The following is a 410090-nucleotide window of genomic DNA, read 5'->3' on the forward strand; positions in this document are numbered from 1 at the left end:
TTCCCTGCAACAAACCAAATCAAAGAATTAACGAGTAATATTTCAAATTAATAAAAAACAAGTTTTAATAGAAATACCCAATGTATTTATTATCCAAAATTTAGGTTGAGAGAGAATCAAATCAATTAAAACACAAAAATCATGTTTTTAAATAAACGTTGTTACAAATTTATTAAACGTTGTTGCTAATTAAAGTCTAATTAGGCTGACAAAATGGGCGGGGATGTAGCGGAAATGTTTATGTTAAAGAAAACTTTGATTCACTTATTAACTCGTACCAGTCGCCTGTGTAGCCGCGAGCTGAGGCTATGGTACGAGCCTCCATGGTAAAACACAGCCAGCGTAAGCGAGAATATTTTGCCCTTAAGCGCTTTATTGTGTATATCTAGAATGCAATTAAAACAGTTTCTTGCAAGTAAATCTTTCCGCTTTGTTTCACAGAAATCAATGTAATCGCTGGAAATGTTGCTGGGATGCTACAGATCCAGTAAGATGTGCTCACAACAAGTATTATTGTAGGTATTTTTAATAGTTGTTTTGAGTTAACACGTTTTTGAAAAACTTTTCTTGCAGTAAAAAAGTAATTCAAATTATAATTTATAGTCACGAGATTTCGAACTAGCCCAAAAGAATTTGGTACATGTGGATTTCCCCTTTCTGCTTTGGATGAAAATTTAAGTAATATTACGGTTGTTTTAATAAATATTGACAGTCTTTTTAAAAATTAATTGTAAACTTATGAACGCACTCGTTTTAAAATTGTTTATTGGTTTTTATTCTAGTACCTGCACCTCTACCTTTTGTCATTGCTTTAATCAATGGGAGAATTTTAGGTAAAAATTAAAAAAAAATATATTGCCTGTCACAATATTGTGTTATATCATCGGATATACTCAAGTGTATTTTATTTATTTAATCTCCAACATTAAAAATGATTTGATATATTTGTTTTATAATATTTAATTGCAACATTTAGTTAACCACAATAACATTTTTAACTAGATGTTACGAATAAAAAAAATAATTTTTTTTAAACAATAGAGCAGTTTCACAAAATTTTTAAATTTAATGTCAAAATTTTAAAGGTGGCACCCCTGCTCCAATAAACGAATTTCCTTGGATGGTTTACATATATATACTTCAACAAGGATTTCCACAAGGTGGCATATGTGGAGGCACACTTTTAAACGAACGGTGGATAGTTACAGCTGCGCATTGCTTTGAAACGTATGTATTTAATATCAAAGTAAGGCATACGTGTATAAAGAATTCACACTATTTACCAAGCATTCAAATGTAGTTTGTATTACAGCGGATTATAACGCAATTAATAAACTAATTTTTTCTTTACAGGCCCATAGCCTCACTTTTTGGCGTAATATTGGGCGAGCATCAACTCAGTGTGACAACAGGGGACGAAATATTTCGTAACGTAATGCAACTTATTATACACCCCGACTTTCAATTTTCGCAACGTAACAACGACATAGCACTTGTAAAGGTAGAATATAACTCAATAAAAAGCAAAGTAATAAGATGTATGCTTAATCCTAGAGCAATATGTTATGGCTTTCAAATGCAAAAAACAAAAAGGTTTTAAAATTACCCCACCTTAAATAAAGATAACAATTGTATATGTGATATTCTTATAAGATGTATTTTTATTTAACCAATTTTGACTATTTAGATGGATCGCCCAGTTCCGGAAAGCCTCATGGCCCGCCCACTGTGTGTCATTCCACAAGGAACCCGAGTCGACAACCTTAATCTACCCACCCTGGCAGGAAGAATTTGCGTCACTCTTGGCTGGGGTATAACTGGTAAGATTAACCCCAACCATATAATAAAATTTTGGTTAAAAAGTTTTTTTGCAAATTTAACGACAATATTTAGAAAAAAAGTAAGGCATACGGGTATAAAGAATTCACCTTATTTACCAAGCATTCAAAAGTAGTTTGTATTTTTTTTGCTTTAGATTAACGACTAGTATATTTTAAATGCTCGCCAGACAAAACATAGAAAAACATTTTTCTCAGATTTTGTATAACCGCTAAAGGACGAAGTTTAATATTAAAATTGAAAAAAAAATTGTTAAAACAATACTGGAACTTTTCTAGTGTGCAAATAAACAATAAAGATGTATCAGCTTATTTTTTTTGTAGAAAATGGTGGACCGACAGCCGACACGTTGTTACAGTTGTCCGTTGTTATAAATCCCCGAATTGCATGTACTTCCACCACTGCTGGTAATGTAGGGCTTTACACCAACCTTCCCGTGTTTGATTCCCAACCAAAGTTTTGTGCCGGGGGAGTTGCCAACGAAGATACTTGCATGGTATACTTTAAAAAGAATATTTTGTGTTTTAATTTAGGCTTTCTATAAAATTAAGCATCGCCAACAAAACAAGCAAAGAAAAATATACTATAAAGTAAATAAAGGCAAACTCACACGCAAATATAATTATTTTTTAAGCAAGCAACTTTTATAACCGACTTTAAATTTTTATTAACACCAAAATAAAATGTTTTACAGGGTGACAGTGGTGGTCCATTGATGTGTTTAAATGCTGGGGGGTTTTATGAACTAGTTGGTATAACTTCGTATGGAACAACGCCTTGTGGTTTAAACCAATTACCAGGGGTATTCACGGACGTAAGTCAATTTTTAATTATTTTTTACTTTTACTTCTTTAAAGATAACTTGTTTTAAGAGTGCTACCAAATACTTCTTTTTTATAATATAATGGTATTATATTTAAATTACATCAAAAATTCCTTATCTTAGTTATTTTTAGAGGACAAAAAATTTTAAAATAATTTCTTAATTTCCCAAAACTTTGTCGTTTATTTTAATAGGTGTCACAATTCGGAGACTGGATTACTAACACAATAGCAGCAAATAGTTAAACTGATTGTTTAAAATTAAAATATTTAATTTTGAAAAGTAATATTTAAAGTATATATTAACAAGCTACTGCATTAAATTAAAATTTTCAAAAAAAAGAATTATCTTTACTGTACTTAAAATTGTTTATATTTTGATGTTATTTATACAATTTTAGGACAATTGATCTTTTGTATATTACGTGAATAGAAACTTTAATGACGTCATTTTTACGTGGCCATGACCTTTTAAGGGGCCATATTTTAATCTATCACGAAACAATACGTTTATTGATGCAATAAAATAAGGTTTGCATCCAAATTTCATCAACTTTTTACATTTACGCAATAATAAATAATATGTTAAAACTAATTAGTTAATCATATTAAAACTGTATAAGAAATTTTATTGCAAAAAAATCTACATACTATTTATGAAAACTTAAATATAACACAAACAAACGTATGTCCAGTCAAATGACCGCAAGCCATTTGTTTTGTTTTCGTTAGTTCACAGACTTAACAATATAAACACGCAATATACGACACGTCGCCGTTCAAGATTAAATTACAAATAGTTTCATTACGTGTATTGCATCGCTACTCTTTTTTTACAAACAATAAAAATTCAATATGGTTATTCAGTTTTTCTTTTGGACATATAAACTAGGTCGTTTATTCAGTAAAACAAAAATTAGGAAGAACTGTTAAGTGAGGTAGGTGTACAATTAGAGACAGTATTAACAAGTTAACAACGCATTAGAACAGGATTTATTTTATTACATCATATATTTACCGCATTAACCAGTTATATAACAACGACTCGGTGATTTTATTTAAATGGTTAGACGTTCATTTGTAAGAATAAAAACAAAAAATAGACAATATTAGATACAAAATTAACTATAAGTTTCAAATTTTTCTAGCTAAAAATTTTGTTTGTATGTCGAAGTAAGGTTTTAAATACCAAGGTTTTGCATCTAGATTTCCATAAAAACTAATTTTCAATGAGTTCGCTTTATTATTTTCAGATAGATTTAAGTTGAGAATAACTTTGAAAAATATGAATTTTCTTAACGTATTGTTATTGTTGTTTGCAAATTATGGACAAAATAACGTTTACCATCGAAATGAAATCGACTTAAGTTTAAATCAACCAAGCAAATTAAACCACTCCAAAACTCATAAAACAAACGAAAAAACGAAAAATGTTCTGTTAAAACAAGGACTGAATGAAAATAATCAAGAAGCAAAAATTGAAGGCAGAAAGGCAATTTCGTTAGATTTTACGCCTACTCGAATTCCAGGACAACAAATGATACGTAAGTTAAAATATATTTTTGATTTAAATTTAAAATAAATTTGTAAATTTGGTTTCGATCTGTTTTTTTTTAATAGTGTCAAACCAGATTATAGTCACGCAAAGATTTACATATAAATAAAACTAACTTAAAAAATGCTTTTCTTGGCTTTATCAACTACATGTTTACTGTCAGTAATCAGCAAAAAGCGTGTTTTAAAGTGATAGGGTCTAGGCAAAACGCTCAACCGATAAGATTTGCCGTTACAACAATTTGTTTAGCTTAAGCAATGTTTTAAATGAACCAATATATTGTTTATAGTTTAACAAAAAAGTAGATTAACCATACACGTAAATATAATTTCTCTGACCAAGGGGCATGCTAATATTGCATTAGTTTTACACGTCACTGTTCATTTTATTATAATTTACAACTGTGCATATAGTAGTCATTTACACTATTGCAACCTCTATAAATAAAATATAATAAGTTCAACATAGATCGGTAATGCTTTGACTTTTTTGACTTTTAAAACATGACTTATTTGCGTGAAAACCCTACAAAGCATTCATTTAAACCGTTACCAAATATATGTTAAAACAATTAGCCTAGTTAATTACTTTAAAACATACATAACTGAAAAGCCAATTTACACAAACATAACCATAACACACATATAACATAAACTTTTGCTTACTTTTTCAGCGTCTTCGGTTGATGTAGGAAATACAATTGTTCGTGAACATCTTCGAATCGGTGAAAGTAGATTGGTAGAAGGTTGTGACTTAGTTGATACTCGTATTCCTTGTAACAACCCAGACCAAACAGTTAGCGAGTAAGTACAGTCACGTAAGTTGCCTTGATGCTCTTCTACGATATCTATGATATGTAGACTGTTGACACCAATTACAATAGTTTTGGGATTTGTGGAATTTACTTAAACAAAGACTTGTTGCAAGTTTTATCAAGACAACTATTTTAATATTAGAAGAATATAAGATGGTCTAATTTTTGTATTTCATATATGTATAAACATGCGTTTAATATATAAAACATCTATATAAAGATGTTATAACATTAATGTATGTACTGGTAACGTTTTAATAAAAGGTATTTAAATTGTTTATATATTTAACTTATACTTAATATTTTTGTTTAATATAGATCAGATTGCAATCGATGGAAATGTTGTTGGAATTCAACAGAAGCTGTCCAATGCGCTCAAAACAAATACTATTGTAAAAACATGGACATTGTTAATCTCAATATTTTATTGACTAATGCGTTTTTTTTGAGGTAACAGAGATGTATTTTTTAGTAAAATGATAAAAATTGTTTTTTTTAGTTACTCGTTTAAGACATGGTCCTGACTATAGTACTTGTGGAAAAGTAACTGCAGATCTTCCAAGCCAAGGTAACAACTAAGTATTTTAAAGAAATATTAGGACCTTACTACGTAATAGGTAGATTTTAATGTATTTACTTTGTTTAGAAACTTCCCTGCGACCTTTACTACTGGCAATACTAAAAGGAAGAATTATTGGTAATATTCTATAGTCATTATGACATTTTTTGACTAAACCATGATTTTGAAACATTTTTAAGCAATTTTTTATTTGTTTTGTATTTAAATAGCGTCTCACAAACAAAGCTAGTAACAGATTTTTATTAAAAATACATATACTTTTTTATTGAATACAAACACACGGTTTTACCATAGGTGGAACAGTAACAACAGAAGGCAGCTTTCCTTGGATGGCATATTTGTATATTAGACAACTCGGATTTATTAACGGTGGAATATGTGGAGGTTCTCTTATAAGTAACCAATGGGTGATCACTGCTGCTCACTGCATTGAAACGTACGTTATATAAAACTTAAATAAAAGTTTTATAACGCAAAGGTTACTAAAACTATATATTAATTGATTTTAGTGTTTTGTTTAACCTTAATATATATCATTTTTTAGGTTTACACAACATATTTCTTAAATATAGGTTCACAATTTTGTGTATATTACACTAGGTTTGTGTAATTTTTTGTTTATAATTTTAATACAAATATAAAGTTGGCATAATTATGTTAAAATGTTCAGATCTGTTGTATCTTTGTACGGAGTTATATTGGGAGAACATACACTCAGTTTAACAACCAACAACGAAATTTTCCGCACTGTTGAGCGAATAGTTATCCATCCAAATTTTAACTTGGCAACTTTTAACAACGACATCGCCTTGATAAAGGTAAAAATTTTGAAAAATTTACTTTACTAAAACATGTTTTGCCATTGGTAATATCACTTGATCTTATAATTTGTATATAATAGTTATCGTCGCCAGTATTATTCAATGCATATGTGAGACCAATATGTGTAGTACCAACAGGCACAAGAACAGACAGCAACGAACAACCAACTTATGCCGGAACTAACTGTGTAACACTAGGCTGGGGTCTTACTTGTAAGTTTTAAACGTGTATTTAGAGAAAGTTAAGTACACTTTGTTTGCGTAATTAAACTTAACTCCTGTAATGTTTTTTTTCACTGACTAGTAGTATATCATTGAAAGAGTAATTTAAACTTAAATTCCGTAAGTGTTACATTTATTTTTCCTGGCATTTACAAATGTCTTTCAAGGTTATAGGCATTTACAAAAGCCATGTTATCACACGTTTGAAATTTGTTAATGGGCTTGTATATACCTTTAGCTTCACCTGGCGGCGTGACATCAGATGTCTTAATGGAGCTACGACAAATCATAAGTCCCGAAATAGCTTGCCAGGCTATAACGGGTGACACAGTTGCTATCGGGCAATATGGAAACAGGGCAGTATTTGCTGGCCAAAGTAAATTTTGCGCTGGTGGGGTTTTAAATGAAGATACATGCGAGGTAATACTTAGGTTAATTAAAAAAACTCCTATTTAATCTATTAACAACAACCCTACTTGTATGCGTCCATCCTTAATTTATAAATGCATCTAAATATATATATCATCATTGCACACCATTTTCTTAACCCGCAACTATTTTCATGCAACTTTAACATTGAGTTTTAAATATATTAGGGTGACAGTGGTGGCCCGCTTATGTGCCAGAACGACGATGGAACTTACTATTTACATGGAATAACTTCTTATGGAACTATTCCTTGTGCTCTGCAGGGTCTACCAGGAGTATTTACCAAGGTATAAACAAATAAGAAAAATATTCATAAAAGTTAAATTTTTTTTGAATTTAGGCATTTTAATTGAATGTAGTTTTTTGCTCGACTTTTGTAACTGATATTTCGTCAATATCCAATAAAAGTAAATTTGTATTTTATTTAGGTCACAGATTTTAGCACATGGATTGATACAACTATTACTCTACCCTAAATATAACTTTTACCCATTTTTTGCTGATTATAGTTTATTACCGAGAATGTGTGCCAAATATAACCAGTTGGTTTGGAAACCCTATTTTCTTTTCTGTTTCGATTTCCGTTAAATATTTTTGTTTTTACTATTTATTGTTAAATTAATAAAGTTTTAAACTTGTTTAACAATATTTAACTAAATAAAAATAACCACAGAGTTTGTGGAAAATCCTAAAAATGACGACATCAATTTGAAATTTATTTATAGAACAATAAATTTTAATTACATTTTCGTGACCACAGTTAATATTGAAGTGGTACGATAGAAATTAACGCTGCATAGGGGAATTTGACAGAATTATATAAAATTTTATGACATTAACATTTTAATTAATTTCCTTTCGGAAGTCGTAAGCGCTTAACTTAATAACTTAAATGCTTTGACACCATAAGGTCTTTGAAATTGTTACCTTACTAAATATAAATTGTAAAAATATAACAAATTAAATAACATTAAGTAAAGATTAATTATATTTTTTGCGGATTCTTTTATCGTAACTGTATTTTACTCAAAATACAATTATTATATTTTTATTCTAAATTTTCTTTGTTAATAAAACATTTTTACAAAACTATTTTTCTGGCGATTTCTTGACAACGTTACCAGATAAGTTTATTTTGTTGTAAACATTTTAAGAAAAGATTTCCAGCTCTTCCAAAAATCACCTTTCAATCCTCACCAAAGTTCATCTATTTTAAAAATCACGACCTATAGTTTAATAGCAAACGCTAGAAGCACTAAATTTTGAAAAGTTATGGTGGTTTACAAACAAGCCTTGGGCTCGAAATTATATAAAAATATGTTTGATTAGGTCACTGGCATTTTATTGTATGTACAGTTTTTAAACATTATATTTATGATGGTGCTAACTAAATAGGTTATAATAATATTAAAAGTTACAACACATATATTAGGTTGTTAATTAAAGCAAAATGGTAATATGTTAATGTTAATTGATTCTAGATAAAGGTTCTAAGAAATTAGGCCATTTTTATTTATTGGCTCTGATTATATGTCATATATTATATTGCTGGAAGGCAGTCTTGAAATTTATGAATGTACTAAAATAACCAAGAAAACTCCAAACCCACATAGAACGATGGTTTAATTTAAACTTACAAAACTACCACAATAATGTAAACGAAAAATTACCGAAAGTTTATGTTCATCGTAAAGACTATTTTTATATTACTTTGCGCGCATGTTTATAACTTCACTTAAATTCAATATTTTGTGAGACCAATAAATAAAACCTTAGAATCATGAAACTTGATAAATATTTTGGCGTTGGAAGCAGTTAGTCACGGCAAATTTTCTTTTGTAAGAATCCGAAGTTTATTTAATGACGACAGCATTGAATTTAACAGTTGTTTGTTAAGCAAAAATCACCACTTTTAAGTTGGCCAAGTGTTTTATGGTTCAAATACAAGGTGACGTCATTCAGACAAAGTAAACATAAGATTACCCACGCGTTACTTTACAGCAATAACTTTTTTAGCTTGTATTTTCCATAATTTAAACCGATTCGTAACAACTTTTTTTATATAAAGTTGATGCGAGTTAGTCAAAACATTGTATCCACATAACAACAAGTTTATAAATGCAAAATTTCGGAATAGAATTTGTGCTCAAATTTTTTTTCCATTAAAACTGTGCAACTGTTTTAAAGATTCGAATATTTTTACAAATCGTAGGAAAGCGGTGTCTCTTGCTGACACGATGAAACATCTCTACGTCATAACTTCTACAACACGCTTCCGAAAATAGCTCAAGAATAAAAAGTCTTGATCGAAGAAAAATAGATATTTAGCCCAGAGCGCTTAGCAAAGATCGTACTACAAAACAAAGTAATGTATCTTATGCCTAATGATATGCCTTAGATTTATTATACGTTAATCATGCCTAAATTATGTGCATTTAATTGATGTATACAGATGTGTATTCGTGTCGGTAAAGAAACAATGTCGTAGACTTGTAAAATGTTGTTTGAAAAGTTGAAAAAATGTTGTTGTCAGAAAATTCCTTAAAAGTAATACTCTGACTAATAAGTTTTAGTTAAAATATGTAAATTTAAAACGGTTGCTGTTTTTACCTAGTCAGTAAAAGCATGATTTAATTTATATTGTGCCCACTGGAAAATTTACTTTGTGAATCAAGTGTTAGTTAGCTAATGCTGATTCACCGGTGTTGAGATATATTATATATAATTGGCAAGATTTTTCTTTCAAGTTGCATTCAACCAATAGTTATAATAGTTGAAATTAAAAGCAATTTGCGCTTAGCGGAAAAAATTACCACCAAATAACTAGATTTTTATAAAGATAACATAGTGAGTCGTTTTCTTGTTTTTGTGAGTTTTACGCTTGAAAAATTAATAATAAACAAAAAAGAAATAACTAAGGGTTAATGCATAACTTGCATAGACTGTGAATTTTTAGAAAAACTAAGTATCTTTATTTAAAGTTTTTAGTATATAAACCTCTAAAAATATGTTTGTCGCAATTTTTAGACAGGTTGAGTAGAATAGCTAACTTTTTAAAAGATTTTACCTTTGGTTTTAGATTGCTAACAAGGTGTTCAAGCCTGCTTTTTATAAATTTATTTATTTGGTCAAAACAATTTCTATCCCAAAAAATGGTTCACGTTACAGCTTGGTTTTACACTGGCTGGGCCTTGATTGGGGGTTCCCTCATTTTGTTCGGGTTTTTATACTGGGTCGACGTAGACCCCAAAGAACCCCCTTTTGAGACCACGACCCAGCCGGACGTGTCTACTTTTACCTCGCCAGTAACTACAAGAATGACCACAACTACAGTCCCGGATGTTACAACGGCAACTATCCCGGACATAACCACAACCCCATTTATTGATACAACGACCGACATGGTGACAACAGAACCCCCTCCAAACCCATTTGAAGAATGTGGAATTGTGACGTCACAAACACGGCGTAACGGTAAGTTTTTTAAATTTAAGAATAATTAACGAAATTTGAAATAAAAACTTCCAATCGATTTTAAATGAATGGTGGTTTTGACGAGCGATGACGTCACTGTAACACGTGGTTTGTTGTTGTGCTGTTTAAAATGTCGATTGAATTTCTGGGTATCTCCAGATTATAATTCGAAAATTTTATTTTTATTTTTTTTCTGATTTAGCTTTGTCCGATTTTCCGCTGCTGATGGATATTGTGCAAGATAGGATTATAGGTAAGAACGTAAAACAATTTTACACAAAACAATATTTTTCTGATATCTGTTAATTATAATATCAACATTTAAACATAACAGAAAGATAGGTTCAATAATTTAAAAGTTATTTTTACTTTTAGTTAAATGTAATGAAGATGAAATATATCATGATATTCCTCGTTAAATTAAATTTTCGAAACCACGGTTTAAATTTAAAATCACGAAACCAGATGAATTAGTCATTCAATTTTAAACGCTTAAACCTATAGATTAAGACCATAATACCAAGTTACTTTTTATTTTTTTTATTTTGCTAAAGCCAAGATTTAATTTTTTGCCTAAAATGTTTTGAAATTATTTTAAGTTACTAGACCGTGACATGACTCAACAATTGGGCAATGAGAAAATTTAAAAAATTGCTCGTAACTCTATGACGTCATATTTAACCTACGTATTAGGTTCAACGCTGCTACGTCACTGATTAATATAAACCCACATTAACTGCACGACTTTTACATTAATTGTTTATTAAAAGCGAAACCACGTGAACGTTGGCCTTTTAGTTGGTAAAATTCGGAAGTAATTATTATAACTATTCTTTTTAATTAATATTGAAACTTTCCGAATAGGTTAAGCAAGTTGTTTTATACTTAATTAATAACAATTAGTATTCATAAACAACACGAAATCTCTAATGTTGGAAATTTCCTTCCGGCTAATTCGTTTTGTAATTGTTTTGTTGTAATTAAAGGGGGAGTATCCACTACGGAAGGGGATTGGCCATGGATGGTTTACATTTACATTCAGTCGTTAGGAGTTCAGCTTGGTGGTATATGTGGAGGTTCGATTATTAACAACCAGTGGATTGTTAGTGCTGCTCACTGCTTCGAAACGTGAGAATTATATTTGATTTTGTCAAATTCTATTTTAGGTTTTAAAAAACTTAAAAATTATTACTAAAACACATTTGCTTAATACAAAACTAATACATGTTACTTCGTTGCTTACTATTACTTACCTAAACCTGGCAAAAAGTTTTAAATATTTAAGAAGTAAAATCCATCTGGTATGGATGTGTTTATCATGCTGTTTTTTAGCCCTAACTTTTAAACTCTTGTTTAATAAATTACAGACCAGACCCTACTATTTATGCCTCTGTTTTGGGTGAACATCTTATAAGCCAGTCATCACCAAATGAAATTTTCAGAGCATTTGAACTTCTTATTTTACATCCCAGTTTTGATATTTCAAGTTTTAACAACGATATTGCACTTATAAAGGTAAAATATGAACTTAAAAATTGTAAAATTAACTTGTATTCAATGCCCATTTTGTTATGAATTAATCAAGATAACTAAATGCCATTCACAAAATACACAACATTATATTTATTTATTTTTCAAGTTCCTTAAATGTTTTGAAAAAAATAAAACCTATGTTTAATCATTTGGTATTTAAGATGGATGCCCCAATTATATTTAATGAATATGTCAGGCCAATTTGCGTCGTACCACCTGACACTAGGACAGATGATCTTGAACCACCAACTTTTGCTGGTGTCAATTGTGTAACGTTGGGTTGGGGACTAACTTGTAAGTTTATAAACCGTTTGTGTTTTGAATTTCTTGTATTTAAAAATAGTTGCAGTATAATCTAACTAGAACATTAACTAATATCTACAGAATTATTAATAACATACCTTACTCTATAGCGTCACCTGACGGCGTCACATCGGACATCTTATTGGAATTAAGGCAGGTGATTATACCAGACATTGCATGTGAAAGTTTGACCACAGAAAGCGTGGAAGTGTTGGCTTTGTACGGGTTTAGAGGAGTTTTTCCCAGTCAAGCTAAATTCTGTGCGGGAGGTTTTCTAGGCGAGGACTCGTGTGAGGTAAGTTTAAATCATTAATCAAGAACATTTCGTTGTTATGTGCTTATTTTGCCCCTTGAAATAATAACCGTTATGTAAAACGTTTAATTGGCTAATTGCCTCTCTACCGCCATCTGCTGGTCATTAAATATTTAATTTATTCATAGGGAGACAGTGGAGGGCCGATGATGTGCCTACAGAACGGCACTTACTTTTTACATGGCATCACTTCTTATGGGACTGTGCCCTGTGCTCTAAGTCAAAGACCAGGAGTTTATACTGATGTAAGTATACATTTTTTTTCATATCCTTTAAAGGGGATCGGTTTTTTGGTATTTTATTGGGTAAGAGTGTGCGGTTTAAAACGTGTTTAAGCTATCTGTGAACACCGGGCTCAACGGCGAATAGTACGACTTTGGTGCAGTTCAAACCCGAAACCTTTTGGCTGGTAGTCCGACGCCATGACCAGTTCACCACACTACCAAAAAACATGTAAAAATTTAATAATATAATCCAATTTTTGTTTAGGTGGCGCCGTTTAGCGAATGGATAGACTCAACAATTGCCGAAAATTAAACAAAAACTTTTCGGTGCTCAAGGTCTTTTGCGGTGTTAACTTTCCGCCGAGTTTAACTTATAAGCGCAAGGCGGACAATATTACTGGCAAAGAAAACAAAAATAGGTTTATGAATGTAAAAAAATCAATTTCAAACATCTATGCAAAAACAATGCGCAGTTTCAACACAGCATTTCGCAAATTACACAATATAAAATGTTCCAAAAAGAGATCTACCATTTTTCTGTATTTTTTAGATTTTTATATTTATGTTTGACTTATTAAAATTTCGGACCCGTTTTTGTTCCTAATAACTTTATTTAACGAATTTATTTTAACCAATTAGTGTTACAAAATTGTTGGTTTTCATGTGAACGTAATTTAATTACAATATAATTGTTTCATTTACATTATTTCGTAAAAAAATGATTTTTTTATCTTAAAAATGCCCACAGTGAGATGTTATGACAAATTCACTCAAATTTCGGATCAATTATGGGCCTTTAGGGCTTTTATAACCCCGTGACTTGGCAGAGAATCAAACGATGGGTGAATAAAATAATTGGCTTATTTAAATAAGGGAAAGCACCAAGCTAGGTGTACGGTTACGAATTAAAATTAAAGTCTTAGCTTTTCGTTATATACTAAAACTCTACGAAAAAAATTCTTGGCCAATTTGAAAAAGGAACTTTCAGGATCGTGAGAGGGTAAAGTATTTTTATAAACTTTCACATGTTATACAACATCACGACGAACGACAAAATAACCATAAAAATAAGTGACATCATTTCGATAAAATAACTTTTTTATTTTTGTTTATTTCGTAATGTTTATTAAACTAATAAAGAATGGGTTCCTGTGTGGATTACAATCACATTACCAAAATCTATAAGTTTTAAAATTTATTTAAAATGTGTTTGACTCAAATTTCAGAATATTTGTAGTTATTTAAATCGAAAATTTTTGAAAGTTATTTATCCGTATAGAGTGTTTATCTTACTTAAAAAGCTAAAGGATGAAATTCCATACCCAATTTACATTACGTGGTTTGGGTGATCGAAAAGGCGCTAAAAATATAAAAAAACTTTCACTTTTTAAGGTTTTGCAAATAAAAAAATTAAACCTCAAATTTAAATATTTCAAAAACAAAGGTTTTTAAAAAAATTGTTTTAAAATAATATTTAAATATGCAAATCCACTTCTACATACATTTTAACTTTTGAATTGCCGCATGTGTAAATGTTGTTATCGCATAGTAGAAAATTTGTTTGAAAGATCTTAATGAACCATAAAAAATGCTTTTGTTAAAGCTGTTTAAATCATTGTAGCAGTTCTGCAGATTAACTTGTTTGTTCCTCAAACTATGCTAGGATATATTACAAAGGATAACTTTACAATTTTTCTGCAATAAACAAAACAAACAACACAAAAATTATTAATTTTTTTTCAAAAATTTTGGCATATGGTGTTTTATCATTATGCGTAGGTTGGAACCAAAACCAAATAAGTGCAATACGTTAACGCGTAGAAACGAATGGAAATTGTTGAAGAGATGACGTCATAACATAAAAACCCAGCGATAAGCGAGAAAAAGTTTTGCAACATTCAATTGTTCGCGACATAGATAGGCAATAAAAGAGATAAAAAACCATTCGGTCAATAAACTATTTACGTAAAACTCAACCAAGCCAAGCGAGGATGTTTGCCCCTTAAACAAGCCGCCGTAAAGTTTGACGTCATCCAATCCTCAAAATGACGTCATCCGGCGAGCGCGTTGGGCAGATGGGAAAAGCGGCGACTTGGTATTGCGCAAACGTTATCATGGAGTGAAGTAGACAGTTTTGGGTTATCGTTAATTGACGTTTTCATTGAATTAGGCGCACAAGTAGCTTTGTATCTGTTATGTACACAAAGCGCTTGGGCAATAAATGCCGGTTGCCGGCATAAACAACCCAAAATTCTCAAAAGATTGCTGTATATTGCGCAATAACATATTTTGAAACTTTCCCGTGAATAAACACAACTAATAACATTTCGAAAACAGAAATTTTCTCAATCAGTTATCATTTTTAACTGGATGTTTTTGTGGGAAAAAACAATGTAATAAATTTGTTTGGGTTTTAAAATGATAAATCAGTTTTTTTTTTGTTATGGAGGTATTAAAAAAAATAATTAATCTTTTTTACTAACTTTGTAACCACAAACAACTAAGTTTAATGCGATTAACACTTTCATATTTTACCTTAAAGACTAAATACAAATATAAGTTACAAATATAAATTTGAATAATTTTTTATCTATAGATTTTTTTAAAAAAAAAGGTTTGGTAGCACGTATTTTTGTAAAAAAAACGCAACTTACTCATATTTACCTTAAAAATCATTAAAAAAACAACCAAAAAATTAACATTGTCAATAATAGCTGAGTAACATAATTTTTAATCGAATAACGTCATCATAAGAAAATCAACAACTTTAGATTTTAAAAATATTTAAAATTTTGATGGATATTTAAGCCGGCTTAAACTACATTTAAGGGTGCTGATAAAATTTTTGCAATTTTTATTTGTTTTTTACATTGTTACGTAACCTTGTTACATATAGAAGTTATATAACCGAAACCCCATGTTTGTACTACCCAATATTATTAAACTGATAACTTTTTTTATATACGTAAAGAAAATTTTTTTATGAAGTTTAACATTTCGCAATCCTGCAACAATTAATATTTTTAAAAAAATTAACGCAAAAAGTTTGCAATTATATTAAAAAAATGCATAAACTAAAAAATATTTTTACTATGTTAAATACCAAAATATCTTAACAATTTTTTTTCAACAATTTATAAAAAAATTTTTAAAAAGATGGTGTTGAAAATAATTAATACATGCATTTAAGTGGGCCCTAAAATTATATTAAATCACGTACAATAACATGGTATTTACATTCTAAAATTAGAACGCCTAATTATTAAAAATCTAAACATTAAATAAGGTAATAAAAAACATTTTATCACCCCTATTTAAGGCCAAAGAATTTGCGCATTGTATTTAAAATCTAAAAATAACTTTTATAATAATTAAAAATTTTGTCTGTAATAAAAAGTTTTGCATGAGGTAATAATATACCCCATGTAGTTTATAATCACTGTTATTAAATGTCGGTGCAGTATTAAACGCTAGGTTGAGAAATGCGACTTATAATCTGTTGTACCTATTTAGCGATTAAACTGATCGTAACACGTTTTTAAGTTATTGACTTCGTATTTTCTAAATTAGCGAGATTTTTTTACAAAAAGCAAACTAAAATTTTGATTGTTTTCATTTGGGGCTTCAACCCGATTTTAAATTATCGTGACGGAGTTTTTGCGTTTCGGGTAAGTGCAGCCAGACATGCTTATAGTACATCGACGGTAAAGAGGGTAGACTTGGTCAGTTAAGTCAACAAATGCATAAACGAGAGAGAGAAAGCGTGTTATGAAAATCTCAGTGAATCAGCCCACACACAACACCTTAGGAGAATGGAGTAAAAGGAAATAACAAAAACTCCTAAACTGTCGTTTTTTACGGATGCCCGTCTAAGTTCGGTTCAACGCTCGATCTTAAAACTACATTCGTCATAATTGCCGCCAAAAACAAAGTTTTATTTTAAGCCCTTGATTTTCCCTTTATCACGATTTTTTTATAGCAAGGATCAAATTTTAATCGCGAAGGAAGTGCGGTTTAGAAGTCGAATGACGAAACGGTTAAAAGTGTTAGGTAAGTCAATATTGGAAACCTTACCTTTGCCCTTTTTTTTCTTTGCCCTGCTAGGCTATAAATTGAGCCGGCGCGAACGAAATTACATATAAAAAATTTGTCTCATATGAAACATTCAACAATACCTAATAAAAAAGAAAGGACAACGATGAGCTCGAAAGCTTTAAAAGTATATACAAATGTGGCCGGGGCGAATATTTTCGCTAAAAGGAATTGCACGCTCTGTTCGAAACTGAATTCGCGGACATATTTTGCGTTTACGAAAAAATCAATGCCAGCCGCTGAACCAGAAAAAAGTAACCGCTCTAGAAAGGGTAATATTCACTCTATGAGCAAGCTAGGACAGCATAACAGCGAATTGAATGTTGAAGAACAGAAAGTGTGGGCGGGACAATATACACGTGTTCTAATGAAAAAAATTGTTCCTAAATATTTTCAAGAGGATGAAACTTCTTTATTTGACCCAAAACTATTTCAACAAAAACTGGCAGCAAACGCTAAGAAATATCTTCGTACTTTGAATCAAGACAAGCAAGGCCAGTCAGCAAACGTAGCGATGCGAAGTCATGTTCGAAACGCAGTTCGCTTTTTTAAGACAGTTTCAAAGCAAACCGAATCAAACCTTCTAGATGCAGAAAGAAGCTCAAAGAGTTATGCCCAGATTCCAGGTCCAAAAAGATTACCAATATTCGGGTCTGCATTGGCTTATTCAGCATTGGGCAAGTTCTCGCCACGAGAATTCAACAAGGCTTTGGAAAGCCGACATGCGCAGTAAGTATAAATACCATAATCCATAATATATTTCTTGATATTTAATATATATACAGGGCGTATAAGTAAACGCCGGGACCAAAGCGTACAGTTTAGTCAACTTAAATCACCGCAGGTTTAATTCCAAGTTGCTGAATCACCGCCAAATTTTTTATCTATCGTTTAAAGTTGTCGCAAGTGACACCAACATGTCTAAACAAATCTTTAATACAGGTACGGCAAAATCTTCGTGGAGCGAATCTTGAGCGAGGATTTCGTTTACATTTCGGACCCGAAAGATATTCGCGTTTTGGTTCAGAACGAAGGGCCAACACCATGCCGACCTCATCTTGATGCCATTGTAGAAAGCCGAAAGCAGGAAGGTTTACCCGTGGGCATAACCGCGATGCAAGGTAGATATTACATGACATTTCACCTGGTGTATTGCCATTTGCAAAACATTAAAACCCAAAAAACCTCAAAGTCGAACGTTGTTAAAAATTAACAACTTTTTCACGGTAGTTATTATTTAAGCCAACTACCTTTTTTTGGTAAAAAGTTTTGAATAAAAATAAAATTTGTATACAATTTTAGTCACGCCGTCGTGTTCTTAACTAATCTACTAATCCATCTCAAAACACCGCAAAAAAAAAACAAAGGAAAAGCTATTAATAATTTTACTTGTAACAGCAATTTTCTTATGTCTTATAGGCGAGGAATGGACTAGAAATCGTAACGCAGTTAACACTGGAATTTCTCCACCGAATATTGTGCGCCAGTACAGGAAATCTCAAAAAAAGGTTGCTCAGGATTTTGTGAAATTCATGACCGCGTCTCGTGACAAAGTTAGTGGGGAAATTGCCGATTTTGAGCAGTGGTTAAATAGATGGGCATTGGAATCCGTAGCCGTCGTGTTGTTAGACACAAGGTAATTTTTAAAAAATTTGCTAAAAATAGTCCGGTTTACCGATTTTTTTACTTCCATATTTGTTATCTCCATTTTAAAATCGTTTTTTTTGTGGATTTACGCCATTTAACTACCGGATAATATTTTGGGTAATTTCCGATTCGTAATCGTACGAGAAACAATGGCGCACAGTTCTTTTGAAGATTATTAAATTACAAAACGGAATAAGTTTCATATAATACTGGATGAGTAATGCCGCGTCCACTCACTCTTAAACTGTTAGTAACAATCCGTACAGAACAATCCAAATTATACACCTCACCGGCATGTCATGTAATTTGCGATGGCGCGATGTTGTATTTATATTCATTTTATGACGGTTAGCCATAAAGTTGTGGCTTCGCGACACGCCTCTTGGCCGGACATAATCTTTATAAATTTCCGCCGCAATTTATATGACGTTGACGCATGATCAGCACCGCAATTTGACAGCAAGCGACTCGCTTGATCTTATACCCTAAGGGTGACCTATTCTCGGTATTACGTTTGTTAAAAGTCTGCGCAATAAGATATCGTTTTGCAAAATGGCAATCAAATAGTAAACGCATTTAAAGACCACAGGTGTTAACGCCAAGTGCCATGTTTATTTTTTTACTGGTTTTCTGTTCATTAAAATGTAACCGTTACTATACTTTAAAATTTCAAAAAAACATTTTTTTTAAATTAATAGCAAGCTTATGTTACAATCAAACCATTTAGAAAATAAAATTTCGCATTATTTCAATTTGTAAAATTTGTTTGTTTGGTTATATTTTAGGTTGAACTTGTTTACGAACTCTTCGAGGGCTGACCACAATCCAGCCTCCGAAAAACTTCGACTATGTATGGACGTATTTTTCGATTACGGTGCCCGATTAACCTTCGGTATGCCAACCTGGAAAATTTGGAACACAAAGCCGTGGAAAATTTTCCGAAAATCGCAACGTGAGGAATTTAAATATGCGGGCTACTTTGTGGACAGGTTGGTTAAATGATAAATACGTTATACAATGTTGTTTCTGTAATAAGGGCCTATTTTAAAATTTTGCTTTGCTTATTCAGAAAATTAAAAGAACTAGAAGAAAAATCAAAGAAAGAAAGCAAAGCAGGAATTCCACCTTCCAAGAATGCCTCCTGTTTGCTAGAACACGTGATCAAGAGTCGCAAGCTGTCACGTGACGAAGCTGTAACTGTCTGCCTCGAGTTGTTAGCGGGCGGAATTGATACAACAGCCTCCACCACCGTTTTTACCATGTACCAGTTAGCTAGAAACCCTGAGCACCAAAAAAAATTGCGAAAATTATTGCTGAACGAAGAAAAAGAAAATATGGAAGCAGTGGAAAGCAATATTGGAGGTTGTCCTCACGGAAAACAGCAATCCAAGTTTTCCTCCTACTTAAAAGCATGCGTGTGGGAATCTATGCGGTTAAATCCACTCACTTACGCAAATATGAGGAAGACGAACCGAGAACTGGTTTTGTCCGGTTACAAAATTCCAACCGGCACAACCGTACGCTACACCTCACATTTGATGAACTTGAAAACCGAGAAATATTTTCCCGAGCCGGAGAAATTTATCCCCGGTCGATGGGCAGACCGAAAGTCAGAACACAGGTAAATAAAAAAATTGTTTGATGTTTTGTTTTGCTTTTATCACTGCTAAAATACGTATAAGTCCGCATATGGTTAACCAAGTTTCTTATTACTTTTTGCAGTAAAAAATTTGCTCATTTTTTTGCAAATTTTGCTGTTGGCATTAAATAAAGCCTTAGGCTGTTTATTTATTTTATGTTTTTACCAGTAAAATGTCAACTATTTTTAACGAAATTTTTTTATTGCAGATGTACTGAGCAATTTACATTTATGCCTTTTGGTCACGGCGCCCGGCAATGTCCAGGAAGAAGAGTGGCGGAACAAGAGGTTGACCTACTGTTCCGGGAAATCCTTAAAAACTATCAAATTGAATATCACCACGAGGATATTGGAACAAAAGTTCGATTGTTTAACTGTGCAGATAAACCAGCCAAATTCAGCTTCGTACCACTTTCAAAATAAAGATTAACATTTTATTTTATTATTTATTTAACTTTTTTTTATTTATTTAAGTGTCTCGGCCTTTTAAAATTGCCTTATTATTGTTCCTGTTTTTTTTTCGTTTAAATTGTGAACATTGACCTTTATCTTTGATATTTATTCTTAATGGGGGATTTAACGGTTTACAAGAAATTTGTGTTTTAACATAAATTCGTGCAATAACAAATAACCAATTGTTTTCTTCCAAAAATTTAAAAAAGATTGTTTGATTTTGATTTAATTTTGTTGTTTTATTTTTCGCAATTTTTTTGGTTCTTTTATTTTTAAGCTTTTATTTTGTACATTTTTATTTACCTACTTTTTATATAAAAACGTGTTAAGTGTTGATTTTTACAAAGTGTAATAAAAATATAAAACTAGATTTATTTGATAAATAAAATATGGTTCGAAATCATTTGATCATTTTTAAAATTAATCTCTATTAGTAAATAAAGTTATGCATAAACATTACTTTATTAAGATTATTAACTAAATAAATAAATCAAATATTACGTATTTAATTGTTGTTAGACTAAAAACGTATTAAATTATTAAACTAAGAAAATTTTAGAACAAAATTATTTTAAAAGTTTTAAAATATCAATCTTTAACTTTTCAATCAACAAACAAGTAATTAAATATACTTAACAAACAAAAATTATTATTTTTTACTCAGTTTTAAGTTGTTGATATCTAAATATACATTAGACCAAGTTTTGAATGCCTAGAATTGATTTTTGATTTTTAATAAATAAACAAGCATTTAAATATAATAAATAAACAAAAATTATTTTTTAAATATGTTTTTTAATTACTGAAATTATGAAGTACATTATACTAAATTTTAAATGCTTAATATTAAACTTTAATTTTTAATAAACAAACAAGAATTTAAATATAATAAACACACAAAATTTAAATTTTTAATCCGTTTTTGACTTTATAATATTATAATATATACCTGACCAATATTTGAAAACCTAATAACGATTCCTAAATTTTAATAAATAAACACCTATTAATTAGTAATTAGTAATATTTAAATTATCAAAATAGGAGGGTTGGAACACGATATGATAATAAACAACATAATAAAATTTTGAAGATTTATATACACAAAATCAAAAGTTATTCGATTTCAAAATTCGGATTAGTAAGAATAAAAATAAAAATAAAAAAAATACGGACAATAACAATATGTTTCGAAATCTAAGATTTCGAACCATATTTAAGTAGTTTTGTTTTTTCTTAGAAAAATAAAAAAAATTCCAAGGAAACAAAAATACGATTTAAGAGTTTTCACTTTTATAGGGTGTAGCTGATACGACCTAGCACATTTTAATACGACAAAGATTATCGCTTGTTTGATAACAAATACTCAACCCAAATACACTCTTAATGGTCAAATGATTAAAATCTTATTTTAAAACCTCCCTGAACCAAACTAATTTTGGTAAATGATTTTAAAAAAAAACACGTTAGCAAAATAGTTTAGCGTAAATAAATAACATTTAAAATCTCAAAAAAATATATTGCGGGATTAAATTTTAAGTAAATACACCCTAACTTTCCCATTGATTACAATCACGGGTAGGTACAGTGGATAATTTAATTTCAAGGTTTCCTAAAGGTGGACCTTTGTATACGCGACTTACCGTGTTATAGGCGGTCAAATTTCGGGAAATTCCAATTTCAAATGCTAGAACGATTTAAACTCAACGGGCTCAATTAGTAGATAACATATTTGATCAAGCCCCGCACGAATGTTGTTATTTTTTCAGCCGTCAGACAATTCTGCATGTCCTTCATAGGATTAGGCGAGATTTGTTTGGCAAATATGATTTAATAACAGAAAAATAATCGCAACACAAAAGGCTTCGCACGATCTTGTATTGCACATTATTAGGATCAACAACAAATTTGAAAAAAGCTGACGACGAAAAATAATTTTTTCGGAATAAAAAATTTAATCAGGTGCGTTATCGACAGCTTGTAGAAATATAATTCTCAAAAGTTGACCAACTTGAGAAAAGAATTTTATTAACCAAAATAAATTAAAATCTAACATAATATTTATGTTTGTTTTAAAACGTCGATTTCGGTGGTTGGAACCCTCCAAGATAACAAGTTTTTCAATAAGATTATTGTGTTAAAATAATTGATTACGTTGATTTAAATACAAATTCCGATGACGTAAACTCAAATTGGTGCAAAACTAAAAAAAATTAAATTTTATTTCGTAATCAAGCCGAACTCTATCGAAAATTAAAACTAAAATTACAAAAAATATGATTTTAATTGTCGCTTAAAGTTAATATTGCGCGGGTTTAATAAATATATGAGACGGTAGAGCAGATTGTAGTAAGTTATTATCCAATCTCGTTGATTTTAATTTATCACCCTCTCCAATTGACGATATTTGAATTTTGGGTAACACCTAAAAAATCCAAAAAAATTTTATTTAGTAAAATTATTAAGTTTTAAAGGTATACAAAATATTAAAATAAATTCAAATTCTGTGTAGCATATCCAAAATGTAACCTTCATTTTAAAGTAAAATGGAAACAAAATGTAAACAAAAAATTAGTATTTTGTGCAAAAACACCAAACTACCAAGAAAATATTAACCCAGTGACGTCATAATTAACATGACGAGTAACTGAACTAGTACGCGGCACGCTTAGAACCAAAACACAAGGTATAGCCAATTTGTCAGCGTCGGGTTTTGCTTTAACATTGATCTTTATCTCCGGGATTAAAACACAAAAACTGTAAGGTCTTACAGAACAAATCGGATTATTGGTTTGGTTAATTTAAGTAAAAAAAAACAAAAGTTTGTAATCTGATATTTAGGGGAAAAAATAACAAAAATTTAAATATATATTCCGTCGAAAAAAATTTTTCAAGCGCAAAAATTGATTCTAAAGATAGAACAAAAAAGTACAGATGACTAAAAAAATGACGAATACACTCACGTGACCAATCATCAAATTAGGCAAACTTTTATTCATGAATATAAAAATAAATATATGACGTCATAAATACCTGAAAACCAAGTGAGAGTGGAATCAAGTTGTAAGTGAAGGTGTGTACGCCACCCGGCGGCAGAAACGCTTTAGCGAGTTTCGTGCCCGAAAACATGAAATTGTCGACGACACTAAACGTCACTTCCAACATTTGCGACATTTTCCCGGCATTTGTGACGTCATATTGGATTTGAAAGCTGCGTCGCAGAATACCAAACGCCGGGGCAGATGCGGTGATGCCCAATCGACTTTCACTAAAACAGAAAAAAAAATTGAAAACAAATTTCTTAAAAAAAATTTAAAATCAAAAAAATACTTACACTTTTGAAACGATCGGCATCTTCATAGTTGTGGTGACATAAGGTAATAGATCGTTGTTACCATGTCTCCTCCATTTAAGCTTATACAAGCCCAGGCCAGTATTACCTTAGGTATATCAAAACAATTTGAATGAGTGACATACATTAAAATTTGCGATGCATTATTATTAATATTAAATTTCAGATAAAAGCAATCTACTAACCATTATTTACGATATTTTCGTCCTCACTCTTTTTAAAAACAATTAAAAAGCACGAAAACGCGGTTTCTCGTTTCAGCAAAGTGATGTCCTTGATTGTACTCTGCGGCTCGCCTACAAACGAGAATCCGCCTTCTTCGTCCAAACACAACATTCCCTCGTCGATCTCGATCGCCCAGTGGCTATTCACTTCGATCGTTGCCATGACCACGAACGGCTGATTGGCGTAGATATTAGGTGTGGATTCAAGGTTTTGAGTCGTCACATAAGAGTTGAAGCTAAAAGGGGAAACCACATCGTACGTGAACTCACTGCTTGCATTGCTCTCGCACGAAATGGTTTTAAGTGCTGTATCAGAGTCCACACTAGAATAGATTGGAACTTCGTCCCCTTTGTAAGTTACTCGAAACGTGAAAGCAATGGTACCGGACTGTAACGACCGCACATACAGCGATTTTACCCTTTCCTCACCTACTTTTAAATCGCCGAATTGCAGCTCTATTACTTTCAGAGAAGAATCACCAATCGCACTGGAATCCACAGAAATGTGGGTGCTCTGGTACAGATCAGCTTGTCCTTCCCTAGGTTTTAATGACACCATTACCACTACATTTTCAGCGGTTATTTCGGCCTCATTGGATTTTACAATAACTTGTATCGGATATATTTCATCTACCAGTGCTGGAGCCTGATGTTTTGCTGTAACCAATACCTTGGACTCGCGCTCAACAACCTCGGTGGAACTAACATTGGTGATATCGTTCCACTGGATGGGATGTTTAAGTGGAAAATGAGATTGAATGTCAATTTGGGGGTTTTCACCCATGACCCACCTTAATGTAAGAACTGGGGCACTATTTTGGCCCCCAAGTTTAAGCAGCATACACTTGACCTGTTAAAACAAATTAAACATATTTTGTCTTAAATTTTTATTTTTTTTCATTTATTCAACAATGATAAACCTACAATAACTTACTGATAGTGTTTTATTAGCATCCAAAACATCAATAGGAAATTCAAAGGAATGGTGTTTAACTTCAAATGGTTCGTAGTTTAACTGGTTAGTTTGACCAATAACACAAATTTCATCGTAACCAGAATGATTAAATTTAATTGCAAGTTGAGAAAATTGAATCGAGCAGGGACAAGTAACTCTAGAATAAACCTAAAAAACAAAATTTTAATTAAAATATTATTTACCAAATGTAAAATTTAATTCCCAATTTTTTATTTAATACTTACATCTAAACATACACTAGAATCAATCGCGATTTTAGAACTTTTAAAAACAACTTTGCAATCAACAAACGACAGAAGATTGTTGATATCAACAGAAAAGTCTTCAAGTGTTGAAAAACTTTTTGAATCTCCTTTCCTCGCCAGATTCTTTGTCTCATCGGTGGTATTTTGTTTGCTTGTAAAAATATGAACAAGTCTCGCTTGATGTTGTTTTTTCTTTTCTTCAGTGACACATGAATGTTGACTCAAGAGCTCTAAGCAGAAAGTAATGTAGAGTTTTACATCGGATGTTTGTAAAGCACATTCTGTCAGCCGAGACAAAATATTAGTAAAGATTAGGCACCACTTCTTCTCTCTGTAATCTTGGATAGCCTGATTAAACAATGTGACCGCTTTGTCAAAATCACTTATCTGGTAATACTCTTCTGCCATCTGCACCCTCAGACAAACCTTAAGGCGGTCGCAGCCAAATTTTTTAAACTGCAAGATGGCAGAGCTAAACAATTCAATAATTTGCCAGGAATGATTCATTTTCCCATCGATCAGCTGCAAGGCAAGAATTCCCTCTTTTTCTCGATTTATATCAGGAGGATCGATCCTCTGATGTCCTTGCCTCCACGGGCGCTGTCCATAAAACTCCATTTTTTCAGCAAACAAAGGATCATCTGCAGGATAAGGAAGACTGCTTATCTGTAAATAGGTTGATTTTGCAAGAGAGCGTCGGAGTTGAGCATAGTGTGCTGCTTGTTGATAATAAAACCCAGGGTTTTGAGTTTGAATTGCAGATAAGCCTTGTGCAATAGCTTCATTAAAAAGATCAGCAAACACCAAAAACTGCTGGCTGAGCCAAGCACTATGTTCAAATAACAGTTCCTTAGAACCACACTGTGGTTTAAATTCTTCGATGTGACGTTGAAACTGTGTAATGGCATCGATGGGAGTATTAAGTTTGAGGAAGCAAAGTTGACATATTTTGTAGTTGATGTAACCTCCGACTACTTTAACCTCAAGGTTGTTGGTTTCATAAGATCTTAGTTCATGAACATGAGTGTAAGCCTGTCCAAAATCAAAAAAATAACCCATTATAATCAAATAGCTTTAGGTAATTTTAAAAAATGCATCTTAAAGATTTCAAGCATAAATCTAATACTATTGTCAGTTTAATAGGCCATTAAAAACCAAAGAAATATAAGTACAAAACTATAATTTAATGCAGAAAAACACTAAAAATAATGCAAAAAACACCCTCAAAATTTATGCAATAACATTAATAACTCAATAATACAAAAAAGTTGCACCGCTTACTTGTTTATAATGTTTAATAGAAACATCAGGTTCTTGCATCATTTCATAAAAGAATGCGATTTTAAATTGGTGACGTGGAAATAATAAATGATGGGTTGTTTTGTTCAAAAACTCTTTGTGTGATTTCACTTTTCTTGACTCGGTGCGGTAATATGCTTGTGCTAACTCATAAAAAGCATTTTCTAATCTAAAAAAGAAACAAGGTTATAAAACAATGATAAAAAGCAAAATTTATCAAACTATGCATGTTAAAATAAGCAAGAAAATTCAGTAATGGTAAATGAAAATAAATAAATTATCGGAAATTATAAATCTGACATTTTTATATTATAAAAAAATACATTTACCTAATAATATAACCCAGCATATGGTCAGTATGTGGAAGTACAAACAAAGACTTGGCAGAAAGATCACAAGCCGTGCACAATGCTGCTGCTCTCTCTGCTGCCATCATGTCCTCACCTGGAGGAAGAGGACTGCTTTGTTGGATCAATACCACAGCGACTTTTGTTCCTCGACCTAAGAGATTTTATAATTTTGTTTCTAGATTTTTTACATTTTTGTTGTAATACAATAAATTATATTTAACATTTATTTTAGTCAAGTTACTATAAAGTAAATATAAAGAACAAAAAAGTTAATAACCATGCGGCCAAAAATAGTTTAGTCTTTTGTAATAAAAACTACTTAACCTTTAACAACTAAATTACACAATCTTTTATGAAAATACCTTGTAAGCTTGATCTAACCACTTGAACTCTCGAAGCACATTCTAAATGCCGTTCTCTCCAGGCTAAATCATCCCAGTCCAGCTCAAAAAACACAACAACAACACCAGGTATTTCTCTGATATGTTTGTTCAGCCAGCCCTGTTTTAGAAGACCTTTAGGTATGTACCAATCATATGATGTTCGCTTTGGTTTACTTTGTGGATAAGCATGATCGCCAGGAAGAAAAGCAAAATGAATTGGTAGTCTGTCAGCTCGCCTGTTTTTGTTTTAAAAAAAATTATATAATTCTATTTAAAAACTAATAGCAAATTTAGTTAAGATGTGAAAATTTTAAAATAAAGTCTTTAAAACATATTTTAAAACAAATACCGGTACATTGTTTTTTTTTCTAGTTTCCTATTTCAATTTTTACAAATTTTTAGTAACAAACCTATTATTACTGAAAGCATCCCAAATTGACTTGTGAATTGCATTATAGGTGATGTCCAAACCAGTAAGAACAACATAAGGCATTGCCTTATTTCGAAGATCATTTGGTAACTCCATATTATTTAACCTAATTTTATTATTAGCGTTTTGCTCCATTTTGTAATAAAAGAAAACTTTTAAATTGATAACATGTTTTTTCTATTTTCTAAAAATAAAGATTTTTTAAAAACTTTTTAAAAAAAAACATTAACCATTTACATTCTGTCTCAAAATCCAATACCAATACGATACCCAGTCTGCCAGTGCTATACAGTCACACAGTTAAAATTTTAAATCCCTTATGATGTTCAACCCACTTCTTATTGCTTTATTTTTTTATTAATTTATAAAAATGTAAGTGTTGGTTACCACAGTTCAGGGCAACTGGCGAGTTTAAACATTAGAGAATTTTGCATTTTGCTTGAGTTTCGATTTTTAAGTTGGTGTTACTTTGGATAAGAGACGAGGATAACAATATGTTTGCACGTGCGAATTAGATTTTATATAACTAATTTACTAAATTTAAAAAGTGTAAGCATGGAGTGTGTCTGAACAGAAACCTGCGTAATAGCATGCGTTACTCTTATATTTACTTATTCCTGACTTTAAAGTTATTTCTTGCAACCAAACCACTGAGTAAAAGCGTTAACCATAAAATGTTTATGCCACATAGAAATACCACACAAATTTAGCCAAATTAAATTTATTTTTCACCAAATTTTGCCAGTTTACAAATTTTCAAGTAAATTTAGTTTTAATTTTTTTAGTGAGCTTTAAAGCTATCTTTACATAATCTACCATCTGTACTTATAATAGTGGCGTTTCGAATCACTATCAGATCCGCTATTGGAACCGCTTCCGCTGTTGGAATCGGATCCCCTTCTAGATTTTCCAGAATCGGAATCAGAACCGGAGCCTCTTCTTGACTTTCCAGAATCGGAATCAGAGCCGGATCCTCTTCTTGACTTTCCAGAATCGGAATCAGAGCCGGAACCTTTTCTTGATTTTCCGGAATCAGAATCAGAACCGGATCCTCTTCCAGATTTTCCTGAATCAGAATCCGAACCGGATCCTCTTCCTGACTTGCCCGAGTCCGAATCAGAATCACTGCCAGAATCGGAATCAGAGTCATCACTATCAGAACAGGACGAGCCACTTGCACTTGAATATTCTCCTCTCTTGTTTATTCTTCTGCATCTCTTCTTGTTGGATTTTCTGGTTGTAGTTGCTGGAGTTGTGGTTCTTGTGTCGCTCATTTCCTTGGTTGTTGTTGGAATTGGTGGTCTGATGGGATCGCAGTCTACAAAACGTTTTATTTAAAAATTAACTGAGTAATATCATTGTAAAGTTGTATAACCTAACTGATTTAAAATTAAAATTTAGTATTTTTGACTACAAAAAAACATAATATTAAAACCAATACCTTCAGTTTGTTCCAACGGAGGACATTTTCTGCCAGGTCTCAAAACTTTTCTAGTTCTAACACGCTGGTAAACATAGTATCTTCCGTTGTATACATGTTCACAGTCACTCCATTGAGACCATCTGCTAACGATACACTTCTTCTCCTCACATCCTTAGAAATACAAACAGTAGTATGTATAACATAACATTAGCAAAATTGATGTAAATTTACTAGGTAAGATTGTATAAGCAAATCTATTATTTACTTTCGTATTGTACAAGACTTGGGCATGGTCGACCGTTTCCTTTTGGGTGTACAGTGATGTACCTCGTTCGCTTTCTGACAAGTTTATCTCCATATCTGTAACAGGAACTCCATGATCCGTATGACGACACTTTACAGTCCACTTAAAATAAATATCATAAAAAAATAAGATTTTTATATTTTTAACTATCATAGCTTTTAATTTTATTTTAAATTTTCCTATGACAAAATACCGTCTCTGGAGTAGTAGCTCCTAGCGTAAGCATAACTTGCAAAATAGCATAGTAGAGCTGACAGAATTAAAAGCTTCATGTTGCCGAGATCACTAAATATTTAGTAAAAACTACAACTGAAAGTGAATATTTCTTCAAGCAAAGCATGCCCTTATATTACGTTTGCACGCGCTAATTGTTTTACTTAATTTGCAAAAGTTGTTTCGTGTGGGAATAAAATTACTTTTAATCAACATAAAACTCCTGTTTTAATTGCATAAAGCATCACGGTATTCTTATTATGTGGCTTTTGTAAATAGATTTAAGTATTATGGCTACGAAAATTGCGTGTAATTCGAAATAAAACTTGTATCTAAAAGGTTAAAAAACAGCAAAAACAACGCATATAAGGGTTACACGTTTCTAAATTTAATATAAAGAAACAAAAAATGCACTTAAATTTATTTTTTTAGAGCTTTGGTGCTAAGCCTAAGCTCGACCGAATTATTATATGCTTGAAAAATATTGATTTGCATGATGTTAGTATAAATATCGTGACGTTTGGGTTTTACAATTAAAAAGTAATTACCTACAATTATAAAAACGTGGCTTTAATGTTGTTTTAAGTAAGATAATTAAAATTTAAGTATTTCGTTAAACAACAAATTTCTGTTACACAAAATTCTCTAAACTAGATTATTAATGTTAATGAACTCTTATTAAAGCAATTTCCAACACGATTGAACGTTAAATCAAATTAACCATCAAAGTAATTCGATAATTAAGTTACCAAATAAACAACATACCGCACGACCAATTTAATTTGATATTGTTACAATTGTATAAAAGAGAGAACACATTAAAGTTCTTGTTAATATTTTTAGTATTTATTAGATAGGACCACTATAGAAATATAATGTGGGTTATAGGGCTTACTATATTACTTGCGTTATGTACCAATGCAAATGGTGATTCTGATTACGATTACGGCCAAACAGAAACAAAAGACGGTACGAAAACGTAATCAGTGTATATTTACTAAGAAAATTAAAATTATGCACGCTTTTAAACCATTGGTTCCACGACTCAAAATATTTCATATAAAATTTTTTAAATGTATTTCATATTTATAAAATATTTTTGTAGTTGATTGCGAACATGGACCTTTTAGAAAGTGGGGGCCATGTTTTACAAACCCGAAAGATGAAAAGAAATTAAGAATTAGAATGAGACCATTGTACGTTCATCCGCAAGGAAACGGAAAACCTTGTCCAAGAATGTTTGAAATAGAAGGTAATTTGTTAATCTTGTTATCCAACAAACAAAATGTAATATTACAATAGTTTAAAATACCTATTTTAAGCCCTAAAAAACATTCAATTTGAATTTTTTGTTTTAACTTTAAAAGAGTGCGAAGAAGAGGAACAAGACGTGTGCATTGTAACTGCTTGGTCTCTATGGAGTGAATGTGAATTGCCATTTTACTTTTACGATGTCACTGACCCTATTCGAATAAGATACAGGGACGTGGTTGAACCCGGAAAAGGAAAGGGAAAATATTGCCCCCCACTAGCAGAGCACGAATGTAAGTCTTACACATGTTTTTATTTCAATCACCTAAATTATAAAACATTTTACTAAAAAATAAAATCCAAGACAAAAAAATACAGAAAACATGCCTTTTTTAGTCTGTGAGCTTGAAATTGAAGAACCTATTGACTGCAAAGTTTCGGAATGGAGTGATTACTCAGAATGTCTTGATTTCGTAAAATATCGAGAACGTTTTATTACGCAAGATCCAAATGAACTTGGAACCGCGTGTCCTGATTTGTTCGACGAAATGGGTAAGTTATTATAATTAATACACAAACTAAATGTTGTGACCTTTTAAATTGCAAGTAGATTTCAAGTTAATCTTTACACCCAATCAATCAAAAAAACATTCTTAAACTTCTGTTCACTAATCCTATTAGAAATCTTTTTTAACAATAACACAAACATATTGATAAAAATGTTTTTGTTAACTTAAACATATTTATGTAGCATGTGAACCCGAAAAAGAAAAACCAATTAACTGCGTGGTTTCAAAATGGGGTAGGTTGAGTGAATGTTCCAATTACATTCAACAAAGACAACGCAATATTCTGATCGAACCAAATGCAAGTGGAACACCATGTCCACATTTAGTTGAAGAGACAGGTAACTTTTGTTTGTAATACCCTTCTTTTATCCGGTCAGCTACCCTTTTTATTTATTTGTCATAAAATTTGTAAAGATTCAAATTTATTTTTAATTCGTTTAAATTTAACTGACATTTTTCTACATTTCTTTTTTTATAATTCTGTAACTAATTATTTTAATAAGAATGCGAACCCGAAAAAGAAAAACCGATAAACTGCGTGGTATCAGAATGGGATAAATTTAGTGAATGTTTCAATTACATTCGACAAAGACAACGCAATATTCTGATCGAGCCAAATGCAAATGGAACACCGTGTCCACATTTAGTTGAAGAAGAAGGTAATATATAAGTTGCAAGTATGAGTTCTGTACTTAATCACCCTAGTAACTTATGTAACCCGTGTTCTTGTAAATAATATAAAATTTATTTATTTATTTATTAGACTGCAAGCCTCCAGTTCATGATGACCCAATCACACCACCGATTCCAACAACCATCACCAAGGAAATGAGCGACACAAGAACAACAACTCCAGTTACCACAACCACAAAGTCAAGCACAAAAAGATGTAAAAGAATAAACGAGAGAGGAGAATATTCAAGTGCAAGTGGTTCGTCTTGTTCGGAGAGCGATGATTCTGATTCCGACTCTGACAGTGATTCTGATTCTGATTCCAGCAACGATTCAGATTCTGATTCCAGTACAAGCACTCCTCAAACAAGACCTGCTCATGAGTCTGATTCAGGTTCTGATTCTGTTTCGGTCGAATCTAGGAATGTTTCTGATTCTGACTCTAGTAATTCTTCTGATTATGATTCAAGTGATAGTTCAAATAGTAATTCAGATTCGAATAACCACGGAATATATTATAATCGCTATAATCAATATTATTATAATAGATTTCGATATTTTAGATATCGTCGTTAAAAATTTCTTTTTTTAAGCAAAAATAAAAAATACCTCTTAACTTGTTCTTTACTAATATAATTTAAAGAAGTTAGTTCTACAGCTAATAATATAATAATCTAATGTGTTAATAATACTCCTTAAACAATCAAAAATTTGATTTTTTTTACTGCGTAATTTCTTATCATTTGTTTTGTTTTGTATTAATACACCAACGAATTTGAATTTTTAAAATAAAAATAAACACGAATAATCAAAATAAAAAACATTTTGTTAGTGTAGAAATTTTTTTATTTTTGTGTGGTATAAAATTGCTAAATAATATAAAATGTGCCTATAAAATAATAAAAAAGGGAAATATCCATACAATTGTAATGTTATATATAGAATAACTTAACTTTTACAAAGACCGTTTTTTGATACAAATGAGAATCGCTTGGTTATTTTAATAGTAAAAGTAAAAGGCATGCCCAGTTTAATTTAAAGTTACTATTGTTAGAGTTTTTTTTAAGTTATCTCCGGTTAACTTAAATGTTTAAAACCCGTTTTGCTAAAATATGACCCTTCCAAAAAAATTATTAACTAACAGCAATCTAAGGGAACTGCAAGTAGTGAAAGAAATATATTTTTAAGTTTAATATTTTAAATTGCACAAAACTGACATTATGTTGTTAAGTTGTTAGGCTTACCGGGTAAGTAACGTTATCAAGAAAATATTTAAATTTTTTTGTTTTTGCAAGATTCTTATTTATGTATTTTGACCCCTTTTTGCTGCTTTAGTACAAGAAATTAATTTAAATATGTTACGTTAAATTTCAAAATCATTTCTTAAAAATGTTTCATTAACTTTTTAGTCCTCTTTAGGAAAAAAAAAACATTTTACCAAAACGTTACTAGAAGTTGAAACTTATAGTCAATGTTCAATGTTTAAAAGTAACGTGATGGGTTTCAATATCCTTACGTAAGCGTTAGAACACATCACTCAATTTTAATGTAGATGACGTCATTGGCTTTTCGTTAACAATGTAGGTTTAATTGTAATTATAAACAATAAAATTCGGTCAAATTTAAAGTAAATATTGATATTAAAGTTCTAACAAGACAACAATTAAAAGATTTTGAAATACGTTCATTTGTTAGTTTAATTTACAATAATTAAATCAAACTAATTACTGCGATTATAGTTATTGTAAACCAACTGCAGGTAATCTCCCTTTACCAACATAATTATTAGAAATAGTGCGTCTTTACTTACGTAATTTTCTTAGCTAAACATAATACTTAAATATAAACACTATACGTACGAATAATTTACTTGCGACGTCCCCCTACACAACTCACATCCTTTAAATTACATAAGTGCCACAACTTGTTTATAATTTTTGTACTGACCAACTTGAATTGTTTATAAAAAGTTCTATAAAAGAATCGTCGAAACGAGTTTGAAATTAAAGTAGACGATACAAGCAATAAGAAAGTCATGGCAAATATAACGCTATTGGTTTCTGTACTGATCTGTGCTGCAAGTTTGGCTTATGCTGGTAAGATATTTGTTTTCAAACACTTAAAATTAAATTTATAACATGTTTTTGTGTAAGCAAAAAGAGGAAAAACTTTTACTGTTTACTAGCAACATTTTTAAATTAAATGATTTTTTTAATAATTCAAAATTTCTACTTTTCAGATATACCAGTCGAATGCACGGTCGGAGATTGGTCCTCATGGAGTGAATGTTTAAGCGACGAACATGAAAACATTCGTATTAGAGATCGAATTGTCGACGGTCCAGAAGGCCTATGCAAAGACTACGAATACATCCAATTTGAAGGTGAATTTTCGATTTAACTTATTAAAAAAACTTTTAATGAAACATAAAAAACTACTTACGTGTTAAAATTATATTTGTGTCACGACAACGTTTAAGTCAGAAACTTGTTTAAAATACTTTTGTGTTTAAACCTTTCTTAACCTAACCTATAATCAATTTTTTCTCCAGCATGTATTACGGAGTGTGACTACACGGCATGGTCTGATTATTCAAGTTGCGAATATGACGAACATTATATTTACACCCACAGTAGAGTTCGGACATCACTAACATGTGAGGATGAAGTTGAAGTGGAAGGTGAGTTAACAGTCGACTCTTTTTGTTATTTAATATCTAGGTTTTAACCAAGCCTAAGTAAATTAAATCCTTAATACTTTAAAATCCTTAACGCGATGCGATTTGTCGAAAAGATCTTTCTTTGTGTTCAATATGTTTATATTTGTTATTAGAATGTGATCCCATCACACCACCAATTCCAACTACCACCACAAAGGAAATGAGCGACACAAGAACCACAACTCCAGTTACCACAACCACAAAGTCGAGCAAAAAAAGATGTAGAAGAATAAACGAGAGAGGAGAATATTCAAGTGCAAGTGGCTCGTCTTGTTCGGATAGTGATGACTCTGATTCCGATTCAGACAGTGATTCGGATTCTGACAAACCCAACACAAGCTCCGGTACTGATACTGGATCCGACAAATCTGGTTCTGATTCCGATTCCGGTTCCGATTCTAACAAATCAGGAAGCAATTCTGGCTCTGATTCCGATTCAGAAAAATCAGGTTCTGACAAATCAGGAAGCAATTCCGGCTCTGATTCCGATTCTGAGAAATCTGGTTCGGATTCCGATTCAGAAAAATCTGGTTCCGACAAATCAGGAAGCAATTCCGGCTCTGATTCTGATTCCGACAAATCTGGTTCTGATTCCGATTCCGAAAAATCTGGTTCTGACAAATCAGGAAGCAATTCGGGATCTGATTCCGATTCCGACAAATCTGGTTCTGATTCTGATTCCGAAAAATCTGGTTCCGACAAATCAGGAAGCAATTCCGGATCTGATTCCGATTCCGACAAGTCTGGTTCTGATTCCGTCTCCGAAAAGTCTGGAAGCAATTCAGATTCCGATTCCGATTCCAACAAAAGCAACTCTGACTCGGAAAACTCTGGAAAAGATTATGGATCCAACTCCGACAACTCTGGAAGCGACTCAAACAGTGGGTCCGACACCGATGAAGTTCCACACAAGTATTATGGTGTTCGATACCATACTTATAAAATCAGTGCTTTCCCAAATGCCTCTGACAACAGTGGATCCGATGGAAATGGCAGTGGAAGTGATAGTGGCAGTGATGATGGCAGTGATAGTGGAAGCGATAGCAACAAAAACCATTATGCCTACAGCAATGACTCGGGAAGCGACTCCGAAGGTGGTTACGAATACGGTAGTGATTCAGGTGGTCAAAGTGATTATGGCTCATATTCCAACCACAAGTATTACAAGGTTTACCGCAAGTAAATCTTTATAGCTTGTAAAACGTAGTTGTGTATTACACACATAATGTAGAAGTGGATATCTCAAAATTATGTCTAAACTTATTAATTTGTTAATTCTTGCCTAAATCGAACCTTATCTTAATATTTTATATATAATTTATTTAATTTGTTTCGTTTTCGAATAATACATCAGAATTCCTTGGTTTAAAAACAAAGGTATATTTATTCGTTAAAAACAATACCCATAAAACATAATAACTAAACCAAACCTAATTGGTAACAAAGTAGAGCAGTGTCACATTAAAGTGTTACCCCTGTATCACGACTTTTGTAACAAAGGTAATAAAGTCTATTACTATAGGATCACATTAAAATATTTATTTGATAGTTAAATTGTGAGTCGTTATACAAAATTTCACAACTGTGAATAGATTAAATAAACAAGCTGAAAATAATAATTAAAACACGACATTTTAAGACAAATCAAGAACCCTTAAGTGCAGGTCTAATGACGCTAAATCTTATAGTTTCAAGCAGCTGGCTACTATTTAAGAGGGTTAGTTTATTTAACTACCGTATTAAGCAAGCTCTGTTACAATGAATATTCATGTAACATAAATTCAACAAAATAGCAGTAGCAGCCCTTATATTAATATATAATTCTATAAGTGTATTAAATTAGAATTCAATTAATAAACATTTAAGAAAATTTTCATAAAAGTAAAAAACATGATTCTTTGTACTAAGTGCAAAGCTCTATTTTAAGAAATAAGTTATGATATAACTGTTACATAATAGCAACTTAAAGCTATTAAAAGTCGTTGTATCATACTTAAGTCCTACTTAACAGTATATTTCAGCTGAAAGCGAGATATAAGATCTTAAGAACAAGTTTATATTATTAGAAAATAAGAAAGGGATTAACAATACAGAAATCGCAATTTATGTGTTAATAATATGATAGATCAACTAGGAATTATAACAAGTAAGTAAATTGTCTAAAGCTAATAAACGAAATTCAAGGGTTTCGGGAAATGAAGTTGCAATACTTTGAATTAAAATGTTTGAATTCTATCATTGAAAAACAGTTCTCGTGAGCGTTAATTGTATTCGCACAATAAAGTTTACTTTGCTTAAGTGATTCGAATTTTTATGGCTATTATAACCCGACTCACATCCGCCTTACATAAGTTTTTTAATTCATAAACCAATGAACACTGAAACAACAAGTTTTCTTAACGAACAAAAGAAAACGACCTCGTGACTGCGTAGTGTAGATAAACTCTATATTGAGTCGTCAGATTTTTAGCAATAAATTATACTGTTTAAATCCCGTCGTATGTCAATAGAAGTTTTAACAAATCTAGGTAATTGTTGTGGTAGAAAAAATCTAAGCCTGTAAGTATAAAATAAATCTGACAACTATTAAAAAAAAAACAAGACGCAGATAGCGTTTTATAAACGTCCAGTTTTGCAAATGTGTAATTAAAAAAAAACAGAAGGTAGAATAGATGACAAAAAATGTCTTAACACGAAAAATACGATCCCAATATATAAACCAACAGTAGAAAGTATTTTTGATTAAAAAGTTACGTATTTTGGGTAAACATTCAGTATGAGTAAATGTATTCTAAAGCTACTTAATACTTGGTTATTAATACTTGAATTTTTTTAAAGTGTTTGTAATACGTGACTTTCGAATACACTTAAAACAAATTACATCGATATAAATCTTAGCTAAAACAACATTTTTCATCTGAAAGTTCTGTGAATAGTATTTATTAATATTTAACTTTACTTTAAGTGTATATTTTAAACAAAATTAAAAGTATTATAAAGTAAAGGACAATTTTTTGACGATTGCCTATATCGCAAAAAAAGAAGTAAACAAAAATCCTTCATTTACAAAAAAACTTTTGTTTAACTGAAGACATTAAAATATAACAACTTAAGAATATAAATAATGTGTGTTAAATTTTTTGTATTTTAGGGTAAGTTAAACTAAGATTTAAATAAGAATGAAGTTACAAGAAGCAGCCGCCGCCTTAAGAAGAAATATTGCAATTCGAGGAAACAGTGATGCAGGAGTTTCTTTGAGAAGTACAAGAACAAGCGAAATTTCAAGTTTTGTTAAAAACTGCAACCTTGCCGAAACCCACTCGCTTAGAAAAGAGGTTGGTATATTGGTTTAAGTTTAAACTTAATACCACCTATAACAACTGCAAAAAAAGCAAATCTGTAAATATGTATGTCAAATTTTGTATGCAACCTAGTTTTCTAACACGCCTTTTTAACAGTTAAACATATGGCACAAAGACACAAATTTTGAGGTTAGAAAACTAACAAAGCGCCAAGATGAGATGTACAAAACACTGTTAAAACTAAGTCGCACCAAAAAAGAAATTAAAACATTTCGGGAGGAGAAGAAGAAGGATGCGGAACAGCGAGATCGTTGGAAGAACTCAAGTCGAAGAAGACCAAGAAGAAATAAAGTATCAATGTTTCAAAATCCTAATGCAGAAGGTGAAATCAATATTGCAATTTCTAACAATTTTTTTTAAAGGTTAAATCAGTTATTCTTTGTATTAAACTAAATATATCTTTTTCGAGATTTGAACGAGAAATCTGCTTTTGATTATCTTAAAATCGAACACCTTGAATCTGAATTTAAAGAAAGATACCCTAAACTACTTCCAATCAATAATTCAAACGAAAGCACATACAGTACAGGCAAACTAACAATGAACAACATTCGGATTTTCAACCAACTTACAACAAACTACGAGCAGGACGAATGTTCTTATACCTCCAATGCAACACCAAGTCAAAGTGCTGTCTTCGAAACCAAAAGAAAAAACTCTAAAATGAAAATGGCAGATGTAACAAGCCAGAAAAAAAAGTTAGCTGAGAAAAAAGATCCAAACAGCAAAACCGTAAACAAAGAGAAAATTTCCGTAAATTTATCTAAGATAGATAACAATCAGAATACAAAAGTTTTCACATTTCCGAGAACGCCACAAAGTATTCTTAAACTGCCAACACCCCAAAACAAAAGCAACTTATTCTTAAAAATTGATCTTCAGGAAACAACGAAAAATAAAGAAGATTTCAAATTTGAAGTATCAAACCAAGAAGCAATAGACGTTAAAGCAATCGAAGCTGTTACTTCAGCTAACAAAAAAGAAACAAACGTGAAAGGAAATTCACAAGTACTTGGAATTCAGTCAGAAAAAGTTGATCCAGTTCGTGCACTGTCTCTCACTTCTGCCCATTTGCAAAAGCCAAGTAAAAACCACATTCCAATCTTTAATGATCTTAAACTTTCACCGGACGAAAATGACAATCAACCAATCAATTCACCACAAAATCCATTAAAAGATGAATTTGTTAATCTTTTAGACGACAAAAACAATTATAGAACCCAAAACGCTGTAGTTACGGAGTTAAATGAGACCCAAAAACAAAAAGTAAAGCAAAGAAAAATGCGCAGAAAACGAATTAAACTTAAAACTATTAAAAGTGATCCGTCAGAAGAGCTTAACACCCGATCTTCCATTGAGGTAAAATTTATTTACAAATTTATATAGTAATATTTTTGATATAATCGCCTAAAGATTTGCTTATTTTGTGTAGTAAAAGCTTACTCAGATGGTGTGTAGACCTAAAAAATTAAAATTTATTTAACTTTTTGTTGACAGGTTCGTCCAGGACATACGTACAATGTGACAATCTACAAGAAAATTCCAAAAAGCAATGTCCTGGAAGAAGACACAACCTCATGGAATACGACCGTCGATGTGGCAAAGTATTTCAACCTTGCTTCACATAAGTAAGTATATGTTAGCGTTTAAGTTCAGCGAGTGAAACTAAATAAATAAATTGTTTACATAGAGAACGTTTGCGAAGAGAAAGGTTACTGGACGACGCAAGGGAAAAAGAGGCTCAGCAGCGGCGCCGTGTGGATGTTTTTCTTCATAAATTGTCCGAGATGGAAATTAAAAATAAAGATCAACTTAAGGTAAATTTAAACATTCAAAAAATTTTATAACCGACTTTGTATATAAAACCATTCTATAAATGGTAAAAGTAAATATTTAAAAATTTTAAAGCGTAAAAAAGAGGTAGACGACGAAAGAATGCGACTTCAAAGACGAATGGAATCAATTAAACGAGGACCCCCAAAGTATGGTGTGGGGGAATCTCTAAATGTACCCAGCTATGTTAGAAAATACGTTCGACCGTAAGTATAACCTTAATTATTTTAGAATTAATTTTTTTATAATACTAATACCTAATATATAGTACCCAAATCAAACTTTATATATACTACAAACTCTATCTTGATTTGTGTTTAGGTCCTTACAACCTAACCTTCCTCAAAAACTTCGAAAAAGGTCAAGTTGGTCCGTTCCTTCGTTATTTACATTACAAGCCGCTGCAGCTTCGCGACACGTAAATTCAAATCTACTTAAATCTTCTTTCAACAGTTCTATATCGACAAGTAATTCGTTTGGTGTGCCCGACCAGTCATCGCATCTTGTCAATATCAATATAGAACAATATCTTCTCGACGCAGCAGCTGCTAAAGGATAACCCTTTTAAAAATATAGGACACAGTGTAGAATACTTTTAAATCAATCAAAACTTTACCAACACATAAAAGCTAATATTTTGCCAATACAACCTAATCGTTATTTAAATAGATCGTATTGTAGCCTAGAAATATAATAATAAAAATAGTATACTAAGCAGATTGATTACGTCAATATACCAAAATTTTTATTTATTTATATTTAAAAAAGCAAATGAGCAAACACGTTTTGTTAAAAAAATATTGAAAAAAAAAGTTTACAACAAATCATTTTACGAATGATTTAAATTCCACCAAGTACAAACGCCACATATGAAAGCGAGAAAATGAAAAAAAAGCCCACACCAGCTAAGGTAGAATGAATAACCAAAATAAGGGGTGGCATCTTTCATTACCCTTGACATAAATTTAGTAATATCTCTGATCCCGGGAAGTGCCCTTCTTTTACGCGTAATGTTAGTATCAGTGATGTTATTCTCAGTTTTAGTGTAATTCGTTGTCGTTGTTTCAACTGCATTTGTCGTTGTTTCAACTACTGAAGAGTCCTCATTGTGATTTGTACCAATGTTTAGCAGAGATGTTGAGTTTCCAAGGGCTAACCGCTGAATAAAATTTAAAAGTAAAATATTTTCGCTTTCTGTTAGCCCCGTTGTGCTATTTTCTCTGCTCGCAAGGTAATTTAAATCATTTTCAAGCAAAGTAAGATTTAGTTTTGCCGTAGTAACATTTGAACTATCTTCCAAAAAAACATCTTCCGAGGTTTGGTTAGTAGAATTTGCATCAACAGATTTAACACTTAAATTAGGGTTTTTCATGTTTAAAAAATATGAAAACGAAGATAAGTTGCTTTTAAGAGCAAAATTAGCAAAACCCGGAGATAAACGAAATTTGGGATCATTAAAATCGGATTGAGAACTCTCGGTCTCGCTTGGCATATCGTCTAACTTTAATAGAGCAACGGCTTGACTTATAAAACTCGAAGAACTTTCCATGACGTTTATGTTTTCTTTTGTAAAGATTGCCAGGCCGGATAAGAGTAAAACATCTAAATAAGAAGTTAAATTAATTATGACGTCATTTAGGCATAGCTTTAATTATAATAATTAATTCTCTTTATTATGAAAAAAAAACTTGTTAAATAAGTAAGTAAACTGAATTTATCTCTTTTGAAGTTAAAAGAAAATTAAACAGGTCAATTAGGTTTAATTATTTAAGGAAGTTCACGTATTCATTATAGTAATAAAGGTGTAAACTTTAATTAAATAAAATCACGTAAAATAGGTGGGCACAAATTCAAAATACTGTTGTTTACAAGCGACATTTTTCCAAGTTAACGAACCCTGTTGTTAAACGTGTATTTATTAACACCACAACTTACAGCTTATTCCAAGTATAAACGTTCCCGTAAGATTTCTCTTGTGGGTGATAAACCTCAGTTCCTTACAGTCGTCTGTAGCGTGGCAAGCTGCCACTGTATAAAACAACATTGCCAACAAAGAGCCAAGGCCGCCGATAAACAACAATCCAGCTGATATGCGAATTATTTGTGCTCTTATTTCAACTGTAAGAAAATTATATAAAGCGTAATTTATAACTTCACAAGATCTAATATTTTAAAGTACTTACGTGGTATTGGTAAGTTCATTTTTCCGTCTTCCAACGTAAGGCCTACTCCTAATAAATTTTGCTCGAAACAAATTGTGGGCATAACTGTATTTTTTACAACCTCATTTGACATTCTACGAAACGGGTTACCAAAGGAATTTCTATGTCTAAAACCTTGGTGAGGTGGCCCAAACGATAGAGCTTCAGAAAAACTTGGGGGTCCGAAAACGGGTGATTTCCTCTTTGTCACATCTCCGGAAGGTTCCAGCTGGCACACCTAAATTTGACTGATGGGTTACATTTTTGTTTGTTTAAACCTTTATAAACTTGAATATTTACCTTAACTGCACAAGTTGATGTAAAACCAGCTATCATTAAAGCAACTCCAATCGCCAACAATACTGCACTTGCGCACAATAAATTCTTCGACATTTTACCTGTATTCTAAACTTGAAAATCACAACCTAGGGTGCTTGGCGTTGCAGCAAATGATATGATTTAACAGACTCTTAAGTAAAATTAGTTTAAATTTTAACGAATTATCGCGCCTAAACGAGCCTGGGGCTGTTGTGACATCACATGCCCATAGGCTCACATCTAAATTTAAAATATTTTTTTTTAGGTTTAATTTACCCAAAATGAACTTAAAATTGTAAACAAATATTTCTGTAGTTACGCAAGTACAAAAACAAAGCAAATAAAAAAACCGTTTAATAAAAAAATATATAAAATCATTTATGGAGAATTCAGACTCGATTTCTACACAGCTTTTGGAAGTCAGGCTGCAATGTTTTATATCATTTGATTTCTACACAGCTCGATTTCTACACAGCTTAGTCCAAACTTCTATAGGCTATTAACAAGCAAACATTCGTTTAAGTAGAGTCAAATTTAACAAAATATTGTACAAAGTAAAAAAACGATATTCGCTTTTCAGAGTTAATTAAGCTTAGAATTAAATAAGAATGAAATTACAAAAGGCCGCCGCCGCCCTGAGAAGAAATATTGCAATCCGAGGAAACGGTGATGCAGGAATTTCTCTGAGAAGTACAAGAACGAGCGAAATTTCTAGTTTTTATAAGAATTGCAACCTTGCAGAAACCCACTTGCTTAAAAAAGAGGTTGGTATATTATTTTAACTTTAAATTCAATACCACCTGCAAAGAAAACTTGTGGTCAACTTTGGCCACAAAAATCTGTGAAAACGTTAAGGCAATCGAAGCTGTTATACAATAGCTAACAAATGTGAAACAAACGTGGGAGAAAAATCAAGTTCTAAAGTATTTGAAGTTCAGTTAGAAAAAGTAGATCCAGTCTCTAACCCCTGCACATTTGCAAAAGCCAAGTATAAGCAACATTTCAATTTTTAATGATCTTAACCTTTTATCGGACAAAATTGACACACGACCAAGCAATTTACCACAAAATCCAACAGAAGGAGAATTTGTAAATCTTTTAAAAGGCGAAACAATTACTGGAACCACAACACTGTAGTTACAGAGAAAGATGAGACCCCGAAACAAGAAGTAAAGCAAAGCAAAAAAACGCAGAAAACAAATTAAACTTAAAACTATTAAAATTGATCCGTCAGAAGAGCTTAACACTCGATCTTTTTTTTTGAGGTAAATGTATTTACAAATTTATATAGTAATAATTTTTAGGTATAATCGCCTAAAGATTTGCTAACTTTGTTAAGTACTAGCTTACTTATTGGTGTGTAACCCTAATAAATTAAAATTTATTTAATTTTTTGTTGACAGGTTAGACCAGGACAGACATACAATGTGACAATCTATAAAAAAATTCAAAATAGCAATGTCCTGAAAGAAGATACGACCTCATGGAATACGACCGTCGTCGTGGCAAAGTATTTTAACCTTGCATTGCATAAGTAAGTAGATGTTAGCGTTAAAGTTTAATAGTTAAAACTGAATATATAAATTGTTTAGAGAATGTTTGCGAAGAGAAAGGTTGTTGGACGACGCAAGGGAAAAGGAGGCTCAGCAACGGCGCCGTGTAAACGTTTTTCTTCAAAAGTTGTTCGAGATGAAAATTAAAACGAAACATCAACTTAAGGTAAGTTTAAAAATATATAAAACAATTCTGTGGATGGTAAAAGTAAATATTTAAAAATTTAAAAAGAGAAAGAAAGAAAGATGGACGACGATAGAATGCGACTTTAAAAACGAATGGAATCAAGGTAACGAAGACCCCAAAAAGTTACAATAAATCATTTTGCGGATGATTTAATATCCACCAAGTATAAATACCACACACAAGAGCAAGAAAATGAAAGAAAAGTCCACACCAGCCAAGGTAGAATGAATAACCAAAATACGGGATAGCGTCTTTCATTAGCGTTGCCATAAATTTTGTGATATCTCTTATTCCACGCGTTCTGTTAATATCTGTGACGATCCTTACAGTTGTATGGTTATTTGTTGCTGATATTACATTTGTTGTTGCTTTGAATAATGTGGCGTCTTCATTTTGATTTGAATTAACGTTTGCCAGCGATGTTGGATTTCCGAGACCTAACTGCTGAATAAAATTCAAAAGTAGATTATTTTCGCTTTCTGTTAGCCCCGTTGTGCTATTTTTCCTGCTCGCAAAGTAGTTTAAATCATTTTCAAGCAAAGTAAGATTTAGTTTTGCCATAGTAACATTTGTATTATCTCCCGAAAAATCATCTTCCGAGGTTTGGTCAGTAGGATTTTCATCAACAGAATTAATATTTAAATTCGAGTTTTCCGTGTTTAAAAAATATGTAAACGAAGATAGGTTGCTTTCAAGAGCAAAATTAGTAAAGCCAGGAGATAAACGAAATTTCGGATCATTAAAATCGGGTTGAGAACTTTCGGTCTCGCTTGGCATATCGTCTAACTTTAATAGAGCAACGGCTTGACTTATAAAACTCGACGAACTTTCCATGACGTTTATGTTTTCTTTTGTAAAGATTGCTACGCCGGATAACAGTAAAACATCTATAAGAAAAAGTTAAATTAACTATGACGTCATTTAAGCATATCTCTAATTATAATAATTAATTCTCTTTATTATAAAACCCTGTTGTATGAATATAAATACTTCGAATATATCTTATTTCTAGTTAAAAGAGAGTTAGCGGGTCAATTAGGTTTAATTATTTAAGGATGTCCTCACACAATATTCTTTTTTAATAAAGGTGTAAACTTTAAGTACAATAAAATCACACGACAAATGACCACAAATTTACATTGTTTACTAGCGACTTTTTTATTAGGTTGACACACCCTGATGTTAAAAACCGTAACCTACAGAAAAATTTATGTCAGCAGTTTTTTTAGAAACTAAGTGTATGTATTAACACCACAACTTACAGCTTATTCCAAGTATAAACGTTCCCGTAAGATTTCTGTTGTGGGTAATAAACCTCAGCTCCTCACAGTCGTCTGTAGCGTGGCAAGCGGCTACTGTATAAAACAACATTGCCAACAAAGAGCCAAGGCCGCCGATAAACAACAATCCAGCTGCTATGCGAAATATTCGTGCCCTTATTTCAACTGTAAAAATTATATAAAGCGTAATTTATAACGTCGTAAACTTTTATATTTTAAGGTACTTACGTGGTATTGGTAAATTCATTTTTACATCTTCCAATGTAAGGCCTACTCCTAATAAATTTTGCTCGAAACAAATTGATGCCATAAATGTATTTTGTACGACCTCGTTCGACATTCTACGAAACGCCCCTTTAAACGGATTTCCGGGCACGTTTCTGGACCTAAAATCCGGATGGGGTTGCCCAAACGGTAGTGCTTCGGAAAAGGTACCAAAAATGGGTGTTTTTCTCTTTTTCACGTCCCCGGATAAATCTAGTTGGCATACCTAAAAATGACTGATGATTAGATTTATGTTTGTTTAAATCTTTATAAACTGAAATAGTTACCTTAACTACACAAGTTGATGTAAATCCAGCTATCATTAATGCAACTCCGATCGCCAACAACACTGCACTGGCACACAATAATTTCTTCGACATTTTATTTGTATTCTAAGCTTGAAAATCACATCCTAGAGTGCTTGACGTTGCAGCAAATGATTAGATTTAGCAGCAAATGATATAATTTAAATTTTAACGAATTAACGCGCCTAAACGAGCCTGAAGATGTTGTGACATCACATGCCCATAGGCTCACATCTAAATTTAAAAGATTTTTTTTAGGTTTAATTTGCCCAAAATGAACAAAAATTGTAAACAAATATTTCTGTAGTTACGTCAGTACAAAAACAAAGCAAATAAAAAAGCCTTTAATAAAAAAATATATAAAATCATTTATTGAGAATTCAGACTCGATTTCTACACAGCTTCTGGAAGTTAGGCTGCAATGTTTTAATATTACTAAAAGTAACTGTATACTGTTCATTTGTGTAATATGCTGTAATTTTCAAATCGATATAAAATATTACTAAGTTTCAGTGAAAACCTATTGGTAAAATACGCAAAACATTTTTAGGTTAATAATATCTCAAAAAAATAAAGATGAATTATATTTCAATCATGTGATAATGTTACGTGATCCAATTATAGAATTACATTTTATCAAATACATAAATTTAGATTATTATTGGTGCAGTACAACAGAGCGTATGTACTTTAAGCCTACTACCAATTGAAATGCCAACGTCTCTGAAATCTTTTATTAAAAACACAGGCTACGAAAAAGTTTTTTTTACATCTTTTGGCACTTTTGAAGAATGCGCTATAACGCCAATAACACATAACACTCGAATTTGTTTACACAGTCAAATAACCACAAAGACATTTCGTTAAGGTTTGGCTGCGGAGAGGAATTTGTGTTTAAACAGAATAAGTTTTGTAAATCCAACCTTGATAAAATTCCCATAGATAAAAAATAAACCGTTAAAAACCACAATTTCGCAACAAAACTGTGTATTAAATATGAAAATAAACTGAATATTATAAATAATGGAAACGGTTTAAGGGAAAATAAAATACAATTGAAGAAAAAATCAAATACAATAAGTCAAAAAATAAAAATCTAAGCAAAAAATTATAAGCAAAAAATTATAAGAATAAACAATCTTATAATTTTTCAATAAGGCACTTTTAAAAAAAGTTTAAGCACAACACATAATAGTAATTATTCTAAACATTTAAAGCATATTTCACAGTGCAAATTATTATACAGTTCCATTAATATCGAACAAACTTTTATGCCAATTATGTAAAAACACATTACTACTGCAAACATAAAAATAAAATGACAGAACACTGCAATATAAAAAGTGCCACAGTGAGATTTACTTTTATAGCATCTGATGTAGATAATGTGTGGAACAAAATAAAAAGTACAGCAATTTAAAAAATACAATATTTAAAAAGGTCTCAAAAAAAATTTAACTTTCAAAAATCATAATAAAAACGGTTTTTGAAATCTATATGCTGAAGGTTCTTTCAATCGATTTAAGTTAAAAGCCAGCACAAACAAAGTAAGCATAAAAATTAAATGTGATAAAAAATAAGAGTAACCATAAGACACTCTAAAATTTGAAAACAATTCTTCTGACATTTTTTGCTGGTATGCAATATTGCCCCCTGTTTCTTTATAAAGAGTAAACAACACTATTGCTATAACTTGTAAAATTGCTAGAAAAATAAAATAAAAAAGTGAAATAATAATTTTAAAAAATCCAAATAAATTCTTGCTCGTACTTACCACTTAAGCCAGTTATGCCACAGATTAATCGAAACTTGTTATAACTTAAATAGTTTTTTGTCAAAATTGAAAGCACGTAAAAAACTAAGACAGCAAACAGCTGGATTTTTGAAATTTGAAAAAGCCACATTGTAACAAGAACAAAGACGTGTTGAAACGGAACTAAAACAAAATATAAAAAATATAACATTACTTTTAAAGCCTTAGATTCTTTACCTAAATTATGGTTCCTTGTAAAAAAAGTATTTAAAAACTTCTATAATAGAAGTCTTCATGAGTGGGAAAAACATAAAAAAATTGTCACCTAAATAAATTGATGTCTGTGGAATATGTGGCATCGACAAGGACCCCGACATAATCCCCATATAAAAACACATTTCATGCACAATGTCACTGTTTATGTTGGCCAGTGGAAAGTCTTTGTGATACAATGACATCGCTTGTGTTCCCGTTTCAAATGGAACGCAAACCTTTAAAATGAAACAGAAATTTTAAGCCAAGCAAATTCCTTTTTTTAACAATATATATTATTATGTTATGGTCTCGACCTGAAATCAACCAAAATCAAGGCAAAAATCCAATGTGTTAATATTGATTAATGCTTAATCACAGTAAGAAAGGCTGTTACAAGCGACTGGTTTTGCCATAAATACATACTTTTAAATTAAACTATTTATAAAATAAAATTACCCCAATCCAGTGAGATGTGTCATAAGATAAAAATGACAACAGAAAAGTTGTTAGTAAAACAATTAAGATTCTTTGAAATTTCCATAATGAAATTGTTTCACTAAATTCTCGTAACTGAGATAATAACCATTTAAATAAATGATGCATTACATAAACTCCAAACTGTAAAAATATAAATTTAAGATTTAAAATCGGGTCTAACTAATTTGCCTGCATTAATAACGAAACCGAAATTGTAGCTGCCTGTTTTCATACTCACTACTAGTCTGCTAGTTGACTGACTTTCGAAATGCTGCGGTTCACTGGCGTTAGGAGTTTAAAAAAGTGAGGATAATTAAGTTTGAAATCTTAGATTACTAGTCAGAATTTTGAAAGACGATAACTCCTGATCTTTAAAATTAAAAGTTCTAAATTTTCAGTATGGATGTGGATGTTATTATTCCCATGTCGCAAACCTCCTATTAACGACATTTAATTAGTTAGTGTATGTTAAAATGTTTTAGAAGAGACGAGGCTCCCGTAGAACTAAATTTCACAAAGCCGAAAAATGTTTTGTTCAAATGTCGATTGGAAAAAACAAAATTGTTCCGTTATAAAAGCCACGCTAATTACTGACTTAGGTTCAGGCTCTTTTGTAAGATTGCTACAAATTAAAAAAAGTCTTTTAACCGGGGAAAATATAATGTTACTTAAGCAGAGATTAACAATTTTTGAGCATGAGTTCGCTTAATAATTAATATGTGTCAAATTCGTGCGTTACAACAAAATTTAAATATTTTAAAATATCCTTTATAATTAAACTTAGTTTAGATTTTTAATATAGGGTATAGAGGCAAAACGTACATAGAACGCGATAAGAAACGCGTGAATTTACAAATTTATATTACTTGCTACTGCCTTCTAGCGGGAAGGAAAACCGATAAATTTTTGTGACTACAATCCATCAATTTGTTTTATTTGAACACATTAGCAGAACTTAGACTAAAAATAGTTGTATTAAATATATTTTAAAACAGCAAATAGTTGTATTATATATATTTAAAAGGGCAAATTTAAAATACAAAATGACAAGACCAATTTAAAACATGGAATAAAGTTCCAGTTTTGGTACTATTAGAGTTTGCTTTTTAATTTCCAATTTGTTTGTTGAAAAAAACTTCTGAACCCCAACCATTTCTACAACTAAAACTAAAAATAAATAAAAACTAAATAAAATAAAGAATCATTGGTTTGCATTGTATTTCTGTTTATGGTTATTCCAATGATATATACGATCATTGGTTATTCAAAAAGCTCATGCTCATTGAGCTGTGCACTTTTTCGTTAAATTTATTAACAAAAGGTAAAAAATAAAATAATTTTAATAAAATGTTGTTTAATGACTTAAAAAGTTATTTAAAATTTACGCAAATATATGACGTCACGAATCTCGCTTTTCATTTTGAAATCGCATGAGCTAGGGCTTAAGCTCGATTAGGGATAGGAAAACGAGGGTTAGGCTTTCCAATAAAATTAAATCGAGAATACAAAAATTTTAATTTGGTATAACAAATTATGGAAGCGCTTCATTAAATAAAGTGCGCTTCTTGATGAGCATTAGCTTTTCAAATAACCATTAACAGAAATACAATGCAAACGCATTGTTAATACATTTTTCCTTAAATTATATCTTAATATACCCCTTAAATATGCTTTTATGACAAAACTAAAGTTAATAAACCGCAGGGCTCTTAACACCATTTCTTTAGTTTTTTTTTAAAGGTGCTGTTTAATTTTCCTAAACACATTCTTTATTGGACTTTATATATTGTTTTACTTCGACCTGGCCTTTAGTTTAATGTATTAATTTATGCATGGAAAAAACTTGTTAATTAAATATAATTTCTGGCGTATATAACTTTATTAAGAGATATTTAGCATGGTTTTCGATGACAAATTTTACATAATTTTTTGTTAAGTTATTTCGATGTTAATTGTTTCATTTTCGAGTTATTTTTCATGTTATTGACATAGTTAAAAAGTGATTTTTCATATTTTGGGACAAAGTTAAGTTAATTTCCATGTTAATTGTATCAATTTTAAGTTATTTTTTATATTTTAAGTAAAGTTATTTTCAATTTAATTAGACCAATTTTGAGTTATTTTCCATGTTAATTGGACCAGTTTTAAATTTTGTTTAATTTTAATGGGACAAAGTTAAGTTATTTCCATTTTGTTTCGACTAATTTTATGTTATTTTTCATGTAAATTGGACCTATTTTAAATAACTTTTGTGTTATGGGCAAATTTCAAGTTATTTTTCATGCTAATTAGACAAAGTTTAAGTTATTTTCCATTTTAATTGGACTAATTGAAGTTATTTTAATTGAACTAATTTAAATTTATTTATGTTATGGAACCAATGTTAAATTACTTTTATGATATGGGACAAAGGCTAATGGTATGTATACGTGGCAGAATAGGAGCCCAAGGTATAAGAATAAAACTTTTTTTCTATTTTTATTTCGACATTGTTAAGTTAAAAAACTACATGTAAAACACAGTTACGATACACAGAAGGCAAAAGGTAAAAACATTTATAATTTACATTGAAAAATTAATAAAGGTTACTAAAGAATAAAAATGGCAATACAATAAACATGTAAGAAAGCATGAATAAATACAAAAAAAATGCAAAAATACATTTCAATTAATAAAAAATAATTAAACATATAATACGGTAAAATAATTGAAGTAACAAAATAATTACATAAAAAGTTCAAAAAATATTGCAATTAAGTATACATGGTTAGTACAATTACTTTGAGATAAAAAATAGTTTTATTGATAAAAATTAAATTAATTTGACGTACAAAATTTGTAGAAAAATAAATAACATAAAAAGTATTCAGAAATTACTGTTTATACAAATATATGTCCAGTTTTATTTACAGAAGTGTTTATGTAATTTTAACTTCTATACAGTTATTGTCTTTGTCTGTTTGTACAGTTTATTTGGATCTGTACATTAGATTGTCACAAAACCTCGTTAAAATGGTTATTGGACCATTGACAAAAAGGTTGGCCCCTCAGAAAACAAGAACTAGCCCCTTAAGAATGGGTGATTGGATGGCCCCCAGAAAAAGCGGAGTAGCGGGTCTTTTAGCAAACGTTGTATGTATGCTCTGATCTTTTTTCCTATAAAATAAAAAAGATTAGAATATTGTATACAAATATTTAAAGTGTGGTTGTAATTATTTGATTGTGTTAATGTTAAATGTACCAGTTAAATTAAGATATGGTTATTTATTTGTTTTGTGTTGGTGACTTTTTACATTAAAAAGGTTTTATACAAACCCAATAGTTTTGCTCGTCAACCAGAATCTAAAAATAAAAAATAGGGTTAGTATTTGTTTATAGTAATCTACCCTGCGGGGAAAAATGTTATATTAAAGTTTTCTCTAAAACAGGAACTCTAAAAATAAAGAACAAATTAAAATTGGCCAAAAGCAAATCGACGAGCTCTCCGAAATATCAACCAGCATCTAAAAATAAAAAACAGAATGTTTAAATTTGTTTTTGGTAATCTAACCTGAAAAAAAACCTGCAAAAAAGGGTTAGTTTGGTTAAGGCCCCTGAAAAAAAAATTATGGTTTTAGTTTTTTTAATGGTCCCTGAAAAAAAATATGGTTTTAGTTTTTTTATAGGCCCCTGAAAAAGAAACTATGGTTTTAGTTTTTTAAAGGCCCCTGAAAAAAAAAATTATGGTTTTAGTTTTTTAAACTCCCCTGAAAAAAAAATTATGGTTTTAGTTTTTTAAGTTTTTTAAAGGCCTCTGAAAAAAAATTATAGTTTTAGTATTTTAAAGGCCCCTGAAAAAAAATTATGGTTTTAGTTTTTTTTAAGGCCCCTGAAAAAAAATATAATTTGGTTAGTAATGCCCCTGTAAGGAAATAAAACAAATGGTTTAGGAGGCCCCTGTGAAGGTAAATAATAGGTTTAAAGGTAGAAGGAAATAAGAATGGCCTGCAAAAAATAAAAGAGAGAGAAATTGGAAATTTTTGTGTTTTTTTCTGCATGTTTAAATTAGTGTTTACTGTGTATGCTATTTTGGACTCCGTCTACAAAATTTATATGTAATTTTTAGTTTGGATTTCCATCCACGAAATTAAATACTGCTTTATATCGGGCTCCGCCCACAAAATTAAATAATTTATGTTGGGTTCCAACCCACTCACACACTTAGGTTTAGTATATAAATATAACAGTGCGAATAAAATACAGTGAACTTACACACATAAATAATATAAACCACACATGGCCTAGTTTTCTAAAATCTAGTCTTATAATTTTTATGTATACTTTACTTGCGCAAAACATCTAAAAACCATTAAACAGTCCCGCTAAATATGATTATAAACACACAGAAACCTGAACACACTTGGGACTGTGTCAACTATACCACTTTTAATGCGCAAAATTATGAGTTTTTACCAGTCAAAATAAAAAAGCAGACACGTGATACTACAAACTTTTTACCTGTGAAAACTTTTAAAGCGCTTGATTATGCAGTACATATAAAAAATAGACACGTGAAAACCTACAGCCCTACATACCTGTAGCCCTACAGCCCACCTTCTGTTGAGTGAGGTCCTGAGTTTTTTTTGAAATTTACCAAGTTGAAGTGAGGTCCTGAGACTTTTTTGGTTCTTCTTTTGCATAAAAACACATTACACACACATAGGCCTAGTTATATAAATCTGGTCTATTTACTTAATTTATTACTTGCGCAAAACATCTAAAAACCCATTAAACAGTCCCGTTTAATATAATTATGAACACACAGAAACCTAAACACATTGGGACTGTGTCAACTATACTACTTTTAATGCGCAAAATTATGAGTTTTTAACTAGCCAAGTATAAAAAGAAAATGCAGACACGTGAAACTTTTAACCCGTGAAAATTTAAAGCGCTTAATTACACAGAACATTTAAAAAATCAGGCACGTGAAAACCTACAGCCCTACAGACCTCAATTAAATAAGGTTTTGAGTTTTTTTTAGGTTCGAAATATGATCCAATCCATTCTAAAGTTGTTTTTGAGTCCTGAGTTCTTTGACTTAACTCCCCCCTTGCTAGTTGCAAGGGAGACTTATTATGATTCCATCCACTTTCCATTCCTCCAATTCCTGCCATTACCTTTTTCCTCCATTCTTTGAATTTAAATAAAATCCATTTTCTCTGCATTGAAAATATTGTTTAGAAAAGGGTAATAGACACTAAACCCTACTTAAAATTAGTTTTTTTTCAAATGTCAATTTTATGATATGTCGAATCGTGTCAAAATTTTTAAATTATGTCACTTTTTATTTCTTTTAGTGCCAACAACCTTAAATTATGTCAATTCACATGCAAAATATTATAAATGTATAATTGTTATATTTTTCGTGCCAAAAATTTTAAAATATGTCCATTTTTAATAACTAGTACCAGATTTTTTAAATTTATGGTAAATGTACAGTTATTTATATATTTAAATACCTCATTTAACTACTTTTTGGGAGTACCTGCGCATCAACACAGGTTTAATAAAGTTCATAAGTTTTTAATTAAAAAATTATTTTATTGTCAAGTATGATAAATTAATACTAATATTTATAACATTACAATTTTTTTATGATTATTCCGAAATTAGTTGAAAGTTAAAAAATAATTTTAAATTAATTAAATAAAGGTTAACATACCTGGAACAGTGTTCAGAAAACTTGGACACGACACAAGATGTGGACACGACACAAGAGGAGCAAGTACAACTTCACTAACTTTTCTAAAAAAAATTCAAATCTTTTAAAAATTACAGTTTTTTTTTTATATAAAATATATTTATATTTAATTATTAACTGCTTATAATATGCAACACTTTATTCTGATAATGAAAAACTTTAAAAACCTAACTACAAATCACTAATAAAAACACGTCTACTCACTTCAAAAGTCCATCTAGAAAGAACTAAAATTCCGATTTCAATTCAAATTTGCCACGAAACACTAAGTCACGTGACGCTGCACGTGTTTAGTGACATGTGTGTACGTGCACGGCGCCTCTTGCAGTGGAAAGCGCTTTTCAAGCTGTCACTCAAAATATATTTGCTTAAATCTTCTAAACAATTCATTGAAACGTTAATATAACAACACAAACTAATAACCTGTTATAATATGTAAATATTTATTTATTTTTTAAGAATTATTTGTAACAATTAACGTTTTAAATTACGACTAAACAACTTATACGTGCGTTAACATAGCGCATTACGTAACACCAGGAATTTCAGATTATGATGCAACCTCGTGTGTTAAAGGAATTTCTCGGGAGACGCACCAATTAAGCCGTCGCATTCTCTCGCTTAATTTATAAATTGCAGCTCGATTTATTCACATTTTATAACCTTATTTGGTAAAAAAATCTCCGTTTAATCTGCACGTGTTAACTAATTAAAATTTGCACCCGAGACCTCGCTGTAGAGGAATTTTTCGAGGAGGCGCACTAATAATGACGTCACGTTCCTTACGCCTTGCTTAGTGGAAAATTTTAAGTTTCTATGCTTTATAACAGACCTATGTTAAAGCAATAGTAAATTATATTATTCCCTTTTCTTAATTTTAATAAATCGAAATCCAATGTTTGTTAGTGTCCAAACAAATTTTTATTATTATTTTATAAATATAATACTCAAAATAAGTTTTTTTTTATTTTTAATAAATATTCAACAACAAAAAATAGCAAAAATAAATTAGCTAAGGGTCATGCCTGTTCCATAAAGTCCTAAACGTTTGCAGAGAAGGCACGACCGCTTTTCAATGGTAACCTGGCAACTATGTTAAAACTGCAATCCTAAAAAGGTAGTTATGATTCTTAAACAAGTTGTGAATTACATAACATGTACGTAGTTTATTAAAATAATAATTATTAAAACTTGGTTAAAATATCAGTTTAATAAAAAATAACATAAAAACCACAAGTTGTGGTGCGCAATATTTCGTACGTTGTTACTCTATTAAAAATAGCAATTTTTTAAATGCCATCGTTGTAAGGCCGTTAAAATTACCAAGCCAAAATATTTTAACCAAACAAAGACGTATTTTAATCGTTTAACCATTTTGTTCTTTATGCTTTCCAATTAGCTAGATTTATCACCCTACCGAATGGATTTAGGTAACTAGTAGTATTGCTTTAATGTCACATGAATATTATTAATTGATCTTCGAGTGAATTGAATTATTGTATACGTTTGTAATTACCATAGCTTTGTTTCCGTTAATTTCGATTAAGTTATAACTTGTGCAACTTAATATTTTGATCGCACTACAGTTAGTTAGTAAATGTAGTGGATATACTTCACAGTTGGTAAATATTTAAATGCAATATTGCTTTTTTAAATGGTTGGTATAAAGGTAAGAAAAACACGTGGTTAGTTATTTAGAAGAGCTATTTGTACATAGATAACAATCTGATGTAACAATAAATAATGCTTTCGTACAAAAAGAAAATAAACACTGGGCCTCCTACTTCGAGCAAAAAAATGGCTCACTTTGACTTGTACGCAGACTTATCCGTTCTACAGTATGTAGAACAGCACGACATACCAGACATGACGTCACAGGATATCATGACGTTGCGAAAGAAACCTTTTCTGGCCTGCGCCGCAGTTCTGGGTCCTCTTCCGGGAGTTCTGGGTCCGCTTCCGGGAGCTTTTCAGGTGCAGGTTTGAGTGTTTCGACTGGGGGCGGGGGGAGACCGAATGGAATGGATAAGGTCCCGGTACCCAACCCCGTGCTGGCGGGTTCCGATTTGTTACAGGTTTGATGTTTTACTATAACTTTAATATTAAAAACATAACGAAAAAATCGTTAAAGTTTGTAAGTTAGGAGTGAATATGTTCGACAACATTTTAAATGTCGACATTGTTCATGTTCTAGCAACTAAAGCATGATGACCATTGTTTTAGTATTGGCTGATGTTAGCTTATCGTATTATTTTGTTATTGTGTGTTAGTTGTGCTTGTGATGACACTATTATATTGTCCAAGTACGAAGCAAAGGTACAACAAAATATTCAAAATTTGCAACTTAAATAAATCTTTCACTAGTTAAATAGACGAAATATTTCGTAACCTATTTATGGCGCTATTTTATTCAATTAACTGTTGTATTGTAATAATTTGGTCGCCATGCAAACAAAACTTTTAAAATTTTCGTAACCTAGCCTTGTTTATATCTACAATCTATAAAAAAAATATATTTCGAAACATATTGTTATTGTCAGTATTTTTATTATTATGGTTCGAAATCTTAGATTTCGAAATATATTGTTATTGTCAGTATTTTTTATTATTATGGTTCGAAATCTTAGATTTCGAAACATATTTTTATTGTCGATATTTTTATTCTTACTCACTCGAATTTTGAAATAGATTAACTCTTGATCTTGTGTTTATAAAGTTCTTAAAGTTTAGTATGTTGTTTATATTAATATTGTGTTCCAATCTTCCTATTTTCAAAATTTAATTATTACTAATTACTAATTGCTTGTTTATTACTAATTACTAATTGCTTGTTTATTTATTATAATTTAAACATCTTTATTAGGTTTTCAAATTTGGATCAGTTTTATATCATAATAGCAATAACTTAAAAATAGCTTAAAAATTTAATTTTTGTTTGTTTATTATATTTAAATTCTTGTTTGTTCATTAAAAACTAAAGTTCGATTCTAGGCATTAAAAATTTAGTATAATGCATTTTATAATATAAGTAGTTGAAAAACATATTTAAAAAATAATTTTTGTTTGTTTATTATATTTAAATGCTTGTTTGTTGATTAATAAATTAAACATCAACTTTAATTATCAAAATATTGGTCTAATGTATATGAATACCAATAAGAGAAAATGGTTAAAAATTTTTTTGTGTTTATTGCAATTAAATTCCTACTTGTTTACTTAAATTTAATGTATAATATTTTAAAACTTTTAAATCAATTTGTTTTAAAATTTTTTGTCTAATAGTTAAAAAGGGTATTCTTAATATTTGTTTAATTAGTTAAGTTAATATTTTTAATTAAGTAATGTAAATGCATATATTTATTCACAATAAACATTAATTTTAAAAATAATCGAATGATTTCGAGCCATTTTTTATTTATCGAATAAATCTAGTTTTGTTTTATTATGCGATCCCCAATTACGTTATTAAAACCGGATTTATGTAAAACAAGTTTTATCATTTAGAAATAATAATGTAGCTACACCAACTAACTACTCACGATGATCTACAAACTATTTAATGAATTAAGGATCCAAAACTAGCCGCGAAATCAGCATATAGTATAGCGCAGTTCAATTATTTTTGTATTTCAACTGAAAAATCACACTAATAGATATTTCCAACTTTTAAATCAATGATACATTGTGGCCAAATTGTAAACAGAATAAGCAAAAGTGATAGCTAAAGCATTTCTACAACGTGTTTTGAGTTATTTTCGTTTTTAGTATTCATCGCCATGAACTGAAAGACGGTTTTCTACAAAAAATCATGAAAAAGTTCAATACTTTAATATTTTTGAGCAAAGTAAACGACAAATAAACAAATAAATATTTACTGGGTTTGTTGTTGTGCTGATGAAGCACCAAATCCACCGCCAAAGCCACTTGGCTGGTTTCCAGCTAAGTCTCCAAATCCGCCAGATTGCTGATCTGAACCAAAACCACTTGGACTGGCAAAACTAAAAAAAATTACCATTTCTAGTTAGATTTTTTTTTAATATTACACAGGTTCATGCTAAAAATCCGTGTTTGACATTTTTTATGATATTTCAACTTACGATGAAGCTTGCGACTGGCCAAACACATGACCAGTACAAGTAGCAACGTTTGGACTAGCCGGACTACCAAAGCTCGCAGGTGATCCAAATCCACCAGCTGTGTTTGGACTTGCTCCAAATGCACTGCTACCAAATGCAGAGGGTTGGCCAAAACCACCTTTGGCCATAAAGGCATTAGTTGCACTGCTACCAAATACTGGTGCAGACCCAAAACCACCACCACCTAATAATATCAAGGTTAAAAATAAAATATTTTTATTTTGAGGCAGTTTTTAAATTATTATTATTTTCTATTTTTTATGTATATAACAATAAACCAAGACTATGCATTTAAAGTGTAAGAACCTGTTGAGAAAGGTGAAGCTGTACCAACAGGTTTAGTAAACGCATTAAAACTCGAAGCCGAACTAACGGCACCAAATTGGCTTCCACTTGGACTACCAAATGGACGACTTGCAGCTCCGAACAGTGATGTACTATCTAAAATTAATTTTAATACAACATTTTAAAAAGGTTTGCAAAACATTTTTGTGGTCGAACTATTGTAAAAATTGGCAGATACTACAATTTACATAAAATTTACCTGAAGGTTGTTGTGTAGCTTGTTGAAAAGCAAATGGATTGACATTAGTAGAGACAGGTTTAGCTGAGCCCAAACCACTCATAAAACCATCTCCAGTTTGTGTTGCTGGTGTTTTAAACCCTAGAAAATAAAGTTTTTAAAACCATAAAGTTAATATTTTTTTCTTAAAAAAGATTTGCTTTTCTGTAGTTTTTATTAACTTTACCAGAATTTGCTTGAAAAGGGCCTGGTTGAGATGCTGGTGTCTGGCCAAAAGGACTAGCGGTATTTTGTGAAACTGGAGTTTGCCCAAATGCTGATGGTTGTCCAAACAGACCAGCAGGTTTCGAAGCTGGCTGGCCAAATAGACCACTTGATTGTTGTGCCGTTGATGTTGGCCCAAAAAGTCCAGGACTTCCTACACTGGAAACTGGTGCTTGACCAAAAAGACCAGTGCTTGGCTTGGTTGCAGGTGGTTGACCAAACAGACCAGTAGAAGACTGAGTACTTAGTGTTTGACCAAAAAGACCAGTACTAGGTTTTGTCACTGGTGCTCCAAAAAGGCCAGTACCTGCTTGTGTGGCTGGTTGACCAAATAAACCAGTACCTGACTGGGATGCTGGTGTTCCAAAAAAACCTGTACTAGACTGCGTAGTTGTTTGACCAAATAAACTAGATTTTGTTGTTGGTGTTTGGCCAAATAGTCCCGGACTTGGTTTTTCTGTTCCTGTTTGACCAAAAAGACCTACAGCTGCCTTACTAGATGGTGTTCCAAAAAGTCCAGGTTGACTAAATGGTCCTGTACTAGTTTTAATAGTTGTTTCAGCAACAGTTGTTTGGAGTGGAGTTGGTTGTTGAAATAAACTAGCACCAGGTTGGGATGTTAAATTGTTTTTTTTAGTTTCAGGTGTACAAGCTTTTAAACCAAATAAACCATCTTCAGTTTTAGACTCTGGTTTTACACCAAATAAACTTTTTGCAGATGCTGGTTTTTGTCCTTCGGTAAGAAGAGCATCGCCAGGAGTTTGATTTAAACTAGTAATAGTTGCAACCACATTACTTGGTGGTTTTGAAGTGATTTCTGTCACAGCATTTGGGACTTGTGTTTCTTGGGCAGATGTTGCAACTTCTACTGTAGGGGTTTCACGACTGGTCTTCCTTTGTAGTAAACTTGCAGTATCTTCACTGGTTGCTTTTGTTTTAGAAGAGTCACTTTGATTATTGAGTGCAGAGGTCTGGGTTGGTTTTGGATCCATGGTAACGGGGACACCGCTGGGCAAAGAACTGCTACCAGACAAAGCTTGCACAAGTGAACTTGGTGTTTGGTTGTTATCTTTATTTAATGCAAGTGAAGAGAAACTTAGTGGAGATGCTGTTGTGAACTTCCCAACTCCGAAAGAACCTGTGATAGTGGAAACATTAGGATTAACGGATGGAAACGAAGGAGCTTGACCAAAGAGACTTGGTTTGGCAACAGCTTGTTGCCCAAATACAGGTGTAGTAGATTTAACATCTTTTATTTCAGAAACATTTTTATTTTGAACCGTAACAGGAGAGGGATTGGCTTTATTGAATGACTGAGACGACGACCTTGACATTCCAAACTGTGTTAATCCTGATCCGGCAAGGTTGGTTTCATCGCTTATGCTACTTCCAGAAGATGACTTTGAATGATTGGGAGCAGGAGATGGTGCAACCGGTGTAAAGGATTTTTTGGTACCACTCGTTGTATCAGCTGGCTTTATATAAGCTATAATACGTTATAAAATTTAGGCTAAATAATGTAAAAATAATTTTATTTGTTACCATTTTTTTTAACTATTAGTTAACATATTTACCTTGATTGGGTTGTGGTACAAGTCCTACGTTTTTACTTCCTTGTTGTTGTTTCTCAGCAACTACAGTGTTTAGAATATTTTGCACAACTGCAGCGGCACCAGGTGGCACATCCGGTCTTAAAAATAGAATTAATATAACTACAAAATAAACAATTCAACTAGATTGAAATCATAGATGTCTCTAATTTTAAACAAATATTTAAACTACGAACATACTTTGCATTAAATTTTGCAGAAAAGGGAACAACATTCAACACTGCTGGTTCCTTTAATTCCTTAATATTAACAACCTGAAATAAACAAAATAAAATTACAAAATACCTAACACAAAATCAAACATTTTTAAATAAAATTTTTTCAATGTTTCAATAAATAAATAAAATAAATATTTACGGTTGGTGGATTGTTTAAATTAGATGTTGCTTCAACATGGGATGTAATATTAGGGTCAAATTTGGCTGCTGGTCGCACTTGAACTGAATTACCAGGAGCACCATAAGATATGGTGGATGGTTTGTTTGCTAGCGGTTGACTTGGTTTTCCACTGAACAAACTAAAACCAGGTGCAGCCGATGGTTGGTTCTCACTGGTTGATAATGGTTTTTGTGGCGGTATGGTTGCAAATGGACTACCAGACATTGAAAATACTGATGGTTTGGAAGCTTGGGGACCACCAACTGAAAATGCTGATGTCATTTGGGATTGAAAATCAAGTTTTGCTGCACAAAAAAAAGATTAAAATACTGGGCTATAGTTTTTCAATTTTTAAATAGTTTTTTTTTAAATAGGTACCTTTTGGTGCAGCTATATATCTTACTTGTTGAGAATAAACATTAGAATCTGAACTCTCAACAGCAGCTAATAATAAAAACTTAAATTTAAACAAAATATAAAAAACATTATGGATTTAATTTTTAGCTTCTTATTTAAAATAATCTCAATTTTAAAGAGCAAAAAATAGCTTTAGGCAAATAACATTAATATTTTTTTACATAATACGAACTAAAATTATTTTTACAAAACTTGAAAAGTAACTAATAATATTTTTTGTAAAACAATATTCAAAAAAAAATTCACTAAAATTATGGGTGCACCTTCATCAGTCTCTTCCTCTGTTTCAGTATAATCAGCAGTGTTGGTTGATTGTTGACTGCTTCTACTCTCCACTGATGTTTTTCTTGACGTAGTTGAAAAACTTGGCACAGAATTTTGTGGTGAAAGTTTTCTTATCATTCTTTGTTGGGGTACTGGGATAAAACTTGACTTGGTCTTACCCCCTTTTAAAAAATGGGGTTATATTTATTATACGTTTTTCAGAAATTCGCAGACTAAATAATACCTTTAATTTTCTAAGTGTTAATATTAAAAAAAAAAAAATAAATATTTTCTTATGATAGTCGACTACTGCAACATTAGCTAACAAATACCTAATTTAAATAAGTTTGATACTCTGGTACACATATTGTAAATTACAAGACCATAACAAAACCTGTAACTTTAACTTGGGCTGGGGTTAGGGTCAACTATCATATTTCTAAATATAATTAATTTTAATTACAAACCAGATGCTGGTCTAACAGGTGCCCTTCTTCTACTGGAAAGCATTTGAGCAAGCTGACTGGATTTCTTAGGAGAAATGCTCGAAAATGGAGACCTCTGATTGGTTGAGGTCGGGGTCTTGTCAAGATCAGCTTGGTTACCCGTGATTTTTTTTGTTTGAATTATTGAATTTGCCATTGTTTCCAGATCGATACTGTGTGCATTTAAATGTGTTATATTATCATAATATTGTTACCGTATTGTCTATATTTAAAGTAAATGGTGACAATAGAATTGTTACGGTATTTACTCTTTTCGGATTGAAATAAAAATCTTGCATTGAAAGTATTAATTGACTAAAACCAAGTAAAAAATATAAAACAGTTTCTTGTAGCAATTTAGGGATTAAGTTCTTACCTGTCACCATGAGATCCTGGTGTTCTTCTTCGTGCGGAGGTAAGTCCGGCATTAGGAGACTGGTAGGTGGCAGTATTGAGCAATTTCAACCTTTTTAAAAAACAAAAAATATTTATTTTTAAAAAGTTAGATTTATAAGAAAGCTTAACTATTATTAATAGGTAAAAATATTTTTTTAAATAAATACCGATTCGATATAAATTACATTAATAAAAATGTTGTTACCTATCTATCTTTTGACTGAGAAGTAAAACCTTTACTTCTTGACTGTGAAGAATTTTTGTTTGGTTTGAAATTGCTTTTATTACAGCATTTCTTTCCTCCATCTAAAATTTAACAAAGGTTTTTTATTTTATATCAAGAAAATCCATTTAAAATTTTACCAAACTTTAAATTTTGTTTCATGTACCTCTTCTCGTCTCTTAGTTTTGCGCAGTGATGTTGACTTATTCGTGGTAATATGTTTGTGCCACTGCTCGTCAAGTGTGGCATCAGCCTCTCTTATGGCATCATTTACATACTGGTACAATCCACGAATTTCCTAAAAATAAAAATTTGAATTTAAATATCGTTTATAAAAAATCAAACAGTGACTTGATTAAAATTAAAACCACCCATAAAATTATTAAAAACATTAAAAAAACTAATAGAACAATAAAAGATTAACACACTTTAGAAGCTTGAATTAGTTGATTTAAAGCTATATAAAATGCTAATTTAAGCAAACAAAACTAACTATTTTACCTTCATATTTCTTTGATCTTCTAAATCCAAAGGCCTTGACTTCAGAGCCTCCCAGTAACCCTTATGTTCAGTCTTCTGCTTGTGATTTATTACATTTTGTAGACCAGCATAAGCCTCCAATGCAACTTGCTCAGCACTTTGAATTTCCTTATGCTGTTCAACTGTCATGTTGATTATCTCCTTAGTAAAAATGCTATGACTGTTGGTTTTCTAAAATTTAAATTTAGAAATAAGATTTTAGGAAAAAAAGAAAGAAATTATCTTAAAAAATTATTGTTTATTTATTTTTTGCTAAAAAGTCTTAAAATATTTAACATATCAGTCTGAACCCTTTATTAACAAACTCAATAAATGTAAAAAAAGTAAATGATTAAAAAAATCAAAAATATTAAAAATTTACAATGTTTTAGTTTAAATTCTTACATCAGATAACTCTTTTCTTTTACTTTTATTTCCCAAAGAGGCTATATCCTGTGCTACAGCATCGCCCTCACTAATAAAACTATTCAGATCATTCTCAAAATTTGAGATCTCGGATCTTAAACTTGCTGTGATTACATCTTCATCACTGTTCGGAATCGAACTTAAACGCTCTGTAAAATATCAAATTTCACTAGATAAAAAACAAATTATGAATATGGCTCCAAAAATTTCGGAATTTAAATAGATATAAGTACACCCTGGATAAGTAACAAGGCTTTCCAGACCCTAAGAAATAACTGGTAAGTACCCCCACAAATTCATTTGGGTGAATTTATTTCTTATTTAATCCTAAATAAGAAATGTTACAAAAAAGAATATAGGTTGTTTTTCACCTCTAACTTTATTTATTGAACTAATTGATTTTCTTCTCGGAGATTCAATCGTTTCTAAGTTTGTGTGAACATTTGAACTCACTAAAAATAAATTTATTTTAAAATAAAAGTTATGTTTTTGTTTGGTTAAAATAAATAGGAATTTTAACTTACCTTTGCGTCGTAAAGATGTTTTTTCAGATGCAGGTTGAATGGGTCTTGGTACAGGAGCAACTGGAACCTTAACCTGGGTTGGTTCTACATTCTTCAAAATAAAAATTTACAATTTCAATTTTGGTATTTTAACCACTAGGTAAAATTTAAAAAGTAATAATACATAAAGAAAATGTAAGTTTGTATACCTGTTGAAGAGTAGGAGGAGTAAATGCTCTAGGAACTATTGGATTGCTTTGATCGGTAATCTGCTTCATTTTACCAACTACAGGAGACATATTTGGCTAAAAACACAAAAAAAATGTTAACTCAAACTGTAGCTGGTATTTCACAAGGGTTTTTTATAATTTATTTATTAGAAACCTGCGCAATGTTTCCCAATACTGGAGAAGGAATTCTTTTAGGTGTACTTGTTGAAAGAACTGAAAGTTTTGGAGTCAACTTAAGTTTCGATCCTGACAAAGATTTAGTTGCAATATCACGCTGGCCCATCTATACCAAAATTAAATATAAACCAAAACTTTTACCACAGAATATTAAAAACATAACATAGAAACAATAAAAATCATACCAATGATACCTTTAGAATTACAATTTGTTCTATTTTTTTAAATCAAGTGAAAAAAAATAAGAAAAAATGTAAACCTAACCTAACTGAAATATTTATCAAGCTTCTGTTTAAAAAACTTTACCAGGTTTGTTGCAGTTGCACGCTCACCAATGAGACTTAGTTCCTGACTTGTTGTTACAAGGCTAGGATATTCTTCAATATCTAACAAGTTGATCATGTGAAAAAAGCAAAGAGATCCCTCACTTGATAGAATAACATATATCGGCATTGGCCCACATTCTCTTGTGTCATCTACAAATAAATTCAATTTGTCATAACATAAACATAATTTTAATTATTTTTTTAAACTTTACAAAAAAACGAAAATTTAAATATGATCTCACCAACAATAATTCTATCCTGTGCGGTGTACATAACAGCAACCCCAAGTGGAAAAGGGTCAATATCACCCCCATTTAACATCGGGATCTCCGCCCTACTTGAATCATCTAACGTCCATATCTCCCATACATCCTGGATAAAAAAAAAATATTTGCGTCCAAAATTTTGGCAATTAAGCTACAGAACAATTATACTTGAAGAGAAAACTTACAGTTTTTCTATCTTTGGCAATAAGAGCAGTTTCAGATGCATTTGATGAGGCAAGAACAAACATATTCCATTTATCAATGTAAGTTTTGTGGAAATGAGCACGTTGAGGTCCAGTGTTACCTAAAAGTATATTAAGCAATTTAATGATTTTCTGTTATCAGTTTTAATGCTAGCAACTAGCAAATATGCCAAAAAAATAAAACACAGCGAATAAATGTAGTCTCAAACAAAATTGAATATCAATTTGTCAGGTTAGAAAAGTTGGTGGCATTGAAAAATTAAATGTAATATTTATTCCCTGATAAAAATGTTTAAGGTAGGTTAAACATTAGTGTATATCCTATTAATAATTTTATAAAATTTTTCTGTAAACTTACCATAACAGGGATCTTCATAATTTTTCCACACTGCTTCCTTGTTTTTCTCCTTAGCTGGAGGAAGATTGGTCACAAACAAGTTGGCCTGATTGTCCTCATCATCCTCTTCTCCCTCATCTGGAAGAGCCACATAAGATGTTGCAACCTGAAGGGTAGATAGCCACAGGACATCACAAACTCCAACTCTTCTATCAATTTCAGGGCAAACTCGGACGGTTCTTCGAATCTCTAAATTCTAGAACACAAAAGTATATTTAGAATATCAAATTAAAGACTTACAATAACTGCAACAATTTTTTTCGATTAAATGTAAACTTTATATCTAAATGTTAATTGAAATTTGTTTTAAAAATAATTACTGGTGTAAATTGTTCTAGAGATCCATTTCTTTTCCCAACCATAATTTGTTTTCCTCTAGGACTCCAACAAACTATTATTATACAGAAAACAAAACAATTCAAAAAAAGATTTACATAAATATTGTTTAGCAAATAAGAAAAAAAATAAATCAATTAAAATTTAATACAAAAAGGGTAAAATAAAAACACTACGTCTTTTCACTAAGATTAACAAGTTTAGAAAATAACTAAAATGAACATCACCTGAAAAAGCTCCAAAATCATCAGGTTTTTGGGCAACTTCTTGAATGGTGTCTGTTACTGATAACATGTGCAAAGAACCAGAAGATAAACAACTAACAAAAATTATTTCATATTTTAGTTTAAAAAAAGGTTAACAAAGTTAAAGGAATATAAAAAAAAACTGAACATACATTGCTAAATAGTGGGTGTTTTCAACTGCAGGATTCCAACTTAACCCAGAAACTTGTACTCCAGGAGTTTTTGAAAGTGGAAAAACAACAAAGGGAGTTTTTGCCGGTTTAGTCTAAAAGGAAAAGCTTTTCGTAAAACATTAAACATATTTTCAATTACAAAAACAAAAAAAATATAAAAAATAATTTAAAAATTTAAATGCACTGCTTATACCTTGTTGATTAGGTTTCTTGTGTCAAAAAATAGCAGTTTTAATCCAATATCAGTGCTACAACATACAACCAGTGACAGATTATCAGAACTAATATCGATCCAGTGAGCAGTGGATCTTAAAGGCACATGCACAATTGGTTCAGAGGTTGTGTTGTTTTTTGCATTTTGTAACAAAACATCACCGTCATAAACCTAAAAAGATAGAGTGTTTATCTATCTGTAATAAAACTATAAAAAATGTTTTATTTTTTCATAAAAATAAATAAAATTAAGGATTGGGTATATATAAATGTTTAAGAAATGAAATAAGTTAGAAACTTACCATGAAACCATCTTTATCAATGACGAAAACTAATCCATAAATATTTGAAATGGCAAGAAAACTTTGTCGAAAACAAGAAGATTTGTCCCATTCTGTTCCTTTCAGTGAAACTGTTCCCACTTGTCTAAAGCTAAACTCTGTGGGCTAAAATCGAAAAAAATATTTTGATACATACAAAAAACTCTTATTCTATGTTGTTTTCCATTAACACAACATAACGATGTAAAAGTTACATGTATTTTCCTTGGCTGTGTGAGAAATATGTACAAAATTATAAAAAAAATATACTAGAGTGGAGGTTTTTTAATTTTTTTACAAAAATATTTTTAGAAACTTACTAATTTTTCAACTTGGGGTGGAAATGGGTCATCTTCTTCCTCTGCCATTTTTCTTCTATTTCTTTTTTTTAAATTAATAAAACATAAATCTTTAAACAAAAAATCCGAAATATTAATAACCTGCAAGTCAAAAAAGGAAAACAGTATGTTAACATTCAAAAAAAATGTGTAATAAATTTACAAACAAAAATGGTCGAAGAAATGAACTAGATTTTGTAACGGCCTTGAAAAGAAAGTGAACATAGAGCAAATACAGAAAGAAAACTACAAGAAATTTCAAAATATTATGGAGTCAATTCTACAACGCCACCACCAGTGAAAGTTTCAATAAAAAATACGAAGTGTTTAGGGCAGTGTCCAATTGATTTAGGCAAGCATCAAATTTTTACTAAAACAATTGGTAAAAGTAAAGCAATTATTGGACACAATTTGCATTTAAACAAAAAAAACCATCAATCCAACAAAGTTACATTTTTTAAATATAGGTAGCTTGTTTAGCTTAAAGTAACAGACTCAATTTTACTTAAATCCTCTGTAGAAATAACATTTTGTTTTGACACTATCGTTGCATTTATTTCTTTTTGCTCGGTCAATGCTCTGGCATAATGTACAAACACGCTGTATTGAACACCATTCTGTTTTGCAGCTCGAATAAACCCTGTATTTGCAGTAACAGTTACAGCCTGATGGGTGTCTCCAGTTCCAAATATTGTCTGTGTAAAGTAAAATATTATAATTAATGATATATACCTTTTTCTTGGCATGCAAAGTACTAAAATAAACAAAATTTATATCAGTAGTAACATTAAAAGGTTTTGTTTAACTAGGCCTATTTAACATTTAAAGGTTTAAATATTAAAAGTTTTTAAGTTAGTATTTTTTATGTTCTTTTACTTTAATTTTGGTGATTCAAAACTTACCTTTGATCTTTTATTCATTTTACTGCTTGAAATCAAATTTCGTGTCCTTTCTGAAATTTCGTCAGGAACAACTTGAATTCTTTTTAATAATTCTTTAGTTCTTCTTGTCTCATTCAGTCCCCCAATTGTCGAAACTATTTCCTGGAAGTGTTGCATAGCTGTTTCACAACATATCAGTTTTTTATCTTTTAAATATTCGTTTAAAATCGGTAAAACTTTGCAATCGTTTCTTTCTTCTCTGGCTTGTTCATCAATTACTGTATAACCATAAACAAATTGATTTTGTCCATTACAAAGATTTGAAACAAGTGACAATAAAGTGGTAACATCAAGATTTACTTTACTGGTTAGTGAAGTGTTATCTTTACTTGATGATGACAATGTAGTTTTATTTTCATTTTCAGATTTGGTTAAAGTTAGATTCTCTAAAACTGATGACAAATCTTCAAGGTTTACAGTTTTTAATAAAACTATTTGATCATCTTTATTCTCCTCATCACTTGAATAATCATAATTCTCATACCCAGAGACAATTTCACCCTCTATTAAAATTCCTAAAGCACTTAATTCATTTGCAAGTTCGGTTGGCACACCATTAGAAAAACTAAAAATAATTCTTGGGGTGCAAAAATCTACAGGATATCTTTCGGCAAGGTTTAAAAAGTCGTGTGCAATGTCAATTAAATTTTTTTCACCATATTGTCCTTGACCACTCCAAGCATGATGCAAAGCTTTTGCATTTCTGGCAATGCTTTTTATCCAAATATGACCGTTACTAGCAACTATGTCAACACAGAGTGAGATTCTAAAAATTAAAATGTTAGAAACAATGAATAAAGTTTAGAAATAGCAGGTACATAATCGACAAAAGTACTAAAATTTCTACTTAAATGTTTAAACATTTTTATTTTAACAAACCGACTAAAAAAAACAACCTTTCATAATCAGTTTCATGTGACACTGCATGTAGAAGAGATGTTATATTATTGTGGCCCACTCGTTTAATTGCATCTAACAATGATTGTAAACTACCAAGATTGGTGCTGCTCAAATGACTTTGGTGGTAAACAATTTGCCCACTCAATATTTTGTTTAAAAATCTAACCAAAATAATTTGCAATTATTATTTTTCAACAGATTAAATTAAACAAAAGTTCATACAGTTATTTAAAATATTTCTCATTTTTTTTTTAAATTGCATAAAAAATTTACGATTTGAAATATTATTTACTACTTACTTTATCTCAGATTTAATTCGGTTTGCCAATTTTGAAGAACCAATTACTTTTTCATTTATTAATATATTTACATAATTAAGTAATTCTGTTGCCTCAGATAAACGAACGTTTACTTTTTCTACATCTAACTCCATTTTGGCAGTGTCAAAATAAATTGCGGGTACTAGACTAAACTCTGTTTGAATAAGATCGATGCACAACTAACGCAATATTATGTAAACATGCCATGCAGAATGAAACTGCATGACATCACTTATTAAATAGGGCTTGCTACTGTTATGCGTTTTATACGCCATGTCATGGATATTTTTATATCTTTGGTTTTTTTGGCAGATTACGTTTTTTTTCATGACTTAAATTTATTTGCTTTTATTGTATTACTAAGCAAGAAAATTTTGTTACTATTTATTCTATAAAGCAACTACAGCCTTAACATAACAATCTCACAAAAATCAATGTTCGTGCGATTATTTACTGGAATATCATAAGATAGCATGATAATCAAATAGGTGATAGTAAATGTTATGGTTAGCCATTATTTAGCTACTACAGTTTATTCAAGTTTGCCCGAATAACAATTCAACCGCAAAATCTTCTTGAAAAATGTGCCAAGTCTTCTTCTTGTGCGGGTTGTCAATCTGATCACGTGATAAAATGACTTGGTTGTTTTCCACAAACGAAGTATGGATCCAGAAATAAAATGGGCAATTATCATATCCACACGGGAGCGTTTTCTACAGAGATGATTTTATTAAAATATGAGACAAAATTTTGTTATCCCAAGAGAATTATTTAAAAAAAAAAACTTACGTCAGTTGAAGTAAACCGAAACTTGATATCTCCCACCAAATCTGGGCATGATTCTACATCGCAAACAACATTGTTTTTCTCAGCATTATGCCTTACCTGAAAAAATTAAAAACACGTAAAATAAAAAAATTAAATTAAATTGTATTTTGACTTTATTTAATTATACCTTTCCGTTATATTCTTCTGCGAACTTGCACATGTGTATTTCCTTTCCACCAATAATTATTTGAAGCGAAAGATCGGACCCATTACTTCTTCCTACACCTTAAAAAATTTCAAAGTTTTACAACCTTATTGTTTAAAACTATTTTCAATTTATAACCAATAAGTTCAAAAATATAAATTTAAACATAACTAAATCAGTAAATTTTCTAAAAATGCTATAAAACGGATTTAAAATAATATAAATACCTTTTATAGAATGTATAACAACCGATTTTAACTTTAAAACTTGTTGGCGAGGTATTTGGCCTCCATATTTATGTTTGATTTGTTCAAAATAACCAACATATCGAATTTGTGAAGCAGTCTCAACACCTTGAAATGTTATCCCAACTTCTAAGTCTGTTCTTCGAGATCCAAAGTATTCTAATGCGTCCTAAAAGACCACCTCTTATCATTAACCTACTGACTGGTTTTTAGGTACTGCAGGAGATACTTAAAAACACACCAGCATTTGGAATTTAACCCAAAGCCCAATGTTATGGATATATATAACAAAAATACAATTACCTTAGATTTTTCGAACATGCCGTCTTCAATCAGCCATGAACTAATGCAAGTTCCCGTCCTCCCCTTTCCTCCCTTGCAATGTACAGCTATCACGTGATCGTCGTCACGTGACATCCAATCCTGAACGTCGTTAATAAACTCAACTAGATCACTGTAAAGTCAATAATTTTGCTGAAATCTTATGTTTTTTTTACATTTTTACTGTTTACAAATTACAGGCAACATTAATAAATTGTATCAAATTATAAAATTAGTAGTCTACAGTTTTTAAAACAAAAAATTATCATCTTAATACCACACATACCTTAAGCTTGGAACGTTGTGGTCGTCTATCATGACCCGATAAACTCTATTCTCAAACTTAGTTTCATCATAACTGCGTTCACCTACACATCAAAACTTGTTAATGATATTTATAAATATTTAAACAATTGACAAAGCAATACACTTCAATATTGCAACTATACTTTACACTTCGCAAAACAACTTACTGCACAAGTTATATATTCTGAATTTTCCAGGGTGTTTAGTTTTGAAAAACCGACTAACTTCGTTTATCGGATTACGGAAGAAACTCGTGTGACCTTTGCTTGGAAATGACATAGCTATGACGCGGGCTGTGACGTAGGTTAAATCAAGATCAAAACCATCTTTCTGTAAAAATTTAAAAAAACTTAGTTTCCATACGAGTTGTTTTTTATGTAGAAAACATTAGGAAACCCCCCTTGATTTGGCAAATATTAAACTGGCTTACCTATTTGCTATAATAAAACTGCTATTTATATTAAATTAAAAAAATTTGCAAAATAAGAAAACAGTTTGATAGTTACCTTATATCTTCTTTTGTTTTGAGACACAGTATGTCTGCTTGTTTTTTTCATTTGTTGATGGGAATAAAATATTCTACCCACTCGAAATATTCTTATAAAACGAGCTAGAACGACAACTCTGAAATAAAAAAGTACTATTTTACAAACTCAATACAATCACGTTTTACAATGAATGATAGTAAGAAAGATCTAACTAATAACAGCTCACCGGCCAAGGCCCTGTGCACCATGTTCTTCCACAAAATTGTCAAGAACTGTGTAAAACACAGTAACACCAAAGGTTATTACCACAATGGCACTATCAACTACTTCCCATGGATTGTAAAAAAACTTTCTAAAACTGTAACGTAAGAGAATTAAAACTGAGTTAACGTAATAAATGGAATTAGGCTATGGCTAATGTGTAAAATATTTTTGGGATTGCCTTAATGTGAAAAAATGCACGGCACAGCAGCAATTTGGCAATTACTTAAAAAAGGTCGAAAAATTCCTACATTTTAAAAGGTTAGAAAGTTTGTTACATTCTTACCCATAAGAAAATAATCGTAAAAAGACGTCCACCATAAACAAACAGGACAAAGCAAGTGCAATACCATCAAAAAATTGTTGAGAACTTTTACTTTTGTTTGGAATACTGAGGTCGATTATCATGAGAATTATATCAAGAATTATTAGAATAACACCGATTGCTCGAACTGATATGTGATCAATAAAATGTCGAACATTGTACTGTAATTTTCTGTAACAACATATAATGTCTAAGTATTCACTATAATGTATATAAAAATGTTATTACAAAGGTTCTATAAAAAATAAGTTTAAGTTTTACTTAGCTTACTCGAAATCGGTTTCTGGAACTTCATCCTCTTTTCCATCGTCAATCATATTCCACCATAAATCCGATATTTCTGGAATCGTGACCTTATCATCTACATCATAAACAATAGGCGTGGCGTCATTAGAAGTTTCTCCAATTCGAAATATGTCGCCATGCTTTACAACTTGTTCTTTCTTAGAATCTCCATCTGCCCAGCTTACTTTCTTTTCCGTAACTGGATTGCTACTCTGAATTTTTCTTGGTGGTGCTGACGGCATAAAACTAATATTATCAAGAGCGAAGTCGTTCGTGGTAATGCCATTTGAACTTACACCCAAATCGCCTTCAAACGAGAGGTCAACTAAGGAATTATCCATAGCTCACTAACTTAATTTACCCGGGCAGACCTCACACTTGCGACTGCAGGTGCGCAAGCGTATTGGTTAAAAATTAACCGGCGATATGTCGGCAATGCACGATGAATGGTGACGTAGTTATATTGCATTATAATTACACATAGCAGGTATAGGTATTTAAATAACGCAAATGCAAATACTTGAGTGGTAATAACAATTTTACGAACCTGAAGTTTTTTTATAACTTGATAAGCCTATAAGGTAGGGTTAACTATAAAATAATAAACATAAACTCAGTATTAAATTTTGTTTAATGTTAAACAAATGTACTGCAAAGTAATACAAACGCCAAAGTATGCATAAATTATCGCACAACCTGATGCTTAATTTAAGAATTTAACAAAAATCAGAAAAAAAATCAACGCAAAAAACACATATATATACCTAAGCTTACCCTAAGAAATTTAGCTTAATTAATAAAATCAGAAATGTACAAATTGAACAAATAAGTGCAGAAAAAAGATGTCAGTATTGCAATGCAAATTAAGAAATAGGCAAACAGCTTTACTTTGATTTAACATTTGCTTTTGTAAGGTTTTTATAAAGTATTTTTGTTTTGACAAACTCGTTTTTAGTACGTATATGAAAACAAATACCTCAACAATAAACGAAAAAAACAAAGCGGATACACTTACACTAGATAGCATATAAAATGTATATAAAAACACAAAAAATAGAAGAATTGAAACTGATTTCAGAAAATGTATAACAACATTCTATTTTAATACTATTCACTTGTTAACGCAGCATAGGAAAGAAGAGTATAGATTTGCTATACCGCATAAAAGAATAATCAATTTAGTTAATAATATGGGACGGAGGGTTCAAAATACAGACCAAAAAAAAATAACAAGGTTTTGAAATAAATAATTAATAGGATTGGAAATTTTCAATAACCTTAAAAAGTGTAAAAAATTTAGATCTAAATCGAATGATAACCACTTTTTACAAACTCAAAATTAATCTAAACACCTTAAACATATTCTTTATACCAATGCTTTTTTTTTAAATACTGTACAAAAAGTAAAGTACCTGGTACTTTAAAAGTTTAAACAAAATAAATCAAATATATACATAATACCAATAAGTTGAATCTGCTCTATAAAAAATGTAGTGGTGGTTGTTTACAGAATTAAATTCAGGAAAAATAGTAAAAATGCATCTGAACATAAACCTTAAAAAACAATTACACTTTCACTTCTGTTGTGGCAGGAGGATGAGATAATACGATATGTGATGAAGAAGCCAAGTTAGTCTCTGCTACCTAAAAACAAAATTAAAAAAACGCACTTATTAAGGGTAAATATTACAAAACTGGTAAAGTTTTTAGCATACAAAAACAGCAAAAAATGGCAATCTAATACATAAGCCAATCAAAAAAAATATTTTTTGGAATAAAAATAAAGACTTTTAATTAAATTTTACATTCTACCTCCTCATTTTGTAATAGAGAATCTGGAGCTGAACTACTGTTCGATTCTTCCATTTCAATATCATTTCTATGTCCTACAACTTCCTGCAATAACAACTGTAATAACAATGTTTAAAGACAAACCATTTTTTTAATTCATGAGACAAATTAGCTATCATATTTTAAAGGTTCGTACACTATTCTTAACTTTTTCACAAAAAAAAAACAATTGCTTAAAATCAATACAAAAACATTTATGTTACATATAAAATAAACACAAAGAAAAATGTACGCACATAAAAAATTTTCAATAAAAATATTTAGCAACTAACAATGGGGTAAAATCAATATTAATAACTTACAGAGTCTGATGTTTTCAGAAAATTGACTTTGCACATAGGACATGTTTGCTTATTCAGTAACCACGGGTCAACGCACTTTTTATGAAATGAATGCCTAAGCAAACAAATAAGTTAGCATTTAGCCGAGTTTCAATGCCTGTTAAACATTTACAACACTAAACAATAATGAGCAAATAACAACTTAACTACAGTGTTAACATATTAGAAAAAATTCTTAAAAAAATTTTATTACATAATACAGTTTTTTTTTGGTTAAGTATAAAACTTATATATACTTATTTTTTTTAAATTATTTAATTTTTTAATGACTTGGTCCTTACTTGCACTTCAATGTTCTTACGCAGTCATTTATTTTAAAGGAGTCAATACAAATTGCACAAATGTTATCACCAGAAAGCAATTCGTCGTTTGATTTAAGAGTTTTTGTTGGTAATTTCGACAGGGCACGGCGTGTTTCACTATTTCGATTCCGCTGTAAAACACAAAAAATTTAAATCAGAAGATTGGTCTATAAATCAATAAATTTTCGTAAATAAGGATGTTTTACTGTGATATTGAATTTCTAAAAATAATAAAGTAGAGTAAAAATATTTTATTTTATTCAAATAAAAGTAAGTCAATATTACCGCACAGTTGATAAATAAAAATAAGGTGAATATTAACTGCTATACTGTCAAACTATTAGTTTGGTTTATTTACATTGTAAAAAGTTTAATTTTAAATTAAGTTTGCTATGTGTAAAAACTATTTAATACAAACTATAAAGTTGTAACAGCTTTTTAAATAGATTGGAAATTTTGGTATGTAAATTAAACCAAACCTTACTTTCACATCCTGGTATAGTTTACTGCTATATAACCAATTCTTAAGATTCAGAAAAAAACGGTAACATTAAATTAAAGTTATATACAGTTAATTAAAGTTTGAATTATTTTAATTTTGAAAACTAAGAAAATGTATGAAAAAGTATTTAAAACAAGTGTTAGAAACATATTACCTCTCCCCTATTTAAAGCCCGAACCATTCGGAAACGTTGAATGTAATAGAACACAAGCCAAGCGAGTGAAACTAGCATTAAAATCATGAACGAAACCGATACAAATATAATTGAAGTTCTTCCTAATTCATAATTTCTAAATGGGATAAAAACATCATTCATAGTTAGCAATAAATTCTTAAAAAAATTTCAATATTCAAAAATAAAGTAAAAGTCATTTAGTAAAAAACATAAAAAGGGGTTTTGGTCGTTTTACTATACCCACAATAACAAAACAGCAATGATTAATTTATGACTTTGAAAGAGACAGATGCCATTTTCAACACAAAAGAGAGTTAATAAACTGATTTTAAACAAAACATACACCATGAATAAAATAGACTGCAGGGATTTTGTGACCTAATTAATTTATGACCCATAGCAAGGCAATATAATTGTGTGCACCATAAGGTAATGCATCATATTACTAAAATACCCAAGCAACCACTACTTAACTACTAAAATAACCATATGTTGGTAGTGCTTTATCAAACCACACATTAGAGCAAGATCTTGGTGGGTGTAATTTATTTATAAATTTATAATTTGCATACAATGTAAAGTTTAACATTACTTGTTCTGTATAAGCATTTTTATAAAAACAACAACATTGGAAAAAATTTTAACCAAAATTTGACACAAAAAATAAAAATCCAAAACTAACAAAAATTAGCTACTTACGGTGAAGTCTTATGCTTGCCCCCTGGATAAATAGATGCCACTACATTTGTTTTGTCTAGTAAAATGTTAGCGATTGAAACGCCCAAATCATAGTTAATCATAACAGAAACAATTAATCTGGAACCTTGAAATATAAAAGATCGCCCAATCAATAAGTTGATTACTTTAACCATATTAATAATGATCCCATAATATAAACTGTATAGTATATGGTAGGGAAATTGTAATAACTTTAACTCTTTTAAATTATTATTTTTAAGTTCAAAATTTAAACCAGATTATGTAGTTTAAACCCCATTTAACCTTAAAACCTATTAAAAGATTTATAATATGTAAATACTTGAGTATTGATTGATTATTAGGGTCATATAACTGTAAGCTTTAAGCTACTCTTGCACACTTATACATATGTATACAAAAGATTGTTAACAAAGTTTTTTTTGAACATAAGCAACTGATTTAAATAGGATATTTACATACTTTCATGACTCATTATTGTTTTATCGGTATTTTCATAATCATAGATGAGCACACCACTTGCATTGTACTTGTAAGCCTGTAACAGAAACAGCATGATTTCAACCAAACAAACAATATTTTAGAAACTAGGTTACACAATAGATTTACAACTTATGAAAGTTAAAAAGTTTACCAAAAATTCCGTAAGTAAATAAAGCATTAAAACAGGGTTTTTGCTATACTGTTGTAAAAGAGTAAAAAGAAACATATTTAGATATATACTGAATTTATTTAAATAAATATTATGGTCAAATATATAACTTTATTTACGTTGTCAATTTTATTTGAAAAGGTGCATCCGCCGCGAGACATTAAAGCAATCCAAGGCTGGGATAAATTGTTGGTAGAATAATCATAATCACATCCATCCCTGTTTTCAGTATTACGATCATAAGCATACACAACATTGCCAAAAACTTCTTTAATGGGGGAATGAAATCCATAAACACCGACTTCGTCTGAAAACGAAGTTGAACCCTAAAAATATTGTTTTATTAAGATGAGAGAAAATTATGTTCTGACGGACAACTCCATATATGTGACATTACGCTAAAAAAATTTCATTATTAGTTGCAACAGGATGCTACTATACACCTACACACTATGACAGGTATAACCCTATTTAAACATGAGTTTTTAAGTAAACTATCATGAAATATTTCAACAAACAATAAAAGGTTTCAATATATATTCAATATAATAATTAATGCCTAAAATTTTAAGAATACACCATTAAAAACTACTACAAACCCAGGCTTTATAAAGATAGAACTTACATCAAACATATATTATTCAAATACATAAAACTATAAATATCCTACCAAAGTAGCTTCCCCAGTTAAAGAATCCGTGTAATTAAACATAACAACGGCTCCAAAGTATATTCCAGAATCATCGGTGGTCATTGTAGCTTCTGATTTAACTTGGATACATAAATATCCAAGTATGACTGCAAGTCCTATATTGCTATACATTATTGTTCACAAAACTATATAAACTTTCAATTCTAAAACTTAAAAAAAAAATTAATAATCAGATAATGACTGCTTTTATTTACGGACTAGTATGCGAGCTACTTAATTTATTTAATAATGTAAGATTAGTTGTTAGTAGATAGTACATTTGAAAAAAAATTAAAAAAGGTTTTGTCTACGTAACACAAAAGTCTGAATGTCAGTCTCTTTCAACATATAATTCTACCTAAACTTAAATTCTCCCATCTTAGCAAACAATATACCATATACAAATTATGATTTCATGAAGTTTACCACTAAGTAGTACCTAAGCCGTCCGCGGATGATGTAGCGCATACACAAAAAGCAAATGTTTACGTCAGACTTGAACCATGACGCACTTAAGCAAACAAGATAAAAAGAAATGCTCGCTACCCCCCACTGCCGGTAGCCACTACTTTTATTTTTTTGTAACTCACAAAAAAAGTTTGTTTTTTTATCCTTTAAAACTTACAATTTACAAATAGTTCTTTTATTAGTTAAAGCTTATTTATTACAAAAAGTTTACCAACATACAGTATGATCAGTAAATTAGTTGACTATACGTTTTTTAAAACACACAAGTGCTACTATTAACTGCATCTTAAATACAGAGGGTTGTTTAATGGCAACTACAATATAAAAGCAAATTACAAATAAATTACAATACAGATGTTAATATTGCATTGCGAAAGGTTATGGCAATTCAACTTACAGATACTAGCTTCACACTTAAAAATATTAAAAACTAAATAAAAAACACAATAATTCTATAAAGACTGCTAAAATCTAGCATAAAAAAATTAAAAGCTCGAATATAATTATGCTATTCTTTTAACATACAAAATTAAATAAAAAGTTACAAAATTCTGAAAACCGCAATTAGTTTTCCTTATCTAAATATTTTTTGTAAGGGCTATTTCCAGAAGAGGCATCACCTGCACCATATTGTGTAGGTACAACACTATGTTTACCCCACAACTTTTCAGGCTTTTTAAACTGCTCATACAGTAACATTTCCAATTTCTCGACCCCACCAATAGCATAACCCTGACATAAATAAAACGCAACTATCATTAGAAAATACCAGCGTGCAAATGCGCTCACATACATAAGATAAAAAGTTAATATCATAATCAACCACCAAGCAACAAATGCAATATAAGTAAGGCCAGGTCTTGGGTCAAGTTTGGGCTTTTTACTTGACTTAAACTTGCGCTCAGAGTGATTTTCATTGCTATAAAAGTCTTTTAAAAGTTTTTCTTTTTTAAACCAAAGTTTTTGGCACCATTTGGACAATTCCTCTTCATCTTCTGGCAGCTATCAAAAAAATCATAAGAAAAATTACCATAATATTGCAATAAATAAATATGTTAAAATTTTTACTACAAATCTATAAACTTATGTATTTAATAATTGTTGGCAAACCACTCATAAAAAAATGTAAATTTTATTACTAAAAAAACTTACTTCTGAAATTGAGTATCGTTTAATATGGAAGTGAACTTCTCTGGGTACTTCCCCCTTTATAATATTCAACTCACTTTGAGGTAAATTGTATGGGTAACCCACAGTTACATCATGGACTGCCTGTATTCCACTTACTAAAAGAAACATATACATATTAAATAAAACATACAAAATACCAATGTTGCACCTAATATAAACATAGGTATTAGTTTAAATAATAATTGAATAACTGAATGTCTAAAAAAATTTAGTAAAACATTACGTTAAATTAGTATAGGCTATAGCTTATTTAAAAAGATAAAAATCACATATGTTCTACAAGGGTAGTATGATATTGCGTAGTTAAGTTACAGATTAATATTACTAAAACCCTTATCTTGTTAGGAAAACATTAACCTGGTTGGATACATGGCAGGTCCAAAGGGTAACCAGGGGACACATAAAGATTATTAACCTTTACCATGTTAGGCATACAGATAAAAATTCATGTACTGATATTAAACATTATTTGAAAATCAATTTAATATTAAGCAATACTTTTTCCTGTACTAAACTTTTGCAAAATTTTGAGTAATTTGGTAAAAATATATTACTTAAATTATAACAATATTTGCCTTTTATTAAAATTTACAGTACACCTATAAATATAATATAAGTCCTGCAAAATATAAACTATTACTCATAAAATCATTTTTTTAAATGTTTATACTTTACCATTTCTTAGTGTGTTTACAAAGTGTGTGAAACCCTTTGTTCTTGGATGTAAAAGATATTCAAGTTCAGGCAAGTTGTTCTTTCTGGCATAAGCTTGACTCTTTTTCTTATTGCTTGTACTTAAATCAGTTCCTGAACAATATAAATAATGGTATTTTTAATTAAATTGTTGGCAATCCTGCTTTTAAATCAATAGTAATTTTAATCAATAGAAATTGTTTTACTTAAAAGGTATATAAAAGGAAATAAAAAAAAATCTTTAAATATGGCCTATATTTTAATATATTATAATTCCTTATTGTTAAACTAAAAATATTAAAAAAAAAATTAATTAAGTATAATCATTCACCTTCAGGAAAAAATAAAACATTTGGTCTAATATCCATCTCCACAAAATATTTTAAAATTCTGCGAATATGATTTTGATCAGATTCCCAGTTTCTGTCAAGAAATATGTACCCTGTGTTTTGCATTGCCCAACCTAAAAGGTAGAAGTTATAATAATCAAGATATAAAGTAAAATTGTTAACTAAAATATTTAATTAAATTTTTGTTAAAAAAATAAAGTGAAATGCACTTTATAGATACACTTTGCTTTATAAATATTAATGAATTACCTATCCCAGGAAACCATTTTAAAATTGATTTAAGGGCAATTTTATGTCGATTTAAAATTCTTGAATGAAAGATAACATGGTAGAAAAACATCCAATCCAGTCTTGTTCTGTGGTTCATTACAATAACTGTCTTCTCATGTCGCTCAATTGCATCACCAGTAACTACTACTTTAATCCGCAGTAAATTTTCTGAAAACAAAAAAATTAATCAACAAAATTATTTCTAAATTCTCTTTTGACAGTATATATTATACACAATATTTCTGTTTAGATTTCCTCTATGAGCTTGTTAAATTATGTTTAATTTTAAAATATAATCAATTCTACAACACAAAATATACAAAGATTTAATAGTATTTTAAATATTAAAAATTAATATGACTGATTTTAAAATAGTTTTAGTAACATTATCTTATTTCCAAATAAAACTTAACTTTTGAAATGACAATGTTAAAAGTAACTTAAGAAACTTTTTTATTATTGCCAGGTTATTACTTACCACAAAAAGTCTGTTGTTGTCAACAAAATTGAAATTGAAACATGAAATAAAAAACAAATGGTTGTGTAGTAAGATAATAATAAGTAAAAATTAAACAAAAATGTTGATAATAATAATAAACCACACAAAAAGACATACACAAAAACTAAAACAACTTACCACAATTAACGTTTGCCAAGTTGATCCCAATACTTCAATTAATCTTCTATAAAGCCAAGGCCATAAGAACATTAACGGCAATAATGGGCCATAAATATAAACTACACCAAGAAGGCAAGTCGTACACAAATAAAATGTCATAAAAATCCCGAAAAATGGCCCACATGGCACATATTTTTCGGCGTCAGCCATGTTTAAATGTTGTAGAATGTCAAGTGTCTAGAAATCCTGCCTAAATAAAATGTGCATTTAATAGTAACTAAGATGTAAAATAAAACCTTAAGCTAAATTCGAAATTGCAATACAGACTTATATCATGTCATCGCCTAAACGACCCTACGAACTTAAAAACTTTCTCTCTACTACTATAACACCACTATTCACTATTGTTTTTATGACAAGATGATCCATCAAATCGGTAAATGCCGGTTACCGGTAAAAGTATATACATAAAAATACCTTTTAGTTTAAATCTGTTCCGATTTTTTTAAGTCACCAACTAAAATTATTTTTATTTTAAAACACTTTTATTATGAATACGGCTAGTTTTTTCGATATACTTACTTTAATGTACATTTTATTTCAATTTTTTTTATCGCCTAAATGTATTTAACTATCTTCGTAATAAGATTCATGCTTATAATTTTGACAAATTTAGCATATAAATAGCACAACTTTTTTGCGATTTATTAAAGTCAAGTTAACTTAATCCCCGGTTTAACTCGACTTTAATAACTCCACCCTAAATTATTTCCAATAAATCAAATACTTTCAATCCATTCGCTATTGTATCATTATAAAATTACTAATTAGGTAAATGTTATTAAAATAAACAAAAGCTACTTTAAAATGTTAAAAGTTGTTTTAAAAAAGTAAAAAAAAACTGTTTTAATTTTACGCGATTAAAATTGTAGAAAAAAAAATGTTTTGGCTTCCAAGCGTCAAGAACATATTTTGAATAACACACCAAAACAACGTTTCTTTGGAAATATTTTGTTCGTAATTGGTACCTTGCTTAAACTACCACGTTTCTTCGTTATGTAGCTATAAGATACAACAAAACTTATAAGAAATTCGTGAATTATTTAACACCTTTACACATGATTCAATATAAGTATATTATGAGAAGAAAATTTAGGTATATTATACAGTATAGATTTATTCAAGGGTCGTTAAATACCTTACGAAATAAAAAATGATTTATTGACTCAATGCTTTATAGCTTTGTACGTCAGATATTTTAATTAAAAGGGAAAAAGAAATGACATTTTTCGCTAGCAAACAAATATAGTGCGTTTTAATGAGCTCCTCACTTACTAAATATTTGCTTAATCGAGTTGAGAAGATAATATTGTTAGATATCTACTGAAACGGAGTGAATAACAATAGAAAAAGTGATCGTCATATTTTTTAAATTCTAAAGGTAACTTATTATGAAATTTAGAAAGCAAGTAAAAGAATTTATAAATATTTAAAATCTGTTAAAATTGTTACTCTAGCTAAATACAGTAAAAAGGTCTAAGAATACATGATTTAAGTTGTTAAATTAGTATAAGACATTGCTTACAAGATTGATGGTGAAATTAGTAAGCAGTTTTAAATGTTAATTAAAAGTGAAAAATCAAACAGAGGTTAAATCTTAAGTTAATTTAATTTGGCTTATTTAAAGAACATAAAATTATATATATTCACAAAAAATATTAAAAAAATGTTTGTACTTTAAAATAATAAGACGGAGGTATTATGACGTCATATTTTTACTAAAAACTAAACAATTTTATAACAGATTGATATTGGAAATTATTTTTTCTAAAAACCGTCATAATTCACCTAATCAAACCTAAAAAAATATGGGAAGTGACGTCATCAACAACGAAGAAACCTCCGCATCCAACGAAACTCTCGATGACGTCAAATCAAATTTGGAAGATACGCCAGATGGCACTGAAGAGGTAAAGAAATTGATCTTGTTTTATTTATTTTAATTGCAATTTTTATTCTGTACATTCTGTGTGTAATTATAATATTTTTATTTTTTAGGGTACAGAAGTTGGAACCACATGTGAAATAAAAGAAATCTTTATATCCGATGAAGACGCATATGATACAGATCTTGAATTGGAAGGTTAATTTTGTTATGACTAGTTAAATATAAGATGGCACTGTGATATTTCTTCATATACAGATTAACCTAATACATTTAGTGCAACCCTGTGTCGAAAAAACTTTATTTTTGTTTTAACTTTTCACATAACTTTCTTTTTTATTTCGACTTTAATAGAAACCAAGTCGTCCACTTACCAAAGTATGACACCGAAAGATATTTACCTTAAATCTTGCGAACAACTAGGTGTTGTACCAGCGTCGTATTTTATAACTCACGTCTACGAGGATGAAATGAACATGAGTCATCATGGACTTGGACCTAATGGGACAAAAGCCTTGGCCGCACCTTTAGTGGTAAGTTAACTTTTTAAAATAATTAATTAAAATGTATATTTCTGGACATTCCATATTCTAAAGTTTTAGAAAAGGCTATTGGGAAAAAAAGTTCTTTAAAAGAGCCCTTCAATAGTAAAAAATTAAATTAGATTTTTATTAGATCAACACATCGATTTTAAATTTAAATATCGAAGACAATTGGATAACAGCCGAAGGAATGCGAGATATCTCCGACATGCTTATGGAAAACTGTTACATTTCAAACTTGGTGAGTTCTTTATAAAGATTAATAATTCAAAACTAAAATTTTTACAACTTTATTTTTTAGAATGTAGCTCATAATAAGCTAGGTAGTGAAGGAGCTAGGTTTGTTTGCGAGATGCTTCAAGATAATGCAATACTTCGAGTTTTAAACGTATCCAGAAACGAGTTCCAAGATTCTGATGCACAATACTTTGCAGACGCTTTACGAACTAATTTCCGTTTAAAAGTATGTGATAATCAATAGATTCTGGTTTATTTTTTTTTTTATAATCAAATCCCATAATCAGGAATTAGACCTGAGTGGAAATGAGTTTTGCGAAGTGGGAGGGGAATGGCTTGGTCAGGCAATAGCGATGAACGAAGCAGTAGAAAAATTAAATATAAGTTGGAATCATCTAAGGCTTAAGGTTAGACAAAAAATTTAAAAATTTATATAAGACCTAAAGTTCCTATGCTTTGCAGGGAGCATTGGCAGTGTGTGCAGGTATGAAAGTTAACATAACAATCAAGCATCTTGATGTTTCTTGGAATGGCTTTGCTGACGAAGGAGCAATGGCAATGGGCGAAGCTCTCAAATCAAATAATTCTTTAACCTGGCTTGACCTAAGCTTTAACAGAATAACTGAACGAGGTAATCGTTTCAGGATTTTATTTTTTGTTTATCACAACACCTGAATACATTACTAAAACCAAATACCAAACAGTCTAAGCTAGTCGGTGAGCTCGTTACATTTTCTTAAAACTTACTTTGAGCGATTTTTTCATTTTTTATCATAAATCCATCGCAGGGGCAACAATGTTAGCAAAGGGTTTGGAGGTAAACGACACTCTCCGAACTTTGAAAGTAGGGGACAATCCAATGGGTGAAGAAGGAGCACTGGCTTTGATTAGATCCATTGTAAAAAATGAAAAATCAGCAATAGAGGATTTAGACATTCAGGTTCCAACAATTATTTCAATAGCGTACTAAAACATATGTTTATAACTGAATTAAATTATTAGTGGACTTCGACTAGTTGCTTCTAAATATGACTTGTTGTTTGTGTTTCATTGAGTAGCTTTTTGCCATAATTTTTAAGGGTGTTCGGGTCGGGGAAGAATTTATGAAGTTAGCAGACAAACTAAAACATAGACTTTCATCAGCGGGTAGCAAGACAAACTTTACTTTTACTACAAACCGAACCGAACTTTTGTCCCACGATAAATATGGCAAAGGTTTAAAAGAAAACGAGGATCCCATGATAGTTATGCAGGTACTGTTTTTCGAAAAAAGAAAATTAAACTTAAATCTCCACCCAGTAGTTTATTAAAGCTTACTGAACATCTGATTTAATATATTAACTTTTATTTTGTGAAGAACTTTTTGGAGAAAAAACGTTTGCGGTTGGTCGATCTTTTTAAAAATTTCGACAAAGATTTAAGTTGGAAAATCTCACCGGCCGAATTTCAAAAAGGTATTGAAAATGCTGGTATACCGTTTACAAAACTTCAACTACGCACCTTGATGGGCAGTTTAGATATTGATGCTGATGGTCAAGTAAATTATAGGTAAGTGGCTACTTGGTACTTGGATTAAAAAAGGCTTAACTTGACTGTATGTATATGTAGTTAGTTGACAAACGTCGGTACCTTTATTTAGTAAGAAAGTAACAAGTTATAAATAAATAAAAAAAGTGGTCAGGTAAAGAGTTGATTGACAGTTTCATTATTGTTTTAGAAATCTAGAACAGAAATTAAAAAACGAAGAGTAGCAATCAAGTTAGAAGTTAGCTTAAGGCGAAGCATTTTTTATCGATTAAGACACATCAATAAATAATATTTCCATTACGTGCTTTACCAAACTAATTTAAAAACCTATAAAAAAACGATCAAATAGATTGTGTAGTTGTATGCTAATGATATAGCACCATGGTTTTACAAACTTAAAATTTATAATTAACAAACGTGTAGAAAGCAGTCTTTCAAAACCAGAACAAACCGGTTTTGTTGTTATTTTGTTGCTGCGTATTTAAAACAAGCATTATTCACAAAACAGGAAATGAGTTTTATTGTTCATATTAGCAATATTTAAACCAGTTCTACCATTTTAACTCGTGTCTTGTTTTAAGGGAATTGCTAAGCGGGAGAAAAGATGCCCTTCTACGTCGCAGAGAGATGCGCAGAAACGAAGAAAGGAAGAAGGAAAAGAAACAACAAGAAAATGAGAATTTTTTATCGGTTTGGAACCATGCTTTAAAAAAGGCCACCACGCCAAAAGGCAGCAAAGAAGCATCACCAAGCCGTACCCCAATACGAAATAGAAGCGTATTTGCGGGCTCTGAAAATCGCAACATGATCTTTGAGGCGGTATCAAGATTAAAAGCGGAAAATACTAGGGAAAACAGTTTCGTGACATCACATGGCAGCGTGGAAAGTACACCCAGAGAAAATACCAGCTTAGAACCACATACACGCTCCCTTCCTTCGGTTAAAGCAACCTTAAAACCTAGAGACAGTGATTTGGCAAGCATTTCTTTGGTAGTGCCAGACACAAGCTTTAAAAAGCAGGCCACAAAAACAAGGTTAACGACTAAAACAAAGAACCTTAATCCCCGCAAAACTAGACACACAGCGGGAACTCCTAATTCGCGCAAGCGACCATAAAAGCTGAAACAAACACTAAATCACACATCATTTTGCAAGCACATGAATTTATTTAAAGTTTTGTTTAGCTAAAATCATAACAGCTAGTTATACTTGTACAAATCAACACAAACTATTTAAGTTAAGTGTAATAATATATTTGGATTGTTTTGTCATATAAAAAGCTGAAAGGCGAAAGCTTTACCTAATTTAAATGAGCCATAAGAGGAAATTAGACTAGTCAAATAAACTATTTTAAATTTGTTATGCCTGTAACAACAATGTTACACCAGATTTCATCTTCAACATTGTTAAATCAACAGATTTGCCTTTTTCCAGCGATTCTGTAGCAAGCGAGGATACTAGAACCTAAAAACAAATAATTGTTGTTATTTTACTGCACTTATACAACCATATCATTTATTGCACCATTTATTTTAAATATAATCAACATACAAAAGACAACTTTTATTTATTAATTTTGAAATAAATACAAAGGCATAGACTATTTTGCCAGGATTACCTTGGCACTTTTAATTAGATCATTGTCAGCAATAAGTCCGTTTTCAACCGCCACATTAACATAGGCATCGTTTGGGCTCATATTACTGACAATCAACACTGCTGGCTTAGTATCCCATTGTCTAACAATAGCAAGAATATCATCATTACCTAAAGATTAAGAGTAAAAATTGAAACTAAATACAATGGTATTGTAACTTATATTGCAGGTATAGCACAGTATGTTATTTCATATTTTCTACATAAATAAATAATTTTCATACCTGTGTCGAGGAAGTTAAATTTTGTGTCTGCATTTCTGGTGTCAAATTGCAAGGATGGTAATGCTTGTATTCCATTTACTCTCAGTACACTTACTGCTTTCATAACATTAATCGAGTTTTGATCCATACCATATGGCATTTCACTCTGACAAGGAAATAAAGATTAATAGATATAGTTAAGTTACAAAAAATGTAATAACAAACTGCAGTCTGTAAATACAGTGTAAGCTTATTTTTAGGTTTAAGTATAGGTATATAATAAATACCTTTGTCCAGTTAAACACAGGATTTGTAAGACCGGCCTCATCTCCAGATCTAATAACAGAGACACCTGGCAAACACATAACCAAAAGATTCAAGCCAGTTGCAAATCCAACATCCAATCTTTCTGCTGCCAATGGACTGCCGTTTGGGCTAGCCTGAAAAAAAAACAATGTTTTATTTTTAGAGTGAAAAAATCTTAACAGTTGCTTGTGTTATTTAAACTCGGCAGGGGGTTAAACAAAAATGCCAGTTGGACTAATTAACACTTTTATGCTTGCTAAGCAGTTTTAGGAAAAACACAATTTGACTACACTTACAGTATAACCACCAGTTCTATTTGAAGCTGCTCTCCATTTTTCAATTGCAGCCTTTATAGTTTTTCCAGCTCCGGTTGTATTAACAGAGGTTAAAGCTTGCCCATTTACAACTACTGTGTTATTCTGGTTGACAAGGTTTGTTGCAGTTTCTTCGGGAGTACTTGATCTAACTACAACTGGCCTAAAATAACATACAATATTAGTTTTGTTTATTACCCAACCTTTTCTTAAAAATGTTTTATGATTTAAAAAAAAAATTATTTTGCATGTCTCTTACTGAGTTCCATTTTGGCTAACAACCGCAACAGAAGTGGCGGCGACATCACTACTTTGGATTTTTCCAAAATCTCCAAGTTGGACACCATCAATACCTCGCTTAAACCATTCCGAGACTACATTCTGCAAAAAAAATCAAAAATAACCATCAGTTTTAGCATGTTAAAATAAAAAACTGTCATTGTTTGTCAAAATAAAAAACTGGTCATCAAATTAAATATGGCTTTGAAATAGACAACTTGAAAATATATGTGTGACTTACATTGCTGTATGTTAAAGCTTTGGGACTGTTGTAGTTGATGTAGGCCTTTGAACTGTCATCTGCTGGTGCCTTGTAGAATGATGCCCTATCGCCATTGTACACCCATTGAAATCCTTCCTCCTGGCATATTTTAATTTAAACATTTAAAAAATAAACATATAAGAAAAAATTTATATATTTATATAAAATTTCAAAAAAATGTTCATATTTATTTTTACTTACAGCAGTTGTGGCGTTGGCGTTTTCTTTCCATAATAAAAAGTCACAGTTGGTTCCGCTAGGTGTTGCCCCAACACATGTGACCAAGTTGTCCACGAAATAGGTTGACGAGATCGATACAGTGTCAACATTCAAATTTATAATTACCTTCATGTAATTCATTTCTGTGAACAATAAACATGTTAAAGTCATATTCTATTAAAATATACACTAATAGCAAAATATTTAAAAACTGTAAAATTTCTTAAAAAACTTTTAAATTTTGAACTAAAACTTTATACCCTTTGAATGAGCTTCGTCCAAGAACTTGTTCAACCCATCAACATCGTTATTTTTAATGGCAGCAGCATCTGTGTTATCAGAAGCACCCCTCACCACAATTGTTTCAACATTCAAGTTTTTAACATAATCAAGAAAATGTGCCATGCCTGTCACAAAATTAAAACCGATCAAAAAACTTGTACAATTCTTATACTTTTTTTAAAGTTTAATCATTTTAATTTTATTAATTAACATTTATTTTTAAAAAAGAAGTTGTCTTACTGATAAAGTTTCCACCAAAATTGTTGACATCGGCCTCATACATAATCGAATCCTGATAAAACTCCAGTTCAGGTTTGGGCTTACATCTCGGTGCCTTAACAACAATGACAATAGCTCCAACCAACATGGCAATCCAAACCAACCAAAATACTACAAATAAGGCCCAGCGAGCTCGAACCCATTTTGGCTGATCAGCAACAGCTAAATGTAATAATTTGGCGTTGTTTAACATTGAATATATATAATAAAAAATTTTTTTATATCAGTTTTTCGCGCATTGATAAATAATAAAATATATATATCACAATAATACAACGGGAAATGACAAAATCAAAATGATTTAAAACATGCCACAAATATTAATGTTAACATAAAAGTTTTAAGTATGTTATGGCATGGTCACCAAACCCAGGAACCAAAATATGTAACAATAAATCTTAACTTTATACAGTACTAATTCAGGTATTAAACAACGTAACTTACCAAGAAGTTCTTCCTTTGTTAAACCAGTAAATCTTTTTTCTTTTTCTTCCTTTTCTTTATAGCCATCTTCAGTTTTAACTTCTGGGTTTAACTTGCTTTGCTCGTCGGACATGTCTCCCATTTCAATATCACTAATCGCCTTTTCTGGACTGCCCATTTTTAAGATTTATTTGTCGTTAGAATTACAAAAATATTCAAGTAATTAACACTTTCCTAAAAAGCAAACTTCGTAAAATGATTTTGTTAAAACGTGCCTCGCCCAAAACTAAAAGCTCCCAGTAATAATGACGAAACGTTTCGTCGACCTTCCACGGAAACGCTATGACGAATTATAGAAGAAGGCGATCTGCCTGAAACCGGTTTAAACTGGTTCTAAGCGAGTCTCTCAAATATTTTCACTTTCACAAATTTACGCTCGAATCTAAACGCAAAAATTTAACATAGAATTTTAAATGGGCATTTTGCAAATGATCACGTTAATAAATCTTTACTCAAATAATACTGTATTAATTTTACCTAAAAATACTAAAAACCTATGCCAGAGTAGAAAAACAACAAACTGCCATTTAAATCAATGTTTAAAATTTGAATTAGGATTTTTTTTAAAGTTGTTAAGAGAACTCTGGGTTTGACTGTATTGCTTTTTAATAAAAATGGGCCTATTAACAATTTTAAAAAAGATGAAACAGAAAGAGAAAGAAGTGAGAATTTTAATATTGTAAGTAAGTAAATTAATGTTCTGTATCAACTTAATTGTTTTTTTTATTCTTGTATTTCAACTATTTGCCGGCAGCATGGTGTAGTGGTAAGAACACTTGCTACATCACACATGAGGTCGTGGGTACAATTCCCACCACCCCCATGCTGTAGCGCCCTTGAGTAAGGCGCTATAAACGGTTGAACTTCTGCTGAGCCAGCACTTAATCAGCAGCATAATTATCGGGCAAATATAACCCATTTAATATTCCAAACTGCCACAGGCAACTCGAGACTGGGTCGGAGTAACTGATGTAATTCTATGTTTAAGTCGCGCATTCAACTTTCCTACATGGAGGATAAAGATATATACAAAACAAAAAAAAACTATGTTTAATTAATTTCAGAGGGTTAGACAATGCAGGAAAAACAACTATTTTAAAGAAGTTTATTGGAGAAGATATTAATACTATTTCACCAACATTAGGATTCAATATTAAAACAGTTGAACATAGAGGGTAATTTTTTACTAATAAACGCCAAGATAAAAAGTTACAATTTAAACTAACAAAATAATATAATTTAGATTTAAATTAAATATTTGGGATGTTGGAGGACAAAAATCTCTTCGTTCTTACTGGCGAAATTATTTTGAAAGTACTGATGGTTTAATATGGGTGGTTGATAGTGCAGACAAGCGAAGACTAATGGACTGCGTAAAAGAATTACATCAGCTACTTGTTGAAGAAGTAAATTTTATTTTTTTTTTTTAATAGAACTTAATCAGATTTACCTATACTTTAAATCTACAGGTTCTTAATTTGACAAAAAAGGGTATTTAAAAGAAATCCCACCAGAATAATTATAACATATATACCTTTTTAATATTTTGTAATATTTGTAGAGATTAGCTGGAGCAACTTTATTAGTGTTTGCCAATAAACAAGATTTACCAGGTGCTTTATCAGCTGTTGAAATTAAAGAAGTAAGTATTTACCCTTCTTTTTATAAAACTTTAAGTGGTAATTGTGAGGCGGTTATTTTTGGTAAGATCTAATTTATTGATGATTTTACTCAGGTTTTGGATTTAGAAAATATAAAAACTCACCATTGGTCTATTCTTCCATGCAGTGCAATAACTGGGGAAAATTTATTAACTGGAGTCGATTGGATTTTAGATGATATTTCGAGTAGAGTGTTTACGATGGATTAATTAAAACGTTTGTTTTTTTGCTCCTAATTTCACTGTTGATTTGTTGTAATTCCTTATTTTATGTAAATATGTGTCTTTGTAATACAATATTTTTGTTTTAAATAGTGTGATGTTTTACTATCGTATTTGCTTTCCCCTAATTATTAGGTCTTCACTAGGACCTTTCAATAACAGAATACAATTTTTCTTGAACTTGTTTAAATTAAAATGCCAAATATACTTTTTTAAAGTTAAAAAAAAAACCTAGGATACCCAAGAACTGAAAAAATATAAAACCTTTTTTTCTGTCTGTCCTTAAATACAATTACAAACACCAAAAATTATTAATATTTTGAATTTTATTTTTTTGACTTAATCTTCTTCGTCTTCCTCATCTTCATCATTGTTGATCTGGAAGTATCGAAGCTCATAGTTTTCCTTTGAAGAAGCAACAACTCTCAGCCAATCTCTCAAGTTGTTCTTTTTCAAATACTTTTTGGTCAAGTATTTTAAGTATCTAAAAAACAAAATTTAATTGTTGTAATTCAAAATTAAAAATATTGAAAGAAATACAACATTTTGTATAAACACCTTTTTGAGAATGGGATTTCACAAGTGATTGTGACTTTGTTCTTCAAGGTTTCCACCACAACTTGTTGACCGAGGTTGTTGGTTTTTCCTTGGACCTTAATTCGATCTTTCAAGAATTGCTCCTATCCAATGATACATAAAAACAACATTTTTGTTGGATACTAGGGAAGATAGCCCTAGTCCATGGAATTAGTTTACATTCCCAAAGATCAGTTAAACACTAAATTAGTTTTCTAAATTTATTTTTAAAGTTATAGCAGATAACGCATAAAATAATTACAAAGTTTGTAGCATCCATAATTCCATCTTCAACAGGGTGGGTGCAATCCAAAACAAACTTTTTGGCTGTTACCTTTTTTTTCTTACCCCCTTTGCCTTTAGCTCCTGTCTGTTTGGTTGCCTTAAGATGGACAAAACACAATTAAATTTTTCAGTTTTTAAATATATATATAATACTTAGTTTTTAAGACAATTTGTATAAACATTTTGTGACATTTTTGCAACAGTCAGAACAGCTTTTATTTTTAAATTTAAGATGTTTTATTGAAACTTTTAAAACATTAAAATTATGTAGTAATAGTGTAAAAGCGCAGTAAGACAATATAGCAAAATTTCTATTTCAGTATTCCGATTTTGGCACGCAAAAACAGAAAAAGAAAGATGTTGCTTTTGTTTACACTAAAATTATAATTAGCTTTACATAAAAACACACTACGAAGATAAAGAATCAGTTAAATGTTTTCCATTTTTTAAAAGTTAAGTAAAAAAGTAACGAAAGTAAAAACTTACCGCGGTCATCTTGCTATGCAAATCCGAAAAGAACGAACGGCGTGGATTTATTACGTCACTTTAACAAAATAACCTTGGTGTCGCTGTATTATTTTTTTTCTCTACATAAATAAATGAAATTAGGTAAAACGATAATTTTTAAATTTAAAGCTGTTAAATTATAACACTAACTTAAATTATAAAAATAAAACATCACTTATATCAGCATGTCCCTACTTACGACACAAACTTAGCATACATGTTAGATGTTAACCTAATTAGCCCAGACAAAGTAGGTGTTACTTCAATTAACCTAAAATAAAACCAAATGGCTTGTTTCAAATTTGTAAAACGTACTTGCATTTTAAGGTCTTTTTTTAAAGGAAATAATTTTAAATTTATATATATTAAACCTCCAATAAAGATAAACACTCGTTTAAGCATTTCTATCCTTACCATTTTAATAATGAAGACAAATGTAGTTTTTACATAGGATTTGTAATAAATTTTAAATATCAACTTATTTTAACAAACTCATTTACTCAACTAAGAAACGTCTGTTAAATTAATTAATTTATGTATTTTTCTAACACACATTTAATTCAGAAAAAGCTTAAAAAATACAATTCGATTTTTACATTAAATAGTTAAAATATTTGATATATATAAAATATTTTGGATTGTTTTAGGGCGTTTGTTTTGAAATTAAAATTACAAAAATAAATAAAAAATACAAACATACAAAAACTTTAAACAAAGCAATAAGAACAATAAAAATGCCCATAAAACTTACTAAAAACTTAAAATTAAATAATAAATTTGTTCAAAATATTAAAACTCTTTCATATATCTTATATGAACATAAGTATATTATAAACAAAAAGTTTTGTGTTGCGAATTCTTTTCTTTTTAAATAGGAGTTAGCCTAGTAATAAACTGCAAATTATTTGACTGTTATCCTTTTACTGCTGCACAAATATCTAAAAAAATACAGTGTTCCATTTAATTGTAGTTTAAACACCAACTTTACAACTATTCATTTGAATACTTTACCTAATAACAATAATAGGGGGTTATAATGGAAATAAGCTTACCTTTTTGGATGGATCACGTAAAGCCATAATTTCAAAATTAGTATTTTCATCCCCCATTTTTAACTTTCGAGGTGCATTTTTATTGCGCTTGATTTTAGCTGGGCTTTTTCCCTACAAAAAAAATTGTAAACATTTTCCTATTTATATTAAAAGTTATTTACCCACTTACTCTTAAATTCTGAAAGTTGCAATTTGTTGCTAGATTAAGTAATGGTTGTAAAGGTACTGCAGCTCTTCTTGCTCCACTTAGCTTTAAACTGTTACATTCATTGATATTTATTTGTTTAAAATTTTTAGAGCCACCTTGAGAATTAGTTTCCTTTTCCAGTCTCGAAAATAGATTTGTCACAACAGAACCCACATTTTTGCCAGTGGAAATTTTTTGAATTTTACCAAAGTTATGCTGATTCGACAGGTTCTTTAGAATGGGCTTGTATGTTTTTATAATTGGCTCACTATTTGCTCTTTGAAATGGCTTTAGATTAAAGTCTAATTTAATAAACTTTTTGGGTTGCGTAGAAGTTACACCATCAGCAGAAATAGTAAAATGCGTTCTCTTATTTTCAGGTATATCTAGATTAGTTTGAATGGGTCCTAATCCCGATGACTTCACTTCTAATGATTTAACACAATGAGATTTAGGCACCACTTGACATCGAATGGAGTTGACCATATCAACCTGGCTTAAAGAACTGTCTTTCTTACCCAGAGCCTGTATATTTATCAAAGTTGGAGATTTCTTTGTTTCTACAATACCTTCCCTTTTGGTTTTAAGTAGTGTACTTTCGTTTTTTGGCTTAATGATCGGCAGTAACATCGGAGTTTTAGAAAATCCCTGAGAATTCATAAATTGCAGGTTAGAAACAGGAACTAATACCCTACCATCATTGCAAACAATTGTTTTTAGTGGCTGATTTGTTGGCGGCTGTTTAATTTCGATAATTGGATTAGTATACAGTTTTCGCATGCCATTTCCATTAGACTGTTCCAATCCCAGCTTATTGTTCATAAAAATGCCATCAACAGTTTTTGATATCTGTTTTTGTTGCTGTTCTAGATACGACAAACTTAATTTATCGGTTGAAAAACTGTCCACTGCATCTTTCCACTTCTGGTTGTTAGATTCTGTATAAACATCAAAAATACTAAATTTAAAAGGGAATAACAAGATTTATTGTTATAAAAGTAGTAATATATTTATCAATATAACTGATAAAAAGGAATTTCTGGATATAAAGGCTTCTTTTCTAGTACAACATATATATATACAATTTTAATATCAATCCCCAATAAAACTTAAACACATTAATTTCACTTCATATGTACATACAAACAAAACATAAAAAATGCGGACCTTTAATTGGCTCTTTACAGTTTCTTTCTTTTATTTTCTTGGCTTTATGATTAGAAAGAGCTTCTTGAACATTACAAGCTGACAACAATCTTGACATTGGAGATGGAAATCTCTTGCGAAGTGACTCCAATTCTTGCTGAAATATTTCATCACCTGTTTATATAAAATTGAAAATTTACTGTCCTGGTAATTGCCGGGCAAAAAATTAATAAAATGCCGATTCTAAATTCCTAACATTTTAATTATGAACTTACTATTAAAAGATGAATTTAGGCCATCACTTTCGTTGCTTGATTTAACTGGAGTTACAATGACAAAACTTCCCTTTTTTCCTGGGGTGGCGATAACAAACGAATGATTTTTATTTGGTGTTGTTAAACATAAATCTCTTCTCTCCTTTTCAACAACCTTTAGATTACAAAATGTTTATAAATTGCGTTAAGATGTAAAAGCAATAATAGACAAAAAGTTGAACATATTAACTGTATTTTTATGCTGACCATTTGTTTTTAAAATTACCTGACAAAGACTATTAAGTCCTGGATTTTCCTGGTCACTCTCTGAATTTAAAGGTTGTTTATCAGCTAAAAATTCCCCAGCACTAGTATCATCTGAAGAATGTTGTGCAACAGTCTCATCAACACCGATCCAACTAAAAACAAAACAGTTTTAAAACAAATGGTATTCAAAAAAATAATTTTAATTTTTTTAAGTAAAGTCAGTTTAAAACATTAACTTAATTTGTAAGAACTATTCTGTAAAAACATACCTAAATGTAGGTCTTCGTCCTTGGCAATGAACCTTACCAATTAATTTAAGACTCGTCAAAATATTAGCAATATCATACAGTCTTCGAACTTTGGCTAAAATTTAAAGGGTATTTATATGAATAAATAAAAAATCCTAAAATAATTTCTAAAGACAAAATTTTTTTTTGTTTACTTACTTTTATATTTATTTTCATTTGGATTTCCATTGGTTATCAGAACTCTAGCTGCCATATCAAGAGAAACTTCTTGATCCTTAAATTTATAAAAAACAGTTTTTAAATTTGTAGAAAAAAATTGTGCACTAATTTAAAGAAGAGATACTGTTTCACTTAGTAGTTGATAATGCTTTACCGGCAGTGTGGTGTAATGGTAAGAACACTTGCTATACCACACATGAGGTCATGGGTTCAATCCCCACTGATCCCATGCTGTAGCGCCCTTGAGTAAGGCTCTATTAACAGTATGAACCTCTGCTGAGCACTTAATCAGCAGCATAATTATTGGGCAATTATAATCTATAATATCCCAAACTGCCACAGGCAACTCAAGACTGGGTTGGGGTAACTAATGTTACTCTATGTTTAAGTCGCACATTCGACTTTCCCACATCGAGGATAAAGATAATATACAAAAAAAAAGACCCTTAACATTGATTACCAAAGCTAAAACTTACAGGTTGAACAACTAATAAGGTAACAAATTGGTGGCTCAATATTCCAAGTGATTTATCTCTTCTTTTCTGTGAACTCTCGGAATCACAATTATTATCAGGTTGAGGCTCGCTAACATTTAAAATAACACTGGTGTTAAAATCATTTTTAAACAAAGAAAAGGTAAAAATTTTGAATTACATCTAGACTAACTATTTTTTACAAATACTTAAGAGTAAGACAAAAAGGAACTAATAAATACAGAGAAAATATAACATTCATGAACCGGTTGTGAATACTTACACATCATCTATGTTTATAGCGGCTCTATAATTACTTAAAAGATGAAAATTGGAGCGAAGTTTATCAGCTAAGCCAGATTCTTCTGCAACTTTCTAAATTAAAAATAAGCAATATATATTTTTTGTTTAAACTTTACATTAACAACCTATGCTTTACAAATTAATGCTAATTCCCAAACATTTAATATGTGTAAATAACCCATTAGTTATTAAAGCAACCTATGATTCAAGTTCAATGGAGTAGTAATATTAAATGAGATCAAATAATTACCCTTATGTTGGCCAAAGTTCGATCCAATCCAATGCGTCCTCTCCACAAATAATTACTCTTTGCAAGTCTTTTTACTATTTTAATTGATTCCAACACATTAATAATGTCGTAGATTCTTCGTCGTCCCACTACAAGATTCTTGGCTGCTTGGTCCAAACACATGGAAATGCATTCCTAATTTAGAAAAAAAATGATGACGAGTTATTGTTATGCAAAAACAAGTTTAGACTATCTTCACTTACGAAAAATGTAAAGTTGGTATTTTTAGTTGTAAAATTATTTAAAGTAATATAATACAAGTAAAGTTGTATATATACTAATTTAATTTTTTTTAAATATTATCTTGTTCAACCTGTGGATATTCTGGAAATAATTTTAAAAACCGCTGGCACAAAAGACCCAATGATTTTTCCTTTCGACTATTCACAGTTGTTTTTTTTTGGTAACTGTTCACAATTTTAACCTTTGGACATTGGTTTTCAATATTTTCTAAAGATTAAATAAAAAATAAATATATATTTATATTATTTTTAAACATTATAGCTATTTAACAACCTAAATACAAACAGTTTTGGTGATTTAATATCATTTGTATATATAATAAAAAAAATAAACCGAGTGTTTGTGTACCTTTGTTATAGTTTGTTTTCTGAGAGTCAATGACATTTGTTATCTAGAAAAATAAAATATTCTTACGAGACGATATATAAATATCAAAAAAAATTAAATGTATATATAGGACTATTATACACTTAAAAAAAAAAAAAAAGTGCAATTTTTTAAAATTATTTAAAAAAAACTTACTTCTGTTACAGTTTGTTTAACATTGTTATTTCCAATACTCTTATCATAATTAAAATCCTGTTGTTCACTTATGGTTGTCAGCTCTGAATGTTGATTCAACATTGTCAGCGAACTATTAAACAATTTTTTTCTTCTTTCGTAATTTCGAATTTCAGGACTGGCAGCATGCAAGAGTACTTTTAAATTTGTTGTCGGTGTTAAAGGAACATCGGATTTTGGACTGTTATCTTTAAAAGCTGAACCTTTTACTTTAATAGGTGTCACAACAGTTTGCATAGAAGATATATCTAATGATTTATTATTATTAACATCGCTATGTTGAATTTGGTTTTGGGTGTTAGACTCAAAAGTTGAAAATGGAATGTCTTCAAAATGTTCCTCAATTTCAATCTCGTCTAACCATTCTAAAAACAATTTTAAGAAATAAATTTATTAAACACAAGCAGACAAGTATATAAACAAATATAAAAATGACCAATATATAACAACTAACATAACACAATAAAAAAAAATATTACAATTTGTATTTAACCCTTTTTAAAATATTTATTTAAAAAAAATTTGGAACTTTTTAAACGCATTCTAAGAACTACATACATGATCTGATGATACAGAAAGAATAGCTCTAACATATACCCATACTATATTTAAATATCACCAGATCACACTAACTTTTTATTGAAATATTAACCACCATAAAACATACCTTCACGTTGCAAATCTTTGCCGTTTGTATTGCTAAAAGTAGATTGTATTGCACTTGTTAAAGCACCAGAAATATAATTTGAGGACTCTTCTTCGGTCATTTTAGTTATGCACCTGAAACTAGCACAAATTGGACCTAAAGTTTACAGATAAACAGATAACCACTATCAGACTATAATCTATAGTTGCCGTTTACAAAATGCACCGTTTTTCTGTACCTTGCCTGTAGTAAACGTCTCCAAATAAATGATTAGACTAACAGGTTCGCCGAGTTTGCGCGAAATCAAAAATCAACAATCAAACTTCGCGCGTAAAAATCTTCCCTCGCAAGCCGGCTTGCGCACTGATGCGTTAACAAACAAGTCTGCGTGCTTGTCGTGACATGTAGCGTCCGTTCAGTCGTGGTTCGGCTTTTCTTTACACAGCGGGTGACTTTACGAGGAAATCCTTACGAAAAAACAAAGATACCTGTTTACTGAGACACGACCAGAGGGGAAATTTATTTACTTTTATTGAATTGTAAACTAACGAGGGGACGTGAAAAAAACGAATGTAAGATTTTAAATTTTAAAAGTATACAAATTATGGAATTCATGCGTCAAATTTTTAAACGGATAAAGTTGACCCAATATATAATTTAAAAATAAAAAAAACAATATTTGTCAAATGTTTTGTAGGAACTAAAATTTTTTAAGAAATAGAGATCGCTTGTATTGTGCGATCTCTGAATAAACTCATTTCTTTAACGTTTCTCGCATATTTTTAAACATTTTTATGAGTTTTGAAGCTTACACTTAAACACGCTAACCCTAACTTTATAATAAGTAGGCATCTAATAAAAGTTATAAGTATTTTATGACCCCGTGTTCATGTTGCTTTTACGGGTTCGCATCTCATACACCGGGGAACCGTAAACTACAAGTGATTATTTATTTATTACAAATTTTTTTGCTAAAAAGCCCTATTATGACATTTAAACACATCGAAAATCATACGCAAATGTTTATTTTAAAAAAAATGCAATAAAGTTGTTTAAAAATACTTTGACACTTCAAAGGCAAATAAATTATTATCCTCGCACCAGAAGCGCAAAGTCAATATCGAAAATATAAATTGCCTTATGTCTTACTTCAAAACCTTAATTAACCTCTAGTGGCAGTTATTTAAAATAAATAACCGAATATTTATTTTAATTGAGTAACATCAAATTTTTCGCAAATTAGTGACGAGAATCTTTAATAAGTCTTCGTAGACATAGCACCGCAGTAGCTTAGAATGCATGCGATGGTCATTAAGTCGATATTGCACATTTGTTTAAATTTAATCCAAAAGAATGCACAGAAATCGCAGGGGAATTCGTTACGGTCCTTTTTATTTTTCTTCTACATTTCGTGCAAGGCAGAATATGGTATATAAGTTGATACGGTAACCCGTTCAGTTTAAACTTAGGCTAAAATACAAGATTAAGCGGTAATTCAAACTTAAAACATGTCGAGATGCTGAATTAATCTTTATTATAAAGATTTGATAAAAGAATGAAGATACTTCTAATATTAATTTTAGCAAAATCAGGTAATATTAGTTAAAAAAGATTTTGGAATTTTTAAAAAGTGTCAATAATACGTAAATAGTAAAATATTAAAAAATACTAAAAAAATACTTGTATAAAAGATACAATTACCAATCTTAGTGTTATAATTAGAAGATACAATTCAATTAGGCTGTAGAATAAAAAATTACTATTATCGTTTCTGTTTGCAGTTTTTCCACTTGAGTGTCATCGATGTGTAGTTACATCTTTATATCCTAATCCCAAATGTATTGGACCAGATATAGAAGCTTCTTCAGTAACTTGCAAATTTAATCAAATATGTTCGGTAAAAAGATCAACATATTTAATAGGTAAGCAACAGTCAAGTGTATGTAAATATTTTACTTTTTCAACAGTCAAGTGTATAAATATATTTTTTAAGTATTGATTTTCTAAAATTATAGTGACATAAAAATATTAAAACAGACTTTATTGATCTCACCTCAAGGTCGCTAACAATTACATTCGTTTAACATTTTTATTGGATTTATTGATTAAATGTTTACAATGTTATAAGAAAATAAAGTGTGAATTAATAGGTCATTTCTGGAAATGGAAAATTGAAAGAGGGTGTTCTGATATTAAAAAAGACAAGTGTTTTGAGACTGCAGGACACCACGAATACGTTTGCGAATATCTTTGCGACACTAGTAAGATAACATATAACAATATAAAATTTATTCATGCTAAGAAAATTATTAATAAACAAGTCCGTACATATATTTTGTTTTGTTACAGATTATTGTAATACTTCAAATGGATTTTTGCTGACCGTACCACAACCTATATTTCTAATATTCTTTTTAATTCTTTTTATGTTTTGTTGTTTATGATTTTTATTTTGTCTACCAAATAAAATTCCCCTAAATATATTTTTCGTAAAACCGCAAAAAAATCAGTTTGCAATGTTTATTGCGCGAAGGAAAAACAATTAAAACAGAAAAAATGTTTAAATTTAAGGCAATGCAATTAGGCAGAAAGGTTTTAAATCGACTAATAAACTTTAGTGATTGTTTAGTGAAAAACTAAAACTTAGGTTTTTTCTTTTTAAAGTTAAACTTTTTTGTTTTACTTGATCCACTTGAACTCCAAGATGGCAATTTTCGCTTCTGAAAAAAGTGTGAAAATCAGTCAAGGAATATAAACACAAACAGACTTCTAGGAAAGTTACACGAAACGTGAGGCACAACCAAAGACAAATATTGATTATACCTGTACATGCTGAATCAAAATCAATATTTTTGACAGCAATAACACAAATTGCAAGTCAATTTTAAAACAGTTTTACTTGTTTATTATCTCTTTGTAAAAACTATTTTTAAAACAATTAGGCTTTTATATCAAAATATTCAAGCATCTCTTTTTTCCAAAAATAAAAAACACCCCCTTTTTTATTCTCTTACCCGTTTAACAAAAAGCCTACGAACGTAAACCGATAAATAATTTAACATTTCTTCGAACTTTAAATGAATTATGTTGCGGTAAATCATATTAAATTTTATAGATATAATAAACTTATAAACCCAATTAAATCAAAATTTTATTACGCAAGCTAAACCGGGGTTGAAAATATATAGAAATGAGGACTTAGTATTGTCTAACTTATTTAAAAATTAAATTGATTAATATAAAAACTAATCCTGAATTACTTGTGAAGCAGCTTTTCCTTTGAAATAATTTGATGTTTTGTTTCTTTCGTCTTCCGAATCGTCAAATCCCGACCCAGATGTATAATCGACTGCTGAAGGGTTTGAGATAGAGGAAGGAGTTAGAAACGACCGAGTAAAATCTCGTTTGTTCCGTTTTTGTCCAAGGTTGTCTGATAATAAACCTGGTTGTTGAGCGTTCGATGAACTAAAATAAATTGCTTAACATTTAAAAATATTCATTTCTTTAATCTATTTTTGAAGAACCTAATCTACTAAGCCTAGCTATAAATTAAGTGTGCAAATGTAAAATAATTTTAAGTTGAATAACATCAATGTTAGGAATATTTATTATTGTTTAAGTCTACTTACTAAGAAGGTGAATAGGAATTTCGGGTTGGAACTTGAAACTTGGATGATTTTGAGGTGGAAGATGTCCTAGTACTAGAAACAAAAGTTTATTTCTACTTACATTTTTTTTAAATACTATCAGTATATCTTGTATTCAAGAAAGATAATATACCAAGCCCTTTAAACTACCAAATGACAGTTTTGAACATATTCGATCAATTTTATTTTGTAAAATAATTCTTATAGATTAGTTGCACTTACGGTGTTGAGTAAGTTGTTGAACTAGATTGAACATTGGTTGGTGCTTGCACAGTTTGTAATCCAAATTTTTTGGTCAGATAACTTCTGACCAGTTTCAACTGAGCCCAATCAATACTTGCACCTAGCTGATCTTTAATGGGCACAAGTCGACTGATATCTATTTAAAACAAATTGTTTTAGAAAAAATAGGCATAAATACATGCTTTTGTAAATTATAAACCTTATTTTGTAATATGTAAAAAAGATTATTAAAAAAATATTCACATAATTTAAAAAAATTTAGATGAAAAAATGAAATACAAAACAACTACCATTCTTAAATTTTTATTTTTATAATCACATACCAGAATTAATTGGAGGTCTCCTTATAACAGCCTCGACTTTATCGATAAGTTCTTTCATTATTCCAAGTTGGTGAAATTTAGTTGGATATCCTGCACTGAATGCATCAGATAAATGGCCACCTAGTGTTGAAAGTTGCAAACCTCGCTCTTTCGATATTTCTTCCTATGGCAAAAAAATTTAAAAAAACGCTATTAAGTAACAATTATAAAAATGTAAGAAGTATATTGGAATGTAAAAATAAAACCCTACACCTAAATATTTAAGCAAGATTAAATATTCTCAATATATTACAATAGTTGTGGTAAGAACATTTTCCACACCACACATGAGGTCGTGGGTTAAATCCCAACTGCCCTCATGCTGTAGTGCCCTTGAGTAAGGCGATATAAATGGTATGAACTCCTGCTAAGTCAACACTTAATCAGCAGCATAATTATCGGGCAATTATAATCTATGTAATATCCCAAACTGCCACAGGCAACTCGAGACTGGGTCGGAGTAACTGATGTTACTTTATGTTTAAGTCATGCATAAGACTTTCCCACATCAAGGATAAAGATAAATATACAAAAAAAAGGTTACATAAACTAATAGCAAACCAAAGTAAGGCCACGTTCGTGAAATAAATTGTAAGTTGTTCTGACAGTATCTGGAATTTTGGTGGTGGGTACCCCAGTCTCATTACGTTGTCGGTCAGCTTGCGAGTGAGGTAAGAAATCATCATCATCAAAGTTGTCTTGTGGTGCATTGTGTGCAGAACAATATGACTCGACCACTACATATTAAAAAAATTTGCTGTTTGTAAACAACAAAACTTACTAAAAAAACAGTAAAGAATGTGGTACAATATGTGCCTAAATGAAACGGAGAGCTCTGCGCTCAACTAACCAAACCCAGCTTTGCTTTATTAGATTAAAGATTAATTTTTTCTAAAGGCTTTATAGAATTAAAAAGATAAACATAGGGGTATATACCGATTAAAACTTGTTTTCCGATTCTGTTAACTTTAACAACAGACATTCCATCAACCCTCATCAAATTTGCTTCGTTGCTTGGTCGAGCTTTTGCTATTTCCAGCAAGTCTTTGTTGTTAGCCACTAAATGGGGTGGTATATCCATGTCCTAAAACCATTTTTTATTGTACATATATTATAGGTTAAATTAAAACTATTTAAAATATAGAACAAAAAAAAATTCAATCCTACTTGTGCAATTTCGTTTCTAAGATCAAGTAATAACTTATACATAGGTCCACTATGTTGATCATTCTCATTTTTGTTTTTTATTTGTGGTTTAGTTTCAGGTAAGCTGGTGATGTAAGGGCCCAGGATCATCCTTCTTAGTTGTTCTTTGGTTAAAGAACCAGAAGAAGGCACAGTTGGCAAAATACTTTTCGATAAAAAAAAAATTTTATAAAATGTAAGCATGTTTTATGTTACATGGATAATTTATATACAATATTTTAAAACACATCTTATACAATTAATAAATTTATTTTATATTGAAAAACCCACGTTTTATTGCTGTCGACTTGTTGGCTATTTGGGGTCATTGAGGTTCTCATTTCTTTGTCAGTTAGGTCAATTGTTGGAACTAACATCAACTGCAGTTGAGGTGAAAATTTTCTTTTTCCAATCCAGTCATTACCTCTGCTGGAAACCTCTGTGAAAAGTGTTTAAACATTTAAAGGCATAATTATTACAAAATTTAATAAATAAGACAGAAAAAAATATTATTGCAAGTAATGTCCTAATGATACATTAAATATCTAACTACAAAAATTTCTTCACTTCAAATGACTCATTTATTTAAACATTTAACTCTTATCTACTTTATCTCTTAACATATATTGACTTATAAATATATTTCTTTTTAATAACCCTAACCCTTTGCAAATAAAGACTACCCACCTATAGTTGACCCAAAAGATCCTTTTCCCATTTGTTTTTCCTTAAGATAACCTTCTAACAATAATGCTTTACCCAATGCCCTCCACCATTTTTGTGTACGGTTCGACCCTGAACCAAAACTTGGATGTTTAACAAATCTATCAAACATCTTTTTTCCTTTCTAAACAGAAATACAAAAGTCAAATAAAATTCGTGATCACATATTTTTTAAACATAATCAGATAATTACAGTTTTACAACAAATATTTTTTAGTAATAACATAAACAATTTTTTTTCTCGTTTTAACATATCAAATTATAATTTAAACAACTTACAGAACCATTCAGAAACATTACAGGCATTCCCAACCCAAACTTCTCCCCAGTTATCTTAATTGCTTCAAACATTAGTTTGGATTCGGTTGCAAAGTTTTGTGATTCTTCTGTGTAAGATACAGGATCATTTCTTCCAGTGCCCGAATTACCTTTGCTTCTATATATAAAAGGGTAAATTTTTGTTAAAAACTGCAAACATACATAGATTTTAAAAAATAAGTTTAGTCTACCTTGCTCTACAATTGTCACAACATTTTTCAGTCCCGCTAATACTACTCTGAGCATTCTTGTCGAAGTGGCACAAGACAGATTTTCTTCTGCACGACATTGTTGTTAAATATTGTTCCATTTTTAGAATCATTCCAGCTTTGTGCTCTCGATATTTCACTGATGTAATGTCATGCAGAAAGTACCTAATATTTAATAAGAAAAAAACAAAATTTAATAGAAGAAAAAACATATACCCAACCACAAGTGCATTCCAATATTTTTTTATTTGATTAATACTTTATTAAACTGGCAGCTTTATCAATTTGGTTACATCCATTTTTTTTGGTTGTAAAAATATATAGATGGGTTATTATATAATAATTGACCTATTAGTATTAAAATCTCCAGAGGTGAAAAAGGTATGACAAGTTGCTGGCAAACCATCTCTGCCTGCTCGACCAATTTCCTGGCAAATGTAAATAGAAATTAATTACTAAAATTATAACTTAACTATTAATATATTATAAATAAAAAAAGAAACCATTGGAACAATTATTTAATACAGAACACTAAAACAATTAATTAGGTTTGTTTTTACTTTTAATACCACAAACAACTTACCTGATAATAACTTTCAATATCCTTGGGTGCACCATAATGTATTATTTTTCTGACATCTGGTTTATCAATACCCATACCAAAAGCAACAGTTGCAACAATACACTGCAACAGAAAAAACGTAATCTCCAACATTGTTTAACTACTAATTGATAAGAAAAGGTTATAAAACACAACATCAGCTAATATTTCCTAAAAGCAAAGAACTTCAAGCTCTTAACATACTTCTTTAAAGTTGGAAATATTTAAAGTTATAAAAAAAATTAATAATGTCTTTATTTAAAACTTACATCCACTTCATCTCTAACAAATGAATGGTGAGCCTTCCTTCTTCGCTCAATAGACAGTCCAGCATGATATATTAAAACCTTTACACCTAGTTGTTTCACTACTTGGCCTATTTTTTCCGTTGCCTAAAAAAAATTTAATACAATATCAAGTTGCTTGAAATCAACAAAAAGAAATCTAATCTGTATATGCTCTAATTATTAATATTTTTTCACAAATTAAATTTTTAAATAAACCTTTTTTGTAGGACAATATATAATAGTGGGCCCGTCAAAGTGATACTTTTTCATTCCCCGCACAGTTTTTTCCTTCATAATACATTTTAGATCTTCACTTGGGTCACCAGACTTCTTATATACATCCAAATATAAGTTTACTCTGAAAATAAAATTTTAGTTTTAAAAAAATAGTACATTACACAAATTCTTATGCTAAAATAAAAACTAAATCTGTATCTGTTCAGAAATTATCAGTATTAAATAACAAAAAAGATAGTTTATACCTGTCAAAACTAGTACAAGTAACTAGTGGATTTTTAAGCTGGAGAGATGCACAAATGTCCTTTCTAACTTCTGGTGTGGCAGTAGCAGTTAGAGCCATTATAGGTACCTTCAAAAGTTTTAAAATAAATATTGCTAAAACAATTTGGTTTTTATCATTTTACACACAAAAAGAAAAACAAAAATACTCACATTTGGCAACAGTTTTTTTAATCTACCCAGGTTTCTGTAAGCATCTCTAAAATCATGGCCCCACTGTGATACACAATGGGCTTCATCTATTGCAATAAGAGATATACCAACTCTTGCATTAAGGTCTTGTAACACACTTGCACATGCTTCTGCATATTCTGGAGTGATGTAAATTACTCTATGTTTTCCGCTAAAATGTAAAATGTCATATACATTAAATTTATATGAAAAAAAACTAAAAAAATAAATAAAAATAATAAAGGATGGTACAGTTAAATTAAAAATATTTTCAACCTCATCATAGCAGTAAAGACTTCTTGTTTATTTTTTTGCCCTGAGCCAAGAAAGCAAGCTGGTATGTTGTTGGTTTCCAACTTCAATACCTGGTCTTCCATAAGAGATATAAGTGGTGAAATACAGATGGCTGTTCCATCCAAATATACTGGTGGGTATTGATAACATAAACTCTTTCCGTATCCTTCATGGAAAATAATATTTAAACCCTTATAAGCACGTAAATTAAAAAAAACAAACAATCCACAAAAAAGTAAATTTTTTATTAAACTTACCGGTTGCCATAACAACACACTGATCTCTTCCTTCATTTAATGCAGCGTTAATTATTTTCCATTGCATTCTATAAACCAAAAAAACAAATATATTACAAAATTTTTTTGTTTTTAAAGAAATTTAAAAAAATCTCTAAAACAAAACTAGGAAAAAAATTAATTTACAGTCTATTGATTATTTTAAAACCACAAAATACTCTTAACTTACTCTCGAAACTTGGAGTGACCAAAATATTCTTTTAACACATCAATAAATTGTTTATCTGGTGGAATGTAATTTGGATCGTCAAAGACATCGCTTGTGTCCTGCTTGCTTGTTTCATCATCAATTATGATGTCATCAAAATCGTTGTCCGCGGCAATACATGCATCTAATTCGTGTGGGTAGTCATCAGTGTAGTTTGAATTGTAGTTGTTGGGCGTGTAATTTAATGAAAAATTGTTTTCCTTATAATCTGAATCATTATATTTACAAGAAGAATTCTGAAAAAAAATAAAGTGGTGTTACAAACTTATTCTAACTAGTATGAACCTAGCTACCAGCATATTTAAATAGCTTTATTAATTAATGAACTATAACAAAATCTAATTCTTACGGTATAAGATTTTTCTTTTAAATTATTTAAGTAACTTGTATTTTTTTCCTCCTTTTGACTTGCTCGAATTTCTTCCTCAATTGCCTAAAAAGGTTTAACAGAAATGTTTTTATGTATACAAATTATAGCTTAATAAATATTTATATTTTCAAACATTAAACACCCAATAAATTTTAACACACAAACAATCTTCTTACATAAACATCATCTAAATTAATTTCATCATCGTCATCATCATCTATACATATTATTTCCGATGATACATTTTTTTGTATTTGAGGACTACCCTTTTCTTGTTTTATATTTAAAGTTTCCTTAAAAGAAGTCGTTGTAGATTGTTTAAAATTTTGTTGGTGTTCATTAAATAAATTCTCCTAAATTAAGAAATTTATAAAATTTTATGAGCCTGTTATTTTTAAAATAAAAACAAGGACATAGTATGTTGTAAAAAAACTTCTTTTTCGTCATAAAATTTATAATTAAAAACCAATTATAAATAGGTTATAATAAAAAATTTTCAATGTTTTCATTTAAGTGATTTTTTTAAATGTTAAATAGTATTTTTTTTATTTGCTATAAAATTAATATAATAAAAAATAACACCTGTTCAATTAACTGTTCTTCTTTTAACAAATCATCCATGGAAATGTCAACGGGAAAATTATCATCAATACTAACAGGTGTTGGTTGTACATTAACAACTTTAGATTTTGTTGATTTAAAATTATATTTTTTTGCAGTGAATGATTTAGTGCTTGTAGAACTAGATAGAGGAGGAGATGGAATTGTCACACTATGGCTAAAAATAATTTCAATTACTTATATAATTTTCAATTACTTATAGAAAAACATTTATTTAAACACAAAGTCAATAAAAATGAATTACCTGTCAAAGATAACTTGCTTATTTTCAACATAGTCCATTTTACAGATATCTTTGACAATTGGATTTTTGTTACTGTCGGTTTCAACATCAATTTTATGTAAAGCATTAAAACTAACCTCATCAACTAAGTCTGTTTTAGTTTCAAGTGAAAATGCTCTGCGTATTGCACATTTTAAAGTAGTTAAACCCTTCATGTTTTTATCAAGAAACCCCAAAGATCTAAATATACAAAAAAGCTTAATAATTTGACTTGCATACAATAGATAAGAAAAGGCTTATTATATGCTTAAAAAAATAACATAAAATACCAAAAATCTATGATAAATAAGTAACAAAAGTTATTTAAGTTATTCTTTTGTCAATTATTTTTTGTGAACAAAAACAAAAATCCTACTTGATTTTGTTATCTGTCGTCCATTTGCATTCGTCGTATTGATTTTCTTCAATAACAGCTATAATTTCGTGACAAACATCACATATGTTAATTAACCCATCAACAATTTCATTTCCACCATCCATTTTTTTATTTAAAATTATTGTTTTGTTATGAAAAGCAAAACATTGAAACCTTGCACCACGCTTTTCATATAGAAAAAGTAAACATTCGCGCGAGTTGGCGTGTCACGTGATTCCTGCGGATTATAGGGGTAAGTATACTATTTTTGTTTCTATTTTAATATTTAAATGTCAATTATTGTTTATTAACACACTTATTCCCAGTATAAATACTAAATATTATCTAAGAAAAAATAACAGAAGATATTTAATAAACACAACACAACAATTAGTTACTTTGATAGCTATTTGCTGGCTTAATACAATTAACAAAGTTGAGTATACACAACTTACTTATATTTTAGCAGAAAAACATAAAAAATGCAAGTAATATCTGGCAATATGGTAAATAGGTAATCTTTAAGGCAATTTAGGGAAATATTTTGGCAATATAAAACTAATATTTCATGGTAGATAGAAAAACTACTAGGTAGAGTAGAGCTACTATGGCAATTTTTAAATTGTAATTAAAAATTTAAGTGCTTATATGTACAAATGAAAATGTCATGATAAAAACACAATTTTTATTACACTAAAAAGCAATATAATTATGAATTAAGTTTATTTTTTATTCTCATCCCTTTCTTTGTCGCACCTTGCGAGGAATTGGTGTACAAAGTTCACTGACTCTTTGTGATGCTGTTGCATTTCTTGCAGCAAACGAAACTTTATAAGGATCGTAATCCTGGTCCAACGCTGTCCTTGTTTTGGGGCGTGCTAATTGTTGTTGGCGTGTGGTTGGCTTAAAAATACATTGAGTACTTTAATAAATTAAATAAAAACAATTAAAATTATCTTTAAACTTGATTAGATGGAAAATTATTTTGATAAAATTTTATTTAATACTAATAAATGTTACCCAACCAGTTACAAATATTTAAGCAATTTTTACTTGTGCAGTTTGGGCAGCTGCAGAGACAGGCCATATAACAGGTCGATTGTCTGCATATTCCTTGGGAGTAGCCTTTGATTCAGCAAGTTGTTCCAGTCTTGCACTGTCAACATTGGCAAGGGCTTTTGCTGGAATGTCACTTTTCCATTCACCCCAATCCCACGAACTGTTGGACTTGATTAAAAGGGGGTCATACTGTTTGGGACGAGCTAGCTCATATAACCTTAAAATTAATGTTAAAAACTATGTTACATTCATTGGTTTATCATTTCTCTATATTACAGAACTTTGCCATTTAACAGAGCAAATAAGTAAATCAAAATACATCACCCCCCAGTTTAGTTTTATAAATCTGAAAGTATGATCTAAACCTTAATCATAAATTTTATTTTTCAGCATTACCTTTTTGTTGGCTGTGCAGTTTTTGCACCTTCACTTATTAAGGTATAAACCGACCTCATCAAAGTCCAATCTGGGTGGAAAGGTTTTGGAACAGCTAATTGCTTTAATCTTTTACGCTCAGGGTAATGAAGAGCTGCGGTTGGCACAGACCATATGGGAGTGGGTCGGTCTGCTTTAAAGTCACTGTGCCATACCTTACTTTTTGTAAGTTCTTGTTGTCGCTTTGAAAGTGCTATTAAAGTACATTATTTTTTTTAATTGACTTATTTTATTGTAACTTGTGACTATTACTACTTTACCAAATTTGGTTGGAGGCTTTAATGGAATTTTATCAACCCAATAAACAGATCTTCTATCTTGAATAAATCCTGATGGCATTCGCTTATGTTGCGCTAACACATCTAATCTTGTAGGATCGCCTGATAACATCATGTTTTATTAATTAAATTACCGACAGCCACCAAAAACTATAAGCATTTAAATTAATTTTTAATAAGAAAAAATAGTTGTAACAGATCGCTTTTTTTCTTTAAATGTTAAAGCGTCTACACTCTACAGATTCAAGCAATGGTTTTTTATTAAATGTTGCTATTCCCACCTTTTTTACCCATCTTGAAGTAAAAAGTATGTTTTTTAAAGCTGACCTGTTTAAGTCTAAAAAACCTCTTTATCTGCTGTGCGGCAAATAACATAAATTTGCTTTTATAAATTTTTTAAGTACACGCTTCTATTGTTGTTGTTGACAACGTAACCTCTGACCCCATAATTAGTTTATCCTTAAATTAACATTTTTGAATATTTATTATTTTTTAAGACCACATAGTATTTCAAGCATTCTTAATAATTGTAACTACCTAAAATACAACAGTCTTATCTAGAAAGATATGTTTTATTGTAACAATTGTAAAATATATGTTATATGTTTTTATGTACTAACTAAATAGTATAAAATCTAACTTTAACTACATAAATTCACAGCTATTATAAAAACACAACTAGCGTTGCATTAAATTACGTTTTGCAAAAAGTTACAAGAATAAAACAACTAGAAGTAAGTTTTTAATTTACTACAGAGAAAAAAATGAACAATTTTTAATTTTGTTCATACTTTCTCATTCGATTGCTGTCTTCCAAGGAATCCTAAACAAACAAAATAAAAGTTACACAATGGTACAACTCGCAAAAATACTCTTTGTTTTACAGTTTTTAACAATTCAATACCTTTAGTAGGTCGGAGTTAAGAGTTGAATATCTATCATCAAAGTTTGTCGAGTTTTGTGCAAAGTTATCTTGTGAAGTTCTTAAAACAAATGATGTATTAATAATTTTGTTTACAAAAGCACAACAAAAAAAAAGTAAAAATGCTTTCTGTTAACTTACCCTTGGTAGTCATCCATGCTAGTAACTTTAATAATTTGATGTTTAGGAGGTTGTGCCGGTGGCAAGTTTTCTGATATAGAAGATACACTGACATCAGAATCAGATTTTTTGCCTTCATCTCGAGAATGTGACAACCTAAAAATTCAATTATACAAATATAGGTAATTATATTTAGAAGGTTGACTTTACCGCTTAAATTTAATTCTTTATCAGTCATTTGAACACTAAAATTTGATCGAAAGTTACGTACTTCCACTTTTGAAATTTTTTCATCTTAGTTGGTTTCTTACTGAATTGACCAACACTTGGTTCAGAGTTTGAAGAATTTCTTGCAGAATTTTCCGAGTAAGAATTAGATATATTTCCTGGTGTATCATTGTGTACGCTTATTACATCCTCTCCAAATTCACTATTCTAAATAAAAAAAAAGTTCTTATAGTTTCATCACTGAAGAATAACTTGGTACTGTTTGTTTATATTTATCAGGCATCTACTTTATTACAAAATTGGCAAACTTTTACCTTATTATCTATGAGCATTTCTGCATACTTCATTGTATCTTCTAAACTGTTTTCATTCAATGATATTTCATCTGAAATAAAAAAACACAAATAAAAAACATAAATATACAATGGAATGTCTAATCCTTAGTGGGTTACTTAATTTAATGTTCTATAAAAAACAAACAACAAAGTAAAACTTACCAATATTTGCCATTGCAATTTTCCTTCCTTTATATTCCCCATGACTAATAATAAGCTGGCCATCAGAGATGGTGTTATCCTGTTCAGTAATTTCACTAGTTGATTGGCTCTCAGTAGAAACTGATTCTATAAGTGACTCAACCTCTTTAGGTTCTGGGGTGATAGTTCGAACAACCAAGTTTTGTGCATCGGGTTCAGGCAATTCTGTCACCCTGCAAAATAAAAATTTTAAATATCAAGACATTATCACTTAAAGAATAATTTCGTTGTTTTTACATAAACAAGTCATATTTAATAAAAAAAGATATACATTTAAGTTAAAAAATATTGTTGGTAAATAAAAAATGTTTTTTTTGATATATTAGATATCTTACAATAATTAAATAAAAAAAAGAATAAAAAATAGTTAAATATACTCACTTGATGACAGGACCATGTAATTCATTCCCCATCTCATCCATTGGATTTCCCTCCCATGGGTCAACTAAACTGGGGGGTTCAGAGGATTCAGGGGATTTACTTTTGGGTGGTTTGGGATCAACTATAGGTGGGGCTTCCGGAGTAGAAGGTGGGGTTTGCTAAAAAAATATATATAAGTTGTTTTACAAAATACAAAAGTTTAAATGTAAGTTTTGCTTTAATTTGTATATATGCTGTATATAATTCTGCAGTTAATTTACCTGTGGGGTCGTAACAGGAACCGGCTCAAATTCTTGTTGAATAGAAGCAGGGGGTGTTGTATGATGTTCAGACACAATTGAAGGTTCAGGGCTGCTGTAGTCACCAGATAAACTCGGTGTTTTAATGTCTTCAAATGACTGCTGCACTATGCTTGGTGGTGGAGTGGCTAAATTAAAAATATATTAAACAAAAAATCTTTATTATTTTAATAGAAACATATTTTTACGCATTAATTTTTGTTTTTAAGCTGAAAAATAATTTTTTTTTGAAATTAAATTTGATCCAATCAAAAAAAAAAAATGATACTTACGTTTAGGTGTAACAGGTGGAGTCTTTGGTTGATAAACAACAGAAGTGGGTGGCGAGGGATCAAATTTCGGTTCCCTGCTAGAAGTTGAAGGCATAGTGGGAATAAAGTTCTGAGTCATTCGATGTATGATTTTAATGATCTCATTGTCCACCATGTCTTCAACTGCTTCAGGTGAAAAGTTAATTCCAGTGTCAACTATAACTGGAATGTCTGTACAAATAAAAAAAATTTACCACATAAGATTTGGCTTAAAATGGAATAAACAAAGACAATAAAATCCAGCCTAGTTTAAACAACAAGATTTTAGTTATGTTAAATTTATGCAGTTAACTAAATTTTACATCTTACTCGTATTTAATTAAAATTTAATAACCTGAGACATTTGAATTAGAATCCTCTTGTTGAGATTGAATAGTTGGACAAACATGACTTAATATTCTTGCCATTAATTCATTTTCAACAAGAGCAGCAGTTCTAAAAAAAATAACAAAAACAATAAAATCCATTTTAAAAATTTTTTTTTTTAAATCAAGAATAACAACAACTTTTTAATACAAAATTTGCTTACTGTTCTTCTAGACTTAATTGTTTGCATTTTTTAGCAATATCTTTGGATGATGGAAGCTTAATTGTAGGTTTACATGGAGGACAAGTTGGTTGAGGTTTTGGTTTGTTACCTTGTCCAGATAACTCAACAGGTGATGTGTAACTTTCTTCCTCCTGTTAAAAAAAAATTTTAAATCATTTTTTTTATATTTTTTCCAAGAAAATGATATAAATTTTTTTTTAGATAATCTGGTATGTTTTTTATTTTAAATCGACCTTCAACAAGTTGATACAAAGAATTACAGTTATTTATTTATATTACATAACATAAGTTGATGTGTCACACAACTAAATTTAAATTAACAGAGATCAAATCAGTTGATAAATATAAGCCGCTAATTTTCCTGTAATTATGAGTAATTTAAATTCTATTTTACCTCGTGATCAGTCATGCTCTCTTGTGTGGAGTTTCCAGGTAATTCATCATCTGGTGGACTTGGTGGCGCTATTGGGCTTAAAACTTTTGCTTCTATTTAAATAAAATATAAATATTTATATACAAACCCAAATCACCAGATTTAAGATTTGGCAATTTTTCCTAAAATTAATTTAAATTTAAATAACTGGAATAAAAATCGCAGCAGTTTAAAATAAAATTATCTTACTTTTTGTGGGTTTCTTGGTTGGAATAACAGAAACTGGAATTACTTTCTTTGGTGATGAAATATATATTGGACCAGTTTCCTAAAATAAATATATCATTTGTTTTTTTTGCAGTTTCAAATCTCACCCAGTATAAACAATTGAACTAGCTTTTTACATACCACAACAGTAGGAGGTTGAAGTTGTATAGCTTGAGCAGGAAAATGATTCCCACTAAACTTCATTGTTGGTTTCCAACTTGTTTGTTGTCCCTGCTCTGTTACTGTTTGGGTCTTCTGAGATTTTACTTGGTTTGCTAAAAGATAAAAATATTTTTTTAAATCACAAAATATTTGTGTAAGCTAAACATAACAAATAAGCCTTTAAATTAATCTATGCAACCAAATTTAGAATAATTTAAGTTGTGTAACCTGAAACAGTTTGTAGGGCTCTGTGTGTCCTGAAAGTTGGTTGTTTATTGGGTGAAGAGGTATGCATAAAAGGGGAATGAACGGTTGTTCTACGGGGATGGTAAGCAGCTCTTCCATAAACATGAGTGACGACTTCCTCATCTGCAGAAAGACAATAAGTATTTGACATCGTTAAAAGTTAATTTAGTTAAAACATTTTTTTAAGTTCTAGTCTATTTATTTATCTTTTATAAGCATATTGTACACAAATTTTCATGTTTACACTTAAATTATGTGGATTACCTAAATATTAACAATTTCAGAATATAAGAATGTTAATAACCAGTGCTAGTTTACCGTTGATTTTTTTTTCTTTGGGTACCTTCTTTCCAACTTTTCCAACAGGTTTTGCATTCAATCTTCTTATTCTAAAGTCTTTTGGTTGTGGTAATTTTGTTGGTTTTTCATTTACTACAGGCTTCGTCATGTTCTGCAAATTTTATTTTATTAAGTTAAATAATCGCCAAGTAATCTTTAATGTTTATTAACAACCAAAAACTTACACTCAAAGCAGAAGTCTTAATCTGTTCATTTACCAACTTTGCAATTCTTATTTTTTCATTTTCTGGCCTGTTAAAATTGTGTTGTCCGATAGTTAGTCAGAGAAAAATCAATCAAAGAAACTTTCATAAAGAGACACTTCATTACTTTTTACATAAACTTGCAAAAACTTTAACTTACTTATTCCCGATGGGTGGATTTTTAAAAACGTTCGGATATGAGTCAAATTGAAACTGAGCTGTATTGCGTTCGAGGGCAAAGGTGTTTCCGTCCAAATTCTGTCTCATTTCTTCGAGCTTAGCCAGTTTTTTTCGAAACTCATCAACAACACTGTAACCACTGGGAGCTGTGTCGAGTAAATTGGGAGCTTGAGGTTGAGTTGGAATTGAGGTAGGCTTAAAAAATTAAATAATTTAAAATATTTGTAAGAACAGAATTTTAATATTATCAGCAAAGAATTTTGCATGTAAATTATTATTTTGAAATTCAAAATTAACCAGGTTTAAGGAAAATCGATCTTAGTAGTTGTATTAATATGATTACCATATAAAGAGAAATGGATGATGGAAAATTCTTAGATATATCGACTAAGTCTTCTTCCTTCTTCATTTTCTATATTGCAAATAAACTGTAATTTAACTTATAACCATTGCAAATATATTTTTGACTACTTTATGTTTTTATTTTAAAACTTTTATTATATTAACTAATTGTTAAATAATATCGATTAGCAAGCAAGGGGAATTTACTTTTAAGTGATCTTCATAAGGATTAGATTTTGATGTTGTTTCTATATGAGCAGGAACACATGGAATTGTCATATTTTTATCTGGATTAAGCCTACACAAAATACAAATTATTACATTTTTTACCAAACTTATGTTTAATAACCAAAAAATAATTGGTTTCCAATCCTTAGTAAAGTGACATAAAAGGGAAAAAACGAATAAAATCACCAATGTGTTAACAGTATATTAATAATATATAAAAATTTCCTAAATAGGATATGTCAAGGGTTTTTGAAGTTCATTTGTTGATTTAATAAGTAACTTTGTATGCAGAGTGCTGTCTGTATTATATGTTCGGGAAAAAATTTGGTTCTAAATATAGATAAAAAAATACCCACATGCCGTTCAGTTCATAGTAATGAAGTTAAGGTAAATTGAACTGTAACATTTTCTCCTTACTCTAATTTTTTGCTAAAATAAATATTCATGAAACTTCTGTTTGCACAATTTTGTCATTTTTTATTTCGACTTTTATTTACATACACAACAACAAGCAAAATTGTATAAAAACATACAACAAACTAAGAGCTTTTCATTGGAACTTGTGGGTTAATATAAGAGCTTTTTAATATATAACTTATTAATTAAAATTAAAACTGTCTGCACATATTAAAAAAATGTATTTTTTGATTGCAAACGAAAATTTTGTTTAAAATAAAAAATTAAAACATTTTTTTTTTTATTCGCAATTAGATTCTGAGGTTGGAATGTGAATAATTTTAACTTATTATTGTGTTTTAAAAAAATATATATATACTTAGTTAAATAAACAAATTAAAAAAAACACAAGTGTTTTAATTTTGTTTTAGTTAGTTATATGGGTTTAAATGTTTTAAGTTTTATGGCAAGTTAGTTAATCAATTTGTACTAATTAAAGTTTTTAATTTTCTAAAACATATTTTTTGGCAAAATCCTTTTTTGTCACAATATCGAATCAAAGTACTGAAAAGCATATTTAAATACATTACAAATTAATAAGCACTTTTGAGCAAAAAATAAAACATTTTCAGGACAGTAAATAATAATAAAAAACAAAAAATTTCAGCATTTAAGTTTTTAGCTGGAAACATTTTCCTTTTTTATTTCATTTCCACCATTTAATATTGTAGTTATTTCTTCTTGCATAAATGCCCAAGGAACGCTGGAACCAACCAGAGGACATTTTTTACCACTTGGACAATAAACTTCACCCCCGCGAGCACCTTGCGCTCGTATATTTTCTCTCGAGCAGTGAAAGCAGAACTTGTGCATAGCCTGTGATGGACACTGTACAAAGTGTGTGTCTTCAAGTCTTCCCTGACACAACACACATTTCAGAGGCTTGCTCTGTCCATTTGGAACAGGGGAAGTTAAGGGAAGCCCAGATGAAACAAACCCAGATCCGTTAAGTTTAGCGCTTGGTGCTCCAGTAGAAGATGGAGTGGGAGGAGAGGAAAGATGACTTGTCTTAGTTGAGGCAACATTTAAATGCGTTCTCGTACCACTTGAACTACCACTACTTGTTCGCATCCTTCTCCAGTTACTGTCAGCCCTTGAGTCGGGTGATTTACTTAAATCATTGGCAACCAAGGAGGGTGATCCATCTGTTGGGGATTGTACAACAAATGGTGGTGAACAGCTTACACTGTTTGTCCTCACTGATTTGTTGCCACTGTTTGTGGAAATTCCACTTGTGGGGCTATTACCCTTGGGTGAAGAATCAATAGGATCTCCACCTGACATTGCTTCGAATGAAGCCCTTTCACTTCCTCTTTCATCTGGAGACCCTTTTACTTCCTCTTTCATCTGGAAATTGTTGTCAGGAACAAAAAGGGAGTCCTTAGATTTCACAGATGGACTTGGTGGAACTGTATTGGCAGAATGTTGTTGATGTAATACATAACCAAGTGATGCCATAGGAAGTGTTGACGTTTTTGATGACAAATCACTAGCAGAGCAAGTTATGGATCCTGAAGCGGATGGAGAGCTGGTCATCTCAATTGACATTGCAGTCGAAGAAGACAGTCCTGGATGCTCTTCAGGTGACCCTTTGCGCTTTCGTGAAACAGAAGGCAACATGGAAACTGCCAGTTTCGTAATACTTGGGCTAACAAGTCCACTCATGTTGCTACTTATGGGAAGTTGTGGATATGAAGGGTCAATATAAGGTTCAGGAAGATATTCAGATGGAATGTTGTCCTTAAAAGCTCTTACTGTATCAGGTAGTAAGTCACCAAGCAATCGCCAATGTCCTGACCCATGTTTTATTTCGTATTCAATATATTTGTAACCAGAACTAAGTGCACCTTTGCCCATGTCTTTTAGTGTATCTTGAAACATTTGCCTTGCAACACCAGATGCACTAGTAAAAACAGCACCAGATCCAACCGGATATTCAATGTAGGTCTTAAGCTCATAATCCATTCCTGGTTTGTAAGGTGCCTCAAAATAAAATACCCTTCCAGTCAGACTGTGATCTTTTTTAAATCGAATTTGAAAAGGTGCACAATGATTTAATCTTGCTAAACTTTCCATCACAATGCTTCCACTGTTTCGTGCTTCCTCCATTAAATGATAAGACAAAGAATTGTGTCGACCATGATGATGCCTATCACTACTTTTATAAGTCGATTGTGAAGGCAAATTTGTATTTGGAGATGCAGTTCCCTTTGAGTCTTTGGCATGTACAGATTGTTCATTATTAGAAGATCGTGTACTGCTGTTTGGAATAGAACCCAACCCTCTACCAGCCAATACTGGGAAAACGCTTTGTGAGTTTCCAATTAGACAACCATTAGGGAATATATGCTGAGATATTGGCATGGATGACAGGGAATTGTGTCGGGTAGTGGATGTAGCTGATGCTCTTTGTTCTGTGTCTTTGAATGAGAAATGAGTTGGTTGTAGAACTCCAAGGTTGCTAAATGATTTTAATGCAGAACTGTTTTGGGACAAAGAGTATGAGGAGTTAGTCGTGATACCCTTGCCATCTGCATTAATAGAGTAATATCGATCTAGGCGAGGTTGCTCTGCATGTTTTGATAAACTGCTATCAAAACCATGTGCACTTTTATTTGGTGACAGTCGTTTGGAACTTGATTGTGTGTGAGCAGGTGGATTTAATTTTCCATTTGGCTGCTCATAGCTGCTTGAAGCTCTAAGTGAATGCTGCCCTTGTTTAAGTTGGCGGGCATTTTCCAACACCGATTCAATACGATCCGGTCCTTCGTAGTTAACACAACCACGGCAAACAGGTTCAGAAAAATCAAAAATCATAGCCCAGGGCATTCGATGAAAATCACACAAATAACAATGCTTTCGCATTTGTCTGCTAGACGACATTTTGATAATAATGTAGTAAATCACATTTAAATCAACTTAAATGAACCAAATTCTATATTAAAACATTAACAGTTGTTATTTAAAGCTCAATCTATTTAAATATGCATAGTTAAACCTCAACTAGCAGGCATGTTATATTTTAAAGGTTAGTCTAATGTTGAGCCCAAGGGCACTAACAATTCACCTTTCTTTCTGGCTTGATATTTGCGGAACGCGTTATAATATAGAACGTAACTACTCTTAGTAATTAACCTAACGACTCAACTTACACCCGTATTTGTCATACTCTAAAAAACTAAAGCTTACGCGCACCCTTCACATTTACTAGGTGAATTTTTTCCCTTCCGAAAACGTCAAAATAGTTCCTTACAAATGACCATTCCGAAAACGTCATTAGTAGCGACGTGACAAGGCTAAAAGTGCGATGTAAGCTCGGGCAAAATAGTCAGCGCGCATTGACGTATACGCCCAAACGTCATCGAGTTATGCGAAAGAGAGAGCTCTTGAGTGAGCGTCATCGAATATAAACCTGGAAAACTCGAATGTTAGGCCCTGCTAAGTGAGTAAGAGAAACGAAAACCAACAATGCGTATAAGAGGGCGAGCGTGCACACACATACACATAAAAAAGAGTGCGTCATAGTTTGCCTTTTACACCAGACACACAGAGCGAAAACACAGCCGAGCAATGACGTCATTGAACCGTCGTGAGTCATAATCGCGAGGCTATATACGATCGGTTGACACGAATTCGCGCGGCCTGCCAACAGCATTTATTTGGATTAAAAAATTATGTATCAGATTGGCAGCGATCTGACATTTTAAATCGCGCCCAAATTGAATTAAGACAGCATCGTATTTTATCTGCCTACGTATGACACGACTGCGCGGTCGTGCAAGCTAATAATAGCTTGGCGGAAGTATTGGTATACGATGCGTGCGCACAAATATTTCGCCGGTGAGTCACAGGGCTACTTCAATGCTATAGGTAAGCCTGACTCTCTTTCTATTATAACTAGCCTTTTTTCCTAGCGTTTGTACAGGCGTGGGCGGTTTATAAGATGGGATAAAAGGGAGAGTAAAACGAATGAAGATGATTCATGAAAAACTGACTTGAATTCGGTTTTGCAAACATTTTAATTATAACGACGATGGGCATTATCGGCGCAAAGGCGGCAAGGCGTTATTTTCTCCTACTTCTTTTGCAGAATTAAATCGGTGGCTATAAATAACACTTTATTTTTCCTAGATGCCTATCGAACTCTAACCACAATAGCTCGCAAAAACAAAACAAATTCTCCCATTAAAATCTGTGTACGTGGAGTAGGCACGCTTAAAAACAAACGAGATATGTGTATTGTTATTCCGTTAAGAAAACGACGGATTTCCGATTTTAAGCAAAACGTAAAAGTTTGCACCGTTCAATTTACTAATAAAACTGCTAAACGCTAACTTTTAATATAAACAAGTTAAAAAAAATCGCACTTAAATCAAGTTAATCAACAAATTAAATACACTTACATTTTTTTAAAATTAAAATAAATATTTTTTCTAAAATTAAATACACTTTGAAATTTTTGTCCATTTTTTACAAATATATATATTTATATATAATTTAATTATATAATTCTTGATATACTTTACACACTAAGCCTTAATCTTGCAAACCTAATTTAAATGCCAACTAAATTAATTTAAAAACACCAGCCAAGATGACTAATCCTAATATAACATTCGCACAATGAAACTGAAAAAAAGGAAATTTCAGTCTTATTCCCAAGTAAAAATATGATGTCATATTTATATCACTAAGAAATTTTAATGCCAAGAATAGCTGGAGGGACTTTTTATTGTGAGGCTTCAATAATTGTAATTACAGCTCAATAAAATGTATATTTAAACAACTTATAACAGGATAATAACAGGGTAAATTTAATCCAGTACAATTTGCATGTAGTAACAATTGTAAATACTAAATACAAAGGGGATTTTTTGTTAAGGGGGCTAATTTTTTTTTAAAAATTCTTTTATTATGTAAAAAAAATTTGACTACATCTAAAAATTCTATACCTTTGAATAGGCCGTGTTTTTTGTAACGAATGAAGTGTGTCCGGATGCTTGTTTGGTGTTTCGAACCGTGACAGACCCGACTGATCCAATATATCTTGCAAAAATTGGCCGTTTCCTAAAAATACCGTCATGCAAATTACAACAGGGCATATCTCGAAGTATGATAAAAATAGAATTGTGGAACATGAATTATGACGCAATGAAAAATTATTTGTTCCTCTTTTTCGAGTATTATTTGGCACAGGTATAAATAGTAAAATCAATATAGTTCTAGGGGGCATCTGCAGTTCCACTAATTCTAAAATCAATTCTATTTTTTGATTTTATTAAATTAAATTTTTATTGTAAAAAATATAGAATATACATTTCAACAAAAAAGTGACTGTGATAGTAAAAAATCCATAGTCATTAAAGTCCATAAAAAAAAAAGTTGTTTGGAATTTTTCACAAAAAATTTTTAAATATTTAAATTAAAATTTTTATTTTACCAGTGACATGATCGTGTGTGTGGGTTTGTACAGTGTTGGAAGGTTGTGGTGCATATTGTCGTGGTAGTGGAGTAGTTAACAGCTCATTTCTAAAAATAGAATAAGGAATAAGACTAATTATTCTAAATATTTTAAAACATTAAAGTTTTGTAAATACTAGATAAATTCTTACAAAACATTTTCCAAAAAAACTTCTAAGTCTAAATAAATATATTCATCTAAAAATAAAATTATTAAACTTTTATATTTGTTTAATAAACTAACAACAATTTAAATGCTTACTTTTCCTTGTTATTCGCAAGTTGAAAAGGGGTTTGATGTTGTAAGTGTGAAGATTTCATGTTACACTTTACATCACCTTAAAATGAATAACATATTTTTAAAATTAGAAACCTAGATATTACATAAAAGACATAAACATAAAAGACGTAAAAAAATATTTTTTAGAGTTCTGTATAAAAAATATTGATTTTCCACTTTATTTTTATAGATAAAGGTGTATGGTGGTTATCAATATATAGACAAATTTTTTTTTTAAAATGGGAGAAATATTAACTATATTAATTGAATCAAAAAAAAAATTATTTTTTCCTTATAAATATTTTACTAAATAAACAAATTGTATACACTAAATAAAAATTTTACCATCATTTAGATTATTTTGAATGCTGTTCACTTTTTCTACTGTTTGTAAGAGTTGTACCTAGATAAAATTAACTTTTTGAAAAAGAGTTTATGATAGTTTTTTTTTTAATTTACAAAAAAAATTTATTCTATATAGTGGCAAGAATAAAACTTAATTTTTTAACCCACCTGCCATTGTGTTTGTTGGGCCTGCAGCCTTTCCAAGTGAGATAATCGCTGTTCGGTTAATTGTGTTAATTTATCTTCCAAAGCTTTGGTATTATATTGGATTTGAGTGGTTGTAACATTTTCCCGCATTTCAAGCAATTTGTTGGAAACTTCCGCAACCTCATTTGATAAATCTGTTTTCACCTAAAATAATATGTTAAAAATTTTAGTATAAAATACGCAAATTATTTAAATTTAAGTATCGTGTAAAAAAGACAGTACAAAAATCTTCAGTAGATATTAAAACAATTTTTTTCTAAACCTTTTCAATTTCTTTCATGACTTTAGTTGTTGGAGAATCAACATGTTTTTGCGGTTCAACAACTAAGTCAACAGTTCGTAAACCTCTTTTTGTTGATTGCATTGGTTGAAAACTACAACATAAAAATACATAACTAAAACACTTTTTGCAACAAATATCATATCATACGTACATCAATTTTTTTTTTCTTCAAAAACCTTATAAAATTAACATCAGTGAAATGAAAAACAATAAGTTTGCATTAATTTGACAAAGTAAGACCAAAATTTTTAGCTGAGATGTTAAAACTACCTTGGATTTTTTAATGGACCAAAATTCTTTGGTCTTCCTTCAAACTTTTGGATGTCTAGATTTTCTAATAAAAAGTCTTAGTTAAAACAAATAAATTGTGATATGACCTTTAAAAATATGTCTGTATAGTAACAATACTTTATAACTTTAAAATCGTGATAACTTATAAGTATTTAATTTAAAATTAAGTTTGCTTTATTTACATTTGTTATCTACATCATTTATTAACTTGCTAACAATGTAAACATCTATAACCTGGAGAGTCGATATTAGATGACAACACTCCTTGTGGAAGTTGTGATGTAGTTGCCATTTTTAACGTGTTTCTGAATAAAAATAACTTTTTTATAGGTTAAATGACTTTTAGAACAACATAGTTTAAGCTGTTGCCCAAAGGTATATGTTTATTAATATTTTAATTAGAGTAAATTTTGTATTTATTCTATTGTCAGATTGTTTAAGTTGTTTTAAATAACGCTTATACTAAATAACGAATGTAAAAACTTTATAAAGTACAGAAAATAAAACTACCTATAACACAAATTATAGTTCAACATTAAAACTAATATTTTACCTTTTACAGAGAATCCGTTAATCACTTTTCGTGGGTTTCATGAATGCATAATTAATTTAAATAGATAATAAAAAAACGTACAAAGTATACTTCGTAAACTGCATTTTGAGTAAATCAAGCTGTTTTAGATAAATATACTGTGATATAATTTGGTATGCGCTTGTATTTACTAAATTAAAAAAAATTTATTAACTATAAACAAAAATTACAATATTTTATAAGTAAAATAACCACTTATTAAATTTAAAACAAAAATTAAAAAAAAAAAACAAGTTGTCTAAATTCTAGAATTTATGTAAAACGTCGTCAGATGTCGCTGTTACCATAGCAACATTTGACTCTATTACCTGCAAAAAATATTTTTGCTTACTTTAAAATAAAGATTTTTGTATGTATTACAGAGTGCAGGTTACAATTAATATTATATAAATGTAATTTGCAAAGCAACTTATCGAAAAAAAGGCTTTCAACATGAAGCGGGGAAAGGTATTTTAACATCATTCTTTCGTGCGTTAGCTTGAATTAAAATTAATTTGAGGGTATAATAGAAGGCTAAATTTTAAATACTTAATACATACACACAGCATTTAGGACGGAAAAATAACACCCCTTTTTGTTGTTGTTACAGAGTATGCAGTCCCCGCTTGAAAGTAGTAGCCAAACTAAAGGACTTCCAAGTCTTCCCACTCTTCCTAATGGAAACAACCATGAAGAATCAGAACTTTATCAAGTTAGATTATTATTTACGACTTTTTTAGAAATAATTAAACTGGGTTGTTTTTTTTTCTGTCAACTACTTCAGTATATATAATTTATTAAATAAATCACTTATAGACCCAAATAAATATTTTCATCTAAATGCATGATATTTTTCCTAAAATTTTACCTTTATAATTTTTTTAGATTGTCCTTAAAAACAGTGCCCACCCTCCTATAATGCAAGGAATGTCATGGACTCTTTTATCTCCATTTAAAGAACAAAGATATCATCGTTCACCAAGTGAATCGATTGCAAACAATTACACTCCATCTGCAGCTGATATTAAAATGAGAGACATTCCAGCTAGGTATTACATCAACAATAATTGATGCTAATCTATCCATTTTATTTTAATAGTTATTTTTTTTTGTGTATCTTTATCCCTGATTTTAGAAGGTCTAATGCGGGACCTAAACAAAGAGTAACATCAGTTACTATGACCCAGTCTTAAGTTGCCAGTGGCAGTTTGGGATATTATATAAATTATATTTACCCGATAATTATGCTGCTGATTAAGTGCTGGCTCAGCAGGAGTTCATACCTTTTATAGGGCCCTACTTAAGGGCGCTACAGCATGAGAGCAGTGAGGATTGAACTCATGACCTCATGTGTGGTGTAGCAAGTGTTTTTACCACTACACCATGCTACCGATAAGTAGTTATTGCGACATTTAAAATGGTTAAAATAGATGGTATTAATCTTTTATCAACCAAATACACTTAATCACTTATATAATTTTATTAAATAAATAGGATGAGGAATGTAAGAAGAATTCCAGCAGGAAGTTTGAAACTAGGTCATGGTCCAAGCCCACCAAAATTGCCAAAAAAAGCAACTTGTAAGTTGCTAAAATGTTTAAAGTTTTTTTAAGTGTTTTTACATTTTTTTTTAAATAAGAAATTGTTATGTTTAAATTTTTGTTTACATCTTTTAGATGGAAAACCGTCAAGTCCACAAAAGGCAGTGAGAACTAGTTTTGAAAAATCTGTGAAGAATTCAAAGTAAAATATTTTTAGACAAATCATTTAAAGCAATTTAAAACTATTGCTTCAATAAAGTTTTACTAACTAACTATGTACTATAATTTGTAAACAAAAAAGTATAAATTAATTTAACAGAGCACTATCGCCCCTTAAATCACCTTTCAAAGTGGAGTCACCTCGAAAGATCGAAGATGACAACTTACCCCCAAGTCGACCCATGTCTCCCATGCAACAAACTGTCATGGTTAAAGGAATTGAACATGAACGCTCTTTAAACTCAATAGAACCATCTTCCAAAGATTTAGAGGTTTAAAAAAACAATAAAATAATAGTTTTAAAAAAATATTAGAAATATAGACTATAGGGATTGAATGTAGACAGTTTTTAATATTTTTTAATTACTCTCTTACTTACAGAGATATCATTATTACATCACAAAAGGAATCGATTCTAAGCAATTAGCTGGTCCACCACCAGGTCAAATGGATCGTGTCGAGTTAAACCTTTCCGACAAATTAACTGAAAATCAAGAACTACAAGGCTTACTTGGTGAATTAAAAGAAGAAGTTTTAAACGACTATGACTTCAGTTATCGAAAATCCATCAGTAAGTTTTTTAATGATATATTTATTATCACTATAAAAAAGCATGTTTTATTCTTTAATTTAAATTTACTCTAACATCTTATATATTACTACCAAAGCAGAATGTTTTTTAAATACTGTTTAAGAAGTGTTTAGTAAGTTACACACACTTTGGCATTGATTTTCTCTCACCAAAGTACTTGAAACTTTGAGTGGTAAAAAGTACAATTTAAATTGGTAAGATCAGTGCTCAGTGTTAAGCACTTGCTGAGGGTTCAAGAGAGGATTTATAGTTTACTTTAAAATAAAAGTAACCCCAATGTATGTACTTAAAAGGGTGGTTTATTAGTGCACTTTAAATAAAACACTCGAAATAACTAATACTTGCAAATTAAAAAAGCACAAGAGAATATGAAATGGCTCCCAGACAGATTTAAGTTATTGTGTAAAATGTGTGTTGGTGAAATTACTACTTTTGTTAGTTTTACAATAGGAGTAGTTTTTCATTGTTTAAACCATAAAGGTCATTTTACAATATTACATTTCTTTCCAACTACAAATAAAATTCAGCTATTGTGTGTTTAAAATAAAAAGGCCTTTTATATTTTAACAAGTTGAATTTGTATTGGTAAAGCTTGAAAGTAAAAAACTTTACAACATTAAAAAAGTCATTTTTTCCCTAAAAAACTTCCTATTTACTCTTTTTTTAAGAACAATTAAGTGTTACACAAAAAATAAGGTAAACTATTAAAACAAAACACCTTAAAAGAATAATTATTACTTTTAACAGTTGATTATATTCTGAGCGACTCTGAAGAAAGGGCAAGAGTTCACGTTTCAGCAATTCCTCAACCCTTTAAACTAAACACAATCAGGGCCCCAGTACCATGGAGACAAGCTTGTTTGGATTCCAGAGAGTTTTGCAAGCAAAGTCTGTTCACCGTTAACCCGATAATGCAACATTTACAGAATTTGTGGTGTGACAGGTATGGAGCCCATTGTTATGTTAATTTATGGATTGGAAGTTGTTAAAATATTTTCCACATAGGATTTTCTGTAGATAATACAATCTGTTTTATAATATTGTAGATTTCAACACTTGCGTTTTGTAAATACCAAACAATTACTTAGCTCTAACTTACCACTGCACCCATCTGATTTTGAAGCACTAGTAAGTGTTAAGTTTTAAATATTATAATTTTTTAGAATCAGCAATGTTAATTTATTGTTTTAATTTGTCAAAATAATAGTTTTAGATCTACGATAAATGTTTACCATAAATAAAGTTTTTTTAAATAACTATTTTTACAAATTTATGCTTTATTTCTAAAGGTTAAAAGTGAATGTGACATGGCCCAAGAAACTCTGTTAAAAGAATGGATTCCATCTGCTGTTAATTTATTTCAAGTTTACAAAGATGAATGGAAACATCTGGTTCCACTATATGACAGTGATAGCACGATTCAGGTAAAAAGTTCCCACTGTTTTAGAATCTTGCATAAATTTGTAAGGTTTAAACAAAACTAAATGTAACCAATGTGTTGCTTTTGTTCTAAGGTTCAAGAATTTTTTGCCTGTGCAGCTGCATTAATGTCCAATCAACTACGAGATATGGTAATCAATTCTCTTCAGGAACTTGTGGATTTTTTCTCTATTCATGAGGTGGAAATTAGCAATTTGGTTTTAAGTTAATTTAAATGCTGTTTTATTTTATGTTGCAAGCAATTTTTAATTTGATTTTCCCCTGTCTGGTGTACATTACAAAAAAATGCTAATTTAAAAGTAAATATTCTGCAGAATGGAAATGATTTTGGAGCAACCTACACAGACCTAAAATATTGCATGAAGCCAGTATTGCTTGTCCAACTACAAATTAAAGGGTCTAAATTGTTTTTTAATCCAAGCTTTACAGAATGCAGAGATGTGGTACTTCGTTGCTTCAGTCATATCACCACAGCAGCTGAGGCAATACCAAGGGTAAAATAAACATAAATGGATATTTTTTTACAAACTTAAGTTTGGGCTTTCTTATATATTTTATTAACAAATAATTGATACATTTGTAACTAATATTTACTATAAAACCATATTGTTTTTTTATATGGATATAGTTGATATTTTTGAATTAAATTAAATTTAAACTTTTATAATTATATTCTGTAGGTTGAATGTGATTTATTTCCTGAAATGCGAGACACAACCTTGATCATAAAAAGTGTTGACCCTGATGAACAATTAGTGAAGGATTTTATTGATATTGCAATGGTGATCTTCAAGGAAAACACTGTTGGCCCACAGAAGTATAACAAATCTAGTTTAATAATTTTTTGATGGATTTAGATTAGCCTATAATATTTTAGAAGTTTTTTTAAGTAAATACCAAAATGTTTAAGCAAGTACATCTATAAACAATACTTTTTAGATATCTTGATGTGTACAAAAAATATGCTGATTTAGTAAACAACAAAGCTGAGGTGGATGTTGTGGACTTTATAAAGGGAGAACACTACATTGATGAGTTTGTGGCTATGATCAATAAATTTGAGGTAAAACTAAATTTTGAAAGCATTTTAAATTTTAATTTTGATATTATTGACTGTTTGTTATAAATAAACTTTAACAGTTCCATTAAAAAATAAATGGAAAAATTAACAGAAATATTTTTGTAGAAAATTCGTTCAGAGATTTTAATTTTGAGGATCAGTGTTCCATTAAGCTTGTTTTGTTTGGATTGTTTAAATTTAAACAATGAGCATGCATTAAGTGCACAAAAGTTAAAGGAAAGACTTATCACACATCAGATTGAAACAAACAGAGAACTAAACAAAAAGTATGTTGTCTTTCTGTTATTTAGCAATGAATTTACATAAACTAAACAATAATCTTTTTTTTAATTGTCTAACAAGTTTTGGTTATAAATGATTTATTTTTTAATGTGGTAATTTTTATAGCATTTGTCATCAGTACGATGTTATAGCTGATCGTGTATCTGAGATGCCTGAAACCACTGTTGAGTTAGTTGAATTGGTGGAATTCCTTAAAGTTTCCAATGAGGTTACAATCTATCAATTAAAGGAACAAATTGGTTTTGCTGCAGAACGCTTAGAGTTTTTACTTGACTTTGCAACTCTGCCTTGTAAGTTTTATACAGACAATATAAAAATGCATAAAAGACAAAATAAAGTTTTAACAAAAAATTATGGGTTAGCTTAGTGACGCAATGTTAATATGATAACGTTTTTTACACATAGATGAGGACATTAAGCTAAACAGCAACGTGTTCCACTGGCCAGAACAAATACATAATGTGTTTGAGATTAACAGAAACAGGTTAATGAACAGAAGAGAAATTGCAGAAGACAAACTTAGAAAAAGGTTCGTCATTAACAATGTTGATCAAATATTTTCCTTATAAAATACATAATATTATGATAATGCAATATCTTTGGTATTTTAAAATTTAAGCTTTTTGTAATCAGAGTTAAGGAGTTTGAAGAGACACTTAATGGGTATAACAAGGAAGTTGAAAGTTTCAAGAAAAAGGAGGTGGCAAGTCCTGATGAAATGCAGAGAAATGTTGACAAACTCGCAGAACTAACTCGCTTGCTTGAAGCAGCTGCTGAGGATTTGGCGGTAATCAAACTTTAAGTTTTTTTTAATTGGTCAAAGTTCAAAAATAAATTATAAGTTTAAATACAAAATTTAAAATTTGACTTTATAAAATTTTTGACCATTTTTTATTTTATTTGTTTGACCTATTTTAAAATATAAAACAATATCTTTATACAGGCTATCAACCAAGAAGAAGTTTTAATGGAATTCGAAGAAAGTTCGTTCCCAATCTTGCAACAAATGATTCAATTCAAACAACCATTCGATAGTTTATGGAACACAGCACTTCAGTGGCATCTTAAGAATGAAGTGTGGATGACTGGTACATTTTAATAATCCAATATTATTGTTTTAAATCATGTTTTATAATAATATTTTAACATAAAGGCAATTAAAAGAAAAGTATTAAATATTGTGTACCAATCTGTTTTTTTTTTCTTCTAAATGCAACTTTACGCATGTTTTTTTTTAAATATAGGCCCATTCCAAGACATAAATTCAGAAGAAATCAATGAGGAGATTGGATTAATGTGGAGGACAGTTTACAAATTGACAAAGTCCTTTTCTGATGCTGCTGGACCCAGAAGAATTGCTGAATCTGTGAAAACCAAAATTGACAAATTTAAGCAGCATCTGCCTATCTTAACCACTATTTGCAACCCTGGTATCAAGGAAAGGCATTGGGAACAAGTATGTAGTTTTTGTTGCCAATAATTGTAACCATTCTTAGTGTTGTAAATAATAAATGTGTTATTTATAGATCAGTGATATTGTTGGATTTGATATCAAACCTGAAGCTGAAACATCCCTTATCAATATGCTTGAATTTGGCTTAAACAAATACATAGATGAGTAAGTTTTAAGTGCTTTTTGCTTTTTCTTTAATGTTTAATTTACACTAACAAGTTGACATATTTTGATTTGATCTAATGCTTTTTTTAAATTAAATTCTGATTATGCAAAATTAAAAGTAATTTTTGCTGAGGTGTAAATTAACAAAACTTTAAGTTTTTTTGTTGAAACTAACCCGCTTATTTTACTAACAAAAAGACTTGAAGAGATTGGTGTTAATGCTGGCAAAGAATTTGGTCTTGAGAAAAATCTAACAAAAATGAAAAATGAGTGGGGTGAAATGTGCTTTACTTTAACTGAATATAGAGATAGCGTAAGTCAATTAACTAAAGTTAATGGAAATCTCAACCACCCAAAAAGAAAAAAAAATTACCAGAGTTTATTGTTTGAATAAAAAAAAATAATTAATTTTTGGGTGGTTACGATATACATTTCCGCTTAGTTTTTTTATACATTTTCTTAATTTCTAAAACTTTTGTCATGCTAGTATTGAAGCTATAGGGGCAAAGGCCAGTAAAGAATGGTCACTTGAAAATGCTCTGAAAAAAATGAAACAGGAATGGAGTGAAATGGAAATAATTATGCTTCCTTATCGCGATACTGTAAGAGCGTGTAATAACACACTCTGCAGTGAACTTTGGTTTAGATTAATCCGAAAAATTAATGTTTTTTTGCACTTTTTTAACTAACAATATTTAAGCAATTATATTAGCAATTGCAAAAAAACAACCGTAAAGTAAATTAAAGCTCTTAAGATTAACAGAATGAATATTAGAGCAAAAAATTGCATACTTAACAGATGATGAACAAAATAAACTTAATGTAATGTATGTTTACTATAAACTTAGACTAACTTTTTTTTACAATGATATAACAATTTAAACTAGAATTTTATTAATCTATATTTTATAGGCTACTTAAAAAACTTTTTTTATTGAAATGGCAAAAGCAAAAATTTTTAAATTAAAATTTACAGGATGTATATATTCTTGGGTCAGTTGAAGAATTACAGATATTATTGGACGACCATATAGTAAAGTGTCAGACAATGAGAGGCTCCCCTTATATTGAACCCTTTATACAGGAATTTTCGGTAAGGAGGCCGTATTAGTAAAAGCAAGGGTCATAGCATAGTGTTTTTTGCAGCATATCTAATGACTTTTTCATACAGCTTTTCATTGTAATATTGTCATAAATTTAGTTAGCTTTACTTGTTTAAAAGAGGTTCTATTTTTGCACCTTAGTTAGTTTTAAAAATAGGTTACTAAGTGTTCAGTTGGTGACTAAGGTAGTTTTGTTATTTTATACAACACAGTAAAAAAACTGCAGTAGGTGCAAGAACAAGGTTAAATATTTGCAATGTTGATGTTATATTTGAGTCAAAATTTAGTCACAATAATATGTAATTTACTTGTTAGATTAAGTAGTGCAGAAAGAATTGGCTTCATGCAAAAAAATTACAAATGCACACAGCTTGCTTACTTGAAAGGTTTGGTTATCATTTTATCCCATTGCTTTTGTCATTTCGTTTGTTGTTAAAAATGCTGTCATGATGCTTATTGCTTAAAAAATGTAGGGCTTAAGCATTTTATCATCTGTTGATGAAATTCAAGAGCTTTTAGATGATCATATCGTTAAAGCTCAAACTATGAAAGGTTCCCCATTTATTGGACCCATTGAGACTGAATCAAAGGTTTGTTTGGTGTGCTGTGTGAAAAGTAGTGTCATCATGTCTTTGTTAATGGAAGATTAAATAGCATTTTTTAAACATGTGTTTGTTGTTATAATTTGTTTATTACATAGTTGTTACATATGTGTGGTGCAGGTAAGTAAATTATTTTTCCATTTTATTTTAATTTGGTATAGAAAACATTTAAAACCTATTTTTAAATGTATCTTTAGTCAATTTGTAAAATCTATGTATTAAAATAAAGGAATGGGAAGAAAAGCTTGTTCTTATGCAAGATATTCTGGATGCTTGGCTGAAATGTCAGGCGACTTGGTTGTACTTGGAACCTATTTTCTCATCAGAAGATATCTTGGCACAAATGCCTGAAGAGGGCAGAAAATTTGGAATTGTGGATTCTTATTGGAGAGACATTATGCTGGAAGCAGTAAGTAAAGTTTACACTACTCAAGGGTTAACCATATCAAATAATATTGTTGATATGCCCTATAGAATGTTTATCATCAATTTGTATTAAATTTTTATGTTCCCATTTTTTCTATAAAAATTAATGCATTAATGCATGGAAGTTATTTTGCTTAGCTTACATAAATAAAATGTTTCAGGCCAAAGACACAAAGGTTTTGGTGGCAACATCACAACACAACATGTTGGGAAGATTAAACGAATCTAACGAACTTTTAGATCAGATCCAAAAAGGTCTTAATGATTACCTTGAAAAAAAGAGATTGTTTTTCTCAAGGTAAACTTTTTATGGCCTTGTATTTCTTACACACTTTTAAAATTGAAACCTCTTTGTATTCTACATAAAAAACATATTTTTAGATTCTTCTTTTTGTCAAATGACGAACTTCTTGAGATATTGTCTGAAACAAAAGATCCACTTCGTGTTCAACCACATTTAAAGAAGTGTTTTGAGGGAATTAACAAACTCAAATTTACTGAACAAATGGAAATTGTTGGAATGGTTAGTTCGGAAAGTGAGGTTGTGCCATACAGCGTAAAGATCTATCCAGCAAAAGCAAAGGTTCATTGAATCATTTTTAAAGTTGTAAGAACTCAAAAAATAAATAGTTAGACATTTTCATTTAAAGTTAGTTTAAAATTTATTTTAACACTTTTTTTAGGGTATGGTTGAAAAATGGCTTTTGGAAGTTGAATCAAACATGATTGTGAGTATTAAACAAGAAATCTTCAAGTCTCTTAAGTCTTATGCTGAGTTACCTCGTAAAAGATGGGTGCTAGATTGGCCTGGTCAAATCGTGTTGTGTGTTTCACAAACTTATTGGACATCAGAAGTAGCGGAAGCCATTGAAGAAGGGTCATTAGCGGTAAGAAATTTAAGATTTAATTATATTAGGAATGAGTTTAAATTAAGTTATAGAAGGAATCTTGGAAATTCAATGACAAACCTTAAGTTTTTCTTCATAATAATAATTATAATTTTCTGTTGTTTTTAGAATTACTTGAAACAACTCAACTCACAAATTAATGACATAGTTGAGCTAGTAAGAGGGAAACTGGACAAGGGAGCCCGAATTACATTGGGTGCACTAACTGTACTTGATGTTCATGGTAAGATAATAACAATACAGCAACACTGATATTTGTATATTTGGTGATGTTTAACAAAAACAAAATGTGATTGATTGCAGCTCGTGACACAATTTCTGAACTTGTAAAATTGGGAATAACCAGCATCCTTGACTTTCAATGGTTATCTCAATTGCGTTACTATGACAATGGTCAAGACATCGTTGTTCAGATGATCAACACTGATTATATGTATGGCTACGAATATTTAGGAAATTCTGGCAGATTGGTTATTACACCTTTAACTGACAGATGTTACCGGTAAGTTTTCACAACCTTGTTACAAACTGATTACTTTTATACAATAACTGTAATAGCAAAGTTGGCACTTCAATAACTTAAATAAAATGTCAGAGTCAGCTTGGTGTAATTTGCACATATTTTTAAAAAAACTATGCTAAACATGTTTTAACAACTTAGGAAGAAACATCTGTATATAATGTTAACCGGTCAATTTGGCATTATAGTTTGTTAAGTATAGGTAATTATATTTTTGTAGCACACTTATGGGAGCTTTAAAACTTAACCTTGGTGGTGCACCAGAGGGACCAGCTGGAACCGGAAAAACAGAAACCACAAAAGATTTGGCTAAGGCTTTAGCTAAACAGTGTGTTGTGTTTAACTGCTCTGATGGACTTGATTACAAAGCTATGGGTAAATTCTTTAAGGGATTGGCTTCATGTGGTGCTTGGGCCTGTTTTGATGAGTTTAACAGAATTGAGGTAAAATGAATTGTTCAGTTTCAAATTAAGATATCAAAAACTGTGTCAAAAATTCTATATGATAATAAAATTTAAACATTCTATGGTTAAGGTAAGATTTTAAATTTATATTCACTTGTTAATTGCTGTAAAATATTTAAACCTTTTTTAACTTATAATTTCAGATTGAGGTACTTTCCGTAGTTGCCCAACAAATTCTCTGTATTCAAAATGGAATAATGGCCAAGCTCAAGAGGTTTATTTTTGAGGGAACAGACCTAAGTTTAAATTGGAGCTGTGCTGTGTTTATTACAATGAATCCAGGGTATGCTGGAAGGACTGAGCTTCCTGACAACCTTAAGGTATGACTAAAAATTTTAATACTAGTCGCCTTTTATAGTCTAAAAGCAACTAAAAGGATAATCAATTTATTACTAATGCATGAAATTAACTTCTTATATTTTTGTTCAAAGATTATAAATTAAAATAAAAACAAAAAAAGCAATTTTCTATTTCACTACTTAAGATTAAGTTTTTATTTTCTGTAAGTAACTGTATTTTTACAAATTTAGGTTTTATTTCGAGCTGTGGCGATGATGGTACCAGATTATGGAATGATTGGAGAAATTTCTCTCTACTCGATGGGATTTGTCGATGCAAGAAGTTTGTCACAGAAAATTGTTGCAACTTACAGGCTTTGTTCTGAGCAACTTTCATCACAACATCATTATGATTATGGTATTGGTGTTTTGTATGTTTTTCATTTATACACAATTAAGAATGACTAAGCTTTTTTTAATTGTATTAAGTGTATTAAGTTACCTTTATAAGTATACCACATATTACCACACTCTTTCTGACCTTTACAACCGTGAGCATTGTATACATTTTTTAAGTAAATGTGTATTAAGATTTTTATTTAGCCTATTTTATTTTTTATTTTAAATTTTTGAACTATTTAAATAGATTATATTATTTATTATCTTTATTTCATTTTCAGGAATGCGAGCTGTGAAAACAGTATTGACAGCAGCAGGAAACCTCAAGTTAAAGTATTCTGAACAAGATGAAAGTGTGCTTATGTTAAGGGCTTTACTTGATGTCAATTTGGCCAAGTTTTTAGCCCAGGATGTACCCTTATTTAACGGTTTGTTTATATTTAATAGGAATTTGATGTTTTCTACTAATATTTAAAGCTAGCAATAATATTGCTTTAATGTGTTTTAATAGGTATTTTATTTCTTTATACTTTGTTTTAGGTATTATTTCTGATTTATTCCCTGGTATTGTTTTACCCGAACCTGATTATGACGTTTTCCTTCAAGCATTGAAGGATAATTTAAAGAAACATAACTTACAAGCTGTACCGTGGTACATCGAAAAAATCATACAAGTACCAAATTTTTTCTCTTTTTTTTAAAATACTGGTTTTTAGTAATGTGCTTTCAATATTGACCCCCTGTTCTTAAGTCATGGTTATGTATATAGACAGTAATGTTTGATTGACACTGGTATTCTTCTTTACTTAGATTTATGAAATGATGTTGGTCAGACACGGTTTCATGATTGTTGGAGAACCTCTTGGAGGAAAAACAAAGGCCTACACTGTATGTATTATTACCAAATTATTAGTTTTATTACATTATTATAATTATAAAAAGTCTTTGTTTTTTCTGTTTAAAAGAGAAATTACTATTTTTTAAATTATATTTGTAAATTTGATAATGTTACTTGTCATATAGGTTTTAGGAGGAGCCTTGACAGATCTCCATGCTGCAGGACAAATGGAGGAATTTGCGGTTGACCATAAAGTAATCAACCCTAAATCTATCACCATGCAACAACTGTATGGATGCTTTGATCCAATTTCACATGAATGGACTGATGGAGTTTTACCTATTCTGTACAGAGAGCAAGCATCTTCTACAAGTGATAACAGGTACAAATGACAACTTTTATTTGTCCTTTTTTAAGAGTGCCTTAACAATTGTGTATAAATTTATGAAAATATAACATTTTTTAATTTCCAAGCTTTTGTGTATTATTTAAGTGGTATTAAGTATGTTTATTATTCTTATGTGTTTTTTAGGAAATGGTTGATATTTGATGGACCTGTTGATGCTGTATGGATTGAAAACATGAACACTGTGTTGGATGACAACAAAAAGCTGTGTTTGATGTCCGGTGAAATTATCCAAATGAGTGCCAAGGTGAAATATGAATTTTTATCTTAGTAACAATGATATATAACTTTGTAAAATGAAATTTTAGCACCTTAGTTAATGGTAGAAAAATTGTTGTATAATTATTTACTTTTTTCAGATGAACTTGATATTTGAGCCAGCGGATTTGGAGCAAGCTTCACCAGCAACAGTATCACGATGTGGAATGATTTACTTAGAGCCTCACCAACTTGGTTGGAGGCCATCTAAGGTAATTCATTATTTTCTTTTAATTTACCAAATTAAATTTTAGCGACTTTAAAATACTAGTATTAAACCAATGCAGTGTAGTTACGATTTTAAACTAACTGTCTTTTTTCCTTTGAAGGTTTCCTACATTGCAACCCTACCAAAAACCATGGGGGAAGATCATATTAATATGTTTGATGATATGTGTGAATGGCTTATTGATCCCTGTCTGGATTTTATTCGACATGAATGCAAATTCGCTGTAAATAATTTTTTTTAACATTTTGTATATCTTAACATTTTTACCAATAAGTTCAAAGGGTAAAAAATTTATTTAATTCTTTTTTAATTTATATTTTTTTTTCAGATCAAAAGCTCTTCTATGCATTTGGTTGTTACTTTATTAAGATTATTTAACAGTTTGTTGACAGAAATTGATGAGTCAGGACAAGAAGGAAAGGAACAACTTAGTTCCCAACAAGTAAGCAGTCATATTTTATTAACAAACAAACCTAAATTATTTTTAATGCTTTGGGTAAAACCAATTCACTGTTTAAAGATTTTTAATAATTTTTTTTACAAAACAGTATGTATTAGTTGTGGCCCTTTTTTTAGATATTTTTTTGGATACAAGGCTTGTTCTTGTTCTCTGTTGTGTGGACAATTGGTGGAACAATAGATGGTGATAGTCGACACAAGTTTGATACTTTCCTGAGAACAATTATTAGTGGAACAGATACCAACTTTCCCAAACCAAAATCCTCAAAATTGACAAAATCAAATGTTTTCCCAGAACGAGGTAATATATATTACACATGAGTAAGATGCATGAGTAAGATAAATTAAAACCATGGTAGAAGTTGAGTTACTATTTGTTATATGTTTTAGGTTCTGTTTATGATTATTATTTCCATAAGCAATCAAGTGGAAACTGGAGTAACTGGATTGATTACTTAGACAAGTCAAAGATGAATATCTCCGCTGGTTCTAAAGTAGGTTTAAACATAAAGCAATTAAAATTAATTTCTTTTTTTTTCGTGATCAAAATTTTTTTTTTTTTGCATTTTACCTCTTTCAATAATTTAATGAACATATTTTTGAAGGTGAGTGAAATTATCATTCAAACAGTAAACACGGCTCAACAGAACTTTTTTCTCGATGCATTTATTTCCAAAAACATCTCAATGCTTTTTGTTGGCCCCACAGGTTAAAGTCATTTAAATTTTCTATAGGTTTTACACTATTTAAATCAAGATAAACAGTTTTAATTTGAAGTTGTAAGGATTCCATTCAATTGCAACAAAAAGTTTTTAATTGTGCCTACTGCTTAGGTACTGGAAAATCGGCTATTACCAATGATTACCTTATGCATTTGGCTAAAGAGAAGTTTATGGCCAATACTATCAACTTCTCTGCCCGTACATCAGCAACACAAACTCAGGACATCATTATGTCAAAGTTAGATCGACGTAGAAAAGGATTGTTTGGACCGCCAGTGGGCAAGAAAGCACTGGTGTTTGTTGATGACTTAAACATGCCAGCCAAAGAGGTAAATGCTGTTGTGTTAAGAGATTTAACATCCTTAGTTGTGTTTCAAAATAAAAGATGCTTCAGTAGTTGTTTAAATGCATTTAAAAGTATACACACTATTTGACATACTTTAATACATACCCATTGTTATTATGTCAGGTTTATGGAGCACAACCTCCTGTCGAACTTCTAAGAACATGGCTGGATCATGGGTTCATGTATGACAAGAAAGATTCATCCAAGATCAACCTTATCGATGTTCTTTTCTTGGGGTAAGTTTTTTACCCTTTTTCTAATAATAGTGCAATATTAATGTGTGAATTGATGGTTTAATTCTGGTTTTTAAATATAATATTAAAGGGGGCAAAATGTTTGTTACCCTAGCTAAAATTTATTATTCATGTGGTTTTTAGAGCAATGGGTCCTCCTGGAGGTGGAAGAAATGACATCACTGACAGAATGACTCGACATTTAAATGTAATTTATATTGACACATTCTCAGATGACACCACTATCAAGATTTTCTCAACAATTGCTGACTGGCACTTTGGAAATGGATTCGATTCAGCCATTATGCGATTAGGTAGGCAAAAATTTTGTCATTTAGAATACATTGAAACTATTTTTTATTAAAGTTTTTTTGCCATTTTTTAAACATATAATAAAAATTGTTATTCTTTTTAGGCAAAATCATGATTCAAGCTACCCTTGGTGTATACAAATCAACAATCGAAAGTTTTCTACCTACACCAGCCAAGTCTCACTATGTTTTCAACCTTCGAGATTTTGCAAGGGTTATTCGTGGTGTATTGTTGGTGCCTTCAACCCATTTAAATGACTCGGATAAGTTTATTCGCTTGTGGGTTCATGAAATATACAGGTAAACTTATATTCTACTTTTTCAAGTTTAATTTGAATTATAATTAAAAATGTTATAATAGATTGTATACGAATTTGGTGTAAGCAGTTTTTGTTTTGTTAAAAAAAACACCAACTAATAAAATTTTTTTGTTCTTAGAGTATTTTATGATCGTTTAATTGATGAAAGTGACAGACAAACTTTCTTTTCTATTGTGAAGGAAAGTTGTTCCAATTATTTTAAACAAAACATGGACAAAATCCTTAGTCATCTCTACAAGTCCAAGAACCTCACGGTAATTCAAAAATTGTGTTCTAATATTTATATCTTCAGTAGTCTTGGTAATGTAGCATAATATATTGTTTAACAATGCAAATTATTTGGTCTTGTCTTTTTTGTCTTTATTAAATAAAACTTTTCAAATATTTAAAAAGGATTTTATTTACAACATTAAATAGGATGATGATGTTCGTAATTTATTCTTTGGAGACTTCATCAATCCTGAAGCCAACCCAAGAGTTTACAACGAGATTCAAGACCTTGCACAACTTACACAAACCATGGATTTTTACTTGGATGAGTTTAACCAGGTAACAATGCCCTGTTAAGAACTAAACAACCATATTAATAATATTTATTAGCTTTTTAAACTTATTTTTAATGTTTAGATATCTAAAGCACCAATGTCATTGGTGATGTTTAAATTTGCTATTGAACATGTGTCGAGAGTATCTCGAGTTCTTAAACAAGATAACGGCCATGTACTCTTAATTGGCATTGGTGGCAGTGGAAGAAAAAGTGCCACCAGATTGGCGGCCTTTATGACGGATTACGACATTTATCAAATTGAACTTACAAGGTAAAAAAATATTAAAACAATTTGCAGCCAAAGTTTGAGCATTGCCAAAGTATGATTATTTTAAAAGCACATTTTTTTAGAACATACTCCTTTGCTGACTGGAGAGATGATATCAAAAAGATGATGGTCAAAGCTGGTGCAGATGGGGTACAGACAGTCTTTCTTTTCAGTGATCAACAGATCAAGGAAGAAGCATTTGTGGAAGACATAAACATGATTTTAAACACTGCTGACATTCCAAACATTTTCCCAGCTGATGAAAAGGCAGAGTTAATTGAAAAGATGCAGGTTATTAATCAATTAACAAAGTTTTAAATTACTATATTTATATACTTATTGTTTTGAAAACTTTTTGAAAAATGTAAAAAATTACTCTACTTAATGTTTTTAGAATGTTGCCAGGACAACGGGCAAAAAGATAGAGGCCACTCCACTTGCTATGTACAATTTTTTCATTGAAAGGGTGAAGAGTAATCTCCATGTGTGCTTGGCCATGAGTCCTATCGGTGATTCTCTTCGTAACAGATTAAGAATGTTTCCATCTCTTATTAACTGCTGCACCATTGATTGGTTCCAGGTATATTAAAGTTAATATTTATTGTAAAAAGATTCCCTACAGCATTAGTAACATTCTTATTTATTAGGCTTGGCCAGAGGATGCATTAGAAATGGTTGCCAACAAGTTTTTAGAGGATGTTGACATTGAAGATGACACAAGAAATAAATGTGTCAAAATGTGCAAACTTTTCCATGAAAGGTAAATTGATTAGTTTATTTCATATAATGGTATCTTACTCTCAGGTAATTATTTTTATAAAGCATCTTACAAATGCAACTTTACATAAAAAAAATTTTTAATCCTTTTTTTTGTTCAGTGTGCGTTTACTTTCTGAATCATTTTGGGATTCGCTTCGACGCCGAAATTACGTTACACCAACATCCTACCTCGAGCTTATTCTTACGTTCAAATCAATCTTGGGAGTCAAGAGAGATGAAGTAAAAACTTTACAGGACAGATATATTAATGGATTGGAAAAATTAGACTTTGCAGCATCACAGGTTAATTTTAAATAAATTACATCATACAAGTTTTGTTGGTTATTATATATTTAGATTATTCAATATATTTTTTAAATACTTTGTCATATTTACAGGTTTCGATTATGCAAGTAGAGCTCACCAACCTTCAACCCGAGTTGATTAAAACCTCAGCAGAGACCGATAAAATTATGGTCAAAATTGAACACGATTCTGTTGAAGTAGAGGCAAAGAAAGAGGTATAGTATTGCATTTTTTTCCAATTTTTTTTTTTAAAAGAATGTATTTAATTTCCTATAACATCCACTAAACTTCAGGTTGTTGCTGCTGATGAGAAAGTAGCAAACCAAGCTGCATCAGTTGCTCAAGCCATTAAAGACGAATGTCAGGCTGACCTTGCTGAAGCTATGCCTGCTCTGGAGGCTTCCATCCAGGCTTTAAATACCCTTAAGCCATCTGTGAGTTAAAACATATTTATATAACATATAAGCCGTAAAACTGCACAGGCTTTTTTATGTGAATTCTAATACTTTTTCTGTGTTTGTAACCCTGGTGTTTTTTATTTAATCTGTAATTTACTGTATGATTTAGGATATCACATTGGTAAAATCCATGCAAAATCCAGCCAGTGCCATCAAACTTGTATTGGAATCAATTTGCATCATGAAAGGAATTAAAGCTGAAAGAAAACCTGATCCATCTGGTTCTGGTAATTTAAAAACTATTTGTTTTGAAATTGTATTTTTAGTGTCAAAAAAACTCAAATTTAAACATTTAAAGGCAAAATGGTTGAGGATTACTGGGGGCCAAGTAAAAAGATGTTAAACGACATGAAGTTTTTGGACACCTTGAAGACTTATGACAAAGACAACATATCACCTTCTGTCATTAAGAAGATTAGAGACAAATATATTCCAAATCCAGAGTTCAACCCGGCTACAATTAAAAATGTGTCATCTGCTTGTGAAGGTTGGTTACCTTAGCTATTGCTGCATGCTAATAGTTTAGTATCTTGTCAAGAAAACAGTATTACAGTGTATAAAATTAAAATAATTTACAAAGTGTAAAACAAATTCCACTTACTGTTAGGCTTATGTAAATGGGTGAGGGCAATGGAAGTATATGAGAGAGTAGCTAAAGTTGTTGCTCCCAAGAAAATCAAACTTGCTGAAGCGGAAGCTGAATTCTCAACACAAATGACAAAACTCAATGCAAAACGAGCTGAATTAAAAGAGGTTAGTAGTTAGCTTATCCTTAAAACGCATGGTCAAAAAGAGTACTAAAGAATTATCACAATAACTTTATTTAAAACAAAGGTGTTGGACAAAGTTGAAGCTCTACAAAATGAGTTTGATGCAATGAACACAAAAAAAATTGATCTTGAAAACAACATCGACCTTTGCTCAAAAAAACTTGATCGTGCAGAAAAGTTGATTAGTGGGTTGGGCGGTGAAAAAGACAGGTTTGTATTTTTAATTAATTTAAGTTTTAAAACACTTAGATAGAAATAGAGAAAAAATTGTCAATAAAAAATTTGGTATTAGGTACCTAAAAACTTGTATCTTGCAGATGGACAATTGCAGCTGAACTGTTGGGAATTCAGTTAACAAACTTAACTGGAGATGTCCTTATGTCAGCAGGTAAATCTGATTTGCTTTGATTTACAACTAAATAGAAAAAAAATTACCTTTCTTAAGGTACATATCAATATTTTTTTAGGTACTGTGGCCTATCTGGGACCGTTCACTGTTGATTTCCGAAACAAATGCATTACTGATTGGTCAACATCCTGTCGAAGTGTTGAAATCCCTTGCTCAGAAAACTTTTTACTTACAAATACATTAGGAGATCCAGTTCAAATTCGTGATTGGCAAATTGCAGGACTGCCTGTTGATTCATTCTCAGTGGACAATGGTAACTCAACTAAACAATAAGTTATTGATAACCAAATGTTCATTAAATATGCTGATGATATTCAATTACTAAGTATACATAATAGTTTATATTTTTGCTATTAAGTAACAATTAAAACAATAAAAAAAACTATTTTATAGGTATCGTCGTTAAAAGCTCTAGACGATGGCCGTTGATGATTGATCCACAAGGACAAGCCAATAAGTGGATTAAAAATATGGAGAAACACAATAAGCTTGCTGTTCTTAAACTATCAGATCCAACTTACATTAGAACTCTGGAGAATTCAATCCAGTTTGGAACCCCAGTCTTACTTGAGAACCTTGGTAAATTTGTTTTTAAAAATTTTTTAACAAACAAATGTTTCAAAACATTAATTGATTTATATGCACAGTAAAAAAGGACATTAAATAGAACATACCCCGTTTCTTTTTCCTTTTTTATATAGCTGATAAGATTTTTAATTGCTATTATTCAACTTAGGTGAGGAGATTGATCCCATCCTTGAAACAGTTCTATTGAAGCAAACTTACAAGCAACAGGGTGTGCTGTACATTAAGCTGGGTGACAACACAATTGAGTACTCACAAGACTTTAGATTTTACATGACCACAAGCTTAAGAAACCCTCACTATTTGCCTGAAATTTCAGTAAAGGTAAAACAAGTGTGATTTTGATTAACCCTAATGAATTAGAAGCCAATTAATTTGAATGCAATATTTCAACAAAATACATTGCCAGTAACAGAGAATTTTTACTTCTTTACAAAATTCATTTAATAACAAATTTTATTCAGGTGTGCTTGGTCAACTTTATGATCACTTCGCTTGGACTTCAAGACCAACTTCTTGGTATTGTGGCAGCAAAGGAAAAACCAGAACTTGAACAAAAGAAAAACGAGCTTATTTTGGAAGGTGCTGAAAATAAAAGACAACTGAAAACAATTGAAGACAAAATATTGAAGGTCAGGGACACATTTTTTTAAATATTAGACCTTATTATTACTTATATATGTTTACTAAGTTTTCTGAAACAAATAACTTGCCAAGCCTTTTTGTTAAAAAAATATATTTTTTTAAATGTTCAGGTTTTGTCTTCATCAGAGGGTAATATTTTGGAAGATGAAACAGCCATTCAAGTGCTCTCTTCATCAAAAACCTTGTCTGAAGAAATTTCAGCAAAACAGGAGATTGCAACTGAGGTAAAAAAAATATTTTCGTAATCCAAAATTTACTCAATTTTTTGTACTCAAACTAATCATTCTACCGCTTTGTAACAACAGACAGAAAGGCAAATTGATGAAACCAGAAATGGATACAAACCAGTTTCAATCCACTCTGCTGTACTTTTCTTCTGTATATCTGATCTTGCCAATATTGAGCCGATGTACCAATATTCATTAGCTTGGTTTATCAATCTGTATCTTATGGTAAAAAAACAAACAAATTTATATCTTAATTTGAAATAGAATACAATATTAAATAAAGGCTTTTCATCAATTTTTTTTGTTTGTAGTCTATTGAAAACAGTGAAAAATCAGAAAACCTTGAAGACCGAATTGAAAATTTGAACGAGCATTTTACCAGCAGTATTTACAACAACGTGTGCAGATCGTTGTTTGAAAAAGACAAGCTTTTGTTTTCATTTATTTTGACAGTAGCTCTTCAGAACAGCAAAGGTAATGTTTGTTTAATTTTGTATCACATGATTTTCTCTACATTTTTATTTCCTGTTTTAAATTAATGGCTATGGGAATTCAAATTGTTCAATGTCTATAGGAAAAATTGATGACTCTGTTTGGAGATTTTTCCTTACTGGAGGAGTTGCGCTGGAAAATCCTTATCCTAACCCCTCACCAGATTGGTTGCAAGACAAAGCCTGGTCTGAGATTGTACGTGCCTCAAATCTTTCTAACCTAAATGGACTGATGGATCATGTAAGCAAAAATGCCAAAAGTTGGAAGAAGGTGTATGATTCAGCCACACCACATAGTGACAAGTAAATATAATTAATGCTTTAAATTTGAAGAAGTTTGAAAAGTCAACATTTTAAATTTAGGATTGTTTATCAGATATTAATATTTTTAACCATTTTAATAGATTTCCTGACAAATGGAATACTCTCTCTGGATTGGACCGCATGGTTGTCCTTCGCTGTATCAGACCTGATAAAGTTATCCCAGCTGTACAGGATTACATAGTTGATGAAATGGGCAGAGCCTTCATTGAACCTCCCACCTTTGATCTGGCTGGATCTTATAACGATTCAAGTTGTTGCACTCCACTTATTTTTGTGTTGTCACCTGGTGCAGATCCTATGGCAGGTAAAATCAAGTTGTCATAATTTAAAGTGGTTAACATGTTTTCTTTTTTATTTAAAGTTTATTTAATAATTTTTTAATTTAGGCTTGCTCAAATTTGCTGATGATCGTGGATTTGGTGGTGATCGAATTGGAACAATATCCTTGGGTCAGGGACAAGGCCCAATTGCACAAAAAATGATTGATGATGCTACCTTGAAGGTAAGTAAATTCCAACCTATTTCTTCATGCTTTAAAAGGACCTTAAACTAATGTCAGGACATAATCAATAAAATCAATAACTGGCAATTGAAACAATTTTGTAAAATCAATTTTTATTGTTTAGGGAACATGGGTTGTTCTACAAAACTGTCACTTGGCAACCAGTTGGATGTCAATTCTAGAGAAGATTTGTGAGGAGGTGATTGTGCCTGAAAACACACACAAAGACTTTAGATTGTGGCTGACCAGTTACCCATCTGAAAAATTTCCTGTTCCCATTTTACAGGTTATTTAATTAACATTTTATTCTCTGTTTTTTTAAGAATTTTGGATAAAGTTTCCATGCTTTAAGTGTTATTATGCATTTACCTTGATTTGTAAAATGTATTTTGGTGATTATAAAAGCTTGTTGATTGATAGTTTTATTGTTTTGATTGTGTAGAATGGTGTTAAAATGACAAATGAACCACCGAAGGGACTCAGAGCCAATTTGCTTCGATCTTATCTTAATGATCCAATATCAGATCCCGCTTTCTTTGGTGCTTGCAACAAACAAAAGGTAACAAAACTAAACAATTTTCATTCTATGAATCTGTTTTCACCTATTTTGACCCAAAAAAAAAGTTTAAATTTAACTTGTGTTGTTGTTTCAATGTTAGTTTAATCTATTTAAACACATTTGTTGTACTAGGAATGGAAGAAGCTGTTGTTTGGTTTATGTTTCTTTCATGCAATGGTCCAAGAACGACGAAAGTTCGGTCCACTTGGCTGGAATATTCCTTACGAGTTTAACGAATCTGATCTTCGTATCAGTATGAGACAACTACAGGTACTTGTTAGAGTTCCTATTTTGCATAAACCTAAATTGTAGTAAATCAGTTAAAACAAATAATAATAACTGATGATTTTTTACCTCAGATGTTCTTAAATGAATATGACGAGATCCCTCTAGTGGCCTTAACATACTTGACAGGAGAGTGTAATTATGGAGGAAGGGTGACAGATGACAAAGACAGAAGACTCTTGTTGTCATTGCTCTCGATTGTAAGCATTAACTTAAATGCTGTTTTGTTGTAAAATATGTTAGACTAAGTTATTTTTTGGCATATTATAAAACTTAACAAACGCCTCACCATTGTTCTAAGATAAAGACTTTTTTTCAGGCTTACAAAGACTGTATTGTGACCGATGACACCTATCGATTCTCACCGAGTGGAAAGTATTATGCACCAGGAGAGGGCGAATATCAAAGTTATTTGGACTATGTCAGAAGTTTACCTCTTGTGCCTCACCCAGAGGTAATTCAAAAACCATTTTTAACTTTTTTAACTAATACAAATTCTTAAAATTTAACTTAAATTTTTGAAGGTGTTTGGTCTACACGAGAATGCAGACATTACCAAGGACAACCAAGAGACCGCTCAGCTCTTTGATGGAATTCTTCTGACTCTTCCTCGTCAAACTGGAGGTGGTGGAAAGTCTCCCGAAAAGGTGATCGATGAACTTGCAGCTGACATCCTTACGAAACTGCCTCCGGACTTTAACTTAGAAGAAGTCATGAAGAAATATCCTGTGGTGTATAATGAATCCATGAATACTGTGCTCAGGTCTACTAAAATATATTTAATTTTTTAATATTTAGACAAAAACTTCTTAGTCAAAACTTGTGTTTTGAATTTTGCAAAATTTTGTATTTCATTATTGCATTTTAAACACAGACAAGAACTGATTCGATTTAATCGCTTGACAACAGTTGTGCGTGCCAGCTTGTTTAATCTTCGTAAAGCAATCAAGGGCCTGGTGGTGATGTCAAGCGAGCTTGAGGAAGTTTTTACTTCAATGTTGATTGGTAAAGTGCCAGCTATGTGGGCTTCAAAGTCTTACCCATCCCTTAAACCATTAGGAGGTTATATAACTGGTAAGTGTATGTAGCAATCCGGTATGACAAGACCTTTTATATATGCAGCAAAACACTTACTATTTAAATACTAAATAAAATGTATAGTTAAAAATATGATTTGTTTTTGGAATTGCACAAAAACTATAACAGGTATATAATTTACTTACTCTTGTTTGTTGTCCTTGATTTTAGACTTGTTGGCCCGACTGCAGTTTTTTAATGACTGGATTGCAAATGGAACTCCTCTTGTGTTCTGGATTTCTGGATTCTACTTCACTCAATCTTTTCTCACAGGTGCTTCACAAAATTATGCAAGAAAGTAAGTAGTGGTTTTTTACAATATTTGACAAATAGATTGCCTGCTTATTAATTTTGTTTTAATTAAATGTTATTTTTAAAGGTACACGATCCCTATTGATCATATTGGGTTTGAGTTTGAAGTTCTGAAGTTTGAGAATGAGGAAGAAGTTAGTGAACGACCTGAGGATGGTAATTAATTCGGTTTAACATTTAGGTGGTAAAAATTTCATAGTATAGATGCCTCTAAAATTTCCATATAAATTCAAGCTTATCCATAAACCTAAAATATCACCAAAAGTAAATTATACTTTTTGATTTTTCTTTTATAAATCAGGTGTTTATGTGAGGGGGTTGTTTCTTGAAGGAGCGAAATGGGACCGAAACACAATGCGAATTGGTGAAAGCTCCCCTAAAGTTTTGTTCGACAACATCCCCATTTTGTGGCTCAAACCAGGAGAAAACTCTAAGTTTGTAAAGAAGGCAGCTTATACATGCCCAGTGTATAAAACCAGTGCAAGAAGAGGAACTCTTTCTACAACAGGTTAACATAAAGCTTTTCTAATGCTTTTACACTTTAGCGCAAATAAAATTATTAGTAGGATGCAAATTAAGACAAAAATTTCACTTAGTTAAAATCTTTATATTTTAAAGATATCACAAAATACTTCTTCATTTAAGCCAAAGTACCTTTTTAAACATTATTTTTTGAAACCAACAGACCCAAATAAAAATTGCGTTTACAAAATTACCAAAGTATTTATTTTTGTTGTTCAGGGCACTCCACCAACTTTGTAATGATGATGGAACTGCCCTCTGATCAGCCTAAAAGTCACTGGATCAACCGAGGTGTTGCCATCCTCTGTCAACTCGATGATTAATTTTTGTGTGGTTTTAAAGTGTGTTTTGTTTCCTTAGTTACTTTTTATTGCGTTGTTTGATTAGTATGATTTTCTTCCATTAAGTTAATTGCTTGCCTTCTTGATTTATATTTTAGAAGTATTGCCTGTTTTTTTTTTATTTATCTCATACCCCATATTTTATACTGAGATTATAAATACATTATTTTTTGTTTGCAAAAAATTGGTAATGTTGGTAATTAGTGTTTATTTATCAAAACTATAAAAAAATTAACACAGTTTTTACATCATGATCAAGAAATTAATTAAATTAATTTTTTAAAAAAGGTAAAAAATTATAAATAATAAAAAGGTAGTATCATACAGGTCTTTAACCAGCATACGATAAGTATCCATAGTAAATAAAGTTATACAGACCATAACATTACTGCAGAATACACTATTCCAAAAAATAGCCCCTTTCCGCAGAGTATAGTTGATTTTGACGAATAGCTTTCTTTAATATATTCATATAAAGCATACCCAGTATTATACCTGTCATCTATAAAATAAAGTTATTTCTAAGTTACTTAAATTTTTTGATTTATTTTTAGGCATAGCCTTAACATACGAATGGTATAATTTTATAAATAAAATTACCTGTGGGACAAAAATTCCGAGCAGTAAACCTGCAAGTACATCCAGGTTACTCCAAATAAAATCAAGAACAGCCTCAATACAACCATATGTGTATACTATATACACTGCTTCAAATGTCTAAATTTTTTTTATGTTAAACATATTGAACCTCAAAGAGAAATAAACTTTGTTTTGTATATAATATTAACAAACAATAACCAAGAACTTACAGATAATTGCAAGGTATCATATCCACACATAGAATTGATGATTAAATCGCCGTCTTTATCTGGAACGCAACAAGAATATGGAACACCACATGCAGCAGGACCGGGCGATGAACAATTGTGGTACATGTTAATTTCCCAATCTTTGTAATTCAGCCCCCCACAACACTTAAACTTTAAAAATTTACAGACATTGTTGACTTAGTCTGTATTGTGAGTCACTAGGTCAATAATTGCCTAGCTTATTAGGTATGAATGGCATAGAATAAGAATTTATAAGTACTAAGAATAAAATAACATTTTTGGGACCAACACTAACTTTGCATAATGATCAGTAAAAACTACTACACACAACCGGAATTAATACCTACATTGACTTGAGTATAATCCAAAATATTTTTAAAATCCTGATCATCATAGTAAGTGGTCATCCCCAACAAAATAAAATGATTCACAAAACTTTTAGCCTGGGAAGTAAATAAAGAATATTTACAGGAATAAAATTAAACTTCAGGTATATTACGTTAAAACCTTGCAATTTAAAATATTAACAGGTAGTGCTTTATATTTTGTATTTAATTATAACTAAATATAAGAGGAACAATACTGTTAATTAACAATTATAAACCTTTATTTAAACTGTCATCAGTTTATTTTATAATTGATATTCAATTCATATAGTATAAAGCTTTAATTATTGTGAAAGCTCGTGCATATCTTTTTTTTTACCAAAACCCCAATTAAATTCAAAACAAATTGGTAGCAGCAAAAAATTACTTTTAAAGCTTTATTGTGAAAAGTGCAAATTACCTTGTGAACTGCATGCACCTATGCCAGAACAATATACTCACAGGTTCTTTGAAAATAAGTGCACATATTCCAGCAGTTATTTCCAGTATTACCGAGAATAATATTGAAAAAATAAACTAAAAAAACTTTCAGTTATAAAATATGTATATAGATTCAGTTATGAAAAATATGTATATATAGAAGTTTTTTTTTAATTGTTGTAAAAATTCAAAAAAAAAACTGTGAAAATTAAAAAAAAACACTTACAGTTTTAAGTAAACAGAAATTATCTCTTAGTGCTGCTGTGCATCCAATAACAGCAAAACAGGAGACCAAAAATCCCATTAAAAATAAAAGAACAGAAGGGGTAAGTAAAAAGTGTTCAATTTCTGTTAACTCAGCTCTCATATACTCAGCATATATACCAAGTCCAATAAGAGAGAAACCGAGAAGCTAAGTCAAAAATAAAATGTATTTTAATATGATTTGGGGCCCATTGACACAATTTTAAGGTTATTAGGAAGTTGAACTCATTATTAATAAGCTTTTATGGCAGATAAAACTTGTATTACACATAGGTCTACATTTAAAAACTTACAGCAAAGAAAATGTTGTAAATGATAAGAATGTTTTTAAGCCAGTTGTAGGTAGTTTCTGTATCTCCGCAACATCCTTCATCTGAACTCATCTATAAAAATTACAAAAACATTTCGCTGATTAAGGTAGCTTTGGTTTATAAACTTTAGTTTGAGGTTTTATATTAAAATTAAAGGTAAACAAACGTTCAAATTTATTTAAAAAAAAGACAAATAATACATTTTATACAATAATCTATTAGCAAATTGGCAAAAAGAACAAAAAAAACTTACTTTTTTAGTTTTTTATTTGACGTATTTTTGTTTTACGTTATGCTTTTCTGTTAGTTCCCAAACAAATGTTAAATATTAGCCAGTTAATGATTTATTTATGCCGCATTTTACCCATGTTTACATTTTTAAAATTCCCTAAAAAGTACAAAATTTAAAACACGTGTTTAAAAAATTTCTAGTTACCAAAAGTTAACATAAAAAAGCAAATAAATTAACTAAAAAATTAAATGAAAACACAAAATACAAACAAGTGTTAAAGTTTATTGTTGTAATATTACTTAGTTTTTCTTTTTTTTAAGTTTTTTTTCACTTTTACGATATTTCACGAACAGTTTAAACAAATAAAAAAAAACACTAAAATTTCATGTAAGTAAATTACTCACCATTTTACTTATTTATGTGAGGATAAACACGTTAATGGTGACGTCACAATCATTGTATATCAGATCTTAGAAAATAGATCGAAATCGCTGTTGGCGATTTGTGAACTTTGATTTGTTCCAAGCCTTTTGTTTTAATTTCTTTTAGTTGTTGATTACACTAATTTTTAGTTTATGTTTTAAATTTTTAATTTATTAGTAAGCTTCGCTAAACAGTTTAGTTAGAAAGCCAGTCAGCGCGTAATATTATATAATTGTATAAACGTTGAACGTAAACAGGTAAAATATATATTTTCGAATTTATCTTTGAACTACAGTAATGTTATAAAATAACAATATTACTTACATACGCATGCTTTTATACTGTATACATGGTTCAGATTTTTGTTTCAGATTGTATTTATATCAACTTTCAACTAATTGTTTTAAACAATAAGTTAGAATTGTGAACTATTATAATGGACATCTCACATAGAAGTGTGGGTTTAATTATTATTTTTAGTTTCTTTGTTTGCGCATTTACCGCCCCCTTAAGTCCTATTGCAGGTAAGCTAAATTTTAGATTTGGATTTTAACTTAGGCCCATATAAACCGGCCGCGTGGTGTAGTGGTAAGAACACTTGCTACACCACACATGAGGTCGTTGGTTCAAATCCCACAGATCTCATGCTGTAGCGCCCTTAAGTAAGGCGCTATAAACGGTACAAACTCCTGCTGGGCCAGCACTTAATCAGCAGCATAATTATTGGGCAATTATAATCTATAATATCCCAAACTGTCACAAGCAACTCGAGACTGGATCGGAGTAACTAATGTTACTCTATGTAAAGATATATACAAAAAAAATAAATAAACAGCAATAATCTAAAATAAGTATATACATCTAATAATTAAATATCATTAAATTTTTGTTGGGTACAAACTTTAACTTATGCTTTTTGGTACAAACTTTAACTTATGCTTTTTTGAGTGTGCTTTTACTTAAAATAATTTCTACCATTTTTTCAAAAAGATAACAACCCATCCGAAGAAGATGCTGTTGGGAGTCCTCCATTTGATAATGTTAACATAGCTCATTCAATCGAAAATAAAGATCCTATAGTATCTGCTAATAATTTAAACAGCGGTGTTGATAACATGAACAATCCCGAATTGAAGAGCGACAACCAAAAAAAAAATCCAGTTGTTGTAGCTGAAAACAGTTTTCCAAATAACAAGATTCCTACTAATTCAGATTTAAATTCTAACACTCCAATAGATCAAAATGGAAATAATTTTTCTGAAAATAATGATGATCCAGAAAAAGACAGTGATGACCCTGATATGGACATAGATTCCGATGATAATATCATTAATAACGTTGGAAATTTGAACGCACTGCAGAATGAAGATGACAAAACTTTAGACAATGATAGTCAAAATAAAACACTTGATGATGTAGCTGAAACTGTTGTTGATCAGAAAACTAAAAATGGATCAGATAATGTTGTTAATGCTAATCTCCTAGTAAGTAATGCTGACAATGCAGACAATGCTGATAAGGAACCGGTGGTCGAAAATTCTAAGGGTCCAGAAAATGATAGTGAGTCACAAGGTGTTAAAAGTAGTTTTCTCCCTGAGAACCCTGATGTCAATGAAGATAAAGAAGAAAGTGTGACCAAGTTAGTTGAAATAACTAATGATGAAGAAACTGAAAATACTGTTGAAAATGATACTGGATCAGATAATATTGAAAACGGTATTCCCCCAGAAACGGATGATATTAATAAAAAAGGCGAAGATAATGCTGGCAAAGTATCTGAAAATGCTAACAATCCAGAAAATAAAGGTACTGTTGAAAACGATAATGTAGATAAGTCAAATGGTCCAGAAATTGACGAAACAGAAGAAAACGATGGTAAACCAGATGATGTTGGAAATAATAATAATGACACTAAAAATGTAAATGAAAATGGTGGTAAAACAATTGAAACTGATATTAGTACCAAAAATGATGATCCCAATGGAAATGTTGTAGAAAATGATGATAAAGTAGCGGAAAATGCTAACAATACAAAAAATGAAGGTAGAGTTGAAATAGATGCTGGATTAGATAATATTGAAAAGGGTGATCACCCAGAAAAGGATGCAGAAAATGTTGATAATTCTAAGGGTCCAGAAAATGAGGAAACAGACGAAAATAATGGTACATTAGATAATGTTAACAATAATAATAATGATATCAATAAAGGTAAAGAAGAAAATTCCGATGAGGTATTTGAAAATGGTGATAATCTAGAAGGTGATGGTAGCAAAAAAAAGGGTGTAGAAAACGCTAATGAATTACCTGAAAATGGTAAGGGTCTAGATAATGAAGGTACAGTTACCAATAATGTTGAATCAGATAATGTTGAGAAAAATAATCACTCAGAAAATAATGATACCAAAAACAATGATGCTGAAAATGATAATGATGATGAAAATGACGATAAAGTAAATGAAAATGATAATAAAATAGAAAATGAGGAAAATGGTGAAAATGATGCTGGATCAAAACATGTTGAAAACGACAATCTTCCAGAGAACAATGAAATTAATAAAAATGTTGAAAATACTGAAGATGGTAAAGAAGTAGAAGAAAATGTGTATGATGTGGATGAGGGTGACAATAATGATTTTAATCCCCCAGAGAATGAAGCAGATGAGAATGATGATGGTGGAAATGTTGAAACAATAGAACAAGATGAAGAAATGGAAATCAATAATAATAATTTATCAATTGAGGATGATATGAATGATGATGGTGAAGATGATTATGATGGAGAAGATGTTGATTACATGGGGGGTGATAATGATGTTCTTATAGATACAAGTAATTCATTTTAGATGTAAAATAAAACTTGACAGTCTAGCTAATGATGTATTTTTTATGTTTAATTGAGTTTATAAAATATTTTGTTTTATTTTTGTAGATGCTGAAGAAGTTGATACCATTCACAATGGAGGAGTAAACAATGTAAGTTAATTTAACAATGCACAAACCAAATTATATTACCAGTCTTGTTTTCTAACTTTTATCAAATAAAATATTTTCCAGGTTCGAACTTCCTATGAAAAAGAGGAAGAAAGTCATTTCTTTTCTTTGTTCTTATTTGCGGTAGTAGGTTGTGTCGTCTTGTACTTGCTTTATCACAACAGGAGAAAGGTGTGCAGTAGTCTTATTTTTGTGAGTTGTTCTTACGAGTGCTTTATGTTGTTTCAAAATCATTCACTTCCCAAATCACTTTAATTTATGTTATAGTTGTTGGTGAAATGCATGCTTGTTAAGTATTGTGATTTTGAAGGATTTGTTTTGTAATGACATAAAGTAATCATAAAAATAACTTAATTTAAAAATAATTAAGACATTAAATTTTTTTTTTAATTAAAGGTAATAGATTTGTATTGGTAAAGTATGCCAACTTTAGATTTTATAAAATAGAGTTGTGTAAATGTTTAGGCTGCAGCATATGTTTTCCGAAATGGTAGCCAACGAAATACTGGAAGTAGATATAAGAGTTACAGTGGAGCTTCGTATCAAAAACTAGACACTGATGAGTCCGCAAAGGAATCACTTAAATCCTATGTATTTTAAAGGCAAACAATTATTAAATTGTAGTAGTTAAACATATTTATTATTGCACAATTTTTTTTTGATTACAATGTAGATTGACTTTCTTAGTTTAAACCCCTTCCATCCTTTGTTTTAGAAAAACTTTTTTAGACGTTATTTTTTGCAAGTTGCTCAAAATTGTTTTAGGTTTGCCAAATTTAATTTGTGCATTATGCATTTGCGATAGGGGTTTAAGTATTAATGTTATTTTTAAAACCATCAAGGTACACTTATTAGTATTGTCACATATTAGTTACATGCTATCCTTTGTAATTTTTCTAAAGCTTTTATAATCAATTCTTATAAATAGAGGTAGTGTTTTTAAAAAACATGTAGAATGGTCATAATATTCTAGTATTGAAGCCCTTTATTTAGTTTTTCACTGTAAAATCCGCTTTATCACTCTATAAACTAATATATTAAACATTTTTTAACTCAAATTATTTTAACATAGACTACGTGATTATAAAAGAAAAAATGTGTTGGTGCAAAAGACACAATTTTTATCCCAAAATGCATATTATAAAATACCTTATGCTAACAGAAGTATGTTTGCATTATGTGTTTAATTATTTCCTGTATTATACTCCGCATTATTTAAACTTATGTTCTTGTGCTTTTGTATGAAGTCACTAAGTTGCTTTTTAGTAAAAGAAAACATAAAAAAATATGTTGAACAATTTTTAAGGATTGAAAAAAACACATAAGACAGCATTGACACTTGACAAAGAAAACTCATGATACAATAAAAAATGAATTTAAGATATACAATATATTGCAAGAATGTAGAAATGAAGGATGTGGCGGTGTTAATAAATAGCAAATTAATCTCATTTTCTAAAATCTCATTGACAGTAAAAATTCACACAGCTAGTTATCTACCAAATTTGAATGTATAAGCCTAACTATTGCACTAAATAATAATACATTTAATACTGTTGTTTCGAAGTAAAACTACTTTCGGATGACGAATTATCGTTAAAATTTTTGCGATAATGTGAAGTGTTTTCATAATATTCACGATTATCAAAAGAGCTTATTGACCTGTAAAAAATATTTGGGTTAAATCTTAGAGTTTTTAACTATTTACTCTTATGTACCCCATTGTATGTAAAATGATTGGTATTTAGGCAATTATATTTGATCAACCTGACAGGGGCAGAAGAAGGTCTAAGTGCATGCTTAGAAGAAGGGGGAGGGGTCCAAGGATTTTGATAAAGATGAGTGTGTCTGTTTTCAGCACTCTGGCGAAATTCTCCCCTCTAGTAAAAAAAATTTTTTTTTTTAAGTTAAGGTTTGAAATTTAAAATTCATATAAAATCAAATGTGATACTAAACCTTATACTCTTAAACATAATGTAATTTCCATCCACTCTTTAATTATAACACATAGATGCAACATTTTAATTGTAAATACTAAAACCTTATTTTAAAGTTAATAATATTTTAACTGTTATTTGTTGACGGGATTGCAACACAGATCGATCAGCAAAGTTAGTCACACCCCATCCAATTTCACCAACTCGCTTGTGCTTGGGTAAAATAGCGGGTGCATTAAGTGGATCTGGCCTTAAGAAGTAGAGAAATATAAATTGGTTTTAAAAAATATAGTTTAAATTTATTAAAAAATTTAAGCAAATTTTTCTTATAATCTATTATCGATTTAAAGCAATCGATATATTGCCATATTTTTCAGTGCCCAATAAGTTATTCAAATAATTTAAAAATTATAAAAACGGGAAATGTATAACAGGCCTCTGAGAATAAACCTGTATAGATAAGCGAGTTCACTTGTTCCCTCTGGAGACATTGTTCCAATACCAACATACCGGTTTTCCTCTGCCACAGTCACTCTTTGATTTGTTATTCCATCGGGACCTAAGAATAACAAATTCAAAAAGTTATTGATATTTATAACCGTATTTATAATGTTTTTAAATTTAAGGATATAGCAAACCAATTTAAATTATTTAGATATATAAATATTTTTTAAATCTAAGTAAAGCTAGAATAATTTTAAATTAGAGATTAGCTCAATTTAAATTAGTTTACTTTATTAACCAATTAAAGTGCTTTCTTTAAACTAATTTAGTATTATATTACAATTAACAATGTTTTCATTGTTTAATTAAGTTTCACATCAAATAACAGATTTAATTGTAAAGATATTAAATGTCACACTTTTGTTGTCCTACAAACACTTACCTGTAAACAACATTCTACGACCAGTAGCATTTATCCCTATTGGCCAAACATAACGTTTGGTCACGGGATCAAAAGCTTCAGTGTCTATCCCAAAATATGTCATTTTAACAGATTTTTTGCTGTGGGTGAATTAGTTAAAGGGCATATATTAATGTGCTTTTCATAATCTTATTTTATTTAGTAAGGTTTTTTGAATATATTAACTGTTGTCTAACTATTATCAGTTATTAGGTGCTCATCTTCTAAAATTATTTTGTCAGTTAAGTAACAGTTATAAATTGATTGCGTTTGGGCTAAAATTGACGAAAATTGTCAGGTACCATAGCAACCAATGACGTTTAATATCCTGGTAATCGGATTAAAAATTAAATTTAATGAATACAGAATAGCATACTCATTAAGTTATAATATTATTTATTGCAATAATTCATTTGATTTTTTTAGTTTACGTTTAAAATAATCTTTTTTTATTTATTTTAACCTAAAACTAACAAAATATATTATCTGTGACTACAGAATGCTCAATCAAGGGTATTTCCCGAAGCATGACATGTTAGTGATTTGAAAAAAAAACAGTAGAGACAACTGCAGGGGCACTATGTAAAAGGCAAAGTATATATATAAAGTATATATATATGTTTTCATCCGATTGCAAAGTAAATTTAGTTTGGAAACGTGGCAATAAAAATGTGGCACACAGGGGTTATGACGTCATTTCTGCCAAAAACTGATAATCGAAATACATAATTTCGTCGAATAATGCATAATTTCGTCGAATAATGAAAAACTGATAATCGAAATACATAATTTCGTCAAATAATGCTCCCGTTGACCCCTTTATCCCCTTTGTGCCAACTTAAAAAATTTAAAAAAATAGACAACTTTGTTTTTAAGTATGGTAGATAGTAATATAATATATACAGATGATGAGCTTTTTAAACAATATGGATATGTTAAAAGGAGTAATCAACCAATTTTTAATAAAATTTGGAGGAAGTTAAAGCATGGCTGTTTTTGTTCGGGTTAACATATTTTTAATTTTTCAATAATTTACCTATTGCATTCTTGGTGTTTAACTTTTAAGTTATATAAATATTGTTTAAATATAGTTCTTTATACAAACAAAATTATTTAATAGCTTGGTAACTTTATATTTTTTTGTTAAAGTTATGTTTATCTCTACTGAATGATGATTAATTAGTGGGCTATATTGTTATTTTTTTTTAGCATCCACAATTAAAAACACCCTAAAATCAATTTTTCCAATAAGTTTATGGTTACCAAATTACAACTTTAAACAATCAATTGTTGGTGATATAACTGCAGGATTAACTGTTGGTATTGTTCATATTCCACAAGGTAGAGGTTATTTTGTATATTTTAAATATGTTTTTTTAATTAAATTTGTGACAATATTGCTTATGATCGATAAATAGTCTGCAAAAAACTTGACAGGTATGGCATATGCGCTACTCGCTTCACTTCCTCCTATAACCGGACTATACTCATCATTTTTTCCTGTGTTAGTGTATGCAATATTTGCAACATCAAGGCATTTGTCCATCGGGACTTTTGCCGTAGTGTCTCTCATGATTTCTGCAGTAATTGAACAGGTTCAAATATATTTTTACTACTCAAACCAGCTTTTAGTCAAAAATATTTTCACACTTTTTGTGGTTTAATCAAAAATAACTACTTTTAAAATTTTTAGAGGGTACCAGTGCCATCATGTTTTGACATCAATATTGCAACAAATATATCAGATATAAGTTCGACAACTCTTGAACCTTTGGATATGATTGATTGTCAACTTGCATTTCAACAAAGAAAAATTCAGATAGCAGTAGCTCTGTGTCTTTCAGTGTCTATTATACATGTAAGTTAATGTTTAAGGCCATGAGTTGTCAACATCTATTTATTTTATTATGTAAAATTTACACTATTTTGTTTTTTAGTTTATCATGTTTGTGTTGCGACTTGGTATTATCACTGTCTATTTATCCACCTACATGGTATCTGCATTTACCTGTGGTGCTGCATTGCATGTGATGACATCACAGGTTGCTAAACTTATTGGTGTTACTGTTAAAAGCAGAACCGGCTACTTTTCTATTATTTATGTAAGGATATAAGTAATTTTTTATTGGTTATCTACTTTAAAAACTTTTTATAGTTTGGTTATTTACACCACTATATTTTTGTTTTTAGACCTATGTTGATATAATAAAGAACATTTTAGAAATAAATTGGACAACTTTTTTAACTTCTTTTTTTTGTCTAGCTACACTTTTTATTGGAAAGGTATTTTTCTTAAACCTTTATTTTGATATATTATTTTTTATTGTAAAAAATAAATTAATCATGTAACAAATTAATATATTTTAGTAGTCTAGTTTAGGGAAAAGGTAAGTATTTAATTTTTTGTTAGGTGCCTACTTGTTTTTATTTATTTCTAGGAAATTAATCTTAAATTCAAAAAAAGATTACCTTTTCCAATTCCATGGGAGTTAGTTGTTGTAATTTCTGCAACTATTGCTTCTTACTATGGCATGCTCAACTTTTATTATAATGTTTCTGTCGTTGGGAATATTCCACAGGGGTAGGAAAACTGTTTTATTTGTTCAATTAAAGTAATATAATAATTTATAGGCTCTAAAACAACTTAATTAATCCTTATAAGTAATGTATTTTGTGTTTTTTTTAATCTTTTACATTATTTCAGTATTCAACCATCTTTACCCCAAGTTTCTGATATAGGTTTAACTTTTGTTGATGCCCTACCTATATCTATTGTCATATTTAGCGTTTCAATATCACTGTCTCAAATGTTTGCTGCAAAACATAAATATGATATTAACGCCAATCAAGTAGGATATTTTTTTTGTTATATAAATTGTTATTTTTTTTAACTAGCATAAATGTCAAATTTGTTTAGGAGTTGTTGGCATACAGTTTATCCAACTTGGTATCTTGTTTTTTCTGCTGCTTTCCAGCTGCACCATCTCTGTCAAGATCAAGTATTTGGGATGATACAGGTGGAACTACGCAAGTAAATATTTATTTTATTTGAAATATAACATCTTTTAATTCAACGTTCTATTTTAACATATTATAAATGTTGATATCCGTCTTGTAGTTTTATTAGTCCTTATTTACATAATTATTGTTTTAATTTTTTATTATTGTTTTAATCTAAATATATTTATCACTGTATTTAAGGTAACAGGAATAATATCTGCACTCGTCATTTTGATTGTGTTAATTTGGATTGGTCCACTGTTTGAAAGTCTACCTCAAGCTTGTTTAGCTGCTGTGATCGTTGTTAATTTAAAATCATTATTGTTACAATTTAAAGAGGCAAGTTATTACTATTTAATGCTGTAAAGTAAAAATGTAAAGCTCAATTTTAAATAAATCCATATCAAAACTTAGCTATTGTGTTTACATTTTAGTAAAATACAACTTGCATTAACAATTTTTACATATTTTAATTTATAGATCAAACCATTGTATAGAGTATGTAAATCGGATGCATTGGTGTGGATAGTAACTTGGGTATCAGTCGTGTTACTGGGAGTTGATGTTGGTCTTATATGTGGAGTTGGCATTTCTCTAATGGTGGTTATTTATAAAAGTCAAATGTAAGAGTTAATAATTTATTTTTTTTTGTAAAAATGTGTTATTTAATTCACTTTTATATAGTATTAAAGGGTACTCAATGATAAAGGTTGGAGACACAGATTTATTTCGCAACTCCAGTCGATTTCAAGGAGATGAAATAAACAACATCAAAATTTTCAAATTTGATGGTCCGTTATACTTTGCTAATATAGAAAGGTAATTCAATAATTTCAAACATTTTGTGTTGCTAATACTTTTTTATCATAATTTTTTTTATTTATAATTCATTAATCAATTATAGATTTAAAACAAAGCTGTTCTTATCCCTTGATTTGAACTCATTCAAAAAAATTCTTGATGAAAAAAGACATGCTCAGCCAGCTAGTAATGATATACTAATGATGACATCAAACGATAATACAAGTAATTCTAAATCCAACAGCTCTTCCACTTTATCACCTCAAATGTATTACCTTATTCTAAATATGGAAGCGTGTGGATTTATTGATGGTGATGGAGTAAAAATGATTAAAACCATCTACACACATTTGTTGAATTTAAATATATATTTGCTTTTCGCAAATTGCAATGGTAAGTTTTATGAAAAAAATATTTATTGTTTTAAACCTGGAAATTGTTGTTACCCTTTAATTTCTGCACATAACCAAATCTTTTTATGTTTTATATTTACAGATGAAGTTTCAAATTGCCTTAAAATCAATGTGCCAAATAATAACACAAAACTACCATCTAACATATTTTTTGTTTCTGTATTGATGGCAATTAAACATGTTAAAATAAATAAAGCAGATATTTAGTTTGAATTGCAGGATTAAACAATGCAAACTTACCTTTAATAGACCCAATTTAAAAAAAATTGTTTGTGAAATACAGCATTAAAAATTATTTAGATAAAAATGTTTTTTAAATAAAACAAATAATACAGTGGAGTATTTTGTAATTTTAGGTATTAAATAGTTAGGTTACTGGATATGTATTTTAGTGCATAATATATCGTATTTGTGAATTATTTTAGAAAAACAAAACAATTCCTCTAAATATAAATTTTCTGAATAAAAAAGACAACTAATTTTTTTGACAAACGTTTAAATAAATCACATGAATGTTAAAGCGTAGCTTACGGTGGTCAGTATTATTTTTAAACTGTTTTTTAACCCAATACCATTGAAACTATCGCTGGTCGTTACATGGTTGCACCACGGAAATTTCACGCACGACAACTGCGGAGTTTTATTTAAAACTTACATTTTCGGGCTGTTTTGTTGAATATTATTTAATAAAAGCACATAAACATGATATCGTTTTGCCAATATTATGTAAAATTGTTGTAAACTGCAATTTAACTCATATGACTAGTCACCATTAAAAATATCGCTAGCGCGCAACAAAATTTTTGCAAACCACAGCCTTCGAATTTCATGTTGTTTTTTAATTAATATTAACACTTTTACACGGTTTTGTTGATAACTAACAATGAACCACTTAAATGTACTAGCGTACTGTTATTGTTTAGTGGGTGTGGTATTGTTCAAATCATAAAAATGGTTAAATTGAAAATCGTTTGTTGCTTTAAAAAAAATTATAAAAAGAAATGAATGGATTAAATATTTTGTCAATTAATATTATGCTTTTGTAATATTTTGCAATTAAATGGGGTACTTATTCATTTTTAAAATAAAATCGGGTGCTTTGCAAAGAACCGGGAACCAACTTTTCACCTCTGTAATGTTTACGAAAAATATAAACAGAAAAAATAGATAAGAGAACAGACAGGCGGACAGATAAGATAGACAATACTAACAGTAATAAAAATGAAACTTTGGTTGTTGTGTTGTTTTTTCATCAACTATGTTGCCTGTGAAGAAAATCACCCACTAAACAAAAAGTTAAGTAAATGGCACACCCTTAAGCCAGAAGATATTCGATTTACTCGAAAAAAACGAAGTTTGGATAATATTTTATCTTTGGAAAAAGAGGTACATTTTACATTTTTTAGTAGAAACTTAATAAAATGGCGAAAAGACGTGATATAAAAATTTAAAATGCGTACTAATATTTTTTTTAATTGTGCCAATGTTTTGTAGATATCATTTAAAGCTTTTGACAAAACATTTACAATGTCTTTATTGCCATCACCGGATATATTTTCAAGTGGGTTTAAAGCTTACGTTGCAGACAAAAAATCAAGTTATGAAATACCTTTCGAGAAAGATAAAGTTTTAAAGGTATTATTTCAGTATTAAATAAATTTAAGTATTCAATTTTTAAACTTTTTTGTTTTTTTTATTTTGTTGAATAATTTGGTTTAAAAATTACTTGTATGTACTTTAGGGCAAACTGCTAGATGACTCAAACTCAAAAGTTACTGCCCATTTAAATGATCGAATTTTAACGGCCAATATAGAAACAGAGGGTGAAACCTATGTTGTAGAACCAATGTGGAGACATGTACCTAGACCTGAAGGTTCAAGTAGTAGTGGTGACCATGTTGGACATACTTATGACATGATAGTGTACAGACATTCTGACTTGAATTTACAACATTTGAATAATCCGCACAGTAAGAATGGATTTTGCGACACCAAAGACTTGATGTCAAAATTTCGAGAAAAGGTAAAAATCCTTTTTTTTATTAAGTTTTAAGGCTAAATTTAATAAAATTACATTTTTGCTTATAAAAGCATTCAGAGGCAACCAGAAAATCTCATAATCACTCACATCATAGAGGAAAAAGGGATGCCACAACCAAAAAGATCTGTAAAATTTCGTTGGTGGCAGACCACAGGTAATTTGTATTTTTAACAATATGTTTTTTTTTAAATTGTTTTTATTTAATCAAATATTAATCAACATTAATTTTAGATTTTACAAAGAAATGGGCAACAGCAGTAAACTTGAGACCATGTATTACCTTATTAACCTTATTGAGCGTGTTAATAAAATATACAAGTCAACCAATTGGGATGTTGACAAAACTGGAGATTATACAGGCTATGGGTTTCAAATTAATCAAATTCTTGTTTATAATGAATCTACTGAAGAACCAAGGTAGTGAAAAACAAATCGTTTAAAGCAATTTAGTGTAGAACACTGTAAATTTTTATAACAGTAATCTGGATAAGTTTTGAAATTGTAACTAAAGAAATTATTTTTTAATTTAGCCTATATAATATATATATTTTTCACTAAAGGTATAACCAAGCGGGAAACTGGGAGGCAAGAGAATTATTGGAAGCTTTCAGTGAATATAAATACTCTGATTGTTTGTCGCATTTGTTTACCTATGTGGATTTCGGAAGGGGTTTATTGGGTCTTGCGTATGTTGCCTCTGAAGGAATAGCTGGGATATGTTCAGATGCTTATTCTAACAAAATGTATATAAATTTATAAAGTGGCATTGTAACTTAAATATATTCCGTAAAGTTATCTAAATTTTTTTACTAAAAGTGAAATAATTTAAAAAAAAATAGTGTTTTTTTTTATAATGTTTTTTTTAACTTGTTATTGGATGGGCCCATATCTTACTGCATATAAGCATACATGTCATAGTCTTAAATCCAATAAAAAAAGCTTTTTTTATAATTCCAAACTAATTTACTTTTTAGTGGAAAGTTGTATTTCAACACCGGACTGACCTCGACAGTAAACTGGGGTCAACGGATACTGACAACAGAAGCTGACCTTGTGACAGCACACGAACTTGGTCATAACTTTGGAGCTGAACATGACGAACCTGGCACCAATAATGACAAATGTACACCAGGACAGGTTGGTTAAATGTAATGTTTAACTTCGAAATACTGGTTATACTGATATTTAAAATATTTTTTGGTTGCTGGTGTTGTAAAAAATAAAATTCAAAAAATCTAACGGTACTTAACTATTTTTATGTAAAAAAACTTTTTAAGAATTACTTTATAATGTTTAAATGTTTTTTAGGCTCATGGTGGAAACTTTATTATGTACCCAGCTGCTGTGAGTGGTTTGTATCCGAACAACAAAAAGTTTTCTGACTGTAGTAAACACAATGTTCTGCTAATCCTTGAAAAAAAAGCTAAAAACTGTTTTGAAGAAGATGAACAATCCTTCTGTGGAAATTATCAAGTAGTTCGCAATTATTTTTAACGGTTATTTAATTTTTTTAAATAAATCCAAGCTCTGATGATTGGTAGATTTTATTAAAAACAATTATTTTATAATAAATTAAGGTTGAGCCACATGGCAAAGAAGAATGTGATGTGGGGATAACTTACACAAAAGATATGGACGGATGTTGTTATTCAAACTGTTCACTTAAACCTGGGGCAATTTGTAGCAACAGAAATTACCCTTGCTGCACTGATAATTGCCAGGTTAGTTGTGATTTTATAGTTGTTACTTTCAAATTGCTTATCTGCCACTTTTTTAGGTTGCCAGTTCAACAAAAATGTGCCGAGCTCACATCGAAGGATTATGTTTAAGAGATGTTTTTTGTGATGGTGTTAGTTATGAGTGTCCTGAACCCTTGCCTGTACCTGATGGTAATGCTTGTGGAGATCTTGGTAAATTAATTTACAAGTTATTACTTTATAGGCCTACTAAACAAAATTATCAATCATAGGCCAATATTACAAGCTTTACAAAGGTAATATAACAATAATGCAAAATTAAAAGTTTGTAGATTAATTTGTGTAAGTTATTTAATATAAATCATTTTAAATTAACTATATCATGGTACCAGTATATATTTTTTAGCCTAAGCTGTATTAACTAAACCTTAAAATGTTACAAATGTGTTTATACCCTTACTTCCTTAAATGTCATTGTTTAGGTTTGATGTATAAATAGACTTTAAAAGTTTTTGTTAATTTATAGGTCGATGCTTAAATGGCCATTGTGAGTCATTTTGTAAAACAAAGGGTTTGCAATCTTGCCTGTGTATGGTCCATGAGAGTGAGTTTTGTTTGCGCTGTTGTGCCCCGTTAAATGCCACCGGGCTTGATATGACCAAACTTTGTGTTCCTTATGTTGAGAATGGAACGTCAAAACTCCCCGATAACTCAAGATGTTCCGTTGGATACTGTGGCAATGTAATTACCAATAATCTGATTTTTCAATTTCTTTAAGTATATGACATTATTTTTATAATTTGTATATGGTTTACTGAAACTTTGTTAAAAACACAGCTTTTTAACACTGTTTTACCATGATAAGATTTAATTTTAAATTGTATATACAATGGTTTTATTTAATTCCATCTTAAAGTACTTTTAAAATAAATTCTAATTTTTGCAGGGTATCTGTAATAAACAAACTCAGGATGTTATTGAAAGAGTTTGGGATATCTTTAAACACATAGCACCAGATAAAATAGGGCAGTTCTTAGCTGACAATATTGTTGGTGCTGTTTTGGTGTTTTCCCTCTTGTTTTGGGTACCATGCAGGTATTTTTGTGTAATTAATTAAGAGATTTTTTGATATTTTTAATGTGTTACCTTTGTTAATACATAAATATGATTTTATTAAGTTTAAGGTTAAGTTCAGATACAAAACCTATTCTTTGTTTTATTCACAACTTTTACATGTGCAGTTGCCTTGTAAATTTTGTGGACAAAAAGAGATTAAAAGAGAGAAGAAAGAAGGAGAAATGGTTCACCGAACGCGGGGGTGAATTCTCTCGAGCTTCCATGTTCCGATCGGTTGCAGGAGGCTCCGCACCTAACACACCCAGGATCAGAAGAAACATTCCAGTGTTAAGATCGGGGTTTGGGGCTCAAGAACAATGGAGAGCATCCAAAGAAAGAGGAATGCAGATAAGGAAGTAAGTTGAGAAATTTTTGTTTAAAATTAATATATTAAAAACAACCTACTGACAGAAAATTAGTGCACTAATCTAGGTTTAACTTGTGTTTAAATTCACATTTTATGTTATCCTGATTACACCTTTTTATACAAATTTATTTTAAATTTATAAACTCTACTTTTTTTAGATCACATGAAAACTCACTCGACAGATTAGATGAGGAACCAAATCCACCGGATTACAATCATGCATCATCCCGTACCGACTCTAACCCAGTTTTCTCCAGCGTGTCTTCACACCATAACAATCAACCCCCAAGACCCAGGGCATTGCCTCTTGAATCGTTTCCCAATGTGTCACCCACCATGAGATCTTCGTTGAGCGAGAATTCGTTTGAGGGCGAAGTTAAACCGATTGCTGCATCATCTACGACTGATATACCCGCCGCACTTGCTTCTGAGGAAAATGTCACGATTTCTTTTCCCGCTCAGAATGCTGCGTATAGAAGACAAGGTATGATAAGACAAGGTGCAATTTCCTCACCTGATGATATGAAAGCAACCGATCTATAAATGTTAAAAAAGCTATATAATTGTTTCAATTATAGCTTAAAAATTGCTAAACCAAATATTTACAAATTTTTACCAAATCTGCAAATTAAATTTGTTAATTAAAATTGATTGCAGTTCAATGAAATTAGTAATTATTTTGATAATCCACTGACTTGCAGACCACAACTACACCTTTTTTACTTTTCTAACTTTTTTTAGAATATTCTGCACTTGTATTTTAAGGCTTTATTAAAGTCATATAAAAATAGCTTTAATTAGAATATTAAACCTTTTTAAATTTATTAACATTATTATGGTCTGATTTTATTGATACTTCCAGTTGCAATGTACTATATGCTTTTTGTACCGTTTTTTGATGCCATTTGTATTACCTTTTTTTGGAAATTTTTTTAACAATAATGTTCCTTACGACATATTTTTTTATTTTATTGTAGCAACTTAGTTAAAAAATATTTTTTAATCTAACTGTTCTATGTTTTCAATTTATTGTTTTCCTTACATTTCTTAATATTTTTTTTCTATTTTTCTTGTCAACATTTTATTGAATTTTAGTGCTACGATTTTGTACATTATAATTTTTATAGCTTATCATGAAATGCTTATATAATTCTTTTGCTTGCCAGTTGCAAATTTTAAATTAAATAAACTTGCAAGTAGATTTTTACATTCTTAATTAAACCACAGTATTTTCCCTTTTTGTAGGTTAGATTTTTAAGGAAAATTTAAGTGTTATGCAAACCCAATGCACCCCCATAAGACGGGGGTTAAGTGTTCCGGTTGGAAATTTAGCCGTTCACCCAAGATGGAAGGACACAAATTTAATCAATGATGTTAAAAAGAAAATCCAAGTTATATTTATCGGTGAAATAGGAGTGGCAGATTTTCATCCATCAAGTAACTGTTGTGTGATTTATATCACCGAAAATGATATTCTTTCTGGAAAGCAAAATAAGCAAAGAGTAGCAAAGTTACGAAATGCATCAGGTTTTAAGGAGCGTTATGTTATTGTTGACAAAACACCTTTGACAGATGAAACATTTGTAGAATTACAGGAATTTGTTGTCCTGGAATGCCAAATGTGTATTTTACCAGTGGAATCTGCTTCTGATGCAGCAGATTTTGTAGTAAAAATGGTTAAAATAGCAATGAAAACCCCAGCAAAGAACAACACTAAAAGGCGTGTATCTAACCCAGATAACAGTGATAGCAATATTCTTACCATAGTTCAAAAATTTCCTAAAATAGGTGAGACCAAAGCAAAATTATTATTACAAAAATTTGGCTCACTCAAAGGAATATCAGAAGCTTCGATCTCCGAACTATCATTAGTTATTGGACAAACTGCCGGCAAAAACCTACATAAATTCCTAAATTAAAGATATTAAAATGTATATTACTATTCCCTTTTCTTTAAAATCTATTTTTAATTTATTAAATATGCCCTTTATTACTTGTTTTTTTTAATTTTTAGATTGTTTTTGAATGTTAGGAGTGTTAACTAACATGTCAATTATTACAAAATACAATGAAACTATTTTCATAATTAAGTATTCAAAAGTGTGAAAAATGAGTTTGACTAACTTTCTTCTGGTTGCTGTTTTGTTTTTAGTTGCTTTATATATAAGGTAAGTAAACTGTTTAATATTTATATTCAAACACTTTTATTACATATTCTTTCCAATTTATATATTAATTTTGCTTTGTAGGTGAAAAAACAGTACACTAGTAAATAACCTATATACATTATATATATTTTACAAGAACAACACAAACACAACATATCTTTAAAATTATTATCTTGTTTAAAGAGTCTATAACATTACTCAACCAGCTTATGTATGTTGGGATGAAACTCATTTTGGAAAGATGGCTGGATCTTATATTAATCGAACATTTTTTTTTGATGTCCACCCACCTCTTGGAAAGCTTATTATTGCATTTACTGGTAAGTCCTTAGGCTTTAACACCTACACAATAACATTGTAATAGTAAAACAAAACATAAAGATTTTTAACTACTGATTTTAATTCCTTATAAGGGGATTTATCTGGATATGATGGAAACTATTCCTTTAACCAACCTGGTGATTCTTATTTTACGGATGATGGCAAATTGCTTGTTCCTTACATCCACTTAAGAGTTTTATGTGCTTTGTTTGGTGCATTAACGATGCCAATTTGTTTTTACATTGCTTATATTATTACGAATTGTAAAACTGCATCACTTATTTCAGCTTTAGTCATTGTAAGTTATTTGTGTTTTGATTTTTTTTAACTTTAAATTTTTTTCTAATTTTTTTACAATATTTTTATGCATAAACCAAAACATTTTATTTTTAAGATTTTTGATGTGGGTTTTGTTACTCTATCAAGATTTATATTGCTTGACTCAATTCTTATTTTCTTTGTGACATTTTCAATTCTCTCTACTCTTAAAACTACTTCGTATCAAGGTAGCTTATCCAAAAGGTAACTAATTTTTACTAAACCTTTCTTCTGTGTTTTCAATAAATATTATTAGTTGGAACCATTAAATTTATTTATATTTTTAGAAGTATGCCAATTCATTGCAGCGAAAATGATAAAAGTTTTAGTTGGAAATGGTGGATGTGGCTTATTTCCACCGGCGTAAACTTGGGTTGTGCAATATCTGTAAAATTTGTAGGAATTTTTACTGTGGTCTTTATTGGCTTGTGGACGTTATTTGATTTGTGGAACATTTTGGGAAATCTGAATGTAGGCTTAACATATGTTTTATACCATTCACTTTTCCACATTTGTCAAAGAACCTTTTTCATTAATGATATATTGTTGTTGTGTTTTAGATCTCTATTTTAAAGTGTTTTCAGCATTTTTGTGCCAGGGTGATTGGACTTATAATTGTCCCACTATGTGTATACATGTTTATATTTTACATTCACTTTGCTGTATTAATCTATTCTGGATCTGGTGTAGATTTTTATAGTTCTACTTTCCAATCAACTTTAAAAGGTTTATATTTTTAGAAATAAAACTTTAAATATTATAAATGTATGTTATAATTTTGCTTGTTTTTCAGGCAATCCTATGCATAACCTTAATATACCAAAGTTTGTTCAATCAAATTCCACAATAACAATAAAAAGTAAAAGTTTGCAGAGTGTATTTTTACATTCACATCAAGATTTATATCCTGATACAAAATATTACCAGGTAATCCAAAATTTTTAAAAGTTATTTTCTTGTACTGATAGCCCATTATTTTTTTTAGGTGACTGGCTATGCAGTAAGAGATAATAATAATCTATGGATCATGAGACATATTTCAGATAAAACCGTAAGGAAATTTTGCAAATTAAATTTGTTTAATATAGCAACAAATTTCTTTTAATATGCCTAGTTTTATATTGGGTTAAAAAAATAATTTATTTAGAATAATTCTTTACAACATGGCGACCAGGTATATATTACACACAATAATATTGGAAAACTCCTTAGTACAGTATACATGGAGGAAAGTATGTGGCATTCTTCATTCCTAACCAAGCGACATTTACTTGTGACAACAGTTGATAGTGACTACCACATTCTTGGAAATACTTGGAAAATTGAACTAATATGTAAGTCATAAGTATTTCAAAATACTTTTTTTGGCTAATTTATATTTCTATGCTTTAGCTAAAAGTTCGAATGAGAATTCTGCTGGACTCTGCACTTTAAATTGCTTCTTTAAAATTTATAACGTTGAAGCAAAATGCTATTTACATTCCAGTGAAAAAACTCTACCTGCTTGGGGATGGCATCAAAATGAAGTAAATTAAATAATTGTTAACATCTTGTTGTTTTTTAATTGTGTAACTGTAAACCATTCTCACAAAAAGTTTAGGTTTTTTGTTAAACGAATTGCTCCTTTTTTGTAGATAACTTGTACTAGAGAGTTGCGTGATTCAGAAAATTGTATTTGGTTTGTTGAAAATAGTAACTCTCCAAATATTAGTGATACACATGCAACAATACCTTCAGTATCATTTTTATCTAAATTCGTGGAATCTCATTATGTTATGTTTGGTTTAAATTCAAGACTTTTACCAAAACCTGGTGAAAGAATATCAAACCCATGGTATTGGCCGATTAATTTCAAGGTTGGTAAATCAGCGTATTTATAAACAGTTTTCTTATTTAAATATAAAATTTTTAGAAAGATGAATTAAAAATTATTTATTAATGAACTTATCTATAGGGCCAATTATTTTGCAAGCAAGAAGACCATTTTCGTTTAGTTGGCACAAAACTGATCTGGTATGCAAATATCATTTGTCTTTTAGTATTTGTTATGTATTATTTATTTTTATCCATTCTACAAGCGCGCAATGAGAAGTTTGAGTTAAGGGTTGTAAAATGCATTATTAAAAAAAATTCCAAAGCAATATCAAATGAGCTTAGCAATCTATCTGGGTGTTGTTGGTGTATACTGGCATGGTTCTTACATTATATCCCCTTTTTATTCATGTCCAGGGTTATATTTTTTCATCATTATTTTGTGGCACATACATTTATGTGTATGTTTTTCTCCATGTTTATTGCACATTTTATTACAAAATTTAAAAGCATACAATGCACATTAATAGTTTTACTGGTATCAATTCTATTTCATAATTTTGTTTCACATATGCACTATGCTTATGGTAATTTATAACCTGAACTAAGAAACTTTGTGGTTTTACAAGTTTATATTTTACCTTGACTTTTAAAAATAAATACCTAAAATTAAGGCAGTAGAATTTATTGGTGTATATAGAAAAAGGTGATGACAAAAACTACAATGATAAAAAAGATGATAAAAATTCAATTGGACAAACACAATAAAAAGTTTCACAAAAATAAAATTTTACATTGAAAATTTGTAAGAAACAGCACCGTCAACTTTATGCAGAGAGGTTGTGAATGACCGAAGTTTAACTTCTTCAGAGTTTGTTATTAAACATGGACTTGAATGTCCCCATTGTGCTGGGACCTCTGAATCCGCACTGGTGTAAAATAGTATATCAAAAGAACCTAAAAACAATATTACTTTTCCCTTTATTTTTAGTTTCCAATAGAAACTATATTTTTTATTCAAAGAAAATCTTGTTTTATTAGCATTAAATTAAGAAATAACCAAAGTGTAAAAACTTACATGGGGTTTCGAGCAATGGAAGAAATGTAACAGTGGCAGTGATTTGTCGGATTACCGCACATATTTCAGACTGAATAACTTTAACATCTTTATCCCTGTGAAACAGCATTTATTAAATATGAATACAGATTGAAAATCAAATATAACAAAACTAACTTTCTATCAAGTGTATTTGCTTTCGATGTGTTGCATTCTATTTCAAATTGCCATCTCTCCAGAGTTTCGTTTGTATCAATTTCTTTTATCACAACCACCAAACGTTTAACAACCCCCTGTTCGAGCCATTCTAAATTTCAAAATAATAGATAAATAAAATTAAACTAAGAATTACCTTTAGAATGTTAATAAAAATGCTAAAAAATGGTTTCGATATTGCCAAAAAATTAAAAAGCATTATTTTTATTATATAATAGTTACCAGTTAACTGTGGAAGCACATTTTTATTGAAGTATTTAAGCAAGGATTCATCTGTTGTGACAAGTGTAGTTATCCCATATTTCTTTTCCTGTATAAATGTTTCTGGGGGATAAATACCACGTTGATATAATATATTGTTGATTCCATAAACTAAACAATTTGATGACGTAATTAGTATAAAGTTCTACTACTTTAAACGGCTGCCTATTGCCATTGCCTTATTTATTTTAGTAAAAAATATAATTAACAACTTCTTACACGCGAACAAGATTTTAAAAAATAACTGAAACTTACAAAAGAATTCGGATACGATCGCAGCTGATCCTTTAAGGGTTATTTTGTTTGCTTGTTGTGTAGCCATTTTTATTTAAAATAAAACCAAAATATTATTTTGCGACCTACACAGGTACACAGCATTTATGTTAAAACGTAACAAAAATCATGAGATATTTGTGATTAAATTCTCGCGCCATTGTCATGCACGAATGATCCCAAACTTGAGTGACGTTATTAAAAAATTAATTGTTTTTTGGACAATTAAACAATGGTTGTAATGTTAATTAATTTAACCTATTTTTTATTATCCTTTTCCTACTGTTGACACTGATATAGTTGTTAGTTAGGTATGGTATATTTATGATGCAATTTCCACCTGTTGTAGAACTTGGTAGAGAAGCAAGTCGCAAGATTAGTGAAAATATACATCAGAATATTCAAGACTCAAATCAACAGTAACATAATTTTTTTGTTTTGTTTTATATATGAAATTAGTACAATAAAATTTGGATGTTATCTTAGGGCAGTTGATATCGAACAACGTATTTCATCGTTAAATAAAGATTTTGAAGATTTGCAAGTTATAGCCGAAGAACTTTCTATTAAATATGCAAAAACTGCGTTAAAACCTGGTGGTGACATGAATAAAAGAGAATTACTTCAGGTTCAAATAGATAAAACTACTGTATACGTACAAAAAACGATAAATTTTAATCTTGTTAGCCAATATTGGATCATAGTCTTTCACTGGAGGATGTTCAACTATGCTGTCGGTATATAAAATACCTTTTTAGAGTTATTTTAACATTTATACAAGAACAAAATGATACCTATCGAAATATTACTAACATGGTGTTTCTTCATCGTCAACGCGTAAATTCAAGGTAAAATATCAAATAATTAGTACTAAAAATTCACATGTAACTAAACAGCACGCTATTCTGCTATTTGTAAATTTTGTCACATACTTGTATAGCCATTTGACAGATGCATATGATTCAATCTCAAAAACACTTGGCTTAGACAACAGTGGCAAGTCCGGTAGTTGTATTTTCGAGCTATATGAATTTTTACGTGATTTTCAACATGCATCAAAGCAAAGTTTAGAAGGCAATCGAAATTTGAAGACTGAGAACGAATTTGATAAAAACTTAAGTTACAAAGGTAGACCATAAAACAGCGTTAAATAATTTAATTTATGTCGTTTATTAAAAAAGCAGTATTTATTTACAAAATAAATATAACTCCCAACTGTTTAAACAGAAACTATAAAAATGCCAACTTCTGAAAATCTGAATAGCAGCGATTTAGCAAACTACGCAATATTAAAAATCAAGACAATGGTTTACAATGACTCTTTATCCAAAGCACTTATTTGTTGTATAAAAGGTGTTTGTAAATCTACAAAATCGAATATGCAAAAATAATAGCGAATTTACAATCCATGTCATGGCACTTTCTGTGAAACTGTTTACGATTACAACTTCTGTTGTTTAAATCTTCTTTTGTAATTTTTTTACGGAAAAAAATGTGTGAAGCGTCAATTCGCTATGACTATATAATAAGATAATGATTGGGCTTTGTTTTAAGAAAAAGGCGTGCGAGAACGAGTAGAATAGATACATTAAAAGTCTGTCCAAAAAGTTAACCTATATTTGGTGTAGTCGTTTAGCCTACAAACCAAATATAATGTTTAAGTTTTATTGCTACACTCGCAGTCGCAGACACAAGCAGTCAAGGCTCAATCAGTCAATTAGTTAATCTGATCACAGTCGCAATCAAACAATTATTTTGCAAAAGGCCAAAGTCCGATTTCAAAAAAGTTTAATTTGACCAACAAATAACCAGGCTTTTATTTTTTACGAAAAATTTACAGCGTATAACAAGGTAACAATTAGATATAATAGTCAATACAAAATGTTATTACGAAGTGGAATTTCATCAAATAATGATGACTGCTTAAAGCAGAAAACAAAATATGAAGAAAATGGAAAATGTTTAAAATATGTTTCTGCCCCAATTGGTAAATATTACTTTATCTATTAATAAAATTAATATTTAGCTTAGTCTATTTTTTTATTGTAAACTATCCTACCGTTAAACTGTAGGTTTAATTACAGGTAAAGCAATATATTGTACTATAGTTTAATTATAATAAATTTAATAAATTTAAAAAAAAATATTTCAGATAAATTTGGTGTCGGAGGTAGATGGTTTCGACACAAACTTTTAGATGGAATTTTAGTTGGAACTCCAGTGCTTTTAACTATTCAAAATCACAGAACCCCTCTCCGAACTTTTTTTATGAAACTATTAAGCTTTTTAGGAACTGAAGATTTCTACACAGTGTTGTTTTTATTTTTGTCGTGGTAAGATTTTGTTTATAAAGTAGCATTTAAAATATGAGGCAATATATTATTATTTTTTAATGATTTAAAGATTTATATTTTTTTACTTACAGGACTGTAGATACAAGATTAGCGAGATTATTTGGAATTTTAATGACAATTGGGTTTTACACAACAGGATTTCTTAAAACATTATTATGTCTGCCTAGACCTCCCTGCCCCCCCGTTGTTCCTTTAGAAAAAGCTTTTGATTGGTAAAAATTGTTTACTTTACTTTAAATTAAAAAAGTTATTTCAGTTTAGTTATTTTTGTGCACATTCGATTTCTTAAAAAGAAAATTGAGCCAGTCATATTCTTATTTATACAATAGGTTTATGAATAAACAATCACATAATCTTATATACTTAAGTGGGTTATTTAAAATAGATTTGGTTCTCCCCTCATTTTTATTGAAATGATTACTGGCGTTGTCTTAGTAATAACTCAGTCCTACTTCACAGGGCACTTCCAAGTCATCATTCACTACTTGGAGTAATAATGCCATGGTATATTTGGATGTATGTGACTGTACATTATAATACTTCAACTTTTGGAATGGCCTTACTTTGCACTTTAATTGTTTTATGTAAGTCTTTTATCTAGTATTTTAATTTTTATTAGTCATAACAACAAAAAAATAATAACCAGGATAGTTTAGTATACCTGAATGGCAACTTAAATTTTTAACTACAGAATGACAGCTGTTGTTCAACAAATATCAATTATTAATTTTTTTTTTCGTGTGGTACCTTACTAAATTTTAAACACCACGAAATCGAATACTTTTATTGCTTTATAATACATAGCTTAACATGTATATATTATATGCTAATCTTTTTTACCTACTACACAGGGTCATTTGGTGTGTTATTTAGTCGGTTATACCTTGGTGTTCACAGCCCAGCAGATATAGTTTGTGGAGGCATTGTTGGTGTTCTTGTTCTCTGTATGTGGATACAGGTAATCTAAAAATTTTGACTGATTGTAAATTGACATCTTTTTGTTTTATTAATGGGTTTAAAAATAACATGCCAGAGAATTGTAGAAAAAAATTTCAAATACCAACCTAAAAATTTGATAATTGTTTTAGGCTACGTTCTTTTTATTTTGACACAATATTTCCATTTACAAATGCCTAAATCTATAGGATAATAATTAATTGAATACTGTAATTAGTTCTAATCTGATAAGCCTAGGAGCCAAATGTATTAGCTCATTTACTATACCAACAATTTTGACCTTGTTCACCCTGGTGCTTTACAAGCCAATATTTACACAATTAAAATAAATTTTGAATTACAAGGTCAAGTAAATTTGAATGATAAATATTTTAATAATTGTTTTTTAACCTTTATGATTTTCCCTTTTTATTATTGTTATTAAAATATTTTGTTTATAGTACAAAATTTTACATTGGTCATAAATTAGGAATATTTTTGTTTGATAGGTTGACGATTATATTGACTTTTACATCAGCCAGCAACAAATTGAGTTGAAGTTGGTTTTGTGTTTTTTCTTTTTACTCTGTATTCACCCTGTCACTGAGAAAGGAAATCCTTCTTTTGGCGACACTGTAAGTAAAAATAAAATAGTCAGCAACTTTTGTTTATCTTAATAAAATTTCCATTTTAAAAAAACAAAAACTATGATTAGTTATAACTGATTTTTAACTGACTAATTTTTTCTGCATTCTATACATCTTTATAAGAAGTGTGTAACTAACATACTATAGCTTATGATTGGATGTGTAATTTTTTTTGTGCAATATATTTTATAAAAACTATAAGTTTAATTTATTTTTTATGTAGTGCATACTGGCTGGTGTTGCACTGGGTATAATCTTAGCTCGAAGTCAGAGATCGAGGTTATTGGGAATGTCGGCAGTTTTAGAACTTCAACCTGATATTTCTTTTCTTCAACTTATTCAAATTGGTCTGATGAGGCTGATAATAGGTATTTATATTTTTTGCATTGTTTTAAATGTTATTCTCTTTTTTGGGCCCAGTTTTTGCTTTTTGGTCCAATTTTTTATTAGTTTCAATTTGTATGGTTATTTAAGTCAAAGAAAAGGGCATTGATTTAAAATGAATTTAATGTAAGTTATTAATTAATTTGTTTCATGAAAAACAACTTAAACTTTGTTCAGTGAAACCTGGCAGAAAATGCTGTTGTTTAGAAAACCTTTAATCAACCACTTAAAAAAACTTGTAATTCGAAATTAATAAAAAACCGCACTACGATAACAAAATCTTAAGTAATTTCTCCTAAAATTAAAATGAGTCAATGTTAATTAACGTGTTTATACTGTAAGTGTGCAAAAACTGTGCCTTATTCATGGGAGCATATGTTACGTTATTGCTGACGTAAATAATCGTTCGACTTCTGATCAATACGTTAAAAACAGCAAACCGAAATTTTGCTGAATTGTTATTGTTAAAATAGACTTTGATTCCCTTGCTGAGTTTGCATGTTGTATTGCGAGTTTAAAGCTATCACGCACAAGGCGCATGATCAGATGTTGAACAAGTAAACTCTAAATCAAGAACCCACCGCTTTATAGTTCCGTAATTGCGACATAACTTTTGTTAGTTTGTTGCAATTTAAATACCTTGTTGTCACGGTGCAAAGTCCTCGGTTAAACATTTAAGACTATTTATTTATGGGTGTAGAATTTAAATCAAAATTCCCCATGCAAGTTGTTATATTTACACGTTATGCAACTATACGAGAACATTTTTTTCTGGTATTTTTTAATATCAGTATTTAAATAATTGTAATATTTTTGCAACCTTTTTTATTTTGGGCACGTTTTGCATTTTTTTGATAACGTTTTAGTATTACGTGTAAAAAGCCTCGGTATTTTAACTGGTAAAACCTACGCAAAATAAGCTCTTTTATAAAAAAAATACCTTAATAATAAAAATATTCTTTAAATTTATTAATAAAGCGTGTTAAATAATATTTAAAGTTGACTTAAATTTTTTTTTAATAAAATAAGTTATATACTTTTTATGCCAAACAAGTTGCCCCGATTTTTTGGATTTAATAAATTAAACAAACCTGCACAGCAACAGGTAGCTTCCTCATATTCACCGTTGTCTTACCCGGAAGAGCTGGGTGTAATTAATAGAAGCAATGATAAATACATTTGAGTTATTCGCCATGACGTCACGCCCACATTTGCGTGGTAATCACGCCGGGTAACGCGTGACATTTTATGACGTAGTACAATATTTCGTAAAATTTCACGCGCCCTTACACTTAATGAAAATATCCAGGTTTACATTTTTCCAAAGTCTTTAAAGTTTATTGTCGCTTCGAGCCATTTATGATGTATGTGCTTAGTATAAAAGCGGTGACTAGTTTAACGATGAACGAATATTTTAAATGCCTTATTTCCGCGTATTGGTAACGCTGTGAATTTGTGGCCATTACAAAGTTGGTTTAACCTTTAAATTCAAAATTCAGTCAAATGTTGTATTAAATTTTACAGCATAACCATTGCCGGCATTTTTTCAATTCCAAGAATAATTTCTTAACTTTGTTCGGTTTACAGTCGAGTAAAATATTACTTTTTTTATCAGACTTTTTTATTTACCTTTAAAAATTTCTATTTTTTAGGTAGTATTGTGATCAACGTTATCCGAATTACGCTCAAGATTGTGATGAAGTCACTGGTTGATAACTTTTACCGACTATGTGGCTTCAACACATTCAGCAGCAAACAATTTCGCAAGGAAATGAAGCCCAATCCAAAACACTACACCAAGGAGTTTAGGCTACCGCCTATCCACGTAAGTTATTTATTAGATTTACTTTTAACGGAAATTTTGTGTTTTCCACTTTACGTATTCTCCAAATGTCATTGGATATGTTTTGATAATGTAGGCGTCTGACGCTGTTTTTGGTTTGTCTCATAATACGTGGTGCCCATTTTTAGTACGTAATCGTGGTTAAGGTATTAATAAAACGTTTTAAATACATATCACTGCTGTTGTTTACGTCTTTCTGGTATATTAAAAGATAAAACGTTTTCGAATACGGAAATGACCGGATTTTGAATTTGATAAAAATAAAGATCCTAGCTAATATTGTAGGCGGTGTGTTATACGGAATCAGCTAAATGCGGTTAACCAATAAAAAATAATCACTGCTTGTGAATTCACTTCTATGAATCATGCCAAATGCCAATGTGGTTATATACACGAAAGTTCACTTAATAAATCTTGTTTTTCTTTTCTTTAGGAATCAATTTCGAAGTCAGATGACGAAGACAGTTCCGATTCTTCGTCAACTTCTACTTACTCCTCGTCCAGCCAGAGTGAGGGCCAGGTCGGCGAGATGACGTCATCAAAAGATGACGTCATTTTTGAGGGAGACAACCGCATGTGGTGGAATTTCATGCAGATATGGAACGTGGTTGTGTCGCTGGCGCATAGATCCCCCGAGCCATGGGATATAGACTTACCTTCAAACGTTATTGTGTATACGACCATAACTTACACCGCGGTTGAGGTATTACCCCAATTGTTTGCCCTTATAGGTATTTAATTGTAGGACGGCGGGCACTTGACTTCACTCGAGCAAGATAGTTTTTGTCAAAATGAATATAGAAAGTTCAAGGGTGATTTTGTTCAATTTCACCAGCCGATATATTATTCTGCAAGACGCGAAGCTCGATAAAACAATAATAATGTTTATTTATAGGCAATGCATGTTTGTTAGTTAAATTAAATGTCGTGTTTTGCATCTTTTTTTATAACCGTTGACCTTTTGTAATCGAAGTGTTATCAAATTTTTTTAACTAGATTTTTTTTTATGGAAAAGGAACCAATTTGTATTGATTTTTTTTTATAAAATAGACGAAGCATTTTGTTATATTTAAAAGGATGCTTTTTGTACGTATTTCGTTACGTTATCTTTTGTAATTTAGCATAATGTCGAATGACGCTATGAAATTGTTATACAATTTGCTGATATGACGTTATTGTGTGCTATTTTTGATAAAAATTAGTGCTCATTAAAATCGAAACAAAACGTTTTAATTTTGCATTTTTTCTTTAATTACTTTGTTATTATAAATTTCGCTGGTGACTCAAATCGATCGCTTTGGTTTTTTTAAACCCTTAAATAAATGTGTTAAACTTAGTAATAAAATATGATTGTTGTTTAGTTGCGGTTTTATATTATGCAATAAACTCTTACAAAAATTGAAATTAATTATTTGTTTAAACACACATAGAAAGCATTTAAAATTTTATTAAATCTTAGATATTGAAACGTATTGTTATTGTCCGTATATTTATTGTTATGTTAAGGTGTCTTAAGCAGTGAATTTTATGTCAGAATAACTTTAGTTTAAGTAAATTATAAAATTTATGAAGTTTATTATTAGATTGTGTTCGAATCCTATTCATGAAATGTTATTATTAAATACCACTGTCATTCTGCTAGAATTTTTTTTTTTTTAAATCCTAGCAGAACTCCGCATTTTTCCGCAAAACGTTGTGTTTACATAAAAAAGTTAACTCGGTAATACAAAAATGTTAAGCTAGTAAAGAAATCATTACCTTCTATTATTTAACCCACAATGAAAATTTATTCTATAGATTGTGTTACAGAAGGTGTTTTTTAAGTAATAAGCTGTTATAAAGAATTTATAAGCTAAATTTTGAGTTTCACACTCGTTATTTGCAAAAGTTGTAGAGCGACGAAAAAACATTAAAGAAACCAAGATTTGCTCGGCCGTAATTTTAAATACTTTCCGACGATAGGAGTTGAAAAAAAATTTAACATTGCATAACTCTTATAACAAAGATAAAGTATTGTCATTTTTAAGGACCACAAATGTTAATTACGTCAGTAGTTAAGCTAAAACTTATCGAAAAAAGTTTGATAAATCTGCCGAACGTCGACATTTGGAGCTATTTTTAAATACTTTCCGACGATAGGAATCGAAAAAAAATTTTAACGCGGCTTGATTGTTTAACAACAATTAAAATAGCAAAGTTTTGAGCGCCACATTTTACGTTTACAGCAGTTATTGACCCGAGAAATAACAAAAGAGAAACAAAAGCCCGCTCCTACCTGAAAAAACGAATCCCACTCTCCAGCAGAAAGTATATTCCGACAATAGAATACAGCCCAAAATTTAACAATCAATAAGTAATGCCAAATAAACATTGTACGCCAAGTTTTGAGTTTCACACTCGTTATTTGCAAAAGTTGTAGAGCGACGAAAAAACATTAAAGAAACCAAGATTTGCTCGGCCGTAATTTTAAATACTTTCCGACGATAGGAGTTGAAAAAAAATTTAACATTGCATAACTCTTACAACAAAGATAAAGTATTGTCATTTTTAAGGGCCACAAATGTTAATTACGTCAGTAGTTAAGCTAAAACTTATCGAAAAAAGTTTGATAAATCTGCCGAACGTCGACATTTGGAGCTATTTTTAAATACTTTCCGACGATATGAATCGAAAAAAAATTTTAACGCGGCTTGATTGTTTAACAACAATTAAAATAGCAAAGTTTTGAGTGCCACATTTTACGTTTACAGCAGTTATCGACCCGAGAAATAACAAAAGAGAAACAAAAGCCCGCTCCTACCCGAAAAAACGAATCCCACTCTCCAGCAGAAAGTATATTCCGACAATAGAATACAGCCCAAAATTTAACAATCAATAAGTAATGCCAAATAAACATTGTACGCCAAGTTTTGAGTTTCACACTCGTTATTTGCAAAGGTTGTAGAGCGACGAAAAAACATTAAAGAAACCAAGATTTGCTCGGCCGTAATTTTAAATACTTTCCGACGATAGGAGTTGAAAAAAAATTTAACATTGCATAACTCTTATAACAAAGATAAAGTATTGTCATTTTTAAAGGCCACAAATGTTAATTACGTCAGTAGTTAATCTAAAACTTATCGAAAAAAGTTTGATAAATCGGCCGAACGTCGACATTTGGAGCTATTTTTAAATACTTTCCGACGATAAAAATCGAAAAAAAATTTTAACGCGGCTTGATTGTTTAACAATAATTAAAATAGCAAAGTTTTGAGCGCCACATTTTACGTTTACAGCAGTTATTGACCCGAGAAATAACAAAAGAGAAACAAAGGCCCGCTCCTACCCGAAAAAACGAATCCCACTCTCCAGCAGAAAGCAGAAACCACCTGTTTTTATTTGTTAAGCTGTTTTATTTATTTATATAAATACAATTAAAAAATTTTAAACATGAAACATTATTTTATTATTAGTGCATGATAAACACGGTAATTTGCAAATTTCGCTCAAAGGCCCAAACGCTGCGTGATAAAAACAAATTTTCTTTTGGTATTTTTTAACATAAGAATTTGTACTATTTTTTGTGTAAGGTGCGTTTCTTAATGATTGCAGATTTCTTCGTTGTGGTGGATAAAGTCGACTCGAAGGTTTTTTTCTTTTAAAACTTTAAATTAATAATAAAAGTACAATTGTATTATTTGTAGTATAGTTAATTTCTTATTTCTTATGTGAGTAATAACATATTTTACTTACAATTGCCTAGTAAAGGATGGTATTCTTTATTTGTCTCAATTTGCTTTTTGTTGTCAGATGCCATTAGGTTAATTGCTTCTTCTAAGTTTGCCATCCATTTTTTCAAACCGACATCTGATAGATGAACATCATCGTGCCAATTTGTGTCATCGCAATCAACATTCAAGCTTAACATAGTAAGACTAAAAATGTTTGCAATGTCGCTTAATGCACGGTTTGCTATTTTTACACGATGCATAAAAGCACCTGTTTGTGGTAGAATTTTTGCAAGCAGGATCTATATAAAATTATACCAACGTTACATCAAACAAAAAACACAAATTATTTGTTTAAAATATTAAAATAAAAGGGGGGTCTATTAACAATAACACAATTATTTGTTTAAACTATTTAAAATAAAAGGCTTATTTGTAAATTAGTTATAAATTTTACCATTACCTTGGCACGTGGGTATCGTTTTTGGCAAGCTATAATTAATCGTGTTGCGTTTTTTCGGATTGTTTTATTCATGTGATTTACATCACCTCGGCTTACATCGTTGGTTCCTAATGAAATTAAAAGATAATCAACTCCGTTAAAATTTTTCGGACTCATTTCAATTTCAATAGCCCCATGAATCAAACCGGCACCTGGCATTGCCACAACGCTGAGGTGGAATGTAGCATCTTTAGAAGGTGATACAACCTAAAATTCAAAACTTTGCTATTTTAATTATTGTTAAACAATCAAGCCGGGTTAAAAATTTTTTTCGATTCCTATCGTCGGAAAGTATTTAAAAATAGCTCCAAATGTCGACGTTCGGCAGATTTATCAAACTTTTTTCGATAAGTTTTAGCTTAACTACTGACGTAATTAACATTTGTGGCCCTTAAAAATGACAATACTTTATTTTTGTTATAAGAGTTATGCAATGTTAAATTTTTTTTCAACTCCTATCGTCGGAAAGTATTTAAAATTACGGCCGAGCAAATCTTGGTTTCTTTAATGTTTTTTCGTCGCTCTACAACTTTTGCAAATAACAAGTGTGAAACTCAAAACTTGACGTACAATGTTTATTTGGCATTACTTATTGATTGTTAAATTTTGGGCTGTATTCTATTTTCGGAATATACTTTCTGCTGGAGAGTGGGATTCGTTTTTTCGGGTAGGAGCGGGCCTTTGTTTCTCTTTTGTTATTTCTCGGGTCAATAACTGCTGTAAACGTAAAATGTGGCGCTCAAAATTTTGCTATTTTAATTATTGTTAAACTATTAAGCCGGGTTAAAATTTTTTTTCGACTCTTATTGTCGGAAAGTATTTATAAATAGCTCCAAATGTCGACGTTCGGCCGATTTATCAAACTATTTTCGATAAGTTTTAGCTTAACTACTGACGTAATTAACATTTGTGGTCCTTAAAAATGACAATACTTTATCTTTGTTGTAAGAGTTATGCAATGTTAAATTTTTTTTCAACTCCTATCGTCGGAAAGTATTTAAAATTACGGCCGAGCAAATCTTGGTTTCTTTAATGTTTTTTCGTCGCTCTACAACTTTTGCAAATAACGAGTGTGAAACTCAAAACTTGGCGTACAATGTTTATTTGGCATTACTTATTGATTGTTAAATTTTGGGCTGTATTCTATTGTCGGAATATACTTTCTGCTGGAGAGTGGGATTCGTTTTTTCGGGTAGGAGCGGGCCTTTGTTTCTCTTTTGTTATTTCTCGGGTCAATAACTGCTGTAAACGTAAAATGTGGCGCTCAAAACTTTGCTATTTTAATTATTGTTAAACAATCAAGCCGCGTTAAAATTTTTTTTCGATTCCTATTGTCGGAAAGTATTTAAAAATAGCTCCAAATGTTGACGTTCGGCCGATTTATCAAACTATTTTCGATAAGTTTTAGCTTAACTACTGACGTAATTAACATTTGTGGTCCTTAAAAATGACAATACTTTATCTTTGTTGTAAGAGTTATGCAATGTTAAATTTTTTTTCAACTCCTATCGTCGGAAAGTATTTAAAATTACGGCCGAGCAAATCTTGGTTTCTTTAATGTTTTTTCGTCGCTCTACAACTTTTGCAAATAACGAGTGTGAAACTCAAAACTTGGCGTACAATGTTTATTTGGCATTACTTATTGATTGTTAAATTTTGGGCTGTATTCTAGTGTCGGAATATACTTTCTGCTGGAGAGTGGGATTCGTTTTTTCGGGTAGGAGCGGGCCTTTGTTTCTCTTTTGTTATTTCTCGGGTCAATAACTGTTGTAAACGTAAAATGTGGCGCTCAAAACTTTGCTATTTTAATTATTGTTAAACAATCAAGCCGCGTTAAAATTTTTTTTCGATTCCTGTCGTCGGAAAGTATTTAAAAATAGCTCCAAATGTCGACGTTCGGCCGATTTATCAAACTATTTTCGATAAGTTTTAGCTTAACTACTGACGTAATTAACATTTGTGGTCCTTAGAAATGACAATACTTTATCTTTGTTATAAGAGTTATGCAATGTTAAATTTTTTTTCAACTCCTATCGTCGGAAAGTATTTAAAATTACGGCCGAGCAAATCTTGGTTTCTTTAATGTTTTTTCGTCGCTCTACAACTTTTGCAAATAACAAGTGTGAAACTCAAAACTTGGCGTACAATGTTTATTTGGCATTACTTATTGATTGTTAAATTTTGGGCTGTATTCTATTTTCGGAATATACTTTCTGCTGGAGAGTGGGATTCGTTTTTTCGGGTAGGAGCGGGCCTTTGTTTCTCTTTTGTTATTTCTCGGGTCAATAACTGCTGTAAACGTAAAATGTGGCGCTCAAAATTTTGCTATTTTAATTATTGTTAAACTATTAAGCCGGGTTAGAATTTTTTTTCGACTCTTATTGTCGGAAAGTATTTATAAATAGCCCCAAATGTCGACGTTCGGCCGATTCATCCAACTTTTTTCCATAAGTTTTGTTTAACTACTGACGTAATTAACATTTGTGGTCCTTAAAAATGACAATACTTTATCTTTGTTATAAGAGTTATGCAATGTTAAATTTTTTTTCAACTCCTATCGTTGGAAAGTATTTAAAATTACGGCCGAGCAAATCTTGGTTTCTTTAATGTTTTTTCGTCGCTCTACAACTTTTGCAAATAACAAGTGTGAAACTCAAAACTTGGCGTACAATGTTTATTTGGCATTACTTATTGATTGTTAAATTTTGGGCTGTATTCTATTTTCGGAATATACTTTCTGCTGGAGAGTGGGATTCGTTTTTTCGGGTAGGAGCGGGCCTTTGTTTCTCTTTTGTTATTTCTCGGGTCAATAACTGCTGTAAACGTAAAATGTGGCGCTCAAAATTTTGCTATTTTAATTATCGTTAAACTATTAAGCCGGGTTAGAATTTTTTTTCGACTCTTATTGTCGGAAAGTATTTATAAATAGCCCCAAATGTCGACGTTCGGCCGATTCATCCAACTTTTTTCCATAAGTTTTGTTTAACTACTGACGTAATTAACATTTGTGGCCCTTAAAAATGACAATACTTTATCTTTGTTATAAGAGTTATGCAATGTTAAATTTTTTTTCAACTCCTATCGTTGGAAAGTATTTAAAATTACGGCCGAGCAAATCTTGGTTTCTTTAATGTTTTTTCGTCGCTCTACAACTTTTGCAAATAACGAATGTAAAACTTCAACTTTAGCATATAATTGGTTTATACCAGCTTATTACTTAAAAAGCACTCTCTGTAAAACAATCTATAGAATAAAATTTACATTTTATTCTATAGCAGGTTAAACAATAGTAAGTAATGATTTCTTTACTAGCTTAACATTTTTATATTGCCGAATTAACTTTTTATGCAAACACAACGTTTTGCGGAAAAATGCGGAGTTCTGCTAGAATTTATAAAAAAAAAATTCTAGCAGAATGACAGTGGTTATTAAATACAAGGAATTGATTTATTAAAATTTAAAAAACGTTATTAAGTTTTTAAATTTTAGTCAATTGTATATCATTATATTAGTAATTTAAAAACTGGTTAATAAATTAATGGTTGGTAAGTGCTGCGTTACGTTTTTTTATGTTTAAAATATTTAAACTTTTTTTATAGAGGATACATATAAATCGTATTAAATAGCGCCCACTCGCTATTAAAGATTTCGTTGCTGTTGTTGAGATTTTATTTTTTCCCAATCGTGGTCGTATTTGTTTTTTTGTCTTGTGTTTTTGTGTGTTATTGGTCTTAATTAAGTTACATTATTAAGTATTTATTTAGATTTTGACACAAGAATTTTACCATAATCAGATAATTACAATTAAAATATGTTGGAACAAAAAACAGATATGAGCGAAATGTACGATAATGGCGGACAAGAAATGCAACATGATCACGAAAGCAGACACCAAGATTATAATCACGGCGAACCTCGCGATGACGGAAGCCTAATTCAACAAGCTAAAGACGATGAAGGGTAAATATAAGTATACATATCTAACGGTCAAATGATAGTATATGCCAATTTAAAAAAGTTAGCTTTTTACCAGAGCACTACTGTCTACTGACAGACTAACTACCTAATTAAAAGTAAATGTTTTTTAATTTTTTTTACTTTGTTGATAGAAAAATGTTTGTTGGTGGTTTATCATGGGAAACAGATGAAAGTGAGTAACAAAAGTATTTGTGAAACTATTTAGTGTGAATATAGACTTTACAGCCAAAATTTAATAGATATTTTTTATTACCCCGGCCCCAGTCTGGAAGGTAGGGCAGTTTTCGACGAGATCTTGTGCTTGCAAGCGTAAAAAATTGCGTTTCAGTGCATGCACGCGTACCAAAATTTTCGTTCTACGCATGCACTTTTTTGTGAATGTCAAAACAGGCATACTATTTCTATTGTTTTAAGAGTCATAAATGTTCGTTTAATGCTGACTTGGCAAATTTGGATGTGATTTCATGCTGGATATGTTTTTTATTCTATCCTAGTTTGCATATGTTTTTTATTAATTTACCTTTTTTTGCAGAAAAATTAAGAGGATATTTTGAGAACTTCGGCCCTCTCAAAGATGTTACAATTAAAAGGGATCCTGAAAAAGATAACCAATCCCGTGGATTTGGTTTTATTTTGTTTGATGAACCTGAATGTGTTGACAAGGTTGTTTTTTGTAAATATAAATACAAATAAGGTTAGGTTGTGCAAGTTACTCTTGCAGAAGTTAATTTTTAACATATTTTTGTGAATTTTTTTAAGGTTTTAGCTGAAAGTAATCATACCCTAGATGGTAGAACTATTGATCCAAAACGCGCGAAAGCTTTAAAAAAGGACACAAAACTATTTGTCGGTGGTCTTAACCCAACCACACCTGAAGAAACCATAAAAGCATATTTTGAAGAATTTGGAGAAGTAAGTGTGTATATATAGTAACAGGATTTTTTTTAATATCAAGACTGTTAAAATTATTATGCCACATTATTATTTTTTTGTTGTTTTGGGTTCACTTGTTTCATAAGTTGTAATTATATATATATATATATATATACTATTATTTTTTGTTTAGTCATTGGGATGTAACTAATTTAAATCAACTTGCTGTAGTTTCAAAGTAACATTTAGGTGAATTGTTACCTCTTTTTTTCATCAAGGTGGATGAGATTGAAAGACCTGTTGATAGAACAACTCAAAAAAAACGTGGTTTTTGTTTTATATCATTTGTAAAAGACGGCACTATCAAAAAAATTATCGAAGTTGGTAAATTTCATCAAATCGATGGTCGTCAGGTAAATGAAACCTTATAAGTTTTTGTTTTGTTTTAATTTTTGTTACATCAAAGTACATGATAATGAATAAGCTTAAGAAAAACAAACTGATGTACATATTAGTCTAAGCTGTTGTCCTTAATTCACTTAAGTTTTATTGTTTTTGTTCAGTGTGAATGCAAAGACGGGGATCCAAAGAAACAGTTTGGAAAAGGAAGGGGCAGAGGAGGAGATGGTAATTAAAATAGTTGTCAAGTTTTTTTGAGATTTTTTTAATAATTTGTTGGTTGAATAAGAACTTGAATTTTAAATCTGTAGGAGGAATGGAATATGGTCAATCATATGGACAATGGGGACCTTGGTCCGGAACTTCAGGTAATTAATTTTTATAAAAAATTACATACAATTTGGTGCTTGTTTGTTATTTTACTAAAGTTTAATGTTGGTAAATTTGTTTTTTTCGAAATACATTTTTAGGATATGACTACAGCAGTGGCTATGGTGGCTACGGTGGTTATGGGGGATATGGTGGTTATGGTGGGGGATATGGTGGTGGCTATGCTGGTTATGGTGCACAAGGTGCATATGGGGGCTACGGTGGGTATGCTAGTGGATTACAGGGTTATGGTGGATATGGGGGTGATCAGAGTTACGGGGCTCAGCAGCAAACAAGTGGAGCAGCAAACTCAGGGGGAAAAGCAAGAACTGCAGGAAGAGGTGCTCAAAGCAACTACAAACCTTATTGAATGGTAAGTTAAATGCTGATTTCTCACCAATGTTCTGTTAATATATTTTTTAGTTGTTTGTTAGAAACTTGTGCAATAATTTATTGCCAGGTATGGTAAAGTTTGTGTCTAAATCATTTTTGTATTGCACTATTGATGTTAAACTGCCAATTTTTAAAAAATTTGTTAAAACTTTTTGGGTAAGAATTTGTTTAACAAGCGAGTTGCTAACAACTTTTAAAAACACATAAGCTAATCATAGTTTAATCTATTAGGTTGAACATCATACCAAGGTTCACGGTAGGGTTAATTAAAATCCACTGACCTAAAATGTGTTTAAAAGGTGGTTGTAACATGTGTTTAAAAATGTTGTTAGTAGTTAGTTTAAGCTAAGTTTAGTAAATAATAATTGACAATCATTTTTAAACCTAAAACAATAAATTAATTGGTTGATAAAAGTGTATAGTGACGTAAAAACACTTGAATAGTGAATAGTAGTATAATACTTGTTTAATATGTGTATAAAAAAAGCCATAAATGTAAGTTTTCCTGCTTTCTGATCAGCATTTCACTATTCAAGTTCTAAGAGAAGCCAAACAAAAATGGTAAAACACCCATTTTTAAAGACTATGTAAAATGTATATAGAAACAGTTTTTAAGGGTTTTTAGTTTTTAAAAGTATTTTAGCTGTGATTAAATCTTTCTAATAATAAAAGATTTAAATTGCCTTGAAATTGGACAAGCATACAATTATCACTTGTTTTTTTTTAGCCTCATTAAATATACAAAAAAATGAGTTAAACCTACTGTTTTAAAAAAATATGTTTAGTTTGTGCCTGTCCAATTTCAACTTGGTTTACAGGTTGTTTTAAAAACAAACAATTTTCATCTTCTAACAGACTTTTTTTATATTACAGAAATAAATCAAAGGCCAAATCAATACAGATATTGAAAAAATGCTGTCATTTTCAAACTATTTTCCCATCAATATAGTTTTTACTTTTTACCAACACACGTTTTGATTTTCCGTTTAACATTTCTGTTTTTCACCTAATTTTATTTTTGTGCTGCCGAGCTTTTGGTTGGCTTATCGTAAAGTCAGATAATATTAGTGGACAAATAAATTTCCAACAACAATAACTTAATGTAAACTTTTTTAAGGTATATTGAAATTGGTAATAAAACGTTGTCATTTTAGACCATCTGCTCACCTTCATATTTTACACATTTTTTGCTTATTGTAGTCCAATGACTTGAAAGAAAAAACTTTCTGGTTAAACAAACCATTTTAGGGTGCTGTTTGTTAGAAGTCTTAATATATGTAGAATGGCTTAATATACTGGCTTTAGGTAAAAAGTGTTAGTTTTATCTAGACTTTAAAATTTGTGAAAGTCTCATTGGATTTTCGTGCTGCATACACAACAATTGCAAATGGTGAAATATTTTAAGTTGCACCATGAGATTATCATAGGACGTTATTCATAAAGTTTCAAGCGTAGGCTATTGTGACTGATGTTAAGTCACCTGCCATCACAGGAAGTTGGATTGTTTTAAATACAATTAATCGGTCTAAACAAAACAGAGACTTATTTTTTATCCCACCTGTAAGTATTGCTAATATAGATCGATAACAATGTTTGTTCAAAAATAATATTTATGATAGTTTTAACGTTTTAGTAAGTGGAGGTTTTGTTAGTAGTGCTTATAATACAAAACTACAACATCAGAGAATATTTAAACTATAAAATTCAGTGCTATCAATGTGAAGTAGAATGTCGATGAAATGCTCCCTAGCTTATTTGATTGTTTTCTCGCTTTTATTTTCAATCAAAGGCGAATTGACATTAGGTAAACTTAATTTAAGAATAATGCAGGTTGAATAAAATTAAAACTTAAGTTTAAAATAAGACTTATGATTTAAAGATCTAGGTTAAGTAATCCGAAGTATATGTTAAACCTTTTTATACCATTTTTTAGAAGAAATTTCAAATTTATGCAGAAACGCACTGCTAAACTGTGAGATGTGCTTGAATGCACACCAGGATTGTACATGGTGTGCCGATGACGTGAGCGCCGGCGTTCAGAGATGTCGTACAAGAAGGTAGGCTTATTAGAATGTTGTTTAAATGTAGCTTTAATTAGTCGTCATTATCACGCTTCTTACGTTCTTGATAATTAGTTTTTTTTTAAAAGGTTTACATTGCTGTAAGTATTAGAAAAATTGAAAATATTAATTTAATTTCTTTATGTATTTTTAGAGAAAATCAAAAGGACTGTAAAAAAGATTTAATAGTAGACACGAGTAGCACAGTTATTCCTATAGTAAATCGCGAATTTGAGAATGTTGAAAATGTTAACCCAGACTCCAACATTGTTTACGATCAAATTAGACCACAAGGTCTTAAAGTTCAGCTTAGAGAAGGTTGGTATTTATATTTTGTTGTTTATCGTGAAAAAAATACATTAAATTTAAATCGCTCTTATAGACGCTCCTGTTACGATAGACTTAACAGTTAAAAAATTACTTGACTACCCGTTGGATCTATATTATCTTATGGATTTATCTTTATCAATGGAAGATGATCTTAATCAAATTAAAGTAAGTGTTATTAACATATATTGTAATCCTATTTGGTAAAATGTATTTTTGTATTAAACGATAGTAATGAGTCACATATATTCAGAGCATAGCTGATAATTTGGTGAATGACATCAATAATATTTCCTCAAACGCCCACCTTGGTTTTGGATCGTTTGTGGATAAGGAAGTCAGTCCATTTACTGTTTCCAACAACTTGTAAGTTTGGGAATAAAATTTTGAATGTACCTTAAATTATTATTTTTTGATTGTCGCGTTTTAAAGCAGGTAATAAAATTGTTTTTTTTGTAGGTTACAAAGCATATGCCAGGAGGAAATTGGCAAAGGGTGCCAACCTACTTTCGACTTTCACCATCAACTTTCGTTAACATTTAATTCATCACTATTTAGAAATGTGGTAAATAGAACTACGATTTCTGCAAATATTGATGAGCCGGAAGGATCTTTTGATGCCCTTATGCAAGTTGTCGTCTGTCAAGTATTATGCTTTTTGATATAATTTGCTTGTGATCTACGAACTAGGCTACGATTTCTTGCTTTTTTAGTATACATTTGGTAAAGAAAAAATAATGTTGTTCGGGCTAATTATATTATATCAACGTGACAAACAAAAATTATTATATTTAGGATATAATAAATTGGCGAAAAAATTCGTTGAAGGTTGTATTAATTACTACGGATGCAACGCCGCACATGGCGTGGGATGGCAAATTAGCTGGAATACTGGAACACAATGATATGAAGTGCCATTTGGTTTCGGTATAAATTCTTTTTAAGGTTTATAAAGTTTTTATCCAATAAAAAACTTAGAATATCTAAAAATATAATTTATTAGGATGGTGACACAGGAATTCTTTTAAACCCGGAAAATAGAAATATGGATTATCCTTCTATTGGGCAACTGCAGGAAGTTCTGCGCAGAAACCAAATCCAGGCAATATTCGCAGTTACCGATCAAGTGTTTAACGTTTTTAAGGTAGGAAATTGATAATACTCTCAGCTCTTATTCACTTATAGTTTTATTAACGTACTCAATAGTTTTTCTTAAGCATGTATGTTTTGCTATTATGTTTAAGCCCAAACTTGGTTTGCCTTATTTTTTATGTAATTGACTCTTTATTGCCGGATCGTTCACCCCGATAGGTTTTGCGCCAGATAAAATAGTAACATTTGCAGAGTCTAATTTTAAAACATTACGACATGACGCTTGTGAAAATCGAATCCATGACCAATAACGATATTATTTAATTGCAAATTTAAAGATAGCTAAAAAACACGTCACAACGGCACACACTATTTCAAAAACAATATAAAACCTATCACCTTGAGGTGATATGATAAAACAAATTTACACGAACGTTATTTGGAATACGATTTATACTAAATAAAGTTTAAAAATATATTTCTTTACAGGATTTGCCTAACATTATGACGAACTCGATAGTCGCTAGGTTAAGCAGTGATTCCAGCAACATTCAGTCACTTATTTCGGAGTCCTATGATGTAAGGCAATAATAATCTAAACATTTCAAATTCAAATTTGTACTTTTTGTAGATTGTGCTACATACTAAGTATTTTAAAATTTTATAACTAAGAAATAGAAAAAATATACGCAGTAGCAAATTTGATTTTGCTAAATTTTATTTATTCATTCTAAAAAACTTTCAAAACTTAATTAAATATTTAGAATATTTTTATACTTTTAGGCAATTAGAAGTAAATTTGAGCTTATTAGACCAGAAGTGCCTTCAAATATAGAGTTATCTTACAGAGTAAAATGTCCCAACGCAACTTCATGGATTAACGATTCTCTTTTCTGCAACAATGTGTTCGTTAATGACGAAGTAAAATTTAATTTTACAACAATTCAAAAAACAATTTTCTGTACTTCACTTTTATTTTAAATTTTTTGTTTATCTTACTATTGTAGGTCCAGTATCAATTTACGTTGACATCAAAAAATTGTCCAAGCGTTCAGGGCCATCAAGATAATATCACTATTATTTCTCAAAACATACCCGATGTTGTGAATATAATAATTGGTAAAACTCAATGTAGTGTAATATTAGTTAATACAAATTCAAAATATGATTTTGTAGTTTTCATAAAAAAATTATTTTTCAGGTTATGAGTGTGAATGTAATTGTGTACCGGTGGTAAACAGTTCCCAATGCAACTTTTTGGGAAACCTTGATGTAAGTTAAAAACTTTTAGATAAATGCATTACGTATGTTTTAATTTAATATAAGCATGTTTAAATATGATTAAAATAAGCAACACAGCGATTATAGAAAATACTAACACAAAGCAAATAAAATATTGTTTTTTATTTTAGTTTGTATGAACTACTTTAAAACCTATTTCCAATTTTTTACCTTGTTTTAAATACCGTATTTAGTTGTAATAATGGTGAAAATGTTTTTGAATTGTAGTGTGGGATTTGTTTGTGCGATCCAGGGCGAAGTGGAACTTTTTGTCAATGTCAAGTTAACGAAACATCGTCCGAGCTACAAGAAAAATGTCAATCTTTCGGAGTTGATGAAGTACAACAAGAAATGTGCTCGTATGAATAAGTTTTAAAGCGTGATTTGTTTTAATATTAATTCTAAATTTAGCTGTTCTATTGGGCTCTGTGTTAAGCAAAATGTAAATATACAAGTAATTTGCAGCAGTTTTATTTTATTTTTGTGTAAGCTAATTCGAGGAAGTTGATATTTTTTTAGTTCAAGAGGATATTGCGAATGTGGATCTTGTGTTTGTCAAACAAACTATTATGGAAACCTTTGTGAATGTTCAGTTATTGGTTGCCCTCAATCTGATGGTTTAGTGTGTGGGGGTAATTTTGTTTTATTAGGACCCAAAAATCCAGATTTTTTATTACTTTTAAAGTGTTTTTTTTTTAACTTTATTATATGTCAGACTTCATAATATATTTATTAGGTGTCTTTAAACGCCATTAGATTTAAGAACGAATTAAATGGCTAAAAAATCTGCGGAAAATATGGCTAACTTACAGAAAATATGGCTAGTTTGTGATTTTTCCTGTTAAAACTTTTGTTTTGTTCAATTTTAGGACCAGAAAAAGGAAACTGCGAAAACTGTAATGGAAGTCAGGCATGCGTGTGCAATTCTGCTAATGGTTGGTACATTGATTCAGAGACAAGCACGTGTTCTTGTAATGAGGGAGTTTATTGTAAATCAAGTGCTACCGACGATGTAGTTTGTGGCGGAAATGGAATTTGTGAATGCGATAAATGCAAGTGCGACGATGAAGTAAGTTTACTATTTTATAAACATCTTACACTTACACATTCCATTTTAGTAGTCTTTAGTTTTTTTTAACCAATGGTTTTGTCTAAATTGTTGCTCATCTGTTTTTGAACTTCGTAATTAAATAGTTCATAAAATGTTTTCAAAATAACTTTTTTATTCAAAAAACCCTTTAGTTTTTCTGGTCTGGAACATTGTGCGACAATTGCGTACATCCTAACTGTACAACTTTACAACCAACCTGCTCTGGAGAATTTAAGGATTGTGCTATATGTACATACACAAACGTGTGTATTAAGATAAAATATACTTATAATTTTTTAGAAGTTACTTAATGTTAATTTAAATTAAGTCGTTTGTATGTTTTTAAATCACGTTTCAAATTACATTTATTTTTATAATAAAGTTTTATGCAATCCCATACGTAGTTTAAAATTACTACAAATTTTTATTTATCCTTTTACCGAAATTTATATTAAACAAATTGAATTAAAATAATACATATTATACTATCATTTTAAATATATACCCAACGTGTTATTGGTAACTTAACAACTCTTCTGAACGTAACTAACTTTCATTTACTATATCTCAACTTCAAGCAGCCTTTTTTTGCTAAATGGGTTAATGATTAAAAGTTGTTTTAGTGGAATTAATTAAACGTTAACAAAGCCTTATTTGTAACTTGGTGTATTGCAAAATAAATTTTCTTTACAGCAAGTCAATGTGGAATGTAATTCGGTGTGCGGAGATAAGGGGATTTCCACATTTATTTCTAAATCCAACATCACCTGTGATAAATGTCAAGGTTCAACTGAATCTGACGTCTGCGCCGAATGCTCCGAATATAATCTGCAAGTTTTTGACAATAGTTTTTAATTGCATTTTAAATTTTTTTATTAAGTGTTTGTTTATTTATTGTATCAGAATTAAGCTGCCATTGATTAATTGTATGGTGAATCGTGAAGACGAATGTAATGTAACGTTCCAAATTGGCTGGCTTAATAGCGTTGAACAATATTTCGTTCGAGTTTTGGAAAGGAATGTTGAACGGGGTAACTTGTTTTATTATTAAATAAGATTTTCAAAATAAAAATCTTTTAAAAATGTCTTTTTTTGTTTATTGCAGACTGCCCATCAGGGGCAAATTTACTTATAATAATACTTCCTGTGGTTGGGGGCATTGTGTTAGGTGGGATCATTGGTTTGTTGGTTTGGAAAGTGGCTAAAACGAATTATGATCGTCGAAATTACGAAAAATTTTTGGCCGAGTCAGAATTAAATCGGAAATGGACTAACGTATATTAACAATAATTTTCGATATATATTTTACACTTTTTAATCAGTTTAATTTGTAACCAAATTGTTTTTGTTTTAGAATAAAAATCCGGTGTACAAGGAAACTGTCGTAAAAACCATTAATCCAATGTATATACCTAATGAAGAAGATGATGTCAAAGATTCGGATAGCCCTTTTGACAGCAGACTTCATAACTTAGGCACGGGCTTTTCTTAAGGCCTGTGATTTGTCAGTATTAAAAAAATAAAGTCGAATATTGACGACTGTACTATACATATCTTCCCTATTAAACAAATTGCATTTGTTTAAAGATGACCGAGATGTTATAAGTGTGAATTTTAAATTTTATACCATTGACGATAAATTTTACGATATTTAAATTAACTTCAACAAACTATTTGTATCAACATAAAACACAACAAAATTAAATAATTATACTGAAAGCGGATTTAAAAAATTAAAAAATTTGTTAAATCCAATCTTCGTCGTATTCCTGATAATGGTTAATTTTAGTTGAGTCATATCCCCAATTATATGAAAAAATTCCTTCAACTTCGCTTAACAATTTTCTATTGAAAAAATTAAATGTTAACTTTTGATCATATGTAGATTTTTAAATCTAACGTTAAATTAGTTTTTTGTTACCGTATACATATTTATAAACGAATTTAATAAAATTTACCATATTTTTAAATATTCTAACGTTACCTTTTGTTTGGTGTTTCCTTTAACAAATTTGCAATAAATTTCTTAAAATCTGAACGTAGAACTTGCTTTACATTATTTATTTTTTTGGTAAGAAAGCCGAAAATTGATCGTCTGCCAGCATATCGAAGTGTCACGTGGCCAGAATTTAAATCTACAACCGATGGGCGTTTAAAAGTATTAAACTTTCCAGTTACGAATCTGGTATATCTTGCGTCATGTGTGGATGCACTTTGCCATGGCGTGGCCCCTGTCACGCAGTAAATTGCCACTATAATAAGTGACCAATAATCATTGGCTGCCACTGCGACATATCTTGTTGCATCAAAAAGTTCGGGTGCAATGTAAGCCTTTGCATTAATCTGAGATTGCATTTCTTTTTTGTAATCTAGGGTTGTGTATTGGTAGGCTTCTTCGTCTTCTGTTTTCGACAGCTTCCGGTTTATAGTTCTGTTGTCTGTTTGAAATAAAAATGTTTCATTAAAAAATACAATGTTTTAAAAAAGTTTTGTTTGTTGTTGAAATTGGAAATGCGTTTTGTATTATTTTATAGCGAATGGCTGTGTATTGTTCTTTGTATTATTTTGAGTAACCTACGTTTCTGGTTTGGTGAGATCGATTTAGAAGAAACCTTTTTGCAACTGGCTTTTTGGAGGTTTTCAATTTTTTCTCTGGATTTTTTTGGATACAAGAAGCAATGCGAAATGATTGACTGAAGTTGGCTAGTTTTATTGAACACCGACTCGAAGATGCAATGAGGATATTTTCAGGTTGAATGTTGCCGTGGACAATTTTTAAATCGCTGTGGAGAAACTGTAACGCATTACCAATCTAAAACAAAACAAAAAACATAATTTTTTTTTTTCAAAAATATGTACATTATGACATTAACATTAGTTTTAGTGTGAAGTGTAATGTACCTGCTTGATAATACTCTTGCTTGCAAAATCTGGAAGACCTACTCCACTTACAACAAGCTTGGTTAGGTTGCCTTCTAACATATGTTCAGTAACGAACTGAAAACAACTAGTGGATGACGGTAAAAGTCCCATAAATTTTGCTACATTAGAATGCGACGAGGCCAAAAATTGATGTCTGACTTGCCTTGTAAAGACTTCTTTCTCGCTTAACTTTACTCGCTTAACAGTAACACAAATTTTACTTCGTTTGTCTAATGTCAGTAGCAATCCACAACCATACCGTCCTCGGTATATATCGTAAATCGGCTCCAAAAAGTGGTATTGATCGTAGGTAGGTATAGCTTTGCACATTTTTCACAACTCTCAGTCCGCGTAACTTATAACAACTTCTTGAATGGATCTAAAATATTGATTAGTTTTAAATGAAAAACGAGAGACTAGTTTTTTTCGCGGTACCTTTTTTACTACACGCTTATAAGAAATCTTTTGATACGTCTTTGTTATTATTTTAAAGATTTATTTACATTTGAAAAATTCCATAAATTTATAACATTAATCTTAATTCTTGGAACTATTTAAATTTAAAGACAAAATCGTTTATAATTGGATTTAAAAAAGAAAATCAAGTTTAGAGCAAAAATTTATTTTACATAACCCCGGCAAAAATTAGCGTTAAAATATTATTTAAAATCTTAATAAATTTTGATGTTTTTCATCTTACGAAAAAATGCAATTTCCACACTTTATTAAATAAAATGAGTGTCTGGCACACACTAATCTAATATTATGACGTTGTTATGACGTATAAGCAGACTGAAACAGTTTTTATTCGGACCTTTCTCATATATTATTAATTTTTGAGTTTTGGAAGGGTGCTGTGACGTAGACATTCGTTACTGTAATTTTAAAATCCTAAATCAGCTTAGTTTTAGACTACAACGCAAGCATTTATTTATAATAAATGTAAAAAATTATAAATATTTAATAGATATTTGTTAAAAAAAGCAACAATTTTTTTATATAAAAAGTAAATTTAAAAGTTATGATATTGATGCTATGTAGTTTAATAAAATTTGATTTTTCATTAAATTCACCCCTTTACCATAATGCGTTCCGTCGAAGCTGTGAACGTTTTTACCTAACGCTTGAAAATCTAAAACAGTTATGTTATGCTGCTTGCAATAGATTTTCATTTCATTTGAGTACTTTTTAATACTCGCATCATTTTGTAAAGCAAAAAATACTGGTGGTTTTAATAGCCCGCACGGCATTGGCAAATGGAAATATATTTGTGGCCAGCGCTGACCAGATGCTCGTGAATTTAAATAATAAAACTCAATCGCTTTAACGGCGGGATTTAAATATTCTTCTATTACAGTTGTCGACGAACATTGCATATGGAAACCAATGCTCAATATTACTAAGGAGCCTCTTTTTCCAATCAAGCCTTGTATTAAAGTCAAAAAATCCGCTTTAAAACGTAGATTATAAAAAGGCTTCAATGTTATGTTAAAATTAGGTTCGTTGCCACCGCATAACTTTTCGGGGTATTTAATGTGGTTTATGCTTGTAAACAACTGCCTGCACGTCTTCCAGAAATACATTTTGTCGCTTTTGCACAGATTTTTTTGTTCCTCTGTTAATTTGTCAGAAACTGAATCAAGTACCGGGTCGTCGGTTAGAAGCATTAACAAAGTAGTAAACATGTTTCGAACAAACGAATCTCCAACAAAGTAAAAATCGTTAAACTTCGAATTTTCGATAACCGAACACGATTGGATTCCAGTGTAATTTGACCACACACAGCGTTGGTCATTTCCTTTCCATTCACTTATTTCGGCGTGCTTGTAATCACGGCTGTCCACACACCTATTGTGAAAAAAACATTTTCGCTGCTTAATCTTTTAAGAATGAAAAGTTCAAAAATAATAAGACCGCCTTTGAGATATTTACACATTTGCGCGTTTTTTTCTTAATATATTTTAATTCATTTTAATTAATTGGAAAGCCCTGTTTGTATTTCTTTTTTTCTATAAACTTAACTTTAGGGCACTTATACTAATAATAGTCGAGTAAGTAATATCTAACTATCATAATCGATTCGAGATGACATTATGTACAATTATGTTAAAACTACATTAGCTTACAGCGGGCAATCGCACGTTGATGCCTGAGGTGTTGAACAAGTCCCTTTCCATTTATTATTACAACACGGCTGCTCGGAATCAGGGTTACACCAACTTCCAACCTTTTCCCAAGTGCTGTTAGTTGGCGCCTTTGATGGGCTAAAAAGTTTTAACAATTAAAAATATAAGCTGTGAAAAAAATACAAACTGATAGACTGGTTGTCTAGAATTGATCGAAAAGGTATTTGGTTCAAGCCTCACCAATACCACATTATTCATCCTTGATAGCAATTATAAAAGTTAAAACATTTTTTTAAAACGTTACTGCTACAGCATAAAGTTTGATAAATGAGCATAGCTGATTGAACTTACTTAAAATATCCACACATGAGTTCGTCCCGATATGAACTTTCTTGTATCCCACTTTTTCTCCAATAATCAACAAGTAATTGGTCATAATATTTTTTCTCATTATCCTTTTTTGGCAATAAAACCCATTTTCCATTAGTTATGTTGGTTAGAATATTTGAGCATTGTGGTGTTGGTGGTCTTTTCACTACCTCGATGTCCTCGTTTTGTTTTTTGACAAACATTAAAGATCGACCAGTTCGCAACGTAGTGTGTCCGAAAATCGAAATGGTTACCAAACACGTGATGACAGAGCATACTATTATCACATATAAAAAATTCTGTCTCAAAGTGTTTTGTTTTAAATGCATATCAGTTTTCATTTAAATTATAATAACTTGAAAAATATAATGATTTTATTTACATCTGTATAAAAAATTAGCAACTTGAAATTATAAATATAATGTTTCAATAAAAAAAGTAAAGCTTTCTTATTTGTAAGACGCGCGCTAAATGTGTGTGTTTCATTAGGATTGTAAAACACGTCATTTAAACTTAATATGTAATTTTCTAACCTTTCTAGCCACGCAATTGCCTTATATCTAATACTAGGTTATTATTATTATTATTTTATATTTGCAATTGTTCTTGCATCTAAATACTTTTACAGCCAAATTTTTAATTTAATGTACAAATAATCCTAAATTTCTAACGATGACACTGAAAATTCAATTTAACAAAAATAAATCGAGTCACACATTTAAACTTCGTAAAACACATTTCCGTGCCTTTAAGGACAATCTAGCTTTGCATGGTAAATGTGAGTCACTTGCTATCTGATAATATGTAAATGTTCTTATATCGATTCTTATATCAACAGAGCTACGCTTGGTTTTATAAATGTAACATATCTTTGAAATCGCATCTACAACTTTTTAAGATAACTTTTTGCGTAGTTGTGGCATTATGGTTTCCATTAACTTTAACGCTGTGGCATAAACAAAGTGATATAGCATTGCCTCTAGACAGCTTAAGACTTTCAGTTTACGTTGTAAATTATGGTATATGGAGTCCATAAAATGTGTATTATCGGAACACCAATTAGTATAATTATATGATTTAAACCGTAGAAATTATACGCCTTGAGAATTTTAACGATACGAAAAATTCGGTGGTTAAAAAATAAGAAGAAAAATTTATTAAACCCAAATATAAATATATATATATATAGATTTTTTTAAAATTCGCCCGTTTAAACTGATCTTTCTTTAAATGCTTAATGGTAATTTAGTGACAAGTGAACCTATTATAATGTATTGTGCGCCCTGAAGCTATAATAAATTAAGGGTATAGAATAACATCGTTAAGGTAAATTCAACTAAAAAGAAAACAGAATTTTTTAACGGAAAAATGCTCCTATAAAAATAAAAAATTATAACGCCAAAATCAATTTTTTTGCAAACCCAAATGTTTAGGTATTTTATTGGATATTTATACGTTTACTTTTTTATTTGGAGGATAAATTAAAATATAAAAAGGTGCCACAAAATTTGTGACAGTTTTATTAACACATGCTACATTTGTTTGTTGTTTTATACTTTGCGAAGCGGTGTGGTGTATGCATACTTAACTGAAACAAATATTGTGGAATTTGTTTGATCTTTTAGAGAACCATAATTATCAAGTTGAAATGTCGTTTAGTTTTGGTAGTGGTTCGACTGGAGGTGCTACCGGTATTCTATTTTTTTGTTATCCAATTTACTTTATTAAAATTTTTCGCAATCTCTTATTTAATTGTAAAAGTAAACGACATCAACAGCATAGTTTACAAAAAAAAAATGATAGAAAAATAAATTTATTTATTTTTTTATTAAATATTTTTTATCAGGGTTTTCATTTGGAACCACAAAAACAACGGCTCAATCCACAGGTTTTGGTTTTGGAAACACAGCTTCAACTGGATTTGGATCAGGTTTTTATCTGACTTAATTATTCATTAATAACAATTGATATATTTCATTAAAAACATCATTGTCAATCGTCATATCGCTTTTATTTAAAAAACATGTTTTAACAATATTTAGATAATAAAAATATATAAGCTGTAAATGTAAAAAAATAAATACTTTTTTAGGGTTTGGAAAAACAACCACTGCTAACACTGGGTTTGGAAGTAAATTGCAACATTTTTTAAAATTTTTATATTTCTTTTAAAGGCAAATATTTATCAAATTCTTTATTAAGGTTTTGGAAAAACAACAACTACAGCTAGTACTGGATTTGGAAGTACTGGTCAGTCATTTTTATACTACGAAAAGTTTTATAAAAAAAACTATTTATATTTAAAGACTTTGTCTAATGCCAATGCTGTTTAAAAAGAAATTACCTATTTAATACCTAAGCTATGTTTAAGTTGATTTGATGCCACTTGGTTTTTGAACTTGATTATTAAATTTTTACAGCTTTTAGTTTTAATACCAAACCTGCAACATCCACTGGATTTGGATCTTCACTTGCAACTACAGGAAGTTTGTTTAGTGGACAACAACAGCAACAACAACAGCAACAAAATGCTGGAGCAGGTATTGTAAACAAAAACATATAGTTTATCAAAAATATAGTCTCATTTATTTTAATTTTTGTTTTGTATATCTATATTTAAGAATTTTCAAACATTTCTGTTTTCGATAATATAAGCTATAATTTTTTATTTTAGATTCTGATGCAAACATATTATTAGCAACAGCAACAGCTCTATCATCACCCCTAGTTTATGGAGATGAACGAGATTCAATATTAACAAAATTTAATCAAATTCAGGCTTTTTGGGGAACAGGAAGGGGTTATTTTACGAAAGAAGGGGGTTTTATTGATTTTACTCCCCAGAATCATTTCTGTAGATTCAAGGTATTTAAAATGTTGTTGTAATTACAGTTCCTTTTTTTAAATGTGTTTTTTATTGGTAAATATTTCCTCTTTGACTTGAACACTGTAAATTAAGCTTTTTTATGAATTGATTTTTTACTTGTATTTTAAAAACATTTGAAGTTAAATTTACCTTAAAATATTTTAAATTTAACACAGAATTGTTAAATTTCTAGGCTGTTGGTTACAGTTGTCTGTCTACCACCAAAGATGAAGATGGTTTAGTGTCAATAGTTTGTAACAAAAAGCACTCGGAAATTACTTCAGATGTTGTTAAGCAAGCGATTCATACAATTATGGGGGCTAACCAGACTGTCTCTGTTACTGTTGATGATATGAGACCCCTTCCCGATGACAAGTACGTATTTATTTTAAAACCTAGAAAAACTTTAAATCCAAGTGGAGATACCTAAAACCATAAAAACAACATAACGATATAAAAAAATATTCAATATATCAGTACTAAATAGCCCACCAAATTCCAAAACTATGTAAACCAATTGATTACTAATGACAGGACTGAAGTAACAATATATGTCATTGAGCAATCCAGTGTAATGGCTACACCAAGGCGAGTACCAGCTTCCTCATTGTACCAGTTTTTTCAACAAGCCGCCATCCAACAAAAACTTAAACAAGGAATTCTTATGGAAACCTGTGTGCCAAGGGTTGCCATGACTTCGTCACAGATCGATCAACTGCTCTTTAACCCACCTAGTGGTAAGAGTGATATTGTAAATTTAATTTAGGTTTATTTGAAATTGTATTGGTACTAGGTTTGTTTTTTTGTAATTTTGACCTTTTTTCCAAATATTTTCTGCTGTACCTGTTTATTATAAGATAATTTACACTATTTTTCACTTGTATCTAACATTGGAGTATTACTACCATTTTTATACTTAGATTATTAGTTAACCAAACATGAAACCTTTTTTTATCAGTTTTGCATTGGTTATCTTACAGTATTGTTCTAATATTTAGGAATTGATCCAGTGATTTGGGAGCAAGCAAAAAAAGACAATCCTGACCCAAAAACTCTAATTCCTGTTCCAATGGTTGGATTTAGTGAACTAAACAACAGGTTAAGACATCAGGAACTCATGGCCAAACAACACCAGTCAAGACTTGATGTTAGTTTTTTAGCTTTTATGTGAAGTGTTATGATGGCATAGCAATTTTTTTTACATTTAAACTGTTTTTTATTTGGAAAATGGACACCCTTGTTTAGAACTGTGATATTGTTTTATATTACTATGATTATAGCTTTTTTCATATATAAAAATTGACAGAAAATAATATTTCTATTATATTTTAGATCTTAAGCAAAGGATTAAATAAGATCCAAGAAGAACAAACAAGTACGCAATCATCAATCGAACAATACAAGAGAAAACTGCTTGAGTTATCTCATCGATTTTTACAGGTTGGCCGAAACTGCAATAATATATTTTAAAATCATTTTGATTCTAGTTGAACTAAAAGTTTAAAATATTAAAATTTTTTAGGTGATCATAGCCCAGGAAATTTATAGAAAAGCTGGATTTGCCATCCAACCAGAAGAAGAACAATTAAGAGTCCATCTTGAAGTTTTATACAACCAACTTAACTCTCCCAACCAATTTAGAGTATGTATAAGTATTTTAAATTCTTTTTTTATTCGTATTTTTTAATTCCTTATTCTTAAAGGGAAGTTTAAACGAACTTCTCTCTCAAATGCGAATGCATCCTCACAACCAAGTCCCATCTGGATTTTCAACCTCCGGACAGAACCAACTCGATCCCGATGCATTACAGGAGATTCAATTGCACCTCCGCAAGCAACAAGAAGGTCTAAACTCCTTGGTGCGGATTATTAAGGAAGACTTTAATGATCTGAAGATTATAGAGTCTAGTTTAGCTTCGGATGAGCAACTTAGATTGTCATCACATCATCATCAAAATCCTTCTATTGCCTCATATAGATAATGTTTACATGTACGTTATGGAGATGACTGAATGACTTTAGTCTCATTACCAATAAACTCTAAGAAGTTGACTTTAGCACCCACAGACACAAAACTGATGTTCTATTTCGAGGGTAGTCAATCGCTGAAGTTCGTTTATTTTAGGTAACAAAATAAAAATGGATTTATTCGAAAATTCTTGGAAATCGTTTTGTGGAGACTTGAAATACAATAAGTTTTTAAACCAAGGATTTTTAGGCCTATTTATAGACTGACTCTGGTTAAAACAGGTTTTGTTATTTCACAACCACTGTCATGTGGGACAATTTAAATCAAGCTATCCAAGTTTGTCAAAATTAAAAATATTTTCTTTTGTTATTATTATTAATCACTTTATAAATTTATTTCAAGAAATAAATTGTAAATGTTTTTTTTCAAGATAACTTTATTGTTAAGACCTTTCTTGACTACAAACAATAATTTATTAGTAAATAAGTTTACAGAAACGACAGAATTTAATCTAAAGGGTTTTAAAGAAAAGATTTGTGAATTATTTTCTTGGTTTTCGCTGTTGACTTGAACTTTTCGCCGTTTCAAGCATGTATTCTATATCCTTTTCTGCTTGATTTCGTTCACCATTTTCGTAGGCTATTTGATACTTAGTGGTGGCTATTGATTTACTGTTAGAAGGTGAGACTGATACAAAATCAAGGGCTACTACATCGGGCACAAACTCGTCTGACAATTTTGGAAAATCCGGGAACCACGCGGGACCGTCGTAGGTGCCGTTTTGACCAGCCATGGGGTACGACGAATTGACCTCTAGCGAGGTAGGATTGTAAGTTTCATATAGGCCGATAATCGAAAAATAAATGCCTGTAATTGCGCACAGAAGTCCCGATACAAAGATAAAAACGTCGATGGCAACGTCTTTCCACGATAATTCCTTCCATTTTAACTGTAAGTGAAAAGCACAAGGAAACAAGAACGCGAGTGAAGTCCCGACGAAGCTACCTGTAAGTCCCATTAGAAGAGCGAAGTGGGGAATAAATATTGCAAATATCAGGGTGCCAAGAACAAGTAAACCCCTTAAGAGCAAAGCCCAAATTTGGATATCACCTGTAGCAGCGTAACACGAAGGCAATCCTTTATTTGTTCCGTTTTCTTCCAAATTCTGCAAAATAAATGTATTAGTTTTTTAATTCTATTTGTCCAAATAATATGCATATAAATAATGCGAAAGGCAATATTTACACTAAAGAAACTTTGTATTTTGACATACCAAAACAATTATTTTCTTTTTATTTACACCATTTGATTGTGTCACACACGTCATTTGTTTATCAGGCGAGTTTATACTTTCAGTCGATGACGTGGTCACGCTGGATGGTGATGTCACCGGCGTTGCTTTTTCTTCCGTAAACGTAGTTTCCACAACGGGAACATTGCTTTCTGATAGTTGATTGTAAGAGTTTCTTTTTGTACCTAAAAGTGACCCCCAGCCCCCGGTAGCGTTCGTAAAAAATGCTTGTTCAATCAACTCCAAGGACAAGTAATACGGAAGGGGATAAGACAGCAGTGCTTTAATTACAAGCATTACGTTTACGGCGCTTCTCAATCCCTGCGGTAAGTTATCTGTTACCACGTCCTTGGTTTGATCGGCCCACGTTAAAAAGCATACAAGTGCAAACAATGCCTTGGATACACATGATGCAATATAAGATAACCACAACATCATGGTAAACTCTTCGCGCTTTTCCATACTTCCTTCTAACGACGGCAAAAATATCTGTGACGTGTAGCTAAAAACGATGACACCAATCGATATCGGGAACTCTTTTGGATCAACACTGAATGTCAACTAAAAAAAATAATAAAATTACGTAATGATTGCCCAAAAGAGTAGCAGTTGTTTTTCACAGCTTTATTAAATCCACTTATTAAAAACTGTAAGGAAAAGCTATACCTGATCCCAAGCCCAAGTATTAACCCTAGAAAAACAATAGAACATGGTAACTGCCAAAATAACAATTTGCGCTATAGAACAACCCATACTAAACTTTGAAACTGCTCGTAAGTGTCGCAGGTATATACAAGGGAAAAGAAATAATGAAGCTAAAATAGACCTGTAAGTAAAAAATTAATAAAAATGTTACTATCCAATATAAAAAAGATAAATTATTTTGAAATTATTTACGAAAATCAGTATTGACTTTTTCTTACCATTCTGCCTCAGTTACTGGTAAATGGGGAAAACTGTTGGTCATTAGATTGCCTGATACCACTACATACAGCACACACGTCATAATAAGTTCAATCAACTGAGCCACATTAACTACATATCCGCCAAGCATTCTACCCCAGCATGCTGCTGCCACATCAACATAGGTAGAGCGAACCTGAGAGAATAGGTAATCAATTTGAGTAAAAGTAAGGTTAAATTGGATACACACAAGTTACTTTGAAAAAAAGTATTGTGTGGTAATATGTAAACAATATATTCGTGATTTGAAATTTTATTTTACCCGAATCTTTTCGCCGTGCTCGTTAACCTCGTACAAGCAGTGGATAAGAATGTTACCCGTATAATAGCACATGATAGCAGCTACTATTATCAGTATTATACCAACATATCCTCCATGTAATACTGCGTACGGAAGTCCTAATACGAACATACCCTGTAAATAGATTGCCAGGTTAATTAATAACATAGATAATAATTTTCATAAAAGATTCTGTTTTACAGAGTATGTATTGCTTTTTAAGCATTTGTCACTGGTTTTTATTTTGGACAAAATTGATTCTTTAGACTTCTATTATTAACATTAACCTCTTGGTATGTGTTATATGTCCCATTGCAACTAATGTAAAGTTTAAAGCAGATTGATAATTAGCATGGAATTATTAAAATCGCGCGTTTAAATTATTGTACCTTAACGTCAACAGCTTGATGGGTATTCGAATAATTTAAATCCAATGCAAATAACGATTTTTATTTAAACAATGCTGCATATTTATAATTCGTCCTAATAGAAATAATACCCAAGAGAAAAAGCTTTATTGTGATGGACATTTAAATGTATGCTAATATCAAAGCGTACACGATTTTTCTATTAAGAAAAAAAACACCATTTTTGCGCAAGGTTGCCCTTTCCAATGTGCTATTTTATAAAATAAAAAATTCGGACAAATACTTTAAAGCATTTTGTTGATTTGTATTTATATGGGAACGGCACTTAACAAGTCACTTTATTGGGTTTATAACGATTTCTATGCGGCTAATTATTCTCGATTAATGGAGAGTTAGTGAGAAAATCGTGTATTAAATCGCCTTATGTCCATTGAAGCTGTCAATCTTTCAGCGACTTAAATATGATTTAAGAAAAGTAATGTGTTTTGGTACTTAAGTATTGGAGATGTTATTAATTATTTATTAATAACAATTAAATGTATTGGTGTCATAATATGCTATAATGTTACGGATTCACGGTCCTATTTTATTAACAACTAAAACTTACAGGCATCTGCAGACAAAACTTATTTAGTCATATGTATTTTAAAATGTACTTATTATAAATATGTTTTACCTGGACAGCATTTGAGACATTCCAGCCAGCGTCCCAGGTGGTTATCATTGGCTTTTCCACGCTTCCTTGTCTCTGTATCACCGATCGTTTGACCTTGCATCTTTCCGAGAGGCTGTGTGCAGATCCACCAAGGCTGTTTACATCAATGTTGCATTGATCAAATTGGGAACTGGCAAAATTGACACGCTCTTCTCGATAATTCGCGACTTTTGAGTTTACTTTACTTACGAAATTGTTTAACATTTGCATATTTAAAAGATTTTCTAACGACTAATTTACAATTTACTATAAAACTCTAAAAAAATTAAATTTGTAAATAAATTTTAGTAAGTAAGCCTTTAGTATACACGAATGTTCAAGTCAACAGTTTCAATAAACCTTAACTTGATTTGTTTTTCTGTTTCAATTTAAAAATAAACTAAAATTCTCTACTAAACATATCAACTGCTCATCGTCAAGCTCTTGTGCGTTTGAAAATGAAATTCGCTTGTCCATGCCTAACGTTTGTCTCTATTTCGAAATTGATAATTTAAGATCGCTAGAAAAAAAATCTTTTTTTTTTAAGATTTGGCTCGCCTATTTCCTTCTCTTAGGAGGTTTAATTTGTAGATTGTATCTATGTTATACGACTACATTTGTAAATTTCCAATATTTATATTAGAAATTGATTGCCGGGGCATGCAGGTTATTTTTGGTCGTGTTTTAATTGTAAATCGAAGAAGCAACAGAATGTTTTTGCGGTACTATTACTGATTAAAGCAGGCAATTACATGCCTATTAAAACGCAAGTGTGCAATGAACGTTTTTTTGTTGTTTTAATGCATGTTTATTCCCTGGGCGATTAAAATAATTACGAATAGTAGTTTGTTTGTTGATTTACCAATTTTTCTTGAATTGTGCGGAAAATTAGCATGGTGATTGGAGTCGATATTTGATTAAGTTTAGCGGTATAAGCCTGCTGTTACTCACAAATAAAAAAAAGATTTATTTAACGCAGATTGACTTTAATCTACAACTCTCCATAATGTTTATATGTCTATGCCTCAACCAATAAAATTATTAAGCCAGTTTTTCTTTAATACCAATTATTTCAAATTTATAGTTAGTTTTGCCTATAGCTGCTTTTAAATATTTAGTATTTTTTTTTAATTTTGATGGAAATAATAACCTATTTGAATTTATTCCTAGTTAATTTTTTTTTTAATTCGTTGACTATAAATTGGACCTTATTGAACTTTTTTTATATTTATTTCTAAAAGTAATTATTATTTAATAGGTAAGGGATTATGTTTATAATAATTTTATTGTAAAAGTTTAAAGTAAATTGCTTATTTAATTTAAACCATTTTGTAAAAATGGTACTTACTGGTATATCACAATCAAATAGAAACTAAGTTTCTTTATTTTATTTTAGAACAGCAATAAATATATAAAAAAAATAAAAATAATAAAGAATCCATAAAAAGTCATACATAATTAAATAAACAAATGTGTATTTTGGTTTACAAAAGCAAACAACTTTTTGTCAACAACTTTAAAATTACACCAAAACCAGCACAACACAAGTAATTTACACTTCTTTGAAAGTAATAAACAATTATCTATAAGCTTAGGCTATGCCAATTTTACAATTAACTTATATAAGATTAAAGTTGCATCTCTACAATAACATATATAAATGTTATACAAAAAAAAATTAAAAAAAATTAATAAAGTTGGTTTATTCTTCTGATTGTTTTATTTTCCTTTTGTTTTAGCACCGGCTTGTTGGAAAACAGAAGAAGTGGACATTAAATTATCGATATACTTTCCTAACACTTGATTTTCAGACTTCAGTTTTAAGTTTTCTTCTTTAACAGAGTCCACCCTCTGTGACAAGTCTTCCAGGGTATTTTGAAGTTCTAAAACTTGTCCGATTAATCTTGCTTTATCTGCAGCTTCGTCAGGATTCTCAGTATCTAATAACAATGTATTTATGTTTAATAAAAAGTATTGTATTTGCACAAATAATACAATTTTTTATATGAGTAATACAATGTCTTTTATGGTTAAGCTAAAGGTTTGCATAAGTAGAAACAAATAAACCAATATCGGAAAAGCAGAAAGGGCTGTAAAATAATTAATATTTTACGGTGAAACTTAAAGACATAACGATGTTCAACGGTCTGGTCAGGAGATGTATACCCAGAGTCAAGGAATTTATATCTAGTCAAGGGATTTATACCTATAATGTCAAAAAATCCTATAACATCCCGACTAAAAAAAATTCCAGTCTGTCAGTCAGTAGTGTGATGATTGCCTTGATCTGTAGATTTGAATACATAAGTATAAAAATGAATTACCATCTTCAATTAAGCATTTATCAAGAGTTGGGGTGTTTGATATATTCGTTTCCACGTTAACAACATGTCTTGTTCCAACTGAGTTTTCAGTTTCACTTCCACTGTTTAGTGAAATGTTGTACATCAAATCGTCAACATTGGCTGCTGTACCGCTCATTTTAAAAGTTAAATTAAATATAAACAACTAAAAATTTCTGTTGTAACGTATTTTCATAAATTACTGAGGATTTCTTTAGTATTTTGTTGAAATATTTATGTGATAGTCATTTTGTTAATTACCAATTTTAGGCTGTACGGTATCACTTTTGTTTACCTAATTATTCATTTTGCAGTAAAGAGCGGTCTTCTGCGGCTGACTTTAGTTAATTTTAGTCATTTTTGGTTGTTTGTGGTTAATTTCAGTAAAAATAAAAGATTTGCCGCTTAAAAAATGTTGTTCTAGCACGTGGTGGCACGCGGTCAGCTTGGAACAAGTAAAGATGTCACTGATCGCAGTTCAGTAATAAAATCAGTAGTTTCGGAACTAATGACAAGCCGATTTACTGTATTATTAGTTTTCTTAGCCTTATAGATGGTAATTAAAATATTTTTTGAGTTTAGTTATTGATTGTTAGGCTACAAACGTTTATTTTTTATATTTATGTTTTTTTACATTCGGACTTGACATGCAGCTTGTTTTTGTATTGCAAATGTTTAGCAAAAATGTTTATTATTTAATTTTAATATTTGAAAACTGAAACAAAATTAATTAAATAAATACACACAGACAATTAAAATATTCCAAATCCTTAACAGTTAAATCATTAGGTTATGTATTTTGGCAGATTGGTGTCATAACTTGATAGCTATGCTGATTAAGTCATTTAAAATATTATGTTAATTTACTATTGTTAACATTAAATTATGTTATTATAAAATGACATCGGTTACAGTTTTAAAATTTGTAGTTAAGTTAAAACACAGTATTGTATTATTAAATTATTTAGTTTAATATGACCCACTGTTTTATTTAATAACTGTTCTGTAATGTAGCATAGAATTGTTTTTACAAAAATGTTGTTTTGTTAAGCTCTTTAATAATAAACAACAGAAAATTTAAAACCGTTACTAGACTTTTCGCTAAAGTTTTATGTAGTTTTTCAACAATTTTTATTGATGTTTTATACCGCTCAACTCTGTAAATATTTTCTATTGTATTGTAAATGATGTTTTATTGTATATTTAAAAAAAAAAGAGAGTAGCCTAAGTTAAATAAGAATGTTAAAAATGCCATTGCCAAGGTAACTTTCTAACTCTTGAGGGCCTAAATTATTAAATAGGCATCTTTTTTTCTGTTAGGCCAGTAAATAAAGCATGGAAATAAATCAAGTAAATCGAAATGAAGTAGAATCAGGATATAGGCCAGTGGGTTTAAAACCATGTAGTGTAGTTGTTGAGAATGTGGATTATCTATTGAAAGGCCAAGACTCTATTCTAACCTGGGAATTGCCATTTTGGTGGTCTATGAGTGAGGACAATGAAGAAAGTGATGAATTTTTGGGATTTCCCAACCAATCAGATTCCTCGGATATTGATGTAAAACAAGAACAATGGGAGAGTGATAACGACGATAACATCTTCGAAATCATTAATGCATTTTCATTAAAAAATGACAGCAATCGCTTCGAAAAGTTTGTTAGTCCAGAAACAAAATCGAGTACGATCAAAACTTTTGAATCATCGCTTTCTTCAAGACTTAAAAATGGCTCCAATTTTGTTACTTTTGCTCCTACTTTAGAAGAGTTGGAGGGGTTTCATTTATAGTATGTTTGTTGTGTTTATATGCATTAGTTATTTTAATTGTTTTTTGTACACAATTTAATGTGTATTTAGATACTATTTTAAAGTTATTTTTATTTTAGTACAAAACCAGAAATTGAGGATAAACAACTTGATTCCATTTTTCCCAAAGTGTCAGAAATAACATCTACGGGTAGGTGTTAGACGTAGGGAATATCAACATGAAATTGTTATTTTTCTATGGTTTCAATTTTACAAGTATATAAATATATATATTAGGGATGGGCTGAAATCCAAATTACATCGGATTCGACAAGCCCGAGTATTTTGTTGCGATACTCGGCTGAGTCCGAGTACTCGGTTATGACATCATTTAAACGTATATAACTGTCCATGAGAATCTTTCCCGCATAATTTTAAACTGCCAAATTTGCCAAAAAACACGTATTTATGGATTATAAAAGGTTTATCGTTGGCAAAACTACCTACCGCTGATAGTAATATCATTTTAAGTCTAAACGAAAATGTAAAAGTCTCACATTTATTATGCGTAAAATTTTACTATGTAAAAAGTGTAGTTGTTGCTTAAATAACGTGATATAATTGAGAGTAGATTATAACTTATTAAAAAAAGGCAAAATTCGTGTTTTTTATGTTTAGTAAATCGTATACGATCTTAAATGACCAATTATTACTCGGCGTCCGAGTACTAAAAAATGCTCGACGAGCACGAGTATTAAAATATTCCTTATACTTGGGCCGAGTACTCGGACTCGGATTCGATTGGCCGATCCCTAATATATATATAGTATTATAAATATTTGTAGCATTTAATAGTTATTTTTGCAAACTAATAGTTAAACATTTTTAAATGCAGCTGGAAAGAACACAGAAATACAGCCATTTGTTAAAATTTTTAAACCATCATCGAATACATTTAAATCCACCACTGAGTGGTCCAAAAAATTTAACAAACCAGATGAAAAATTGGAACCAGAACAAAAGATTTTGCCTTCAACTGAAAATGATCAGCGGTCTGTATTTTCAAGTAGTGCATTAGATGCATTGCTGGATTCTGAAAATGGGGGGGTAAGTGTTAAACATGAACCACCTACATTGCTAGAGGAACTAGCATTGCAAGACACCGCCCCACAACATATCAACAAACCAAAAGTCAAAACATTCGAGAGCAAATTACACAAGCGAAGCACTTTAAAGGCAATTAAAAATAGGTTGCCCAGCTTAACAAAAGGTACTTTTAGTGTTTGTTAGGTATATATATATATTTGTATTTGGAAAGTAGTTTTATTTTTTTTTTAAATATATAAATTTTTTAAGTTATCAGCATTTACACAATTAAAATAATTTGCATTAATAGAAAAGGATGTTGTCCCCTTGAATTTTCAGCAAATAATTAAAACTGAGGGCGGATCACCACTTGTATTACAACCGACTTTAAATTTATCAAGAGTTCGAAAGTCGCTGCAATATCAAAACAAGAAAATTTCGGAAACAAAATTTTTTCCGAACTTTAATTTGAAACCAAAAATTTCAACTCTGACTGGCAAAGGTAAGACGGCAAGAGCTTTCACTTCTTTTAAAGTTAACGAAAAAAGCCTTCTTCAAATTATCACTGCTGATTTGGCTGAATTTTCTTGGTCAGTGTTCAACCCATACAAAGAATATTTTGGTGAAAACAGTACTTTTCGGGCAAATGAAAATAGCGACATGTTTTCTGCTATTAAAGTGCGGTCTTTAAGAAAAAGAAGAAGAAAGAAGTTCACTTACAGGGAATTTACATTTACCGATTCACAGCGACCTCGGCGAATTAGCAATTACTTTGCACAGGCGAAAAGAAGAAAAGTTGAACTGAAATTTGTTCAAAAGATGAATTCCGAAATGATCAACAATGCAGTGGTTCCTGTACAATTCGAAGAGAAGGGAGTGCTGGTTCCAAAACTAGAACCGATTCTTTTAAAGCTAAAAAAAACTGTTGTCGAGGGATCACATGTTGAATACGAAAATCTAGGCAGCAACCACAATGAAAATAAAATGGAAGCAATGTCTTTTGATTCAATGGATTCAGACTCTAGCAGTAGCCAGGAATTTAAAGGATTTGAAGATTTTGAAATTAAACCTGCTATTTATAAACCTAATCAACAGAATTATGAAAATCTAAGTGATGATGATATTGAACATGAAACACAAAGGCATTTTAAAGGTATTTTATTTGTTTGTGTATAATGTTGTTTTTTTTAGTTGTTATATATATATATAACATGAAAAAAATAATAAGAAATCTTAACTTATTTTGTTAGTATGACAATTTGTTTGTAATTTTTTAAAACAGTTCCAACTGAGATTCAAGCTTTACAGAAATCATTAAAATCTCTTCACCCGATGTCAGCTAGTGCTGTTCGATCACAGTTTATTTTGAAAAGATCTATTCAATTTATGTAAATATTTTTTATCTGGTACTACGAAGAATGTTACTGTAATTTTTGATATTGTATTTTTTATTTTCATTTTATATGGTAAATTGCTTTTTTATATATACTATTAAAAGTTACACAAATTTTTTTTTGCTTAAATTTGATGTTTTGTTTAGGAGAAACAAAAAGGTTTTGGGTGTTTATAAGAAACTTTCCAGTGAATTTCCAATTGAGATAGAACAAAACAAATCCAACAAAAATATCTTAAATGTTTCTATTGTTCGGGTAAATATTCAAATTTTTTGTTAGCCTTTTTTTTTCAGATAATCAAGCGCTAAAAAAATGGTAAAAAATAGTCTATACAAAAATTTGTTAATTTTTTAATAAAATATTCTTTTTACACTTACAGCAAAAACTTCGTTGGACTGAAAAGAAAGTTGGATCCACAACAGTTATTTACCCAACGATATATAAAACACCATTAAACAGCAAATTTATTAGTAAAACGGCAATAAGAAAGGTTAGCATTAGGTTTCTTATTATTTTAGTAAAGAAGTATTAAATAGTGTACTTGAATTATAAATATATATATAATTCTTTTATTTTACTCTTTTCTTCTGTTATATAATGCTTAATGATGCATCATCTTTTCGAATATTAAACTTTTTAATATTTTTTTTTACAATAGATGGCAGCTAAAAGTTCTTGTGCGAGAATTAGAGTTTTAAAAAAGGTGAACGGAAAATTTATATCCGAAAAAAATGAAACAAAATTTAACGCAAAGGACAAAGAAATGGAGTCTCCTATAGTAGCTCCACTAAATGATGCGGTAAGAGACAAAAACAGTTTCTTATGTTTAAATTTTTTTTAAGTTTGAAGATTTTTATTTAAATAGGTAGTCAATTTGTAATCTAAATTAACTACACTAGGTTTACACTTTTTGTACCGTTATAATATAAAAAAATTTTTATTTATATATCATGGTTAATGTTCTCACTAATCTTTTTTTTTGTTTACATAAGAATTTGAATGTTGTTCACCAAGTTTGTGCAAAAGAAGGTATTATTTTACTTCAACTCCAGGATGGCAATGATGCAGGTATGTGTATTGGCTATTACTTAAATGTCTGTAGTATAGACCCTGTGAAAAAATTAACATTTGAAATAAAAATTTTAATTGTGTTTATTTGACTCAAGCCTTGTTTTTATTTTCAGCAAAAAATTATTCTTTGGTTAAAGTTATTGCATTTTGCAATTGGGAAAAATCAAGGGAAGAAATAATTAAAACTCTTATTCAATGTGATTCAGATTTAAGGGTGAGAAATGATTTGACTTAAAAATATTTTATTTTTTTTTTGTTGTGAAACAATATCTATATTTGCCATTCACTGAATTTAAATTTTTTTGTAGTATTATGTTGATTTAAAGGCAATTCATGTTTTTTAATATAAAAAACTAAGCATTTTTTGTATTTAAATTTTTAGACAGCGCAGCGAGGCAAATTTATTTGTTCAAATGTTGACGAGTTTTACATTGAGATGATCAGATGCCAAACTATCGCTAATATAAACCTGACCATACCCTGGGTAGACAAATCTCATCTGCCAGTGTCTGCTCATAATCCACCTTCATTTGTAAGTGTTGGGCTTTTAGATTAAACCAATAGAAATCTGGGTGCACAGCACATTTTTAAGTTTACTTTAAGGGGTGAACTAATTTTTAAATTAAAAAAAAACAAAATTTTTTAAATTTTGTAATTTAAAATTTTTTTTTTTATATATATATATATATTTTGTGAAGTACCTTAGTGTTAAGATATTACTTTTTGTAGTTGTATTTATCTAGCAAAAATGTTTGTTTCAGGCTCGTATAATAATGCGGGACGACCTAAAAGATAGCAGCGCAGGAACAATCAAGGTCACCAACAAACTTCCACTCATGAAATCGATGAGAGAAATTCTTAAAATGGACAAGTCGCATGCAAATGCCACGTCAGATTATAATGGGAAATTCCACGGTTTATATATTTTAAGTGGACGACATCTTAACCATCGCGATTCTTTAAAAATGGACGAGGTAATTGATGTTGATCCTGGAAATGATATTCAAAGTTGTCGTCGAAAGGTTTCAAAAAAACAAAGATATTCATATAATAACAAGAAATTTGAGCTTGGTACAATCGGTTGTTTGCACTCAAATAGTCTTTCTGGCAGCTCTGAAAGAGCAAGAATTAACCCAATTAGATCGATCGACAAATCTGATAATGTTTACCCTCCTTTACATTTAAGGAGCAATGAACAACCTGTCAATAAAAGAGATTTTTGTGACAGTTCCAAAAAGGCAAACATTTCCCCATTTCGATTAACTCACAATAACTCTTCTTCACAAACAAAGAGCTCTGACAGTAGTGGTTCAGCAATTCCGCGCCCTAAATTAAACAAATATGGATATGTACATATCAATAGAAGAAAATCAGAAAAAGAAATCCCATTAGCAGTTCAAATTGAATCTCTGCAAAATCAAATTCGCAAAAATCGTAACCAGTTGGCTAAAAGAGGAAGAGCTTTTGAGGAGCGTTACGGTAAAAGTAATCACTTTTTGAACAAAATTTTAAATGAAAATAAACTTGAACTAAATTCCCAACTTTTAACAAATGAAAAGTTTGCCCCGGTTTTTCAATTGCAAAGTGGTTTGACTAAAATGTCCGGCAACTTAGGTGATAATTCTGTGCCTTTAGACATGCAGGATCGACCTTGTGTGACTCTCATCAATAACAAGAAGTTTGTTGCGGTACCGGTAACAAAAGCTAAAGGTAGAAATGATGCAGGAGAAAACTCAAATTGCTTTATGCTAATGGGACCAGTGGGTAAAAATGGAGTAGAAGATGTAGCAACTTCCTCTAGCTTTCAGAGTATTGCACAACAAAGTACCCAAAGTTGCAATAAAAATAAAGTTTTCGATGGCGAAACAAGTGTAAATAGAAATTTAAATTCTTCTAAGGGATCAACCTCTGAATCACAATTCTCAAAAAGTAGTTTAACTAATGTAACTAGCACAACATCAACTGATGCTACTTCATATACAATAAATCGCAATGGATTGATCTTAAACAGCTTAGTTTCAACCCAAAACAATAAATTTGTGCCCTTTTCAACTAAAAGTACAAACATGCTGAACAGCAATAATTTAAAGGCTTCTTCTACAACACAAGGACCAAAAGTTGTTTTTTCAACTGTTGCTACAAACAGAAATACCGTTTCATCGTTTCACAGCGGGCCTTTTTCAAACTTGAAAAATCAACATTTAATGGGAAGCGGACCTGTGTTATTTTCTAAGGCAAAATCCCGATATCTGATGCCAGTAACAACTTTGCAATCTATACCAACGACCCACAACATTTCAACTACTTCACAAACTAAACAACGAGTGTTTAGATCTGTAACTATCAACAAACCAACACTAATCAGGCCAAAGCCAAACCTTTCAACCGGATTACCACTGCGAAAAAAACTGAAACTAATTCAGGAAAAAGAACAAAAGATGAATAGTAAAAATAATATTTCAGTTCGGCCAGGCTCTCCTTCATACACAAAACCCCCAACATGGAAAGTTGTAAATGTAAATAGTGAAGGAAAGAAACCTAATCACATACTGTTACAAAATGTCATTGTAAATCCAAGCAGTGATAAATCCGAAGTTATAAACACACCACCTGATTCAACTTTTGGTTCTCACTCTTTAACAAGTCCATCTGTTATACCGCCAAAGGATATTGAAATGGCGCAACCAAACAAACTTTCTAGAACAAATTCGAATGAGGAAACATGCAACAAAGGTATTGATTTTACTAAGCCAAGTTGTTTTCGCTTACAAACTATCCCCAACGAAGAAACTCTCATTAACAAAGGTGCCAAAGTTCTTAAATTAATTCCAGTTTTATCTTCTCAATCTACTTCCTCTGATAACAAAGCTGAGGTGGTAACAATGCCGAAAACGCTTTTAATGTCTTTGGGTTCAGATCCTAAAGGAAATCTAACTGTGGACGCTAATAATTGTGGTTCAACAAACAACTTCAATCCTTTATATGTGGAAACAGATGAATTGAAATCACAAAGCACTCAAGATTGCATGTCAGTACCTGATCTTGGTTCGTTAGAAACAAACAACTCCAAACAGGAAGAGGCAGATAAAGAGTTATCAAATGTTGATTCTGTGTTATCAAATATTGATTCAAAGATGCCAATCACTATTGCCGAAAAATTTGACAAACTAAAAAACAATAAATCAGATAAACCTACGACTCCTAATTTGTTGCGTCGTGTATTGTCAGTTTCAACTAACAATAATAGTGAGAAAAAGAACATGAAGCATAATGTTGATTGTATTGAAAATAAATTACCAGAAGTTACTGCAAACTTGGACAATCTTGAGGTAAACTTATTATATATGAACTCACGGGTTTTTATTTCAATTAACATATCTATTTTAAATACTTACTGTCTTTTAGTAATATGATTTAAATATTCTTAAAATTGTTGAAATTTTTTAGAAACAGAATATTAATTCGATTTTGTCAACCACCAATGTTATATCATTAACTGATGGATTAAGCTCCCAACATGATCCAAGTCAACTAGAAAATCCAATTTCATGTTCATATGAAAAACCCGGCACCATCTGCCAGGAGATGATCAAAAATTCATGGAAAGTTTTACGGGACAGAGTGATGACATCATCAAGTGAGGAGGAAGAGAGATTAAACGATAACGATCCTCTCTTTCCAGATGGTGATTTAGAGATAGTTGAAGAAGAGAATTCATTTGTTGATGTTGAAGACTCATGTCAATTTAAATCTGATATACCGCAGATAAAAATCAAAATTAATAAAAGTAAAAAAAAGGTAAGTTAATTTCATTTTCATGTATATATTTTTGTTTTCTTTATTGTGTAAACAGTGTATTAAATCATGATATTAAAATATATATATATAACTACAAAGATTTTAACATGTTTTTTATTGCAGAAACCTATTAAATTTAAATTTTTTGATCATTACAAACATCTGGTGCTTAAAAAAAGAGAAGAGCGAAAAAGGTAACTAAAATAAAAAAATTGGTATTTTAGTTTTTGTATTACATACAGTATAAAAAAGAAACACAGTCAGACCTCGATTTAAAAAACATTAAATCAATTTACAGTAAAACAATAATTTTTAAACGATTTGTTGGAAGTTTTTCACAGATTGTATGTCAACCGGGTACAAATGATGATCTGTGAGTGTATGAGGTTCTTGTTAGTTTTCACTTGTTTATTTTATCATTTAAAAAAGCACCTATAAACAAAAAGCATTCACAAAGCACAGAATTTTCAAAGTGAAAAGCACCGATCCGCACAAGTCTAATAATGTTTATATTTTATGATTTATCAAAATCTGTATACTAACAATAACAAATCATGTGAATTCCTATGATGTTTAATATGAGCATCAATTAATTACTATTTTAATTTTAGGCGTGAGGAAGAAAAAAAATTTCATAACAATCTTGAAAAGCTAAGAAGATGGAAGCAAAGACAAGCGTGAGTTTTTATAACTAATATTTTTATAAACAAACAAACTCATTTTATTATAACTTTTGACTTTAAGACTATTGAAGGCCCGTGGTAATGACAAAAATCAAAATATTATATTTTTTTTTATCAGATTTGAGTTTTTGAACAACGCATTACCAAACCCAATGGAAAATTTCTCAAAAGTAGCAGTTATCATGGAGGTAAATTATGTAGAATTTTTCTTGTGAGAATTTAGAATACAAACTGCAATATAAGATTTTTTAATTTTTTATTACATTATTTCTGTTATTTTTTAGGCAACAATTACTTGTACTTACTACGCGGAAGCAAATCATTATCAAGAGTCATTAAAAAAGCTGCTGTTAAAACAAAATCAGTATCTCAAAATGATTCACTTTAATTTACAGGGTAAGCTTAAGTTTGTGTTGCAGATTAAAGACTTTAAAAAAAAGGTGTATTTTTGATAATAAAAAATTTTGTTTTATTTAGATAACGATACGACAAAATCTTCAGATGATGAAGCAGGTTTGGAAGATAAAGATTTAATTATCAAAGAGCTTAATGAGAAATTATCAGCAATCCAACCTCAAATTGAATCGATAACTCTGATTTTATCATTGTCTGTGCATGCTTTAGCAGAAAAAACAAAGAAGGAAAATGCTAGAGAGATCTTTCAAAAAGCTTCTAACCATTTACATGCTGAGAACAGTAGTGTTAAAGGCATTGCCATTTCTAACGGTTCTGCGGAAAATTGTGACATTAATATAGAAACTGTTATAAGCCCACTATTTAACAATATTGAAAGTGAATTGGCACCTTCTATTGAAAAAATAGACACTAAGGAAACTTCTATTCAAAATAAATGCACTTCACCAATAACTAATCCCGACATCTATGATATAATAAGCTACAACCCTGTTGAGACTGCTGATATGTTTGACAAGGCGCGAGAGTTGCTGAATTCACTCTCGAATTCTGAGTTCAAAAGTGATAATGAGCTGTTACAACCATCTACCTCTGGTTCGGATGCACTTGAAATTAAATCACAAACTGACGAGGTGAAACCATGCACAACTAAATTACAGGGAGTCTTGAACAAGACAGATTCTGATAAACCTCTGGTTAGTTCCTATTTATTTTAACTAATGTAAATATTTTTGTATAAAGTTAATATTAAAGGCAATATTTAGTTAGATTAAATAAAATTTGGGAGGCTGTAAAATAATTAGTTTGAGTTGTTTTATATATTTCTATTTGATTCATTATTAACTTTCATTTATTAACTTTAAAATTTGTGTTTTTGGCAGGACTTGGTAAGAAAGAAATCCAAAAGAAAACAAGAATTGTATCATAAGATTGAGATGGATGAAATTCTTGTTATTGATGATTGAATAATTTTTTTTTAAATTACTGTATTAAATATGTCAAAAACTTTAAACTTCTTTATGAAATTTTTGTGTAGCGTTTACAATCATGTGTTTTTTTTAAAAATAAATGCGAAACAACATCTAAGTAGACAGACCACTTGGACAAATAGATAAAATACTTTCTCGCTTTCTTTTAAAGCTGGTTGATAACGTCATAAAAAAATTAGCTTTAAAATAACAAAGTCGTTAGAAAGTTTGTTAATGTAAGTTTCAGGTTTTAAGAATAAAAATATAAGAAAATTAATAATCATTGCGCTCATTTTCAGAAAGAGCAACAAATGTATCACCTTTCTTGCTCAACATGGAGCAGGCGTAAAATTAAATTTTGATTATTATTCTTTCTGAAACAACCAGACAACAGGGAGAATAGGAAAACTAGTTAAAACTGGTTGAACTTTATTTTGTTTTTAAGTTTTTTGTTTGTCATAATGACGTCCATGGATTTTCATGGAGTTCTGTCAGACGAAGAAGTGAAAACTTTGAATGACGACATAAAAATAAAACTACAACAATATATTTGCAAAAAGAAAACGGATAGTGATCTATACGAAGGAGAGATACTTAAAATCAAGGCTGACTATGGTAACACATATTATTTTTCTAATAAATCGGTAAATTATTTTTTTTTTTGTATATATCTTTATTCTCGATGTGGGAAAGTTGAATGCGCGACTTAAACACAGAGTAACATCAGTTACTCCGACCCAGTCTCGAGTTGCTTGTGGCAGTTTTGGATATTATTAATTATAATTGCCCAATAAATACGCTGCTGATTTAGTGCTGGCATAGCAAGAGGTTGTATCGTTTATAGCGCCTTACTCAGGCCGCTACAGCATGAGAGCAATGATTAGAGAACCCACGACCTTATGTAGTGTAGCAAGTGTTCTGACTACTACACCATACTGCCCGTTTCACATCACGCTAGTATGTTATATGTTCTAAGAGCTATGTTAAAAGTAGGGTCCATAGTTTTCTGTGTACTCTATGTGGCTTTTATACATTTTGCATCTAGGCTATGTAAATGGCAGAATGGTTTGTAAGTTGTTGTGTTGGTATATATATTTAAATTATAATAAGAGTTAACCTTTACTATTAAGATATGCTTTAAAATCATCTATGTTCATACTAAGGTAAGCCTTTTTTACTTATAGAGCAAAAATGTTATGAACTTGACAAAAAGTTGATTGAAACTTCGAGTCGCCTCGATACAGAAGCTTTAAAGAATGAAAAGCTGGAGAAATTATCAAGCGATTTAAGTAAGATATTTTTATAAATGTTGTTTAATGTTGTAATTTTTTTGTATAATTTAATCTAAAATTTCTTTAAAAAACATTAAAAAAACTTATTGCAGCTACGGAAATGGATAGCTTAAAAGAGAAGTTTGATCAGAATGAAAAGTTGTTGCATGAATGTCAGGTGGATAACAACAACCTACACAGGGTTAAAGATACTTGGGATGGGGAAAAACTGGATTTGCAACACTCGGTTGAAAAAAAGGATTTGGAAATCTCGAGACTAAATGGTAGCTTAAACTTTATTTAATAAGTTATCTTTTGTGTAAATTATATGTTCAATCCTATTTATACTTTTATATTTTGTAGTGTAACTGCCTTATAAATATTTTACTCTGAAATTAAATAAAAGTTTTGTATCAGGGCTTTGTATTTTCATGCAAGTTTTTTTGTATTTAAATTTATATTTCTTTTACAGAGGAATGGAAAGCAGTGTCTGAAAGATTGACTGAAGCAACTTCAATGAAAAATGAATATCAGGTTTAATACAAACATATATAGCTTATATATAAAGAATTCAACTAGATATATATACCTATAAAATTATTTCTAACTTGGTCTTGGTTTTATATATAAAGTATATACTGCTGATTAGCAGTGAATGAACCTTACTTTTCTAGTTTTAGAAATATATTTGGGTGATTTTGTTAAAATTTATCTTTTTTACAGCTTAAATTTGATGAAATAAACAGTTTGGGAGTCACTTCACATTATAAATTAAACAGAATTGAACAAGAAAAAGAATTGCTTGTTCAACAAAATACTGAACTAGCCAACAACTTAAGTGAAAAAACAAACGATCTGATGACTGTTACAAAAGACAAGGTATTTTTATTTTCAGTTTTTATTTTATTTAAACTTATCTATTAAGGTAAATTAATAATATTTATTATTTTTAGGGGAATGAAATAATTTCACTGAAAAATCAACTTGATCTTCATGCAGCTGAAAAAACTCAACTAACTGAGCTTGTAACTTCTTTGAAAAAGGTCGAGCAAAACTTACAAGAAAAATGTAATGAGTCACAAGACAAATTTATGAAGGTTTGTTTGATAGTGTTTTTAGTTTTGGACAAATCTAATTTCATAATGTAAATAGACCTTATATGTATGTATGTACATATAAACACTAAAATATAGATAAAAAAGAGTACTATCTTTAAAATTTTCTTATAATTACTTTTTTAAATTTATTTTTTGATATCTTTTACTTATTTTAATTTTTTTAGATTTCAGAAGAATATCAGTCCATGAGTAACTTAAATCACAGAGAACTTCAATCACAATCCAGGTTGGCAGATCTCTACAAGCTAACTGCAGAAGATGCGGAGAAGAAGTCGGAGGAGTTGATCTCAGCAGTGGAGGAACTCCAAAGTATTGTTCAACTTGCAAATGAAAGTAAGAAAAAAAATTGAGTCTATTTTAAAGAGATTTTTTAAACATGTTAAAGTTTTTTACTTTTTTGTTTGTTGCTTGTAGAAAATGAAGAGCTGCAGACAACAATAAAAGACTCTCAATCTACTTATGCTGAACAATATGTTGAAATGGAAAGGTTAGCTAAGTTACTTTTGTTATAAATTCACATTTAAGTAGTCATATACACTGGAACTGTCCAAAAATTTTAAAAAAATATTGAATTTTATACTTTCTGAACTTTTTGTTACTTGTAGGCTTCAAAAGGAACTGGAGCATGCAAATGACTTGATAAGTGCAAATAAAAAGAGAGAATTAAGTGCAGAGGAGTTGGCAGAAATGTGTCCAACTGCTGCCATGACCAGTAAATTTATGAAATCTGACATGACACTAACTCAGGTAATATTTTATTCTAAAAAAAAAAGTTGTGTTTTTAGTTTTTTAATAACTTTTTTTACTGAAAAATTTAAATTTTTAGATTTACAGTCAATATGTTGAACAAACAGACGAACTGTTTGCAGTAAAAGAAGAAAATAAAAGAATTAATGAAGCTATGGACCAAATATTAGAGGTAAGCATTTTGTGTAATCAATATCAAAAAATCATTGATAAATTTAACAAATGCCTGATATTTATAAATTTAATGTATGCTTTAACTCTGTTAGTGAAGTTTTAATACTGAGTACTTACTATCTAGTAATACATATGGTTGTATTAGTATTTTGAATTTTTTTTTTTTTGTATATATCTTTATCCTCGATGTTGGAAAGTCGAATGCGCGACTTAAACATAGAGTAACAACTGTTACTCCGACCCTGTATCGAGTTGCCTTTAGCAGTTTGGGATATTATAGATTATAATTGCCCGGTAATTATGCTGCTGATGAAGTGCTGACTCAGCAGGAGTTCGTGCTGTTTATAGCGCCGTACCCAAGGACGCTACAGCAGGAGAGCAGTGGGGATTAAACCCACGACCTCACGTGTGGTGTAGCAAGTGTTCTTACTACTACACCACGCTGCCGGTATAAATAATAAAGTAGTATTTTTTTTTAAGGAGCTAAACGAGAAAGCACCTCTTCTGAAACGTCAACGTGAGGATTACGATCGAGCTTTGGCCACAATAAATCAATTGACTTCTCAGAATGACGAGGCAGTTCTTCAGTTTCAACAGTTAAGACAAGAAGCAGATGATGCAACAAGGAGAAGTGCTCACATGCTTAGAGAGAACGAGAGGTTGGGCAAGGAAGCAAATGATCTTTCTAAACAAGTTTGTTTTTTGTTTTTATGGAATTCATATTTAAATGAATGCACTTGTATTGTATTAATTAACCCAGTGTTTTATGAATTTGAACTTTTTTTACAAATTTTTTTTATACAAAACTATTCAAAGTTTTTTTTAAACCAAAATTTGTTTTTTTAATAATTAAAAAAAATTAATAAAATTTTTTTGGTTCAGGTTCGATTCTTAATTAAAGAGATAGAGGAGGTCAGAGGACGTCGAATTCAGATGTCTTCACCTCAGAAATACAACGAGAAGTCGTTGTTAGTTGTCAACGAAGACGGATCCTGCAATGATGTAAGCTCCTCTTCAGAGCTGATCATGAAAACTTTAGTTACTTTTAAGGACATTTCTGAGTTACAAGAACAAAACCAGAAACTATTAGCAGTAAGCTTTTAATGTTACTCTTTCAATTAAATAGGCTATTGTTTAATTTTTTGTTAAAAAATTTTAAAGTTTGGTGATTATTGTTTTTTTTTTTGAAAAAATAAAATAATTCTTAATTAAAGGTGATCCGGGAGCTAAGTGAAGAGCACGAAAGAATCGAGAAGGAGACTGTTGAAGAAAGAACAAGAAGTCTTCAAAATCAACTGGATGTTACAAAAGATGAACTGGAGAGGTTAAAAGAGGACAGAGAGAGGCAAATTGTAATGGTTGAAAGTATTGTTAGGCAGAGGGATATGTACAGAGTTTTGTTATCACAAAATCCAGAGGTAAGCCATCATTTTTGTTACCTTTTTATAAATTTTTTAATAAACCGTAAAAAAAACTTTGTCGGTTTGTTGGGTAATGTATGTCGGTTTGTTGGGTAATGTTTAACTTATCAATAAAAGTAAATTTTTATAAAAAAAAAGTTTTTTAATGATTACAAAAATAATTTTAGGGAGGTTTTTCACCAAGTGTACTAGCTAGCCCATCTCTGATCTATGATGTCTCCAGTTCGATTCCTGGCACACCTCTTTCCACAAAATCTCCGTTATTCAAAAGTCCTCGGGAAGAAAAGAAGGCTCTTGTTCAACTTCAGGAAGAATATGAAGAGTACAAGAAAGATGTAAAGGAAAATAATAAGTAAGAATCAAAATAATATTTTAGTAATGAATGCGCTGTAAAATTTCCTAATTGTATTTAAACTGTGTTAAAAAATGTCGAATTAATTTAAAATCTTGTCTAACTTACACTTTAAGAAAAAAGGCTTCACACAATTAAAATTAAAAAATACTGCTAATTTCGAATAACTATAATAACAATTTAACTAAAAATAAAGTGTTTTGTTTTTGCCATCATTAAAAACTTGATAAAAAATGTAATAAAAAGTTTGTTTTTTATAGATTACTGGACGAAAAAATAAATAGTCTGCAGCTTGAGTTATCTGATGCAAAGTCAAATTGTGTAAAGTTCGAAGCAAATGTTGAGTTTATGAAGGAGAGATGTAATCTTAATAAGATCAGCATGGAAAGCTCAAACAAAGTTAGTAAAGTAGGAATATAAAAACTTTCTAAAATACATGGAATTTTGTTTTAAATATATATATATATACCTTCGGATTTTATAGAATTGAGATACGACACGCTAAAAGTTTAAATCTTTTTATTCAAGTATATATATATATATTAAGGTATTTAGCAAAGTGGGGTTATATTTTTGTTGTAAAATTTTTAGGAGTGTGAAACATTGAGATCAAGAAACGCCCAACTTTACGGAGTTATAAATCAACATGAACTAAAAGTTTCCAACTTAACATCGGAACTCAATCACTCTCAAGAAACTTGTAGAAAACTACAAGTAAGTTTAAGATAAATATCTGTGATATTCTCAATTGTTCAAGCTTATCCTTAAGTTTTGTTATATTTTGAATATCAAAGTGTATTTAATTGTTAAACAACGTACATTTATTTTTCTTTATTTAATTGTAAATGTGACCTAGTGCTGTTTATTAAATCTTAAATTTTAAGTCTATTTCTTGCACTTTCTCATATGATAAATTTGAATTATTACTGAATATATTTTTTACAGAACAAAGTAGATACAACAAGAAGTGAGATGGATATTTTCAAGAGAACAGAAGACAGGTTGACTATGGAGAATGCATCATTGTTAAGGGAACAAAGAAACCAAACTTTGTTGCTCAACAATTTGCAGAAGATGCAACAAAGTGTTGAAAGGCAAGGATTTGAGGTAAAATTATTCATATTTTTGTGTATTTTATGTTATGAGAAATATTATTATTTTAAATATATTTGTAAGATTTGACTCTTTGACTAAAAACATCCTTAAATTTTTAAATCACAATGTTAGTTTGATTTTTTATGTTTTTGCCAGTTTTTGTTAATTTGTTTGTAATTTTGTATATTTTTTAAACAATTTTGCATACTTATGCAGTAATATGCAATAAAATAAAATATTTTTGTTTCGTTTTTAAAAAATGAACCAGATTTTTAAATTATTATTAGGTGAGATCTCAGCTGAACAGTCAAGTTGAATCTCAGGAACGTGAGATCAAAACTCTACGACAAAAAACTCAAGATCTTACTCAAACCAAACAAGATACATTGCAGGTTAGAAAAACTTTTTTGAGAAATAACAAATTTTTTTAATAATTTTGCTATTGTAAGGAATTAAATTTCTTTTTACAGTTAAGAATTGCTATAGTATTATATATTAAAATCTAATTGCGTTAATAGTTGGGTAACATTTTTTTAAACTATTTATTAACTTTCTATTTTGTTGAACAGGGTTTAGAAAAACAGTTATACAGTGTTCAAAAGATGCTCGAAAGTGAAAAAACAAGATCAGAAACCTTAAGCAAAGAGCTAGATGAATTTAAGCGAAAATCTGATAATTTGGAACGGGAAAAATCCGAAGCTGAAACTAAGTTAAAATCTGTTGAAGATCGACTTAACAGAATTGCTGGAGGCAAAGCCAAGGTTAGATAGTAGAAGAGATTTTATTTTAGTGTTTCTTTGTTTGTAATAAATAATTATGTATATATTTGTAAAATAAGTACTAATTTGTGATGGATTTTTTTTACTCCTGCTCTTATATTTCAAAAAAAATGTTTTGCCAAAATTTTTTTAAATTTTGTTAAAATCAATTTTTATATAATTTTTTAGGTCAGTGAAGAAGCTCCAAGCTCAAGTGCTGACAAGGATGCAGTGATTAAGGAACTCAGACAAGATATCAAGGAAAAGATGGACAAATATATCGGCCTCGAAGCTAAGTTTGAACGAGCTAAAATTACGATCGATCATTTAAAAGAAGTATCAGCTACAACTGAACAAAGCTTAACACAGGTAATTTGCCTTAGCTTACATTTGTTTAATGAAATGTTATGTTAATAAGACCTTAAGACAAATAATAAACTAAATTTTTAACAAATTTATACAGATTTTTTGTATATTAAGTTAAACTTGTGTATTGATTTATTTTAGATGGTAGTTTTAGCAGCTTTTGTCCACATTTTGTTATCTTTATTTCTTGGACATAATGTTTTAGACTCATTTTGATAACTTTTTATTTTAGTCGAATGAAATGAACCAGGATTTATTGGACTCTTTACAAGCAAGATTATCAAAAAGCAATCAACTACAAATTGAATTGGAACAGCAGATTGCTAAACTTGAAGAAGAAAATTATGCGATCAGAAATGAAAAATACAAAGTTACAGGTAAATACCAACAAAAGTAACCAAAAATTTATAAAATAACTTTAATTTTTTTTTTTTATATCATTACCTTTATAGTTTTTATTAAATTTTTTTAATAAAAGGTGAAATAGAACAACACACCTCTGAGTTAAGCAAACAGCTTTCTTGTGTTCAATCTGACCTCGAGTCAGCAATAAGAAGAAGAAATGAAGCGGTTTCCAATGAACAGATTGCAAGAGAGGAACTAAAACAACAAGTCAGTAAAAAATTCTACAATTTTTAATAATTTTTAATTTTTTTATAACTTTAATATCCTATAACCTTACTTTAAAATTTCGAAACTTTTAATAACAAATACAGTGTAACAAATACAATCTTAAACTTTTAATAACGAATACAGTGTAACAAATACAATTTTCTAATTTCTAGTAACAAATACAGTGTAACAAATACAATCTTAAACTTTTAATAACGAATACAGTGTAAAAAATGCAATTTTTAAATATTTAATAACAAATACATTGTAACAAAAACAGTTACAACAAATACAGTGTAAATTTGCTTATTTAAGCCTATTACAACTTTTAGGATAATCTTATTACATTCTTAAAATGTTGTTTTAGGTTGCAAAGGCAGAGGAAGCAAAGGATAATTACCAGAGAGAAATAATTCTTCATGCTAATGTCATGCAACAACTTATTGACTTAAAGGTAAGGTTTTGTTTAGATACATTTTTAAGCAACTTTATTTTTTGATAGAGTTCTAATTCACACATATTGTTTTTGATATTTTATTAGTAACATTTTTCAAAATAAATTTTTAGGATAAGGTACAAGATAATGAAGGATTGTTGGAAAAAGCAAACTTACAAATTCAAACACTTGAACAAAAAATAAGTGAGAATGATGCAAGTTGGAGTGAAATTGAAGAGAAACTCAAATCTGAGAATGAACTTCAAAAACAGAGAATTAGCGGTACGATAAGAAATCTAAAAATAATAGATTTTGTTTATTAAAAAAAACTACGTCAGTTAGACTTATTAATTTAAAAAAAAAAATTTAAAAATTTTTATTGTAATTTTGTTATAAACTAAAAGACTTGGATGAGCAAAATACTCTTCTCCACACTCAAATTCAAACTCTTGGCTCCCAACTTGTTGATCTCCAAAGTAAATCCTCTCAAACTCCTTCATCTTCTCCATACAAGCTCTTCCAATCCCGGGATCCAGTTGCTGTGGCAACGGAGGCTGCAGAGAAGGGAGATGAGTCTACCCAGCAGTTGATTAATGTTATCAAGTTTTTGAGAAGAGAAAAGCAAATTTCTGAAACAAAATGCGAGGTTAAAAAATAAATTATGTTAACTAAAATTTTTGCTTGATCTTAAGTTTAATGTCATTAACATACTGTCATTAGTGATTAAAATTTTAAATTTTTTGCTTTGCAGTTGTTTCAATCGGAGATAGTTCGCTTGAAACATCAAATTCAACAAATTGAAACTCAATTTAAAGAAGTGCAAACTGAATTGCAACAAGAACAAAACAAAGTTCAAGTAACCAAAGATAATTGTTTTAAAATTAAAATTAATATTTTTAGATTGAGTAAGTATAGCAATTATTTATTAACAAGAATGTTGCTTTTTTTAATATTTTTATTTGTTTTTTTTTTAATAATTTTTTTTTGTTTTTAGGCAAATGAGGAAAAGTTAGGAAAGATGTCATCATTGGAACGTGAAGTTGGAGTTTTATCTCAAGTTAGGGATGAAAATTCTGGGTTAAAGGAAGACAAGGAGAAATTAGAGAAGGAAGTCAAAGATGTGGGAGCTAGGCTCCAGAAGATGCAGGATGATCTGTTTCCTCTTCAGATCAAAAACAGAGAGTTGTCTGCTCAAGCTGCAGCTTTACAAGTTTGTAAATTTTATTTTTTTAATTTAAAATTTACTTTCTTGATATTTTACTAGAAAATTTTATTTTAGTCCGAGAAGAAGTCTCTGGGCACGGAAGTTGATCGATGGAAGGAGAGAGTGCATCAAATGACATCGTCGCCAAGGAGACAGGATCCGGAGGAATATAGAAAATTGATGAATGATAAGACGACTTTAACAAAACAAGTGGATACACTCAACCATGAACTTGCTGAACAAAAGTAAATTAAAATATTATTTTTTTTATGCTTCATAAATTATCGAAGTTAATATAAAGGTGGAAAGCATTTGTGTAGTTTTAATGTTGTAATATTTTTAATAAATATTTAGACAATTATTTTTTAATATTTATGTTCTAACTTTTTGATATCAATAATCTTTTTCATTATTTTTATATTTATACTGCAAAACATGAACATTGTTGTTTATTAACAGGTCAGAATCTTCAGCATTAAAAGGACAAATTCGAACACTTGAAGCGAGTGCACAAACCCTCAAGGTTGCAAGTTCAAATCTTGAGCATGATATTGCTGCCAAAGAGGCTCAGATCACTAAGTCCAAAGTTGATTTGGAGGAAAAAGCTCAAACTATTAACAGGGTAAATAAATGTTGCTTTGAAAATGTGTTTTTTTTATTTAGGCTAATTTGGCTAAAATACTATGGATTTGATTGTAAAAATTTGTTACAAATATTTAAAAGAGGTATTTTTTTGCAGTTACGAAGGGTTGGGCGTAAGTTTAAGACAAACTACGAAGAACTACTTGCTAAACAAACCAAGGTGATTAGAATTTGTTTAAGTAACTTAACTTTAACTCATTTTTTAATCGCCACTCTTCATCAACAAAATTATTGTTTAGGAAAATGAAGAGAAAAAAAGGAAGGAGCAGGAACAAGTGGATGCGGGAGGAGATACAGCTACTTCTAGTGAAGCTCTCAAGGAGGCGGAGGCCAATTTTGCCAAGGCAACAGAAGAAAAGGCAAGGCTGCAAGCTGAGTTAAGTCAAGCACTGGAGGCACAGAAAACTTTGAAAACTCAACTGAGTGAAGCAGAGAAAAAAGTAAGTATTTTATAAAAAATTATAGTTTGTTTATATTTATTACATTTAAAGCAACTTTCCATTTAGTTTTCTAGTAATACGTTCTTAATATGAGCTACACCTTGTAGTTTTTCCAATTCTCCAAAACAAAAATAAAATTATTAACTGGAGTTTAAACTATACTATACCTGTATCATGATTACAGTAAATTTTAATTATATTAAGGTTGCAAACCAAGACTATACACAATCAGAAGTTATGGGTGAAAACACTGCATTAAAATCTAAAGTGGAGGAGATTTCAAAAACTTTGGAAAACATGAAGGTTAGATAGAAAACATATGTTTTTAATTTATTTGTTAACGACAAATAGTCTTTGACTTAAAATTTATTTTTTTGTATGTTTATTTTTAAACTTTGTTGTTTAAGTATATTTTAATTAATCTAGAAACAAAATTTGGAGATGAACACGAAGGAGAAGAAGTTTAGTAAACTGCTTACAATGGCAAAATCACAAATTGAAAAATTGAGAAAAGATACTCAGGTACAACTATTTCTATATTTAATATTTAACCAACCAAGAATGTATGCAATTAGTTTAGAGTTTAAAATTTTTCTGTGTCTTGTGTAGGAAATTTCAAAGGAGAGAGATTTGTTAAAAGAAGAGGTCAAAAAAGTTGAAGTGGACAAAAAAACGGAAGCTGATCAGAAAATGGAATTACAAACTAAAGTAAAATTGAATCAAAATAATATTTAAATTCTACTAACAAAAAAATTGTTAATAATTTTCTAGTTTTACTTAAATTGTTTTTTTTTTGAAAACTTTACTTAAGGTTGAAGAACTACAGCGACAAGTTCTAGAAGGTCGTAGTTCAAATGTAAGCCAGGGTTCAGAGGTGAGAAAGTCTGCCAACATTCGCCCCATACCCACCCAGCGAGTGAACCAAGTTAACCCAATGAGGGTTACACAACGGGTCAATCAGGTGAACCCCACAAGAACAGCAAGGGTCATGCCAGAACCACACCAGGATTCTCAGGAAATTGAAAGATCAGGTTTGCCCTGAAAAAAATGTTTAAATAATTTTAAAATCAATGTAACTCATGATAATAATATTCTTTTAAACAACAAATAATTGCCCTGGTTATATTGTTAGGAAATTAAAATTAGAATTAGACTTTATAGTTTTTTATTTTATTTAGCTTCATCAAGTGTCCCATCACAAGTTGCTTCTTCTTCCACACAATCATCAGGTTGGTTTTTAAAATTTAGTTCAAAAATGAATAAATCAGTTTTAAAAATTATATCCTATGTCATAATAAGAAAATGGGCAACAATAAACTTATTTTGTTTGATTTCATTTTTAAGAGACTGTTAAAGTCTGTGATTTTACTGGTTAAAAATGTCTTCTATCATAATTACTTTTGATTTATTTTTAAATTATTTACATTAGTAGCTGCTATTGGAAGTCCCGCTACAGCATTTGTCCACCCAATCAACCCGACCCGACAACAACAACATCATGTTGTATCAAGTGGAACTCCAATACCTCCCATACCACAAATCGTCCTAGCCCAACCTTCGATGCAATCTCAAGAGCACCACACAGTGGAGAGTTATGTTGAGACCCCACAGATTGTCATGGCTCAACCCTCGGTGATTGCTCGAGAGAGACATCAAGTGGAAGGTCATGTGGAGGTCATGGAAAACGATCAAGCAATTGTTTCCTCTTCTGATGACCAAACTGCACAGGAAGAAGTAAGATTCAAAAAAATTGTTATAAAAGTGTTTTTTTTTTTTTGCATTTGCCTTTTTTATATTTTATCAACTCTTTTTTAAAGGCAAGTTCATCTCAAAACACTCCAAGTTCTTCGCAAATATCTCCAGCACCCTCTATTCTACCTGTTGTTAGTTCAGCCCCTGAAGCATCAAGTAGTACTGTAAGGTCAAATATGGGAGCAAGTAGTACAAGTGGAGTGGCTACTGGAAGAACATTTTCATCTGTAAGTAAATAGTGCTAAAATTAAATAAAATGCATTATTTTGTGAGGTGTGGGTTATGGCGATTTGGGTATTGGGTATAGCAAATGAAAATTGTAAATTTATTTAGAATTTTCAAAAATTATTTTTTTTATAAATTTGTTTTATACTGATCACATTTACTATCTAAGTGGTTGTTGAACCTAATGAACAGACAAAGTTTTAAATTTATGTTCTTTTTAAAGGGCATAAAACGAACACATGATGAGGATGAAGGAATTGCTCGTAGTTTACCATCAACAAGTACCAGAGAGGCACAGGTAAAAGTGTTTTCACATATTGGAGATAAAATCTAATTAAAAATACTATTTGCTTACCAATTGACCTTTTTTCCCAGTTAAATATTTTATTAATGTTTTTTTTGTTGTTAGATTGCTCCTCTACCAAAGAGGCAGCGAGGAAGTCCAGATCAATCTAGTGAGAGTGTTTCTGTTGCAGTACCTTCTATTTCATCCAACGACGAAGTCTCACAATCAGCTGTAAGTGAGGTTTGTGCTCCCAGCTTTAATTTTTTAACATCTTCAAGTTATTCTTTAACAATTAAAAGCTCAACCTACTATTGTGTAATTTAATACAGAGCCAAATTAATCGACCAAGTAAGACCATCATAAGGATTGCACGAAGTTCAAATGAGGCAAGCAGAAACCAGATTAAACCGGATCAATCCGGTAATGTCGAGGTACAAGATGATGAATCATCAGTGGCGGAAAGTGGATCACTTATTATAATCAGTGATGGCAGTGAAGCCAATGTTAGTGTTTTTTTACAGTTTGATTAAACTTAGTCTTATATTTAATTTATTTAACAAAAAACATCAAGAAAATAAGTTTCCCATTTATTCGATTTTTAATTTTTTTAAACCTGAACTGTTATTTTATAACACTTAAACTTAACACTTGTTGAAATGTTTTTATTTTAAATTAGTCTGTGGTAGCGTTGCGACAAGCTGACCAATCAGAGCAGGGGTCTTCCTACAGAGCTGAAGACGAAGAACAAGGTACAAATAAACAAGAAATAAATTGAAACATTCATTGTCTTAATCTTAAAAAATGTTAAACTACAATAAAAATTATAACAACTTAAACATATAAGCACATTAATATTGTCAGTTGATAGTGAAAAAATTCTTTTTTTTTACTTTGTTTAGAATATAATGAGGTTGAAACCACCCAACAAGATATTGACTCGGGTTTTTCTGCCAGTCAATCACAGGCGGAGGCGACCTCTAGCATGACCCCTACTGATGAGGTCATCACTGATGATGTCATTGTACTCTCAAGCGAATCAGAAGGAGAATATTTGGAGGATGAACAAGTAAGAAAAATGCTTTACATAATAGAAAAAATATTTCTTTTAGTATTTTATTTTTAGTGACATATAAATATATTTAAATATTTTTAAAACAAGGTAATTTCCAATTTTTTTTTCACAAGGTTGATGAAGATGTTGATGAAGAAGGAGATGAGGATGAAAAGCTGGATGACATGGAGGAAGATGAACTCCAAAGTAATTCAAAAAACTTTTATTAGTTTAAAAAACAAAATTTTTCTTAAATTTATTTGATTTAGGTTCTTGAAAATCGCCTTAGGCCTAACAGCATTTTTTATTTTTTTAGATGAAGATGAAGCCCCTTCTACTAGCCAGATGACACGGCAACAAAACTGGGGCTCTAACTTACCCTTACTTGATATTAACCCACCTGAGCCATTAAGACAAAGAATTCCCATTAGGCCAGCCCCTCTAACCCCTGGCATTGTACCTTCAGTAAGTAAATTAAAATTGTTTAAAAAATAATAATATTGATCTTATGATCTTTATTTTTTTTAAATTGTTTTATTTTTTATTATGCCAAAAATTATCAAGATACAGGCCGAAAGTTAGTTTAAATTTTTGACATTTTAATTTTTATATTTCAAGTCCACTGATGATGGTGATGGAATAGTTCCCTGTACCCCAACTTTGATTCCTGTTCGTCGACATGATGAAAGTTATCAGATGATTAGCTCACCGAGGGTGCCACCTGGTGTTCAACCAATTCAGTTTAGATTTGATGTTCCTCCTGGGCAAACTCTCACTTCTGTGCCAGGTAAAGAAAAATAATTAGAATTTTTCAAAGTTTAACTTTTTTAAACTTTTGTAAAAAACAATTTTTATTCTTTTTTTAGGTTTGGATATTGCAGACAATATTGTGGACTTGTCTGGAGCTGGAGGAGATGACCTGAGTCGAAGTGTTCCAACCACTCCCATCCCTTCCTCTTCTTCCACTGTCTTCTCTAATGCAACATCCAACCTCCAGGATGATGTACATCCATCTACTTCTGGAGTAAGTATTTGTTAAGTAAAACTTTAAAAATTTCACAAATATTTGTATTATTGGATAAAATTTAATTATGTTAATGTTTTTCTAGAATGGAGCAGTAAGTAGCAGTATACAAGAAGAGCCAGAAACTAACACTGAAGAGTAAGTCGATTTTTTTTTCTTAAATTTGATAACTTTATCATGTTTTTTCTTAAACTTTTTTTAATAGGATTGAACAAGGATTGACTTCCCAAGTTGAAATTCAACCAAGCAACAATATCTCCAACACTATTCGTGGCCGAAGGTTTAGGATTAGAGGTATTTTTTTTTTAATTATATTTTCATTATAACTATTTAAAGATAATAAATATTTAAATTATTTTTGTTGGAAAAGGAGCACCACGTAGCAGAGCGAGAGGTGGAGCAAATTCACCATCAACTTCTAATCAGCCATAAGCTAAATTGTTGCTGGAAATTGGAACGGACCGGGTTATGAATTTTGTTAATTTTCATTTAATTAATTATGTTTTGGCGTGCTGCTGTTTTTCGCTTTGTAAATAAACTACTGCCAATCTGCATATTATATATTAAAATTATAAGTAATGAAATGTTATAAACGTTAGGAGGTTAGTTTTAAAAAAATTAGAAAATGTTTTATTTATATTATGACTCATTTGTTAACAGAAACCATTTTAGATTGACTAATAGCATAATTTTATTTCAGTTAGTTTGTTCTTTTTATTTTCGTTCCTGCTTGATAAGGGGTTTTAATTTAAGAGTTATCTATGATAAACTGTTAATGCTTGACTCTTTAAGATAAGCTAAATTACATTTTATTTTTTAGGTAAACTTTATAAATACCCTATAGTTCATCACAACAGACAGTTTTGGTTGATTTTTTTATTAAATAAATATACAATGGCACTCTAAATTTGGAGTGCGCCGAAAAGGAAATAAAGTAAAATAAAATATATATATAGCCTAGACAAAAAATAAAAAAAAAATCGAAAAGCTCAAGCAAGCTGTTCGATAACGAACAAATTTCTGCATTTGTTTGACAAGTCGTCAACAAGATACAGAAATATATAATACATGTTGGTTACTGGGCTAGAGGAAGGCCATCCGCCTTCACAATTGCCTGACACTCCTTGAGGAGTCCCTCGACAAACCCGAAGGCAATAGCTTGGAGTTTCTCCTCCTTGACCTACAAATAAATAAATTATTAGTTACTATGTTCATGCCACTTACAAGTTGGTTTAGTAATGAGTTAATTAATATGTAGTTAGTGTTTTTTCTTATTTAATTTTTAGATTTTTGATTACCTCAGCTTCGACAATGTCGACCATGCTGGCGACCAATTGGCCGACTTCAATCACATCTTTCTATAATTAAAAACAGGAAAATTAAATTTGTTTTTTGTTTGTTTAGGTGCCTTTTGATATAAAATATGGTTGTAAATTAAACTAGACTTGGCTACATTTTACTTACCATGGTAAAAGGTTCACCAAATACCTCCGGATTCTTAATCTAAAATAAAAAAAAAACACAGTCAAGCAATGAATTTATTTAAATATAAATTAGAGTTCTCCATATATTTAACAACAAAAAATAAACTTAATGCTAGACCTAATTAATTTAAAGAAAACTATAAACGAACCACGGGCATTTTCGGTTGAACTTTTTGTTCGGTTTCAACTTTTGGAATGAAATCCTCGATCGACAACTTGGACAGGTTATCATCAAGTTTCGAATTATTAGACACAGTATCATCAATCGCCTGATTTGCGACAACAACAGGAGGTTCAACCACGTCGCACTCAAGGCTTTTGGCATCTACGGGACTACCAACTATCTTGTTGTTGTTTTCATCAACAGAGGTCCCAATACCATACACCTCATCATCATCCTTAAACAGTTAACAACGTTGTTAAAACATTTACTCTATTTTAATTATATCGCATAATATAAGAAGACATCTAACAATAGGTCATAGTAAAAAAAAATTAAAAAAAAATTAAATTTAAAAAAAAATATGTATTGAAAAACTTTTCCTACATTTATTAGCCATACATACCTCTACTTGTGGCTTCATACATGACTTGAAACAATTTCCCATGGTTAATAAATAGTTAGAGCAAGTTTTAAATTGCAATGTTAGTAAAATACGTTTAGGTGTTGATGCTAAACTAGATTTACGAGAATCAGCTTTCCATTTTTTTATACTTTTTTTTGTAAAACTTTTTTATTATGACGTCAAACACTATGCTTTGTACGAAAACAGTTAACGATTTAGATTAGTTAATTTGGTATACTTCAAAGGGTAATACTCGGGACCAATATTAAGAAATATAATTAAAATATTTGAGATGTAAAAAATTATGTTAATACAAAAAAATCTATGGCGTAAGCACTTAAAAGTGCTTACTCAGTTTACAACAAATCAGTTGCTGACGTCACGGCGTAAAATATCCCTTTAACTTTTAACGTGTGAACGTTATATGTTTTGCCCCAAGCTATATGGGACTAAAGTAGGACGACACGTTGTTAAATTTGGTTAAATAAGAAAACATATTTGTAAATAAAAAGTTAAAGTATTCCACAGTTCCAGAATTTTTTAACTTTTAGATATTTTAGCTTAAGAGTATCAGCTATTTTATTTCATTTTTTTTCTAATTGTATACGTCTTATTTCTGTATTTAGATAGGTTTATTATAATAACTAAATAAATAGGCAATGCAAATCGAAAATTAGAAGTTTTATTTAATTGATTTTCCCAATTTAATTTTTCTATATCCCGTGCAATATGAATCGTTTAATATTTTTTGGCGTTTTCCTCGTTTTATCTTTTACTTATTCAAATGCATATATGTACACAAGCACTGATGTGGTAAGTACACTTTTTATTTTAAAATCATAAGCATTTTTGTTAGGGTAAAATATTTTGAGGTTATTTTTTGCTAATGAATACTAAATTGTATAGCCTATCCTTTATTTTGGAAATTTTGTAATTTTAACTTGGTTTTTTCAATAAATGCATTGTAATTTGCTTTATTGTAAATTAAATCTTGTTTTTGTTAAATTAGATATTGCGACACACACTTTCATTGGAAAATGATGAAGAAGCGGTTCCACTGATGCAAAACCCAGATGTTCCTAACCCTTCAGATGACCCAATTTCCAAAGGTTGGGTTCATAATTTAATTTAACAACCAAATTTGTATTATTTAAAGCTGAAATCCTGTGCAAAAGTTAAATTAAAAAACAATTTGTATTTTGTTTTACAGAACCCTTATCAAAACTGTCTGTCAGTTTTGTTCATGCTTTTGTTAAAGCAATTATGGTGATTATTGTGTCAGAAATAGGTGACAAAACTTTTTTTATAGCTGCCATATTTGCTATGAAACATGCTAGATCAACTGTTTTCGTGGGAGCCATAAGTGCTTTAGGATTAATGACATTTTTGTCAGGTTTGTTTTTTTCATTTCCTCTTTGTTTTGTAAGGATTTTTCGGTTACAGATTATATTACATGTGTATTATATAGATTTGTTCAATTGTAATCTATACATATGTTAAACCCATTTTTAATGTTGAAAATCTTTCTTTTAATTGCGAGTAAGCTATATATACTAATTTTGTTTACATTTTTAGATGATTGTTTTTATGCTATAATTTGTGTCACATTATACTAACCTGTGTTGATGTAATGTAATTACTCATTACATGGTTATTTACGCTAAAAGTCAATTTATTACGGTTGTAACACTACATGAACTTTTAATTTTTTAAATTGATTTTATATAAATTATTTTAAACAAAAAAAAAATTTAAAATTATCTTTTTAGTAATTCTTGGTTACGCAACAACTATTATTCCACGTTGGTTCACATATTATTCTTCCATTGTCCTGTTTGTGGTCTTCGGGATCAAGATGCTTCATGAAGGAATATCGATGGATCCCCAAGGATCACAGGAGGAGATCGAGGAGGTTCAAGCAGAGTTAAAGAAGAAAGATGAAGAGGTAAACAATCAGTTATCTAAAACAAAACAAAATTTAAACATAAAATTTTTCGGATTCACTAGGCTTACTTTAAATGTATATTTTTTTACCATTAACTTGTTTGTATAATTTGTTTTAAATATGTTTCTTCCTATTTTTTGATAAATTATAAATTATTACAATACTATTTTGACTATTGTTATTGTTTTGTTGTCAGTTTGTTGTTGTTATTATTATTATATATATATATATTGCTTTAGTTACTTAAATATCTTAACAAAAGCTTGATTACACATACAGATTGAAAGAGCATCAGAAGTAACACCAGACGTAGAAAGTGGAATATTTAGAAGAAGAAATTTAAGAAGGGTACTCGGAATATTTTCACCGATATTAATCCAATCTTTTACTTTAACTTTTGTTGCTGAGTGGGGAGATCGGTCACAGATTACCACCATTGTACTGGCAGCCAGTGAGGTATGTTGCATTACGTTTGATTTCTTTGGTGAATAATAAATGTGTTAACGATGTTTTTGTCGCTTTAAATTGTATTACGTTACAACATATCTTTGATTGGCTTAGTTTTTTTTGTTTAAGTTTCTTGTTACTTGATTTATTTATTTGCAAATCTAACTTAATATTTTTTTTTTACCTAGGATCCTACTGGTGTGTTTATTGGCGCTGTAATTGGTCATGCCTTATGCACAGGCTTTGCTGTGATTGGTGGACGGATGATAGCTCAAAGAATATCTGTTCGCACTGGTAAGTTTAAACTATATTAAACAAACATTTATAATTTTGTTGCTTAACAAGTTAAATGAATGTTTTAATGTTTACTATGATTTATTTTTGAAAATTTTAGTTACAATTATCGGAGGAATATTTTTTATTTTCAACGCAATTTTTTCATTTTTAACCGGAATGGATTCTTGAAATAGGGTCCCAGTTTTGAGCTATTAGGACCAATGACATTATTAAACGAGTACGTTTCAATCAGTATATGTTTTTATATTTATTTATTAGAGTTTTTAAATATGAAGGGTAAATCTAATATTATCTAATTTACATTTAAAAAAAAAAACTGCCTGTAAATTATAAGGTGCACTTATAAAAAAGCCGAAAATTTGTTTTAAAGTCATATTTTTTTAAATTGTCAATTGGTGTATTTCAATTATTTTAAGGTATTTTATATTTCTTTGAATAGAGTTGTAATTTAAATTGGGGTTTAAAACAAAAGTATAATCATTTTGTATAATATTGTATTGGCAATTTAATAATAAATTAGTAATTAAAAAGTGAAGGTAACATACAGTTTATTTATTGCACTCTTTAAAGTGTTCGATTATTTTGTTAATATATGTGTAACATACTTTTATGAAATATAATAGAGCAACAACATGAATATTATATGTTTTTCTCTAATATAACACATGCATAAAATCAATTGAATTAAAGTCATTAATCAAAAAGATCGGGGAAAAAATCACTGCCTTGTCAAAACCAGCGGAAAATTTTCAACAATTAAACGATCATCGTTAAATACAACCACAATGTTGATTTCAAATTGGATTTTAAAGTTAGTTGAATTTAAAGTGGGACAAGCAAATAGTCGAGGGAAAACCATGTAGATTGGAATTGCAAGTCCGTGGCTAACATCTCCTGTACCGATTTCAATATTTTGAATCTCAGAAACTGAAAAAAATAAATACGACAGCAGTTTATTATCTTTATAGTTTACTACATACAAAGAACATTAAATTAAAGCAGGACATACTTATCACATTTTTTTAAAATTTTAAGAAAAAAAGTAGCTGTTCTGAAACTTTTAGTCACTAGTATTTTGAATATGAAAGAAAAGGCAAAATGTTTACCCTCCTTGGCAGAACCTTCAGCTGACCCAACAGTCTCAACTCTCATAAGTTGTAGTTCAACTGTTCTAACATGAGGTTCGGCTTTATCCACAGTTAACTCTCCTGTTAAAGGTCGACTTATACAACAAGTTGACGAATCCAACTTGCCACGGATTGAAAATCGTGGAAGGTTTGCTTTCTATAAAAATTAATATTTGAAAATCAAAAAAGTGACTTTGCTGTTAACAAACAAAAATGAGTTAATTTTTTTTGTGGTTTAAATATTAAAAAATTTTTGGCAATGCTCACGTTGTTTGCATTTTGTATGGAGTTTGGGGTGATAGTAAATGGAACAGGTTTTGTCGCCGTTTTCTCATCATTTCTACATTCCACCAGAAACTCGAATTCTTTAAAAACATCCTTGTTCAACATTCCCCGTTTCATGCTACATCGAATGTGATACTGGAGAAAAAATGTTGATTTTAAATTATCCTTTTTGCATGTTTTAAGTAGTAAATAAGTTAAAGTTATATAGATTCACATATATATATATATACCTAATTTTTTTTTACCTGAACGCTTATGTATACACCATGATAAGTTTCAAATAATGATTTGATATTGCTTCTTGGTTTTAAAACAAAAGAAAATGGGATAGTTGTGTCACTAGACAATCTAGAAGAACATAAAGCAATTGTATATCATTATGTTAAGAATTAACAAAGCAATGTTGTGAGTTTGCATACTTTTCTGGTTTAGCAAGCTCAGTTGTGTAATTGAACAACTGTATGGGTTTAATGCTGTTGTATAAGGATTCAAATCTTCCTCCATTCTTAGCACTCACTGTGAGTGAGGCAATACCTTCGGATATCAGAGTCAACCCTTGGTGTTGAAATGCATTTTTACTTCGAACAATCACCTTTCCTGCTACAGTGTCCTTAAATAAAAAATATAATACAAATTAAAGAAACTATTGCATAAATCTAAATGTCCAGCAAATAGATAAAAAGTGTATTGTTAGATTGTGTTATGCATTAATGAATTATATTCTTACCCCTTCGCGATACACTTTGTTTATTCTGTCAACTTTAATCTCCAAAGACACCATTTTTTTTACAAAAATGTGTAAGATAAAAATGTAAACAAACTCGTTGCGTAATAAAATTTCGACAAGTTGCAAATAAATTTGGCAACACTGACAACGGGTAGAAACTTTAACTTGGGCACTTATTGATTATAAGTTTCGGCAGTGGGGGACAGAGAGCTATTGGGTTTACGGCATCAAAAAGCTGTCCTTCTGAAAAATTTAATTTATGGTGAAATTTTCATCGTTTTGTGCTTCACAGCGCCTCGCACGATTATACAGAAAGCGCTTTTTGCTCTTTGACGTGTATTTTGACAGCGCGTTGACATTCCTTTGCTTTTTCTTCTAACTTTATTCATATTGATGCGTTTCTAGTAATAGAATATACCAAAACAGCTTTAATAACCAACATATAAATTCACCAAAAATAAGAAAAATGTAAGTACCGCATTTATTGGTTTAACGATTTATAACTTAATTATGGCAACTAGCATTAGAAATGTTTTTTAGTTGTTATTTGCAATTTAGGTATTAACAGTTTGTAAAAAGGCATTTTAATCTTACTATAAATTGATATAAAACGTGTGGTTGGTTGATAAGTTACTTGTTTTTCAATTGTTGGGGATTATATGTTTGGGTGGCCCATATTGATAAGGTTTAAAAAAAACTACCATTAGCAATATCGCACTATAACCATTTTTGTGGGTTATGGTCTATCTTGTGGCTTAAGACTGTCATTGTGGCCTGATTAATCTGAATTTAAAGTATATTTTATATAGTCTAACTAAAATGATTGTTCCGATTTGTTAATATTAAATGTGATAGATACTATAACGCTTAAATAAAAAGGATTTAGTAATTCTTTTGTAGAAATCGATAAATAGGGAAACCCATTACAAATTTGTTGAAAAAAGGTAGGTTTGGCTTCAGATGTGTTAACATTTACGCTTACTTTTATCAAGACAATAACCAATGTTGACAGTATTGTGTATTTTTATCACTGTATAACAGCGATTGATGTAATATTTGATTTTTCCCACGTTTTAAGTTAAATAAAGAATATTACTTTTCGCCTTGTAATGATAAGTGTTGCAATTAATGAACTACAAACGATTTTTAACACTCCTTATTCATTAATGGATATCTTTATCCCCTAATCTAATTGCAGATAACTTTGTGTAATCGACCGCTAACAGTACATAACCCTTTACTTAGATCCTGCCAGTTAAATTTAAAGTGGGCTTTAAAGTTTATTTCATGTACAAAAACAAAACTTTCAGTTGCATTTGCGCTTTAATGTTTTTTCTCTATCACGTCAATCAAAGCTGTATAAATCCAACATGACAGAATGATTGAAATTAAATAAAAGTTTAATCCTCTTATTTACAAAATCGTTTATGTTTAATCCCAAAATGAAATTTTAAACCAGTCTATTAGCGACCCTTAAAATTTTACTATTAGGGCTGTTTGTATGTTAATGTTAAAGCTGTTCGTGAATTTAAGTTATTTAAAAAGTATTTCTATTGTCACATTTTAGTTTGAAATAGTATAATACAATTTGCAATTTTGACATTCAAATTTTTATTTGATTTATTAAAACTTCTATTTACGCGCCAACCCCTAATACAACAAAGCAAATCCAAACTTGACAAAATCGCCTGGGAAAATCGCTTTTTTATTTCAATGGCATTGAACTCGCCTTCAATACGAGCTTATTAAATCAAGTACGAGATTTTTACCATCGTTTAGGCTCTGATGAATGCCAGATCGCTCCACCAAGATGTCGAAGCTGGCATTAACAAAATGGGCGCGGTCACTTAAAAGAGATCGCCTGATCATGGTGTTTCCTTGATCATTATCAATCAACACCATCCGAGGGAGGGAGGCACTGCACGATGGATCCACAAAAAAAGGTTAGACGTTTAATTTGTATGTGATGCAAGCAAGCGTTTTTTGCCAGAATAAGCAATTTCAGACGTCAGAATTTTTATGATAAAGCGGCGGTGTTTTATATATTCGAAATTGCTTTGTAACCACCCGTCGCGGCTAGCCTGTAAAAAGTTAAATTTCCGCAAAATTTGATCAAACTGTATCACATACAGTTTTATAGCCTTGTTACTAACGCTGACGTAATACGAATGACGTAACCTCTAAAGCCTCTCGTATAGGGACAAGTTATTAAAACGATAAATAGATCCATTACTTAGTTTTAACGTGTACATATAATAATAGTACGATATTATTTATAATACCATTAGCTCCGTACACGCCCGAGTTTTATTCGGTTCAGTACACGTTCATTGTTGTTGAACAACTACCACTCACATTATGATTATTACGTCACAAACCGCCTTAACCTACGCACATAACTCAGAGATATTTACTTACTAGGTCGAGCCAGGATTTTGAGGTAAATTTTACAATTTTTCAAAAGTTCAAAATAAGCCACCGTAGTATTTACCGAGGTTAGTTTTTTTTCTTATTTTTAAAAGTCAACGAAATCGTGTAATGCCTCATGTTCAGGTTTACTCAAAAGTTCAATTAAATTTGCCTGCTGTTTATTTACCTACTTCGAACCTCGAAAGGCCAGGTGCAAAGGCACGCAGAATACACTAAAGAAACTTCCGTTTGATTGGGGAAGAAAACTTGCGCGGAAGAAAACTCTTGACAAGTGAAAAAGACAAACACTTGACAGACTAACGAGCATAGATAGTGGGTTAATTATTTGCGCAGATGATTTGCTGTTTCACGCAGTTTGGGTTACGATTTGCAAACACTTCGAAAAGTTTTGTATCTATTTTTGAACCAGGTGTGCCGTACTTAATTGAACTTTAATTAATTGTCGTTATTAAGTTGAAAAGATGTTTATTCGTTTTTTTTGCTGGAAGGTTTTAGTTAAATATCAGCACTGACTAGACAGGCGTTATTTTGGAATGACGACCGCTAGGTGTCTCGCTTGGGCAGTAAATTTGCTGTATGTCTTTTTGTACATTACGATTTTTGCTGAGCATAGGGACGCCAGAAAAATCTTTAAATAAACCTTATAGCAAATAAGATGACACAACGTTATGATTGATACAATTTATTTTAATAAAAATATATACCAAAAGCTTACATCATTTGGGATTTAATTTTATTTCAAACATTTTAAATCTTTGTTGCTTTTTCGGACAATTTTATGTCATCTTTTTTAACAAATGATGCAAAAAAACAACTTGATATCTATGTTGAGCTCTCCAATGCTCGTTAATCATGTCCAGGTTAAGTCAAGCAAATAATCAAGCAATCTACTTGAGCCAAATGGTTTGTTATTGTAAGATGGAAATGTCCTTAAATTCTCTCCATCACAGGTGATAGATTTGTGAAAAAACTTCGTATTTCGCAATAAAACCTGTTAGCGTTTATAATTCTTCGAATTTTTTTATTGAACCGCGATTTTTGCTGTCCGGTTTTAGTGACGTCATTGCTCGTGTAGGTCAGCTTGTTTGGTTCAGTTAGAGTGCAAAGGTTTCAAAGTCCTTAATCGAAACTTTGATTATTTGTTTTAGGATTTCGTGTGACCACCGTGGTTGAAAAGTCACTAAAAAATGTTTGGAAAAAAAGAAAATAAGATTAAACATAAAAATCTTATATTTAGATGAAAAAAAATCCTTATAATAATTTTAGTAAAATAAAGTAAAAATTCGGGTATTGCTCAAGCATATTAAGATTTATGTTTTTTTGTTGATATTATAAGGTTTATTTTAGACTTGTTTTTAACTTTAGACGTAAACCGCGATTAAAAATTCGAATAAAAAACAAATTCTCCTTTTTAAGTATTTATCTATCACTGTAAATTACACCGTTATACACTTTAAATTATTTACACTTTTCTTTCAATTTCCCAGCTTTCATCGTGAGAATAAACGATTTCAAAGTTCTCGATAGAGTAGCATTCAAGTTGTGGTCGATTCGTTGATTCGTGGTCAACCGAACAACCATTAATTTTGACGCCATCACTTAGTCTGTGGTCTGAACACCGAACCTTTTATGCACTTGTATGATGCGCTAAACCTATTTACTGGCGTAATGATAATGTGCGAAGCGCTAACGACCGACTATAATTATTTATTTGATTACGAGGAGTTGTAGTTATTTGCAAAGCGTGACATGTTAATAGATACAATATTTGAACCTCTTAAAATCTCACGGAAGTCGCTGGAATGAGAAACAGACTTCGGTATCTGCGAGATGTTGCGTGTAAACTGTTTCAACGTTTGTGATTTTATCTGCAAAAACACGATTTTGTTTCGATCCAAATTAAATAAACATCTTATCAAAAGTAAATACCTATATTTGAGATTTAAGGGATTAGCGTGGATCAGTTTAAAAACTTCCAAAGGTTTTAGTTGTAAAAACACGAGATTTGTTCGAATTTTGAAACTTGACTCATGGACTAAAATTCTGACAAAAATTTCAACTGAAAGAGCAATGGTTTCCGTAACTCTTAAGCAACCTTGCAGCATGCACTTTCCTATAAAACCTACACGAGTTTAATGCTAAAATAAGTCAAAGAGTTAATAGTGCACGGATAGGTGGCCACGCTTCGACAATTAGAGGCTGTGTTAACGATGCAAGCAGTACCTTAAGCCAAACATTTACGTCGCGAATTTATGAGTCAGTTCGTTTTTCCGTTGATGATCGGACGAGATTATGCGGCAATAATACATTTTGACAACAAATCTAAACAGTTGCAACTGTCTGTGTAGATGTATTCACAGGTGGCCATTTTTCCAACCTTTTAAAATTTAACCCAGCATACATACGTTTCCGATTCGGCTATTCGTGAGTTATTACAATTCGCAAATCCAACCACAGGTTGATGGATTTTATACAGCGACGTTATTGTAACGACGTAGTCCTGTCCTCCTAGAAACCTTATCGTTTTATTCGATACACGACATCCAGACAGATAACGTTCGCAAGGTGCGGATTGATTTCGGCTTTTGTTGTTTGCGAAGATATGTATATCGTCGGTTGTATAGTAGGAGTAATAAGGCCTGTTAATTTTTTAAATTTATATCGATTGACAGTTTGAAAATTAAATGCGAAATCTGTTGCAAAATATATAGTTATTAATTTCATTTTGTTTATTTTAATTGATCTTTAGCAATATTAACCGCTGCATTAGAAAGACAGAAAAAAACTACGGAAACCCATTTTTCACATTTTTTGCGACTCAGAACTACCGCTACCGGCGACAGAGAGCTGCCTATGAAAATAAAGAAAATACCTCGGACGCGATCATTTGAAAAACACTATTGAGTCAACAATAAAAGAACGGGCCCGATGCATTGTGCGCAAAGGAGAGAAGTGTAGTGTAAAACGGCGAATCCTAGTTCAGCGTTGCGACCCTACCTTCTACTAGCTACAGGAAGATATAAAGCTGGAAGTTTGATGTAGAACGTAGTTAGCAGCTGCTAGCACACGGAAAGGTCAAAGTAGAACTAGCACCTTCCCAATAAACAGTTAGTCAATGACGTTTCCTATACGGCGTTAGGGCTAGCATTGGGAATTGTTTCTCCCCGGGCGAGGGATTATAGTAAACTTGCAACTACTATAAGCTCATTACGGGATTCGATTTTAAACATCGAAGACCACTGTAGTTTAGCGGCAGTAGGATTTACTTATTGCCGGGGAAATTTATCTTTGTTTTGCTAAAGATAATAGCTTAAGACAGACAAATACATTTAAACATTTGCAAAATAATTTTTAGTATGGTTTAGTATTGCATGTAGTATGTAAAAATTAAAGCTTAAATTTGTCTAAGGCTTAGGTTGGGATGGTTATATAAAAGGTTTTAAATTACAAAATTTTACATATTGATTACAATGATAAAAGGCCCATTATTGTAATTTGTTTGTTAACCTACTTTCTGACTAGTTTCTGTCCAGTGTAAATAGCATTTGTGCGCCCAAAATGTCAATTAGAGCCTGCCTATCTCAGTTTAAATCTCTAAAATTTTCTTCGCTAACAAAATAAGCCTTAAATTTGTCATAGCTTTAGGTTTGTTAGTTCGAATTTTTTCCGACCCAATTTGAATATCGCCTGAAATGAACAACGTGATATTATGTTATGATTTATTGACTTTTATTTGCGAAATATAAAGTGGTCACGGCGTATTAATTCTGTAGAGCGGTCGAGTTCTCAATGCTGTGAAAAATATGTATTAAACAAAACATACTTAAAGCTACTTGGTATGGCTCATTGCTGTTACAAAGTATAGCACTTACTGTTATCTAATCATATAGCTACAAAGGTATTCATTTTCCTTAAACAGGAACTGCTACATAAATTACATTTTTATGAGCATTAAAGAATGTACGCTTAGGTTAACAAGTAAAGGGTAACTACTTAAATTTTGCCTGTGCGGTTCGGGTGATATTTAAATTAGCCCGCAGTAATTTCTCATTAGAAATTAGGATAGGTAATATTTATAGCTAACGTGTATCTATTAGCTTTGGAATTTGTGACTTGTTTACTCGTGGGTTGTTAAATTTGTGAAGTGTATTAAAATATCATTTCAAAATTTTTGAAACCAATTTGATTTTTGTTTAGGTTAGGGAGTCTTTTTCTAGATATCAGAATCCCTTTTAAAATTGGTTACCATCTGGTATCTTGTTAACCCCGCTACACTTCAATATGCAAGCCAAAAAGACGTCGGCAATGAAATGGCTTTTGGCGGCCGTGATTTGCCTGATTTCCCGCAAACAAACATTTGCCCAGCACCCTCCGAATTTGAATCCGCCCCCGGATATAATACGCGAGTTGAGCGTAATACATGTTCCATACGGACGATCGGTGTATCTTAACCCTGAAACTGATCTTAATATTCACGTGAATGAAGGCGACCACTGTTACGTAAAAGTTTTGCCTGATGCCTTAAGCCAAATGCCGGGCTTTTTATCCCCCGACCGGTTTCCATGCGACTTTGGGTTCGACGAGGTCAAGTACTCTCACTTGGGAGCCCGAAGTCCGAGCGAGGACAACATTAGATTACAAATTCGTTATGACACGCCAACTGACACTTACATCATTCCCTTCACCTTAACAGTAGATGTGCTTTTTATCCAACGCACTGTCATCACCAAATCTTTGTTTTTGACCGTCAACGAGCTTCTAGGACAATCTGAACCGATAGATCGTGAAATATTGGACTTCACATACAATGAAGACACGGAGACCTGCGAGGTTGCTACTTTGACTGGCAACGCCGACTTGCCGCATTACGGAAGACTAATTGGTGACGTGTCAGAAGGAAGCATGGTGCCGTGCAATGTATTTTTGGAGTCCGGTGTAAGGTATGAGCACACAGCTACAACGAGGTCTCCAAATCGGGACCAAATCCCGATGGTCGTCGTTTTGCTTGATAGAGAAGGAAATGTGATCAAACAAGAATATTTCCAGGTATATATGTTGTCAGAAAAGGATATTTAAATGACCATTATGTAATATTTAAAAATAGGCTTTCCATTTTTAATATTATCAACCTTTGTATTTTTTACTAGAAGTTTTTTTTTGATTGACAGGTTACCGTAAAAATTCTCAACGGAATAGAAAACACAGCTCCGAAAGTCGATTTTGCCTCCGTTTTAATGATGGAGGTGAATCAGTTTGTGTTGACAGCGTTTACAAGCGAGATGTTGCGCGCCACTGACGTCGAATCGAATCCAAACGAGCTCATTTTTAACATCACGTCCCCCCTGAGGTACCAGGAGGGCGAGATCGTCAGCACCGACAACCGGAATCAACCAATCACGTCCTTCCTACAGAGTGACGTCAACGAATTTAAAATTGCCTACAAGCCACCCAGCGTCGATTCGGAAATTCAAAGAATATTCGAGATTGAAATGCAGATTGTGGACACAGACGGAATGGTTTCCGACCCTTTTACTTTTATCATCATCGTTCAACCAATGAACACTATGGCACCAGTGGCGACCCGGAATACGGGACAATTATTATATCAGGTAAAAACTGAAAAAACCTTCGTAAAAATTTTAATTATTTAAGTTTTTCTATGGCAAACTGGAAGTGGAAAACATTCAATTTATATTTTGTAGCCTAATTTGACCATATCTGTATATTAAATCGCTATTTAAGAACGGTGTTCACATAGCATTGACATTACTATTAGGTAACCTTAAATGTTTGCAGAGCCTTAATGGGCCTGGGACCCGCAGGCTACAAAAGATGGCAGAAATCTGTTTATGTTAGTTTTACTTACAACCTATATATTTAAATTGACAGTATACCATGAAATCTATAATTACCGACAAACATAAATGACGTATTTAGGGATTATATTTTGTTGTATTATGATGCATCTAGCTTACATTTAGACCTGATTAAACACTTTTTTATTTGGTTTTATTTAAATGGAAAAAAATGAAAATAGACCTTTTTAAATATTATAAAACTTCTATCAATTTTCTCTTTAATTTATTTACTAAACAAAACCTGTAATTCAAAATCGACAAGAGTCTAGCCGTGAATTAATAACAAAATGGATTTTATATCTTTTATATAGATTTAAAAAAATCTTCAAGTTTTCCAAACCTATTTTCAATTTTTTTTTTTCATTTTTTAATATTTAATTTGTATATTTTACAGGGCCAATCTCGAGCGCTCTCTAGTGCTCAAAACCTAGAAATCTCGGACGAAGACAATTTGGAAGACGTTAAAATTTATGTTCTAAAAGGACCAAGGCACGGGAGGCTCGATCTGGGGTCGAAAAAGTTTTTTACTCCCGCAGATTTGGACGCGGGATCCGTGGTGTATTTCCATGATGGCTCTAATACTTACAGGTTCTTTTTTATAAATTTCATACAAATTTAAATTTAAAATAAAACATTTAGAGTAGTGTAGAACATCTTTGTTGCTTCTAATTTAGTAAAAAGAAATAAACACTTTGTCATTTAAGTAAATATTATTTTTGGAACAGGCTCGCGCAGTAAAAACATTTTTTTTCGATTTTCACAAAAATGAGGTCTTTTGATCTTTTAATCTCGCTTGTCCCGTTTTTTATGTAAACGGACACCACGAAGGCATTAGTGCATGGATTTAGCTAGTTTCAGTTAACATTACTCATTCAAAACACGACTGACCATGTTAGGTATGTGTTCGATTGTAAAATAGGTTTAGGTTTTGTTAAATTTGTCCCTTTTCCTATAGTACAGTCAGTTCTATATGTACTACGGCGATTTTAATTGAATTATATTCAAACTGTTAGGGGATTTTTGTGAATTTTGACCGATTAAATTACGGGTATTGTTTAATTTTTAACAATACCAACAACTATGTGAATACTTGAAAGTTTTCATAGATTTAAGCAATGTGTCTATTGTGTTTGTGTGTGGTATGAAATAAGATATAATCACTCTTAAATAATTTATGTTTTCACATAAGTATGTGGCGCTTTCATCCCTTCAAATGCTACACATTTGTTACCTTATATAATTCGAAAATTATTGTTGTACAAATACTTATCAAAAAAAGATTAGACTCACCACATATGACATTAAACAGTTGCTGACGTCGAATGACATTATGTGACTGGCTAGGTATTTCAATAAAGTGCCATTGTCGGCTTGATTATCGTTTAAATATTTTTGGTTATTCGTTCGGTGATACTTAAAACGGATTAAGCTCTTGAACAAAGCGCTAAAAAGCAACACGGAAAATGAACTCAAAATACTCGGGTAAACCCTTATGTCCGAATCAAATTACAGTTAACGTAAATGAAGGTGGCATATACAGGTTCGTTACTTTAATTGTATTAAATTTAGATCCTTTTAAGGCGTTCCATCTCACTTTTATACAAGCTTAAATTAACTTCAATTAACCAGAATTGAATGTCAGGTAATTAGAGCCGCGTACATTCGACACTTGCCAAAGATTTCACTTTGAATAAATTGTTTGTTGTGACGCGGGTACTTGACTTTGCCTACGTCGCGTCACGTGACTTTGTGTGGGATCGCGCGGGTTTGAAACCCAAGATCTAAATTTGCTTCTACGTGACGTTTCAAACATTTTAAACTTCTCGATTTTTGTAAATTTTTGCTAACGGTAAACCATGCGTGATCAAAGTGAGCTGGATTGTCTGTTATGGATACTTTTCTCAGGCATTTACTTGGTTTTAAATGTCAGGTTTGCAAACCACTTGCAATCAATATCTACATAAGTAAGGCGACAATAAGGCGACAGATTATTAGACTAAGAAAATTAACTTTGTGGGAAAAACTTAGAATGCTTGAAAAATCTTGCATAAATATGCAAAAAAATCTACAAATTCTTTTAAAATATCGTAATTTAATGTATTAAAAATTATATTTTAAAGTAATAATGGTACAGCTAAACGTGTTATTATTTATGCTGAATTACTCTTAATTTGTTTTAAATATAAATATTTTTTTTGTTGCAGTGACAACGTAATTTTCCGCATGACCGACGGGAAACACGACGTCGAATTTTTGTTCCCGATCACCATTGCTTCACTGGACAACACGCCACCGGTAAATAACTTGACCAGTTAAAATCTTGCTGTGTCATTGAAATAACTGCGTTTCTTTGCAATTTTTAAAGTCTTATTCAAAGTTTTTTTTACTTTAAGTTAATTTAAAAATATTAAATGGAATTTAATCTTTTAGAATGTCGACACTAACACTGGACTTATAGTAAGCAAAGGAGAAACTGATTTAGTTAGCTCCTGGGTATTAAACGCGGCCGACGTGGATTCTGATGCCGAAGATATTTACTTTGTCCTCCAAGAACCTTTTTCGATCCATGGCGAGTTTTTATTGGTCGAAGAAGATCCGCCCACCGGACCGGACGCTGATGATTGGTTGTTAACGGACAGGGGTGATTACGAAAAAGTTGTAAGGGAATGGACACAGATGGATATCTTAGACATGAAGGTGTGTTTTTTATTGAGTTTTAAAAAGCATTTTACTTTGTCTTATTTATAAATTAAGATTTTAACCTAAACGTGTCCTATGTGCCACAGTTGTACTACCGCCACACTGGAGATCACTCTACTAAAGTTGTTATGGACGTTCATCCGTTTATCGTTCAAGACAGCAACGATCCACCAAATCAATCAGGAGCTTACGAATTCGTTGTAAAAGTGTTACCGGTGGATGATATTGCACCAGAACTGTACCCAGGAACAACATTACAGGTAGGATCAAAGATTTTATCAAGGCACTGAAATTGACCCCAGTTTAAATTTAACGCGGTTTTAAAAATTGTAAGTCAACCTTTCAATTTAACAAATTTTACTTTAACAAATTTTTGCCTACCTATATTTAACGACGTTTGTTATATACAGATGCACGTTAAAGAATTCGAACTGACTCCGTTCAACAAGAAACTCTTGCGTTACACTGACCAAGACACTGTGGATAAGCATCTCTTGTACACACTCACCGGACCCATTGTCGAGCTAAGTCCGGTAACACCTCTCACAAACACAGGTAAATATTGAGTTTGAATCATGTTTGCTTAACGTTTAGGTGGACTGATAAGTCACGCAAGATTCTATCTCCATAGTAGGTTAGCTAGCTTACTGTCCAGTATGTTTGCATTGGTATACACTTCACCGTTTTTTAACTAGACCCGGATAGCTGATAACGCTGTTGGTCCAGAAACAACATGCCATAAAAATCTTATATAATTAGTTTGTTAACGACTTGTTACGTTGTGGAAGTTTGCTTAATTCGGAATTCCAAATTTTGTTACAAGCTATGGGAAAAAATGTTTTTTAACAAAGTGTAGAAGATTTATTTTATAAAAAGAAAATAGCTAGGTTCAACGGAGCAATTTTTATTGTTGTTTAGTATGAACAATGTAAACCACATCCACAACTACCTATTTAACTTTATATATTGCTACCAATTTGCCTTGACTATATTATAAAACGTTTTTATAATATAAGAAAACGTAAGTTTTGGGTATTTCTGTTAGCAAAATGCTTATAATTTAAAGTAATTTATTCTTTACCTATTTTTCACAGGTAAGCTGGTTTTAACCGAAGATCCCGAAACGGAAGTGACGTCATTTACCCAAGCCCAGATTAACCATCACAAGGTGGCGTACCAACCACCCAACACCGAGTTAGGAATTATTGCAAGGGCAATGAAATTTAGTTTTAATGTCGCCGACCAAGCTGGAAATATCTTGCCAGACCAGGTACAGTACTTAAAATAAATAAAACTTTCATATAATTTAAGTGTAAATATTTTTTTATTGGAGTACACAAAAATATACTTTTATATTCAAGGAATTTACAATTTTTCTTCGCCCCGTTGACAACAAACCGCCCCGCATAGTTAACACTGGATTTACAGTCGACGAACGAGGCAGGACTATTATTACACCTGATATATTGGATGCTACAGACGAGGATACTGACGAAAATATTCTGTCTTTTGTTTTGTCATCTTTGCCACAATATGGAGCCCTGAAATACGATAATTCAGTCATGAATTTGGGTAAGATTCAACTTTCTTTAAATGTTTATTCACAACAATTTTTTAGGTAATATATAACAAGGTTAGTTAACTAACCTTTTTGATGTTGATTGGTGTTCAAATTTTAATTGAATAAAATTTACTTTTTATGTTTAATTTAAAGGTGGTGCATTCACTCGCATGGATATACTTGGTAATCATATTGTATACCAACATGATGGGAGCGAATCAAGATCTGATTCGTTTGGATTATTGGTCTCTGATGGAATGCACGAAATTCCTATTGTTGTTCAAGTCACAATCAATCCCATTGATGACGAACAACCATTATTAGCCTCAGCTGATGGGACTCTTCAGTTCAGTATCGAGGTCCCGGAAAGGGGGCGAGTTAATATCACCGAAAAGGTAGGTTATGACGTCAGAATTGATTTGGGAAGTGTTTTATAAATAATATTTTTTCAAAATAATATTTTTTATAACATTTAATTAATTTTCTAATAGGTTTTGTCAGCCACGGACAAGGACAGCAACGATTTGATGTTGACCTTTTTGGTGACTCAACCTGCAGGAAAAGGTCAGATCTTAGTCAACGGCCAAGCTGCGACGAGTTTCACGCAGAAAGACATCCGCGATCACGTGGTACAATACGAACACGTGGACGGCGAAATCGGAAACGAAGCCGACAATGACTCGTTCAAGTTAACTTTGTCGGATATGTCACACGAGTGGCGAGTCGGGGGAAACACCGTCGACGAGGTTGACGTCACTGTCGATATTTTACCTGTGGACAGCGAGGCGCCGCTAGTGGTGGTCGGTGATATTTTGCATGTCGAAGAAGGCGGAAAGGCGATGATCGAACCAATCAACTTAAACGCGCATGACGCGGACACGAACGACGATGACGTATTATGTGTTGTGACGACACAAGCTAGCGAGGGGTTCATCGAGAACGACTCCCCAGCTCCGGGGTCCGAAAAATCGCGAGCGGGGACCCCGATCAGTTCGTTCACAATCGGGGACATCAGAGCTGGAAATATCTTCTACGTTCAAAGTGTCCACGAGGGAAGCGAACCCACCGAGGATAGATTTTCTTTTATCTGTCAAGATGGAACTCCGAATCTTTCGCAAACTAATTTCTTTGTTGTGGCAATTGATTCAGGTTAGTAATTTTTTTAATTTTAAGAACAAAAATTGCGTAAGTAAAGTAATTAATTGCGGAAAACTTTTTTGTATATCGAGTTTTCTTTGACAAACTATAGATATACAAGTTGGTTGGGTTTTCTTTAATTTACGCTCCAAGTGTTCTCAAGTTTTTTGATTTAAAAAGTAAAGGCTAATCTTTTTATTGTTGTAACATTGGTTGTACAGCAAATATCATTTTACTTAAACATAGCTCCAAGTAGTACTTGATTTATTTGACATTTAAAATCTCTTCGGCTTAAATACGTGTAACGTTATTGGTTACAGGTATAATGTGTATTTAAGGATTAACTCTGAAGGGTTGTGTAATAACATGTAGAATATAAAAACTGTTTTGACATTTACTAAATGACTTGATTTTTATGAATGACAAAATGTGTATGTGTGGTTTTACGACCTCGATCCGTTCTGTAAATAAGATTTACGTAATCTCGACTGCTTTAAAGCGATCCATTTTAAAACCCGAAGTTTAGCCCAAAATTGACATTATTATTTTCTGTCGATCAAATAAATTAGTTTTTAAAGCGTTCTTGAAATTACTGTGAAAAAAACGATTTGTTTTTTCTTGCCTACCGCACTGGTCTCATTATTTTGCAACAGATACTTTTCTAAAGTTTGCACACCGCTTTAAAATCAACACCTGATAAACATATTTAATGTGTTTCGTGTTGAGATAATGAGGCTTTGACTTCGACTAACCGACAACAATACCTTTGAAATATTCCTAAAACAAATATTGGTTTTATGTTCGAACAGTTCTTGCCACTTATATTAATGTTGTTTGTGGATTTTATTATGAACAATAGATAATAGTCTCTTTGATTCAAGTTAAATAGAAACATAACACAATTAGTGTACTTACTATTTTAATAATTTTTTAATATTTAACATACTGTATTTATTTACATTTTTGCTATATACAATAAATAAAAAACAATTGGTGAAGTTAAATTGTATATTAGTAAAAAAAATGCGAGTAAAAATATTTTAAACAAATTTTCTAAAAATTTTTTATTTTTTATTTTTTTTTTTATTTTTCAAAAACATTTTTTTTACAGTAAACGACGAGACTCCGAGATTATACAACACCGAGTTTGTGGTGGAAGAGGGAGGAATTCTGACGATCGATCTACCGAAGTTAAACGCGGAAGATGACGACGTTCCGGAGGACCAACTTATCTTTACGATTTTAGAGAAGCCCCAGAACGGGGTTTTTGTCAGATCGGTAAATTTTTTAACAATTTAAAAAAATTATTTATAAATTTTAATTTTTTTTGTAAAATATTGTTTATGACGTCACAGAACGGTGGAGAGCCGATCGAGGTCGACAGTTTTTCGCTCCGTGACGTTGCCACCGGAAGTGACATCGAGTATCGTCATGACGACACGGAAACCACCGAAGACAAGTTCGAGATCCAGGTTAGCGACGGCGAGCACGTGACGTCACGGGTAATCCCCATCACAGTGATCCCGGTCGACGACGAAACGCCGAGGATGACGATAAATAATGGAATTGATGTGGAGATCGAAGAAACAAAAGTAATTGGAGCTAACGCACTGAAGGTAGGTTATAAAAAATATTTATGCTTAAAACTAACTTGTTATATATATTTTTTTTTATTTATTTTTTTTTCCATATCACCTTAAGGTGATAGGTTTTAAATTTTTATTGGGTAGGGGTGTGCTGTTGTGACGTGTTTGAGCTATCCGTAAACGCCGGGCTCAAGGGCCAATAGTGTGGCAATGGTGCGGTTCGAACACGAAACCTTTCGGCTCGTAATCCGCTGCCATGACCACACTACCGGACTTGTTATAATATTTTTTTACATAATTTAAAATTTTTTGCTGGGCCCAGTTTATTATTTTGTTGACTAAACTTTAGTTATCTTTTAACATTCGATTGAACATGCGATTTGTGATTTTTTTCTGTTCGTGTAACGTTCTTAAGGTATTTATTGATATAACCTTGCGTTTACGTTGAGATTATGTATGATATACAGCTACAAATTGTTCTTAAATGTATGTTTATTTATGAGGGATTAAGGTTTCGTATTTTGACGATACGTTGTTGGTAAATTAACTTAGCAGAGGGTTTTAGGGATTAAAACTTAAGTAGGGGTGTAAATTGTGATAATAGCTGTATATGTTATATCATCGTGGCTTTGTTAACAAAATTTAAGGGTATGCTATTGTGTAAATCCGCGGTTTTCAAAATAATATCTTAATCAACCTAAATCCAGTTTATTTTCTTATATACCAAACTGTTAGTTTTACAATTTAAATAACTAATAACCCTTTAAACTTCTGATGACCAAATCCTAATTACAAATTTAAACTGTTAGTGGCAATTAAAAACGTTTAACGACGTTAAGTAAAACTGGCAGTAAGTACAAACAAACGTAACAATACATGCATTGTTAGGCTACAAACAATCACCCTTTGTGACCTAACCGCAGTTCTCGCTTAGTTTCAACTTAGTACAAGTGAAAATCTATGTGGTTTTCTAATCTACAGGTTTTAATCATAGATTAATAGTAGCGCCACGATTATACGAATGCCTCTAGTTGAACTAATATGCCTTCAGATTAAGACTCAAAATACGGTTACATACCGATACAATTAATCATATTTATAAGGCTTATACATTAATGATATTGAAACGTTTATGTTGTTGATTGAATCTTATATTAGGCACTGTTGGTAGATAGTATATGTTGAATGTTTTTTTCGAGTTGTTTTTGGGCCGAATTACCGAAGCATTACATGTTTGTGCAAATTAAGACGAAACCAAGCGTAAGTAATTGCTCACGTGACTTTCCACGTGAGTAGAAAGCAAATAATCAATTAAGTTAAATTGCGATTTTATCAAAGTGTAAACCACGCGTACATTAAAAAATAACTCTTAATTTTAAAACTATATTAAGTAAGCGCAAGCGGTTAAAAAAGACTTAAGTTCGTTAAATTCTTGAATAAAGTTGTATAAACGTTAACGTTATGACAGGCAGCCCGCTCTTTTCGTTTGATTGACAGCTGACGAGTCGCTGTGCACTATTGATACGCGATCCATAATTATATGTCGCCCCCGCTAATTTTACGCCCCACTGACGGCGGATTAATAGCAGAGGCGGTGGCGGAAATAGTGTGTCGGAATTTTCAGTATTCATCCGCGAGATGTAAGATTCGATTTTTTTTGTTACTATTAACAAAACTTTAACTAATCATATTTATTGGGGAAAGTCCCAATTTTAATATTCTTTTCTGACGACGCTACGCTGTTTTGTTGTTAGAAAACCACAATGGTCACGTGACTAAACATAACATAGCGTGCGGAATAGACATAGGTATTCCAACTGTTTTTCGTAGTTATGTCAACAAAATAGTTTAACTGTACCAGTAAAAAAAAATTCTTTTATGTTAATGTTCAATATACTCTTAATCACTGACGAATTTTGTTGCCAGGCAACTGACCTTGACTCTGAAGACAAATATCTCACATACGTCATCACCTTCCCATCGCAACATGGGCAGCTTAATTTCACCGATGTCAATGGCAGGATTCGAACCCTGGGCGTCGGAGACAATTTTACGCAATCCGACGTGGACGATGGCAGGATCAGCTATACTCACACTGGTTCGTACATTTGAGGATAATTAATAAAATGTAGATTTAAAAGTTAATTTTGGGTATTAGTATTTTAAATATAGTTTAAAAGTTTTCTTTAATTTTTACGGCCACACCCTTTAAATTCCCTGTGGGCGTTCAATTTCAAAAGCGTGTAACACAGTGGCGTGCTGTATGGTATATAAATATTGGTTTATAACTCAACATTGTGCTTTGAATAGATGCGCCCAATTTAGGCACACGTATTGGCATTGTGTTTAATTCCTAATTTATCGCCATTGAGATAAGGTGTAGCGACATGTGTAAATGGTATCTAGGGATAGCGTCATATTATTCCTAAACACACCCATATCTTAAATACCTTATAGTAGTTCTCAGACTGACACTCTTTTTGTGTAGTTTGGAGATTTTTATAGTAAATACAATGTTATAGATTTTTGTTTGTTTAATTCAGCTTTTAGATTTAATGTAAAAGCTGAATTACCATGAGTGTTGTGGTTTTTAATCGTTGGATTTTAAGGAATACGGTTTTTAATTTTGACCTGATATACATACCCATCCCATATTCTACACTTGTTACAATAAAATAGATGTCGTACCTTGTAAAAAGTGACAAAAATCTACTAAAATACAAAATAAGGAAACCTGTTGTGCATTACCACAACACGTGCATTACCACAAATCACATTTTCCCGGAATGTCTTAACGATGAAAACATGCTGTCATCCGTAAAACTTGGCATTTTCACTTGTTTGATTATGACATAACATTATCGCCTGCAAACCACAAAATCGTAACAAATCGGCGAGCCTCTGCCTGTGTAAACTAAGCACAACTTTCAACGACTTAAGGCTTTGAAAATTCGTGGTTGGTGTTTGTATACAACACTTCTAGTGGAACACAATACCCTGTGATCACTCAACGTAACTCTTTGACAGCAAATCGCGTTTGAAATACGTTGCGGTCGCGCATAAAGGTTTGAAATCGGTTTTTAAGTGTACGAACTCAGATGACGCGTTTCGACTCGGCCTGTAATCACGTGGTTAAGGGTATGGGCTTGTATATTTGCTCAAAAATTGTTTTTACTGCATGTTTGAGCCCTATATCTTGCGTGTGGTTGTCATTTTTCAACGCCAAAACACATTTCCAAGAAAATTAGGCAATTTTCAAGGCGTGCCGAAAATTCCATAAAAATCCAAGTGATTACCTTCGGCTTTTACACACTTCTGAGCACATAAACCGACTTGAAACCACGTCTCGACTCTAATTATTTATCGAATTTCTTCAGCTGTCGGCACGCGACGTCACGTGATTTCAAAAGTCACGTGACCACAACAAACGTTCAAGTGAGGGTGTAAACATTCCCATGTGCCAAGCGCTAATTGTGTATTCGGTATTTTTAGAAAGGGTTTATCCGTTTTAAATTAAGGTTCCAACGCAATGCAACTGAGTTAATTAGAACTCCTTTTTTTGATGTCATTTTAACGCATCTACTTTTAATAGATAAATAAAATTATTTAAATAAGGAAAAAAACTTCGATTGTAATCTTTTAATAACATGTCTTTTTAAGTGCTTTTAATGACTTATATCATTTTAAGTTTTTCCGTTTATAACGTGAAAATAAATATATTTAGCTATCTGCTTCTAAAAATAAAGCATCGTTTTGTAAATTTTTAACTCTATGACTCATACAGTTAAACACACGTTTATTTTAAGTGCTGAAAATTTGTGTTTAAAATTGTGTAAGTTATATTATAACTTCCTAAAAACACGTGATATTTAATATTTTAGTCCACTTGCTCGTAATTTGATCACAAAATGGTCCTAGTTGACGCAATTTTAAATTTAAAATCTTTGCAAAGGAATTCGCAGGTTTTTAAAAACATTCTCCTGAAAAATATCAAAATTTCAATTTTTTTATTAAAATTTTTTTTTTCTTATTAGGACAAGAAGGAGTGCGTGATCTCATCAAGTTTGACGTCACCGATGGCTTTAATCCACTCATAGACCGGTACTTCTACGTTAACGTTGCTTATATGGATATGCTATTCCCTGACGTCATCAACAAAGGAGTAACCTTGAAAGAAGGAGGGAGGGTCACTTTAACTACTTGTAAGTTGGACTTTTTTGCGACATTTTTCCATAAATTTTAAACCCAGTTTTCTACAAATTCTAAAACCCAATTTACAAAGAAACCCAGAAGGTTTAAACATATGTTTGTCTTTCTTTAACTACCGTGTAAACAACATGCTTGTTTAGACAGATTTGGTTGCCATCGGGCAGTCTTTTATGTCAAAACAGGTGTTTTAAGTTATATATATTTTACGAGCCAAACTGGTACGCTCCTGTGTAAGTTAGATGATCTAGATTATTTAGTAGGTCGATAAACTTCTTTGATCCAATATTTTTATGTCATTTTTTACTAACTTTTTAACTATAAGATCTACTGAAAACATATTGACATTGTTAGGATTTTTTGACTAAGTAATTAAACTTTTTAGTTTGTATAACATGATTAAGATTTTAAAATCTGTTTTTTCTGTTAAAAATAAGCATTATGTTTGATTTTTTGAATTTATTTTGCAGCTATTTTAAGCACAGCCGACCTTAACAGTGCGGACGAGAGATTGGTTTTTACAATAGCACAAGAACCAAGCAGAGGTCACTTGGAATTAACTGACAGACCAGGAGTTCCAATTTCAACTTTTACACAACTTGATTTAGCAGGTAAAAGTATTAAAACATGGGTCACTTGTTTAAAAATGGTTTAATTTTGAATGAAATGGGATAATTTGTGTTCAAAGCTGATTTATTGTTACTTTATTGCTTTAAATAACTATTTTAATAATATTTAAATACTTTTTTATAAATTTCTAACTACCCCCTCCCATTTTTCAGGAAACAAGGTCCAATATGTTCATACAGAAGAAGACGAAATAAAAATGGATAGTTTTGAATTTGAGGTCACCGATGGTTTAAACCCGGTTTACAGAACATTTCGAATCTCCATCGCTGATGTGGACAACAAGAAACCTATAGTGACCATCAGTCCGGTCACTGTTAAAGAAGGAGGCTCAAAGTTGATTACACCGTTTGAGCTAAAAGGTAATCTTAAAATATGATTAAAAAAATTCTGTTATTTTTTGTATTTTGTATTATAAACGGTATGAATTTTCTGCTAAGCCAATACAAATGCTACTCTATGCTAAGATTGTAAAATCGACCTTTTTACATCGAGGATAAATAAAAAAAATTTAATACAAACACTGATATTGTTTTTAGTTGAAGATTACGACACCTTGGACAATCTCCTATCCGTACACATCACACAAATACCAGTCCACGGAAAAATCCTCAAAGACGAGGATCAAGTTGTCCGCGATTTTACAGTGGAAGACCTTAACGAAAACCGGATCAGTTATAAGCACGACGGATCGGAAACGGTTGCAGATTCATTCTCCTTCGTAGTCACGGATGGTACCCACGACGATTTCTATGTTTTTCCTAACACTGTCCACACAACGGAAGAGCCACAGCGTCTTGATATTGTTATCGCGTCCGTGGATAACGGAGTGCCACAGATGTTGTTGAATCGCGGTGCTCCTACTGTTTCCGAGCTTCCAAGCGGAGACAAGGGATTCCGCATAACGAAAAAGATCCTGCGCGCAGATGACCGAGATTCTAACGTCAGCGCTTTGACCTACGTCATCACAAAACCGGCTCAATATGGAAAAATAGTAAATATCTTGAACGAAGAAGACGAACCATTAACCAATTTCACTCAAGGTAATTGCTGGTTTTCTTATGGTTTTTATAATTTTAAGATTTTAGTAATTTTTGGAATAATTAAACTAAAGGGGTAAAGAGAAATACTTCGCTCTACTCAAACTATTAATATAATTAGTATTAGCTTACTGTAGACAAAAATATTTCACTTCCGCCGAAGATCACACAAACGATAAATTTAAACCTGAATTTTGTAAAACGATCCTTATTAGGAATTTCGAAATTATCAATAATTCGTTACAAGTACACACATTTGTTGCCAGGTTATATATAAGTCGTTATCAAAAACGTTATGTATCTTAGTAACGGCTAAATTAAACCCTATAAATTAAAGTACACGCTTTGTTTAATTGTAAACTGTTTAATATATCTGAAGTATCCAAATTATGCTGGCACAAAATTCCAAATTATGCTGGCACAAAATTTTACAAGTATTTGCTTTGATAGGACAGTGAAGGTCCAGCATTTTTGTTTAAACTGCGACGTGCGTACACATTCTGTTATGATTGCGTGTTTTGGTCAATATTGGACGTATGTGATTACCGTATTGAACACTACTTTACGTATTTGTTGATATAAAAGCAATTTATCATTTGCTAAAGCAGGGTCCAACGTTTAAGTCACGCAAGGGCGTTTACTCGGTGTTACTGGAAAACTGTTCTTTTAAACTACATTTAAAGCGGTAGCTGGTATTTTTAACGTGGGCAAATAGGTAAGGGTCGTACGCTGGTTAGGCTAATTTAAAATACGCCTATGGACCTTAAATTGCATTCGAAAATTAAAAAAATATTTTCCAAAAAATAAATTTTAATAAAACTAATCCCACTTTTTGCCACTCCAATTTAATCAAGTATTACTTACATTAACCCGCTAATTATGGTAGCTCTGCTGTCGTAATTTCATCAAAAAAAAACGACAAAGGGATTAAGATCTATATTGTTGTGGTATTAACCTTGTCACTTAGAGTCTACTTTGTGCTTTGATTGAGTTCTACTTGAGCCGCCTCTTTCATAAGTATGTATTGATGCACTTACTCTATATAACTACTGATAACCCTTACTCGATTTTTCCGCCCTAAGTCTTTTAAGTGCACAAACACACACATCAAAGCAAGTTTATAACCCACTGTCGACCGTTTGTGTATTGGTATTACGCGTTTGGTAGGCAGAGGGTTAATTATCCAACCTCATTTAAGATGCACTTGAGAATTTCATATAAAGTGGATATTCTTATTGATTTTGTGCACTAACTGTAGACGCGATGCTTATTTTAGAAGCTGCTAAGACAATGATAAATTAGAAAACTACCTGATACTTGCTTGTAAGCGAACACGAACGTAAACATTTGACGTAATACGTGGGTTTTCAAAATTGGGTCCAATGTCTTAAAAAGACGAATAACATATTTTGTTTCGGTGCCTTAATGTTAAAATATTAAAATTTTGTCATTAGGTGGTGAACCGCTGATTTCTTCGGTTTAATAAACTTTGTTTTTGTTTGTTTTAGGTGACATTGATTCGATGGGAATTTATTACATATTGAACCCTAATACGAACGCTACTAGTGACGTGTTCACCTTCACAGTCCGAGATGCCGGTAAGCCTAATTTTAAATTTATTTCAGACTGTCAAAAATGAATTTTTTTGCGATAAAGTGCAAAAATATAGGTGTGCTGATTGACCCAAACTTGCAATAAGTCTAATTAAGTATAATTAATCTAATAACCAATATAAAGGGGGCCTTTGTTGTAAAACATGTACAACCCAAACTATACATCACATTTAGTCGGGGTTGTTTAACGAGTTGTTGAATTTGCTTGCATTTTTAGCTCGTAATTAAGTTATAACTATGGTGTGAGGTGACTGATAAGGCTTGCAATGACTTTGTGGTGCAATAGAGCATACAACCGGCCACCTTGTCACGTGACACGGCTGGCCGAACACCTAGGGATTAATCATACAAGTACTTGGGTTATGTGTTGTTTTAAAACGTAAAATTAGTCGAGTAGTTTAAAATTTTGGGATGCGTGCGCGCGTTTTTTGGTTTCTATGTATTGGGAACTATTGTTATATCTCAAAAGCAAGATAGCTGTGTTTTGATAGCCTAAAAGTGATTTACAATCAAAAACGCAATGCCTCCATTGTTTAAGAATGACCATTTCGATGACTTTCAATTGTCGGAATTTCTTCGCGTGCTTCGTGTTGAAACAACGAGGTTAAATACCAGGCGTTAACAGACAGGGTACTTGATGATATTTGTGGCAAAAGTTAGGCCTTGGGTAGCCACGCGTCGATCACTTTGTTAAACATGGGCGCCTTGACATGACGTAAAGGCCCTTGGAACTGTCACTGTTATCTTTCAGCCCTTGTGTCGACGCAAGATCACATTCACGTCATGTCTAATAAGAAGAATATTAATGTGCTCAAGACCAAATTTGCGCCATGGGATTGGGTTTCTCCGCTATTAGGTTTCAAAACTGGGTATTGCCTTTCTAACCACTACATATCACTTTTTATGCAATGGATCGACCTGACTCTTGATGGATCGACCTGAAATTAGCCTGGTTTTGTTTTGTATACACAACATAAGACTTACAAGGCCAATTTTGTTCCGTATAAGTACATTGGCAAGCTACCAAGCGTATGTTTCTGGCTTTTGAACAAATCCCTTAATTGCTTAATTCATTTGCGAATTCTTTAAACTGAAAGATTTTCGTTACGGGAACAGTTTGCTGTAATCGCTAAAACAAACATACAGGCTGGCGCCCGTCGCACAATATTAAACCCAGCCCAGCTTCTGACAAAACTTACAAACTTTTGACTCATCTCACAGATATCTGAAGAGAAATGACGTCACATGTTACGTGCCTCATCGTTAAAATGCTTGTAAACACGAAAATTCCTAAAAAAAATGCTTTTTGGTCGGGTTTCAAAGGCAGTAAGCAAGCATGTTTGTTTTTAAAGCCAAAGTGGTCAACCTAAATCTCAGATAAATTATATTCGATTTTATTCGCGGGTATTAAACTGATCTGATCTATTTATACACTATTAAACCATGTCAATTCACGCATAGTTAACATCTTTATACCAGGCTTATGCGGTATGTTAATCGGTATGTCCAGTGCCACTGCATCAAACGTATTTTAAGGTAAGGGTTCAAAATTAAAGTACAATATCTTCTACGTAGATGGCTCATATAATTTCATGCTGTGATCGATAATAGTTCTTTATCGTTTAAAGTCGTAAATTTACACATAACTTGAAGTGTGAACTCTGCGTTATGCCGCGGATTATATTTTGCATCTCGAGTTTCCTCCTTCGAAGATCAATAAATTTCACTTCTACCGTAAACAACAGGTGCCGACCGTAATCCCGCGAAAGCCCGGCATAGGTCGCTGCAAATTTGACACTTTGAAATTTTGTGTCGTCTCTTTTTCACGCGTCTGATAACGTTTCCTTTTGTTGTGATTTTGCTACTTTAAACGCATACACGCTTCCCTGTGAAAGTCCTAGCGACGTACTGCAAACAAATATGTTATGGCAACACGTTTAAGCCACCAACGTTGTGTTGATATTCTTGGAAGATGCTTTCTTTGATGGGGCTACTTGAACGATATACAAAAAGTTATTTTTGTAGGGATGTGTAGGTTATTGTATGGTTGCATGCAACAGTTATGGCGATGATGCCAGCTATTTCAGACCGCAAATCATTCGCAACCAAAATCTTTGGAATTTTTAAAATTAGATCGAAATTTTGGCACGCAATTTTTTACATCAAATTCCGTGTGGGCTTGGAGAATAATTACAGGGTTTTGATAATGTGGCATTTAAAAATATTTATGGTCACGTGATGTTTTCCTTTTTAATTTTTTTATTAAACTTTTTTTTTGAAGTTTGCGTTCAGTCACATTTAAAAACCTGACGTCTGCGGTAGCGTTACTTTTCATTGTCACAAATTAAACGCTAGTTATTATATAAACACTTCGGTTAACAGATGTTTAGAACCATAATATTTAAAGTTTGTCGTAGTTACCAAGACTTATTACAAAAAATAAAGTTTTTTTTAAAGTAATTAGCCTTGATGCATAACGCTTTAACTTTTCCCATAACAAAATTTTATTTCGCGTAATAAAATTTCATTTAAATCGCGTGCAATCGTCTCTATTGGTAAATGAATATTATGACAATAGTTTAGATTATTGTTTGTATTGGAATGGTAATTTCTAGAACTGCAACTATTTTTAACCTTGCCGGTTTTTTTGCGGTAATTAAAAACAACAATAGTCTATTAAAATACACATTTAACTTTAAAATTTTCTTAATATATTTTTGTGATAATGGATTCTATTTTTATCTTTTTTAATGTTTTAATATTTACACTGTGTTAACCACATAAAGCAAATGAGTTTAAAATGCAAGAGAGTGACGTTTTTTTCTCGTATTTTAAGCAATATTGTATGGAAAACTTACTCTGTATCGACCTTCAGCGGCTATATAAATATTAAAATCTTTATGCAGCTCTGCTTTTTATTTGTAAGGCAATATTACGATTTCAAAAAAAAAATTAGATTTAATATTTTTTAAAAATGTTTTTTTTTTTTTCCTTTTAAATTGCGTGATTCATTTATTACTAATACCCTTAACAATTAAATAAAGTGGTCTGTAGTGGACAATGACGTGCGTTTGGTCGATAATGGACACCAACCAATACGCGCCAAATCCCATCGAGTTATTAAAAATAACATCTATCGGGGAATGCCCAAACTTTACGACAACATTTTTTTTCATCGGTATTTCAAAGAAAAGAGTGCGCAAATTTGCACGACTTATTTAGAGGTGGTTTCGGTTGAAGGGATTGGGGTAAACAACCAACTAACACGCGTGCACGATTTTTTTAAGTAATTTCGCGAAATCGGGATTTAAAATTCGATTTTATTTTTTTTAATAACCAATTAAAAATTATCTTATTACAACAAGCAAAAATCATGTTTTAATTGTTATAAACATTTTACGCTAGGTTTGCGTTTTGGTTATAAAATATTTTATTATAAACATTTCTATTGAAATTTTTAATTCGTTTTTAAGATAACTACATTTAAAAATTACTTTGATGGATTTTATTTTTACAATTAAGAATTACGTGGATACTTAATTTTATAAGGACAAACAAAATTAAGGGGAGATTAAGCGAATAAAATCCCCACTTTAAAACTGACCGGAACCCTAGTCTAACCTGTGACCGGGTCACTTCTTATTGTTGTAAACACACAAGCATTTAAGTCCACTTTATATTGAACAATGTGTTAACAAATGACCACTTCGATTTATGTGGATTTCAAAAAAAGGTTTACCATTTTTTGTATTTAAGTATTCATTGCAATTTTAAGGTTAAAAAATTTATGTTTTTTTAAGTAAAATTGTTTTGAAATCATGCGTTTTGATAAAGTTATTTCTTAATTGACGACCTTTTGCTCTATGCGCGAATCAGTGCTGTTATTTCGATGTTATTACAGCTTATTTACCAGCACAATTTGTTACCCTTATACATTGAAAGTCACTTAAATTCAAATCAAAGCTCGCCCACTTAAATTCGCCGCACGACCTTGGAATAATAAGTCGGTTATTTTCACTACTTTTTAACTGTGTAATCGTACAACCTGCGACACTTATCGGACAATAATTTGCCGTAACCCTTAATTTTGTGATCAAATTTCGAACTTAGTTTAAATTAAAATTTGTACTTCGCCTTTGGGGGGGATATAACTGTTTATAAAGTTAAAACAGGAATGTAAATAACATATTTGTAACTTAATTGCCAAAATCTGTGTTTTTGATTTGGTTTTTGTTAGTTGTCTAAACATTCTTGAGGATCCTTAATTAAGGTTCGCGCGCCTTTAATAGGCATTACATTCAAAACACAATATAATACTAGCAGGTTAGAAAAAAAAGTTCAAAAACGGAAAAACCGGTTGTACAAATTTTTTAAACAAATTTTTTTCAGCCATAAAAATTAAACCACCTTTTGTCTGTTAAAATTAAAAATATATATTACAGCTCCACCCTTTTTTATTGGATAATTCAATAACAACAATATTTACATGTCTAGTAATAACTTATTACAAAAAAAATTTAATTATTAAAGTTGGTTTCCACTTGACGGTAAATACCTTGCTCATTTTCGACAAAAATTTGATTTTTTGTATTTGACTTTGCCTTGTATTTCTTCTTATAGAATAATTATTAAATTAGGGATTGGTGTATGCTATGTTATACTGTATGGTCTATATCTATATACTTTAAACTCCTAAAACGATGCTATTTTTAGCTTTGAAATTTCGCACCCAAACCGCAAGATACTAAATTAAAACCCAGTAGAACTTAAAGTCAGTAGTTATTGGGATTAAGGTTCGTTATCTCTTGATGTGGGCTGTTTGAATTGGATTATAGTTGTGATGTAATGCTCTTCCTCACGTGGCCGTTATTAGCTTTTTAGACCTTACATATATTTAAAAAATTTTATACATTTCGATATTTAAGTATTTTTAAAGATAAGCCTCGAACTTTCTTTGAGGTGGCCCCAAAGCCTTAAACGATAAGGTTTCATGCTTGCCATATGCTGTCATTCGATATCTCGATTTTTTTGGACAAGTTTAGTTTACTTTATCGCGACCAGATTTGTCGCACGTCCGAATTGATTCCTTAATTAACTTTCTATCTCGGGAAATTTAACTGTTAAGGCATATTCGTGACGTCACTTAATCCCTCACGTGATAAGAAGGTCACGTGACTACTCGGACAGGCGACATAGCGGGTGACGCGCGTCAATCTGTAAAAAAGGCAAGGACAAGATCGCTTTAATTTGGGGATTAACATGCCATGCTTGCTTCAAAACTCCAGACTGTTTAACTTGATGGTGAAATATGCCTTTTAACTTAGCATTCGTGTCCACAATCAGACGCTGTTTCCGTCTTTTAAACTGAAATGTCTGTTTTAATGTTGACATGTATAAAAGTCACGTGGCCTAGCTTGGAAATTTTGTATAAAAATTTGGGCGGGGTTTTCAAATTTTTAGGTTTTTCGTTTATCCTCGTTTTCAGGCCACCCTGCAATAAACCATTTCCGGCTCGTAATTGCGTTCCAGACATTTTATTTTTGAGCACCATTGTCGTTCTCACACTTACCAACATACTCGTATGTATTTGAGTGCTAAGTACACTGACTCATAACCAAGTTTGCTGGTTCAACAACAACTGCAATTCAAGAGGAAAAGTTCGGTTGGAAAACATGTCTTGTTGATAGACCTCGTGCTTATTTTTAAATGTTATATTTTAATGCAACAATGAAATATAAATAGATGGCGTGTGAACATCGGCGAATGACACTTATGTATATTTGCTTAGCTTTTTCGCCGTCGGAGGTTGTTTAGGTGACGCAGCGATACAACTGAACTGAACCAGTGTGATCGTCCTTTCACTTTCCCCGACCCACGTCGATTGCTGTCTTGTTTAAAACACAGGTGCTACGCGAACTACAACGAGCTTGAAATAGCTTGCGTGCTCGGCCCGAGTTTGCGTTAAGCCCGGTTTGAAATGAATAGCTCGAGTTTACTTAACACTTGGACAACTACAGGCGTACTTGTGTTGCAACTGGTGTGGTTTATACGAAGAAGAGTTCTGACGACTTTGCGTTTGTCTGTGTTGTGTTCTAGCGCCGCTTTTTTGTCAATGTTTATGCAAAAACAGGAAATTAAAAGGTTGAAACTGTTTGCCAAGGTCTTGTCTGCCTTGTAAACGTCGTCCGAAGAAATGATGGATTAATCCGCGGATTAACTTTGCTTTTAGCTTCTCGGTACGCGTGTTTGATAAAAGGTGGTGAATGTTTGACAATGGCAAAACATATCTTGTTTTAATAACATTCGTCGTGAATTTTGCCTGCTAAAAAGATCGATCGGGTTCGAATTTTTGTGGCATTTTCATAAACATTTGATATGCTCTTTTAAGTACTACTTTAATGTTAAGAGCTCATTTAAACATTTTTTGACCCGACTATCTCAATCAAAACAACCTAAAATCGATGATTTAAAATATTTGTACCTCGATTAGTACCAAAATTAGATTTTTTTGACGTTGGCGCTTTCCGAAGCTATGACAAGGGCACTTGATCGATCACGCGGCCGGAATTTGAGAGCAATTCGCCCGCAAAACGACATCAAAGTACCCGATGTTTTGCCCGATTTTAAGTGTGATAAAGTTAGCACAAAAACGACACATTTTTCTTTGTCTGTCTACGTAATTGAATGGACATTGCCTTTAAAGTCCAGTAAAACTGGCCATTGTAACAACATGTCCAGTCATGTAAATTATAGGCTGGACTTCCATACTTGCATTATCAAAGTTAAACACTTACCTAAAATCACAATCTCTCCAAGTTGGCAGTGGTCAGTACTTTTACTCCTTGATCCTTGTGTTTTTTACGTGATCAGTCATACATATGCCTCATTAAAGAGGGCCATCCATCCAATATTAATGACTTTTCGTCATTCGAAAGTTATTTTTAAAAGCAATTTTTCAATTTTTAGAAAGCGAAAGTTTTGTATTAAATTGGTTTGAAGTATTTGCTTAGGTAAAAAAATAGATTAAATATAACTGGCTATTACTCTATTGCTTTTAAGATATTGTATTTTTGTGGTTTGCACCTTAACAAAAAAATTCTGATTCAAACACAAAATAGTGCGCTGAAAACTTTTTAATACTTTTTGTAAATCATTGCTTTTGGTTAAGAAAAAAATGTGTTTAATTTTTTAGCAATTTAATTAAAAAACTTAATTTTTAGGAAATAACGAACTGACTGGGCAGAAGTTTCGCCTGAATTGGGCTTTCATATCGCTTGAGAACGCCACCTACCGGGTCGGCGAAGATGAGAAATATATTGAAGTTACTCTAAAGCGAAGAGGTTATCTGGGAGAAACTTCTTTTATATGTAAGTTAATTTATTAAACTGATATTCAGAAGTTTGTAAAAACATTGCGATGCTTAAATTAAATATTTATAAAAGATGACGTAATTTAAAAACGAATTTTATTTTAATCTGTCAGTACCCGTCCATCAAAATAAATTAGGCCACTTGAAAACAAACCCACTTTTTTACAACATGTATTACTCGCTTATACGAGACCACATTTTATGAGATTCTGACTCAAAATTTATTTAACTTTTTTTAGCGATTTCGACAAAGGACGGCACTGCGAAGAGCGGGGAGGATTTCAAAGGCCGACAATTCAGTCAAGTTCAGTTTAACCCTGGCCAAACAACGGGAACTTGGAAAGTGAAGATATTGCAAGTAAGATGATGTAATTGTTGTCTGATTTATGATGTGGTGAAGTAATAAATGACGAAAAGTCTTTATATAGAAACTCGGTAATAGATCTATTTTTAACTCTTACTGGGCCTAATACACAAGTTAAACCGACAGATATTAATTTAAATTATATCGTTTTATCAATAATATTTGAAATTACAATAATAATAAGAAAATAGCAGTAGTTTTTATTAATAATTAAACATTTTTTAGGATGGTGATTATGAAGAATCTGAAAACTTTCTTATTCAATTATCCGAACCAGTTATGGCAATTATGGAAGAACCAAATAATGCGACAATTACTATAACTGATGCAGAAGATGGTAACTAACCAACCATTAACTAAAAATATAAATTTTGTTGTCAAAACATGTAGAATTTCATCAAGAAAACAAAACTATGTTGTATTGTCAAGTTATACTTAAATTTAAAATTTAGATTGTATTAAAATGTCTTAAAATACAAATTAGAATCGAGTGGTTGCAATTTTTATAATTTCTTATAGACATATTTTTCTTTTTACTTTTTTCTATTTTTAATTTATTTCATTTTTTTTTCATTTTAAGAATCGACAGTGTTCATCCCGGAAAAGAAGTATATCGTGGAGGAGGATATTGGGGAACTCCTTATTCCTGTTCATCGATCCGGAGATGTTAGCAACGAACTTATGGTTATCTGCCATACTTCACCAGGTATGTTAATACTAAATTTGTTTATTTTAATAACTAAAGTTTATGTTTAATATCTTGTTTAAAGTTTTAAAGCAAATGCCTTGTGTGGTAATATTTTTAAGATCGGATCTTCCATTATAATTATAGCCTGTAGTGTTTTTATAAGATCAAAAATCATCTTTATAACAAAGACTGGCGATTTTATCTGTAAACATAAAATATAGAGTTCCTTAGTCTGCTTTTTGTTGTGGTGTTTTAACTAAAGTAATGTTTATTATTTGAACCGCTGAAGCCGAGCATTTAATAGCTTGTTACAAACCACGCTTACAGCCTTAACATAAATATGTAAAAACAGTTATGAAAATGTCAAGATACATGTTAGTAACCTAAGATCAATAAAAATGTGTTCTATTAAAATGTAAAGGTCACATTCACTACACTTGTTTTTTGGGGGGGTTTTAAAATTATTAAATTGTGATACTGTTTGTAATAAGATCCTTAAATAGGTTACAACTCGACCTTACAGTGTGCTTGTTAAAGTAACATATATTCATATTCCGGCGATTATTTTGAAGCAGTTGTGGAACTTTAAAAAAAATTATTCTTTAAAATTGGGAATTAAAAAAAAAATTATTATAAAAAGAACTGTAAAAAATATAGTGTCTTTGTATATTTATAAACTGTATTTTTATCTTTTTTTATGACCTTGTTGCGAAGAACTCTAAAACTTCAACATTAAAAATGATTTTCTCTTATATTTAACAGGGAAAGCCAGAGGAACAACCCCAACAACTGTGTTGTCTTACTCCGATTACATTAGTCGCCCAGACGATCACAACAGCCTTATCAGGTGACTTAAATTCTTATGTTTTGCCCTTGTTTTGTCGACTAGGTGTACTTAAAACGTGTAAATTTTCCGGTAGGATTACCCAGCCTGTTCGGGTATTAAGTAAATCTTGTTATGTAGGGGCAATTACACTTTATTAAAAGCTACAGGATCCCTTAACACCTAGCCTGTCGAACCAAACTATATTTAATGTACTGAAACGAAAAATAAAATACAAGCGTTTTCTTATGACAATTTTTTGCTGGAGTAACACCATTTATTTGTAGGTTTGAGATTGGAGAGTCTATTAAGTATTGCCCAGTGGTGATTATCGACGATTCGTTGTACGAAACCGACGAAGAATTTACCGTTCGACTTTCCTCGCCCATGGGTGGCAGGTTAGGGGACTTCCCTGAAACCGAGGTCTTGATATCAGCAGATGACGACGACGGTAAGAATGGTTTCTATAAATAAGAAAGGTTTCTAAAAATTAATACAAGGGGGCAGTTGAATTATTTTTTTATTCTGTGAGTCAAATATAGTTTTAGTAATTGTTTTCTGCTATTTGTTTTTGTCTTCGGGTATTTTTTTGCCTTTTTTCAATTTTTTTGGGTTTGTGAAATTTGTTTTCATATATTAAACAAGCAAAATTTTTTAAGGTTTAGCGGATAATAATTGGCGGGATTTATTCGTAGTTAAAAATATACTCGGATTAGATTAAATCCTGTCTTAATGGCTAAGATCAGGTACATGGTGACTCGGTTAACGTCACAATGCCACTCTTATCTCGTCACAAAGGCACCCTGCTTTTTGATGACGTCATCACAGGGGCAAGAGACGCCCGTTTGCCGCGACTGACAATAAACTTCAAGTTTGCGGCAATTTCTTAAAATTAAAAAAAGTTTTAAAAAAAAGTACATTTTTTTCTAATTTTTAAAAAAATATTTTTTATATCCAATATTTAGGGTTATCAATGATATCTATTAAGTTATAATTGCCGGGTTTTAGGTATAAAGGGTAGGGTTTCATTTTTTTGCTTTTTATGTTTGTTATTTCAAGGAAACTAATGCGATTTGAGTCTTGATTAAAATATGCAGGGATATAATATAAGGGGAGGTCTAGACGTAAATTAAGGGCGCGCCCTTGTGATAATGATCTGTTAAAAATATGTAAAGCTTGGTTCTTTTTTTTGTTAAAATACTTCAAAATAAAACTGTTTTGAGGGGTCACTAACAAAAAAATAAATCTTTTTTCACTGAAATTTGTTTCTCAAAAATTTATTTTTTATTTTAGAACCACTTTTTTACTTTGACCAAGAATCTTATGAAGTTGACGAGAGTGCTGGTCACGTTGAAGTCCGAGTGTGGCGAACCGGAACCGACCTAACACAAACAGCTTCGATAACTGTCCAATCACGAAAGAGCGAACCCGAATCTGCCTCTGGTAAGGATTTTTAATTGTTTAGAATAAATTAGAAAATAAATTTAATTTTTAATATATTTTTTTTCAGTTTGGTTCAAAATATTCAAAATGGGTTATTGATATTCAAAATGGGTTATTGATATCCATTTTGAAAATGGGTTATTGATGGGTTATGAAAATGGGTTATTGGTTCAAAATGGGTTATTGATATCTTTTTTATCTTTTTGTTTACATAAATAATATAGATTTGGCTAAAATTTTATTTTTTTAATTACTATTTAATTATTTTTGGTTGTTGACCCTTATAAACATTTGTTTTAAAGTTTTGCACTATTTCCGAAACATATACATCATTACATGACCAATTTTAACAAAACAAGTATTTTTTATGTTATTGGACATAACAAGACCACCCAAACTTAAAACTTTTTAAATCCTTGTAATTTTTCGGACACTTATGCCGTTGTAATTTAGAAGTCAAAGGTTAAAACTAATGTAAACTTTTTCAAGTAAAAATCAAACTTTAAAATGCCCGATTATAACGGATAACTTAAACATAGTCGTTTAAGGATAACTAAAGTTTAAACAATAATCTCAAAAAGTGTTGTATATAATTATGATTTAACCGCAAAATTAGTTGCCTAAGATTTTTGTACAAGTAACATCATGGGAAAATATACAAGTCTTTAATATTATAAATGCTGTAAGTTCTATTGCAAATTAAAGTATTAGACAAAACGTATATACCACAAATCGTTAGTTAAAACACACATGGTTGATTTTATTCCTTCTTTAATTTGATCGTTGGATCTGTACATCTTGATATATTTTTATTTTTACATTACTTTATTATTATAACTCTGTTAAAATAAGTAAGTGCTGATTGATTTAACTTTAGCTGACGTTTTGTCAAGTTAAATTTGTTTTCTTAATAACAACCACACAGGTGTTGAAACATTATAAAGGTTGCTAATTTGACCCGTAAATAAACGATTTAAAGAAGTTTTAATTCAAAGAACTTTGTCGCCGTTAATCGATTATTTTAGCGAGAAATTGAATCAATTAATGACAACTGTCTCGAATTTCGAAAAATGATTTTTAAAAACAAATTTTAACAAAGTAATGCTTTAATTGGAATTAAGAATATTTGTTATTTTAAAAATAATTGTTAGTCATTTATTGGCGCCGCTTTTGCTTAAATGATTAATTTTTTTTAAACAAAGTGTCTAGACCGCATTTTAACAACTACCACTATCAGATCACTCCATATTTAAAATATAATTAACGTCCAAATTATCATAAACAAACACTATTTAGTTATCGGTCAGTCTATCTAAAGTCAGCATAATTCTTTAAATTGTCTAAATATTGTTTTAACACCTGTTTTATGCTGATAGTTAAGTCGAATTTTGTTTTGTTTAAATAAGTAAACAGTCATTACGCTTAATTGGGATTACGGGTTTTCGATCGTCGTTGACACGAAACGAGTCGTTAGGTGGCAGTGATGCGTTTACTATAAAAACTTTTCAAACGCTCGTACAAATTACTCAAACTAGAAAAAATGGTCACGTGGTCTTTTGTAAGGCAAGTATGGTAATGGTCACGTGGTCACGTGACAGTGAACAACGTGTGGCTGGCCTAAGTCAACACTTACATGCAAAATTAAGCATAAAACAAACAAACTAACTTCAAAATTCTTCAGGATTGATTGCTTTTAAGTAATGAAGTAACTGTTATTACGCATTCATGCCTAGATAGTTAAGCGCCTCAGACATTTAAAAGTTTGTCACTACTTTTGTAAAATTCAATTGATTTATGGTGTTATATGTAGTAACGTACTAAATATGAAGGATTTGGTACAAAATGATTACTTTATATAAAAATCATTAAAAAAAAAACAATTTTTTGTTCAGCAAACGACGATTACGTTGGGATCAGTCGAACTTTAGAATTTGCACCAGGTATTACCATGCAGAACGTTAAAGTTGTTATATTGGATGATTTGGGCAGCCCGGTGTTGGAAGGAATTGAAACGTTTGATCTTGTGCTGAGAATGCCAGTCGGAGCGAGTTTGGGCGAACCCAACAAAGCTCAGATTATTGTCAACGATACTGTGTCTGACTGTAAGTAATTTTAAAAACTTGTTTTAAATAATTAAACTTATGAATTTTGTAAAAAGGCTTCTGAAAATATAACATTTTTATTAATTTAGTTTAAAACAATAACATGCTATATTGTCGTTCATATTTTTTAAGTTTTTTTTTCTATTATAGTACCACTCATGCAATTCCAAAAGTCAGAGTACGAGGTAAAGGAAAATAATGGATCTGTAACAGCTATGATTGTGCGTAGTGGGGACCTCTCACAGACAAGTGCAGTAAGATGTTACACCCGGCAGATGACAGCTGAGGTGATGATGGATTATGCTGAACGGCCAAACACTGACGCCTCACTTGTGCATTTTGAACCAGGTAACATTGTGCAAGTATATATATAGGTAAAATGCGTAAAACTAAGTTTAACTAGAAAAAAGCTTTGATAGTTGTTTTAGCAATTACGTTTACATTTACTGCGTCCAAAGTTTTTTAACATTACAATCAATATCAATTCAACTGACAATTTCTCTCAATGTTTTATTGGTTAAAAAGCATAACAGTCTTTAAAAATACTTTTTCAGGGGGTTTACATATGTCTGTGGTTTAGATTTTTATAGTTGTTTTCAAAACAATTTTATCCGATTTGGAGACATTTTAATTTTGACAGATCTTATTTTTGTCTGGGTTGTGAGAAAAATCGAAATCTAACCGCTTTTTAAATTTTTTTTATGATCCGATTATTTTGTTTTTAAAACAAATTTAACAAGTTTTCATTGTGAAAACCGCAGTTAAGTTATCGATTAATCTTTTGAGCCTAAAAGGTTATTATAGCGCGGTTTTTATGTTAGTTTTAGTAAATAGTTTCTTGTCCATTTATAAGCTCTTAATTTTATTAAGATTGATCATGACTTATATAGGGCTAACTTGACTTCTCTAATCCAATAATGACAATATAGAAGTTATTTTGTTTCTAAAAAAAATTATAAAATTAATAGAAATTATCTAATTTTTTTAAAAGTATGTTTTATTTTATTACATGTTTAGTTTTACTGAAAATTAGATCTATCTTTTTTCATTAATTTATCCGAACCTTCTATAAAATTAACCTAGTAAATATTAGATTTGTATAATTTAAGCTTAACAAATTAAAATGCAAACTAATTAAAAAAAAAGTTTAACTGTTTAAATTTTAATTATTTTAGGTCAATCTGAAGCAAGATGTTCGGTCGCGATCGAGAACGACGGTCTCCATGAGGAACCCGAACAATTCCGACTTGTGCTCGGTACACCATCCAGTAGTAGTGCAGAACAGGCTCGTGTCGGTGAATTGGACGAAACGATAATCGCTATAAATGACGAAGCCGACGGTAAGTCTTTAGTTTTAAGTTAAAGTTAGGCAATATATAATATTAAAATATTTTGACATTCAACAATTTTTTCAAATTAAATTTGGTTTGTTATTACAATAATCCAGTAAAACTGTGTTGTTTAATCTTTAAAGTACTTTGTGGTGCAAGTTATTTTCTTGAAGGTTAATTTGTTTAACTAAGAAGCTATTCCCAAGCAATTAACTTCAATTACAATTCTTGAAAGTATTGAATATCTTGATAAAACATTTAATTTTCACCTATCAAAAATCTTAAAGAATTTTGTTAATTTCTTTCCATGATGGATAGAACAGACAGAACAAATACACAGTTAATCTATAAAAACAAACATATTTGCTCAACATGTCTGATCGCTAACTAAGCGCTGAAACATATCTGTATAATGAGTTTTCTTAGTAATTCTATTCGAAAATTAAGAACCACTAGCTAACAGACCTTATAGATCTAAAAGCTTATCTATCAACTGTTTCGTTTAGCAAACATCAAGACTTGAACGTTATTTTGACACCCTTGCCATTTAAGACCCACCACAAACGTTAACTAATGATGCATTTTTTAGTTTGAAGTATATCAATTATGGTTAAACAGATTGGGGTTAAGAAATGTTAATTTGTTTTCAACAAATTAATACTAAATAAAAGAAAATTAACTAACTTGCCCTAACAACCTTATCCAGTAACGTACACCATCAGACATGTCAATCAAAAAAAAGGAATTTGTAAAAACTTTGCAACTATATCTTAAACTACCTTTATAAATTAAAAAAAAACAATTTTTTAAAGTTTTTTTTTTTGAATTTTAACAGAACCTGTCATCGAGTTTGCGCAGACGACATTTGAAATCACAGAACCTGTGAGCGACGATGACGTAGCACTCGTGAGAATTCCTGTCGTAAGACGAGGTGATTTGAACGAAGAATCTGCGGTGAGAATTTACACGAAAGATGGCAACGCACAATCTGGAAAAGATTACAATCCAGTCAGTAGAGGTAAGTACACAACTTCAAAACTTTTGTTTTATTGTTAAAGTTAAGTACATTTCATCTTGGAAAGCATTAAAAGTCAATATTGCAAACACTTTGCTACTCTAACATTTGAATCAGTTTACAAGAAACTTTATTTAATAATTTCACTTACCCTTATTGCAAATTTATTTTAGTGTTGAAGTTTGCTAAGGACGTGTCTGAGATTGTGGTTGAGATTGAAGTTTTGTTCGACGAGGAAAAGGAAATAAGAGAATCTTTCACCGTTAGATTAAACCCTGATGAAAATATGGTTGCTGAACTAGGGGTATTTAACTGTTTCTAACTAAATATAGGGTTTATATATCTGTTTGTAGGACTTTGTATACTTGGTTTTATTTTTAATGCTTCCTTGGAAACTTAAATCTCTTGAGCAAATATATAGAGAATGCTAAGAAAATAAACTTGTATATAAAACCTTTTCTAACGATCTATAAAAAAAATTTTTAAGTTTTTTTTAGTCCTAAAACATTTATTATGTTTATAATGTTGTTGACTAATCCTTTATTATTTGGTAAATTTTTATTTTGTTTTTTTAGGAAAAACGTGCAATTATCTACATTAACCAACAACGAATCCTTGCTGACGTCACGTTCCCATCGAAACCAGATGTAGTGTCATTGTTAGATTATGATGACATGGATAATGCACCGAAAGGTCCATCACCGGGTTACCCTGTCATCTGTATTTCTGTAAGAAAAATTAACATTTTAATTTTCTAAATAATATATAAGATTTCGGCTCATTTAAACTTGTTGGTTTGGTTAATATGTGCTGGTAGGCACTGATAAAACAACACTTGTGACTTTGAGTAACTTATAATTGTATTTTTTCAGCCTTGCAATCCTAAACACAGCAACTTTGCTGAAGTTTCTTCTATTTGTGAAAGTGAAGGTTTGGACGATAAAGCTACTCAATTCAGGTAAGTTCTATTTTGTAAAGCCAAAATTTAAAAAAATACTGCTTATACAAGGAGATTGTACTTAAAAAACTATTCCCATTTCACAAACTTGATATATTATTATTATTTAGATGGCTTGTAGCGGCTGCAAGCGGTAGCGACAGTGTTACAAACCCACTGCAAGAAGTTGCACAGAACACGTTTTTCACTGACACCAATCAAATAACATTGGATAGCATTTACTTTAAATCTGGCAGCAGAATTGCATGTGTGGCAAGAGCCGTAAATAATAATGGAGATGTGGGGTTGGAGGCGACTTCAGAGCCAGTAACAGGTTTGTTTTTTAAATGTAATATATAAAAGATTTTAAGCAAACATTGTTAAATTGTCAGTTTAATAGTATTGCTGTTTTGATCAATAGTATTTTTAGGTATTAAAAATCTTATAAATCTGTTGCTTTATAGTAAGTGGCAAGAGCGATATCTGTCCATCTCGTATCCCTGGTTCTGTTGGAGCCGAACCATTTTCAGCCAAGATAAGGTATACCGGTCCTGCCGACTCCACCCATCCTAATTTGATCAAGATTTCGATATCAATGCCACACATTGATGGTATGCTGCCTGCTATCAGTACAAGGCAGTTGAGCAATTTTGAAATAACATTAAGCAACGATGGAATGAGAGCTGCAAATCACAGGTGAAGTTAAATTTTGTTGTTATCTAAATTTTACTGTGGGGATTTTCTAGATTTGTTATGTAATAGAAATTATATTTATGTTGCGTAAAACTTTTTTTGTCTGGAAAACTAAATATTTTTTGACAGACTTTGTCTATGCAAATAGCTTAAATCCTATTATATTGTTTAATGGTTTGATGGTTTGGCATAATTACGGCAATAACATTTAAACAAGAATTAACACTGACCTTTATCTCTTAGATGTTCGAACATAATAAATTTTGACGAATGGTCTACCCAGTATGGTTTCCTTACTGAAGCCACGAGAAATCCCAACATTATTGGCGAGACTTATCCCTATCAATTTGACGCAGACATCAGAGGAAATAATACACTGCGTTTTTACAGGTAATCTTGTTTTTAAAATACACAACCTGAAGAGTCAAGGGTTGGGTTACGCCATGCGAAAATTTAAATTTTTATGCTTGCATTTTTGAGGCGGGACCATTTTCGCGGCAGTCCAATTTTTTAATAATTAAATTGAAACTCCTGAAGAATAATTGACAAATTGCAGACAGTTATTTAAATTAATATGTTTACATTCATTCAAAAAAGCTGTATAATCTAATAAAAACACGTTAGTTAGTATTGGTTACCAATCAAGTATGGTAGAAAATTTAACGCTAAATACTTTTAGAAATTTGAACTTGGAAGCTTGCTTGTGGGAGTTTACAACTTATTTTGACATGTCTGAGCTGTTGAGTGAATGTGGTGGAAGTATTGGAACTGATGGACAGGTAATTTAAAGTTGCAACTAAATTAATTTAAATGTAATTTAACGTATTAAATAATGTAACCAATTGCCTAATACTATTACGATTATTTTTATCTTTATTTATATATTTAAAATGGAGTTCGGGTAATTACTCTTGTTATTTTAAACAATGTAAAGTTTCGACACTGTCTAGCCTATTGTTTTCTTATTTCCAAGAATTTATTTTCTCCTAAACACGAAACAGTCTTTTAAGTCATATTTTGATATAAATTCTTTGAGATTTTAATCCAATTTACACCCAAATACAAGATCTCCAACACTTTACATTCCTGTGGTTTTTCCACTTTTCTCATCTCTTCTTGGCTGCGGTAATAAGTATCTTCTTACCCTTAAACGTGATCTTTGTGTGTTCACACTAACACAGTAATTTGTTTACAGTATTTAACGGCTTTTTTGATATAGTAATTAGGCAGTCTACCCTTCAGACGTTTAATGATTTGGTTATTTCGAAACGTCTCCTGAAATGTTTTGATCTGTAATTTAATTCCAGTTTAATATTTTGGGTTCTATTTTTAACCCAATTTTTTCAGACATATTTAACATATTTTAAACTGGTAAAAAATACCTGAAAAATTAAAAGATTTTGCAAGAAAAAGCTTGTTTGAATTACACTAACTGTTAAATATCAAATTAATATATCAAAAACTATAGCTAGAAAAAAAATATTGTCAAAATGTTTTTATCTATATTTATAGATCTTAAACGCTGTTCAATCTTACGTGTCTCTCCGTGTGCCACTCTACGTTTCCTATATTTTCCACTCTCCTGTTGCTTCAGGGTGGCAACATTTCGATCAACAGACCGAACTTCGACTTACTTTCGTGTACGATACCGCCATCTTGTGGGAGCAGGGTATTGGGACCCCTCCCGAGTCTGACTTACAAGGTAAATTTTATCATCAAGGCTTAAGTTTATGATTACTTTTTGCTTTTTTTATAATTTTTTTTACTTAAATATTTTTCATATTTATTAAGGTTACCTCTACCCTACCAGTATGCGAATCCGTGACGATGGTAGGTTGGTTGTGAACTTCAGAACCGAGGCTCGATTCCGTGGTCAGTTTGTACCCGAACATGCCGCTTCTGAGGATGTGGCAATGGTTATGAGCTCAAGTCACCCAGAACTGCAGATGTCACTAAATTTGATTAGGAGTGAGGCGACTTATAACAACCCCGAGCAAAAATGGTCGTTTGTTTCTGATTACGCGGTAAGTTATTGGTTTTTAAATTGAGAAACATTAAACATAACAATTATTATCAATGTTGGGTCCAATTATAATTAAGTGATTTTGTTATCTACTTTCAGGTACGCGATTACTCAGGTACTTATACGATCAAACTCATCCCTTGCACGACACCTGCCGGCGAATCTTACACTATTCCAATTGTTTGTAATCCTAGACAACCGATCTCGTTTGACATGGACATCAGATTCCAACAGGTTTTTATGCTTTATTATATCAAAATTTGGTTTGGAATAAAATAACAAAAAAATAAAATGCCTATTCTACTATAGAGCTTTTTATGGTAAATTTGAAACTATAAATCCTTTTTTGTAACTTTAGGTCAGTGACCCGGTCGCAGCAGAATTTAGTTTGGACACCAACTTTTATCTTTTAAGTAAGAAGTCGCTTTATTTAAGTGATGGTTCCATGGGATTTGGAGAGGACAGCGATGTAGCTTTTGCTGAAGGTAAATATATTTTAACGTTCAAATTATAAGCAATAGTCTTTTAAAAGCTTCAAGTAGAGATTTATAAACCTATAATTCTTATTTGTAAAGGTGCCGAAATATTTGGACGGGTTTTAGTCGACCCAGTACAAAACTTGGGTAGTTCGTTCGATGCCAGCATTGAGAAAGTATTTTTATGTAGTGGAAGGGACGGGTATGTACCTAAATACAACCCAGAAAACAATGAGTACGGTTGCCTAGCCGATACACCCAATCTACGGGAGCAATTTAAAGTCTTGGTATGTTAAAATTGGGTCTTAGTGCTTATATGTAAAAGTAGCCTAAAATATTTCAAGGTGTTTTAAAATTAACCCAAATATTTAATATTTAGGACAAGGAACAACCAGACACTCAAGCTACGGAAGCCAACAACGTTAAGTTTAATGCCAAGTTAGCACTTGATGACGCAGAATCTCTTCCCATTGTTCGACAACCTGGCACCGATGGTTTCCGCATGGATTCGGCTCCTTTGTTCACGGTAAATTTTGTGTTATTTTAACATAGCAAGATCTGGATTAATTGCAACCTATTGTCAGAATGAATTGATAAAGATATGGCTAATTGGTTGTAGTGAAAAAATGCTTCTAAAAGTACGGGGCATGTTTTTTTAAAGATTGTTATAACTACTTTATTCACTAAGTTTGATTACTTGGGGTATAGGATAGTGCAATGATTTATATATTGACAGTTTGCAAAGGTTTGATAAATTCAATAAATTAAAAAAAAAAAAAAAAAAATTCAATAAATTTAAACCTGTTTTTTTTAACACGATGTTTTTTTTTAGTAGATTGATCTGTATCATTCTGAATTGATGAGTTGAAATAATTATAATGATTTGTTTGTTTATGGGACGATAATCTATATTATAACTACTTGTTTGTGTTAAAGATAGTTTAGTTTAAATTAAACTTGGTTGAGGAGTCATGGTAGCTTATTTGATTTAAACAAATTAAAACTTAAATACATATTATATTATTTATCAGTTCATTTCACTTGCACTTGTCTGAGTAATGAATAGTTTTAACGCAAGCTTGGTAAACATGGAATTCGCAAATTTGATTTAATGTATTGCTCTGTTAAAGAATGTGGGTATTACTATTAATTTGCTAAGCAACATTTGTTTATAGCCACATTTTACTCTTTTGTTTTGCTTTAATAATTGATTTACTTTAATTAAGAAATTACTCAAAGCAGATTAATTGAATTTATCATAATTTAAGTAACTATTCTTTTATAGGTTACGGTCGGAAGAGAATGGTACATGCATGCCATTTACACAGTTAAGGCAACAGATCAACGTAAGCGAAGATCGACACTTTTCTCTTACCATTCACTAATTCGTTCATCTGACATGCATGCTAGAAAAAAGAGAGCAGCTGAATTAGCTGAAAATATTGGCGAAGAGTTTGGAAGAGGTACCCAAATGATGCACATCACACTTAACAAGGCAGCACCAAGGCAAAGTCTTGACGTCGAGCCTGGGACAGAATATGAAAGCGAAGAGGGTGAAAGCAGCGAGTTCCCGCTGCTGGCAATTGTTATTGCTGGGTGCGGCGCTCTTGTCATTATCGTAGTGATTGTCGCTGTGGTTCTAGTTAAACGTAGAAAGGAGCCAGTTGCAAAAGACACTACGAAAAAGGGGAAATACACTGGGGGGAAACATATTGTTAAGAGGAAAAAGGGCGCCGGCGCTCGCACAGCGAACTCAGTTCGAAGCAGCAGTGGGTATAGTAGTTCAGACGCCGAGGTTTAAGCCCTAAATTAAAATCAGAATTTAAATGAGCAAATTGTGTTTTCGTTCGCGCGTGTTCAGGATTTTTCCAGGCAATTAACATGCTAAACCTATTAGCCTATTAATCTGTTAATAATTTCCAACCTGCATTGGATTTTAATGCAGCTTTTATTTGCTTATGGTAAAAACAATATAGAATTTCCTTATTATTTGGCCCTGGCGGTCATTCATTTTTAACTTAAATACTTTTGTATTTTAAAATTTTAATTCAAAAAATTTAAATGTCAACTACAGCTTTACCAACTTAATTTTTACCGATTGTTAATGTACACATTTCCTATTGCGTTTTTCTCTAAAAGTCAGGATGTTCTATTTTGTTTTGTGACTTATTCTCGTAATTATTTTATAGTAATTTGAGATTTGGAACGTTTAATTTAAACAAAATGCATGTTTTCAGCCTTTTAATTTACCTGCTATGCTATTATTTTACTGTTTTTGTTTGTTTAACGGTGCTAAGTGCTGGTACGGAATTTTAGAATTTGATGTAGTTGCCTACCATAACGTTCATACCTATTTAATCGATATGCTTAACGTTTTGGTAACGAATTATTTTTAACATAGTTTAAATGGCGAGTTAGTTTTTTATTCATATATTTTGATTGTTGTTAAAAATAATGTTTGTTGCTTTTTAGATATTTTTGCGCAAGCTGGCCACTAACTGTGCTTTATATATTTTTGCTGCGTTTTACTAACTATACCAACGTTGCCTCAAGCGTGGGTCAAATCATGTAGCTATCATAGTTATGAAAAAATATAGACAACAAATAATGAAACTATTTTAAACGCATTTAATGCATTTGTAGAATAGTTGATTAGGTAACCTTTATCTTGTGATATTTATATTCTCATTTTGATACAGCATATTGTTTTTCGTTTAGTTTAAATTAAAAGAATATTGTTTTTAGCATGATTTTACTGTGCCTTTCAGTATTACTTAACTTAAATATAACATTTGTGTTTATTTCAATTTCGTATATAAAACTCTCTTTAAACTTAGTTACAAGAACAAGATTTCATGCATAAACTTTTTTGTAAATGAATGCTTTTTTATTTTATATTTGCAGTAAATTAGTCTTCATGGTTTTTGGTTTTTAAGATTTAAAATGTCTTTTAGTTATCGAAGCTTCTACCATTTTGCACTACGACTTATCAAATTTGATGCAAAATAATACAACTTTAAAGCCAAAAAAATTTAATTTCCAATTTTAAGATTATTTAAAGTGAAAAAATACGTTATAAGTAAACAAAAACCATAAAATTTTGAATAGGTAAACAAACAATTTCAAGATGGAAATTTATCGGAAAGATAAGTTGTTATGCTTAAACATAAACATTTTCATGTATTAATCAGGATTTGACGTTCATGTTAAAAACAAACAGAAAGTATTTTTTTAATTTATAACGGTACAAAATATGTTGAATAATAGACCTTTGGTTTACTTTACAAAATCACATGTTGGTTGTCACATTATTATTCTTACAATTAAAATATATGTCACGGGTTAATGACTCAGCAATAAAACAGAATACCGTAGCGAGATTTAGCTTGATATGTGAAAACTTTAAAAGTGATTTATTAATTTATTCAGCAGCAGTCCGCATATTTCCTTGCGGTTAGGCCTTAATAAAAAGGAAAGTTGTGCAATCCCATGTACCCATCGGTCATTTACAAAGCAACGCGCATGTAAAAAGAATGGCTCAGTGAACATGCGAACTAACTGGTGTGCGACGCGGGTGTGGTAAAAAAATAGAACTAAACAAATAGAACAAGAAAAAGTAGTATAGGTTGTTTGCTTGGAAAAGAATTTCGTAATAAAGCACGGTCTTGTTTTATGATCAGAGTGTATTCAGGTAATTTGAGATTTATTTAAGCGTATGAAATGTTATATGTCAGTATGTTCAGTACTGATAATTTTTAACTTAAATTTGTTATTATATTTCTGTGTTGACATTTTTTATTACCTAAGTTGTGCATACATTTTAATGTGTCGTTATAGAATTGCGAAAAAGCGATTATACTATATGTCAAAATTTAATAATCGCACTAATTAAACTGATTGACTAAGCTGCACTAAGTCACCTGGATAACTTAAAGGGTTAGAGTAATGGGGTTTAATTGAAATTACGGCCCTGTGTGATTAAGTCAGTTAAATATTAAAAAGTTAGTGCCACTCTTATTGTATCTCATTAAAAGGTTTGACAATTTATTAACATCTTGTTAAAACAGCTTTAACATGTATTTTATTAATAACTGTTCTAGGTCATTTTACCTAAGTTACAATTATAAAAAACTTTAAGCAACAAAATGGGAGATGATCCAGATATTCCTGCACCCAAATATGATGAAGTCGGTGATGCTGAGAGTGGGTTACCAACATACACTGAAACTCAGAACGAAGCACCTCCACCAACTTATGACTCCTTATATGGTGCTATTATGGAGGCACAACGGACCTCAAGTGGAAGGGGAAATTTCTTAAAAAACATATGCACCATTTTATTTAGCACAGGTATATTTAAATGAAAGTAAAAGTGTTATTAATATGTTTATTTCAATATGTATTTGGTAGCATTTGTTTAAATATATTACAGTTTTAGGGTAGCCTATAAACTAATAGCAGTTAACGTGATTTTGGATTAAGACTTGTTAGAATTAATTACCAATGACTTAATCCAAATTTAGTTTAATCTAAGTTGGCGAATTTCACTCCTAACGTAATGCTTTTTTTCTTGCAGTTGGTTTCACAATTTTTATTGCGATTCTATTAAGTATTCCTGTTTTAATGATTGTTGTCGGTAAGTAAATTTTTACATAAGCATGAGATATTTTTCATACAGAAGTATAAATTGAACATACCGGTTATAAATACAATTTGAACATAGCAATTTACAGTGTTTTATTTATTTCTAAGGTTCCTTAAATGTAAAAAATTGTCCGGTGGAACCTTTAATACCAATATGGTTAATTGTATTTGGGTCTGTTGGCGCCCTAATGCAACTTAACTCTATTGGAAAAAGAATAAAAGCAAAGTGTCAAAATCAGTCTCCAAGTGAAGCTGAAGCCGACAGAATGAACAAAACCTCTGACTCATGTAATGGTTGCCTAGGATGTTTTACATTTGCTTGGTTTATAGCAGGTGAGTAGAGTAGGGTTCATTAGAATTTAGTGTCACAAAAGTTGTGTGTTTAGTAGGCTATTAATTTTACTGCCTTGGCCCTTGTTTAAAAAATCTTAAGGTTCAGTATTAAATTTTATTTTTAATATGCCACATTTTTGTATTCTAAAATAATATAATAATAGATTTACAGAAATAGGGCTTATTACATTTGTTCTCACTTTACGCAAGGTTCAATTCAATAAATAATTTATTCTTGGCTAAAATAGAATTTTATTAGAAAAATCATTTTTAATTACATTGTTATATTTACTTTGAATAAAGAATGATTAATGATTTATTAGCTATTGGTTTTGGGTTAAAAATATTTACTTAAAAATGTTTTCAAATATTTAAAAAAAAATCTTATGTCTAGTTTTGAATTTGACTGCTTAACGTAACAATAAAAAGTATATTGTTTATGAAACAACCATTAAAAAAATGTTATAATTTTGTTATTATTTTTAGGAAATGTGTGGGTTTATAGAAATTATGCCCCAAACACTATCAATCCAAATTTAACAAATAGGTACTGTGATCACACTACATATTACCTTGCATTTTGGTTGATCACAATTGTCTACATAGCCATGTGCTTGGTATGTTGTTGTTCTTGTTGTATTGCAATGTGTGCTGGCTCTGGAAGTGATTCTGACGATAATTAAACAGAAATGTACAATACAATATGTTAAGAACATAAAGATTCCAAAAGTTTTTATTTTAAATGTACATACGAATATAATGTTTCATGTTATTCACATTATTATTTTAAACGTATTTATGTGAAACAGTAGTCATACATTTATGTTGGGTACACAAAAATTTCTTTTTAAATACTGTTAAAAATCAAGTTACTTAGTCATAACATATATTAACCTGTTACTCAGGATACTGCACAGGAACTTAAAATCAATATGCCCAAAAGGGGAAAATAACTGTTGTATGTTGGTAGTATTATGTTAAGAAAAAACCCACATTATTTGTTGATTTTTTACAGTTATATGATACTGTTGTAAAATTTCCCCAATGTTTTTTTATTTATTTAATTTTAAAAGGCATTCTCAAAAATAATTATCTTAATCATACTCCCTTTTTAGTCTACTTATTTTATATAAAACAAGTTCTGTGAATTTTTTTACACAAATATGTAAGTTAATTTTTTTTTTTTTTAAGTAAAGGGTATAGATTTGTACTGTAACAATTTAACAGCCTAAAATTTGTTTATTAAAACTATTTACATAATATTTTACCAACATTTTTATAAATTCATTTTTTTACATTTTGTGCCTTTTTGTGTTGTAGTACAAATTGCTGTAAATTGTATTATTTAAAAAGATTCATATGATATTGCTACAAAAAATATCAACCATTTATTTTAAAATCTAACTACTGAAGCATAAATGCATGTATGTAAATAAAATAGTGTGGCATATTATTTTCTCTTGTTGAGTATTTGTAAATAGTTGTTTTGCGTTCTTCATTTTGTATGGTTTGTGATAATCAACTAATATGTGTTAACTTTAATACTATATAATAGTAAATAATTTTTGTGTTTAAAGAATAATTCTACATTTTGAAATCAGGAAATAAAATAACACTTTTAATTTTTATGTTTCTTATGGAAAATAAATGTATTTTTAATTCCTTTAACAATCTGTTTAATTTAGTAGACAAGTTCGTTATCTAAAATAATTTAACTAGTTCGGGCCTGTCTTGGCGTTAAAAAAAGAAGGCAAACTAGGTGTTTTTGTTTAATTGAATAGCATAAATCTTTAGGTACCCCATTTAAATATTAAATTAATCTATTTGCAACCTAATACTGCAAAAATTGAAACATAAATTGCTATAGATCGACAAGGACTTGTTAATTTTTACGACATTATCACGTTCAAAACCTGTTTATCTTTTCTTTATATAGAACATTTATATTTTTAGTCATATTTTTCTAAGGACGATTAAATCAGTTTATAAGTTTTATTTTTTTAATACAACTAAAAATGATAAATAATATTTATTTATTTCCGGGTTCCTGCGCCTGGTTCCCGAATAATGTGCGGGTTTCCAATATTGTTTAAAACTTGGACCAATATATTTTAAACTTTCGTTTAACTGGCGTACTGGCAGGCTGGTGAAGTTCAAGTTTGAAAACTGGCAGACTTTTTTGAAACAAAGCTGTTTGTATGGTTTAAAATCAAACTAAATTTACTTTTAGCTTTAAAATCTTATTATATAAGCAACAAAAATAAATACATTATCTGATAATAGATTTATTCAAAACATAATTAACTTAGATAAATAAATTAGTTTATGCCATGTCACGGTTTGTAGCTCGGGTTTGAAATGAAATTTCTGTACAAGTATGTATTGGAGGATTCTGATTTACAGTTAAATAAAAAAGAGCTGATTGCTTATCGAAATCATTTAAAAAATTTGTTCCATTCTCATTTATTAATAATTAAAGAACAAAAAATTCGTACTGAAAATAAGAAAATTAACAACTCAAATTTTAAATGGTTTCCAAAGTTACATGAGTTAGATACTGATCAAATAAAAGCAGACTGTCACCTTAATGATTCGGAATATAATGTTTTTAAAAAGCATTTACTAAATAGTAATGAATCTGCTAAAGCTGTCCTAGCAAAAATAAAAGAAAACTTGGTGGATGATAATAAAGTACCAACCGAAACTTTAAATAATGAATATTCTGACTTAATTAATGTTGAAACTGAAGTAAATAAATGTGCTGCTACCAATACAACTAAATGTTTGGTAAGGGACAACAGTGTAACAGATATTCAAAAAAAAACTGTTATGATGCCCAATAAACCAACAGAAACACCAAGGCCAAGAAAAAGAAACAGTTCTTTCTCTGATGACTCTATTTTTGAAAGCATTATTATAAGGAAAACACCGCCAAAAAAGCTTAAGGATGTAACACCTCATAAAAATAACACAGAGAATATTTTGCCTTCAATAAGCAGCAACAACGACACTCTATTTGAAAAAATGCAGGCTTGGTTATCAGACAGTGACAATAGTGACCCCCATACTAACCTAGTAAAAAAGTCACAACCTGCTAAAATTGTTTCCCCTGAAAATGTCACTTTAGATTCTCCCAACAAAAAAATGAAACAAAATATGGTTAAAATATCATCTCCAAAAAATAAAGGCAATTCTTCGTCTGAAGAAGAATCTTCTTTTGAAAGACATGGAAACTCTTCTGATGAAAGTCAAGGATCTGACTGTGAACAAACACCAACTAATAATAATCCATCACCTAAAAGCAGTCAGCAACTGTCTTTAAATGTATCATTAGAAATTAATGAAAAAACTGATTCTGAAAATCAAACTAACTGTGAGGGATTATTGAAAGGTTGTGAGAAGGAAAATAGCCCTGAAAATTCACATGACAATTATTTAACAGGCTTTAGGGCTTTGGGTAAACACATTGAATATTTAACCAAAAAACATCATACTGAAAAAGGCTTTTTTGCAGGAGGTTATACAAAATAAACATTCAAAATATACTCTTTTTAAAAATTACTCATTCAAAAATTAAATTATATTATGCAGGGTTATCAGTAACTATAAAAAAAAATTTTTAGTTACATAACTACAACTAAAATTTATTGATTTATTTTATTGTTACAAAGGATTATAACAAAATATTTTTTCTTAACCCTTCATTTCTGTTCCAGTTTTCTTATTTTATTTTTATAGATGTTTTAACAAATGAGGTACATTTTTAGATGAGTTTATCACTTTTTTGTTAAATTGAATAAGTCTCAATTTCCTTCAATGCTTAAGTGAACCGTACTATATTTTATTTATTTTATAAAAGATGAGCAGTATTGCAGCCACAAGAATTCAAAGAGAATTAAAAGATATTAAATCTGAGGTAATTGTAATATTACCAGTAAGGCCTATGTGAATAATAAAGTAATTAAAAAATGTATATATATATATATATGTATAATATTAATAAACATGATTATTATTTTCTAAATTTTTTAAATTATTTTGGTGAAATTTTCATAACACTGTATTAAATTATATCTTTATTATTTCTTGTTTAGTGTTCGGGTCAGAATATTAAAATAACTCTACAAAGTGATGAGTATACTAACCTAAGAGGTGAGATAGTAGGCCCACCTGGAACACCCTATCAAGGTAATTAAAATAAAAATGTATGCAGTTGTCTATTAAGAAGGGTAGTTCGTTAAGTTATCTACAGATTGTAATTTATGGCAATGTGTATTATAAGGGTCATTATTTTCTTAAAAAATTAATACCGTTTTATTTTATTCTGATCACAATTTTCAAGGTTTCTTAGGTATTTTGCCTTTTAAACAAGAATTTTATATTTCTGAGATTAATAGGCTATACAAAGTTACATAACATTATAACAATAATTTTTATTTAATTTCAGGTGGTGTGTTTAAATTAGTGATCAAAATTCCAGATACTTACCCGTTTAATCCACCAAAAGTAAAGTTTGAAACTAAAATATGGCATCCTAATATAAGTTCAGTAACTGGTGCTATATGCCTTGATATTCTTAAAGACCAATGGTAAGTAAACTATAATTTTTTACTAGTGTAATAAAGAAAAAAGTTTTCTTCTATATTTTTATTGTAAAATTTTTGTTTATTAAACAAAAATAAATTAAATTACATGACTACCTTTGATTTAAATTGGAAGCAAAAACTAGCCTTTAAAAAAAAAATTGTGAAACCTTTTTTTGGTTATGTAACAGTTGCTGTTGTTACCTTTTTATTTTTATCTATTTGAGCAATATTTAAAAAATTAAATTTTTGCATTGATATGTTTTTAAAATCAAGTAATAAAACATTATTAAAATTTATCAGCATTTTTACATTGCACTTTACAGCTCAAAATTAGATTTTATCAACTTTTTCAAATGTGACACAATCATTAATAAGAATTATTTTTTAACAAATCAGGGCAGCTGCCTTAACTCTGCGAACTGTCTTACTTTCCTTACAAGCTTTACTCTCTGCAGCAGAACCGGACGATCCACAAGATGCTGTGGTTGCCCGTCAATATAAGGAAAATCAGAAAGCATTTCTAAAAACTGCCAAGTTCTGGGCTCAATATTATGCAAATGGTAACTACTTTTTTATTTATAGTGTTGCTTGCATAGACATATTTATTTCGTATATGAAGTTGTGCTTAAAATTTAATTTTTAATAATAAAAACATGGTGTTATTTAATTATATTAGCTCCAGGGCCTAAAGATCAAGACTGTGTTAAAAAGTTAAAATCCACAACAGAAATGGGGTTTTATAAGGTAAGTTTTTCAGTGTTTCCATTGTATTCTTGTGTTTACTTGGATTCATATTTAAATTAAAGATGGCTTTTTGTTTAGGAAAAGTCGTTGCAAGCCCTTTCCACTCAATCCTGGAACTTGCAAAATGCAATTGCCAACTTGACAAGTTGAGTACACATTCCCTTAGTGTAAGTATGAATTTTATTTTAATAGTAATTTAAAAAAAAATTATAATGCAGAAAAATTAAAAAAAGGCTTTTTGTTATTTTCATTAAATGATTTAAATTTTCTTTAGATTTTACACTTTTGAATGAGTTTATTACCAAAAAACTGGAAAAACATCAATGAAATATTTTCCAACTGCTCTATTTTTAGTTTAATTTTGTCTCATTATGAAATTCACTTTATTTTGTTGGTTCGATGTAAATTTTTTATGTTTATTGGTCCTAGTTTTTTTGATTCTCCAATTTTTATTTGTTAATAAAATAATTTTTTCCCCCGGAAAATCAAATTCAATTTGGAATACTAAAAATATTGTTAAAAGAAACAATATTTAAATTCTAAGTTTGTGATTCGAATGTTTTAAAAACAATTCGGAAGGGAAAGCTGATAAATATATTGAACATGTGTACAGTTTAGATTTATTTAAAAGTAACCGTGAAAAATACATAAATAAATAAACAATGGGCATAGATTTAAACAGTTTAACAAAAAATATAAACTAAGTCTTTGGAATTATAATAATTCGAATGTGTGTTTGCGAATCAAATAATAATAATTTATTTCTATAATATAGAGTAACAAATAAAAAAACAAGAAGTAGTTACATTCTTTGTTGCAGATATTCGATTGAAAAAATGAAGGTTAATTTGTTAAAAATACAGTCACGTTTCAAAATCAAGTTAAGGCATAACATTTATCTTAACGGGAACGGGCGAGTTTTTTATATTTTAATCAGTCGTTTTAGGACAAGTCGCTTATATTTCCACACGGCGAACGTATATAAAAATAAAAAATTATACAAATAACAGATTAAGCTAATTGGTCAATCATAAATAAGCTTGTTTTTTTAGATTTATTTTTTTTTGTTCAATCTTGAATACTGTGAATAATTACAGCAAAATGATTGGAACAACTTTACGACATCTTGTCAGACCAAGTAATTATAATATTTTTTTCTAATTTTGATTATTCATATTGTAAAAAAAACTAACTTGATAATCTGATAATAACTTTTGTTATTAGACATTCTGCAACAAACTCGAAAAATGTCTGGTTTTTCCAAAGTTCCAGTTTTTAAAGTAAAACCGTTAGGAGTTGATGGAAATATTGTGCTAGCAGTTGGTGCAACTGTTCTAATTGGTACAACTATTCTGGTAATTTATTTTTTATTAGTTTGAATAAAACGTGGATCTATTTTTAACACTTATATTGTTATTTTTTTTCTATATTTATATCTTTATCCTCGATGTGGGAAAGTCGAATGCGCGACTTAAACATAAAGTAACATCAATTACTCCGGCCCAGTCTCGAGTTGCCTGTGGCAGTTTGGGATATTATAATGATTATAATTGCCCGGTAATTATGCTGCTGATTAAGTGCTGGCTCAGCAGGAGTTCATACCGTTTATAACGCCTTACTCAAGGGCGCTACAGCATGAGCTCAGTGGGGATTGAACCCACGACCTCATGTGGGGTGTAGCAAGTGTTCGTACCACTACTCCACGCTGCCGGTCAATATGATCAAGGATTAAGAATAATTGGAGTTGTAGACTTTTTAAAATTTGGTTGTTTGGCTAAGGTTTTTAAAACCCCCTTCTAACACTAAACCCCTGTTATTTGTTTAATTTCTGTGGTCATTTTAAAATTTTGATAAAACGTTATAATAGGACAATAATGTTGCATAGGCTATCTAAAGTAATTATTTATTTGCATGCATATATACATACACAGATGTTTATTAAATTTTATATAAAAATCATAGTGTAATTTTTTTAATTTAAACGCTGTTAAATACTTTGTAATAGGTCCAATCCACTGGATACCTCTGGCCACAAACTCCCGGGGTTGGTTTCGATTACAAAAAAATTAAAATCGATTTGAACGAACGCGATTAATTTTTTCTTGATTAAATGATGTGAAAGATTTAAATTGAAAATTTTCTAAATTGTTTCTGGGTTTTATATGTTCATTAAACTTCACTAAAAATATCTTGATAATTTTTTTTTAATGAGCAACTAACTATGAGACAGCAGGTCCTTATACCAAATATTGGCAGTAAAGCAGATTTTTGTAATCACTTTATGAGTGCACATCAACATTTATTTGCTAAATAAGCGATTAAGTAATATTGCAATTAAGTAATATTGCAATTAGGAGTTAAGTTGTTATATTGCAGTTCATGCAAATTATTTGTGCAACAATTTAATATATTTGTGTTTTAATTACTCACACAATGGCATGCATTTGTGGTTTTTTGATAATAGTTATTTAAATGCATTTCAATTTTGAGATCATCATTCAAGTGAAGTACTGATATCTTATTATTCTGGTAAAAAAAATTACTGGTTGAAGTTGCTTGGATTTATCACTTGTTTCTTTTATATATTTTATTTAGTAGATCAAGAAATACAGAATGTGGTATTCTTGGGTCATCAAACTGAGAAATAGAATTGGTCAATTGATTGTATGCTGCAATTTCATACTCTTTAAATGCAGCTTCGAGGTTAAGTTCCTTATAAAGTTCTTTAATTTTTCCTACACTTTCACTGTCTTTGTTTCCATAATTACTCTCAAGCATTGCCATTTGTTGTGGGTTAACTTTTTTGATGGCTTGCACAATAAGCCAGGAGCATTTTCTGTCCTCAATATCGGTCCCTATTTTCCCAGTAATTTTTGGATCTCCGTAACAGTCTAAATAGTCATCTTGTACCTGAAACAAACAGCCCATTTCTGTTAAAATGCCACATGCTTTTGCATGTAAGTCTTCACATTTAATTCCAGCAATGTACATTGCCAATGCAACTGGTAAGTAGAAAGAATAAAAAGAAGTCTTGTACTTGATTATAGCCTTATAACGATCTTCTGTGAATATGTTAATGTCCACATCAGGTTGCTCAGAAGTTGCCATGTCAAGACTTTGGCCCATTTCTGTGTGTAAAATTGTTTTGTGAAAAAGATCAACAACATCTGCATACCATTCTTGATCTCGACAATGTTTGCGTAAAACAGTAAACACACAGGACTCGAGTATCATGCTATCATTAACTGCCTGATAACCAATACCAGGTTTACGGTACCAACATATCTGCCCTCGTCTTGTTTTTGATTGATCCATTAAATCGTCAGCCACCAGAAATGATGCTTGTAGAATTTCAACAGCCCATCCTAAAGTTAAAGCCAATTCAAGGGAAGACTCGGTTGTGTTGTTTTTACAGATGGAATTATATGCAGACACCACTGTTAAACCCCGAGTTCTTTTTCCTAAAGGTGCATTGTATTCTAGTAGGTCTTTAATTCTCTGTATACTCCAACCAATTCCATTTTCAGGATGACCATTTGCGTGGGAAAGTTCTTCCGTGATAACTTTAAAGTATTCATCAAATTGGTTCCATAAAACTTCTTTTGCATTCATTAGGCTTTTATTTAATTATTAGTTATGATAAATAATTACAAATTGTTCTAAAGCAAAATAAAAAAGATTACATATTTTAAAGCTGCGTCACAAATACCTAGGCATACTGCTGGATGGAACCCAGAAAAACCGCAAAACAAACATTATCAAGCTTTAGTGAGTAAGTCAGTTAGTTAGAAACAGACATATTTAATTAATAATTGAAGAATTTAAATTATACTTTTACTTTAAATTATATGAACTTGATTACCCTGATAACCCCATGTGGTACGAACAAAACAATTTGTAAAAATACGTTCTGACTGTTTTGCTAACAAAACCAAACGCCAAACTTCTTTTAATAAAAAGCCTCAAGCATGAATTTATATACACGTCGAGGATAAAAAACAGGGTTTTCAAAATAAATTTCTATATTTAGAACTTTTCCCCAACTTAAAGAAATTATTATTAACATATTTTAAAGTTTAATATTTTATGCTTAGATTGTTTAAAATTTCAAATAGGGGGTGTGTGAAATAGGTTTATATACAGCAAAGGTCACGTGACAAGGATTTGCAAGTCACGTGGGAAGTAACTTGTTTACAATTTTTTTCACGTGTTTCGCATAAATTAACTAAAATACATAAATGCTTAAATTAAGTAGTCGATTATTTGCTAATTCAGCAAATAATTTAAACGAAACGAATGTTACTTTGTTACGATACTATTCAGCTAATAATATGGAGGCAGGTGGAAGAAAAGTTATGGTAACAGGTTTGTATAAGTTACTTTGATATAGTACCTTTAAAATATTTTTTAATATTAAATACCTTTTAACTTTTATGGTTGTATTATAGGAATAGGAATTGTTTCGCCCTTAGGTTGCACCTCAAAGCATGTTTGGTCAAGATTATTAAATGGAGATTGTGGAATAAGCAACCTGAATTTAGAACTTAAGGATCTGCCTTGTACTATAGCAGGTTCTGTTCCTAAAGGTAATACTAAATTGTGTATTTTTATAAATATTTCAAATATTTTTATTAAAGAATCTTATTGTAAAAGAGATAGAGATTTAAAGGCATTTGTCCCATTTTAGTTTTGTAATTATTACAGGAAAAGATTCACCAACACAGTATAATGGAAAACCATCTCGATCAATATCAGAAGCCACAGGATTTGCAATAAAAGCTGCTGATGAGGCTTTAGCTGATGCAAACTGGAAACCTGACTGTGATGTTGATAAAGAAAGAACAGGTATATTTCATTTAACATAAGCATACATATATACATATTGTTTTTAACTATGTATTTAACTAAACATTTTTATGTAAATAAAACACAGTTTGTTTTTAAAAAAATGTAAACATTAATGTTTTACTTTTTTATTTCAGGAGTTGCCATGGGTATGGGAATGGTTGATTTGGATGCTGTAGTAAACACAGCAAAAGATCTTTCAACAAAGGGTTATAGAGCTGTGAGTCCCTACTTCGTACCTAGGATCTTACTCAACATGGCAGCTGGACATATAAGTATTAAACATAAACTGCAAGGACCAAATCACAGTGTGTCAACAGCATGTGCTACAGGTTTGAAAGTATATTTTATAAAAAAAAAGATTTTTCTAACAATTACTTTTTTCAATTGGAGTTCTCTAAATTTTTAAATGTTAGGTGCACATGCAATTGGGGATGCATTTCGATTTATTAAAAATGGGGATTGTGATGTAATGGTGGCAGGTGGTTCCGATGCATGTCTTAACCTTCTGTCTCTTACTGGCTTTGCCAAAGCCAGAGCTCTTAGTGCCAATTTCAACGACCAACCTGAGAAAGCATCCAGGCCATTTCATCCAGAGAGGTTTTTGTTTTAGTAAAAATAGGCCATAAAGTATCTTTGATATGATTTTTATATATTTTTTGCTCCTTAGTTTATTATGTAGTAATGAATTACATGCCAAAATTTCTAACTTATTTATGCTTTACAGAGATGGATTTGTTATGGGTGAAGGTGCAGCAGTTTTAGTATTGGAAGAAGAACAACATGCAGTAAACAGAAATGCAAATATTTATGCTCGTGTTCTTGGTTATGGCTTGTCTGCAGATGCTAACCACATTACATCACCTTCACCTGAAGGTTTTTTTTGTAGTAATATTATGCAATATAACTGACAACAATAATTGTTAAACTTAAATTTTTTTAATGATGCATGTTTGACAATTTACTAATGGAGTTATTTATTTTTAAATAGGAAAAGGTGCTATACGGTGTATGCAAGCTGCTATCAGAGATGCAAGTTTACAATCAAGTGATGTTTTCTACATAAACGCCCATGCCACTTCTACACCACTAGGTGATGCTGCTGAGGTAAAGGCAATAAAGTCATTATTCGGGGATCATGCTTATAACTTAGCCATATCTTCCACCAAGGGAGCTGTTGGTCATTTATTAGGTACATTATTTTTGACTTTATTTGCTTTCAAAGTTTTATTTTGCTATTAAAATAGATATGTTAATAATTTACATAAAACATGATACAATTTTAATTAGGAGCTGCTGGGGCAATAGAAGCAGCGTTCACAGTATTATCTTGTTATTCATCCCAACTTCCACCAACCATTAACCTGGATAAAACAGAAAAGGATATGGATTTAAATTTTGTTCCTTTAATAAAGCAAAGTTGGGATAAGGAAAGGTAAGTTAGTAACTGTTACAGTTTTAGTTTTTTAATTATATGTATGTGGTTGTTTTTAGGCGGATTGCTTTGACGAATTCATTTGGATTTGGGGGCACAAATGCAAGTTTATGTTTTTCTAATTATTTTGCTGCTTGACACTTTATCAATACACATTTATTAACAAAAATACTGGTTGTTTTTTAAGCTTTATTTATAAATTTTTAGTTGACTAAATCTTATCAGCATTCATATTATAGTTAACTGAGTGTTTTATAAGTTAAACCTTCTTTTATAAATTTTTGTTATAATATTTACGCGTAATTATTTAAGAATACGTGAATCTGTTTTATGAAATCTTTATTAAAAATTATTTTTAAAATCGCACCGATAAAAGTACTTACTTTCTTTACAAGCCAAAAGTTTCTACTTTTCTTACAAAATAAAATAGTTTTGATTGACGTAACTCGTAGTTTTTTACTTTAAGGTTTTTTAAGTCTTACATCACTTTTGCTTGTTAAATAATTTAACTAGTAGGTTAAATTTTCTTTTGGTTAAGAAGACAATTTTTAGGTAAGTAAAGCAGTGTTTTAAGTTGAAAATTATTTAAACGTCGTAAAAAATCAATAATCAGCTGTTAGATTAAAGAACGGAGTAATTACTAATTAGTAAGATTATTGACATTCGCTGTGGCCTTTACTTTTTGACAAAGACAACACAAATTTCGAAAGTTATTTAAATTAGTAGGCGAATATAGGTGAACATAGGGTCAATCTACATTATATTTAAGGGATTTCTATTAAAAATTTAAAAAAGACTAGCTTAGACTGTTAAAGTGAATACTGGCTGACTGGTTAAATATGAATATGTTGATAAAGCTTTAGAAATTTTATATATACTGATTCATGTGATTTGTTGACAGAAAAAAAAAAAAATTTATTATGGAAAGTAATAGAGGAGATGCAGAGAAATGTATTAAGATTGCCAATATTGCTTTGTTAAACGGAAACCTTAAAAAAGCTGAAAGATTTGTTCTTAAATCTCTGAAACTCTACCCAACAGATGCTGCAACAAGTATGTTATTGCTTAAAATAAATTAGTTAATAAATGCTGACATACTGCATTAACGCCTTTACTTAGGCCCTTACAATTACATTTATTAAGTAAATTTTATAATAAAAAACATAGTAAAATCAGTAAAACTAATTATTTATTTTTTTAAGTTCTTTTAACGAAAATCAAAAGTGGTGAAGCAAGAAAACCTAATGTTAATAGCACGGAAACTACTTCACAGAAAATACCAGATACCTCAACATTACATGGAAGCAGCACGGAAGAAAGTCCACCCAAGTACACACCTACACAAAAGAAGTTAGTTGATAAGTAAGTGAAATTTAAGTTATATATCTATTTATTAATTTGTTTAAAAAATTAAATTAAAAATCAATTTTTTGGCATACTTGATAGAGTTTTTGTGGCCCTTTAAAACCTTTGGTGCAGTTACAAAAGTAACTACTTCTACTTTAAATTAAAGTGAGTAGGTAAATGTGAATAATAGTAGGTTGCCTTATACCTAAATAAATAAAATGTTATACTTTAGTATAAACAAATGCAAAGATTATTATGACATACTTGGAGTATCAAAAGATGCTAATGAATCAGAACTGAAAAAGGCCTACAGAAAAATGGCCCTTCAGCTTCATCCTGATAAAAACACAGCTCCTGGTGCAACAGAAGCTTTTAAAGGTAAAGTTTTGAGTTATTTTAGCTGCTAAAATTCAGTTATCAAAAGGTTAAATGCCTGTGCTATTTAATAATCTCTTTTTTAAGTGAATGGCATGTTATATTAAAACTTAGGAGACTGGGCTTCATAAAAATAACTTGTTTTAAATATGTTAAACTCACTGTACTACATGGTTTTATTTAAAATACTCCTTAATAATTTAAAGCTGTTGGAAAAGCTTTCTCGATCCTTAATGATGCAACATCACGAAAGAGATACGATTTGTATGGCCCTGAAGGTGTAACAACTAGAAGAAGAAGACGGAGCAGCAGTGGTGATGAATATGAGTACAACGATGGAGAGTTTGATCCAAACGAGTTGTTTAATATGTTTTTTGGGGGTGGATTTCCAAATGGTAAAAAAAAGCTTTTTATATAATTGATTGAATTACGTATACTAGTCAAAAGCCTGCCATACAGAAGAAATTTTAATTATTGTAATGTGGTCGCAACTCTTTATTTATATTTGCTTGGAATAATCATATTTTGTTTGCCAATAAATTGGATATAGATATATATATTGCCACCAAGCTCTATTGAATATAGATTTATATGTTGATAGCTGGCCAAAACTCTTCTTTGTTTTAGGAAATGTTCGGGTGTTTCGTCGTGGAAACACTTATTATTATGACAGAAGAAATGGTGGTAATAGACCTGAAATACATCATCATCAACAACAAGTTAGTTATTTTTTTTTTAAATATTGCTTTTTTGATTTAGACTCTTAATAAAGTGCTATTTAATTTTTGTTTATTTTATCACCTACTTAGGATTTAACTTTAACATAGCATTATCTTTATGTTTATTATTATTTTTTTAGTTTATTTATGATATGAATTATTATTCGAAGTTTATTTGTTTTTTATTGATTTACAGAGCAATTTTGGAGCTATTTTCCAACTTTTACCAATCATAATTATATTTGTTCTTTCAATTTTGGGAAATTTGCTTACGCCAGATCCAGCATTTAGTCTAAGAAGACACGGGTATGTGTTATTCTAAAAATAACCTTTAGTAGGACTGTTTAAAAACAAGTTGACAAGCTAATAGCTAACACGACACATTGCATTCAACATATTATTGTTAGCCTGTTAAAATATTATTTTCAGGCTTTTAGTATCAATATTTTTGTTTAAAAAATACCTTATCTGACAACAATAGGCTACCTTTCAATATTAATTAATTTTATTTAAATTATTATGTTATTCAAAATAAACATTTCTATTTTAATTTTATTTCTATTAATTTTAGAGAATATGCATATGGTACACAAACCAGCAATCTTCGTGTCCCTTATTTTGTTAAATCCGATTTTAATCTTTACTATAAGAAAAACTCTAAGAGTTTAAGACGATTGGAAGAATCTGTTGAATCTGAATATATTGAAAATTTAAGAAACAAATGTTATCAAGAAAGAGTAAACAGTAAGTATTAAAAAGCAGGTTAAATTAGATCTTTTTAATAAAGTTAATGACAATTTTCTATGTATTTTTTATAAGTTTTTTCTTTATTTAAAATCTAAAAGACAAACATTTTACAGTTACATTTACAACCTAATCAATTATTTAAGTAAGAAAAAAACATTAAATATTTTTGCTTGTTTTACAGAGGAAAGTATTCGTCGTAAAGGAGTTTATTTTGGAAGTCCTGATATGGTGAAAAGATCAGAAGGAATGAAAACTCCATCCTGCGAAGAACTAGAAAAATTATTTAACAGACCATGAGAATTTAGCACATTTTTATTTAGGAACAAATTTATGTGCAGGGTTGTTGAAAACTTATCATTTTTTTTTTGTAGATTAATTAAACTGGAAAAGATGTAAAAAAATAGTGCTTACGGCAATTGCATTGATATAAATACAAGACCCTTTTTTTAGTTATTTTATTTAAATTTTGTGTTATAAATACAATGTTTTAATGCATGATTAAACTGTGTTATAAAATGATTTTGTGGCACTTTAATAAACAAATTTTTAATAAATGTACAATTCTAATTTGGTCAAAATGAAAAACTTTGCACACTTTTATCTTTGGCTGAGATTGTATATTTAAATTATTTTTTTAATCTGGTATAAATAAGATTCAATATATTCATTAAAAAAATTCCTATCCTACTTAGGTTTAGTTTTTAAGTATGTGCAATTATTTATTATCATATTTGACTGTCATACTGTTTTTTTCTACATATGACAATATTAATATATATATTTTATGTTTATTTATAGAAAAATTAACAAACTGTTAATTATGTTTGTTTATTTAAACATTGCAAAACTTTAATGTGTTTTTTTTTTGTTCAATTTCAACAACATATTTCATTTTCAAACAATTTATTTTGGTAATTTTTGTTTTAGAAAAAAATTTGGCACCACCTATGTTTTTATTATATGAGATTTTTGTTGTATTTATTATTATTGTGTATTGTAACCTCTTTGTAAAATGCTCGAGTGTTGTTGTAACTTAATTTTTTCTTCACAAAATAAATTTAAGAAATGTGTTTTAAACAGTTGTATTTTTAATGTAGGAGACAGAAAAATCTTTGATTATGAGAAAGTACTAGTTACAAATATAGCTTTTGACTGTAAGATATAGGGAATTCTTTATATAACTTAAAAAATCTGTATTGTAATGAAAAGCCGTGCCTGTATATGTAACGCGCTAGACTTTTCATTCCCTTAAAAAAGTCACGTGCCCAAGGCATTTTTTGTTTGTATCGAACGTAAACTTAACGTTGTAAGCTTGACTTATAGGCTAAGCGCGAGAAAAACTAAAAGGCCCTAAAACGTTTTAGGCAAGTTTGTGTCGCAACTATTTCAAAAGCGCTTTAGCTAAGTAAGAACTGAAATAAAGTTAGCTTTGGCAAAGTAGTAGGGAGTCTTATGTATGTCTATCATAAGTTTCAAAAGCAATCTAATAGTATAACTACCAGCGAACTTTACAGATAAGACTATTACATTACTGGTAAAGTAAAAGATATGACAAAAATATATATAATGATTTTCAATTTTAATATAAAATGTAGCGTGCAAAAAGTAGGCGATATAAAAAACGAAATATGTTGAACAGTACAGGAACTTTGAGGTAGTAATAAGTAAAAATATAAAAATTTAAAACAGGGAAATGTCTATCTGCAACCACATTCAGTAACAATCATATCTTCGTGGTCTCTTTGCTTAACAACATCTCCTTCATAGTAAAGAATACTTAAAGGCTTAAGCTTAGTGGGCACACAACAAGGCTGTGGAACGCCAAGTTCTGGTCTGTTAGTGGCGATAAGCCCTTGCATGTAAGCATGGTTGGTTGGACGGCTACCACCGTTAACTGGAATTCGGCATTCACCAGCGCATCGTTTGGCGTTGTATTTTTTCGGGTAAATGATCCAAGATCCCCAGCCTACTTTTTCAAAGTCGACTTCAAAGTCTACGACTCTGCAGTGAGTTGGTTCTTGGACGACGTGTTTTGGATAAGAAATACCGAATGGAGATAACGGTGCTGGCGTGACTTCCTTTTCGTCGGGTTTCTTTTGTTCAATGACAATGACGTCATCAACTTTTTGTTGCTTCCAGAAATCGTCTTCGTTGGTCGCTTTAGTTGGATTTTTTGCTTTCTCTTCTGGAAATTGGTCGGAAAATTCAAAATCGTTGGAAAATCCCAACTTGGCTTCTTGCACGCTGCGCTCAAGTTCAAAATTGTTGGAGTAAACGTCTAAAGTTGTTTTAGTAAATCGGTTCACGGTCTTGTTTTTTTTCTTCTTGTTAGTTCGACGGCGCTTGTTTTTTCGGTTTCGTTGGTGGCTCGATCGACTTTTAGTGGTGGCCGATCTTCGGCTCCGAGTGTTTCTTGCATTAGCGACGTCCATTAAATCGAAATGCTTGTTCGTCGAGTATACGAATAACATTGTATTACTTTCGACCGATCGTTTAGATCGTGCTGGTTGTTCGATGACGTCACTAGATTGTGACGCGGATTCTTCTTCGTTTTTGTACCATGTTCGGACCGCTTTGGTGGCGTCAATAACAATTCTGTAAAGAGAAAATATCGGTTAAAATCATGATAATATTTTAATTACTTATTTTTATTTGTTTAGTTTTAGATGTAAAACTTGTTAGGTTTAAATTTTAAACTTACTTTTGACTTGTCGGATTACGGCGAGCATTGAATGCAATTGAGCCAATCTTAGTTCGCTGTCCCTTTCGTTCGTCCCACAATTCCACAGTGGTGACGTCAGAGTATAAACGTGGCAAAGTGAGTTCAATCTCGGCCATTCGAATTCGTTCGTGGGGCAGGATAGCTGATAAATCAAACACGAGCACCCATTTGTTGGATTCCTTGTACGATTCTGCAATAAAAAAATCAGGTTAGCTTTACATTTCAATATATTCTCGAGCATGCTTTCACATATGTGTTTGTGTTAAATGTTGTCGGGTTGTATAAATCAGCGCGAGTTGTGCTTTTGAAGTGCGCGTTTTATTGCTTTAGAACGAGCGATCGGGCAAGTGATAGACTAAACAATGTCGCTGCTTACAAAGCGGACATTGTGGCGTAACAATTACCGATTAGTGTTAACAATAACCGTTGACAAATGACGTGGTGTGTCAAGATCGACCCGTGTACACATAACTGTCTGATGACGACATAGCCATGACGCCATATGCATAAATCAAATTGATATAATTTGTAATAAACGCGACAGAAACTTTACGAGAGGTCACGTAATTAGAATTTGTTTTGTGTGTTAATTTCCGTGTTGGATTTTGTTGTGTTTTATTTTCGACTGGGGCGCGGGGCTTAAGCGTGTAAGAAACCCATCGGAGCGTTGTCGTGTGAAAGGTCCAATACACATCGGCGTCTCAAATGCCTTGTGTAATTCGCCACTTGTGCAATTCAATTATTTCATCGCCAATCTGATTAAAGCTTTGTCCGGGCTTAAAGCGTGTGTGAGTTATTTTTCTGATTATCGGTCTGATGTCTTCGTTTTTTTGTTGTTGTAAAACTGATGATTTTGTATGATTGTAGTGATATATTTTACATTTATTATTTTAATTAATAATTTTTTTGAAAAAATCAACTTACCGATAATATCGAAGCTTCGTACAACGTCTGATCTTTTTAATGCTTTGGTGTGTTTTCCATTAAATGCTGGCAACACTTGATCTCCTGATGGAGATTTTCTGTGGTAAAGTTGAATCATGTACTCGGGCGATCGAGCCAACTTATCGTCTTTTAAATTTTGGGTCGAGCGAATATGCTCTAAGACACGGGTATGAAATCCCATCATGTGTTCTGGTATATCTTTGGTGAGATCGGGAGGTGTTGGCGCGACTGGCCGGAAACCGACTCTCGGGAGCTGGCCGTTTGATTCTTGTTTGACGTTCTTCAGGTAGTCGTGAAGTTGCGATGAAGTAATATGTGAGATTGTGATGATAATAATGCAAAGTCGAATAAGGTTGATTTGGCAGTTCATTTTGTTCTTGGTTAGTTTTATTAGGAGGCTATTAATTTTTAAATTTTATATCTAAAAAAAATATTTTTTTGATTAGTAAAATTTTAATAAACTAATAAATTGTTTTCAAATATTATTTTAAATTGTTATCATTTTTTGTAATTTTTTATCTACATTTTTGCTGCCTTTACTAACTTTCAAACTTGTTATTCTTAAAAATTGAATACATATCTTGCTAAATAAGATATCAAATCTAAATAATCCATATAATCCAGGTGGTAATCCACTCATTGTTGCAAACCGATAATTGAATGACGTTAGACCGGTATGATAGCTTTTTATAACGGCTCTTTCGCTCTTCCCCCTTTTTCTTTTTCTGGACCACGCGTTCGGATGCAACTTGCTCTCTCGTTTTCACCCTCTCTCGAATTCCTCGGCTCTTCGCACCTTGCACGGCGAGAGAGGCACCTTGTCGGTTTTCTCTAATCTCTGACCTTGAAACAGCTTACTATTTGCTTAGCAAACAAGCTTACAATGTAAATTCGTATGCATGAACTGACCAATGCGAGTCCTTGCCCATGAACGTTTATGTTTACTTTGGATCAATTTGCATTAATATTAAAAGCACCGCTAATAAAAGTCACAGCGGGCCAAAATGAACAAACTTAGAACCGTATGTTCTTTCATGTAATTTAACTTTGTACTAATTAGAAAAAAAAATCTTACTCCTGTGACTACATATAAAGCTATGCTTCGTTTTCGTATTGTTGCATTTTTGTCCTAGCTAATGTTGTTTAACTTTTTGTACGGTACTATAATAAAAATAAAGACTTAAAAATACTAAATTTTTTTCAAAGATTTTAATTAGAATTGAGGAATTTATATTTATATATTACGGAAATTCATTCTTTATGTATAGTTTATAAAAAGAGGTAAAAAAAAGAAAAGTTATTATAAAAATTAGGCATGGACTAGACATATGTTTATTGGATTATTGAAAGCTTAAATTTGTTTTCTAGACAATATTCTATAGAAAAATTATAAAATAAAATTTAAATCCGAACTCTCGCAATTCGTAATCCTTGCGAAGTCTGCTATCGCGTGACGTAATAGCTGCAAGTCTGCACGTAGATTAGGCTTCCGTTCTAGGAGTTGGAGTCGCGCGCTCCCCAACGTTATCTAAAGGGAAAGAATGAATTTCCGTAAGGAGAACGATATCACACTTCGGAGATCGGCGCGCGCATGCGTCGACGTTGCAACAATTGCTTTTGTTACGTCATTGTTTAAAACAATAGAAGTGGCCTTAGAATCTTTGCGCGCTACTGTTGCGATATGACTAAATTGATTGCCGAACAATGGCACGTTTGTCTTCCATTGTGTGCGTGGAATATCCACCGAACGCACCTTTGTATCGCAAGGAAGAGCAATTTCTAAAACACGTGTGCAGTCGTATTAATATACGAAATAATGCATAAAACTGAAAAGGGTTTGAATTGAACAAATTATTTAATAAGTTAGAGATTGTTTGTTAATATTTTGTACATGTTGTAAAATTTATGGTTACCTTGATTCGAAGATTTTGTTTATTAAGTTAAACTTGGACTTATTTTATTATCTTTTATTTATGTTGTATTGTTTAGTTAATAACTTAACAACAACATTGTATTATTTATATTAATTAATCAAATAATTTAAGTGCTGTAAAACTATTTGTTTTATGTTTCTATCAATGGACGCGTGACCTTTTATTTGCTTTGCAAAGTTTTAATTAACTTTGTTGTATTACATTAAAGAATCGGAACTTTCTTATCTTACAATTGGCAATCCTAACTTTAAACAACCCCGACAGACTTGGGTTCAATCCTCGGTGTTATCAAACGTTTTTATGATGTTTGCTTTACACAAGTTTTTGTTTGCTAAGTGTGGGTATAAAAATTAAATTGATTATTGTTAGTAAATTTAAGTAATTCTATAGTAACATTTATTTTAGTTTATAATTATAGTTAATGAAACAATTTGGCTGTTTGTTAAAGTGAAGAGTCATACAAAACAAAATATCTAAAAATATTATATGATAATTAAATGAGAACATTACTTTTATATATTTAAAATTAAGTTATATAATTTTTGTTAAATTTTTAAAATATAATTTAATAAAGTTTTGTAAATTAATACTCATTTTTTAATAATTTAATATTTGATAAATTTTATAAAAAATATGACAAGCTAAAAACAACTAAAAAAGGTTGTGTTCGTTATAAGTGCTTATCTAAACTTGTTTTATTAATAGTTTATATTAACAATTATTTATATTTATACTTATCATTAAAATTATTTTACTTTGTGTTTAGTTTGGATTTTTCTATTTAACTAAGTGTTTCACCAATCAAAATTTGGCAAGCGTTTGTTCATTATTTCTTTTTAAAGTTTAAATATATTTACACAAGATAATTTCTTAATACATTTGTGGAAATCATTAATGATAAGTCGATCGTTTGAATCAAGAAGAAATGCCCGAACCCAAGGTGTTAATAATGTATATAAAACAAGTCTTGATTTGTTTGCTTACTTTAGCTTTCTGTCTTTTGATTGTAATCCCTACAGCTCACGTGGCCTATTGAACGTCTTAAGTTTATATATGCCACGTGTTAAAAAACTTTTAGGTTTAGTTTGTTTATTTTTGATAAGAAATTGTCGTTTTGTTTCATTTAAGTTTGTGTTTGAAAATTTTGTTACATTTAAGTTTGTGTTTGAAAATTTTGTTACATTTAGTGAAGTTTGTTTTAGCTTTTACACCTTCCCTGATGAAAGGGCTTTAATAGAACGCTAACGATTTTTTTTACATAAAATGCCTTTTTTTGAATTAAACTGGCATTAAACTGATTTAATACTCAGGTAACTCACTTCTTCACATTTTTTTTTAAATTTTGTAAAAAATATTTACGTGATTTTAATGTTGTTTATATTTATTGCCATCTGTTTCTAGCGTTGTTGTACGTCGTTCTATTTTATCGCCCTTACGTTTGACAAATCGCTCGTTTTATTTATGCATTTCAACAATAGAATATTGCAATGGAAGAATAGACCATTCTTATAGCACAAGGACTTGATTGTTTATTGGCCGTTTTTATTATGATTATCAAAACCGAACGAAAGTTTCCGATGTGGTTTAGAGGCGTGATGTTGCAGACGCACTGCGTCATCTGATGTTCCATTAATTCGAGATTTATTCGTATTTTTAACACCTCTATTGTTAGGTCCTTTGTTATTCAAATCGTTCTTTTGTTCTAGAATAATAGACAAGTCAGTCATTTGTTATTATATTGTTGTTTCTTTTATTCGAAAGACAATGGAGAAGAATAAAAAAGTTTTATTTAATGATGAACGGAGCACACTTTGTTATAATTGAAATATACAGAAAATTAATTTACTTAACTTTTTAATTAATTAACCAACACTACTACTATTCTAATACACATTACAATAACATTTAAATTTACTTTTTGTTTATTGGGTATTATTACAAATATGCAATCACAGGCTGCACATCAATTACAAAACATATGCACATATGGCAACAATTCATATAATACTATTTTACATAATAAGCTCATTCAAGAATATCCATGATACAAATAAGGATCATGATTTAAAACATAAAAATCTTCAGCGTAGATTAATCTTAAAATTTCGACATCTTTTTTCAAAATTTTCATAAATGCATTTTTGGTAGCTTCATCTTTGACTTTGGTTAAATGCGAGGATGGAAAAATAACTTTGGTGTGTTCTTTTCTGATGTCTTTTTGTAGATAATTTAATAATCTGTTTGATTCCTGGGCTAGATTTTCAAACCTGATGACGTAACTGTAGTTATGGTTACAGGGCATGCATAGGTTTGTTTGTGGTAACCAGTGAACGTCCATTTTGTCTATTTCGTCATTGTTGTATTGTTTGATAATAAACCTGTCAATTTAAATGGTCAGTTAATGTTTACAAATTAAGTAAAAAAATGAAAGATTTTCGGTAATTTTGCCATAATTATTCTTAACTTACTTAATCTAAATTCAATTTCAAATTTAAAAAGAATAGAAATGATAGTTGAAGTATATGCTAATACATGTTATGACGTATTTCTTACCTTACGAATTGTGCGAAGCTTATTTCTCCAGTTCTTAATACTTTTACATATTTTAATACATCTTCTTTTTGGGTTGAGTTTAAGAGTTGGAATTGCGGTAATAAATTTATGTTTTTATCTTTCATTAACACCAACACTGGAAACCTAAAAGAATAAATTTTTGTTTAAAATAGCAATGGTTATTTTGTTGCTTAAGATAATGTTAAAAACATGAAAATAAAAAATTGAAAAAATTGTTCTTGATCAGAAAAGATAATTTTTAGAAAAAAAATTCTTTTTTTAAATATATTTTATGGTGTTACAATTGTATTTATTTGGTATTCCTTACTGTAAACAATTCTCTTAACTTAAATATTAAACTTACCATGATTCCATTCCATGCATAAAGTTTTTTGCTTGTTGTTTTGCGATCATTTTCCCCACCCGATCACGGTAGGCTCTGACGTCAGTCCTGTTCGTAAACTTGTCGCTAAAAGCCGACACAAGTCGCTCGAATGGATGACGTGTTAGAAAGAATGTCACGTGACTTTTTAATTTTGCCAAAGCGTCGTCTTCATTTTTAAGTCTATAGTCGAAAAAATTAAAACTTTTTAACCTTTTTTAACCTTTAGTCATATTGTAATTTAAAAAGTGTGTTTTAAAATAAAATTAGTTTATATTGAATAAAATAAAGACTTGCTCTGAAAATTGTTTGTTGGGAATTTTGTCATAAGCCCATTCTCGTAATAGTTTTTGATCAATTTCGTCTTTGTAACCCCCTAAACGTAGAATTAGGAGTTGCCATGTAGTGCTTGCTACCTATGTTAAAAACACAACTCATAAATTTATGAGTATATTTAGTAATTTAAATTGTGTTTGATAAAAAATAATTGCATTAAAATATTTTTGAAACTTCAATGTAAAGGAATATTAATTTCCTAAAATGTAACAAAGTTTTTTTTATAGATAAAATGTGCATTTTAGCTAATGATATCCGTTTGCAGCAACTATTATATTTTATTTCCTATAAACTATATCTTATAATGTTATCAAAAAAATTTCGACCATTATTGATAAACAAACAATGCATTAAGTATAGGAAAAGTTAAATCTAAACCCAAACGCACGCTGAAGTCTTAGATAAGACACACAAAAGGACAGTTCCTTATATTAGAGCTCGTTATCAGAAGACAAATTGATATAATGCGGAATTGGCGAAAGTATATCTTATCAGATTATTGTTATATATCTGATAATTTTTGATTCCATGACGGAAAGGTATTTTGTATAACGCGTATAAGGCATCAAATGGTTGGACGAAGATTACTTAACCTTATGTTGATTTTTTATATTATTTTTATATTTGTTTAAAATTACCTTTGGCGTTTCGCACATAACTACTTTGACGTCATCGTTGAATTTAAAGCTAGAAGTCAAAAACGATTTAGAATTTGTTTTCTTTTTCTTTGAACATTTATTCTTAATATCTATCATTCTACTTCGGTATGGTTCTTCTTGTGATAATTCATTTAGATTATACTCCAATTTTTTCTCAAACGTTTTATCAATATCATTCTTTTTAAGAACTAAATATATTTTATGTAATTTTTTTTATCAAAGTTTAAAAATACTTGCTCAAAATACATCGAATTGTACGACCGCTAGATGATAACAGTGAGTTGTATTCTGAATGTTTTTTTTATGCCATATAAGCAAAAAATCATGCTTTTTATTAAATTTTGTATAACTTGCATTTTATTTTAAAAAATTATTTTTTGTTGTTGGGAAAATATGTTGTAAAAAATACTTTTGTTAAACAATAACTTACCTTTTATTAAACCTGAATTTCGTAGAGCCAGGTTGTTTATGTTGATGGTTATATATAAAAATATTGCTGCGTTAAATCCGATAACCAATTTTCTTACCATTTCTTTATAATATCAAGTTTAATTTCTACTTAAAATAATTTGTTTTAAGTTGAGTAAATCCCATAATCATTTAAGTCCTTTGTTTATACAGTTTTCCCTATTCATAATTTTTATTTTATTAACTGACTATTAGTAGTTAACTTGTTTAAATGAGTATGCCTTTTTCTTTCTGGGCAGTTAAAATTAAACAGTTTAGTTTTGTGTTTTAGATAGTAAGAAAAAAAGTCCATAACTAGTAATTAAAATTCATTGTTTTAACTTAGGGAATAATTCAAATAAATTGTATTCAAACAATAAACCTAAATTTCAATGGAATTTTAAACAATGCGGTTATAGCATTGCCGTTGGCAAAGTGGGAATTTTCTGATTCGCATTTCAAGTTGATCTCTTGTTAGAAATTACTTCAAGAAAAAATTTGTTTTATTTAATAAAGTAGCCGTTTTATGTAGCTTTTTAGTATTGTAAATTCAAGAATACAAGTGTGTATTTCCAAAGACAAAAAGCAGTTTACTAGTAATTGCATACACATCTGAAACGTACCGTTTTAAGATAATACAGTATAATTGAAGAAATATAACTTAAAAATTAATTAAAATACATAAACGCGTTTGTAAATAAATATCGGTTTATGTTAAACAAAACCTTATTTTCTTGCACCCACCTAGCTTCCACCTATAGATTAATAAGCAGCACCAGCGTACAAATACAAACATACCATTACCAGCAAACCCAACACCTAATTCACAATGATAAGTACCAATTCACTATAATATTTATCACACTTGAATCACCTTTCTTTACATTATTCATGTTGATCGTCGAGTGCCGAAAGTAATTGAGGTATTGGGAAGTCGAATAATTGGAAATCGTCTTTGTAAAACTCATACAGTTTGTGTATTTTTTCAAGTGAAAGTTTAGATAATTGTGCAAGTACTTTGGCTCGATCGGTCGCCCTTTTTCCAGAGTCGTAACCTCCCGGGTACTCCAGATCCTTCGGCGCCCCAATTCGCTCCAGGATATACCTGGATTTTGTATAAATCGTAAATTAAACACAATGTAAGGATTTAAAATTTATTTTTATATAATTTAGAAAAAAATAAATTGTTTTGTTTCAATTGGTAATGCAGAAATTTCTGTCTATCATTTTAATCTATTGTTTATTATTTTTAAACGTCCAGTCACGTGATACATTTAAATTTTTTACCTTGCATCTTCTGTCAATGTTTCCACATGTGCTATGACGTCATAGTTAATATAACACGGATGGCACAATGTTGAATGGTGTTGCCAGTGGCGAACGCTTGTGGACTTGAGACCTTCGTTGCCATGGTCGATCGAATCTTTCGTGACGTCAGAGTTCGCTGGATCGACGATATAAGAGGAGAATTCGTCGAATGTTGCTTGTACTGGAAACCGCCTTTAACAAGAGATAAATAATTAAATAAATTAAGTTTGGTGGAAAAATTTTTATTGTTTTAATGATTAAGTTTACCTGGGTACATATGGTGGTGGCTTATATATTTTAGGTTGGGGTAACTCTTCAAACTTCCTCCTTTCTTTTGTTTTGTCTTAAAAGTTTAAGTAACATTTAGAAAGATTCTTTACACCTTGTAGCTTTGTATACTATGTTATTATATTCACATGCTTACGTTTAAGATTTTTGTTACCCATTTTACCATAACCAATTTTGTCCATGACACCTAACGGCAACTTTGTCATATTAAAGGAAGCTGGAAAGTCAAATTCATTTAGTTTTAGAGGTTTTTTTATTTCATTGATTTTAACTGAATTTATATTGATTTGGGTTTTTGGTTTAGGGAATGTGGTGTTATCAATTGCAAGGAGTTTTCTTGTAATATGGGTATCAGCTTCTTTTTCAAAGTGCTTCGGTAAAACTATAAACATAAAGGAAAAGTCAAAACGGTTATACCTATATGTTAAATTCTAGCCTAGATTTATAATTGTGTTTTCAAATTTGTTCCTTAGAAAAAATAATTACTGATATTAACTTTTAAAAAACTGATATTAACTTGTTATAATATTTTTTATGCACATTTATACCTTGTGATTGTTTTTGAACTTGCGGCTTGCATTCATACCAAATAGTCAAATACTTGCTAGTAGCTGGACAGTCTTGACTTTGTATCCAGTGTGCCGAAGACTCCACAGTACAGTTTGGCCGCAAGTTGCAGGCTACTGATACTACGGCACTTGCGGTGTCTGATTTGCAGTTTATGTTGTATATAGCACCTGTGTTAAGGCACCTAAAAAAATTATTAAAAACCATTGAATTGGTTGTTGTGATTTTCTACGAAATTTAATTCTTTATTCAGCAGTTTGGGTTTACTGTTCTTTAGTTGAATTGGCAATTACTATTTTTTAGCTTGGAAAAGTAAAGAAAAAATATATTCATTAGTTAAAAAAATGAATTTAAAATATTAACGTTTTTGTGTTAGTTCGTCCGAAAAACGCGGATCCAATTGAAATAAGTGAACCCTTTGGACAAGTAATTGTTTGTTGTTTTAAATGACAAACTGTAACAGATGTCATATGTGAAATAGCTGTAAATTAAACAAAAAGAGTTATATATTTTTTCATGAAATTGACATCCTTGTGGAATAATAAAATAGTTTTTTGTTTTTTACTTTGCAGATATTTTTAGTTAAAACTAAACGATAACTTAGTTTTAATTTCTTTTTTTAAACTATTTTTTATATTGTAAAATAAATCATTTTAAAAATACATAATAATTAATATACATACATATACACTTGTAACGAATAGTTAAATATTTGGGTATAGAAGAACAAGATGCAACTTGGCCAAATTGTACTTGGCTTGCAACAACTCTACATTTTGCTTTACCATTACAGATCTGTGACGTAATGTGATGTGAATGGGTTGACCAACAAGTCGTGGTGTTTATCATGGGAGGTGCCCTTGGTGGAACACAGCTAGAAAAAGAAAAATCATAAATACAAATAAAATCATGAAGGAATCCGCCTATTGAAGTCCAAATAGGAAAACTGATAAAAAGGTAGATGTTTATTGTTTTGTTCCTCTTTTAATGCAAAGTAATTCTATATTAGGGTTTTTTGTTTTTGTTAATTAACGTATATCATATGTGATAGTAAAATGGTACTTTGTACCATATATATAAATATTTAGGTAATTTAAAGTAACTTATATAAAGTTATTAATTGCATAAATAATTTTGAACAATAAAAGGTTTACATTTTCCCGTTATCTCGCCCATACGACGCACTTTCAATCTCAATCACGTGATACGGCTGTGTGCATTCTAGCGTAGCCTCTTCTTGGTCGCACGTGACTATACTTCGCGTACGGTATAGGTCAACTAAAAACATATTACGATGACATATGACTTTTTTTATTGCAATGTGACAAACTATATATATTGACATTTACAGAAAGGGAGGTTAGGTTTTAGGTTAATTACTAATAGATACTGATGTGTGTTTATTTAAACTGTTTTACTTTATCAATAGTTATATTTACTTTGTACTTAGAATTTTCCTTACTGATAAAAATTCCTTTTTTACTGGGTTTACAGTTATGTAATAAAAATTTCTATACACCAAATGTCAACTTAACCACGAACTTTTTATTTAAACACATTGTATCCTTTTTAATAAAGAATGTAAAAATAAAATCAATATACCGGTTGTGGGATCTGTCCATCTGTTTCCATATTTTTTGGCTACCTCGTTTGAAAACCTTCCGAATATTGCTTGTTTGGAAGGTTCTTTCGGTGCTACTTTGTCTTGATAAGCTGACACCAATCGTTCAAACGGCTCCCGGACTACCATCATTTTCAAAGATTTTTCGTAGATTTCTCTTAACAAATTTGAAGGCGAGGAACGCACCATACCAATTTTTGCAGCATGTGCTTCACCCTAAAACATAATTTGTCCCTTTTTAAAGAGTTATTGTGTTCCGTTATTTATTAAAATGTATATTGTAATAGGCATGTATCTCTTTAGTTAAAGATTGTTATTAAATTAGTGTTTTAAGCTTAAATCTGTTTTAACAGAAAGCATGATATGATCCCAAATACCTGAAAATCTACGGATTACTTAGGTGCTTTTACAAAAACAGTAGGATTACCAAAATCAAGACATTATACCTGTTTTATTCCTTCTGTTGAATTTGTTAACCCATTTAAGACCATTAAAACCTTTTTCCAATTACTGCAACCAGACTTGGGTACCTCGCAAAAAATCAGAGGATAATCTTTTGAATGATAAAACCATGGCCTAGGGGCTGGTAGGGTTCGATTCCATGGTTCGTATGGTATATTTGCTGTGTTTATACCTAATTATGTAAGACAAAAAAGTAGTTTAAGCGGATGAACCATTACCTTTATGTTTAATAATCTAAGGCAATAAAAAATAGTTGTAAATATTTTGAGACTACGTTTTTATATGGTATATTCAGTAAATTTCAAGGTTAAAGATAATGTTATCTGAATGTAAATCTAATTAAATATTCCCGAGTTGTATTCTATATAGTTTTGACTTTGTCATTTCTGTTACGAGGTGTTTGCATATAAAAAAAAACTCACCCAATTTTTGACATGTTGATTTTAAATGCTTTCGTCTTTGTTCCATTCTTAAATCCATTCTTGCCATGAATTCCTTTTTTTCTTTTTCTGCATCGCTTGTAGTCGTCTTTACTTCATTTATCTGATCTGAAATTTCAATAACTTCTACAGGGTCCTTGGATTGTAAAGTTAAGTTTGTTTGTGTTGTTGTTGACGTAATTTCTGAAGTAAAAACCTTTGTAGTTGATGTTGGAAACGGTTGTAATATTGTTCTAGTTGATTCGTTTGATAACGACTCTTTGTCAACAATCTCATGTACATTTTTAATGTTTAACGTATTGTTATTGTTTGTTTTTAAAGTTTCAGTTACATTGTTGTTTTTTGTTAAATGTACTAAACTTGCATTTTGCTGCAAGTTTTGTCGTATAACACTTGTGTCTGTTATTTGAATAATGTTTTTATCATTGTTTAAGTTTCTTGATACAAGCGAAAATCCAACAAACTCGAGCCTATATTCTATTAGCACACATGCTAATCCGAACAGCAGGCAGGCAAGAATGATTTGAAAACTTGATTTTAGATATCGTATAGGTAAAAACCTGCGCAATTTCCTTATCATTATTTATGACCTTAAAAAAATCAAGTTTGTTTAGTTTATGTTTGACATAATAAATACGTCTGGTTGCCGACGGGCTTAACGTTAGTACATACTCTAAGCTAATTAAAGCCTTATAGACTGAAGTAGATTTTTAATTAAATTTAACGTTTACAGTTTCACACCTATGCTTAAGGTTGCTTGTAAAAATATATGTAACATGATCCAATTTGATTTATAAATTAAAGTGGTAGCCATTTTTACCAGGCTTTGGTATTATTGTATCCCATTTTTAGTTACTCTACCCGGTAAGACAAAAATCCCACTATTAGATGTAAAGAATTTTGTTTCGACCTAAAAGCAACTATGTAGCCTAATTTTACGCTTGACCCAACACCCCCCCTTTTTACAGCCTCAAGTTAAATTTTAAATAGATTTTGAGTTGCACTAAAATGTGTAGTTGACCTACCCTATAGTATAACTGTCCTTAAGCGAATTGTTTCAAAAAAATAAGTTTTACATTGACCTTATATTCTGTCTTAACTGGGTTATTACATAAATGTAATTATGCTTTGGAATGTTTTTTTTAACTTTAGTAATTTAATCTACAACTAACATACAAAAATCTGTTTTTTTCCTGTACTTATAGGCCATTCATTTAATTACGGTTTTATAACACTCATTCCAAGGAATGCTTATACCGTTTATTATAAGCTTACGCCTGTGTTTAATTATTTCCTAAAAAAACCTTACACTGCAAACAATATTTTTTAGTGCCACAATCTGACGTAAATTGGTGGTGTAAGCTATTGTAGCCATATCAAATTTAAAAGTTAAATTTTATAGTTTTTATGTTACCATCATTTGAGCGTTTCAGATCATTGATTTAAATAATTATAGATAATTTTAACCTTTAGCAGACGCCCCACTTACAGTTTATTATCTATTTAGCTGACCTGCCTATTATAGCTACATTAATAATACGTTATTTTATATAACAGAGCAAAATTATAAAATGTGTTAATATCACGAACCGAAAACTGTAACGCAACGACCTGCTAGCCTATTTCCTAGCTTGTTGTAACTAAATGATTAACACACACGCTATAACACTCTGTTTACAAGACTCGAAAAACAAACATTCAAACACTCTCTATCGAAGTAACTTGTAACTAAAGCGGTCTTACACTTTTTTGTATCAGATAAATACTTAATCCATTTATAAATTCCGTTAAATGTTTATAGTTTAAAAACCTATTTGGTTAATTTACATAATGTGGGCCTTTTAAAACTTAAAAAGGGAACGGTTTTTGGATTATAAACAAAAAAGGGTCGGCTTCTGTGTATAACTCCATTTAAAAGTTGTAAAAAATATTTGATACGCATTCATGCAACAAATTCCCCACTTCTTAAACTTTTCTTTGTATGGTCTTTACTGACTTTACCACAGTTAACAAACGAAATATGCAAAAACAAGTTAAAAAATATTAAAGTTTGTCCTTATATGCATCTGCGCAATATGCCATCTGCGAGCTTACTAATTTGTGTGCCAAATTTTAGTATTCTGTTTAAATATTAGCCATGGTGAGTCACGTATATTAAATCACAGATCGCATATTAAAACAGCCATGGCCTCAAGTGATAACTGACTTGCACGTGGTTCAAGCCTTATTAACCTACGTTAAGGTATCTATATGCACGAGCATAAGCGGTAAAATAAAAACAAGATAACATCTATATACCTTTTTCGAATATAAAAGCAGCGATAACGCTATAGATTTGTATTCGATAGACACTTAAATGTCACAACTGGTAAAGTCAAATTATTTTTTTATTGTCGTTAGTTAACTTGTTTAGAGGTCAAGGTTTTGCTACTTGTATATACAGGATGGCTTACTATTAGATTTTATTAGATTTATTTTTTTGGAATTTTTGTCATTAACCACAATCTACATACTTACACTACTGTTTAATAGTGTTTCGCGTGGTATCGATTTATTACCGACACAAGCACCGTTAAGTAAAAATTTTCCATTAAATAAATTATCTTACTAAATATGTCTGCTAACAAAAGCAAAAACATAGGATTATGTTTGTTGTACCTTATTACTTGAAAAAACAACTGCCTACTAAGGTGTAACGGTTAGCATTGTCAGAGGTTAATCACCTTTTTGAGTATATATGTTGTATTGACAAAACACGTTTTGTTGGAATTTTATCTTTTATTTCGTCATGAATGGGAAAATTTTTTTTTTGTCGTTGGTTTGACCTTTATTTACCTTTTTTTATTATAGTACCTTAAGTTAGGTTTTAAATATTTTAGCCCACGAAAAACTATACTTGAGCATGTTTGAATTTGTTTATTACGTTTTAAAATCCAACGATAATTTTGTAAAGGCTAACAAGATTAACTTCAATAAAGTAAAAACCAGGAGATGTTATTTATTTTTTTTATTCAAATCAAAAGATGAACCATAACACATTACTTGTACGCTATACAAACGAAGGTAATATAATGTGTGGAGCCACAGTGGAAGTCATAGCGCTTACAGGTACAAGTGCAGTACAGGCGATTGGTCATGACACTTAACAAACAAAAGATTGAAGAAAGTTATAAAAAAATTAATTTTTAGATTTAAAATTTAAAGCGGTTTTGTTTTTTATCATTTATAAGCATTTGTGAAAGTGATGTCATGGATATGGCATTTAATAAGAAGAAATAACATGAATTAAGTCACACAGAAGTTTCAGGAAGTTGGTTGTCATTATACCAATACGAAAATGTATCAATCTTGCCTTTGGCAGGGCTTTTCGTTTTGTCAATATTCGTGTGTTTAGTGGTGTGTCGTGCGTGACGTTGTTTTACCACCGCGATTTTGGGTTCGAGCCCCGCTGATGCCCAACGATTCGATGGTTGTCCCGTTAGGTCGCTGATTGTGTCATTTAACGGTGTAAGAGTATTAGAATAGGCCCTATCTTTGTGTTCGTCTGATAAACGATTGTTTTGTAAATCTTTTGGATTTAAAGATTGTTTGTTTGTGTTTATCATTGCTTTAAGTGGTAGTTTAGATCCTTTTGCAAAGTAATGCCTTTGAACCCGTGGACTTAAACTACTTGGCAGACGTTTTCTGACAAATTTTTCCTCAGCTATTTCTGTGTCTTCAGTATCGCTTGACAGGTCTTCAGGTATAGGATCATTTTTCAATTTAGTGATATTTTCAGTTCTACAGAGTCGTATGATCTGGCTAGAACGACGAGGTCTTGTTGTACTATTGCTGTGATTGGTATTGGGGTTAAATTGCATTTTTATTCTTGATGTATAGTATTGTTGATGATTTTCCACTACAGACTCTTCGTCTTCATTTTGTTCTTTGTCGAGGCATTTGATATCTCTAGCTAGAGCTCTGTTAAGCTCTGAGCTTATATTCGACTCGTTTGACTTTTTACTTTCTTCCATTTGTCGTATACTGAACCCACCTCTACGGTTCAACCCTGGAGAATCGGTCATTGAAGGCGATGTTACAATAGTCGGGGTCGTAGATTCTACTGAAATTCCGGAATCCGAAGATTGTGCCCCGCTGAAGATTTCCTTACTATCCCTTCGCTCATCACAGCTTGCAGGCCTTTCTGTATGCACCACAGGGCCGGTTTTGACATTTTCATGGAGGGGGCTTCCCCCGTTTGGACTAAGTATATCCTGAATGTCGTCTTCAGTAAAAGACATTGTACGATCACTTTGTGGAGGCATCGAAAAAATTGATGACGTCGAAATTCTGTTGTTATCTTTAAGAGGCTCGACCCGAACATCCTGATCAAAAGTATAGATTATTTAAAAACAATATTTTAATAAATTCAAGGCAAATTTAAGGCACTACCTTTGCATTTTTTACAAAAGGGTCAATGTAGTTCTAAATACCATTCCAACAATGAATATATAATTTCTTACCGCTTGTCTTGTGAATGTTTCTTTCTCTTTGCGGACTTCGATTTCACTATTATTTCCACTATTTGCACCTTCACTTTGTTCTTCCAAATCAGAGTAGTTGTTTAAGTGAACAGCTCTTTTAATATTTGGTCTAAATTTTAAACATTGAATAGTTAATTAATATAATACAAGTATCGTGTCCTATATACAGTTTTTCTTACTTAAAAATCCATCTAAAAATTTAAAAACACGTTTAATTTACACCAAAAACAAAGTAATACCTTTTAAATTTAAGTTTATCGCTTTTTTGGGCAGCATTTCCGGTTAAGTTATTGTGAGCGCCAGTAGCTTGCTGGTAACTCTTTCTCAGTGTTTGCGCTGGTGCGGCAGCAAGCGGTTGAAGTTGAGTAATGTTAATTTCCGAAAAATCAACGGCTTCGTCGTTAGAATCAGGCGTTTGACTTGTCGAGTTGTTATTACTATTCATGTTAGTTGCTTCAATAAACCCGTTGCCCAAATGTTTTGGTATACTGAGTTGTTTAGTAAGAAGCTTTGACTTTTCCCTGAAAAGACAATTAATACTTCAAAAAACCATACTATAACAATTTACATGATAAGCAATGGATCCCCACAAATTTGGTTACATTACTAACAATGGCAAGACTTTTATAGAATACCTCATGTGATTTGCAGCCTTTCTTCGCAATAAAAAATCCACCGCTTCGGGGTCACTTTCTTTCAAGATACGCAGCATGTGGTCATGTTCTTTTTTGGGTATCTAGGATAATAAAAGTTTAAAATTTGATAATTTGCCTACGACCTTTTTTACAATTTTCTAAGATCAGACAAAGTTTTTACCTGGAAAAGTTGTGATTGATTTAAAATCATTTCTTCAACAACAGTTATCACTGCTGAACTGTCTTCAGCCTTATCCAAACTTTGAACCTAGAAAACATATTTAAAATAGTTATTGATATGAGAGCGGTCGCATGCATTGTATAGTTTACATATTAAAAACTGCAACTATTTGCTATGAAACAATAATATACCTGGTATTGGTTGTCGGGCACCGATTGTGACTTTTTATAACGATGTAAAATGTTAGGACCAAAAATGGTTGCCAGGTTACCAACTGACATTTTGTTGCCTTCCACCTAAATAATATTCAAACAAATGTAAATGACGTTGTTAGTATTGGCAATGTTAAACCAGACTAATGGACTAGTAATTTATTTTAAATACCTTGTTTCCCAACTGGTCAGCTGAATCTTCAGCACGAGATGCGACGATTGATAGAAAGTTTAATAGTGTTTGAAGAGTGTCTCTGTTAGATGCGGGAAGGAGCCAAACCAAAAGTCTGAGAGCAGGAATTCTCTCCGATTTGCGAAGTTCTGTAAAAGCAAAATTTGTTGTAATCAACGCGTTTAAGACAATGTTGTAATATTTTAAATCTCCAAAACTTGGTTTATTTGATGCTTTTTAATTGACTTTGACCAGTCCTTATGGAAGCAAATACTCAAAGTATGTAATGTATATATTAAAAAAGATATTTGTAACAATGTTGAATTTAAAAAAAAAAGATATTTGTAACAATGTTGAAAAAAGAGTGTGGTTGTGTCTGGATATACATAGAAAGCATTATTAAATAAAATGCTGATTTTTCGCTTACTTGTAACTTGTATAAATGCGGGGTAAAGTTCTCTGGTGAGTAAAGCTTCTGGGAGGTCACGAAAAAATTCTTTCAGTAGAGCTGCGACATCATGCGGATTGTAATCTTCGTCAATCGTAACATCTACTCCCTGGTCAAACTCTTCTCGGAGCTAAAATAATTAAACAATTTAAATTTAGTCGAAAATAAACACGAAAAATAAATAAGTGTTAAATTTTAAATTGAGGACAAAAAATTGCTTGTTTTGTCTAAAAAAATTTATGAAGTTTTTACCTGGCGAGCTCGTTTCTTAGATCCAGCTAAACGAAAAATTCCGGTAACATCCAAGCCTAAATATATTAGGGTGTTACAAATCTTTTATTTACTTCTAGCATTCTCTCTTTTTATTAACCATAAGCATTATGGGAAAACTTATTACGTTAATACAAAAATAAATATTTGTCCAGCTTTCATATGTTTGCTTAAAAACAATCAAACAAAACGCCTCAAAATAGCTCAAATTTATCCAAATATTTACCGTATTTAGTTATGTGGTCGCAGCATTTTTGCACTACGTATGGAACTTGTAGCATTGTGGGCGGAAGGAGGGAGCGTTTTTTCTCTTTTCTTTGATTCTGTGTTGCTCCTGAGACCGATAGAGAGAGAGCCTCTAATAATTGAGACTGATATGGATCAATATCGTTGAGGGAATCAGCTGCTATTGCACCCTAAATAAGGAGAAAAATTATTTCCTTGATAAGCTTGGTACAAATTTATTGATAAAAGATAACATTAAATATATTAAAGTAACAGGTATTTTAATGCTTACCCTTCTTTTAAGTGGCTTTGCAGTCCGGGTATCCGGGGTTCTGGGTTGGTTAGTGGGTGAATGTTGCTGGGGTTCGTTTGAAAAAACATTATCCTTTGCTTTATTCGTTTCGCTACAGTTTTCTGATTGTACTTCTCTAAATTTTAAAAGTTGAATAGTATTATAATCAATATTTATTGAAGGTTGAATTTTTAATTCGATTATGATTGAGTTTTGCTTGGTAAACCATATTAGAAACATTTGTTATGTTACACACTGAGAAAAATATTCAGCAAAATCAATTTATTTTAAAAATTTAAACAAACAAGAATTTGAACAACATTCTCATGTAAACGTACTTGGTCTCCACTACGACTTCTTTTGGGACATTAATACTCGCCAGGCTGCCAGTGGAGCTACTGATGTTGCTGGAGGATGAAGAGCCATGATATGTGTCCGGACCTTGATTCTGGGTTGTCAAAACGTCCAGAGATGTTGCAAATGATGCAGATTTTTGTAGGCGGAGAAGTTGATCGTTTTCAACAACGTTGATTAATGGAATTCCGAACACGTGGTCTTGGCCTAAAATGTTTAACAATAACTTAAATTTAAAAACTCTTATTGTAATTTATTTTATCTAGTTTCGTTTTTTACTGACTACTTAATTATTTATTAAAACGAAACAAGTTGTAGTTATTTTAAACTTTCTGTTTCAAAGGTATTTCTAAAATTAATACTTGAACAACAGTAGACAGGTTTTAGTATTAAATTTGTGTACTGGCATTATTAAATTTGTGTACTGGCATTACGAAAGGCTTTATAATTAGTGCTGAAATCGAATTACAAGTCAATATTATTAAGTCATGTTTACTCTTTTCTTTGTTTTTGTCCCTCGCTGACAAATGAACCGCATATTTCTTCTTCATCGATATTTTTCGGTTTGGAATTTTTGATTCATCTGAAAAACAGCAAAGAAAAGTAATAACCGCTAATTTAAACCGCAAACAAACAATTACGTTTAAAAATTTGACATTTCGCTGTTAAAGCGTACGACTTACTCAGCCCGGGGGTAAATTAATTAATACTTAATTATTCTGACGATCTGTGTAATTCGTGTGCCTACACACAGCGTTGGAAAATGTATACAAATAAATTGTGTCTTTAAAAACCACAACAGTGTACTTTGATATAACACAATGTGCAAAAATATTTTCCTGAGTAATTAATGCATGGTTGTATATAATAAACTAACTGATCCCACCTATATATATTTCAATGTAGCAGAATTAACATTTTTGATATATACCTTTAGGTGAAACGATGGTGACCCCCAAATCAATGTCATGAAGTTTTTGAAGGGCAACTTTTTTAAGCGCTTCGCATTCCAATTCGGACAAACTGTGCAGTTTCGTGCTTCCTAGAACCATTTTTCGTCCGCTCATATTACTCCAAGTACATTCTCCCTGTTGGAAAAAAAGCTGTATTTAGAGATTCGTTCAAAAGGTTAGTAAGCTTCTCATATTTCTAATGACTTTATCGATTTAAGATAGCACTTACGACAGCGTGTCTGCGTTACAGTGTGTCTGTTAGGTTAAACAGTAACACCGAGTTTTCAATAACGTTTTTGTTTTTCAAAAGAAAATTCGGTAACGAATAATTTGTAAGTTTGTACACGTTGTGGTAATATATTTTGTTATCTAAGCAAGCGTTGTTTTAATTAGCCGGAAATTGCATGTAAATTGGAATTTACGAGTCATTAATAAAACTTTGTGTATACGTCTCACGACCTATCATACTTTACACAGGGTAATAACATAATATTTAGTATAATTACAAGTCAGCTATCTTAATTATCTTAAAACATATAATTAAAAAATTTACGTAATCAAATACATTTATTGTTATAGTCCCATAAAACTTAAAAAATCTCAAATATTAAATTTTTTTAAACCCATAGACACTCAACAACTTAGATAAGGTAACTATCAATCAAATACAGTTTTTTAGCAATAAACAAATCTAAAAATGACATACCAGTGGCGTAAGCGAAGCTGTCACTAAGGTATGTGTACATACCAAGTCCAAATTGTATAACAACTGACTTGCAATCAAATTTTTGTAGGAAAACATAGTAATCCCTTTCATTAGCTTGTATCTCGTGCTTGCTTCACCTGCTTACTAACTGCACCTTTGCAGAATACTGACTTATAAGTTTCGTCTTTTATAATTGTATCGATTGTTAAGCCTACTCGATATTCTCTGTCAGCTGTTACGGTACTATAACACAACTAAATCTTCTCGCGAAATTTCTGGTCACGGTAAGCACGTTCTACGTCATTACCTCGAACTGCAGCAGGAAATTAAATACGTCATGCTCAGAGGTTAACAACAACTTAGAGAAGATACCACTTGAACTTAGAGTATTTAACTCAGAGCGACATCAAGGTACTTTTTCGTGTCATTGACGAAAATAAAAATTTTCTCTAAATTAGGAAATATCTTTTTTGTCTCTCTTATTTTTATATGCAAATATTGATTAAAACTACGTTGTAAATATTTGATGAATCATAAAAGCGGTTTACCGAACAACATTTTGTTTACCGCGTATTGATCCGTTGTTGGTTTGTTGTGCCCGTTAGCTAAAGGCCCCCCAGTGCACAACTTTAGAATAACATCATCGGCTGATTTCTTGTATAAAGATCGTTTTATACGGCGGCTTAGGCTGGAGTTCACCATTTTTTGGTGTTGTTTTTTAGCCCAAGTTACTGGCGAATTCCATTCCACTTCTAACACACTGTCGCTTAGAAATCGGGGCCTGAAGTTTGGCAAATACCCGTTTGTGTCTCTAGGCAAACTTTTTGATTTAGAATGATATATTGGTGATTGCTTAACTTCGTATATATTTGATTGGGATTTAGCGTTGTAGCGGCGTGCGTAATTGAAGTTTGCGTTTTTGTATCCTCTATTTTTGACGCAGTCCTGGTAAAGTTTGGTTTGGTTTGAAACTCTGTAAAATTGAAGCTGATCACAGGATACCCACGGCATTTGCATAACTTTTTGGTATCTTTGCACGTCGCTTGCATCATTATTCTTCATTCTTCCTTTGCTTATTTAAAAATAACTAGACTGCCTTTTTTGCAGATGATTTCATAACAAGAATCAATATTATAGGCTAAAATAAATGCACTGACGATTCCACAGCATACCCGATGAATTTTATGTCCGGTAAATCAATAGTTTTAAATTGCACTTTTTCTTGGTGGTAAGCAAACATCAGCTTATTGTATAATTTGCTAAGCAAACGAAATACCACCAGCAACACTTTGTGAGGGTGCTAAAAAGTTAGACAGATATATATTGAACACCGCTTCATTTATCAAATCATGGCCATTTTCTCGCTGTTTTTGCTAGAAATGATATACTGAGTTTTCGTTCTAAATCTGAGCAAGGCAAACATGAATTTAATCGCTCTTAAACGTGCGTAGATGACAATAGCAACCGCGGGCCACGGGCTCTTCAGTCCTCTTTTAATGTCATCCACCGTACTTTTCCACTCAAGTACTGGCACTTAGCCTAGGGTTTCTGTTGCTGTTTTCTGCGGTTATCAAGACAAAAAGGATGTCTTTTTTAACACGGTGAATGTTAATGTTTGGGGATTAGTAAAGTTCTATTTCTGAAATGCTATGTTTTTGTAGTAGAAGGCTTTGCTTTTTTCTCTGTATTTGACATTTAGACTTTTACTACTTCCTTTACTACGACTTTTATTAGATGCTTTGAATATTATAAGTTAAATTTAGTAAAACATTTTTTTGTTGATAAATTATAACTTAATTTAAACAACTAATTTGTTATTTAAAATACTTACATGTTAAGTTTTGAATTATTCTATTTATACAAATTGGTAAATATACCCTTATTAAAACATGTTTTTCATTAGCTACAATTAAACATTATTTTGCATCCAAAATTTCGATCTATTAATTACAAAACTGTTTTAATACGACCGCTTCCGAAAACTTTAATACATTCTTACATAATAATAAAACCTTTTGGGAAGAACATCATTTTCGGGAAGGCAAAAACATACTTAAATTGTGACGTAAACAGTTTGGATTATGACGTGTTCAGTTTGAACAATAACTGTACGACAAACAATAGGAACCACGTCGCATTGTCAATCGGCGTTTTCGGGTTTTTCGATTTCCAGTTATAAGGTTCGCGCGGATGGGTAAACAATGATGTTTGATCTTATGATCCAACTGTGAATTATTGGACCTCGGTTAAATGCTTGGTTGAATAATAAAAGCAACGCCCAACTAAAATGGTCAAATTTTATATGAAGTTTAATTATGCCACAGTCATTTTTGATTATATAAAACCAGGATGACCTTTAATTAGGAATTAAATTATTACTTTATTACCTTTTAAAATTTGACAATAACAATTATTTGTTATTTTTAACAAAGCAAAACTGTTTTAACTTAAACCACAAAACAATAGAATATAAATGCAAAATCGATAAAGTTACTCCCACGGGACTTCTCAAGCAAAATTAGGAAATAATAAGGAAATAAATTTGATTACGTCACGTCAATGCCATTACCAAATATGCGAATACCTCAGTGGGTATTTAAATTCAATTTATAATTCACTGATAAACAGTTTTTAAATCTATTTTTCTAAAATTATAATGTTGATAAAAACACAATGTACTTTTTAAAAGAACATCACTTATCTAAATACAACACTAACAAAAAAGAAAAACATTCTTGGTGCACAAAATTATAATTTTACCATGTCTGAAATCGCACATTCCCAACCTTCCTTAATACAATGAACACTGCACGAAAATCCTCGGCTTCTTGGAGCTCCCCCTTTTCTCCTAGCCTGAGTGTAATAACTTTTGTAACCTATAAATGCCGACACCGCGGAGGCCATAAGCCGAACTTTGTTGAATTGTTTGTGTAAGCGCTTGCCTGGCGATATTCGTTGTTCAATAAGCTCAAGACACTGATCACAAATATTCGCTCCTTGATTATCCATTATAACATTTAATTTTTAACAATTTACTAACTGAGTTTGGAATGATTAAAATTAGCCTTATACCTTACGTTTCAGTTTTACAAATTTCTTAGGCTATTTTGGGACTAAACATTAGCCGTACAAACTGTACATGAGTTTAACCCTAAATTTAAACACAACATTATTACTGATTGATCGCATTGATTTTAACAAACTCAATTACAAGAACATATCAGCAGAGCTATTTGATTGCTTTCTAGCAATCTATTTTTAGGCTAGTGAAACAACTGACTTGCAATCTTAGCTACAACATATAATTACACGGGAAAAAATAATTGGGAAGAATGTAACGCAAAATCATTAATAATTTAATCAACTAACCAATAGACGTGTAGTTAGATCAAATTCTGAACGATATCGAATATCTGATTAGGCTTATGTTGTAAACTGTTATGTCGCTTGTGAAAACATTTATTAAAACAATAAGTAACATCATTTTTTTTCCAACCACCTGATGTAATAATCAACATCTTAATAAAATTCTTGTTCACCAAAATAACAAAACATGCCACTGTTGTGTTAATACACTTACCCTTGATTTAAAATAGCCAGGTTTTTCGAGGCTTCGTTTTCGATTCTCTAGCTTCACCCTCATTAACTGAACCCAGGATCGTCGCTTTCTACTCCTGGGCACCGTGCTTCGTGTAAGTTCAACCGTTTCACTCAGTTGGGGCGCGACCCTGTTTAACGGGGGTCGATTTGTCCTTTTTTGGCGGGGTATACCAGTGCGAAGGGGGTTCGATCGGTTTAATCCCAAAGTATCCAGATTTTCACGTTCTGAGTTATTTTTTCTTAAGGTTTTTGTATTTCTATTAATTTCCTTTGCTGGTTCACGACAGGTTTTGATCCTTCGCTTGGACCCAATTCTACCCCGATGTCTTGACCCGGTTGACATAGCACGGGAACGAAGCATTTTTTGTGAGATCGGCGTTGAGGGACTGGAAGTCGAAGAAATATTTCTCTGGAACGATCTGGTCCGGGGACGATAATTTGTCGACGTGCTTGCAGATCTTGCTCGCGAAGATCTTGTCCCGCCATGTTGCCTTCGAATGACTGTAGATCGGTAACGCACCGACTGCGCCCTGCTTCGTCCACTAGATGGGGTACTACAGTTGATTTCTGTTTTGTTAAGATCAGGTAAATACATTTTAGGTAAAATATTTGAAGTTTGTTCGACTTGAGCTTCGTCTCTGTACTCGGTAGGTGGAGCCAGAGTGACTTCAAAAATCGAATCACAAGTTTGTACCTCGATGAAAGGCAGTTCCGGTGCGTGCTGGTTTCCTTGTGTTGCAAGCTCTGGTGACGTCACTTCTGGTGGCTTTGTTTCCACGATTGTTAGCATTTCGGAACTCATGCTTCTGAAGGATGAAATTCCGCCTTTTTCGTACAAAGGCAGCTTTTGGGCGGTTCGTTTTCCGCGTAAGGCTGAAACAACTTTTCGGAACGGAGACTTGGATTTGTCGTTCTCGAAGTTAGGTACCAACACGTCAGCACTGGTATGATGAAAGTTGTACGGCAGTGATATCGTTGAAGCCTTAAACTGCTGTTTGCCAGGAGAACTATATCCTAACGATGACTTCATAGATTCACTCCTGTAAGCTTTGGGAATTTGTTTGTGTGAAGGGCTTCGTAGTTTTTGTAAAGTCTTCGCCCAAAACGGCTTCGGCAGTGGCAAATTAGAATTATTTTCCTCCATTTTGTATCCGAATAGTTAAATACAAACAAGTATATCAATTTACTAACTTATTTCCATTTTAAACACATTTCTTTTATACTAAAATTACAAAAAAACTTACAGTACTTCAAATAAAAGCTATTCTAATTTTAACTAAGTGTTAACAAACTGTAATGTAAACTAACTTGCACTTGTTAGTGCTAACAATATAGGGCTATAAAACCTAACAGTGTTTTTCAGACCTGTAAGCCTCAAGCAGTTGTTGACATGTCATAACATAACGACAAAACATGGCAACACTTTGTTTTATGGCAATTCACCTAACTTCCTTTTCAACGTAAAGGAAGGAATTTTTACAACAACGCCTTGCTGATTTTGCGCAGAGGAAATCATAAGAATACATAGCAAACGGAAGTAATATTTTCTTTACAACGCGCACTCTAGCTTGAGCCAAACCATTTTAAGTCGACCTTTTAGAACGTTGGACACCTTTATTTAAGCTACTTTTATTGACCACGATTGATTGAAGTATTACTGCGTCCAATCTGATTTATGCACGCAATTTCACAGTCGATATAAAATATTGGCTGAAACTTTCCGCGCTATTTAAAGTGCGTTATATACGAGAGCAATAAAGCACGTGTGATTATCACAATATTCGAATTAAACTTCTATTTATAAAAAGTTATAGTTCATATTTACATACCTTAATATACAAACTTTACCAAATTGTATTAAAATTGTGCGGATTCTAGCAGTTGCCAATCACTTTTTCTACCTTTTAGCAACTAAAATCGTAAACAACTGAACACATGCAGACAGATTAACCTGATTACGCAAATGCCATTTAAAAACAAAAACAAAACCTGACGTAAAATCTTTATACTTGATTGATAAAAGAAAAAATATTCTTACGTTAGGAAGCCACGTCCTTTCCGCTAACTCATCGGCATCCAACACCGGGATTTGATTTTTCAGAGATTTTCGAAACCTTAATTAAACAATAAACTTTAAAATTGATGGACACCTTGTTTGTTAAAATAAGTGTCATGTAAACACTGGACTTTCCTTAATAAAATAGTAAACAGTCCATAAAAAATGGCGCTGTGAAGTATCTCACAGAATGTGTAATTAATTAATTATATTTTCTTTTTTTAATTTGCTGTCTTGCATGAGAATGTTTGAATTTTTGGATTAAATTTTTAATGTAATTAAAGTGTGGGTCTTGTTAATCAGAAACTAACTTGTTTTTAACGGCGTTTAATTTCGTCTGGCGCTCCATCTCTCCTGCGCCATCTTCCGACTGATTAAATCTCACCACGCGATCGCTAAAATGGCGTTGGATTCCCGCTCCGTATTTTGCTTTCGGGTGCTCGTTCACCGACTCGTCACTGCCACTTTCCCATGCTTGTTTTACTGGAAAACTACTCGACTTTCCAACCTCGGAAAGACTGTGCCTTGCACACAGTCCATTTTCCAGGTTAGCGTTGTCGTATTTGTCCATGCTTCTTGTCCATAATTGGCGGCTGAGATTTCCGTCGCTACTTCGACCTTTTCGTTTTGAGCTCTTAACGGAGTCCATAGTCGCTCTCCGTGCCGTAAAAGCAGGAACGCTTTGCTCGTTGAACAGGTCCGCAGCTAAAACAAATAATAAAGATAAGGTTATGGTGTTGGATTGGTCAAGAGGTTATTGATTTAAGCTTTCGCGAAAGTTGCACTTTAAAAGTTTGAAATCTTGCGTCGTTATTAATTACTTGATGTTGATAACGTATCGGTAAAATCAACAAAATTTTAACTTTTAATTTTTTGGAAAATTTTTAATTAAAGTTTTATTTTTTACGATTTCAAATGTTACCTGAATGTCTGGTCCCTCCGTTCATAGTGTTATTAACTAACATGGAAGTTTCATTATGGTTGTAAAACATGTAAGATCCCTCCATTTCTTTACCAAGAAACAGATTTTCTTTTAAACGAGAATCGTAATCGTTCATTCTGTTTGACTTCAACATGTGATATCGCATGCGTCTTACCGTTGGATTGTTGTAATTTTTTGGATCCACGGTCTCGCTGTATGGCGACAAAGGTACTAGTTTACCTGTATTAGCGTTATTATTTTCTTCAAGGCTTAAAGCACGGCGAAACGTTAACTTTTTTGACAAAAAGCTTTTCTTTGGGGTATATTTCGAAAGATCCTCGTTTTCTTTGGACTGGAAGCACAGCCAGGATTCGTCTACACTTTGTTGGGTATTCGACCTTCTACTTCTCTGTAGCGGAGGGGTTTGTGCGTCTTTTGGTTTAGTTACAAACTTGCTCGATATTTTCTGCAATTGTTTTTGGTCGGGAGATTTTGTTTTAGGATCACTGTTACCGGATAAACTTGAGGAAAAAAATGAACCAAGCGAAAATCCTCGCTTGCCTTTCTTGGCTAACGAAGCCTGTTTGTCGACGTTAGAAAAACTCTTTATCTTTGGTTCGCTATGTTGCTTTCGCATGTACTCGCTCTTAGAAATCACTGGGGAACTTTGTGCGAGAGGCGAAAAATCGTCCTTTAATACTTTGCTGTCTGCTCTAGACTCGTGAGGAGTGAATGACGATTCGCTCGCGTTTTGCGACGACTTATCATCTTTCGAGAGTTCGTATTCCATTTTAATTGGTTCCTCAGATTTATGGTTGTCGGTTTTGGTAAATACAATGACATCACTGCCAAAGGGAGACCTCGCGTATGCTTCCGCTACTTCAGAAAGTTCATTAAAAACACCGCAGCCTCGTGACTTTCGAACGCTTTCGTCGTTTTGTTTTGCTAATCCGAGAGATACGTCAGCAACACGGTTATCTGCATGAGCTATTGTTTTAGGCTTAATGGAGTTACTGTTCTCCGTGTGTTTGCTAGCACCTGCTTCCGCACTCAGTACTGGAAACCTTCTTGTTGGCTTTCCACTCCAACCCCCGATAACAAGTTCGCTGCTTACGTCACCGGTCTCTGATGACGTCACGGTGGGTACTTTGTCGAGTTCTAAATTTAGGCTTTCGATTAACTGATTGACGCTATCTAAAACCGCGTCCAATTTGGCGGCCTCGTTTTCTCCATAAGATGACATTATGCAATTCTCTTTGGGTTTTACTCCTCTGTCGTAACTCGACGGTTCACGTTTACCAAATGCAGCTGGATAGCATTCTATACTGTCCATTACACTATTTCCAAGCATTTCCATAATAAATCATATACATTTAAAGGCCTATTTTTACCTAAAAAAGAAAATAATGACCAGTTAATTTTTACTTGTCATAATACCAATATTTAAAACTATAATTTAGTTTTTTAAATGAAAACGAAAGCAAAACAGTTAATTAGAATCAAACAAACATAAATGTTTTTAAGCATTTAAGATTACAGCACGTGCTAAATTCTGATTTGTTTTTTCCGTTTTTTTTTCTAGTTTGCCAAAAGTCAACACAAAGTTCATATTTTCAGTTATTGTTTGTTTTCGATATTGATAAGAACGTGAATTTTCAGTTAATTGAAAAAATGTTTTTCATATAATAATGATCTCATTTCTAATAATAATATTGTTGGGTTTAACAAAGTCACGTCTACGTTATGGCCCTTTTTCAACTGAATCACTATCTTAGTATGATAATCAAAGTTTACTAAAATAAGCTAAATTATTAACTAATAAGTTTTATCCTTCTCACCAAAAAATAAATAAATAAAAAGATAATATAAATTTGCAACACAAAATTAACTTTCACAAAGTTTTAGCTTACAAAGTTGTCTTAACACGATAATCTGTAAATTTCAATTTCACAGAGCGTCAAAATATTAACAGTTGCATTTTTTTCGTGGCAGAGCAGTTTGCTAATTATATCTCATTCTTTGCACCCAAAATAGACCGATACTTATGTCTAATAATATATACTGGATAATAATACTTAAAGACTATAGTTAAAAAGCTAACCGCAGCTTGCTATTCATAGTCATTAATTTTATCCTTTGTATATAGCTCTTTGGCAAAAAAGGCCTCTAAAAAATTATATGAGGGATGCTATAGTATTAAATTCATTGATTTAATAAAAACTGTAAAAAATAATTGATCATTGATTGGGATGAATAATTAAAAGGCTAATCAATTTTTTATTTTTTATTCCATTTAATTTAAATCAAAACATCAATAAAAACACTCGTCTTTATCGAAAAAGTGTGTCTTGCTGTTTTAAGTAAAATTTATTAATAATATTAAAAAATAAAAATTAAAAAAATGAAGCATACCGCCTTTTAAAGTTCTGTTACAACAATTAAACTAAAAAGCGTTAAAATGTCAATCTTGATAATATTCTAAAGGTGGAAAATAAGTTCATGCATGAGGGGCCTTTTTAATGGCAGATTATAATGTTGGCTGAATTATCTTTAGCTAATTGCATTTAAGTCTGGTGTTTAATTACACAAAATAACTTAAAATGCAATATGCTAAATAAGAAACGCGTTGTGCGATTTTTAGTGGGTTTAGTAATTGCTTTTTTAAATGCACCATAAATAATATTTATTCCTTAAGAATCCAACAATTCGTAAGAGGTTCGTGAGAAATGTATTGGGCCTTAAACAAACTTTAGCTTAAGTCAGGTAGAAAAACTAAGTCTTAGAAGGTGTTTGCAAATAAACGCCTCTCTGCTTTGTTAAAATCAGTCCACCTGTCTGTATATTAAACATACGGGGCTTTGTAAGTCGGGGGAACTATCCCTAACTGTAAACTTTGGCAAAAGAAAAATTTGAACACACCGAGTCGAGAAAAAATTAATTTGCTTCAAAAACTCATAAAATAATTTTGCGGTGCACTAACATTATACACGCTGTACTAGGCTAATTGACAAGTCAAATATAATTATTCCATTCTAAAATTAGCATGGTAAACACACCTTGAATATACGCTGTTAGATGAACCGCTAAGACAATAAAATGGTGATTCAAAAAACTGACCTTAACTTGCACTTTAAAGAATCATTTTTTTATACTGTATTATATTTTAGAGCAAGCTAAATTAAGTTAACTTATCTGTCCAAGTTTTAGTATTAAAACGCAAAGAAAATGCAATACTAAACTTTAATTTGCATGATTGTTTTTACCAAAAAGTTCTCGTTTATGTGTGATTGGTAAAAAACCTAAAATAAAAAAAAACGCTTGCACTTAAAACACAAAAATATTTATTCAATATTTTTTTACATAAAAACACACGAAAAGTCTGTGCCAATTTCGGATTTCAAATACATCCGAGGTAATCTTGTCTGACCTCTTAAACTCTACGTTTCAAAATATTGTTTTAAAAGGTGGGCGCCGAAACTAAATCGTATACAGCAAATATTAAGTTCACTAACTCTTCCACATTAGGCTTGTTAAATAAAAAGCAGGCCTTTTAAGAACGGCGACATTACTCATATACTTATTATAAATTTTATGCTGGGTGTATATATATATATATTTGTTAATATGATAGTTAGTTGGGTGTAACTCAAATCTAACACAAACTTGTTGTTACTAAATTGCGTTTAGTTCTACGAAATCACTCGCTTAACTTACCATTAAGGTCTAAACAACTGTTTCCCGAAATACTGATTGTTTTGAAATATAATTTTAAAACAAACTCTGTGTGCAATGTCGTTAAAATCGTTTTTGAATAGCAGTATGGTAATCCCAAGAAAAGAACAGGGGTATAAACACACAAAACAATATTTATTTTTCCTTATTTGCTCGCCCAGCTATTACCAAACATAAGAACCATAAAAATGCTTTTTGCAATTTACATAACAAAAGAAATCCTCCATTTAAAAACATTAGGTTTTAGCTTTAAGTTCTGAAAGAGCTTCTGAATGTCACTTTTAGCTTTTAAATTAATACTTGGTACCACAAAAGCGTCAACTGACCCATTCTATTTTTCAAATGAATAAGTAATTACATATCAAAATAATAATCTTGCTATAAACCTATTAAAGTTAAAGGATAAATTAATTAAAACTTACAGCTTAACTACCCTAAATTTTTAATCTCTTAATTTAATTATGCTTCAAAAAGTCACACAAAGAACTAATTGCAAGGCTCAAAATCATATCAAACTTTTTTCTTTGGTTACAAAATATGGCATTTTGGCCAGGTTTGTGACTACCTGCTTTCATATAATCTTTATCTTGATAACCTATCTAATAGGTCATCGGTTATTTCCAATATAAGAATAGAAAATCTTACAAATTATCGACTAAGCGATCGCAAGTCTTAACTTTATTGCTTTGATGCGGGCTAAACAAAACCACATACCGGTCAATAATCTTATTTACACGAGCACGGCAAAGTCATATATCATACTAACCAAACGCAACTTGCTATTTACTGTGTTAGCTAATATACCACATCATATAAATCTAGCTGGTGGGTCGAAACGTCACGGGAAAAAAGGAAATTAGAATCTTGGAACTTGTTTCTTAACAAACATATGTAATACAACGAACAACATGTAAACATACGCAGGTCGGAAGATAGTATTTGGCCTAATTTTTTCTACAAACTACCTAATTTTTTTTACAAGCTGCGTACACCATTTGAGCTTTAATTTACCCCTATCAATCTTTATATTGGACGTTTGAGTTGGCACTCGACTGTAAACGACAGTTGTTCATATTTCGAACAGTTACAGATTTTCGCCGTTCTGGTCGTTTTGCGCTTGTAAAAAAAGAAAATCGTTAACTCACTTCAGTTTTGTGTTTTGGCCAACAACAAATCAAGAAGACTGGCAAGCAATCGAATAGGTCACGTTGTTTCGTTTTACTATAAAGATGCGACACCGGTTCACCTTATTTTTGTAAACAAACCACAAATACCATTTTAATCCGCGGAAAAACAGCAACAGTTTCTCATCAGCCTCAAACGTTTAAAAAAAACTCCAAAATATTTATAGCTTCAGAATTTTTAATCCGAAATTTAATTAAGATTGAAAAAATGTGAGAAGCATTTATATAAGTCGAGTTCAAAAGCATTGACGAAAATCACGATTTAATATTGTCGAACAACAATAGACGGATTTCGGATTGTTATCATTATCAGATTTAGTCAATTGTTATCCGACAATAGGCACAACTTGTAATACTTTAAACGCACAATAATAACACCCGCATTTCGGAACTAAAGAATTTAACCACACTGTGTGTTAAGTTACCGAAAAGCGACGGGACTATAAAATCAAATTGCCGAAACGAAATAGCTATTAAATTTTACCAAAAAATATTGTTTTTGCACAATACGTTCTGACTCACATTTGCACCTCAAACGCAGCGTAAAAAAATTCGCGTACACATTTCTTCTACACAGTCAGTCAATATCCAGCTGGGTGCTATTACTTTTCGTTTTACATACCATACTTGCCAACACAAACTTGAGTTTGGTGCCAACTTATTTCATTATAGTAGATTTATCCTCCTAATCTAAGTTAATTAAACTCGGATGTTCTTTAGTTGATGACGCATTCTGAAGATACCGTTCAAACCAAAAGTGTATTTTTCAACGCTCCATTTCAAATGGGGCGATCTATCAAAAATGGGGCTTTGTGTCAGATGAATTTTGAAGTACTAATGCAAATTTTGGGGTTTATACTTTAGCAACAAATATAAAATATGCATTTTGGGTTGACATACATTTTAGTGGAGTGCTTTAAAAGGTTATAAAATATTATAACGTATAAAAGGTGCTACAAAAACACCTTTGCTTTTTGGGTGCAAACTGGGTGGGAGAGATTAAGCCACGTTATTTTAACTTTTTGTTGTTGTGCTTTAAAGGCATAAAATAACCATCTTATCGAAGTGTCGATGGATGAAAGCAAGAAAATTCACTTTCTCGTTCCTTAACTTTTGTTTATTTCTTTTGAGCGGGTTTTTATTTTAGGCGGACGAGCTGGATTTATTTAAAATAATTTGGTGCGGTCGCCGCTGACGGATAATTAGCCGATCATGGGTTCGCACTGATCACTTAAATATTCTAACGATGATAGATTTCAGTTAATGATTATCTAAATCATTGGGGCCTAAGTCGAGATAACAAATTTAAAATTACTCCCTAAAATTTGAAAACAACAGTGGCCAGACTGGGCGGACTCGATTACCCTAAAATTTGTTTTAATTAAAGGCAGCCTAAGCTTTTTCATCACAATTTTTACAAGGAGAATTTATAACATGTTTAGTGTCTGTTAAAGGATATTTCTTTGTTTTTTTACACTGTCTGTTTAAAATCAAATTATTTTTTTAATTGGGGTTCGTACGGGCGCCTGTATAATAACCTTTACTAAAATGACCGTGCAAATTGTAAATCTGTCAAACACAAACGAAAAAAATTCGTCGAATTTAGAAGATAAAAAACAAATGGCAATTCCTCTTATTGCGTCATAATGCAAAAGAACAAAGGCCCCGCAATGTCCAGTCAAAATCACATCACGTTTTTAGGATTAACATTTTTTTCCCGAATTAAACAACTTATGTTTATTTAACTTAAAATCGAATTAGTCGAAAAATTTCGGATGCGCACGTACTCCTTCGCACTACTACCCAGGGCGCATGACGTCATAGAGAAACATAATCCAGTTGGTGACGTAACAAACAAATAATACAGGGGCCAGAACGGTGATCGAATTGACAAGTGAAAGCGTTTCTAGAACAAGTAAATATATTACATAGTTCCGTAAATATCTAATCATGCGCAAAACATTACTTATTCGAAACTTGAGATTTACAGCTGACAACTCTATTATAAAATCTTCGAGTTAGAGTCATAAAATCTAATAGAAATGTAATTTTAATGTCTTGAATTACACACTAAAAACCACTGAATGAAACTGCAAAATAAACCCCAAATCGCAAAATAAACCCTTAGTAAATTGAACATATACACCATATTTTACCAAAAATCTTAATGTTTTGCAATATTACAAATATTTTTATCTATTCTATAAGTAAATTTTAGACTACTAAAAATCAAAAAAACTTTATCAAAAATTTAAAATTGAAATGAAAAAATAAAAAAAAAATAATTTTTCGGGTGTCATAAGCCTATTGTTGTTGTGCATAAAACGCTTTGCCCTAACTTTCTATTTAGTGATCGTCAAGGCATTCATTTGCCCACGAAACCAAACAAGTCATGTTTAAAACTCACATACATTTGCGGGGCGAAAATGATAAACCCCGTGTCAGATTTCAACACATTACCCCGTCAGCCAGACTGTTGTGTCACGTGATCTTTAAATACAGCAAAAAAAACTCTAACGACAAATAAAAAAAATGGACCTTTTAAAAAATTCAATGGGTATTAAAACTTTTAAAATAAAGGTCAGCGCTTTGAATATGTTTATTTTGTGAGTTTACAAATTTTTCGTAAAATATTGTTTTCGTAAAAATTTTTCGTAAAATAGCGTAAATATTGAATACCGATTGTTAGACGAACAAGGCAGCTGTGCCGATGTTTTTTCTCAATATTTGGATTATAAATATCAAGCCAGTATTAAGAAACCACTTAAATGACTTTTTTTATGGTATATGCCCAAATTAAACCATGAACCAAATTAACCCAAAACACCAAAAATTAACTTTTAATAGAAAGGCCTACAACATATTACCATTTGATATCCAAGAAATGTTTTTATCATAATATTGGTTCTGTTTTTTCCCGCCCTTTTACTGCCTTAATATCCAAAACAATGACGTTAATGAAATCGCAATAAAACGAAGGAGAATTGCTTTTTATAAATTATCTAAGTATAACACATTTGCCAAGCCTTGTTTGCAAGGGTGTTTTGTTATTGTTTGAATTAAATTAGAGGAAAAACAATACCGTGACGTCATCGGCTCATCAAAAACACCACGCGTCATTAGGTTGGGCTACTCACGAATTTTTATTTACGTAGGTGATTGAAATTCGAAAAAGTTATCTTACGAAAAAAGTTAACTTGAAACGTTTTAATAATTCAATTAAATTCCTTAGAATTAAAAGCCGGAAAAAAGTGGGTCAACGATAACTATAATTTTGAGTTTATAATTTCAAAGAAACATAAACTTTTTTGCGTTAAAATTCAAATTTAGATTTCTGATTAAGGTTTTAAAATCGACACATTCATTATGCATGCTTTGCTATTTTAGGTTCAATAACACTTACCATGTTTCCCTCTTTCTAAATCAATATATTTCTTTTAAATACAACTATACTATGCTGTAATTTAAACCTTTATATCCTTGTATGTTTCCAGTACCTTTAATATACGGCTTAACAAGCTCTCATATTGTATTGAGATATTTTAAGTGCACCTGCATAAACAAAGGCCTGTAAAAATAAGATGTAAAAATCGTTATTTTCCCAAGTGACATAACAGTGTGTGGAAATAATCTTCGAATTGACAGATTCAAAGTCAGACTAAATCGTCTCAGGGGGAAATTTTTCCCTGTAAATATTTTCCTTACTTAAGCAAATTGTACAACAATTTAAGTAATACGGTTTAAATAAAACCCGTTCTAATTGCTAGATTTTGGATTTCTCCCTTTCTATTTTTAAAACTAATTTTTTTTATTTAATTTAATTGGTATTTTATCTTCATTTTGTTAACATTTCAAGCCTTTTAATTAGGTTTTCGATTTTGTCTTTTTTATAGTTAATTAGTCAGCTGCCTATTCAGTCCATATACTCAAATGACCTTATTAAAGCAGATTAAGTTAACTAAAAATAAATTTAATTTTTGTTTAGGCCTATTATAAAATATTTCTAACAATAATATTTGGTCTAAAAAATCTAAAACTGTCTCTACAAGCTATTTAAAATTTCTCTTTTTACTTTTGTGTGTGTAACCAAATTAGGAACAAACAAAATTTTTTACCTAAAAATACATTTGTCGAATTGTCTGCAACTTGAAAGGTTAAAAACCTTTTAGAATTGCAACAAAGGGGCCTGCGTGACAATTGCTGAATAAAGTGTGCAACTTGAAGCCTAAAAAATCGCTTGATATTAAGCGATATCAGCACGATACAATAGACTGCTGGGTTAAATAGCTTATTCCCGTGAATTCACATTTAGCACGGCCGGTTTCGCTAAACACTTTCCATAACATAACCGAGGATATACACGGCTTGCTTGCTTTTACGTTTGCGATGTGTGTGGTATTTACTCGCGCGATTTTTTCGCATTCAAACCGCGGCAAGCTGTGTTTTACTTCCAGTTTTGATCTCCAGCTAAATTTTGCCTTCAATTTCGCGAAATAAATTCTTTTATCTACGCAGGCTCGAAACATAAACCCAAATAGTATTTGCTCGTTGATTAATGCCCGCTATTCAGCACTATAAACGGTACAATCCTTACATTTAGTTTAAACTTGGAGTAAATTGCATGCCTATGTATGGGCATGCAACAAGCCTACAACGATCCACGTGCAATTTATCATAGAACTCTTGCACAACTCCTGCACATGCTTGCTAGACATCAACTGATAAACGATATAGCGTTGCATTACTGCGGTTTATAAGCCTAATCACTTTTTGAACGATATTTTTATGTCGGGCTTAAGTTGTTTTTCCAAACTAATTAATTGGTAATAAAAAAATATTGAGTTATGAGACGTGCGAACAAATGAATCGGGTATAAATCGTATACGTAAATGACCTTTTGATATTATAAAAAACCTCCTGACATTATATGTTTTGTTTTAATCTCACGAGAAAACATAAATCGATATAAAAATGGAGGTTTTTTATTCGTGAACTTTGATAACTGCAAAACAAAATTCCATGACGAATAATAAATGGTTGGACTATTGTTGACGCACATTTAAAATTTAACAGGGGTATTGAAAATTAACTTTAAACTTTTTTACAAAAACAAAAATTACCGAATATTAAACTGTGTTAACTTGACAGGATATGCGTGAACCTTCTCACATGAATGTGTTGTTAAGCTGCGCTAAGCTGAAGGGCCTTTAACCAGTTTAAAAACACGGTGCTCGATTTGGATTTCCTCGGATTAACACCAGAACATAGCTCGGTAAGTCTCTTGACATGTTTTGTTTATGTTCGGGTTTACGCCAAGTTCGCTTAGTTAAAAACAACTTATATTTTGCAAGGCTCGTTTTATAACTTAATTGTTTCCAGTGTATTATAAAGACATGCATTAAAATCCCCTTAACAGTTAGAATGAGCTTCGGATTAAAATCACGTGAAACTTAATATTACGACCACAGTTTAGATATTGGCTTTATAATATTAAAAAACAAGTCATTTTCTTTAAAGTCCAAATTAGTCATGCACTCACATTAAATCCACGACTTTTGGGTTAGTAAAATTTAATGAAACTGTTGACTGCTGAAATCGCGGCGCCATATCGAATGCTATACAATACAACAATTTTATACCACAGTCAGCTATTTTATGTTTTTACTGGTAGATTCCAGTTTTCAAACAGTTAAAATTGATTTTTTTACAACACAAGCTATAACTATACTTTTACTCCAATAATGTTGCAGTTTTACGAAAAATCTTTTGCTAACATTAACTGTGTATTTATACTAACTAGAATGAAAAGCTGTTTTTGCTCTACGCTCTATAATAGGTTTATAATTTTCAATGGTAAAGACTACGTCCGGTGCGTGCATATATAACCCGTTGCTAGACGTGCATTGACTTAATATTTGTATGTGGCCTTGCAATAGCTAACTTTAACGTGTTTGCGTTGCATTTTTAGACATCTACGCGTGCTGCATTAATTATGTTTCTACCAATTTGTTAAAATAACGAAATTATTTAACAACGCCCATATGAAGTAAACAATTAGTGTACTGGTTTAACCTATTTTTAGTTTTGATATGAATTATATATGATTTCATTTTGTTGTTTGTCGGTTAAAATGCATACATGACTTCCGAACGTTAAATCATAAACCAAAACCAAACAACCTGCAATTGGTTTCAGTTTTTTAAAGCTTGGTTAAACAACTGCAACCATTTTGTTAAAAATTGTATATAGTCTAATTTTTAACTGTAGGTTAAAAATATCTACAATAGCCTTAATACAATAACGTATATACTGACTTAGTTGACAGTTATTTATTCTCGTATATTCGAAACCAATTTTAAACAAATTTATTGCATACATGCCTTTATGGTGTAGCAATTGATATATAGTTTAATAACTTGTTTACTACTCGAATATCTCGATTAAAGACCATATAAAGTACTTGCTGGCTAAATGGGGTAAAATAAATAATGTTAGAGTGAATTAATAGAGTTGTTTAACATTTTAAACGACAGCGTATTTAACGTAATATTTAGATAAGGCAAACTCTATTAAAAGCCCTACTTTTATGAAAATTTTTATTTAAACGTACATTGATATGTTGACATAAATAATTGCTTTTAAACGAATAATGTAATTTCTTTATGAATTGTCTTTATGTTGGGCCAAAAATTTCAACTACGCCTTAAAGATTTTAAACATAAAAATACGTTTTTTTGTGTAATGTATCAATTATAGTTTAAAATACCCTTTAAAATATTATAAATAACGTTGATTATAACTAAAAGATAGCAAGATATTAGTATTTTGATATAACTTAAGAGCGCCACCTAACTGCCAGGTAATTTAAACCTGTAATTTTAAACCCGTGAATTTTCTAAAGTAAATAAGTTTATTATTCTAAGGCACGTTACAACAAAATTTATAATAAAATAAACAAGGTTTGTAACAAAAAATTACCACGAAATCAACTAAAAAACTTTTACCTCTCGACACCGTACAGAATCTAGTAACATGGCAGTGTAATTTTTAAACCAATGACTTATCAAGAACCAAAGTTTGATTTTAAAAATATAAATGCAACACAAAAAGAAAAATTATTCAATGCAACTCGATATCTAAAATATTTGATTGGTTTTTATGGGAACGGTAGGACAGCAAAAACAAAATAAATATAAAACTCCTAAGATAATATTGAACAAAAAATTGGATCAGCAATATAACACTTTTGATCGGTAATGGGCAAGAAGTACGCACAGTGCTAATAGCAGGCCACAGTTTCCCGGCTCGTTTAAGACGCGAGGCGTAAACCGGTCGACCAATCCAACCCGTTAGTGGGCGCAGTGAGTACGGGTTGGAGAAGTTGTTGTTGGCCGGGTACGAGACCGGGAAAAGTCGGAATGCCTGCGGGAAATGAAGCGCCTTGTTGCAGCGTGTGTACCGACGGTCCGCCGAGGTAAACTACCTCTCTGGCTTGTAAAAGACCTGCATCTGACATCATAAACGATGCTTGTTTAATCTGCGACGAGGCAGCGGGGGCAGGGGCCAAGTAATGACCGGTTAAACCGGGATGTGTTAAGGCTTGTAAGTCAGTTAGTGCACCGGATATAGTGGTAGGTGAACTGGTTTGAGATGCTTGGAATAATGAAGGGATTTGAAGCGATTTAAATGGAAGACCCTGTAAAATAAACAAAAACTGTCAAAAAAAAACAAATTAAATAACAGTCTCTCTAAATCACATCCTAATTTTTTTTAAAATGTAGCCTTCAATATTAGATGTACAATTTCATAATCAAAGATTTAAACAAAACGTATTAACCGTACCAAAGTTGCAGGAGATCGTAAGATACTGGGCTGAGTTCGGTCGTATGGTGACCATCTTGGTTTGGGAGGTTTGCCTTCCAGCATATTTTTATGTCTTAAACTCGATAAATGCTAAAACAAAACATTGAATTAGGCAAACTGTCATTTTAATAAAAGTTTTATTTTAGTATCCAAAAACTAAAACATCAAATTAGTTAAAATTGCTTGTTTATGTTAAAATTTGAATCAAAACAACATAGTGCATTGGCTTTAAAACAGCGAAATATTTAGAGCAATAATTAAATACCTGAGAGAGTTGAATGTCAGAGTTCAAGGTAACCTTGCATACGTTACAACGATATTGTTCCTATAATATAAACAACAATGTAATTAGTAATAGCAATTAATTTAGTACGGACGATTCAACTGCATGATGTTATTGTCGTAAATATGTCATTACTCTGATTAATGGTATGTTGTGATTTTATAAATTTTTTAATTTGGTAAATAGATTAGTAACAATTTAATGGAAAATTTTATCAAAAACAAATGACGTAAATGTATATAATATTTTGTGTTATTTTTTTTGACTCCTTTTTTGAATATATTGGATTTAAAATCTAGAAAAAAAACTTCGTAGTATTTGACTTGGATTACTTACTGCTTTAACTTTTGGCTTTTCTTCCTTTACTGGCTTGGGCGGAGTCGGAATTCCTTGTAAAGTGTTTTTGTGTCGCAAACTGTTGACGTGTTGCTTCATTTGGTTTTCCGAATTCACGTAAATATCGCAAGTAGTACAGTGTAGGGACTCTTTTAAAACTATAAAAATAAAAGAAACGATAAGTCTGTAATACCAGTAAACAACTAGGTTGAAATTGGTAGGCAGAATCGTTTTGTGGTTAAAATTTGTTCATTGGATCGCGAAGTTCAAGCATCAGTAACATAAGATTATAAATAATTCGCTATGAATTGAGGGTTATTGGAGCCTGATAATGTATATTAAGTATACGGAAATCTTGAAAACATACATCAAAGCCTTTGATTTGAAACCAGTGGTTTTAAGGATTTGGTAAGAAAAAAATTGTCGTTGACCAATTTACTTTTGTAACAATAAGAACATTTGTTGAAATGTTAGAATTTGCTTGTAAAACAAAATTTAGAGATATGTTTGTTTTAGATGTTGTTTCTTATTTTTTTTAAAAGCGTTTGTAGGTTTCAATTGATTAAATTGCAAGTTTTTTTATTGGTCTGGTATGTGTTAAACTACATTTATGCAATGCCATTTTACATATTATCTTCTGTAAATTAAACTAGTTTAAATTAAATCTATGACTGGAAAAATTGTAGGAGATATTCAAAAATTTTATAACGAAACTAACTTACCTCTACCAGGAGGTCTATCCATTTTGGTAATATAACCTGGCAAAGGATCAGGTAGATAAACCTCTCTAGGCGGAGTATCAAGATTTTTTGACGAATCGCTGCCGTCCGTTTTAGTCGAAGAATCGCCAGACCCATTGGACATTGTTTCGTCCAAGTCGTTGTTAGACAAGGGCGAGTGTTGCTCTGTTAAACATTGATCTGGCAGAGATAGTTCGTCAGCTAACGTTGCAAGCTCATTGTTTGCAGCAGTAATGGTCTGAAATAAAATATTCATAATGCACATTATGATCTAAATGTGTGATAGGCTATTTCGATCGTCCCTTAACACCTTGCAGCATATGTTTCCTTTCTTTTAAGCGAATATAAACAATCCAGTTTCGTGCATATTTCGAGTATGTTATAGCACATATGTTTGCTTAAGGAGTGTGTTTATGGTTTTTATTTTATTGAAAAGCTTTTTAACTCTTGGGAACAATAAACTTCATGACCTTTTAACGGCCTTAAACTTTATATTGGTTAGTGTTTTATATCACAAACTTTTTTAATATTGAACGGTTTAACAGCACATTTACAACAACATAAATCTTAAGAAGGAAGTTAATTTGTTTTAAAATATAAAACGCAATGCAACAATGCTTTAAAACGAAGTGTGTGGTTTTACCTTATTCTGGTCGTAATTATCCACATCCGCTTCATTGCCTGATGGCCTTGATTGAATTAGCGACGTAAATCCAGCTTCCTGAGGGACTTGCACCGTGTGAACCGCTGATAAATTGACAGTTGACACCAAGTCGTTGCTGTTGGTAACTGACGGTTGGTTACCGGTCGTAACCAGTTGATCGCATGATGATATGTTTATTGAGCCAGCCTCTGTGGCATTGTCTATTTTGGAAGTTTCTAACGAGCGGCTTGGAGCGGTAATAACGTCCTTAGCTAAGCCCAAATTGTCGGTTTGACTACTGGGACGTGATTTCGCATATGGGTTAAATCGTGCTGGTGCTACCGCGGACGTCATGTAATTTGGGCCGATCTCCAAACCTCCAATTTCCTTGTTGTTTACCAAGATTGAGTTTGCAATTTGGGATCGTTCAATTGACAATACATTGTTCTGTGCTGGAGTGGAATGCGAGATTACGTGACCATGATGCGACTGCAAGGCAGCTGATTTTTCTAAAACAAAGCATACACAGTTGTTAAATCTTAGCATTTTTAAACTTTAAAAAATCGTAGAGAAAAAATCAAACTAGAGTTGGGTAATGATTTAGTGAATAAAACTCGAAATATTTCGTTATCTTATTTATACAAAAGATAACTATTTGAAGCCAGACATTGAAATTCTTTCAATGATTTTAAAGTCAATAATTTACGACGAATCAAACAGATAAATCTTACCTTGGCCGACTCTGTGTTCAAGCATTGCACGAGAGTGTTTTTTGCTCTTGTAATGATTATCTGATTGCACCTACAGTCGTACAAGTACGACAGTAACAGAAAACAAGAAAAATAACAAATTGTTATTGTTTCTATATGCCAAAGAAATTTGTGAAATAACTATAATTACAATTGTTACATTTAATAAAGCCAGGTGCTAATTAAATTAAGTTTACACCTGTATTTGAATATACAACATAAACATGTAAGCTTTAGTTTAGTTGTAAAGTTTTAGCTTATTAAATTTTTTATTAAATGGCAAAAATTGTTTTCAATTTTATAAAAGTATGTTATGTATACTTGAACATATGTTATAGTATATTCAAATTTATTCAAAGCAAAGTTATTACTACTGATTTAAATACAAAATTATTTGCATGCAAGTATGGCAATTTATCACACCAAAATTATACATTTGATTGAAAAAAAAGTAAAATATCGTAAGATAAATTATTTTTGTTTCAAAATGTTACAAAGATAAAAGAGGTAGAAAATTTAGGCTATAAAAAATAAAGAAATATAAACCAGTAACTAATACGATTAACCTATAGCTTCTTACGGCAAGTTTTTTTTTTAATTTAAGTTTCTTTCGAAGTGTTTTTACTTTAAATTTTCTCTCAAATCGAATCTTTACTAATCAAATCGTTTTCTCATATTCGCAGAAAGGGCACGTGATAAAAGCTAATAACTTGACGGTAATCAAATAAAAGTTGGCAGAGGTCTATTTATTTTACGAGAAATAGTCTTAAACAACTTCTCAGTCTCAGCATTCTGTTTACTTTGTACCCAATAATACAAATATCGGTTTAGACTGACAATAAAGTTCATACACTACAGCGGTAATATTATTTCGCCTGACAAAAGAGGTTTGTTAATTGAACTACAGCTGTAAAATACACTTGTTTGTATTATTAAAAATATACACACACCAAACTTTACGCTTTCCAATTTTTAATCATATAATATATATTGCTATCTAATCCAATTTACTCGACAAGCTTTGCTTAATAACTAAATATTGATTTCGGTTAAACCTGAAAAACTATATCTACTCTTTCTGAAATAAACAGAATCTTTAATTAGCCGTAGGGTTTCGTTGGTGTATACTATACAAAACTTGCCCTATACCAATAATCCGTGTATAAGTTTAACATATCGACGTTAGAACATATTTTCGGTTAATTAACTCTTCGAATTATAACCTTACCTAACAGGGTATTATCTAAAGCCTAAACGTAGGCAAAGTTCAACTAGAATTTCTTATGTAACTATAAAGAATATGCTTGTTACAGTTTTCTAGATGATTTTTCTTTTTACTTGGTCGCCTCGTTTCGCGTAAAACGCGAGAGCACAATAGCGAATTAACATGTAATAAATAAAGATTCTCTTGTTGGGTTCTGTTTTCGCAACACCCTTACACTATACAACCGGAGATACTTGCTAATAGCCTAATACATACTCGTCATATATACCTAACTACCTCCGTATGGAGCTGTAAAATGTGTAACCCGCCGAGCTGACAGACTGCTATTTTTATTGTTAACTGGGTTTTGAAATGTAAAGCATTCTAACCGCGGATTATCTTAAAGGGGTACGACCAGAGTGGTAGGAATTTTAAACGCTTTAAATTTGAATGACTATGGGGCTCAACTTTAAATGCGAAGTTTATCTTTTATTCTTGATTTAGCTTTCCTATTAAGTCTAGAATCGTGGAATGTTTACTCAAAATGTAAATACCTAAATATCGCATATTTTTATCCTTAAAAATTCGACTTTAAGTAATAAGGTAAAAACGCGTTAACATAATGATTTATTGCATATTATTTACTTAAAACATTTACCGGGCACTTAATTGTTAAAACAAAAATAGACCTCTTACGACCCCGGGCTTCACCCTAAAATTTTATTCGATGTTTTCACGTATTTTGTTTCGCGTTTTAAAACTGTCAAAGCAAGAATATTTTCTTAGTGCATTCTTGCGGTGGAGCCAGGCAACCAGCGTTGCAAAACTTGGCCGGGGAGTTGACATTAAGTTTATAGGTAAACACTGACTTGTGTGGTTTTAGTTTACGAATTTACATATTTATCTGACACCTCCGCGGCCTTTAATTAAAATTTTTTCTATTACTTTATTTCTATATTAAAAAATATATTTCTATTTTTTATATGTTTGAAAATTAATACCAAATCTAACTATATGCCTACTGTTAGCTTTTAGCCTAATTAAGGAATTTCCGTTCTATGCTAAGCTATCGGAACAAGCTCATTAATTTAAAGTTATATGAGTGACGTCATCTTATATTTTTGTTAGTAAACAACCTAACAAGTTTAACTTTTAATTTTTTTTTTATAAAATTGAACCTCCAAAGCCGTTATAACAACTTTGGAGGGCACATTTTTATATATTTCTAAATTTAAACCTTGACGACAAGCAGCATAGGTTAATCGTATCGAGAGATTTAAAAGCGAAATACACGATATTTTGGGTTCTATAAGAAGGGAGAAAAAGTAGAAAAATTGCTTTATCTTTTGATCAAAGCTTACCTGGGTTAGAAGAGTGATGTTGCACACGTCACAGCTTTGCGGAACTGTCTGATTTCTTTTCTTGTTTAAGATATGAATCGCCTCTTGAAACACGGCCTTTTCGACGGGGCCCAACTGCCAAAAAACACAACAAAAATGTCAGTTATTTTGCACCTCCATCAGTTCAGACCGATGAATCACGTGACTCATGACGTTAACGACTCAACAGACACCACGAGCAGTCGTAGTAAAAAAATATTCTCGCTAAACGATTTTCGAATCGTCAAAATATTCACTTAAGTTAAGCGCGCTGGCTGAAGGTATTTACCGCTTGAGTAAATGAGGGAATTTTAATTCTCGAAACATTGGACGAAACACCAAGTTAATCAACACAACGGATATACACTTGACTGCACGGCAAAGCGCTCACAAAAAAACAATTTTCCTAATTATCAACAAACAACTTCTTTGCGAATGAAAGAAGGCTTGTGTTAAACGTTAAACTAACTTTTAATTGCGAGTATCAAAAAATTAGAATTTTTTATTTTTATGTCTTAACCAATTAAATAATATTTTTAGATTTATTAAATGAAATAATTAATTACTTTTAATTTTAAGATGATAATTTTCTATGATTTATTAATATTTATTACCTGATGATTAAAAAACTTTGTTTTAAATTTCTTAAATAAACTTTTAGACCAATAACCACTACACTATTTTGTTTTCAAGTTCAAATTTAGATCTGTTATTTTTACGATGCTTCCGTGCTTGCTTGTCACTTATAAACTGTCTGAAGACTCAAGATTTACGACAGAATTACAAGCGATAAAAACGAGAACGACAAAAAAAGGAAAAAATCGAGAGAGGGTATGTAAAACTTACAAAATAACAATACAGTTAGGTTGGTTATCTCAAACCCAAATCTTAGTTGATTTTTAGATAAAAAAATGTCATTAGCTTATAAATAAACATGGTCTGCGTTTAATCAAAAAAAAATAATTCTTTTTGACCTAAAAAAAATTTAAAAATCGAACGATTGAATTTTTATTTTTTACGGTGTGTTGTTATTAACAATGAAAAAAAAATAACAAGATTTAGATTGTAAATTAAAATAAATAAATTATTTAAATATTAATGGCCATTAAATACGTCTTTACAATGGTTCTATAAATATATTAAATGTTTTACGATGCGACCATGAATAAAAATAGTTTTTTATATAAATTTTAAATATTCATACGCCTATCACTTAAAAGCACTTAGTCTATTTTGTTAATATAGAAATAAATGTACGTCAATTAATAAAAATATAATACTTTAAACCTCATACCTTTTTAGTAAAGAATTAAATGCCAGTAAATAAATTTTTAAAAAAATATTTATTAAAGTGTATTACTTAAAATTTAGTCATTTTATTTTCTCTAATTACTTTAGACATATTTCTTGCGAGGCGTCGTTTATTATTCCCTTTTTTGCACCGTAAAGTCCGACAGGGTCATCAATTATGATTAAATTTGATTTCTTTCATGAACTCTGATCTTTAACAGCATTTAAGTAAGGCAGCGAAAAAAATATAGTTTAAATTGACTATTTGATTTAAAAGACGACTTGTCAAAAAAAACAAGTTAAAAAATTTGATTCGCGTGTTTTTAGGATTAAATCTTGTCAGTTTACTTTAGTCAACTACAATGTTAATTTAAATAGTAAACTAAGCATAAATGTTTTGAAATCTCGGCGGGTTAGTTTATTGCAATATGGTTAACAATAAACTGCTTGGCAATTAGCCCATGTCTTCCTTTATATTAACTGTCGTACGCGGACTTAAACCGTGTTGTCTTTTGTTCGTTGTTTTAATCAGCGTTTGTGTTTATAAAATTCCCTTGGCGCTAAACAGGCCAAATTCAATTAAACAGAAGGCGACCTCAATTAAGCGAAAAGCGAAAGTTTCCCCGAAAAAAAAATCGTTGAAATTTTTTTCGCAAACTTTTTCGCAAAAAAAAAAAGTGCTTAATAAAAAAATAACTAAATTTTATCTGACAATAAGAGATCATCAATAACTTTAACTATGTTTGGTCAACGTTTACTTAATAATCAGGTAAACAAATTAATGTTTATTTCAATATTTACCTTTCCGGTCGAATCTTCGCCGTTTAGCGCAAACTTCTCCTTTTCTATTGAAGTCGTTCTTGATATGATTGTCCTAGAAGCCTGAGAGTTGTCCAGCGCGCTTTGGTTAATAAAACTTTGAGCTGTGGTTTTTGAAAACATATTTTCAGACGCTGCAGAAAAAAATTAAAAAAAATTTGTTACCGAGTTTGCAAAATAGTTTGATGCGCTGTTTAAACTGGTACCTAACGCTACGACTTTTAAGCCGATTAACTAGTCGCGTGTTTCATAATTTCTTTGTGCGCTATGTAAGAATGTTTAATTCTACATAACATATAAGTCTATGCGAACTTTGAATAAATAACAATAAACAAACATAATTTAATAGAAGCCGGCTAATATTCAACGAGGCACTCTTTGTATAAACTCACTCACATGCCATGTGTTAAAAGCTAATTGGATTTTAATTTTCAAGTTTATTAATTTACCCTTGTCTATTAATATTCTGCAAACGTGGCAGTGCAATTGATCTAAATTTAGAGTACCACATATACATACAAATGAAATGAATAATAAAATTTATTTATGGACTTAATCCCAGCGTAATGACTCATTTTAAAGTCCATACCACTTTTTTATTACATTTAAGTTTACTATGGTAATACAAAGTTGTGTTTAAGAAAAAAAACTTCGATGATTTTTCATTATAACAATAATACGCATTTTCCTGTGGGAATTTGCATTTAACGAACTTTGTCTTAAAACTTTGACGTAATTTATTAAAACTGTTTCGGATCGTTGAATTTTCTTCGGATAAAATTAAGTTTTTCTAAAGTCTGGCATCATCGGCGATCGATACCCAAAATTGACTGCTTAAAAAGCAAAGTAGATTTCTTATAGCTTTATCGACTGTTTTTTTTTTTATAATGGACGATTCGAATTAATCGGCCTGACAGCAAATCGCTAACCCAAGATGAAAAATCGATGTGAAGTACTCGTTTCAAGTGTTTTGCGTTCGATATTAACTCGTATAGTTGATCGCTTTGTGCTGCTTAACATGTTCCAATATAACAATTATCGTAATTAAAAAAAATGCTTTCTATGTTAAGCTTTAAAATTTAAACTCTAAACTGTATGAATCACTAAATCTATTTTTAACCTTATTTGTTATTAACAAAACTGGCAAGTTTTTATATTATTTGAACGCCATTACTGCATCTAACATTTAAAATAGCAAAATTTCTTCACTAAAATCCTTTTATTAATAACAGATCAATATTTTAACCTGCTCTATAACGGAATCATGTACATTCCGTCTAATTAAAACAAAAAATATGAACGAGCAAATTCACCCCACGTGGTGTGAATTTCTAATGCGGCAAATGAACTTTTCTACCCTTAAATAAGTAATGAGACGGGAGGTACTTTGCCGATATTAGTTTTCGTTTAAAAAACAAACATTAGCCCACTAAGTGAAAGTGCTCGATATTAAGCCTCATACATTTGTCGATTTTAAATTTATCGACTGCTGTCCCGCAGGACTAAAAATACTTCCTCTAAAAACAATAAAACGAAAGCCCAGATTTTAAATTGATGTTTTAATCCTAGTTAAAGTAAACTTAAACTAAACGAAAGCGAAATATGATTTATTTTTAAAAAAACAAAGAGTATTTTTAAGACATTTATTGATTTTATAAATTTTAACTCACTTTAAAAATATTTCTGGATTGCGTAAATTATAATAATTATCCAAAATTTTATCATTTCGAACTTTAATTTGCCGTTTTAATTATTACCCTTTTATACCACGCATTTGTTAAATCACGAATAAAAAATGTAAGTACTTACACGAAGTTGATTGAAGTTGTAAGGCTGGGGGCTCGCTTCTTGAAAACGTGAACATTTTATTTGTTTCTATTTGTTGTTTGTCTTCAAGGATTTGTTGTTGAAAATGTTGTTGTACATGGTTAGCGTATAGCGGTTGATTCTGCATTAGTTCTATTGGCTGCATAAGCCCGTTCTGTTGTCCTAGTTGTTGAGAAATAAGTCGGTTACTATGCATTTGGCCCATCAGGATCTGTTCGCTTTGTTGGCCTTGCATATACGCCTGTGTACCAACACCGGGGATTTCCCCAGACAGAAGCTTTAATTGAAGAGGTTGTTGGTTAGGTTGCATAGGTAAATTGAGCATCATTTGATTCGCCTGTGTCATGCAATATACCAGTTCACCGCTTGGGCCTATCATAGGCACCATGGACATCTGCGGTTGGTGCTCCACCACGCCCTGTTGCGGTGGGTTTGACGGCAAGACTTGTGGATGCGACGAAAACATTTTTAATTTAAATTTTTGTTAATCTGTTAAAACATTTTCAGATATAAGTTAGAATTAGTAAAAATTAAATGGGGATATATCGGTGTAAAGTAAACAATTAGTTTTTACAGCGTAATGCGACAAATTGGCCCCGAGCGACAATTAATCTACGACCTACACCATTATTGTGTAATTAACATCACTTATACGTATTTTAACTGCGAAAAACAAGGTGACGCAATGGCTCTAAACCTTTGAATTAGTGTGACTAATACGGCAAATTTTGTTATTTCTGCAAGCTCATGTTTCATTGTAGTTATTACTATAAATATCCAATAAAATTCAATTCCTCGAAATCGTAAAATTTTAAACTTAAATACCTCAACACTGCGTGAGATATATCGCATACACTCGGCTAAAAATAAGCATTTTAACATTTAAATTTAGATCACCTTCTTTAATAAAATATAAATTGTTATAATGCTCTTTATTGCCATCTAGAAAATGGCAGTTATATTCTACTAAAAACTTAGAATAAAAACTTAGAATTTTAGTAGCACCTAAACCTTTTTAAGTCTAAATTATCTATTTTTTTAAACTGATTGACACTAATTTAAATTTTTTAACTGTTATTTACCTCACTAGCTTTAGTTTAAAGTTGCTGTAACTTTTTACCATCGCTTTATACTAAATTCACAATAACAAAAATCAAAATGTTTTTCTTCGGTTACGTTCATCCGTTTTCTCACCGACTTGCTATATTTGAGCAAGCCAATGAATTTCTTTTACGATTTAATTTATAAGACAATCACTTTCAAAAGTGTGCGGGTTGTTTTATATATCGCGTATCTGTGATATTTACTCTTAGCAGGATATATCTACGACATGTCGTCAAATTGCTAGACTTATTTTACGATTGAAAGCAAATTCACATAGGCAACATCCTATAGAAAACTATACGATCTTTAAATTTGTCAAATTCTATTTGCTTTATAAAGGTAGGTAACATTTATGGGCACTATTGACGTTAATACGTTAACAGTAAACCTATTAATGTCAACTAACCAGCAGTGCACTGTCCGCCTTGGTATTATTATTTTTTAAATATGGTCGTTTCGTTGAAACTTGATTATTTGTATCTCTTGTTTGAAGAGGCACTTTTTACGCCCCCATTTCAAAATCAACCTTTTTATATTTTAAATTTCGCGTCATACTTTAAAAGTAGGTGTCCAAATGTACCCTTTAATGTATTGTTTTTAATAAACAATAGAGGATAAAGGCCCTTCCACCGTGAATCGTCGTTAAAGAGTTAACCTACCAGTAGACTCACTTTACGTGGAGAGATTTCTTTCATTTCGGGTTTTTATAGATTTTTTTAAGAGCCCTTATACTTACATGACACTCCAGCAGCCTCCACTTATAATCAAACAGATACAAAACGTGGCCCAAACTGAACAACAATTTATAATCCCGGGCGGTACCAACGTATTAATCAGGCATTCTGAGCTTTGTTATTTAGCCACTGATATTGTGTTAGAATCTGATTTTTGACTGAAAATCCTGTGAAACTTGCATAAAAGTTAACCGTACTAAACTTAAAAATAATTTTACTGGTTTTGATTTTATTTACTGAACCTTCTATTGCAGTTATTAAAGTTTTGGTAATGAAATATCTAATTTACGGAGGATTTAAATATACGTTATTTCTTTAAATGTCGGCTTGTTGGTAACGATGTCGTAATATAGTCAACACACAAAGGGATACGAAAACTAACACACCTTACCTTTATTTATTGTGCATTGTATAACTTACTATAACTATATACTTTGCACGACCACGGCCTATTCATAGCGAATTGAAAGTATTGCATTTTTGCGATAAGTTATAATTAGTTTTAGGTTGATCTAGTGAATTTTAAATATGAAAAATTTAAATCAAAGCCACAAATTATCGACTTTAAAAAAGATTAAGTTTCCTTTGCCTATATAGCCCAAGGGTACGCCATGTTGACAATATAATTTATAAAAAAAACATTTAAATTTGTTGTTCTTATTGCGTATTAGAAAGTTAAAACAATTTAATTTATATATCTAAACATTTTTTGTCTTGCTTTTATATATGGAGTAAAGGTACAGTGTTGCCTTTATATATAAATTTATCTTTGTAAAATCTGAGATCCAAAACTAAGATAACCTATCTACTATTTATAGTCCATCAAACCTATTTATAACATCTGTGTAGCCCTGCCCATTTATGCTAATTTTTAATTTTATTTTACCTATTTTCATACAAACGTCTTAAATCTTTATTTTGTGCGATTTTTTGTTATCTGTTTTCCATATGTTTTCTACTAATGGCTGTTACATTATACAGAATGACAATACACGTATAACTAAACGCTGTTCTAAAGTGCACATAGTATAATGTAGCTAACAAACTGCTCTGATCATTTATCAAGTGCACGCAGGAAATGGGCTCGCTCTTCATTACGTTGTATAGCTTTAATGCGTTCGTTCGTTCGTTTTTAATTGCCAGTAATGCAGTATACATTACGACTGGCCGGCAAATAACATAATGCACTTTTTTGCTCTCGGGCGTGTTGCGACGGTAACAAACTTGTCCTGTTTACAGACATTAACGTAAACAACACTGCAGCTTCTTGATCGGATTACCTGGAAACAAACACGTTTTTCATGTATCCACGGACTAAGTAGCTTTATACGTTATTTGGCGAAAATATGCGGTTTAATACGTTTTTTTATAAGAAGGTTAATGACCTACTTTTAGGTTATTCGTAAACTTTTACTACGTACTTTACACAAAACCTGTTGAATTAACAAACCTCTTAAAAAAATTAGTTTAACTAGATGTTTTTTTCGTGAAATCATAACTTATTTTAATCACGAAAACAACAATAACGTTGCCTAATATGGTGGCATTTGAGTTTCTCCTATAGTGTAAGTTTAGTCTAAGACTTTGCTTCTTACAGCCTAACCTTAAACTAGTTTTTAAGAAACGACTTGTTAGGTGTAAACGATGAAGTCATCGTCGTCTAACTTGGACTCATTATTCAGGATCCAAAAACGTTTAAGTTTGTCATAACGATAAAATTAGTTCAAGTTATTATTAGTCATGTCGTTGAACTGTATATTTATTGTTTGTTTAATAAATTTGTTAATAATACGTCACGCAGCTTATATACCCCTATATTATACTACCTTTTCTCTTGCACCTAAATTTTAAAATAACATTTTTTATTTTTCTTAAAATAATTTTTTTTCGGTGTATACATACTGTCGGTCAAATGTTGATTTTTAACTAAAATTTACGACAACATTATATGACAGGTGCTCTAGTCCAGCGTTAAAAAAGTAAACAACGTCATACCCCACAAAAGAACTATAAACCAAGCCGTAACTCGAACCCAAAATAAAATTTATTTATAAACTACTACATTTTTTAAAATATATTATTACGCTATATCGACATAAACACCAAATTTTCGTTTAAAACACTTAAAAATCATTACTTCACTATATTATAATAGGAAACCATATAGGCACTGAGCTAGGTTAGATATTACAGGAAGGCGTACAGCTTAATGGATGTCATTAATAAAGCAATAAAGCACTTTGATCTGTCACATTTAACCGACTTCCTTCGCATTTTCCGTCAATCACGTTAAAATCTATGCGAAAATATACGTAAGCATAATATAGGTATTTTATATTTATATTACACCAATGATTTTTAACGATATTTTTTATTTAATTAATAGTTGTATTTACTACAAATTAAGCTTGGTTTATCAAGTTATAATTTTGCTTTTTTTTTAAACCTTAACTGTGTGTTTATAACATATTATTTTAAATAATTGATTTAAAATTTTGACATTGATTTATTTTACAAAACAAATAATATTTGTTTAACTTGGTTTTGGTTTTAAACTCTTTTCGTTTATAAAAATTTTATATTTTGACATAACCATAAATTTATAGTTATGTTAATTGTTTATGTTTCGTAGTAAAAGTAGTAAATCAATCAGACAAACATTGTTTTGTTTGTAATTATACAGTAGTTAAATTATACGTTTTTATTATTCTTAAAAATAAATTTATACAATATTCCGTTAAAACTATTTTATAAAAGTCAAGAATTTAATTTTTTTACCATTAAAAATTTTTTTTTAAATTAAATTATTTAAAACAATTGGCAAATTTGGTTTAATATACTTCAGATTAAATTAAATCACGTTCATTTTTTTATTTTTTATCCCACGATGATTATGATATAAAATGTAGTCATTCTAACGTAATTCTCTCACATTAATTATAGATTAACAAGAATTAAATCACTTTGACATTAATAATGTACACAATACAATTGTAATTTTAATCTTTTATGTGGTTTACTTAAGTTATTTTATTCTTTTTTATCAAGTAAATTTGTATGAGTTATGGGAGATTGTTTTGTTTAAATATCATAAATTCATGTTAGAGTTATTAAAAAAATATTCGATTTTAGTTTTATTTGCAGACTATTGAATAATTTTTTTTGCAAATCTTTGAATATTAGGGCCATAGAAATATTTACTGGGTCTCGAACTTCAGAATTATATTTAAACACCTCTATCAATAAGATAACAACATTGCAATATATTTTGCTCCACAGCACAACCTTGCGCCTGTTTTTATTGAATGTTTTTTCCCTGGATATCAGCATTTCCACACACTTAAAACTTTTTAATTTTTCTGTATCAAACTTTTTTCCCTTTATTTTTTTAACCTTTTAGGTGTAAATGTTCATTTGAAGAAAAAAATATATAATATTTTTTTACAGATGTTAAAAATATTTCTTGGTAAATTTATTTGTTTAATGACGTAAAACATATACTCTTTTTTGCAAATTTGTTCATTTTAACTAGTAAACAAAACAAAATAATATGCGCTTGCTACGACGAATACAGAAAAAAGTATTTATTTATTTCTCACAAAGCAACTTTAAATAACTAAATTTTACATTGTTAATATATGTAGGGGCATAAATTTGTTAATGAAATAACATTTTTTATCGTTTAGTTAAATGTTATCATTATAATTAACGTATAGCAATTTAGGCGACGTACTTGCGGTTAAAAACAGGCTTTTATGCACCTGTAAAAATTAAAATAATTAGGTTGGTTTCCTTTGATAATAACCAGTTGTGTTTTAACCTGTAGCCCGTATTTCCACAAATGCAAAATTATCGATCATTTAATTTACGAGGTTTTGATATGCATCGTGCAAAGTGACTTTTTGTGTTACGTATCCGACCCCTTTGTAGCTGGAAATAGATGTTTAAAATATATTGTTTTATTACCGGTTCCACGTTGGTCGTTATGCCGTTCTCCATCAATCAAAATAACATAAAAAAAGATAATTTGCATGAAGTCATCGACAAATTGGTTTTAAATTTAATTGCCGCTAATGTTATCTCGAAATAAATATTATTTTCAATTTATTTGTTTTTTTCTAAACTTGAAAATTGTAATCAATTTTAAAACAATTTTAGGTTAGTTTTTATGTAGTTTTTTTAATATCAAAGTTGTACTGACATTTATGTATATTTTAACAGTGTATTTTTAAAACTATATATTGGATATTTGTTATGCCAAAAGTTGTAAAAACTTAAGGACAAAATTTTTTAGTGTATTGATAACCTTTTTTATCACAGATTTGTATTAACAACCGCTTTAATATACACGTATTGAGATTATGACGTCACGGGGGTGAGTGACGTAGTATTGATCGTATAACAACGTGGTGGCAATCGTCACCACCAGCGCGATATTTTAAACACGAGGCCCTTAGGGCAACCGGGCTCCTACATTGCATTTTGATTTCTTGATTTCCGCTCACTCAACGGTTAGAACCTCAGGATTAAACATGAATTTTCTCGTCGCCCTTTCCTGCCTCGTTGTAGCAGTTTTGATCGGTGAGTTTTTTTATTTTTTATTTTAGTAAGGTCGAACAGGATTTAAATAGTTTTTTTAAACATTTTATTACAGTGAAGTTTTTGCTTAAAATAAAATTTTATCTTTATTTGGCGGCATGTTAAGTAAGACTTTCATTGTTTGGGCACCATTAAAAAAATTTTGCAAATTTTTTTATTTGTACAAATGTGGTAAGGTTGAAATATCTTTATGGTTGTTAAACTATAGTCTTTATAGCAACAATAATTAAGAAAACGTATTCTAATTTTTTTATTAATGTTAAACTTTTAACATTAAAATTAAATAACAGTTCAGTTATTTGATTTAATTATTTGCAATTTGGATTAGCAACAGTTTAAAACTAGTTATGGATTTCTGGGTATAGGCATATTAAAATTATATATATTTTTTAAAATAGTTACATTCTAAAATAAAATAAAATTAATCTCTAAAATATAAATCATAAATTATGTGACTCGAAACGTATAAGTAAGCGTTAACTTTATTTAACACCACTTCAAAGAAACCTCCGCGTTAGTTTTAACATCAAAAAAGAATTTGTAAACACGTGACCGGAGATTTAATATTTTAATAATTTGTTTGAGGGCCTAGGGGCGTACCAACCCGAGAAAATCTTGCTATTGTTAACAATCAAAATATCACGCCCAAAAATCGTGCTAAAAATGTTTTGAAAATAAATCTTTTTGTAGTTAACTTCAAAAAAGTATTGGCACCTATGCTTTTTGTGATTATTTAGCATTTTGGTTTTGAAATCTTGATTAGCAATGATTATAAAATTTTATGCAACTTTTAGGGCTTAAATATTCATTTTGGTATATAAAATCACAATTTGTAAATTTAAAGTTGGTTTCTAAATTTGAAAAATTTCTTTTTTTCAGAAAACACATCTGGACAATCCATAGATTGCATGATTGCTACAGATAAAAGGTAAAATCAACCTTGTTTTTTTTATTATAATAAAAAAGACATTATCGTAACATTCTTTTGTCATTCCTTAGATAAAATCATTCTTAGAGTAAAAAATGTTTGGTTAGGATTAGCAAAGGTTAACGTTGCGTTCAAAATATTATTATGTTTTTATGTCTTTGGGCTATAATTGAATACACGAGAGTTATATATACACCTGTTTAAATGTTTCAAAAAAGTGGTAGAACTTTCAACAAAAGCCTAAAGCATATAAGCAAACAATAAATACTTATTTATAATTTTAATTAGAAATTTTTAACTAAATTATTTTTCAGAGTACAATGTGGATCAGAAGGAATTTCAAACGCGGATTGTCAATTTAGTGGTTGTTGCTATGACGACACACCATCAGATGACATTCCCAATTGCTTCCTTTCTAAAGAAAACGGTAGGACTTAATCAAAATATGACTATGAATGTAATTTCGGTATTATATATATTTAAGATAGATTTTTTTAATGTCATAAATCTACACCACAACACTATACTAGTGGTTAACCAATAAATAAATATAAATAAAATTGCAAATATTCTGGTAGCTTTCCTTTAACCAAGTGTTAAAAATGATCAAAAAATAAATATTTAGCACCAAAATACTCGAACTGGAGATCGTGGGGTTCGTGTTCGGTGACTTGTGGGTCCGGACAACAAACAAGGAGAAGAAGATGTCAATATGAAGACAACAGACTTGCTCCAAGTGAGTTATGTACAGGAGATGTAAGTGAGATGAAAAATTGTGGAACATCATGCAATGGAACAGGTAGGATTATTTTTATTTGTATAGATTGGGTTTTATTGTACCATGTTATAAACTTGCTTAAAATCTGTATTTATATAGAATTGCCATATATTTATAATTAGTTTGACAATTACGAGTTATTTGTTTTTAGAGTTTAAATAATATTTTTTCTGAATATACCTTCAAATTGTCTTTTTGTTTATTTTAAACTCTATTTAATATTTTATAATATATTTAGCAACATGTCCCGAGCAGTTCCCCGACGTTTGCAAAACCAGAATCGACGAATGTGATTCAAACGATATAGTTCGAAGACTTTGCCCAAATACTTGCAATATTTGTGGGGAATTAGGTAAAGCATTACTTTTAAAACATTTAATATAAAACACTATGTTAAAATTTATAAAATGCATATTTGTATTTTTTTATCATCTTAAATTGGAAAGTTGCATACCATGTAGTAAATATCTTTATTTTTTTTAACTACTATAAGCACTTTTCAACCCATAACTTTTTTAGGCACATCTTCCCCGACACCTTCACCAGCAGCAGCTTCAACTGAAGCAAGTGGTCCCACCACACCAGCAGCAGAATGTAACGATTTATTGGGAACATGCCCTAATCTTGAACGATTTTGTGGCACAGTACAAACACTTAACCGCTTTTGTGGAAAAACTTGCGGTCAGTGCGGAGCCGGCGCAGCAACCACAACCCAGATTATATCCGCTTCATCTTTGGCTGGCGCGGTGTTACCCTCTTCTGTCGATCCAACAGTTGTTACCACTATGAAACCAACAACTAAATATTCAATAGGTAAATATTTGGAAAAATTTATCCTGAGATAATTTGGAAAAATATATTACTTGTTGAGTTGAAAAAATATATCTTGAAAAAATTTGAAAAGTATATTACATTAGTATATATTTATCTAAACGTTGGTGCATTTTGTTTAAGATGTATGCATTGACGAGTTTGACACATGTGACAGATTGGTTGACATTTGTGACATTCCTGAGTTTGTTGAAGACTTAACTTCCTATTGCAGAAAAACTTGCAACTTGTGTAATGGTGGCAATTTGAAATCAATAACCATATCAGGTAAGGATAACCACCACTCACCTTAAATTAATTTTAAAACCTGTTTTAAAAATTAAGCTACTTACCTATATGACCTGTCGATAGCGATAAGTCTACTGATTTTTATTTAATTTAAATTATAACTCTTTTGCCCTGTAAATAGAATTACATAATTTTGCGTTGAACGTGATAAATATTTATATAAGTTTGATTAAAATTTAAAATGATAAGCAGTAAAATCAGCTTGATCGGCTAACATTTCCAGAAGCGGCTTATTTACACTAATCCGTTTCTTAAATTTAATTCTATTTAATTTTAAATCTTTTTGACTTTTAGTCAAAAGTGTTTTAATTTAAATTTGACGAAAACCTATTGAACAACTAACAAGTGTTAAGGTTAGCTTTAAACAAAAATTTTATTTACGAAATTCTCCTCACAGTTGTTCTTGGCGATGATCCCCTGTGTCAGGACGATAACCAGGTTCCATGTTCTCAAATGATCTCAGCTTGTACAACGTCATCAAGAATTGCTGATGCGTGTCCACGAACCTGTGGTACTTGCCAGTTAGCTCCAACTAACTTTGATCGGGGTAGGTATTAACTTAGGATCTGTTTAAAATTATGGCATTTATTTTTTTCTGATTAGCATGGGGATTATATGGCAACATTGCATTGCAATCTTTTCAAATTATTACCTATTTTTAAGCTTTCAAGACAACCCAATTCCCAACACCAGCCGGTACCGTTTCAACTCGTCCATTTACTAGAAGAACCTTATCGGGATTTCCAGCATCATTGCCTCAAAGTTTTACCCCGTTTACTATTCCTAGAAGAGCAGCAGCGTCTGTTACCGAGACAACTCAACCTACAACAACTACAACAACCACCACAACTGAACGTCCTACCACAACGACGACAACAACACCAACGACTGAAAGTTCCACAACAACAACAAGAGTTGTAACACAACCACCAACACCGCGTACGACGACAACACCACCTCCAACAACAACTAATGAAGGTGAGTTAGGTTAAAATGTTTTCAATAAATAAAAACAATTTTTTTTTGAAGTTTTCTTGAATAAATTCGCAGTGGATAAATATATACACAATAAATTATGTTGCACTTTTCAATAATTTATAGCAAGTTTAAATTGTTTTAAACCCTTTGTTGTTTTGATTTTAGAATGTCAAGACACTCTTGGCTACTGCAAGGATATAGCACAACTGTGTAACAACATACATTACGCTACAACTATGGCTCGTTGTAAAAAAACTTGTAAAACGTGCCCAAGCAGGTAGCTTAGATTTTAAATTTGCTGACATGTTTTTATCAACTGCTATAAAATTAATTTAGTCGTTTTTAAAAATACTTTGAAACAAAAGTAAAACTTCTTTATTGTTATTTATTTTAAATTTATATGCTATTTAACGTACTGTAATACGAGATGTTATATTGTATTTAACAATAACCATGGAATTATAGCACATCAAATACTGAAATTTCGGCAGTAAACATCACAGGAGAAGGTAAAACTTCAACTTAAAAGCACACTTTAACCAGCATCAAAACTTAACTTTTGTTAGCACTTAAAATTCGAACTTATTTTTTTAATGCACAAATAACTGACTTGCCTTCTTTTTTAATTGCATGTAACGCTTTAACTGTACACTGTCGCATGCCAACTAATTATTTATTTTATGCAACCATTTTCATTTCGTACATCACGCATCTGTTTAACAATAATATCTTTTTAACAGTTATTTAGCATGCAACTTGCTTGTATTAGATTTATTTTTTGTTGTTACTTTTACCTTTGCATACTTTTCAATAAAATTTTAAACTTTGCACGGTTGTTACCACTTAGCATTAATACAACATTTTTAATTACTGCAGATTATATTAATTATTTTGGTATGGTAACTAACTGATGGTTTAAATAAAGTCAATTAATATGCTTGGACAGTGCAAAACAGTGATATATATATAGGCATACATTTAAAAAAAATTAGGAACTCTTTTTTTGATTTTATCAAATAATAAAGTATGTGTGTTATCAAATAAAGGTAATCAAATTTTTTTTTACTGAAGCCGAAACTTTTAAGTTATTTTGCTTCCATGACCCTGTAATAAATTTAGACCACTTTTCATATTGATACTACCGTGAATATTTGCGACAAAATTTTTTTTTTAAACACAAAAATATTGATTTAAATTTTAGCATGCAAAGACACACTTCCTTATTGCGCTGAGATTTCTTACTTGTGCAATCAACCTGGACGTGAGCAAGTAACAGGGCTTTGTTTACGCACATGTGGACGTTGTGCTTTACAATCAGTAACAGAGCCCGTCATACCCATTGTTCGCATAACTACCCAGTCAACCTCCGAACCACCAACTTTGTCTACAACACTACAATCTACAACCACACCAGAGTTGACAACAACTCAGTCAACAACCACAACAACACAGACAACAAGTTCTTCGAGTACAACTACAACAGCACCGACAGAACTAACGACCGAAATGTCAGCTGTAACCGAAATAATGACGTTAGTATGATTACATGGCACGAATTATTAGAAACCGATTTTACAAATTAGTTTGCGCAATTACTAACTAAATATTTTTTCACAGAATGACAACCGAAGAAGCAACTTATGTGGCGGATAAAACAGGTATAGTAGTTCTACTTTAAAATAATATACATCAAAGAACGATATGATACAAAAAATTGTAATTATTTATTTGTGTTTTGTTCAAAAGAATGCTATGATAAAAATCCAAGATGTCCAGAAGTAGTTTCCTTTTGTGATAATGTTAATTACACAGCTGTACTGAAAGTGACATGCGCCCTTTCTTGCAAACAATGCGTGTAAGTAATTGCAGCAAAAAATGTCTTTCTTTATCGATAAACGATTTATATTGCTTTTAAATTATAACAGTGTTGCCAGACGATCTTTTGTGTTGACAAGAGAAGTTTTACCGGCTTCATCAACATCTACAACTGAATCAACAACAGAATTGTCATCTACATCACCAGTAACTGAAGTTGTATCCGAAACACAACCAACAATTGAAACACGAACGTCAACTTTAACAACCACGACAGAAATGACAACTGAAACACAGCCAACAACAACCACACAGCAACCCACAACAACAACACAAACCCAGACACCAACAGAAACACAACCAACGACTACAACATCGACAGAGTCATCTACAGAAACTCAATCAACGACAACAACAGAAATATTTACACAAACACAACCTACAACTACAACAACTGAACCAAATGCAGAAACACAACCAACATCCGAAGAAACCTTATCTACATCTACAGAAATATTGACGGAAACACCATCTGCAACGTCAACAATCGAACTTACCACAACAACACAACCAACATCTACGACAACAACAACGGAAATGCCCATGGAAACGCAGTCATCAACAGAATTAACATCTATTTCTCAAATACAACCCAATACAACGGAAACCAATGACACAGGTATTAAGGCAGTTTGCATAAAACATGGGCTACCGCAGTTGTCCCGTATATTCTAAATGTTAAAACTAAAATAGATTTAAATAGAGTTAAATTTAAACTAAATCTAAACTTTTTATAAAGCATGTTCGGACAGGGCTGATGCTTGTACAAGATGGGGAGCGATTGGACTTTGTAATGTATTGGACTCTGTAAAAAGGGTGTGTCCAGTTACTTGTGATACATGTGGACAAACGATACTAGAAAGAACTGTTCCAATCACCACGACTAGACAAACAACAACGACAACAACAGAAGCAACTACTGCTGGGTCAACAACACCTGAAGGTAAATTAATAAAACAATTAAGTTCTGGTTTTATCGCTATAAGGGAGACATTGAGTTTTAGTTTACTAGGCTTTGGTAAATGGGAATTTAAAACATTTAAAATTTATATTTTTTGATTGTCGGTAGTAAATACTTATTAATATACTTTCAGTTTGTGAGGATAGTTTTTCTTCTTGTACACGGTGGAGGGGAAATAGAGTATGTAATATTCGAAATGTTAGAAATACTTGCCCAGTGTCATGTGGTGTATGTGGCTCATCATCAGTATCCGGTAAGCAAAATATTATAGTAATGCGAAAAACAGGTGACCAGAACTCTTACTACATTTTTACTGACATCTTAGATAAATTTATATAATAAATCCGTCAAAATATATTTAAAATAATCAGTTTTGTACTTAAAATTTGTTTAAGTAATTGCTGTTATAAATCCCCAACCACGGACTACAGTATTACCAGCATCAACTACAACAACAACAACCACCGAATCGATCCAACCTTCTGCTCTTCCAATAAGTTTAGGTAACTTCATGTTTAAATATAAGCAGAAATTGTTATAAGACTAATTATGTCCAGTTTAAAACCCTTAAATACTTTTCTTTAGAACCGTTGATATGCCAGAACGAATTTGCAAATTGCGATACTAGAAAAGACTTATGTGAAGTTGAGTTATTTAAATCATCGATGGCTAGATCTTGTAAAGTTACTTGTGGCATATGCCAAGAAGGGGATGTTATTAATTAGACAATGACTTTTTAGTTTGTCTTTCCTCGTCCAAAATCATTTAAATGTTATGTTGTGTACAAAGGCAAAAATGCCAGAGTTTCATCTTTTTAAATTTTTCTTTGTTCTTATTTTTTTGCATTACTCGAATAAATTCAGTCGTGTATTAACAATGTGTTGTTGATTATAATCTGATTTTAATTGTAATTTTTATAATTATGATGGAAAGCGTTTAACCTATAAAAACTAAACTCTTACTTATTTCTTTTAAAGAGAAGAAATTTGCTGCGCGCAGGGAAATAAATTCTTTTATTTTTCGTTTTTGTTCCTAAGACTAATCTTTTAAAACAAAACGGCGTCTACACATGTGTAAGTATTTGATAACAACCGTCTTGATCAGCTAATTTTGTTTTACATCTTTTGTAGAAAGACTTCACAATAATATCGGTTGTTTGCAATGGCGTTTTTAAAATATGTATGTACTTTTCAAAAGATATTGTTAAAAAATTTGTTAGTGAAAATAACCAACGCAAGACAATTAAACGATCCATATTTGGGAGATGGGATTCCGTTTAACAACTAAAGTACCAACGTCAATTGTTAGTTGGAGACTTTATGCATCAAAAAACATGTAAAAGTAAGTTTTATGTTAAAGCCTCTTTTTTATATTTCATCAACATAAAAACTGTATGCCTACATGAACGTTTTTTGCAAACAAACTTGTATACAATAACGTCTAAAGCTTTTTTTCAATTGGTATTTCGTCTGTAAACGCCCAAGGCGTAACAATAATACTGGGCATAGGCCAAGTATGTTACCGCTAACTTATATTTGTGGGCGAATATAGGTTTTAGTTTGCCGCATGTTGGTTTATTGAAAAAGTGCTTAATTTATAGCCAACATTTTTTTTTAATTATTACGTAAGATGTTAACTAAATAACATTTTTGGAAGGGTGTTATAGCTGTCGTGTTAGGTTAATACGAGTTATTTCATTCTTAGATGTAAACTGGTGAAATGTTGATTAATAAAGGCAATGCAAAACAGTTATGTTTTTATTTTTAACTTAACATTAGGAAAATATTTATTCCATTATCACTAAAAGAAAAAGTTTAATGTTTTCTGTTTGATTCCTTAATCTTTGTTAGAGATTTAATTTTCTATTTGTGGTTACCCATTTTTCAAATATCATCATGATATTTAAGAGCTTGTTTCCCGACGTTGAAATATCTGAAATTCCGGTAGGAACCAGAATTTTGGAAAAACTGGGAACTTACGGAGACCAAATCGCATTAATAAATGGGGAAACAGGAAAAGAAATCACATTTTCAGAAATAAGAAGTAACGCCATTAAGTTGTCTGCTACATTATGGTCGTTAGGTGTACGCAAAGGTCACGTGATAATGCTTATTATACCGTTTGACCCTGAATACATTGCCCTGTTAATAGCAATATCAATCTGTGGTGCAATTTTTACATTTTCACATCCGAACGATCAAAACGAAAAAATTGTGTCGTTTATCGAAATGTTAAATCCTTTTCTGGTCGTTACAGACCAACGTAACGTAACAATTCCGGATGTGACTTGCTGCATACTTCCATTTAATGAAATTTGTGACCATGCATTAACTATTGACCATACAAAGAGAGAATTTTTTGTTGAAGTTATAATAGACGTCCACGAAGATCCAATTGCGATTTTTGGTACAAGTGGGTCTACCGGAAAACCTAAGGGAATTGTGTGTACACACTACGGTGTAAATGGGTATATTGACCAACTTGATGGAATAAATGTAAACCAAGAGGAGTGTATACTATCATGCCTTCCTAATTATAGTTCCGCTCCTATAACAGTTATCTATAAACGTCTTTTTAGTGGAATAAAGCAAGTAACATCAGCTGAAATTACGTCAACTTTGTTATATAAATTAGTTGAAAAATATAACATTGGTATTATATTTACCAGTTTTGCTCCACTACTGATTAACGTTATCAATAAAGGCAAAGTATCAGAATTGAAATCTTTGAAGTCTGTATATTTTGGTGGAATGCCATTTCCGTCACACATGATAGAGAAATTTAAAACCAAATTTGGAATTCTAATGTTTAGTTTGTATGGAGCATCAGAAACCGGAATCATTTCGATAGGCTTTGATGAAAAATGTCCAACAAATAGCGTCGGAAAACTATTATCTAATACCGAAATTCGGATAAAGGACCAAATTAGTGACATAGACCTTGGAACCAATCAAATTGGTGAAATTCTTGTTAAAAGTCCATCAATTATGAAAGAATATTTTAAACCTAAAGGTGATGATCGATTTACGAAAGATTCAGCGGGCTGGTTTTACACCGGAGATGTTGGTTATTTTGACGCAAATGGCTACTTATACGTCCTTGACAGAATTAAAAATGTTATTCGAGGACCTGGAAATATATCGATGTACCCGTCTGTGATTGAATCAATCTTGTTAAAGCATCCTAATGTTAAAGACGTGGCTGTAATAGGGGTTAATGACTCGAAGTATGGAGAGGTTGCTAAAGCGTTTGTCGTTGCTGGAGATACATCCGTGAATGATATTTTAACCTTTTACAACAAACAGGTATCCAAGAGCGAAGGGATACTTGGCGGTATTGAGTTTATTGATGTTTTGCCTAGAATAAATTTTGAAAAGGTTGACAAGATACAATTAAAGAAACTACACAACGATAATCATTCAACAAAGTAACTAACATAATAGCAAAACATTTAACAACTAGATTTATTTAATAAATAAAATATGGTTCGAAATTATTTGATTATTTTTAACATAAAATTTTATAAATAAAAAATATATGCATAAACATTAACCAAGAATATTACATAACTTTGATTTTTAATAAACAAACCAGCATTTAAATATAACAAACAAGCAAGAATTATTTTTTAATTCATTTTCAAATTATAAATATAATAATATATAACCGACCAAAATTTAAAAACCTAATAACAATCATTAAATTTGAATAAACAAACACCTATTAATTAGTAATTAGTCACAAAAATTATAATTTTAATTCATTTTTGAGTTACTAATATCATAATATACAATTGACAAAAATTTAAAAAATTAACAACAACCTTTAAATTTTAATAAACAAATACCTATTAATAAGTAATTAGTATTAAAAATTTTAATTTTAATTCATTTTTGAGTTAGTAATATCATGATATATGATTGACCAAGATTTAAAAAATTAATAACAACCTTTAAATTTTAATAAACAAATACCTATTAATAAGTAATTAGTAATAAAAAGTTTAATTTTAATTCATTTTTGAGTTAGTAATATCATGATATACAATTGACCAAGATTTAAAAAATTAACAACAACCTTTAAATTTTAATAAACAAACACCTATTAATTAGTAATTAGTGACATTTAAGTGTCGTAAATAGGAGGTTTGCGATTCGTTAGGATAATAACCAACATACTAAAAATTTAAAACTTTTAGTTTTAAAGAACAAAAGTTATCATCTTTCAAAATTCGAGCAAATAAGAATAAAAACAACTAGATTTATTTGATAAATAAAATATGGTTCGAAATTATTTGATTATGTTTAACATAAATTTTTAAAATTAAAAAAAGGTATACATAAACATTAACTAAGAATATTACATATATTTAATTTTAAATAAACAAACAAGCATTTAAATATTATATACATATCAAAATTAATATTTTAACCGAGTTTCAAGTTGTTAATATCAGGATATACATTAGACTAAATTTTAAATTCCTAAAACTGATTTTTGATTTTTATTAAATAAACAAGCATTTACAAATGATAAATAAACAAAAATTATTTTATAATTATGTTTTTTAACTACTTATATTATAAAATACATTATATTAAATTTTAAATACTTAATATCAAACTTTAATTTTAAATAAATGAACAATAATTTAAATATAATAAACAAACAAAAATTAATTTTTTTTTCTAATTTTGAGTTACTGCTATCATGATATACAATAGACTAAGATTTAAAAAAGTAATAACAATCTTTAAATTTTAATAAATAAACACCCATAATTTATTAATTAGTGATAAAAATTAAAATTTTAATTCATTTTTGAGTTACTAATATTATGATATATAAATGGCCAACATTTAAAAAATAAATAACGATCTATAAATTTTATTAAATAAACACCTTTAATTAGTAATTAGTGATAAAAATTAAAATTTTAATTCATTTTTGAGTTACCAATATTATGATATACAAATGGCCAAGATTTAAAAAATAAATAACGATCTTTAAATTTTATTAAATAAACACCTATTAATTAGTAATTAGTGATAATTAAATGTTGTAAATAGGAGAATGAAAACACAATCTGATAATAAACAATATACTAAAATTTCAAAACTGTAAATGTTCACAAACAAAAGTTATGTTAACTCAAAATTTACAGCTTATAAGACACTGGAAAAGATTAATAATAATAATAACTAGATTTATTTGATAAATAAAATATGGTTCGAAATTATTTGATTATTTTTAACATGAATTTTTATAAATAAAAAAAGATATGCATAAACATTAACTAAGAATTTTACATATCTTCGAATAAACAAACAAGCATTTATATATACTATACACACAAAAACTAATATTTAACGCAGTTTTAAGTTGTTTATGTCAGGATATAGATTATACCAAATTTTAAATTCCTAAAATTGATTTTTGATTTAAATAAACAAGCATTTAAATATGATAAACAATTGAAACTTATTTTTCAAATATGTTTTTTAACTACTTATATTTTAAAATACATCATACCAAATTTTTAATGCTTAATATCGGACTTTAACTTTTAATCAACAAACAAGCATTTAAATATAATAAACAAACAAGAATTAATTTTTATTTCATTTTCAAGTTATAAATATTATAACATATAACTGACCAAAATTTAAAAACCTAATAACAATCATTAAATTTAAATAAACAAACACCTATTTATTAGTAGTTAGTGTCAAAAATTAAAATTTTAATTTATTTTTGAGTTATTAATATTATAATATACAATTGACAAAAATTTAAAAAATTAACAACAACCTTTAAATTTAAATAAACAAACACTTATTAATTAGTATTTAGTGATTAAAAATTTAAATTTTAATTCAGTTTTGAGTTACTAATATCATGATATACAATTGACCAAGATTTGAAAAATTAATAACAACCTTTAAATTTTAATAAACAAACACCTTTTAATTAGTGATAAAAATTAAAATTTTAATTCATTTTTGAGTTACTGATATCATGATATACAATTGACCAAGATTTAAAAAATAAATAACAAACTTTAAATTTTAATAAATAAACACCTATTATTAACCAATTAGTGATAAAAATTAAAATTTTAATTTATTTTTGAGTTAGTAATATCATAATATACAATTGACCAAGATTTAAAAAATTAATAACAACCTTTAAATTTTAATAAACAAACACCTATTAATTAGTAATTAGTGATAATTAAATGTCGTAAATAGGAGGTTTGCGATTCGTTGGGATAATAACAAACATACTAAAAATTTAGAACTTTTAGTTTTAAAGAACAAAAGTTATCGTCTTTCAAAATTCTGACTAGAAAGAATAAAAACAATAATAATAATAACTAGATTTATTTGATAAATAAAACATGGTTCGAAATTATTTAATTATGTTTAGCATAAATTGTTATAAAAAAAAAATATGCTTACACCTTAACTAAGAATATAACATATCTTTGATTTTTAATAAACAAACAACCATTTAAATATATTATACAAATAAAATGGATTTTTCAACCCAATTTAATGTTGTTAATATCAGGATATACATTATACTTAATTTTAAATTCCTAAAATTGATTTTTGATTTTTAATAAATAAACAAGCATTTAAATAAAATAAACAAACAAAAATTATTTTTTAAACATGTATTTTAATTACTAATATCATAAAATACATTATATTAAATTTTAAATGCCTTATATCAAACTTTTATTTTTAATAAACATACAAGAATTTAAATATAATAAACAAACAAAAATTAAATTTTTAATCGATTTTCGAGTTATTAATATTATGATATATAACTGACCAAAATTTGAAAACTTAATAACGATCTCTAAATTTTAATAAACAAACACCTATTAATTACTAATTAATAATATTTAAATTATCAAAATAGGAGGATTGGAACACAATATGATAATAAACAACATACTAAAATTTAAAAAATTTATATACACAAAATCAAAAGTTATTCGATTTCAAAATTCGGATTAGTAAGAATAAAAATAAAAATAATAATAAATATACGGACAATAACAATATGTTTCGAAATCTAAGATTTCGAACCATAATAATAATAATAATAAGTGATAAAAATTAAAATTCTATTTTATTTTTGAGTTACTAATATCATGATATGCAATTGACCAAGATTTAAAAAATTAACAACAACCTTTAAATTTTAATAAACAAACACCTATTAGTTAGTAATTAGTAATAAAAATTAAAATATTAATTCATTTTTGAGTTAGTAATATCATAATATGCAATTGACCAAGATTTGAAAAATCAATAACAATCTTTAAATTTTAATAAAGAAACACCTATTAATTAGTAATCAGTGATGAAAATTAAAATTTTAATTCATTTTTGAGTTACTGATATCATGATATACAATTGACCAAGATTTAAAAAATAAATAACAAACTTTAAATTTTAATAAATAAACACTTATTAATTAGTAATTAGTGATAATTGAATGTTGTAAATAGGAGAATGAAAACATAATCTGATAATAAACAACATACTAAAATTTCAGATTTTTAAATTCTAAGGAACTAAAGATATCTTCTTTCAAAATTGGGACTAGAAAGAATAAAAATAATAATAATAAAAACTAGATTTATTTGATAAATAAAATATGGTTCGAAATTATTTGATTATTTTTGAAATACATAAAATTTTATAAATAAAAAATATATGCATAAACATTAACTAAGAATATTACATACCTTTGATTTTTAATTAACAAACCAAGGTTTTAATATAACAAACAAACAAGAATTATTTTTTAATTATCTTCAAATTTTAAATATAATAAGATATAACGGACCAAAATTGAAAAACCTAATATCAATCTTTAAATTTGAATAAACAAACACCCATTAATTAGTAATTAGTGATGAAAATTTTAATTTTAATTCGTTTTTGAGTTAGTTATATCATGATATACAATTGACCAAGATTTAAAAAGTTAATAACAACCTTTAAATTTTAATAAACAAACACCTATTAATTAGTAATTAGTAATAAAAATTAAAATTTTAATTCGTTTTTGAGTTACTAATATCATGATATACAATTGACCAAAATTTAAAAAATTAATAACAACCTTTAAGTTATAATAAATAAACACCTATTAATTAGTAATTAGTGATAAAAATTAAAATTTTAATTCATTTTTGAGTTACCAATATCATGATATACAATTGACCAAGATTTAAAAAATTAATAACAACCTTTAAATTTTAATAAATAAACACTTATTAATTAATAATTAGTGATAATTAAATATTGTAAATAGGAGAATGAAAACATAATCTGATAATAAACAACATACTAAAATGTCAGATTTTTAAATTCTAAGGAACTAAAGATATCTTCTTTCAAAATTGGGACTAGAAAGAATAAAAATAATAACTAGATTTATTTGATAAATAAAATATGGTTCAAAATTATTTGATTATTTTTAACATAAAATTTTATAAATAAAAAATATATGCATAAACATTAACTAAGAATATTACATACCTTTGATTTTTAATTAGCAAACCAGCATTTAATATAACAAACAAACAAGAATTATTTTTTAATTATCTTCAAATTTTAAATATAATAAGATATAACCGACCAAAATTTAAAAACCTAATATCAATCTTTAAATTTGAATAAACAAACACCCATTAATTAGTAATTAGTGATGAAAATTTTAATTTTAATTCATTTTTAAATTAGCAATATCATGATATACAATTGACCAAGATTTAAAAAGTTAATAACAACCTTTAAATTTTAATAAACAAACACCTATTAATTAGTAATTAGTGATAAAAATTAAAATTTTAATTTGTTTTTGAGTTACTAATATCATGATATACAATTGACCAAAATTTTAAAAGTTAATAACAACCTTTAAATTATAATAAATAAACACCTATTAATTAGTAATTAGTAATAAAAATTAAAATTTGAATTCATTTTTGAGTTACCAATATCGTATTATACAATTGACCAAAATTTAAAAAATTAATAACAACCTTTAAATTTTAATAAATAAACACCTATTAATTAGTAATTAGTGATAAAAATTAAAATTTTAATTCATTTTTGAGTTACCAATATCATATTATACAATTGACCAAAATTTAAAAAGTTAATAACAACCTTTAAATTTTAATAAATAAACACTTATTAATTAGTAATTAGTGATAATTAAATGTTGTAAATAGGAGAGTGAAAACATAATCTGATAATAAACAACATACTAAAATTTGAGATTTTTAAATTCTAAGGAACTAAAGATATCTTCTTTCAAAATTGGGACTAGAAAGAATAAAAATAATAATAATAATAAAAATAATAATAATAATAATAATAAGTATAATGACAATAACAATATGTTTCGAAATCTAAGATTTCGAACCATAATAATAATAAAAATAATAATAATAATAAGTATAATGACAATAACAATATGTTTCGAAATCTAAGATTTCGAACCATAATAATAATAATAATAATAATAATAATAAGTATAATGACAATAACAATATGTTTCGAAATCTAAGATTTCGAACCATAATAATAATAAGTATAATGACAATAACAATATGTTTCGAAATCTAAGATTTCGAACCATAATAATAATAATAATAATGACAATAACAATATGTTTCGAAATCTAAGATTTCGAACCATAATAAATATACGGACAATAACAATATGTTTCGAAATTTAAGATTTCGAACCATAATAAGGGTTTAATAGTAAATTAAAATAAAAAAATAATTAAATTAAAAAATTGTTTTACAGTTAAATTAAAAAAAATGATTCAAAACATATTTAAGTTTTAAAAACTATTTTTTTATAATCTTAAAGTTAACTGAATTTTTAACATTCAGTTAAATACATAATTTAGCATTTTTTTAAAAACTAAAAAAGTTAAAAATTAAATAGATATTTATTTTTAAATTTAAGAAATTTAAATGATTGTTTGATGTGTTCGATAGTGTATCAAGTTTAAAAGCTTTAAAGTATTTGATTTAGTATGGGAATCTAAATAAACACATCCCAAAAAATAAATATTTATGTAGTAATAACAATATATCAAAGTTGGTTAACTAATGATAATTTTTGTAAATTTTTAAGAAAACTTGAAATATTTAACTGTATTTAAATTTTTTGATTAAGACAAAAAAATAATAACTTATTAAGAACAAAAATTTGTTACATACATTGTGATTCAATTTATATTTAAAAATGTAAAATATTAATTAACATGAAATATTATATAATCGAGGATAAAGCAATTTACATTGAAGAAAATTGTAATTTCTTTTTTCTTTTTGTTTAGGTTTTTCTCGCTTTCACGTAAATAGTTGGAAGGTTAACAAAAGAAGTTCATCAAGTGCAACCTAAAAATGACGAAGTTAAATTCATAGTTTTAACATGTTATTAATATTAACTGTTTACAAAAGTATTTCTTCGTGCCAAAGTGTCTTGTTATATCTCTAATATTGTTATATATCTACTGACGATCACAAAACTTCATTTCTGCGTTTATCAAGTTTAAATAAATTTAATTTGTTGATTACTTTTAAGTTTTAGGCTCGTTTGCTTTAACTTTTAAAATGTGTTTGGCTTAAACAATCATAGTAAAATTTTATTTTTAAAGTATTTCAAAATAGTTGGATGTCGTTACTTTAACTTGAGATTATATTTATGTTAAAACACTGAAAAGAACACTTAAGATAAAAAAAATTCAAAAAATATTGAACAGAACAAAAATTACATCATTTTTATATTACGTATACAGTTTATATTCATATATCGCGTGTAATTTAAGTTTTCAAATTACGTTATGTAATATTTTATTAAATATATTTTTTGTTTTACAGGCAGTATTGATCATTACAACACATAACAACATCGGTTGTTCAACTTTATAAAATCATTTTTGTTTAATAAAATTGATCATAATATTTTTTTATTATCGAAAGTCTCTTGCAAACATATGTATATAAATACGTAACGCTTATAAATCAAGTCTGGTAGCTCAACGCGTAATGCCATACGTTGTAAGTAGCAAAGTCTGATGTTCGAAACCCAGCTTCCCCATTGAAAATAATTTTTTTAAATTTTTTTTTTACGCATAACTATAGTCACGATCTGTAATATAAAAAAAATTTATTGTTCTTTTGATTTTTTGAAAAACTTTCTTTATCTTGAATCTAAGTAACGTCATTACAATTCTAATTAACTATAAAATTTTAAGTTTTGCGACAAAAAAAAAAAATTTGGTCGAGCCAATGATCATACAACCCTTGTATGATCATTGGTCGAGCTAAGTATACAGTTTTGATAGGTCAAAAGGTCACGCGAACGATTCTATGTACGGGAAATAAAAAAATGCTCTTATTTTTGTTTTTTTAATTGTTTTCGAAAATTTCTTGGGTTAATTAGGACACGTGATATTTTTGACCAATAATATTGCATACAAATTAAAAAAAAAAAATTTTAAATTAAAAAATAATTGTTTTGTTAGAACCGTAGGTCTTATTATAATGTTTACATAATATTTTTCGAAAATATTAATATTCATAAAAGTTATGACACTTTTATTAAAAATTGACAAAATCTCAAAACTTAAAATTTTATATTTAATTAGATGCGCATTGGCCTAACTAACATTCAAGATTAAACATTTCGCGAATATTTTCAGTAAAACAAAAGATTGAGGTAATTTTTATTTTGGTTTTCATTAGGTCACGTGATATTTTTGGCCAATGATATTGCATACAAATTTAAAAAAAAAAATAAAAAATTTTAAATCAAAAATAATTGTTGCGTTAGAAACGCACAGGTTCAATTACCGTGTTTACAAAATATTTTTCGAAAATATTAATATTCATAAAAGTTATGACACTTTTATTAAAAATTTATCAAATCACAAAACCTAAAATTTTGTATTTTATTAGACGCGCATTGGGCTAACTAACATTCAAGATAAAACATTTCGCGAAAATTTTTAGTAAAACAAAAGTTTGAGATAATTTTTATTTTGGGTTTAATTAGGTCACGTGATATTTTTGGCCAATGATATTGCATACAAATTTTTTGAAAAAAAATAAAAAAATTTAAATCGAAAAATAATTGTTGTGTTAGAACCGCACAGGTCCGATTACCGTGATTACATAATATTTTCGAAAATATTAATATTCATAAAAGTTATGAAACTTTTATTAAAAATTTATCAAATCTCAAAACCTAAAATTTTGTATTTTATTACACGCGCATTGGCCTAACTAACATTTGAGATAAAACATTTCGCGAAAATTTTCAGTAAAACAAAAGTTTGAGGTAATTTTTATTTTGAGTTTAATTAGGTCACGTGATATTTTTGGCCAAGGATATTGCATACAAATTAAAAAAATAAAATAAAAAATTTTAAATCGAAAAATAATTGTTGTGTTAGAACCGCACAGGTCCAATTACCGTGTTCACAAAATATTTTTTGAAAATATTAATATTCATAAAAGTTATGAAACATTTATTAAAAATTAATGAAATCGCAAAACCCAAAATTTTGTATTTTATTAGACGCGCATTGGCCTAACTAACATTCAAGATAAAACATTTTGCAAAAATTTTCAGTAAAACAAAAGTTTGAGGTAATTTTTATTTTGGGTTTAATTAGGCCACGTAATATTTTTGGCCAATGATATTGCATACAAATTTTTAAAAAAAAATTAAAAATTTTAAATCGAAAAATAATTACTGTGTTAGAACCGCACAGGTCCAATTACCGTGTTTAGAAAATATTTTTCGAAAATATTAATATTTATAAAAGTTATGAAACTTTTAATAAAAATTTATGAAATCCCAAAACCAAAAATTTTGTATTTTATTACACGCGCATTGGCCTAACTAACATTTGAGATAAAACATTTTGCGAAAATTTTCAGTAAAACAAAAGTTTGAGGTAATTTTTATTTTGGGTTTAATTAGGTCACGTGATATTTTTGGCCAATGATATTGCATACAAAATTATTTTGGGTTTAATTAGGTCACGTAATATTTTTGGCCAATGATATTGCATACAAATTTTTAAAAAAAAATTAAAAATTTTAAATCGAAAAATAATTACTGTGTTAGAACCGCACAGGTCCAATTACCGTGTTTACAAAATATTTTTCGAAAATATTAATATTCATAAAAGTTATGAAACTTTTATTAAAAATTTATGAAATCGCAAAACCCAAAATTTTGTATTTGATTAGACGCGCATTGGCCTAACTAACATTCAAGATAAAACATTTCGCAAAAATTTTCAGTAAAACAAAAGTTTGAGGTAATTTTTATTTTGGGTTTAATTAGGCCACGTAATATTTTTGGCCAATAATATTGCATACAAATTTTTTGAAAAAAAATTAAAAATTTTAAATCGAAAAATAATTGTTGTGTTAGAACCGCACAGGTCCAATTACCGTGTTTACTAAATATTTTTCGAAAATATTAATATTCATAAAAGTTATAAAACTTTTATTAAAAATTTATGAAATCTGAAAACCTAAAATTTTGTATTTTATTGGACGCGCATTGGCCTAACTAACATTCAAGATAAAACATTTCGCGAAAATTTTCAGTAAAACAAAAATTTGAAGTAATTTTTATTTTGGGTTTTATTAAGTCACGTGATATTTTTGGCCAATGATATTGCATACAAATTTTTTGAAAAAAAATAAAAAATTTTAAATCAAAAAATAATTGTTGTGTTAGAACCGAACAGGTCCAATTACCGTGTTTACAAAATATTTTTTGAAAATATTAATATTCATAAAAGTTATGATACTTTTATTAAAAATTTATGAAATCTCAAAACCTAAAATTTTGTATTTTATTAGACGCGCATTGGCCTAACTAACTTTTGAGATAAAACATTTCGCGAAAATTTTCAGTAAAACAAAAGTTTGAGGTAATTTTTATTTTGGGTTTAATTAGGTCACGTGATATTTTTGGCTAATGATATTGCATACAAAATTATTTTGGGTTTAATTAGGTCACGTAATATTTTTGGCCAATGATATTGCATACAAATTTTTAAAAAAAAATTAAAAATTTTAAATCAAAAAATAATTACTGTGTTAGAACCGCACAGGTCCAATTACCGTGTTTAGAAAATATTTTTCGAAAATATTAATATTTATAAAAGTTATGAAACTTTTAATAAAAATTTATGAAATCCCAAAACCTAAAATTTTGTATTTTATTACACGCGCATTGGCCTAACTAACATTTGAGATAAAACATTTCGCGAAAATTTTCAGTAAAACAAAAGTTTGAGGTAATTTTTATTTTGGGTTTAATTAGGTCACGTGATATTTTTGGCCAATGATATTGCATACAAAATTATTTTGGGTTTAATTAGGTCACGTGATATTTTTGGCCAATGATATTGCATACAAATTTTTTGAAAAAAAATTAAAAATTTTAAATCGAAAATTAATTGTTGTGTTAGAACCGCACAGGTCCAATTACCGTGTTTACTAAATATTTTTCGAAAATATTAATATTCATAAAAGTTGAAAACCTAAAATTTTGTATTTTATTGAACGCGCATTGGCCTAACTAACATTCAAGATAAAACATTTCGCGAAAATTTTCATTAAAACAAAAGTTTGAAGTAATTTTTATTTTGGTTTTATTAGGTCACGTGATATTTTTGGCCAATGATATTGCATACAAAATTATTTTGGGTTTAATTAGGTCACGTAATATTTTTGGCCAATGATATTGCATACAAATTTTTAAAAAAAAATTAAAAATTTTAAATCGAAAAATAATTACTGTGTTAGAACCGCACAGGTCCAATTACCGTGTTTACAAAATATTTTTCGAAAATATTAATATTCATAAAAGTTATGAAACTTTTATTAAAAATTTATGAAATCGCAAAACCCAAAATTTTGTATTTGATTAGACGCGCATTGGCCTAACTAACATTCAAGATAAAACATTTCGCAAAAATTTTCAGTAAAACAAAAGTTTGAGGTAATTTTTATTTTGGGTTTAATTAGGCCACGTAATATTTTTGGCCAATAATATTGCATACAAATTTTTTGAAAAAAAATTAAAAATTTTAAATCGAAAAATAATTGTTGTGTTAGAACCGCACAGGTCCAATTACCGTGTTTACTAAATATTTTTCGAAAATATTAATATTCATAAAAGTTATAAAACTTTTATTAAAAATTTATGAAATCTGAAAACCTAAAATTTTGTATTTTATTGGACGCGCATTGGCCTAACTAACATTCAAGATAAAACATTTCGCGAAAATTTTCAGTAAAACAAAAATTTGAAGTAATTTTTATTTTGGGTTTTATTAAGTCACGTGATATTTTTGGCCAATGATATTGCATACAAATTTTTTGAAAAAAAATAAAAAATTTTAAATCAAAAAATAATTGTTGTGTTAGAACCGAACAGGTCCAATTACCGTGTTTACAAAATATTTTTTGAAAATATTAATATTCATAAAAGTTATGATACTTTTATTAAAAATTTATGAAATCTCAAAACCTAAAATTTTGTATTTTATTAGACGCGCATTGGCCTAACTAACTTTTGAGATAAAACATTTCGCGAAAATTTTCAGTAAAACAAAAGTTTGAGGTAATTTTTATTTTGGGTTTAATTAGGTCACGTGATATTTTTGGCTAATGATATTGCATACAAAATTATTTTGGGTTTAATTAGGTCACGTAATATTTTTGGCCAATGATATTGCATACAAATTTTTAAAAAAAAATTAAAAATTTTAAATCAAAAAATAATTACTGTGTTAGAACCGCACAGGTCCAATTACCGTGTTTAGAAAATATTTTTCGAAAATATTAATATTTATAAAAGTTATGAAACTTTTAATAAAAATTTATGAAATCCCAAAACCTAAAATTTTGTATTTTATTACACGCGCATTGGCCTAACTAACATTTGAGATAAAACATTTCGCGAAAATTTTCAGTAAAACAAAAGTTTGAGGTAATTTTTATTTTGGGTTTAATTAGGTCACGTGATATTTTTGGCCAATGATATTGCATACAAAATTATTTTGGGTTTAATTAGGTCACGTGATATTTTTGGCCAATGATATTGCATACAAATTTTTTGAAAAAAAATTAAAAATTTTAAATCGAAAATTAATTGTTGTGTTAGAACCGCACAGGTCCAATTACCGTGTTTACTAAATATTTTTCGAAAATATTAATATTCATAAAAGTTGAAAACCTAAAATTTTGTATTTTATTGAACGCGCATTGGCCTAACTAACATTCAAGATAAAACATTTCGCGAAAATTTTCATTAAAACAAAAGTTTGAAGTAATTTTTATTTTGGTTTTATTAGGTCACGTGATATTTTTGGCCAATGATATTGCATACAAATTTTTTGAAAAAAAATAAAAAATTTTAAATCAAAAAATAATTGTTGTGTTAGAACCGAACAGGTCCAATTACCGTGTTTACAAAATATTTTTTGAAAATATTAATATTCATAAAAGTTATGATACTTTTATTAAAAATTTATGAAATCTCAAAACCTAAAATTTTGTATTTTATTGGACGCGCATTGGCCTAACTAACATTCAAGATAAAACATTTCGCGAAAATTTTCAGTAAAACAAAAGTTTGAAGTAATTTTTATTTTGGTTTTATTAGGTCACGTGATATTTTTGGCCAATGATATTGCATACAAATTTTTTGAAAAAAAATAAAAAATTTTAAATCAAAAAATAATTGTTGTGTTAGAACCGAACAGGTCCAATTACCGTGTTTACAAAATATTTTTTGAAAATATTAATATTCATAAAAGTTATGATACTTTTATTAAAAATTTTTGAAATCTCAAAACCTAAAATTTTGTATTTTATTGGACGCGCATTGGCCTAACTAACATTCAAGATAAAACATTTCGCGAAAATTTTCAGTAAAACAAAAATTTGAAGTAATTTTTATTTTGGGTTTTATTAAGTCACGTGATATTTTTGGCCAATGATATTGAATACAAATTTTTTGAAAAAAAATAAAAAATTTTAAATTAAAAAATAATTGTTGTGTTAGAACCGAACAGGTCCAATTACCGTGTTTACAAAATATTTTTTGAAAATATTAATATTCATAAAAGTTATGATACTTTTATTAAAAATTTATGAAATCTCAAAACCTAAAATTTTGTATTTTATTGGACGCGCATTGGCCTAACTAACATTCAAGATAAAACATTTCGCGAAAATTTTCAGTAAAACAAAAGTTTGAGGTAATTTTTATTTTGGTTTTATTAGGTCACGTGATATTTTTGGCCAATGATATTGCATACAAATTTTTTGAAAAAAAATAAAAAATTTTAAATCGAAAAATAATTGTTGTGTTAGAACCGAACAGGTCCAATTACCGTGTTTACAAAATATTTTTTGAAAATATTAATATTCATAAAAGTTATGATACTTTTATTAAAAATTTATGAAATCTCAAAACCTAAAATTTTGTATTTTATTAGACGCGCATTGGCCTAACTAACTTTTGAGATAAAACATTTTGCGAACATTTTCAGTAAAACAAAAGTTTGAGGTAACTTTTATTTTGGGTTTAATTAGGTCACGTGATATTTTTGGCCAATAATATTGCACACAAATTAAAAAAAAAAATAAAAAATTTTAAATCGAAAAATAATTGTTGTGCTAGAACCGTACAGGTCTAATTACCGTGTTTAGAAAATATTTTTCGAAAATATTAATATTCATAAAAGTTATGAAACTTTATTAAAAACTTATGAAATCTCAAAATCTGAAATTTTATATTTAATTAGGCGCGCATTGGCCTAACTAACATTCAAGATAAAACATTTTGCAAAAATTTTGAGTAGAAAAAAAATTTGACATAATTTTTATTTTGGGTTTAATTAGGTCACGTGATATTTTTGGCCAATGATATTGCATACAAATTTTTTGAAAAAAAATTAAAAATTTTAAATCGAAAAATAATTGTTGTGTTAGAACCGCACAGGTCCAATTACCGTGTTTACTAAATATTTTTCGAAAATATTAATATTCATAAAAGTTATGAAACTTTTATTAAAAATTTATGAAATCTGAAAACCTAAAATTTTGTATTTTATTAGACGCGCATTGGCCTAACTAACATTCAAAATAAAACATTTCGCGAAAATTTTCAGTAAAACAAAAGTTTGAGGTAATTTTTATTTTGGTTTTATTAGGTCACGTAATATTTTTGGCCAATGATATTGCATACAAATTTTTTGAAAAAAAATAAAAAATTTTAAATCAAAAAATAATTGTTGTGTTAGAACCGCACAGGACCAATTACCGTGTTTACAAAATATTTTTTGAAAATATTAATATTCATAAAAGTTATGAAACTTTTAATAAAAATTTATGAAATCCCAAAACCTAAAATTTTGTATTTTATTACATGCGCATTGGCCTAACTAACATTTGAGATAAAACATTTCGCGAAAATTTTCAGTAAAACAAAAGTTTGAGGAAATTTTTATTTTGGGTTTAATTAGGTCACGTGATATTTTTGGCCAATGATATTGCATACAAAATTATTTTGGGTTTAATTAGGTCACGTAATATTTTTGGCCAATGATATTGCATACAAATTTTTAAAAAAAAATTAAAAATTTTAAATCGAAAAATAATTACTGTGTTAGAACCGCACAGGTTTAATTACCGTGTTTACAAAATATTTTTCGAAAATATTAATATTCATAAAAGTTATAAAACTTTTATTAAAAATTTATGAAATCTCAAAACCTAAAATTTTGTATTTTATTAGACGCGCATTGGCCTAACTAACATTCAAAATAAAACTGTCCGCGAAAATTTTCAGTAAAACAAAAGTTTGAGGTAATTTTTATTTTGGTTTTATTCGGTCACGTAATATTTTTGGCCAATGATATTGCATACAAATTTTTTGAAAAAAAATAAAAAATTTTAAATCAAAAAATAATTGTTGTGTTAGAACCGCACAAGACCAATTACCGTGTTTACAAAATATTTTTTGAAAATATTAATATTCATAAAAGTTATGATACTTTTATTAAAAATTTATGAAATCTCAAAACCTAAAATTTTGTATATTATTAGACGCGCATTGGCCTAACTAACATTCAAGATAAAAGATTTCGCGAAAATTTTCAGTAAAACAAAAGTTTGAGGTAATTTTTATTTTGGGCTTAATTAGGTCACGTGATATTTTTGGCCAATGATATCGCATACAAATTTTTTGAAAAAAAATTAAAAATTTTAAATCGAAAAATAATTGTTGTGTTAGAACTGAACAGGTCCAATTACCGTGTTTACAAAATATTTTTCGAAAATATTAATATTCATAAAAGTTATGAAACTTTTATTAAAAATTTATGAAATCTCAAAACCTAAAATTTTGTATTTTATTAGACGCACATTGGCCTAACTAACATTCAAGATAAAACATTTCGCGAAAATTTTCAGTAAAACAAAAGTTTGAGGTAATTTTTATTTTGGGTTTAATTAGGTCACGTGATATTTTTGGCCAATGATATTGCATACAAATTTTTTGAAAAAAAATAAAAAATTTTAAATCGAAAAATAATTGTTGTGTTAGAACCGCACAGGTCCAATTACCGTGTTTACAAAATATTTTTTGAAAATATTAATATTCATAAAAGTTATGAAACTTTTATTAAAAATTTATGAAATTTCAAAACTCAAAATTTTGTATTTTATTAGACGCGCATTGGCCTAACTAACATTCAAGATAAAACATTTCGCGAAAATTTTCAGTTAAACAAAAGTTTGAGGTAATTTTTATTTTGGGTTTAATTAGGTCACGTGATATTTTTGGCCAATGATATTGCATACAAATTTTTTGAAAATAAATGAAAAGTTTTAAATCGAAAAATAATTGTTGTGTTAGAACCGCACAGGTCCAATTACCGTGTTTACAAAATATTTATAAAAGTTAAGAAACTTATAATAAAAATTTATGAAATCTCAAAACCTAAAATTTTGTGTTTTATTAGACGCGCATTGGCCTAACTAACATTTGAGATAAAACATTTCGTGAAAATTTTCAGTAAAACAAAAGTTTAAGGTAATTTTTTGGGGGGTTTAATTAGGTCACGTGATATTTTTGGTCAATGATATTGCATACAAATTTAAAAATAAAAAATTTTAAATCGAAAAATAATTGTTGTGTTAGAACCGCACAGGTCCAATTACCGTGTTTACAAAATATTTTTCGAAAATATTAATATTCATAAAAGTTATGAAACTTTTATTAAAAATTTAGGAAATCTCAAAACCTAAAATTTTGTATTTTATTAGACGCACATTGGCCTAACTAACATTCAAGATAAAACATTTCGCGAAAATTTTCAGCAAAACAAAAGTTTGAGGTAATTTTTATTTTGGGTTTAATTAGGTCACGTGATATTTTTGGCCAATGATATTGCATACAAATATTTTTTAAAAAATAACAAATTTTAAATCAAAAAATAATTGTTGTGTTAGAACTGCACAGGTCCAATTACCGAGTTTACAAAATATTTTTCGAAAATATTAATATTCATAAAAGTTATGAAACTTTTATTAAAAATTTATGAAATCTCAAAATCTGAAATTTTATATTTAATTAGGCGCGCATTGGCCTAACTAACATTCAAGATAAAACATTTTGCAAAAATTTTGAGTAGAACAAAAGTTTGAGATAATTTTTATTTTGGGTTTAATTAGGTCACGTGATATTTTTGGCCAATGATATTGCATACAAATTTAAAAATGAAAAATTTTAAATCGAAAAATAATTGTTGTGTTAGAACCGCACAGGTCCAATTACCGTGTTTACATAAAATACTTTCCAAAAATATTAATATTCATAAAAGTTATGAAACTTTTATTAAAAATTTATGAAATCTGAAAACCTAAAATTTTGTATTTTATTAGACGCGCATTGGCCTAACTAACATACAAAATAAAACATTTCGCGAAAATTTTTAGTAAAACAAAAGTTTGAGGTAATTTTTATTTTGGGTTTAATTAGGTCGCGTGATATTTTTGGCCAATGATATTGCATACAAATTTTTTTTTAAAAATAACAAATTTTAAATCAAAAAATAATTGTTGTATTAGAACCGCACAGGTCCAATTACCGTGTTTACAAAATATTTTTCGAAAATATTAATATTCATAAAAGTTTTGAAACTTTTATTAAAAATTTATGAAATCTCAAAATCTGAAATTTTATATTTAATTAGGCGCGCATTGGCCTAACTAACATTCAAGATAAAACATTTTGCAAAAATTTTGAGTAGACAAAAGTTTGAGATAATTTTTATTTTGGGTTTAATTAGGTCACGTGATATTTTTGGCCAATGATATTGCATACAAATTTTTTGAAAAAAAATTAAAAATTTTAAATCGAAAAATAATTATTGTGTTGGAACCGCACAGGTCCAATTACCGTGTTTACATAATACTTTCCAAAAATATTAATATTCATAAAAGTTATGACATTTTTATTAAAAATTTATGAAATCTCAAAACCTTAAATTTTGTATTTTATTAGACGCGCATTGGCCTAACTAACATTCAAAATAAAACATTTCGCAAAAATTTTCAGTAAAACAAAAGTTTGAGGTAATTTTTATTTTGGGTTTAATTAGGTCACGTGATATTTTTGGTCAATGATATTGCATACAAATTTTTTTTAAAAAATAACAATTTTAAATCGAAAAATAATTGTTGTGTTAGAACCGCACAGGTCCAATTACTGTGTTTACAAACATTTTTCGAAAATATTAATATTCATAAAAGTTATGAAACTTTTATTAAAAATTTATGAAATCTCAAAATATGAAATTTTATATTTAATTAGACGCGCATTGGCCTAACTAACATTCAAGATCAAACATTTTGCAAAAATTTTGAGTAGACAAAAGTTTGAGATAATTTTTATTTTGGGTTTAATTAGGTCACGTGATATTTTTGGCCAATGATATTGCATACAAATTTTTTGAAAAAAAATTAAAAATTTTAAATCGAAAAATAATTATTGTGTTGGAACCGCACAGGTCCAATTACCGTGTTTACATAATACTTTCCAAAAATATTAATATTCATAAAAGTTATGACATTTTTATTAAAAATTTTTGAAATCTCAAAACCTAAAATTTTGTATTTTATTAGACGCGCATTGGCCTAACTAACATTCAAGATAAAACATTTCGCGAAAATTTTCAGTAAAACAAAAGTTTGAGGTAATTTTTATTTTGGGTTTAATTAGGTCACGTGATATTTTTGGCCAATGATATTGCATACAAATTTTTTGAAAAAAAATTAAAAATTTTAAATCGAAAAATAATTGTTGTGTTAGAACCGCACAGGTTCAATTACCGTGTTTACAAAATATTTTTCGAAAATATTCATATTCATAAAAGGTATGAAACTTTTATTAAAAATTTATGAAATCTCAAAACCTAAAATTTTGTATTTTATTAGGCGCGCATTGGCCTAACTAACATTCGAAATCAAACATTTCGCGAAAATTTTCAGTAAAACAAAAGTTTGAGGTAATTTTTATTTTGAGTTTAATTAGGTCACGTGATATTTTTGGCCAATGATATTGCATACAAATTTTTTTTAAAAAATAACAAATTTTAAATCGAAAAATAATTGTTGTGTTAGAACCGCACAGGTCCAATTACCGTGTTTACAAAATATTTTTCGAAAATATTAATATTCATAAAAGTTATGAAACTTTTATTAAAAATTTATGAAATCTCAAAATCTGAAATTTTATATTTAATTAGGCGCGCATTGGCCTAACTAACATTCAAGATAAAACATTTTGCAAAAATTTTGATTAGACAAAAGTTTGAGATAATTTTTATTTTGGGTTTAATTAGGTCACGTGATATTTTTGGCCAATGATATTGCAAAAATTTTTTGAAAAAAAATTAAAAATTTTAAATCGAAAAATAATTATTGTGTTGGAACCGCACAGGTCCAATTACCGTGTTTACATAATACTTTCCAAAAATATTAATATTCATAAAAGTTATGACACTTTTATTAAAAATTTATGAAATCTCAAAACCTAAAATTTTTTATTTTATTAGACGCGCATTGGCCTAACTAACATTCAAGATAAAACATTTCGCGAAAATTTTTAGTAAAACAAAAGTTTGAGGTAATTTTTATTTTGGGTTTAATTAGGTCACGTGATATTTTTGGCCAATGATATTGCATACAAATTTTTTGAAAAAAAATTAAAAATTTTAAACCGAAAAATAATTGTTGTGTTAGAACCGCACAGGTCCAATTACCGTGTTTACAAAATATTTTTCAAAAATATTAATATTCATAAAAGTTATGAAACTTTTATTAAAAATTTATGAAATCTAAAAAACCTAAAATTATGTATTTTATTAGACGCGCATTGGCCTAACTAACATTCAAGATAAAACATTTCGCGAAAATTTTCAGTAAAACAAAAGTTTGAGGTAATTTTTATTTTGGGTTTAATTAAGTCACGTGATATTTTTGGCCAATGATATTGCATACAATTTTTTGAAAAAAAATTAAAAATTTTAAATCGAAAAATAATTGTTGTGTTAGAACCGCACAGGTTCAATTACCGTGTTTACAAAATATTTTTCGAAAATATTCATATTCATAAAAGGTATGAAACTTTTATTAAAAATTTATGAAATCTCAAAACCTAAAATTTTGTATTTTATTAGGCGCGCATTGGCCTAACTAACATTCAAGATAAAACATTTTGCAAAAATTTTGAGTAGACAAAAGTTTGAGATAATTTTTATTTTGGGTTTAATTAGGTCACGTGATATTTTTGGCCAATAATATTGCATACAAATTTTTTGAAAAAAAATTAAAAATTTTAAATCGAAAAATAATTATTGTGTTGGAACCGCACAGGTCCAATTACCGTGTTTACATAATACTTTACAAAAATATTAATATTCATAAAAGTTATGACACTTTTATTAAAAATTTATGAAATCTCAAAACCTAAACGTTTATATTTTATTAGACGCGCATTGGCCTAACTAACATTCAAGATAAAACATTTCGCGAAAATTTTTAGTAAAACAAAAGTTTGAGGTAATTTTTATTTTGGGTTTAATTAGGTCACGTGATATTTTTGACCAATGATATTGCATACAAATTTTTTGAAAAAAAAATAAAAATTTTAAACCGAAAAATAATTGTTGTGTTAGAACCGCACAGGTCCAATTATTGTGTTTACAAAATATTTTTCAAAAATATTAATATTCATAAAAGTTATGAAACTTTTATTAAAAATTTATGAAATCTCAAAACCTAAAATTATGTATTTTATTAGACGCGCATTGGCCTAACTAACATTCAAGATAAAACATTTCGCGAAAATTTTCAGTAAAACAAAAGTTTGAGGTAATTTTTATTTTGGGTTTAATTAGGTCACGTGATATTTTTGGCCAATGATATTGCATACAAATTTTTTTAAAAAAAATTAAAAATTTTAAACCGAAAAATAATTGTTGTGTTAGAACCGCACAGGTCCATTTACCGTGTTTACAAAATATTTTTTGAAAATATTAATATTCATAAAAGTTATGAAACTTTTATTAAAAATTTATGAGATCTCAAAACCTAAAATTATGTATTTTATTAGACGCGCATTGGCCTAACTAACATTCAAGATAAAACATTTCGCAAAAATTTTCAGTAAAACAAAAGTTTGAGGTAATTTTTATTTTGGGTTTCATTAGGTCACGTGATATTTTTGGCCAATGATATTGCATACAAATTTTTTGAAAAAAAATTAAAAATTTTAAATCGAAAAATAATTGTTGTGTTAGAACCGCACAGGTTCAATTACCGTGTTTACAAAATATTTTTCGAAAATATTCATATTCATAAAAGGTATGAAACTTTTATTAAAAATTTATGAAATCTCAAAACCTAAAATTTTGTATTTTATTAGACGCGCATTGGCCTAACTAACATTCAAAATAAAACATTTCGCGAAAATTTTCAGTAAAACAAAAGTTTGAGGTAATTTTTATTTTGGGTTTAATTAGGTCACGTGATATTTTTGGCCAATGATATTGCATACAAATTTTTTTTAAAAAATAACAAATTTTAAATCGAAAAATAATTGTTGTGTTAGAACCGCACAGGTCCAATTACCGTGTTTACAAAACATTTTTCGAAAATATTAATATTCATAAAAGTTATGAAACTTTTATTAAAAATTTATGAAATCTCAAAATCTGAAATTTTATATTTAATTAGGCGCGCATTGGCCTAACTAACATTCAAGATAAAACATTTTGCAAAAATTTTGAGTAGACAAAAGTTTGAGATAATTTTTATTTTGGGTTTAATTAGGTCACGTGATATTTTTTTGGCCAATGATATTGCATACAAATTTTTTGAAAAAAAATTAAAAATTTTAAATCGAAAAATAATTATTGTGTTGGAACCGCACAGGTCCAATTACCGTGTTTACATAATACTTTCCAAAAATATTAATATTCATAAAAGTTATGACACTTTTATTAAAAATTTATGAAATCTCAAAACCTTAAATTTTGTATTTTATTAGACGCGCATTGGCCTAACTAACATTCAAAATAAAACATTTCGCAAAAATTTTCAGTAAAACAAAAGTTTGAGGTAATTTTTATTTTGGGTTTAATTAGGTCACGTGATATTTTTGGTCAATGATATTGCATACAAATTTTTTTTAAAAAATAACAATTTTAAATCGAAAAATAATTGTTGTGTTAGAACCGCACAGGTCCAATTACTGTGTTTACAAACATTTTTCGAAAATATTAATATTCATAAAAGTTATGAAACTTTTATTAAAAATTTATGAAATCTCAAAATATGAAATTTTATATTTAATTAGACGCGCATTGGCCTAACTAACATTCAAGATCAAACATTTTGCAAAAATTTTGAGTAGACAAAAGTTTGAGATAATTTTTATTTTGGGTTTAATTAGGTCACGTGATATTTTTGGCCAATGATATTGCATACAAATTTTTTGAAAAAAAATTAAAAATTTTAAATCGAAAAATAATTATTGTGTTGGAACCGCACAGGTCCAATTACCGTGTTTACATAATACTTTCCAAAAATATTAATATTCATAAAAGTTATGACATTTTTATTAAAAATTTTTGAAATCTCAAAACCTAAAATTTTGTATTTTATTAGACGCGCATTGGCCTAACTAACATTCAAGATAAAACATTTCGCGAAAATTTTCAGTAAAACAAAAGTTTGAGGTAATTTTTATTTTGGGTTTAATTAGGTCACGTGATATTTTTGGCCAATGATATTGCATACAAATTTTTTGAAAAAAAATTAAAAATTTTAAATCGAAAAATAATTGTTGTGTTAGAACCGCACAGGTTCAATTACCGTGTTTACAAAATATTTTTCGAAAATATTCATATTCATAAAAGGTATGAAACTTTTATTAAAAATTTATGAAATCTCAAAACCTAAAATTTTGTATTTTATTAGGCGCGCATTGGCCTAACTAACATTCGAAATCAAACATTTCGCGAAAATTTTCAGTAAAACAAAAGTTTGAGGTAATTTTTATTTTGAGTTTAATTAGGTCACGTGATATTTTTGGCCAATGATATTGCATACAAATTTTTTTTAAAAAATAACAAATTTTAAATCGAAAAATAATTGTTGTGTTAGAACCGCACAGGTCCAATTACCGTGTTTACAAAATATTTTTCGAAAATATTAATATTCATAAAAGTTATGAAACTTTTATTAAAAATTTATGAAATCTCAAAATCTGAAATTTTATATTTAATTAGGCGCGCATTGGCCTAACTAACATTCAAGATAAAACATTTTGCAAAAATTTTGATTAGACAAAAGTTTGAGATAATTTTTATTTTGGGTTTAATTAGGTCACGTGATATTTTTGGCCAATGATATTGCAAAAATTTTTTGAAAAAAAATTAAAAATTTTAAATCGAAAAATAATTATTGTGTTGGAACCGCACAGGTCCAATTACCGTGTTTACATAATACTTTCCAAAAATATTAATATTCATAAAAGTTATGACACTTTTATTAAAAATTTATGAAATCTCAAAACCTAAAATTTTTTATTTTATTAGACGCGCATTGGCCTAACTAACATTCAAGATAAAACATTTCGCGAAAATTTTTAGTAAAACAAAAGTTTGAGGTAATTTTTATTTTGGGTTTAATTAGGTCACGTGATATTTTTGGCCAATGATATTGCATACAAATTTTTTGAAAAAAAATTAAAAATTTTAAACCGAAAAATAATTGTTGTGTTAGAACCGCACAGGTCCAATTACCGTGTTTACAAAATATTTTTCAAAAATATTAATATTCATAAAAGTTATGAAACTTTTATTAAAAATTTATGAAATCTAAAAAACCTAAAATTATGTATTTTATTAGACGCGCATTGGCCTAACTAACATTCAAGATAAAACATTTCGCGAAAATTTTCAGTAAAACAAAAGTTTGAGGTAATTTTTATTTTGGGTTTAATTAGGTCACGTGATATTTTTGGCCAATGATATTGCATACAATTTTTTGAAAAAAAATTAAAAATTTTAAATCGAAAAATAATTGTTGTGTTAGAACCGCACAGGTTCAATTACCGTGTTTACAAAATATTTTTCGAAAATATTCATATTCATAAAAGGTATGAAACTTTTATTAAAAATTTATGAAATCTCAAAACCTAAAATTTTGTATTTTATTAGGCGCGCATTGGCCTAACTAACATTCAAGATAAAACATTTTGCAAAAATTTTGAGTAGACAAAAGTTTGAGATAATTTTTATTTTGGGTTTAATTAGGTCACGTGATATTTTTGGCCAATAATATTGCATACAAATTTTTTGAAAAAAAATTAAAAATTTTAAATCGAAAAATAATTATTGTGTTGGAACCGCACAGGTCCAATTACCGTGTTTACATAATACTTTACAAAAATATTAATATTCATAAAAGTTATGACACTTTTATTAAAAATTTATGAAATCTCAAAACCTAAACGTTTATATTTTATTAGACGCGCATTGGCCTAACTAACATTCAAGATAAAACATTTCGCGAAAATTTTTAGTAAAACAAAAGTTTGAGGTAATTTTTATTTTGGGTTTAATTAGGTCACGTGATATTTTTGACCAATGATATTGCATACAAATTTTTTGAAAAAAAAATAAAAATTTTAAACCGAAAAATAATTGTTGTGTTAGAACCGCACAGGTCCAATTATTGTGTTTACAAAATATTTTTCAAAAATATTAATATTCATAAAAGTTATGAAACTTTTATTAAAAATTTATGAAATCTCAAAACCTAAAATTATGTATTTTATTAGACGCGCATTGGCCTAACTAACATTCAAGATAAAACATTTCGCGAAAATTTTCAGTAAAACAAAAGTTTGAGGTAATTTTTATTTTGGGTTTAATTAGGTCACGTGATATTTTTGGCCAATGATATTGCATACAAATTTTTTTAAAAAAAATTAAAAATTTTAAACCGAAAAATAATTGTTGTGTTAGAACCGCACAGGTCCATTTACCGTGTTTACAAAATATTTTTTGAAAATATTAATATTCATAAAAGTTATGAAACTTTTATTAAAAATTTATGAGATCTCAAAACCTAAAATTATGTATTTTATTAGACGCGCATTGGCCTAACTAACATTCAAGATAAAACATTTCGCAAAAATTTTCAGTAAAACAAAAGTTTGAGGTAATTTTTATTTTGGGTTTCATTAGGTCACGTGATATTTTTGGCCAATGATATTGCATACAAATTTTTTGAAAAAAAATTAAAAATTTTAAATCCAAAAATAATTGTTGTGTTAGAACCGCACAGGTTCAATTACCGTGTTTACAAAATATTTTTCGAAAATATTCATATTCATAAAAAGTATGAAACTTTTATTAAAAATTTATGAAATCTCAAAACCTAAAATTTTGTATTTTATTAGACGCGCATTGGCCTAACTAACATTCAAAATAAAACATTTCGCGAAAATTTTCAGTAAAACAAAAGTTTGAGGTAATTTTTATTTTGGGTTTAATTAGGTCACGTGATATTTTTGGCCAATGATATTGCATACAAATTTTTTTTAAAAAATAACAAATTTTAAATCGAAAAATAATTGTTGTGTTAGAACCGCACAGGTCCAATTACCGTGTTTACAAAACATTTTTCGAAAATATTAATATTCATAAAAGTTATGAAACTTTTATTAAAAATTTATGAAATCTCAAAATCTGAAATTTTATATTTAATTAGGCGCGCATTGGCCTAACTAACATTCAAGATAAAACATTTTGCAAAAATTTTGAGTAGACAAAAGTTTGAGATAATTTTTATTTTGGGTTTAATTAGGTCACGTGATATTTTTTTGGCCAATGATATTGCATACAAATTTTTTGAAAAAAAATTAAAAATTTTAAATCGAAAAATAATTATTGTGTTGGAACCGCACAGGTCCAATTACCGTGTTTACATAATACTTTCCAAAAATATTAATATTCATAAAAGTTATGACACTTTTATTAAAAATTTATGAAATCTCAAAACCTAAAATTTTTTATTTTATTAGACGCGCATTGGCCTAACTAACATTCAAGATAAAAGATTTCGCGAAAATTTTTAGTAAAACATAAGTTTGAGGTAATTTTTATTTTGGGTTTAATTAGGTCACGTGATATTTTTGGCCAATGATATTGCATACAAATTTTTTGAAAAAAAATTAAAAATTTTAAATCGAAAAATAATTATTGTGTTGGAACCGCACAGGTCCAATTACCGTGTTTACATAATACTTTCCAAAAATATTAATATTCATAAAAGTTATGACACTTTTATTAAAAATTTATGAAATCTCAAAACCTAAAATTTTTTTCTTTATTAGACGCGCATTGGCCTAACTAACATTCAAGATAAAACATTTCGCGAAAATTTTCAGTAAAACAAAAGTTTGAGGTAATTTTTATTTTGGGTTTAATTAGGTCACGTGATATTTTTGGCCAATGATATTGCATACAAATTTTTTGAAAAAAAATTAAAAATTTTAAATCGAAAAATAATTGTTGTGTTAGAACCGCACAGGTCCAATTACCGTGTTTACAAAATATTTTTCAAAAATATTAATATTCATAAAAGTTATGAAACTTTTATTAAAAATTTATGAAATCTCAAAACCTAAAATTATGTATTTTATTAGACGCGCATTGGCCTAACTAACATTCAAGATAAAACATTTCGCGAAAATTTTCAGTAAAACAAAAGTTTGAGGTAATTTTTATTTTGGGTTTAATTAGGTCACGTGATATTTTTGGCCAATGATATTGCATACAAATTTTTTGAAAAAAAATTAAAAATTTTAAACCGAAAAATAATTGTTGTGTTAGAACCGCACAGGTCCAATTACCGTGTTTACAAAATATTTTTCAAAAATATTAATATTTATAAAAGTTATGAAACTTTTATTAAAAATTTATGAAATCTCAAAACCTAAAATTATGTATTTTATTAGACGCGCATTGGCCTAACTAACATTCAAGATAAAACATTTCGCGAAAATTTTCAGTAAAACAAAAGTTTGAGGTAATTTTTATTTTGGGTTTAATTAGGTCACGTGATATTTTTGGCCAATGATATTGCATACAAATTTTTTGAAAAAAAATAAAAAATTTTAAATCGAAAAATAATTGTTGTGTTAGAACCGCACAGGTCCAATTACCGTGTTTACATAATACTTTCCAAAAATATTAATATTCATAAAAGTTATGAAACTTTTATTAAAAATTTATGAAATCTGAAAACCTAAAATTTTGTATTTTATTAGACGCGCATTGGCCTAACTAACATTCAAAATAAAACATTTCGCGAAAATTTTCAGTAAAACAAAAGTTTGAGGTAATTTTTATTTTGGGTTTAATTAGGTCACGTGATATTTTTGGTCAATGATATTGCATACAAATTTTTTTTAAAAAATAACAAATTTTAAATCGAAAAATAATTGTTGTGTTAGAACCGCACAGGTCCAATTACCGTGTTTACAAAACATTTTTCGAAAATATTAATATTCATAAAAGTTATGAAACTTTTATTAAAAATTTATGAAATCTCAAAATCTGAAATTTTATATTTAATTAAACGCGCATTGGCCTAACTAACATTCAAGATAAAACATTTTGCAAAAATTTTGAGTAGACAAAAGTTTGAGATAATTTTTATTTTGAGTTTAATTAGGTCACGTGATATTTTTGGCCAATGATATTGCATACAAATTTTTTGAAAAAAAATTAAAAATTTTAAATCGAAAAATAATTGTTGTGTTAGAACCGCACAGGTTCAATTACCGTGATTACAAAATATTTTTCGCAAATATTCATATTCATAAAAGGTATGAAACTTTTATTAAAAATTTATGAAATCTCAAAACCTAAAATTTTGTATTTTATTAGACGCGCATTGGCCTAACTAACATTCGAAATCAAACATTTCGCGAAAATTTTCAGTAAAACAAAAGTTTGAGGTAATTTTTATTTTGGGTTTAATTAGGTCACGTGATATTTTTGGCCAATGATATTGCATACAAATTTTTTTTAAAAAATAACAAATTTTAAATCGAAAAATAATTGTTGTGTTAGAACCGCACAGGTCCAATTACCGTGTTTACAAAATATTTTTCGAAAATATTAATATTCATAAAAGTTATGAAACTTTTATTAAAAATTTTTGAAATCTCAAAATCTGAAATTTTATATTTAATTAGGCGCGCATTGGCCTAACTAACATTCAAGATAAAACATTTCGCGAAAATTTTCAGTAAAACAAAAGTTTGAGGTAATTTTTTATTTTGGGTTTAATTAGGTCACGTGATATTTTTGGCCAATGATATTGCATACAAATTTAAAAAAAAAAAAAAAATTTTAAATCGAAAAATAATTGTTGTGTTAGAACCGCACAGGTCCAATTACCGTGTTTACATAATACTTTTCAAAAATATTAATATTCATAAAAGTTATGATACTTTTATTAAAAATTTATAAAATCTCAAAACCTAAAATTTTGTATTTTATTAGACGCGCATTGGCCTAACTAACATTCAAGATAAAACATTTCGCGAAAATTTTCAGTAAAACAAAAGTTTGAGGTAATTTTTATTTTGGGTTTAATTAGGTCACGTGATATTTTTGGCCAATGATATTGCATACAAATTTTTTGAAAAAAAATTAAAAATTTTAAATCGAAAAATAATTGTTGTGTTAGAACCGCACAGGTCCAATTACCGAGTTTACAAAATATTTTTCGAAAATATTAATATTCATAAAAGTTATAAAACTTTTATTAAACATTTATGAAATCTGAAAACCTAAAATTTTGTATTTTATTAGATGCGTATTGGCCTAACTAACATTCAAGATTAAACATTTCGCTAATATTTTCAGTAAAACAAAAGTTTGAGGTAATTTTTTATTTTGGGTTTAATTAGGTCACGTGATATTTTTGGTCAATGATATTGCATACAAATTTAAAAATAAAAAATTTTAAATCGAAAAATAATTGTTGTGTTAGAAATGCACAAGTCTAATTACCGTGTTTACAAAATATTTTTCGAAAATATTCATATTCATAAAAGTTATGAAACTTTTATTAAAAATTTATGAAATCTCAAAATCTGAAATTTTATATTTAATTAGGCGCGCATTGGCCTAACTAACATTCAAGATAAAAGATTTCGCGAAAATTTTCAGTAAAACAAAAGTTTGAGGTAATTTTTATTTTGGGTTTAATTAGGTCACGTGATATTTTTGGCCAATGATATTGCATACAAATTAAAAAAAAAAATAAAAAATTTTAAATCGAAAAATAAGTGTTGTGTTAGAACCACACAGGTTCAATTACCGTGTTTACAAAATATTTTTCGAAAATATTAATATTTATAAAAGTTATGAAACTTTTAATAAAAATTTATGAAATCTCAAAACCTAAAATTTTGTATTTTATTAGACGCGCATTGGCCTAACTAACATTTGAGATAAAACATTTCGCGAAAATTTTCAATTTTTATTTTGGGTTTAATTAGGTCACGTGATATTTTTGGCCAATGATATTGCATACAAATTTTTTTTAAAAAATAACAAATTTTAAATCGAAAAATAATTGTTGTGTTAGAACCGCACAGGTCCAATTACCGTGTTTACAAAATATTTTTCGAAAATATTAATATTCATAAAAGTTATGAAACTTTTATTAAAAATTTATGAAATCTCAAAATCTGAAATTTTATATTTAATTAGGCGCGCATTGGCCTAACTAACATTCAAGATAAAACATTTTGCAAAAATTTTGAAGAGAAAAATGTTTGAGATAATTTTTATTTTGGGTTTAATTAGGTCACGTGATATTTTTAGCCAATGATATTGCATACAAATTTTTTTTAAAAAATAACAAATTTTAAATCGAAAAATAATTGTTGTGTTAGAACCGCACAGGTCCAATTACCGTGTTTACAAAATATTTTTCGAAAATATTAATATTCATAAAAGTTATGAAACTTTTATTAAAAATTTTTGAAATCTCAAAATCTGAAATTTTTTATTTAATTAGGCGCGCATTGGCCTAACTAACATTCAAGATAAAACATTTCGCGAAAATTTTCAGTAAAACAAAAGTTTGAGGTAATTTTTTATTTTGGGTTTAATTAGGTCACGTGATATTTTTGGCCAATGATATTGCATACAAATTTAAAAAAAAAAAAAAAATTTTAAATCGAAAAATAATTGTTGTGTTAGAACCGCACAGGTCCAATTACCGTGTTTACATAATACTTTCCAAAAATATTAATATTCATAAAAGTTATGACACTTTTATTAAAAATTTATGAAATCTCAAAACCTAAAATTTTGTATTTTATTAGACGCGCATTGGCCTAACTAACATTCAAGATAAAACATTTCGCGAAAATTTTCAGTAAAACAAAAGTTTGAGGTAATTTTTATTTTGGGTTTAATTAGGTCACGTGATATTTTTGGCCAATGATATTGCATACAAATTTTTTGAAAAAAAATTAAAAATTTTAAATCGAAAAATAATTGTTGTGTTAGAACCGCACAGGTCCAATTACCGAGTTTACAAAATATTTTTCGAAAATATTAATATTCATAAAAGTTATAAAACTTTTATTAAACATTTATGAAATCTGAAAACCTAAAATTTTGTATTTTATTAGATGCGTATTGGCCTAACTAACATTCAAGATTAAACATTTCGCTAATATTTTCAGTAAAACAAAAGTTTGAGGTAATTTTTATTTTGGGTTTAATTAGGTCACGTGATATTTTTGGTCAATGATATTGCATACAAATTTAAAAATAAAAAATTTTAAATCGAAAAACAATTGTTGTGTTAGAAATGCACAAGTCCAATTACCGTGTTTACAAAATATTTTTCGAAAATATTCATATTCATAAAAGTTATGAAACTTTTATTAAAAATTTATGAAATCTCAAAATCTGAAATTTTATATTTAATTAGGCGCGCATTGGCCTAACTAACATTCAAGATAAAACATTTCGCGAAAATTTTCAGTAAAACAAAAGTTTGAGGTAATTTTTATTTTGGGTTTAATTAGGTCACGTGATATTTTTGGCCAATGATATTGCATACAAATTAAAAAAAAAAATAAAAAATTTTAAATCGAAAAATAATTGTTGTGTTAGAACCACACAGGTTCAATTACCGCGTTTACAAAATATTTTTCGAAAATATTAATATTTATAAAAGTTATGAAACTTTTAATAAAAATTTATGAAATCTCAAAACCTAAAATTTTGTATTTTATTAGACGCGCATTGGCCTAACTAACATTTGAGATAAAACATTTCGCGAAAATTTTCAATTTTTATTTTGGGTTTAATTAGGTCACGTGATATTTTTGGCCAATGATATTGCATACAAATTTTTTTTAAAAAATAACAAATTTTAAATCGAAAAATAATTGTTGTGTTAGAACCGCACAGGTCCAATTACCGTGTTTACAAAATATTTTTCGAAAATATTAATATTCATAAAAGTTATGAAACTTTTATTAAAAATTTATGAAATCTCAAAATCTGAAATTTTATATTTAATTAGGCGCGCATTGGCTTAACTAACATTCAAGATAAAACATTTCGCGAAAATTTTCAGTAAAACAAAAGTTTGAGGTAATTTTTATTTTGGGTTTAATTAGGTCACGTGATATTTTTGGCCAATGATATTGCATACAAATTTTTTGAAAAAAAATAAAAAATTTTAAACCGAAAAATAATTGTTGCGTTAGAACCGCACAGGTCCAATTACCGTGTTTACAAAATATTTTTTGAAAATATTAATATTCATAAAAGTTATGAAACTTTTATTAAAAATTTATGAAATCTCAAAACCTAAAATTTTGTATTTTATTAGACGCGCATTGGCCTAACTAACATTTGAGATAAAACATTTCGCGAAAATTTTCAGTAAAACAAAAGTTTGAGGTAATTTTTATTTTGGGTTTAATTAGGTCACGTGATATTTTTGGTCAATGATATTGCATACAAATTTAAAAATAAAAAAATTTAAATCGAAAAATAATTGTTGTGTTAGAACCGCACAGGTCCAGTTACCGTGTTTACCAAATATTTTTCGAAAATATTATTATTCATAAAAGTTATGAAACTTTTATTAAAAATTTATGAAATCTCAAAACCTAAAATTTTGTATTTTATTAGACGCGCATTGGCCTAACTAACATTCAAGATAAAACATTTCGCGAAAATTTTTAGTAAAACCAAAGTTTGAGGTAATTTTTATTTTG

The 410090-nt window shown here is 30.2% G+C and overlaps 56 protein-coding genes across 69 annotated transcripts in view; 29 read left to right on the forward strand and 27 right to left on the reverse strand.

Moving 5' to 3' along the window:
* Positions 1 to 2969, forward strand: part of LOC145740695 (chymotrypsin-like elastase family member 2A) — a 3617-nt gene extending 648 nt beyond the window's left edge. Inside the window, exons 2-11 of the mRNA XM_082558527.1 lie at positions 1 to 34; positions 442 to 515; positions 604 to 678; positions 783 to 833; positions 1086 to 1227; positions 1354 to 1501; positions 1688 to 1820; positions 2163 to 2335; positions 2534 to 2653; positions 2857 to 2969. The exon at positions 1 to 34 is cut by the window's left edge and continues 96 nt beyond it. Coding sequence (XP_082414653.1) covers positions 1 to 34; positions 442 to 515; positions 604 to 678; positions 783 to 833; positions 1086 to 1227; positions 1354 to 1501; positions 1688 to 1820; positions 2163 to 2335; positions 2534 to 2653; positions 2857 to 2907 — 1001 coding nt within the window. The 3' untranslated portion in view covers positions 2908 to 2969. The remainder of the gene's footprint in view (positions 35 to 441; positions 516 to 603; positions 679 to 782; positions 834 to 1085; positions 1228 to 1353; positions 1502 to 1687; positions 1821 to 2162; positions 2336 to 2533; positions 2654 to 2856) is intronic.
* A 977-nt stretch (positions 2970 to 3946) lies between these two features.
* On the forward strand, positions 3947 to 7579 carry LOC145740704 (chymotrypsin-like protease CTRL-1). Its single transcript, XM_082558537.1, has 11 exons — positions 3947 to 4205; positions 4890 to 5019; positions 5349 to 5422; positions 5530 to 5598; positions 5677 to 5727; positions 5905 to 6046; positions 6281 to 6428; positions 6512 to 6644; positions 6892 to 7073; positions 7250 to 7369; positions 7511 to 7579. Exons 1-11 carry the CDS (start codon positions 3947 to 3949, stop codon positions 7556 to 7558), a joined length of 1356 nt encoding a protein of 451 aa, XP_082414663.1. The 3' UTR covers positions 7559 to 7579.
* Positions 7580 to 10167: 2588 nt separating this feature from the next.
* On the forward strand, positions 10168 to 13967 carry LOC145753267 (anionic trypsin-2-like). Its single transcript, XM_082569678.1, has 8 exons — positions 10168 to 10556; positions 10759 to 10809; positions 11543 to 11684; positions 11924 to 12071; positions 12251 to 12383; positions 12503 to 12687; positions 12834 to 12950; positions 13195 to 13967. The coding sequence occupies exons 1-8, from the start codon at positions 10235 to 10237 to the stop codon at positions 13240 to 13242; spliced, it is 1146 nt and encodes a 381-aa protein (XP_082425804.1). The 5' UTR covers positions 10168 to 10234; the 3' UTR covers positions 13243 to 13967.
* Positions 13968 to 17321: 3354 nt separating this feature from the next.
* LOC145755191 (putative cytochrome P450 12a5, mitochondrial) lies at positions 17322 to 20860 on the forward strand. The gene is made up of 6 exons (XM_082571422.1): positions 17322 to 17750; positions 17964 to 18142; positions 18441 to 18657; positions 19454 to 19657; positions 19738 to 20289; positions 20517 to 20860. The coding sequence occupies exons 1-6, from the start codon at positions 17389 to 17391 to the stop codon at positions 20728 to 20730; spliced, it is 1728 nt and encodes a 575-aa protein (XP_082427548.1). The 5' UTR covers positions 17322 to 17388; the 3' UTR covers positions 20731 to 20860.
* A 1788-nt stretch (positions 20861 to 22648) lies between these two features.
* On the reverse strand, positions 22649 to 28198 carry LOC145748641 (trafficking protein particle complex subunit 11-like). Its single transcript, XM_082564974.1, has 10 exons — positions 28000 to 28198; positions 27569 to 27825; positions 27186 to 27357; positions 26839 to 27025; positions 25537 to 26589; positions 25271 to 25459; positions 24298 to 25186; positions 24095 to 24200; positions 23794 to 24028; positions 22649 to 23185 (listed from the first exon to the last, which is right to left on the reverse strand). Exons 1-10 carry the CDS (start codon positions 28152 to 28154, stop codon positions 23060 to 23062), a joined length of 3369 nt encoding a protein of 1122 aa, XP_082421100.1. The 5' UTR covers positions 28155 to 28198; the 3' UTR covers positions 22649 to 23059.
* Positions 28199 to 34452: 6254 nt separating this feature from the next.
* LOC145761357 (uncharacterized) lies at positions 34453 to 36397 on the forward strand. The gene is made up of 4 exons (XM_082574577.1): positions 34453 to 34547; positions 34691 to 34834; positions 35003 to 35131; positions 35284 to 36397. The coding sequence occupies exons 1-4, from the start codon at positions 34487 to 34489 to the stop codon at positions 36351 to 36353; spliced, it is 1404 nt and encodes a 467-aa protein (XP_082430703.1). The 5' UTR covers positions 34453 to 34486; the 3' UTR covers positions 36354 to 36397.
* A 1952-nt stretch (positions 36398 to 38349) lies between these two features.
* Positions 38350 to 41003, forward strand: LOC145740715 (uncharacterized). Its single transcript, XM_082558549.1, has 7 exons — positions 38350 to 38505; positions 38629 to 38854; positions 38942 to 39891; positions 40030 to 40160; positions 40223 to 40349; positions 40441 to 40571; positions 40687 to 41003. Exons 1-7 carry the CDS (start codon positions 38350 to 38352, stop codon positions 40922 to 40924), a joined length of 1959 nt encoding a protein of 652 aa, XP_082414675.1. The 3' UTR covers positions 40925 to 41003.
* A 6506-nt stretch (positions 41004 to 47509) lies between these two features.
* Positions 47510 to 49094, reverse strand: LOC145763575 (uncharacterized). The gene is made up of 4 exons (XM_082575040.1): positions 48938 to 49094; positions 48552 to 48717; positions 48248 to 48409; positions 47510 to 48177 (listed from the first exon to the last, which is right to left on the reverse strand). Exons 1-4 carry the CDS (start codon positions 49082 to 49084, stop codon positions 47942 to 47944), a joined length of 711 nt encoding a protein of 236 aa, XP_082431166.1. The 5' UTR covers positions 49085 to 49094; the 3' UTR covers positions 47510 to 47941.
* An 8962-nt stretch (positions 49095 to 58056) lies between these two features.
* On the reverse strand, positions 58057 to 68197 carry LOC145755347 (nuclear pore complex protein Nup214-like). Its single transcript, XM_082571575.1, has 31 exons — positions 68052 to 68197; positions 67714 to 67857; positions 67392 to 67583; positions 67178 to 67290; positions 67008 to 67099; positions 66765 to 66835; positions 66406 to 66640; positions 66030 to 66148; positions 65821 to 65950; positions 65559 to 65728; positions 65230 to 65358; positions 65055 to 65150; positions 64867 to 64957; positions 64714 to 64794; positions 64322 to 64491; positions 63899 to 64108; positions 63564 to 63695; positions 63380 to 63480; positions 63155 to 63244; positions 62761 to 62951; positions 62293 to 62475; positions 61991 to 62056; positions 61592 to 61917; positions 61415 to 61488; positions 61199 to 61314; positions 59587 to 61110; positions 59382 to 59501; positions 59144 to 59278; positions 58799 to 59021; positions 58577 to 58699; positions 58057 to 58497 (listed from the first exon to the last, which is right to left on the reverse strand). Exons 1-31 carry the CDS (start codon positions 68097 to 68099, stop codon positions 58470 to 58472), a joined length of 5523 nt encoding a protein of 1840 aa, XP_082427701.1. The 5' UTR covers positions 68100 to 68197; the 3' UTR covers positions 58057 to 58469.
* Positions 68198 to 68207: 10 nt separating this feature from the next.
* On the reverse strand, positions 68208 to 70410 carry LOC145755358 (UPF0415 protein C7orf25 homolog). The gene is made up of 4 exons (XM_082571586.1): positions 70210 to 70410; positions 69907 to 70071; positions 68972 to 69776; positions 68208 to 68764 (listed from the first exon to the last, which is right to left on the reverse strand). Exons 1-4 carry the CDS (start codon positions 70341 to 70343, stop codon positions 68546 to 68548), a joined length of 1323 nt encoding a protein of 440 aa, XP_082427712.1. The 5' UTR covers positions 70344 to 70410; the 3' UTR covers positions 68208 to 68545.
* A 274-nt stretch (positions 70411 to 70684) lies between these two features.
* Positions 70685 to 73499, reverse strand: LOC145755081 (phosphatidylinositol 3,4,5-trisphosphate 3-phosphatase TPTE2-like). Its single transcript, XM_082571288.1, has 11 exons — positions 73420 to 73499; positions 73111 to 73320; positions 72790 to 72921; positions 72582 to 72699; positions 72243 to 72405; positions 72056 to 72137; positions 71752 to 71902; positions 71431 to 71617; positions 71186 to 71283; positions 71020 to 71115; positions 70685 to 70943 (listed from the first exon to the last, which is right to left on the reverse strand). Exons 1-11 carry the CDS (start codon positions 73464 to 73466, stop codon positions 70767 to 70769), a joined length of 1461 nt encoding a protein of 486 aa, XP_082427414.1. The 5' UTR covers positions 73467 to 73499; the 3' UTR covers positions 70685 to 70766.
* A 555-nt stretch (positions 73500 to 74054) lies between these two features.
* LOC145755895 (RING finger protein 150-like) lies at positions 74055 to 78830 on the reverse strand. Of its 2 annotated transcripts, none has more exons than XM_082572136.1 (9): positions 78645 to 78830; positions 78094 to 78300; positions 77785 to 77860; positions 77305 to 77428; positions 76585 to 76720; positions 75908 to 76059; positions 75588 to 75681; positions 75247 to 75330; positions 74055 to 75078 (listed from the first exon to the last, which is right to left on the reverse strand). In XM_082572136.1, exons 1-9 carry the CDS (start codon positions 78795 to 78797, stop codon positions 75001 to 75003), a joined length of 1104 nt encoding a protein of 367 aa, XP_082428262.1. In that variant the 5' UTR covers positions 78798 to 78830; the 3' UTR covers positions 74055 to 75000. The 2 variants fall into 2 exon arrangements, with proteins under 2 accessions (XP_082428262.1, XP_082428256.1); XM_082572130.1 differs by having other exon boundaries at positions 75247 to 75342.
* Positions 78831 to 79363: 533 nt separating this feature from the next.
* On the reverse strand, positions 79364 to 82563 carry LOC145754926 (lysocardiolipin acyltransferase 1-like). Its single transcript, XM_082571099.1, has 7 exons — positions 82275 to 82563; positions 82116 to 82125; positions 81617 to 81805; positions 81349 to 81480; positions 81000 to 81131; positions 80286 to 80419; positions 79364 to 80135 (listed from the first exon to the last, which is right to left on the reverse strand). Exons 1-7 carry the CDS (start codon positions 82464 to 82466, stop codon positions 79698 to 79700), a joined length of 1227 nt encoding a protein of 408 aa, XP_082427225.1. The 5' UTR covers positions 82467 to 82563; the 3' UTR covers positions 79364 to 79697.
* Positions 82564 to 84124: 1561 nt separating this feature from the next.
* LOC145740727 (uncharacterized) lies at positions 84125 to 87623 on the forward strand. The gene is made up of 11 exons (XM_082558560.1): positions 84125 to 84226; positions 84315 to 84399; positions 84556 to 84734; positions 84877 to 84984; positions 85045 to 85206; positions 85268 to 85387; positions 85443 to 85611; positions 85769 to 85920; positions 86060 to 86233; positions 86338 to 86528; positions 87089 to 87623. Exons 1-11 carry the CDS (start codon positions 84125 to 84127, stop codon positions 87621 to 87623), a joined length of 1977 nt encoding a protein of 658 aa, XP_082414686.1.
* Positions 86584 to 91010, reverse strand: LOC145742146 (amino acid transporter heavy chain SLC3A2-like). The gene is made up of 11 exons (XM_082559954.1): positions 90752 to 91010; positions 90269 to 90469; positions 90007 to 90153; positions 89729 to 89889; positions 89507 to 89626; positions 89246 to 89367; positions 88969 to 89149; positions 88654 to 88806; positions 88388 to 88532; positions 88126 to 88274; positions 86584 to 87971 (listed from the first exon to the last, which is right to left on the reverse strand). The coding sequence occupies exons 1-11, from the start codon at positions 90906 to 90908 to the stop codon at positions 87867 to 87869; spliced, it is 1641 nt and encodes a 546-aa protein (XP_082416080.1). The 5' UTR covers positions 90909 to 91010; the 3' UTR covers positions 86584 to 87866.
* Positions 91011 to 91187: 177 nt separating this feature from the next.
* LOC145748266 (ADP-ribosylation factor-like protein 2) lies at positions 91188 to 92762 on the forward strand. Its single transcript, XM_082564949.1, has 5 exons — positions 91188 to 91469; positions 91855 to 91965; positions 92034 to 92196; positions 92352 to 92432; positions 92526 to 92762. The coding sequence occupies exons 1-5, from the start codon at positions 91405 to 91407 to the stop codon at positions 92658 to 92660; spliced, it is 555 nt and encodes a 184-aa protein (XP_082421075.1). The 5' UTR covers positions 91188 to 91404; the 3' UTR covers positions 92661 to 92762.
* Positions 92763 to 92980: 218 nt separating this feature from the next.
* LOC145764252 (large ribosomal subunit protein eL22-like) lies at positions 92981 to 94063 on the reverse strand. The gene is made up of 4 exons (XM_082575871.1): positions 94020 to 94063; positions 93511 to 93630; positions 93231 to 93352; positions 92981 to 93156 (listed from the first exon to the last, which is right to left on the reverse strand). The coding sequence occupies exons 1-4, from the start codon at positions 94026 to 94028 to the stop codon at positions 93012 to 93014; spliced, it is 396 nt and encodes a 131-aa protein (XP_082431997.1). The 5' UTR covers positions 94029 to 94063; the 3' UTR covers positions 92981 to 93011.
* Positions 94064 to 94692: 629 nt separating this feature from the next.
* On the reverse strand, positions 94693 to 100381 carry LOC145764251 (uncharacterized). Of its 2 annotated transcripts, none has more exons than XR_014288477.1 (15): positions 99950 to 100381; positions 99244 to 99647; positions 99070 to 99112; positions 98792 to 98928; positions 98440 to 98613; positions 98170 to 98261; positions 97890 to 97998; positions 97393 to 97468; positions 97216 to 97309; positions 96966 to 97098; positions 96701 to 96854; positions 96447 to 96599; positions 95396 to 96217; positions 95093 to 95203; positions 94693 to 94978 (listed from the first exon to the last, which is right to left on the reverse strand). XR_014288477.1 is itself a non-coding variant. In XM_082575870.1 (15 exons), the coding sequence occupies exons 1-15, from the start codon at positions 100047 to 100049 to the stop codon at positions 94961 to 94963; spliced, it is 2754 nt and encodes a 917-aa protein (XP_082431996.1). In that variant the 5' UTR covers positions 100050 to 100381; the 3' UTR covers positions 94693 to 94960. The 2 variants fall into 2 exon arrangements, 1 of the variants encoding a protein (XP_082431996.1); XM_082575870.1 differs by having other exon boundaries at positions 95262 to 96217.
* A 2045-nt stretch (positions 100382 to 102426) lies between these two features.
* On the reverse strand, positions 102427 to 110745 carry LOC145755016 (bifunctional 3'-5' exonuclease/ATP-dependent helicase WRN-like). The gene is made up of 26 exons (XM_082571217.1): positions 110621 to 110745; positions 110227 to 110445; positions 109944 to 110139; positions 109538 to 109714; positions 109341 to 109424; positions 108953 to 109227; positions 108745 to 108812; positions 108470 to 108653; positions 108176 to 108365; positions 107986 to 108092; positions 107720 to 107861; positions 107486 to 107608; positions 107199 to 107300; positions 106964 to 107043; positions 106598 to 106780; positions 106368 to 106524; positions 106053 to 106212; positions 105657 to 105804; positions 105348 to 105531; positions 105117 to 105264; positions 104742 to 104917; positions 104142 to 104304; positions 103798 to 103954; positions 103558 to 103629; positions 103189 to 103393; positions 102427 to 102648 (listed from the first exon to the last, which is right to left on the reverse strand). Exons 1-26 carry the CDS (start codon positions 110743 to 110745, stop codon positions 102565 to 102567), a joined length of 3909 nt encoding a protein of 1302 aa, XP_082427343.1. The 3' UTR covers positions 102427 to 102564.
* A 93-nt stretch (positions 110746 to 110838) lies between these two features.
* On the reverse strand, positions 110839 to 112770 carry LOC145750628 (sperm microtubule associated protein 2-like). Of its 2 annotated transcripts, XM_082566705.1 has the most exons (5): positions 112674 to 112770; positions 112375 to 112494; positions 112076 to 112307; positions 111674 to 111896; positions 110839 to 111523 (listed from the first exon to the last, which is right to left on the reverse strand). In XM_082566705.1, exons 1-5 carry the CDS (start codon positions 112765 to 112767, stop codon positions 111356 to 111358), a joined length of 837 nt encoding a protein of 278 aa, XP_082422831.1. In that variant the 5' UTR covers positions 112768 to 112770; the 3' UTR covers positions 110839 to 111355. The 2 variants fall into 2 exon arrangements, with proteins under 2 accessions (XP_082422831.1, XP_082422839.1); XM_082566713.1 differs by lacking the exon at positions 112674 to 112770 and having other exon boundaries at positions 112375 to 112608.
* A 197-nt stretch (positions 112771 to 112967) lies between these two features.
* Positions 112968 to 126052, reverse strand: LOC145750619 (uncharacterized). Its single transcript, XM_082566693.1, has 29 exons — positions 125955 to 126052; positions 125636 to 125706; positions 125381 to 125444; positions 125090 to 125201; positions 124789 to 124971; positions 124621 to 124678; positions 124258 to 124333; positions 123976 to 124064; positions 123488 to 123602; positions 118059 to 118149; positions 117853 to 117921; positions 117490 to 117704; positions 117312 to 117378; positions 117106 to 117238; positions 116770 to 116910; positions 116521 to 116654; positions 116362 to 116440; positions 116134 to 116225; positions 115719 to 115870; positions 115524 to 115624; positions 115151 to 115360; positions 114840 to 115006; positions 114580 to 114737; positions 114160 to 114371; positions 113977 to 114047; positions 113706 to 113869; positions 113456 to 113590; positions 113297 to 113375; positions 112968 to 113215 (listed from the first exon to the last, which is right to left on the reverse strand). Exons 2-29 carry the CDS (start codon positions 125691 to 125693, stop codon positions 113168 to 113170), a joined length of 3273 nt encoding a protein of 1090 aa, XP_082422819.1. The 5' UTR covers positions 125694 to 125706; positions 125955 to 126052; the 3' UTR covers positions 112968 to 113167.
* LOC145745877 (interferon regulatory factor 2-binding protein-like A) lies at positions 118537 to 121501 on the reverse strand. Its single transcript, XM_082564060.1, has one exon. The coding sequence runs from the start codon at positions 121416 to 121418 to the stop codon at positions 119154 to 119156; it is 2265 nt and encodes a 754-aa protein (XP_082420186.1). The 5' UTR covers positions 121419 to 121501; the 3' UTR covers positions 118537 to 119153.
* Positions 126053 to 126345: 293 nt separating the features above from the next.
* On the forward strand, positions 126346 to 151077 carry LOC145749822 (dynein axonemal heavy chain 3-like). Of its 2 annotated transcripts, none has more exons than XM_082565697.1 (82): positions 126346 to 126440; positions 126583 to 126684; positions 126858 to 127021; positions 127467 to 127552; positions 127649 to 127715; positions 127833 to 128004; positions 128114 to 128303; positions 129072 to 129267; positions 129371 to 129452; positions 129614 to 129748; positions 129839 to 129943; positions 130079 to 130258; positions 130445 to 130581; positions 130704 to 130827; positions 130951 to 131111; positions 131233 to 131417; positions 131533 to 131656; positions 131761 to 131914; positions 132071 to 132215; positions 132372 to 132583; positions 132654 to 132745; positions 132944 to 133058; positions 134322 to 134438; positions 134680 to 134859; positions 135038 to 135174; positions 135258 to 135459; positions 135560 to 135763; positions 135893 to 136007; positions 136088 to 136286; positions 136525 to 136747; positions 136912 to 137088; positions 137299 to 137464; positions 137727 to 137873; positions 137986 to 138119; positions 138256 to 138333; positions 138469 to 138665; positions 138816 to 138936; positions 139049 to 139159; positions 139277 to 139399; positions 139505 to 139618; positions 139753 to 139936; positions 140026 to 140129; positions 140241 to 140343; positions 140469 to 140686; positions 140827 to 140939; positions 141081 to 141250; positions 141352 to 141547; positions 141686 to 141821; positions 141985 to 142116; positions 142195 to 142385; positions 142466 to 142673; positions 142777 to 142962; positions 143030 to 143142; positions 143261 to 143444; positions 143540 to 143662; positions 143741 to 143881; positions 144015 to 144132; positions 144204 to 144392; positions 144513 to 144658; positions 144740 to 144885; positions 144993 to 145063; positions 145143 to 145337; positions 145478 to 145663; positions 145821 to 145993; positions 146134 to 146301; positions 146425 to 146538; positions 146620 to 146766; positions 146853 to 147015; positions 147116 to 147335; positions 147437 to 147660; positions 147743 to 147858; positions 147983 to 148144; positions 148301 to 148417; positions 148550 to 148687; positions 148777 to 148902; positions 149022 to 149156; positions 149227 to 149465; positions 149577 to 149776; positions 149951 to 150077; positions 150159 to 150247; positions 150393 to 150599; positions 150833 to 151077. In XM_082565697.1, exons 1-82 carry the CDS (start codon positions 126426 to 126428, stop codon positions 150934 to 150936), a joined length of 12210 nt encoding a protein of 4069 aa, XP_082421823.1. In that variant the 5' UTR covers positions 126346 to 126425; the 3' UTR covers positions 150937 to 151077. The 2 variants fall into 2 exon arrangements, with proteins under 2 accessions (XP_082421823.1, XP_082421815.1); XM_082565689.1 differs by lacking the exon at positions 132944 to 133058 and adding an exon at positions 133233 to 133347.
* A 277-nt stretch (positions 151078 to 151354) lies between these two features.
* Positions 151355 to 153548, reverse strand: LOC145740736 (tetraspanin-15-like). Its single transcript, XM_082558571.1, has 8 exons — positions 153419 to 153548; positions 153148 to 153237; positions 152817 to 153002; positions 152612 to 152686; positions 152132 to 152227; positions 151764 to 151934; positions 151555 to 151671; positions 151355 to 151456 (listed from the first exon to the last, which is right to left on the reverse strand). The coding sequence occupies exons 2-8, from the start codon at positions 153235 to 153237 to the stop codon at positions 151355 to 151357; spliced, it is 837 nt and encodes a 278-aa protein (XP_082414697.1). The 5' UTR covers positions 153419 to 153548.
* Positions 153549 to 154157: 609 nt separating this feature from the next.
* LOC145746558 (uncharacterized) lies at positions 154158 to 158090 on the forward strand. 2 transcript variants are annotated; one of them, XM_082564817.1, is made up of 5 exons: positions 154158 to 154344; positions 154811 to 156649; positions 156750 to 156793; positions 156875 to 157003; positions 157277 to 158090. In XM_082564817.1, the coding sequence occupies exons 1-5, from the start codon at positions 154257 to 154259 to the stop codon at positions 157409 to 157411; spliced, it is 2235 nt and encodes a 744-aa protein (XP_082420943.1). In that variant the 5' UTR covers positions 154158 to 154256; the 3' UTR covers positions 157412 to 158090. The 2 variants fall into 2 exon arrangements, with proteins under 2 accessions (XP_082420943.1, XP_082420944.1); XM_082564818.1 differs by having other exon boundaries at positions 156875 to 156982.
* LOC145746610 (protein SPMIP2-like) lies at positions 157779 to 159948 on the reverse strand. The gene is made up of 5 exons (XM_082564822.1): positions 159635 to 159948; positions 159199 to 159307; positions 158881 to 158998; positions 158579 to 158691; positions 157779 to 158473 (listed from the first exon to the last, which is right to left on the reverse strand). The coding sequence occupies exons 1-5, from the start codon at positions 159735 to 159737 to the stop codon at positions 158359 to 158361; spliced, it is 558 nt and encodes a 185-aa protein (XP_082420948.1). The 5' UTR covers positions 159738 to 159948; the 3' UTR covers positions 157779 to 158358.
* LOC145746584 (prestin-like) lies at positions 159688 to 164184 on the forward strand. Of its 2 annotated transcripts, XM_082564820.1 has the most exons (14): positions 159688 to 160656; positions 160862 to 160993; positions 161090 to 161247; positions 161346 to 161510; positions 161590 to 161754; positions 161843 to 161935; positions 162091 to 162233; positions 162357 to 162501; positions 162570 to 162683; positions 162854 to 162991; positions 163133 to 163275; positions 163337 to 163471; positions 163557 to 163846; positions 163949 to 164184. In XM_082564820.1, exons 1-14 carry the CDS (start codon positions 160530 to 160532, stop codon positions 164071 to 164073), a joined length of 2073 nt encoding a protein of 690 aa, XP_082420946.1. In that variant the 5' UTR covers positions 159688 to 160529; the 3' UTR covers positions 164074 to 164184. The 2 variants fall into 2 exon arrangements, with proteins under 2 accessions (XP_082420946.1, XP_082420947.1); XM_082564821.1 differs by having other exon boundaries at positions 160539 to 160993; positions 161071 to 161247.
* An 858-nt stretch (positions 164185 to 165042) lies between these two features.
* Positions 165043 to 170197, forward strand: LOC145763892 (ADAM 17-like protease). Its single transcript, XM_082575445.1, has 14 exons — positions 165043 to 165252; positions 165361 to 165501; positions 165608 to 165889; positions 165958 to 166061; positions 166139 to 166324; positions 166468 to 166650; positions 166882 to 167044; positions 167216 to 167380; positions 167485 to 167628; positions 167685 to 167817; positions 168131 to 168345; positions 168551 to 168699; positions 168846 to 169076; positions 169246 to 170197. The coding sequence occupies exons 1-14, from the start codon at positions 165088 to 165090 to the stop codon at positions 169628 to 169630; spliced, it is 2646 nt and encodes an 881-aa protein (XP_082431571.1). The 5' UTR covers positions 165043 to 165087; the 3' UTR covers positions 169631 to 170197.
* A 145-nt stretch (positions 170198 to 170342) lies between these two features.
* Positions 170343 to 171102, forward strand: LOC145763897 (Fanconi anemia core complex-associated protein 24-like). Its single transcript, XM_082575450.1, has one exon. The coding sequence runs from the start codon at positions 170362 to 170364 to the stop codon at positions 171004 to 171006; it is 645 nt and encodes a 214-aa protein (XP_082431576.1). The 5' UTR covers positions 170343 to 170361; the 3' UTR covers positions 171007 to 171102.
* Positions 171103 to 171107: 5 nt separating this feature from the next.
* On the forward strand, positions 171108 to 174476 carry LOC145763894 (protein O-mannosyl-transferase 2-like). The gene is made up of 12 exons (XM_082575446.1): positions 171108 to 171255; positions 171439 to 171575; positions 171669 to 171874; positions 171971 to 172098; positions 172182 to 172365; positions 172455 to 172620; positions 172688 to 172821; positions 172880 to 172945; positions 173042 to 173228; positions 173287 to 173420; positions 173529 to 173750; positions 173849 to 174476. Exons 1-12 carry the CDS (start codon positions 171197 to 171199, stop codon positions 174302 to 174304), a joined length of 2079 nt encoding a protein of 692 aa, XP_082431572.1. The 5' UTR covers positions 171108 to 171196; the 3' UTR covers positions 174305 to 174476.
* Positions 174382 to 175607, reverse strand: LOC145763898 (mitotic spindle assembly checkpoint protein MAD2A-like). The gene is made up of 5 exons (XM_082575451.1): positions 175496 to 175607; positions 175202 to 175351; positions 174941 to 175070; positions 174785 to 174879; positions 174382 to 174663 (listed from the first exon to the last, which is right to left on the reverse strand). The coding sequence occupies exons 1-5, from the start codon at positions 175560 to 175562 to the stop codon at positions 174497 to 174499; spliced, it is 609 nt and encodes a 202-aa protein (XP_082431577.1). The 5' UTR covers positions 175563 to 175607; the 3' UTR covers positions 174382 to 174496.
* Positions 175608 to 175840: 233 nt separating this feature from the next.
* Positions 175841 to 176971, forward strand: LOC145763896 (uncharacterized). Its single transcript, XM_082575448.1, has 5 exons — positions 175841 to 175932; positions 176000 to 176141; positions 176201 to 176361; positions 176454 to 176641; positions 176741 to 176971. Exons 1-5 carry the CDS (start codon positions 175841 to 175843, stop codon positions 176902 to 176904), a joined length of 747 nt encoding a protein of 248 aa, XP_082431574.1. The 3' UTR covers positions 176905 to 176971.
* Positions 176972 to 177266: 295 nt separating this feature from the next.
* LOC145763895 (sphingosine-1-phosphate phosphatase 1-like) lies at positions 177267 to 183072 on the forward strand. The gene is made up of 9 exons (XM_082575447.1): positions 177267 to 177500; positions 177666 to 177846; positions 177939 to 178079; positions 178327 to 178451; positions 178719 to 178825; positions 179313 to 179438; positions 179674 to 179818; positions 181487 to 181659; positions 182111 to 183072. Exons 1-9 carry the CDS (start codon positions 177395 to 177397, stop codon positions 182414 to 182416), a joined length of 1410 nt encoding a protein of 469 aa, XP_082431573.1. The 5' UTR covers positions 177267 to 177394; the 3' UTR covers positions 182417 to 183072.
* Positions 183073 to 189589: 6517 nt separating this feature from the next.
* Positions 189590 to 191878, forward strand: LOC145755738 (heterogeneous nuclear ribonucleoprotein A/B-like). Its single transcript, XM_082571989.1, has 8 exons — positions 189590 to 189846; positions 189996 to 190036; positions 190397 to 190527; positions 190624 to 190776; positions 191016 to 191150; positions 191301 to 191364; positions 191448 to 191504; positions 191607 to 191878. Exons 1-8 carry the CDS (start codon positions 189698 to 189700, stop codon positions 191873 to 191875), a joined length of 999 nt encoding a protein of 332 aa, XP_082428115.1. The 5' UTR covers positions 189590 to 189697; the 3' UTR covers positions 191876 to 191878.
* Positions 191879 to 193484: 1606 nt separating this feature from the next.
* Positions 193485 to 199716, forward strand: LOC145756781 (integrin beta-1-like). Its single transcript, XM_082572393.1, has 20 exons — positions 193485 to 193702; positions 193832 to 193955; positions 194113 to 194276; positions 194341 to 194453; positions 194539 to 194651; positions 194745 to 194931; positions 195081 to 195212; positions 195289 to 195429; positions 195867 to 195956; positions 196161 to 196298; positions 196385 to 196496; positions 196579 to 196649; positions 196887 to 197017; positions 197178 to 197290; positions 197528 to 197727; positions 197901 to 198011; positions 198442 to 198578; positions 198652 to 198779; positions 198854 to 199023; positions 199103 to 199716. Exons 1-20 carry the CDS (start codon positions 193627 to 193629, stop codon positions 199238 to 199240), a joined length of 2589 nt encoding a protein of 862 aa, XP_082428519.1. The 5' UTR covers positions 193485 to 193626; the 3' UTR covers positions 199241 to 199716.
* LOC145740745 (putative serine/threonine-protein kinase C01C4.3) lies at positions 199494 to 201000 on the reverse strand. The gene is made up of 4 exons (XM_082558583.1): positions 200650 to 201000; positions 200323 to 200560; positions 199733 to 200186; positions 199494 to 199593 (listed from the first exon to the last, which is right to left on the reverse strand). The coding sequence occupies exons 1-4, from the start codon at positions 200998 to 201000 to the stop codon at positions 199494 to 199496; spliced, it is 1143 nt and encodes a 380-aa protein (XP_082414709.1).
* Positions 201001 to 201689: 689 nt separating this feature from the next.
* LOC145740753 (uncharacterized) lies at positions 201690 to 203403 on the reverse strand. The gene is made up of 3 exons (XM_082558596.1): positions 203148 to 203403; positions 202797 to 202934; positions 201690 to 202518 (listed from the first exon to the last, which is right to left on the reverse strand). Exons 1-3 carry the CDS (start codon positions 203366 to 203368, stop codon positions 201690 to 201692), a joined length of 1188 nt encoding a protein of 395 aa, XP_082414722.1. The 5' UTR covers positions 203369 to 203403.
* Positions 203404 to 204720: 1317 nt separating this feature from the next.
* Positions 204721 to 208460, forward strand: LOC145753710 (nuclear pore complex protein Nup54-like). The gene is made up of 12 exons (XM_082570140.1): positions 204721 to 204856; positions 205012 to 205095; positions 205258 to 205296; positions 205368 to 205415; positions 205586 to 205705; positions 205840 to 206030; positions 206225 to 206406; positions 206566 to 206768; positions 207030 to 207178; positions 207364 to 207471; positions 207554 to 207673; positions 207735 to 208460. The coding sequence occupies exons 1-12, from the start codon at positions 204814 to 204816 to the stop codon at positions 208011 to 208013; spliced, it is 1566 nt and encodes a 521-aa protein (XP_082426266.1). The 5' UTR covers positions 204721 to 204813; the 3' UTR covers positions 208014 to 208460.
* An 81-nt stretch (positions 208461 to 208541) lies between these two features.
* LOC145740764 (vesicular inhibitory amino acid transporter-like) lies at positions 208542 to 214212 on the reverse strand. The gene is made up of 8 exons (XM_082558607.1): positions 213921 to 214212; positions 213317 to 213536; positions 211579 to 211711; positions 210517 to 210669; positions 210215 to 210390; positions 209958 to 210117; positions 209319 to 209852; positions 208542 to 209165 (listed from the first exon to the last, which is right to left on the reverse strand). Exons 1-8 carry the CDS (start codon positions 214075 to 214077, stop codon positions 208542 to 208544), a joined length of 2157 nt encoding a protein of 718 aa, XP_082414733.1. The 5' UTR covers positions 214078 to 214212.
* Positions 214213 to 215270: 1058 nt separating this feature from the next.
* Positions 215271 to 225171, forward strand: LOC145746173 (uncharacterized). 3 transcript variants are annotated; one of them, XM_082564379.1, is made up of 19 exons: positions 215271 to 215722; positions 215822 to 215892; positions 216577 to 216951; positions 217078 to 217920; positions 218050 to 218155; positions 218308 to 218416; positions 218541 to 218651; positions 218820 to 218960; positions 219154 to 219229; positions 219346 to 219446; positions 219615 to 219764; positions 219994 to 222561; positions 222680 to 223030; positions 223154 to 223224; positions 223642 to 223707; positions 223832 to 223901; positions 223998 to 224109; positions 224191 to 224822; positions 225009 to 225171. In XM_082564379.1, the coding sequence occupies exons 1-19, from the start codon at positions 215274 to 215276 to the stop codon at positions 225090 to 225092; spliced, it is 6486 nt and encodes a 2161-aa protein (XP_082420505.1). In that variant the 5' UTR covers positions 215271 to 215273; the 3' UTR covers positions 225093 to 225171. The 3 variants fall into 3 exon arrangements, 2 of the variants coding, with proteins under 2 accessions (XP_082420505.1, XP_082420513.1); XM_082564387.1 differs by having other exon boundaries at positions 222686 to 223030; XR_014281294.1 differs by lacking the exons at positions 223998 to 224109; positions 224191 to 224822; positions 225009 to 225171 and having other exon boundaries at positions 223362 to 223707; positions 223832 to 223844.
* Positions 225172 to 225446: 275 nt separating this feature from the next.
* LOC145740684 (nucleoprotein TPR-like) lies at positions 225447 to 240628 on the forward strand. 3 transcript variants are annotated; one of them, XM_082558513.1, is made up of 50 exons: positions 225447 to 225710; positions 226280 to 226384; positions 226480 to 226650; positions 226839 to 226900; positions 227090 to 227245; positions 227320 to 227463; positions 227649 to 227817; positions 227899 to 227971; positions 228090 to 228231; positions 228311 to 228403; positions 228886 to 229098; positions 229288 to 229497; positions 229620 to 229823; positions 229994 to 230178; positions 230439 to 230577; positions 230770 to 230892; positions 231124 to 231285; positions 231561 to 231665; positions 231843 to 232034; positions 232221 to 232400; positions 232630 to 232774; positions 232876 to 233009; positions 233377 to 233463; positions 233577 to 233727; positions 233850 to 234091; positions 234197 to 234301; positions 234440 to 234655; positions 234725 to 234894; positions 235109 to 235271; positions 235389 to 235451; positions 235531 to 235731; positions 235936 to 236034; positions 236158 to 236253; positions 236341 to 236439; positions 236543 to 236762; positions 236910 to 236960; positions 237161 to 237465; positions 237549 to 237710; positions 237932 to 238006; positions 238118 to 238234; positions 238324 to 238497; positions 238671 to 238743; positions 238894 to 239060; positions 239180 to 239252; positions 239362 to 239510; positions 239664 to 239832; positions 239912 to 240069; positions 240155 to 240207; positions 240275 to 240363; positions 240440 to 240628. In XM_082558513.1, exons 1-50 carry the CDS (start codon positions 225557 to 225559, stop codon positions 240499 to 240501), a joined length of 7050 nt encoding a protein of 2349 aa, XP_082414639.1. In that variant the 5' UTR covers positions 225447 to 225556; the 3' UTR covers positions 240502 to 240628. The 3 variants fall into 3 exon arrangements, with proteins under 3 accessions (XP_082414639.1, XP_082414638.1, XP_082414637.1); XM_082558512.1 differs by having other exon boundaries at positions 238118 to 238225; XM_082558511.1 differs by having other exon boundaries at positions 237164 to 237465.
* A 2096-nt stretch (positions 240629 to 242724) lies between these two features.
* LOC145743497 (putative divalent cation/proton antiporter TMEM165) lies at positions 242725 to 245434 on the forward strand. Its single transcript, XM_082561476.1, has 7 exons — positions 242725 to 242932; positions 243129 to 243228; positions 243330 to 243512; positions 243889 to 244064; positions 244344 to 244520; positions 244700 to 244805; positions 244906 to 245434. Exons 1-7 carry the CDS (start codon positions 242849 to 242851, stop codon positions 244974 to 244976), a joined length of 897 nt encoding a protein of 298 aa, XP_082417602.1. The 5' UTR covers positions 242725 to 242848; the 3' UTR covers positions 244977 to 245434.
* On the reverse strand, positions 245299 to 247061 carry LOC145743505 (vacuolar protein sorting-associated protein 26C-like). The gene is made up of 6 exons (XM_082561487.1): positions 246948 to 247061; positions 246640 to 246830; positions 246466 to 246568; positions 246203 to 246355; positions 245915 to 246092; positions 245299 to 245735 (listed from the first exon to the last, which is right to left on the reverse strand). The coding sequence occupies exons 1-6, from the start codon at positions 246999 to 247001 to the stop codon at positions 245527 to 245529; spliced, it is 888 nt and encodes a 295-aa protein (XP_082417613.1). The 5' UTR covers positions 247002 to 247061; the 3' UTR covers positions 245299 to 245526.
* A 6527-nt stretch (positions 247062 to 253588) lies between these two features.
* LOC145763916 (FRAS1-related extracellular matrix protein 2-like) lies at positions 253589 to 291941 on the forward strand. The gene is made up of 44 exons (XM_082575470.1): positions 253589 to 254423; positions 254546 to 254986; positions 255630 to 255823; positions 257440 to 257530; positions 257666 to 257932; positions 258022 to 258195; positions 258346 to 258490; positions 259030 to 259205; positions 259297 to 259507; positions 259650 to 259891; positions 259988 to 260645; positions 261745 to 261911; positions 261989 to 262249; positions 264146 to 264317; positions 266254 to 266421; positions 266896 to 267036; positions 267208 to 267414; positions 267592 to 268095; positions 269601 to 269690; positions 276926 to 277072; positions 277314 to 277432; positions 277664 to 277775; positions 278019 to 278144; positions 278889 to 278973; positions 279237 to 279400; positions 280243 to 280392; positions 282285 to 282494; positions 282645 to 282842; positions 283670 to 283834; positions 284661 to 284843; positions 285014 to 285144; positions 285416 to 285568; positions 285713 to 285798; positions 285909 to 286111; positions 286242 to 286473; positions 286714 to 286860; positions 287150 to 287249; positions 287983 to 288172; positions 288262 to 288494; positions 288593 to 288727; positions 288852 to 288978; positions 289069 to 289256; positions 289349 to 289495; positions 290255 to 291941. Exons 1-44 carry the CDS (start codon positions 253659 to 253661, stop codon positions 290768 to 290770), a joined length of 9321 nt encoding a protein of 3106 aa, XP_082431596.1. The 5' UTR covers positions 253589 to 253658; the 3' UTR covers positions 290771 to 291941.
* Positions 291942 to 292449: 508 nt separating this feature from the next.
* LOC145756622 (transmembrane protein 272-like) lies at positions 292450 to 295541 on the forward strand. Of its 2 annotated transcripts, none has more exons than XM_082572382.1 (5): positions 292450 to 292660; positions 293108 to 293319; positions 293546 to 293605; positions 293722 to 293946; positions 294433 to 295541. In XM_082572382.1, exons 2-5 carry the CDS (start codon positions 293115 to 293117, stop codon positions 294627 to 294629), a joined length of 687 nt encoding a protein of 228 aa, XP_082428508.1. In that variant the 5' UTR covers positions 292450 to 292660; positions 293108 to 293114; the 3' UTR covers positions 294630 to 295541. The 2 variants fall into 2 exon arrangements, with proteins under 2 accessions (XP_082428508.1, XP_082428507.1); XM_082572381.1 differs by having other exon boundaries at positions 292452 to 292660; positions 293070 to 293319; positions 294433 to 295540.
* A 2140-nt stretch (positions 295542 to 297681) lies between these two features.
* LOC145763527 (ubiquitin-conjugating enzyme E2 K-like) lies at positions 297682 to 299765 on the forward strand. Its single transcript, XM_082574989.1, has 7 exons — positions 297682 to 297862; positions 298041 to 298134; positions 298394 to 298535; positions 298929 to 299092; positions 299209 to 299276; positions 299355 to 299443; positions 299551 to 299765. The coding sequence occupies exons 1-6, from the start codon at positions 297806 to 297808 to the stop codon at positions 299424 to 299426; spliced, it is 597 nt and encodes a 198-aa protein (XP_082431115.1). The 5' UTR covers positions 297682 to 297805; the 3' UTR covers positions 299427 to 299443; positions 299551 to 299765.
* Positions 299766 to 300292: 527 nt separating this feature from the next.
* Positions 300293 to 301464, forward strand: LOC145753872 (uncharacterized). Its single transcript, XM_082570400.1, has 3 exons — positions 300293 to 300414; positions 300501 to 300631; positions 301282 to 301464. Exons 1-3 carry the CDS (start codon positions 300378 to 300380, stop codon positions 301369 to 301371), a joined length of 258 nt encoding a protein of 85 aa, XP_082426526.1. The 5' UTR covers positions 300293 to 300377; the 3' UTR covers positions 301372 to 301464.
* Positions 301183 to 302929, reverse strand: LOC145753864 (farnesyl pyrophosphate synthase-like). The gene has a single exon (XM_082570391.1). It carries the CDS (start codon positions 302886 to 302888, stop codon positions 301842 to 301844), a length of 1047 nt encoding a protein of 348 aa, XP_082426517.1. The 5' UTR covers positions 302889 to 302929; the 3' UTR covers positions 301183 to 301841.
* A 588-nt stretch (positions 302930 to 303517) lies between these two features.
* LOC145740772 (3-oxoacyl-[acyl-carrier-protein] synthase, mitochondrial-like) lies at positions 303518 to 305694 on the forward strand. Its single transcript, XM_082558618.1, has 9 exons — positions 303518 to 303641; positions 303725 to 303862; positions 303981 to 304121; positions 304259 to 304453; positions 304538 to 304721; positions 304849 to 304997; positions 305113 to 305313; positions 305412 to 305556; positions 305616 to 305694. The coding sequence occupies exons 1-9, from the start codon at positions 303608 to 303610 to the stop codon at positions 305692 to 305694; spliced, it is 1266 nt and encodes a 421-aa protein (XP_082414744.1). The 5' UTR covers positions 303518 to 303607.
* A 292-nt stretch (positions 305695 to 305986) lies between these two features.
* Positions 305987 to 309434, forward strand: LOC145755621 (dnaJ homolog subfamily B member 12-like). The gene is made up of 9 exons (XM_082571871.1): positions 305987 to 306108; positions 306458 to 306609; positions 306759 to 306918; positions 307136 to 307281; positions 307485 to 307673; positions 307906 to 307997; positions 308194 to 308303; positions 308569 to 308741; positions 308926 to 309434. The coding sequence occupies exons 2-9, from the start codon at positions 306477 to 306479 to the stop codon at positions 309039 to 309041; spliced, it is 1119 nt and encodes a 372-aa protein (XP_082427997.1). The 5' UTR covers positions 305987 to 306108; positions 306458 to 306476; the 3' UTR covers positions 309042 to 309434.
* A 1007-nt stretch (positions 309435 to 310441) lies between these two features.
* Positions 310442 to 312781, reverse strand: LOC145740782 (nodal homolog). The gene is made up of 3 exons (XM_082558630.1): positions 312391 to 312781; positions 311446 to 311656; positions 310442 to 311339 (listed from the first exon to the last, which is right to left on the reverse strand). Exons 1-3 carry the CDS (start codon positions 312779 to 312781, stop codon positions 310442 to 310444), a joined length of 1500 nt encoding a protein of 499 aa, XP_082414756.1.
* Positions 312782 to 316374: 3593 nt separating this feature from the next.
* On the reverse strand, positions 316375 to 318805 carry LOC145740791 (carbohydrate sulfotransferase 11-like). The gene is made up of 6 exons (XM_082558643.1): positions 318706 to 318805; positions 318255 to 318463; positions 317578 to 317696; positions 317263 to 317463; positions 316899 to 317042; positions 316375 to 316723 (listed from the first exon to the last, which is right to left on the reverse strand). Exons 1-6 carry the CDS (start codon positions 318803 to 318805, stop codon positions 316375 to 316377), a joined length of 1122 nt encoding a protein of 373 aa, XP_082414769.1.
* A 439-nt stretch (positions 318806 to 319244) lies between these two features.
* On the reverse strand, positions 319245 to 323988 carry LOC145757356 (uncharacterized). Its single transcript, XM_082572434.1, has 11 exons — positions 323391 to 323988; positions 322953 to 323140; positions 322488 to 322722; positions 322040 to 322163; positions 321569 to 321759; positions 321249 to 321366; positions 320867 to 321069; positions 320455 to 320700; positions 320298 to 320373; positions 320010 to 320222; positions 319245 to 319827 (listed from the first exon to the last, which is right to left on the reverse strand). Exons 1-11 carry the CDS (start codon positions 323986 to 323988, stop codon positions 319608 to 319610), a joined length of 2412 nt encoding a protein of 803 aa, XP_082428560.1. The 3' UTR covers positions 319245 to 319607.
* A 2422-nt stretch (positions 323989 to 326410) lies between these two features.
* Positions 326411 to 340312, reverse strand: LOC145757143 (uncharacterized). Of its 2 annotated transcripts, XM_082572419.1 has the most exons (17): positions 338958 to 340312; positions 338347 to 338740; positions 338018 to 338093; positions 331652 to 331808; positions 331217 to 331303; positions 330705 to 330927; positions 330367 to 330502; positions 330076 to 330265; positions 329832 to 329887; positions 329559 to 329709; positions 329132 to 329280; positions 328939 to 329043; positions 328748 to 328834; positions 328567 to 328667; positions 328171 to 328452; positions 327911 to 328040; positions 326411 to 327772 (listed from the first exon to the last, which is right to left on the reverse strand). In XM_082572419.1, the coding sequence occupies exons 1-17, from the start codon at positions 340306 to 340308 to the stop codon at positions 326699 to 326701; spliced, it is 4749 nt and encodes a 1582-aa protein (XP_082428545.1). In that variant the 5' UTR covers positions 340309 to 340312; the 3' UTR covers positions 326411 to 326698. The 2 variants fall into 2 exon arrangements, with proteins under 2 accessions (XP_082428545.1, XP_082428546.1); XM_082572420.1 differs by lacking the exons at positions 338018 to 338093; positions 338347 to 338740; positions 338958 to 340312 and adding an exon at positions 335960 to 337191.
* A 10458-nt stretch (positions 340313 to 350770) lies between these two features.
* On the reverse strand, positions 350771 to 361070 carry LOC145759725 (uncharacterized). Of its 2 annotated transcripts, XM_082573575.1 has the most exons (10): positions 360989 to 361070; positions 359162 to 359313; positions 357053 to 357166; positions 354470 to 354539; positions 353739 to 354247; positions 353078 to 353333; positions 352356 to 352513; positions 352002 to 352061; positions 351716 to 351826; positions 350771 to 351569 (listed from the first exon to the last, which is right to left on the reverse strand). In XM_082573575.1, exons 1-10 carry the CDS (start codon positions 361041 to 361043, stop codon positions 351183 to 351185), a joined length of 1872 nt encoding a protein of 623 aa, XP_082429701.1. In that variant the 5' UTR covers positions 361044 to 361070; the 3' UTR covers positions 350771 to 351182. The 2 variants fall into 2 exon arrangements, with proteins under 2 accessions (XP_082429701.1, XP_082429709.1); XM_082573583.1 differs by lacking the exons at positions 359162 to 359313; positions 360989 to 361070 and adding an exon at positions 357685 to 357817.
* A 6236-nt stretch (positions 361071 to 367306) lies between these two features.
* On the forward strand, positions 367307 to 374834 carry LOC145740800 (uncharacterized). Its single transcript, XM_082558651.1, has 19 exons — positions 367307 to 367425; positions 368323 to 368371; positions 368686 to 368798; positions 368997 to 369170; positions 369388 to 369501; positions 369669 to 369962; positions 370104 to 370247; positions 370666 to 370815; positions 370932 to 371246; positions 371412 to 371523; positions 371712 to 371755; positions 372448 to 372778; positions 372864 to 372904; positions 372993 to 373101; positions 373172 to 373740; positions 373861 to 374064; positions 374216 to 374335; positions 374478 to 374585; positions 374668 to 374834. Exons 1-19 carry the CDS (start codon positions 367377 to 367379, stop codon positions 374805 to 374807), a joined length of 3180 nt encoding a protein of 1059 aa, XP_082414777.1. The 5' UTR covers positions 367307 to 367376; the 3' UTR covers positions 374808 to 374834.
* Positions 374835 to 410090: the final 35256 nt, after the last annotated feature.

The sequence above is a fragment of the Corella eumyota genome, chromosome 1 (assembly GCF_963082875.1).
Source record: "Corella eumyota chromosome 1, kaCorEumy4.1, whole genome shotgun sequence".
In the NCBI taxonomy this organism is placed as follows: Eukaryota; Metazoa; Chordata; class Ascidiacea; order Phlebobranchia; family Corellidae; genus Corella; species Corella eumyota.

Coding starts and splice junctions, on each gene's coding strand:
- LOC145740704 (XM_082558537.1), top strand. CDS start 3,947: ATGAATTTTCTTAACGTATTGTTATTGTTGTTTGCAAATTATGGACAA. Junction 5,020..5,348: donor CCAGACCAAACAGTTAGCGA/GTAAGTACAGTC, acceptor TGTTTAATATAG/ATCAGATTGCAATCGATGGA. Junction 5,599..5,676: donor TGCAGATCTTCCAAGCCAAG/GTAACAACTAAG, acceptor TACTTTGTTTAG/AAACTTCCCTGCGACCTTTA.
- LOC145753267 (XM_082569678.1), top strand. CDS start 10,235: ATGGTTCACGTTACAGCTTGGTTTTACACTGGCTGGGCCTTGATTGGG. Junction 11,685..11,923: donor GCTGCTCACTGCTTCGAAAC/GTGAGAATTATA, acceptor AATAAATTACAG/ACCAGACCCTACTATTTATG. Junction 12,688..12,833: donor TAGGCGAGGACTCGTGTGAG/GTAAGTTTAAAT, acceptor ATTTATTCATAG/GGAGACAGTGGAGGGCCGAT.
- LOC145755191 (XM_082571422.1), top strand. CDS start 17,389: ATGAAAAAAATTGTTCCTAAATATTTTCAAGAGGATGAAACTTCTTTA. Junction 18,658..19,453: donor GTCGTGTTGTTAGACACAAG/GTAATTTTTAAA, acceptor GTTATATTTTAG/GTTGAACTTGTTTACGAACT. Junction 19,658..19,737: donor GCGGGCTACTTTGTGGACAG/GTTGGTTAAATG, acceptor TTGCTTATTCAG/AAAATTAAAAGAACTAGAAG.
- LOC145748641 (XM_082564974.1), bottom strand. CDS start 28,154: ATGGAGCAAAACGCTAATAATAAAATTAGGTTAAATAATATGGAGTTA. Junction 24,201..24,297: donor CGAAAATATCGTAAATAATG/GTTAGTAGATTG, acceptor GATATACCTAAG/GTAATACTGGCCTGGGCTTG. Junction 24,029..24,094: donor ATGCCGATCGTTTCAAAAGT/GTAAGTATTTTT, acceptor TTTCTGTTTTAG/TGAAAGTCGATTGGGCATCA.
- LOC145761357 (XM_082574577.1), top strand. CDS start 34,487: ATGGCAAATATAACGCTATTGGTTTCTGTACTGATCTGTGCTGCAAGT. Junction 34,548..34,690: donor TGCAAGTTTGGCTTATGCTG/GTAAGATATTTG, acceptor TCTACTTTTCAG/ATATACCAGTCGAATGCACG. Junction 35,132..35,283: donor GGATGAAGTTGAAGTGGAAG/GTGAGTTAACAG, acceptor ATTTGTTATTAG/AATGTGATCCCATCACACCA.
- LOC145740715 (XM_082558549.1), top strand. CDS start 38,350: ATGAAGTTACAAGAAGCAGCCGCCGCCTTAAGAAGAAATATTGCAATT. Junction 39,892..40,029: donor ACACCCGATCTTCCATTGAG/GTAAAATTTATT, acceptor TTTTGTTGACAG/GTTCGTCCAGGACATACGTA. Junction 40,161..40,222: donor TTCAACCTTGCTTCACATAA/GTAAGTATATGT, acceptor TTGTTTACATAG/AGAACGTTTGCGAAGAGAAA.
- LOC145763575 (XM_082575040.1), bottom strand. CDS start 49,084: ATGCATCATTTATTTAAATGGTTATTATCTCAGTTACGAGAATTTAGT. Junction 48,718..48,937: donor ACACATCTCACTGGATTGGG/GTAATTTTATTT, acceptor TTCATTTTAAAG/GTTTGCGTTCCATTTGAAAC. Junction 48,178..48,247: donor TGGCATAACTGGCTTAAGTG/GTAAGTACGAGC, acceptor TTATTTTTCTAG/CAATTTTACAAGTTATAGCA.
- LOC145755347 (XM_082571575.1), bottom strand. CDS start 68,099: ATGGCAGAGGAAGAAGATGACCCATTTCCACCCCAAGTTGAAAAATTA. Junction 62,476..62,760: donor ACCTGTTAGACCAGCATCTG/GTTTGTAATTAA, acceptor ATTTTTTAAAAG/GGGGTAAGACCAAGTCAAGT. Junction 61,489..61,591: donor ATTTAAACAATCCACCAACC/GTAAATATTTAT, acceptor TGTTTATTTCAG/GTTGTTAATATTAAGGAATT.
- LOC145755358 (XM_082571586.1), bottom strand. CDS start 70,343: ATGGAGTTAGATGTAGAAAAAGTAAACGTTCGTTTATCTGAGGCAACA. Junction 70,072..70,209: donor CGAATTAAATCTGAGATAAA/GTAAGTAGTAAA, acceptor TATTTTGGTTAG/ATTTTTAAACAAAATATTGA. Junction 68,765..68,971: donor AAATGAATAAAAGATCAAAG/GTAAGTTTTGAA, acceptor TACTTTACACAG/ACAATATTTGGAACTGGAGA.
- LOC145755081 (XM_082571288.1), bottom strand. CDS start 73,466: ATGATTGACGATGGAAAAGAGGATGAAGTTCCAGAAACCGATTTCGA. Junction 73,321..73,419: donor GTTCCAGAAACCGATTTCGA/GTAAGCTAAGTA, acceptor ATGTTGTTACAG/AAAATTACAGTACAATGTTC. Junction 70,944..71,019: donor TTCGGTTTACTTCAACTGAC/GTAAGTTTTTTT, acceptor TCATCTCTGTAG/AAAACGCTCCCGTGTGGATA.
- LOC145755895 (XM_082572130.1), bottom strand. CDS start 78,797: ATGTATAGCAATATAGGACTTGCAGTCATACTTGGATATTTATGTATC. Junction 77,861..78,093: donor TTTCAAATAAAATTGACAAC/GTAAATAAAGTT, acceptor TTTCTGTTACAG/GCTTACAAGTACAATGCAAG. Junction 77,429..77,784: donor AACAATAATGAGTCATGAAA/GTATGTAAATAT, acceptor TTATATTTCAAG/GTTCCAGATTAATTGTTTCT.
- LOC145754926 (XM_082571099.1), bottom strand. CDS start 82,466: ATGGCTGACGCCGAAAAATATGTGCCATGTGGGCCATTTTTCGGGATT. Junction 80,420..80,999: donor TGTAAACACACTAAGAAATG/GTAAAGTATAAA, acceptor TGTTTCTTTTAG/TAAGTGGAATACAGGCAGTC. Junction 80,136..80,285: donor AACGATACTCAATTTCAGAA/GTAAGTTTTTTT, acceptor TTTTTTTGATAG/CTGCCAGAAGATGAAGAGGA.
- LOC145740727 (XM_082558560.1), top strand. CDS start 84,125: ATGGGAAGTGACGTCATCAACAACGAAGAAACCTCCGCATCCAACGAA. Junction 84,227..84,314: donor CGCCAGATGGCACTGAAGAG/GTAAAGAAATTG, acceptor TTTATTTTTTAG/GGTACAGAAGTTGGAACCAC. Junction 84,735..84,876: donor CCTTGGCCGCACCTTTAGTG/GTAAGTTAACTT, acceptor GATTTTTATTAG/ATCAACACATCGATTTTAAA.
- LOC145742146 (XM_082559954.1), bottom strand. CDS start 90,908: ATGGGCAGTCCAGAAAAGGCGATTAGTGATATTGAAATGGGAGACATG. Junction 88,275..88,387: donor ATTTAACTTCCTCGACACAG/GTATGAAAATTA, acceptor CTTAATCTTTAG/GTAATGATGATATTCTTGCT. Junction 87,972..88,125: donor ATCTAATTAAAAGTGCCAAG/GTAATCCTGGCA, acceptor ATTTGTTTTTAG/GTTCTAGTATCCTCGCTTGC.
- LOC145748266 (XM_082564949.1), top strand. CDS start 91,405: ATGGGCCTATTAACAATTTTAAAAAAGATGAAACAGAAAGAGAAAGAA. Junction 91,966..92,033: donor AAAACAGTTGAACATAGAGG/GTAATTTTTTAC, acceptor AATATAATTTAG/ATTTAAATTAAATATTTGGG. Junction 92,197..92,351: donor ATCAGCTACTTGTTGAAGAA/GTAAATTTTATT, acceptor TAATATTTGTAG/AGATTAGCTGGAGCAACTTT.
- LOC145764252 (XM_082575871.1), bottom strand. Junction 93,353..93,510: donor TTATGGATGCTACAAACTTT/GTAATTATTTTA, acceptor ATCATTGGATAG/GAGCAATTCTTGAAAGATCG. Junction 93,157..93,230: donor GAAATCCCATTCTCAAAAAG/GTGTTTATACAA, acceptor TTTGTTTTTTAG/ATACTTAAAATACTTGACCA.
- LOC145764251 (XM_082575870.1), bottom strand. CDS start 100,049: ATGACCGAAGAAGAGTCCTCAAATTATATTTCTGGTGCTTTAACAAGT. Junction 98,614..98,791: donor TATTTCCAGAATATCCACAG/GTTGAACAAGAT, acceptor TTTCTAAATTAG/GAATGCATTTCCATGTGTTT. Junction 97,099..97,215: donor GGACGAAGACCTACATTTAG/GTATGTTTTTAC, acceptor TTTTGTTTTTAG/TTGGATCGGTGTTGATGAGA.
- LOC145755016 (XM_082571217.1), bottom strand. CDS start 110,745: ATGGATGGTGGAAATGAAATTGTTGATGGGTTAATTAACATATGTGAT. Junction 110,446..110,620: donor ACGACAGATAACAAAATCAA/GTAGGATTTTTG, acceptor TTGTATATTTAG/ATCTTTGGGGTTTCTTGATA. Junction 109,715..109,943: donor AAGAACAGTTAATTGAACAG/GTGTTATTTTTT, acceptor TTCTTAATTTAG/GAGAATTTATTTAATGAACA.
- LOC145750628 (XM_082566705.1), bottom strand. CDS start 112,767: ATGTTATTTGCCGCACAGCAGATAAAGAGGTTTTTTAGACTTAAACAG. Junction 112,495..112,673: donor CTTCAAGATGGGTAAAAAAG/GTGGGAATAGCA, acceptor TGATGTTATCAG/GCGATCCTACAAGATTAGAT. Junction 112,308..112,374: donor AAAGCCTCCAACCAAATTTG/GTAAAGTAGTAA, acceptor GTACTTTAATAG/CACTTTCAAAGCGACAACAA.
- LOC145745877 (XM_082564060.1), bottom strand. CDS start 121,418: ATGTCGTCTAGCAGACAAATGCGAAAGCATTGTTATTTGTGTGATTTT.
- LOC145750619 (XM_082566693.1), bottom strand. CDS start 125,693: ATGGCAACTACATCACAACTTCCACAAGGAGTGTTGTCATCTAATATC. Junction 124,334..124,620: donor TCAAAATAATCTAAATGATG/GTAAAATTTTTA, acceptor ATTCATTTTAAG/GTGATGTAAAGTGTAACATG. Junction 116,226..116,361: donor AACCAAGAAACCCACAAAAA/GTAAGATAATTT, acceptor TTATTTAAATAG/AAGCAAAAGTTTTAAGCCCA.
- LOC145749822 (XM_082565697.1), top strand. Junction 131,418..131,532: donor TGACTTTGCAACTCTGCCTT/GTAAGTTTTATA, acceptor TTTTACACATAG/ATGAGGACATTAAGCTAAAC. Junction 149,777..149,950: donor ATTAGGAGGTTATATAACTG/GTAAGTGTATGT, acceptor CCTTGATTTTAG/ACTTGTTGGCCCGACTGCAG.
- LOC145740736 (XM_082558571.1), bottom strand. CDS start 153,237: ATGAGTTCAGATGAAGGATGTTGCGGAGATACAGAAACTACCTACAAC. Junction 152,687..152,816: donor ATTTCTGTTTACTTAAAACT/GTAAGTGTTTTT, acceptor AAGTTTTTTTAG/TTTATTTTTTCAATATTATT. Junction 151,457..151,554: donor TCGGAATTTTTGTCCCACAG/GTAATTTTATTT, acceptor TTTATTTTATAG/ATGACAGGTATAATACTGGG.
- LOC145746558 (XM_082564817.1), top strand. CDS start 154,257: ATGGACATCTCACATAGAAGTGTGGGTTTAATTATTATTTTTAGTTTC. Junction 154,345..154,810: donor CCCCTTAAGTCCTATTGCAG/GTAAGCTAAATT, acceptor TTTTTCAAAAAG/ATAACAACCCATCCGAAGAA. Junction 157,004..157,276: donor TGTGCAGTAGTCTTATTTTT/GTGAGTTGTTCT, acceptor GTAAATGTTTAG/GCTGCAGCATATGTTTTCCG.
- LOC145746610 (XM_082564822.1), bottom strand. CDS start 159,737: ATGACATATTTTGGGATAGACACTGAAGCTTTTGATCCCGTGACCAAA. Junction 158,692..158,880: donor AATCCCGTCAACAAATAACA/GTTAAAATATTA, acceptor TTTTTTTACTAG/AGGGGAGAATTTCGCCAGAG. Junction 158,474..158,578: donor CCTTCTTCTGCCCCTGTCAG/GTTGATCAAATA, acceptor TATTTTTTACAG/GTCAATAAGCTCTTTTGATA.
- LOC145746584 (XM_082564820.1), top strand. CDS start 160,530: ATGGTAGATAGTAATATAATATATACAGATGATGAGCTTTTTAAACAA. Junction 161,511..161,589: donor TTTCAGTGTCTATTATACAT/GTAAGTTAATGT, acceptor TTTGTTTTTTAG/TTTATCATGTTTGTGTTGCG. Junction 163,276..163,336: donor GTTATTTATAAAAGTCAAAT/GTAAGAGTTAAT, acceptor ACTTTTATATAG/TATTAAAGGGTACTCAATGA.
- LOC145763892 (XM_082575445.1), top strand. CDS start 165,088: ATGAAACTTTGGTTGTTGTGTTGTTTTTTCATCAACTATGTTGCCTGT. Junction 166,651..166,881: donor GATGCTTATTCTAACAAAAT/GTATATAAATTT, acceptor TTTACTTTTTAG/TGGAAAGTTGTATTTCAACA. Junction 168,700..168,845: donor TTGTTTTGGGTACCATGCAG/GTATTTTTGTGT, acceptor TTACATGTGCAG/TTGCCTTGTAAATTTTGTGG.
- LOC145763897 (XM_082575450.1), top strand. CDS start 170,362: ATGCAAACCCAATGCACCCCCATAAGACGGGGGTTAAGTGTTCCGGTT.
- LOC145763894 (XM_082575446.1), top strand. CDS start 171,197: ATGAGTTTGACTAACTTTCTTCTGGTTGCTGTTTTGTTTTTAGTTGCT. Junction 172,621..172,687: donor TTTCCAATCAACTTTAAAAG/GTTTATATTTTT, acceptor CTTGTTTTTCAG/GCAATCCTATGCATAACCTT. Junction 173,421..173,528: donor GGGGATGGCATCAAAATGAA/GTAAATTAAATA, acceptor CCTTTTTTGTAG/ATAACTTGTACTAGAGAGTT.
- LOC145763898 (XM_082575451.1), bottom strand. CDS start 175,562: ATGGCTACACAACAAGCAAACAAAATAACCCTTAAAGGATCAGCTGCG. Junction 175,352..175,495: donor GATCGTATCCGAATTCTTTT/GTAAGTTTCAGT, acceptor CAAATTGTTTAG/TTTATGGAATCAACAATATA. Junction 174,664..174,784: donor TCCATTGCTCGAAACCCCAT/GTAAGTTTTTAC, acceptor TATTGTTTTTAG/GTTCTTTTGATATACTATTT.
- LOC145763896 (XM_082575448.1), top strand. CDS start 175,841: ATGCAATTTCCACCTGTTGTAGAACTTGGTAGAGAAGCAAGTCGCAAG. Junction 176,142..176,200: donor ATAAAAGAGAATTACTTCAG/GTTCAAATAGAT, acceptor TAATCTTGTTAG/CCAATATTGGATCATAGTCT. Junction 176,362..176,453: donor CGTCAACGCGTAAATTCAAG/GTAAAATATCAA, acceptor ATACTTGTATAG/CCATTTGACAGATGCATATG.
- LOC145763895 (XM_082575447.1), top strand. CDS start 177,395: ATGTTATTACGAAGTGGAATTTCATCAAATAATGATGACTGCTTAAAG. Junction 177,501..177,665: donor ATATGTTTCTGCCCCAATTG/GTAAATATTACT, acceptor AAAATATTTCAG/ATAAATTTGGTGTCGGAGGT. Junction 179,819..181,486: donor TCTGATGAGGCTGATAATAG/GTATTTATATTT, acceptor TCTATTTTTTAG/GTAGTATTGTGATCAACGTT.
- LOC145755738 (XM_082571989.1), top strand. CDS start 189,698: ATGTTGGAACAAAAAACAGATATGAGCGAAATGTACGATAATGGCGGA. Junction 190,037..190,396: donor ATCATGGGAAACAGATGAAA/GTGAGTAACAAA, acceptor CTTTTTTTGCAG/AAAAATTAAGAGGATATTTT. Junction 190,777..191,015: donor ATTTTGAAGAATTTGGAGAA/GTAAGTGTGTAT, acceptor TTTTTCATCAAG/GTGGATGAGATTGAAAGACC.
- LOC145756781 (XM_082572393.1), top strand. CDS start 193,627: ATGTCGATGAAATGCTCCCTAGCTTATTTGATTGTTTTCTCGCTTTTA. Junction 193,956..194,112: donor CAGAGATGTCGTACAAGAAG/GTAGGCTTATTA, acceptor ATGTATTTTTAG/AGAAAATCAAAAGGACTGTA. Junction 195,957..196,160: donor TTATTTCGGAGTCCTATGAT/GTAAGGCAATAA, acceptor TTATACTTTTAG/GCAATTAGAAGTAAATTTGA.
- LOC145740745 (XM_082558583.1), bottom strand. CDS start 201,000: ATGTGCAAAGCTATACCTACCTACGATCAATACCACTTTTTGGAGCCG. Junction 200,561..200,649: donor GCAAGAGTATTATCAAGCAG/GTACATTACACT, acceptor GTTTTGTTTTAG/ATTGGTAATGCGTTACAGTT. Junction 200,187..200,322: donor TCACCAAACCAGAAACGTAG/GTTACTCAAAAT, acceptor TATTTCAAACAG/ACAACAGAACTATAAACCGG.
- LOC145740753 (XM_082558596.1), bottom strand. CDS start 203,368: ATGTTTGTCAAAAAACAAAACGAGGACATCGAGGTAGTGAAAAGACCA. Junction 202,935..203,147: donor CTCATGTGTGGATATTTTAA/GTAAGTTCAATC, acceptor AAAACTTTTTAG/CCCATCAAAGGCGCCAACTA. Junction 202,519..202,796: donor TCAACGTGCGATTGCCCGCT/GTAAGCTAATGT, acceptor TTTTCACAATAG/GTGTGTGGACAGCCGTGATT.
- LOC145753710 (XM_082570140.1), top strand. CDS start 204,814: ATGTCGTTTAGTTTTGGTAGTGGTTCGACTGGAGGTGCTACCG. Junction 205,096..205,257: donor TTCAACTGGATTTGGATCAG/GTTTTTATCTGA, acceptor ATACTTTTTTAG/GGTTTGGAAAAACAACCACT. Junction 206,407..206,565: donor AGACCCCTTCCCGATGACAA/GTACGTATTTAT, acceptor TACTAATGACAG/GACTGAAGTAACAATATATG.
- LOC145740764 (XM_082558607.1), bottom strand. CDS start 214,077: ATGAGCGGTACAGCAGCCAATGTTGACGATTTGATGTACAACATTTCA. Junction 210,391..210,516: donor AGCACGGCGAAAAGATTCGG/GTAAAATAAAAT, acceptor CTATTCTCTCAG/GTTCGCTCTACCTATGTTGA. Junction 210,118..210,214: donor CCAGTAACTGAGGCAGAATG/GTAAGAAAAAGT, acceptor TTTTACTTACAG/GTCTATTTTAGCTTCATTAT.
- LOC145746173 (XM_082564379.1), top strand. CDS start 215,274: ATGGAAATAAATCAAGTAAATCGAAATGAAGTAGAATCAGGATATAGG. Junction 216,952..217,077: donor GTTGCCCAGCTTAACAAAAG/GTACTTTTAGTG, acceptor TTGCATTAATAG/AAAAGGATGTTGTCCCCTTG. Junction 223,225..223,641: donor AAAAGAGAAGAGCGAAAAAG/GTAACTAAAATA, acceptor TTTTAATTTTAG/GCGTGAGGAAGAAAAAAAAT.
- LOC145740684 (XM_082558513.1), top strand. CDS start 225,557: ATGACGTCCATGGATTTTCATGGAGTTCTGTCAGACGAAGAAGTGAAA. Junction 230,893..231,123: donor AAACTTGTAGAAAACTACAA/GTAAGTTTAAGA, acceptor TATTTTTTACAG/AACAAAGTAGATACAACAAG. Junction 238,007..238,117: donor CAAGTACCAGAGAGGCACAG/GTAAAAGTGTTT, acceptor TTTTGTTGTTAG/ATTGCTCCTCTACCAAAGAG.
- LOC145743497 (XM_082561476.1), top strand. CDS start 242,849: ATGAATCGTTTAATATTTTTTGGCGTTTTCCTCGTTTTATCTTTTACT. Junction 242,933..243,128: donor TGTACACAAGCACTGATGTG/GTAAGTACACTT, acceptor TTGTTAAATTAG/ATATTGCGACACACACTTTC. Junction 244,521..244,699: donor TTGTACTGGCAGCCAGTGAG/GTATGTTGCATT, acceptor TTTTTTACCTAG/GATCCTACTGGTGTGTTTAT.
- LOC145743505 (XM_082561487.1), bottom strand. CDS start 247,001: ATGGTGTCTTTGGAGATTAAAGTTGACAGAATAAACAAAGTGTATCGC. Junction 246,831..246,947: donor ACAAAGTGTATCGCGAAGGG/GTAAGAATATAA, acceptor TTTTTATTTAAG/GACACTGTAGCAGGAAAGGT. Junction 246,356..246,465: donor GTGTATACATAAGCGTTCAG/GTAAAAAAAAAT, acceptor TTTTTTCTCCAG/TATCACATTCGATGTAGCAT.
- LOC145763916 (XM_082575470.1), top strand. CDS start 253,659: ATGCAAGCCAAAAAGACGTCGGCAATGAAATGGCTTTTGGCGGCCGTG. Junction 284,844..285,013: donor TTACAATCCAGTCAGTAGAG/GTAAGTACACAA, acceptor AATTTATTTTAG/TGTTGAAGTTTGCTAAGGAC. Junction 286,861..287,149: donor AATACACTGCGTTTTTACAG/GTAATCTTGTTT, acceptor AAATACTTTTAG/AAATTTGAACTTGGAAGCTT.
- LOC145756622 (XM_082572382.1), top strand. CDS start 293,115: ATGGGAGATGATCCAGATATTCCTGCACCCAAATATGATGAAGTCGGT. Junction 293,320..293,545: donor CACCATTTTATTTAGCACAG/GTATATTTAAAT, acceptor TTTTTCTTGCAG/TTGGTTTCACAATTTTTATT. Junction 293,606..293,721: donor TGTTTTAATGATTGTTGTCG/GTAAGTAAATTT, acceptor TTTATTTCTAAG/GTTCCTTAAATGTAAAAAAT.
- LOC145763527 (XM_082574989.1), top strand. CDS start 297,806: ATGAGCAGTATTGCAGCCACAAGAATTCAAAGAGAATTAAAAGATATT. Junction 297,863..298,040: donor TAAAAGATATTAAATCTGAG/GTAATTGTAATA, acceptor TTTCTTGTTTAG/TGTTCGGGTCAGAATATTAA. Junction 298,135..298,393: donor ACCTGGAACACCCTATCAAG/GTAATTAAAATA, acceptor ATTTAATTTCAG/GTGGTGTGTTTAAATTAGTG.
- LOC145753872 (XM_082570400.1), top strand. CDS start 300,378: ATGATTGGAACAACTTTACGACATCTTGTCAGACCAA. Junction 300,415..300,500: donor ACGACATCTTGTCAGACCAA/GTAATTATAATA, acceptor TTTTGTTATTAG/ACATTCTGCAACAAACTCGA. Junction 300,632..301,281: donor TAATTGGTACAACTATTCTG/GTAATTTATTTT, acceptor ACTTTGTAATAG/GTCCAATCCACTGGATACCT.
- LOC145753864 (XM_082570391.1), bottom strand. CDS start 302,888: ATGAATGCAAAAGAAGTTTTATGGAACCAATTTGATGAATACTTTAAA.
- LOC145740772 (XM_082558618.1), top strand. CDS start 303,608: ATGGAGGCAGGTGGAAGAAAAGTTATGGTAACAG. Junction 303,642..303,724: donor AAGAAAAGTTATGGTAACAG/GTTTGTATAAGT, acceptor GTTGTATTATAG/GAATAGGAATTGTTTCGCCC. Junction 303,863..303,980: donor AGCAGGTTCTGTTCCTAAAG/GTAATACTAAAT, acceptor TAATTATTACAG/GAAAAGATTCACCAACACAG.
- LOC145755621 (XM_082571871.1), top strand. CDS start 306,477: ATGGAAAGTAATAGAGGAGATGCAGAGAAATGTATTAAGATTGCCAAT. Junction 306,610..306,758: donor CCCAACAGATGCTGCAACAA/GTATGTTATTGC, acceptor TATTTTTTTAAG/TTCTTTTAACGAAAATCAAA. Junction 308,304..308,568: donor TTTAGTCTAAGAAGACACGG/GTATGTGTTATT, acceptor TATTAATTTTAG/AGAATATGCATATGGTACAC.
- LOC145740782 (XM_082558630.1), bottom strand. CDS start 312,781: ATGAACTGCCAAATCAACCTTATTCGACTTTGCATTATTATCATCACA. Junction 311,657..312,390: donor ACGAAGCTTCGATATTATCG/GTAAGTTGATTT, acceptor TTTTTATTGCAG/AATCGTACAAGGAATCCAAC. Junction 311,340..311,445: donor CGTAATCCGACAAGTCAAAA/GTAAGTTTAAAA, acceptor TTCTCTTTACAG/AATTGTTATTGACGCCACCA.
- LOC145740791 (XM_082558643.1), bottom strand. CDS start 318,805: ATGGTAAGAAAATTGGTTATCGGATTTAACGCAGCAATATTTTTATAT. Junction 317,464..317,577: donor CCCAACAAACAATTTTCAGA/GCAAGTCTTTAT, acceptor TTTCGACTATAG/ACTTAAAAATGAAGACGACG. Junction 316,724..316,898: donor AGCTTCGCACAATTCGTAAG/GTAAGAAATACG, acceptor TTAAATTGACAG/GTTTATTATCAAACAATACA.
- LOC145757356 (XM_082572434.1), bottom strand. CDS start 323,988: ATGATAAGGAAATTGCGCAGGTTTTTACCTATACGATATCTAAAATCA. Junction 321,760..322,039: donor GGGCGAGATAACGGGAAAAT/GTAAACCTTTTA, acceptor TTCTTTTTCTAG/CTGTGTTCCACCAAGGGCAC. Junction 321,070..321,248: donor GGACGAACTAACACAAAAAC/GTTAATATTTTA, acceptor TAATTTTTTTAG/GTGCCTTAACACAGGTGCTA.
- LOC145757143 (XM_082572419.1), bottom strand. CDS start 340,308: ATGCTTGGAAATAGTGTAATGGACAGTATAGAATGCTATCCAGCTGCA. Junction 329,044..329,131: donor CTGACCAGTTGGGAAACAAG/GTATTTAAAATA, acceptor AATATTATTTAG/GTGGAAGGCAACAAAATGTC. Junction 328,835..328,938: donor TGCCCGACAACCAATACCAG/GTATATTATTGT, acceptor TATGTTTTCTAG/GTTCAAAGTTTGGATAAGGC.
- LOC145759725 (XM_082573575.1), bottom strand. CDS start 361,043: ATGTTCACGTTTTCAAGAAGCGAGCCCCCAGCCTTACAACTTCAATCA. Junction 354,540..357,052: donor ACATCACTCTTCTAACCCAG/GTAAGCTTTGAT, acceptor GTACGACTGTAG/GTGCAATCAGATAATCATTA. Junction 353,334..353,738: donor ATAATTACGACCAGAATAAG/GTAAAACCACAC, acceptor ATTTTATTTCAG/ACCATTACTGCTGCAAACAA.
- LOC145740800 (XM_082558651.1), top strand. CDS start 367,377: ATGAATTTTCTCGTCGCCCTTTCCTGCCTCGTTGTAGCAGTTTTGATC. Junction 371,247..371,411: donor TCCAACAACAACTAATGAAG/GTGAGTTAGGTT, acceptor TTTTGATTTTAG/AATGTCAAGACACTCTTGGC. Junction 371,756..372,447: donor AGTAAACATCACAGGAGAAG/GTAAAACTTCAA, acceptor TTTAAATTTTAG/CATGCAAAGACACACTTCCT.